Source organism: Meriones unguiculatus, chromosome 5, assembly GCF_030254825.1.
Source record: "Meriones unguiculatus strain TT.TT164.6M chromosome 5, Bangor_MerUng_6.1, whole genome shotgun sequence".
Classification (NCBI taxonomy): Eukaryota; Metazoa; Chordata; class Mammalia; order Rodentia; family Muridae; genus Meriones; species Meriones unguiculatus.
The window spans coordinates 122,839,337-123,362,410 of record NC_083353.1 but is presented as its reverse complement, the minus strand read 5'-3'; the positions used below and the strand labels follow the sequence as shown (position 1 = coordinate 123,362,410).

General features: G+C 43.0%; 2 protein-coding genes and 1 non-coding gene across 13 annotated transcripts; 2 read left to right on the top strand and 1 right to left on the bottom strand.

The window, feature by feature from the left end:
* The first annotated feature begins 78,712 nt into the window (after positions 1 to 78,712).
* Positions 78,713 to 245,877, top strand: Eps8 (epidermal growth factor receptor pathway substrate 8). 7 transcript variants are annotated; one of them, XM_060384322.1, is made up of 22 exons: positions 78,713 to 78,850; positions 129,941 to 130,015; positions 182,163 to 182,242; positions 183,813 to 183,889; positions 192,291 to 192,358; positions 193,377 to 193,538; positions 193,672 to 193,821; positions 197,902 to 197,984; positions 198,534 to 198,670; positions 202,761 to 202,834; positions 204,849 to 204,975; positions 207,343 to 207,431; positions 207,803 to 207,877; positions 211,318 to 211,466; positions 214,420 to 214,603; positions 218,563 to 218,696; positions 222,903 to 223,011; positions 223,822 to 223,965; positions 233,501 to 233,723; positions 239,286 to 239,466; positions 240,523 to 240,652; positions 243,178 to 245,877. In XM_060384322.1, exons 3-22 carry the CDS (start codon positions 182,184 to 182,186, stop codon positions 243,289 to 243,291), a joined length of 2,469 nt encoding a protein of 822 aa, XP_060240305.1. In that variant the 5' UTR covers positions 78,713 to 78,850; positions 129,941 to 130,015; positions 182,163 to 182,183; the 3' UTR covers positions 243,292 to 245,877. The 7 variants fall into 7 exon arrangements, with proteins under 7 accessions (XP_060240305.1, XP_060240310.1, XP_060240306.1 ...); XM_060384323.1 differs by lacking the exon at positions 78,713 to 78,850 and adding an exon at positions 79,669 to 79,810; XM_060384324.1 differs by lacking the exon at positions 78,713 to 78,850 and adding an exon at positions 103,005 to 103,028.
* Positions 245,878 to 257,257: 11,380 nt separating this feature from the next.
* On the bottom strand, positions 257,258 to 457,272 carry Ptpro (protein tyrosine phosphatase receptor type O). 5 transcript variants are annotated; one of them, XM_060384319.1, is made up of 27 exons: positions 456,722 to 457,272; positions 351,439 to 351,712; positions 338,354 to 338,512; positions 337,345 to 337,497; positions 334,798 to 335,241; positions 332,800 to 332,961; positions 328,998 to 329,194; positions 321,951 to 322,071; positions 321,094 to 321,287; positions 319,899 to 320,010; positions 315,232 to 315,383; positions 314,032 to 314,152; positions 307,642 to 307,781; positions 303,389 to 303,521; positions 300,975 to 301,095; positions 297,327 to 297,395; positions 295,164 to 295,247; positions 288,638 to 288,673; positions 287,133 to 287,214; positions 277,379 to 277,469; positions 274,268 to 274,344; positions 273,358 to 273,492; positions 272,997 to 273,119; positions 268,646 to 268,800; positions 266,099 to 266,234; positions 258,988 to 259,108; positions 257,258 to 258,359 (listed from the first exon to the last, which is right to left on the bottom strand). In XM_060384319.1, the coding sequence occupies exons 1-26, from the start codon at positions 456,794 to 456,796 to the stop codon at positions 259,004 to 259,006; spliced, it is 3,651 nt and encodes a 1,216-aa protein (XP_060240302.1). In that variant the 5' UTR covers positions 456,797 to 457,272; the 3' UTR covers positions 257,258 to 258,359; positions 258,988 to 259,003. The 5 variants fall into 5 exon arrangements, with proteins under 5 accessions (XP_060240302.1, XP_060240303.1, XP_060240304.1 ...); XM_060384320.1 differs by lacking the exon at positions 295,164 to 295,247 and having other exon boundaries at positions 456,722 to 457,270; XM_060384321.1 differs by lacking the exons at positions 295,164 to 295,247; positions 297,327 to 297,395 and having other exon boundaries at positions 456,722 to 457,270.
* LOC132654418 (small nucleolar RNA SNORA48) lies at positions 361,588 to 361,730 on the top strand. The gene has a single exon (XR_009592070.1). It is a non-coding gene; the product is annotated as a small nucleolar RNA SNORA48 (small nucleolar RNA).
* Positions 457,273 to 523,074: the final 65,802 nt, after the last annotated feature.

Sequence of the window (523,074 nt, the reverse complement as noted above, 5' to 3'; positions counted from 1 at the left end):
GTGAGCCATGAGTGACTGGTGTTTCATGTACGGTCAGCAGATGGTTATTTAGTAGTAGGATGGATTGCTGAATTGCTGACTGAGGAAAATTAAAGACATGCCAAGTTAAAAGATCACAACAGATTTGGAAATATGTTCATTTAGTGCTCAGTGGGTGTAGCTGAGTTTGTAACATAACTGGGGCTCTTGTGTTGGCTTTAATGACTATTAGTGCAACTGGAGAGAGACCTCCATGTCCTGAGGTAAAGTTCTTACCATGTATTAAAGAAATGTTTATTTGCCTGATGTTGTCTCTGAGGTTTATTGCCTCCTAACCTACGCCTAGTCCTGGAAGCTTCTAGTCTCCGTAAAATCTTATCTAGGCCTAGAATGTTTTCAGCCTCTGAGACTTACTGCTGAATAAGCTCACACTCTAGCTCTTTCTGAACTCTGGCTGGCAGATTCAGCTCAGCTGCCTCTTCTCCAAGCTGACTGATTCAAACTGGCTTCTCCAGCAATCTGTTCTAATCTTCTAGTTCTTTCTCATTCTCTGGTTCGTTCTGTCTTCACCTGTCTCTAGCTTGTTCTCTCTTCAACCTGTTTCTGTAAAACTCTCCCAGTAAAAACTGCCTCTGAACTCCAGGAACTGAACTGCCATGAACTCACCTCTACTGCACTGCCTCGAAACTCAATGATTCAACTGAACTACCAGAACAGAACTAACTAGAACACAGAGATCTGCATGCCTCTGTCTCCTGAGTGCTGGGATTAAAGGTGTATACCACCAGGCCTGGACCTAAGCTTTTGTTTACCTGAAATTTTGCTCTGTACCAGGCTAGCCTTGAATACAGAGATCTGCTTGCCTATGTCCTCTGGAATTAAAGGTGTGTCTGTATTCTAGCCAGATCACAAAACAACGGAAGGTCTTTGGATGTGATCTGTTGCCAGAACAGCCATGTTCTGAATTAAAATTCCTCTACAGCCATGCAAGAATGAGGGCTTGATCCCCAGCACCCACATTAAAAAAATAAAAAATGTATGGTGTAGTAGATGCTTATATAACCCAGCATTAAAAGGTGAAGGAGATACTGATCCCTTGGGCTTTCTGGCCAGCCAGCATAACAACCAGTGAGTTCCAAGTACCAGTGAGAGACCCTGTCTCAAAAAAAAGAAAAAAGTAGCAACAACAACAAGATAAAAAAAAAAAAATAGCAGGTTGTTCTTCACTGACAGGGAATCAGAAATGAAGAAGACAGGAAAGTTTGGGTCAGGAAGTTTTGCATGAAGTTATGCCTTGTGCCAAGGAAGTTTATTAAGAAGTACAGCATCTTATATAGTGTTTGCGGGGAAGACATGGAACACAGAAAGTTATACAATGGGACAAAGTTAGCAGAAAGTTAATCAGGCAGTGATTAGCTTTGTGTTCCTTTGTTCTAATTTAGTGAGAACCTGAATTCTCCCCCCCTGAGGAGACTGGAGTTAGGAGCCCCTGGTCAGGGTGTGCTTGGTCTGTGGCACATATGAATTAGTCTGTGTGGGTATAGCTGTGAATGTCACTGATAACTGGGAACACAGACTAGTTCACATGTGCCACAGGCTAAACACACACTGACCTGGGGATCATAACTCCAGTCACTTCAAGGGGAAAAGGTCAGGTCCTCACAAACTGAAACCTTAGCTTTTTGGAGGCCCTGGCCCCAGATGGACCTTGCCAAGGCTCACCCTAGGCAAAAACACAGAATTAGTATTCCCTTTCTTCTTTAATGGGGCCTCTGGGAAAGCCTTGACTCAGCCTGGTTCCCAACAGTGTGTGGCTCTGGAGGAACAGTACCTAGATTGACTTCAGCACAGCACACATGCACACACTACTTTTAAAGTAGATATCAAGCATATGTTGGCATTATAATAGACATTTTAGAAGTGACATATGAAGATAAACAAAAGGACAAGGAACCATAATAAATCATCTCTATGTGAAGAAATCTATTGATGACAAAGATGCTCTGTGGATCAATGTGGAAAGAAATAGACTATTCCACAAATAGTCTAGCCATTTGAAAATGAGTGAAATTGGATGCCTCCTTCATCACTAGATGAGATATGAAGTATTCTATCATGGTTATTAATTTGAGATTTTATTATGACTATTGTTAATCTTATGTTTAGGATTTATGAGTCTGTTATTGCTTATTTTTTTCTTGATATACAATCATCGTACACAGTTATGTAATACAATGATACTTTGGTTGGTGATCAAATCAGGGTGATGAGCATGGCAATTATCTCTATGGCTTTAGTGTTTCCTGGGGTGTGTTGTGATTGAAGGCTCAATCTGTGATGGTATGGGGAAGTGGAAGAAATGAAGAAGCAGGCCTAATAAGTCTTTGGATGCTTGCTGGCATGCCTTTGCAATAGATTGGGAGAGTATAAGATCTCTCTCTGTCTCCCTCCCTTCCTTCCTCCCTCTCTCTGTTACCTTATATGGCAGTATAAGCTCCTCTACACATTTTTACTGTGATGGCTACACTTAAGAAAAAAGCAAAAAGCCAGGTGTGGTGGTGGTAGAGCAGGCCCGTAATCCTTAGCACTCAGGGAGGCAGAGGCAGGCGGATTATTATGAGTTTTAGACCAGCCTGGTCTACAAAGGGAGTCCAAGAGAGCCAAGGCTACACAGAGAAACCCTGTCTCCAAAAACCAAAAGCCAAAAAAAAAAAAAAGGTTGTCCTTTTCACAGCATAGCAGGCTACTTCCTCTAGCAGACAGCAGAAAAATCCCTCTGTGGCCTGTGACACGGAGCTTATGTCAAATCACAGTAATAACTTCTTCATCACCTTGTCATATGATGCTATCTCACCCAAATAGTGATTATCCCACCAAGGCATCCCACTCCACTCTCACTCAAAAGGTACCTACAGATCAGACAGGCCATTTATACTCAGGGCAGGACTCTTAAGGGCTATCTTAGAATTCTGCCTTTAAGCAAATATTGAGTGTTATGGATAGTTGAGGATACTCCTGCAGAGGACGTGAATTCATTTTCCTGCACTCACACCAGGCTGCTCTCTCTCTCTCTCTCACACACACACACACACACACACACAGCACACAGTGAAAAATAAATCACAGGGAATGTTGACTCACACCTCTAATCCCCTAATGCTTAGGAGACAAAAGCACGTAGATCTCTATTACTTTGAGGCCAGCCTGGTCTGCCTAGTGAATTTCAGCCCAGCCAGTGATACAGAGTGAGAGACTGTATCAAAAAGGAAAACATTCTTCAAAAAAAATGTTTACATAGTCAGAAAACTATGATACATGTGTGTGATGCAATCAAAATCACTGCAAGTAGACACAGATCCCCGCTGCTGTTGTGTTTTCTTGACTGTGTCCTCTATTTGCCTCAGCTAGCCATGAAGAGATCCACCTCATCAGTAAACAACTATCTACTGACCATTCACTAACCCCTGGTTACTCACCTGACTCCAGACACCAATGATGAAATGCTTCTGAGGAGCTCACTGTCTGTAGTGACATGCATGGCATTTCATACCGTCCCACTGCCTAGGCTGGCAGCTGGTTTGGAACACGCAATGGTGTCCAGGCTGGCCACTCACTCACAGTGACCCTCCTGCCTCAGCCTCTCCAGTTCTGGGATGACAGGCATGAGCCATCATGCCGAATGCTATCGTTTCTTCTGAATCCATGTCCCATATTTTAAACCGCGCACCTTCAGATTGCAGCAGTTCTCTTGATTCCGTTAGTTATTTATGCTGGAGAACATGGCGTGTGCTCACTCTTCTCCTCTGTGTCAGCTTGTTTTGGTTATATCTTTATAGTTCTGCCTAGGAAAATGAATATCCATGATGGTGGCAGGGAAAGCTGTTTGCTTTTCTTGTGGGGAATTTCAAGTTACATGTCAAGTGGAGTAAGAGACCTCATGTAAATGCTTTCCAACTTTCAGTGGTAAATTTTTTTATTTAAAATATTTTGCATTTATTTAGTGTATTCATATGTGCCTGTGCACAAGTGTGGAGGTAAGAGGACAGCTTGAGGGACTCAGTTCTCTCCTTCAACCATGTGGAAAGGAAAAACTTGGGTCACAGACTTGGTTGAAAGTGTCTTTAGTACAACGTACCCTAATTTATGGGACACAATGAAAGCAGTGCTTAGAGGAAAATTCAAAGCACTAAGTACCTTTAAGAAGAAATTTGTAACATCTCATTCAAACAACTTATTGGCACAACTGAAAGCCCTAGGGAAAAAAAAAAAAAGAAGCAGATACACCCAAGAGGAGCAGATGGCTGGAAATAATCAAACTCAGGGTTGAAATCAACCAATTAGAAACAAATAAAAAAAAATTCAAAGACTCAATGAAACCAAGAGTTGGTTCTTTGAAAAAATTAACAAGATAGACAAACCCTTAGCCAAACTAACTAAAAGGCAGAGAGAAACTATCCAAATCAGCAAAATCAGAAAGGAAAAGGGGGACATAACTACAGACACTGAGGAAATCCAAACAATCATTAGGTCATACTACAAAAGCCGATATGCCACAAAGTTCGAAAATCTAAAAGAAATGGACAATTTTCTTGATAGATTCCATCTACCAAAATTAAGTCCAGACCAGGTAGAAAGATTGAACAGCCCTATATCCCCCAAGAAAATTGAAGCAGCCATCAACAGCCTCCCTTCCAAAAAAAGCCCAGGACCAGATGGTTTCAGTGCAGAATTCTACCAGACCTTCAAAGAAATGCTAACTCCAATTCTCTTCAAATTATTCCACAAAATAGAAACAGAAGGAATACTACCAATCTCATTCTATGAAGCCACAATCACCTTGATACCAAAACCACACAAGGACCCAACAAAAAAAGAGAACTTCAGACCCATCTCTCTTATGAACATTGATGCAAAAATACTCAATAAAATACTTGCAAACCAAATACAAGAACACATAAAAGATATCATCCACCATGACCAAGTAGACTTCATCCCAGGCATGCAAGGGTGGTTCAATATACGGAAATCCATCAATGTAATCCACCATATAAACAAACTGAAGGAGAAAAACCACATGGTCATCTCCCTAGATGCCGAAAAAGCATTTGACAAAATCAAACACCTATTCATGTTTAAAGTCTTGGAGAGATCAGGGATACAAGGCACATACCTAAACATAATAAAGGCAATATACAGCAAGCCTATAGTCAACATCAAACTGAACGGAGAGAAACTTAAATCAATCCCATTGAAATCAGGGACAAGGCAAGGCTGTCCACTCTCCCCATACCTCTTCAACATAGTACTGGAAGTCCTAGCTAGAGCAATAAGACAAGTAAGGGAGATTAAGGGGATAGAAATCGGAAAGGAAGAAGTCAATATTCGTAGATTATATGATAGTATACCTGAGTGACCCCAAAAACTCAACCAGAGAACTCCTTCAACTGATAAACACCTTCAGTAAAGTGGCTGGATACAAAATTAACTCAAAAAAATCAGAAGCCCTCCTGTATACCCAAGACAAAAGGGCCGAAAAAGAAATCAGGGAAACAACACCCTTCACAGTCGCCACTAATAACATAAAGTACTTTGGGGTGACTCTAAACAAGCAGGTGAAAAACCTGTTTGAAAATTACTTCAAGTCTCTGAAAAAAGAAATCAAAGAAGACATCAGAAGATGGAAAGATTTCCCGTGCTCATGGATCAGTAAGATTAACATAGTGAAAATGTCATCCTGCCAAAAACAATCTACAGATTCAATGCAATTCCCATCAAAATACCAATACAATTTTTTACAGACCTTGAAAGAAAAATTCTCAACTTCATATGGAGAAACAAAAAACCCAGAATTTCCAAAACAATCCTATCCAACAACAGATCCTCTGGAGGTATCTCCATCCCTGGTCTCAAGTTGTACTACAGAGCAATAGTAATAAAAATTGCTTGGTATTGGCATAGAAACAGAAAGGTGGATCAATGGAACCGAATAGAAGACCCAGAAATAAATCCACACAACTATGAATACCTGATTTTTGACAAAGAAGCCAAAACCATTCAATGGAAAAAAGACAGCATCTTCAACAAATGGTTCTGGTCCAACTGGATGTCTACATGCAGAAAAATGAAAATAGATCTATATTTATCACCCTGCACAAAACTAAAGTCCAAGTGGATCAAAGACCTCAACATAAAACCAGACACACTAAATTGGTTAGAAGAAAAAGTGGGGAAGAGCCTAGAACTCATTGGCACAGGAGACAACTTCCTGAACAGAACACCATCAGCACAGGCCCTAAGAGCAACAATCAATAAATGGAACCTCATGAAACTGAAAAGCTTCTGTAAAGCAAAGGACACAATTGTCAGAACAAAATGACAGCCTACAGATTGGGAAAGGATCTTCACCAACCCAACATCTGACAGAGGGCCAATATCCGGAATATATAAAGAACTAAAGAAGTTAAAAGGCAAAAATTTAAGTAACCCAATTAAAAATGGAATATGGAGCTAAACAGAGGATTCTCTGTAGAAGAGTATAGAATGGCAGAGAAACACAAAAGGAGATGCTCAACATCCTTAGCCATCAGAGAGATGCAAATCAAAACAATCCTGAGATTTCACCTTACACCCATTAGAATGGCTAAGATAAAAAAATCAAGAGACAACACATGCTGGAGAGGTTGTGGAGAAAGGAGATTCATCCTCTATTGCTGGTGGGAATGTAAACTTGTACAACCACTATGGAAATCAATCTGACACCTTCTGGGACAATCGGGTATACTGCTTCCTCAAGATCCAGCTATACCACTCCTAGGCATATATCCAAAAGATGTTCAAGTACACAACAAGGACATTTGCTCAACCATGTTTGTAGCAGCTTTATTCCTAATAGCCGGAACCTGGAAACAACCCAGATGTCCATCAATGGAGGAATGGATACAGAAATTGTGGTACTTTTACACCATGGAATATTACTCAGCAATTAAAAACAAGGAAATCATGAATATTGCAGGCAAATGGTGGAATCTAGAAAAAATCATCCTGAGTGAGATATCCCAGGAGCAGAAAGACACACATGGTATATACTCACTTATAAGTGGGTACTAGACTTATATGATAGGATAAACGTACTAAAATCTGTACACCTAAAGAAGATAAACAAGAGAGAGGACCCGAGGTAAGATGATCAATCCTCACCTAGAAAGACAAAGGGGATCAACATTAGAAGTAGGAGAAAACAAGCAACAGGACAGGAGCCTACCACAGAGGGCACCTGAAAGACTCTACCTAGCAGTGTATCAAACATGCTGAGACTCATAACCAAGCCTTCAGCAGAGTGCAGAAAATCATATGAAGGAAGGAGTTAGTATGACCTAAAGGGGACAGGAGTTCCACAAGGTCCAAATATTTCTGGCACAGGGGTCTTCTATGAGACTGTTTTACCAACCAAGGACCATGCATGGAAATAACCTATAACCCCTGCTCAAACATAGCCCATGGTAGTTCAGTATCCAAGTGGGTTCCCTAGTAAGGGGGACAGAAATTGTTCCTGACATGAACTCAATGACTGGCTCATTGAGTCTCCCCCACCCCCTCCAGGGAGGAGCAGCCTTACTAGGCCACAGATAAGGACACTGCAGCCACCCTGAAGATATCTGATATGCTAGGGTCAGATGGAGGAAGAGGAGGACCTCCCCTATCAGTGGACTTGGAAGAAGGCAGGGAGGAGATGAGGGAGGGAGGGGGGGGTTGGTAGGAAAAGAGGGAGAGGGCTACAGTTGGGATACAAGTGAATGTATAAAATTATTTAAAAATAAAAAAAAATATTTTTTAAAAAAGTGTCCTTAGTCACTGAGCCGTATAGTCAGCCCTTTCCAGATTTTTTAAATTTCTGGATGTGGTCTCATGTATACTAGGATGGACTCAAAGGTGTTATGATGAAGATGACCTTGAACTTCAGATCCTCTCCCTCGTCCTGACAAGTGCAGAAATCACAGGTGCCTTGGGCTCCACCCATGCCAGGCAAATGCTGTACCAACTGTGATACACCCTTTTGACTTTGAGTCAAAAAATATGAGTTTTTGAGTGATTGAGGTTGGCCTTTAACCTCCCCTTGATTCTCCTGCCTTCACTTCCAGCTCTCCTTTTTTTTTTTTTTTTTTTTTTGTGAAAATAACAGAGATAGATAGAAAGAGAGAGTGGGCAGAGGGGGCTGGAAAGATGGCTCAGCAGTTGAGAGCACTGTCTGCTCTTCCAGAGGTCCTCAGTTCAATTCCCAGCAACCACATGATAAGCTCACAACCATCTATACTGCAATCTGATGCCCTCTTCTGGCATGCAGGTGTACATGCAGATCAAGCACTCATATACATAAAATGAATAAATCTTTTAAAAAAGAAAGAAATAGAGACTGGGATAAAACAAGATTTTTTCACCAGCATTCCTCACATACTCCTGAGAGGGAATAATACATTGTCAGGAAGAATCTGTATGAGCCCTGTACTACTTTCCCTGAATAATTCACAGGCATGATGTCTAGCCACAGTGATGGTTTATATAATATAGGTGTGCTCAGGGAAAAAGGAGGACCTTATTCATGCCTTTCAAGGATGGCTTAGGAGAAATAAAGGCATTAATATGAACATTTTGGTCCTTAAACAAATCAGGTGGGAAACAGAAGCAGCCCTCACTAAAGAAGAGACCAGCATCCAGGCACGCGCTCAGCAACTATAGAGCCAGAACCCACAGGGATTCCCTGGGCAAACTCAAGGGCTTCTCTGGCTACCCAGGGGCCAAGAATAAAGGGTAGAGCTCAGTCATTATCTTAGGCTCTGTCATTTAGTCACGTGCAATGATTTAGCTTTCCTCTATGTGTGAAGAAGTTTACCAGAGGAAACTGGCAGGGGCCTGAAGGGTAGACAGCAGCAGGCTCCCCAGAAGTTAGGGTATGAGAAGATGAGTGAAGGAACCAACGAACAAAGGGCTTCACTCAAAAGGGGCTAAGGCCTGTGAACTTTCCCTGCTTCCGCTTTCCCTCTTGTGCTAAAGGAGTAAGGATGGGGGAATGTATTTGCAGCTCAGTGGTAGAACACTTGCCTAGCATACAGCTCCTAGTCTTAACCTCAACATGGCAAGAAGCAGGAGAGGGAGGGCAGGGCAAGTGGAGTCGCAGCTTCCAGGCTGTCGTAGGTAGTTTTTGTTAACTTGACACAGCTGAGGAATCGTCTCCAGCGGATGGGCCTGTGCGTCTGCAGGGTGTTTCCTGTATTGGCGACTGAGATGGGAAGGCACAGCCCGTTGTGAACAGGCAAGCGTTGGGCCTGAGCTACATGGGAAAGGTAGCTGGGAAGGGCAACAAGCAGTAAACAGGATTCTTCCATGGTTCCTGCCTCCAGCTTTCTGCTTTGGCTTCCCTGGAGGGTTGGCTGTAATCCATTCTGCCCTAAATTGATTGGCCAGTGTTCTAGGGCAGGCAGCAAAAAAACCAAACTAGGACACCGACTCTTTACACTAATTGGCAGTGATTTTTCTTTTTTCCTTTTAGCTGTGAATAAAAGTAGCTACTTAACTTGCCATCCCGGCCCTTGTTTATTTCAAGAGATGGAGCAGCACTCCTTAGAGACTAGCTCTGTCTAAATAGTACTGAAGTGACCCTTCCCATCACCTGTGGACCTCTAGGTTCCATCAGGAGGCATTCGAGACAAGAGTAACATGGGTACTAATGCTACTAGACACACACAGAGAGAAGTTGAGTGGAAGAATTGGAACTTTAGGTAGGTCTGTGTGCTCCCCCAAACAAGGAGAAAAACCTTACAAACTGGGAGTCATTCTGGAGCCCAGAGCTTTGGGCGCGCTAACAGACCAGATGGTTGATGTGATGTTTTTGAAGGATGTCAGGAGGGCTGCTTCTGCATGTCTTGTGGGAGAAAAGTAAAACTGGAAACTGGAGTGGACTACTACACAAAGATGGGACTGACTGCCAAGGCGGGATGAGCCTGTGGCCTGGGGGAGTTTGGGTAGAACCCAAGTGAATGGGATGCCACGCAGAAGCAAGTCAGCGGGGCAAAGCTGCTCTTTCACATACCACCTCCCGCAGAACCAACAGGACAGCCTGGTGAGGCAAAGATGAGATTTGCAGGGCTGGGGAGATTGCTCAGGCAGCTGGAAACCCTGAGTTTGATCGCCAGAACTCACCCTAAAAAGCTGGGTGTCCCAGGTGTTCTAAGAAGCCCAAGGCCTGAAGGGGAAGAGAATCTAAGCTCCAAGACCTGTCAGCCTAGACTAATGGATGAATTCCGTAAAAACAAAGTGGGTGGCCCCTGAAGAACAGCCGACAGCTAGCACACACACACACACACACACACACACACACACACACACACACACAAAGCATGCACACAGTTTTCAGAGTCCTGCCTGCTTCAGCTCAGAGAGTGGAAAGAGAAGCGGTTTACCTACAATCACACCCACTGCAGGTATTTACGAAGGGGCAAAGAAAAAGTATACCCAGCCTGTTTGCACCACTGGCATGGACCTAAAGGAAAAACATCTAACACACATTCTCACCTCCCACACACATTCTCACCTCCCGCCCACCAGGGTTCCTAGCTCGCCCAGCTGCCTTTCTGAATGCACTATCATCTATCAGGTTACCATTAGAGAGCAATCTTTGATTCTTTTCTTTCCACACCTTTTGTTCAATTAATTGCCAACCTCTGTCAGTCACAGTCATTAAGCGCTACAACACACAAGCTTCAGCAGCTCGTATCATTCCCTGTGTGATTAATGCTAACCCCTTCTCAATGATATTTCAGCCCCGAGTCTCATCTCTCTGTAGTCTGGGGCCGTTCACACCAAGAGGCACAACTGGAGCTTGTGAGAAACTGTTAAAGACACCCCATTCCCTAAATCTTGCTTTAATTGGTCTGCACTGGTAACTGGTAAATAGCCTTGAGGCAGAATGTCCCTGTGCAGGCCGGTCGGCCTAGAACTCACTGTCTAGAACAGGCCGCCCTGAAACTTGAGAGTCCTGCCCCTGCTCCCCACGCGCTGGAATTAAAAGCGCAAACCAGCACGCCCAGAAGGCGTCTCACAGCCCTCCTGAAGCTGTTCAGATGTACACTGAGACGCAGCAGCTCTTGTTTTGCTCTGCGCTCTAGTGTGGGGTCATTGCATTATAGGCTGGTGGCTTGTCAATCCACCAGTGTCTCCCTAGTAACCCAGTTCCCCGTGGCTGTCTGAGCAACGCAGCTAGCCGGCGCGCCTGTTTTCCTTCTGCCCTCTTGGGTCACGTTTGAGACAGGGGCCCACTCTGTGGCTCCAGCTGGACCGAACTTCGCTGTGTATCCTAGACTGGCGTTGGAACTCACAGCCATCCTCCTAAGCGAGGGTTGCTCTCTCCCCTACTTGCCTGTAGCTGTAAAGTTCTAAAACCACTCCCCAACGTCATGAAGTTACTTGTAATTTTCTGAATAAATTATAATAGAACTTACTCCCACATAGCATATTTTATTATGACCCAGGTTAAATAAACTCATTCAGACTTTAGAGGACTTTAATTGTATTTTCAAAAATATATATATAATATAGCATTCAAACTTTAAAACATTACCTTAAATAGAATTTTTTTCTGGTATCAATTACGTGAAAATGTGAACTCGTATGAAAAGGGCTGACAAACTTTGTCACGATGCTACATGTTAGTCTCTAGGTGAGAGGGCTATAAATTTCATTTTGTTTTTATTCTATAGTTTAGACATTTTCTACACCAACATATATCACAATTTCAAACAGAAAAAATATAAACTATTTAATTGTTTTAAAACACAACTATTACTACATCTGAATTTACTGGAGTGTTTGGTTAGTTAATGGCACAATAAGAAATATCAGTACCTACGAATAGGTACATGAACAGAATTGAGTTTTTCCCTTGGCCACTAGATGGCGGTCGTTCTACATCCATTACACAATAATCTGCCAAGGCCAGCCTTGCAGTGGTTGCTCATAATTCACACAAATAGTTTCATGCTTCAACCAACAAATTGTAGTGTGTTGTTTACATTTAGAAGATTTTGAATGCACAATAAAACATAGCAGGAATTATTAGAATTCAAATGAACCTTTCATAAACACCTCTTGCTTATTAATAGCAACCACTTTTATCCAATTAGGCCCAGATACCACTTAGATAGTGTTTTTGCTTTCATTTATTGTTGACATAGGCCTGGAGGCTTTCAGGTGACAACCACAACGCGGTTACTTATCTGGAGCAATTCAAGGCTCCTCCTATGCACACAGTTCCATATTGGCAGAAACCTAAGGGGTCAAGTGCAGGTCAAGTTGAGCCCAACTTCCCAATGTCAGAAGATGGTAGGGATGAAGGTGTGCATTTGAGCAATGTCCTCATGCACACATCTGTGTCACAGTGACTCCCAGTTTGGGATGAAATAATGTATTTGTGGATATTACCAATGACTATTCCTAAGATGTCACAGGATAATCAGCTGTTTGGAAAATGTTCTTTCAGGCTTAATGTTTTAGTTGTGTGTATGTGCATCTGTGTTAATGTATGCGGGAATGTGTGTGCCCAAAAGGCCAGAGGAGGCCATCGTATCCCCCAGAGCTGGAGTTGCGGGCTGCTGAGAGCCATCTGACATCGGTGCTGGGTACGGAACTCAGGCTCTCTGCAAGAGGAGTGAGTGCTCGTAGGTGCTGTGTCGTCTCTTCAGCTCTTACAGGGAACTTTATAAATCAGTGTTGTCAGGTGTGGTTAGGTGTAGTGGCTCACGCCCTTAATCCCAGCACTCCGGAGGCAAGGGCAAAAGGATCTGTGAATTCAAGGACGGCCTGGTCTACGTCATGAGTTCCAGGACATCCAGGGTTACACAGAGAAACCCTGTCTTGAAAATAAATAGATAAATCAAACCAGTATTGGCATTTCCACAGTTTTTGCATCTAGCATAGGGTAAGCACGGAGGGCGTCTCACATGGGCTCTAGAGTTGTTTTCTCTTCCCAGTCTGACTCCCATCAGCAGTTCTCCTTCTCCTCGTTAGGTTCACTGTGATTGGGTGATGGCCCCTAGCACTGCATTCCTCTTGATGATAAGCCAGACTCAGGGATGAGTCAGAGCTGGGAGACTCAGAGCTGTTTTTCTGTGGCATCAACTGGACCTTTGCTTTAAAAAATGTGAGAGGTGTTTCTAATGTCAGGATTGTAGAGCTGGCTGTGCATTCCAAGGGTGGTTACTGCCAACCAAAGAACATCTAAGCACACAGTGATTTTTTTAAAAAATATTTACTTGTTTGCATTGTCTGTGTATGAGTGAGTGTCTTGCCTGTGCGCGTGTGTATGCACACACAGGGAAACCCTGTCTCAAGAAACAAAGTACAAACTGCTGTTGTAAATCAAAGTTATTTTCTTAGCTTGCTAGTAGTGGCACATGCCTTTACTCTCAGGCAGAGACAGGTGGATTTCTGTGAATGTGAGGCCATCTGGTCTACAGAGCAAGCTCCAGGACAGCCAAGGCTAAACAGAGAAATCCTGTCTCAAAAAAACAAAAACGACAACACAAAACAAACAAGTTTGTTGTCTTATGTTGTGCGTAGCATTCACTTTCGAAATGTTTTGTCAGCATCTGTTAGTTAAATGCATAAGGGTGGGCTCTACTATGACAATTTCATACATGAGCATACAGTATTTCAATCATGTCCTACTCCCTGTATCCTCCTCTCCTGTTTGCTTCCCTACTCCAGCTAATCCTCTTTCCAAATAGTCTCACTTCTACTTTTAAAATTTTTAAATTTTATCTATCATCTATCTATCTATCTATCTATCTATCTATCTATCTATCTATCTATCTATCTATCTAATCTACCTATGTCTGGGTGAAAGTGTCTACACATGCATGTAAGAAGAGCCCAGAAGAGGCAGTTGAGTGTTCTCCTTCATGCTTTCTGCCGACCCTTTTGAGGCTGTCTCTTGAACCTTGTATGAACTAGTTTGGAAGCCATCAAGCTCCAGAGACCCTACTGTCCTCTACCCTCACAACCCCAGAGCTGTGGTAACAGGAGTCTGTGGGGACTTGCCTACTTTTTATGTGGGTTCTGGGACCTGAATTTAAGTCCTCATGATTGTGGAAAGTATTCTGAGCCACTTAGTCATCGTTTCCTGTCTGTTTCCTTCTACATTCATCATGCTGTGTGTGTGTGTGTGTGTGTGTGTGTGTGTGTGTGTCCACATCTCGATGAATATCCTTAGGGTCGTCTCTTAGTTTGCCTTCTCTCATGATAAAACACCATAGCCAAAAGCAACTTGAAGAGGAAAGAGTTTATCTGTCCTACACTTTGCAGTTGATAATCAGGGAGAAGCCAAGGCAGGAACTCACGGCAGGAACCTGCAGCAGGAACTGAAGCAGGGGCTGCAGGGAAACGCTGCTCCTGGCTTGCTCTTTGTGGCTCCTTCCACTTGCTTTCTTGTGCATTTCAGGACCACCTGCCCAGGGAATGCACCAAAATAAGTTGGGCCCTTCCGTATCAGTCATTAATCAAAAAAGTTGGTGACAGGCCAGTCAAAAAGTCATTTTTTCTCAATTGGGGTTCCCTCTTTCCAGATGACCCTAGTCTGTGTCAGGTTCATAAAAACCAACCAGCAACCAACTTGCTTACATGGGCATGGATGAGAGTCGGCTTACAGAGCTTGGGTATCTTACTTGTGGTTGTACCACTAAAGAAAATGTTTCCTGAGGTCTATTTTCTATTAACGGAGCGACCAGTGAACTCAGAGGCACTAATATGTAGATACTCGCTCACTCATCTTTCTTGGGAAAACTGAAACTCCTGGTGCTGTTCTTGTTCACCCCCAATTTTTCTGTCTCAGCACATTTAGTTAGTCATCTTTAGTTATTCAGTCCTTCTATGAGCAGCCTGTGAGTTCAAGGCCAGTCTGGTCTACAAAGTGAGCCCAACACAGTCAAGGTTACACAGAGAAACCCTGTCTTGAAAATAAATAAATAAATAAATAAACAAACAAACATTATTTTGTCTTCATGAATGCATATGTGTGCAAGTGTGCTACACTCACGTGTTAAAGTCAGAGGACAAGTTTATGCAAACTCTGTTTTAATTGGCTTGCAAGACAGTAGGTTTCCACATACCTTCTGCATGCATTGCTAAGAGCCCTATCTCTCTCAGCTCAGTGTGCTTATATTTTGCGTCAGGATCCCTCACTGAACTGGAGCTCACCCATTTGGCTAGCCAGGCTGTCCAGCAAGCCCTGGTTCTGCCTGTGTGTGCCACTCCAGTGGTTACAGACACGGACCAAGCCCCGTGTTGTGCACAGGTGCTGGCGTTTTGAACTCAGATCCTCCTGCTTACGTAGCAAACTGAAAAGAGAGCAAGACACTCATGTATTGAGACAGTCAGGCTGCTGCCTTCACCAAAGGCCTAACTTTGGAAAGCAGTTCAAGGCGCTGGGTCATTCAGCAGACCTTGATGCGTATTTGGCAGCAAGGCAAACGGAAGATCATCTCTGCGACCTAAGTGTAAGATGCTTGTGTTGTTCACTGGTGCACTATCTTGGCTGTTCCCTGGTGATCCACGAAGAACCAGTGTGCCAGGGGTATTTGATACTTTCTCCCAGGTATAGTTCTCACCAGCTCTGTGTCAGTTAGGATTCCAGCAGCTACTTAAGGCTGGAAGTCTGCAGCCAGCCTCGTTAGTGGCCAGGCTTAACTGGGATAGAGAAGGCCAAGGACGTGAGGCAGGAGACACTCAGACACACTGGTCCCCGTATTTCACTGATCTAAGTTCTCAAAAGCCATCACCTTACCAGGTCAACAGGGGACCTTGGGACAGAACCATAGTTGTGTCCTGATGTGTAGTGTGACCCATTTGGGAAATACTTCCTGAGAGTTTAGGAGCAGGAGAGTGCATTAAAGAGGGCTGTGTTGGGTTAAATCGGTACCAAGTGAGGTGAGTGGTTTTGTTTGGGCTGTTTGGGAAGTGGAGGGAAATGAGCTTCATTGAGGCAGTGACAGCTGAGTGTGGCAATAATTACAAGGATCATATCCAGCAAGCCAGTTTGGTGCCAGCCAGCCCCGTACACAGGACATAAAGGAATTTCCTCACTTACTTGTGCCAATTCAGAATATAAACAGGTAAGCTACTATTTGAATGAAGTTCTTCTAAGTGTGAAACTCACTCTTACAGGGACATTGCCTATTGAAAAAATTGCTGGTTTATTGGCCGGCCTTTTCTCCAATTTATGCTGTGTTTCGCATTAACCAAACAACTCTCACCGCGTAATTGTAGCTCATCATCTCATTCCCAAAATGTATGCATACAATAAAAACATTCAAAATGCTGTGAGGATTCAGAGCTACACAGGCCGCTAGTAAAGATCCTGGCTTACTGCTCCAAGGACTCTAGTTTCTTTTATTTGAAATTGATCTCATGGAGTAAATACATAGGGGTAGAGTGTAACTATAGACTATCAGGCTAAGAACAGCAAATCCATCTACATAGTCAGCCAAAGATCTGCAGCCGTGGGAAGAGGAACCTGGTGGCTTTAGACCCGGAGGGTTTCTTTGGGAAAACAAGATAGACAACTTTCTACAATACAAATTGTATCTGGAATAAAATGCCAATTTAACCTTTTCCTTTAGTTTAGTATTTTATAAAGTGATAACATTTTGAAGCCGTGAACTGTGAGGGTAGTGGATGCTGAGTGCTGGTTTCCACCCGGAAGGACTGACTTTAAAGGCCGTAGCTGGGCTGTGCTTTCTGAAGCTGCCCTGGGGTCACAGGGCTTTGGATAGAGGGACTTTCAGGGCCACGGGTTTGGTTTCCCTAGGGACAGGGGTTACTCTTCCCACTTTAAGAAAAAAAAAATACTAGCGTTTTAAGAGAAATAAGTGGAGATGCACAGTTTGTACTCCAGGAAACTGGTGCCAACTTCTAAAAACAGGCCACATCAGCAGAAAGAAGATAAATTAAATAATCTATTTGAGCCATCACACTGTTTGAACGATTTGTCCTTAGAAGACAAGCTGGGAACTTTTTATTTGTGCACTCTATTTTCTTCTTCAAAAGTTGGAGGGAAAATGACAAACTGATCGGGGGCAGAGATTTGGCTGCCAGTGAAGATGCTGCTTCGAGAGTGCACACACACACCCACTAATTCACACACCCACACACATACACACACATGTATATATGTGCACACACTCACATACACTAACAAACACACACAGATATACACATAGACTCACACACACTAACAGACATTCACACACTCATACACTCAAACGTACATGCAAACTCACACACATACACACACACACACATACATTCACCCACATACACACACATACACACACACTTTCACACACATACACTCACACATGTACACATAGTCACACACATACCCACACTCACCTGCATACACACTCATACACACACACACAGTACATTTGCTCTTACAGTGTAGAAAATGAGACCCTATTCTTCTCCCACTGCTGCACATGCGTGGAGAGAGGCAGACAGTTGCTGTCTGGAGCTGAAGAGGCATATGGGCCGTCTTTGGATTATGGGGATAATCCAGAATTAACCCAGAGACAGTGACTTGGTGTGTCAGGACTCCTAGCGGACTGTGAGTTTGAAAAGACATTCCATAAGGAAGCTCTCATCCATGGGGCCTTCCCCAGCCTGAGCTCCATCCAAGTGATGAAGGCTCTGCTCCCTTCCTCTGGTGCCCAGCCCAGCCCAGCCCAGCCCTGTCACTGCTTTCAGGAAGAGAAGGTCATGGAAGCACCTGCTTATGCATTGTTTGGGATGTTCCTCAGAACAGGGGCTGTGATGCGGCCATGGCCAAGAGGTCACAGCTGAGCTCACACTTGACGGCCAGCAGCAATCTGCCAGGCACTGAAAGACGACTCACCGGAGTCCCACCCCAGCCTCCAGAGGAGCTGCCCGGCTGAGCTGGGGTGCAACACAGTGAAGCCAGTTAGCTAAGCCTGCCCAGGGTGCAGACTTCCGAGCACAATCAAATGTGTGTCCCCGTTTTTAAGCTCTGTGTGACAGCGTGGGTTCTATGAGGCTATAGATAACTGGCATATCCAATGACCTGACGCTGCTGCAGAGCATGGCTATAATTCCAGAGAGCAGCAGCCGGCGAACACAAAGAGATGAAGCATTTCTTGTGAAGAAGGCATTTGAATTTCAGTATTTTGACAGTGTTAAAGTGTTAAAAAAATTTTTTTTGCCATGTTCTAAAACTTTCACATTCATGTAGAAGATAATGAAAGCTACAAGAGAAATCTGCCAAAGTGAGATGATTATGTAAGGAAAAAACCTTGAGGAACCCTCGAATTTGGTGGCTGCAAAGAAGAGAAATCAGGAAAGCTGACAGAAAAGAAATTGCTTGAGAAGTAGCAGAACAGGCGGGATTGAGGTCCTCGTGAGTGCCAAGGAAAAGAGTGCTTCAAGTAGGCCGTGTTTGAGTCTAAAGACTATTTTTGTTCTAAATTGAGAATTAAAAATAGAGACAAACTTGGTACAGTGGTGCAAACTTGTAACCCTCACTGCTCAGGACTTGGAAGTAAAAAGGCTGCAAATTCAGCCTGAAAAACATATCAAGACCCCTATAAACCACCCCCAAATAGAGATGTTTAAATAGTACGTGTTAGTAGGGTAAAGATAGAAACTAATTTTATATATGCATAATATAAAATATAGCACACACGCTTTATATATATATAATCTATAATAACATATATTATATATAAGTATATAATATGTATAATATATAATAAATATTTAATATATAATATACACAATGCCTATATAATATATATTGTTAAAATGTATTATTATATTATATAATTTATATTAATTATATTTATATTATAATATTATATATTATGGTATTATATATTATATTATAATATACAATATAGAATTATATATTATATTATAAAATATATTATTATACACATAATGTATATTATATATATATTAGTAGTTTCCAAGTATACTTGAGTGACAAACTTTCCATATAGACAGACATGGTGAGGTGGCATTCTCCTTTAATTCACTCAGGATGTAGAGGCCCTTCTCTGTGTTTGAGTCCAGCCTGGTCTACACAGCAAGTTCCAGATTAGCCAGGGCTACTTAGTGAGACAGTGTATCAAAATATATATACATTTTTTTTTTGAGTGGGTGGTGGCACACACCTTTAATTCCAGCACTCAAGGAGGCAGAGGCAGGCGAATCCAGGCCAGCCTGGTCTACAAAGCGAGTCCAGGACAGCCAAGGCTACACAGAGAAACCCTGTCTCAAAAAACCAAAACCAAACCAAAACAAACAAAAAAAAAGTAAATGTTTTGGTACGGAAGAGATTATATTAATAATTAGATTCAGGCATTTATAGCAGTCTAAAGATGATTAAGCCTGTCAGAGTGATTAGAGGTATGAGTTAGCGTGACAGGAAGATGCATGGCATGATGGTAAATACTGATCGCTAACACGGCAGGACCTAGAACCATCTAGTGGGCAGATCTTTGGGCTCTCCTAGTAGGGGATGTCTGCACTGGGCTCCCTTAACTGGGAAAATACTCTTAACTGGAAGCGTGCTCCACGAGCTGGGGTCCAAGACTACATTAAAAGGAGAAAGGCGGTGATGAAGAGCACTTGCTGCTCTGGCGGGAGGATTTGAATTGAATAGACGGCACCCACTTCATAGCCCATAGGCCCCATTCAGCACCCCACCCCCACTTCCCCACCCCCACCCCCATCCGCGTCCTCCCACCCCACCCTCCCACTCCCAATCTCCCCCACCCCCGTCCTCCCACCCCCACCCCCACTCCCACCCCCCACCCACCCCCGCCACACACACACAGGGGCAGAGAATCTTCGAAGGGAAGAAAGCCAGCTGAGCGCCAGCATGCTCTCTCTGCTTCCTGGCTGCTGATACCACGTGACCCCCATGTTCCTGCTGCCATGCCTTTCCCCACAGTGGCTGACTGTACTCTTAAATGATGAGCCAGAAATAAACCCTTTCTTGCTTTTGTCACGGCAGTGAGAAAACTAACCAGCATTGAGGTGTACATGAGATACACCTGGATAGCAACTCCAGCTGTGAAAAGTTTCATCACCAAGGATCCTCAAGTGTTCAGCATTTAGACATAAAGAGCAGGTGGAAGATGGCCTAATCAAAGGTCTGGTCTGGTGGAGACCTGGCTGAGTAGTTAAAGGAGTAATAATAATAATAATAATAATAATAATAACAGTAATAGTAATAATAGTAATAGTAGTATTTTTTAAAGCCTGAAAGACCTGAACAAAGTGGAAATGTCACACGTGGGAAACTCATCATGTTAAAAGCTGATTTGAGCCAGCAAGAGACGGTACTGAGTCAAAGGGTCATTAATCTGCAAACTCAAATGTGCTTACTGGTGATTCTGCAGGTAGAAACTGTGATGTAAGCACTACAAGAATAAATTTCAGTCTTTTTTGTTTTCACATAGAAAGTTTACACAGAAAAGACCCAACCTTTCCACAGAATAATTCATGTCTTTATCTTAATCAGGCATGTATGCGTTTTTCAACCTTTCTGCCCTGGTCCTATCTTCCCATTTCTTTCAACTGCAGGAAAACAATGAGGACATGTTAGTTTTTCCACGTCTAACTTTTCCCCTGTGTGATCAGTTCTTCTTTTCTAGATGTCAGAAATGATCTCATTGTCCCTCAGTACAGCCCTGGACTGGGCTGCTAGCCCATGATTCCCCTACACACACACACACACACACACACACACACACACACACCCTGAAGGAAACTCCGTGTTATTGGCTGCCATTCAGAAGATCTGCAGATGTTTCTGCTAAAATGTTGGTCTCTTGAGTCAGGAGGCATTCGTTCCATGGAGGCAGGGCTAATAACACCTTTAGATTTCTAAACCACAGCCTAACACAAGAGAGAAAGCAACCAGTTCCTAAGGAGGTTGGGAAACAGGTCCACTCAGTAATGACTTTCTCATGCACTGTTTCCTTTAAAGTTAAATTCTTACCGCTAAAGAGATAGCCTATGGCAGCTTCAGCAAATGAAACAGTAATCTCACTTTACATCGGTTTCCTAGAAAACTAATGTCAATAAGCCATAAGTGTATAACGATTCAGGTGACCACCTCATAATTATGTTGATTAAGTCATTTCATTCTGACAATTCTAACCTCTGTGTGTGTGTGTGTGTGTGTGTGTGTGTGTGCTGGAAATCAGAGTTCGATACTGGTATCTTCCTCTATTGCGTGGCACTTAGTTTCTGAGACGTGGTCTCTTGACGAACGCAGAGCTTAGCGTGTGAGTAGACCGGCTGGCCCGCCAGCCCCTGTGGGGCTCCAGATGTGCACCTCTGCACCCAGAGTGCCCACGGGTGCCAGGAACCCATACCTGGGTCCTCATGCATATGCAGCCAACACTTTACCCACCGAGCCATGTCCCAGCCCCCAATCTTTGTCATTTTAGAGCACATACATTTTTATTTCAAACAGGGTAACAAACCTGAGATTATTTGGCACCAAATAGCCAAAAGGGCTTTCAGTGGTTGCTGAATGTATTAGAATTTCCATGGCAAGTGGTCAGTCCAATAGCGGGTTTTGTTGATGTTATTGGTTTTGTCTATTTGCTTATTAACTAAACCAACACATTATCGGTATTGATTTTGAAACATTGGACTCTAACTCTGTAACGTGCTCAGGAGTAGCTCACAGAGTGGTTGCTGAGCGCTGAGTACGAATGGGCCCATGTGGTTCAGCATACCAAAAACTCTGAAAGACGCCTTTGTAACCTGAGACTCTGCATTGCATCCTGGGTTGCCACCCCAGTCTTTCTTAACTCGGAAATGTTTATTGGAGGTTAACTATACCCTCCCAGCAGAATTTCTTACAACCAGTCCAACTTTTTCATCTGAAAGTATTAATGCATAACGTGCTCACTTTAAGATATACTTTAAGATATAACCTACTAACATAATTTTCTGATTAATGGCCAAGTTCAATAATTGAACAAGGCTTGACAGATTTACAGTTTACACCGAACATTAATTCTGCCTGTATATAGTGGCACAGGCAGCACTGACCCCTCGTTTTCAGATTTCTTTTGTGTTGATCTAGGCACTGTGGAAAGTGGACACCAAGACAGCAATCACCACCGTGTGTGTGGCCTGGAACAATCAAGTCTTAAAAGGCAGGGGAGGGTCTAGAGAAGGCTGGGACACAAGTCTGACTCCGGTGGGTGGAAGAGGTGAAGAAGGAAGGCTGGCTGGAAGCCCTCCACAGGAGGTCCAGCAGAGACCAGGGTGCATCAAGGAGTGGGAGCTGACCAAGAAAGCACTTTGCAGACGCAGCCAGCCTCAGAGTTTCCACTGCAACAAGTCGCTGGCAAGAGCTGTCAGGTGCAGAGCCTGAGGGTGCACGTGATGGGTTTATAGTCAGCGCTCCAGACTTTCAGTTCATGACTTGCTCTGGACTATGAAGTGTGTTGGGCACCTTCTGACGGCTGCCACAGCCACCTCCTAGCGCCTCCCAACCTGCCCCCTTCCTGATCTCCGCTCCTAAGCTTAGAGTTAGGTGCGACCCCGCTCACCCCTCACCTTCACGGATTCACTCCGAAGAGGCCGTTCCCTTCTGTCCGCCCTCTCAAATACAAGCAAATGGTTTACTGCTCCCACCCCCTTGGGCTTCCAGAGCCAAATAACTGAAGAATCCTATTGATCCAGCCTCGATCTTTCCCCTCTGCTGCCTCTGCAGGCTTCTAGCGTTGCTGCTCTGGTTTCCATTCTCATGCCTGTACTGTGCTTTGTCTGCACTGCTCGCCTCTCTGCAGACAGCCCTTCCCGATCTCCCTCCCTAACCCACATACAGCATTGTTGCCAAGCTCATCGGTCTTGAAGGGTGGTTTGGTTATATTATTTCTGTTCTTTAAAAAAAACCTCCAGTAGCAGCATCTTTTTTTTTTTTTAACAAAATAAACTTTCATACCGTTCCGTATTCAAGGACCTCTGACTCTAAGGAAGCTTTTCAATTTTAACTCTCAAAATTCTTTTTGTATACGCTGTAGTGTCCCTGAGTTATAGCAACTACACAATTTTGCTCTGAACTTTCCCACCTTTATGAAATTGCCTCACGAACCTGCTTTTAATTTCTCTAGTCCATGTGGTTTAAACCTTCCACCCCAGCCTAGCTCAAGTGCTGCTGTGGGATTTTCCCCCCAACCCCTTAGCTGGAAATTTTCTATTAGATGGTATTTGCTAGTCTATAAAATACTGTTTTTAATGAAATTTTTGTTATGGAAGCAAACATAGTGAAATTGGCTTTGTGGGGGGGAAAAGTGTTGACTCATGTACATACTGCATACTGTAATCAGATGGAAGGCATACACTTTGCATATGAAAAACTTTTAACCATTATCAATAACAAAGGGAAATTACAAGCACCAAAGAAATGCTCTGCTGTCACCGAATACTTGTGACTTTTTTCTGGGAAGTGTCTATTTGCCTCAGACAGGCGCGGATAACAGATCAAAGAAGCAATTCCATCCAAGCCCAGCTTGACGGACCACCAAGTTTCTCAGGATTGATTTCAATAGGATAGGTGGGGAGTTAATGGGGTCATGGTCCCTAAGCAGCTGCATCAGCAGGCCTTACCTCAGTACATATGACAACCTCGCAGAAGGTGCATGAGCGAAACGCCCCCTTTAGTTAGATTTCCACTGTCCCCTAGTACTGCCCCACCCCACCCCCCAAGGCCATGGGCAGCCTCTTCTGTAGGTGGGTGAGGAGTGAGTGAGTTCCTGTAAGCTCAGATCACTCTCCCCTACTCATTCTACATTGGAATATGAAGTCAGAAATGTAACGTGGTCTTGTGAGAGCTGAGTTTTCTGGCAATAAGGCTGTTGTTCTGCCGTTCTGATTTGGAGATGAGGAAGGCCATGCTATGCCCTGCAAGCAGCAGTCCACAGTTCCGATGTATAGCAGATAGCGGCCCAGCACATTCCCTGGAGACTGGGTGATATGGTAAAGCAAGTGCTACTCTCGTCTGCCACTGACGACTTTAGATGCTAAGCCATGGTAAAGAGTGAGTTATTACAGAAAGCCAAAGTGCATGTGGGAATAATATTTTGTGAGAACAAGGAGCTGGATGTGGTGGGACATACATGTTATCTCAGAATTTGGGAGGTGGAGGCAGGAAGAGCAAAAGTTCAAAGCCAGCTGGATACATGGTGGCTCTGGGTCCAGCTTGGGTTACACAGTGAGACGTTGTCTCAGACAAACAAGTAAGAAGCCAAAGCAAGCACGCATATACACAGAGGACAGGTTATAAGTCACAGTTAAAAAGTTAGACAAGCCAGGCATGGTGGTGCATGCTTTAATCCCAGCACTCAGGGAAGCAGAAACAGGAAGATCACTGTGAGCTCAAGGCCAGCCCTGTCTACAACGCAAGTCCAGGACAGCCAAGGCTACACAGAGAAACCCTATCTCAAAAAAATCAAGAAAAAAAAGGAAGGTGGAAAAAAATAACTTTTATAGGAAACTAGTAGTTACTGAAGAGTATGTCCAGCAAAAATCATTAAGGAAGTAAATATATACAATTTAAAGCTTATACACAATATATGGTGCTGTCACATTTAACTGTTCAAGCTAGTGATGCATTTAAGTGTTCAAAAATAAAATAACCAACTCTGTGATATATGTATATATAAATATACATTTAAGATATTCTTATTTTATTTACTTATTTTCCAAGAAAAACAGGGGCCGGAGATGAAGCTCATTAGGTAGAGTCCTGGCTTAGCATTCTTGGAATCCCAAGTTCCATCTCTAGTGTTCCAGAAACTTGGTGTGAGGGTCAGAAGTTCAAGGGCATCCCCAGCTATATAGTGAACTTGACGTTAGCTTGGGCTACCTGATGTTCTGTTTCCAAAGGGGAAAAAGGCGGAGGCTAGAGATATGGCCGTCAGTAAAAAGCCTACTGCAAAGACGTAGGGCCCGAGCGTGGAACCTCAGTATCCAGGTAAGTATCCATGACTGAGCATCTGTGTGGAACCCTAGCACTCGTGAGACAGAGGCAGCGGACCCCAGAGTCGCGTGGACAGCCAGCCCACCCAGATGCGATGCGCTGGGCTCAGTGAAAAACCCTGCGTCAGAGATTAAGGTGGAAGATCAGTTAGATGACTCAGTGCACATAGGCGAAGGTGCTGGCTGCCTGGTGACTCAAGTTTGATCCCCAAACCTACATGGTAGAAAGAGAAAACCAGTTCCCACCAGTTGTCCTTTGATGCTTACACACTTAAACACACACACACACACACACACACACACACACACACACACACACACACGAACACTGTTAGGATGCACAGGCTCAAGCTGTAATGTGCTTTGCCTTCTCTGCAACCTCATGACAGCACATACACCCCTTGCCTGTAACACACGCAGATTCAACCTCCTCTCTTTCCCTCCAGCGGACTTCACTGGGCTGCGGTCTCGAGGGCACGCACGTGTGCTAGTGCGGCTCTCTGTTTTCCCAGTCACTTGCCAATGGATGGGTGAAAGAAATGGGACGAATGGAGCAGGCATTTGAGGTTGAGCGGCCGGAGAGAGACATGGGCTAAGAGAGGAGCCTATGGGAACGCCATCTCAGGGGGAAAGGCGCATCCTGTAGTCAGGACAGTGGGACAAGAGGCCAGCAGGGCTTGCACGTTTCAGAGCGTGTCACGTGTCGTGCTGAAGAGTTTGGGTTTTAGTTTTAAGCAGGGGAAATCACAAAGGGGAATGAACAGATAGGGCTTGTATTTTAGATCATCCTGCTGAGAGGAATTGGCTGGAGCGTGAAAGGAGATGTTTTGATGATGGGGGAGGCAGTTGGGGTCAGTGTATCAGACAAGATCCCATTGGTGGTTGTCCTAAAGCCAAAGCGACAGGAACGAAGCAGAGAGGGAGGGTGGTGGGGATCTGGTAAGGATCACGAAAGCCGAAGCAGCAGGACTCAGTGACTGACTTAAGCGAGCGGAAAGGGCCTGGCACCTAGGTGCTCTCAGAGGCTTGAAGGCTGTCCCACACCCATAACCTCAGCACTCAGCTGCCACAGCCAGCCAAGAGTTCACGGCCACATTGAGTCACACAGGCAGTCTGTGCTTAGCCTGACTACACAAGACCTTTTCTTATAAAAAGTAAAATAAAATATGAGCCACGATAAGCTTATAACCGACACTACTCGTTCATTGCACCCAACCTCTGTGCCTTAAAGAACTGTGCCTATAAGAACATCTTATAAAACAATGTTTATAAGACTTGAAATTTCCGAACATGCTACCTTACTCTAGCTCTCCTGGGCACAGACTTGGGTGTAGTAAATCTCCTTGTTCATTGTTAGAACCTGTTTCCAATGGGAAAACAAACAAACCTCTTTCCTCAACAAGGCATCTACCCAAATCTCCTTGTCACTGTCTAAATTGGGGTATCCTAGGTCTTTTGTTACTTTCAAAGTTATTTTTTTAAAAGATTCCTTTATTTTTACTTACATGTATGAGGGTGTGTGTGTGTGTGTGTGTGTGTGTGTGCCTCACACGTACAGATTGTATTGGATCCCCATGAGTTGGATTTATAGGTAATTGGGAATCTTGTGGGAGCTGGGGTCTGAAACCTGAAAGAGCAGCCAGCACGGTTAACCTCAGAGCCATCGCTTTCTGTCATTAATCACAGTGTACTCATTTCTGTCATGACACTTGGGATCAAGGACCGAGATACCAAAATAGACCACAAGCACTGGAGTGAGAGGGCTGGGACTTCCGGTCATTGGTTTCACACCTCGAAAGCATCAGGACCTGAGTTCCACCTTTAGAACCCACGTAAAAAAGCGCAGACTTGTGATCCTGGTTGGGGAGGTGGAGACAGGCAGATTCCTGGGGCTCGCTGGCCATCTGGGGCTCGCTGGCCATCTGGCGTCATCTTAGTGCTGGACTTCAGCTCAAGCAAGAGACTCTGACTTAGAAAAGCAAAGTGGAGAGTTCTGAGGAAAACACCAGACCCTGACCTCTGGTCTCCATATCCATCTCCCTTCAGAAACGCTGGCGGTCGTTTCGTTCTTCCTGAAATAATGGCACTCCATCTCTGAGGTCACAGCTATCTCAAATAGTGTTGGTGTCCTTAAAGAAGAGAGTGAGATGCTGTAGAGAACAAGAGAAGTCAAGGGAATGTCTAAGTCACAAGCAGCACACACGTACAATGGAATCACCTCCGAACCCTGGAGCCGGGGCTGGAATTATCTGTGAAAAGGACCAAGATTTAAGCATTTGAACTCTCAAGGCAGAGATCATCTTAACACATCTAATGACAGACAATCCACAGCTGCCAAGGTTTCTGAGTCAGTCATGACACAATCGTTGAAACCTTTCCCAGGGTCTCATTATCCTTGAGCGTTAGCACATGAAAGGCCAGGAGGATGGAGAAATGGCAAGACTGCAGAATAATTTCATGAAATATTACATTCTTGTCACCAAAAATCCAGGACAGTAACTTCAATTTTTTTTCACTCCTAAGACATAGTACTATTGTTTTTTTTTAACTCTTAAATTATTATAAATACCCAGGAGATAGTTAGTGATGTATGTTGATGATTATTACTGAGTGTTGAGCATTTTCTGCTTCTTCTGGATGGTGAGCCCTTTAACTCACAAACGTTCCTTGGCAGCTTTGACAGTGATGGAGGAAATTTTGTATTTCATGGACTGGCAGGAAACAGAGCTCAGAAATGTTTAGCATCCTCTGTATTCTGGGCTTTACAATGGGCACTCTTATGTTTATTTGAATGACTCAAGTTATATCCGCTGTCATTCTGAGATGCATCTTCACCTTCTCTTGCTCTGCAACAAGAAACTTCCCACGAACCTAGCAAGCTGGAACACCTGTCTACAAATCAGCTCGTTAGTCTGTTACTCTGTAGTGTAAACCCCTGAGTGCAGCTGTGGTGCTTTCTCTGCTCAGGGGCTCCTGCAGCTAAAACCAAGGGGCCTTCCACAGGTCTTTTCCTCAGCAGAACATGGTGACTGTGGTTGGAGCTAGCTTGATGGCTTATCACACATAAAGGAACTTGTCCCCAAAACTGACAACCTGCTCTCAGTACCTGTGATCCACACGGTGGAAGATTAATTCCTGAATGTTGTCCTCTGATCTCCATGTATGGACCGTGCCATATGAAGGTGAGTGTCTGCATTCACTCACACAAACACACACATATAAACATCTCATGAAAAGAAATGAGGCATGGGGTAGGCATGGTGGTACATACTTGTTATCCTAGCAATTGAAAGGCTGGGGCAAACGGACCAGGAGCTGGATGGAAGCCAACCTGGGGAGCAGAGTGAGTTCAAAACTAACCTCAAACGTGCATCGGGAAAGAGCCTGGTCTGCAACTCAGCCATTAGTGTGCCTACCTAAGGTGCACAAAAGCCTCCATAAAGCCCAGTGTCTCCAGCACTCTATAAAGCCAAGTGTGGTAGTCCCAGCACTAAAGAGGTGAAGGAGACAGGAGAATCAGAAGTTCAGGGTCATTCTGGGATTCATAGTGAATCTGAGGTCAGGCCAACCTGAGATATGAGAGGGTTGTGGCAGAGCAGGGGAGAGGGGAATTAGGTATGCTTTTCCTTGCTGGATTTTTAGCAGGGCATAGATATCCATCCTGGGCACACAGAACTTCCTGCCAGCTTTGTCACACAGCTTCCTCTCTTCCAGACAGCAACAGGGACTCTTGCTTGTGTCCAATATCTCTCCTACTCCAAATCTCTCAGGCCAGTCCCTTTTACAGGTTCACCTAATTGGACAGCCCAGCTAGAATGCCCTCAGCATCTTAATGTCAACTCATTTGAGATCATATTTGCATCTTCAAAATGACTTTGTAATGGTGCCTGGATTCATGTCTGATTGAACAACTGAGAGAAGGGTGGAGCTGTTGGGGACCATCCTAGAGTGTCTCTGCCAGAACCCCACAGGTTGCCAGGGTGCCAAGGAGGTTGTGTTCTGAGGCAGACTGAGGAAGAATTGCTTCCAAGCACAACACAGCAGATTTTCAGAATCCATTTCTTTCTGGCCGTCAAATTGAAAGCATTGGTCGTTGCTGCTGCTGCTGCTGCTGCTGCTGCTGTCACTGGCTAATGGATGGAAAACTCTCACCTATCCTTGCCTGGTAACTCTTCTCACAAGAAGTTGTTCACAATGGGGTTGCCAGTCTCTGAAGGTCAGAAAGAGAACCCCCTAAATCCAGCATCTGCTAAGGCTGGACCTTATCTGATCTCTAATCACACCAGCAGCATCCTCTCACCATGCATATTCCAGAGGGTCAGGGGAAGTCACCTTTTCAGGTCCTGAACAAGGAGCAGAGTTTCTAAACATAGTCACGGAAGGTCATATTATAGTGTGTCTACCACCAAAACCCTAGGCTCAGTGTTTGGAAGGATTTAAGAATTAAGAGTTTTTAAGTGTTCGGGGAACAGAACATTTGCCTGGGGCAGTATCGGGTATAGTCTAGGCAGCAGAGTCTACCGAAGTGTTACCCAACGATCAACAAATCCCAGCATCCTCCAAATCCCAGGTCTGATAAAACACCCAAGACTGACTCCTACTTCATCCTGGATCTACTGCAGCTTACTTTTCCTTACCTGAATTTCATCCTTCTTGGGTAAAGTATGGTTATATTAATCTCTGGGGTGAAAATGAGGAGTAAGGAGGCAGCATGGGAACCAGAGTCAGGCATAATAGCACTAGGCATCATTTCTACCATTGCTTGGATACTTAAGTCTGCTGTCGAGCTTGTGTGTCTTTCTGTAGTTTTCTTTTCATGGTATACTCTCTTTAACAGCTACACAGTGAAGTAATTGATGCCACCAGCACAGGAAATTGGGTAAATACATTGAGTTGTGGCATCACCATCAGGATCGACAAAAATATCAGAACCAATCAACTCTACAAATTTTAATGTCTTTGTGTATGTGTATGAAACATTTATGTTAAAAATATATACTAGGATATGAATTCATTTAATAAAATGTTAAGTGAAAAATACCATTTTGAGCTGGGCACAGTGGCGCATGCCTGTAATCGAAGACCTTGGGGATGTACAGGCAGGCAGATCTCTGTGAGTTCGAAGCCAGCCTGGTCTACAAAGTGAGTCTAGGACAGCCAGGACTACACAGAGAAACAGACAAACAAACAAGCAAAAAGGGTCATTTTGTTCATTTGTATAGCAGACCTTTAGAACTTACTCATGCCTCAAAACTGGAGTTTTAAATCATTAAGCAACAGCTCTGCCTTTCCCCCTGCCTCTGGCTTTCCCAACTAAATCACAGTGTTTTCTGCTCTGAGTTTGCTTAGAAACCTTTTATGAACAAAGTCATGCAGTGTCCATCCTTCTGTGACTGGCTTATGAGTTTTCCTTCATGTGAGGATTTGGCACATCCTATTCACATGAGGCTCTGCTATCCATTTTGAACAGCTCCATCCTCATGTGTTTGGTGGGGTAGTGCAGTTATTCCTGTGTTCTCTACTCATTATGCCAATTATGCTTTTCAAACACTTTTAATTTCCAGTCTGCTAATAGGACTCTTGAGGGAAGTGAATGTTAATTAGGTCTCCTGTGACACATTTTAATTATATGTCTCATTCTGTAGCTGAGGTTCAATGGTAGACGATGGTAGGGGGTAATCAACCATGTTGAGTAACCGCACACTCTGTATTTATGTCTATGGTGGCAGAAGACCTTGGGCATTTTCCCAGTTCGTATGTTGGAAGGAAGGTGACTCAAATCTATTGAATTGAATTGCACCGATTCTCTGTTTCGTTCTACCCCAGTTATATGGTAGTAAAACAAGGCTATTCTGAGGCTTCAAAGTTGCTAGGGAAACAAGGCTCATACATGTTAGACAGACATAATACAATATGGCATAAGACGGCATCAAAATTAATTATCTAAGAGATATGAGACTCCACAACATTTGTCTTTAGCACAGTAATTTAGACCGTGTGTATGTGGGTGAGTGCATGCTTGAGTGTGTGTGTGTGTGATGTATATATGTCAGTTCTTGTGGCAGTCAATTGTCTACTTCCACCATGTAGGTCCAGGTTGTCAGACTTGGCACAAGTGCCCTTACCCATTGGGCTGTCGTGCCAGATTGAGATGTGAGAATTTGAAGAAGGGAGGAGATCTTGGGAAAGGGCATGCTAGAGTGCACTCAGATAGCGTTGGGTTAGAAATAGCAACTGGAGAAGCTCAGTGAGTGATGTAGAAGCATTCAAGCTTGGATAATATTTTGAACACGGGTTTGCTTTCACGCTGATCATATTCTGTTCGTAAGACAGCAAGGGGCACAGGATGAAGGCCGTTTACTAGAGAGGATGAACGCATTGACCCTCCAATCATTATAAGTTGCCCTTCTCATCACTGGTCCAGAGGCTCTTAAGGTGATGGCGACAGCACTGCCCACTTGAAATATATGAAAAGCAACGACACATGAAGTGTGGTCAATACCACAGACAAGTTGCTCATACGGGTTCTTGTTTTCTAGTTTAAGAAAAACCTTAATAATATTTTTTTTCCAGTTTTTGCAATCCTAAAAAAGCTGTAGCTATCCTAACACGTAGTTGCAAAATCAACACAGAGGTAACAGAGAGAGAATATTAATTTCCTGTTATCGCAAGAATGCCACACAGTATAAAACGCTTCATCTTGTCTTTGAGGTCTGTCTGTTCTGAAGCATTCTGGGATCAACAGTTTCTTATAATTTCTGCAGCAGATCTGTGAGGAGGAATCGTAGTTTACGCACGGCTCCATTCCATTCAGTAGCCTGTTTGCAATGCCGCATTTCACTATGGGTGATGGGAGAAAGCATCTTAAAAGGCTATTTATAACTGGTGTTACACCATATGGGGCAATAGTATTAGTTGAAAAGCCAGTAATTGAATGTTGTAATTCATTCATTTATGGCCTTACCATTTTGTAGCATTCTTAATACCAATTTTTTACAAGCTATTGCAAGTGAGTTGAAAGCTGATTAGACATTCTTAAAAGTGGAAGTTACTTCTCCCAGCTATAAATTCTTTGTCTAGTAAATACAAGTTCATCTTGTGAGCATAAAGTAGAGAACTATGCTTCTCTTCAGCTGTTTGGTTCATCTTGAATGTGTTTCCTTTATAACTGAGGAAAGAACTGTGCTCATAAATATTCCCTGGGCCCCTGGAAGCCGCAGCAAGTTCTGCCTACCGAGAATCCATCCCGTACACAGCCCTGGGATCAGTATTGATTGTGACATTAAATAAATGGCCTCACTTTTCCTTTTTTAAACACTCAAGGCTAAAAGTAATGCAATCTCAAGAAAACAGAGGGGAAAATAGACACTGGGGATGGAGGGAAGCCAAGCTTATAGCCCATTGCATCAGCAAATGGGATTGTCTTTGGAAGCTATATCTGCTCTCGTTTTGGACTGGAAAGAAGGATGAAACCATTTTTCACATTCACCTGTAATATAATTAGAACACTGAACTAGAGGGCTTCTTGAGTTCTTGTTGAAGATGATACACTACCCAGAGGGCCCTATGGGACAAGAGTGTTGAAATCCAGCTCAGAAATCCAGCCTGGACTTGCCAATGTGTGTGTCTTGCCTGTGCCTATGTCTGAATGAAGGAGTTTAGGGTTAGTTGCCTTTGTGCTACTGGGACAAGTGCCTGAGATGGTGAACTTATGAAGAGGTCTAGCTTCGCTCACTTTGGGGGTGGGGGGATGGGGGGATGGGGGGAAAGTGGGCGTTCTGTCCTTGAACAATTGGCTGTGTTGTTTGGAGCATTTGGTGGCATGGCACGTGATGATGGAACAGAATCAGAAGTGAAGGAGCGGAGATGGAAACACGCGTATCCCACTATTCCCAGCATCTAAAGGCTTCACAAGGCACTGCCTCTTAAGGTTCTTACCACCTGCTGGCCTGGAGAGTAAGCCTCCCGAAGGAGAGAACACAGCTCTGTCTAATTCTGGGTAAGGCTGTAGGGCCAGCGACTCTCCTCTGGCTTCCACTAATGGCACTCACAGAATCCTGAATGGCTGTGATAAATATCCTCATGCTGGTTCCTCTAGCTAAACGTGTGTCCCAGGCTGTGTGAAAAGCCACTCAAAGAGTGAAGGGAATGCTCCCATATATGTTGAAGGCAACCCTCACTCAGCTCCTTCCAGAGGGGAGAAAGAGGAAGTGTTCCAGCTTTACAAAAGGCTACTGTACGTGTCAGTGCTCCCCTTCCTGTCATGAAGCATAAAGAAATATTTAGCTGCAAGACAAAACATGTCACTGGTCCTTTGCTGGAGTCCTTATCACCTGCTAAATAGCTCTATTGTGTGCCTGCGCAAACACATTTTGTAATTCCATAGCTGACATTTCTATTCAAACTCACAAAGCTTTACTTTATAAAACTTCTCTGCCTTTTAAAATCTACTTCCCCTACCCTTTTGCAAAGCTCCAGGCAAATTCTACTTTATTGAAAACACATTTCCGTTTTTCTTCCTGAACACTGCAATAGCCCTGCTCCCTGTCTGTTTGCCTGTCAAGCAGCTGTCACACAGTTGGGTTGATGCAATGGGGGCCCAGACTGTGGCCGAAATCCTCCCATGGGGGGACAGGGTGTCAGTGGTAGAGTGCCCCAAACCCACTTATGGGAGAATGTAACACTAGTGACACAGTACCCCAAATCCACTCAGCAGGGAACAGAGCACCTGTGGCACAGTGGGAGGAGGAGCAGTAGCAGCAGGAGGAGAAACAGGGAGAAGAGGTGAAGGTGAAAGTTGTGGCAGCATCAGGGTAATGTCGAGACAAGACACTGAGTGCTTATCGTAAGAAATCCCTCCACTCTCCATTCTTCGGGATACCAGAGAAGAGTACTGAACTTCATAGAACCTGTGGAGCATGTAGAGCAGTACATAGTACATAGTACATAGAGCTCTACATAGAACTGTGGAGCAGTTCTTGAACCCCTCAGAGTCTGCAAAAGAAAGAGAGATAGAAAAGCTAGGAGGTTACCTTTCACCTGATGTATGTCCAGATACACTTTAGATATCTGTTGTCATGCTGTTTGGTTGTGCATCATCTCTTGTTTATCCTGCCTGTAGATGATGAGTGAGCAGTCATGTTATAGCTCACCACCACCACCACCACCACCACCACCACCACCACCATCACCATCACCACTATAACCACCACCACCACCACCATAACCACCACCACAACCATCACATCTGTGCCAAATTGCGTCCGGGCAAAGCTGTTCCCCACTGAGGTTTACTGTATAGATATTTTATTCTCCAAACTTTTCCCGTTTTCTAATGTTTTCCCCCAGTCTTCACCTTTGAGTGTGAAGATCATGGGAATCCAATGTGTTAACGTGTATTGCATAAGAGGCTGGGACCCAAACAGGGCCAAGCGAACAAAACTACTCTATTCATCTCAGGGCCAAGGAACATCTGTCTCCATGAGCTCAGAAGGCAGGAGGATTAAGAGTTCAAGTTCATTCACATCTACAGAACAAGTTTGAGGCCAGCCTGAGTTATGAGTTCCTGACTCAAAACAAAACAAAAACCCAGACAAATAAAAATACAGCTACTTAGTTCTGTCTGTTTGTCTGTCTGGAATACACCCTTGCATTCCCTTTGATGTCTTTGTTCATATTATTTCTTCTACCCTTTAATTTCCACACTCCTGTGATCTAGCAAAATCAAACCCAACTTTTAATATTTAAATAAAATGTTAACACTTACCTACTATTGTAAAAAGTATGATTCCCTCAACTTAAAAGTGACATGGGCTAGAATAAGAGCATAGAAGATAGCCAGGAGACCAGGGTCCTAAGAGAGCAAGAAGTCTGTTGGGTTACTGTAGTTTCATAGGCGAGCTGGCCATGACAACTGTAACCCATAGAGAAAATAGTTAATTTTAATTTTGCCCATAGGGAAAACACTTTAAGATATAGGCAAAGACTTTCTGCAAAGGATTTTGACCGATTGTGAAAAGAATAGCAAGAACTGACAAATGGATTGTATGGACACACCATGACTGCCCATCAGGGTCAGGAGGTCTGGCAGACAGTGGTGGTGGCAGTAAGACACTGAAAAGTCACACCTTTAAAGACAAGCAAGAAGCGTAGATAGTATGCAGGAAGTAGGATGTGAATATGGACATTCAAAACCCACCCCAGTGATGGGCCTGCAGAAAAGCATTGGTACAGCAAATGAAGCAATTAACAGAGTGAAGAGATGGCCTACAGAAGTGTGGGTGTGGGGTGGGGCTGGGGTCAACATTTTCTATCTATCTATCTGATAGGAAATGAATATGTAGGCTATATAAAGAACTCCCAAAATTAAACAACAAAACGATCCCCTCAAATAACTCAGTCAACAAATAGGTGAATGAAATGAAAAATGACCAAAAGATAAAGTACAAATGGCCAATAAACATATAGAAAAAATGTTCAAAAGCCTTAGCCATCAGTGAAATATATATCAAAACTACCTGTAGCACTTAGGAGGGGGTGGCAGGGGGATGAGAGTTCAAGGTTTTTCTCAGTGATGTGGTGAATGTTAGTGTTCATCCCAAAGATGAGAGGAGGAAGCCCACAGATGCACATCATCACAGCCAAGTCAGTTAAGCCAAGTAATTAATTGATGGGAGCTTTTTTATTCATGCACACGGGCTGCCTCCCCCTAATGCTGGGTTTCAGAGGTGAGCAGTGGATGTGAGGAAAACAAGGCTTTTATAGTTTATGGGTAGGGGGTTCACAAAAGAGGGGAAATGGGAGGATTATAGAAGCAGAACATAGCAGGTTGTCAAAACAAAGTAACCACAACAGCCAGCAATAACAAGTCAGTCATAGGTGGTCATATGGCTTTAGAAACAAAGGTAGGGGGGCAGGGTTCTTTATAACGTCTTGAAACAAAGATATGATTGCCATTCCTGAAACAAACAGTACAGAACCCTTTGTAGTTAAGGTTGCAGGTGCAGTACAGCCCAGTCTGTTGGAAACAGAGGTTTAATCATGAAGGGAATGAACCAAGTTTGTCTTCGCTGTAAGATGGCTTTTAAGCCTAAGGTGGAGGCAGGCTGGTTCTTTATCAGGAGGACAAATGAAACTACAGCGAGATTCCACCTCGAACCATTAGAATGGCTCCCAAGAACACAAGTAACCAATGCTGGAAGGATCCAGGTAAAAGAACACCTATCTACTGCTGCAAACAAAAACAAGAGGAGCAGCCACGGAACTCAGTAAGGCGGTTTCTCAACAACAGAAAGATAGGCATACCGTGTGCTCCATCTTTGACCAAAGGAACCTAAAGAATCGCACCACAGAGACACATGCTGATCCCAGTCCACTGAGTCCACTATTCATGAGGATCAAGTTTCAAAATCTGTCTAGGCATTTGCCAATAGTCAAATAATAATGGGGACTATTTGGGAGAGAACAGCAACTAGCCAGAGAGAGGTAGGGGACAAGAGAAAAGAGTGGACGTGACGATGTCCAAAGTACATCTTACCTGAATGGAAACATTATGAAACCCAACATTCTGTGCAGTGAATCTATGCTAATAATTGAGGATCTGGGAGTAGAGATCAGTGGTAAGAGCACTTGCCTAGAACTAGCAAAGCCATGGCCTTGAACCCCAGCATTACAGAGGAAGAGGAGAAAGAGGAAGAGGTACCAGGAAAAAGAATTTCTACCATCAGGAGCTGACCATCAAGGTCCTTCTGTACACCAGTAAAGGGATGACGACACAGGATGAGTATAGAGAGGATTCGAGTGAAAGGTGAATATAAACAAGAGAAACAGCCACGGAACACAGTATTACAGCACGCTTTAAGAAACAAAGATGGCTAGAAAGAGGGCTCAGTGGTTCAGAACAGCTCTTGCAGTGGACCTGGGTTTTATTCCCAGCATATAGGGTACTTCACAACTGTCTGTAACTCCAGTTCTAAGAGATCCAATGACCTCTTCTGGCCACTGTGGTCATTAGGCACTCGCAAGGTTGCAGAAATAATACATGAAGACAAAACAGTCATGCATGTAAGGTAGAAACAGATAAATCTCAACATGAAAATAAAAGGAAATGAGGTAAAGCATTTTACTGCCTGTTGTGAGGCGTCTGATCTGCTTCAGGGCTGCAGCGAGGCAAGGCTGCCATGCGTGTGACAGAGAGCATGCATCTGCGCTTCAGCAAGTCTTGCACTGTTATTAGGTGTCTACACATCTCAGTGTTTCTTTTTCTTCTGAGGAAAAAAAAATTCAGCCAAGTGTGGTGATCTGAGTAACTAAAAGGCTTTTGTTGACATTCAGTTATAAAGAAGAGGTTTTAGTGACCACAGTAGTCTAAATCCCAAGGCCAAGGATGGCTATGTGAGAGAATTGTTGGAGAAAGAATAAGACATGAGCAGGTTGTCCTCAGGACCCCTGTACTCTTAGAACAATGATGTTCTCTCTACCTTAAACACAGTCTGGCATCTCCGGAAGATCATTTCCAAAGATCAGTTTAAGACAACCACGTTGGAAGTTTAGGAGTTAGACAGCCACAATCCATTCTGCCATGTTCCAGGGCTCCCTTTACAGCTTTACAGTTTCACATTGTTTGAAATGAGGAGGAAGTTACCACTTCAGTTAAAACAAATCTACAGCTTCTCACCAGGAAGAAAAAAGTTGCCTTCCCAATAAATTAGTCAGAATTCAAAAAGGTGTGGAACCCACATGCAAAAGGGATGGTGACATATTGAGAAAAGCACAATGAGGCAGTTACAGAGACCCAACCCCAGTCTGTGGCGCTAATAGATGATGCAGGCACCGCCCTCTTTGAAAACATGCGTTTGTGCTGGCTGGGGCACAAAACATATCCCAAAGAAAAACTCCTCCTTCAAGTGTGTGTGTGTGTGTGTGTGTGTGTGTGTGTGTGTGTGTGTGTGTGTGTAAACTGACAGGCCTGGGGAAAGGTATCACAATTGGAGGTCATTGGTCTACTTCTCACTCATAGGTACAACTCTCAGACAAAACACAACTCAGAGACCAGTCAGGACCTGTGTCATGTGACTAGCCTTTGCTGTTACACAGTGAAGGAAAACAAGAAATGTAATGCAATCAAGGTTTGGACAATTTGGATTTATTTTATGTATTTTCATTATTTAGAGACTATGTGTATCTGTGTGTGTGTGTGTCTGTCTGTCTGTCTGTGTGTCTGTGTGCAGGTGTAATGGGCATGTGGAAGCAGGTACTCTCAGAGCCCAGAAGAGGGGGTTGGACCTCAGAGCTGGAGCTGGAGTTACATGTGGCTGTGTTAAGTCCGATGAGTGTGCTCGGAACTGACCTTGGGTCCTCTGCAAAAGCAGTATGTGCTCTTAACTTCGGACCTCTTGCTTTTGCTTTTATATTTTTGAGACAATCTCACATACTCCAGACTGTCCTCGAACTAGCTATGAAATCAAGATTGGCCTTGAATTCCTGATCCTCCTGCCTCTACCTTCTAAGTACTTGGACTAGAGGAGTATGTGTTAAAGTGATGTAAATGTCTCTGGGAAGCTCAGTGCTCACTCTCTCTAGCTCTTTCTGAACTCTGGCTGGCTGGTTCAACTCAGCTGCTCTGGCTCAAAACTCCTCTCCAAGATGACTGATTCAAACTGGCTTCTCTCAGATTCAGTTGCTCTGCTTGGACTCAAACTAACTCTAGAAATCTGTTTTTTGTTTGTTTGTTTGTTTGTTTGTTTTGTTTAGAGACAGGGTTTCTCTGTATAGCCTTGGCTGTCCTAGGCTTGCTTTGTAGACCAGGCTGGCCTTGAACTCACAGAGATCTGCCTGCCTCTGCCTCCCTGAGTGCTGGGATTACATGCATGCCCCACCTCGCCTGGCTTGACTCTAGCAATCTGTTCTAAGTATGTCCAAGGTACATCATACCTGAATGGAAGCATCATTATTCTGTTCTCATTCTCTGGCTCATTCTGTCTAGCTTGTTCTCTCTGCAACCTGTCTCTGTAATGGTAAGAACTGCCCCTGAACTGCCCCCAACTGAACTGTCAGGAACTCAACTCCACTGCACTGCCTCTCAACTGACTCCCTGAACCCAATGGACTGGCTGATCTCAAGTGAACTGCCCCTCCCTGCACTATCTTAAATAGCCTCTTTCCTATCTGTTCTCCCGAGAGTTGGGTATATTCTATCTCTGCTTCATTCTTTCATATCCTTCTCCGGTTTGTCAATTTGTCTGCCCCTCAATTAGACTTCTACAAACAAACTTCATTGTTTGGGATTCATTGTGTGTGTGGTTTGAGTATTCAGGTTGGGTCTTCCTGCTTGCAAGGCAGTGCCTTGCCCACACTGAGCTATCTGTCTCCCCAGCTCAATGTGTTTTGTAACGTACAGGAGTTGTTCAGCACATAGAAAGGCCCTGATTTGATGAGCACAGCTCTGGGGACTGAGGGTAGAGCTGCCAGGGATTCTGAGTGTCTTGGGACTATACTCTAGTATTAGCAAAGAGTAACCCCATTACTGAGTCATAGATTCTGGCAAAGCATATAGGGCTTGAGTCAGAAACACGAGCTTCCCTGCTATGACACAGCAGGCAGCAGGAACTTCCAGTGTGTTCCAGCCAGTTTTCTCCAAACCTCAGATTCTATGGGGATGACACAGGGTGGACAGTTGGACAGACACACTTGCAGGAGGAAGGAACATAGGGCTTGGGGGATTTGTCACTCTCAGAGGCCACGGTGATGCGCTTGTTCCTGGTCCAGGGGAAGACATTACCTCATCTCTCCAAGGTTGCTTGCTGCAAATAAAACTCCTGACGGCCAGCCCATGAGAAACGACAAAGGACAGGAGCCTCAGGTTTTTCTTAACACCAGCGTGACAATGCAGGGTCCTGCAGCCACTCGCCTGGCTCAGTTACGGGGCCTGGTTCACTCCATTGCAGAAACTGTTGGCGTTAGCTCTGTGTGTGTTTTAGCCTCCTCGTCATTTTCTACTGTTGCATTCACCGCTGCTCCACCTTCTGCTCTTGCCAGCAGCATCCTTGTTCTCTCGTGGATCACTTGGACTTTGCCTGCACCCCAGAAAACATACAGCTTTCCTAAAGGCTGAACTGAGTCCCTCAGTAAATTATCAAGCAGGTGCTTCAAAGCATGAATATCCAATTCAGGGATGCTTTTGCCTCATGAAAGGCCAAGGACACAGTTTTTCCCGAGCCAATACATATCAGGGTGTCCCTGAACAGGGGTTCAGGAGTCTGGGTTTCCAGTCGGATGTTACACAGTTCTAGCAGGAGATGACAGCTGTTTGCCTTTTCTTCTCATTGTTTTAAACCTTAGCTCCAGTTTTTTCTCTATGCTTTGTAGCCCCGGGTTTGCCTGATGCTGTCTATGGAGTCCAGAACTTGTGGAATGGATTTAGGTATCTATGTAGAGGTGGGGGAAGATTCTAGAGGAGAGAAAGCTATACACAGAGAATAACAAATAGAAAAAAAAAAACCAAACATTTTTCTATACATAATGATTACTAAGAATTTTCATGCTAGCTTCTCAAGGAGAGATATGTGCTGACACAGGGCCTGAGCCTTCAGACCAGGCACTCGGGTTGTCATGGAATGAAAATCTTGATCTCAGAGTGCAGCCAAGAGCTCAGCTCCATTATGGCAACACAGCTGTTATCCTTGTGGAGTAAAGGAGTGTGAACTGGTCATAAAGAAAGCCTTCAGATTTCTGAACACAGCAGCAGAACTATGAAGTCCTCATGAATGTGCTGCTGTAGCCAAAACTACAAATAAGGGCTGAACAGAGTTTGTTCCGAGTTTGAAGCAAAGAAACCAAGGCTGATCAGGGTGCCATATGCTTTTAACCCCAGCACGCAGGAGGCACAGACAGGCAGATCTCTGTAAGTTCAAGGCCACCCCTGTTCAGGGATACCCTGATATGTATTGGCTCGGGCAAAACTGTGTCCTTGGCCTTTCATGAGGCAAAAGCATCCCTGAATTGGATATTCATGCTTTGAAGCACCTGCTTGGTAATTTACTGAGGGACTCAGTTCAGCCTTTAGGAAAGCTGTATGGTTTCTGGGGTGCAGGATCCAAGTGATCCACAAGAGAACAAGGATGCTGCTGGCAAGAGCAGAAGGTGGAGCAGCGGTGAGCACAAGATGCTTGTTAGCCAAGCTAAACATGTCTCATGAAGCTTCAGGTGGACTTGATTGCTAAACTATCTTTCATAGATGCCTAGTTTTTTGAGAAATTGCCCTTCATCGGGTGGGGAGGGAAGGAGGTGCAGCTGAGTGGTAGAATGCTTGGCTAACAAATGAAGTTGCCTGAGACTGGTGCCTAGGACTAGGGGGAAAATCACTTTTCTTCTTGGAGAAAATGAGTCACCTCTTGAATGAGCTCAAGGTCACCGCCTAGCTGCACTGGCTGAAGGTAACCACCCTGGACAAATGGTTGTGACTGTCCAGCTTGGAATGAAGCAATCGTTAGAACACTGGTAAGAGGAAAGCCCTCCAGAAACCAAAAGAAATCTAAGACGCGCTAGAGAATTATGAGTCATCTTTGGAACATACAAAAGATATTGCTGGAAAAGCTTTGGAGAAGAAATGAGGGAGATCGGATGAGATTCTTCTTGGTCCAACAGTGAGGGATAATTGGTCCAACATTTACTGAGCTTAAGCAGCCCTTTAATGAGTTCACTGGTTAAATCTTTCTTAAGTGTTTAACATCTTCATGAATCAAGGCAACCAAACTTGGATTTGGAATGTTAATGTTATTATCATTTATCACAGTTCTGAGCAAAAGAGTCACACTGCTTGAGAGATCATTTGAGTTTTCTCAAGGGATGGGATAAATAACTGTATGCAGTTATTTAACTGTATGTTGTGCTCAGGGCTCATTCCCTGGAGACACACACACACACACACATGCATTAGAAACAACAATGCAATGCAAGCTGTAAGCACATTTGCTCCCCCACCCACTTCCTCTGGAAACCCGAAAGGAGAAGTTTATGGCTTTGAATCCCTTTTCTTTCTTTTCTTTCTGTCTTATTGTCCTTCCTCACCCTCCATCTTGCATCGAATTGAAAGTTTTAGAGAACGTATAAACTTTGTGATAATTTGTGACACAAACCTTAGCAATGGTTATGGGGGAATAGACCCAGTTGCAATTGTAAGCGAGGCTTCAGGGTCTCATAGAAAAAATAAGACTCTGGTAACCAAAGAAGAATGGAAGAGGAAGGAGGAGGCATCCAACAGTCCTTGCTTAAGGAAGGAATGAACAGAAATGTTCAAGAATGGGAAGAAAAAGTATTGCAGAGATGTGGGGCCATATCAGATTGTAACAGGTCTCAAAGAGGAACTCAGTTAACGTCTGTGAATTGAAATCCCAGTCCACGTTTATAGGTAAGAATGTGGCTGAATCAAGCAGATTAGGAGTTCTGGGTTGCTGTTCAGGGTGGACCAACCACACAAGAAAGTATGGAACCGAAGGACTGCCCAGTAGGCCTCACATGAGCTGGCCTCCTATTCGTAACTGCCCTGTTCATTTTTCTCCATTTCTGAGTGGTGTGTTTGGAGTAGAAGATGAAGAGGCTTGGCAGAGAGGCTTCCTGAGTCACAAGCTAGTCACCAGCACAGACAGACTAGAATTCAGGCCTCCTGAGTCATAATTTATGATCATATCCCCCTGGTCACTGTTAAGAGTCCATTACATCCATGTGTGAAATGAAGGCTTGAGTTAAGTGCTGTCATTTGAAACTGAAATGAAAAGGACACGGGGAAGTGGAGTAAAGTATGAGTCAGTGTGATGGAGTGCTTACCTAGAACATGCAGGCCTGGGCTCAATCCCAGCACAAAACAGACAAGCTCAAGGCTCAGTGAATTCTGTCTTAGTTTCTTAAGGCTTCTCTCACAAGTTTCCATCGGCCTGATTGCTTGTAACAGTGAACATTAGGGGGCTGGGAAGGTGGCTTAGTGGTTAAAATGCTTGACACAGCAACAGGAGGATCTGAGCTCAGAGTGCACACGACACTGAACATGTGTAGTGAGAAACGTTATGGGAATATGTTTTTGTTCTAATCCCAGGTACCGGATATGGGACTGCTTCAGATTATCTAAAGCAGCTGACTGTGACTTGCCTCATGCTTCAGTAGTGGTGTGATTTTTGCCAGCTCCAGGTAGTCTATGCAAGTTTATGATAAATTCCCCTGAGAGGGGCAACAGTGGCTGTTCCCCCGGCTGCTGCTGCCCCTGTTTGCTTCTGCTGCGGTTGCTGGTTGCTATTTGTTGCAGGTTGCTGGATTGCTGGTTGCTGGCTGGAGATATCCTGATGACGAAATCAAATTTACCCCCAAAGAACCAAATGCCCCTAATCAGCAGGAAGTAGTCTAATGACATCGACACCCCCTTTTCCCTGCTAACTTTTGTTCTCTCCTACCTGGTGGGGGGGGGTTGGAAGAGTGGAATAAGGGTGGAGAAGGCTGGAAGAGGAACCCAAAGTCGCAAACACCAGCTATAGCCATATTAGAAGGTGTCTGTAATCCCATTGTTCCCATAGTGAAATGGGAGGTAGTAACTGGAGGATTCCTGGAAGCTCGCAGGACAAATACACCATATCTAGTAGTGAACAGAAAAGAGTGCCTGTCAGACGCATGGTGGAAGGCAGAACCAATACCAGGAGTTATCCTTTGTGCCCAGAGAACCCAAGGGGCTAAAACAGGCATGTGTCAATATGACTACCCTCCAGAGGGAGGGTCCACTTCCTGCCCGCTCCCTATATCCAGGGTTGGTGCTATTTCTCAGTTCAAGAGTCTTTCTTCTTCATAGGCAGAAATGCCTTTCATGTCTTTCTGAGTTGATGTCACTCTCTTGCTGACTCTGTCCACCCATTACACTACCTCTGTCTCTCCATACATTAAGGATCCACATCAATAAATTGGGCCAACAATATGATCCAGAATATTTTATTTTTAATTTTTCATATCTGAGTGTGTGTAATGTGTCTGTGGTGTATGTGTGCATGTGTGTATGTGTGGCATATGTGCGTGTGTGTATGTGGTGTGTGTACATGTGTGACGTGTGTGCATGTGTGTATATGTGTCCGCATGTGGGTAGGCACTTGTGTGTGGGGGTGCGTATGGAGGTCAGAGGCTGTCTTCTGAGAGCTTTCTTTCAATGCTCTTCACCCTATTCGTTGAGGTGGGGTCTCTCCGTGGAGCCCAGAGTTCACTGCAGTTATGGCCTGTTTGGCCATCAAGCTAGACAGCACGTGCTTTCTCTGCCACTGTCTCCCAGTCAGGTGGGCCACCACACCCGCCCAGTGTTCTCGTGGGCTCCGGGTATTTGCACTATGGTCCTTATTTTCTGCTTGTGCAGCAAGCCCTTTATCCCTTGAACCAATTCACCAGCCCCAATTCCGTCACCTGAAGACCAGCTGGTGAACACCTGCATTGCCCCCTCGCCACGTAGCACTGGGCATGTATAGGTTACGGGGATTTGGATGTGGTCGTCTTTGGAGCAGGGGCTATAGACAGATAAGTGAAACAACCAGCCATGACTCCTAGTGTAGTGGCTGCCTGTAATCCAGGCACACAGCAGGAGGACCAGGAGTTCAAGGCCAGCCTCAGGTTCTTACTGAATTCTAGTGCAGAATGGGCTGCATGTGATCCAGACTCAAAAAGAAAGGGGGAGGAGATTGAGAGGGGAACCTTCATGGAACAGCCATCTCATCTTGAAAAATGTTGAGTGCTAATTGACAATGCTGTTTCAGATGGTTTCTCACAGCCAGTTTTCAACTGGGATTTTAATGCTGCTTTTCAGCTGACTCTCTTGGTACAGTGATACTATTTGAAGGACTAGAGGTTTCTACTTGGAATGCAAAAAGCCCTGGGTTTGATCCCCTTACTTCAAATTAAAAGAAAAGAGATTTTTCCATGTTCTTAATTTTTCTATTAGTGTATGTCAGTGTACTAAATATTTTTTTCAATAACAATTCTAAGAGAATGTGTGAATGCTTGTCACATACTATAGATATTCAAGTTATTATTCTAGAAATTTGTGGTGTTAGTATTTTAGAAAACAATTTCTCCTTTAAAAAATTTCCATCAAGAGGTGGAAGTGGTGGTCCACACCTTTAATCCCAGCACTCGGGAGGCAGAGACAGGTGGATCTCTGAGTTTGAGGCCAGCCTGGCCTACAGAGTGAGTTCCAGGACAGCCAGGGCTACACAGAAAAACCTTGTCTCAAAAAGTAAAAAGATAAAAAAAAAATTCCCATGGTGCCACTGTTTTATATTATTATCTAAAAAGCATTTTAAAGGTTTCTATGTGCTTTACAGTACCAGTGTTTGACTGGAGTTCTATGCAAATCCAGAGGAGCCCTTCCTACCTGGTAGACACCATGAAGCCCCAAAACAATTTTCTTTATGAACTAAAATCATAGCATTTGACCAAGATTCAAAATATTTTTAGACATCTAAAAATAACTAATAACCGCTACCAGTGCGAATTATTCCAAATGATGCTCAGGGTGCCGAGGAGATGGTTTTGTTGACAAAATACCTCCTATGCAAGCTCCGGTCCCGCACAGCAGTCAGGTGTGGGGTATGTCTCTGTGACTCTGCTGCTGCGGTGTGGCAGATGGAATCCTGGAGCTCACTGGTCAAACAGCCTAATCAGTGGTGTTCAGGAGGAGAGCCTGTGTGCAAAGGTGACACAGAGAATGGCAGAGGAAGATACCTGCTGTGAATCTCCATCCTCCATCTTTCCCATGCGCCTATGTGTGTGTGTGTGCGTGCACGCACACACACACACAAGCATCTACTATTTCAACAAAGGATACTGTGTTATTTTAACCCTGTGAAATGCAAGGTAAAATTTACATAAATAAGTCCAACTGCATATGTTTACATGGACACATTAATTTGTTTTAAATACACACACACACACACACACACACACACACATATATATGGTCTTGCTATGTAGCACAGATTGGCTTCCAACACACACACACAGTCTCTCTGCTTCAGTGTCCCAAGTGCAAGGATTACAGACATGCAGTAATACACACATTTGAAAAATTTAAACATTGAGCAAAACACAAAAGGAAAGCTGCAGCACTCTGTGTTGTGGGACAGATCTTGCAAACCTCATGTGTCAACAGCCTGGTCTCTGACAGATGTCTCTATTCGGAGGTAGTAGGAACACCAGATGTGCACTCTGGTTGGAGAAAAGAGGTTTGTGAAGAGAGCGCTGGAACGGGGGCTCCTTTCTCTCTGTCTCTGCCTCCTGACATCCGCAAAGGGAGCAGCTTGGCTCCACCACAGGCTCCTTGCTGTAGTTTCCTTTGTCATCACAGGCCCAAAGCGATGCCGCTGAGCAATGATATCTGCAACCGCGAGTCAAAATAGGCCTTTCCTCCGTAAAGAAAGTACTGTAAGCTGTGTGTGTGTGTGTGTGCTTGCTTGCGTATGAGGCATGTGCACAGAGACTAGAAGGTGGCTTCAGGTCTCCTGGAGCTTGACTTGTGGGTCACCCCATGTGGATGCTAGGAACTAAACTCTGGTTTTCTTCAAGAGCAGTGTACACTCTTAGCCACTGAGGCATCCAACTGGCCTCAAGTCTCTTCGCTATAAACTGGTTTTCTCAGGTAGTTTTCATACAATATAGAGGTAAAGTAGATGGTGCCCATCATTTGTGTAAAGTGTAAACCACATCCAACACAGAGTCGTAGTTTGTTAATGGTCTCACACGCATAAACAGTAAAAGTACAAAACAATGGGTGGAAATGACATGTGTGAATTTCCAACGGTGTCTATTTTCAGGTGATCTGAAGACCTGTGGTTCTGATTTATTTTATCTTTTATTTATTTTTTTAATGTGGGGCGAGGGAGATGGTTTGGTTGGTAAAGTGCTTGCTGCCCAAGCAGGAAGAGCTGAGGTCATCCCTCCAGCACCTGTGTAGAAGCCATGCTTGGTGACACGTGTCTCTAACCCCAGCACTGGTGGGGCAGAGTCAGGTGAATCCAGGGGCTCACTGGCCAGGCTGTCCCGATGAAAATGGTAGACTCCAGGCCCAGTGACAGACTTTGTCTCAGAAAAAAAGTGGACTGAGATATCATATGTATTTCCCAGTTTAAATTTTAAAGTTCAGTTCCTGAATTCACAGGATTGTGCAACTATCACTATCAATTACAAATAATCTATTTCAAAGAAAACCACATATGGACTCAGTCACACACCAGTTTCTGCCACAGTGCCACAGCCCTAGGAATGGCAACCAACCTCCTTTTTCTGCTGATTTGACTGCTCTGGGCATCTTATGTAAGTGAAATCACATGCTATGTACTTTTTTTTAATGATTGGCCCCCTTCCTGTAACATACAGCTTTCAAAGTTCAGGTAGGCTCTAATATGTATATAGAAATGTAAAAAGTATTTCATATATTTATGGCCAAGTAGTATTGCATTTCTTTGGATATATCTTTTTTTTTTTTTATTCATTCATCAAGTGGTAGGTGTTTGGGTTGTTTTAATTTTTGCTATAATGAAAACTACTGCCAATAACGTCTGTGTATATGTTTTTACATGATGTTTACTTTGCCTAGGAGAAAAACACTTAGCACACAAAGTCACCCTATGGGTAACATTTGGAGAACCTGTCAAGCCATTCACCAAAGCAGAGGCATCATGTTACATTCCCACAAGTACTGTGAGAGGGTTGAATATTTCTCATACCCTCCCCAACAGGTGTCATTATCTAACTTTTTTACTGCAACCATCCTACTGAGTGAGAAGTGGTACCTCATTGTGGTTTTGATTGACATTTCTCTGATGACAAATGATGTACATCTTTTCATATGCTGATTTTTATAATTAAAAAATCTTCAAACAAGCTCCGCGAGTTAAACATTGATATGGGGGCTTGTAGTGAGGGGAGGGTGCTCTCCTTTGATATTTTCAAATGTAGAGGTCATAAAATCCAAGACAGAACTTAAAGAAAAAAAAAAAAACAATTGTTTTAAAACTGTATTTTCAAAGTGCACGCCTGATCTTTATGAAAGAATGCTGTCATTCGAATTTGCTTAAGGTTTGCAGAAAAGATTTATTAAGTCAATTCAGATCAGTGTATTCTGTTTCTCCTTGAAAAGAACGGTGGTGCCAGAAGATTGCATGAACATGAACCGACTTGCACAAAGAGCTGTGTGGATGCCACAGCTGGCTGGAACTGGAGAAGCAGTCATGTCTGTTTCCTACTCCATGCTCACTCTTCCAAACACTGTTTCTTATTGAAGAGTGAAATCTCTATCAGAGCATGGAAAGGGGTCATGGAAAGTCAGCAAGACTCCAAGATGAGATGGCAAATACAAGCACCCTTCCCACAGTCTGAGAATAAAGAAGAATCAGGGCACCAGAAGAGAAAACAGTTTCACAGGGAGAGAAAGAGACAGGGACTCTGAGAATCAAGGAAGCTAAGATGAACAGGAAAACAGGAAATAAACTGGAGAACTGCATCCAGCTGGCTACAGCTTGGCCCCCAGCTATATGAGACTGGACATTTGGATGAGAAATGCCCCCATAGGTTCAGGTACTGGGACACTCGGCACTCATGTTGACAAAGCTTTAAGAGAGATTATAGAACATTCAGGAGATGAAGCCTTGCTGGAGGCAGCTTCTCACTGGGGCAGGCTTGGAGAGATCAAAGCCCCACCCCACTTCCAGCATGTTTTCTCTGATTTGTGTTTTCCGTTGCAGATGCTTGCCTCTTAGCTTCTTGCTCAGGCTGCTTGCTGTCCTGTCGTGCTCCCCCCGACCATTACGGACTCACTCTCTGGAAACATCAGCCAAAATAAACTTCATCCAATGAATTGCCTTTGGTCATTGTGTTCCATTGCAGCAACATAAAGTAACGAATACAGGGGAAGCACACAAGCATGAAGGAAGCTTGTAGAGCGAAAGCCCTCCCTGGATGACACAGTGACAGACCTAGCCACCTGAGCAACCCTGAGCCTTTGATAGGGGTTAAGTGACTCCAGGGATTAGAAAACAATGAGCAGTCACACCTGGGAACACATGCCACTGTGACTGAGGAGAGCCTCTTTCAGGGGGAGCAAGGATGCAGTGGCAGGTGGTCGGCAGCATGGCCCTATATCTGACGGTCCGGAGCAGTTATGGTTCACTGAGGTGGGGATGCACAGGTCTGAGAGTTGACACTGAGTTCCGTGCGCTGCCTGTCATGCAGCTCCCCCACCTCCAGAGCAGAGTTCAGTGGTCTGGCTGATTACTCTCCCAGGTGTTGGATATGCCCTGGTATAGACAGTGCACAGACTCGGGGCCTCTGTGGCCAGTGGGCACCTACCTGCACAGCCCTCACTGGGAAGATCACCGGGGCTAGCTATGTGCCTACAAAAAAAAATACAGTACACTGTTAACTACCCCAGCTCACGGGACACTGTTGGGAAGGATTCAGAGAGGAATCAGACAACTACAATTCCCAGACATTGGAAGAGTAGTATGGAGACCTGGAAATAGGCTGATCCAACCCAACCTCATTAGCCTTGTAAAGAATTTGTGACCCCATTTTTTTTTCTTTTTACTTTTACCTAATCTTTTGAGTGATTTTTATTATTTAATTAAATTCTTAAAAACATCTTGTTCCTTTTCTTTCTCTTTCTCATTCCCTTTTAAAATCTTTTTCTCTTCTCCTGTTCCCTTTAAAAAATTTTTATTATTCCCTTATATTTTTACAATTTTTCACTTTTCTGTATTATCGTTGTTGTTGTTATTGTTATTATTTGAGACAAGATTTCACTACGTAGCTCTGGCTGCCCTGGATCTCACTATGTAGACCAGGCTGGCTTCAAACTCAGAAAGATGCCTTCACCTTTTGAGTGCTGGGATTAAAGATAAGTGCCACCACATCTGGCTATTTGCTAATCTCTTTGTCCTTGCCTTTTCTATCAACTTTGGTAGGTGGTTTTTATTTAAATTCTTTCTGTATATTTGTATGTGCTGTTGTTATTGAGATTCATCTTTCCTCTTTGAGCTGCAAAGAGCCAAGAACATGGAGAAATGCATGGAGACAGGACAGCACACCGAAATGTGGAAACACATGGAGACGAGACATTTCACTTTCATACAAGTAGTTGGTTCTTGGAATGGAATCAGGGAATCTCGGGAATGAGCTGGCAAGCTAGACTAGCTAAAACAGTGAGGTCTGGATTCAGTGAGAGACCACATCTCAATATATAAGGTAGACAGATATCAAGGAAGACACCCAACATCAGCCCTGTACCTCTATACATGCACACACACACACACACGAGCACACATACATGCACATTCACATAGGTAAACTCACACATATATACATGCATAAATAGACATACATGACACAGACATACAAAGACTGAAACATTTCGCTGTATTATCAAAGGTAACAATTTCCAGATAATACTCTGATAGCTTAAGAAATTTAAAAAAAAAATGACATATGGGATTATACCAAAGGGAAAGCTTTCTGCATGGCAAAAAATAAAAATAAAAAAAGAAATAAGTGAAGAGATAGCCTATAGATTGGGGGAAAAACTCTGTCAGTCGTTCATTTGTCAGAGCATCCATGTCCACAGTATCTAAAGAATTGACAAATGTTAAGCCCAGCACTCAGGGGGCAGAAGCAGGCAGATCTCTGAGTATGAGGCCAGCCTGGTCTACAGAGTTCCAGGACAATCAAGGCTATACAGAGGAACCCTGTCTCTAAAACTAACCCGGACCAACAAAACAATCAAGCTAACAAATAAGAAACTGTTCAACGTGTTTGACCATTGGAGAAAAGTAGGTCAAACTGATTGCACTGAGGGAAAAAGTGAAAACTCCCAAAAGTATACTGCATTTCCATCTCACTTTAGTCAGAATGCTGCTCCACAACAAAAACAGAACAGAACAAAACATAAATGCTGGTGACAACGCAAAGAAAAAGAAGCCTTGTGTGTCCTTGATCAGAACGTACAGTAAGGTCACTACGAGGTGAAGCAGCATGGAGGTTCCGCCGAAATCTAAAACCACATCTATTATATGCTCTTACTGTAGCACTCCTGGGTATGTACTGCCAGGAAACAAAGGGAGTCTGCAGGAGAGATACCGCAACACTGTGTTTCCTGTGACAATATTTTCAAAAGCTATTCATGGATTCAGCACAGCCGCTCACTGGCAGGTGGGTGAAGAAAACACAATTTACATGCAGAATGGAATCCTAGCCATCCATAAGAAAGAGCAAAACACGTCATATGCAAAAACATGGATGGGGTAAGAGGTCACCGTGTTAAGCAAAGTAAGCCAGATGCAGAGAAACATGCATTTCAGAGTCTCTTCATGTGTGGAATCAAGAATAAACAAAAATGTAGACCTGAAAACTGTCTACAGGGGGAAGTGCTAGGAAAATGTGAGGACAAGAGGGACGGTGGCGGAGAGAAGCAGGGGAAGAAAGGGCAGCTGGAGGGCAGATGCAACCAACACACATTGTAGTCCTGCATGAACTATCACGGCGAAGCTCATGACACGCCTAACTAACATGTGTTAATAGCAATTAATACTGAGAATAATGGGGGAAAGGTCACTGTTCATTACCACAAATCCAGTGAACATATGAACAAAAAGTTATACTGCTTTATCGTTGCCATGATTCAAATAACAACATATCTGTATATTTAAAGCATTTGGATATATTGTAAGCAAAGGCTGATTTCATTCATATCATGTGTGGAAGAGTCAACAGTAATACAAATGAATTCAGCTAAGAGAGGAAAATAGAATGGAGTCAATGTTTTTCCGTAAGTCTTTTCCTCCATCCTTAGTGTTTCCAAATCTAGAAAAATCACCTTGCAAATTAATGGGGGAACTAGCTTCTGGCTTATGCTATTTCTCACAAAAGAAAAAAAAACCACATACAAATTTTGTAGGAGTGCACCAGATACTAAGCATGACTAAGGAAGTATGCGCCATCCACTAGGTCAGAAAATATTAACACACGTCTCAGAGCACATGCTGCCAAGAGAAAGCCATCGTATCAATGCAAGGGGACTGATTTCAAGGTCGATGTTTTCACATAAGAGTTCTAAGAGGACAGAGAGAAGGGTGTATATGCTGAATTCTTTCCAGGAAAGACTTTGGAGATGACTCAGTGGTTAAGAGCACTGGTTGCTTTTCCCGGAGATCATGGTTCAACGCCCAGCATGGCCCCTAACAACTGCCTGTAATTCCAGTTCCAGGGGCCTGGACTCTGCAGACACTGCATGCTGCCCAGACATACATGCAGGCAAAACACCCACACACATAAAATACAAATTTGAATTAAAACAGGCAGCTTTGGAGAGGAGAACCAGAGAATGTGTTTCAAAGCCAGAGGCAGTCAGGGGGATTAAAGAGATTAGCAATACATCCTAGAAAACATCCTAGATTCAAAGGCAGAAAGGACAGTAACACATTTGGAGAAAGGCATGCTATTGGGTGTTTTTGAATGTGCGTTCTGCGTGTGGGGCATTGGGCTGGTGAGAGAGAAAACTGCCAATGGAGATGTTCACAAACTGCCTTGTTTATGACGTGCTGAGAACTGAATTTCCATTTGAAGACAGAAGGGGAGCTACAATGATCTCAGGGAAAACCTCGGTCAACTTCTGTCAGTCACAAAGGGAGATGCATATATGCCATTGTCTGTGCAGCAGCTTTGGTTCCCATATTCTCCTGGCTGACTGCAGCCATTTCTGCTTTGTGTCCTCAGAACTGCTGTTGCCTCAAGAGACATCCCCCTTGCTGGCCAGTGTGCCCTTCTTCATTCAGTTTTTATTCCGTAAATCTCCCTCCTCTTCTGTTTGCCCTAACCAAGGCTGGGTTCTGGGTTTCTCTTAGACGCTCACAGGGCATCTGAGATGAGACTGAACTTACTTGGATCTTTTGGAATTTGGGAGGATATAACCATGAGAACTACAACTTGTACACACTCTCATAGTCTCAGGCCATTCTTGGAGCACGCAGGCATTCTCAGTGATCTCTCTGTCAAAGACAGCAGCTCATTAATTCACCCCAAACTGTTCCATGCTTGTCCTTTATTGGGAGTCAGAAGCAGCCACTTCCTGGCCCAGGTGACAGACTTCTTACTTGCTGCGCATTGACTTCTGGACTTGATGTTTTCTGAGCAGAACATGATTGACAGAGAAAGAACACATCACCCCCTTGGGTGGAAGTATCACTCTCACATTTGCCTCTGTGGCCCCAAAAGTGTGCATGGAAAAGTTAGTCTTGTCCAACCACTGAAACGACCTTAGATTCAATTTTGATGTGACTTGTTACCTGACAGAGGAAAGTTTTGTGCTGCTGTGGATTGATTTCAAATTGTTACTTCTAGACACCTGAAGTTAAGCCTAGTCTCTCTTAAAATAGAAGGTGACTCTTACAGTTTAAGAACTTAGTAAGCACGCTCCATTTAATGTATCTTAATTCCACAAATTTCTTTTATTTATTTCACACAGCCTGGTTTTCATGGATGGAGACTTGACCTGAGATGTCATGGTTCCTGCCCTTGAAGAAGGAATGTTTTTCTCCAAAAGCAGACATGGGAAAGGTAATAGAAATACAGTCTTATAAGTGCCATAATGAAGGTTTTCTTTGAGTTAGGTACATCGGTAGCATGATCTAGTTAGCAATAAGGCAGCTGGGAGCAGAGAAGCAGAGGTGAGAGAAAAACTTCCAAGGAAGGGTCATGTTTACCCTAGATATATGCAAACAGAGGCTCTGTGCCAAGGAAAAGAGGAACAGCATTTCACATAGACAGTGTGCACACATACGTGTGTATGAATATGTGTATGCAAACAGGTTTGTCTGTATCTACATACATATTCATCTATGCATGAAGGTATGGGGCAGTTAACATGTTGGGTCTCTCAGGAAGATATAAATTGCGGTGGGGAATTAGTATGGAAGATACGGAGACAGAGGAAGGCAATAGCCACACCGTGGGCCATGTATCATATCTGAGAACAAAGAGTAGATTGTACTGTGCAAGCCATAAAGGGTGGCGTTTGTTAACCTGGTGGAGTCATGTGATCTTATTTGCATTTTTGGTTCAGTCTGGCCGTGGCTTGTTTGAGGGAAGTGCGATGCTGGGGGTGATTTGACAGTTAAAGAGACTTTGAACAACCCACGGGAAGAGCTGAGCTGAGGCCTGGAGCACATCAGCAGTGAATACCTTGAGAAGAAAGGGGGGACATGAGCGTACGTCAAGTCAGGACTGAAGGGGCCCAGTGACTTGGTGGACAGAGACGAAGGAAGCAGCTCCTGATAACTTATGAAGAATGATGGGATGATGTCTCTCACCTGTGGTCGCTGAGCTTACGGCTCCTGCAAAAGGCACAGGCAGAATCATTTTGAAAATTTTTATTTAAAGTGTGTGTGCGTATGTGTGTGTGTGTGTGTGTGTGTACACACATATGCACGTTGATACATGGCCACAGCAGCCAGAGTCTTCTGACACAGAGTTACAGGTGATTGTGAGGCACCTGATGTGGATATAGGAACTGGACTCAGGTCCTCTACGAGAGCAGGATGCACTCTAACAGCTGAGCCATCCCTGTGGCCCCCACAGGGGGAAATACTGGCTTACAGGCATGGACTCAGAGAGAAGTTTATTGTTGGTTTTGTGTTCATTGTCCTGGGGAGTGAGCCCATGCTAAGCAGGCAGGGTTCAAGCCCGGATCCCTGCAGGGTTCAAGCCCTGACCTGTATCCTTAACCATATGTGTACTTTCTGTTTTGACACAAGAATCTTACTCAGATGAGCAGGTCAGTCCTGAACTCATGCTATAATCTAGGCTAGACTTGAACCTGTGACCCTGCTGCCTTCCCAATAGTTAGGATGAGAGACCTATGCACCAAGGCCTGGCTGAGAAGTTGGACTAGGAACACATATATTACGAACTATTGTCATGATATGCAGAATTACAATAGAAGAGAAGCAGAAACAGCATCTTCACAACAGAAGTACAAACGGGGTAGGAACAGAACATAAAAACATGAGACACAGCGGAAGCCACTGGGCATAGATAAAGCCGAGGTTAGAAACTTAGGATCATCAAAACATTTTTCTTTTTCTTTCTCTCTCTCTCTCTCTTTCTTTGAGACAGAATTTCTCTATGTAGCCTTGGCTGTACTGGACTCCCTTTGAAGACTGGGCTGGCCTTGAACTCACAGAGATCCTCCTGCCTCTGCTTCCTGAGTGCTGGGATTAAAGGAGTGTACCACCACACCCGGCTCATCAAAACTTTAGGTAAGACTGGGGATGCAGCCGAGTTTGGAGAGAGTTTGCTGACATGCTGGCAGCCCCGGGTTCCATCCTTGCAGTACATACAGGAGCATGGTGGCATGTGGCTGGGATTTCTAAATCTGGGAGGTGTAAGCAGGAGGATCAGAAGTTCAAAGTCACCCTCGGTTACCTAGCAAGTTCAAGGCCAGATTGGACTAAAGAGAGCTGTACATAAAACAAAGAAGGAGGAATGCTTAGTGATCCTCTAAAGGATGCCATGCGGAGCCTTGACTCCTTGGCAGGAGAGACAGCACCACAGCAGGCACCGACTCGAGATCTCCTTCTCTCCCCTCGCTGCCTTCACCGCTCACGCCGGGCCTTGTGCACCGTTGTTGAACAATAACTGACAGAGAACTTTAACAATGCCTGTAAAGCCAGAGGACATGTAGTTTTCTCACAAATCAGAGAAACGGGCTGTCTCCACCTCCTCCGTACTATAATGATAAACACAAGAAAAAACACGTAAGGACTTTCAGTTGCCGTGTCATGAACTCTCGCAATTTCTATAAAATCCAAGCGCACACTATCCTCATAAAACTGAAAGTCAATTGAAAATGACTTTGCTGCGCCTCTTATTGAGTTAGTGCCAGTCTCTCACTGGGCAATAAAAAAAAAAAGTCATTTATTTATAATCAGAAGTTATCGGCTAGATTCCTTCTACCTGTAAAAAGAAAAATTCTAATAAACTTTTTCAATTTACATTCCCAAAATAACATTTAAGAATCTTTAACAGATGGGAATTAAAATATTGTTGTTGTTTTTTTTTAAAGGAAAATACACCCCCTGTATCTAATTAAGAATTGTTTAATCCTAACATGGGAGGGATGGATGGTTCGCCAGCTAAGAGCACTGGTTGCTCTGGCAATGACTGTGATTCAGCAGAGGACCTGATACCCACAGGGCAACTCACAACCGCCTGTAATTCCAGTTCTAGGAGATCCAGTGCCCTCTTCTGGACCCCCTGGGCACCAGGCATGCTTGTGGTGATACATGTACATACATATACCCCGAGCATTCACATACATGAAATGAAATAAATAAATCTTAGAAAAGAACTATTTAAAGAAACAAATGCCATGGGAATGTTTCTTAGCTGGCTTTGGCTGCCATAATGAATAACCCAGAAATGCTGCTTCCTGGGGAGAATGTCGAATCTATGAAGCCTCTTGAGTAGACAACAGAAGTTGGATACAGAACTTGAGTCCTGATTCTGTTGCTAGTATTTTTAGTAAGCTCAGAAAAAAAAATGTTTCCACTGCACCTAGACTTTGATTCTTGTCTCCAAACGTGTGATAAAAATACCTTTCCCAGTATAAGTCCTAGGGCAAAATGACACCATAAAAAAAGACTCAGAAAAAAAAATATGCCCTATACTTAGAAACTTACTAATCTCCACTCCAAAACAGAAAAAAATGCTCAAATAACTTTAAAAGAAAATGTCAAATTGTGAGTTTCTAAGACATAAACAAAATAGTCAAATATCCATAAATGTAGCATCATTTATAAAACATAATGTATGTAGTTTAATTTTAGATGTATTGATGCTTTCAGCCCAGGCTGTCATCTGGAACATTTATAAGGCTGAAAATTATTTTAATGTCTGTCCTAAAATTCTGGACACTTTCATTGTGTTTTTTATTTTCTAAAATGGATATCTTTGGGTTTTGATTATATTATAAAGAATTATAATTTTTTATAAATATAATTCTTTATATTATAAAGAATTGATTATACTATAAAGAATATAGACTGTCCATGAGGGTGAACCCTGGAAACAGAATCAATTTTTATCTATGGCAATTAAATATGGCTACCTTTCTCTCTCTCTGTGTCTCTCTCCTTTCCTTTCTTCCTTCCTCTTTTTTCTTAAATATTTATTTATGTATGTATGAGTTCATATGTATATGAACTCTGTCTTCATGCGTCTCAGAAGGAATCAGATCCCATTACAGATGGTTGAGAGCTGCCATGTGATTGCTGGGAATTGAACTCAGGACCTCAGGAAGGCACTCCAGTCCTCTTAACTGCTGAGCCATCTCTCCAGCTGCTTTTTCTTTTATTAGTCCTGTATGGAGTAGGAACTTACATCTATTTGGTTTAAGTCTCGGTAGGGCCTGCACCACTGCTTCTCTGATAGAAAGAATAGAGCAGGCTTGATGCTATGAGAGAGTCTGGGGCAATCCTTAACGTACTGATGGTGGTGACTCCTGAGAGAAGCTTTGCTTTTGGAATCCAGCTGCCATGCGGTGAGGAAGCCTGCAAAAGCCTGTAGACAGGACTACACACAGGGGCGGGGCTCAAGTGCTCCTGGCAGGGTTTGCAACAGAGCTACCCGCTAAGGCCAAGAGTTTCCCCATATGAACAGGGAGCCCTCGTGTTATGATTGTGCCTTTATAAGAAAAGCAAACAGCACGCCGCCCTTGACTCTCTTTCTTTGTCTTTCCGCCTGACACATGCAGTCACCAGAGGTAGCTATCTGTAATCCAGGAACTGAGCCTTCTCCTGTCTCCATCATCCTAGTACACTGAACTTCTAACCTTTACAACTCTGAGCAAGAAAGGTTAAGGCCATTCAATCTGAATTTCATTTTTTTTTTAAGAGTAGCCTGAACTGGCTGTGTACGGCACCAATTTGCAACATCAGCAAACTGTGTTGGGAGCAAATTCTTCCCGTCAAGCTTCCTCGACAGATGTTGGGGTGCCCCTACCAAGCCTGCTCACATGGCAGACTCGTGAACTAAACAAATGGGCACAAGTGGGGTAAGTTGCTAAGTTTGGGGCGACTCAGGAGAGGACTTGAATACAGTTGTGAATATGTCTCAGGGTAAGAAGAGGCAGCTTCAAACAGTGCATTGCACTAACATGCTGCTGGTCACTCAGTGTCAAAGCAATGTTTTTGTGTTTGTTTTAATGCTCCAAACAGCATCTCTGCACATAATAATAGAGTTGCTTCTTTCAAACTTGGATCTTGGGTTCAGTTAGTACAGCAAATTCAAATGGAATGGTACATTAACAGTGCAAAGCTGAGGGAGGGGGCTACAGCTGGGAAACAAAGTAATTAATATAAAAAAATTAAAATTAAAAAAAAAACAGTGCAAAGCTTTCTGGCACGCTAGCTGTGTTAATTTAACTCCACCAATGGAGAACTTTGCTGTGAAATTCAATGATTCATATGGGCTGGTTTTCATTCTGTGGTTTGTAGCTAGAAACCACTGACTTGCCAGGCATGGTGAGGCAGACCTTTATTATGGCCTTTATTATTACTACATTGGGAGGCAAGGGCAGGCAGATCTCTGTGAAGTTGAGGCCAGTGTGGTCTACATACTGAGTTCTGGGATAGCCAGGGCTACATAGTGATACCCTGTCTCTATACAAAGGAAAAGAACAAACAAACAGCCCAGCCTACTGACTTAGAAAAACTTCAGGACAATAGACTGTTCTTAATAACAAAGAAATTAAAAAATAACTCTCCTACTGTGGTGGACTGCATGAGAATGGCCCTCATGGGCTCATAGATTTGAGTACTTGATAATCAGGGAGTGACACTGTTTGAAGGATTTAGGATGTGTGGTCTTATTGGAGGAATTATCACTGAGGGTGGCCTTAGAGGTTTGAAAGCACCCATTCTGAGCCCCAAGTCTCTTTCTCTGCTGCCTATGGATCCAGATTTGGAACTCACAGTCACTTCGCCAGCACCATGCCTGCCTGAATACCTCCATGCTTCCTGCCATGATGATAACAGACTAAACCTCTGAAACTATAAGCAAGCCACCAACTCAATGTTTTCTTTTAAAAATGTCATAGTCAAGGTATCTCTTTGCAGCAATATGACATTTGCTAAGACACCTGCTTATTCTTCTTATTAAATGTTTATTTTTATTATTTTAACTCTGTATATGAATATATGTCTGTGTATGTGTAAAGGAGTGCAGGTGCTTACAGAGACTAGAGGCTTCAGATCCTCTGGAGCTGCAGTCAGAGGTTCCGACTATCTGATGTGGGTGTTGGGAAGCAATCTTGGATTCTCTGCAAGAGCAGCAAGTGCTCTTAACCACTGAGCTATCTCTCCAGCCCCTTTGCTTAACATATGTGTATGTGTGTGTGCATATGTCTGTATAAACTATATATAGTTTATTGTTATTGGAATAAAAAATAAAATTTATGTAGTTAGTGAATGAGACTTTAACCATGATTGAATAATAGAAAAAATCCTTGCAATAATTGCATAATAAGCAGCACTTCTGAATTTCTACCATCATCTGTAGCATGTTGCTTGAATACATCAATGTCCTGGGAGCAGTTTGACTCTCCATCATTATTGGCAGCTGCAGTTCGGGGTTATGGGAACCAACTGTGGCCAGAGAGGTGCCTTTCTCAGCACAGCTTGATCTTGGGGACTCTGAGGTAGTGAGGAAACGAAGAAAGGACAGTGACACAGACGCTCTATGGGAAAGCAGGCTCAGTTGGCTTATGAGCAATCTGATGGAGCCATACCTATCACTGCCTGGAACTTCAGTATGTTAAATATGTTCAGCACAGAGAAAGGATTGAACTAGTTTCCGTAGGAGGTTTCTGTTGACCAGAATTTCCAGACTATAGACACCTGGGAGGAGGAGGAAGCTGCAGTTGCTAGTTTTGTACACACTGGTCAGTCATCCTTAAACACTCATGTTTGTAACAGAGGAAGAAGGCTTTACCAGTTTCCACCCTGAGCTTTCTGGAGAAAGGCTTTGCCAGCTCCTTATGGGCCTGGGGCACTGGTCCTTGTCATAGCTGTGCCTATGTCAACAATTCAAGTTCACTTAGGGCTTCCCCTACTTCCCTCAGAGAGATATGGGACATTCAGGAAAGGCTCCCTCCCCTAAAAAATCAAGAGAGACTGCTAGACAGACTAGCTCTTTCCTTACCTGGTCATAGTATCCACAGGTAGTAGGGAAAGTACTGTAGCCAATTTGCCACCATCAAGCTGGCAGAGGATAGTGGGAGGGAAGTCACCTCCCTTCTTGAGGTCGATGTTCATTTCTCCCAGCCTGGTCTGCTTCAGTGGCTGTGACCCGCTTAAGGGCACTGTTGAAGAAAAAGCACGCAGCTGGGGGAGACAGTGCTGTGGAACAGCACATATCTGACAGACACAAGGACCCAGATTTTATGACCAACACCAGAAACTAACAAATAACAGCACAAATGAAACAAAGAAACAGAGGTTTTAAATATAAAGCTTGTTAGAATGATACTCAGAAAAATCTCTGGGTGAAGGGATACAGAAGAACCATATTGTTTGGGAGTTGATCTGAGAATAAATAAAAATACTTTCTACATTACAGAAACAAACAAATAACAACAGGAAAATGAGGGAAATAGAAGGAACACCTACAGTAGAAGCCAAAGAGGTTGACACAAATGAGGAAAGGAATATGAACTGTCCCCCAGATATGTATACACCTTTTAGGGAGAAGCGGAATACATAGGACACATTAATCAAAGGTCATGTCTAAATGTTTAGTTTTCAGGATAAATGGTACTGTTTTTGTTTTTGTATCACTGGCCTACGTGCTTTTGCTTCAAATCAGCTTCTTAGAACAGAGCAGAACAGAAAGGATGCAGTTGTTTAGAGCTTTCAAAACATCTGGAAAATTACTCTGGTGACCAGAATCAAGTCCATTAACAAAACAGATGTTTTCCACTGTGACGGGAAACAGGACATTTTCTTTTTAAATGTGTTTCACATGGTCCAAATCCACTTCAGAATACACTGTATCTCTTCAAGGGTCTGGGGACCTCAGTGCTCTTGGGGGTTCTGCCCACAACAGCACGGCTATGGCCACTTAGCTGTTTGAACATTAGTATTTTCTAATAGCCTTTTTTACTTAGCACAAGAAAAACATGTTTAAAAGTCTAGGATGTCTTTGCAAGCTCTCAGCTGAGAAGTTGGAGTTGGATTAAACTCAGTTGGTGGTTTGGCAAGACTCTTTGGAGTTCTGAGTGAGAAGACAGTGAATCATAACAGAGCAGACTAGCCTACGAGCCACTGCAGCTCATTTTGCACAGAAGAAAGAAAGAAAGAAAGAAAGAAAGAAAGAAAGAAAGAAAGAAAGAAAGAAAGAAAGAAGGAGGAAATTTATTTCCACTGACCATTTGGAGAGAGTTTCAGAGGTCCTAGGAGACTAGTGTTGTCATGGACACGGAGAGAATTGTGTCCCAGCAATAATGAGAATGGATCCATTTAAAGCTCATTGAGGAGAAATTTCCCTTATACGAACAAATGTCCCACAAATTTAACTATCAGGCTGCACAAACCACATATTCTAAGGTTATTTACTTTGTTCTTTTTGCAAAGTAGGTAAACCTGTTAAGAGGCAGTCTCACTATGTTGCCCAGGCTAGCCCTAAACTCCTGGAATCACATGATCCTTGTGCTTCAGCCTTCCAAACCTGAATGCATCACCACAGCTGGCTTAAACAGCAATGACAGAAGCATCTGCATTAACCATCTGTCCAACATTTAAAGCTAAAATAGTCCACAGCCAGCTGTGCTGACATGTGCCTACCATCCCAACACTCAGAAGGCAGAGGCAGGCACATCTAAGAGTTCAAGGTCAGTTCAGGCTAATAACAAATTCTGAGATAAGTGAGGCTATGTGGAGTCCATGTCTCAAAAAAAAAAAAAAAAAAGTCTACATTCAACAGGACAATTTTCCTGGAAATTTAAATCTTTTACAAAAGAACATTTTTATAGTTGAGAAATTAGTGGGCCTAATTATTTTTTCATTCTTTTAACCAAGGAAAACAGAAATGCAGAATGACTTCTCTTTTGCAACAAGTAATGTAAGAATAATTTGCCCAAGAGTGAAATGAAGGGCCACTTAGCTTGATTAAGAGGATTGAGTTGGCTCGGGCTCATAAGGGTTGTCAATATTTTAAAACATTGTCTCACTAGAGAGAAGTCCTTAGACTGCCCCACACTGTTGCAAAGCACACAAAGTTCATACTTTCAAGAGCAGCTCCTGAAGACCTGAAGGAAGCCAGTCATTGTCTGAGTAAGAGATGTTGAGCCTTCTGGTTTCCAGGGAAGTGTTATCTGCTGGCAGAAGAGATCTCTGCTCTCTTCCTGATGAAGCTACTCTGCTGTAGAGCACAGCGTTGTAGCAGTCCCGGGCGTGCAGCTCACCTCAGCCTGGTACAGATCCCTGCCCAGATAGCCACTACTGGGCCGGGATGGGGACCCAGCAAGATGAGGTGGGGGTGTGTGGATACAGATGGCTGTTGGCAGTTGGCAGACACATCTTATTTTCTACTTCTTCATGGCATAATAAGCCAACTTACGATACCATCACCCTTTCTGCTCACGGTCACCCTCGCGTGAAACTAGCTCATCAGGAATTTTAGAAAGGGTGCCTTTGAACTCCAAGAGTTTCAGTTATCACCCGCTGCAGGAAACTGTGAGCTAGAAAGATACCATGGTTTAGAGAACAAAATAAAGATCTTTCCATGAACACTATTTGCATTCGTCTGGGAGATAATTCTATTCATCCCTGCACTGAGCACTGCCCAGAATAGAAATGAATATGCAGCAAAGACTGGCTAAGTCCGGAGCTTTCTAATTCCTGCTGAGACACTTTTCCCAAGCATAACTATAAATTTCCAAAATTGGGAATGTAACAACTTTGATTAAATATGAAAATGTACCCCAAATTCAGAAAAAAAGTTCCATTTTATTTATTATTGTGTATATGGTGTGTGTGTGTGTGTGTGTGTGTGTGTGTGTGTAGGCACACATGCTACAGTGCCTGTAGAGGTCAGAGCAAAACCTTGGGAATTGTTTCTCTCCTTCCACCTTTTCACTTGGGTTCTAGTGCATGGGACTTAGGTCATTAGGCTTCCATGGCAAGCCTTTTTGCTCACTGAACCATCTCACAGGCTTGATGTCTGCATCTTTTCTAGTTGGTCTCATCTTTTTTTATGATTACAGTAAAAGATACATTGAAAACTGATGTTGTGTATGTAGGGGTGGAAATGGACAAAGAAAAGAGGAAAGAGAATGTGTGTAACTGGTGGATAGCTGCCAGGACAAGGCTGCCTAGGGGCATGGGGTAAAGAGGAAGCCCTGCCGTAATGCCCAACACTGACATGCTTCCACTGCTGATGCTCACTGGGAGCAACAGAGACGCTTAGCACGGGAAAGACCAGGTCAGCAGAAGAGCTGAGGTGTTTCACGGGGCTCGTAGAGAAAGCACATCAGGGAAGAACGCCATCTTAACTTAGGTCTAAGCTCAGTGGGTCAGCATGGATTTTTCTACTGTTGTGTGCATTTAATCTCTCCCCCTCTGTAGAACGGGGAGCAGAATAGAAAGGAGGAAAGGTAACAGAGAAGGATGTGATCACAGGTGCCCTCACTCTTCTTTTCCAAACTCTTGAGAAAGCAGAAGGGTGCCATTAGGCCAAATCCCAAAACAACAAACATCTTATGTTCCTGCTATGAATTAAATCTCCCATGGAATGCTGTGGACATAGCTCAGTGATAGAGTACTTACCTAGCATGTAAGAATTCCCACTCCTGTTAAAACAAGCAAGCAAACAAACAATAAATGCCCCAGCCAGGATGGAAACTGCTGAAAGCTTGTGGACCATAGGAAAATTAGAACCAGTAGTCTTTTTAAAAGTCGACTAACCTAGGCCTATGGGGGTTTACAGAGACTGAAGCACCGACCAAAGAGCAGGCATGGACTGAACCATAACTGATAAGCAGTTGGTCTTCTTGTGTAGCAAGGGGAGCAGGGCCTGTCTCTGACATGGACTCTGTTGCCTGCTTTTAGATCACTTGCCCCTAGCTGGATTGCCTTGTTTGACTTCAGTGGAAGAGGATGGCCTTAATCTTAGTGGGACTGGATGTACAAAGGTGTGTGTTGTGTGTGTGTGTTTCCTTTTCTAAGGAAAAGGGGAGGGGGGAGGGGAAAGAAGATGGGAGGTGGGGACCAGGAGGAGAGGAAGGAGTGCATTCAGGATGAAGTATTTCAGAGTTGTGGACTTGATGCTGAAGGAGGCCCCATCCAGCCCCCTCATTTTTCCTCAGTACTTCTAGAGTGTGATGTAAATAGAATCTATTCATCCCTCATGCTTCACACTTCCTCACTGGCAACAGAAAACAGCTTCTGTCAGTGCTGGTGGCTGAGCTACTAGTCTGTTCTTTGTCACAGCTGTCTCCCTTGCCTCTTCCCACCTCTTCCCCACCTGCTTGCCTCCCTTCTATTGATGTGCTCGCACTCTTCTTACCACACAAAGCACCATCTTCCCCGTGTGGGGCTCAAGCTTCTGGGGTTGGAGACTGGGTTTCAGCCTAGACCCTCTAGCTGATGAAGAGCTCCCATGTCTGTGCCTCATTCCCACACATGTGAAAGAAAGGGCTGGAGACAAAGCTGGGTTGGCAGAACCCCTGGGTGGCAAGCACACAGCCCACGAATCAATCTTCAGTGCTGCCTAAAGCAGGGATGGTAGTGTCTGCCTGTTACCACAGCACTTGAGTGGTGGAGGCAGAGGTGTCAGAAGTTCAAAGTCATCCTCAAGAGTACAGTGAATTCATTTGGGGCTTGTTTAAAACACAAACCCAAAGTTGGGATATTAATAATCCTTGTTCATGGAATCTCAGTGAGAACGGAGTACTCACACATACATACATGCATAGATACACACACATACAGAGACATAGGAACAAACACACAGAGACACGAAGAAACATACACAGGCATACACACAATAAATAAGTGTACAAAAGTTTTTTAATGTAAAAATTATTTTGTTTTGTTTGTTTGTTTCTGTCTTTTCAAGACAGGATTTCCTGTGTTGCCTTGACTGTCCTGGACTTGATTTGTAGACCAGGTTGGCTTTGAACTCATAGAGAGCCGCCTGTCTTTGCCTCCCAGAGTGCTGGGATTACAGGCGTGCGTTACCACGCCTGGCTTTACTGTGCATTCTTTCCATTTGTTTTCTTATACCTTTGTCGGATTGCTGTTAGCCTCCACCTTGCTGCTAGCCTTTTTCTCTCCACTTTTTTTTTCTTTTCCTGAGTATCTGAGTCTCTTATTTGTGCAAGGACACTACGGCTCCACACGGAGCAGCACAGCATGGTGTGTTCTCAGGCGCGTGTTCTCGTGAGAGCTCTCACTTTTCGCTTGCTTTCCGGTGCAGGCTCTTCCCCCTTCCTTGGCCTCCGGACCTAAGCACTCTCGTGGATTTGCCTTATTTCAATATCTCGTCCTGAAGGTGAATGCATGTGTCTCAACCTGTCTATGCTGTAAGCTATGAGTTTCCCCCACTTCTTAGAAAGGCTATTTCTACCTGCGAATGTCCAGCGTGGGATCTGTTCCTCCCTGATGGGATGCAGCTTCCTCTTAGGAAGCCTGGTTTGGAGCTGCGATCAGATCAACAGCACTCACGGGATCCTGGTTCGAGGTCAGCATCCTCTTCCCTCACAGGCTCAGGCTCAGCTTTCAGGTGGCGTCTTCATTAGCTTCCTGAGGCAAGTCTTCTTCATTTTCTCTTTATTAAGCAGCAAAGGCACTTGCGTTCACTTCAAAGTCACTCTCTTTCCTGCCTTCCATCCTACTAGGCTGGAGGGATGTAGCACATCCTTCCCCATGCCCTCGTTTTTTCTTAGTAAGGCCAGAGTGCTATGTAAGTGGACTGGGATTGCTCTCTAGTGCCCAACTCCAGTCATTAATTCATTTATCATTCACACATTTACTCCACAGCACTTAACGTAAACCCACAGTGTGCTGGGCACGGATCATTTTAGTCCCCTCTTGTAAGTCATTCAGGGTGCCTCAGCTCCCCCCTCCCCAAGTCTTTGCGCTTCTGTCTGTATATGTGTCCTCTCCCATCCCTGACCCATTCCCTTGACTAACTGCTTCACAGTCTTCATAATTTATCTCAGATTTCTCCTCACTCAGCCAGCCATCCAGCTCTGCCCAGCGCTGGGGACGTAACAAGAAACAACCTCACAAATTCTGGCTGGCATAGAATTTGCACGAGGCAAACAGACTCTGTTACTCAACAACATGTCCAGACTGTGATAAGTGCCGTGAAAATAAAGGCAGTGTAACACAGTGGGAGAGAGATAGAGGTGTGTGTGCGTGTGTAGGGTGGGAATACTATGTAAACAGTGTGGTTAAGCAAATGAGGTAGCGTTTTAGCTGTGTAGGTTTCTGAAGGAAGGGTGTTTTAGGGCAAGGGAGCAGCCGTGCTATGGAGCAGTGGTGGAGAATGCTGCAATCCTCCAAGGGCAGTACAGAGGTTGGAAGGCTCTCACACACACAGTGAGATTCCTGTGGCGTCACCCTTGATTTTGCAGAGCAGAGCTGGGGCCTTGTATTTTCAGTGCTTAGGTAGCGCTCTGCGGCAGTACAACCTTGCATGTGGCTGTTGGCGGTTATTTATTTGTGTCTAGCTGCTAAACTCAAGCCCTCAGCGTGGGTGAGGATCATCCTGTTCTCTTTTTCATGTCCCCAGGGCCTCTCCCTGCACTGGGTAGATGCTTGCACCTCTGCGGAATGAGTGAGTCAAAGGCCTTTAAGATGCACAAAAAAATACTTGAGTCACCTGATGGATTCCTGGGGCTCCTTTGCCTTTCTTGAGTTAGCACTCAGTACTGGTGTTTTCCCAGCTACGACTCCTTCTCTCCGGGGCCTTGAACCATGCACATGCCACGTGTTGACTTCCAGGCACGACCCTCTGCAACTGTCTGTGTCCTTGCGTATAGCGGGGTGAGTGTGACCATGGCCAGCGCCACCGAAGGAGCGTACATGTTGGAGCTGTGGGAAGGCCCATGCTGAGATTGTAATAAGTGAGGAGAAATGCACGGTGTGGGGGCAGTGTACAGGAGGATTGGCCAGTCCAGCAGAGAAGAAAAATTCTGGCAGCTGACTGAGACCGTGTGCCAGTGTCAGCCTCATGTGGTTACTTTCATAGATACTTTTTTTTTTTTTTGGTCAGAGCCTATTATTTTTGCATAAAACCAAATAAACTTTAGACTTTAGCTTGCTTTCTTGTGACAGAAATGTCACCTGCGCATATATTAGAATAGCACAGCTTCATAAAATGTCCTTCCTGGAAAGGACAGGGGGAAGTTGGTCTTATTCTTCGTGAAGATAACAAACTTGAAAATTGGGAATTCAGATGAGAAACCTTAGCAAACAAACAGCCTCCTCAGCCCTTTATTGTTATTGCAAGCATGAGATAAGATGGCTCAGCCTACGTACTGTAACTTTTGTTTCTTGATGTGATACTTTCATATTCACTTAATATAGGATTATTAAGAATTGCATTATCTCAGGGTTAAAGTAGTGAATTTTCAGGAAAAGAAAGTGGTAGATCAGAAATGAAGTCAGGACAAAATAGACGGGAGGATGCCTGACTAGGGAAGGGGGAAGGACTCTGGGGTGCACCCCCCTTTTTTAAATTACAGTTTGTTCGCTGGTGCACACGTTTTAAGGGTACGGAATGGTAGCCATCTAGGGCCTGTGTGACCTAGATGGTGAAGCAGTGAGCACTGCGCACCTGCACAGGTGTGTTTTGCCTGCAAGCGTGCAAGCCTACCAGGAGTGTATACAGAGCAGCGGAGCCGGAAGAGGATACCAGATACACACGACCTGGAGCCCCTGATGGTTGTGAGCTGCCTTGTAGGTAGATGCGAGGAACAGAACCGGAATCCTCTGCAAGAGCAGCAGGTGCTTTTACGTAAACACCCAAATTAACCAAAATTAAGCCCCACAGGCCCAGGAACTTGGTAACTTCCTGGAATGCCGGGAATTGTAGTTTTGGGAAATAACAAAGCCTCGTCAGAAAGTATGGTGGCTTATAAGTTTATACAAAGACAAACTTAAAAGTCCTTGCAACTCGTGGTGGCTCAAGGCCATTCCAGTTGGAAAATTCTATGGGAATGGTCCTGGCCAAAGTCCATCTCTTGGTCAGTATTTAATGTTTAACAAATGCTTGCTTTATATTTGACCCGTTATGGTGGGAGTTGGTTTTTCTGTCGAATTGTAGAATTCTCTTAACCGCTGAGCCACCTCTCCATATGTATTTTTAAAAGTTGTATTTAATTTTTTTTAATTCCATTTATGCGGCAAAGCCTATTGTGACTGGCACTTGTTTGTCAACACATTTGATCTGAACTGAGGTGAGGTTTCTTATGGATTCTCATTTGTGTGACTAGGTTCTGCTGTAGAAACGTGTTAATTACAGACCCTGCCGGGGTGTGAAGAAGACCTGGTATCAACTTTTACAAACTCACAAGCATCTGGTGTTTTGGATGAGTTTGTGTCCCTTAGGGATACACACAATTTATAGTTAATACAATAAAACTCTATGCTTCCTAAGATACGGAAGTGTGGCAATTACTTTGAAAGCTTTGCATTGTGAAAATGCTTACTTCAGAGATGTTTAGTGTGCTTGGAAATTAGAAAAAGCATTCTCAGTATAAAGATTTCCTCCCTCTCCCTCTTTCTCTCCCTCCTCCCCTCCTCTCCACCCCTATCTCCATCTCCATCTTTCCTTTCTCTTTTACTTCTCTCCCCTTTTCTCCCCCTCTCTCTCCCCCTCTCATTCTCCCTCTATTTCTCTGCCTCCTCCTCTGTATCTACTCCCTCCCTCTCTTTCTTTCCAACTGTCCCTCTCCCCCTCCTTCTCTCTCATTCCCTGTCCCTCCCTTTCAAGCAGGCTCTCCCTTTCCCTTTCTCTTTCTCCCTCTCCATCTCAGTTTCCCTCTCCCCTTGTCCCTTTTCCTCTCCTTCCCCCTCCTCTCCCTCTCCCCTACCTGGTGTTTGAGCCTTTTGAGTTACTTGCAATGCAGAGCGGAGGGCAGGTTTGGTTTTGCTTCACCAAAATCACTTCCATCATGCACAGAAAAATTATCTTCAAAATTTTTAAGGGATTTCTGAGTCAGGTTTCAATTTAGATATGTAGATTTTCATTTTACTACCTTCCCAGCTTCTAATAAGGATTTGTTTTGATTTGTTCCCTCTCAGGAGGATTCGGAACTCAAGGAAGAAGAAAGTTTGGGCTTTAACCACAGGAAACAGAGTCTGTGTTTGCAATACCAATGAGTGTACTCAAGGGGAATCATTAAATAGCCCGAAGAGTCTTCTAGCACAGCAAGCCTAAAGCTACAAACAAAGCAAAACAAACAAACAAACAAAAACAACAACAAAAACACCACCACCACCAAAAAACTCACCCCAAGTTAGACATCAGGGATGGACATTAAAAAAGAAAAAAACTGGGTGAATAAAAATTTTAAATATGACAAGAGTAAAAATTCAGAAATTCGATTCACAGAGGTTAATAAAATGTTAACTTTTTTTTTCTGCTACAAAACATTGTAGATTCAGAGTTGAAAATTCAAACACTTAAGGAACAAATTAACTGAAGGACTGGGGATAAGAAGGTTCAGTTGCTAGAGTACTGGCTAAGTAGGAATGCAAGCCTGAGTTCAGTTCTCAGAGCTGTATGGACTGGGAGAGTCACTCGTGCCCCTAATCCCAGCGTTTAGAACACTGGTTCTCAACCTTCCTAATGCTGAGATCCTTTAACACAGTTTATTGTGGTGACCCCAACCATAACATTATTTGCTACTTCATAACTGTAATTCTGATGCTGCGATGAATCTGTAATGGAAATATCTGATATGCAGGATAACTGATATTCAATCCCTGTGAAAGAGTCATTCGGTCACAAATGGGTTGCGACCCAAAGGTTGAAAACCACTGAGTTGGAAGGTTGGGGCAGGAAGGTCAGGAGTTTGATGTCATCTCTGACTGGTTGTGTGGTGAGTGTGAATTCAAGGCCACTCTGGTACGGGGCTGGAGAGGTGGCTGAGAAGAGTATGTACTGCTCTTGCAGAGGACTAGAGTTTGAGGCTTAGCATCCATGCATGTTGGGAAGCTCACAACTCCCTGTAACTTTAGCTTCTGGAATCTGTCGCCTTTGACCACCTCGGGCACCCGCATGCATGTGCAGACCTCCCCCCCATATATACACATAATTTAAAAATTGATTGTGCTATTGGAAGTAATTCCCATTTTAATTGTTACTGTTTCCTTCATAAAAATACTATCAAATGTTCATTTACATTTTTTCAAACTGTTACTCATTTTTTAACACAATGCAATTTATGTCACACTTTATTGAAACTTGCTTATTTTCTTCACTTAGCGAGTATATATTTTGCTGCCTGTCTGGGACAGCAATTAATACCTCCACATAATTCTTTGCAATTGTAAAATAGAATTTTATTTTATGGCTGTACTAAAATTAAAAAAAAAAGAAAAAAGCTCTTTGATACTTTTCCTCTCCACAGTTTTTTTAATTAGTGCTGTTATTTAACTTTGTTTTTCACCCGCTTTCTTACATAGATCCCCATAGGATCTGATTTGATTAGAATAGGTGATGGGTGTGCTGGTGCATTTGTCGTTATTGTTTTTCTCCAGTGGACACAGGCTAGGGACGTCTGGAATCTCAATTCAGAAATTGCCTCAGTCAGATTGAAGACAAGCCTGTGGGGACTTTTTTTTTTTTTTTTTTATTAGTGTTTGATATGGGAAGACCTATCCCACTGTTGGAGGTGCCACCCTTGGGTAGGCGGTCCTGAGGGGCATAAGAAAGATAGTGGTCCTGAGTCCAGAGAGCAGGGCAGTAGGCAGTGTTCTTCCAAGGCTCTGCTTCAGTTCCTGCTTTTGGGTTCCTGCCCTGATTTCCTTAGTGGTGGACTGAGATCTGGGATCTGTCAGCAAATGAACCTTTTCCTGCCCGGGTTTCTTTTGGTCATGGTGTTGATTGCAGCAATCAAGGGCAAACTAGAGTGTCAGGCAAGTGGTGTTTTCACATGGAAGTGTTGCTGTTTAGTGGGAAACATAGGACCGTAAGTTATCTCAGAAGAGAAAACAAATGATGTCTCCTCCATAGTTGAAAGAATATCCAGGTGTTGCTGGATCAATACTCTCAGGTTCAAAATTTAAATTTCTCTCAATGATACAGAAACATGACAACTTCCAGGAGTAAACCTTGTCATTAGAAAAGGAACTCACATTTCAAGTTAGGAACAGCTTCCTTGTGGCACCATAGGGAAGGCAATTTTTTATCTAGAACATTCCTGAACTAGTCTCAGGTCATGGAGAACAGCCATAGAGACCTTTGCATTGCTAGATTCTCTGTAAACAAGAAGGCCTGACTGGATCACTCTCAACACCAATTAGAACTACAGTCTCTTAGCCCCTCTGCCTCTGGCTCCCAGCCTCTCCCTACCTTTTGCTGTCTCCCTGCATGAAGGTGCCCCCAGCTGCATGCCCTTTTACAAGTGTTTCCCGGAGAGCAAGGGTGGCCATCGGGACAGACACACCTGCAGCTCCTTGTAGATGGTCACAATTTCCTTCTGTTGGTCTCCCTAGCCCAGCCACCCCTTAGCTCACGGAAGTAGCCACTGCCCTGGGCTCTGGGTAATCCTGTTTGCCGACTTATTAACAGAGATGAATGCTCATAAACAATATTTGCCTTTGCTCATTTCTAACCCATGAAAAGGGGGTTTTAGTGTCCATAATCTGTCAACTTCCCCGGATTTATATTGTAACCTATGCAGCTGAACAGAGCGGTTGCTTCCTCATGTTCACTGCAAGAAAAGATCATATTATCTAAAAATATTAACACTCATTTTTCTTTCTTGTTCTAAACCTTTCGATGTTTTTTAGTTTATTTGACAGGTCCTCACTATGTTGAGGGTCTCACTGTTTGACCTAGAACTGGCTCCATAGACTGGCCCCAGATTTAAAGAGATTCACCTGCCCCACCTCCCGAGTGCTGGGATTAAACACGTCTATCACATGTTGTTAGTTCTAAATAATTTTAAATGTTCCTTGTGTTCTTTTTCGTGACCTGTGAATTACTTGGAAGTCTGTTTAAACATCTCTTACTTAAGTTAATCTTTAGGATATGTGCTATAATTTAAATTTACTTCTAAACAATAGTGAACAATAGTTGGCTCTTGATTCTTAACTCTGTTTCCTTGGATGAGTCCAGACTAGAGGACAGTGAATTACTGCTGCCTGTGGGCCAAGCCCAGGCTGCCATTTGCCATTTGTTTTTGTTTTTGCAGTTAGCAGGCTAAGCATGGTTGACATATTCTGAATAGATCGGAATCCCAGAAGATGAAATGTATGGGAAACGTAGAGAGTTCTAATTCGTGCATACAAATAAAGTTTTATGGCAACACAGACGTGGTAATTCTAACGTATGTGGGTGGCTGCTTTTGATCTGTGTAGGGGCAGCAAACAGAAACTGCTGACCTACATAGCAGAAGAACTCACTATGTGGCTTTTGACAGAAAAGGTTTGTCAGCCCCTGGTCCAGAGTCTTAGAAGCAGGTTAGAACATGGTGGTGGCGTGATATGTTCCTGTGAGTTTGATGCAACTTTGTGTCTCTAGTTGCAGATACCATATGTACTCACATAGACACGTATACACATATGCATGCATAAACAGAGCATTTGTGTACATATATAACACACACATATGCATGTGTATGCACAGAGGGAGAGCAATAATTCCCAGTAGTGCACGGATGTTAAGACACATCCCCAACATAACGCTGGCTGTGTGCTTCTTCTTGCTGACTTCATGATTTCACTGGAAATCTTTTCTCCATGATGGTCCATCCATCAACTTTGCCCTAGGCAGACTTTCCACTGCTTTCCTGAAACCAAGTCAGGGAGGAAAGGGTTTATTTGCCTCATACTTCCATATCATAGTCCATCACTGGAGGAAGTCAGGACAGGAGCTCAAACAGGGCAGGAACCGGGAGGCAGGAGCTGATGCAGAGGCCATGGAGGAGCGCTGCTCACTGGCTTGCTCCCTATGGCTTGCTCAGCCTGCTTTTTTATAGAACCCAGGACCCTCAGCTCAGGGTCGGCTCCAACCGTGGTTGGGATCCCTTTCAAAGCCATCAATCATTAAGAAAATGTCCTACAGCCAGATCTTATGGAGGCATCTTCTCGGTTGAAGTTCTCGCCTTTGAGATACGTCTAGCTGTGTCAAGCTGACATAGAACAGCCATTGCAGACTGTCTTGTGTGCAGCTTGCCTGCCCTCATTAGTAGCCAAGTGATGTGTCTCTGTCCCTTCACTTTCGAGCAGTGCAGTTATGCATGTGCAAATGCGACTTTGTCTTTTAGCTGGATGGTCTAGGCCTTTTGTATTGAGAATCTTTACACTTTTGAGTGGCTTCCCCTCAATCTCTACTTTTTATTTTCATGTTCATATGTAACTCCCTTTTTACACAGTGTGAAGGACTGAATGTTAGTTTTGATGGGTCTTGTCTTTGTTTTTGTTCTTTGTTTTGATTTGGGATGTTAACACCTAGACTTCAAGCATTCTCCACCACTGAGGAGCACCTGTTAATGTGTCTATTTGTTTCATATTCCTTTTCCCTTCTAGGGCCTGAAGAACACAGAAATCACTATTCTTTAAAGTTAGGCTAATTGAGCTCAAATCCCATCTTCATCATATGAATACCAGATACACAGCTTCTGGAGTGTGTGTGTGTGTGTTTCACAAATGAAGACTCTTAGAAGATTGAGGATTTAAGTGAATACATGAACATAAAGCATTTGCACATTGCAGTGACCTTAAGGAAAGGTTTTGTTGCAACCTTACTCTGAATGTTTTGCTTAAGGACATTTAAACTTAACAGCTAAGAGCCTTCTCAAGACAACGTATCTTCAGATCAGTTTAACTCTGACCCTGCACCTCTTGACTCCATGCTATAGGCTAGGATTACAGTTATGTTCCTTTTAACCCTATATATTCCATGCTACTCACTTTTATTCTTTACATGTTAGATCTCTGTGGATTAACCCAAATGTTGGTTAACTGGTTCGTTCACCTTCTTCAGCACCCTCTCTCTTCCTCTGTGGGCTTACTTCGGATGCTCATCTATGAAACGAGATTTCATAAAGATACCTTTCACACACTCAGAAATGTCTCAGTTTTCTTTGTTCTGAAAATATAATTTTCTGGATATAATATTATGGGTTGTCAGTGATTTTTACGCAGCATTCTGAAGATATTTCACTGTCTTCTTACTCTCATTATTCCTGCTAATAATTCTCTAGTTATTTGTTTCTCCTTTATAGATAAGTTTACTTTCTTCTCTTGATGCTTTTAAGATTCATAATCCTCCCATCTGTTGTAGTAGACATTGGCTTGCTTTCAAGTGTCTTATGTGTATGTATATAAACATACATATGAATGTATATTTTATTTTTTAGGCATTATATATATGTAAAATGTCAGAACTCTCTGCCTCAGAGGTATGTCTTAAATTCATCTTAGAACGTCATCTGCTATTATTTCTTCACCTCTTGCTCCACTGCATTCTTTTTACTGTAAGTCAAAGATTCAGAATAGCTCCATATATGCAATCCACACCTCTTAATTTTATTTTCCCATCTCTTCACACCTTCATACTTAGGTTGGACATTTTCCCCACTTGTTCTTAGGGAGTTTCCAACTTCAGCAGTTATGTCTTTTCCTTACAAATGTTTGGCAGTGTTTTAGTTCATGTTTCTTTAGCTGTTTTAGTTGGTATTTTACTTAGAGCTTTATTTTTTACTTTAACAGATCACAGTTACTTAGCTTTTTTGAAGCACAAATCTAATATTGTTTATTTTGCTGCCACTCATTTCAGTTAATTTTCTTACATGTCTTGTGATCTTTGTATATGAATTCCATTTAATTGACATTAATTTATAGGAAATCAGAAGATAATAAAGTGAATTTTTTTTCCTAGAAAGAGGAAAATACATACAAATACAAATTGAAGCATTTGTTGAATGTCTCTGTGTGGCAAACAAATTGTTGGCTACTAAAACATGAACAAACAGGAGCTGGAGAGATGTCTCAGTGGTTAAGAGCATTGGCTGGTCTTCCAGAGGCCCCTGGGTTCAATTCCTAGCACCCACATGGCAGCTCACAACTCTCTGTAACTCAAAGTTCCAGTAGATTTTACTTCCTCACACAGACATACATGTAGGCCAAACATCAAACATTCATAAAAACAAACAGCCAAAAAGAAAACCATTTCACCCATGTGTAAGACATGTGAATTTGGTTTTGACTATCAGAGTCTGAGAGGTGATGTAGAGGTTACAAAGGAAGATGATCTGCTAGTGACGTTTAGCTTGACATCATCCACCATTTTCACACACTTAGGTGTTAGATTGAAGCAATCTGAAGCTTCAAAGCATCTGAAGGCTAAACACAACAGAGTTGGTAAACACAAATACACACAAAGAGTCTTAACAAGCAGGAAACATAAACAACTGTTACAAAATAAGAGGCAAGAAGGCCAGGCATTACTAAGCGTGAACAGGTCCGGTGAGCCAAGCATTTGACGCACTCTTTGCAGTGACAGACAATAAAAGCAGTGGTAGCCAAAGGGGGATCACCTCTCTACCAGGTTATACTTCACACGACAACGATACTATTCTGAATGACAGCGCCCCTTCTCTACCTTTATCCAGAGTCTTGTATTGAGTTGTGTGTTCACAGCTCAAACTGGGCAAGGCATACAGCTCAACTAAAACACTTGCCAAGCATGCTCAAGGCCTGAGTTCAAAACGACCATACTGCAAACACGTGTGCGCGTACACATCGCACATACATGCACACGTGTGCACACGGGGGAGAGGCTGTAGGTCTACACACAGTGCTTCTTAAATGACATTCCTGCATCGGGTTAGAGGGTGGAGCTAGGCAGCGGTGTTCCCAGATACAATTCTGCAACTAAAAATGTGTACATCAAGAAAAACAAAACAATTTCTGCCCTTTCCTTTTGCGGTTTGAAAAATCTGTTACTAGCATTTGTATATTTTGGTAGCTGTACATGTGTTAACTGAACCCAATTAATGAGCATGTATATATACAACCTCATATATGTATCATGTATTTGTTAGAGACTATTTAAAAGAATAGCTATTTTGAGATATTAACAAAGGATAGCTTTGAACTCTTGGTCTTCTGGCTGTGTTGTCTTCTTCTTCTTCTTCTGATTGGTAGCAGAATAAACAGCTAAATTCAAATTGTAATGCCGGTTCAGTGGGTAACAAGACTTCCTGCTAATCTTGACATCCTGCGTTTAGCCCCTGGGACCTACATGGTGGAAGGGGAGAATTGAGTCCTAAAAGTTTTCTTCTATCTCTACAAGTCATGGCATATCTGCAAACACACACACACACACACACACACACACACACACAGAGAGACAGAAACACACGGAGGAAAAAAATGAAATAATATAAACACATTAAAAATTTTATACCAAAAAAAAATTTATACCAGAAAATTTGACATTGAAGTTTAGCAAAATTATAAACCAGATTATTTAAATGAAACAAAGAAGGCATAAACACCAAATTTATAGATATTTTATGTTTATGGTGGTAGGCTAGTATTTATATGAAATTATATAATAAAACAAAGATCAAATTAAAAGGAAAATTAAGATTTAAGAATTACAGAGAATATTAAGGTGGAAGATACAGTTTACTTTCAGTTCACTTAATATAGACCTGTTCTGACTCTAGGCAGGTTTAGGATGTCTTGCTGGAAGCTTTTCTTGGATCAAAGGACTCAGTGATCATTTTTGTTTCCTGCTGTGGGTATGTGTGTGTGCCTTGCACAATTTAAGCTAATAAAAAGCCTAAAGCTCATTTAAGTCAGGGTAAAGGTGTTTTTTGTTGTCTTGTTTTTGACAGATTTCTCTGCTGCTTGAAGACCAGTGCAAGGAGAAAAATGTTGAGGACAAGTCTCAGAACACCTTCTGTTGGCCATTTATTAACCTGCTTCTACTCTTCAACGCTTGCAATATCTGTGAGGAGCAAGAGTTATTTCATGTAAGTCCTAAGGGCAGATCTGGACCAATCCACAGCTTAAGAAGAGTTGATTTGGGGGTCATAAATCTATTCATGTAAGCTGTGGAGTAGCCAGGCCTGGATTTTAATCCTGATGTCAGTATTGACTTTGGCAAAAAGAAAGAAAATCCTGAATATCATTTTCCTAATTTTCTTAATTGGCGATTCATCCTAAGGGTTAGAGATGAGCCAAGTATGTTTCATAGTTCCTGGCATAGATCGTCAGCAAACAAGCCTAGCTACCTGCACTGTTTATCAAAGCCAGCTATTTCCAACCTCGGACATGCTCACGTGGATGCTAGACTGTTGGGAATGTCACACAAAAGACTCTGGATGAAGGCAGGAGCCTGAACTTAATCATAAAACCTATCACCACCTCCTTTTATTCTCCATCTTGGCCTGGTAAGTCAGATTCCCTTGAATGAGCTCTTGCTTGCCTCACAAAGCAGGTAGGCCCAGCTATTTAAGCCAAGTTTTTTTTAATAGTCTTTCTTGGCTTCTGCGAGTCAATTTGACCTGGAAGTTAGAAGGGCCGGGGTGTCTGGGGGCGTAGCTGTGACAAGGCAGGTATTGTAAAAGGTACGAAAACACGAGGGTCAGGAGAGAAGACTGGCAGATTCTTATTTTGTGGTTCCGGTGAACGAGCCAGGGAGCACTGAGGCGGTGAGCAGTTGTTACTGGACTAAAGAATCTCACACACTCCAAACTACACCAGGATCTTGGCAGGAGCTCTGATGAAAAAATGGGATCCAAGGCGCCCAGTGAGACGGGTCTGGGCTTGCCGGCTGCATCCAGGGACTGGGTTTTGGAGCCTCTAAAGCAGTGAGGCCCTTGGGTACCACTTGCACACTGCCCGGGTTGGGGAGATGGAAGAGACCAACCGACACAGGTCAGAGGCCGAGGGAATACCTCCCGCTGGTATCTGGGTAGGTCATAACTCCCGATTAGCATAGGTCATCAGTGGTGCCTCAGGACCTGGTCTCAGTCACCTGAGCGCTCTCTCTGCTCTCTCCGCCTGGGGCATCACCCCTGTCCAGGCGGTGCTCTGCAGACGTAGGTCAGTTCACTTGGGGGAACTGTGGACACCAGTCTGAGCACGACCTGCTGGGTGCGGTGCTCACCTTGCCCGGGGCCTCGGAGGGACCCAGTCCAGAGCCCCACGGTCCACTACAGACCCAACCGTCTTCAAGAGCCAGCAAACGGAGCCCTCTCCCGGCCGCGCGGGGCAGCGCGCGTTCCCGGCTCTCTGCTGGGCATGCGCGGCGCGCTCTGGCCGTAGCCGAGAGCGAGCAGCGCGCACACACTGCCCGGGCGGCGGGCGAGGCGGGCTCGCGGGGCGCTGGGCGCGGGGCGCGGGTTGAGCCCCGGCGGCGTGTCTGCAGCGGGGCGCGGCGGACGCCCCAGTCCGGGGCTCTGTCTCCCTCGGCCACCGGTCGCCTCGTGTCCGGGGAGGTCGCGGCACTCCCTGAGGAGTGCGGTTGGCTTGGAGGGCGGATCCGAGGTAAGAGCCCCTCGGACCTTGATGCTGGTCTCCGGGTGAGATATCCGCGGCACGGGCTCCCCTCCGGCTTTTCCGTCCCCGCCTTGGGGAGCCGGGACCCGAGACCCGAGCAGCGCCAGGCTCGGCGGCCGCTGCGGCTCACTCGGACCCTTTGCAACTGGTGTCGGCAGCCAGGTGTGCGCGGGCGCTGCCGCTCCAGCGCGTCCCCGCGCCCGCTCCACGCGTCCCGGAGCCGGGAGACCTGAGCCCCCCGCGGCCGGCTCCGCCGGGGTGGGCGCCGAGCCCTCCACCCCGCGACCCCACGCTCACCTGGGCTGCGCGGGCGTACCTGAGTTCGGCACACCTGGGCTCCCACCGCGCCTGAATGGCTTGGTTTGGGGGCTTTCAGGGCGCCTCACACCCCAGCACAAGTGAGGACCCCATTTAGGGGACCTGTTTGGGATGGGGACCCTCCCTGGTATACAGCCTCCAGCCGAGGTGGCTGGCAGTGTTTGAATAGTTGTGGATTCAGGATCACTTTCCAACACCATTTTACTTTTGGGAAGATGGCCTCTCCTCTGGCTGTCAGTAGGGCTTGGGAGGGGCTCCACACCCACCGAGAGAGACGGTGAAGGCGCCCCGTGTCTCACCACCTTCCTTTCTTTTTTTTTTTCAATGACTACTACAATACACATGCAAAATTTTTCCGCGGTTCTCTGAGCCTTGCTGTTCAAATCCTCCTCCTGCTGCCCCCAAGTGCTGCTGGCGTCTCGCCGGGGCAGGACGCCCTGGGGTTTGGACTTAAAATCCGTAGACATTTGGAGCTGGCGAGCGAGGCATTAGAAGAGGAGGCTTCCCGGAGCCAATGTTTCAGCGAATGCATGGCTGCTTTTCTTCTAAAGGTTTCACTTCTTGCCTCACACGGTAAAAGAGACAAAATAGCGAATCAGATAGTTCAGATACAACTTGGTTCAGAGACGTGTGAGTACTCTGAATTTTTATTTGGCTTTGTCACTTTGGGAAGGAGATGGAATTAGGATTCCTGGAAGGCTTTTTTTATGTTAAAAAATCCTCAAAGTAACTGTGTTGTGGGCTGTTTCTAATTTCTCTCCCTTGAAAGGATGCCATTCTAAGGCTCCCTGGGTTTTGGAACGCCTGCGCTCATTGTGTAGAATTGTAGATACTGGGACAGCAGGTCTTTGGAAATTACAGTCAATGACATCTCCCCTCACCTAGGAAAGAGTTCCTTCTTTTTTGTTTTTAAAATTGGAGATGGAGGAGGGGGGCGGGTGGAGGGAAGGAGGGTTGGTTTGCTTTCTGGGCTTGCTGCTGTGGCGGCTTTCAGTTTGCTGCTGTGGAAAATCTGTGGCTGATGAACTCGCACCATTTTGAAAGTTAAACCAGCCTAAAGGCTTGTCACTTAGACGGCTGGGTACAGTGTGTCATAAGCTAGTAAGCATATGTGAGTAGAAAGCCTTTCCTGCACAACAGCAGGGCAAGACTTTGTAAAATCCCGCCAGTCATTCGCTTCTTTCATAGCAGGAAAAAAGAAGGGAAAGAAAGTATCTTTTAAATCCAACTGCTCTGAGCTAAATGTTGCTCCCAGTATTTGAGATGCCTACTTTGTCACTTTTCTTTCACTGTCCAGTGTCATTGGGTATCATTATAATGGCAAGTTATCCTTCTATTAACAGTGGGAAAAACTTTAAGTGAACTCCTCTTTAGGGTGATTTAAAAAAAAATCCATAACAGGAAAGTGGTCTTTAATTTTGAACACTTTGCTTATTTGTGGTCAAAGGTAAAGGGTTCATTTTGTGTGCATATCTAGCTTTATCTTGATTTAATCTACACTCATTCTTTTCAGCCTTCAGTACTTTGTAACTCTGACACACAAGCTGCTGCTATGTGCTGTTAGTGATTTTATTTTAAAATCCTATATTACACCTCTTTTCATGTCCTCCTCTTTAGTCTTCTGAGTCTCCTCTCCATTCACCTGTTTTTATCTTAAAACCTAAATTCATTTGAGCCAGGTTTGAGTAAGAAACTATAAATTCCAGATTCAAAGCTGTTTTGTTCCTTGGTTTTATTGGCTGAGTTTTAGCACTAACTTCATTTATGTAAATTTTAGGTTGGCTTTCCCAAGTTGTATTAAAACACATTTGGTCATTTTTGTCTCAGGGCAAAACAACCAGAGTATAGCTTATAAACTTTGAGCCATCTGCAGGGGTATCAGAGAGGAAGGAACTTTAGCCAAAGTGCTCTGGCTATACAGTGAATACATCCCTGCTGGGAATTGCTGCACCAAATTGTTTGCAGCTGCGAGGGACTGAAACTATTTTTCTTAAGAAACACTGTAGTGGAGTCCTTGCAAACAACCGAACTGAGTATTTACAAGAAATGTGTGTGTGTGTGTGTGTGTGTGTGTGTGTGTGTGTGTGGTCTTCAGGTCAGCACTGTAGCATCTTCAGGCTTTCTCAGCTACATTCCGAAGTGGGACTTTAAAACAGACCAGAGGGCCTGGGGAGATGACTGAGTGGGTAAAACGCTTGCCAATTCAGGATGAGTTCAGACCCTGCGCACCCACATAAAAAGCTGGGCATGCCTCTGCAGTCCCAGGGCTGGGGTGCAGAGGGTGGATACTGGGGACTTGCTAGCCAGCCAGTCTACTTCAGATGGCAAGCACTACAGTCAGGTATATACATGCATGCGCACACAATACGCGTGCTCTCTCACACACACACACACACACACACACTTTCTAAAAATAAAAATACTAAATGAATACTGAAAGTGGTCTTTAAGCTATTTATATGGTAGGAAAAAAAGCACAGCAATGGTACGGGGGCTTTACAACAACTGTTAACATCTTGTGTTAGTATTGGCTGCACTGAATGGATTGTTATTGGTGTCGTATTATTAGCTGTGGATCATACTTTGTTTGTATGTCTTTTTCTCTTGCTTTCTGGTGAGTGAACCCGAGGTCTCCAGAGCTCTACTGCTGAGCCATACCCCAGCCCTCCCTCGTTCTAATTTAATGCCTGTTTCCTATCTCAAGACCCACCCGTCAGAACACTAGTTACATTTAATTGTCACAGTCTCTTCAGTTTCAACTGGCTCTGGTCTTTTCTCAGGTTTTCTTTCTTTCTTTTTTTCCTCCCTTTCTTCCTTCTTTCTTTCTTTCTTTTTTTTTTTTTTGGACAATTTTGACCATTTTGAGGATTCCTGGTCATATAGTTTATAGTGCTGTGCTTTTTCCCCTTTGAATTTGTCTTTTGTTTGTCCCAGGGTTAGGCTGCAACTATGCACACCTTTGATCCCAGCACTAGGAAAGCTCAGGCAGAAAGATAGCAGGTTCGAGGCCAACCTGGCTACACAGTGAGGCCCTATCTTAGTCAGGGTTACTATTGCTGTGATGAAGCATCATGACCAAAAGCAAGTTGAGGAGGAAAGGGTTTATTTGGCATCTGCTTCCTCATCACTGCTCATCACTGAAGGAAGCCCAAAGGTGGCCCCACCCACACTGGAACGAGCCCTCCCAGATCACTCGCTAACAAACAAAATGCTGAACCGGCTTGCCTATATCCCTATCTTATGGAAGCATTTTCTCAATTGAGGCTCCCTCCTCTCTGATGACTCTGGCCACCTCAAGATGAATATAAACTAGCCAGGACAGACCTTGTCACAAAACAAGGAAACTCAGCCATTGTGGGCTTTGGATCGGAAGAGGAGAGGAGCAGGGCAAAGTGCCTTTTCTGTCATAGACCACAGTCCACACCATCTGCAGGGTTATCGGACTCATCTTGATCACTGGCTGAGATAGCATTTGTCAGTTTATTTTCTGCTGCTAAGTTCCTGGTCTTTTCTTTTCCATTCCCTCCTCTTGGGAAGGAGTCTCCTAGCACAGCCTGTGTGGATATAAGGAGCGGAGACTTAGAACCCCTCCTTTTCCCTGAGGGTGGAATATCTCTCTACAGCTATCTGTTATTTATGGATTGAATATAAAACCAGCCACGACAGACCACAAAATGAGGAAACACGGCCATTGTGGGTTTTGGATTGGAAGATGACCTGGGCAAATTGGCCTTTCCATCACAGATCACAGTCCGTACTCTTATCAGGCTCATGGGAGATTTTTCTCTTTTCCTTCACTTAGTTACTTGGTCGTTTACGTATAAATCTGAATTCCTGAATACTTACTCTAGTCTTTGGGCTAGGCTCTAGTACTTTTGAAGCTCAGAGCCTTCAGCTTGCTTCTTAAATTCCTATCAATGTAGTTTGTTTATTTATTTATTTTTTTTTAAAAAAGCATTATCTTTATAAGATGCTCTAGGCTCTTCTTCTGTAGTTCCTGTTGAGAATCAGCCATCTCATCTAGGAATTGGGTCCCTATGGTTTGGCACTTTTGTTGGAAAGCCAGATCTGACCCAGGAGTGATGGCATAGGCCTGTAATGCTAGCACTCTGGAGGCAGATGTGGAAGAATTATGAGTTCAAGGTTGACTTGAGCTATACTTTGAAAGGTGCAAAGGTCTGGGTACTATGTTAATGAAATGACTTAATTTCAGGCTCCCTTGTGAGAAGTAAGAAAATACATTTGTGATAGAGATTTAGATATAAACACGTCTGTGTATGTATATATATTTGTATACATGTGTATACCTATATTAAAGTAAACATGTGTTCGTACTGGTATAATACTGACTGTAATATGTATCATTGCAGTTTATTCCCCACCTATTTGGACACTTCCTGCAGCAATGAAGAGAAACCTGGCTCCATTCCTGTTTTCTTAATTGTTCATTTTCATTATACAAGTGTAACAGTATTGATAACCTTTGATAACATGAGAAACCACTTTGCCAGCTGGAGCCCAGTGCCTTTTGCCTTTCACCCGTTCTCAAAGAGAGCTAGCTAAGTATTTCTGCCTTCTAGCCCCTTTCAGGAGATGGTTATGCACACTCTAGTCACATTCTTATGTCACAGTCTGCTTTCCTTCTTGGGATCCCTTGACCTTATAATTTCTCTTCTTATACATACTAAAATTAATCCTTCATCGTTCTTAAAGTTCTGTGGGATTGACATGCCTATCTTGACAGTATCATATCAAATAATTTGACATATTAAAGTTTTCTATCTTTTAGCCATCATTTCCCTTGTCTCTTCCTTTTGAAAATCAGTGACTTTTATAATCTGTATAGGTTTACTTTTTCCTAGATGTCATGTGACTTTCCTGTACTGGTGCCTTTCCCTTCACAATACGTATTTAAGGGCTGTCCATGTCCTCTATACTTCAACAGCTCATGTGTTATTATTTTGTTTTGGTGTTTGGGTGTTTTAGCTACACCCATATCTGTGTGTCATGTGTGTGCCTTATGCTTGCAGAAATCAGAAGAGGGTGTCAGATCCCCCTGAAAGCGGAGTTATATGTTGTGAAATTGCTGTGTGAGTGCTGAGAATTGAACCTGCATCCACGGGAGGAGCAGCTGGTGCTCTTAACCACCAAGCCATCTCTCCATCCCCTGCTCAAAACCACCATCTTACTGCCCTGAGATGACACGTTTCAGCTGAATCATCTGTGGAAGGAGGGACATCTTGGGTGCGTCCAGTCTCTTGCAATGATGAATAAAACTGCTTTGGCCATTCGTGTGGGGCTTTGGGGTAGACATAAGTACTGAAACAATTGCATGCCTGTAACTGTCATGGCTGATCACAGGATAGGATCATGGTTGTCTCTATCAGACATTTCAGACTGCTGCTCTTGCATTCATACCAGCAACATCTCGATTCTGATCATTTCATTTCCTGAATAGCACTTCTTTTTGAGGTTATTTATTCCAATAACTGAATAGTAATATCTTATTGTTATTTTGTCACCCCCTAATAACATTCATGCGTTAGCATCCGTTCACATATTTCTGTTTATGCATTTTCGATGAGAAGGTTTCTGTTTAATTCTTTTGCCTACTTTTTATTTTTAAAGCTTTATTATTTTTTTTATTATTTAACTCAGGTGCCTATATGTCTTCGTGTGAATATGTGCCTGAGTGCAGGTACCTGTGGAAGCCAGAGGCCTCGATCCCTTGGAGCTGGGGTTATAGTGGTTGTGCAAGCTTGATGTCGTGATGGGAATTGATCTCGGATTCTTTGTAAAAGGAACACCCATTCTTAATTGCCGAGGCAGCCTTTTGCCTAATTCTTAATGAGCTTTTGATATTGTTTAGAGTTTTAAGAGTTTTAAAATTAAAGAAAAACTTTTTTTTTTCAGAGCTGGAGAGTGAACCAGAATCTTACATATGCCTGGCATTTTCTGATTTATGTGCCAGCCCCTAAGAGCTTTGTAAAATCTGTTTGTAATAAGCACCTTTTCAAATGTGTTTTGCAAATATTTTCTTCTAGATCGTCTAATGCTGTTATTTCTCTTGCCAGAGGAAATGTTTGATTGTTGAATTCTGAATCTCTTGATGTCAAGGACCTGGGTCTCAGCTGTGTGTCTAATTAGGCATGTGACATCATGTGGGACACATACCCAGAGATCAGAGCAGGAATGACAGTGGGCACATCACAGAATGTGAGACACACACCAGAACAATAGTAGATCTACTGCATGCAATTGATGTAGAGGGTGGGAAGTGGAAAAGAATGTGTGTGTGTGTGTGTGTGTGTGTGTGTGTGTGTTCTTTCCAGTGCAGTCAGAAAGGAGAGGCTCCTTCTAGCCAAGGATATCAGAAATGGCTCATTGGATGACTTTTGGAGGCCAAGAGTGAGTGTCCTGGGTGGAACCGAGGCATTCCTGGCAGAGGGTTGGATAGTTTGTCCAGTGTCGAGTGGATCAAAGTGATGGGTGTGGTGAAAACTGTGGACATTCTCACACCCAGAACTGACAGAAGACTAGATGGCCAGTTGTGTTCCATTATTATTTTCAGCAGTATGAAACCATTCATTACAGTGCATAGGGAAGAACGGGACTATCAAAGCTGTAGAAGAATGGCCTGTGTCTTCTCTTTTAATCACAGGGCTTTCTGAAACTTGTCCTTTCTAGAGGGCTGTGTGCTTTTTCAGCCCTGTCATTCTTGGTGACGGGGACTAGTACTTGGGAAAGTGAAATTGGGGATTTCATGTCAAACCATTCTTACACTTAATAGCAGATCAACTTAAGTATATAATTGGTGACAAAGGCCATGAACACTTTCTCACAGAATCTGACAACTACACCTAAGAACATCCTACCAAGGTGATTTGTTAAATGAAGTGTGCATTTGGTAAGAGGTCAGGTTTTGATTGTTTAAGGTTAGGTGTTTAATATAAGACAAGAAAAAATAATGATCAATAAAAGTTCATACTTAAAAAGGAAAGAAAAGTATTTGAAAGTCTCTCACAGAAGGGTTTTTGTATTTAGTTTTATTTAGAAGCAGACTAATCTTTATTCTCCAAAAAAACAAAACAAAACAAAACAAAAAAGGGTTCATGTATTGGCTGCTTGAGGGCCTAATAGAACACCAAAGTGTTTCCAGAGCCTGAAATACACTTGCAGTCTTAAACTAATGTGTCCAGATTGCTCTGGCATTCGTGTTTCATGACATTGTAATTGTTTATAGTGTTTTCTTTAGAGAGTAAGATGTTGAAAACAGTTTACATGAAAGAATAAGGCCATAAAGGAAAGTAAGTGTGAATCTGTTTCTGTTTCTTGAAAATGTATTGTTTGTATGTATGTATGTATGTATGTATGTATATATATATATATATATATATATATATATATGTTTGTTTGTTTATTTTCAAGACAGTTTCTTTGTGTAGCCTTGGCTATCCTGAAATTTGTTTCATAGACCAGATGGCCGTGAACTCAAGATCTATCTGCCTCCCTCTGTCTGATGAGTGCTGGCCTTAAAGGTGTGCACCACTACCATGCAACTACTTTTAATGGATTTTATCCTGGTTTTCTGTAAGAGTTCTGTCTTTCAAGGGTGATGCTGAGCTTAGATGAATGTCGTGTCTGATGGTTTTATGTTCTTCACCTTCACATTTTCATTTATATATTCCAGTATGTGTGAGTACACACAGCAGCGTGTGTTTGGAGATCAGAGGACAACTTTCTGGAGTTGGTTCTCTCCTTCTACCAGGTGACTTCCAGGTGTGGCGCTCAGGTCACCAGGCTTGACAGAAAGTGCCTTTATCCACCACGCCATCTCACTGGACTGACCTTGACTTGGTCATTTGTTTGTTGCTTGTTTGTTTTTTCGAGACAGGCTTTTTCTATGTAGCCCTGGTGTCCTGGAATTCTCCCTGTAGATCAGACCAGGCTGTCCTCCAACTTAAAGATCCACCTGCCTCTGCCTCCCCCAGTGCTGGGATTAAAGGCCCGTGTCACTCCTACCTCGCTTCACTTTTAAAATGTAAAGGAAAATACAGTTGTGAGGCTAGAGAAAACACTTGCCTGAACTGTGAGCAAAGGTCTGTCACTTTAAACTGCTCTGCTTTCTTTGGAGGCTGGAGGAGGGGCCTGGACATCTTGAAAGTCAGTAAGTGTCTTCTGAGAAGACATGCAAGGCCCACACTTGACTGTTCGTCTATGTATAGAAGATTCACTTAATTACTGTGTCCATGTGGACCGTTTTGTCTGAAGTAACCATGTGCTCAGTTTTGTGTGTGTTCCCACATGTGAGTAATCTCCAGCCAGCCCTTCTTCCCAGTGCATCTTAAAAACTTTATAATGGCAAACTATTCTCTCTCTCTCTCAGTCCCTCTACACACACACACACACACACACACACACACACACACACATACACATATATACTGTAGAGTCTATATATACATATATATGTATTTAAAACTATTCCTTTGCATTGAGTTTTCTGTATGACTTTATTGTGTTTATCTGCATCATCAAAACTGCTACTATAGAATCTATTTCTAACACTGTTAATTGTAGTCCTTTTCATTCTTTCTCTACACACACTCATATACCCATATAAATCTCTCTTTTACACACATACTCTTTCACATACACACACTATCTCACACACACATACACTCATACACACTCTCACACACATACTCTGTCTCTCTCACACACACACATACACACACACACACTTAAAAACTGACATATTTTACCAAGACCCTTGTAGTCAAGAGGGAACACTGCTATTCATTCTTTCATTTAGCTGTTCTTTGGGGCTTTGCTATCTTCTGAATAATTGAAAAGCAATGGAATTCTTTCTGTGATAAAAATCTGGCCATTGGGCCAATTCTTGTCACGTTCTTCACACGATACTCACTCATGTAAAGCTGCCCAGCTGATGCACATAACTGAAGAACGTCTATTGGATTGCTTTTGTCCATTGAGCAAAATGACTCTTGGCAGATTTTTTATGTGCAGTAACTCATGGATTTGCCTAAATTATTGTCAACTTTCCTTTTAAATGAACAGTGTGTGAAGCCAAGCCTGAACAACAGTGTTTAACGACTAACAGACAAGGGGCTGGCAAGACGCCTCAGCAGGTAAAGGCACCAGTCGCCAGGGCTGATGGGTGACCTGAGTTCAACCCTGGGATTCTCGTGACAGAAGGAGAGAACTGACTCTCCCCAGTTGTCCTGTAACGTCTACCTGTGCGTTGTGTCACATCTGTGTGCACAGGCACAGAAACACACATATGACATAACTACATACAAAAAAAATTCCAGACAAAATAAGCCAGATAACTTCACTGAAGCTTAGGAACCATCGGGCTCATTTTTTGGTACATTAGTGTGTTTACTGTCTTTGTAAAATTAGTGGGTGGGTTGGGATGTCATATTTCTTTTTATATTACTTCAGTTTTTTACATTTCTTTGCCAGACAAAGTTTAAAGTTGTAGCACCGCTTACTCCAAAATTCTTGCACTTAGCCACATTCCGCAGCTCATCTTTATCTTAAGCCTTGCTGTGGCCATCATCTTGCAAAGAAAATGGCCCTATAAAAATCTCGTAATTGATAGATGATTCTGTGCATTCCCGCACCACACTTTTTCCATCCTTCAGCCCCTGTCTCCAGCAGCCTTCCTCAACCCTCAAGAGATTGCAGTCGGAAGTGTAATTTTCCTAATTTTGATATCCTTTCCTATTACCGCCGACCTTTCTCAGACTGGTGAGACCTTGGTCATAGAGCAGCCCTTCTGAATGAAGGAGACATTCATGGTGGTTGTGACAGACAGGGTCATGTTTAGGCAGCTAAGAATCGAAACAAAGAGCTGATTGAAGCCTTCACTTCCTTCCATCTTACTTGGATGGTAAGGAGGTTATTTTGCAAATAGCAGAATCTCATTATAATAAGTTAAATCCTGTCCAGCATAAATGTGTTAGTGGTACTTTCACCAGGATGGATTTTGTATGAACAAGACAGGGACTTACTGCTTAGCCCTGGCTGGACAGGAACTGTCTATAGACCAGGCTGGCCTGGACTCACAGAGATCCACTTAACTCTGCCTTCCCAGGGCTGAGATTCAAGGCTTGCACTACCATGCTGGTCTCCAGAATGAATCTTACTACCACTCGGTTTCTATGCTAATTAGAAAGATTTGCTATATGTACGTGTGTGTGTGTGTTTGTGTGTGTGTACTCACAATTTTTTATAGGAGTCCTTTATCACTATAAGGAATTTTAGAATTTAAATTGAGATAGATCTCAAGTGGGATTATTTACTAAGAGGATACTCCACGTTACTGGAAAAGCTTTTCAAACAGGAGTGGCAATCCATAGTACCTCCTGGACTCATCCCCTACTCCTGTATCTCTTATCTATGGTTTGTTCTATTTTCTCTCACTGCCAGACAGTTAATGGAACAGTTGAAATGCGATTTTGTCAGCTCTTGCTGAACCAAAAGGTAAAAGACCTAAAGATACAGAGTGATTTAATTCACTAGGTATCAGTTATTATTTTGTGTTACTTTATGGTCTTCAGGGTCATCGATATAATCAAGCTATTGCTATCTTGAAATCGGAAAGTTTAAATAAGATTCTGAGCCAGTGGTTCAAGTGGTAGTGAGAGGAGTCTGGTAGAGCTGTACAAGCCCAAAGCCATTTTAGCTTATTACCCTGTCCTTGTGCTGTCTCGGCACCTTGACTGTATGTTGTAAGAAACAATGTTATTTGATGTAAGACTATATTAAATATTTATTCAGTAAATAAAGACAAGATAAAAGGGCTTTGAGTTCAAAGCACGGACATAGTTATCCTTGGAAAAACGTAGCATCTTGCTATTTCTGAATAATGACCTTGACTTTATAAGGCCACTGGGCCATTTGGGCCTTCGGAGGAAAGGGAGCTTGCATCTCCCTAGTAGGCAGTCTTGCGTTATGTGAGCTCCTGAAGAGTGTGGATGTGAATCTGGAGTGAAGTTTTTCAGGTTAGTTAATCCAAGCCTGCAGCCCCCACCTTCCACCCACTCCACCCCTTTAATGGAGGGTCTAGATTTCTACAGAGAGTCAGAACACAGCCTAACTTTAGGACCAGCAGAATAACTTCAGCTGGGAAAAATTTTTTTAAAAGCTTTTAGTTGTGAAAATGTAAAATTTTTTTAAAGGCTTTCAGTATAATCCTACTTTTTAAACGCTCTTGCTCGATTTTTAAATATTACTCTTCTCTAATCTTGAGAGTTTCACACACTGTACAAAGAAACATGGTCTTATCTACCTGTTTCTCCCTTCAACTTCTCTTAAGACTCTCTCTTAACCCCCTTTAAATAACCCACTACACCTAGTTAGTGCTGCTGATCTGTGTATGGGTGTGGGATCATCCACGGGAATATGGGAAACCTGTCAGTGGCCACACATTAAAAAGAGAATGATTCTCTCTCTCCCAGCAGCTTTCAGCTGTCAATATCTTCAGTAAGGCTTGAATTTGGTTGGATGGATCTTGTGGAAGTCTTATGCAGCTGCTTTGAGTTTGTGACTGTGGTATCCAGTGATGCCCCGAAGACAGCATTTTATTGCTGAGTGTTTCATTTTTTTTCTTTCTTTCTTTTATTCTTTCTTTCTTTTCTCCTTCCTTCCTTCCTTCCTTCCTTCCTTCCTTCCTTCCTTCCTTCCTTCCCTCTTTTTTTGCTTTTCTTTTCTTTTTCTTTTTTTTTTTTTTTTAATGCTTTTGCCTGGAACTAGGTATATATATAACAGGCTGTCCTTAAACTCACAGAGGTCCAGACACACACCTGTCTCTGCTGTGGAATGCTGGTAATAAAGGTGTGCTCCACCACACCTGACCTTGTATGGTTTGTTTGTTTGTTTGCTTTTTGACTGGATTCTTTATAGTATAATCCTGTGGTACAGATGACATTTTCACACTATTTATTTATTCATTGATTCATTTATTCATTCATTTGTTGTGTGCATGCATGCCATCGCCCTTGTGTGGAGATCAACAACAACTTGCAGGCATTATTTCTGTCCTTCCCTCCTGTGGGCTCTAGGGATGGAAGTGAGGCGTTTAGGTTTGGGAGCGAGTGCCTTTACTCAATGAGCTGTCTCACTGCCCAAACAGTATTTTAAAAAGAGAATTGTAGAAGAGAACTAGGAATGTGTGTGCGTGCATTCATGCATGTATACGTGTGTGTGTTTGTGTGTGTTCAATAGAAAGAAAGATTTACTTAGTACCCTGCAGAGAGCAGCGGGCTGAATAGTGACGCGAGCGTTCCAGGACGCACATGCACCCTGAATCCCATAAACTGCCTGTGGAACCAGCCTCATTTCTATTAGATTAGAGATTGGCTTGGTGGTAGATCCATCGGTTTAATGCAGCCAGTGTAATTTCTTGATCTTACCGTTCACTAATGTAGCTTTATCTGGTAGGAGATAGTTTTGTTTTGGTTAATGAGATTTATCCACCAACAGGAAAATGCTGAGAAATTGCATAGGTGCAGTAAGTGAGCACAGTGTGTAGCTAACAGCATGGGCACTGTTCTTGACAGGTGTTACTTGGTCGGCTGTGGCAGACCCTTTTGCGCTGTTTTTTTGTGCGTGTGTGTTTGTCTGTTTTTGAGTCAAGGTCTCATGTATCTGGCTTTAAATTTGTGACGTAGCTGAGGATGACTCTGAACTCTTTATCCTCCTGACTCCCCCTTTCACGTGCTCAGATTGTGAGCGTGTGCCACCACGCCTGGCTAAAGCCTTACGTATGTTGAAGGAAGCATGGAAATCATGAAAGAAGATGTGGGCATGGTGGTGGAGACTTATAATCCTGGAATTTGGGAAGTTGAGACAGGGGACTACCTGTGAGTTTGATGTGAGCCTGGTGCATAGAGTAAGCCTCGAGGAACATTTATTATTTTTTTTAAAAAAGAAACATCACTATCCATGTAAATGGTCAAAATTATGGAAAATGTAGCATAAACTTTTCCTGGCTTCTCCCTTTTTCTCCTCGATTATATTCACATTTTTCTTGTTAAATATCCAAATACTGGCCCTTGGTTTTTCTAGGTGAATTGATACCATAGACTCTAAAGTCAGCCCCTTTTCAAATGATATGCAGATTTACCATGAGCTCACAAGGAGTATTTGTTGTTGAAGATTGCATGGGAAAATGTCTGCATACCATTATTCTTCTAGGGGCAAGCTCTTAAGACCTTCAGCTATTAAGGTCAGCTTAATATCAGAGCAGACAAGTATAACGGTGTTGTTTTTATATACGCTGTTCAGATTTCTCCTGGAAAACTTGGGCACAAAGAAGTCTTTATTCCTAAGGTGAAGTCATGCCAGAGATTTCAGGCTGGTTGGAGAGTGTAAAACTTTTGGGGATGGGAAATGTAGATTATCTTAAAATGTGAATGGGAGTAACTTTAACATGGCCACGTGCATTGCAAACCTGTAAAATCTCTTTTGCAAGAAAGGAGAAAGAGGTGCCTGTCTCTTCCTTCCTTGGAGTCAAGCCTTTCTGACACACCTCTCAAATTACAAACTGTGGAAAGGATCCCACAGTGCCCTTGGCTCATGTGTGTTTCTAGTTAGATGCTATGAATGAAAGATTCATAACTATCCATTTCAAAAGCATTTTTATTTGCATTGCAGAGACCTTCATTGTTTGGTAGCAGGATCGGCGATTCTTTTTATCTCTTGTCTGTCTGTGTGGATTGGATCATGTTGACCAAGGAACTTAAAAAACAAAACAAAACAAGAAAACAACACCTCTGTGTCCAGAGAAGATTCTAAATAAGCATTTATTGACTTTTTCGACTGGTGTGTTGGCCGTGGGAGGAGGGAAGCGCCCAAGTTTTTTTCCTGTGTATTTTTGTCTCTGTGCCAGAAAGCTTCGCTAACCTTTCTCTTATCCTGCCTACTGGGCATTGAACACAGTATCACAGGGAGGCGGAAGTCATACAGAGTTGCCAGACAGATGGTGGGACTCCCTGTGGCAACCCCGTGACCTAATTTCCCAAGCTCTGTGCACCTAACTGGAGCGTTCCAAGCCTCACTGCTTGCTTCAGGGGTTAGGCTTGCCAGTTGAGGATGGTAAGGGGGGAAGAGAGAGATGGTGACAGAGAGCATCTCTGTGGGTGATCACCCATATAGTATCTCCTTTGTAAGGGACACTGGGATTCATTATTGCTCATTCTGCTCAGTCCTTATTTGTGCCTCATCGGCACTGCAGGATCTTTTTAAATAAACAATCAATTAACATGATTGTTTTTGAAGTTTTTATTTTTATTTATTATTTTTATTTTCATTGTATTATTTTAAAATTATTTTTATTTTTATTAATTACAGTTTATTCACTTTGCATCCCCCCCTTGTACCTCCCTTCCTTCTCCCCTACCAATCCCACCCTCCCTCTTCCTCACCCCTGTCCCTCTCCCAGTCCACTGATAAGGGAGGTCCGCCTCCCCTTCCCTCTGATCCTAGTCTATCAGGTCTCATCAGGAGTGGCTGTATTGTCTTCTTTTGTGGCCTGGTAAGGCTGCTCCTCCAGCAGGGGGAAGTGATCAAAGAGCAGGCCAATCAGTTCATGTCAGAGACAGTCCCTGTCCCCATTATTATGGAGGTCCTGTTCCCTGTTTTCTCCTTCCTCCAATATCCATCCTCTTTGCCTTTCTGAATGGGGATTGAGCATCTTAGCCAGAGTCCTCCTTCCTGATCAGCTTCCTTAGGTGTAAAGATTTTAGTATTTTTTTTAATTAAAACATTTTTTTTTTACAATATATTCTGATTATGGCTCCCCCTCAACTCCTGCCACATAACAGTCATCTTCCCATTCTCCCAAATCCACATCCTTTCTTGGTCTTTGTCATTAGGAAGCAAACAAGCATCTTGAAGGAAGGAAGGAAGGAAGGAAGGAAAGAAAGAAAGAAAGAAAGAAAGAAAGAAAGAAAGAAAGAAAGGGGGAAGTAACAATAAAATAGATAAAATGAAAACTAACAGACCTGAATAGGACAAACACAGAGAGAAGGTAGTGTGTGACTGTTCTGGGAGAAATGGTGGAGTCATTTCTTTGCTTCTCATCTGTAGTGAATTCATTTGACAATTGCTCAATTACCCAACTAAGATGAAGAAGTGTTTTTTTTTTTTTCGTTTAAAAAGTATTAATAAATATGTGTAATGGATTTCAATGAGATTTTATAGCCATTGTAATAAAGCGGCAGGAAGACAGGCTCTATGGGAGTTATAACTTCTCTTTGGCCTCACTGCGTCTGTGGGCTAATGCACACAAGTCATCTTTCTTCACACATATTTGGTTCGTCTCCCGTGTTCTGTCAGAATAATGCTGTCCTGAGGTTGTTTGCTGGTGGGCGTGATAACATGGGTGTAGACTATGACAGTTAGATGGATTTGCATGTTCTTTCTCATAAGCATTTGTCCTTAGAACACTTATATAGTCCTATGCCATCCTGACTGACTCTCTTCCCACCTCTAAGACTTTATGCTCTCTCTTCAGTATCCCTTGAAGAAGCTGCTGAGCTGTGTGTATTTAACTTGTCTCCCTTCCTTCAGGGACTTGTAACCTGCTTACACATCTTACTACCAAGCATTAGACTATCTATTCATTTCCTTGTCTTCGGAGATGACTGTAGTTCTGTGGCCTAAGAATTGCCTCCTGACTTTCAGCTATCATCAAGAGAGTTTTTGATGATTAAAATGGATTCTATTTAAATGTAATTTTAAAATTTAAACCCCTGTCATTTGTAATCAGAGTTGGCTTAAATGTTACTTCTCTTTCATGGGAATGACTCTAAGAACAGAAAGCTCCTGGTGTCCCCTGGCATGACACTTTGCTCTTCTGGAATGGATTTGCTTTTCTTCATGTTCCCGGCTTCCTAAGGAGCCCAGACCTGTCTCCATATTTTTGCTTCTCCCCAGTTACTTAGCACAGGAGGTCTGCTGTCTCAGCTCATGCCTCTGTGGTACCTGCACCGTTTAACGGTACATCATGTGGTTTCATCTTACTCAGTTTTATTAAAGTGTCTACCTTAAGCTTTTGCTCTTCATTGAATTTCCATCATCTAGAGTTTCCAGTATTTTCTAGATCTGTCTGCTGAAGGAATGTATGATGTAACCATATTTACCACTGTTCAAAGTCAGCATTCTCTTCCTTTGGCTCTTTGGTGCTCTTTGGCTCTTTGCTGGCTCCCATCTACCGCTGTTATCCATCTACACTTAGATGTTATTTCAGAAGCTGCTTGGATAGAATGGGTATCTAAAAGCTGAGGGGAGTGAAACTCTGCTCCAGGAAGTTCTACCACCATCTGTTGGTACTGCTACAGTGGATGGTGGGAGGGAGACTTTTTTTTTTTTGGTCTCAGTTAATGAATTTGTGCATTATCTAAGCACATTGTCACAAGCTGAGAAGTGTCTGGAATTCTTTACTCAGGCCTTATCTTATTTTCATGAAGCATTCTTTGTTTCATGCCCTTTTAAGAAGATTTCAGACCCACATTGTTTCGATCACAACACTGACTCAGTTTCTTATCTAGAGCCCATGGCTTTTTCCTGAGAAATGACCCTTCACTTCTCACAGAGTCCAAATGTAGGGCGTCACATTAGCCCAAATAAAGTCATTTTCCCATCCCAGGTCCCTATTTTGCTCTATTCCTCCGTATGAAGCTGGTGTTCCTAAAATGACAACGCCAGGCGTCTGGATTTTCCCAAACCCGGCTCCTTCATTTACCTATCATTGGGTTCCTCCTGTGAGTAGGCCATTACTAAACCCCGTTGACTCCTCTTCCAATATGGCCCACAGCTCACATGCCACTGCCCCATTTTCCTGCCAGTCAACTCATGCTTCTGCCTTGCAGGACACACTTTGCTGGTTTCATGTGTCTTTCCAAAGTCAGTCTCATCTGTCTCTTTCTTGCTCACAAAGGCCCAGTCTTGCCCAGTGCTTTCCTTTCACCCTTCACCCCAGGTATCCCATAATAATTTCAACTTCCTGAACACACCTGGCCTCTCTTCCGTGACTTTGCACAGGCTGTTCCCTCTGCTTTGAAGTTCTTTGCTAACCTCATCATCTTGTGTATATGAAAACTCTTCATCTTATATCAGGTTGAAGATCACTTTCCCAGAAGATAGTTACCTCTTCCTTGTACTAGGCTGCTATCTCATTCTTACTTAAATTGTTACTGAGTTACAATTCATCATGGTTTTTTGTTTGTTTGCTTGCTTTTTTACACGTGTTTGCTTCCTTTTTTACATGTGTTTGCTTTCTCCCCTGGCCTCTCTGATCTATCTTGAACATGTGTGAGTGGAGAATGTGTCTGAATAACCTGTCTTCTTTGTGCCTTGGCACGATGCTAGGTACACAGTCCCTGCTCAGCTTTGTTTGGTTGTGTGCTCAGTGAATAGATGCTTTGCCTGGCTCCTGGTGCTGGTGATTTGGATCCTCTTCCTGTGAACAAAGCATGGTAGAAAAACCGAGAACAACCTTCTGGCTGCTTTCTGAGTGCACAGGGAGGGGCCCTTACAAGGGTGGCTGGTGATATTTCTCTAGCCTCCGTTCTTTCGCATTTGAACCTCCTGCTCGGGTGTAGCTTACTCTTCTAGTCAGTGGCTTCTTGCCTGGAGGTGAAAAGGAGAGGTACCGTCAGGTGACACTCCGTTTTGTGTTTCCATAGCCTCTTGGATGACTTCCAGAGTCATTTTCACTAATTTGTTTTTTAAGCTTAAAAAAAAAAAGAGTAAAGAAAATATAACTGTTCATTGTGCATTTCATAGAGATGTTTCCATAAGTGTATACAATGTGCTCGGACCCTTTTCTCCCTCCTGCCCCCTTACTTTTCTGCCCCACCCCTCAATCCCTCTAGACTATTTTGCTTCTACTTGCATGTGAGATATACACACCCATGGCTTTATATATAACCAAGGACTCACAAATGAGAGGAAACATCATATTTGCCTTCTTGGGGCTCACTTGATTTGTTTACTAAGATCATTTTCAGCTGTGCCCATTTTCCTGCAGATGGTGGCATTTTTTCCCCCTCTTTTTAAAGTACTACATTTATGTGTGTGTATGAGAGAGAGAGAGCGAAAGAGAGAGACAGAGATAGAGACAGAGAGAAAGAGAGAGAGAAAGAGAGAGAGAGAAAACTTGTAGGAGTTAGTTTTCTTCTCCTTTGTGGATCTATGGGATCAAACTCAGGTCATCAGGCTGGTGACAGGCACCTTCACCTTGTAATCCTTCTCACCAGCCCTAGTTCCTTTTCAGTTCTGTGTGTGTGATTAGATTACATAGAGGAATTTTTACTCTTCCCATATTTTGAAATTGGCTCTCCGTTTTGTCACAAATGATCCCTTATAGTGAGTTAATTTTAGAAACAGTTAAGCTCTAGGGAGAATTTCTTCCTCATCAGAAGGGCATGTCTTTGTTCCTGTCTCTGTTGTCTGATATCCTACTGTTGCCAAATTTTGTTGCTTTCACCTTGAAGTTGACTTTTGTTTTTGCCACTTCCTTTCAGGTCCCCCCCCCCCCCCGATGCCAGCATTTTAGGGCTCTAGGATCATTGTTATAAAACTACCCCCACCCTCATGCTCCTTAATATCTGTCTGTCTCGGTCCTCCACTTTGTTTTAATCACTACTATGAAGCCAGCCTTGAAAAGCCATCTTCAGCCATATCAGTCCCTATTGACCAAAGATGTCACTGGTGTGCTTCACTCATTCAGTTTCTCTGCTTAGAGGTTTTATCAGCACTAATAAACTCAGACAAGCAACTGGAGTCTAGTTTGTCATTGTAGATGGACTTACCTTTGATGCCACCTTCCTGCCAGGATGTTTTCTTGGGCTTCCGCAGCATTTATTTCTGTCACGCACTGTAAATCCAATGCCTTCTTTTAACATTAGTGTTTTGAGAGGGGCAATGGCTAAGTAGTCCTGGCTGGCCCAGAACTCACTGTTATAGCCCAGGCTGCCTCCAGAACCACTGTTCTTCCGTCTCCACTTCCCAAGTACTGCCATTTCCTCCCAGTGAGCCCAAGCGTCTCCCCGATGCTGGCTGCCAAACCTTTTTTGTCTGTTGTTTTTCTTTAACTTTTGAACAAGAAACAAGGGCAGGGCATTGCTTTTGTGTATTATAAAAGGTCCATACATGTTTATTGAATGACCAGTGAGTACATTTCTGTCTTGTACACTCCATCCTGAGATTTGTGACACTTAATTTCTCCAGCTCACAGTCTGAAATATAAGATAACTCTGGCCACAGTTCTGATGCAGCCTAAAGAGGAAGTCCATGAACAAGTGTAACCAAGGTGACAGTGACCACGAACCCCATCAGCCGAGGTGCAGCCTTAGGCAAGCCTGCCTGGTTTTTCCAGTTCCTTTTCGAGTGTGAGCTGTGTGATCACCCTCTTTGACATTTCACAGGTTTTGTAAGTAAATCATTGTTTTAAAGTGTCTTGTGACTTCCTCCTCTCAGAAACCAACGTCTTGATAAGAAGTTAATGAAGCTGGGAGTCTTTCAACTCCCACTTCCCTTCTCTGTGCATCTCAGTGCTCAAGTTCCTAGAGAGAGCAGCCTAGGAGTGAGTTCATTATGATGACCTCCTGGGCCAGCCCAGAGGAAAAAAGCCTCAAGAGCATGCTTTAAGCACCTGTTTTTACCAAGCTCCATTGTATTCATCAGTATTTCCGTATTCTAAGTATCAATTGTGTTATCTATCCCTCCTTCAACTTTTCTTTTCTTTTTTTTTTCTGAGACAGCCCTGGCTGTCCTAGACTAACTGTGTATATCAGGCTGCCCTGAAACTCACTCTGAACACAACAGGCCAGCCTTGGACTCAGTGATCGCCTCCTGCGTGCTAGGATTAAAAGGGTGCACCACACTTCCTGGCTCCTTCCTCAACTTTTAATGAATCATTTCCCACTTTTCCTTTTTTTTTTCGAATGTTAACTAGATTCACTGTCTTCTACTTCTTAGGTGATTCCTAATCTAAGTTTTTATGGTGAATAAAGCCCAGTTAAAATATAAAAATTGCAAATAATGATAGCATTGACATCTTGTATATTATTCAGCTGCTAAGAATAAAACATGTCTAAATGCAAAATAATAATGATAATAACAAAGCGTGGTTTTGGTCAGAAATCTCAGGGTATTTTTGCTCTGAGTTCAGTTCATTTTGCTGTGTAATCAGCTTCTGTGGCATAAGCACCAGACAAAGGACTGAAAATGTGGCTTCTATTTAGAGCTGCCCATTGTTTGGGGAGCTGCTCAGTGGGATCATGACACTCTCAGGACACATGGAGTGATTCCAAAGTGATCATTATAAAGCACAAATGCATCTGATAGTTGTCTTAAACTCAGTTTTGCTTTTTCAGATAATGTATTTTAATGAAGAATTTCTTTTAATAGTTGCCAATTTTAGTGTCATTCCATATTTATGTAAACTTTCAGTTGGTTAATAACTTTTATGCTAGTTTGCTTATTTTACAGTTCAGAATAATTCTAAATATATCACCAAAAAATACACATTCACTAATTATTTATTTGTTCTTTCCCTCCATATATATTTATATGTGTGTGTATACCAGATATGACATTTATTTTAAAGATTGCATCTTTTTAAATTTCTATGTATGTGTATTTGTGTCTCTGTGTATGTGCATGCCACGTGTATTTGTGTACTCACAGGGGCCAGAAGAGGGAGCTGGAGTTATGGGGAGTCGTGAGCCATATGACGTGGGCCCTGGGAAGTGAATTCGGGTCCTTTGAAAGAGAGCAGCATGTGCGTTTGTGTTCATCTCTCCAGAGCCCAGGTTTGGGTCGGTGAGAACCTCTTACTAGCATTCACAGGGCAGAATTGCTGTTTTGGGTCTATAACATGTGGCTGCTTGTGTGCTGTTGTTAGCTGCACATCAGTTTGTACTGCCAAAGACAGACAACAGAAGAACTGTTATTCTTGGGGCTGCCTGTAGTTCTGGCATAGAACATAGAATGGGATTTTATGTACCACAGGGAGAGAGGTTAGGTAGGCTTGACTTGGGAATAGGTGGAAAAGGATAGGGGATTTTTATTTAAATACACTTTCTTTAAAATGTTTTTAAATATAAAAGACTTTAAACACTTTGCAAGAGAACCGTTTGTCACTAGGGTTATGAACCACTTTTTAATGTTGTGTTTTGCATGCCCACATGATTTTAATTTCATTTACAGCATGCTGATAAAGGGGTGGTCTGAATAAAATGGCCGAGAAGTGGTTTGGGTCCTTTGAAGAACCAGGAGGTGTCTAAACATGGGGAGTTTTCAGTGTTACTTTTGTCACTGTGGTGTCAAGCTTTCTTTATGCCCCGGTTAAGGTGACAGGTGCTCTTTGTGTTCCCTGTCAGCCTGCCACCTGTCCTGGTGAGGAGGGAACCTTTGCTCCTGTGCAGACCTGCGGTTGGGCAGCCAGTAAACAATGAAAAAACTCATGCTTTTTTCTTCTTTAACCAAGCAACTGGCAATTCTGTAACCAAGTATAGAGAACCTCCCTTTCGGCATGGCTCTCCTGTGGGCGAGCTCTCCAGTTTTGTGTAGTTTTTCAGGCAGCTGTCACCCAAATGTCTCTACTCTTCCATTCTTCCTTTGGTCTTTGTCTGCGTACAGGACCGTTCAGCAGTCACTGTTGGAACTTTCGAATGGTAATCTCCAAGACCTTCCAGCTCCAGTAGTACAGGAAACCCCGGTTTTTATTTCAATCAGTTCTCAGTAGTGACGGGAGAGTAACATGATTCTAATTTAAATTTCTTTCTTTTGTTGTTGTTGTTTTATTTTTTTATGATTTCTTTTACATTTGTATTTATCAAATGTGAGTACCATACCTGCGTGTACACCTGACTGCCAGAAGGGGGCGTCAGATCCCATTATACATGGTTGTGAGCTACCATGTGGGTGCTGGGAACTGAACTCAGCACCCCTGGAAGAGCAGCCAGTGCTCTTAACCACTGATGATGCTCTTAGGCCATCTCTGCAGCCCTGCCATTTCTTTACATTGTTCAAAACTGAGTGAAAACAACAAGCAGCCAAAAAAAAAAAAAAAAAAAAAGTTCATGAAAAAAATTTTAAAAAAGGTTCTCAGGGGAGAGTCAGTTCTAGAATACATCAAAGTGTATTGGACCCAGCAGCCAACACTACATGTCTGAACTGTGATTGGGATGAAAATGGAAAGAGGTCGGATCTCTCCTAAAGACTGCCTAAAAAAGCCCTCAGTTGTCAGTTTTAAGTTTCCTGGAAATTTTTTTTGGTAGCATTTCCCCAAGTAAAAATAGTTTCAAGTGGTAAAAGTATTATATCACAGACCCCAGGAGCAGTATTGCACAAAGTAGGTGGATCCCGTGAACTTTTGTACCTCCGTTCAGTAACTATGCTCTTGAGAAGTGATTTGATTGATACTGTTCTTTTTATTTATGCCTCTGTTCTGTGTGTAATCCAGTAGAATTTAGAACATAAAGCATAGACATAAGTTTTATAGCAGAAACAAATAAAAAATAGTTTCTTTTGGCATAAGATTCCATTGGTAAGCAGACCTCAGTAATACTCATCTCTCCCTATGGACTTAATGTGTGGAACAGGTCAGATTGAACACTGGGGTTCTATTTCTACCTTATTTTCCTCCTGTTTGGCAGGTTTGTTAGCAGTCACATCACATACAAATACATGTATACATACACACACGTATACCTCACATATATACACAAACACACACACACAATACATACATACACACATACACACACACATATGTGAATGTGTGCATGTGCCTGCATGCATGTGTTTTTTTAAACATATGTAGCTGTAGAGATATCTATATAGATACAATTTATTTTATGTTTGAGGGCTTATTTCTGGTTGGCCTGCTGTTTGCTATGGAGCCCCGGCTAGCCTTAAACTCATAGCCTCATGCTCAGCTTCCTGGGTCCTAGGACAGTAGCTGTGAGCCCCAATACCTAGTCGGTAAGTGTAATATTTTAAGCCAGTTCTGTTTTTTTTTCCCTCTTTGATCATGTATGCAATGATATTTTTTTGAGTGGATATCAGAAGAATTCATGTATCTCTCTTCTCTGCCATTACCTGCCAGGCCTATATAGACTGTTAGCTTCAATCATTGTCTTTCTCCATCAACATCAATGTTGTCATCATCATCATCGTCATCACTTCATCATAGTTATCATTCTGGTTGTCAACATATATATATTTAAACTCCAGAGATTGCTATTTGACTGATGTGTAGTATTTATGGAAAGCTTAAAATGTGAGTCCTTATGTTTGAAGTTAGAACAGTGAGGATAGCTACTGAATTTAACAGTGTTTCCTTTTGATAACGAAGGTAGTTTTGGTCTTTTTAGTGAATCAATCAAAGATACATTTGAATGACCTTTAGAGTTATATTTTATGTGCTTCAGTCTTGGGGCCAAAGGTCTCAAGGTTTGCCTTGTTTCTTCCTTAGCGATATGCCCCCTTTGATATTTTGAGATGGGTCTCTATAGTACAGGCTGGCCTGACCATCCCATTTCTTCCTCTAAGCACTTAGATGACAAGCCTGGTGTTTATTTATGTATGCAGACAAACAACTAAGAGTAAACTACTCTTGCCTTACAGGAAACTTTCCTGTTTCTTTGACTCCCTTGCAGGCTTTCTGAAAGTCTTTTGGAATACTACTCATTACAGTCCGATTTTCTGAAGAATGGTGCCCCAGCGCAGGGAAGCCGTTTCTTACCCACTCCCAGTTATGTCAGTGTCTCCTGCTTTCAAGTGTGCGTGAGTGCTGGCACAGGTATGCCATGACACACCTCTGTGTCAGTCAAAGGACACTCGTGGGTGAAGTCCCCTCCTCCCACTTGGCTTGAGGCAGGGCCCCACCCTCTCATTGCTCAGGGTACCAGGCTAGCTGACCTGGACGTTTCCCGCTGTTCTGTCCCATTCTCTCACCTCTTGGTGGGGTGTGCTGCGATCACACGTGTAACTGGCTCTTAGGTGGATCCTGGGGATCTGAACGGAGGTGGCCATGTTTGCTCACGGAGCCATCTCCTCAACACTCTTCGCTCTGTACCTGCCATCCCTGTTTCTCCTTTCTGACCTCTCAGTCAGAGACTGCTTTTCCAACCCTTCTAACCACGCAGCCGCTGTAAGGCCCTGCACGGGCAGCAGGCCAGAGTTGGAGCTGGCTCGGGCATCAGTGCAGCTATGGGTGTGTGCATCGACGCGCACAGCTTCTCTGTGTGGCCACAGTTGGTGTTCCCATCGCCTGTGAAGCGAAGCTGCACATTATGAGGTGTCACCCACCATTTGGGAGAGGCGTTCTGCACTTCATGGAAGTATTCTTTTGGGGTTTTCCGGTTAGAGAAAGTTTGGCTGATAAGCACCCGGATTTGCAAATTGGGAAGGCTTTAAAGTGCTCAGACCAGCTGTGTCTCTCCCTACCCCAGTCTCCTTGGTTGTCTTACTTTTTCTGTCACTGTGATACGACACTCCAGCAAAGGCAGTTTAAGGGGGCATGGGCTTGTTTGGCTCACAGTTTCTGGTTACTCTCCATCGTTGTGGGGAAGTCAAGGCAGCAGGAACTGGAGCAAAGAATTTACATGCTAGTGCTCATCTGATCTGGCGCTGGCCTTTTTGTCTGGTTCAGGGCTTCGGACAGGAAATGGTGTCACCAGCATTCATGGTGGGTCTTGCTACCGCAATTAACCACTTAAGGAAATCCCTCACAGACACAGCCTCAGGCCAACCTACTACTGTAGACAGTTCGTCGCTAAGACTCCCTTCCCAGGGGATTCTGTACCGTGTCGTGACCACAGTGAAAACTAGCCATCACACCTGTGAGATTTAGGTTGGTGAACAAGACCCCGGAAACTGAGGGCTTCCTCAAGTTCCTTCTAATCTGCAGGCATAAATAAGATTTAACCTTGGTTTGTATAAAGATGTTTCTAAGTTTTTATATGTATTTGTATTATATATAATATATTATATATCACACATATAGTACAAATATATAAATTGTTGTGTTATATATTTATAGTATGTATTACATAGAATATTTTTAATTTCACTTTTATTTTGTGTGTGTGTGTGTGTGTTTGTATGTATGTGTGTGCCTGTGAGGAAGGAGCGAGATCCCCCTAGACATGGAATTACAGAAGTTTGTAAGACAGCCAAGATGGGAATGGATTCTGGTCCTCTGACAGAGCAGCAAGTGCTGATAACCGCAGAGCCATCTCTGCAGCTCCTCAATGCAGTCTAATGGAAAGTGCTCAGTGCCCACCATTGATAGAGATTGACACAATTACTATCCACAAAGTGGAGGTGCAGTGGGTCTAGATGCAGGTTTTAAGAAAATAATTGGTCATCTCATAACAGTACCTCACTCCCTACAGAGCACAGACCTCAGGTATTCACCTCAAGGTGAGAGCCTGAAGGGGGAAGAGGTCAGGGTTTTGGTAAACTTGTTGAAACCGAACCTTGATTCCAGGATCTAGCTTCTTAGTTACTGTCACCAGACATGGACACCAACGGCAAAGAGAAGCGTTAACAGGATATGAAGTTGCTTCTGAGGCTCAGCTGTTGATTCCTATAGAAGTTTTAAAAATCCACTCTATTTATTTATTTTGTGAGCGTGTGTGTGTGTGTGTGTGTGTGTGTGTGTGTGTGTGTGTGTGTGTGCATGTGCATATGTACACACGATGTGTGTATGGAGGTCAGAGGGTAAGGTGTGGTGGTTGACTCTCAGATTACCAGGCTTGGCCATGAGTACATGTGCTCACTGCATCATCTTGCGGGCCTAGAACTTTTAGCAAGTCAAGAAAATGTTTTTAGGATTCACAGTCTTGGACTCATAAAGAGGCAAGGGCTTCACTTCTGTTGGTTTTATAGTTTACAGGAGATCCTTCTAGTCCTGGTAGCTTTCATTTGGTGTGGTTTTTTTTTTTTTTTTTTTTTTTTTTTCTCCTCTGATCCTGGGATATTTCTTAGTTTTCATTTGTGTGGGACTTTGTAAGGACTTGAATAAATTTGTCTCTTGACTGAGGACTTGGACAAATTATATCTTGATCTTTCATCCAGCTACTTCTAACTTTCCTATAGTGTTTTATTTATTTCTACTTCAGGCAGATTCTGTGGTGAACATGTTATGACCAAAAAACATCAGTCATATTTCTCACAGCAATAAAGAGCTATTTCAGAAGACAACTGTTAAGGGTGTTGATAAAGTTATAGGGACAGAAATGAATGGAGGATACATGGAAGAGTATGTACGGATTCTCCTCCTTCCACCTCTGCATCATGTATTGTTTTAGGATATGGAAGAGCTGTCTTGACATATCCTGCTGTTCTGAAATGGGCTAGAGAGAGGATAGCGCCGTGGGCCGTGTAAAACAGCTTCCTGAGAGCATTTTGTTTTTGAGCTTTTCTAGTTGCAAGCGGAGCATCTTACTTTATAGATGCCAGTTAAGTTTAAAGATTTCTGGGCTTCCCTCTGGGAGCAGGTGTCCTCTAAAAACCAGCCTGGAACAGGGGTGGTATGTACTGCCTGACCTGTCACCTCTGGACTTCCCTGCTTCTCCAGGCCACATATCTATATTAGGCAACTATTGCAAAAGTCAATGTCTGCCTTCTCTGCTCAGGCCAGATACTGTGTTTAGCTTGGGAACGACCCAGGTGGACCTTCTTATTGTATTGTATTCTTTGGCCTTAGGAAATCGACTCAGAAGGCTTAGAGTTTGATCCCTGGTAGCTCCCACATACAGCCTCATTTTGTTTTCTATCCAAATATTACTATGACCTATCTTAGAAAAAACAAATCCAAAATCAGAATAAATCCCATCTATTTTAAAACACAGCCTAAGCCAATAACAACAACAGCAAAAATGTCTAGCAATATTTTTTAAGTGCTTTTTTTTTTTTTTTTCTCCCTCGTAGTGTTGTACTTCCAGCCCAGGTCCTGACTCACACAAGGCACTGAGCTAAAAACCTGCAGCCCCGACCATCACTTTATAATGAAAATGCAGTGAGGTTTCAAAGAGCCCTGAGAACCATTTTCTCATATACAAAATTTAATTTGTACATGATGATATTCTTCTTAGTAGGTAAATATTAAATAGGTGGTTATTCTGATGCATCATTTTCTCCCCAAATCAGATGGTGTAGACTCTGGTCAAAATTCTGTAAATGTAGATGATTGCTGCCTCCCAGGCCTGAGAGGACCTTAGTTGGCCAGTAGTAATTAATACCACTTGCCACTTGAACTTGCCTAGGAGATTTTCCTCTAAAAACAAACAAACAAACAAACAAAAAAACACAAATCAATCAGTTAAAATACATTTACGGGGCATTTTTTTAGTGTGAGGTAGTTCTACGTTTGCTCTTAGGAAATCTGAAAGAAAACCTAAGCGACATGCCATACTGAGTCATAAAGCATTAAAGAATAAGCTGACTTTTATAAAACAGTTTATAAAAAAATGCTACAGGCATAGCGTAGAAAAGGGAGTGGTTCTCTACATCTTGACTTCTTTAATGTCTGAAAAAGCTGAACAGTGCAGTCTTGTATAGAGTCCTCATATTTGGGCAGTATGATGGCTTATGCCTATATTTAGGAGGCTGAGTCAGGAGGATTGCTGCGAGTTTGAGGGCAGCCTAGCTCACATGGTGAGTTCTAGGTTTCAAGTCATCTAGGGCTCCATAGCAAGATCCAGTCTCAAACAAAACAATGCAACAGCAGCAACAACTGTGAAAGTAACTTTGATTCGCCTGAAGTAATTCTCATCTTGAAGGCTTACTGCTTCCTTCTGCTAACCTAGGCCTAGTCCTGGAAGCTTCTGGCCTCCATATAATCTAACCTAGGCCTACAATGTTTTCAGCCTTTGAGACTTACTGCTGAATAGGCACACTGTTTCTTGTTCTTATGAGCTCTGGGCTGGCTGGTTCAACTTAGCTGTTCTGGCTCAAACTCCTCTCCCAGCTGACTTATACAATCTGGCTTTTCTCTCGGGCCTCTGAATTGCTCTGCCTGGCCTCCAGCTAACTCCAGCAGTCTTTCTAATCTTCTGTCTCATTCTCATTCTCTGGCTCATTCAATCTTCACTTTATTCTAGCTTGCTCTTTCAACCTTTCTCTGTAAAACTCCCTTGGAAGAACTACCTCTTCTCTCCTTCTGCATTGCCCTTTGAGTAGCTTCCCTTTCCTCTCCTCATGAGAGTCGGCCGTATCCTATTCTGTCAAATCTTCTCTGATTTGTCACTTTTTTTCTGCCCCTCAATTAGACATCACTTTGAAACGTGGGTGCTTCTTTCTACAAACTAACTTTTCCTTCATAATCACCTGTTTACAATAAACATAAAGTTCTTGGGTTAAAAGTGTGTGCTAGGGCTGAATCACACCAAACAAGATACTGTTTGTTTGTTTGTTTGTTTGTTTTTACAGTTCACTGTTTTGGGGTTCACAGTGGGATCAAATACCCTGCAACAGACAACAGACTCAAAGATCACACCACATTTGTATTTGCTGCCCGCCAGCGTAAGCATGTTTTCCCCCACCACCTTTGGCATTTGGTAGTGAACTCTAGATTCTCAGGCATTTCTTCACCGTACATTTCCTAAGCACTGTGTAACTGTTACTGCTCAAAAACTTTTCATATATAGATTCAATACAGACAATAGCTATGTAAGCCATTTTGGAATTTCCTCAGTCAAATGAAGAGTGCCTTTTCTAGTTTGTTTATGCTAGCATCTCGCCAGGGCAGAAGCATTAGCATTTGTCTATGGTCCCTTCAGAGCAGGCTGCCTTTTGTACTTATTATTGTCACACGCACATAAACATATAAACACAACCTACTTAGTCTGTTTAGAACCACTTGTATGAACATGGTTTCAGGACTGTCCACTTGGTACTGGTCAACCCATTTATTTTTATCCTTTCTGTGTGTTTGTGCTTGTGAGTGTATCCCCCATGTGTGCATAGCACCCTTGGAGGCCAGAAGAAGGGGTCAGCTCCCCTAAAGTTGGAGTCACAAGTAGGAGTGAGCTGCCTGACCAAGCTCAGGTCCTCTGCGAGAGCCTGAAATACTCTTAGACTTCAGCCCTCTCTCTAGCCCTTACGCCTTATTTTCTAAGATGAATCCCTCACCTACCCTGGAGTTAGATCCTTAGCCCACAGAGTCATCTCTCCAGCCCAGGTCAAACCGTGCTTTACAGGTCAAACCTGTTATTTGAATGAATAAAATAAACCATTAAGTAGGACTTTTGAATTTTGTCTGCTGATAAGAACCAGAGAGCTCTTTATTTCTTTGATAAAGGGATAAGGCACCACTTTGCCTAATTTAAATTTCATACTGGCAAATTCACTTCGACTTTTTAAATCTCAAATTCTATTTAAGGTTCTTAGTGTAATATATAATTTAAGACAAATAAGGAGGAAAATTCCAGTGGACATTTCTTGTCTGTTTTTCTCGGGTGGAGCCCCTTGGCAGTATTTCTAGGCTCAGGATTTTTAAATCTCTTATGAGGTATATGGCTTTTCTGATAGTTGCTCTTGATTGAATATCTAGGACTATTTCTTCAAAGAGACTTTTATCACAGAAAAAATGTCAGGAGAGAGTGCACGGATCAGTTAACAATTTCGTAGAACAAGTCAGTGAACCACCATTGCTAAGAGTGCCATTTTGTTATCCAGAGAAGTGTAGTCAGAGAGACATCAGAATAGAGGAAGGAGGGAAAGTTGTGCTGTTTAGTTGAGAGCGGGTAACCCCTTTCTCGATGAGGGCTCTCAATGAGCCCTGGCAAGTGGAAAATTAGAAGGGACAGAGAAGGATGATGATTTCCTCAACTCTGGGAGGGTGAGGTAAATGGCAGTGGATGTGGTTGGTCAGGAATTCATCTCCCAGTGCCAACTGAGACTGGTTCAATTTGCTGCCCACCTCCCCCAAGATACTGAAATCCATGAAGGTTAAGTTCATTCTACAAAATGCCAGGGTATTTGCTTGAAATTGACACACAGCCTCCTGTATCCTTTAGATCATGTCCAATTTCATATAATACCCAAAAGCATAAGTACTGTGCAAGTAGCTGATACGTTGCCTTGTTTAAGGACAAGAAAAATTAGTCAGGATGTTGTCTGGAATACTATTCTTTTCAGTGTCATTTGGATCTGAGGGGGTGGAAGAGATTGGTAAAGAGGGCTGTCTGCATTTGAGAAATGGAGTGGCACAGTGGAACGAGGAGAGGGCAGGGACAGATCATGGGAGAAGACTTGACCGATGGCCAACAGGGAAGGATCTGTGGAAGCCAAGGTTGCTGCGTTTGGAATGAACTGCAGCTTTCGGTACATAGGAGGGACCAGTTTAAGCACATTTTGAGCAGAGAATTCAAGAGAAGATAGCACTCGCTGTTCAGGTGGTTTTGAGATAACTGGTTTTAATGTCAAGAGGAAGGCCTGATTTCCTGAACCCCAGGGGCTAAAGGTGTCAGAGGGGGGCAGCATCCCCTGGTGTTTGCAGGGCTTAGCCAGCTTGAAGCTCTGTTCCAGCATTTGACAAAGGAAAAGCCAATACTTACGTGGTTTGTTTGATTTTTGTTTTCCTTCCTTCCTTCCTTCCTTCCTTCCTTCCTTCCTTCCTTCCTTCCTTCCTTCCTTCCTTCTTTCCTTCCTTCCCTTCTTCTTCCCTTCCCCCCTTTCTCCTTCCCTCCTTCCTTCCCTTTTTCCTTCTTTTTTCCCTTTCTTCCCTCCTTTCTTTTTTCCCTCCTTCCCTCCTTCCTTCTTCCCCCTTCTTTTTCCCTTCTTTATTTATTTTAAAACAAGTTTTTATATAGAACAGGCTTGTCTCAAACTTACTGTATAGCTGAGAATGACTTTGAATTCCTAATCCTCCTGTCTCCCCCTCCCAGGTGTTAAAATTATAGGCATATACAGTAGTTATGCCATGCCTGGCCAACTACTTTCACATAAAAAAAATGTATCTTTATTTCATGTCTGTGTAGCACATGCATGCAATGCCTGTGGAGGTCAGAAGAGGGTATAGGATTCTCTGGATCTAGAGTTAGAGATGGCTATGAATTTTCCTGTGGGTGCTGGGAGCTGAGCCTGGTCCTCTGGAAGAGCAGGCCGTGCCTTTAATAGCTGAGTCATCTCTTCAGCTTTCTGTGTATGTATGTATGTACGTATGTATTTATCTATCTAGCATGTATTTGTGTGTGTGTGTGTGTGTGTGTTGTGTATGTTGTGTGTGTATGCATGTAGAGGGCAGAGGACAACTTTATGAAGTTGGTTCTCTTCTTACCCCTTTATATGAATCACGGGGACTGACCTCAGGTCAACAGGCTGTCCAGCAAGCACTCTTCCCTACTGAGCTCTTTTACCAGTCCTTTTCCAGCTACATCTTGCAGTTGGTTTGCTTAGCTACATGGAGTAGATGTTCAGGGAAAGAAGTAATTACCAGTGTGGAAAAAGATAATTGATTGTCCTTACTAGTTTAACAAACGTGTTCACTGTTGTTTTCTGGCGTCTGCAGAGGAGTGCCTGTTGCTAACTCCTCATTGGCTGCCGAGCCCATCCAGACTCTCCTCAGATCAGCTACCCTCCAGAAGAGGAGTGTCATTATGTGACAGGTTGTCCTTGAACCCCTTTCAGGATTAGGATGGTGTGAGATGGGAGGGTTCAGGACTTCCATTCTTGTTCTTGACTCTGATGCCACATTCAGAGTCCTGTCAACTCTAGCCTGCCCTTCATCTGTCTCCTGTTTGGGAATTTACAGAATGTAAGTCATTGAAACTTTTTCCAAATGGGACAAGTGTCTTAATCGAAGTCAGGCCAGCACCTCGTGGACAGAGTCCTCCCCCATCCGCCTTGGCACACAGAGCAAACTCACACCGCCGAAGAATGGTGTGAAACTGTGTCCCCAAAGCACATCCATTGGGATAAGGCAGATGCCCAGTTGGATGCCACAGCTCCCTTGCCAAGTTCTGTTGTTCTGTTTGGTACCAGGCCAGATGGCAACTTAGCGGGTGGACCATCAACCCTGGACTTTCTTCAGTCTTCTCGGGGCTAGGATAAAATGCCCAGCTGTCTCTTCCCTTGTTTCAGTGAGCCCGTGGAAACAGTAATTGCTTTTGCTGGTACTTAATGTTTACATAGCTTTGTTTACATTTGTAACGGTAGTACCACTGATATGGGTTTATTTGGATTATAAAATCTTTGAGTTGCTTGGTAGAATTAAGTGGAAGCCATTTCCCAGCAATTCAGCAAGATGAAAGAGCCTCCTGAGTAGGCATGGGAGGAGCTTGGACTGGTCTCAGTTAGACTGAACCAGTAGTATGCTTTGTATAGTGTGTGGGTCCTGGGATTATTAGACGCACCTATGTTGAGCCTGCGTGAATTAAACAGTCTCAGGACCTGTTATTGTGTAGCTATTTCCTGACAGCCAGGAGACAGGAGCACACATGGTCCTCTCTCGAGTGTAAATACATCCCCCGAATCTTGTACTTCTTGGACTTTTGTGCTTGTATTGCATTGTTATTACAAATAAATTAGCTGTGCTCCATCTGAATTGCACTAACTGTACCTCTAGCTGGTATAATTTGATTTCTAGCCTCACTGTAGTGAGAGGAACATGAAAAGCCATCAAGGAGAAATCTCTCCAAAGACAACCAGGATTGGTCCACAGGGTTCCTTCAGGTGGACCTTGAATCCCAACAGTAGCTTGGATTTCTGTGCTTTGGTATAAGTAACATTTATTGCAGCTGCATTTGATTTATTTATTGATTGATTGCCATTTTTTAAATAAAATTGCCAAGTATTATGGGAAAAAAACTCCAACAGCTTTCTTGGTAACCTTTTCAAGCTTGTGACTATATTAAAACAAAGCTAAATATATAGTCCTATTGGAGATGACATATAGCGTCCAGTGGTGGCCTAGGCTTGAGTCCTGGTCAAGATTTGTGTCTTGTAGTTATATTCTGATTTTCCTCAGGCTCCAGTTCCTGCCTGAGTATCAATTCTCCAAGTCTCAGTGCTGTCAGAAAATGATGGTGTATCCTAGAGCAGCGTAAATGACATAACTACTGTCTCTGGTGTCTTTATAAAGGTCCTGCTTGGCTCCTGCCTTGCCTTCCCCATAGAGTCTTATTATGAGAGTCTTATTATGAAGAAAGGAGATCCAGATTCTAAAGTATTTAAAGCCATAAGCTGCCAAACAAAACAAAACAAAACAAAAAGCAAAAACAGGAGAGGGGGCAAACATTATGGTTTTGATAAATGGTTATAATCAACTGATTAACTTTCCTCCTGTTATTGTTGTCATCATTAAAGTCACCGCTGCTAAGAGAGTGACTGCTGGGGTCCCCACCACTGCTAAGATAATAACCACATGAATCATCACACTCCCTAGACCCACACCCTCAGCTCCTGACCATGACCAGGGAATCACACCCAACTGCTGGCATGCAGGGCTTTCTTTTCCTTTCCTTAGGTCGTGTGAAACCTCAAAAATGCTCTTGGCTGAGGACCCCTAAGTTGCTTTTCTTTCACTATTGGAAGTGTTCAGCTCTGGTCAAAGGCTCAGAACAGGTTATGGGGTCCACTCTGCCTGTGAGGGAACTTCAAGAGCCCAAATAGTAGCTTCTATTTTTAAGTAACATTTTATGTGTATGGCTGTTTTGTCTGTGTGTTTGTCTGTGTACCACGTGCCTGCAGTGTCCGAAGAGGCCAGAGCTATAGGCAGTCGTGAGCCGCTGTGCCGTCCCTCTGTGGACGATGGCTCTGTGGCTGGTGTGTGCAGTTATGTCAATCTGGATAAATATTTGCTGTGAGAGAATGAGGGTGGCACCCTGAGCTAATGGGCCGACCACGTTGCTGCGAGCTTTTAAGGACTGGAAGCATGCTCATTGCTGTAGCTCCACAAGGGTTCGGCAGAGTGAATGAACAGATATTGAGGGTGCTGAAACTGACACGTGGAGTCTTGAACGCTGAGGTCAGGATCGCTCCTTGTCGTTAGAGGACTGACGGTGGTCCCTGGGTCTTTCCTCCTCTTCCTGTCTGGTGTAATCAGAATTCTGTTCTTGGAGCGAGCACTCATGTAAGCTGAAGGATTCAGAAAGAAAATCGTTTTGATATTTAGAAATGTAGTTTTTTTTTTTTTTTTTTTTTTTTTTAATGTAAGGCGCTCCTTTTCAAGTAAAGCCCAGGATCTAAATTGGTGGCTATGACTCTGAAATATGCCTCTAAAAATTGCGTAAGTGGGTAGCTGGCATGTTGACACACCAGTGTCACACCAGTTTGCTCCTACTCAATACCACTTGAATAGAAGTTGTGGTTGTAAGTTCCCTGCTCTCCAAGTACGAGCGATGAAACAGCCACAGGTTTCATTCTTGCTGGTAAGGAGTTAATTGCTGCTGGGGCTTCCTGGGTGCAGAACTCAGGAGGCTTTCTACATGGCAGAGTTGCCTCTATGTGTACTTGGACCTCTGTTCTGTATCCTGGTCCATTTGATCTATCTATACTTATTTATTATTAATTAATTATTTTAAGATCGGGTCTTATTTTGAGATTAGGCTGGCCTCACACTGGCTATATAATCAAGGCTGGCCTTGAACTTCTGATCTAGCTAACCTCCACCTCCCAAATGCTGGCATTACAGGCATACACCATGTCCAGCTAAGTGGACCTGTTCTAGACTATAGGAATGTTTATTTTCCAAATGTCAGTATTACAGGGAAATAAAACGTACTTACAACACAACCCACGATCAAGTCAAGGTGGAGAGTTTATCTCAGTGGACATATGTGAAGTCATTTTATTTTTTAGGCTTATATTTATTGACTATTCGGATTTCTTATGGAGTCACATTCTACCAGACTAAAATGAGAGTTGTTTCATATGAAAAAAGAATTATTTTGGGATGTGTGTGTGCATGTATGCATATGTTTTGCTGTAAGGGCAGAGTGTATAGCCAGGCTTTCTAATCAAGGACAAAGCCTCTGCCAGGTATGAACTAAAAGTGGAGTTGGAATCAGGGCAGTGCCATGGCAAGCACACACTGAACATGAGAGTGGCAGGTGGGTACCCTACAGGGTAGGAGATCACTGTCAGTCAAGGCATCTTCATCTAAGCACCCAGCAGGTTGGAGGCAGGTGTCTCAGCAGGAGGAATCAGAGGGAGATTATGATCTGAAATCTTGGACCTAAAGGGAAAAAGACAGGAGGCTTGAAGTTTCTGAAATACAAATACCCAACGGTAGGAGACTCCCGTTTCCTAGAGGAACAGATTTTGCACAGCTGATCCCTACACAACGTTGGAAAACAAGAAACAAAGGAGACTGTAATGATTTGCAGTCTCCGGGTACAACAATGACCAGTTAAGAATTTTGTGTTCATTTTGATGATGAAGAATGCCGTCTTGGTCAGATTAGTTTGTCTCCTTGCCGTTATCGTTACTGTCATCATCAAATATTTACAGAGTCCCTGCTGTGAGCACAGTTCAGTTCCAGGAAGCAAGGCAGATAAATAAGTGAAAGATGTGGTTTCTTTTAGGGAGGTTGTTTTCTGTTTAGGACTGAACTTCGGCACTAGAAAAGTTACATGATTTATTCATTGAACACATGTAACTGTGAATTAAGCTCCTGTAGGTGTTGGGCCCAGCATTTCAGAGGTAAGGCTAGAGGTGTTCTCTCTGCCCTCCGTTCCCATCAGGAGTGGTGATGGCAAGTTGATCGCCTTTTCTTTCTTTAACTGCTTTGACCAAAATGCATAGGGAGAAACAACTTAAATAAGGAAGAGTTTGTGTTTTTCGTATGGTTCAAGAGGGTGCACTCTATCACTGGAGTGGGGGTGGGGCTGGCAGCTGAGGTGGAGGTATCTGGTCACATTGCGTTTGTAATTGGGAAGCCAAGGGCAGACAGGAAGTGGAGCTGGAACATAAGTCATCAGGACCCACCGCCAGGGACCCACTTCCTCCAGTGAGGCTCTGTCTCCTTAAAGGTTCCACAACTCTCCCAATCGGTGTCACCAGCTGGGGATGAAAGGTTTGGACATATGAAGCCACTGGGGACGCTTCGCTGCCGAAAACCCAACAAAAAGCAGATGAGAATTTTGAAGGTTTATGATGTGTGACCCGTCACTGCAATAATAATACTACAGGCAGAAATGATAATAGTAACACAGTGTCTTAAAATAACGGGACACCACTGTCAGAGCCTAAAAATAAATAAATAAAAATGTAGTTTAAAAAATTCTCATTTGTAAGAGATTTACAAGAATGAATTCATACAGACTGAGTCATGTCGGTATGGGGTTGGTGCTGCGTGGGTACGCCTTCGTTATGCGCATGTGCGGAGGCCTGCAGTCAATGTGGGATTTCTTCTACGGCTTGCTACCTTGTCTTTTGAGATGGAAGCTCTCACTGAACCTGGTGGTTACCGCTTGGTTAGACTAGCTGGCTGTGAGCTCCCGTGACCCTCTCTCCCTCTGACCCTGCCTTTCGACCCTGGGGCTACAGGTGGGTACTGTCATGCTAGACTACTCACATGGATGCTAGAGATGAGGATTTGGATCCTCACGTGGTTACAGCGAGCACCTTGCCTCTTGAGCCATCCACCAGCTCAAGTGATGCTGTTTCAAGCACTTACTTCTTAAGTTGCTTTTCAGTGGCAGCCTTGGGTAGATTCAAAAATCAGGCATGCAATCCATACGTTCCATAAATAATGGGATCATCTGTTTCAAAGGGGCACTGGCGTAGAGCCTAAGAACGGACTTTACATTTTCTTTCTGGTGTGGGTTAGAATCCCTTCAGCACTTGCTTTCATCAGGAGCTTGACAGAACATTAACGCATATATACAGCACTGATGTTCTGTGTTATAGAAGAAAACATTTTGTATTTTTGGTAGCAGGTGTCAGCGTCAGCATTCCATTATGAAAACTAAGAAGTCAGATTTTCTTTCCCCCCATTCCAGAATCTGGATATTTCTACTTTCTCAAGGAGGAAATCTGAAAGAGGAAAAAAACGGAAGTCTGTTATGTTGTGTTTTTACCTGCCATAAAACATGTTTCAAAGTAGGATCATGTATCCAGAGTTTTAAACCAACTGGGGGTAGTTCCTTTTCTTTTTTATCAAAGCAAGATAACATGAAGAACTTGCCTCTTCCTTGACTAGGATGTTCAGTTACATAATCAAAACTATCAAGGGAGCTGTGGATTGTTTTTCCCCCGCTGGAGATCTTTGTGCAACAGTGTTCAGACACTTAGCTGGCTGAAACAATTGTATAGCGTTTTGTATCTTTAACAAAACAGAGCAAGATGTATGGAAACGTAGACTTAGAAAATTGATATGATGGAAGATAATTCTTCCCTTTCTAGTCTGAGCTTCTCCCGTTTTCCCACTGGGGAGATTAGTTTGATAATAGAAAAATTTACTAGAATTGGTAAATATTAGACTTTTGACTACATATAATATCTAAGTTATATAATATCTAAGTTGTTTTCTTTTGTGTGTGTGGTGTTTTACAGTTTTCAAACATTCTGCACTGTTGCTCCATAGTGGGCTTTTTACAGTGACCCACTTGTGTTCATTAAGGCCCCCTCAGGCTGAGAGGCCATGAACCCTTACATTAACTATGGGTTCCTGAGTGGTGGAATTTGAACCCAGCTTAACAGCAGGTTTGGAGTCATACTGAGCGTGCAAGAACTGCTTCCGTCTTTCTTGAATATGACCATTTGTCCTGCCTAATGTGAAAATCAGGCCTCTACTCACCAGGTGACAACTCCGTCCTTATTGATTCCTTTTTACTGTGAATCTGCTGGTTCTTGAGGAAGAGAAGTTATTTGGGGAGCTTCCCCCGGTTATTATTTCATCACTTGAACTTCTTTTTTTAATTAATTTAGTTCCTTGACAATTTCACTCACATGTTCTTCATTTCGATCGTTCTCTCTTCTCATGCCCATTTCTTCCTCCCAATCTAGTTTAACCAGGGCCATCTGTGTGACCGGTGGGTTGAGGGCTATCCCCTGGAGCCTGTTAGGCTCTCCACGGTACACAGCTGAAGGTAGTGACCCCCCTCTCCTTGCATAGCTCAGGACTGAGGTGGGGCCCACTGAGGCCTTCCTCAATACTGGCTGCACCGTTGATGGGACCATTCTTAGGGTTTGTGATTGCAACGGCTTGCCCAGAATGTGGCATTTTGCAACCCTTTGCCGTATCTTTTGACCCTTTCATACTTTCTACGCCCTCTTTTGTAGTGTTCTCTGAGTCTTAGCAGGGATGGTATAAGTGCCTTTGTCTTAGTTGCTTTTCTATTGATGTGATAAAACATTATAACCAAGGCAACTTATAACTGAAAGCATTTAATTTGGGACTTATACTTCCTGGCCATCATGGCTGGGAACACAACAGTGAGCAAGTGAGGCATGGTACTCGAGCAGGAACTGAGAGCTCCTATTTTGGGACACAGGCATGAGGCAGAGAGAGACAGAAACACTGGGAAAGGCGCTGATCTTTTGAAACTTCAAAGCTCCCCTACCTGCTCATCTCCTCCAACAAGGCCATGCCTCCTCCAACTAGGCTATACCTTTTCCAAGAAGGCCCCACCTCTTCCAACAAGGCTATGTCTCCTCAACAAGGCCACACCTCCTAATCCTTCTAAAATAGTTCTACCAACTGGGGACCAATCATTCAACTCTATGAGCCTATGGGAGCCATTTTCATTCACCACAGTCTTGTTTTCGGCTGAGCACTCACCTACCACTCATTCTCAGTATCCTGGGGAGCCACATGTCTCTGCATTTACCATCCATCAGAAGACAGCCCCCTGCCATTTATGTAGGCTGAGGACAGCATTCATTCATTAGTCTGGTGCCAACTGCTGTGGGGCCTGGGTTCACAGAGAGCCACTCTTAACTAACACATTGTTGTTCATGTAGAGGGGTGTTCGTAGCACAGTTCCACAAAGGTAATACAGCCTGCAACATTTTTGGATTGGTAGTATTCAAATTAATCAGCTACTGATGAAATAATGTGCTTTGATGTTTAAAAATGAGCAGATAGTGAGTTTGTCTGTTGTCAATAAAATGGTGTTGGGCTACAAAATGTTTATTATTAGACCTATAATTATCACAGTGGTATTATTAAACTTACTATCATAATCAATAAGACACAGATACCTACCTGTTAGATTTTGTAATTGCCTTATTTATCTTGGGCTGGGCACATTTTCACCTACGCTGTCTCAATAACCTCACCATCCACCTCCCAGCCCCCATCCAATGCCATCCACCTTAACATTCTTTTCTGGGTTACCTTCCGTTCCATTATCTTATAAATACTTGCATGTGTTCTTCATCTGGACCTTTCCACACCATTACTGGAGTTCTTCCTCCCACCCCACATGGTTCCTTCTCCATGCTAATCCATCATGGCGTACTTTTTCCTCCTTTCTTCCTGTCTGTCTGTTTCCTGTGATTCTCCTGGACCCAAAGCCCGGGGACCTTACCCTCACTTACCCCATTCTGCCCTGCCCAGGTTTTAGGCCTTTTAATAAACCAATCAGGAATAATATCTTAGGAGGGTTTACACAACAAGGATAGGGCAGTAACCAGATCTTGAGGGCCAGTAATTAGCATGAAAATATAAGCATCAGACCAACCCCCAACAGTCCCTATACTAAGAGTAAGTACTTTCACATCACCACACCAACTATGTTCCTTACCCATTTCAATTCAGCATTAGTGAATTGGACTGTGTACTTCAGAGAACCAAATAAAATCACTTCATTAGCCAAGGCGTTATGTCAGAACAGAGTTAACAAATGTGAAAATCCCTCGGAAGAAAGAGCTACCGTGTTGTGGAAGGTACCTAGATCATGGTGGAGGTGATCTCTTTGACTTGGGAACTTACATTCTTAATTTCTGAACACTTCCTCCATAGGAGTTGACTGTAGGAAATGCAGGCAGTGGTGAAGAAAACAGTCTCATTAGCCCAGCTCTTTGAGGATTTTTGTGATAGGAGGGGAGTAGGAGGAAGTTGGTTCAGAACAATCAATAACCGAGTCCACTGTTCAAATGACTGCCTTCAAACAGGAGCTCCCGACAGCCATGGATATGGCTCCAGGGCGGTCTCAAGTTAGTCTGAGGAGCCAGATTGTTGTGGACCTAGTTCCATCTCTGTTGCTGTGATAAAAATATCCCAACAAAAGTCAACTTAAGGGAGAAACAGTTGATGGTTGATGTGACTTTTAGGTTCTGTGTCATCACTCCAGGGTGTCCCAGCCACAGGAATGCAAGGAGCCAGTCACATCCCATCCAAAAGGAACTGTAGAGAAAACCAAATGCTTGGTACTAGCCTGAATTTGTTTACTGGTACGCAATTTGCGACTCAAACCCAGGGACTGCTGCCGCCCACAGTAGGCTTGTTCTGACCTCAACTCAATTAAGAAAAGATCTCTCTTCGATGTGCTAACCTGTCTAAGCAATCCCTCCTGAGGATCTCTGTCCAAGTCATCCTAGGTTGGTTTAAGTTGACAATTCAAACTAACCGTCATGCAGGGGGAGATACGTGTGCTGCCTTAGAATAGGGCACTCTAGAAAGCTGGGCGCTAATTTAATTATGCAAATGTTGCCAATCTTGAATTTTTTAATTATTATTGTTTTGAGACAGGGTCTCTCTATGGCCCTATGTAGCCATATGAGGCAGCTTTCCAGATGCTGAGTTAGGCTTTGCAGGTCTCAAGGACTGTCTAGTAGGAGAACAACAACAATGAAACATCTCTACACAGGGCCACCAGGGGCAGTTTAATTCTAGAAAGTCTCTCTGCGACTACTGCTTCAAGGAAAACAAATAAATAAAACCCACCACCACCAAAATGTTATGAGATGTGTCACAGATGAGGTACCTGGTTAAGGAACTAGTATAGACTGGCTCGCCTTCAAAAGACCTTTGCTGGCCCTGTTGTATAATTGTATCATGTCTATTTTTTTCCCCAATAAAACTATCAGTGAGATTTGCAGTTTCATCTGTCATTACCACAGTGCCTTTCCGAGACTGTATAACATGAGCACATTGGTTGTCATAACCGTAATGCAATTCATCAGTGTTAGCCAATTTCATCTGGGCAGTGCATTTGTCATAGCCATTCATCGTTTGTTGTTTTAGAATTGCATTCCTCCCTTGAGCTTTCTCTCCCTCACTTCCCTTCCTTCCTCTCCTCCCTTGCTGATGTGCCTCCCTCCTATGCTTCCTTCTCTCCCCTCCGCCCTTTCCATCTTTTTCTGCCTCCCCCCCCCCAAAAAAAAAAACGTGGTTTACTTTATTTTAATTTTCTTTTTTATCCCCATGGCTGGCCTTGAGCTCCCTATGTAGTGAAGACTGACCTCAATCTCACAGCAATTCAAGCCTCAGCCTCTTGACTGCTGGGTTATAGATAGACAGGACCACACCTGGCAACAGCAGTTGATGTTTCTCTTCAAGGCCGGAAAACCTGAGCCTTCTATATGGTCGGTGAAAAATTTAAAACTGGGATAATGACATTGTTAGCATCTTGGGTGTGTGTGAGGGTTTGAAAGTCAATAACTAGAGCCCTGTGTTTTGTTAGCAGTGATTGCTAAACAGCCTTGTTTTTGTTTTTTCCTTTTTGGTGGGGGGTATTAAAGGATCTTCTTTAGAGAGCACCTAGTCACAGGGTTCCAAGATCAGAGGATCCTAAAGTGTCTTAACACAGAGACTGTGAGCCATTTGGTTCTCTGTTCTCTGTGTAAGTCAGTCTTGGCCATTTGCAGTGAAGATGGGGATTTCCAAGCTTGAGGTTCCGTACCGGAGTGAGATGGTCAATACTGATGTTTTATGGCTGTGTGATGGGGAGAAGTATCTGTGTATTTTCACGTGTGAGCTTCCTTCTTCCAGTCTGTTCTCAGACAAGGGCTGGAGTACATTCAGTGATTAACTCAGCCTGTGCTGAACAGTTAGGTGTTTTCAAGGAATGTATTTAAAGTCAGCTCTTTGAGACAGGTACCATTTTTCTCTGTATGTGCTATTTAAAATAGTGAATGGCTCAGTTTTCAATTTAGTCCACAAAAGATCTGTAGTGTGTGTGTGTGTGTGTGTGTGTGTGTGTGTGTGTGTGTGTGTGTACTGTTTGTCTATGAATGTATGGAAGCCAGGGTCAACATTGTGTGACCTTCTCTATTACTTTCCACCTTAATTTTTTTAGACAGGGCCTCTCACTGAGCCTGGAGCTGGCCATTTTTTCACCTAGACTGGCTGGCTGGAGAGTGCTGGGGACCCTCCTGTCTCAGCTTATCTAGGCCTGGGAATCCAGGCAAGTGCGATGAGGGTGCTGAAGATCAGGGCAAGTTCCATGTGGGTCCTGGGGATCCAAACTCAGATCCTCGTGCTCACGCAGCAGGTATTTTACCACCTGAGACATCTATCTCTCCAACCTTCACAAATACATGAGACAGTATTTTCTGACACTGTCCATTGCCACCCAGTGGGCATGATCTTCCCATACTCTGGCTTCCAGTTTTTCTTGTGTTCATAGTTCTCTGCCAAAGTCTGAAGCCGCCACTGAATAGATGTGTGAAATTGCAAGATACCAAAGTCTCCATTTTTTTTCCTCATCTACAAAATAGAATAGCAGTAGTATTTATCACCATGCATTTGTAAGGAATTAACTTGTTAAATATGTAAACTTTAAAATGAGCCTGGTGTCTAGGAACCTGACACTGAAGAGGAGGAAGGAGGGAATTTCTCTGGATTCTGCTGTGAGCAGTACCTGGGGTCAGCAAGTACTAGGACTAGCCTCTGTTACTCCACTGGTCAGCTTCACCCACTGTCCTGCTAATTACTTTAAGGGCTGGTGGAATGAGGAAGAATTAGAAGGTGTCAAGGTTGTCTCATAGGGAGAAACAGGGAGGAACCAGGTCTTTTTGTTTTACAAGTGATATTTCTGTGTTTGGTCAGCTCCTCGTAGGTGACACCTTCCTTGGTGACTAAGTCTGAATGTAGATTATCCCTAAGCTACAGTGTCCCGGAAGTGTTTTGCTTGATCTCAGCATAGAGCAGCTAATGGCATCTGGTTGCCTTTGTCTTGAAAGTTGATAGATGCTAAGCAAACATCTCTCTTCTGTTGTCACCATGGAGGAAAGGATTCAGCAGGCTGCAGAATTAGCAGGGCTGAAGCAAAATGAAAATGCATAGGGCCCAGGGTAGGGAAGTCATTCTCTTCTGTAGACTGACAACCAGCTTGCTAGTGGTCAGCCTTCGAACGACAGGGTCAGAATTTCCTGGGGACCCGAATTGGGGATAAGCTCCCAAGCCAGCCACCGTGTATTTCATTTCATTCTTAACTTGGCTAGACTTAGAGAGGAGATACAAGTCCTTGAGGGCGTTCCATAGAATTATGTTGTAGTGCAGAAGACTCGTGCTCAGCCTGTGTGTGGTGCTGGGCTATAGATTGGAGTCTTAGATAATAAAAAGGGAAATGTGAATTGAGCACCAGAGCTCATCCTGCTTCCCAATGTCACGTGCAACATGGCCAGCCTTCTGCTACCACGCCTTCCCTGCCATGGTGGTCGGTGTTCTCGAACTGTAGCCAAAACGAACCAGTCATTCCTATGCTGCTCTTGTCAGGGCAATGAGAAAAGTAACCAACACGCCAAACCAAAGGGACGACGACACCACCAACCCAAATCTTCTCCCTGATATGCAGTGGAAGGCAGAGTTGGGGGCTTGCCTGTAAGCTGAGGCTCTAATCATTGTTCTGCGAACTCAAAGGTAGTTATTTAAACTGTCAGATAAATGCTGACAGGGTGAAGCCCCCATCTGCCTGAAAGCAGATCCCATGTCTCTGACTGTAGTCCAGGTTGGTGTCTGCCTGTGCAGGTCCCAATGAGGCTGGACAGTTCCCTTGACTCTTCCTCCCTGGGAGAGGTCAGAGATAGTCCGCCTCTGCAGCTAGGCCTGAGCTGGAGAGCCCCTCTCCACTGTTAGCTTCCTTCTGGAGTTCTTTTGAGCACAGAGGCGTCTGGACATTCTTTTCAAATATTTCTTTTTTTTTTTCTATCATATAGATGTGCTCCAGCTGGCTGTAGACAACATGATGTGTTACCCACCTCTCCTTATCTCCATGTCTATTTTACGTACCTGGGAACTTAATAGGGAAGCGTTACCAAGTGGGTTCCCTAAAGTCAGGCAGTAACTGACAGAGGTGAGGCAGAACCTGAGAAAGACTGGCTCAGTCCCGAGCTCACGCTGCTTCTCCTGGCTCTAGCCAGAGTTCTTGTGAGCATCTAGGTCCCGGGGCAGCTTTGCACCTCAGAACTTTCTTTCTATTTAGTTAATTTAGTGTGTGTGCTTATGTGTGGGCTACAGTGTTTTTTTTTTTTTTTTTTCCAAGATATATTTTTATTTTCAGGTATGTGTTTCTGTGCAGGTATGTGCACAGGAGCGCTGGGCCCTGCGGAGGCCGGAAGAGAGTGTCTGATCCCATGGAGCCACAGGCTGTCATGAAATACCCGGTGTGGGTGTTGTGAACCAAGCTCAGGTCCTCAACAAGAACACAAGTGCTTCTAACTGCCGAGCCATTCCTCCAGCCCCATGATCTACAGTATTAAAGACATACATAGATTTTAGTCGATAATATTGAACATTTCTTCAATGAGGTGGTATTTCTACTGATTTGAGATTTTCTAGTCTTTAGTTCACAGGGTTTCTTCCTTTGAACATTATTTCTAGCATCAGCTCAGCTGCCACCTGAGAATAACTCTTGCTCACTAGTGTCCTCTGTGTGTCAGAGAACAGAGAAGGAACAGTGATAACTCCCACATGGACACTAACAGTGCTTTTTAAAAGCTCATTAAAACACTTACCAACCTCGAGGGACCTTTAGAGGCTTTTGTGACAAGCTTTGTTTACTTGTATACTGCTACATTAGTCAGGAGCCTCCAGAGAGGAGGAGCCAATAGAGCTCTGGAGATACAGCAGATGAGAGGGGTTTGTCTCTCAAGGCTGGAGGCGGTGACAGCTCACCATGGGCTCTCTTCATATTAGAGAACCAAGGACTCTAGCTGTGACGGTCTGATGTCCAGAAGCTTCAGCACTAAGGAAGCCATGGGTGTAATTGTCAGACTAAGGATCAGCTCCCAAGAGCCTGGCAGGGAAGACCTAAGTCTCTGTCTAAAGGCCAGAGAACGTGGGGTTCTGACAGGCAAAGGCAAGAGAAGACAGGCATGCCGAGTGTGGAAGAGGAAGTAGGAATTCACCCTTCTACTACCTCAAAGTTCCATTTGGTTGGGTGGTGACTGGCACAGTCAGGGAAGATGACACTCAGCAGACTGACCTCCAGACACATGCTCGCCGGCACACCCAGAAACATTGCTCCACCAGCTGACGAGGTATCCCTTAATGCAGTGAAATTGATGCCCCAAAACTAACAGTGTCCTGATAGAGATTGCGAACTCCGCTGTCTTGCAAGTCCTGTCCAGTGACCTTGAGACTTTGAACAGGTTTTATAACGTCCTTAGACCTCAGCTCTTCACTATAGCATCGGGTGACTTCGAAGATGACATGGTCCAACATGTATCATGTGCTTGAGGTAGTAACTCAGGAAGAAGCATTAGCTGTTCAGCTATGATTGCCTGCATAGGACTTGCACGTGATAAGTGATAAAGCCAGGCGACATGACAGAGTGGAGTGAGCGGGAGGGGCTCATGAGCCTCCACCCCAGCTGAGGAGCCGAGTGGCCGCTGATGACTTTTCTGGGAAGGAGATTGGCTTTCTTTAAGGGTGTGGCCCCTGGCATCTGGAGCATGAGCCAGTGGTTGGCTCCACACCATTGAGAGGGACAACACTTATTAGACGGGTGGGCTGTTAAAAAACAGTGCGGAGAGATAGCTCAGCCATGAGGAGCACCGGCTACTCTTCCAGGGGAACCGGGGTTCAGTTCCCAGCACTCACATGGCAGCTCACAACTGTCTGTAACTCCAAGATCCGACATCCTCACAGACATACATGCAGACAAAACATCAGTGCAGTACATGAAGAAAAAAAACTTTAAAAAACAATGCATAAAGTTGGGAGGGGCAGGGTAGGTCTAAGGGAAGTCCGGGGAGGAACTGGGAATGAGAATAACCAAAATACATTCATTGTATGCATGTATGAATTAACTGAAAATATATCAAAAGGAAAACCAAGCATTAGTTACTGCATATTGAAGGCTCTAGGTCTAGGAAACCTTGATTTCAGACACACAGTCTGTTTTGGATAGGAATGAGCTGAAGAATATGTGGCCTCTGTGGACTGTGGGGCAGAGGGGAATCCCAGGCGAAGGTGTGAGATTCTAGCCCCAGGTTGGTCGGTTTCCACACGTCATCTTTAGTTATGCACCACCTCATGGCTTTGTATGATGACTCTGTCTTTTGATGCTAACAAGGTACCTGGGGTTGGGTGCTTTATAACCAGGCCTCCTGTCTGTGAGCATTTGGGAGACACAATCAGACCATAGCAGATTTGACCCACAAGTCCTGGGAGTCGGGTGTACTCAAGATCCCCCAAGCCTTTATTAAACGCCTCCTCCTCCCAGGCATTCTGGAGGGACTGCTGTCACGGTCTGTGTCTTTCTCTCTCTCCTTTTGGCACTTATAGCTGACTATGAGACAGATCTGCCAACAAATGTTGCTGCAACATGGTGGAAATGCCACAGGAGTCTCTTCACATGGGCTCAGGGAACGCTCTTTGTTGAGCCTTTATTTCTGAAGGTGGGGAGTTTCTAACCGTAGGAGGCTGATCACTAAGTACAATGATTTATTGGGGTGTGTTTTAGTCTAGGTTTTCTGAAATTGTAACTTTGGGTATCTACTGGAAGAAGCCGGCCTCGTTTGCCTTGCTGTTGCTGTGATATAAGACACTGATGCAAAGCAGCTCAGGAGGAAAGGCTTTATGTGGCTTAGATGTCCAGTTATAGTCCATCATTGAAGGACGTGAGGACAGGGTTGCAAACAGGAGCAGAGGCGGGAGCTGCTTGCGGTCCAGTTAGCTCTCCTGTCTGCTCTTCACTTCTCCTCTCCACCAGGACCACCAGCGTCGGCTGGGTCCACCTACAACGATTAGAATAGAAGGAAATGCCCCCAAAGACACCCCCAGAGGCTGATCTGATGTCTACAGTTCCTCAGTTGAAGTTCCCTGTTCCCAGGTGTGTGAAAATGAAAGCCAAATCAGCCATCACAGAAGTCCGTCTTTAAAGTTTTCTAGTAACATTTATGCCTGGACTGCAATTTAGATCAGTAAAAATTTCAGACAAAATATTGTTGGTTACATAAAGTCTACTCCAGGCTACAATATGCAGAAGGGCTTCAAATATGTTTCTTGATGTTCATTAACAACCATGATGAATTTTTCTGGCTGTTTTAGAAGTGAGTTTAACATTAGCTAGCATAAAAATAACATTAAACATCAGAAAAATAAGTAGGTGCTGACAATTAGAAAATCTGCTATTACATATTTAACATTAGGCACTGAGAATAATGTAGTTTATATAAAATATTAAAGTATGTGAGATATTTCATGCACGTAATGGTCCGTATTAAAGCATGACCGCACGCCAGATAGCAAGGATTTCACTGCTGGTCCCTGGATGCTCACTTAACCGAACAGAATGCTGTCTCTCCACATTGAATGGAAGAAAGTTTTTCCTCACTTGCAGCTGAAGGATCCAGAACTTGCTTGAGATAGTAGAAAGCTCGTGAGAAAGCTTACAAGCCTTAAAGAAACCAACCCCCAACAGAACCAAACACTTACAGCCTGGCAACTGTTGTAGAAACAATCATTACTTTGCAGAGAAGTTGCTGTTTTTGAGGTACTGTTATTCCTAACAAAGACACTAGCATTTACTAGCAAGCAAAATGCAAGTGAGCTATTATGAGGAATAATAGTTGAGGCATTGGATACTGTTATTACTTAGTGAAAACAACTATTTTACCTTCTGGGATCATATGGGTAACTTTTAAATTATTATTTTTTAATGTTTCTTTTGTAATACATGAGGTACCAGTTTTTTACATATATTTCCTTGTTTTTTAATCTATATCATAATATATATTATGATATAGAAAATATATCATATGTATTATTATTTTTATGTATTATGATATATGTTATCATTTCTGTATTATGACATAGATTATATATATCTTAATATATGTGTTTTTAAAATAAATAAATAAATATATATATATATATATATATATATGTTAACATAGTGAACCCGGTGTAATCGTAGCTTCAGTGGTTGGTAATCCTTGGGATATCTTGCTTAGTTCTTGTCCTGCTTCAGATTGTTGTTGTTATTGTTTGTGTTTGCGTCAAGGTCTCAACATAGAGGCCAGGTTGGGTGTGACCTTCCAAGGGGGTGTCACGTGCCACCATGCTCAGCTGTAACTTCGTTTGTATCCTCCCACACGAAGTCAAGCCAATTTCGATTACATATTTTTTGTCGATTAATGCTTCTAAAAGATTTGACTAGAATTCTATCATCATAGCCCAAGCACCACTGGATATTCAGTGTCCAGTGTGTTAGCAGCCTCACAGAGGTCTTCTTGGCATTGGCTTCTAATCGAAGTCAACTTGATGTGCTTTGAGGGATACAACTTCTGAAGATTCAGTGACCCTGTCACCTACTTAGCCAGCCCTGGGACCAAACATGGGAGCATGAGTTTTGAAGACAGACTTTCCCGCCTTCAGAGTTTACTTCTGCAGTGACCATTACACAAGTGACTCAATGTCGATGAGACTCGTTTCCTCTTCTGTCACATCGGGCTAGTGGAAGAGCTCCGGCCAAGGGCTGCTGTAGAGATGACTGAAGGCATGCATTGGAAGAGCGCGGGGCTGACTGCCCAGCGCATGCTCAGTGCCAGTTGCTTTGTGCAATAAAGAGCGGAAACCTCTGAGGCTGGTTTTATATGATCCAGCCTGCTTAATGTTGCTGTTTCGTAACCCTTGAACTGATACAGTGTGCACGCTGAGTATCGGTAGCTGTTAATGTCATCGAGAGGCCAAACCCCCTGCGCCTCTTGCTGATGCTCTGTTATGTTACCAAGAAATAGCAACAGTTGTGTCTGTGTTTGGCAGCATTTCTTGCAGAGCTTTGAGCTGCTTGAGGGAAGAGCCTTATGTTATCAATTGTTTATCAGATATTGCCGATTCTAGTCATTGGGCCCGAGTCTCTTAATATCTCCGTTAACTGTAGTAATGTTTCACTTCTCAGGTTAGTTTAGTAACATGAACTTGAGATTCACAGACAGGTAGATTTTCTGGATATGTAGCCACACAGATGAAAGCGAGGTTTTTTTTTTTTTTTTTTCAATGCAGTTTATTCAGGAACCTTGAACAATCATCTGACCCTGGGGAAAGCCAGCCCGCAGCTTAAATAGCCTCTGGGTAGCCAACCCCAGCGTGCCATGTGGGCAATGCAGATAGGTCCACATACATGGAAGCAAGCCAGATCCTCAGCCTTAGCCAAATGTGGAGTTGTTTGTGACAGAGAGCACTCACCATCGGGAAGGTGGAAGGCAGAAACCAGCTCCATCTTTAAGGCATAGCATTCCACAGCTCTCTACAGTTCCCCCTTTTTGTTTTAGACGCATCAGGCAAGAGTAGAGGTCTGATCTCTGATATTAGAAATAAATTGGGACTTTGTACTGATGTTCATTTAGGTGTCATCCACCCAAAGAGCATCAGACCCGACCGATACCTTTTTCTCAGAGGCGGGACCTGGGGCATCAACCCGCATGCAATCAGACATGCTCTTCTCTGGGTCGAAAGCGGCTGACCCTGAGTGCAGTGCTTAGCCTCGCATCCTGAGCGTAACATTTTAGCTTTTTAAGGTAGCCAACCATGCTTGGGGAGACTGTCCAAAAGCAGGGTTTTTGAAAAGTGAAAATTTCAAGATGGTAAATAGCTTTGAATGCTTTGAGTGTGTATGGATGGGTATACGTGTGTGTAGTGTATCAAGCATCTTCCTTGAACACTCTCTACCTTGTTTTTTGACACAGAGTTCCTGAACTCGGAGCTCACTGAGTCAGGAAGACTAGATGGCCCGCAGATCCTGGGGATCTTTCTCTTCAGCCCCATCACTGCGGCCACTGGCATGTGCCACTGGGTCCAGTTTTACATGGGTGCTGGGGATTGAACTCAGTTCTTCATGAATGTATGGCTACCAACTGAGCCATTTCCCTAGCCCCTTAAAAACATTTTATATTATCATAAATTACATGGAATTTTAAAATAATGGCATTTAATTTAAATATCTTGGTTTCTGTGTTTGTCTAAAGGTCTTGGATTGAACACACCTGTGCAGTTGTATGTAAATATGTAAATAGGCCTCTTTTATTTATAGTTGATAGAATGCTAGGAAATATTGAAATATGCAACATAAAATATCTGTTGTATTTAAGGTTTGTTGCATTCAAATCCCACTTTAAATATTAGCCTGTACAGAACCTCTTAGATCCTACAAGGGTTAAATGAGAGTAAATTCTTGCGTGCTTACCCCGGTCCCTCCCACTTCATGCTTCCTTTCCTCATAACCTTTGCCACGAACTTTAGTATAAACTTAGATAAAAAGAGAAGCAGAAATGCAAGAGAATAAAGCATTTATTATACAAAGGCGATTATTGCTTGCATACTGTCAAAATGAATGTTTTACCATTGTCATTTGTTTTTAAATGCAGGTCACCTATATGTAATACAACTCTTGGTGGATTGAAGCAGCAGCACGAGAATTGGAGATCATTTTCATCTTTGAGGTGAGTCTGCTTCCAGAATAACTGGCATCTTCTCTGGAGATGTAGCTCCATTGGTAGAATGCTTGCGTAGCATGTACCAAGCCCTGGATTCCTTTGCCAGCACTGTATAAACTAGGTGTGGTGGTTCAGACTCCTTATCCCAATGAGTATGAGGTGGAGGTGGAGGCCGGAGGATCAGAAATTCAAGGTTATCTTTGACTATATAGAAAGCTGGGCACACACAAGAGACCCTGGCTCAAAACATGGAAGCTACTTGCTATTTCTTTGTGAATGTGTTTTGGAATCATTGATGCTTCATTCATGTCTATGATGGATGGGTTTTAGTTATGTCCATACCTCGATTACCCTCTCTTGTCCCCTTCTCCCTCTCCCATTCAAACCCCTTTTGACATCACTCCCTCTCCATTCATAGCTTCTTGTGTGACTCAACGAGTTTAACAAGTGTTGCTGACATGAGCATGTGTTGGCGGGTATGTACTTACGGCAGCATGAGCGGCTTCTCAGTGGCTACAGAACTGAGCCACATGACACCTCTTCCCTGGCAGTAGCCATTAACTGTTAACAGTCCCTCCAGGAGCTGTGAGCCCCCCTCCCAGCCTGAGGAAATGGCAATGTTGATGGGCCCAAACTTTTTGTTTTGGTTTGTTTTTTGAGATAGGGTTTCCTCTGTAAAGCTTTGGCTGTCCTGGATTCGCTTTGTAGACCAGGCTAGCCTCAAATTTACAGAGATCCGCCTGCCTCTGCCTCCGAGTGCTGAGATTACAGAAATGCGCCACCATGCCCGTTGAGTCCAGACTTTTTTTTTTTTTCTAATTTCTTTGAAAATATCATTAGTATATACAATGTACCTTGGTCATATGCACTCCTCACTCTTTCCTGGCCCTTCCCAACACATCTCCCTCTCAACTTCATGTCCTTCTATTATTTATTTAAAATATGTAACTATTGAATCCATTAGTGTTGCCTGTACGTACATCATTGTGAGGCCAACCAGTAGGGCATAGATAGCCTATCAGATGCCACAATCCCAAAGAATAGCGAATGGTCTTCCACCAGTAGGCATGAACTACCAATAGCTCTTCAGTTGGTGTGGGGCCCTGCGAGCTGCTGCCAACAGCCCAGCATGGTTACCACAGTTGCTGTGAGTTTGTGAGCACAGCAGTCCTGTCATATCTAGACATCTTCACTTTATGGTATACCGACACATCACCTGATTCTTCTATTCCCGCGCCGCCTTCTTTTCTGTGTCATCTGCTAGTCTTTAGACCACTCTGTTATTTTCCTGAGCTCAGGAGTGCATGCTGGTTATCTACAGGATGCTGTTATGAGGATGCCCGTGAGAGCTGCAGGCTGAGGGTCCAGAGCTCCTCATTAGTAACTTCCTGGCTGCCTTGATGGCTTTGTCTCACTGTGTCACACGGGATATGGTTGTTCACCTCACTTACCTTGTTGGTACTGTGAGAATAAACGTGATTTTATGTGTCTGGAAAAACTGGGAGGTGGAGGTGTCAACATCGGGAGCTGACACAGGGAATCAAATGAGAGTCATCAATGATATGCCGAGAACCTTTCTCAGCATGAAATTTCCAGTGTTGTTTTAGTCTGATAGCCTTGGGGCAGTAGTGAGATGGTGTCTAAGGCCTGCAGCTAAGTGACTGTGCAGAGGGAGAGAAGAGGGAGGCGGGAAACAGTGTGAGAAGAGGAACTGAAATGAGTGCATGGTCTTGAAAGCAGGCATGACGCTCCTAGAATGTGGGAATTCTGAACCTACAGGCTATGAAAATGATCTGTTAAAACCACACTCATGGTATTCTCAGTGGCTTTCATTCTCCTGCTGTGAAAAAGCAGAGTTTCTGCCTTTTCCCTTCTCTGGTTTGAGCCATTCATCTGGATGCCCCAAAGCACATACTACGAAGCTTGGGAAGACCAAGTAGGCGTTCCTTATCGCCGTCAATATTTGTGTTTGGTGTCTTTTTTACTTCCTTTACTTCTGTTGCTACTCTTCAGCCCACTAGGCACATGTGGTCTTCTGTCTGTGTGGGCTCAGGTTTTCACACATTCCCACGCTTCCTCGTTCTCTTAGAAGGTAGGCTGAAGACTCTTTGCATGTGCCAGATTCTATTTAGAGAGCAGGATTCCTGTATTTCTTTCTAGTAGCTAGTTTCACAGATACTGGTCTGATGGTAGTAAGATTTTTTTCTGAGGCTTGTCATTCTTTTGTAGATAGTTTGTTTGGCCATCTTCTGTCTCATGGACTGTGTGAGTATTTATGGATCTAGAACAAAATGTCATATTGTTTTCACACAGTTTACCTGGCTCCTCCCTTAGCAACTGAGGAATAGTGGTCAGGGTTTAAGAAATGATGAACACCGCATCCTTAAGATCACAGCAGGCTCAATGGTTTTAACTCTTTGTCCACTGACCCTCTAAATTATTGCTTGGCTGAATCAGCTGCTCACCTTTGTGTTTCTGTAGTTTACCAGATTCTTTCCATTGCTGCAAGCCAGAGTCTTTCCTGCCTTTAATAAGTGTTGATTCTTGTTTTCTCTTTGTGTTTCATCAACACCAAAAGGAATCGGTGATTTCAAAGCAACAGGTGTAAAGGTCATCCGCCAGTTGCTTTTTTATTTAGAAAATGAGTATAGGAAGGAGAACGTGTCACGTTCATAGTCTCCTTCATCGGATACTCTTAAAGCTTCTGGTATGCACCGTATCTGAGCCTGTGGGGGTCATAGTTTCTCCTCATGGTCACCCCAAAGGAAGTTCTGTTTAGGTGGGCTTGCTGCAAATGAACGTGGTTTGATAAAGACCTGTTAGCACGGAAGGTCATCCCGAGAGGCTGCACTATTCTCACTTGTTAAGACGAGTAAGTCCAGGCCTGACCACGTGTCTCCTTACCTGACTGACATTACTGCTGCTTCAGAGACACAGGCCTAATTGGTCACTTCTGTTTGGGAATCATGTTGGGGTTATATGAAATATGGAGGTTGACTGTACATTTCCATTCTTTCAGATCAGCTTAAAAAAAATAGAATTACCAACTGAAAAGAAAAAAAACCTTTCAGCTCATGTTTCTTTTTTATACACAAGGTGAATGTTTCCACCTCAAAGTCAGGCTTGTCAAGAGGAGACAGTGGGCTGAGGCTGTGGCTGAGCGGGGCAGTGCTTGCTTAGCTCCTAAATCCCTGGTTCTCATCCTGAGCACCAGCCCCCCAAAATACCCAAGCAAAACCAACAACAAAACATCCAGACATATGGTGATTAATCATGCAGCTTGCTTTGTCTGCACACAAACACACATACACAGTTCATCTCTGTCTTGTGTTTCAGACTCTAAAAGTGAAGGCTATAGGGGCAGAATACATCTAACTGCTGAGTTAGGGCCTGGTTGGAAATTCTGACTCTTGCTTAAAGACAAAATGAAATCATTTCAGCAAGAACACTAGAAAAAAATCATCACCCTGTTCTGTTCAGAAAATATTTTAGTATGTTCCATTCTAGCTTGGAGTTCACATAAGTCTATAAAAAGCTGGGTGTCAGCAAAAAACAGTTTTAATGATAGAAGCCTGACTTTAGGGCTTATGTTTGAGTTTTAATTTTTAAAAATACTTTGATATTTTATTTTAAACATTGCAAGTATTCTGTTTGTAGGATTTCGTAAAGCAAGCAAAAAAAAAATTCCATGTCACAATTGCCTAGAATGTTTCCTATTTTCTCCAAAAGGTTAATTTCCTTGTCATGTACAGACAAGCCTTTAAGATCCTGTAATGCATATTGTTGATGGAACTTCCTGCCTGACATTCATTTCTGAAATCAGTGAACAGAATATACTGACTGCTGTGTGGAGGCATCATTTACGATTGAATTTTAGAAGTGATAGCATTTTGTACATGTGATGACTTTCTTATTTATATGTAGATAAAAAAAAAACCTACATAATTTGTCTCCACATTTGTGGCCATGTTGGAGGGGCACCTGTTTTCTGAGGGGGTGAAATAGATGTGGGCTGAATCATAACCTTGGAATGTGATTATTCTGGGGAATTTGTTATAGAACAACAGGAAGTGAGTATTGATGAGTAGCAGAGGCCAGCCCACACTGTATCCATTAGCAGCATGTCTGATTGTCAGGTCTGTGATTTTCCCTAGTAACAGAGGCAGCAAATGCAGAAAACATACCAGAAGAAATGAAGGTTCTGTCTTCAAAGATTTCCTAGTTTCACAGACAAAATCAGGGTTGTTTGTCTCAAAGCTTTGGCTCTGAAGCTACCTCCAGGTTCCAGTGATCTGGAGCCAGCAGAGCTTGAAAAGGTTTTATTTTTCAAATTGTCTTGGAGAATGAGGTGTGATATGTAGTACTATAAACCAGCAACATGGAATCCAATGCAAAAGACGCAAAGTGGTGTTTAATTTATTCTCGTCATAGTGGCTGACAGCAGACATCTTAGAGTTATCAAGGTCTGAATGGGAAAGCCTGCCTCTGTGTGCCCTCAGGCAAGGACTACTTGTGTTCCAAGCAGCTACTTCCCTGGTTGTCAAAAATCAAGACCAACATACCTATATATTTGTGGAATGGATATATGATCAAGAATTTGAACATGTGTAGTCACAGTTATTAAATGATGGTTATAATAATCAATGCGGTTTTCAATAGCCAAAGTTGAACATCCTAGAAAAATCTAGTTATGAACACATCATTTTAACATAGAAAGATCAGCTCTTTCTTTAAGAACCAAACTTACATTGATGCTGTATTTTATGAAGTTTTGAAAAAAGCAGAAAATGGAAAGTTATCCTAAATGAACTGTTACTCAATAGTGAATAGAGTCTGGTACATAGATTTTAGAAATTTAAATCCCTTTCAGACTATAACCTGAAGGTTCAATACAGATACTCAGTATATGTTAAAAGGATGTATGAGCATGGAATGGGAGGGCTCAGATTCCAGGGAAGTGTTCTCTGGGCACTACAAGAGTCCTTGGGATTTTAATGAAAGAATAAAATATGAGCTAGGCCTGTAAAGACAAAAAGAGGATGGGACAGAAGATGTGGATAGGAGAGAGGTGAGAGAGAGGGAGAGATGGAAGGCAGGGAGAAGGAAAGATCATGATCATAGCCAATAGGGAGCCACTTTAGGTTCCAAGTCTTTGGAAATGTACTATGATTTGTACACACATACTTACTATTATTTAGACATGTGTTGCTTATTACACACATACACACACATGCCATATGAATGCCCACACATCTACGGACTCACAGGCTTGAGACAGGCTCTCACTATGTATCTCTGACTGCCCTATAACTCACTATGGAGGTTGTGCTGGTCTTGAACTTAAAATGATCCTTCTACCCTTTGTCTTGAATGTGTTAGGGTTCCAGGCATGCTCCTTTGCTCCTGGCCCTGGAGGATTGGAAACAATTACACAGGAAGTAGGGAGAGTTAGTCACAGGAAGTGGACCTTTTAATGAATACCTCCATACATCGTATGGATTGGGATCACAGGGAATGCGTTCATTGAATACCAAGGAATTTACTATGAAGCAACAGTGCAAAGATGTCAGGTGAGTCTCCAAAGTGCTAGAAATAAGCAACACATGTCTGAATAATGCCTAGGCTAAGGAGAAAGTCTTGAGAAATAAATAAATAACATATAGTCCCAGCACTGGGGAAGTGATGCTAGGGGACTCATTGGAGGGCCCTGGCCATCCAGCATAGTGAGAAGATGAGGGCCAGGTCCAGTGAGAGACCTTGTCTCAAAGAATACAGTGGGAGGTGGTCAAGGAAGACACCTAATGCTGCTGTCTGGTCTTCCCGCACATGGACACACCCATGAACATACACTTCCCTTCTACACACACATACATATAACACTCCCACACACGCACACCATGAGCATACACACACACTAAAAGTACATTAAACCAAATGAAAATGAAAGCAGGATATAACAAAATTATCCAAATCTGTAGGATATAATTAAAGCTGTGTTAGAAATATCAAAAATTGCTGTCTCAGAAATACCCTGTTCCTTTGATTCGATTGCTTCCAGAAATAGTGTGCTGAGGGCTGAAGAAAGAATCCTTGGACTTGAAGAAGGAAATGGAAACTTTCCCAACTGAGAAGCAAAGAGAATAGGGGAAAAAACAAAACAAAACAAAAAAAACTAAAAACAAACCAAAAAGGAATCACTGAGCAGAATATCTAAAACCTTGAGACAACCAGAAAGGGCATACTCAATGCATAATGGAAATGTCATGAGAAAAAGAGTCTAAAGAAGCATTTGAAGAAGAAATAGCTGAGAACTTTCCAAAATTATGACAGATACCCTAACACCCACAGGTAGCAAGCATTCTTCAAGCTATAGGAATCCTCCAAACAGAGACAAGGAACCAGAGGGCATAGGAGACAGCTTCATTTTTAGAAGGATGGGGTAAGAATTTCATTCCTGTTGTTTTAAGAAGCTCTGAAGAACTGGTCCCATAGTATCCTAAAACCCATCCCAAACTGATGGTGTAGAATTTGGCATTCAGCAAAATTATATATCAGAAATGATAGAGAAATACGAACTCTACCAAGGGGCCTGCAAGTTGTCATCTGACCTCCACATGTATTCCTTACCTACATACGTGTCTCTACACATGGGCACAAACACAAAGTAAATTCATCTGAAACTAATATTTAACAAAACCTCTTTGTTTTCTTAACTGCATGTTTTCAGCACATTTTTATTTACTTGAAATTTATTGTCCAAAGCCGACTATCAAACTATCCTGAACACTGAGCATTTCTGCAAACACCATCTCTGGAGCAGCAGTCGTGCTTGCCTCCTGGAATCTCAGATCTAAAACATTATTTTTGCATTCAGGATAAACTTACTGGACTGAAATGCAAACAGCAGAGCCGGTGTCCTTGGGCTTTGTGTTTTGTAAGATGCTATGTGTTCTCCTTGGAACACTCCGGCCTGGTGTTAAGAGCCATGTGGACTCCTCAGACCCTTCAAATTCATTGGAGCAAGGCAGCACCCAGCAGGGCATCCCCAAGGACCACTGTGCTTGTCTGACATCCTCCAAGAATCATACCAGTTAAGAACTATCCATCTTGAGCACAGGAGGACTTGGGGCGGTCACAGGCCCACTGCTATGGTTTCTTCAACTTCACCTTCTGGGAGGCCAGTAGTTTGGCCCAGGACACTGTGAATTTGACATACATGCACACAACCAAGTCATCCCTTGGTTTCAAAATGGTGCCCGTGAGCTGACTTCCTTGTCTGTTCCTGAGCTTGTTACCATGATGATGAATTGTCTGCCTAGTTTAACAGTTGGCCTTATTCTCCTGGCTTAGGTCACTGGTGTTTTCTTATTACCAGTTGATCACACTTTGGGCAACAGTTAAGTTTCCATCACTAAGGAGCAGGAAGACCAGTGATTTAGTAGAATTAGCTACATCAGTGCTTTTAATTTTTTTGATTATTTCCTTTCAGTGGAAGCTAGCAGGAGCTTCACCACATCCCATGGTTCCTCTTAGAACTGGTAGAGAATGGTCATTCCCCACTGCTGGTATAAAATAGCTATCGTTTGTAGAAGCATTATGGGAGGAGCAAATGAAAGCTGACAGCAGCATTTGAGACAGGAAACTGCATTACCCATTCTTTATTTTAATGAGTCAACACCGAAGTTTTTGCTTTCGTATACAAGCTGTAATAGTGAGTTGGTTGTTTTAAAGTTCATACCTACAACATGAAAGCGAATGTGTGAACATAGGGCGTTAAGAATGAGAGATGTGAGAAGTTAGACAAAGGTCTTGGAGAGAATAAAATTAGATGTTGATTTTTGGAGATGTATTCATTCCATAAAGCCAAAGAAAGAGACACCTGACCAGGTTGTTGCCCGTGATACAAGTTGAGCTGTGAGAATCCGAGATCTATCTTCAGACGGATATTAAATGATCCAAGGAGCCACAGGCAGCACAGGGAACCTCAGCAGTACATGTGTGGTTGATGAAGGGTGACTCAGAGGAAAATGAACAAATTAAAAAGATGGTGATTTAAGGGAGCTGGTGAACTTTGAACCCAGAAAACAAGTGTCACTTGCTGAATTACAGCCATTGTTGTCTTACCATACGTCTGTCACTTATGGTGACAGCATTTATGTTAGTCCCATTGAGGATGTGACGCATCTCTTCCTGCTCATGACTCACTCACGACGGGCCAGCCCTCCTATTTCCCATGCTGCAGTAGACAGTACTCACCCTCACCATCACTTCCACCTCATTCGTGGAATGTGACAATTATTTCTGTATCTAGGATGACCACATGACTTCACTGATAGCTGAGACAGCATCAGCACAAAGGGCTCCTTCTCAGGAAGCAGAGGGGACATGGGAGAATAAAAATCGCTGTCCTGTCATGCTTGATCTCAGCCAAAAGAAGCAGTATTGCCACTTGAACATCTGCCTCTTGTTTCCATCTTTCTGTGGCACTGATGTGTCTGCCAAGAAAACATTATGCTCTGTGTATTTGTGTGTTTTCAACCTTTGCTAAGATCCACGGAAATCCAGGTTTTGCCCAAAGCCCCTTCAGACAGGGCCCTATATATCCCATATATCCCACGTTGGTCTTTGAGTCACTATGTAGCCACAGGTGGCCATGAACTCTTGATTTTCCTGCCTCTGCCTCCCATGTACTGGAATTACAGGCACAGGCGTGGGCTTCTTGATCCTCTTTGTAAACCCTCTGGCTGGTGTCATCACTCTGGGGCTTACTCTCAGGATTCTCCCCCGAGACTTAGGCGCACATCTGTTGTATTGAGTCCACGCTGCCTCATCCAGGGGTCTGTCTGTCAGGCTTTCTGTCATGACAGCCACAGGCATGGACTTTACTATCCCCACAGAGGAGGAGGGAACTCCAGATCCTTCCATCTACTCCAGCCTATCATTGGCCCTCCCTGTCCTCACCCCTGCCCTTCTTCTTTACATACTTTTCTGCTTAAGCTCTCTGTTCTTCAACACATCCTCCCTATGAAAACCTTGCTGTGACTTCTCACTTCTCCAGTTCTTTAATTTCTATTGGGAAATAATCAGATACCAACTCCCTATGGAGCCTTTCTGACCCTAGAAGAGAAGATCAGCTTGAGGCCAGCTTGACCGGCCACTTCGGTTTTATGACCAACTTCTAAGTAGCCATTGTGTTAAAGCCACTTCTCTTGCCTCCTTCTTCTCTTCCACTTCCTCCTCCTCTTCCTCTTCCAAGACAGAGGCTCATTAAGTAACCCCTTGGATGACCTCAAATTTTTGGGGAGCTTCTTGCCTCAGCCTCCAAGTGCTGTGACTGTAAGCATTTGTCACAATGCTAAGTGGTACTTTCTTCACCTTTTTTTTTTTAATTTTGGAGATGTTATCTTTATGTTTTATGTATGTGTGTCTCTCTGTGTGCATGTGTGTGTGTGCCCCACATGTGTACACATGCCCTTGAAGGAGTTGGAGTGGTTGCGGGCTGCTGGGTATGGGTGCTGAGCTGAACTGGAGTATCCTGGAAGAGAAGAGAGCTCTCTTAACCACCGGACTGTCTCCCTAGCTTTGCTTTACATCTAAATATGATTTTGTTAGGCTGTTGTTGCAGGTACTCTTTGTGCTGTCCAGTGTGGGCTTGCTGTTTGTATGTTTCTCTGTGTGTCTCTTCATCTGTGGTTTCGGTCGGCCTGAAGGGCGCGTCCTGCATCTTGTGGCTAAAACAGTCATCCCGCTAACAGGACAATCTCAACAAATGCTCAGGGTGCTTATATAATAAATGTGCAGTAATTTCGCCTTAATTAAGGAAGCCACAGATTTCCTCACCCATCTCCTAACATTGGGAAGTGATGAATCAAGGCTGTTGTGACGAAAACTTTATAGGGCTGATGAACAAAGCCAGGGCTGCACACTGTGTGAATCACTCTGTGACTAAAGGCTGTCGCGTAGCAGCCCTACTTTGTAACCTTTGATAAGGCTAAGTGTAAGAGTGCTAAGAATAACTGGAATGTGGGGATTGAGAGGTAGCTCAGTGTTGAAGAACTGCCTAGCAGGGCAATGCGTCAACACACATGCTCTCAAGTGCGCATGCACAGACACAGACACAGACACACACACACACACACACACACACACTTTCACAAACAATAGAGCGGATAGTGCTGTGTATACTACAAGATGTGTGCCCACGCATGCAACAGCTTTTCTCGAACCCTTTGAGACTTTTGTTTGGTCGTTTGTTTATTCTTATTGTTAATACTTCCTGACTGTAACAAGAACTTTTATCCTTCTGAGGTAATTGTTGTCTTGGAGGCTTACTGCCTCCTTCTGCTAACCTAGGCCTAGTCCTGGCAGCTTCTAGCCTCCGAACAGTCTAACATGTTTCTAATGAAACATTCTAAGCCTAGAATTTTTTTAGCCTCTGAGAACTACTGCTTAATAAGCTCGCCCTTACTTGTTCCTACTGATCTCTGGGCTGGCTGCTTCAGCTCAGCTGTTCTAGCTCAAACTTCTCTGCCAGCTGACTTATTCAGGCTGGCCTTTCTCTGGACCTCTGAATTGCTCAGCTTGGGCCCAAACTAACTCTGGCAATCTTTTCTAATCTTCTTGCTCTTTCTCATTCCCTGGCTCATTCAGTCCTCACCTGAGTTCTTTCTTTGCAGCCTGTCTCTCTATTCCTCTTCCAGTGAAACTGCTGCCTCTCTTTCTCATTGCCCCTTAAGTAGCTTCCCTTTCCCCTCTCTTCTGAGAGTTGGGTGTACCTAGTTTGTCAAGCCTTTCTCTGATCTGTCACTGTTTCTTTCACTCAGTTAGACATTTTCAAACATGGGTGTTTCCTTCTACAAACTAACTTTACCTTCATTGTTTGGAATTAAAGGTGTGTACCTCTACACCTGAAACTTGCTCTGTACTAGGCTGGCCTTGAACTCAGATCTGCTTGCCTCTGTCTTTTGGATTAAAAGTATGTTTGTATTTCAGCTGGATCACACATACCTAGAAGGTCCTTTGGATGTGATCTCTTGCCAGAGCAGCCATGTTCTGATTTAACATTCCTCTACGCCTGACTGCAGCCTCCCCTCCCTCCACTCTTCCCCATACCCCCACCACCTTTCCTCTTCCCCAGATCCATTGCTCCTCCATTTCCCTTCAGAAAAGAGCAGGCCTCCCAGGGTTACTAACTGATCTCTACATAACACGTTTCAGTAAGGTACAAACTCTGAAGTCAAGGCTGGATGAGGCAATTTAGTATGAGGAAAAGGGTCCCAAAAGCAAGCAACAGAGTCAAAGACACCCCCCCCCACACACACTTTTACTATTAGGAGTCCCACAAGAACACCCAGGAGTGCAGCCATAAGGTATATGCAGAGTACATATGCAAACCCATGCAGGCTCCATGATTGCCACTTCCGTCTCTGTGAGGCATATGAGCCCTGCTTAGTGGATTCTGTGGGCTGTGTTCTCCTGGTGTCCTTGACCCCTCTGTCTCTGAAAGTCTCCATAGATGGACGGAAACTGGCTTAAATACCCAGCGGAGGAGATCTGCCACCTTATGTCCATTTATTCTGTGAGGACAGCACATCTTACTGGAATGGAGAATCGTATTTGCTTCCAAGTAAATTTAAAAAACCACTTGCTAAGAGAATCCCGAGTTCTGGGTGGTCATCTATGGATGGTGACTTCATTTCACTCTCACGAGTCAGAATGACTGAAAGTGAACTGGAGAGTGATTATTTTCACCCATTTCTGCTATTTTTAAGCCTTTGGAGAAAACAACTTAGAAGATTGATAGGTTTTCAAAAAATGAGGCAATCTGCATTCTTTCAGATACTGCGCTGTCTATAAACACACTGCCTTGCAGAGTGGACTGTTGCCAAGAGAGTTGTGTGGGTGTTGTGCACACATATGTATGAACCAAAGAAAAAGCTTCTTTAAAATCCACCCAGAGTGGCTATTTAATAAGCACTTACACTGTAGCAGCGGGCAACCATGTTTTAAAATAGATTCATCGCTGATTTGGATTAATGCCTATATTATTATTTAAAGACACAGACAACTTTGACAAAACTTATTTATTTTCAAGAAAGCAAACTTGTTCTTTCTTACCTAATCTTTAAGACTCTAAATCTTGCATTTACCTAAAGATAATATCAATGAAATGTTTTGGTGGCATTTAAAAATTACTATAATACAAAATTGCTGATATCAAATTCTGAAAGTTCATAAGCCTGAATATTGGGTGACTAATTTAGTATTTTGATTTGAAATTATAAAATATTCCCATTAAGTCAACAAAGACCAGAATAAGAAATAAATGACAGTATGGCTGAAGAGATGACTCAGCGTTAAGACCACTGACTGCTCTTCTACAGAACGTGGGTTTGATTCCCAGCACCCACATGGCAGCTCACAACCATCTATCACTCCACTACCAGAGGATCTGTCGCCCTCTTCTGGTCTCTGCTGGTACTGTACACCCCCGGTACAAAGACATGCAGGCAGAAAACTCGTACATGTAAAAGAAGAATAATAAAGCTTTGAACAAAAAAATAAAGACCGTAACAGTCATTGATATAGAAATCTTCTACAGATGATCCTATCTGAGACTTCATTCAAAGGACAATATTGGTTTTTCTTTTCCTTTAGATTTATTTATTTTATTTAATGTGTGTGAGCGTATCTGTGTGCACCATGTGTGTTCCTGGTATCTGAAGAGGCCAGAAGTGGCCTTAGAGAATAAGACGTGTCCAAGGACAGAGAAATAGAGTTCTAGGCGGAGATGAGCATACACCCAAGGAGGCTGAGCTGGGACAAAGTGAGTGAAGAGCTGTGAGGAGAAAAACGTTAGAAGCCTGGACAAATCTGAAAAGCCTTTGATTCAGAAGTAGTTGTCTCTCTCACCTCCCTTCCTCCTTTCCTCTTTCTCTCTGTCTGTTCTCCCCTCTCTCTCCCTCTCCCCAACCCTCTGTGTGTGTGTGTGTGTGTGTGTGGTACTAAACCTAGATTCCAGGGACTTGCTCATGCTAGGCAGATGTTTTTACTGTAGAATGCCCTCCTTGTGCATGGTAAGCAGATGCTGTGACCCCTGTGTCCACCGCCACCCTGAAGGGAGGAGGAGTTACGGTATAGATTGCCTCCTTTGACCCTGATTACCACCCAAGCTGAGGAGCAGGGATGCAGAGCTGTGTGGTATTTGTCAGTCTACCATTCATCGCACCAATCAGGCACTTTGGATCGCTTCTCACTGTGTTAGTCCACTCAGTCTCTGGGCAGAAGATAGAGTCGTCACAAGCAAGTAGTCCGGTGAAGTAATGTGGCCGACATAAGTAGCAGACTTGGGATTTGAACCTGTCTTTGGCCACAAACCTGAGTTCTTTACCACTCTATTACAGTGCCTACAGTAATGATTATTGTGATGTTACGTGACGCTAAATTGGAGAGGCAGGTTTAGGTTCCAAGCCCATGGCTCTCTTGAAAGTATGAAACCATCACCTGATAAAGCCTTATTGTGTATGTTTTCTACACACACACACACACACACACACACACACCAGTCAGGCACACAAAGGAATTAGGCAATGGTATTAGAATGCTAATTATAGGGGCTGAGGAGATGGCTCATGTGGTAAAGAACTTGCCACACAAGCCTGAGGAACTGGGTTCGAATCCCTAGTATCCAGATAAAAAGCCAGATAATCTACGCACTGCGTACAAGTGCAGTCAGGAAGGTCCTGGGCTCCCTGGCTGGTTAAACTAGCAGAATGGGTTCGCTCCAGTTTCGGGGAGAGACCCTGTCTTTAAAAACAAGTGGAGAAGGATCGACAAGGACACCTGACACTGACCCATGGCTGCCTCAAACATGAGCTCATACACATACATACATAAACAACACTGAATAAAAAGGATTAACGTAAGGTCTTGGGTCTGCAAGCTAACCAAGATCAACAGTTGGGTGGAAGAATCACCATTTTATCTTCCCCAAAATACACTTGAAGACAACATTTAATATTTTGCCAATTGATGGTGAGCCTTCATTGTAAGAGTTTCCAGCCAGAGGCTGTAACTACATTCTGCTGCCTGGGCAAATGTGGTGGGGTGGAATGCAGAGAAGTCTGGCCACTTTTCAACCCTCGAGTGTCCTGTCTTCTGTCAGATGGCAGTGCTTTTGTGCCACTGGCCTCACTTCTCTGAGGCAGGCCCTCTCTGACCCTTTATGTATTAGCAAACACACACGTGTCAGGGGCGGCTTGATGTGCAAAGCTAATGACAGGCTCGTTTTCAAAGGACAGCTTCAGTTGTATCATCTCTGTTGACACAGCCTTTTCTAGACTGTTACTCTGAAAGCCGGCATTCCGTTCTGTTCATTGCAACACCGGCTGGCTTAATTTTCTAAGACCATGCACACTGTATTAGCTTGTTAAAAAAAATATAGCTACATAATGATATTTTGCAGTACTTCAGTTAGTCTGCGGTTTGAAATTAAGCTTGGGCACTTTGCCTTCTTTTTTTTCCCTAAGATAACTCGACCAGCACTCACAGGCCTTTTTTGTACTCACTATCTGGCCTTCTCTTTCTTCTTCCCCCACTTCCCTCCCAGTCCTATAGAGCACATAATTGTAGACAAAAGCGTATACAGCTAATATAATATCTTTCTGACTAGATAAGAGCTGAGGCAAAATACTCCAGGATTGATTAACCCTGTACGCGATGCCTTCAGTTTATAGAATGTGGTTTAGGACCTCAAAGTACTTAGGATTTTAATGAGCTAAGGTGGAAACATCTATCATCGTTTAAAAGATTTTATCATTGTGCTGAAATGATACACTTAACCCATCATTTTCAACGTGCTCTAACATGGAGTGTTCTGTGGTTCTTTTTGATGTTCATCCCTGAGTCAGCTACAGGGACAGGACTGTCCTCTGTGTCCGGTGAACGGAGGAGTATTTAAAGAAAATGTTAACGGGCAGGCAAACTGGGATACTGTGTCCTCAAAGCTTTCATTTTCCTCCTCTCAGAAGTCCCTTTTATGTGGCCTGTTTCATCAGAGTCTGTTTAAATGTAAATTCTCGGCTGAAATGGGAAAGTCTATGAAGAGGATTGTTTGACCATTTGTGAGGTGAATTTATGCATGTTCTCCTTAAGATTTTTCCTCCTTCAGCATTGGGTTTTCTGACTATTCGGTTTTTCATTTTTCCCTTGGAAATTATAGGTGTTTTTTTTTTTTTTAATTGAAAAGTGTAAACTCACTAATTACTACATTTTTTATCACAAACTCTAACGGAGCTGATCTTCTGCTTTTAAATTTGAATTAGGAAAATTTCTGAGAGGAGTGGGGCCTGGGAGAGGGTACCCCCACTTTACCAAGGTTGCAGATTGCTGATGTGACTGCTGCCCTGTTTGGTGCTAAGCCTTGACTTTCTGACCTGTCATGGGACACAGCCAGGAGCAAGGCATTGCTTTACTCCTCCATTTTCACTCCTTAAAAGAGTTGTTGGGTTTCTGGTTAAAATTTCTAGATGAGATCTTATATCGCTGTAGTTGTCCAGTGGTTCCAAGGTTGAACGTGACTTTTAAAATCCTTATGCAACTTTATACTGTATTTCCCCATATGTATTCTTTAACCGGACCAGTTTTAGGCCAAATTGCCATTGGGTTTACCTACATTCTCTTACATAACTTTGCAGTTCAGCTTCCTCAAGGTTTTCATTGCATTGTCTCATGCTTTCTCTAGACAAAGATTTAATTATGATTCTACTCTTCTAAACAATGTGTGGATTACTGACCTAACAGTTTTCCTAAAGGAGTGTATGTATTAATATGTATAAACATGGCCCTGACCTTAACTACAGGTTCTAGGACCAAACACTAGCACCAGAGCCATTGTGACTTGTCTATTCTTTTTATATTCTTCTTCTCATTTATATACCGTACATGTTTGTCCTTTTTCGTGTCTGTAGTATATCCCTGGTTGGAAATAATTCTCTCCAATTGTAGATTGTGTTGGATATCTATCTTCAGATAAATGGCATTTGATTGGTCATTTCACTCAGGTCAACTTAGGTAGTTTGTATGTCATTGAAAGTTCATAATATAGGATGAGACTTTCTCCCCAAACTTCTTTTATGTTCTCTCATTTTATTAGTGCCTTCATTTCTTACTCACATCAGAAGGGGTTTTGATGTGTGGAGAGAATTAGAAGGTTTTTGTAACTACATTTTACTTTGTGTGTGCATGTACATACATACTTTGTGTGTGCATGAGTGTGTATGTCTGTGTGTCATGGCATGTAAGTGGAGATCAGAGGGCCTCTTGCAGGAGACAGTGTTCTCTCTGTACCCTGTAAGTTCTGGGGAATCAGACTGAGGTGGCCAGACTTGGCAAGTGCTTTATTCTGGGCCGCCTTACAGACTGGGTAGGTTGTCTTTGAGAAGACAAAGCAGGTAGTGTGCGTGAGGGGAGGAGGTGATGAGGGGCAGATGATTAACTAGGACCAAACCCCAAGGAAAGGATACTGTGCTTACAATTCCGAAGGGCAGGGGGTCATATTGTCTGCCCCTTCTGCTTGGCAATCTTCACATCGGTTCTAATTGGCCTCCTGTCGTTTTGGATAACTACATAATACTGCATACGTTGACTTCTGCTGAATGGTTTCTTTCTAGAGAGGTGAGGAAATCGGTAAGTACCCATGAGCCTTCCTTAGATTTGCCTAGGACATAGCCTTCTGAGCACACAGAGGCGAGGCCATCGGAGGTTTTTATTAGTGTTCAGGACAATGACGGCTATATACCACCGTCATCCGCCTTCACTGAAAAATCTCTACCTACTTCCTGCTGACTCAGAGGCGTAAAGTGCACCAGCATTCTGTCACTTCAACAGCAGTGGACTGATCGTGAGTTATAATTAGGAGTCTGCCCATTTGTCATCGGAAACATTTTTAAATATTACTATTTTATTTTTTTAAATGTGTATGTCTCTGTGTGTTTTTGTGTGTACATTTGTGTTTAGGTTCCCATGGAGACCAGAAGGTGTTGGATGCACTGGAGTGGGAGTTGCCTGCTGGGACGTGGGGTTTGGGAACAGAACTCAGGTCCTCTGCAAGAGCAACAAACACTCTTAATCACTGAGCCACTTAACCTCCGGTCCCATTTCTTTTCGGCATTTGACAGACAGAAGGGCCTGTGAGACGGTATCTTGAGAATGTCGGGTTGGAATTCAGTACGTTGGTGCTTCGTGATGTTAGGCTGGGATTTTGCCGTTGTCGACCATACTGAGTGCATTGTTCTCACCGAAGACACAATGCTGGTGCCTTCTGTTACTCTCCACATTGCTTTCAAGACTCTCATGATTGCTCCTGTCTCTCTCTGCATTTACGTTATTTGTCCCCGCAGCCCCTCTGTTGCAGTTTGTGTTCCCCCCGACAGACTTTGAGACAGATGTGAATGTGTGGGAAGTTTATCCGGAAGGGCCCTTGAGATCAATCCTGTGGGATATAGTTACGATCAGATCTGACCCCATGTGGAGCTACAGAGCTGGGATGGCTCCTTAACACTGTCCTCATTCAGGAGAAGGGACCATGTCTTCATGTTCCTTACGACAACCTATCTTGATGGCTGACAAGCTGTGTGCAGGCAGCCTGCAGCTTCTGGGGAATAAATCCTTTCCAAAATGGAAACCTTAGAAGCTTGTCTGTTTCCACTCCATCTTTTTCTTTTTGTAAGAATGGTACAAAAAACTGGCCACGAGGCAACTTCTAGGAGTGAAGCAACAGAGGCAGAGTAGGCAGGAGCTGGGAGGTGATGGAAGCAGTATAGAAGGCAGCAGGCAATTCCAGTCAGCTCAGCTGTAGCCTTGATCGTTGCTTTCAAGGTCAAATCTGCAGAAAAACGGGAGCAAAATGTTCTGTTCTTTATGCAAACAAATCTTCTGTAAATAAACCCTATTTTTTCCTTTTTCTTTATACATTACTGTTTTCTTCTTCCGTATTTTTAGTAATTTTATTCTAATGTTAAATCTTCATATTAATAAATGAGGTGAATGTTAAATAGTTTTCTGAGCTTATCTGTCAATGCTCAAGCATAGTAGATAATTTTATCTCATTTATTTACCTTTATAAATTTTGTGCAAGTCACTGGTGACTGTTGTTTGACTCTGAGTCAGTTTGTTTTTTCTGCCTATGCATGCATGCTTATTTATGCTGGGTTATTTTCTTTGGTTTCCTATTTGCTTTTGGGGAACAGACCGGGACTCATTTTCTCATGGATCATTTTTTTACATGGGGAGTCATAATTTACTAGCTTTGTCATCTCATACCCATAAGTTTTCCACTTTAAAATGCTCACACCACAGGCTGAATGTAGTATTTCTCTGCCTTCTCCCCCATATCCTAAGAGACAAACACCCATGAAACACTACAAAGACAGTGGAGGATGTTTCCCGTCTTCCCACCATAGTTTGACTGTGATCACAGAACCTCAGTATGGCTCTTGCTCTAGGGCCTTAGCCCTAACTTTATGTTGCACGTGCCAGCCATATCTATTTATTTACTTTTCACTTTCTGGGCATATGTGTATATGTCTGTAGGGGGTTGGTCTGGGCACATGTATGTGTGGAAACGACAGGTCAACTGGGGTGATGCTCCTCAGTTGAGACTCACTGCGCTTTCTGAGGTGGAGTCTCTAATGGATCTGGATGTAGCTGGTTTGGCTCCGGTGGCTCCTGGGACCCCCAAGATTGTGCCTGTCCCACTTGCCTTATGCTGGGGTTACAGCTGCATAATGCCATACCTGACTTAAGAAATGTAAAAGGTTTGTTTGTTTATTACTTATTTTAATGTGTATGAGTGTTTTGCCTACACGCATGTATGTGCACCCCATGCATGCCCGGTGTCCTCAGAGGCCGGCAGAGGGAATTGGGTCACCTGGAACTGGAGATACAAATGGTTATGAACCAACGTGTTGGTGCTGGGAACCAAAACTGGGTCCCCTGGAAGTGCAGACAGCGCTCTTAACTGCTGAGCCATCTATCTGGCTGCCTGGCTTTTAAAATGTTGATCCTGGGGACTAAGTAAACTCCCCATGCTTGCCCAGCGAGGGCTTTGCTGGCTGAGTCACCTCCCCGGCCTGCGGGGCACCAGGGCCACTGTGTGTAGCAGAGCAGGCTGTTTCCTGTATGGAGGGAAAGTAAGGGCAGAAATCCGGAATCGTCTTACTCCCTTGAGTAAGTGTTTCCTTCAGAAGCAGTCGGCATGCAGACTTGAATGTTCTTACGTGGCCCCACTGCGTCTCCCCACAGGCACAGCTGACAGCTTTTGCTCTGTGTGCACCACTTTGGCCATCAGATCTAGCTTAGGTTTGGCGCCAGATGATTTTCTTTGACATAAGTAAAGCCGCATGCCTACTCTTAAGGAAATATTTTATTTTTAGTTAGTATGTCTGAGTGTGGGTTTGCATGTGTGAGTGCAGTCCCTGAGGAGGCCTGAAGGGGGTGTCAGAGCCCCCGAAGCTGGAGTTACAGGCAGCTGAGAGCCTCAGGATCTGGGCACCGGGAACTGCATCCAGGTCCTCTGCAGGAGCAGGAGGCGCTCTTAGCCATTTAGCTGGATCTCCAGCTCTGTATTTGCCTGTTACACCTGCATCTGTTTTCCGATGCTCCTGGTGCAGAGCCTCCTCCATTAGCTCCTGTAACACCATGTTGCTGCTCCTGCCCTTGGGTTACTCATTAACACCCGGTTCCTTAGACCCTGCCTCTTCGGCATGGAAGTGTCCACAGTAACGACTAATATAGAACACAGAGCGATTCTTCTCCATCAGTGCTTCCCATTGTTGTCTGCTGTTTTGTCAGCCTCCCCACCTTGGACAAGGGCTTTCTGCCCGTAGCCATAGCCATTTCCTTATTAAAAAGAGGAGGAAGTCTTAGCGAAAGCCTAAGCGTGTCCAGAGGAGAAACTTTGTTGAGTGTAGCGGAATACCGAAACCCAAGCAGAGTCCCACCCTCTCTGTGTATGAACCAAAGGTCGCCAGACACGCCGATGCTCTCCCACTGCTGCCTCGAAGAGCGCCTGGAGGAGTTTTGCCTGGACAGTTAAGGAGGGTGAGTTGGAGGTTGGGAATATTTTCTTTGCTAAGGAGGGCTCTCAAAGGCATAATTATTACAGAAGATGTTTGTAGACCTTGAAAGGTAGTATTGTTTTTAGGCCAAGTAGGTCCTTTAACAGGTTTTCTTTTTAAGTCCCCTTTGACATTCTTAGTGGCTTCTAAATGTGATAAATCTTGGGATACCTTAGTGTCCACACTCCCCTTGCCCTCTCCCTCCCTGGCTTACAGGCTTGGGGATTTAAGGACCTTTCTTCTTGTGAGTCTTGGTGCTTAGGACGGTAATCTCCATGCTCAGCTCATCTCATAGCTAAGCAGGGATCAGAGGACTATAAATAGTTGGGAACCTACTGACATAAAATGACTCTTACATGCAAAACACCTTGATTATCCTGCAAATATTAACTGCATTGAATTATTTGTGCGGCGTTAGCGGTACCGTGAAAATTTGCTTATTACTCCAATTTAACCTCCGTAGGTTGTTGTTGGCTCTGAGCCTACAGACTGAACACGGCCAAATTTCTATGTAAACATTTTACTTGGGACAGACACTGTAGTTGGATATGTGTGCTTAAAGTTTTTGTTTTTTAAATCCCCGTGTATTAATGGAACTTGTAAATGTTTAAGTAGTCAATTAGTGGGTGCTGTAAAGGAGAGACTATCTTTAAAATATTTAAGCTTATAATTTTGATATTTTAGTATTAACTTTGAGTTTAGTGACAGGCAAGACTATCAGTGTATAGAGGCCTCTGTATGCCTTTTATTTATTTATTTTTTTGAGGTTCTTATTGGATTGTCACACTTAATCTGATTAGAAAGGAAACATTTTCTTCTTGCTCTGTTACCAGAAGTTAAATACAACACTAGGATGGATACTATGTAAGAGGAAACAGGAGCCCGTGTATCCTGGACAGAGGGTAAAGTCAGTGTCTGCCTGAGTGACTCCTGTGGAGGGGGACTCCGTATTCCTCAGTTTGAGCCATAGTATGTGTGTGTATGTGTGTTGTATGGATATAGTGAGCCTGTGTGTGCACAGCTATGCGTGTATACACATATGGCTGCAAATGTACACGAGAGATTCCTATCTGGTATCTTGCTTTAGGGGACAGCGGCTCTCACCGAATCTGAAATCTGAATCTCTGTTAGGCTGCCTGGCCAGTCTGCTCCAGAGATCTGTCTGTCTCTGTCTCTTAAGCCCTGTGAGGACAGACATACACGGCCGCCTCTGGCTTTCTACAGGGGTGTTAGGCGTGCAATTCAGCTCTTCATGCTTGCTTGGCAAGTACTTTACCCACTGAACTATACCCTCATCCCCTGAGCGACGCGCTTTTGAGCAGCATTCTCATGTGTGCTTATTCTCCCGTGAAGTGTCTGTCATTTATATACCAAAAAGAGGGTTGACGATCCAGTCTTTCCTCACATGACCCTCCAGCAACACACAGCCTGTTAGGAGCAGAAAGAGGTGAGGTTCATGGAGCTGTTTATGGTCTGGCTTATTTTTATCTCAGCTATAAACTTTTGTCCAAATTCCAAGGCAAGATGTCAGTGTCTCGTGGACTTCAAACTCCATGTGTTCTCTGAGAAAGGAATGTAAAACATTTTGTTCTTTGACCCAGCCTCCTCCTTATTGGTAGGAGGATACGTGTGTGTGTGTGTGTGTGTGTGTGTACATGTTGTACCTGGAATAGTTTGAACAGAAGTCTCTGTTTTTTTAGCAGCTCAATATGGAAGCCATTTTTCAATTTTTCTTAAGTAAATTGGGTGTTAGAAGAGATACCCAGATACATGACTAATCTGTTTCGTCTCCTTTCTAGGTAAGCAATTCTGAAGTAAATTGTATAGAGAAGTCTCCTTTTAGGTTTTCCCCTCAGTTGCTTTGTCACACATTCACCGAGGTCAGCGTAAAGTTTAATAAAGGGCTGAGGCCTGTCTTGGAGTGCAGTGACAAAGAACTGTATATAATTGTTTGCTGGGTTGAATAAGGAGATGGTAGGGTTATAACAAAGGAGATGAGCATAAAGGCTTGTGTGTGTGTGTGTGTGTGTGTGTGTGTGTGTGTGTGTGTGTGCACGCATGAAGGTCAGACAGTGTAGGTCGTCATTTCCTCGAGGTGCCATCCATCTTGTTTTTTTTGAGACAGGTCCTCTCTCTGGCCTGGGACTTATGGATTTGGCTAGGCTGGCTGTCCAGGGAGCTTCAGGGGTTTGCCTGGCTCAGCCTTCCTGGTGCTGGGATCACAGGTATTCAGTGCCACGCTCAGCTCTTGAACATACATGTGGGAGTTGGCGTAATTTCTCACATTTTGACAACACACAGTCGCCTCACTGGGCTGCCGTGAAAAGTCCCCGTGACCATTTACTCTAAAGAAAATGTCCGATTTAGTTCAATGACTATGTAGCATTAAAATCTTTTTAAAACGTTTAATTTTTAATCATGTATATGTGTCTGTGTGTGGTTTGGGCATATGTGTGTATTTGTGCATATGACTGTAGTGTCTGCGGAGGCCAGAAGAGAGTGTTGGGCCCACTGGAACTGGGGGTACAGTTGGCTGTGAGTTGTTGGTTGTGGATTCTGGGAACCAGCCTTGTCCTTATCAGGAGCAGTATGTGATCTCGATTGCTAAGCCGTTCTTTCAGCGCTTCTCCCCCAACCCCCTCTGTCTCGTTTACTGTGTGTGTGTGTGTGTGTTAGCGCACATGTGAATGGTTTCAAGGTGGCATTTCCCCACACATGCACCGTGTTCCTTTGTTCCATGTTTTAAATTGTTTAATTGAACAAGCAAGAACTTAGGGGTTGACCTTTGAGCTGTGTGCGTATAGAATCTCGTGTTAGCTAGATTTAGAAATCTGGTCAGACCGAACTTGTGGTAGTTTTAATTGCAATATTCTAAACTGTCAGAGTGATTTGTAAGCTCACGTCATTCTGTGATTAGTGATATTAGAATGGCACATGAGTGTCTCATCTTCACTCACTATTAAACGTCAGCATTGGTCTATGAAGGCTTTGGTGTAAGAACATGGCTGTCCATTTTCTTAATTATTAAAAGGGCGTAGCGGGGAGCTGGGAAGATGGCTCAGTTGATTAAATGCTTGCATGACAAGTGTGAGGATTTGAGTTTGCCCACGTGCAAAATTGGCCGTGGCAACACAAGTCTAAAATCCTGTCAGTACAAGATGGGAGGCAGAGACAGGAGGATCTCAGAAGCCAGCCTGGCCTACCTGGTGACGTGACAGGCGTCCTGTCTCAAACAACAGGTGGAGGGCACGAGGACCATTGGAGACTGTTTTTTGACAAGCACGTGTGTGCTGTATGTACACACTCATATTCGCGTGTATAGACATGCAGAAACACAGACAACACAAGTACAGGTGTCGCATGTTTAGATGTAATCATAACGATGTTAACTTTGCTAACGTTTGTATGTAAGTAACTTGTAGTACGATTACTACTCTCTGTTATAGCCATTACTTTCTGCCATTGTTTTCTTAAAAGGAAAACAGAAAGCTTCCCACAGGCAACACCCATTTATCTAGTTCACATGGTTCACACTTTCATATAGTTGGCCAGGTCAAGTGTCATATCAGCATCCATCAGCAGTGATCCACATGGAGCCAGAGCTTGGGGTTGGAAAGCTCTCCCACCACTCTAGCCCAGATCCCTGAAATATAGCCCTGCTTTTGTCTGCCCCACCTCAGTTTACCCCGCAGTTCAGAGGGAAAGCTGTCTGAGTTTCCCACTTCCCACCGTGCAAAGATCATGGACTGCGAGGCCATCTGTCCTTTGTGACTGCCTGTTTTTATTTTCTTTATTGTATCTCCCGCCCCCTGCCTCATTCTTCTTACTCAAAGCCCGTCATTCCTAACTAGGATTCAGCGCTTTCTTAAGGTCTGCGGACCACTGTTGTTGGATTTCTCCTGGTCTTACCTCCCACGATTGAGGATAATGTCGTGCGCTTTTCCATTTTCTTACTGTGCCTTATGGTGTGTTCATCTTCATGTATACTCTGACGTTTCACTCCTTCCGTGTTGACTGACTTTAAACAGCTGAGTCCTCTCCCTCTCTGTTACTCTGATGGGCTGTAGGTGGTTTGGTCTGATTTCTCCCCCGCTGCCTCTAGACCTTAGATACTAAACGGAATACTGCAAGGACTCTTGCATGTGCAAAGCACTCATTTTGCTCTTAAGCAATCACAGCGGCCTTCTGAGTTAGAGCTGAGGCAGCTGAAGCAGCACTTGTGGATTGCTTCAGACCTTGGCGTGTGCTGCCTCGGGCCTCTTTCTCGATAAAGACCAGGAATTGAGAAATCACTTGGGCTGTGCGAGCACTGGCCACAGATGCGGCTCACAAAGCATCTCCATTGAATTTACCCTGGAAAGAAATGAAGTTAGTTATGCTGAAATGGGGTTTGGTCCCACGTGATGGGCATCGTGGGTTTGTAGCTATGACAAAATACCAGGAGACACAACCTAAGGAAGGTTTTTTCAGGCCCCAGTTGGAGGGCACCGTCCGTCTCAGCTAGGAAAGCATGCTGATGGTGGGGGGGGGGAGCTCTGTCGGCAGCAGCAGGGATATTTGACTTGACCAAGGTCCGTAGCTCATAAAGGACAGGGCTGGTCCCCAGTCAGGTGACGCCAGTGTGGAGATCTCCGTGGGCCCTTGGAGTGCTTACATATTAATTTCTAGTGTGACCTTAGGGTTACATATTAATTCCTATATTATCATATGCACTGTGCAGGTTATACATTAATAACCTCTCTGTTGTCATATCCTGTGCCCTGGGTGGCATGACTGACCTCATCGGTCAGAGCAAGAACTGGCACTGATCCTAACACCCGATCTTGAGTTCTCCCAGAGGCTTACATGTAAAAAGTTAAAAAAAAAAAAAAGTTACAGTTGGGAAGTGGCAGTGAATGAAAGTGTAAGCAAGAAGAAAGCATTGTGTTGGAATGTGAACCCGGGAGAAGATGGCATCACAAACACCACCTTCAAGGTGAGAGGTGAGAGCCTGGGGCTTCCTTTAAAGCAAGAATCTTGACAGGATGGCAACCCCCAGTGTCAGGGTGTGGAGGGGGGACCAGAGCCCACCCACAGAAACTGGGCTCAAGTTTGGATTGGTATGAGACTCAGAAAATCAGAGGGGAGAGCAAGCAGGTGCGGGGGACACGGGCAGGGCCACCCAGGGCTGTGTGTGTCCAGGCATGTGTCACGCACACAGTTATGGCCCCGGAAGATTACGGCGGGGCTGAAAGTTCCTGTCATCTGGTCCCAGGACAACCTGGAGCTCAGACGCTGTGGTGACAGTGCTGTGAGCAAGCCCGATGCCCTGCCAATCATATACAAGTCCAGTCCAGCCAGGTGTGGTGGTGCTCTCCCAGAACCCCAGCACTGATGAGGCTGTGGTAGGAGGATTGCCAAAGATTTGAGGCCAGCCTGGGCCAAGTGGCAAGACTTTGTCTCAAAAGACAAAACAACAAAAACAAAAGACAACCCCCAAACCAAGAAACAAAATAAATCTCTAAATAAACAGTACAGCGTAGATGATGTCATAGAAACCATGGTACTTGATCAAATGACTGTCACTGCTCTCTGAATCTCCCTATTATACCCCTCGCATCGCTATGGAGGGCTCGCCTTTTCTTTATATGTGCATAAAAAGCGTTAACAGTAAGGCAGCCTCAGGCAGGTCCTCAGGACAGACATAGATGAAGGTGCTGTCCTCATGGGGAAGGCAGTCCCATGCCTGTTCTGTCCATTAAGACATTTAAGGGGAGAAGATATGAAGGACAGAAGAGTGATGCTGATACTTTACCCCCCTCCCACACCAGGGTTTTTAGTAAAAGATATTAAAAAAGTAAAAAAATAAAATAGGGTAAAGCTTATAGAATATGGCTGCAAAGGACCACTTTTATAAAGCTATAGTGTGTTTTAGGGTAAATGTTAGTACAAAGGAGCCAGAAAGCAAATAAATAAATAAATAAATAAATAAATAAATAAATAAATAAATACATACCACCAACAACAAAAACAAAACAAAACCTAAAATGTTTATAAAGTAAAAATGTTACAATGGCCAAGGTTAATTTATCATTAAAGAAAGATTTTATTTTGAATGGTTGGAGAGATGGCTCAGCAACTATGATCTCTCACTGCTCTTACTTAAGAACTGAGTTCATTTCCAATCACAGATGATTGACAGCCCTCTGGAGCTCCAGTTCCAGGGAACCTGACGCCCTCTGTGGGCTTCTATGGGTACTGCACACATGTGGTTGGCATACATACATGTAGGCAAACACCTGAGTAATAAACGAATGAATGAATGAATAAATGAATGAATGAGTGAAGTGCAGCCTACTGTGATGTATGAAGCCTACAGAAGGGAATAAACAATGGGCTCAGTCTTCATACTGGGTCCCCCAGTGACTGCCCCAGAGCAAATCATTCCTACGCACTTCCCTCATGGTCGGTATGTGAGTGCAAACAGCCGTGGAGGTCAGCAGGCACCGAGTCTCCTGGAACTGTACTTACAGGTGGTTGTGAGTCACCTAAGATGGGCGCTGAGAACAGAACCCGGGTCCTCTGCAGGAACAGCAAGTGCTCTTAATCTCTGAGCCATCTCTTCAGCTCCCCTCCCCCCCACTGCTTGTGTGTGCTGAGGTCAGAGGACCACTTGCAGGAGTTGGTTCTCTCCTTCCGTCAGGCAGGTTCTGGTGATTTGACTGGGGTCTCAGCCTTGGAGGCACTTTCACCCCCGAGCTGTCTCTCTGGCCTGTGGCTGGGCTTGACAGCATGGAAGGTGTATTTATTTTTCTAGGTAGTGAGCTGTCTCACAGGGCCTCACACATGGACAGGGCTTAGTTGGCATCTCTCAAAGCTGGGTATCACTGTTTGGGTATTGATTGAAATGGTGTAATGATAAAAGAAAGGGTAGGATTGACTGACATATGTGAACCTAAAGAGTCAATGAAAACCAGCCAGTGCCCGTTTTCTTTCTATAGGCTAAGAATGCTGCTGACTTTCTGGGGATGGCTGGTAGATGAGCAGGCTGGCCTCAGTCTTAGTATGTAGTGAGGATGGCCTAGAACTCCTGATTCTCCTGCCTCCACTTCCCAAGAGCTGAGAGTATAGGCAGATGCTACCACTTCTGGATTTATTTTTCTTTTAATTTATTGTTCATTTTATTTTCCATTTTAAGTAGGTTATGAAATACCAAAAAACTAAAACAAAAAGAAGAATATTGATGGAGACAGCACAGACTGGCAAAACCTGAGACATTTACAACCCAAATTGTAGAGAATGTTTGTCAGCTCCCGATGAAGCGAAACAGTTGCGGGGTATTCGCTTTCGGGAGTGTTTCCGTCACACACACAAAGGGACACATTCTCAGACATCTCCCTCTCCCACACACAGAGAGGAATTCATACTTCCAGCATGAGATTTTCTGTGGAGTTTGTGTCTTTTCCCTTTCTGTTGCCCTCTGCAAGTATTTCAGCCATAGTACAAATGAAGAAACACAGCTCATCAGAGCGCCAAACATGCTTAAAATATTGCATTTAACAGGAAAGTGTACATGCAATAGCAATGGAGGAAGTTTGTTAAAATGAGCTTGGACTTTAAAATTCTGATTTTAAACTGCATGAGCAAGTATGGACACTGGTGTTCATTTTACCTTGGGTCTCTAATATTTTTTTTTTAAAACATCAAGGTATACAGTCAGCATGTTGCTAGAGAATTGTGAAATTTTATTAAAATATGCATACTAAGGAATGTTTTTGGTATGGTGTGAAAAGATGTATAAAGAAACTATGATATAAAATTTACAACTCATTGAAAAGTAAGATATTATTCACCTATAAGAAAGATGAGACTTAAAATCCTCGATGTGAAAAATAGAATAAAATCATGGCAGGAGAGATGGCTCAGTGGTTAAGAGCATCAGACCTGAGTTCCCAGCACCCACATGGCAGCTCCCAAATCCCTGTAAACTCCAGTTCCAGGGGCCTGACACCTGACACCTTCTGGCCTCTGTGTGTTCCAGACACACACATCGTTGACAGATATCCATGCAGGCAAGTACCCATTCACACAAAATAAAAATAATAAAGTTTAAAAAATGTTCCAGTGCAATCAAAAGTGAGGCACATGGTTATTTTTGAAAAGCAGATACTGAGAATGTATAGCCCCATGTGTTTAACTGTGAGGTGTAAGAAGACAACTTTAGGGTGCTAGGAACATGTGACGTAGGAGAGACTGTAGTCAGGGAAAGCTTTACAAGGAGAGCCTGGATTTCAAGCCGAGACACAGGAGTTAGGGCGCCAGAGCCGAAGGGGTGACTGTTGTGGACAGGGTGGATAGTTCTCCAGGAGACCAGGTGTGGCTGAGAAGATGCGACCGGAATCATCCCCACGGCTCTGAGTTCTGAGGACGGTGATCCCATTTCTGCTTTTCATCGCACATCCGCTGTTGACCATACAGGCCCGCCACGAAGGGGCAAACCTTCAGCAAGGCTTATTGAAAGAACAAGAATAAGCAGACATTTTCTGGGGAGTCCCGGCTCAACCCCAAGTCCAGGTATTGCCCAGAGGACACTGCCCCCATTCTCGGATGCCAGACCACCCTTTCTTTTACCCGAGATGATGACAGTTGTGGGAGGCTGCATGAGGTGCTTGCAGTAGCTGCCTAAGCCTTCGTAGCTTTTTAAAAAGGTCTTGAGCAGAGTTTGACCCGGGGACAGGAGGCTTGGAAAAGGCAGGAAACCAAGTGGGGAGCGATCTGGGTGGATCTGGATCTGCTCTGAGACTGAACTGGCATTGGCATCATTATATTGTCGGGAACAGACCGGAGCCAGGATGAGTGTGATACCAGAACCCATTGTCCCAGGTGCCCTGACAACCAGACAGCAACGGTGAGCAGAGATGACTAACATGAAAATGCAGTCATCGGGCTACTTATCTTTTCAGAAGCAAGCATAAGCGCGGTTAGGATGGTTTCATAGTGATTTCCATCTGTAGGCTCAGATGCACTGAGGATTTTGTCAAAAAGGACAAGACGGTTGCGTGTTTCCCAAGTCTGTGCAATAGGACTGTGGCAGACACAGGAGGGACTGTTTTAAAAGATATTTGCCACAAAATGGAGGGTAAATGCAGCTTTGCAAAAAAGGAAAAAGAGGAGGGGGGTTAATTTATAAGAAAAGAAAAAAGCATTCTGAGACAAAAGAAAGAACTTATTCATAGTTTTCCTTTTATTCAATTGCTTTAGTTCTTTTTGGGGACAGGATTGAGCTACACACTTCCAGCCTAACGTGAACTCATTATGCGCCCCTCAAACTAGAGCCATCCTCCTGCCTCAGCCTTTTGAGCCCTGGGATTGCAGGAATGTGCCACCATGTATGGGGTCGCTGTTATTCTCATGTGCCTTGATAGGATAGGAACATGTTTGTCTGAGCATTAAGTGTGTGCATGCATATGGAACGCAGAAGGCAGGTACTCTCTGGTTTCTTTTCCTTCCTTCCTTCCTTCCTTCCTTCCTTCCTTCCTTCCTTCCTTCCTTCCTCCCTCCCTCCCTCCCTTCCTTACTTCCTTCCTCCCCCCTCCCTCTCTACTTCTCTCCCTCCTTCTGAGGCCAGTGAACTCAGGGCCTCACCTGTGTTTGCTCACTCAGCACTGGGGTCACAGGCATACACAACCGCATCCAGGTGTTACAAGGGCGCTGGGAATCTGATCAGGACTTCACGCTTGCACTGCCAGTGCTTTAGAGGCTTGAGTCATCTCCCTGGGCCCCGTGACCAGAGTCTGAGGGGGTAGTTAATAATCGATCTGTCACTATGGGAATGGCATAGGTGAGCTTTTGAAAAATAACACAGAAGAGTAGAGTGTAGTTGAGATGCTCCTGCCGAAATGAAAGAATCAGATAAAATTATCTCAAAATAAGTGACTTCTGAGCACCCGAAACAGCTACCACTCCCAAATACTCCCACAGTTATTTTCTTAAATACTAGTAATAAATAAATAGATACTTGCTGTTGGACTTAACATTTCCAGATGCTCCACAAGGGCCCTCGGGATCTGTCATCAGGCTTTTCTCCCCTCTTTCTGCTCTCTGTCGCCATCACAGACACACTGAATAAAGCATCTGCCATGTTTGGAACGTGCCTGGGGTGGCCTGAGTGTGCCCACATCTCTGCCAGTGGGCACACCTCTGGGTCTTCCAACACTGGCTCTACTCTCGCGTCCTCTAGGTGTTCACCTGCCCCGGGTAGACAGTTTCCATAGATGTTGCTGGTATGACAGTGACAGCATTTTCTGACCCATGTTGCACTCACCTGTTTGCCTGTGTGCTGTGCCAACCCTGGTGTTCCTGCAGGCAGTGGTTGAATCATGTTTGTGCCGTGTGCCGTCACGCAGGGCACACCTTGCAGGCCTTACATTTCTCCCAAATAAGATGGCTTCAGGTGCCACGTAGTATGTTTCCCTCCAGTAACTAATCATTCCGTGCATAAGCTGCTATCCTTTTGCATTGGCAGCAGGATTTAGCTGCTAGATGTAGTTGAGAATATTAAACAGTCATTTTTTTTTCTTCAGTAGCTCACTACTGCATCTGTTGGGAGCATATTTCTTCTGTTTCTGGGGACCCTGTCTTCCTAGGCGTTCAACCCCCTAGAGTCCTCCTATTCTGGCGAATTTATCTGATAATTCTTACTTACATGTTTATGGCATAATATATTATTGCTCTCAGGAGCATTTATGGCTTAATAGCAGTTCCTGGGGACGAAAATGTTTAACTTGAAAGAGCAAATTCATTTCCATGAGTAGATTTGCATCTACTCAGCTTGGGTAATTGATATGTTTTAAGGAAACAGGGTGACACTCTGCTGGCCCTAAAATCACACCAGGCACGCTGGCTGCCAAGTATACATTTACATATTGAGTGACTCCGACTGGGAATAAGCCTTTCCTTAGTCTCCACTGGGGATAAATTGGCGCCTGTTTCACTACTTGCTCCCTGTTCATCTGAAGGTCACGGTGCCGCGGCATATTTCAGAGCACTTTCTCTGCCTCTCCTCCTTGGATGCTCTTTTCACTTCTTTCAAACTATAAATACATAATCATGTAAGATTGAAGCCAGCTCCTGTGAACTTGTCACAGATACAGCTGACTTCTGGGATGGTTTTTCTCGCTGAAAGTGAAGTTCTAGAGGACTCAGACGTTTGAACTCCTTCCAGCATGGATTACTCAAGAGGAAACAAACAGCACGATCCTGTATAATTGCTTGTTATTTTGAAGACGGAAATGTTATGTGTATTTCTCTTCCCCAAGGGCTCTGTGGAGGACAGGATCGTGTTCGTGTTTTTAATAGATCTGTGGGCCATTGCCAATATTTGAAACTCACAAACAAGCGAGGCTGATGTCCGCCTGGCTGCACAATGAAGCATTCCACAAGCGCCCGCCTCCAACTGATAGAAAAGTCACTCAGGGCTTTTTAGATGAACGCGTGAGAAAGACCAGTGTATCTAGGCTTGTTTTATGTAAACAAGGGTTGAGGACATCTCTGTGCATGTGTAATTGTATGCGTGTTGGAGGTGGGCATACTCTTAGCAGCTTAGCTGTCCTAAAAGGCAAGGCTCATAGACCAGGACAGAACATGGGGACCAAGAGCTTGAACTTTGATTGATCTATGATGAAGTCTGTGTCTGTGTCCAGCCAGTGCGATGGTGGATCAGGTAGTTTCTTACTGTGTGCCTCAGTTTCCTGTCAATAGAGATAATAGTACATGCCACTTCAGAGGGTTTGTGATTATCAACCGTATTGACACATGCAAAGAATTCATAGCAACGTTTGGCACATCTGTGGATTCAACACAACTTTGTTGTTGTTATTTTTGTAAATGGCTCTTACATGTTAATACCACACAGCTGATTCAGAGAGGAGTAAACAATTGCTTAGTGAATAAAGGCAAATGTTCTGGAGTGTGAAGAGACAGCTCATTTGGCAAAGTGCTTGCAGGGACCTCAGTTTGATGCCAAGAACCAATGTTAAAACTAGCTGGGTGTGGTGAGTGCTTGTAATCCCAGCCTTGGGGAGGTGGGGATCAGTGGATCACTTGAGCTGCCTGGCTGGGCAGCTCTGAGCGCTTGAACTCCAGGCCTGTTGAAAACCTATTTTCCCTTCACACACACACACACACACACACATACACACACACACACACACAGACACAGACACACACATGTAGGCAGAGAGAGAGACAGATAGTCAGGTGTGTATGTCTGAAGAAATCTTTTTGAGCCAAAAGCATTATTTAGTTTTGGTGGTAAAAACTGTATGGGCTTTTCTTTATCGGTGAGAAATACGTCACAAAAAGGGACACAGGCGAGGACTAGGCAATGTGCCCTCTGTCATATCCCTTGGTCATTTGCGTTTGTTTGAAAGTCTTCACTGTTAGGACTAGGCATTACCTATTTATGGGATGCTCTCTGCTCTGGGGAGTTCGTGTCTTTCGGCCACTTTGTGCTAGGTTTTTTATGCTCTGATCAGAACTGGATGGGCATGGCACTGGTGCAGATTCCCTTCCAAGAAAAACACTGGGTGTTTCAGGAAGTGGGCGAGTGAGTCAGAGGACGGCACTTTTCCTCTTAGTCAGCCATGGACTTGCTGGAAATAGCTTGACTTTCACCCAGAGTTCTGCTCTTCAAATCGGATGTTTGGTCAGAATTGACCTAGCACCACGCTGACGGCTAGGCTTTGTTAGTGTCCGCACTCTGGCCACACTGAGTGGCTCAGCCACTGTGGCCCTGTGAGTGCCTTTTAATTAAAGTTAAGTTGATTAAACTTATTAATAATTAATCAATTAATTAAATTTATAAATTAAATAAAAATTAAATTTAATTAAAAATCTCAATTAAGTCCTACACTCTTAAATTAGTGCTTCCACTGTGGCACTTTTGCTTCCAGCAGGAGTGACATGAATCAGCTAGCATTGTAAATTGGGGGGGGGCAGGAATTGGTAGTCACACTGACTTTGGTCACACACACACACACACACACACACACCCTGTGAGTCTTAACACAAACCTTCTTCTCTCAAATTTCCTGACAGCACAGGGATTATCTTTCAGAACACTGTCCTAGGCTGCCACACTCTAGAGTTGCTCAGAAGAAAAGATAGCTCCTCAGAGCGGTCCCTTACAGTAACGTTTAAAAATGCTAAGTTCATGCTGTATGGTCACTGAACGTTAAAAACAAGGACACGGCTGCCCCCATGGTTGAGGAGAAGATTTTATTGTAGATATTAATAGCAGTCTCTGCTCTTCCAGAGGGCGTGAGTTCGATCCTCAGCAGCCACCCTGGGCAGCTCACAACTGCCTGGAACTCCAGCTCTGGAGGATCCAATGCCCTCTGGAACTCGCTGTGTAGAGCAGGCTGATCCTGAGCTCAGAGAGATCCACCCGCCTCTGCCTCCCAAGTGCTGGGATTAAAGGTGAGCACCACCATGCCTGGCTCCCGTCTCCCAGCTCTATTGCAGGAAACAGCAGAAACACACTTATTTTCTGAGAGTAAATTCCTGTGATTTGAGTCCTCCTAAGGTTTGCAAGGCCAGCCAGATAGGCTTGGGGCGTGGTAGCTACTGATGTGCTTGTCTTTTGCACTTACATTAGTAGACTGATAATTTCTCTCTTTTTCACATTATAAATTTCAGGTACTTGGTCTTGGGTTAGCTGGAGGCATTGAATTTTCTCTCTGATGTAGTCACTTGCAGGATTTCTCCTGTTTCCTTCAGGGCGGGGATCATGATGGCTCCTGGCAGCCCTGGGCTTCCCTGAGGTTTAAACAGTTGTTTTTGAGATTAAGCACCATTCCTGTAAACAGTGCCCTTTATATCTTATAAAATTCAAATGCCTGTTGTCTAGAAAAATTTCCACTTTATCATCTTGGAATGTAGTGGATTGGCTCAGCCCTTGGCAGAGTAGGGAGTTCTCAAACTAAGGACTTTGAGCGTGGTACCGTGTGATTCTTGGGCCTGCTTAGGAGAGAAGGTTTCCATAAAAGAAAAGACAGAATCCCTAGTGCCCACATGCTCCGTGTTAGAGGCAAGCTTGGTGGTGACCCTCCGAAGACCATGTCTGTCTGTTGATGCCTCTCCCCTTGCTCCGGAGATAAGATATCCTCTCCTCCACGTTTTTTACCCTGCTCTCTACCGGCAGGGGCTGTACAGCGGTAAACTCACAGATTGCTAGGCTGATGTGTGGCTCTTGCTGGGTTTAATGAAGTGCATTTGGAGGCTGCACGCACCCTTACAGAGGGTCTCGCATTGGGTCAGTACTAACTGGAGGCTGGTAGTGTAAGGGACACATCCAGGAGCCTAGAACAGGGCATCATGGATACCAGGGCTTACCCATTCCACATTCTAACTCAGTGCAAAGCGGCATCACACTGATGTCTGAGATGGCCCTGTGAACCCACCAGCAGTGGCACTTGCTCGTGTGCTGGGTCCCGCTGGGATGACGCTTGTCACCAGGCAGTGAGGAGAACTGGAGAGGAGAGAGGGTGTGATTGCGGGAGTATGTTAGTTACTCGTGAGCCGCTGTGGCCATGATATCCCGCTGAAACCACTTAAGGTTTTCTTTGTCTCAGCATTCAAAGCAGTTCTGTCCACACAGGGAAAGGATGCAGGAGCAGGCCAGTGTGGGCCTCTGTGGCAGAGACTGTTCGCATTGAGGAGAGCTGGGAAGCAGAGAGGAAGACTAGAGCCGGGACAGATAGTGCTTTCAAGTGCACACCCCTCGGTACCTACTCCTGCCTGTAGGCCTCCTACCATGTTCCACAGCATGTGTACATGTGCACGCACAAATACATACACACGTACACACATGAACATACACATACACACATACACGTAAACACACACACACACACACCACCACCACCACCATCATCTTGGGAAGTATTCCAAACATGAGCCTGCAAAGGACATGTCAGTTTCAAGCCGCAATAATGAGTTTATTTTTTTCTGCTCCATGTAGAGAAAAGAAGGAAGGTTGATAATAAAAGAGCAGTCAAAACAGAGAGGCGGGAAGAGGGACATCCCTGTATGCAATGCAGAATAGAGTCAGCAAAGCTGATGTGTTCTTGGTTGGCCTTGTTAGCTAGACTTTTATGTATTCTCTTTATACCTCAATTAAACATTTTCCAATAGGCATATATACATATGAGTACACACAGAAACACATACAGGTACTGTAGTCTTACATTCTGTCTCAGAAAATTTGAAATTAGCATCTTCACTTGGTCAAGTAATTTGGTCATGTAATTCGTGGAAATAATTCTCAAAAAGGCTTTTTTTGTTGTTGTTGTTAACTGTAGATCGACGCTGTTTCTCATTTAACTAGTCCTGTAAAAGTTTTAAATGAGTATATTGTTCAGAATCATTCATGTATCCCCATGCTTTGTCAAGTACACCATTGCAAAGCCAGGGGTAAAAAACGGAGAGTAGGTCAGGGTGGCATTGTGTCCTCGCAGAACTCTTGCCCTTGTGAAACTCCAGGGTGCACATTCCTCCCCCTGTACCCCGTCTGCCTGTACCCCACCCTCTTCGTAGTGGTTCTCAGTGGCCCTTCCCTCTGTGGCAGAAGCTCACGCAATCCAGAGCTCTGCTTTACCGATTATGAGTAGAGCTAGATCGTCAGACCCTTTTCAGCACTCAGTGGGATTATATGTGTAATAAATGCTTCACGAAAGGAAATGGATCCTTATTCTTTTTCATTGTTAAGTGAGCATGTTATTTTTGGGGTAAAAAAAAATAACTCCTGTTATATTCCCCTATGTGGCAGAGTGGTTGAGTTTATTCCATTTATGGTATTTATTGGTAACTCTGGCGTGGGCTTGTCACTAAATACCAAATTTACCTCCTAAGTGTGGATAGTGGTGTTTCTACTTGGAGGGGTTGCCATGGCAGTGACAGGTGATGACGATGTCGCAAGTGAAGGATCCTGACTGATGCTCAGTGTGGCTCTTCCTCTTCCTTCTCTGTGGTCACTCTTGTTAGGAATACTGGTAAAGCTTAGTCCCCATAGTGCACTGATTTTATAAACTCATTTGGCTGAAATGGGGACAGTTTTCATGCTGAACTACTGTACCCTATTTATTTAGCAGAGAATTGGAATTAATTTAGAGGGGCTTTTATTTAGAAAAGTTAAAGCTAACTTATTGTTCTTTTAAAAGTGATTTACTACATTTTAAATTATTTCATTTTTAGTTGTGTGTGTGTGTGTGTGTGTGTGTACTTCTGTGTTGTATGTAACACATGTGTATAGGTACCTACAGAGGTCAGAAGAGGGCATTGGATCCCCTGGAGCTGGAGTTACAGATGGTTATGAGCTGGGAGTCAACCCTAGGTCCCCTGCAAGAGCAGCCAGGGCTCTTAACTGGCAAGCCATCTCTCCAGACCTGACTTCCTCCTTTATTTTTTCTCATTTTAACTAAATGTATTTTCTCCAAGTTTTTTTTTAATCTTTGGGTCTACAGCCTTTTTCTCTTAGTAGCTTAGAGAAGGGAATTATGGGCATGGAAAGAAAGAAGGACGTGCTAGCCTTGTCTCCCTGGCCCTGGAGATGCTTCCCACATTTTCTCTTCCTGCTGACCCAACATAGCCTACTTACCCCAACAAGTCCACCTCTACCTCCTGGACAAAACCCATACAGTATGACTCGGGAGCTTCTCACTCCCACTGATGCAAACACCTTTTATTTTGCACCCTCTAAAGAACTACAGCGTGTTGTGGTTTTGCTCAGTTAATTCCAGGTGCTTGTGTTCAGGAATGTAATTCCTGGCAAATATTTCTTGAGGGCTTATGAATTGACACTGGCTGCAGAGTGAACATGCTGCCATGGAAAACAGGCCCATTTCTGCCCGAAGGGAACAGGACCTTGATTGTCTCTGGTTTCCTGATTCACCAGACCCAGGTGCTGAAAGTTGATGTACTCAAAGTTAGTATTTCACATCTGACACTAGCTTTTTTGTATGATTTTCCATCTCTGTTTGCCTTCATTTTGTTGTTTATCTCCAGGCAAACACCTGAAATCAAACAAATAACAGTGTTTTTGGTCTTAATATTGCATACATTTCCTTGTCAGCAGAGTTTCATTTCTGTATACCAGCTGAGAAACAGCAAAAACATAACAAATACATACACTCTCTATCCCAAAGATTTGCAACTTACCCTGAATTTGAAATGGGAAAATTCTGAAATAACATTATCAAAATCACATTCTCAGATTCATACATTTTTTTTTAAAGATCGTAGCCTGCATTTATATTATTCTTATCAATGATAACTATTACAGTTTTTTTTCTTCTGAGAAAACATGACTGCTTGTACACTCTGTGTTAGTTCATGTGTTTTATGCTGCTCTCCTGCTAGATTTTAAGTGTCATAAAGTTAGGAACTGTATTAGTGAATGTTTCATAACTGTGACATAGTACTTAGGATAATCAACTTAGAAGGAAGAATGGTTGTCCCTGTTGGCACACAGTTTCAGCCATGGTAAGCACTGTCTTGTTCTGGGCCTGCGGTGCTTGCATTGGTTAGGTTTTGCATTGCTATAACAAAAGTGGCTTACGTTACGGTTGGAATGATTTGTTTTGGCTCGAAGTTTGAAGGTGTGGCCCTTCACGGTGAGGAAGGTGCAGAAGTGGGAGGGTGAGGCAGCCCAGAGAAGCAGCAGACACTTAGGCAGGTGCTCAGCTCGCTTTCTCCTTTTCATTCCATTAGGGACCACAGCCCATGTGGGAACAGCGCCACCTGGATTCAGGAGGGGCCATTGAGCCTTCGTTAAGCCTCTCTAGAAGAGCCCTCACAGATGTCGTGAGAGGCTCGTCTCCTAGGTGATTCTAAATCAAGATCGCCCACCAATGTGATGTAGTCTGTGGTGGTTACAAGCATGTGGCAGGACATGACTATCCCTGAGCCAACTGGAAGCAGAAGGAGAGAACAGGTCCCACATGTTAAAAAAAAAAAATTCAAGGTCATGACTCTGATGGCCCAGTGTCCTTCTCTCATATCCCTCCTAATGATGTCTATACACACAGTCTTTAGGGAACACTCACCTAAACCACAGCAGGAACCATGTCTGTTTTGTCTCCCGGGGAATAAATGTGTAGAAATGCCCTAGCTTTCATTGTAGGCATTAGTCATGACAGCAATTTATGTTTAACTTTAAACTAACTTAGTCAAACCTAAAATCCAGCTCCCCAAGGAGCAGTGCTGATGTAGTTAGTACATCAGTTACGAGCCTGTCATTGTAGCTCACAGCTAGAGTCACAGCGCTTGGGAGGGAGGCCGAGGGAGGAGAATGGCTGAGAGTTCAACACTAGCCTAGTGAGTTCCAGACTAGTCTGAGCTACAGAGTGAGACCCTGCCTTCTAAAACAGCGGCCCCGCCCCCACCACTCAGCAACAACACAGGCTGGAGAGACCGCTCAGTGGTTAAGAGCACTTGTTGCTCTCGCAGAGCGGCAGAGTTCATTCAGTTCCCAGCAACGTCCAGTGTCTCATAACCTCCTGTAACACCCGCTCCAGGGAACCCAATGCCTTTTGGGGGTTGCTGAAGGCACCGAACCCCTGCGGTTCATGTACATACATGCAGACAAACATCCACATGTGTAGAATAATAATAAATCTTTAAAAAAGAACAGCAGAACACTCCCCCACCCCAAACTCATCTACCAAGAAAGCTGTATTGGGCAGTGTTTGCCTCAGAAGGGCACATCCGACAAATGAGTGAGTTAGGACTCGGACTGGCTGCTGCCGATCACTGCTGTGTGAGTCTTGCTTGAACACTGATTTACAAGGGTCATTTTGACCTTAACTTTTTTTCTGTGGCATTGCTTGAGCCAGTGACATAGTAGTACTGGGTTTGTCATTCACAAGAAGAAAATACCGGTATTTAACGGTCTTAGAAACATGACTCCGGTAGTGTGTCGCATCTTCTTCCCCTTGTGGGATCGCTGTTCACATCATGGGTAGGCCATTTTTAACTTTTTAAAAATTTTTAATTATTTTTATTTTTATTAATTACAGTTTATTCAGTTTGCATCCCCCCTGCACCTCCCTCTCTCCTCCCCTTTCAATCCCAGCCTCACTCTTCCCCACCCGTGTCCCTCTCCCAGTCCACTGAAAAGGGAGGTCCTCCTCCCCTTCCCTCTGATCCCCCTTCCCACTCATCAGGAGTGGCTGCATTGTCTTCTTCTATGGCCTGGTAAGGCTGCTCCCCCCTCAGGGGAAGGTGATCAAAGAGCAGGCCAATCAGTTCATATCAGAGACAGTCCCTGTCCCCATTACTATGGAGGCCACTTGGATACTGAACTGAAATAGGTTACCTCTGTGCAGGAGTTCCAGGCCATCTCCGTGAGTGGTCCTTGGCTGGAGTATCAGTTTCAGAAAAGACCCCTGTGCTCAGACTTTTAGGATCTGTTGCTGTCCTTGTGGAGCTCCTGTCCTTTCCAGGTCTTACTATCTCCCACTTCTGAGTGAGGTATCCCAGAAGCACAAAGACATACAGGGTATATACTCACTCATAAGTGGACACTAGACATATAATATAGGATAAACATACTAAAATCTGTACACCTAAGGAAGCTAATCAGGAAGGAGGACTCTGGCTAAGATGCTCAATCCCCATTCAGAAAGGCAAAGAGGATGGACATCAGAGAAGGGAGAAAACAGGGAACAGGACAGGAACCTACCACAGAGGGACTCTGAAAGGCTCTATCCTGCTGGGTATTGAGGCAGATGTTGAGACTCATAGCCAAACTTTGGGAGGAGTACAGGGAATCTTATTTTTAACTTTTACAAACCTCAGATTCTTCATTAAAATGGGAATAGGAGACTTTTTATGGCCTCTTTAAGTTGGTAAGAATTAGGTAAAATAACACCATTTAAATGCTTGGCAGTGGCTGGCTGGGGTAACGAAGTGGCGAGCTGGGCCTATGTTAACTTCAGATCATGTGTGTGGACATTTTCTGCGTTCATAGTAACTTAAACGTTTGGGGAGAGGTCTACCTTCCCACAATAAAAGCCATATTTGCTACTGTTTATTAACAAATAGGAGATGTTCACTGCTTAAAAGCCTTTATTCTCTTTTTTTCTTTATTTTATTCATGTGTGTGTTGTGTGTATGTGAATTTTGTGTTTGTGTGTATATTGCATGTATTGTAGCCAGAGTTACAGGTGAGTATGACTCCCATCCCTCCCCGATATGGCTGCTAGGAACAAAACTCTGCTCTTCTGCAAAAGTAGTCAGTACTCTTACCCACAGAACCATCTCTCTAGCTCCGTAGACAGTTTCACACATAAATGTCAACATACGTGTGTGGGCACGTGCATACACAAGATGTAGTATATTATCTGCGCCCTCTGTGACTCCATCATATCCCTCTTCCTTTCCCTCAGAACCTCTTCTTCCCAATTAGTTCTGCAGTGTCAACACCGTTAGAGAAAATGACAGTCTTTCCTTCGGCAACTGTTAACAGCCATTAACTCCTCCGGAAGGGGTTGGGGTCTCATGGGCACCTCCTGTATCCACCATGGACAGTTGGAGGGCCTAACCTCCTGCAGGTGCTACAGCTGTCTGTTCATGGCTATAGCGGCCATGCCACATCTGCATGGCAGCGTTTCATGAGACTCGTCTCTATCCTTTAGCACTTACGTTCCTTTGGTCCTGTCTTTCCTGCCTTGAGAGAGGGTGGGTGGAGGCATGATGTATCCCAGTGAGGCTGAGTGCTCATCAGTGACTCATTCCAGCACTTCGACCACTTATGAGTCTCAGCATCAGCCATCACCTTTTGCAAAAGGCGCCTCTCAGTCCGAGGCTAAGAGTTGCATCAGGATGACCTCACTCAAGATGATCTTTTTTAGTTCCATCCACTGCCTGCAAATTTCATGATTTCCTTGTTTTTAAGCTGAGTAGTATTCCATTTTAACAGGAGTTATGCACAGAGACCAACAAAACTAAAAAACCTGCGCCCAGGTGGTCCTGCAGGGACTGACAAGCAAACCAAGGACCGTGCATGACCCCCTCCCTGGTCAGATATTGCAGATTGGCAGCTCAGTCACCTCGTGGGTTCCCGAGTAAGGGGAGCAGGGGCTGCTTCTGTCATGAATTCTGTTGCCTGCTCTTTGATCACCTGCTCCTGGCAATGTGGCCTTACCAGGCCACAGAGGAAGAAGATCCAGGCAGTCCTGATGAGACTTGATAAGCTATGGGCAGATGGCTCCCCCTTTCAGTGGACTAGGGGGAGGGGATAGAAGAGAAGAGGTGGGGATGGTGGGACTGGGAGGAGTTGAGAGAGGAGGCTTCAATCGGGATACAAAGTGAATAAACTATAAAAAGAAAAAATATTTTAAAAAAGAGTTGCATTGGCCTGTGGCCATGCACATACACATTTAGAAGGCACTTTTGACAACAGGATCAATAAATATTAACTTAATGGCCTTAATTAGTTTTTTTTATCAATTGTTATGACTGTATAAAAGCAAATACCCAAGAGATCTTTATATGACTTTCATTGGCAATGTGAATTTAAGGCGATTGCACAGATATCTCTGTGTTTGTTTTAGGTTAACTCACAAAGAATGTGTTCCAAGTTTTATTCACTCACATGGTCTTTTCCTAACACAAGCAAGCAAGCAAGCCACCAACAGAGCTAATAATCAGATGTGTAAATTAGCAGTTTGCTACCCCAGGGTGAATTTCAGCCTTCATTAAGGTGCCTGCCTCTGGGGCATGTGACTTACTCTCTAGAACAGTAACATGTGCTGAAGCTTCTTCACAAATAATCAGCCCAGTTTAACTGAGCTATTGCCTCAGTGAAGCGATTAGCTATCTCCAGGATCTGAAAGCACTGTCTGTTGACATAATAACAGAAGGCAGTTCAACATACATTAACCAATCAGCCATCTCTGATGAATGTAAGTGCCCTTCTTTTCTGTGTATGTGTTCCTTCCACTCTGGTTGCTATGGTACCTTTATTTTAGTATAAACTTGGACTCCTATTTCATAGTCCACCTGGACTTCTCAGGTTCATGGTAAAGGTGACTTTTCTCCTGAACTTTCTGTGAACTAAATAATTAATGTTTAGACTACGAAAAAGTGCTAGAGAAAATGGCAGACCAGGGCCATAAAAATGCAGAAACCCGGGAGCCAGGGGGATCTGAGAAACCTGTAGGTTGTTATAGTGAATCTGGATAGCCTAGAATATATTTTTATGATAAAGGAAAGAAGCAACCCAGAAGGTTGAATAAAGATACTAGAACATCAAAAGGAAAAGAGAAATGTAAGGATGGTAGATACTTACCCCAAGAGCCTTTTTGATGTGCAATGGGAATGTTTAGAAAAAATGCAGTAAGGAGATAAATAACACAAAGCATCATGTTTCACGTTGAAATTAAAGCGGAGGTTACTAGTGATACATATCAAAACCAAGAGTGGAAAAAGAGATAACGTTAAAAAAGGGCAGAACATCACAGGAGTGTTTTTAGAATATGAATGAAATCCCCATAGGAATGCAGGCAGCTTAATTTTTGGGTGTTTCTAATTGTATCGGGCATAATTTCTTTCTAATTTAGTGGAATGCAGTTTTGATCTGACCGTTATTTGTGGTTCTGTGGTACTCATTCTCACTTCCCCTCCAGCCTCACCAATGGTGACTTTCTAGGGCAGAAGTCAGTCTTCAAGGACTACAGAGGAGGTGAGCCAGGCCGCCCCTCTGCTACTCCCTTCACTCCGCGGCTGGTTCAGCTTCAAGGCCTTCAGACCCATTGCTCAGCCCTTCCCAGATCCGGGGTGTTGTCCTGCACTCCTTCTGCTTCTGGTACCACCAGCTGTTCTCGGATGTCTCTCCCTCACTGCGCATTATAAAGTCTTTATCTTGCCTTCCTTTGGTTCAGTTGTTTTTGGAAGCTGCTTTGCTTTCGAGGCTTGAGACTCGATTCTTAGTTGTCTTTGAATTTCATACTCTGCGCTCTCCTTGTGTTATCTTTAGCTTTAAAATAAAATGTGTGTGTTTATGTCGTGTGTGTGCAGGCTCACAGGAAGCAGAAAAGGCTATCAGATCTCCTGAAGCTGGAATTAGGGACAGTTGATAGAAGCCACAAGCCTGGAGCTGGGTCACCTGGGACAATAGCGAGTGCACTTAAAATATCGTTTTTATTACCTTTAAATATGTATGTGTGTTGGGGAGGGAGGGAGGGTTTGTGTGTGTGATTGCAGCCGCCCATAGAGGCAGAGGTGTTGGAGAACTAGCGCCCTTCCCCAAGCTGGAGCAACAGTTTTGAGCCACCTGACATTTGTGCTGGGTACGAAACGCTGGTGCTCTGGAAGAGCAGGAAACTCAATTACTGAGCCATCTCTCTGGCCTGCAGCAAACACTCCTAACTGCTGAGCCTTTCTCTAGCCCATAAATTCCTTTTTCTTAACCCCTCCCACACACATTCCTTCATAAGATAAGGACGTTTTAGAGGAGCCTCTTTGTAGTTCTTGGCCTCCAATGAATTGAGGAAACTGTCTCAGATTTGACCTGTCTTCTTAGTAGGAAGAGACCTCGCCCTCCCCCCCCCCCAGCCAAAGTTAACTTGACTTCTTTTTTCTTTTTTCTTTGTTTTATCTTTACCATACCGGCATGGCTTGCACTTGCTTCCTCCTTCCTTCCTTTCTTTCTTCTTTTCCCTTTTAACTACCAGTGTCCTAACCAATGAACCCTCACCTGGTTTCTTTTAAGAAATGCATTGAATGTGTATTTGTGTGTGCATGGAGGGAACATGTGTGCTGTGGGGTGTGTGTGTGTGTGTGTGTGTGTGTGTGTGTGTGTGTGTGAGTGCTCGTGCGCATGTGTGTGCTATCCTGACAACTTTTGGTTACCTATCAGTTTTCTCCTTCCACTGTGAGGTCCAGAGAACAAAAGGAGGTTGACAGGCTTGTGGGTCAAGTATATTTACCTGCTGACACATCATTACTGTCCCCACATTGATTTCTAACCTCACATTGTGACACCTTGTTTATTGAAGATAAAGGCAGAATCACATTTTGAAAGCCTGTACTTTTGACTTTGTGAATACAGTATCAAAGCACAGAATCATTTGGAAAAGGAGTCATCAATGTGATTTCAAAAGCTTCACGTGTTCTGGCACCCGACTCCACGGATGTAGAACTCGCTAGACGTGCTGTACCCGGCACACCACGGTGTCTGCAGTTGTGCTCACAGAGCGAGTGCTGTCTGGGAGCCACAGTGTCAGCAGCTACAACTGTGAAGCCATGAGCTTCTGAGAGGGGCAGACTGCAGCCGATGCCACCTGTTTTCTCATCAGAACACTCAGCATTTGAGCAGGAAGGCAGGCAGGGAAGAGGACCCGGAGCCACGGAGAATTCTCTTCTCAAATCCATGCTGTACCTACCACAGAACTACACTTTCTACCTGGACACAGCATCTTCTTGTAGATAGAGGAGAAGTAATTTTGGGCGATGTACATATGTACTTTAGGATAAAAAATGAAATTTCATTGCTTTGGCAAAAGAAGTTTGTGGCCTAGTAATAGAGCTTTAAATTGAAATCATCTTAGAGGAATATGCTTAGGGTTTAGGAAAATAGAAAGTATTCAGAACACCAGCAGCCGGAAGGTGACAGGAGCCTCGTTGGAGGTTGTGGTCTTTTATAAGAATGTGTTGTGTAATCCAGGTAATATGGCTCATGCCTGCCCTCTCAGCAGTTGAAGGATTTCTGCAACAGGCTCATCGTGAGTTCAGGGTTAGCCTGGCTACATACTGAGTTTCAGGCCAGTGTGGGCTGGAGAAGGAGAAAATGTTGCTTTCCTTGTGAAACATTGATTATCACAAGGAGCTGAATAGAAAATACAGATGAATTACCTGAAGTACTGTGTTCACGTGTCCCTCGCTCTAAGGCGTGGCTCTCAACCTGTGGGTCACAACCCACTTGGGGGTCGCATTATCAGATGCCCTGTGTATTTACATTACAATTCACAACAGTAGCAAACTTACAGTTATGAAATAGCTACAAAATGATTTTACGGTTGGGGGTCACCTCAACATGAGGAACTGTATTAAAGGGTCGCCACATCAGGAAGGTTGAGAACCACAGCTGAGGTCACTTTGAAGAGACAGTCATGCAGAAAGAGAACGATAAATAGCAAAGGTCTCATCTCATCTCCAGCTTGTGTGCTTCTAACAGTGCCTGTGAGGGCCTCTGACGAGCTCTCTTAGAACCCACTCACACGTCAGAATGGGGTACAAATTCAGACTTGTCGGTCTCGTTGGAGAACTTCTTAGAGCCTGTTTTCCTGCCGTCCCACATCTCCTGTGTCCGTCAGACCTGGATAGCTCTTAGTTTGCCTCTGTCGAGGGAAAATGTTGTAGTCGATATCACTATGAGGGAGGAAGTGTCACCTAACAATAATAATGTGCCCCGAGAAATCCCTGGTGACATTTGGCATGCATTGCTCCCTATGGAGCAGGTTGATGGAGGAGTCTCTGCAGCAGACATCACAGCTGGCCAGTGAGTGCTCTCCCTCAGGGCTGGTGACCGAGGACAGAGATTGAAAAAATAAAAAATCTCTGGGGGAAGAGTTGTGGTGAGTGGGGTGATTTTGTTCCTCTGCTTCTCAGTCCTAAGGCCACTCCCCAAAACGTGTACGGTTGGAAAATGAAGTGGAGCAGAGTCTCTGCCTCATCTTCTCCCAGTAGAAGACGCCCACTGTGGCCTCCTGCCTTCCTGGGAATCAGAACAGAAGAACCTTTCATTTCTGGGAGAGCTGAACTTCTTGGATGAGGCCTCCTTCTTAAAATTCTGGCCCTCCAGTGGTGGTGCTCCTCAAGGCCTTTTGTTCAGGGTTTGGTCTTGCCCATGCCCTGGTTCTCCTCACCGCTTTTTGGACATTGGTATTCTGTACCTAGTGCAGAACAAAAGTATAGCTCCGTTCCTTTCTGAATCCCTTGAAGTAGGTCTCTCATTGGGTTTCCAGCCAGTGAATTCAAGCCCCTTTTAAAATATATCTTCATTATTTCAGCTTAATTTATAAAGGCACAGACTGAAGAAAGATATATCTCCCACGGAAGAATTCTGAATGACTGGTGAGGTCATCCCCTCTTTGAATTATGGAGTGTCTCCGTGGAACAAGAGCATAACGTTCTGTCGTTTCAATCGACAGAGTGGCTCCTTAACAATGGCAACCCAGATGCCACCCAAGTCAGTGACCATGAGATGGCATGAGTCAGGCTGTCACAGGCACTGCTGGTGTGCTGAGATGAGGCTAACGTGCCATCTCTCTCTTCTTCCTGTGTTTGAGGGAAGCCCTACAGAATGCCAAAATACAGTATTCCTCCTAAAAGAGTGAGGTCATTGCTACAGGTTGGCATGTTCGCCAGCACTCTCCATGTTCGTGTTGCCATTTGGATAGGCGTTTCGCCGGCATAGTCCTGATGAAGTCAAACTGTGTCCGCGTGAACCCCAGTCTCGTGACTGCTATTCCCAAAATAAGGGGAAAACTTGGCAGGGAAAGCCTTCACACCTTTCAGAGGAAGCTTGAGCGAAGGAGTTTATGTTGTCTTAAGGTGGCTTGTAATAAGCTGTTTCTGGCAGACCCAGGAGTCTAATCGAGCCTCCAAAAGCTAGGGGGATGGCGAGATAGCTGTGTATTGGAGCTGAGGGACATGTAAGGACTGAGCAGAACACAGCACTGTGGAGCGGATCCCGGAATGGGCGCAGACATGGGCTCAGTCTCGGAATGAGGTTTTGGCTTCGGTGAACAATTGGTGCTGGTTCACTGATGTTTTCCAAGCAGCATACTAATGTAGCGTTAGCAATAAGGCAATGGTGTGTAACAGAACTCTGGGGACTAGTATCTGTTCTAACTCTCCTGTAGAGCGAAAATCATTTTAACTAGTTAAGGCTCATTTTATGATCACAGCTTATCTGCAGGTTAAGTAGGCCTTAATTAAAAATGAGAAACAAACCTAGGGCCTCATGTGGGCTAAGCAAGCATTCTGCCGCTGAGTTGTAGTCCCAATGCCTTAAAAGTAATTGTGTTTGTTTGAAGACAGAGGATTGCTATGTTGTATAGTCTGTTCTTGAACTTTCTCCATAGCTCAGGCAGACCTGGAGCTCTCAGTCTGCCTGTTACCATTCCACAGTTCAGCTTTTAGGTTTCAAGTAAAACTATTGGTAGTCAATGCCATAAAGTTTTGGTAGAAATTGGTGCCGTGTAGGTAGGGAATGCCGTTAATTCCAGTACTCGGGATGTAGAAACAGGTGGATCTCTGTGATCTACGTAGCGAGATCCAGGCTAGCAGATATAGTGAGACCCTTTCTTGAAACCTATACAACCCTCCCCCACAAAATGCCCAAAGTTTTCATAGACATTGATTCATGTCATCTAGTTAAAACCGTAAACACTGATGATAAACCCAGTTTATCATAAAATAAGTATAAAGCTCAGTTATATCTTCAACTGAGATACGTATATCTAATCACATTGAGATCAAGGTGTAGCTACTTCAAGATCCTCTGTCAAATCCAAAGAACTTCAATAAACAGAGAAGTCTGTGGCATTTAGAGAGAAGGCATCCGTGTGGTTGCTGGCTGAGAGTTACTAGCTTCATGTAACAAGACCAGGTAGGTGAGACTTTTTTCAGAGTCATGAGGGAATTTTCACTTATTGCTTGAAAATTAACATCAGCAAGAGTGAAGGAATTGTAAAATCACAGTTGTTTCTACTTAGGATTCTTAAAACTCTCTGCTATGAATTTAACTTGTTGGTTTAGTCTGACTGTGACCCCACTTATCTCTCCTTTGAGTGGTTTTTCATTGATGGGAAATTGTGGGTCTTTGGCATCATTCTTTTCACTTGTCGCTCTTCTCTTTGCAATCACCAAAGGATGTTGCTTTGCTTAGAAAACAAGAAAAGTTCTGATAACTGTGACTTGAGAAAAGTGTTACATGAGGAGGTTGAAGCGCCTACTTAAATAAGACACGGGGCAGCTCTTGTGATGGGTTTCCAGTATGATCCAGTTGAAGGAAATTGGTGCCATTAATTGCGTTTGTGAGTCCATAAAGTGATAAAAATAAAAACACCTGCTTTATTAGTAAGAGCTGCTTTCTCTTTTGACTTCTATCCCGGTGCTACCTAGGCATGAAACTGAGCATATCTTTAAAAGCCTGTAGGCAGGACGGCACACAGTTTCCTGGGAGGAGTGTTCTGTGGTGGCTGTGTTTAGACATCTGCAGCCCCCGTGTGGAATGGCACATGACCACAGTGACAAGTGAAACTTCAGTGGCCCAGTGGGACGACTTTCTATATTTGAAATTCAATTTAGCAAACTGACATTTTCTATTCCCTTTTGTAATGTTCTCCGAATGTGACAGATCACTCTTTTAAGACAGAGCACAAACCGTGCATTTATCAGGCTCCGAGGAAGAACCAAACACGGGAGAGGGGATGCCCAGCTACCACTGTTCATCAAAACCAGCTGCTGTGGTTTTGAAATGCAAACCAGATCAAAATCAGCACAAGGCCTCAGGCTTTAATTTATATTCAGAATGAACCAGCCTGCTGTGAAAGACCATTTCTTCTTCCTTGCTCTCTCTCTCTCTCTCTCTCTCTCTCTTTTTTTTTAAGAAAACTTTTGAAGAAACTTGTGTCTGCCTCACTTGATATTTCCACCATCCCCATGAGCTAGGAAATGAAGAATCCTCTCTGTTTGTGGCAGAGCTGAGACAGGCTTAATTGACTTGCCTGAGCCAAACAGTTGGGGGGGGGGGGGCTGTGTTAGGATTCCAGTCTTCAGTGGCGAACGCCTGAATCCCAGCCACTTCACTGTAGTTCTGAAGGGCTATTCCCCATCTGGAATGCAACAACCAAGTGTTCTAGTTGGTACCCCAGTGTCTTCTGAGAGCAAATTGACGGATACTGAGGAGTTCTGTAAGCTGCTGAATCACTGATAGCAGGCTGGGGTGGGGGTGGAGGATCTCCCTACCTTGAAAATCAGTAAGCACGTTCCTGATTGGTTCACTACTCTGCCAAGGATTGTATCTGAGTCAAAACCAAAGAACAACTGAAATGGAAACAGCCACTTGGTATTGGTATAATTGTAAAAGAGCCATACTCACCCACTGGAGTTGTATCTGTGTGTATACATGGGTGCTCAAGTATGTTTATGTGTCCGTGTGGGCATTTACATTTGTGCATGTGGAGAGGTCAGCCTCCTGTACCTTGTTTTTCTGAGCTAGTCTTTTCCGTTTTACCTGGTACTAGGAAGCCACAGGGACTTATTTCACTTTCCCAGCACTGGTATTATAGACACGGATTCACTCGGGTCTCCGTGCTTGCTGTTCAGGAACTGCCTGGCTTTAGCTACCTCTGTGTCACGCAGTGTAGAGGCGAGTGTTTCTTTGTAATGTAGGGGAGTGGCATCCACCCTGCTCGTTAGTTCTCGTTAGTAGCTCGTTAGTGAACTCTTTGTTTGGGTCTTGAAACCAAATTAATGTAAGAGCTTAAGAGTAAAAGACCTAAGTTTTTAAAATGAAGATACCCAGCGGTCTCACAAGAGTGGAGTCTGAAGAAATGACCCAAGTGTGATGCTTTTGTAGCTGTTAGACAGAAGAAAACCTGCAGCTTTGTGTAGGAACAGTTGGGAAGGTGTCTGGGTCTGGCCAGTAGGTTACGGTGGTTTTACTGAGAGATGTATGTGAGGGGGTAGCAGCAGCTAGTGGGAGGTAGACGCTCCTTCCAGTCGCTCATTCAGCTCACTGTAATGCCAGTTGTCAGCCTCTGGTGGTCAAGGTGCCCCCCAGCTTCCTATGTTAAGGACACCCGTTCCACAAGTGAGGGCCACCGTGCTTTGCTGCATGTAGGAAATGCAATCACACGGTTCCCTCTGTAGCTCAGGAATTCCTCAGAGGAGTTCAGCTTGTGAATCAGTGTGGCCATTTGGTGTCTTTGAGATGACACCTCTCTAACTCCCTCAGGTGCCTTATCTTGACCCTTTTCTTCAGGCCGTGGGCAAATAGGAAAGCAGTGTTGAGAAGCTGGAATTCACTTTAGTGTTTGGAGACCTATACATTCTAACCATTGCTTAAGAGCGAAGTCAAGCACTGGCCTTTCCTAAAAGTGTGTGGCTTTCTTTTCCTCCCATAAAACTTGACTGAATTTTGGGTGAAGCCCGTCGAACTTAATTACTTATGCCAGTCTGTGGAAATTAATGTTGTCCCTTTAAGGCCATACGATTTTTCGAAAGAGGAACTCAGGCTTCTCTGTCTCCTTCCTCGCTTTGTACAACTGTTTAACAGAAACCTATTGGATGCTGAGTGCCCTCTGAGTGTTTGAACAACAGCGGTCTCAAACAAAAGTCCAGGCCCTTTGAGAACCAATAGTCTGGTGAAGTCAGGAATTAACTAACAAATGAAAAGACACAGCTGTTGTACAGACTTTGAAGGTTTGTTTGTAGTGTGGGGAGTATCTGATAATGTGGTTCTATTTATTCAGGAGGGTCAATAAGAGCTCCCCAAGGACACTGTGATTGATTGAACTCAGATGAAAGAATGAGGAAGAATTAGCTGGAAATTACTGGGTCTTGAATATGATTTCTTTAATGTCCTTTTGATCTGAATCGTTTCCTTCTTATATATTCCCATGCTAACCCTGAACTTTTTTATTCACAATAGCAATTGCATTTTATAATTCTAAATTTATTCAGTAAGGGTTTGTTTTGGCTGTGTGGCTGAGACCACAGCTAATTTGTTCACCACAGAAGTCCTGGTATCTATCTCAGTATCTGTCACCGACTCAGCGTTCAATAGCTACCTCTGTCTCCCACCTGGTAAAGTGAGGAGGGGCGAGGACCCTCCCTGAAGGTTGACTGGAAATAGAAGTATAATTGAAAGGACACTGAAAACAAAAACAGAATTCAGGTTTTGGCTAGTGACAGAGAAGCCAGGGAGGATGATGGATGCAGGAGTGAGTAGATACTGGTTAGCACAGCAACATTTTCACCTTTCCTGAAAAGAGAGAAAAGGCCATTCTACTGATAATGAGAAGTTTTTCCTTGGCTTTACTAATTTGTCTTGTTTAAAGTGAATTTTTAAGAAGGATATTATTATTATTTGCTTGTGGTATGTGCATGTGTTTGCACATGCATGCATGTAACAACATTCTGTGGTGATCAGAGGTCAGCCTTCTGGAGTAGCCGTCTTTTCACCATGGATTCCAGGGATAGACCTTGGGTCCATCAGGTGTTTACATGAGCTTTCTCTCCCACTCATGTCAGGGAAATCTGTCCCGTTTATAAAATACATTTTAAATGTTTTCTGAAGTTTAATACGAGGTTTTTGATTTTGATAGTTATTTCCTCCTGGGAAGTAATGTGTGAGTAAATACAGTCTTTAAAAAAGATGAATCAAAGTGTGTAAGAAAAACAAATAAGGTATTGTTAAATGTGCAGTGAAGGAAGGGAGGGGAAAAAAAGAATGAGAGCTAGATTCATGTTAAAAGGCAGACAGGCAATTGACAAGGCTACTGAATGGTTACATTCAAATGAATTTGATGTCATTTTGGTGTTAGGGACCAAAAACCCGTAAAGGTTAAGCAGGAGCTTTTCATGGTTATGTAAAGATAACTAGGGTATGGTTTTCCTCCAGGTGCTTTTCCGTGTTTTATATGCTTGCCATTAAATTGAGTCTACGTTACTTTTATAATGAGGTAACAGGCTGACGTCTTACGGAACTGACAGGTAGTCCCGGCAGAGTATAGAATTACACTATTCACTTAGATGACTTAGGGTTCTACTGTAGGCTTTTAAACTCACTAAATCAGCTTAGAGTTTTTATATTAGTCATAAAAACCAGCTAGGTCTTCTCTTACTTGTTCATGTAGCCCTCTGAACCTGAACACCTGAAGGTAGAGACCTTGGTGTTTGCCCCTCTCGTGTCACCCCGGCAGTAAAACTGCGATGCCTTGATTTGTTTATTGCCTTTGACCTATGTGCCTCTCTATTTTTAGAACGGAGGCGTGAGAGCCGGGATGAATGGTCACATGTCTAACCACCCCAGTGGCTATGGAATCTACCCTTCTCAAATGAAGTAAGTTGCAATTCAGGGCAGGGGTTTCCTGTGCTGGTGTTTGAGAGGTTCTTACTCCGAAACACAGACTAGCCTGGAACTTTGTGTGCAGTCTGGTCTAACCTTGATCTTACAATCCTTCCTACCCAAGAATACTATTACCATCACGTGGCACCATGCCTAGCTAGTTTAAAACACATTTTCAATGAACACGTTAGTTACGTTTCTTTATTCAGCCATTCCTGATTCATTCAGAAGTAGTCTCCTTTTCATTACAAACTCACATTATTATTAACAGCTATATTTTTAAAAGGCTAAGAAAACACTAGCCCGAGAGGTACTGTCATGTAGTTGGAAGGTGCTATAAGCTGGGATTTTATATCCTTATTGCCTTTTGTCATCAGATATGTATCATACTTTAGAGCTTTGGATGTCTCCGGACCATTCTGTTGTTATTTGTAAAACAGAGCTGTGTTCATCATCATCTAGCCCACACTATATAGATGCTTGTCAGAGTATACAACAACACAGAACAAAAACCAGACAGAGCCATCCCCAAGCCTCCTGGCATCGATTGAAACCAAAGACCTGGATTGAGTGGCTGTTATCTTTTGCGGCATGCGCAGTATGACTTTCTCATTTCTGGCATGTGTTCCACTTGACATTCGTTAGGTCAGGTAATATGTACTGTGTGTAGGGAAACACATTTCATCGGTGAACAGGATATAAGCAGTTTCCGTCTACTTTCCTTCTCCAGTTGTTCCTCTGTCCTGACTATGCCACTTGAGGTTACTGCTCCTTCATTCTGGATTCTTTCTGGAGTTCCACACTTCCTTCTTCCAGGCTTGATTCTCCAACCTGTCTGTCTTTCTGTTGTCTTGGATTCTCCTTGAATGTCAATGGGGTAGTAAAATCTTGGGTGTCCTGATCGAAAAAAAAAAAAAAAAGTCACTTCTTGATCTTGACTATCATGTGTGTTGTTTAACTCAGCTGTCAGTCTGTTGTAATTCTTTGTTCGCTTGTTTTTTTTGAAAGCGCCTGTCCCGTCCTCTTATCCTCTCCATTCTTCTAGGTTGTGAAGCTTAATAAATATTTACTGGTTAAATTGAAATAAATCAGTATTTATTTCATATAGCATATGAAGTATAAAGCATTTTGAACTTAGCAGTAATGTTTTATTTTGGTTAACTGTGCAGTACTTGTGAAAACAGTGTTTATCATAGCTGACATCACTGGGGAACTGTAACAGTGTTCATCAAGTGTCAGCAAAGGTTTGTATTCTCTTAAGGCAGTGTCAAGCATTGCTGAATTCTCTGTTGTAGTCCTGACTTGGCCTTGAGAATTGGCCGAGACTGGCACCACTGTCCTCAGTGGCATCACCTGATTTATATTTCTGTTTATCCATGTCTCGCCTGAGCAGGAACTTACTCCTATTGGCTCCTCAGTTAGTATAAACTCAGAATGTTTTTAAGGAAACAGTTGGTGCTTATGGTACATCAACATTTTAAACTCTTGGTTCTGAATTTTCATTACTCACCGTGGACTTTAACCCAAGACAATGAACATTTTTTTTTGTTTATTATTATTACAGTGGTTACGGATCTTCACCACCCTATTCCCAGATGGACAGAGAACATAGTTCAAAAACAAGCGCAAAGGCCCTTTATGGTATGTATGCCTAATTGGTAGGCTCCTTCTGTGTCTACCTGCTTACAGATTTGTACTTTCAAGGGCATTTGTTCAAGCTCACAACCTGATGAGGCATTTGAAATGACAGAGCTAGCTAGACAACGGCTACTTTAGAATCTTTATAAAACCGAAGCTATGAACTCCTTCTTGTTTCTTACAACCTGGAACCAGGGATGGAGTGTGCTGAATCCTTTAAGAAGTCTAGTGCTTGGTGTGGAGGCCTCAGTGGGGTTTGCCGGGCCCACAGATGTGCACCTGTTTCCTTATAGCTAATGAATTTTGGTGGTACTATTTCAATATGACCGGTTATCCTGATAAAATTCCTTTCTGGATTATGAACTAATCAGGTGTTCTCTCTAATCTTTCTGGAACTTCCTTCTGTAATTTGACTTACATGTGGATAATTCTAGTTTTGAGACAGAGTTTCATATATCTCAGGTGGCTTTGACCTCACCATGTGGCCAAGGATAATCGTGAAGTATTGATCCTCTTGCCTCCACCTCTTGGGTCCTAATATTTGCCGTTTATGCCACCATGTCTGGTTTACGCAGTGCTCAGGACTGAAGCCAGGGCCTTGTGCATGCTAGGCGAACACTCTGTCAACGGAGCTACCTCCCCAGCCCTGTTCACTACTAATTTTTTTTTTACAGCTTAAATATACTACAAGCTACTAAAAAGAAATTGATGACGAGTCTTGAGGCATTCACATACGCTTGCGAAGGTTATTGTTTATAGAGTATTTTATGGCCTTTTATTATTTTGTAACAAGAAATAATCAAGATAGAAACACGATTAACAGTGAACACAGCGGCCAGAATTCTCTTATTCAAGTACAATTCTACCGCTGAATGACCTTGAAAAAATGGCTTTCCCTGGTTGCACCTCATTTTGCTCATATTTATGTGGTTGCTGTCTGGCAACACTGTAATGCGAACTAAAGGATACAGAGTGAACTGTTTCCAAAGTAGCGTAGGAGAAGAAAGCGCTGTAAATATTTCCAGTTATTATGCTTATTATTATTGTTACTGTGTGTTATGGGGCAAATGGCATTTTCTAAGTTTAAAAATCATTAGACATTGTCTGCATTTATGAGCTCGGCGGCAAGACTTACCAATCCTGAAATTTTGTGACTTGTTTTGAATCATATTCTTTGTGAGGTTGACGTTATAACCAAATCATACATTCATGAAATGGATTTAATACCATATATAAACATGCTTCTCAATGGCTATGTCACTAATGCTGTTTTCACTGTTCTTTCTATCATGTTGAGACATTCTTTTTTAAAAATTAAGTTTGTTCATTGATGGTTTCATACATGTATATAACGTATTCTGATTACTCCCCCATCACTCCTTATTTCCCTGCCATCCCTATCAACATCCTCCATAGTCCTACAGTGTTCTTTTTTTCCAGATTCATACCTTTGGTTGTTTAGTGACCCACTGAGTTTAACCAGGGCCATTCATGTGACCCTTGAGTGGAACTATCCACTGGAGCCTGGCGGGGGGAACAGTGCGTATGCAACGAAAGGAAATGACTCCATGTCTCCCAAATTTATCAGTAGCTAACAGTTTGTCAGTGAGAGCTGAGTTCCCCTGATTCCCTCCTATGCCCCCATCTGATTGTTAACAGGCCCATTCTTGTGCAGACTCAGTACAGATGTTAGCAGCTGCTGTGAGTTTGTGATTGCAATGGCTGTGTCTTTCACAGAAGATGGCATTTTACAATCCTTATCCTGATTGTCTAGCTCTTATGTTCTTTCCTTCCCTCCTTCCATGAGATTCCCTGAGCCTTAGAGGGTGTGGTATAAACGTCTTGTTTAAGGCTGATCTCTAACCCATCCTTGTTCTCAGTACATTGAGCAGCACTGAGTCTATTCATTGGGGGAAAAAAAAAGAGGCTTCTCCAATTAATTGAGAGTACTATTTGTCACTGAGATGGCTTAGTCACTGTGGCTTGTATAGAGAGGATGTATTGAGCATCTCTTATATTGTGATTAATATAAGCTCAGAATAGGACCAGTAATGTCTGATCCCTGACTCTAAGGATCTTGTAGTGTGGAGAATGGCTTCAAGAAATGAATAAATGAACTAGTTTTCATAAGGATAAGATAATCTCTTCACCCTGTCATTTCTAGACTGATATTTATTAAGTCCATTTGTATGCTGGATCGTCGTCATCATCATCTCTATTTCAATGCCCCTTGAGTCAGTTCAAAGAAAAATGACAGATTATCATTGCTAGGGTGGATTTTGGTGAGATAGACTAGCAGGAACTATTTCCTAACTATTTCCTAACATATCCAAGTTGGACCAAGATGATATGAATGGCTGAACAACTTAAACACACACACTCAGACATAGAGAGGCATTTATATGAAGAGAGAGAGAGAGAGAGAGAGAGAGAGAGAGAGAGAGAGTGCATAATGAGTTTGAAGCGGTGTTCAGGTCTTTAAGCAGAGCCTGGGAATGTGCAGATTCAGTTCTGAATTCTATTAGAACTTAAAAGAAGAATTATCACCAAGGCTCCCCTACTGCACCCCTGAGCAGAAATAGAAGGAACACCATCAAATTCTCTTTATGAAGCCAGTGTCATTCTGATAATAAAATTGGAGGACATAACAAAAATGGAATTATAAATCAATTTCCTTGATGATCATAGATGCAAAATATCTCAATAAAATACATGCAAAATAAAATTCAGCAACAGGGTGAAATATAAACCACAGCCATTTTGGTTTCAAAGATGATTCACCATATGTACACCAATAAACAAAACAACATAGAATTGGTGGATACCTAATTATCTCAGTAGATGCAGAATAAGTCATTGGCAAAATCCACCATCATCATTCATAGCAAGAAAAGAATGTAAGAGTGAAGGATACATGTGTGAGAAGAAGGCAATGGATCCTTCTGTGTTGAAAAAACCATAAAAACTCTAACAGAAAAGCCATAGAGCATTAGAATACAAAATCAGTAACCATTCTATGAACCAATACTGAGTATGCCATTAACAATAATCCCATTAACAATATCCTCACAAATAAAAATAAACAGCTAAGATCACTGAAGAGGGCAGGTTGAAAAACTTCTTTAATGTACACTTTAATACGCTGAAGAAAAACAATGAAGAAGACATTCCTTATTCATGGATTGGCAGAATTACCATTGTGAACAAAGCTATGCTACCTGAAGCATCTTTGGCTTCTCTGCAGACCTCATCAAGACTCCGCTATCATTCTTCAAAGACACGGAATAGATTCGTATGGAAGCACCAGAGACTCCAAGTATCTAAAGTAGTCCTGAGAGAAAGAACAAGCTAGAGCTAATGGAATTCTTGAATTCAAATTATACTATAAAGCCACAGTAATAAAATCAGATGTGTGACCCTATGGGATAGAATGAAGGAACCAGAAATAAATCCCACAGTGATCTGAGTCTCAACAAAGATGCCTCATTAGGAAAGGTTGCTGGGAAAGCTGTGTATCCATATAGAGAAAACTGTTGTCATAAAAAGATAATAAAATATTAATTAAATATATTGCTAAATATCCGACACAAACATATCCATGTATGAAAGTATGAATATATTAATAAAATATTAATTAAAGGTAAATAAAATATTCATGGGAATATTTTTCAAGTTTGCTTGGATGCTAGAAAGCAGATGAGGTGGGCCAGCAGTTTGGCATAATGGGTGTGGTCAGCAGGGGTTTCACAGAGGACCTGAGCCTTGAACTCTGCTCTGAAAAGTCAGCTGTGTTTTCCAGACATTGTAGTGTGTATGTAGATCTTGTAAGAAGCAAGGTGAACCTAATGTCACCCCACCCAAGAAGGTGGCCTCCCTGTCTCATTCACTGCAGGATTCCCTGTGCTCATTGATTAGCATGGTGGCTAAGGTATAATTTATGCTCAATAACTACTTGTAGAATGAATATAAAAAATTAATGAACTGCCAGAACTTGGTGGTAACTGGAGAGTGCATAGAAATAAGTAACAGCCACCATGTTAGGAAGCATACTAAATAATCTGGGGGACGGAGAGACACAGGTAGAAGCTGCCACTGCCAAGAACGAGGATTTGAGTTTGAACCTGGGAATCCTTGCTGTGACTGGAAAAAATGGACCCTGCAGTTGTCCTCTGACCATCACTCTTGTCCCCACTCCCCCTTTAATGCACACAAGATTTTTTTTTTAATCTTCTAAAAATGATGTGAACATTATTTCAAATTAGCAAGTGGCCTTTGTTGTCTTTCATTCAGGAAAGAAAGGTGAAATGTGTCTTGGGTTATGCTGTGACAGAAGCAGGTAATTCAGAAGTTTAAGTAATATGAATAAAGTAGACAGCCTGGGGCTAGAAAGATGTCTCAGTGGTTCAGAGCACTTGCTGCTCTTGCAGAGCTCCTAGGTTCAATTCCCAGGACCCACATAGTGGCTAACAACATTCGTAATTCCAGTTCCAAGAGATCCTCTTCTAGCCTCTGAAGGCACCAGGCACACATGTGGTACTCTTGTGTGACCAAAAAAAAAAAGTTTCCTGGGAAGCACAACAGACACCTGTCCTCACACCAGATAATGAGCCCTTGACAGACCGAATATAAATACCATCAGAGTCTAACTTGGTGAACTCTGTGTTTCAATTGGGGTTACTTACAGGAATATGGATGAGGGGCTTGTTTACGGGAGCATGAATGACTCACAGACAGCTGGATCGCCAAAGCCCACACCAGCGTGGGTGACAGCGCAAAACCTGAAGCACACTGCACCCTGTGTAGCGTCTCCTCTCCTCAGTCGGTCTAAGCCTCTTCAGGGCAGTCCTGTGGTTTCTGCTTTCTTCCTGAGGCTCATCTGGTCTCAGTCTTCTTCGCAGCTCATCCTTGCTCCCCTGAGAGTGACTCTCAGCTGTTATTGCTTACTTTGGCAAAGAGGGGCCCAGTGAATCTGGTCAGTTCCAGGAACTTCCTGAAGCTGTTTAGTGTTGTTATTTATTGGTTGAACTTTTGGTTGTTTTTGCTGTTGTTGTTAAGAGTATGGAGATATGAACTCCAGACTTTTGACTTAGATAAAGACATTCTCTGAAGTTGTTCTTTGTGATGTTTTCTGTTTAGTGGTTCAGACATTGTGCTGTGAGAAATGAAAAAGAAAACTTTTTAATCTCAGCTGTGTGTCTGGATATTAACTCTTCTAAATGTTGCCATAGAGAGCAAAGGAGGTAAAAACAAGTATAAGGACCAGTGCCATCTTGCCTGAACAGATGCAGTTGTACAAACTAAACAGTTAAATGAAACTGCAGTGCAATATTTCTGGCCTCGAGATTGGCTATTAGTTTGTGTACAAGTATATCAGCTTAGTGCTAAATGATCTGCAAAGAATTCTTCTCGTTGTTTGAACTTAATCTGTCTGAACATGTTTGTATGTTCTGTTCCATGGGATTAAACCTAATAGGAAAAAAAATGATGAAACACAAGTAGTGTTATTCAAAGAAAATGAAGTTGTTTCTAGATATAATTTATTTTGAAATAGGAAAAGAAAGTGGGGAATGGGGAGGGGGAAGAAAGCGGAAAGGGAAAGAGGGGTAGACAGGTAATGGAGAGGCACTGGCTTTTGTATGTGGAGTTGAGAAACTCAAAATTCCACACCCAGATTACTTTCTTTTTTATTTAATGTGCCATTTATCTGTTATTTACAGTCTAACACAAATGGCAACATTGTCTCTCAAGGAGCATACAGTAGATGAGGTGGCATTTTCCTGAGTTCTGGGGTGGAAGGTTATATCCTGGGATCCATATCCAATGTCTGTGGGAGCTTTATAAATCCCAATGGCCTGATGAACCCTGCTCTAGCACATGGGGATCTTTAGGGTGGGGCCCTGAAGGTGGTTTTTAAAGCCCATCACCATAGACAGTCAATGATGAGAACCAGTGTTAGAGAAAGTGATGATTCCCATGGCTTCCTCTCAATGGCTTCATTGAAAGCCTTCATTCACCCTTCTCATGCTGTTCCAAAGCTTTGTAAGGCTTTCATGTAGGGGCCAGAGTGTGTTTACCACTGAACTTAGAATTGCGCAGGATTCTCAAGAGAGACAATGCAGTTGACTTTCAGGTCCATCCCTTCAAAAGTGCCTTCTAAAGTGATAATAGTAAACTTTAGCTCTTGACTTCATATCACCAGAATTATTTTCTTTCCACATCACTTTTATGACATTAATGCATATTTTAGGGTCCTTTTATGGTACTTTTCTGTGACATACATCTTATTTGCTGTGAAGCGTGGTAAAGAAATCAAGATAGGAATACTGGGAATGACAGCCCACCTAAAGGCAGTCAGAGGAACACTTGCTAATCATTTTCTGCTCCTGTGAATTATGTTTTCCTGAGTCTGAGATACCATGTGTTCTGAAATCTGGGGGATGAGCTTTTACTACTTCTTCATAACAAAAAACTCACACAGTCTTTTGGCCCTTCACCTGCGTTTGCCGATCATTTTATCTGGAAGACCCAGTCAAGCATATGACTGTCGTGGAGCCACCATATCACCGAGTCATCGGGTACCATGGCAACCGCTGCCATTTCCTCAGCTATCCACGGGTCAAATCAGAGGAAGACGAGCACTCTTACATTCTGAGGCCGTGTGGGAGAGTTGGGCGGGAGCTGATGAACCTGTGATTATGAAGCAGCGTTTCCTCCTAGGAGCGCTCTTGTCAGATGTCTTCAGGAGTTATGCATTGTGTTTCCTGTGTTACAGAGGGGTTTCCCAAGAACAGCCAGACATGTGTTATATCGCCCAGTGACCCTCAGCTAACAGCAAAGCTATAGTTCCCCTTGTTTCCTGTGTGAAGATTGGTTGCAGGGGCAGGCGTGTGCTTTAAATGCTGGAAAAAATTGTAGGTGAACCCTGATCTTGCTTGTGACCGCATTATTTTGGTAGGAACAGACGGGGCGTACTTCTTCAGAGCGTCATCCAAACAAAAGAAGAAAGGTAGCCAAGACTGAATTGTGTGCTGTGTGTGCTTTTACTGAACCGTTTCAGTGCTGCAAAAGCAAAACCAGAATAGACCGGAACAATATGAGTGGTGATAAGAGGAACATGGAGGGTTCCTGGATAAATATAAATGGAAAAGTCATTGCTTTCAACATACTTGAAAATCAGTCGTTTATCAAGTTTTTAAGATCATTAGATTCTAATGTTTTGGGTCTGCATATATACTTTATATTTTTCTACTCAGTCTTTGTTCAGTTTTTATAGACCTTTTCAGTATAGGGACATTTAAGAATGTGAAGAAACATGTTTATAGTGAGGAAATTCTGGCTGGTAGGAAAGATAATACATATATATTGTCTATCTGTATATACATATATGTATAATGCAGGACAGCATACATGACATACACACATGTACATACACATACGACACACAACAACAAAACCTAGGACAAACACTTAGTTTGCCAAAGCTTTAAGGCTTTCAGGGCTTTTACGATCAACCTGTTTAACACTCTCCTTACAGTACACTCTCTTAGACCCAGACATCTAAGAATTTTACCCAAATCTAGTTCTTACTTACGGACAAACTCAAAGCTAGATTTAGAATTGCAGAGTCTCCTGATCACTCACTAGGTCCTTTCCCTTCCATCCAAGCATTCTGCCTTAGAAGAAATAAAACACTCCTGAATTGCCAAATAAATTACTTGACTGGAAATTACAAATACCGAATATTGATAATCTTTGGATTTTTTTTTTTTTTTGGTTTTGCAGCATCATTAAAAAAAGTTTGGTTTTTTTTTTCTGCCTGCTGAATCATTTGATGCAGCAGCTGCCTACTTAGCTGCCCCTTTCTCCCTCCCAGCATGTCTCTGTAATTCTAAGAATCTCATTTGTGTGTTCTGTTGATGTGTGACGGTCGTTCATGTGTGTGACAACCCTTTGGATTGGGTCAGTTTAGAATCTCCTCTAACACTATTCCTCATTTAGACGGTGGGACAGTGGACCGCTCACAGCTGCCTGTAACTCCCGCTCCAGAGGGTCCGACGCCTCTCTCCTGGTCCTCTCCAGCTCCCACACTTACATGCATATATTCTTACAAACATACCTGTATATAAACGATTTGAAAAACCCTTTAAAACCTAGGAAATCTATAATCTCGGAACTCTGAAGATTTAAATTGAGTTCAGGAGTTCTTGCATATTGTTGGTTTTTCTTGCGACCTTGGGATTGCCTGTGAATAATGAATGTTGTCAGGTACAGCTCACGATGGGGACTCGACAGCTCCTGTATTCATATGTGAGACAGGCTAGCTTCAGGAGTGTCATGTGATTGCAGCATACGAGCGCAAGCCTGCTAGTAGGTAAATAATGGCTTCTCTAAACTTCTCTTTCAGAACAAAGGAAGAACTATGCCCGAGACAGCGTCAGCAGTGTGTCAGATGTATCCCAGTACCGAGTGGAAGTAAGAAGCTTTGGTCTTGCCAACCCTTAGTATGACTCTTAAGGGGCATAAAAATTGGGAGCAAAATAAAAATTATGTTTCATTTCATTCGAATAGGATATGTTTTTAAGTTGTATGGGCCTTTCATTTAGATTTTTTTTTCTTTTGTAAAATTGAGATGTTACATGTGAGGATATTGTGAGAGTTTGTGTTTCATAATAAATAGAGTGAAATAGTAACTGTTATTCTTTGGCCATTGCTAGCCCAGTTAAAGCAAGAGAAAGGTTTCCATTTTACACTGAAATTAACTGTTAATGCACAAAGTAGCTCAGCTTTATATTTATATTATACTTATACTATATATTTAGTGTATCTGACGTCATTATTAGTTTTATTAAACTCCAACTTCTTTTTAGTTTAGAAGACAGTTGTTCTTAATTGGTGTCAAAATGACCCCTGTTTATTGTGGAAAATATGTAATCAGGGATGTCATTTCCAAGTTGCTGTTTTCAGTTCTCTGCTTATCTCAAGCATGCTTAAGTAAAATTAAACCTTTTTTTTTTTTTTTTCCAATGAAGTGGTTGCAGGAGAGGGTAAAAGTGGCAGTTGTTAGAAAGTGGAACCATAGCTGCCACTTCTGAGTAGGTGCCCAGGATTTGGTATTGTGCAGCATTTAAATAGCTATTCGGGTGAGGTCGTTAATTTAAGGACAAGGCTGTTTATGCTTTTACTGCTAAGAATTTGTTTTTATACCATGCTGTTGTATCTCCACGTGACTCAGCATGAAACAGGTTTAGAGATCATACAAATCAGGACATCATTCTCTGTGTTAGACAAAAGCTTATTCAATTCCGCCCTCTCAGCAGAGGAGCTGAGGATATAGTGTGCCGTGTCTATCCTTTGATTCTCTGCTGACTGGCATCCATTACACAAATTCCTCATCCTTTTGGACTGAGAGGGGTTTTTTTTGTGTGTGTGTTAAGAGGTTTTTTTTTTGTTGTTTTTTTTCTTTTTCCTTTCCTCTTTTTCGGACAATAAGCACCTGACCACCTTTGTGCTGGATCGGAAAGATGCTATGATAACTGTTGATGACGGAATAAGAAAGCTGAAGTTGCTTGATGCCAAGGGCAAAGTATGGACTCAGGATATGATCCTCCAAGTGGATGACCGAGCTGTGAGCCTGATTGATTTAGAATCGAAGGCAAGTTTATGAAGCTTACGTTATTTTATTCTTCAAGAATGTACCATAAATATTAATTCATACAATCATGACAGATTCTTGTAACATGAGTGGAGGTTTGACACTATCAAATACTTAATTTTTTTTTTTATAGAATGAACTGGAGAATTTTCCTTTAAATACAATCCAGCATTGCCAAGCTGTGGTGCATGCATGCAGCTATGATTCCATTCTTGCCTTGGTGTGCAAAGAACCAACGCAGAACAAGCCTGACCTCCACCTTTTCCAGTGTGATGAGGTTAAGGTAAAAGAGTGATTTGACCTCCCATTGTTTGTATTTGCAGCTGTGTGTGTGTGTGTTGTGTGAATGTTTATGTACTTGTGTATACAGGTACCCAGAACAGGATATCAGATCCTCAGGATCTGAGGTTATAAATGACTGTGAGCTGCCTGATGTAAGTTCTAGGTGCCACATTCCCATCCTCCACAAGAATAGCTGAGGTATCTGTCCGGTGGTAGTTCCTCCCTCAACCCCGCTTAAGCAATGTTCCGCAGCTTTCAAATGGTCCAACTTAGTCATTCAAGAGATTCTCAGAGTGTGATAAGGAAAACAACTACCTAAGTGTCTTCCTTCAGTTTCCGCTCAAGTAAACAAAAGTGCAAATCTGGTTACTATTTCTAAAAACTCAATTCACGGCACGATGGTTCCTACTTGTAATTCTACCACTCAGTATGGTGAGGCAGGAGGATTGCTACAAGTTGGAAGCAAGCCTGGCTGTTAGAGTGAGACCCTGTTTGAAATTAGCAAACAAACATAGATGTGTGATGTTTATCTTTGTTTACAAAGTATAGATGATGTGTGAAATTCCCATCAGGGGCCCTGCATGTATAATTAAAATTAGATCATTGAAAATCATGCTGCGTAGATAAACAATAATTAATTGTGCTACAATTCTATTTTATTCTTCACTATGCTCACTACAAGCTTCACAGAGCTTGTATTCTTTCAGTGAGATATTTAGAATGTCCCATGGTGTTGATTTAAAGTTTGCCATTTCATTATGTGACTTGAAAAATTGCTCAGGATTTATAATCTGTACAGGAAGTGAGAAACAGCTCAGCACAGTTACCAATAATAATACTCTATCATTCCCCCAAATTTATGTTTTACAATCCACTATAATTTCTAAATGATTATAATTTGTGATGCTTCTTTGAACCTTAGAATTTATCTTCAGCGTTGGCTACCTTTATTTTCTGAGTTGGTTTCTCTAAAAGAGAAATTACCTTCCAGTTGACTGCCACCTGTCTGGGTTTCTCTCCTGTTAGTGTTATAAAACACCGATGAAAATCAACAGGAGAGGGAAGGGTTTATCTGGGTTTGTAGCTACAGGGGAACAGGACTCTGTCATGGTGGGTTGTCATGGCAACATGCAGCAGGAGCAGGGGCCAGAGAGACCCAGCTGGAATTGGTCAGGGATTTTTAATCTCAAAGCTCTTCCCCAGTGACTTATTTCCTGTGTATAGCAAGGCTGTACCACCTAATCCCCCAGACAGCACCGCCTGCTGGGGACCCAGTGTCATATACTGAGACTGGAGGGACAGTTCACAGTCAGAACACCGCAGTGTGTTTCCAGAGCAGTGGTCTCTTTGTAAATTTTATCTTGTAAAGAAATTTTAGACCAGCACAAAACAAACAAAAAAACCCAATTCATCTCTCCAGCATTTCTTTGACATTAAAGCATGGCATATGAAGACTATCTTTAACAGTATATTTTGCAATTTTTTTCTAATTTCAACTTACTCCATAGATGATTATAAAAATCTTATTTGAAAAAGGAACTGTGTTAGTAGCTTGTAATTTGAAGTTTATCAGCTCTTTACGTTCTGTAACTTTTGGAATTTGTGGATTATTGTAATGATTTTTGAGGCTGTAGATATATTAAGGCAAAAATTATTGAAGTGAATATTTTCCTCTGACAAAAAGTAAAATTTTATTAATAGATTTCAGTTATTTTGTTTATTTATTTGCTGAGGAGAGGTGTCACCATGGAGGTCAGAGGACAATTCATAGGAGCTGCTTTTGTCCTTCCACATGTGAGTGCAGGGATCAAATGCAGGCCTCTGCCCACTCTGTGTCCTTACCCACTGAACCATCTTGTTGGCCCAATTCAGAGATTTAAAAAAAAAAAAAGTACTGAGTCGAAGACATTTAAAATCTGTGTTGGTGTTTGTGCCTTTGAGTACGATGTAAGTGTGAATTATTGTCCTGAGTGAAGGTTCTGGACTTCCGTTTCTGGGATGGAAGACTCCCCTTTTCTAGGCGCCTGTGAGAGTGACGGCTCAACATGGATTTCCTCGACAATGCTCTGCACTCACCATAGCTCAGACCCCAAAATATGAGGGCACACACTCACTCCCTGATGCCACCCTCCCTTCGTGAGGCTCGCTTTCCTTGCTAACTTAAAAATACAAGTACCTTGATACAAGATGTAACTATTTTACGTGTGGAACATCTTGTGATAACACTTTTGAATTTAAATGTTTATTATGGGGTATCACATGGTTCCTTTGCCTCCTTTTGGATGGTAACATTTTTCATAGATGGTAACTTTTTTCAAGGTTCTACACATGTGCAGTTTTACTCCTGCAAATGGTAGAGGCCTCTCGCCTTATGCTGGACATCAAGAATGTATTGGACTAGAGTGTTCTAAGGAAGTGACATCGTCCTGGGATCCAGCACAGTGTCATCTTACTGTCAGCATGATGCAGGCTAGACTGTTTCACCTCATGTTCCTCAGTCAGTTAACTATAAAGGAGAATAAACAAGGGCTGGGGAGATTCTTCAGTGGATGAAAGCCTTGATGCACAAATCTAAGAACCAAAGTTTGACTCCTCAGAACCTGTATAAAGCCAGCTATGTTGGTGTGCATCTATAATCCTCGCATACCTCCAGGGAGGTGGGAGGCAGAGACATGAGTGTCTCTCTCTAAGCTCGAGGCCAGCTGGCCCAGATTTTTGTAGGGGTAATCAACCAAGGGCGAAGCCTCAGGCTAGGTATAAGATAAGGTAATTAACATCACTTGAGGTTGTTCTCTGGCCTCTACATATGTTGTGCTGTGCATATGCATGCACACACATGCACACACACACACACACACACACACACAAAATCACACGCATGTATGAATGCACACATATACATACTTTCTCTCTCTCTCAAATAAACTAGATGATCTTGAAGATTCCAATCAGTTCTAAATTTTATACTCATCAGTGCTTACTGTTAAAGAATACATGACTCACGTATCTGAGAAAAATATACATAATTACACAGAGCATACAAGCACAAAAATAGAAGATGAATACATGAGCAACAACCTCATATACAGTGATAATTACAGGCTACAAATAAATTTCATAACCAAGAAAAATTAACACCTTAGCTACAAACCTCACTTGGATTCCCAAGAAAATCTAATCACTGGTCTTGTTGGGATAATGTTGGAAAAGCTCATGGTGGCAGATAGTTAATTTTTACCTGAAATGGAAAAATAAGGTGCTTATCCAGATGGATACAATCTAGAGTTGAGATCCAGCCTGTGAATGTAGAGCTGTCTGAGCTTCCTATCGCTGTGACAAAACACCTGAGCAGAGAAACTTATAAAGAGGAAAGGTCGGCCTTCCTCATGGTTTTGGATGCTTCAGTCCATGGTGATTTGGCATGTGGCCTTTGGGCCTGTGGTAGAACAGTCCAAGGCAGTAGGAAGTGTTAGGTAAAATTGCTGCAAAATTCATGGGAAACAGGAAGTGGAAAGGGACAGGAAGTATCCGGCAATCCCAGTGTCCCCTTAAGAGCACAGCTCAGTGACTTTTCTTCCCTCCCCCATTCCTTCAACACGTGGCCCCTCCAGGGACACTGCAGGCCCAAACCACATGAGGAGGCTTTCCTTAAGCTCAGGTGTCTCTGTGGGGTGTGGTGAATGTTTAGTGAGTTAACAGGTGACCCCTGGAGAAGGAAGAAGGGCAGAGTGTACCTCCATGTGCCCGCTTCTCCCACCTCCTTCATTTCCAGCAGAGCGGAGACACCCACCCACATCTGCCTTTTTGTGTTGGGCTCTTGGGAAGACATCTTTAAGGGGAATCTGGGCTGAGATTAACCTTCAAAGTCAGTATTTGAGTGCTGTCACTATAAAATTCACCATGAAAAAACAGAGTCATATTTTTAAGGCCGATGTTAAAAGAGTCTTTCTATCCGCATTACACCAAGATACTCACTGATGCAAACAATGACTATGAATCTTTTTTTTTTTTAATGTTTCAGTCTTTGTACCAAAACTCAGACAAGCCTATGGCCTGTTAGATAACTCATTTCTCCTTGCAGGCAAACCTAATTAGTGAGGATATCGAAAGTGCAATCAGCGACAGTAAAGGTGGGAAACAGAAGAGGCGGCCTGAGGCCCTGAGGTAAGAGCAGTAAATGAAATCAGTGGATGGGATTGGACAGTGTGTCTACTTCTTTCTCCTGAAGGCTTGGAGAGATCATTTTCAGTAGAGATGAATCGTTCTCTTCTCTAAATCACAACCTACTCTCAGTTCATTTGTTCTTGCTGCCTTCTGAGTCTGTGTCTGTCCTGTCTTACTTTCCCATCTGTCCATTCTGTCTCCTGCACAGCTTCTCACACGTGTGTAGATGTCCCAGAGAGTTATGAAAAACGTGTGGTGTTTTAGGAGATGACCCAAGGTTGCTCTATGTATGAACGGTGTGCTCACAAGCCTTTTAACTATCATGTGACGTAGAAAAAAATTCAGCGTAGTTTCCCCTTGGATTTTAATTTTTCTATATCTCTGCGTCTTGGAACTTCCTGGCAGACAGAGGAGTCGGTTGGGCATTCTTATGTCCTTGACAGTTACTCCTGAGGTTGAGGTTGAGGCGAATCCTACCAATTGGGAGAACTGTTGGGCCAAAATGGAGATGGCAACAGCCCAACTTGATTATTTGTTTTTCGCTTTCAGGATGATTGCCAAAGCAGACCCCGGTATCCCGCCTCCTCCCAGAGCCCCCGCCCCTGTGCCACCGGGGACTGTCACCCAGGTGGACGTCAGAAGCCGAGTGGCAGCCTGGTCTGCCTGGGCAGCTGACCAGGGTGACTGTGAGTATCCAGAGCTCTCCCCACTGAGGATCCGCTTTGGGGTGTGCTGTCATTCAGTCTTTCATATTCTCATATTGATCTGTAGGTTAAAGTTCATCTTAAAGAGTCAAATCTTAGGTGTTGTAAAAGTAAGTCTGGATGGCTGTTAAGGTTATTATCCATGAGAATTCATGCCAGCCATTTAATAAATATTCTATGGTGATTACAGTTGTTTATTTAATACAAAGAGAGGGAGTTTCACTTGACTCCCAATTACAAACATGATAATAGAGTATATGCCTAAGAGAGCCCATTAGGGTGCTTCTTTTCTACAGTATTTTACTACAGAGCCTTTCTATTTATTTCTCAGCTGTTTTGTATTGATAGAAAGGATGTCAGTATGGACGGTGGCAGAGAAGAAGAACCTGCCGTCAGGAAACCTTGTCATAGGGGTCCTATGGCTTTGCCATTCTGTTATCGTGACAGTGCTTGCAAAAACAATTACAGCCTGCCACTAAATAAAACTTGAAAAATATATGTTTATTGCATATATATGGATGTGTGTGGGTGCAGGCATGGGGATGTACACACGTGATGATAAGCAGAGGACAGTGTGTGTGCCTCCTTCCACCGTGTGTGTGTGTCCTGGAGCTTAAACTCGGGTCGTCAGGCTTGATAGCTGAGCCCAAATGGAACTTTTAATATCCCACTGGAGTCTGGAAGCATTAATGACTTTAACATGACTTGAGGTATGGTTGGTCCATTTTCATAATTTTCAGGAGTGATCTAGCAACTTAAAATGGATAATATGCCGTATGCCCAGAGGGGCTTCTGCGTGTGTGTGTGTGTGTGTGCATTTGTGCATGCGTGTTTGCACACATGAGGACACGTGTGCATTTAGAGATCAGAGGTTGACACTGGTTGTCTTCTCCCATTCTTCACCTGATTCGAAGGGTCTCTCACTTAAACACAGTACTCACCACTTTAGCCGGTCCAGGGAAGTAACTTGCTCCAGGATCTTCTGTGTTTGTTTTCTGTGTGCTGAGATTTCTGGTGGGTGCACACAGCAGCCCAGAATTTCTGGGAATGTGGGGGTTTTAACTCTGGTCCTCATACTCATGTGGCTATTTTCCTAGGCCCCTAGGATTTCTTAATTTATTTATCCTTTATCCAACTATGTATTATTCAATAGAATAGTTGATAGTCTGCAACATAAGTGATAATCACTTGCCAAGATGAGTTACATTAGACTGTGACTCTTTTTTCTATATTTCTGTCTGACAGCATCTATGTACATTTATAAGAAATTTCAGTTATTTTACCCCTAGCATCTTTGTAAGTTTATAGGAAATTTTAGTTATTTTACTCCCTAGTCCTCTCCCTCATCTCCCTTCCTCTCTCTTTGAATCCCTTCTTCCCAGCATTCCCTATCTACTTTCATGTCTATTTTTTGTGTGTGGTCATTGAGTTTCTTGGAAGAGCCACAGGCATTTGACCAGCTTTATAGAAGTAGGTATCTGTTCCCATCTGTGGAGCAAGTCCCGTATCCCATTACAGAGTGGTTGGCCACCCCTGTAATGTCCGTGCCACTAATGTAATAGATGTCACATTGATCACTGTAGTGCATGGATTTACAGCTGGCAAGAACGTTTTGAACTTTTCTCCCCCAACAGCCTGAACGGCTCCTTCTGAAACTATATATGCTACACGTGGAGAAGAAGTTTCCAGCTTGATGTGTGTGTGTGTGTGTGTATGTGTGTGTGTGTGTGTGTGTCTGTCTGTCTGTCTTATGACTGAAGTGTGCAGTGTCTTTAATAATTGGTACTTTTAATGTTGTGGGTTAAAAATGGACCTGAAACAAAACCTGGCTCTCTCTATCCACATGATCACAGAGGGTCATCATTTTACACTTCCGCCTTATCTGTAAAGTAGGCATAATGAACCATAGGTTTCTGTGAGTCCAAACGCACGTAATACTGTAATCACTGCCAGGACAGGAGCTTAAGATTCACTGTCAAAGAACAACTTCTGCTTTAAGAATAGGCTTCTACCAATTCTCTTCATATTTATAATGATTTTTAAAAGACTAGGGTTTATAGTGATCTGTGCTTATTGTGAACTTAAGGTGGGTTTTTGCTGGTATTGTTTGGTGAAGAACAGCTGGATAGTTGTTATTTTTGTGTTGGTTTTGTGTGTGTAAGAGAGAGAGAGAAAGTTAGTTGTCAAAATTGTCTTGACATGAAGAAAAGATTAAGATGAAGGTAAAGACATCCTGAATAGAGATGTAGGGATATGCATGCAATCTAATATAATTTTATAATAAAAGAATTTATACTCAGGTGTTTCCAAGCTCTTAGATTTGCATAAAATATTTCTGGCATTTCTGTCTGTTAAAATTACAGTGAGAAAAGGTTCAACTTCTAGCTTATTACTTGTTGAAACAGAACTCAAGACGTAGTATGCAATGTTCTGTGTGAGTGACAAAGAGTCATGGTTGGGAATCTCCTAAAGGAGGCTCCCCCTCTTCCCTCTGAGGGTTTGGCCAGCTCTGACTGCAGCCCCTTAGAACTCTGAGGTGGAGTAGCACCATCCTCCAAAAGTGAGTTCAGCGGAATCATGGCAGTGGTGCCTGCACCCCAAAATGTTTTGGAAATAACATCTTCTGCTCACTTTGCCCCCAGATGCTGTTGTTGGGTCTCTCGTAGACTCCTTCTTTTCCTCCTTTGAGACATAGTCTTCCGTGCAGCCCTGGCTAGCCTTGACATCCCCGCCTCAGCTTCCGGAGGACTGGGAATGCAGGCGAGAGCCTGTGCTTGGCCCCCTTTGCAGTTCCTAGTGGCTAAGCTTCGAGTTTAGCTTCCTGCCTTCCATGGTACACTGTACTAAGCGAGCAGCAGCCATGTGTGGAACAGCAGCTAAGTGGCAGGCTTTGCTGCATGCAGATTGATGAGCCTGAATAATGACAGCTAATAATACAGCTTACTATGGCCCAGTGATTCCTTTCTCTTTTTGCATGTGCTCCATGTCTGGTCAGTGTTAGTGTGAATGGGAAATTGGGATTCCAGGTTTTCGGTGTGCTTTGCCAGTTCTCTGCTACACCTCCTGAGTCACGATGATATATCGTGAGCTCTGTCTCCGCTCCTTGTGATCTAGTGCTCCTGCCCCAACCATATGCCTCTGAATTTAATGTACTCCGAAATGCCTGCACCAGCTGCCAGTGTTGCCATAGCGCTAGCTGACTCACCTCAGGAGGAATCTGGTGGAGGTCTCATGATTTACAGTCACATTTGAGCTTTCTTAACATTTTTAATGCCTCTGAGACATGGATTCAGTATTTATTTCGAGGCACATGATTTAAGATCAAGGAACCAAATGCTGTGGGTTTTATGCTTACTGACAGTGAGAGTGTAGAAATCGCTGTACTGTCAGAACTGCAAAGCTTTGTCGTAGTCACAAGGTCGGGATGTGGAGGGACTAGCAGCCTAGGCTCTGACAATGATGCTGTTGGTATAGTATTTGCCACACTAGCGTGACGAACTGAATTCCATTCCCAGTGTCCAGGTTAAAAAGCTAGGTATGATGGTGAGTATCTGTGTCTCAGGGGCCCCCCAAACATCTGTACACACACACACACAGAGTCTTAGGGAAGCCTCCCAAGCATCTGCATGTGCATACATATATACACACACATACCACACACACATACACACACTATACACAAATATACACACAGCTACACTCCCCCACCACCACCACACACACACACACAAAGCTATCAACTCTGCTGCATTGGAACTTTTCATATTTCACAAGAGATGGTTTGTTTCTTCTGAAGAAGGAAGAGTGCTGAGTCGGGGTTAGCTGTATTGAGAGCTGACATAGGGAAGAGGGGGAGGAGAGGGGACGTAACAGGAGAATGAATCTTACAGAGGTGGGCAGGCCAGTGCAGTAGCTGTGCCCATCACTCATGGTAACTGGCAAGGATGTAGCCCATGGGCCACGATTTCCCCTTGACTTGTTTGTTCCAGATGGCCCCTGCTTAGCAACTGGAATCCATCTCCACATTTTCATTTCTGTATCAGGAAGTCTTACCAGTCTCCCTTCTTTTCAGTTGAGAAGCCCCGGCAGTACCATGAGCAAGAAGAGACGCCTGAGATGATGGCAGCCCGGATCGACAGAGATGTGGTGAGTGCAGTGTCAGGTCCAGGTCATCAGCTCTCTGCGCTGTGAAGAGGGGAAACAAAGACACTGAGAGGAAAGGGATCAGCAAAAATGGTTTGCAGAAACTATGTTTTCTCCTCTAGGGGTTCGTTATGCCTCTTGAGTTTTTCCTTAACCACTCTTAGTATTTAGCTAGACTTTGTCTTCTGTAGAATACTAGCAACTTAGCCAGTTTATAATGGAAGTGGACGTGAATTACCACGGCCGGGACATGGTCTGGTTTCATTTTTATTCTTTTCATGGTTTGTGAATCATCACTGAGGAGTCCTTTTAGTATTTGTTCCTTTGTTTTACTTCGAGTTTGTATGGCTAGGGAGGCGGCTCAGTGCTTGCACCAAGAGCATGAAAACAGTAGTTCAGGTCGCTAGGACTGATGGGTGTGGTGGCCCCTGGCTACCTAGCAAGAGTAGCCACTGTTGGCGCAATTGCTGGGTTACAGTGAGCAACTCTACGTTGTTGCTGAGACTGAAGAGAAACAGGATGATTCAGGACATCAGCACTGGGTCTGCACATGGACACCCAAATGCACACACAGCCGTGGACAAGCATGGGAATGCCCACACACGTGAAAATGTAAGAATTCACATACACACACACACATACACACACACACCACATACTCATGAAAGTGGAAAATGAAAATAAAAACATAAATAAAAAGGAAAAGTTAATTTAAAAAAAGATAATTTAAAGTATAAATATGTAAATATCAATGTTTCATAAAGAGTAATGCTGAACTTATTTTGACTTCTTCATAGCAATTAATTTGCAGAGTGGCTGTGTCCATTATGTTATAGATAAGTCATTTATTTACCTTTTAAACTATACATCTTTCTAGATTCTTTTGAAAACTCACTGAAAGGACTCTGACACTCAGAATTTAATTTTTAAAAGGTTTTCATTTTTAATCATTTGTGTGTGTGTGTGTGTGTGTGTGGGTGTGTGGGTGGGTGAGTGGTTGGGTGTGTGATTGCATGTGGGTGCAGGTACCTGAAGAGGTCAGTAGAGGGCATCACATCACCCAGAGCTGGAGTTACAGACGGTTGTGAGCTGTGCAACATGAACGCTGGGAACTGAACTTTGGATTTCTGCAAAAGCAGAATGCACTCTTTACTGCTGAGCCCTCTCTCTTTTTCCCTCCAGCCCTAGAATTTAATTCTTATATCACACCACATTATACTTAAATGTTTACCAGATCCTACTTTCTAGTCTTTTAATATGAAGAATTCTTCATTTTTAGACTAGAGAAAGCTCAGACTAAAGTATAAAAGGTAATTGAAATGGTCTCTAATGTGGATTTGTTTACTAACTCTGTTCTGTAGTACACTCTTTTTGGTGCCCTTTGTTGTATATGGGCTTTGTGTCTTTAGGTTCTGACAGCATTCTGTAATGGGCTATGTGTATTTTGGGTTCTTAATGCATTCTATAATGCAGTAACTATGTCAGAACCTTTACAGGGCAATTATTTGCAAAACAAAAATTCCTGGTGCTCTCCTAACAAAATGTTTCTCTAAAGCCCACCCTTCCAGCTTTGTGTGGGGGATACTGTGAGAAAATTAGAGCAATTTAAAGTAATTAATAATGATTACACATGTGAATGCCTCCCTGATAATTGAAAATGCACCAAAATTAAGCTTGAGAAAGACATAGAGGTGAAATTTCAGATATATATAATATATATCTATCTATCTGACATATAAATACATACATATATGTATATATTTACATATGAAAACATATATATATAAATGAAAAATGTATGTGTATATATGTATAAGAAAACGTGTGTGTGTGTATGTGTGTGTGTGTGTGTGTGTGTGTGTGTGTGTTTTCTTAGAATCAGTGATTGACTTGATAGGGGCGTCGTTTTTCTCTTCTCATTTAAAGTTTTTCTCCTTTACTAACTAGCCCTGGGCAGCTAGAGAAAAATTAGTTTTTTCTTTGTTTTATATCTTGTTCTGTTTTTTTCTAATTCCAGCAAATCTTAAACCATATTTTGGATGACATTGAGTTTTTTATCACAAAACTCCAAAAAGCAGCTGAAGCATTTTCTGAGCTTTCTAAAAGGAAGAAAAGCAAGAAAAGTAAAAGGAAAGGACCTGGAGGTGAGTGGGCCTTGTGTAACCTAAGGCTATCAGACCCGTGGGTGAGCAGGGATTCGCCGTCCTAGGGCTAGCAGACTGCGGGTGAGCAGGTCTGCTGGGCTGGTTGAGCCTCGTCCTATAAACAACTACGTTATGCTGATCCTGGTCCACGGTCCTGTAGCTTTGGGCACCATCGGAGGTTCAATTGGAGAGGGAAGGGCACAAGTTGGTTTCAGCCTGGCTGTACTCTTAAGTCACATGACTCTGAGATTAGGTGGTGACCGTTCGACTGTAGTTTTTATGGCTGGTTAAAAGTTGGCCTCTACAGATAAGGACATTGCAACCATCCTGAAGATACCTGGTAAGCTAGGGCCAGACGGAAGGAGAGGAGGACACCCCCTGTCAGTGGACTTGGAAGGAGCCAGGGAGAAGATGAGGGAGGGAGGAGAGCGTTGGGAGGGAAAGAGGGAGAGGGCTACAGCTGGGATACAAGTGAATGTATAAAATTCTTTAAAAATTTAAAAAATATATATATTAAAAATAAAGTTGGCCTCTGCTCATAACACTATTCTTCTATGTAGAGTTCTTCTATTGTAAATTTGGAAACTTTTTTTAACATTAAAAATTGGCTTTTCTCAACAAAGTATTTTAAAATACCAGTGGATATGAATCTTTATTGCAAAACCCCAAATTGTTCGTTTGCATTCAGAGTTGCATAGAAGCAATCTTGAAGCATGCTACTGAAGTACTATTATTCAAAAATCTCTTAAAAACTTTGCCTGGAATCCCAGCACTCAGGAAGCTGATGCAGGAGTATTATTCTTAGTTCCAGGACAAACCTGGGATATAAGACTTTGTCTCAAAAAAATAGTAATACTAAATGAAAACAAAATGACTTGGAATGGATAGAAGTATAAATATAAGGGTAGTGTTTATATTTCCTCAGGCAAATGGCATAAATTGAACGTATAAAAGAAGAGTTAGTATATGTCTCACTCATTGCAGTAACTTCAAATTTTCCTGTAGCTCATGTAATCGTGCGTGGCCTTCAGTGTTGTCCTGGGTGTGGATGCTTGGCAGTTCATCTTCTCCACACCTTCTGAAATGAAGTGTTCCATGGTGTTTCAAGCCCCCCTTCTGTTTTCTTAATAAAGTACACTGTCCTCTAGGTCAACCAAGCTCAGAACCAAAAACTCTATCTGTTTTTTCTCTCCCTTGAGCATATGGCTACTTTGAATTATTTTCTCAATTTCACCTATATCCATATTTTTTCATTCTCATAGTCAACATCCAGTTGAAACTGTCATCACCTTTGACCCAGCTTAAAAGCAGTTTTCAAACCTCCAGTCTTCTGTATTATAAGGAGAATCTATCAGTCAGTCAACCAACCAATCAGTCAGTCTTTGAAACAGGCTCTCATAGAGCTGGCCTCAAGGTTGCTATAAGGTTAAGGATGACCTTGAACCCCTGAACATGCTGGTTCCACCTCTCAAGTAAGAGGGTTGCAGGTGCACTACAGCCAATAGGATACCCTTCTTAGGATCCGAGTTGGAGCCCTCATACTCCTGTCCTGAGGGACACGTAGTCCCATGGATGGCTGATTGAAATGTCACTTCTTCCCCCGACATCCAGGGTCTCCCACCATCTGAGCAGAGGCTCCGTCTTCATTCGCATTTTTCTCCGGATTTTTTGGGGTTGCATGCTTCGAGTGTATGCAAGTTCTCTTTTATTCCACACATTGTTTCAATCTTACCATGTTGTTTCCAGGGGTGGGGGTTGGGGGAGGGGGACAGGGCTTTTCAAATCCCTTCTTAAAAGTTCTTTTGTGCAGTCCTTTGAGGCCAGCACTCAGGATGCAGAGGCAGCTGGGTCTACAGAGCTAGCTCCAGGACAGACAGTGCTATTACCCAGAGAAACCCTGTATCAAGAAACCAAAAGAAAAACGTTGCCTGAAAGAACTTTCTAGTGTAGTGTTCACGTTTCCCATTTCCCAACCAACATAGTCTCCCGTTGTCGCACGTAGTTGTTATACCTGTGTTATTCTCCTGATTCATTTCCTGTGTCATTTTTCAGGGCCATTAAAAGCAGGGCTTGTCACCTACTCAATTTTATAGTCTTTAAAATGATGACAAGAATTCCTGGAATATAGGAGAGCTTCAATTCATATTTATAGAACTGACTGAGTCAGTGGGCGTGGCTAAGGGAAGAGGAAGCCCTTCAGACGTAGGATCCTCTTCGTTTATTGGAATAAGAGATGTTGTAGAGTGAATTCCACATCGGGCATAATCTTCCAGCTGTGGACGCAAATGTTTTTTTATTGATTTGTTTAATTAATATTCTTGTGAGTCTGTTCTCATCTGCCCTCTGCTCTGTTTTAAATTTCATTAGAGGGTGTTTTAACACTGAGGGCAAAGCCACCTCCTCCTGATGAATTTGTTGACTGTTTCCAGAAGTTTAAACACGGATTCAACCTTCTGGTAGGTGTACTTTATTTATATATCATTAGAAGAAACAGATGGAAAAGATAAAAGTCTAGACAAATGTTACTGAAATTTAATTTAAGAGATACAATTGTCCCTGTAGATCCATGGATGCGTGTTTTGATTGGCCGTTAATTAAACATCAGATTGCAAGGCATGTGTGTCGAAGACACTTAGATAAAAAGCAGTTCCCATATTTCTTGGCTGGTTGCTGTTCCCCTCATGCTCTCCACACTGATGGGTCCTCTCTAAGTGGAAAAGCCAGGAGGGAAGCCTCCTTCTGGGTCTGCATTGGACTGCTCTTTGAGCGCACATCCTCCTCAGCATGATTGCATGCTGATAATGCATTTGTTTTCTTGCTGTCATAGGCCAAGCTCAAATCTCACATCCAGAACCCGAGTGCTTCAGACCTGGTACATTTCTTGTTTACTCCACTGAACATGGTGAGTGAGCATTTATGGAGTAAACAAAGCGACCTTTCTTAGTCTGTCTTCCATCAAGAGTCTGAATTACTTGGCTGTGTTTCTTTGATTACCTTACCTGGGCCCCGTTGTTCTTACCATGTGTGTAAACTCTGAGAATGTGAAGTTGGGGAGTTTAAAGGGACGCACACTTCACTTATAGCCAAGGACGTGACATACACAACTACATATTATAATAGCAGTTTATCCCAACCTGGCATTATTATAAATACATTGTTTTCCAGAACTGGGAAAATTAGATGGACTCATGTTTAGGAATTCACACACAAAAGTGCTAGGTTTTACAAGGTGAGGCCGGAATATGTAGAGTGGCTGGAAATGGCTCATTCTAACCAAAGAATAAATGACTTTGAATTATTTATTTTTACTCCTGTGTCTGTGTGTGTATGTGTGAGAGTGAGTGTATGTTTATATATGTGTGTGAGTGTCATATGTGTATGTATGTGTGTGCTGTGTGTATGTTTGTGTGTATGTGAGTGTGTACCATGTGTGTGTGCGTGTGTGTGGTGTCCTAAGAAGACAGAAGAGTGCATCAGATCCCTTGAGCATGAGTTGCAAGTTGTGATAATACCAAGCTGCCATCAAAGGTGTTAAAGAATAAGGAATAAAATTTTGTCACTGAGATAGTGTCGATTTCTTCCAATTTGGACGAAGTGGATCCTGTTCTTTCATGGTTTCTTTTATTTTTTTTTTCCTGCACCTGGGTCCTCTGGAAGAGCCATACTTGCCATTAACTACTCAGCCATTTATTTCCCCATATGGAGTGACAAAGCATCATAAATTTTTTTCTCAATATATGACTGCTCTATCACATATGTGATTTTTTTCCCCTAGGGAATAGAGATATTGCCATATAAAATAGACATTTCCCCCAATATTTTTTTTACAGCATATGAAAATTTGTGTCATTGAGCTCTTTAATGTTAATCAAAACCGATAAAATGTAATATTTCTCATACATTTTATTGATGTTTTAAGAAAAGCAGACAATTAAGAAAACAAAGGAATAAAATTCATACTGCCTTCCCAGAGATGACTAGGAAAGCCCTGAAAGAGGATTTGAATCCAGCTTTGCTTTACAAACAGGCAAGACCAAGTACTGCTGTCAGCTTGGATATAGGAGTTGATCCCTAACAGATCAAGGGACAGAAGGCTATTGTTATTGTCCAGATGACCTTAAGGACTGCTGGAAGTGTCCGTATATTATCTTATATTGAATTTCTGACAACCTAGTTATTGTTGAATTAGTCTTATTGAACAACTCTTTAAAAAAATTAGAACAGGTTGATTTTGGTTCCATCAATTGGCAATCCCATACTCCAGAGACTGAGGCATGGGATCAGGAGGTTAAGTTTAGGCTAGGCTAGCCAGTGAGTTGAGAGTCATCCTGGGCTTTGGATGACCCTATCTCAAAAAATAAAATAAAATAAAATAAATGGAAAAAAAAATAAAAGAAACCATGAAAGAACAGGATCCACTTCGTCCAAATTGGAAGAAATCGACACTATCTCAGTGACAAAATTTTATTCCTTATTCTTTAACACCTTTGATGGCAGCTTGGTATTATCAGACACTTACAGAACAGCTTGGTCATGCCTTTTTCCTCTTCACAGGTCTGAAGTAGGTATCTAGTAACTATCTACTCGTTACACCTTTGCCTTCTTCCAAAAGGACAACTTACCTGTGCTCTTGGCGTAATGATCCTGTCGTTGCTCCTCACAGGGCCAGGGTAGACATTTTACTTGGTCAGGGGTCTGGTGAAGGACATCCATTTAGGGCTTCCTGTATGGCAGGCAATGTTGAGTGTTTTGCTTGCCTGACTCCTTCAGTCATCTCTGCACGTTTTCTGCAAGTACTTATAGGGTGAAGGTTAAAAGGTGCCAAGGTTGGGCATGCATGTGCCTGCAGTCTCTTAAAGTGTTTACATTTTCAAGGCTGGGTTAGAACAGTGAGTTCTGGGACAGCCTGAGTTACATGGTAAGATAAACATGGTAAGAACTGATCCCGTGGTGCTGGCTCACACCTGTATTCCCAGCACTTGGGAGCCTGGGGCAAGAGGATTGCTGTGAGGACAGAGTGGGCTACACAGAAAGTGAGAAATCAGCGTGGACTGCAAAGTGAGACCTTGTCTAAAAAAAAACAATCCAAAGACACAAAACAAACTAGAAACTGTAATACATGTTGGGCGGGGGGGGGGGGGGAGGCTGTGTTCTCAGTAGAGTCGGTCCAAAGCTTTCACCCTCCATCTTTTCTTCTCCGTGTTTGCACTGCTTCCCCAAGTGCTGTGTCTTCTGCAATTTAAAGTCAGTTGCATCAAGGGAAAATGACAAATAAGCTTTATGGTGCAATGTAATGTGTCACTACTGTGCACAGATTGTCTGAGGACAGCGGGTCCCAGGCGAGCCCTGTATCAGGATCATGTTGACATTAAGGATTCCTGAAAGATGTGGTGCCCTAGGTGGACTCTGGGTGATGAAGGAAGGGTCTTTGGGGGGACTAGAAAAATACTGTGTTTACAGAGGCACAAATCAGCATGGCCTACTCAGAGCCCCTGACCAGAGAGGCGTTGTCTCAGTCTAGAGTCATTCAAACAACAACAACAAACAAACAAACAAACAAACAAACCCAAAAGCCTCTTTCTTCGTGCAGCACATCTCTGAGGTGGCCAGATTCTAGCAAAGTCTCTCTGCAGCCCGTCTGCTACGAGATAACGAGCCTTCCTGAGCCAGGACGTGGCTCCTGGGAGGCAAATATGGAGCTGCTTTCAGACACAGAGTTGTCATTGTCTTGCTTATCAAAATGTGCACCTGTTTCCCATTGACCATTAAATTGTCCATATCAAATCAGGGAAATATACCAGAATTGTATTCTGGGGCGTGGGGGTACCACTTGTTATTTTTCCTCTCCTCCTCTCCTTCTTCCTCTCCCCTCCTCTCCCTTCTCCCTCCTCTCCCCTCCCGTGTTCTCCCTGCAACACCACCCCCGCCAGGTCCTTTTCAGTTTTATACATTTTGACAGGCAAAGTATGAACTGCTCAGCGAGGTCTCTTCCTCTCAACAGCATTCATTCCGGATCCATAGTTTTCCATGTTGGCATAATAACATATGGTTAAGTCAGCAGAGAAGCGGCCTCTGCACAGCCATTAGTATTTTGCTGGGAAGGTAATAGATGCCTGTGCCAGTATGTTGGTGCTATGATAGATCTCCTTAAACTATTACCTTTTTACATTAATTCACCCTCATTCTGGATAAGTCAGTTTGAGAAACCGTTTTTTCACTCTATGCAATACGTCACATTTTAATCTGAACATACAGAAATAGTGCTTAGTTTGGGAACTGGTTTTTGTGCTTAAATTTCAAGAGTGTGCAAACAATCATTTTCTTGCTTTGTTCTCCGTCTAGGTGGTCCAGGCAACAGGTGGTCCTGAACTGGCCAGTTCGGTACTCAGCCCCCTGTTGACTAAAGATACAGTTGATTTCCTAAATTACACGGTCACCTCGGAAGAGCGGCAGCTGTGGATGTCGCTGGGTGAGACTTGGATAAAAGTCAGGTAAGCTCATGAGAGCTCAACATTTAGAACCCGTGATGCTGTGAGCACTGTCTGTTGCACAAAAAAACAGTGAGACGTTTGTGTAAGATTCTGTGCAAAGAGCTACGTGTTATGGGGTGGAGAAGCTGATGTCACCGAAAAGCTTATTCTTGACTCGGGCCGGCGAGTTGGCTCAGCACATAGAGGTGCTCGCTGCCGAGCCCGACAGCCTGAGTTGCATCCTCGAAGACCTGTGTGGTAGAAGGACTGACTCAACATAGCTGTGCCATGACCCCTAGATGCATGCCAAGGCATGTGTACCCCACCCCCAACACACAGACATGAGTTGACTAAATAAATGTAATTTTAAAAATTAAAATTAAAAGCAAAATAAAATTAAAGTTAAAAATAAAGGAAGTATGATGTGCGCGGGAGCAAAGGGTGGGACATAAGTAGGCCATGACCCATTTACATGGTGAAGTGAAGGAAGAGGATGGAGAGAAGGGGGTACCTGTTTCTCAGGGAAGAGCTGGCATTTCAAGCCAACAGCTAACAATCCAAGTAGGAATAAGTGTGTATGCACACACACACACAGATACACACACACACCTACAGGCACACAGCACATGCTGTGTTCGTCTGTAGAGATACTGTTGGTATTCCTGCTTCCCAGATGAAGAAAGAAGCCTCGGAAAGGTCAACTCACTGGCCTAAAGTCACACAGCATCTTGAGTGACAGCTGCAGGCAGGGTGAGGGCTCATAATCCCCTTGTAAGTGACCTTTCTGCGGGATATGTAGAGTTTCTCTAAGTATGGAGCGGTTGCCGCAGAAGCACAAAAGACGACAAGAGGCAGTGAGGGTTTGCAGGTGAGGGAGGGGAACTTTGGGTAGCAGGTGTGTGGAGAAAGGTTGGAAGAAGAATAGTGTGAGGGGGCCATCCAGAGGTAAGCAGGTTTGGCTAGGAAGGCTCTGCAGCCGTGTTAACGACCAGGTCCTGAAGGCCCTGGCAAGTGACCAACATTGTGAACAAAGAGTATGGCATAGTCGGGTCTATGTTTCCCCTCCCCCCATCCCCCTTCTTTCTCTGTCTGACTTTGAGACAGGTTTTTGCTAAGTTGCTGATTTACCCACCCAGGCTAGTCTTGAACTTGCCTCAGCCTCCCAAGGTGCTAGGATTACAGTAATGCACTACCATGTAACTGTTTTTAGAGACCAGTCTGCCAGCTGGGTCCACTGTGGCTCGGGACAACAGTAGCCACGGGTAGAGGAGCCCCGTGAGTATTAATGTTATAGCACAGGCCCCGTAGTAATCAGCGCTCTCTGGGGTGGGAGACATCACTCGTTGGAAAAGAGATGTGGGCCTGAGCTTTGAATCATCATCTGTCAGTAAAGAGATTAGGAAGGGCAAACTGCGAGCGAAAGGTGACACCTGCCAAGCCACGTTCATCATACACCCATGTCCAGCTTCGTGTGACACACCCCTTTGGCACACTTTATTTGACCAAGGCTTTTTCTTTTCCTGTACAAAGCAAATAACCCAGCGTAGTCACTGCTTAGCAATTAGTCTCTGGAGCTTTGTCCTTATCACCCCTAGAGGGTGGTCTAAAGATGTGGGCCACTTCATCACTTTTTTCTTTTGTTGAAACACACACTAGACAATCCCACTTACTTGCTGGACTTTGGTGCTGTGCATGTTGGAATATAATTTGTACCCTGTTTTACCAAAATGGAATTCCTTAAAGTGCTACACGCTGTTTTTCATGTTGTCAATACTCTCTGTATTTACTTGTGTGCTTATTTAGAATATCTATGCATCAAATCTATATTCCTGGTACTTACAGAGACCAGAAGGAGGTATTAGATTCCCTGGAACTGGAGTTATATATGGGTGCTAGGAATTAAACCTGTGTCATCAGGCAGAATGGCCAGTGTTCTTGGCTTCTGAGCCATCTTTCTGGCCCCTATTTAAAGCAACTTAAACATATTTGTAAAATGTTAGATTTATGCTGGTTCTGATGTTAATGAAAAACCGAGACTTTTCCCAGTAAGGCTTATTATATCTGTCACATCTTATAGAATGTAAAAATAGCCTGGGATTTTCAGTGACTTTGTTTTGAGTCCTACCACAAAATCAGAAAATTTAATGATGGTTTAAATAGCTGCATCGAAAGGAGATCTATAGTTACCATTTAACATAGGGCAGGGGTCACTTCAGATCCTGGTTAAGGGTATTAGGCGATGAGTATGGGATTCAAAAGCACATGAAAGTGGAAAGGATCAAGAAGGCCCCACATAGTTGGTGCCCATTTCATCATAGCAGACCCATCGCATATGAATGCATCACCCCATGGCACCGGGAGCACAGCAGAAAAGCCAAGCTGTCATCTCTGCGGTAGCCACTTCTGTGATCAGAGATGGACGGAGAGCTTGTGTAAAGTGGCCATTGTCGGATGACTGGGCGTCGGCAGTGACCATACCTTGGTTGACTTTTCTCCTTAAAATGAAGCTGCTATTTTTAATTTCTGAAGTTGGCCATCTGCTTCATTTTAGGAAACTTTGCAGTTCAAAACAGTCATGAACCTTCTAAACAGTCCTGGATGGTTCTGTTTTCAAAGATAGCCCCATCTTGTTCACACTTGAAGGGCCCGAAAGGAGGAGGTGAAAACTGGAAAGTATTTCAGATGCCACTGAGGCCCATGCTTTAATCGCTGACTGCATTTCTAGTCTCATGCACAGCTGTTAAAAAACCCCGCACCCATGCTGAGCTTCAGGCTTTAGGAAGACCTAAGACTGAAACACGGAAGCTTCAGCTTTATGCTGCAGAGTCGAATCACTCTTTCATTTAATGTGTTTGAGCCACTGGCATAATTGGGTGTCCTTTCCTCTCCTGAGAAATGAGAGTTGTTTCTGTATAGAAGGGAATTGTGACCGAGAGCACATTATCCATCCTATAAACCTGATTTTGTCCTACAGGGCAGAATGGCCGAAAGAACAGTTCATCCCACCTTACGTTCCGAGGTTCCGCAACGGCTGGGAGCCCCCAATGCTGAACTTCATGGGCGCGCCCACAGAGCCAGACATGTATCAGCTGGCTGAGTCCGTGGCCAACGTGGCAGAGCACCAGCGCAAACAGGATAGCAAGAGACTGTCCACAGAGGTCAGCGTCCATCATATTTGGTTTCCATGGGTGGTGTCACGGTCACTGGGAGCCATCGCTCACCGAAGGCCCTTTAGAACCAGTGACTAAATGTAACCATCTCCTGCAGTCCTGCGTGCTCGCTTGGCAGTTCCGTGTGCTTATGATGGTTGCTCGGACCTTCTCTTCTGTCCCAGCTGACTCCCCCTCCACCCTGTTCTGTTCCTCAGTCCCCTTTGACCCGTTTGTCTGTCAGGGGCTTGCCCAGAAGAACTGTTTATCCTCATTCCTGTTTCCTTTCACATCTTCAGACCCTGAAGGCAGTTCCCTGAACCTAGATCCTGTTGATTGATTCTAAGAAGTTTTTCATGAGTACCATAATCCCACCTCCTTCCTTCCTCCTTCCTTTGCTCCCTCTTTTCTTCCCTTCCTTCCTTCCCTCCCCTCATCCAACTGTTCTCTTCTCTCTACTTCTATTCTACCTTCCTCTGTCTCCCTGACACTGTAGTTAATGCTTCCATTGTCCTCCCTTTCTCTCCTCCTGTTCTAGTCTTCCTAAATGTATAGAGGAACAAGGTTTGTATGGATGTCAGTCTTCTGAGTACAAATTTTTCTCTAAAAGCAATCTGTTGCAATCCAGAATTTTTACAACTAAAACTAACATAATTCTTTGAAGTCCTCTTTCTGTGAACGTGACTATTTTCCCTCTGGCAACATGAAGAGGAAGTTTAGCTACATACTTTCCTGGCCTTTCCTCCAGATGCCTGGTGTCGATGACCTCATATGTCTGGGTAGCCTCTGTCCCTACCTGGGTTTGATAGTTCAGACCTCTTGAGTGTGAATTTTCCTCCCATTTAGAGAGCAACTGTACTGGGGTGGGGGTGGGGGAACAGACATACACACATACACACACACACACACACACATACATACACACACAGGAAATGGTAATTCATTTGATGTTGCCTTGGTTACAGCTGTTGTTTAGTCATGGAAGTGCCCATCATATGGCACTCTTACTGTACACTAGAAAACATGACACTGAGAAACGTGTACCCTAGAAATTCACACCTTTGTGAGTCCTTTCACAAAGATCTGTGTTTAAAGAGGGGACAGTATGTGAGTGTGTGAGTCTGTCTAGTCTGAACACATAATTTTTAAAAGAGGACTTGTTGAGGGCTGTCCTCCCCTGTCATGAGCTGTTGTCTTCCTGCTGTAGAATATTTTCCACTCTGTGATTTAAGTGGCCACTCAGAAACTTAAGAGAATGCAACGAAGGATGCCCACCAGGTGGAGATTTTTCGGGAAAAGAGCACAGTTGATGACGACTTAAAGTGCCCAAGACAGCGTGATCATTGTGAAGAGAGAGGCTTCATTGTATTTTATTGCTACTGTGATAAATGCCCTTAGAGCAAGGCTTGAGCAATTCAGGATCTGGTGACTTTGTTTAGAATTGAAAGGCGTAGGTGGCGAGGAGTGACAAGTGTGGGTGACTCTATCAACTTCCTCTAACCTTCAGCAGCCTCATCCTGACTGTGGACTGAGTCATTTGACCCTTGATCATCTCCCCCTTGGCATGGCTCAGGACCCATGATTTCCCACTGGCCAAAAACTGTGTTGTCTAAGAAATAGGCAAAAGGTGGAAATTACTAGCAATTTGCGGCTCCAGTTGTTTAAGCCTTTGATTTTTTTTTTTTAATTACCTAATTGGATTCTGCATCTCTGCTGGTTCTCAAGGAAAGGATTAGTGGAGTTGATGGGTCCTAGGTGTTTAAATGGCTGGCAAACATTTGTTTTTGTTTGTAAGGATCTGTATGTATGCTCCGGGTTGGTATCTTTTTTTTTTTTTTCAATGCAGTTTATTCAGGAACCTTGAACAATCCTTGGACCCTGGGGAAAGCCAGCCCACAGCTTAAATAGCCTCTTGGTAGCCAACCCAGGCGTGCCATGTGGGCAATGCAGATAGGTCCACATATATGGAAGCAAGCCAGATCCTCAGCCTTAGCCAAATGTGGAATTGTTCGTGACGGAGAGCACTCACCATCGGGAAGGTGGAAGGCGGAAACCAGCTCCATCTTTAAGGCATAGCATTCCGCAGCTCTCTACAGTTCCCCCTTTTTGTTTTAGACGCATCAGGCAAGAGTAGAGGTCTGATCTCTGATATTAGAAATAAATTGGGACTTTGTACTGATGTTCATTTAGGTGTCATCCACCCAAAGAGCATCAGACCCGTCCGATACCTTTTTCTCAGAGGCGAGACCTGGGGCATCAACCCGCATGCAATCAGACATGCTCTTCTCTGGGTTGAAAGCGGCTGACCCTGAGTGCAGTGCTTAGCCTCGCATCCTGAGCGTAACATTTTAGCTTTTTATGGTATCCAACCATGCTTGGGGAGAATGTCCTGCTTCAATGGCTGTAAAGGCCTGAATGATCATGGCTGCATCACACTGTTGTGAGACTCTAATCTTGCATATATACCACAGGCAAACCAAGGAGACCAACACCAGAAGGCCTGCTAACGCTCCCATGCCCGCCCATTCCTTCAGATGATTCATAGCTGCAGCAATCCATGTTGATAATCCTGTGGCTAATCCTGCGTCCTCTCTGGTAGAATTTACTGTGACAATGGCCACTCTCAGTTGCTCTATCGTAGTATCGAATTCTCCAGTCCAATAACCTAAAATATAGCTCGACAAATGTTTAGACAGATTTGCAGCACAGGAAAAATTCTCATGTTATATGCTAGTGACTCAAAGTCCAGCATATTTTCATTGACAGCCAAGTTGAGCGATTTGCCATAGGGTATCAATTTGCTCCTGCACGAGGTCAATCCTCTGATTGAACACCATCAAGCTTCCTTTTAGTTGAGCATTAATTCCTTTATGTACAACTAAGGCATGAGCTACATTGGCTAAATGATTATTCAGGGTCTGAGCAGTCTGCCCAGTATGACTCATGGCTAATGCCCCGGTGGTAGCTCCAACAGCCGCCAATGAGATGGTAGTAACAATGGTGGCTGAGAGAGGAGAACCTCCCCTATTAGTGGACTTGGGGAGTGGTCTAATTGTGAGTTTTGACTTCCACACGGGTCCACTGGAGACACTGCCTTATTCTTACAAGTCTTTTCATCAGAATTGGCTGTTGTGACTGTCCAGCTTAGATGTGGCCCAAACCTTCCCAGGGTCAGAGAGTTTGAGTCCATCACGAGTGGAGGCTCCAGGAAATTCACCCACCTCAGCATCTGGCACACACCCCCACATTTTCTTTCATACAGAAACAGTGTGAAATCTGGAGGTGACCTTTTGGGTGGTTTTCCATCTAGTCTAAGCATGGGGCCACCATGGTGTTAAAGCCACCATGCTCAAGGGTCACTTCAACTCTTCCTCAGTAGCAACCAGTAGATCTAAGTAGTGTCAACCACAGAAAAGAAATGATTACAGAATTATCTTCCCCTAGACTCTTGACCAGCAAGGTCAAAATTTTTTATGTTATCTATTTTCTGTTATAGTGACCCTGATAGCAGTACAAGCCATTTGTAACAATTTTAGAATGGTGTTTGGGGTACTTTTTAAAAATGAAAAAAAAAAAAATAAGTTGAGTGATATGATTCCATTATAATACAGAACAAAGAATTTCATGTGATGCTATTTACTCCACAGGAGTGGTAAATGTGTTCTTTATTTCCTAGGGAGAAAAGGTTAAAGGTCATCCTCTAATTTCATTGTTCACAGTGTTAAACTCTAAGATCAAAATCATTTATTACTGACAAGAAAGAGCTTTCCATTTTTATATTTTCAGAATTAAGATTTACCCTGTACACTAATGACAGAAATGAATCCCCCGAGTCACAGCCTAATCACACAATGGTCATTCCCATGACAGTGGGAGCCGGTCAAAGTTCAGAGGAGGGTTCTGGATGGTGGACAGGGAACTCGTGCCAGCAGCGCTTGGTGACATGCCAATGTACTTCTGTCTTCCAGCATTCCAGTGCTTCCGATTATCCTCCAGCTGATGGGTATGCATTCAACAATAGCATGTACAGCAGAGGGCCACATCTGGACCAAGGGGAGGCCGCCATGGCTTTCAAGTCAACGCCCAACCGCCATGTAGATAGGTAATACCCAGCAGAGCCGTGTGGGGCACTGTGGATAGCCAAGGGTGACTTAGGCTAATGGGAGTGGGTTGGGGTAGGGTGATGGGGGTTGAGGGTGGGAGTAGAGGTGTGGGGGAAAGGGGACATGGCTTGCTTTGTTCTATAAAGGCTTTGTCTGTTAATGAACTGGCTTTGATGGGTTGGAGAGTCAGCACCTCCAGTCTGTAGTGTAAATCCCACTGGACGACTCCTGCTATTTTAAAAGTGGTCGCACAGTAGGAGGAAAGAATTATCTCTGAGCTTTGCGGGAGGTTCCCTTAGTTTCTACCAGAGAGTCTCTAAAGAGCTTCCCCAGGCTGGGGACGTGGCTCAGCAAGTTAAGTGTTTGCTGCACAGGCACAAGGGTTTAGATTCTGATCCCCAGAATTCAGGGAAGCCTGACACATTAGCATGTGTCTGCAAGTACAGAGCTCCTTCAGTGAGAGGGCAGGCGTAGACAGGAGGATCCCCTGACGCTGGAATGCCAGCTAGCCTTGTGTACAGCGAGGGACAAGAGAGCCTGTGTCAAACACAGTGGAAGCTGAGGACTGACCTCTGCACCCATGTCGCAGCCATCACTGACCCGCACTCACTCCCATGACAACGAGTTTTTTACAGAGTTTCCCAGCTCAGTATCCTTTTTATTTTTTCATTTTTTTATTAGTTAGAGTTTGTTCACTTTGTATCCCAGCTGTAATCCCCCACCCCCTCCCAATCCCACCTTCCCTCCCTCTTCTTCTCTTATGCCCCTCCCCCAGTCCAATGATAGGGTAGGTCCTCCTCCCCTTCCATCTGACCATAGTCTATCAGGCCTCATCAGTACTGGCTTCTTTGTCCTCCTCTGTTGACTGGTACGGCTGATCCCTCCTCAGGGGGAGGTGATCAAAGAGCCAGCTACTAAGTTCATGTCAGCCAGCTCAGTATCCTATAAGGGAAACAATTGCTACTTTTTTCTATATCTACCAAAGACTAAAAACAAACGTAAAGGCTAAATGACTGGCTCCATCATTTCAGTCTTTACCTGGCTGCAAGTTCCCTGAGTCTGCAAGGTAGAGCATTACCCATGGTTTAGCTTCTACCCTTGACTGGGGTAGCATGTGTTGGTGTCTTTTAAAAGCTTATCTTATTCTGTATGATCTTTGTAGGCTTTAAAAGGACTTTGTCTTTGATTTATTCATTCAGCCATGTATTTCAAAATTGACTTAGAAAGTTGAAGTAGTACTGTTACTAAAACTTAATGAAATAAAATGTAAATTCAAAAGTCTGTAGCAGGGATGAGAATTTGATGAATGTTAAGGATTAGCATTATGATTAAATTCCAAATTTGCCTTTGATAATGGCACTGAGTTCAGTGCTGGTCTGGGATACATGATCAGTACCAGATTCACCATGGCTACATAATGAGACCTTATCTCAAAGAAAAACCAAAAACAGCAACGCTCCAGAGCAGGTGTGGAAGCAGCAGTAATCTCAGGGTTTCTCTGTCTAGCCCGTCACATGAGCTTAGCAGCCAATCACAGACTCTCAAAGGTAAACAAGCCCACCTCCTGGCATGGAGGGGGCGATTTGAACAAATGATGAGTGAACACTCAACACCTATGGCATTTCTCCCATGTAGAAACAATTGCCTGTAATCATAAAAGTAAATTCAAGATCCGTGTGTGTATCATATCAGATTTGGACCTTCCGATAGCTTTTGCCGTAGTGACACATTTTTCTCTGTAATGAGGGACATCAGCCACTGCCAACCATCCCAGTTTATAGTGATCACAGCTGAGCAATGGCATCTGTCAGGACACCCAAGATCACCCGGTAGCTGACCATCTGTAAATTCTTTACCTGGTCCATCGCGGCTCCTCTGTGGCTACTGTCTTTCCGTATGTACTGCCATGGTTGGTTAGAGCTTTTCAGCAGACTGATTTAGATAGACACAGACACTCATGTTGCAGGAAGTTTTCTGTTCTTTCTTAGACTATAATCTACTCCCCCTTATATGTGGTGGCTCTTTTGCAAATGGGGTTGGTGGGAAGGAACGAACTGAAATTACTATTATCCTTACTTTTGGGGTGTGTAGATCTCTTTATTCCCCAGTTATAATCTGAATATACTATAAATATATGTTAGCTAGCGGCAGAACAATCTAGCCAGTGCAGGTGGAGATGTAGAATCCAAGAACAGCAGGCCATAGGCTATGATGATTCGAAACAAATTAATATCAGAAGCCGGGTGTTATGGTTCACGGCTGTAGTCCCGGCATTGAGGAGTCTGAGACAAGGGGGTCCAGATGAGTTTGGGGCAACCCTGGGCCAGGTAGTGACTTCTACACCACTGTGCACTACTCTGTGAGACCTTAAAACCGAAACAAAAACGTACACTGCACAGTAATTACTGAAATCATTTCACTTTGTGTTTTAATATGGTCAGGTGACTGGTAGTTGTCGAAGCTTACAAGGCTTCCTTTGTCCTGGTCCCCCGTATCCGATGGAATGAGTCTGGGAGATACCGCAGACCCGTGATAAGGGGCTACCTGTGTCCACAGCTGGCCTCTGAGGGCCCAGGTCTGTCAGCATGCCAGAGAACCAGCGTGAATGTCCACCGTTGGCCTCCGTCCATTGATTTCTTCCTAGAGATGTGTGAGGAAACGTAGAAATGTGATCGGAGGAGGTCAGGGAATAAAATCATTCAGATAACTCAGCGTTATCGTTTTATAGTTGAAACGCTGCGCCAGGTGTTAAGGGAATAAGAATGCTAGTTGATGCATGAAGTTTCATTGCACGGGGTAAAAAAAGTAATGCTAAATACATTGTGAAGTCCGTTACTATTTCTTTGTCCACATCCTTTTTCTTGATAAACGGTGTTTTTTCTGTCATAATTTAAGTGATTATCTCTGAACACAGTGTCACCCAGATTTCTATCTCCAGTGTTGACCTTGTTTCTAAGTTCAAGTCCTACAATCCCAAGTTCTTTTTGGAGACATGTCCACTATATTGTCACCTTAAATTTAGTCTCCAAAAGGGTTCATCACCATCTCTGAAGCATTGAACGTCCAAAATTTACTACTTCTTAAATAAAAAAGTAAAATGTAAAATTCGTGTCAAAATATATTTGAGAAAAAGAAAAGGATTTAAAAAAATAATAAAAGTCTTTTGCACTGACCATAAAAAAAAAAAAACCAAAAAACAGAATTTGGTTTTTCAAAGAAAATATCCTTTTAAAAATAGGGCCCATACATCAGTTATTATAGTTTTAAAAGCTTATAGTAAATTGGAAATTGTGTTTTTTTTCTTTGCTTTGCTTGAGAAGGTTGCTGTGTGTGTACTTGGTGGATACCTTCCTTTGTGCTCTTGTTAACTGAACCAGGGTCCTTTTTTTTTTTTTTAATGGTCCCTAGACATAATTTTTAATGTGTCTGTAATGACGTGTTACTTGAATTAGTGAAATCAACATATAACTGAAGTTATACTCGGGCATTGTCTTCAGTCTCCTTTAATTTCACAGTCTTCTCCTTTCATGGTCTGTCCGCTCATCCTTTTCACTGTCTCACCTACACTCCCTTTTCATTCTTTTTGAGGTAGAATCTTACATGGCTGACCTCAAACTTGATGTGTAGTCCAGGATGACATTGAACTCCTGATCCTCTCATCTCAGCCTCTTCACAGGCTGGGATTCTAGGCATACACCATGCCTGACCTTAATATGTGTATTTAACAGACAACTTAAAGGTCTAGAGTCTAGATTTGGCTCAGTACCAACTACCCTTGGAATTTTCTTTTGTATGAGCAATAGTTTGTTCTAAAAATAAAACAAAACAAAAACCGTTTATTTATGTGTCTGTGCCCATCCCGCCCACCCACGTATGTGTGCCAGATGGAGGCCAGAGATATCCGATACCCTGAAGCTGGAGTTACAGGTGGTTGTTAGCCCCGGCGTGGGTAACGACGGATGGAACTCAAGGCCTCTGCAGGAGCCATGCCCTCTCTGCACTGCTGAGCCATCTCTCCAGCCACAGTTGGTTCTTTTTAATAGCAAGAACCCCATGGTTCTTTTCATGCCTCACTTTGTGTAAAATTACAGTATCTAAGTGTGAGGAGGCTTTCTGACTGGGATGGACTGGCCCTCGTGTTTACTTCTGTTCACAGGCTTTAGAAGAACTAGTGGGATGACAGAGTTCTTCCTTTCTTTTTATAGAAATTATGACTCGGTCAAAACACAACCCAAGAAATACGCCAAATCCAAGTATGACTTTGTGGCGAGGAACAGCAGCGAACTCTCAGTTCTGAAGGATGATGTTTTAGAGGTAATTGATTTTCACGCTCTTATTCCTCTAAGAAAGTAAATTTTCTGTTTTCTTCTAAAATAACATTCTGGGTGAGACACTGAGGTCAAGAAATCGACTTTTTTGGTTTCTTTGTACAGAGTACATCCTGGGAATCTGTATCTCTTTAGAAGTGTTAGCTACCTAATTTATCATCCCCCAGAATAGTGGTGCACGTTCAAGAAAGAGATGCCTAAAACATGGCGGAAGAGGGAAGTGGATTTCTTGGCTTACCTGGTTGTCCTTTCTTTCTTCTGTGATTTATTCATTTTAGAACAAAGGCTAGTTATAAATTCAGTGGAGCTGAATCATGATAGTCTAACCAAAGAAAGCATCACCTCTTTCTCTGGAGAATCCTTGCACAAATCTCACTGTACTCCATTTGGTGATATATTGAGAGTAGTGTTTCTCAGGGTGTAGTTTCCTTGAATATATGCAATACATTTTGCTAAAAATAGTTTTCATATATTTTACCTTTCTGTTCCACAAATGGAAACAATATAACCTTTCATGGCCATCTTTTTGCCCTTTGAGTACCTCAAATGAGGCAGGTACATTTGGGGGACATAGTACATATTTGGGGTAGATTCTTTATAGTACCTATTTTATGCAAATATCAATAATTGCAAGTCAGTGTAATTTCTCAGAAATTCAGCCACTCATATGTTTACACTTAGTTTATTATCAGAAGTAAGAAAAGACTTTTCTAGACTGAAATTGAGAAAAGTTGAACATTGTCCCTGAGTGGGTTTTCTCATAGGAATTGCTCTTTTGTTCATTGTAAAATGACAGATACTTGATGACAGAAAACAATGGTGGAAAGTTCGGAATGCCAGTGGAGACTCTGGGTTTGTGCCAAATAACATTCTGGATATCGTGAGACCCCCAGAATCTGGAGTGGGGCGTGCTGACCCCCCATACACACATACCATACAGGTAACTTGGGTTCTGGGCAAAAGTAAATATTTACAGATTCCTATGAGCACGAATTAAGTACCTTTTGTGTGTTAATCCCTTTGAGGTTGAACTGGTTATACTTTTTAGAACAACTGAAAGCAATCTGGAGACAGAAGAAAGTTATTCCTGTTTTTCTGTTTCATTTCCTAAGGAGACTGTTAAACTGTCTAGCAATAAGTTCTGTGAAGGATGCTTTTTTATACCAATTTATAATATTTCTGACAAATATAGTTTTTTTTTTCTCTTTGCCCATCGATGTGGCCATGAGACTGAGAGGAGGGTACAACTCCATCGTTTACAGCCTTTTCCTTCAGAGTCTATTGAATGTTCAGTCTCTGGGTAGCCTTCAGTTCACACTTGGCATGCCTTAACACATGGATGAATATATGTCCAGCTGCTATAGTGTTTTTCCTTTCTTTATGTTAAGGTTACATGTATCTATGATGTAAATAAGACAGGACAGATCCTTTGTCTGATCACTGAAGACTTCCTGAGGCTCATACACACACACACACACACACACACACACACACACACACACCATTGTTTCAGGATTTCAGAGGCCTGGTCAGTTCATCTGTTATGGTAACTGCATTCACTTGAGCTGGCTTTCTGGAGTGAGGGCCTGCAATAGAGCTAGAACAGATGACCTCTCCATGCACAACCTCTGATCCTGGGTGGCTTCTTAGGAAGAAGCCTTAATTTTCAATCTTGAGAAAGGTACCGTTCACGGCTCCATTTTTATTTTGATTTCATGAGCATCATCATGTATTAGCTGTGAGGGACATACCATGAAGCAGTTCATTGTTGGTCTAGGCCTGAATGAGACAAAGTGTCCAGGCCTTAGATGGACTTCATTGTCTTGCCTACCACACTGAGGTATCTGAACACTCAGAAGTCCTTGTGACACTCAAGGCTAGAGCAGACCCTTGCTCCTTCCAAGAGGGATTTCGCTCGATTAGAAGCCGCGAGCCAAGCAAATGTGTGGCATAAAGAATTGTTATCACCGTGTGCGGAAACGAATATGTATCTTCCCAGCGCTTGGCATGTAGAGGCAGGAGCATCAGGAATTCGATGTCATCTTGGGCAAAGTAAGTTCAGGAACAGCTTTGCCTCAAAAGGAAGACCAAACATTGGTGTGTTTTGCACCTCGGTGCTGTAGAGTGATGTCAGACAGTAGAAATCTGTTTGCTGTGCTTGCTTTGTTTTCCTTTTTTTTCTTGTCCTTTTTTCCTGACATGACTTATGTAATTACTTATGCCAATCATTTGTCAATAGCTTTTGATGCCAAAGAAGGAATTTGAATTATTCAAGGTACGGTGTGCAGTGCTACCAATGGAATTTTTTTTTATTTTTATTTTTTTTTTTTTGCAGTGAATTTTTCTACCTTAGTTTTCTGTGCCTCTTTCTTTCCCTAAGTTCCTATATTTCTAAGTGTGAGATGTGGTCACCTGGAATGATGATTTAAGGCTTCTCTCTGGAAGTGCCAATCCTCTGCTTTCTTTTCTGAAAGTTTTTCATATATGCTTGAAATGCGTGCCTCAAGTCCCAAGAAGGAATATTTGCCCTTTGAGAAGTGAGGATTTTTAACTAGCATGTCCTTTATGAAGGCGGTCCTCCGGCCACATGGGCAAACGGATCCGAGAGATTCTAAGGTTGTCTTACTAAAGGCAATTACTCAAACTTAATTTTCTTTGTGTGCATGGTTCCTAGGCACAGATAAAGTAACTTAATTAAACTTGCAAATAGTGTGCATTCTGAGTCTCTGTCCCCAATGAGACTCCCTAAGAAGGAGTCTGAAGTCTTGACCTGCTTGCTTTTCCCTGTTGCCTTTTACTTTTGTAGCTATGACTCCTGCCCCAAGCTGTGTTGGCTTTCCTGTTTCAAGCTTGCCTCTGGCTAACCCAAACCCAAATGATTACTGCACAGCACAGGCAAACTGAGTATGTGGAGAGAACACTCACACACACACCCGCTCTGCCTGATTTTGTTCCTTCACTCAGCCTCATCTTGCATTTGTATCAACTTTGGCGCAACCAAGAGTTTGTTTTTTAAGTATTCCCGAGTTCCAGGCGTCTATGTTGAAACTTTGTGTAAACAGAGACTTGTGGTCGCTGTGGAAGTTTGCATGTTTTGGCTGTTTGCCTTTTGAACTTTTCCACAATCTCTCTGTAGAAATGTGTGTGGAAGAGTGCTTGTGGGTGTGTGCTGTCCCCTTCACTCCCTCGCTCTCCACCTCTCTCTCCTTTTCCTCCACCCTCTGCTTTCCCCTCCTCCTACCTCTTTGTATGTGTCGAGTTTAGGGTGAGGACCTCCCTTTGAAATATACTGAAAACTGTCTGTCCCTTTAACATCTGGACGCTCTGGGCTGCCATGACACCACTGTGTGCTCACCTGCCTGCTGTGACACCACCATTGCTCTCAAGGGATTCCTGTCCTTGATGATCTTGTAATGGTTCTGAATAGAGCAGTAGAGTAGGGTGGGAAAGAAAACCCCCAGCAACATACCCCAGTCAACTCTATCTTACAACAGCGTCACAGAGACCTTTCTCTGAGAAGACCCGCATTCAGAATGACAAGATCCCATCACACATTGGTAGAAGTCAAGGGGGCTCAGCCTCTCACCATGCACAAGTCAAGTGTCTTCCAGTTCACGTCTTACCCTCCTTGCTGTCCATTCATCCTGATGTATTTGTTCGGGTCCTGATCTTGATAAGAAGAGTGGACGGCCAACACCCAGTGACTTACCATGCAGAAAGCTGCAGCACACCTGTCTCCGGGTCACTGTGGCTTTGTCCTTTCCTTGGCACAAAGAGCAATGACTTCCTGTCCCTCTATAGAAACCCAGTGATGTAAAGCAAGATGTGGGGACATGTAAGCCATCAATGCTACACGTGGGAGGCTGAAGCAGGGGGATTTCTGGAATTTGAGGCCAGTCTATACTACAAAGTGAGCACTGGGCCGGCTTGAGCTGCAGCGTATAGATTTCTGTGCTATACCACAGCAGAAGACATACCAAGTGACCACTTAGGCTGGCCTCATAGGGGCAGAGAAACAGGCAAAGCCAATGGGCAGTGCCACTTGTGGGTCTAACATTTGTCCTCAACACAGAGTGTCATTGAAGTCCCTGGATGAAGTAGGTACATGTCACATACCGAACTTGGGCACAGGAGAAATGAGTAGTCCAGACTTACTCAGCATGAAGCCAGGATGACGATCGCCTTGTGGACCCAGGAGCTGGTGTGCTGATACACTGTTACTCCAGGGGAAGCTTTAGGAAAGGATGTCATCTCTTTTGTGAGAATATTTACAGGGACATAGCTCAGAATACCTCTCCAAACACTGGGGCAAGAACAGCCCATCTGCCCAGTCATCATTCTTAGAATGACAGTTTTTGGGCCTATTCTTTCTTTTCTTTTCTTCTTCTTCTTCTTTTTTTTAATACTTCAGGGAAACAGTATATATTATGCAAGGACTCGAATATGGGCATTCTGTGAGCAGCAGGAACTGGACATGAACTGCTTCTCTGTGGCTTCTTTCACTCACTGGGTGTTTTTTAAATGGACACAGTCTTAGTTCTCATTTTCATCCCCTTCCTTTTCTTGTCCTGAAGGATTCTGGGAGCAGGTCCTAGCGAAGGCTCCAGGGCAGCACTGCCTGCTGTTACACACCTTTTGTCTGGGATTCTGTTCTGGTGGCAGGGCACCTCACACCTGGAGCAGCATGGCATAGTTGTTGAGCTGCCACCTGCAGTCCCTGGGGGACGAGGCTATTTATCCCTCCTCACGTTTGGAGTGATTTTTAACAGTTCTCCAAAGGCAGATTCCCACCAATGTGCCCTCCCGCCCCCTGCCCCGCTATGGCTTTGTCAGCATTTAAAAATAAAAGAGAAGAGGTGTGATTGAGAATTTACACAAGTGTGTGTGTGTGTGTGTGTGTGTGTGTGCACGCATGTGGTGTTGGGCCTGTGAGTATGTGTGTGCACGTGAGTGTGTGTTGTGCTCATGTGTGTATGTGTGTGTGTGTGAATATGTGAGTGTGTACATATATGTGTGTGTTTCAGTGAGATCACAGCAGAGGAGAAAATGCTTTTGATAGACACAGAAAAGAGGCCTGGCCTTCTGTGTTGAACACTCCAGGGCTCTGCTGTCTTATCTGCTCGTCCCCAGATGACCCTGTCCTTTCCATCCAGAACCTACTGCCTCATAAAGTCTAAAAAAACATTTTTTTTTTTACTTGATTCCCAGGCTAGCACTGGTCATCTCCTGGAATGACTGTTTCCCATGAATCCCCTACTGTGTCAGGAACAGAAATGACTTCCTCCCCGATCTTATTTCTAATACACCCACAGCTGGGCTAAAGAATGTGTGTGTGTGTGTATTGTTTGTTTGTTTTTTCTTGACAAGATTTTTTTAATCCTTGAGAAGTTTGTTCGTATGAACACTTGAGAATTTCTTTTCTCTAGTTTTAAGAACTATTGGTTCAACCTATATGTGTTATGAAATGTTTAAGTGCACCATCTGGTCATTCCATTTTTATCTTTATTTAAAATTATATTTTATTTTTTAATATTTTAAATAAGTATCAACTTTATGTATCATTTGTGTTTAGTGTGATATTTCTACACATCTATGCAACACATACTTGTGAGCACTTTGTTCTTAGTCCCTTACTTTCATCTCATCCCAATTTCTCTTTTTTTTTCAATTTTAATTTTTATTTATTTGTTTTACATCCCAGTTGTAGCCCCTCCCCCCTCTCCTCCTGGTTCCACCTTCCCTCTCTGTTTTCCTTGTCCCCCCAGCCCTACTCCTCAGAGAAGGGGAAACCCCACCCACCCTCCATTTCAAGTGGCATCGGGACTGAGCCCATCCTCTTCCCCTGTGGCCTACCACCCTGCCAGGGGAAAGTGATTGAAAAGGAGGCAACAGAGTCCATATCAGAGTCAGCCCCTGTTCCCCTTAGGGAACCCGTATGCCATCTGAGCTGCCCATCAGCTACATCTGTGTAGGGGGCTTAGGTCCAGTCCATGCTGAATTTAGATGCTTATTATTTCTGTAGTTTTTCTTATACCACCAAGAGGGGAAAAATATCAAATAATGGCCAGTGTCCAACCATTGTCAAGTCTTTTGAATCCACTCCCTCCCCTTCCTCTCTGTTTCTTGGCTATTGTGGAGTTGTTGGAAAATGCTGATGTTGCTTGAAGGGGATTCTTGCCTTGGTTCTGTCGCATAGCCAGCTGTGTTCCTTTTAGAGAATTTTTTTTCTCCATTCCCATGTGCTTGGCTGTGTACAAGAAGAAGTCATAAAATTCTCTTATCCCGCATATTCATATTAAATAGCCTTAAACTGCAGGTGTCAGTATTTTCTAGAGGTGACTGTTAAACTACCCAAAGTATTGATTTTAGCCCTTCTTATTCATGCCTGGTAAAACTCGATCCAAATGTTGAAATACTGCTAGACAGAGAATGGCCACCTTGCTAACATCACCTTCATATTCTTCAGCTTCCTTTTCCTCCTCTGTTTAAAGGTTGCTATCACTTATTTATAGAGGACCTTGTTCCATTAGTTAGAAACGGGGGTTTTAAACAAGGATGGCTATCATTTTTGTTGAATATGCATGTAAGCACACGCACGTGCGCACACACACACACAATGTTAAAAGTACACAGACAGTAAAGTAAAATCACAAAAGTAAAAGAATGAACATATCACTTCACACAGCTACCCATCCCCCCATAAGAGAAACCATAATCTGCTCATTCATCAAACCCGACTCTCATTCGCCAGTACCAAGTGTGACCCTCCTACCTCACATTCGGTTTTTCTATTTGTTCACACTCCACATCTGCTGCTTCGTGTCATGGGACCTGCACCGCCCTCTTTTCCGTGCTTACCACACAGTCCTCGTAACCACAATTTTTCTACGTCTATATGTTTGGCCCTGAGTGGATTCCTAATAAGCTGTCAGTAAGATGAACCTGAATCTTAATATCTTCCCATAATGCTTTGGTGCATAGAGGCGGGATATTCTAACTGCTCTTCACTCTGTCTGTTCAGCTAGAAGATGGGTAGAGAGCGGTGGGAATTAGCTATGTGCTTGCAAACTCCTTTGCTGGCTGACTTGTGGGCAGGTAATTTTGCTGTCAAAAAAAAAAAAAAACAAAACAGTTTGCTCATGTTTTCTGTTATTTGATGTAAATTATAATTGATATTTTTTTTTTCAATTCCATCTCCTGTGTTAATTTTCTCATCTGATGTGGTTTTCTCCATCTCCTAATAGCAGTTACTTGGCGAGCTGTCAGAGGTAACTCACATCCGTTCCCTCCTGGCAATTCTTTCTCCTATAATTTTTTTGGATTCAGTTTCTGGACTTAACACCCTCCAAATCTTCCAGCTGTGCTGTTTTCATTGCACAATTTCAGAGGCCAAATTTCAAGGGAAAAAGAAAGTGCAATTCAGTGTAGTGCAAAATTTCAAGAACAGTTCTCTGGCAGTGGCTTTGTTCGGTTTTACTTGCATAATTTCCTCCCTGAAGCAGGAATTTGTATGACTCAGGGTGTTTACCTCTTAATCTCTTTAATGCTTGAGACTTTTTACTCAGTTTTGATTCCTAAAGAAAAGTGACTCACCCCCAGCTTAATTGTCAGAAGGAAAGTACATTTCTTTTGAGGCAGAGTCATTCTGACTTCTTTCAGAGAAAGACATAAAGGTGTTTTGTGTACAGCGGAGCTTGCCATTTGTGACAGGTGATGGATAGGACTCAGGAAGCAACAGTGTTTTACAAAAGTGGGTCCATACCAGGTGATGCACCTGCTCACTGTGCCCTAAGCTGAGAGGCTTGTGGAGATGTGGGAATTTAGCAGTAATTCCTGGGAAAGGCCCATGCCAAGGTTTCTCGTGAGATTGGACCCTCAGCCTCCTTGGGGCACAATAAAATGAGCTATGCTCAAGAAAGTCCTCTATCACTTGAGGTGTCTTGGGAATCATTGGGCCTCCAAGAGGAAGAGCCAAGCGTAGGAACGTGAGAGAAGAGCAGGCACTGGGCAGCAGGGAGAGAGGAGCAGAGATGTTGGGAGCAATGTAGGACAGGTTCAAAGGACCAATCCGGTGACTCTCAGAAGGAGTCACACTGGCTTGAGGATCTGGTCGTCTTTCCCTTTTCTGGTCAGGGGTTGAAGGCGTGGAGCAGGTAGAGAAGACTGGATGGAGAGGGAGAGATGCAAGTAAATATAATTTATATATTCATAAATCATAAAAATAAATCATGAAAAATGTCTTTCAGCGGCTTGGAAGCTTCCATTTGGGCTGAAGTTTTTGGCCTGTTGTTGACTGAGGCCTGTTGGTTCTGGCTCTGTTGCCTCGTGCAGCAGTGAGTGAACTGATACCAGAACACGTGCTGAGCCCGTCTCTGGACGTGACGGTGACAATGTTATGGTGTTCTAAGCTTCTCCTGGTAGTCTTCCACAGACAGAAAAAACACTAGCTGTTCTTGTTTTTATGGAAGCAGAAAAAAAATTAGTCATCTTGTGGCAGCCAGAGCTTATAGCATTTTGTTGTTGTTGTTGTCATTGGCCTAGGATTTAAAAACACTCATTTAAATCCTGGCACGTTTGAAACATTGACATGATTTCATTAAACCATCGTGAAGTTAAATGCAATGGACACACTTGCCTGGGGATCAAACATATATATTATTACGTGTTTTTGGTGTGTGCTAAGTAGTACTTTTGTGATGTTTGCTATGTTTTGATTGCTTTAGATTTTTTTTTTTTTTGGCCCAAATATAAGTGAACTCTCTCATGGGGTTTGTAACGATATGGCTACGCTTTGTGACCCATCATCACTGAATATAATACAAGCGTCTCCAGGACCCGACACTGGGAGGATCGGAAATCTGTTCCTCTCACGCGTATCTTTGTGGCCATCACTCATCCATGTCCCATCTCTTCCTCACGGTCTCTCTTCATTGCTTTCCTCCCCTCACTATCTAGCAACACTATCTAGCTCTCTTTCAGTTTTGTGGGCACACAAAACCGCGTTACCCTTCCTACCACTTTCCGTCCGCTGGTGGATGAGTCACAGCCTTTGAGAAACAGCACCAGAGGCCAAGGGTTCTTTCACACCCTGCTTTCCAGGTGCCGAGTTCTCCTCCTAAGAAAGCACCTCGGTGGCCGGCGTGTTGCTTGGGAGTGATAATTTAATTTTAGTGTGTGGTGTGTGTTTGTATGGTTTTGACCTCTGTGGAAATCCAGGAGGACGCTCTTAAAAATCCGGATTGCCTTATATTTGGGCCAACTTAGAAGTGAAAAGTAAATACTGCCCTAATGCAAGACCCAGATTTCCAAAAGGCTGTCTTTTGAATTTCATCAGCTAACCTTAAATTGTCATCGAAATTGGTGCAGTATTTAAAAGTCACTTCAATCGTAACTTTGCATCTTTCATTCTGCAAAGATGCGCCTGCTGAGGACTTGGTGTCTTTGACACATAGTTATCTGTTAGATAGATTGTTTCATGTATATTTAAAGTTTTTGATATTGTGTTAAATATGAAATACACACAAATAATGTTTTATCATGGCCCAATTGTGTAGTTTACCACATCTTCCTTTTAAAATAGAAATGCCTACTCAGATGCCTCTCCTTCCTTCTTCCCTTTCCCCTCCTATGCCTTTCCCTTCTTTTTTCTTTTTCATGGGCCTGGGGGTGGAATCAGAGCCATATGCATGTTAGGCAAATGCTCTACCACCGAGCTGCATCCCTAGCCAGATTGTGCCTTTTTCCTTAAAATCATCCACCCAATATATCCCCATTTTTAACAAAGAAATTTTCTAATGTGAATAAATTAGCAGTAAGATGGTTTTAAAAAGGCTGTACCTTGACAAGGTTAATAACAACAATCTAAACTTACTTCCTTATTCTAAAAGCACAGCCCCCCCCCTTTTTTTTTTACTAGATTAACACATTGCTCTGTAACAAACTCCTTGTAAACAGAACGAAAGACCTTTGACTGTAGCCTGTACGTAATACAAGGAGCAAGTACTTAATGTGACTGATTTCCAACACCACTGAAATTATTATTCACTTCAATTGTAAAATAATCAGCGTTTTTAAGGTACCATAGTCGTGTGTAAGTTCAAACCCACACTTACTTTTCTTGGCATATGTTATGATAGTGTTTGTCCTCTGTTTGAGCTTTTCACTCTTTAAATTCAGACATTGACTTTAAGCAACTATGTAGAGTACTTATGGGATGGTTTCAATAACTATTATATCATACTGGATTAAAAGTGTACATACACAAACCTACAGTCATTTAGGAGTGAGCAGCGCAGATAACTTTACAGATAAATATCCAATGATGTTCCGTCAATTTGTACCTTATTTTTCCAGCCTAAGTTCACACATGCGCGCGTGCACACACACGCACACGCGCACACACACTCATTCATTTATACATATTTATTCGTATGGCTGTGTTTCAAGTTAATTATTGTGGGTTTTTTTTTTTGTAGAAACAAAGGATGGAGTATGGTTCCAGACCGGCTGATGCCCCTTCTGCCCCATCCCCCCCTCCAGCACCAGCACCTGTACCCGTCCCCCTTCCGCCTTCTGTACCAGCACCCGTTCCGCTGCCCAAGGTTCCCGCAAACGTCACCCGTCAGAACAGCAGCTCCAGCGACAGCGGGGGCAGCATCGTGCGAGACAGCCAGAGATACAAACAACTCCCCGTGGACCGTAAGTTTCCCGGGGGCCAACCCTGGTTCCACTGAGTCTGCGCTCATTAAATACTGTGAGGTGTAAATAGTAATAGCCACTTCTTGGATAGTTTCCCCTGATTTCTCCGTCTCTGAGTTTCTCCGAGAAGCAGGTCATTTTCTGAGACCCCTCAGGTGTGTATTTCCACACGTCTGTGTCCTGTGTTGTGGTTGCTGAGTGAAGACTGGCTGGAGCCAGACATTCTGGGATTGACTCATCACATCCCTTCCCACCTCTCCTACTTCAGGGCTTTAATGAGCCTCCGTGTATGCAGTGTCTGGGAAGTGGGGGAAAACGAAGTTAATGTGTTTCCTGGGACGAGTGTGATTTTTCAGTGAGATAATACAGTATGTGCAAAAGTATATAGCGGGGGTGGGAAGGGCTCAACAAATTTCCTCTCCCTGAGGATTTTTTTTTGGTTGTCACAAGTGGGGTATACTACTGACATCTAACCCGGTGGATTTGGCAGAATCTTGCATTTTTCTAGCATCCAGAAATGTGAGTCGTGCCGAGCTTGAAAAGTCTGATTGATTTTGACCAGTATAAGCACTCAGGAAGGGTCTGCTACTATCATTGTCATCTCCTCCTCTTCCCTCTGTCCTCTCCCTAGTGTTGGCCATTCTCAGATACATACACAATCACATAAATTTCACATAGTCACCAGCCAGCATCAACCTTGATTGCTTCTAACACAGATTTCATCTAACTTGGCCTTCATGTTTTCACACATTAAAATGGATTTTCCACGCTAATGGTTGCTATGAGAACCACTGTAAAATAAACAAAATTGAAAATGTTATGATAACTTTGGGTTATCCATTCTGTTGCTGGGGCAGAGCTAGTTAGAGACTTTGCAAGCTAAAGGTAAATCTGAGGGTTTTCGTTGTACCTTGTACATTAAGGCATGTCTGCTTCTTGTCTAATTATTTTGTAAAGTATTGCAAGTCAATAGGCTTGGCTATAACTTGTTATAGAAAACTTGGAAAACCAAAACCAAGAAAACGTTTTCTATAGTGAAGTTTGATGAAAGTCTGTAAAAGATAAGCGGTATGGTGTATGGAAAACATATCTACCATTCTGTCCCATGGCTACTCCCAAGGTTCTGGGCGTTTCTTTCTAGATCACTCTTACTATAAATGATCAATCTGTTTCCATTTTCTTCAGTACTATTTATGTTGTGATTCCCAGCTTAGCTTTGCTATAGAATCTCGTCTTCGACATCCAGGGACTTATATTGAACCATTAACCTCATAGCTGAGGTTCTTCAGAGACCTGAGGCTCAGGTACAAACTCCATTCCTAAAGTTTTCAGTGCCATTTTCCTCAGTGGCACTGAGAAAATACCTGTAAGTGCCCATTCATTATCATCCTCAATAAATGAAAAACAGTAAAGAGGAGACCTAAATGTATTACTCCCTGACGGTTATGGAAATAGTGGCTAGAGTAATTAAACACAAGCCTTTCCTAGGCAGGATTTTCTCTCCTGAAGTATGAGTGATTCAAACCACCTTTCTAGTCATGTTTGACCTCATTAGAAAATTGAAGAGGGGCTGGCAAGCTGACTCAATAGGAAATGGCACTTAGCACGAAGCCTGACCTGGATTCAGTCTCTGGGACCTACACGGCAAAAGGAAAGACCTGGCTCCTCTTGTGTCATCCTCTGACCTCACACATCCACACATCAATAAATAAACAAATGTAAAGTACAATAAAAAGAAAATGACAATTTAGAAAGTCAAGCAATTCTGTATCAGAAATAACTGTGTATGAGCGTGAAAATATGTCCAACTCTGAGGTTTTTAAAGGATTTTTTCCTTTTCAAAGATAACAGAGAAATAGTTTTCAGATGGGAAAATTCTATGAATATATTTCCTTTCCCTGGGGAACATCCCCTCTGAGAAATGACTGTTCCTTTCTCCTTTCTTCCCACAAGTTTACACGCGTCTCTGTCCGAACGTCAGCACAGTGACCTCTGACACGGTGGCAGGCTGTTCCAGGCATGGGGTTAGAGTTCAGAGGCATCCAGTCCACTTTCGGAGTAGCACACGGCCTGGAACAGCCTGCTCTTTGTCACACTTGAAGAAACTCAAGACCCTCCTAGGAAAGAGGCATAGTTTGAATTCTTGTACGAGAGCGAACTCTCCTGATAATTGAGACTCATCATTTTCGAGTTGGCTTTTCATAAGTGAAAGGGTCACTGGGTCCGTAAAATAGAAAACACTCCCATCGAATTAGCACATGGGCTTGTTTCCTTAACAGAAGATATCCTCATGTTACTCATGTAACATTCCTTTTTAAAATATCTCAGAAGAGTAGTTTGGCACTCAGTAAATTAATTTCTTTGTATAAGATGAATAATTCCTGATAGCACATTTTTGGAGCACTGTTTTGTTTTTTGTTTTTTGTTTTTGTTTTTTCCTGAACACAGGTCGAGGCTGTCTCACGGTCATTTAGCAGATGGCATAACTAAGTGTGTGTCCGTGTTTTTTTCTTTCAAGATAAGCATCTTTTCCCTTCTTCCTGAGGTTTTTTTTTTGTCTTTCTACTTTTCTTTTTTTTTCATACATATATATGAAATTGTCAAAAAAGATCAACTAATTAAAAATATTATTTCTTGTATATTGAGGCTTTAGTACAAATTAGACTCTGATAACACTAATTGTTTCACAGTTGAATTGCTTTCTGAAGACACAAAACAAAACAAAACATAAAAAGCTCCCTTGGCTACCAAGTCACTGCAATTTGCCAAGATAATTAGTTAATTGGATGATGATATCAACTCTGGGTTCTTGAAAACAATGACAGATAGCAATATACCCAACATAGTTATATATCAATATACCTAAGTGCACACATGCAATTTTCCATGTGTATTTATCTCCCTTTATTTTCATTTCTTTGCCACCTTTTTCGTAATGCTATGCTCACTCATAAGCACATGGCTAGGAGTAAAGGATGGTGGGAATATTCATCAGTGTTTCAGTAGTTTCAGTGATCTGCGTATAGAACAGGCCTGGGCTGAACGTCAGGCCTTCTGGTTCTACCTAATTTCTACTTCTAATTGACAGCGTCACATAGATCATTTCTCTTTGTTCTCCATTTCCTGACCTGGTAATAGCCTGATGATTAGAACAGGACAGTTCCAACCTTTCAGAGAAAAGGTCAGAACACCCCCCCCATTCATTTCTGCTGGATCACTGCTCCAGATGGGGTACAGGAGCGAACAAAGCAGCCAGCCTTGCATTCCCGTGAACGGCGTAGAGGAATAAATAAATAAATAAATAAATAAATAAATAAATAAATAATTGTCTTGATGGAGACTAGTCAGGTGGTCAAGAGTTTGGAAGCTAGCATGGCCGTGTGGATTGGAAACACTCTGGGGAAAGAAATTACAATTTTAAATGGGGCTGAGGAATCGAAGTCGCTGAAAGGGGAGTCGTGTGGGTGGGTATATTGGTGAGGAAGGATGGTTCCAGGCAAAAGAGGCAGTAGTTGCCAATAACTTTAGAGAGGCCATGGAAGCCATACCACTTCAGCTAGAGTAGAGATGTGGAGGAAAGAAAGAGAGTTTTCTTTGAGAGGTAGAGGTCAGGCAGGCAGTACTACCATCACTAGCAGTGATTTGGAGCCCGGGAGCTGCAGTATTTAGGACTATTGCAATTGGTCTGTTAGCAGAGGATGAGGCGAGCTAGGTGGTGGTGGAGGGCGGAAGCAGAGACCTGTCAATAGTTTGCCTCTGACCAAACTGTTGACAAATGATAGAGTAAAGTGGCAGGATTTGGGATATATTTTGAAGTCGTGGGCTGAAGGGATTTACTGGTAGACTCTGTGCAATATAGATCAAAGGGAAACACTTGTGGTTCTGAAATAAATGGAAAAATGAAATCGCCATTAAAGAGGGAAGAAGTATAAAAAGAATGCTAGTCAGCTTGGCGAACCTAGAACAATGAAGAGATCAAGAATCCTGGTTTGTTACCTTTGAGGCACATTTTGTACGTATATGAGTATGGACACCAAATGAATGCTTAAAAACAAACAAACAACAACAACAATAAAATGCCAGTGCATTTAGACTTCTGAGTCAGCAGGGACTGGAGAGCAAACTCAGCATGACCAGCTTTCACGTGGCCTAAGCTGAGGTGCAGTGATGCTTGATGAGGCCAGAGCAGGCCAAGCAAAGTTCCCACATCTAGACTCTGAAATATTTCCACAATACTGGGTTTGACAAACGAGAAGATTCAGAGTTGGAGACTGAGAAAGAGAGGGCAGGGAGACAGGAGGCAACCAGGGAGCAGAGAGACCCGAAGGTCCCTGGAAGGCAATGCTTCGAGGAAGGACCCCTTGCCATAGGCCTTGGGCTGAACTGGGAAGGAACTGGCTCCTGGAGTGGAGGGCAGTGGAGCAAGGGAAACAGAAACAATGAACCTGAATGGGGCCGTGGCAGGGTTGGCTTCAGCTCGTGCAGACCTGTCCTCACGGACCTCTGCGAACAAGGGGGCGGACAAGTGGGTAGCAACTGGGAGTGAAACTGGCCACTTAAAAGTGAGAGAAATGACCAGAGTAAGAGCGTATCTGTATGTGGATGAAATGAATCAGAAAAGAGGGAAATCAATAAAGCATGGGATCAGTAAGGGAGGAATTACATCAAAAGGTTAGACGAGGCTGAGAACTCAGGGTCTAGTACACAAAGGGCTTTGAGAGTACAGGCTAAGGGGGTGGGGCTGGGAAGGAAGTCAGCATATTGGAGCAAGTATTAGCAGGAAGAACCAGTGGAGAAGCCTATGGAGATTGTTACTTACCTGTGAGCCAGGGTCCTACCTGTGAGTCAGGGTCCCTTGGTGCAGCCTACGCTGCTGATTTGCTCACTGTGCAATTTTGGGAGCTCTCCTATGGATCCTCTATTTTACTCCTAAGTTGGGAAGTGAGGTCATCAGGGTGAGGGTCAACAATAGGCGGGAGGGAGGCCTGTAGAACAAGCGTGGATATTAAACAATTGTCTAAGGAGAGATGGTTGTGTACGGTCGCGGCCTGGGCGCTCTGAGACTCAAGGCGGGACTGCTATGGCGAGCTGGCATGGGCACTGTGGAATGTTTCCTGTGTTCCAGCTGTCTGCCTGCTGCATGGCAGCAGCAGCTCGACCATCCCCATCTGGGCTACCAGAAGGGCTTCTGGACAAGTCCCCGGGTACGTTCTCACTGGGTTATAGCAGTGTAGAATGGTCCCTGGGAGCATGGGAAGCCTAGCGGGGATCCTGACCGTAAATCAAGTGTGAGGTGCTTAGCTGCTGTCTTGAGCGCAGCTGAGCAAGTTCAGGCACAGCCTACGAAGACTGCTGAGCACAGAGAAGGGCCGGGGTGTCGCTTTAAGCTTTAATAATTTATCGTGCTATTTCTACTGGGCCGAAGTACAAGTGAGGGGAGAGGGCAGGGAACCCTCACCCTGGGTTACAGACTTTACAGGGCCCCAAGGATGATTAGGGATGTTCTAGAGGAGGACGTCACGTGGAGATATTTGAACATGTCTCCTCCCCTTTGTTGTTCAGGAAGGAAGTCTCAGATGGAGGAGGTGCAGGACGAGCTATTCCAGAGGCTGACCATCGGGCGCAGTGCCGCCCAGAGGAAGTTCCATGTGCCACGGCAGAATGTCCCAGTGATCAACATCACTTACGACTCCACGCCGGAAGAAGTAAAGACCTGGCTGCAGTCGAAAGGATTCAATCCCGTGTGAGTGGTCCTTAGTGGTCCGTGCTCCTCCTCCTCAGCTGTGTCACTCACATGCCACCCACGACTCTTAAAAGTTGTCAGAGCCCAGGGTGGTCATTTTTTTTTTTGGTCCCCTGTTGCGGAAATGGTAGCTAACTGTCCAAAAGCAAGGAGAGTAAGGTAGAATTGGGGAAGACAGCAGTGAGTGATGCTAGTCTGTCTCCTAACTGGTAGTTTGTGCTCCTCATCAGTCTCTTGAAGAGCTGTTGCCAGCTGCGAGGACTGCTGGCATTCTGTTCTCTCTCACCAGTTACATGGGGAAGGAGTATGGTCTAAGCAGGACCATGACATGTAGGCTGTGTCGCATAAGACTGATTCTTGCTGCAGAGGAATATAGCGTGTCTCAAGGCTGTAAATCAGAGAGAGCCATTCTGCTTTACTACCTACGATCTGAGCCTGCAGACGGCTCATGTATATTTGGGACTGTGAAGTGTTTGAAGAATACGTGTTTGAGGAATCCTAATTTAGAAACTCACTCACTTGACATAACTGACAGCGAACTGCAGCTGTTAGTCAGTTGCCACGTTACTAGAAAGCTATCTGTTGCTGTTAGGGCTGAGAGACGGACACCTGAGGGAGTTGACAGTGAGAATCCCAACTGCATCCTTTCAGATGCTTGCTCACGAGTCTTTAGATGTGAAAGGAGCCTCTGGTCATGGCCATGGACGTCCCTTGCATTCCTTCGTCTCAGCACTATATTGCTAGTTAAGGATATGGGACACAAAATAACGGCCTGTGCCTGTGATCCCAGTACTTGGAAGTCGGGGGTGAAGTACTCAAGGTTCAAGGTCAATCTGAGCCACATGGAGGGTTGCAGAACAGCCTGGGCTACATGAACGCCTGTCTCAGAAATGAAATCAAATGAGCACTCAAGAAAACAGAGGTAGGTAGGTAGGTAGGTAGAGCTGGAGAGATGGTTTAGCCAATAAAGTGAGGCTCACAACCAAAAAACTCCAAGAAGGAGAAATAGAGCACAGCTTACCACAGTCTGCTCATTTCCCTGTGCTCTAATTTCAGGACTGTCAACAGCCTGGGGGTGTTGAACGGAGCACAACTCTTTTCTCTCAATAAAGATGAACTGAGGTCTGTCTGCCCCGAAGGCGCCAGAGTCTTTAGCCAAATCACTGTTCAGAAAGCTGCTTTGGAGGTAAGCCTATGGAGTGGAGCTGGTGTGTGTTTGCATTAGCAGAGAGGGAGGCCTGGCCACTGGCAGCTCTGGAACCAATGTCTGTCCGTGTCCCACATTGCTCAGTTTCCCCTTGCCAAGGAGATGAATTGAAAATTTGGCTCAGTTTTTCCTACTCTGTCACTGAATACCATCAGTAACTATTTTCAAAAATATCATCTTTCAGTGCACCTAGAGATTTATTTCTGGGCATTTAACAAAGGCACAATCTTCTCATTTCACTGCATGAGCTACTATAAGAACTTCAATTTTGCTAATAGAGAGTAAATTCATACCTGAGTGAGTAAAAGGCTGAGAGCCTAGGACTAATTTTCTTATTTTTTATTTTGGAAATGTCAGTTTAATAAATAAATAAATAAATAAACAAAACCCTAGTTGTGGGGTGATGGAGAGATAGAACCTGAATTATATTCTAGCACCCACAAAAGGCCACACATCTGTAACTCCAGCTTCAGGAGTTGGGCTGGCCTCCAAGGGCAACTATGTTTATGTGTCCACTTACATATGAACATAAGTAGAAATAAAGACACAGAAAGCCCAAGCTGTGTCTAGGTAAGATGTTGGCATATCTGTAACCCACCTCTCAGGAGGTGAAGGCCAGCCTCAGCAACACAGTGAGTTCAAGGACTGTCTGGGCTCCTGAGATCCTTTCTCCAACAAACCAAAGTCCTAGATGCACTTCCCAAGCCAAATTATCCATCCACAAAATCATCGTCAGTATGAAGGCAGGTCATGAAAAGTGTGTAGCTGTGCGCTGGGGAGACGGTTAGCTGTGAAGAGGACCCAAAGACCAGAGCTCCGGTCCCTTGCCGGTTAGACCAGCCAGACAGCCCACAAATGCTTCTAAGTGCAGCCTCGAGGGATCTGACACCCAGGTCTGGCTTCGGAGTGTGAACAGACCTGTGAGTGAACAGCCCCCCACGCCTGCACTCACACACTCTCACACAGATGCACTCTCACACATGCAATCACACATAAATGAAGTAAATCTCAAAGAAAAGAAAATACACAACTGCTAGAATAATTATTTAGTCATAGCTGTCTGCACAGCAGCTGGAGAGGAAGTGAGTGTCTGTTCCGCTGGAGGTATTCCAGCTATTTTGTTAAAGCTGGGTCTGTAAGAGTTAATAGTTTTGTGAAAATTATAGTTGGCCTCAAATGAAAGGACATGGAGATTCAATATGAAGTTGCTAGCTAATTATCCCTAGCAGGTTTATTATGTAAATTGAACAGTTAAACAACTCAGGATTTTAAAATAGCTTTGTGTGAATAATCCTATAACCATTTTCCATGAAGAGAAATTCCATTACCTGAGAACTCCTTCCTGCATTGATATGGAAGCTATTATATTTGAGTTTGATGATTGCTTTTCATATGTAGAATCTGAATAAGAATTATGTCTTCCCTAAAGCAGTTTTATTACCGTTATACTTTCTAATCTTGTTAAGAATGTATAAATTACTTCTCAGAGGTATGTTAAAAAATTCTATATATCCCTAAAGTTTCTGGATCCCTTCCTTCTGGGGCATCCTGTTATTAGCTTTGCCCGCTTCCTGCTTCTGATTCCTCTGGGACCCGACTGAGGCAAACACAGGTTTCCTTGTGCTTCTTGGCCGCCTTTCTACCTCGCCCCTTTCTTGGATCTAGTTCTTCACCTAGTTTCTCACCACCCCTCCTGTGTTGCCAGAACTGCCAATCCACAGAGGAAATAAGGAGAGGGCATCCAGGGATTTCAGGGAATGCCCGGAGGTGAGCAGAGCTGTCACAGTCAGAGGATCAGATTGTCTGAAGGGAACTGGTGTGCTCTGAAGACCCCCTTTAAAATCTAAGAGGAGGACAGTGCCTTGCTTGACTGAGGTCTTTGGAAGATGTGAAAAGATGGCTTAGATGATCAAGTGCTTGTTGCATAATCCCAAAGACCTGAGTTCACATCCTGAGCACCCATAAGAAGTAGACATGGCTGCAGAGACTTGGCTGTGAATTTTGGGACAGCTTGATCCATATAAAGAGTCCCAGGCACGCCAGGGTCACATAGTAAAACCCTGTCTCAAAGGAAAAAGAAATGAGACAATAATGTGAAGGGTGATTGGGAAGACAATCACATTGACCTGTGACCTCCACATGCATGTGAAGACTAGACATGTGTGCCTGGACATACATGTGCACACATGTGTAAACACATAAATGCATGCAAGTGTCCTTTGAGAACTGACTCCATGCCATATACCCTCTTTCTGCTGGCAAGTCTAGCACATTCTGCATACATGATCGAGCTGAGTTTCTGTTAAGTTAGAAAGTGTGGTTGGTCAGCGATGGTGAGTAGCTTGTCTTAAAATAGTTACCTGCTGAACTGACAGGTAGGAAAAGCTCCTGCTTCCTTGAAGAAACAGTCAGGTGTTGGGGGTCCTGCGGGCTTCACATCCATTGGGCACAGCCAGTCCACACAAGCCAGTGACTGTGTTGTCTGCTCCGTGTTTATTCTTCAGGACAGTAATGGAAGCTCCGAGTTACAAGAGATCATGAGGAGACGGCAGGAGAAGATCAGCGCTGCTGCCAGTGACTCTGGAGTGGAGTCTTTTGATGAAGGAAGCAGCCACTGATTGGTTCCTTGAACTCCGCCGTTATTCTTGGCATGGTTGGACATGCTTTGTTTAAGAAGCCTTGAAGGGAATGTCAAATCTGTTGTCTTGATACATGTAGCTTATCGCCATAAAAGAAAAGAGTGTATACCTGAGTGAGCAGAGGACGTGCTGCTTCTGTGCATATTCCTTTGATTAAGAACTAAGATGCGGGGCAGGTCAGGTGGCTCAGCAAGCAGAGGCACCTGCTGCCAAGCCCATGAGCCTGAGTTTGAGTCTCTGGACCTGCGTGGCAGAAGGAGAGAGCTGGCTTCTGCAAGTTGTCCTCTGACCACCAGCCATAAATAACAGGTGTAATTCAGAAAAATGTAAAGGAAACTTAAGTAAGGAAAACCAGAAGTTTTAGACCGTTTTCACCTTGGGAAATCTTTTTTTGCACTCTCCTAAGGCACGCTTCCCTTTGCTCCATTAATTATCTCAGCCCTGCTGGATGATCTAGACAGGGATGTTTTACAATGGCAGACCTCCCCGTTGCAACAAGGAAAAGCTACAGCCGTTGATGAACACGTCCGCCTGCTCAGCTTTTAGTGACTGACACGCCAGTGTTCAGGGAGGAGGCTCAGGTAGACTACCATCGGCTTAGTCTAGGTCTCTCCGTCGACACACCCAATGACAGCATACTTAGGTTATGTTTTCGTTTTTTAAGTTCGTAATGCCAACAGTTTTGAAAATCACCTTTGAATGAACTGTACAATGTGGCCAGACCCTGACCGTGCAAACAGAAGACTATATAGTACGTTCCCAAGATGTTTTGTTCCTCAGAGCTCTGCCGATTGCAAAATCTTGCATAGATTCTACTTTGATTTAGTTTATATTCTGCTTATTCTGTAAACTGTAATTAAACATGAGAAAGCACAAGTTGGGGAGTAAGTCACGTGCACTCACAATCAATCAAAGTAGCCCACCTCGGTGTTTATTACAGTATTTTGCTGAGTGAAGGCCTCAGTTATAAATATTGATGTAAGTAGAGAAAGGATATTGGGCCATTTTATGTGTTTTATCTGTGTAACAAGGGAAACCTAATTTACATGTACTTTAACCCCATGAAAGAATCTAAATAGAGAGAAGGATAGCTAACCTTCAACAAATGTTATTTTTGGAAACACAGTCTTTGTCATTAAATGTAATATTATTTCACATATATAAAGAAGATGTTATGTAAGAATGTTGTATATTTTAACATAAATCCATTTAGAGAGATTATCTAGATTCATTAATTTTTCATAGTGCCTTTTTCACATGAGTCAGCTGCAAAGAGTCTGCAATAAACAGTATTTGCTGTATATTAATAAATAGCTTCTATCTCATCGGCACAAAGGATGTTTGCTTTGTAGACCCGGCACTTGGATTGAACAGAATGAGAGAGGAGGTCCGTGTAAACAGAAAGAAGGCTCCAGTGTCTGTGCAGACAGCAGCCTGGGGTGCTCTCACGTGCTCCACCGCGCTCTGCCTCCCTTGTTTTAACATCTCTGCCTTCCACCATCAAGTCATAGTTGCCAACAAGAGTGAAAACTCACACACACTGCATTTGTAACTGATAACTGCTCCAAGGGAATCTGTGTCTAGACAGCTGCAGTAACTGTGAGCAGCTTCTAAGGGAGCAAGCTTCCAAAGACGATGAAGGGCATGGCGGCCTTCATCTTCATCTCTGTCTGCCCATCATTCCCTCATCACTCCGAGGAGATGTGAGGTGATGAAGGAGAGTCAGTTTAGATCTCTTACACCCCTGCTTTTAGTGAAAAAAAAAAAGTCTCTGAAATACAAACTAAAACGTATTTAGATGCCATGGTTGGAAAGTAGCATGTCCAACAGAGAAAGAATTGACAGGATTTGTATCTCTGTGTTATGATACAAAGGGAATGTATAAGAGATGCAGTAATTGCGGACCCAATGAACTTCAGAACATAGGACACTAAAGAGTGGTGATATTTAGAAGGCTGAGACAATCCTGTCAGTGCTTATGTCCAGACACCTGAGGAGTCTGGTCTGTGAAAAGTTTGAGGAGACAGCCCGCAGAGCTGGCAGGTGAAGTTTTGAGAAAGCAGCGTAGTCTTGGTGATGATCTGGTTTCAAAAGGATGAATTCACGAGTCAGAAGAGAGGTTCAGACTATCCATGGGGTAGCAGAGCACACCTCGGGAGAGCAAGCCATGCTTGCTCATGAACTGCTTGACCCCTCAGAGGCTGCTTCCAGGAGTTCAGGGAAAGGATAGTAGGCACTTGCACCTACCACCACCACCGTCGCCGCTGCTGCTGCTGCTGACGCTGACACTGAGGTGCCACTCGCAGACTGGAGACCCAATGTCAGGGTGACGGTGATGACAATGGGAAGTAGCAAGCTGAGATCATTGCTGTCTCCCCATCTGTGAATCTGCTGTGTCGTTGGAGAGAAGCTGTCCAACTAGCACGTGGTAAAGCTCCAGATCACAACACGGAGAACAAAGCAGTAGACTGAAGAGCTGTCCAGTGCCTGCTTCTGCCCACTTACACTCTTGGCTTTCTTTTCTGTATGTGTTTTAAAACTATAAAATTTGTAAAATTATAAAAATGTCATTGTTTATCCTTCCTTGTTATCTGAAAATATATAGAACAGTGGCTTAATAAAAGGGTTTGGAAAAGAGCCCCGAAACTCCTGAAACAGAGGAGATAGTAGGTAGATCCTACCTCTAAGGCGAGGGAGAAAAGGGTGGAGTTGTATCCATGACTGTACCATGGTGTTTGGGTTTGGACTGATGAAGAACAGCTTTGTAAGGTGTAGGGACATCTTACAATGGAGAGAGAGCTTTGAAGAGGAGCTCCTGGTCCACTGATGCTAGAGGCAGGGAAGAATGAAAAAGTAGAAGTAGAAACTCAAGTCATCTACTAGTACTGGCATGAAACATCGGGGCCTCATTGACGGTCTGTCCACTGTTTCTTTAGCCACCTGATTTTGGTAGACCTCCCCCAAATGGTAGTCTTGCTGTTCACTGATACACTTGGAATTGTGTAAACGCAGTCATTCTATGTGGGGAAATTTGAATACTTATTGCCTCCACCCCCACCTCATCCCTCCTTTTTCCCCTCCTTGGGTGTTTGCAGCTTCATGTGGGGGAGGGGGGCATTTGAAGTTTCCCCAGGCTCATTGCTGTTCTGTTAAATTCTCATTTACCATCTCCCCTGTGAGTTTCACGCCAGGTAGTTTCTGTTGCTCTCTCTTGGAATGCCACCCTTCTCTGCTTCACCTTCTCTTCTGTGGCTTCGCTTCTGCCCTTGTCCACTGTAACTTCTCATGTGTGAGTTATGCTCTTCAACTCTGAACGTCCAGCTTAACATTTTATCTTCCCTGGCTCCACTGAACTTGCTCAATAAGTCTTCACCCCAACACGTCCAACCTTACAAAATACACTTAAGACATGACTTTAAAGATGATTTGAAGAAGGTGGTAGCATAAAAGAACAAAAAACAACAACAAAAAACCCCAATAAATTGCATCCCTACCCAAAGAACAATAACACTGTTAGAATGTTAGTGTTCACAATTCGTTGAGAACACTGGAGGCTTGCAATGTCACATGCTGGCTTGGATGGAGAATATCAAATAAGGAAGACCAACACAACCCAGAGGATCTCTGAAAAAGATTAACAAAATGGACAGATTCCTGAGAACTTCCTAAGACAAACTTACAAAGACAGAGAAATGTATGCAGATTTGTGAAGATGAATAGTCAGGAGTTTAGATCAATAATTAAAAGTGTTCCCCAAAGAAATTCCTTAGAAGTGATGGCTGTGCTGGCATTTTTTTTTCAAATGTTTGAAAAATAGACACAAATCCTAAAATTCCTCAAAAACCTGGAGAGGGAATATTGCTTAGTTCATGCCACCATTGCCCTCATGCCAGAGCTAGACATGGACACACTACAAGGGAAAAGATCAATGCTTCTTATGAAGGTTATTGTATAACTTTAAAAAAAAAAACATTTCATTCATTTTATTTCCATTTTGAGACAGATTCTCAGCCAGGCTTCCCAGCTGGCCATGAACTCCCTATGCTGTTCAAATATACCTTGACCTTGTGAGCTGCTAGCCTCAGCCCCACAGTTAGCTGTCCCAGACCTGACTCAGGTAATTTTTTTTTCCTTTTTATGTTAAAGCAAGCAGACCATAAAGAGCTCCTCAGCTGTGCTCTCTAGAGGTGATGTCTGAGAAGGGCTGTGTTCCACAGGCCGCTGAGCGCAGTCATACTGTGTCTTCCCTTTCCCCACCATTCTGCTCTTATCTTGACTCCCACACCTCTTCTCTGTTTTCAGAGTCTAGTTGCACATCACTGCCTCCTGAGAGCTGAGGGCAAGAGACTAGCCAGAGCTCCAGGCTCTGTGTCATAGGATATCTTCATCCTTTGGTAGAGAGGTACGCTTCTCATACCGAGAGCCTGAGGTTTATCTCAGCACATTTGTGAATGATTTAGAAAATGAAAAGGTTACTGAAATTCTGATAAGGTAAACAATTACCCAAAACTATGTAATTAGAGAATTACTAAGAACTACACATTGCCTAATTGGAAGATGGTGTGGCCACCAGTTGCCCCAAGAGAATTTGGGTCTTATGCCTAGACTTCTGGATGTGTTGAGATGCTGTAGGAATCTAATGTGCTACCTGTCCACAGGGCAGCAGAGTTGGCGACTTATACTGAGATTTTTTTAAGAATAGCGATGTGTTCGGACAAAACTGAGGCATCAGGCCTTCACATTGCTGTTAGAAGAAGCTGCACCAGTGGTCCAGCACTCCCATCTGGCCAAGAGGACCCTGGTCTAGGCTAATGTGAAGGGTCCCTCTTTACTTTGTATGTAGTTCTAAGCTCTGGGACCAATTGTGCTGCTTTCTGGGCTGGTTGTGTAGCAAAGCTCTGAAACCATATTCTCTCTTATATGTGATACTAGAATGCAGTTACCCTAGTCTATTATTATCATCCTAAAAATGAATTGGAGGGCCTGTAATGAATAATAAAAAAAACCCAAGACTCGTTCTCTTTCTCTCTTCCCTCCTCCTGTGTGTGTGTCTCTGTCTGTCTGTCTCTCTCTCACACACACAAACACAAGAAAAGTGTTCTCTGCTCTAAGCTGGTATTACAGACTAAGTGCTTCTGTCCTGCCATCTATTCTTACTAAACAAGGTATGAACTGAGTTTTGCTGGGTATTTTTAACATGTACTCCCACTTTATAAATGAGCAAATTAGAGCTCTAGGAAGCTAAATAGCTTGTTCCAAAAAGCCGCCTGGTAAGAAGAACAACTAAATTTTGACTTGGCCTCCTGGATGCCCAGTTAACATGCAGGCTCTTTGTCACAAGTCAAAGGTTGTTGTGTAAAACATGTTAGCAGAAAATGTCCTTTATCATGGGAAAGAATATTGCTATGTAGCATTGGGACTCATTATGTGCCCTGGCTGACCTTGAACTCATGTCAGTCCTGGCTGACCTTGAACTCATGTCAGTCCTCCTGCCTCAGCCTCTCAAGTCCCAGGATAGGAAGCTCGCACCACCGTACTGGCTGAAAATGTACTGTTGAATGACATTTCATGTCTTAATGAGAAATCCATGTCTTGGTTAGAAGCAGAGAGGGAAGGCTTGGAGGCTCATCTGAAAATCTGTAGCCACTTCCTCTCTCCTCATGAAGTCCTCACAGATGCATTTCAAGAAGATTGTACTCATTGCTTCATGAAATGTTAGCTACTTTTTGTCATTGATGTAGCAATATATCTGCCAAAAGCAACTTGTCTGGAATAAGAATATCAGCAAAGACTCACATATTTGAATGTTCCCCAGCTGGTGGCATATTTGGAGAGGTTTTGGGGAGGTTAGAGGAAGCGCATCACTGGGGGCTGGGCTTTGAGAGTTTATAGCCTCACTCCACTCCCTATTCCCTCTCTCCATTTAGTGTTTGTGGTTGAAGAGGCCATCTCTAGGCTTCCTGTTCTGGCCACTGGCTGCCTTGCCTCCTCTGCCATTTTGGACTTCCCAAAATAAATTCTTCTTGTTAATGGTGTTTTATCAAAGTAACAGAAAATTAACTAATGCACAATGTAAGGAAGAACAGGTTTTGTTTCGGCTCTTCCTCTGAAGAGACACCATCCGTCCAGGTGTAGAAGGCATGGCAGCAGGCGCTTCAGGCAGCTAGTAACATTGGGTCTGCATGTGAGAAAACAGAGAGGTGAACACTGGCCTTGAGTTCCTTTCCTCCCCTGCCTCCCTCACCCCTATTTTCCCTTTATCTTTTTATTCCATCCAGGGTTCTGGCTCATGAGATGAGGTCACCAACTTTTCATGATGACTCTTGTCTCTTTACCATAAACACCCTAAAGACACACCCAAGAGTCACTTCTACGTGACTCTAAGTCTGATCTGGTTGACAATGATGGTTAATGATTACATTAGGCAAGGGTGAGACCAGGAAACCCAGTTCAAGGTCTTAACCATCCCTTTATTTAGGGAATGGCAGCTGGATTATAACCCCGATTTTGTTTAAAGAGAAAAACTGTCATTTGGACTTTATCCATATTCTTTTTCTGAAAGTATATATGCCAGTAATATCCCAGTCTTCCCTATGACAGGACAGAAATGGAACAGATATCCATTTGCTGTGAGAGATGGTGAGGCTGTTTATCCAGTAAACTCAATATGAGGGTCCTGCTCAGCTCCTAGGAGGCAGGTGGTGAAAGGGCTTATTAAGGTTGCATGAGTGGAGTGAGCAGAGCTATCCGACCTCGGGTTCAGGTTATTTCCTGGCTCACGAAGCTCAGCCTGTGCTAAGTGAGAAGTTGAGGCTTATGAATAATCCAGTGCCCTGCTGTCAAGGCATGAAAGTACAGTGCGAGGACCTTTACTGCCTCATCTTCAAAACCAGTCCACCACGGGGCAGGATTCAGAGGGTTAGCTAACTCATTAATCTTGGAGCCACAAAGAAATAGAATAAAATAAGGCGTGGTGACATGACTGTGGCTGTTTTATGCTTGAGTGGTGGAACAGTGGCTTTGCAGAAAGAACACACAATAAGACAGCTCTTTCAAATTGCTGCATTGCTTCCAACTTCTTGTAGCATTTGTTCTAATGAGCTTGAGGTTAGGAGACATTGTGCAGACAAGACCTTTGCCTTCCGGGTTGTTGTCCAGAACAAGTGTGGCAGAGTTCAGCATTGGAGAGGGGGCTGTTAGCACTGTTCTGGGCAGCAGACCTCGTGGGTGGACATGCGCACAGTGGATGTGCCTGTGAGGACTGGACACCTTCACCCTGTACACGTCACAGCAGCAGAAGGATGGCTCCACGGTCTCATCGCGCTGACGGATTTGGAGAATCACGTAGAACATACTTAGTTCTGTCAGCCTCCTGCCTGCTGCTCTCGCCAATTGATTCTGTGTTTCACCTCGGCGCCGGAAAGGAGATATACGGCCTTTGTGTGTGTGAGAACACTTAGGCTCTGAGCTAGCCGGTGACTTGTATGACTTCCAAAGGGCTCTGGGACTCTGCAGACCAAGCTGTTCAGTTATGCAGCTCTGCACCCCAAACTACCAGGCACCACGCCAAGGGCTTTCCATTTAATCCCCGACACAAGGCTGTGGAGGAAGCTTTTAGTATTCCTGTTACCAAACAAGGAAACTGGTTCATAGAAGGATTAAGTGACATTCACAAATGGAGCCTGATTACCCCAAGCCTCTACTCTTAACCCGACCCAGGCATGTTTGCACAGTACAAATTGGCTTCCTCTTCTTAGAAGCAGCTCGCTTTGTTAGCTAGTTAGTTTTCATTTATTTATTTATTTTTGAGGCAAGGAGTCATGGAGCTCAGACTGGCCTTGAACTTGCCGTGCAAAGGGGATGCACTTGAACTTCTAACCCTCCTGTTTTTACTTCCTGAGTGCTACGATTACAGGTATATGTCACCACATCCAGATTATATGGTGCTGGGGATCAAAATCAGGCCTTCATACACGCTACGTAAATAAGTACTTAGCAATTGGGCTAAATCCTCATCCACTGGTGAGCTTATAGAAGAATTTTGGCATTGGCACGGTGAATCCATATAAGTTCTTTGCACAACTACAGTATCAATCAGGCCCCAATATTGCTCTGTGGGAAACTTCTCCCATATGTCTTGCTTGGACTGGACATAGTGGACGCATGTTGCACAGCGTGTGCTGGCAGAGAACTGAAGCCCAGAGCCAAGCCTGAGCAGTGCTTGTCCCCACAGGGCTATATTCCAAGGCCAATGACCGAGGATGTTGCCCTGGACAAACAGAGCAGTTCAGGTATCGGGTGGGTTTTATTCGTTTGTTTTTTAATCAATCCACTAAAGAAGTTCTGGGTGGCTCCCGGAGACTGTGGAAGGTTGGCTTGAGCAGAAATCATGTGACTAACAGATCCTAAACTAATCCAGGAATTGATTTTAGATGCGTATGATTTTTTTTAAAGCTCTAAATGTCTCATCCTAAGTTCATACACTGAACATCACACCGGATGTTACAATAAGGAGTTGGGGCCTTGGGAAGTAATTATGTCATGAGAGGCCTTATTAGTGGGACAGCTCTCACTTTCCCTGTCAGGTGAAGATAAAGCAAGAAGCCAGTGAATAGTGCTCACAAGAACTGACTATGGCTGCACTCTTACTCCAAATGTTCAGTCCAAATGTTCAGTCCGTGAGAAATGGAGTCCTGCTGTTCACTAGCTGGTCGGTCCACATTACCCAGTTACAGAATTCTGAGATGACTATGATAGGATGAGGGAAATTCTACTGCCACATCACCTCATGCACCACATATCAGTCACTGGAGCCCCCTCCCAAAGTAACTACTCTATGATGCCATACTATGCTACCCTGCTCTCCCCTCACATGCTGCTGCCTAGAATTTTTGGTCAAAGGTAATAGGATAACATGTGACTGGGGACATCAAGGAATCAAGGATCCCTTCTAAGACCGCTGGGTTTCATTATTATTATTATTATTATTATTATTTGTTTCTTAAGATGATATGCTTTTTATTTTTTTTTTATTTAGAATATCTTCAGGAATTTCGTACATTGCATTTTAATCATCTTCAAACCCTCCCCAACTCCTCCCCAATCCCCCCTCCAATTCCATAACCACCAACTTTTTGTCCTTTTTTGTAAATTTATTTTTAATTCTGTGCCTATATATGTGGGTATGTGCACACAAGTGCATTGCTGGCAGAGGCCAGAAGAGGGCATCAGATGTCCTGGAACTGGAGTTACAGGCACTTGTGAGCCGCCTGATATGGATGCTAAGATCTGAACTGAAGTCTTTAGGAAGAGCATCTGATGTTCTTACCCGCTCAGCCATCTCTCCACTCCATGCTTTGTCATTGTGACAGGGGCATCAGGTACAACTTCCACCTTCAGCAGCATTTAGAACTTTCTGAGTGTTCTTCAAAATGCAGAAACATTTTGTGTCCTTTGGCTTTGAGTTCCTGTCCCAGGCTGGGACTCCCTTACCAGGGAAAATGTAATACAAAGGATGGAGTTGCTATACACTGCCTGACATATTAAAAGCTCACAACTTCCTCTGTATTGGGACTTCCACTGATATGAAACCACTGTGAAATATAGTAACCCAGGAATCTTAACCCTGGCCAGTGACAGCCTTATGTATATTCTACGGCATCTCTGAGAAAAGTTGGAAAGCAATAGGAGAGGCACAAAACTTAAGATAGATTTAATCTGGAGGAGGGTGGCTTCTAAAGAGAAGCACATATTTCTAGAATACAGCTTATCTGCTGATGACCTTTTTATCTGTGGCCTTTCCCTCCATCCTTGTCTGCATCAAGGGTTAACTTTGCATGGCTCTTTCATCCTTACCCTGTCTTTTGAGGATTTTTATCAGACAGGTAAATATCATTGTTCTGAAAAATATTCCCTTAGCTGATATCATGCAAATGAGCTGAGGATGATAGCACTAGACTCTCATTGGCCATACACACACACACACACACACACACACACACACACACACACACACAATTAGAAGCACCTCATTGTTGACCCCTAGGCAAACAGGTATCCTGAGTTGATGGTGTGACTCAGAGATCCAGGCTTCTTCCCATTGGTCAGATGCCAGGAATGTGGCATGCCTCCACACTCTTTAAGACCTGAGTGTGTGAGTGTAGTTTTTAATTTTTCTGACTTTTCCAGGAACAAAACTCACCCACTTCTTCTTCCCTGGGACATACACTATGTTTCTCTCCTGTCACCAATAACACACGAGACCCATATTTTCTCTGTTGTTTCCCCTGGTAGAATGTAAACACCATAAAGCAGGGGCTTTTTCACTTGGTACCCAGGATGAGACAGGCCGTGAATAAATGCTGTGGTGGTCTGAGTGAGGAACGTCTCCCATGGGCTCAGTGTTTGAATCCTTGGTCCCCAGTTGCTGGTGCTAATCGGGGAGGTTATGGAACCTTCGGGAGGTGGAGCCTGCTGGAGGAAGGGGCAGGGTTAGGCTTTAAGGCTTTATAGCCTGTCTCACTTCCTCTTCTCTCTGATGTAGAGATGAAGTTCGGTCGCTCCGCTTCTTGACTGCCAGGCCACACCTTCCCCATCGTGATGGACTCTATCCCTCCGAAAAACTAAACTGCACTAAGCTAAAATGCGCTTTTTTTTTTCTTCCAGTTACTACCAGACAGCCTGAGCTATACTAAAGACTGTCTTAAAATGTAACAGTGACTCCAAGGGACAGGCAGGGGCTGCTAGGAAGGCAAATGTCCTGGAGAAACACAGAGATGTGTGCAGAGTATGGAAAGAGGTCAGGTCACCGCCTCACACACTGACTGAGGCCGTAGGAGCACCCATAATGCCGTGCACTGGAGGACACCTCACAGTTGGACAAACAGGTCCTCGCTCTCAGAAATCTCACCGTCTAGCAGGAGCTTCTGGTGTTATGTCACAGCTATAATTGAACGGTTGTCTTCTGTATTATTACCTGGAGATGACACTGGTAATTCTGTCCTGTTAGCGTTTATCAGTGACAAGCGTGAGCGGGAAGCAGAATCTAGTAGTGAAGAAACGGCATTGAGGCTGGACAGAGTCGGGTCAAAAATCTTAAGTTTGGCTCTTCTTAATCCAGTATGTACTACTTGCTTGGTCCTTCTAACTCAAATTCCAAATTTTAACCTGTTTTTAAGACCTGGTAATCGTTTCATTGCACTTATGGTAGAATTTAACATAAGTAGTCACAAAATCTTTTATTGATTGAGTCTTTTTTTTTCCTCGTGAACAAGGGTCACTGGATTAACAGAGTGTGATCCTTACATAGCTCTGAGAATTGCCTTCTAAGAGAGGCATTGTCAGACTGTCGTATGATAAGCCCCTCACTGACTCTAAAACAGAGGTCCTCCTCTATCCTCACGGCCAGCAACTTTATGGCTGGAATTTCCTTTTCAGGCATCTGAAATGAGGCTACTGAAAGGCAGGGGTGGGTGTCCACAACTCTCCATGTTATGTTTTGATGCTCCATAACCCATTTTGCCAAGGTGCAGATCATATTTGATCCTGGGCACGGTTCCTGATTCTGTGCCCTGTGCCAGCCACTAGGCTGGAGGTCTGTGAGCTGGGAGATGGGCCAGCTATTTGAAGCACATTGCATCAGACATTCCCTGGGGTGAAAAGGAAGGCCTCCTTGCTAGAAAGCAGGGGGAATTCTGCCCTTAGAGATTGGACTCAGTAATTTTAACTCTTTGGCAACAGGCCAATCCTCCAGCCAACAACTATCATGTGGCCTGTAGAAAATTTAGACACAAAGCCTCCAGCTTTTCATGAAAACACTACAGCTTATTCTGAAAGATATTTTGTCCTTGGTATGTTTGGCGGGGACAGCTTTAAGAATGGAGCAGCATTAAAAAAAATGACATGAAAAACAACTGAGTAGATTTCCTCACTCACAAGACATGTAAATGTTTAGGGGTAATGTTTTTTCATTGCAATGAGAACATGAAGATTCCACATTAGAGAGATGTCAAAAAAAAAAAAAAAAAAAAAAAACCCAACCTCTCTCCAGTGATGAATAGATAGATTAGTGTTAATTACTACGTTTGTAAGTCAGACCTGAACGGTAGTCTGTGAACTAACTTTGAAACTTGTCTTTTCCATCTCACCGGCATTCACAGACAAATGCTTTGTGATTCTCCACTCCTTTACTCTATGTCTGTGTTGTGCCTGTTATTGTGAACTATATTGGCTAGTCTGTGGGCTCATTCAAGTCAATGCCCAACTCAACTGATTTTTTTTCTTAAAAAAAAAAAGGACTTAAAATACAGAAAAGTCCCTGGAGACCTCACTTCTCAATGATAAAGGTGGGATCTCCAAGAGCTGCTTGGAGTAGCTTAGGGTTCATCAGTGAACCAAGATGGCCTCGGTAGTTTATCCCTTTCGATAACCTTTATAGCTACAAGAATATGACTCAGCTTTCAGCATCTAGCATGTGTTGACGGAAACTCAACCAATTCACAATGGGAAGGAAAAGCCAAATCTTTTGCTGGCTGGACATCTTTCACACCTTAAGTCTGTAACCTGAGGGGCTCCAGGGAACAGAGTGATGAGAGCAGAAACTAAAAGAATGAACTAGAAATCTGCATCCCTATAGTCTCAACTCTGGGTCTGCAATGTAGCTTCGCTCTCCTCTTCTCTTTGTTTTAGAAAGCCGGCCTGGGGCCACCAGATCCGTCCTGTGAAAGGGTGCTCAAGGAGGGCATGAAAGATGTATGAAGTGCTTGCTCTCATGGGATGCCATGGCCCAGGCTACAGAACTTATGTAAGCATCTTTGTGGCCGTGAGAGAGCCATAACTTTCCATCAGCTCTTCCGTGGTCACACAAATCACCCCTGACCTGCAGATGTGTGAGGTTCTAAGAATGTCACACAGAGACTTGCCACTTTAATGCTGTTTAGAGCCTGGCGTGCTCCATTATTAAAATATCCAGGAGGGGTTCTAACAGAGTGAGAGGAGGTGGCGGCAGGAAAGAGTTGGGAAGGAGAGCCAAGTAGCTGAAAAAACCCTGACATTCCTCATGAAATCCCAGCTGTCAACCTGCAGGGTACGGACATACCCTGCCATTCCCCCTGCCAGGAAATGAGGCTTACTGGCCTGATCTTTCATGACTTCGCCAAGGTCTGCTGTGTCCAGGACTCTACAGCCTAAGAGTCAGTGGGGAATGAGCTGTTCATTTGGTACCCTGTACCGTTATGAAGGTCACTGACAAAATATTAAACTGATCCTCATGCAGTTTCAAGAAGATAACTGGGAGAAACGTCTCAGCTGTTAAGAGCATGTACTGCTCTTACTGCATTTGGTTCCCAATACCCCTGGTACAAGACTCACAACTGCCTATGACTCCAGAGCCAGGGGGTCTGACATCCTGTTCTGAACTCCACGGGCACAGCACCCACACATGCGCGTATCCACACAGAGGCACGCATAATTAAAAGTAAAACAAATCCTGGAAAAAAGAAGATAGTTGGGAATGGAGGGGAACCTAGGGTAGGGAGCAAATGTGAGATACAGTGGGCTCACCCCAATCCCATCCCTGCAGGGAAGCCGCCAAACATACCGCTTCCAACTCAGACGTCGACCTTAGCGTGTCTAGACCAGTGCTTCTCAACCTTCCCAAGGCAGCGACCTTTTAATACAGTTCTTCATGTTGTGGTGACCCCCAACCATAAAGTTACTTTGTTGCTACTTCATGACTGTAATTTTGCTGCTGTTATATTGTAATGTGAATGGCTGATAGACAGGCTATATGACATGGGACCCCTGTGAAAGCGTCTTTTGACCCCCAGAGGGGCCACAACACACAGGTTGAGAACCATTGGCATAGGCCATCGCCTCCTCTAATCTTAGGAAGTGGCAGAAAGAAACAGAACCTCACGATGCCACTGATGTTCATTCTGACAGCATCCATGGTCACAACACACGATCATGTACTTTAATCATACAAAATCCAAAGAATAAAATGCCACTAGCTACATGGGTTAAAATGAATCTGACAACAGAAATGAAAAGAGAACCAAGAGAATCTTCTGTCGGAATCCATAGAGACACTCAATATTCTCAGGAGATGGTGTCCAATAACTGTCCTCGCATGCTGAGTTTGTTGTCGTGACTTCTGACTTCCCAGATCCTCTGCGTGGGAAAGAAAGTGCATTTTTTTACAGCTCTTGGAGAAACTGCTCTTGGTACACAGATGGACACAGGTGGAGGGAAAAATAAATGCAAAGGCTAGGCACCAAGATTTCAGAGACCGAGTTCAGACTCAGACTTGACACCATTGGATCAGCTCTGGCTGTTTGAAAAGCATCGTGACGTAAGATCAAAAGGGCCAAGGATGAGACTCCCAACTGCCAACAAGAGAGAAACCCACCGGTAACTACAACAAGTCAGACAAATATTTTTTTTCCTACTCTACTCTGAAACACAGGTTTTCATATTTGAAAAGATAAGTGGCTGATGTGTGGGTAGAACCACTCTCTTCCCCATCTGCCCAGCCATTCCCGATCCTGTAGCTGCAAGGTGGAGTGTGGGCCACACTCGCTCATTTTCCTTGAAGCAGATTTGTCACTTTTTCCTGTGTGGCCGTGCCTCTTCAATGATGAGGTGTGACTCTGTAATAATATTGGTTCTTTCCAGGGCTGTGACACTGATAAATGAGCTGGGAAGATGACAATTCAACGTTCTGATAAAAACCACAATTATACAAAAATTATTGCACTTAAAAAAAAATAATCAACCCGGCCCAAGCAGTGGACGGCTGCACTTTCTGCCCTTTGTAGAGCATTTTGACCTTGCTGGAATCCCGGTGAATTTGGTCCATCAAATGTCCAGAAGTGAAAAGACTCCAAAAAGATACCATAGCCTCCTTAAGGCTAAGTCTTTTCGGTTCTAGGAGACAAGTCACCTCCTTGGCCACATACTGCAGCAGGGACTCAATTTAGCAAAGTGACTAACGGGCTCCTGCAAAAACTCCGGAAGAGAGGGAGGCTGGCTAGGTATCATGTCCTCACCTGTGAACGAGAGAAAGACAGTTAGCATCCTGGGGTATTGACAGTCTCCTCCCAGTGCCACCTCTGGTTCTCATGATTTGTGGGGCCTGAATGTATTCATCTTTTGGGGACTGGTCCTTTCCATGGCTCTGAATACTTTTTCTCTGCTTATCTCTTGTCTTTCCTCATGCTTCATCCTTCTCACTGGTCCTCTGCTGCTTGGGCAGAACCCACAATCCTGAGGTTCTTTGGTCAATATTGTTGTTTTGTGTTGTTTTCAGAGTCTCCACTCCAATGCAAACTCTTTTGGGGGTCCTGACTTCACCTCATACCTCCTGCAAATCAACACAATGTTTTCATTGTTGTCTAGGTAGAGGTGGAAGGCAGTGTCCCTACTTGGCAGACAGAAATCCAGTATCAGAATGATTAAAGGTTGTGGGAAGAGGGGAAAATATCCATGAGCTTCAGCAGCTTCCTCAGTTGCAGTGACCCAGGGGCATGGAAGTTTCAACTATGTATGCCACAGGCTACATGATGCATATTTGTGACTCTCTTTGGTCACCTCTGTGTGCCTCCAGACTCGACAGGAAGGCTGACAAGAAATCAGAGTCTACACAATTCCCTTTTTGCTATGAGCTTCTCTACTTACCGGTCTGGATTCGGGACTAGGATTTGCTGACATTCTCGTAGATGACGTCACTGATGCAGAACTGTTGCTTCTTCCTCAGCCACATCAGTTGTACACACTGATGGATAAAGATGTACTGCTCCTAGGACAGACAACAGAGGCGGGCCTCAGAGTGGGGCATGTGCGAAGAGGAAGGCTCTACACCAGGTGGCATGATGAGCAGGATCTCATGCAAAAGAAAACCATTTTTATGCCTTTGCAGCCACCATTTCATAAAATCCAGGAGACTGAGAGTAATAACTCTTAGAACATCATCTTCTTCTCTCTCTGTGTGTACATGTCTGTGTGTGTGTCCATATGTGTGCGTGTATGTGAATTTTTGTATGGAGACCAGAGGCCAACATAAAATAGCTCCTTTTATCACTCTCCACTTATTCTTGTGGCACAGGCTCCCTCACTAAAGCTGGTTTTGGGGATTCACACACTCAGCCAGCGAGCTCCAAGCTTCCCCCGTGCCTCCTGGCACTAGGAATATAGGCCAGTGCCCAGATGCCTTGCTTTTAAGGTACGTGTGGGGGACCCTAACTCAGGCAGGTTCTTAAGCCTGTGCAGCAAATCCTTTACCCACTAGGCCATCGCCTCGGATGCTCCAAAAAGCAGAATATCTTTTATGTACCCTTTTCTATCTTCACTGGTGTGCAATGAATAATGTGTGGATACAAGGTACAAAATGCAGAGATTTGATACATGTAGTGAGCTGCGATATATCAGCCCCTTCGGTGAACAAGCACCACGTCACATGGTGGTCGTCTTCCTTTCTGGTGATAATACCATTCCAGATGTTCTCCTTCAGCAAATTTCGGGCACTCAGTCCCCGGCTTTCTAAGACGAGGTTGCTGTGTGCTGTAGATCACCGCAGTATGGAAGGGAACACACACGCAACTTGATGACACTCAAAAATGGCGGCACATGCCTATAATCCTAGCACTCAGGCAGGTAGAGACAGACAGATCTCTGTGAGTTCGAGCCTGATCTACAAAGCAAGTCCAGGACAGCCAAGGCCACACAGAGAAAACCTTTCTCGAATTAAAACAACAAACAAACAAACAAACAAACAAACAAAAAACCACTCTCTACCTCATTGTATATTGACACGAACTCCTGAAGTATAAATTTTAAATGATGAAAATGGAAAGATGGGCTGATTTCTTTTCCTGATTATATTAGAAAAGGAGGTCCTAAAATTATAAGCAATAGAACAGTACAAATAAAAATTTCAAGCTTCTCTATGTGAAAAATGGTAAAAGGAAGAAGCAAAGTGGAAGGGAGAGGTCAGAGGTAGTCCCCTGTGTCAGTGGGTTAATTTTTGTCAAAAGGTCTCAGAAATCAGAACACCTACAAATAGACAAACAACCACTGTACAGTTCATTCCTAGGAGGCAGAGAATGTCTTCTATTCCTAATTTGTCGCAGGTTAGGGTTATTAAGTGAGTTTTGAAGCAAATAGAGGAAATATTAAAACATATGCAAACGGTGGCTAAGTAGTTGGGGGCTGTGGCACAATCCAGTCACTTCAGTAGTAGGGAGGGGGGCTGAGGCAGGGGGAAGAAGAGTTGAATGTCAGCCTGGGCTGCACAATGAGACCGTGTCTCAAAGACTGAATAAAGGCCAAGTGGTGAAAAGAGTAAGTTAAAATGGTTGTCTTCAAATAAGAACTGAACACAGCTAAAGAAGGGGAAAGAAGATTCAGTGGTAATTTTGAGCTTATTAAGGTACTCATTGTTTCTTATTGTTGAAGATGGAATTTAAGAGCTTTGAGTAGTTAGTGATATATGCGTATCATATGATATAATACACATTAATGTGCTCTGTGAAAATTCAGTGTGAAATGCAATGCATATGTATGTAATGCATGAACACAATGAATAGCTAAAAATGCCTGGAACCTGAGGTAAGATTCCCCAGATCAAGGTTAGTTGTCTTTGTGCTATGAAACAGGTGAATTTCATGGTTTTTCTCCTTCTTTTCACCAACTGTTTCATTGAAGGTAGTTCAATTAAACATCACCCCTAAATAAAGTGCAGCCAAGATGCCACAGCCTCACATAAACAGCTTAACACAAAGGATAATGCCTGCGAATGCCTCAAGCCGCAGCAGGTTGGAGCCTCATCTCTGTGTTCTCAACAAGTTCCCTTAATCTTGGGATAACGTCTCACAACTCTGAGCCACCCGCAGAGGTCCTCACACACCACTGCATTATTTCTGGCGTAATGGGATTGCTGGAAATAGGCAGGGCTCTGCTGTGGACTCTCGCTGCGTGGCTGCCCAGAGGCCAAACTTCCTGTCAAAAATCAAAAGCAAGCAGAACACATTTTCTTCAGTGGTGTCCCTGCAGTAACTAGCCTGCACTCCGGTAAATAATCATCATTCATGCTCTTTAAAGCACTGTAATTAAGCTCCCTGGGTCACGTGCACACACAAAGCCACCAAAGTAAAAGGAGACGAGTGGGGAAGAGGAGGGGCTCTATGGGAGTGGGGGAGGGGAAGGTGATGAGAATATATTATATACATGTTTACAAATGCCATGATGGAACTCATTATTATGTATAATTCACCTAATTGTTATGAATAACTGGTATATGCTAATACCAAAAAAGCAAAAACTCTAAACCAAGAAAAAAAAAAAAAAACCAAAAATACAATGAGAACAATGACAAAACTATACAGCATAGGAAAAAGTGAGTAAAAGACTATTTATGGGCAAATCTATACGACCTGGAGAAAGCCAAGCTGCCCACAGTGAGGACAATCTGCTCAAAGCAAAACCCTACCTGACCCCAGAGAGGCCACTGAAGGAAAAACAAAAGACTTGCTAAGAATAGAGCAGAGGTAGGGAAGGAAGGAGGGGGTTCCCAGCCCCCTGCTGGTAGCATATAATAGATTCAAAGCACTATGATGGATTCTGTCATCTGATCTACTCTATTCTTTATGACAATGCATGAGGATTGGCAGTCACACTTTAGAGAAGAGAAGTGACCGTCTGAAGAGGTGACATACATACGATGTCCTAAAGCCAAAGCCCTTGCCTTCTCCCAGGCTCTGGCACTGTTTCATCTCTCCCAGAGAATGGAGAAGCCCTGGGGTGTGGCTGATCAGGTGAGAAAGGGCATGACCACATGGACTGACCGTGCAGGTTGCCATGATGCCAAGAGAGACCCTGAGGACAAGGCTCCTTGAATTAGTCACCTTGACATTTTGGGGGACAGCATGGTGTGATGGAATCACGGAGGTAAAGGCGGTATGGAGAAGGTTGGGAAATTAAAAACCCAAGATGAGAAGAAATATGCTGTTCAACTCCTGGGCCATGGGTACATGGAGACCAGCTCTCAGCTGGAGACTGATTTTTTCCCTCTTGATTGTCATGCCTGGTTGACAAGTGTAAGAAAAATCATTTTGTTCTTTGTACCTTGCTTATTAACTAAGCAAATTAGCAGGCAGCAGGATTGAATGTGAGTGGGCTGAAGGACGAACTTGAGGTAAATCAGCTTGTATTGGAAAATACAGGTTGCACCAGGGAGACTAGAGAAACGAGGAAAAATGAGGTAAAACAAGATGTTCTAGATGTAGCCGATAAAACGGAATACCTAGGGAACTGGGGAGTGAAGGTGTGGGGGGTGGGTCCATTGGAAAAGCAGGAATCAGAGAAACCAGTACCCCTTTCATTACTTTGAATCTCCCAGCAAGTTCCTGGAAGGAATAGCAGACTTTGAAAAGACTGTTTTCCTAGAGAAGTCAACCAGAAATGGTGCTGTAAAGAAGGAAGCCAGACAACTAAAACTGGGGCCAAAAACAAGGGAGAAAGAAAGCCCTGTGCTGGCTGTGTAGGAAACCCCGCAGAGGCTGGTCTGGCTTCTGAGGTTATCACACGGAAGACAAACAGAGGAGCCAGGAAGGAGTGTACAAAGGTAGTTTTCAAAAACGGGTTAAGATCCTGTAGTTGTGAAATATCCAAAGTGAACAGCCAGTACTCAGTATCTACAGAGTTATGAGCTGTAAGTTAAGGGAGCAAGTGAGACAATTCATTGAACAAGATGCTTAAAGCAAGAAGTCCTTTGAAGTGTGGGGATTCCCACCTATCATACAGCAGTGGTTCTCAACCTTCCTAATGCTGAGACAGTTCCTCGTGTTGTGGTGACCTCGCCAAACATAAAGTTACTTTCATTGCTACTTCATAACTGTAATTTTGCTACTGCTGTGAATTGTAATGTAAATATCTGTGTTCTCTGACGCTCTTAGGCAACCCCTGTGAAAGGGTGTGTGAGTCACAGGTTGAGAACTGCTCTCATATAAGACCATGTTTTGTGAAATGTATATTACATATAAGGTTTTATTGCGTAGCCGAGTATGTGTTTATGGAAGTTAAAAACCAAAACTTAGGGCTCAAACCCAGCTCTCAAGCCCTCCCTCACCATCTCCCCCTTATCCTCCCACCACTGACCCCCTTCCAACTTCATATGCTCTGTTTTTTGTTTTTTGTTTTTTTTCCCCAGACCCACTGTGTCTCCTTAGTACTGTTTGTAGGTGCATGGGTGTGGGGCATCCACTAAATCTTGGGTAGCTTCCCACGCCCTGCATCCCTGCAGAACGCTGACTGCCTCTCCCCAGAAGCCGTCAGTTTCCAGTAGCACCCCAGTGCCCACCTCCCCCTCGCACGTCCGGCTTGATCTTGCACAGGTTTTGAGCATGCTGTCACTACTGTCCATATCTGCAGCTGCCCATTTGTGCTCAGAGAACAATGCTTCCTTATCACTAGCTACTGCCTCTGGCTCTTGTAATCTTTCTGCCTCCCTCCTTCATGATGATCCCTGAGCCTCTGCAGGAAGGGATGTGACAACACAGACTTCCCCTTTAGGGCTGGTCACTCTGCAGTCTCTTATTTTCTGCAACCCAACCAGTTGTGAGTCTCCATGTGGGACTCCGTGTCTACTGTAAAAAGAAGTTTCTCTGAATGGGACAATTGTCATTAAGACAAGTGGGTCCCTAACTCCCAAATGCTGTGACCTGGGTGCAGCTTGGCAGTGAATATATTTGAATGTCTCTGCCAAGCCTTGCTTAGGTGGGGCTGAGAAGACAAACAGGGAGGGATATGGGAATGGGGGAGAGGAAGGGAGGAAGCAAACATAGATAAGAAAGTCAATGCTGGGGAGACTCTTCCAGTCCCCTCCAGGCTACAAAAAATGTTATAGTGACATCTAGTGGTTCTTGTATAGAAGCTCTGGAGGAAGAGCATGGTATTAAAAGAAATCTCTGAGACCCTGCAGGGTAGAGTCTTTCAGAGGCCCTCTGTGGTAGGCTCCTGTGCTGTTCCAGTGTTTTCTCCCTCTTCCAATGTCCATCCCGTTTGCCTTTCTGTATGAGGATTAAGCATCTTACCCAGGGCCCTCCTTCTTGATTTGCTTCCTTAGGTGTACAGATTAGTATGATTATCCTATATTATATGTCTAATATCCACTTATAATACTTGCAGGGTACCAAAGCGGAGGCTGAGGCTCATAGCCAAACTTTGGGCAGAGTGCAGAGAATCTTATGAAAGAAGAAGGAAATAGAAATACCTGGAGGGGATAGGAGCTCCACAAGGAGAGGGGAAAAAAATCAAAAAACAAACAAACAAAAACAAAACAAAACCCAAACAAACAAACAAACAAACAAAAAAACTGGTCCCTGGCATCTTTTCTGAGACTGATACCCCAACCAAGGACCATGCATGGAGATAACCTAGAACCCCTGCACAGATGTAGCCCATTGCAGCTCAGTGTCCAAGTGGATTGCCTAGTAATGGGAACAGGGACTCTCTGTGACATGAACTCAGTGGCTAGCTCTTTGATCACCAACCCCTGAAGGGGGTGCAGAGCCTTACCAGGCCACAGAGGAAGACAATGCAGCCAGTCCTGATGAGATCTGATAGGCTAGGGTCAGAGGGAAGAGGAGGAAGTTCTCCCCTATCAGTAACTGGGGGAGGGGCATGGGAGGAGAAGAGGGAATGAAGGTAGGAGTGTGAGGGGATGAGGGAGGGGGCTACAGTTGGGTTACAAAGTGAATAAACTGTAATTAATAAGAAATAAATAAAATTTTTTTTAAAAAAGAAATTTCTGGTGAGAGAGGTCATGCCTGACCTTGTTCTAGGCCCAATCATTATCCTCCCACACACTTCTCCAGGAGAAGCTCTACAGTGCCTTTGAAGCCAGGGGCAACCTAATAGCCTAGTGATTTGGATTATAAAGAAGCCACTGTACTGGGGTTTTTACACTCACACAGGTACCCTGTTGTTGCCTGGAGCTGACCTTCCAGGCTGAGTCCATTGTAAAGCCTCAAGGGAAGGAAGGGCATGGGAGAAGAGGAGGCAAGGGGAACATTGGCTAAAAACAATGGGGGGATGCTGGGGCGTGTGGGGCGCACCACACTTTCATTTAAGTCACTGGTTCGCAATCTTCCTCGTGCTGTGACACTTTAATATAGTTCCTCATGTTGTGGTGACCCCCATCATAAAATTATCTCATTGCTACCTCATAACCGTAATTTCACTGCAGTTATGAATCGCGACCCACAGGTGAGAACAGGTGAGAACAGTCTCTGGGACCAGAATTTAGATATGACTCTGCCAATACTTAAAGCTAAGAGAGACAGAAGTCACAAATCCAACCAAGGGTTGTTATCAAAAGTGAACGGAGACAGTCATGTGAAGGAAAAAGCCCAGCAGCAAACTCATTGACCAGTCTGTCAATCAAACTGCATCTGTCCTACAGTGTCCCTTTGGTAGCATCTATCCAGATCAAGTGCTATCAATGAGCTCCACATTGCTTGAAGAGGTTTTCACTCTACCGCAGACACATCCTCAGGCTCCACACACCTAAAAGGCAGGTGACGGCAGGCAAATACAGTCACTATGCACATACTGACATTGTAAGAGGTAGATACCTGCTTATTTTCTAGGGGTAGTTTGAAATACACACAGCAAGAAAATGGGAAAGACAGACATAAAACCATTGAGACAGCTCTGTTAGAACATTAAGATGGGTCGTGGGGCGCTCTCTGTCAAGGGAAAACGTAAGCATACATGTTGATTCAGCTCCTACCTCTGTCTGTACCATTGACATTCGGTATGACCGCATTTCTGACACCAGCCCTAAGATGTCCACAAATTCATGATCTCGAATGTGTTGCAAGAGCCTGTCCAGGGCGATGAAGGTTCCTGTCCGTCCTACACCCGCACTGCAAAAGAAGGTTCAGATGGCGCGTGAGTCACAGCGGACTTCTGCCCTGTTGGAAATCACCTGGAAGTTTCTAAATTGGATAGGGAGCAGTGACCAGGGGAAGCTATCCTCCCACACTGCCTTCCACCTAACTGAGAATGCAGTGGTGGCTGGCATCGCTTAGAAGCCACTCTTTTGACCACCACTGTTCCTTCTTTAAAGAGATAAGGGTTTGCACGTTCTCTCCCTGGGCTCTCTGCAAAGCAAAGACCCTACAGGGGGGCACTCTGAGGAGATGGTTCGCCCTCTGCTTCTGGCAGGGGTGCACTTTAACAGCCTTCTTCAGGGGCAGCCTCTCATGTCATCCCTAGAAGCCAGCTCAAAGGTTTAGTTGACAAGCCCACTGCCTAACCCCAGCTCTGGGGCCATGGAGCTCTGTAATGTTCAGCTCACTAGCCCAGGCCGCCAAACGGAACACCTGCCTCTCTGTTGACCCACCCACGAACCTGCATGAATCTCCCAGTGATCTTTTAAACAACTGCCTTGGACCTAAGTCTTGAAGCCTCTCCCACCCGGCGTCTGAACCCCAGTGCTCAGCGAGTAGAGAGATGTGGACTGATATTGCCAACTACGACACAGTCTCTAGTTCTGCATGTTAACGTTAGCTCCTCTCTTCTGCCAATCACCCACAGAGCCAAAGGCTCCAGACTCTAAATTACACTGACATTGTGGGTAAAGAGACTGCTGAAGCCAATTTAGATGTGGAATTTGCTAGAAGAAGAAGAAGAAGAAGAAAAAAAAAAAAAACCCAAAACTAAAAGCTGTCAGTTGAGAGCCCATTTGGCTTTTTCTATTAGATAAGCCTTCTCTCCCGGGCTCCTCAGATAAAATGATTGGGCATTAAGTGTGCACTTGTAAAGTCACATTCCGAATGGCACCTGCTGGCAGCTGTGAAAGAAGTGTATGAGTTTGACCTCACAGTTGCAAGCAGCTTTATTTTCAGAGAACTATTTTGAGAATCATCTCATTTTCAGCAACACCCTTTGAAGTGTCAAAAGTCGAAGGTGGGTGACAATGGCCAATAACCTCAACAGCAACAGCTCACAAGCCCTGCTGGTCCTGACCATGCATACACACACACACACACACCAACATTATAGCTCACAAAGACAAGGCGCTGGATCCCATATCAGAGATGTATTTGCTCATGATGGAATACTTGCTGCTGCAACTCCTAGCATCCATTGCTCCTCTTCTACTTCTGATATGCACCCACCCAAAAGTTTTGCGTCTGCACAACAAATTTGCAACATTTTGTCACTGGGCTGAATTTTGTGCTCACTTGTAGGAAGGCAGGGCTTACTCCGGAAGTCACACTTCCCCTTAGGAATTGCTATGAACTGTGATTTGAAATAATGTTATGAGCCATTTGTTCCACTTTCCTTTAGGTTCTGTAGTTCCAGAAGCAATTTGGAAGTGCAACCGCATTTATCTAATATACTAGGTACTTCTGTGTTTTCTTTCCTTCTGCTTTCTCTTAAGTTTACTTAGACTGTTTGAAGCTGTGAGAAGCTTTGCAGAATTTGACCTTGTATTTATCATGCTATATCCAGTCTGGGTTTTGATGATGATCTCACATGGTACTTGGTCTTTGGGGACCCATATATCTAGATTTAAATCTTAATTTCTCACATTCTAGTTGAATAAACTTTTGCATATCATTGCATATCTCTGTCCTCATTTTCTCTTGCTTTCAAAATTGTGGTAATAACGTCTATTTTAAGGTGAACATGGTGGCACATGCCCATAATCCCAGTACTCAGGAAGTTGAGGCAGGAGAATCACTGCAAGTTTAAGGCTAGCCTGGGCTAAACAGTGAGTTCAAGCCCAGACTGGGCTGCAAAGTAAGATTCTGTCTCTAAAAAAGAGCAAATTAGAAAATGTATTCTACAGAGTATAGTTATGAGATAATTGTGATAAGCAGAGTATACAGCAAACCATCAATTAAGTTCAGACTTTAAAAATCATAATTTATAATTAAATCTGATCAAGGTTTTTATGAAAAAGAAAAATTCTGTTTGTGATGGTTAATATTGTCAACAGATCTGGATTTGCCTAGGAGCCAAACTCCTGGCATGGCCATGAGGGAGTTTCTAGTGAGGCTGACTGAGGTGGGAAGGCCCCACCTGAAGGCAGGCAGCACCACTCTGTGGGCTGTGGCCTTTGCTTGAATAAAGAGCATGTTGGCCATCACCAGCATTCCTCTCTCTCTGCTTCACGATATGGCTGCCTTAAGCCCAAGCACCGTGGCGTTCCACCAAGGCAGACTACACCCTTTGCACGGAGCCAGCTTTCTTAAGTGGCGATTGTCAGGTATTTTTGTCACAGCGGCGAGACAGGTAACGAACAGAAAATGGCAGATGAGATTACCTGCAGTGGATGACCATGGGCCCTTTGCTCTTGGTGGCTTGCTGTCGGACCATGTGCACAAACTGCAGGATGCTCTCAGCAGCGTTTGCTGGAGGCACCCCGTGATCGGGCCAGGCTGTGTAGTTAAAGTGCATCACGTCCTGTGCCTCATCGGCCTGTAGGGGAGAAGTGCCAAAGATTGCGTGTTAGTCACCTCATCTGCACTTAGCCTGACCCGAGGTACCACTGAAGAGCTCGGTGGCAATGCATTCTGCTCCTTATCATCACCTTTTCCTTTCCATCTCTGAGCACCTGCCAGGCACTAATCAGGCCCAGAAAAGAAAGGTTAATTGTGATTGTATAAGGCCTCAAAAGGTGGACCCATAGGTTAACCCGTATCTATTAGCTAGTAGTGGAGAATCGGAGCTTATTCAGATTCCTTGCTTGACATCCGGGTTCTGCCATATGAAGCTGCCTCTGCCCTGGCCAGTGTATTTTTGGATGCTACCATTGGTGTCCTACTTAGAGCTCTCTGCCAGCCCAGGGTATCTATCACTTTCCCTGCTAGTAGAACTACTGGTTCCTCATCCAGAGACATCCTCTAAACTATGAACCTTCCTGGAAAATACTCAAGAGGTCACTTTCATGTGCCAAAAGAGCCCGATAACTGTTGTTATCATGTGAAAGTCATCTCTGCTCAGAATGGGCCAGCACCACACTGCTATTCAGGCCCCAGCATTCTCAGGGGTTCTGACTGAAGTCCGGCTCTAGCTGGGCTCACAGTTGTATATGGCACCTTCTTTGACCCCTTGCATATTTACCAAGACTATGCTCTTCAAAAACAAAAGGTGTTTCTTCTGAGAAATTCTACTCTGAGTTCTGATACTAGGAAACCTGATCCAAGATAGACTCACTGGGGTTCAGTCGTCTTGTATTTAAGAAGGGTCCCTGGTATCAGTCCTGTGTTCACTAAGCACATGACGTGAGTGCTGGATGGTGCAATGTTCAGATCACAGTCATCAGGACTACTGTGTAACCATTACCACAGCTCCCATCTGCTCACTCATTTATCTGCTTCGTTCTAGGGACCTCTGGCAAGCCAGTCTGTATGTTAATCTTATTCCTATTGGCCCATGCACCAAGTTTATCTTTAAGCCATATAAACAGCCATCAGAACAGGGATCCTTCATGATCAACTTCATTTAGTCTCCAATAAGTTAGAAGAAGGATTTGTTCTCTTGTTAATAACTATGAGGCTGGCTCCCAAATCAGGCTTGCCTCAAGTACCTGGTTCAACCATCATCCTTCAAACTCACAAAGACCCTACAATCCACTTGGTGAATAGAATATTCTAGCAAAACATTTGAAAGTTTGGAGCTCAAGTTTATATTCAGGTAGCAAAAAGTAATGAGTTACAAAGAGCAAATCCGGGCAGTCTTAAACAGAATTTGCATCTATATAAGTAGACTTTATTATAAATAATACGTGCAGGTATATAGTAAGATTTCTAGAGACGACAATGCCATCACTTCACTTATACCCACTGCCCCTTTGGCACCTAAGATTGTATGCCATCACAGGCAGAATGAGATATCCAGAGGCTCTTGTTTCGGGCACACAGCACACAGGCTGTGAAGACTCTGGTTCTCCTTACTGCTATCCTCAAGGAAGATGTCAGTGAAGTAACCCATCCCTAATAAACCGTGCAGAAGGACAAGTGTTCAACACCATGGGTGTTCAAAGTTAGTCACCAGATAGCTTGGCTTCTCTAGAAAGGCTCACAAAACATGCCAGCTCTGTTCACATGCTGGGCATGATATTGTCCCCTCATTCATGTTCCACTGCAGCCAATGTGAAATGTAGTCAGCTAAAAAGTCCGAGCGGCTGTAAGATGAGGAAAACGACTAGCCTGTCTGTCACTGGTGTCTCACAGCTCCGAGCCAGCGCCACGGAACTGGCAACAGGCTTTCCAGTGGATAGCCAGGCTCAGAGTCCACAGGAATAAATATCTTGTTGATATTCATTCATCTATCCAGCAGGTGCTGGGCAGTAGCAAGGTGGAGTTGCCGTCCTTTTCCGTGTTTAAATGAGAAAGCCCTCCCGCTGGACCTGACTCAGTGGCCCTACATTCTTTCACTCTGATTTTCTCATTTATGTGTTTACATCTTGTTGGGAAGACACTTGAGAACCTCACACATGTCCATATGGAACAAAGAAAGAAGGATGGGTATAGACAAAAACTTGAGGGGAAAATATTGCTTAGTACAGATCAATGCTGTTTGATCTGTTCACACTCTGCGGGCTCACAGCCAAGTGAGGGCACCGGATGCTTGTAAGCTCTGAACTGCCTGATAGGCAAACTCTGTTGTTTACTGCTTTATTTCTGCTGTTGAAACTCTTCACATGTTTGTCTTTGAAAGCTGGGCCATCATTTAAGACCAAGGACAAGAAGCATATTATCGACCACATGATGGTCTATGTAAATCTTTCCTCTAGAGAGAGTAGGCTTGAGAACAGTTTGTACAGTTTTTTTTTTCTTGCTCCCAAATTCAAACCTTGGGAAGATTTGTTCTCTATTCTTTAGCAATTTGCATTGGCTTTCTTGCTCAAACAGCACAGAAAGCAAACTCAGTTTAAACGGAATGAAGACTGTGAAATATCACCTCTGATAGAAAGTCTTGGATAGTGCTTTATTAGTTTTGAAATAGCTCATCCTCAGATCTGTTCATTCCAGGGGTCAGAGCACTTGCTGGTGAAACTGGCAGTATCCGACGGGGAGAAGAGATGAAGAAAGAAAGCTATACTGTCAGTGTGCTTAGACGGAGCACCATGTGGGGCAGGCAGGAAGGAGCTCAAAGTCTCCAAGGTGGGTAGCCTGATAAAGGAGTGATGCTGCATTGGAGTAGCCTGCGTGGGGAACCAGGAAGAGCTGGGCAGTCAACAGGGTGGAAGAGCTGTAACAGCCTCTCACACACTCTCTGGGAGTGTACACCTCAGGGGAAGCTGCTGTTCACAGTTAGTAGTTAAGAACAGATTTATTTCTTGTAAGTACCAGTAAGTAGGTAGTTAACCGAGGGCTTATGTTGTTATCGTGATGGGTAATCTCCGTTTACAAGATGATTCAGCACACATTTTCTAGAAAGGGCCAGGTAGGTGTTTTAGAGTTTCTTGGTATTGTAGCCATGCACATTGCATGGGGTCATAGACATTACATTGTGAGTAAACATGATCCAACAAAAAAACTAGGAACACTAAAATTTGAATTTCACATAATCGATATATAATACTTCATGTGAAAGAAGTTTTACTTTTTTTTTCTTGGAGAGATCTGGATGTCATTGTATAATTAAGGCTAACCTCATACTGCCAATTCTCCTGCCTCAGCCTCCGAAGTGCTGGACGATTGGTATGTGCCACCATGTCTATGATGGCCAATGTGTTATGAAATATTATCTAACTTTTCGCAGTCCTTACAGTTCATTTTCGTGAAGAAGGAACTCGGGGATTTGCATGTGCCTTCCAGCTGCTAGGCTGCTTGGCTACATCTCCATTTCTTCCAATATTTGAAAGCAGAGAAAGCACTCTTGGCTGATGGGGCTTTCTAAAACAGGCAGTGGGTGAAGCTGGCTGTTCCACAGAAGCCAGGATTCCCTCTTTGGCTCAGAATCAGGGGCTGTTTCTATGCAAGAAAAAGCAAGGCAAGAGGGCCTTCTGGTTTTGTCCTTAATAGACAGCCATTCTAAGGTGACTAGGCTGGTAGAAACTGTATCATATGGGATGTTTAGCTATAAATAGCAAATGGGAGGACCAGCTGACTGAAGTGAGCACTGGAGCTTAGCATGGACATGATCAGCCATGCTCAAAGACTTGCCCACAGAAATGGAAGCAAGGCAAGGAAAACAGATCTTTCAGGAACTCTACATAACTTGAAGAACCATGAGTAAGGAGATCTAGACACTGACACTCAGAACAATATTCTAACTAGGACATTTCAGTTCCAACATTTGATTTGAATTGTACCCAGGTCTCCCACCTCTTGCTGTCACTCTTATCTGATTAATTCTAGTGATGAGAATACCTCCCTCTCTGGTTGTGACTGGCAGCCCTGAGCAGGCTTGAGATACATCAACGTAGCCTTCTCTTTCATCGCCTCTGGCCTTTGAAGACAAAGTGCCTCCAAACTACCCTTGACATAAATAGGCGGTAACTATACTAAAGTCAGATCTTTTCGTCTCTTGCATAAAGGAGCATGGCAGAGCCTGAAGAGCTCATGATCTCCTGGTGTGTGTGTGTGTGTGTGTGTGTGTGTGTGTGTGACTGGTAAGACGTAGGGCTGGAAATTCTACCCTTCCTCAATCTGTTTGAAACTTACGTAAGTGATCCGGAAGCGTCTGCTGGCCCAGTCGTCCCGTTCTTCCTCAGAGATCATCTCCACAGTGATGTCCCCATAAGCAATCGGTTCTTCTGTGAATGGCCAGTAATGGTCACATTTTACCTGAGGCAAAAACAACAGGGTTTAAAAACAAACAGAGAAACAAACAAACAAAAGACTCCAGGGAAGAAACAGAGTCTGTGCTCACTGAGGGGCAGCAACGATCCTCATTTCAGAAGAAACAAGCAGCCCTGACGAGAGGGTTGAAACTAAGCAAGTCTGGTCGCTCCTCTGACAGTGGACACACATCCAGGGCTGTGAAAGGGGCAGGCGCGGCCTCCACGGCCACATAGATACACACCCTCCTTTTCTCGTTGCATTGCGTGAGCATGACGATGATAGGAGACTTCTGCTGCAGGACCATCTTCCAGAAATCGTTCCTGGTTTCCGGCAGTGGCCCCTGGGTGGCGATGTACTCCTGGGGTGAGTTGTATCCCTGAAAGATGCGTGACACAGTTAACACTTCACTAGTCGCCTGCTCTCGGTTGGTGTGAGGACAACTGACACGCTGCCAATGACAAAGCTGGCAAAGGATCACACACCTATATAATACTTCCTTTCCCCTTATCACGAAAGGGGCAATCAGAGCGATTAAGCTGTCTGCTGTGATTCTAAGCTCCGAGTTTCAGAAGCCTATCAAATCACGCCCACACCTTTTTATGACGACCACAATCTTTACCGCTGCTTTAAACTCGCAGGTGCTCAGCTGTAGCCCTTTGGATCTGGCCGCTAACCACAAAGGAGAGGTGCTTCTGTGTCGTGACCTTCCTGGGAGCCTTTCCCCGCTGTTGTACGACGCTTCTCAACCTATGGGTCGTGACCCCCTGACCCTCACAGGGGTTGCATATCACAGATCCCATGTATCACACACATTATGATTTCTAACAGTGGCAAAGTTAGCGTTATGAGGTAGCAATGAAGTAATTTCATAGTTGAGGGTCACCACAACATGAGGAACCGTATTAAAGGGTGGCAGCGTTAGGAAGGTGGAGAACCGCTGGGTCCCATATTCTGAATAGGAACAACAAAAGTGCTCAATGCTCCTGGGGCTCAGTTGTTGGGTAGCGGCAGCTGCCACTTCTTCATCTCACACACCTGCATGGCCCTTGTGGTCTTCCATGGCCTGGCCTGAGTGGTTTTGAGCTTTGGGTGCCTGCTTTATTATTGTTATTATTATTATTATTATTGTTATTATTATTATTTCTACTTACAGGAATATAGTTGGCGTTAATGTAGTCTGCCCCTTCTTCTTCATTCATGGAGACCAGCCTCACTCGGCTGAAGTCATCTGTGAAGAACAAGGGAAAAAGACAGGTTGAAAAATCAGAGTGAGAGGGAAAATTATCCCAACAGTCTCCATCAAATACCGTATTAAATCAAATGCTGAGGAAGGTGGAGGTCTACAGTAGCCTACGTTTCTCCTTTAGAGAAAACATGACTGTTTTGCAGCCTCTCTTCCTCGGCTCTTCCATCTCTGAAGAATCATCTGCAGGTACTTCAGGCAGGAACTGAACTATCTTTGTGACCATATGGAAAGCTATAGTATGTAGCATAAATTTATGATTCCCGTCTTCCAGGGACATTCAGAGTCTGTTACCTTACCCAGAGAATGGAAGAAGCATGGGCCCTTTGAAATTATTATTTTACCTATTAGTTTAATTTCTGTTGCTGGATGTGGAATTTAATGTTGTGTGTGTGTGCTCAGCTGTGTGTGTATTAAGAAATGATTGCTAGAGTTAGGCAAACACGCATATCTGCCATCTCACACTGTTATTTGATAAAAGTGTGTAGAGCCCACTCTGTTCTAAAACTCCCAGTGTATCACAATGTCATTAGCTGTAGTCCTCACAGTGTGTTTGGACTCCCTAATCGTCTTCACCTCTACAAAACTAAAGTGTTGTCCTCTCAACCTGTGCAGCCCCACCCCCCATTCCTGTTTTCCTCTTTTGTGACTTATAGTATTATTGCTGATCTCTTTGATTTCAGCTTTCTAACCATGGTAATTTTTTCCTATTCTTTTCCTTTAGTTTATTCTGAATTATATTGCTAACTTCTTTTCATTCACCATATATTCACCCTATGTGTTGTTGAGTTTCATAAAGAAAGTCTCTTCTTGACAGTACCGAGGGGTCAATTGGAGTCCCTCTCAAATCCATGGCCTCTTTTTCTTTGACTACTATAAACATTGTGACATATATAAACATATAAACACAACCTGCTCGGCTTCTTTAGTGCTGCTTGTATGTACATGGCTTCAGGCCTGAGCACTTGGAATTTGATTAACAGTTAGGGAGCTCATCCCTGGGGAAGACCAATCCTCCCTTTCTCAACAGCCATGAGCTGCCATTGTTCTTTGTCTGTTGGGAGAATCTATGAGGCTCTCCCTTCTGGGAGAAGATGTCCATCTGTGTTGTCCTCTTTCATGTCTTATTTAGGTATCCATATTCACTCATATCCAGGTCCACTCAACAGGACCTGGTACCACCCAATGATAGTGCGGCTATGAACCTCAGCAAACCATTACTAGAGCAGACTAATCCCTAACTGTACTCTAAATACCTGCACTTGCATTGCAGATGAGTGTAGTTCCTACAATCCATCAAAGAAGCTTCCCCTTGCAGTAGCCAGAAATCTACAACTGGAGCCCCAGTGGACACATCTACAATATAACTCCTGCGCCTACCACAAGAAACATTGTGGAAGAAGGGACAGGAAGATTGTAAGAGCCAGAGGAACAGGAAGTCCGCTGGTGTCTCCTAGAAACGAGAGGGAAGCTTTATTCAAGCTACCATAAGAATACAAGTGTCTAAAGAAGACATGAAACAGGACAACACAGATGGACATGCTCTCATAGAAGGGAGAGCCTCATAGATTCTCCCAGCAGACAAAGAACGATGGGCTGCTCATGGCTGCTGAGAAATGGAGGATTGGTTTTCCCCAGAGATGAGCTCCCTACCTGTTAATCAAATTCCGAGTGCTCAGGCCTGAAGTCATACATACAAGCAACACTAAAGAAGCCGAGCAGGTTGTGTTTCTCTATTTAAACATGTATCAATAATAATAATAATAAAAGAGGCCATGAATTTGAGAGGGAGTGAGGGGTCACTCGGGAAAAGTAGGAGGGAGGAGAGGGGGAAAGGGGAAAGGTAATTATGTTTGTTATGAGTAGTAGCAGTACTTAGTGTTTTGAGACAGAGTTTCTCTGTGTAGCCTTGGCTGTCTTTGACTCCCTTTGTAGATCAGGCTGGCCTCGCACTCACAGCGATCTGCTTGCTTCTACCTCCCTGAGTGCTGGGATTAAAGGCGTCTGGATGTAATTGTATTTTAATTTAAAAAAAATTAAAGAAAATTGCTTGCAACTATATGATATATTGTGATCAAATTTTCTCTGTTGCTCTCCACTTTTCCCCGTTGCCTTCTTTGTTGATTTTTGTTTATTTTGATTTTATTTATTACTTTTTATTTGCTTTTGAGAAAGAGGGGATGTGCAGTTTGGTTGGTGGGGAGGTAAGAAGGCTGTAGGCAAAGAATATGATAAAAATATATTGTAAGAAAAAAATTAAAATAAAAACATGTCTAAACTACTGAAATGTATTGTCTTTAAAGTAGACATATTTTGTTGACTCCTAACTTAACTAAATTTTAGTGAATGTGTCTATTAGAGAAAGGCTGTTTCGGGGGGATTTTTCATCAGAAAATAAGTAAATTTCGACCCCTTATAGATGTGAACTGTTATTATTATAATTCTACCTAATTTATCAAGAAACCACATGGAAAGTAGTGATGTCTTTGTGGAATCTTTGCTTTCCCTCCTTCTGTTTTTCCAAGCCTTCCCTGAGGGTAACAGAGGTGGAAAAATCAGTCTATATTGAAGTCACTATGACAGTCCCATGCACACTTTTTATTACCTCTCTCTTGAATGCTGCTTTTTATTGCAGAGTGCTAAGCATGAGCTTAACTCTCCAGGCGTGAGGGGAAGGCGTTAGTTCACATGCTGCACTCTGCCTTAGCCCTCTTCACTCTCAGTGAATTCACAGAAAACATTTCACAAGAGCACAGATTATTTGATTCCAGGTCAGGTAAGCTCCTCTTGTCCCCCAAGGGTCAATGCTTAGTCCCGTCTGCCCAGATGCAATTTAAGTGAAATCCCCCTCCACAGGGTAAGATCAATGCACTAGCCAGGTCCAGGAAGCCTCAGCCATGGCCCTGCAATTCATGCCACACCTGAGTCCTCCTGGGAAAGAATGAAACTGATTAAGCTGCAGTAGCAAAGCTTTGACCTTGAAAAGACAGGGTTGGGGTCAGCAGTGTTGACCACTCACATGGCAGGATGTTTGTGTAACGGTTTTTACACCGGTTCAGGGGGAGATCTGCAGCAAAGTGCGGAATATCCAGCCCAATCAACTTCAGCTCCTGCAAACAAGAGAGAGGAGGCTTGAGGTTTCTGTACACAGTGTGGATTGGACGGCTTACAGCTCACCTTGAGCTCTGTTCATGGATAAACTTCACCGTGCCCTTGGTTAGCTGATGATGCAGCAGTTCCCTTTAAGGGCAAAATGTACTTATCTGCTCCATTCTTGTCAGCTCGCTCTAGTCAGTGGCTTGGGGTGGAACTCAGGTGAAATCGGAAGTTCACTATGATTTGGTTAGTTTGCTCTCTTCTCCTGTCCTCTATCACTAGCCAGAAAGAGTTCATGGCCAGGAAAGCTGCCAAAGCCAGAGTGAGGAGACAACCGTCTTCGGACCCTCGGGTGAAACCACATAACTGTGCGCGTGAAAAACAAGGCCTTGCAGGCCCTCAGATTTTAAGGTTGTTTGCTAGCATGGCTGCAGTGGAGCGCTGTCCAATATGTGATCTGAACAGCTTGAGCGTCTCACAGATCATTCAGAGAAGCAAGACTTTCGTGGAAGATGTGGTGTGGGGGCTTGGGAATGGAAACACTTTCCAGGCATAAGCTAAGGACAACAGCTCACAATAAGCCATTCACATAAACCTTTCCTCTTCTATGGGGAAATGCGGGCATCTTTTTTCTCTTAGACACCAAGCCTCAAAGAAGCAGTAAAAGGGAGAAGGTGGGAAAAATAGCAGGGAGCAGTGTCCACGCTGTAAAAGAGAGGATTAACAGTTTCTGAATATCTGGTGATGGACCCTGAAGAATAAAGATGAATCGGGAGTGTTGAGGCAAGCCCTAGAATGGAAGCAGGCACACTGGACACCTGCTGACCTGTTAGTTGTCCTGTCCATCCTTCACCGCAAGATGCACTGGTATTTTTCATATAAGCAGGCAGCTAGGGCCTTTCAAAGAGTAGGTGATTTGAAGAGGCGTTTCAGTTTATCCCCGTGTCTTATAAGAAATAAGGAGTTTGCATAGTTGCAGGTCACCTAGCTTCCCTCTGCTACTGGTACGGCAGTTTCTGGGTTTGTACTGTGTAGGACTAATCAGCTCATCTAGCCACATCCTGAAACAATTTGAGATGCATTTTCCTTTTGAAGTTTTAAGACTTGTTTAACAGACTCTAAGAAGATGTAAACAAACAAACAAACAAAAATTCCATTTGGTCAAGTTTTGAAAATTCAGTTTAGAGTCACAAATGTAATTTATTCCAATTGTTTAAGTGGTCTCGGCTAATTCTATTGTATCTGCTATTTTATACCTAAAAACAAACACTAAAAGTATCATTTCATAGAGGAAATATACAAATTTGAACATCTTGGAATTATTTTATGATAGTTCTTTCTTCGAATGACCAATCAATTTCAAAATAAGAATCTGTATTGATGTTTTCATATCCAAAGCAACTTGAGGAGAAAAGGGTTTACTTGGCCTACCTGTTCAGATCACACAGTCCATGGAAGAATGCTGGTTCCTATTGTTGTTTTAATTGTGTATGTGTGTGTCCGTATAACTGAATGCCCTGTGAGTGTGTGTGCCCTGGAGACTCTCAGTATTTGGCTTTACTCACATAGTGTGCATCACTTATAAACTTCTTGAGGCAGCTGAGAAACCTGTTGCCATACATTTTGCTCACACTTAAGAGTGCTCAGTATTTTTGCATGTGTATTTGTGAGGTGTGCGTGCCTGTGTATTTGTGTGTTGGCATGTATGTGGGTGTGCCTGGGCTGGGAGGCTGAGGACATTGGTGGCCTCCCTAAATGGCTCCTCACTTCATTTGCTAAGTCCGGGTCTCCGACAGAGCCAATTAGCTAGGGTAGCTTGCCAGCTTCCCCCTGAAGCCTCTTGTGTCTGCCTCCTGAGTGCTGTAATCACAGGTCACCATTCTTGCAAGGCCACTGTCCCTGCTCTTGATCTGAACCCTGGAGTGCTGGTACTTTAACCAAGTAATCTCTTCCTAGCCCCAAAGGGTGCAGCAAAGCACAGGAGTCTCAGGCGTCAACTCTCTTCTCAGTTGTTCCTTTAAGGAAGCCAAAGCCGGTAGATTACTCGTAGAGAGGAATTTTGGGATCTCAGATAGATTTTTAAGGGAAGAAACCTTTGACATAATTCCAGGCAATTAAGCAGAGAGGTCCTCACATTTTTTTTTTTTTTTTTGCGTCTTGATTCAAGCATTCTTCACAAAGCACGTGCTTCGGGAATCAAGCTTCTGGTTGTGGACCTCCTTCATGCTGGAGGTCTTCGCCATCAACTGGTCCTGGCATGCACAATTGCCATCAACATGGATGAAACAACCTCAGTGGTCCAGGTTTTTCTCTCTTGTTGATGCTTCGTCATGTTTGGCTTCTCAAGATGAAGAATCTTTCACGATTAGGAGTACGTGGTAGACACTCATAAAGATAAACTGGCAAGTTGGTGCCTCAGCACAAATTTTCCCTCATTTCAGATAAAACCTTTGTACCAGTGCGCTTAAAGCAGAAAGTTGCCGTTGTAATTGTGTAAATTTCTCATCAACGTTCTCCAGTGACTTGCTATATTACTCTGGCGAGACATGAAAAAAACCCTCTAGTTTTGGAAAACAACTCAAATTAGCATTATTTTTAAGGTTAATTAGAGTAAACACGAACTTATTGAAATGATGTTTTTATTTCTTCCATTGATGTAAATGTTTTATAAGTGGGCTTTCTTTAGAAAGAACCATAAAGGTTAATTTGTCAAAAAAAAGCTAATTTGTCAAAATACCTCTTTTAGTTCTGCATGTACTTATAAACTGTAGGTCTTTTGAAATCGGCTCAAATCTCCTCAACATAAGTTTAATTATCCCCAAACAAATCTATTAATTTCTCCATTCTTTTCTGGCTTGTCGTACTATCAACTAGAATGGTTAAACTCAATAAACACAAATGTTGCCTTATGAACAGCAATTGTGAAGCATTTGAAGCTGGTGTGGTTGTTTGTTTTGGCTTGGCTTGGCTCTGTAATGACTCCTTTCTTTGCCATTGTGTGAAGAGTCACAACTCTCTTCAGCTTCCCACCCTCTGTTTGGGCATAGACTAAAAAGCTGCTGGAAAAGGCCTCAGATTCAAAAAACAACAACAACAACAAAAAAAAAAAAAACAAAAACAAAAACAAAAAAAAAAACCTTAGAAGCAGGCTGGAGCTGGAGCGCTGAATGTGGAAACTCACTCTCTGAGAGACCTGTAATCCACTGTTGCCTTCCATGTTGAAAGTGCCCGAAGTTGGTAAGGGCTGCTTAATTGGCGGAACTCCATAAATGTAAATTAGCCAAGTTGAATGGCAGCGGAGGAGCCGGAGCTGCGTGTGCACTCGAGCGGCTTTGTGGGCTTTGTAATTTAGCTTGTCACCGAGTGGAAAATCAAACAAGTTTTCAGTTCAGTAACTCTGCGGTTATTTTCTCTGAAACCATATGGAAACACCAGAGGCTTGAATCTTCATTAAGATAAAGTGTAAGGGTGATGGGCTGAAGCCACATAAATTATTTTTGAATTTCTGTTTGCCTGTTCTGCTTCTAATATAATCAATCATAGTTTTTACTCACTGGAGACATCCCCATGGGTAGAACAGTTTCACCAAGGCATTGTGTCCACATCGGAACTTGTGAATATGACCCTTTCCTAAAAGCTTGCAGGGACAAGTCACTGTCTTGATTACCAGATGAGAAGCCATGTAAAGGCTGAGACAGAGTCCGGCTTGCTGCAGCTGCCAGTCAAAGAACACTTGGGGCCCCTGGAAACTGAGGCAGGTACAGAAGTATTCGCCCTCTACAGCCTCCAGAGCGGGAGTGGTTCTCATGACTCCTTATTTCACCCCCTGAATCTGACAGTTTAGAGACTAAAAATCAGTTGCTTTAAGTCAGGAACACTGTGATGACTTGCTAGGGCCCTGATGTCACCAATCGCAGTGACAATCCATATTGGGCCAGCGACTGTTGAAGCATCTAAATCCAGAGAAAGAAAACACAAACATATGTACAGTGTTTGTGTGTGTGTGTGTGTGTGTGTGTGTGCTGCCATAACTCAACACCTCAGAGTTGTGGTCTTAACCAAAGGATGCTATTATTTTTCATAGTCATGGGGGCTGAAAAGCCCCAAACCAAGGTGCCAACATTGTAGATTTTTCTTGTTTATCTTTGGCTTGTCAGCAGCTGCCAGCTCTGTGTGCTCCCACGTCTTAATCACTGTGAAGCTCCGGGGAGGAGGGAGGGCTAACTCACCAGTTTCTCATGTCGTAAAGACACTAATCTCACCACTAGACCCCCAGCTCTGCGACTCTGTCTATCCTAATTATCTCCAAAGGGCCCCTTCAAACAGTATCGATGAGGCTAGGCCTCCAGGACGGATTGGAAGAACACAGTCAGCCTCATCTCAAGCAAGCACCCGCTGTGTTCTGCTCTTGGAGCTAGCAGCATTGTCACCAAATGACAGTGTTTAGTGTTTGCCTTGGACCACACTGGGCCTTAGAGGCAAGTGATCTGGGTCAATAGACCATGTGTCCACAGGGTGAAAAAAAAAGGGGGAGAGAAAAATAGAGGTCCTATCTACAGCAAGTTACTGGCATAATATAATAGCATTGGTTATCTTTAGGTGACCATCTTGGAAGACGAAAAGAGAGGAGGTTCTAGTCTAGTGTGGCTGGCTCCTGGGGCTGCCGGGACAAGGTGCCACAAACATGGTAACAACACCAAATACATTGTTTCATAGCTCTGGAATCTACAAGTCTGAAATCAGCAGGACCACATCCCCTGTGTGATGGCTGTGGTGGGAATTTTTCATTGCCTTTCTTTAGCTTCTAATGGGACATTCACCTACAGCTGCGCATAGTATGACCTCTTGACTTTTGACCTTTTTAACTATCTCCATCTGTCATGGTCCCGTTTGTAATTGACATATCACCCTGTGGTAGGGAGAGGTTAGCACCTCAGTAGATGTGGGAGGATGCAATTCAATCCAGCACACACACACCTCAAGGAAAGAGTGTGATGATGGTTAGACTTTGATGGGTGGGTAATGGAATGGTAGAAAGAAAAGAAATCAACCCCAGTAGCTCTCAAGGATCTGGAGGCCAAGATGAAATTCATCAGGGACAGCACATGGACCAAGACCACACTGCTTGGATGACCTCTTGGAGACAGAGTAAATATCTGGGGGAGAAGGAATAAGAGGAGAGAAAATTCAAAGCGAGATCTTTGCACCCAAAACCTGGTGGGCATATCTGAAGTGACAGGTTCCAATGACAACTGCAGGCACTCTTCCAGGGAACGGGCTGAGATGGCACAACTATTGAACAGAAATGGTCGCCTCTTGTTCAACATGCAGCATGTTACATGGTTCTCTGTTCATCTTAGGAGCCAGGGTTCTGAACAGAGAGTGTGGGGGCTTTTACCCGTGTTGTAGTTAATCACAAACGTCAGAAATTCATGGGAAAGCAAGGAATACACGGAATGGCTCATAACTGGCCCCACCTCAAGCTCTGAAGTGCTCAGAAATGAAGCATTTGAAATGAAGCCGTCCCCTTTCCTTAAGAAAGGATGTGTGTTTCTCTCAGAAGAGTAATCAGCCTTTTCCACAGTTCCCAAATCAGATACTGAGTAAAAAGGGAATTTATTCAGTGAATAGGAAGTAGAAACTCATAAAGCTTCATGTATGACTTATAGCTGTATTGGTAATATATGTAAATGGAGACATTATCTTCAATTTGCATAATGATTACAAATGATGCAATTTCTCCATGCATGTTTGATCTTTCAATGTCAGTATCGAAATGAATTCCAGTTGTCCAAGCATTTGTATGAGCAGAGAAAATAAACACCTAGCTGCTAGTTTAGCTAGATTCAGCTTATTCAGGTCTTAATGCCTTCTCAAGGTACTGTTAGAACTGGAAGCAGTTTTTCCTTTTATGTTTCAGTGATTACGAGTACAAAACATTAGCAAATCTGCTATGTGAAGTTCAGGCATAGCCACAGAAAGCAGCCACTGGGGACAATGATCCCCTGAAAACAGCAAAGAAATCATACTAAGCCGGAGGACAATGTGGGCTGTGAAGATCTGCGAGTTGACCAGACGCTGTTAGGGAGAAAGGAAGCGCAATCATTGTGGGATCTGGGCCCAGCACGTGCTAGTCCAACACACATAGCCTAAGCGTGTGACATGCTGGTCGCAGCGCTTCCCACTGGCTCATGTTCATGCATCCAGGGTGGTGGCAAGCACATTACACAGCCAACTAATAATGTCCTAGGAATAAGGATGTGTGGAAATGCTTATTAACAGTAACAGCCCTATTCCTTCAAAGCCCCCCACTCCGGCTGCAATTGTGTGGCCGCTTGGCTAGGCTGCAGTGCCCCGTTGTTTGGCCCCATAGCAAACTAGAGCTTGCTACGAAGTTGTCAAAACGTGATGAAGTCAGTGGACTTGGAGTGGATGACTGTTTGTTAATGAATTGAAGTAAGAGGGAAGGCAGCTCCCTCGTGGAGGATGGAATTCTGCTACCTCCTGCCTTCAGATTCAGGGCTGCAACCTCAGCTGTTCTGTGGTTCAGCCTGCCCCGAGGACTAGACTTTCTAGTCTTCATAAACTAGCTTGTTAGGGCAAACCCCTCTCTCTACAATCCTGCTGGCTCTGTGCACACATCCCATTGGGGTTTCTGGACAACTGTAATACGTAAGCATCACAAAGCCTGATGCACGGGCTCCACAGGAAGCTCAGTGTTTCCATGGGAGTACAGCTAGCTGAGGAAAACTCCTAACTGCACGCCTTGAAGAAGATTCAACTCCTAACCACTATTGTAGCGTCCACCTGGTGCACTAACGAAAGCCACTCCCACACACCGCCACACTCCTTGGGGACTGGCAAGCTCTTGCTCAGTGGGGGAATCACTAATCTCGTTCAACCGACCTATCTTTTAAGTAAGAGAAAGTCAGGTTCGGAAAAGTGTGACCCCAAATATTGACTTATTAGTAGCCAAGTAAATAGAAATTTAAATACAAACACCAGTGTTATGAACTAAATTAAAATGTTCATTTATACGTTGAACGTGTCAAGCCAACCACATGATAAACTGACCATTTAGCATGTAAGACGTACAATTCTGCTTTACATCTCTATGGAATTTGAAGCTAGCACAGAAATTGCTTATTTTTTGGCTTTCTCAGTCCCCCATCTTTGTTCAGAAACGTGGCTGTCCTTCACTCAGGGTAGTTTAGTCATGGTAGCGTGTTTGGCAGCCCTCCTGCAACTCCTCCTTCTTTAGTTGTGCTCGGAATGGGCACCACGACTCAGGCTGTCTAGACAAAATTCCCTTGTGAATTGTCAAAGCACGTATGATCAATAGGATGCTATGTGGAAGGAGATAGGAGGAGAGGATAGGAGGATAGGAGGAGGGAAAAGGAGGGGAAGGGAGAGGAGGGCATGTTGGACACTGAGTCTTCTACCAAGACAAAGAAGTTGCCTTGCAGTGAAAAAATAGCGAAGTCAAGACCAGAGGAGAACAGAAGTAGGAAATGAAGGGCCCTTATCAGGGGGTCTGGCTCCAGCTTCCAGCCATTCCTGAGACCCACCCAAGGTTTAGCTACTCAACCTTTCCTTTGATCATGGAAATACATTCAATAAAGCCCTCTTGACTTAGGTGAAAGATGGTAAGAATTGTGTTTCCTTTGCAATAAAATAATTTTCTTGTTTTCTTTTCAAACAAGAAAACGACACTGAACTTCTAAGCAACTATATAATTGTGAAACACAGTAATATTTACACTCTGGTGTAACTATCGATCACATAAACTGAGTGTCCTCAGCAAGGGTCATGACCTTAGCTGTGCCACCAACAGAATCTGTGGCGGTGTGATGAAGAATGCCCCCCCACCCCCACCGAGGGGTGTGAGTTTGAGCATGTGGTTCCCAGTTGGTGGTGATGTTTAAGAGGGAATGTCAGGAAGGCGAGCTTTGCTGGAAGATGGATATCCCCAGGGACGGGCTTGGAGACTGCACGGCCTGGTCCCTCATCCTTTCTCTCACTGCTTCCTGGCTGCCAAGCCAATCTCATGTTCCTGCTACCATGCCTCCGCCGCCACCAGGATGGACTCTTTCATCTCACAACTGTGTGTGAAAAACCCTTTCCTTCCCAACTTGCTTTTTGTCAGAGTATATATATATATATATATATATATATATATATATATATATTTTAATCATAGTAACAGAAAAGGAATATATGCAGCATCTAATCTCGGTGAAATTTAGAAACTGCTTTTACTCAGGTTGGAGGTGTTGGCCGCACCATCATTTTACTTTCCACCACTATGGTCATCCAGCTACTTGTTTTTAAAAATAATTTCAGCTTATAATTAAAATTCTAAAAATCTCCTTCCAGGGACATGCTTTCTGAAGTGCCATTCTTACTGTTGACCCCCAAATATCATTGAAACTCTGTTACCTGGGATGTGACAGTGGGGGCGATATTGATAATTTCATATGCACCCGAAGGGAATAGTTTACTGGCCAGGCTTTATGCGAGATTTACCAAGACAGGTGGTAGTTAGGGGCCTTTGCATTTGGCAACGAATAAGATTCCCATGTCAGTGAGGCGGCTCAGCTTGATGACCTGAGTTGGGTCCTTGGACCCTACGTTGTAAAGGGGAGACCTGACTCATGGAAGCTGGCCTCTTATTCACACTGTGGCACATGTACACACATAAACACACACACACACAATTTACTACCTGAAAAAAAATTAAACATTTTTTAAAGATTCTTTTCACCCTCAAACTCTCTGAAAGAATGTCCACACCCAGCCTTTGGATGATGAAGAGAAAGAAGAAATGTAATAATAATAATAATAATAATAATAATAATAATAATAAATGAGATAAAACCATGGGAAGGAGAATTTAGGTAAAGCGAAAACTACGAAATTGAAAAGGATCACATCTTCTGGCTTATTCCTCATCACCGACCAGCACGGCTGCTGTGGCGCCTGAAGCCCGTGAGCTTCGGCAAGCCGTGAGCCACAGCGAGGACCCAGTCTGTTCTGCCCGCGAGCTCATTCCTGCTTGTGCAGGCACATGGTGCCACAGCCAGGGTGTGCTTCGAGGGAAGCAACCGTGGATGGTGTCCTTTGCCTACACAAACCGTGAGCAACTCTCTCTCCCCAGGTTTCCAAACGAAAGAGAACCAAATGGGAAGAAGTGCTCAGCCGCGTTGCTTAGAATTCCAGCTTAGTGAGAGCCCTGCCCTCGGCGCCACGCACCCAGGAGACACAGGTTGGGTGTCCGACCCCGCCCTGACTCTGCAGTCTACCATCCACGTCATCTGAAAACTCCAAAGTCCCTGGAAGGTAAGTAAGTTCAATGCCAGGCGTCGTTTTGCTTTTAAGCCTACCTGCTCTTGACAATGCTTGAATTTTCAAAGATGGCGCCTCCTGGTCCCATCTACCTACCTTTGAACTCTGTTCTGGTCTTTCCCTCCTGGATTTGAGCCCTCTGGGTTCCCACCTTGTAGCCAACGGCAGAGGTCCCTCGATCTGGCCACCCTGAGGTCACCAGCCTTCCTCGCTTAGCGGTGTATCAATCACATGCTTCATTTACCCAGTGAGCCAGGAAATTGGCCCAGTGCAAACCTGGCCATTCCCACACCCTGTCAATCAAAGAAGGGAGAAAACGCCTCCCCACTCACCTCAAACTGAAGAGAGAATTTATAGTCAGAGTCCTTGGCCATGTCCTTGATGTAAGAATCAAAGTCGTCCAGCTGAACTGGGCTTTGTCAAACACAAAGAAAGGGTGCTTTAAAATCAACGTAACAGGCAGTATATTGATTAACACCACACTTGTGTACTTTCCTTGGCAAGAAAATTGCCTTACTTTTCTAGGGTGAACACTCACTGTTACTACATTCTTCAAGGTTGTCAGGTGGCAATCTAATTTTAGAAAAAGTTTATACACACACACACTAAACTTTCTAGACTCTTAAGAATCAAAAGGTGAACTGTAGATACAGAAGTCTCTAGGCCCTAGAGAATTTAATTTAGCAAAAAACCAAATTGCATTACCTACACATGTGTGTGTGTATGTGTGTGTATATATATATATATATATATATAAAATCTCACATAATGTATATATACACATTTATATGTGTGTATATTTGTGTGTGGGAGGTATGTCTGTTGAAATACACATACAAGTGGTTAACAGTCATACTCATGACTTAACAGTTCACAAGGTAAGGAGCACAGGCTAGCTAATTACCTTTCCTATTTATCATGAAGGATTTCAGAGATGGCTTATTCAAGTACTGATTTTGGCATCAGTTAGAGCGAGAACCTTTCTCTGGAATGAATGTAGAATTTTAAAACATAAAATGACCAGAACCGTTTCTTTCGATCTTTTTGTACATATCAGAAGGGCATATGTTTGGCATATCACATGGCCACTCGCAAGCTTTCTGTAAGTCCAACAGTCCATCCTTCCTAAGGTTTCATACGGTGAGGACTGATGTTTTTTTCCTGACGTGGGTTCTGTGATAAGCATCTCTAGTGGTCTGTCCATCTCTGAGTGTAAACAACACACGCTGGACTTTTCAACACAAACCCGCCTCTCCTTTTCGTTCTAGGTGGCTGAACTTGGCGCAGCCTTGAGTTAACAGAGAGTGGAATCTCAGGTCAGGGGATACCCAGATCAGTCTGGCCCGAGGGTTTGCGTGTGGGAGTTGTCTCGAAGGCTGGTGACCTAGACCCCTGTGGGTAGCCCAGCGACTCTCTAGGTTCTGTGAGTTCTCTGGGCAGGTGAATCTGGTCCACACAAGAAAGCTAGCTAAACACGAGGCACAGCAAGCCAGCAAGCAGTGTTCCTCCAGGTTGTCTGCTTCAAGTTCATTTCATGTTTTGTTCTGTTTTTCAAATGGGGCCTCTCTATGTATTTCTGACTGCCCTTGACAGGTTGACCTAGAACTCAGGGAGCCTCCTGCCTCTGCCTTTGTCTCCTGAGTGCTGGGATTAAAACTGCATCTGGCTCTTGCTAGAGTTCTTGCTCTGACTTCCCTCAGGATGTGCTGTGACCCGTAAGGTGAAATAAACCCTTCCCCTTCTTGGGTTATTTTGGTCACTCTGTTATGATCACAGGTCTCAGTCTGGAGAGGCACTACGACGAAGCTCTCTAAGTGAAGCGGTCCTACAAACTTACTTAGTCAGTTTCCTCTTCTTTAAGCCATTTTTACTCCTGAAAATTGAAAAAAAAAAAAAAAAACTTATCATGATAAAAAGTTATTCATATGATTATGCTTTAAAGAGCTTTAATTTTCTCATTAAGCAACTCTTTATTTTTTTATTAAATATTGGTGATTTGTTAAATTAGCCTTTCATCAGTAAAAAGATAACAATTTCTGACTCATCCTAAGAAAGTCTATTAGGTCACAAGAACACATCTGCATTTTCTATTTCCCAGTAGCTGAAAACTTAGTTCTGGAAATACAATTGCTGAATCCTGGCTATTACTTTACAAGGCTGTTTTATTAGTAATGGAAATGTCTACTTCCTGATTTCTATAGACAAGAAACTAGAGTCTTGGAATAAAGAACAAATGCCAGGGGGGTGGACGGCTGCATTCTTAATCATGGCCGACCTGGCCTGTCATTTTCGAGGGTGGTGTGAACTGTGTGGCCGCTGTGGGTATGTGGCTTTCACAATTCTCCTATTTACTTATGATTTTAATAAATACGAAGAAACAAATCTGCCACATGTTTCCTCTTAGCTAATTGATAACCCATACTCAAACACAGAAGTATGAATGTGTGGTTTGGTTAATTACATTTACTTAGGGCTCTTTAGAGTGATTGCTGTCATGCAGCCAGTGGAAGAATCAAGTTGCGTCACCTCGCACTGTGATGGAGGTTATTTGAGGTACTTTGCTGCTGTGTTTTATCATCTGTACATGTGGCATGTGTGTTAACCGAGCAGAAATTGTGAGTGAAATGATAGTAAACATTGCTCTGACCATATCACAGGTCTTTACACATTTTAATGGAGGCAAGCTTTAAAAACTAAATGTCAATAGAAAACAACCAGTTATAGATATAAGTAGCTGCTTGTGCCCAGTTACCTATTTGCACACTGCCATGTCCGGAAAGCCACCCTTTCCCCGCACCTGGCGAATGGCCATTTCTCATATGGTGTGCTGGGTCCTTGTTACTCCCCCACCCCCCTGCGCTAGACACCTTGTTACTCCCTCTCTCCCCCTCCCCCCACTGTGCCCTCCAGGCTGAGCACAGCCGGTGGATGCCCTAGTGGGTGGTCAGTGAATGCTTATCATGTTGAATTGAGGGGGAATAAATTCGTGTTATCCTCACACTTTCACTTAGTGAGTCATTATGCAAATTACACGGCCTGTCTTCCTTTCTACTACATAACGTTTTTTCTCTACGGCCTGAGAGCAGAAGCAGGGCTGTCTGGGAATGGAGGACTACAGAAGGGAAGGAGGACAGCTGGTGGGTTGGATGTGCTAGGCAAGGCAAGTGTGCTCAGAGCACGTGGTATGCTTGAGGGAAATATTTTTACGAGGGCCGGGAGCTGGCACAGCTAGCAGAGGGGCTTTCGGACAAGCCTGCGAGGTCAAGTCCTGCCCTCGGAACTCAGGGTGGAAGGGGAGAACTGAAAGCTGTCCTCTGACCTCCACGTGTTCACTGTGGTGGGAAGCTGCAATCGTAACACACTCACGCACACACATGTACTCCATACCAAACATAGACGCACACACATGCGTGTGTGCACACACCTCACTGTATTCAATGAATGCACACCAGTAAAATGCAAGATTATGTACTATTCTCAAACTGACTAAAGCATAACAATCACTTGATCCTTGACATGGGCTTGTGAGGTCTGGTTGAGGAAGCTTGTGAATAGAGAGGAGGCAGTAAGGTCGGGAGTTACAGGGAAGCATCCAGAGTGGCCTCGGAGTTTCTGGGTTTGGACAGTTTTTATTTCTTTCTACTTCCACAGGAAGATGCACCATGCTCCTTTCCTGCTTCCTCCTTGCTCCCCTGGCCTCATCTTCTTTGTCTTTTATTCATAGACTTTAGAAGAAATACAACTCTACCCTATCACTGATGTCAGACATAGCTGAGTCACTCAGGATTCTGGAACCTAGAGAAAGCTCCCGGGTTTTCCCCTGGTTCAGTTCTCATGGAAGGACATTCATTTTAGGAAGGCTGCACAGCCAATGACGTCAGCGCCGTAAGGAAGCAGAAGGCCAGGGCAGGTGGCTGCAGCTCTGCTAGGATCTGGAGACTGAGAGTGAGCAAGGAATGCTTTCCCATCCAGACTGTAAAGAGAATCTGGAACAGGGGTGTGTGTGAAAGAGAGAGGCTGGATACATCTATGCTGAAATAGTGAGCTGCTCCTACTCCATGGCTGGGGGGGGGGGCAGATTCATGGAGGACAGATGTACGTGTCCCCCTTCTAATCCCAGTTGATACTGAGTGAACTCTCAGCGCGATGTAAAATTCCACTGTGTATTTTGCATCGTGCGCTGTGGCCTTGAGGGCACGCCTGCATGATTTGCGGCCACTCTCGATGTTCTGTTTAGATTCGGCTGACTCTGGAGTGTCCCTGTATGTGAAGGCTGTGGAATATGCCAAGACTGACTGATGACAGACGACAGCCGCGTGGACACATCCTTCCACGTTTCCGAGTGTTGTGCCAAATGCACTGCTACAATGAGTGGGGGTGTTTGGGGGGTGGAGAATTCATTTATAAATGTTTAGGGTGAGGCTTGACCAGTGATTTATTCTATGCATGATGAAACAAGCTAGTGTGCACACATAGCAGTAAAAGAATTGAGCAAAGTTTAAGGCCTCACTTTATAAGTGATAAAGATTACACCAACAACCAAATGAACATCACCCATCAGATATGCAGACAGGCCAGCAGGCAGGCAGGCAGGCAGGCAGGCACACACACACACTCACAAACACACACACACACACATATGAGACATAAACAGAGAAAGAGAGACAGACAGAGAGACACACAGAGAGAAGCATGCGCATTTTATTTTTTTCCATTTTCATTTATGTAGGACAAGGTTAAGCTACTCAGGGACTTAGAGAAGTTAAGGTGATTTTTTTAGTTCTTTAGGGCCACAGCAGTCTGAGAAAAACAACCACACTGCAGTCTGTTCCTCAAAAGGGTCCAAGGCAATGATGACAGAGGTCTGGATAGATGGAGGAAAATAGAATACAGACCCCCTAGAGTCCCCAGCTTCGTAAGTGCGGCTGTCTCACATGCCCAACAAAAGCCATCGTAACATCCGAGAAAGGGCCTTTTGGGCGGTACCCTCCTCCAAACAGCACGCAACAACCATGTGTACGCTTGAACGCTGTAGCTAACTGTCACCCCTGTGCTGAAAATGCCAACTGTTTAGGAGCTAGAGCAGAAGCGCCAATGTTTGAGGATGGCACGTAGGTGGCTATGGGAGAGAAAAGAAACAGCAGTGAATCTAGGTCAGAGCAGGAGACAGACGCCTTTAGAAAAAGTCAGGCTCCAAAGACCACTAAAGTCAGGAATCCTCCCAGAAGCCAGCCTGACAGGCCACTAGCGCCATTGGCAGATGCTGTCATCTGGGAAGGACTAAGTGATACTGTCTGATGGGATTTCTCCATTTCCTCTCAAACTCCTAGAGGCATCTGAGGGTGGTAGCAAATCAATAGAAACTTATCTCTTCAAGAAATTGCTCTGCTGTCCACCCCTTTGTCTTTCTGAATAAAGATTGAGCATCTTACCCTGGATCCTCCTTGATTAGCTTCCTAAGGTGTACAGATTTTAGTATGATTATCCTATATTGTATGTCTGATAGCTACCTATAAGTGAGTGTATATATATATATATATATATATATATATATATATATATATAGCCAAACTTTGGGCAGAGTGCAGAGAACCTTATGAAAGAAGGGGGAGATAGAAAGGCCTGGAGGGGACAGGAGCTCCACAAGGAGAGCAACAGAACCAAAAAATCTGGGCACAGGGGTCTTTTGTGAGACTGATACTCCAAACAAGGACCATGCATGGAGATAACCTAGAACCCCTGCACAGATGTAGCCCATGGCAGCTCAGTGTCCAAGAGGGTTCCCCAATAATAGGAACAGGACATCTCTGACATGAATTCATGGGCTGGCTCTTTGATCACACCCCCGTGAGCGGGGAGCAGCCTTACCAGCCTACAAAGGTAGACAATGAAGCCATTCCTGATGAGACCTGATAGACTAGGGTCAGATGGAAGGGGGGGAGGACCTCCCTACAAGTGAACTGGGGGAGGGGCACAGGAGAAGAAGAGGGAGGGAGGATTGGATTGGGGGAGGATGGGAAGGAGGCTACAGCTGGGATACAAAGTGAATAAACTGTAATTAATAAAAATAAAATAAAAATTAAAAAAAAAGAAATTGCTCCCTTCTGGAGGAAGTTGCCTGTGGGAGTGTAACTCTGCTGTTTGGGGCAGTTGTTTAAAGATGAAATATGAAGACAAATGCAAGCAGAGGGAGGGATTCGTAGTCAAACAGTGGAGAAGGTGAGCTGTTTTCTTCTGGTTGGGATGTGTGAGGGTTTTAGAGTGTGACAAGAAACTGGCCTCTTATCTTGAACAGTCTCTTCTCACCTTGAGGTAGCTATTTACAGCCTCAGGATGGTCTTCCATAAACAGCGGGCACCTCACCCCTCTTAACTAGGGTTTCACACCATTTGATCAATACTGCCCACAACGGACCTTGAAGGGGGCTGGCCAACTATCTGTCCATTAGAGGGTCATTAAGGAATACACACCAGTCCGGAACTGTAGAAAATGAGAAGAGCTGAGGGACTGAGCTGGGAAAGGGATAGAGCACTGTGCACGGCTTTCTTTTGTTTGAACCGAATCCTGAGGTGGACACTGGTCACTCCCTGCGTGCTAAGGGCGGGTGGGATTCCTGAGGATGATGAGCAGGTGCTCAGCTGAAAGGCAGTGCAGGCTTTGAAGGTCAGGGTGGAATTAGCATGCACTATTCATGCTCAGGGACTACTTGATGCTACATACAGTTCACACTGCAATGGCGAAGTTGTAAGCTGAAAAGTCATGTCAGCCACGATAATGCCAGTGAACGCAGTGAACGCTGCTAGAGTGAGGTATGTTTGACCTTGTTTATAAGAATTCACTTCTACTATCTTAAAAAAAAGAAAGTACAGATTCTGTAGTCATGATGCATACTGAAGAAGTCCTTTTCAATGTTTCTTCCTTTGCATCTTGATATCATGAATTATATCACCTGTATTCCTTCTGTTCTCAAAGAACTAGAAGAATATTTGGCCAATGGCTCCTATGCATAAAGAGCTGCTCAGGCTCCCCCATCTCTCCCCCTCCCTCCCTCACCTCTCTCCGTCTCTCTGTCTTTCCGTCTCTTTGTCTGTGTCTGTCTGTCTGTCTCTGTCTCTCTCACATACACACACAAACACACACGCACACACGCACACACACACACTATTCCATTTCATGAAATATTTTTATTGCTTTCTCCCAAGCTGCACATTGTTAGCATTTCAGGTAGTGGGTGATTATTATTTACTACCCAAACAACCATATGGCAATGCTTACGGACAATGTCCATTTGAGTGTGTGTGTGTGTGTGTGTGTGTGTGTGTGTGTGTGATTTTTGTCAGTTTCTTGCAGGAATGACTATTTCTCTGATGGCTTTGGAGAAAAATTATTTTGGATTTTTTGGTCTAAGAATTCAATTTCATTATCACAATTATTGTCATTGCCATTATAGCCAAGAAAGCCAAAAAAGAAAAAGCCAAGAAAGATATATTTCAATATTTGATAATCCATGAGATTAAGAAAATAATAGACTAAAGGAAGGTACTTGTTTTATGCTCAGAGGGGAGAGGTGTTTTTTTCTGGGCTCAGAACCTGTATTTATTATTTGATGGCTCGTGATATCAAGAGATTCACTCTCCTTGGGGCCATATTTTATTTTCTGTTGGTTAAAGGTTTTTATTTTTAAATTGTGTGTATGTGTGTGCATGTGTGAGAATGTGCACATAAGCACCGGTGCCTGGAGGGCACTGGATCTCCTGGAGCTGGAGTTACAGGCGGTTGTGAGCACCCCCACTGTGGGCTCCAGGGATTGAACTTGGGTCCTTGGCAAGTGCGGCTTAGCTTCTTAGCTGGGAGCAGGAAGTCCTGTGTTCCTGTCTCTGAAAGGATTATCACACACTGCAGACTGTGGGAGTTTTAGATAAGATACTTGCATAGAGAAGCTGATAAGCAGATGAATATTCAGTAGTTAGGAGTTGAGGTTGTTATAGAAACAGAGGTCTCCAGATTCAGGGTCTTTCTACCTTCCTGCATTTACCTTCTCGGAGATAAAGAGTTTCCCATGTGTTGGGATGGAAAGAAAAACGTAATTCAAAGATGAGAGGCCAATGAGCCAACTCCAAGAAGACACAAATGACAAGCACACAGGACAGGAAAGCTTGCAAGAGAACCACAGGAGGGTTAACTGAGAAGGCACTGTAGGCATCTGAGTACTGTCCCCTGGCACCGTCACCCTAAGTGCTGAGAACCACATGACATAACCAGCAAGGAGAAAAACAAATCTCTTAATCCCATTCTGTTTACTATCTGTAAGCTAACTTTTAAAGACTTTGTGTTGGGTAAATAGTAAAAATGAAATCACTTACCAAGGGTTAATATAAAATGCCAAAAGATAATCAGTCCAAAGACATGAAGGCAGCAGGGTTAAGAAAGCAAACACACTCCTACGCCTGTGAGCATTAATAAACAACAGATGCAAAGATGAAAACATGGTAAGGGTTAGTAGTTCCGCTGTGAACAGATAGCAGTAAGTTACCTGCCATGGTCAACTCGTACCACAGTTAAATGATTCCCCTCTGAAGGCTTAGAGTGGAAGGCTCAAAGGCAACAGGGAGGGCCAACTCGGCTTCCATCCACACCCATCCTCACTGTCCTCTGAGACAACTGTCAACTCATTTGGCAGCAATTCATCTGCCCTTCAGAGATTTCCTCTTTTTCATTCATTTCACTGAGGGTCATTAGCTGGCTGGGGTGTTATTTTCGGCCATCACCCCTTCCAGCATAACCGAATTTAAGAAGCCTGGTAGCAGCACAGAGACTTGTAGGCGTTGGATATAGATGGTCAGGTCTCTCACATGGCTTCCTGGGAGGACCACGTTTTCCTACCACATCCTTACCAAACTGAACCACTTGATGTAACTTTAAACTGTATCTTGTTTCTTAAAGCACCAATTCAGTATGCTACTTGGGTATCATTTGTTTAAAATCAACAGATCATCCATGGCCTTGGGTTCTTCATTGGTTCTCATCAGTGTGGAAGTAAGACACTAAGGCATTTCATTTTAATTCTATTTGATATAAAAGGTCTGATTGGAATGTGTGATTCCAGGTATTCACACTCAAGACAGTGGATTGACTACCATCCTTAAATGCAGGTGTAGTTAGTGTTAAAATTAGAAGAAAACTGTCACTTTAGTCAGAACAAATCCCCACTGAGATAGCCAAGCTCACTCCCTCAGACTATACTGCTGCGGGTCAAACTGAGTTTGATACAAGCTGCAGGAGAATTTTCTTTGATTTTATAGCAATGTCCTGAAGGGAAATCTTTTCTTTGCTTTTAGTTTTCCCAAACTGGTCTAAGATTTTACAAATTGAGACTAGCCATGAAGTTCATCAATGCATTGGTTTCTAGGGTAACAGGTGCAACTAAGGCAGGTTCTGGAGGAGCCTAATGCCACCACCTTGGGGTCCCAGCCTTTTAACAGGAAGAAATGGGAGTTGGTGAGTCTCTTAACCTTGAGAAGACTCCTAACATACTTGAACAAATCTTCTCATGTTTTTGAGATTGTCAGCATTGAGGGCTTATAAATTCTCTTTCTTCATATCTTGATTGATCATATTTTAATAAAAACACTCTATTCGTGTTAAAACCTTAAAATGGCCGAAAGTGCAGTCATATCAAACAGAATCTAATTTCAACTCTGTTTTCAACCAGAGTGGCCATCACCCACACTAAGAGAGGGAGAACACATTTTAAATAAAGTTTTTTTTGTTGTTTTGTTTTTTTACTTTGTTGATTCTGTGTGGGGGAAGAGTTCGTGGTCTCTCACATCTGTTTCGTCAACAGTAACCACTTTGGGGGAGGTGGGGTCATTTAAGCTCTTTGATGGTTGCCTGCAAACTCCATGATGCAGGGAGCCCTGGTTCCTTGAATAGAATATGTTTACTTAGTTGGTGATTCTCTTAGATATTCTGAACCGAATGCTAAGCTGGACAGGTATAACGGCAATGAAATTCATCTCTCAATATTTCCCTAATTCCTTAAACATCTCTTCCCTCTAGGACCTTCCTTCCTGATTGCAAACGACAAGGGGATCATAAAATTTTCAAGTTGTTTCTGTCTTTGATGTAAGAGGTGAGAGCTTCAGGCTCTACACTTATACTTAATTTTTGAATGGAGGTGTTGGCTCCCATTGTCAGGCATGTGACCGTGTTGCTTTAGTCAAGTCCCCCTCTAGCCACTGACTGCCACTTGTTCATTGTGGCTGGTGTAGTGGGGCCCTCCATCATCACAGCTTTGGGCCTTTTGCGTGACTTTACTGGTCCTTTTTCCCTCTTAAGGATTGTATCCTATTCATAGAATCCATTCTGGCCCATGATGATCTAGGCATTAATTGCCCAGTGAAATAAAGGAAGGACGGCCAGAAAGAAAAAAAAAATTACCAATGCCTTAAAGACAATTCAATCAAATTGGAAGCATGCAATGGCCAGCTTAGCCAGCTGGAGACATGTCCCAAAATAAAACTCACCAACTGTAGGGAAGTTTCCCTTCCCTCTCCAAAGATGCGAAGTTGACAAACGTGCCAGCTCCACACTCCCTGTTTCAAAGAGACAAAAGCAAAGTGACTGATTGTCAGAGCGCTTTACCTGGTAGCCAGGGCAGGTGAGCCCTTATCCAGTTTATCGTGACAGTATTTGAAAACAACGGGGTAGGGAAAAAAATGGAAGTTTTCTAAGATTCTCTTTTGTCTACAAGGCCAAAGACAGAGAGAGATAAAACACAGAGGAAGAGCCCATTGCAATGTAACAAATCTCCCATCTGCCCTTGCAGTGCTGACCTCCTGACATTGCTCCCGTGGACTGCGGGTTATTATGAGCTTCCTCAGAGTACCGTGCTGGTGCTTCGTTGTTCTGAGCCACCAAACTAGTTTTCTTTTTCCTCCACTGACAAGCTCTCATGGGTCTCTTTATGTTACCTTTTCTGGAACTATGTAAATAACTCTCTCTCCCTCTCCCTCTCCCTCTCCATTTTTGACTCCCTCTCCTCCCTCCCTATCTCCGTCTCCTCTCTCCCTCTGTGAAATGCATGTATGTTGGAAGGGAATAGGTGCCTGTATACATGTATATTTAGGCCAGAAGAGAACTTAGGCTCATTCTATATCACTCTTCACTTTGTTCCCTTGAGAAAGACTCTCTCACTAAACCGGGAGCTAGGATAGCTACGGAAAGCCCCCAGGAACCCTCTTCTCTCTGAACCTTACCCAAACCTGGCTTTTCATGTAGGTCCTGTGGATTTGAACTCAGGCTTGCATATCTAGCATTCTTACCCACAAGTCACCCCTCCAGTCCCTCTTCCTGGAAAGGTCCCCGTCACGCTGTCCTGCAGGTTCAGCCAAGGCCCTCTTCTCTTTCGTTACCCTCTGATTTCTCCAACTCTTTTGCTTTAATATCATTTATATGCAGTTACTCTTACATGTCTCTCTTCCTGCAAGATTGTGTGCTAAAGAGTGGATTGCAGAGCCAGCTGAATCTTCCAAACCTGCGTTAGCTTTAGCAGTGTTTCAAACTCCTCTCTCCCAGAAGTAGGATCTTGATGTTCCCTGACTGGCATGCAGCCCTCTCTTGCTGATAGCAGCGCCGTCCTTCCTGGTGTCAGGGCCAAACCCCTGTGGTTATCCTTTATGCATTCAGTTTCTTAGCCAGTCCATGATCTCTGTTTTCAGGGAAGCTCTCCTTTGGTTCTAACACTCAGGACTGGATACTATAGTATGTTTTTCTTAGACCAGTGGTTCTCAGCCTTTGCAGCCCTTTAATACAGTTCCAGTTCCTCAAGTTGTGGTGACCCCAACATTGAAAGTATTTTCTTTGTGTTGGAGGTTTGTCTGGTGCATGCCACTGGTCCTCAAGATGTGGGTCCACCAATCTTTGTTGCCTAAACCTACCTGATTGGCTTATTAAGTGGCCTATACCTGGGCAGGGCAGAATGGGGTAGGCATGGCTAAGGTTCCTGAGATTTTGAGGACAGGAGAATCACAGGAAACAAAACAGATGGACAGGAAGAGAGGAGGGAAGAAGACTCCATGATGGGTTAGGTGGGGAAGGAACCATGTGGGCTGGGAAGAAGGATTCCTATAATGCGTGAAAAGGCCCAGATGAAGAATATAAGCAAGTATCTTGGGATTATGGATGGAAGGTAGGCCAGATGAAGACAGTTAAGGTGGATGGCATTGGATGGGGCTGGGAGGCAAATGGTGATTGAGACAGCGTAGGTGAAATATCTGCTCGGCCCAGAGTAAATAAGGAAATTATAACATCTAACAGTGTCTGTGTCTCATTACTTGTGATAGTGGGTTAGATAATACCACAGTGATAATCTTAGGGCTGATGAAAAACATTATATAGCCCAACACTCATTCTTTATTTACTACAACATCTTCGTTACTTTGTAATTACTTTGTAATTGTGCTACTGTTATGAATCATGATGTAAATATCTGATATGTAGGATATATAATTCGCAACCTCCATTAAAGAGTTGTTCCACCCCAAAGGGATCGTGAGCCAAAGTTTGAGAACCACTGTCTTAGACTGTGATAATACCCCCTCCAGCTCATGTGCCTCCTCTTTTCATCACCCCAGTATAGCCCGTTTTCTATGTCAAATCAAAATGAAAGTATCCAAGCTCATTAGCTATCACTAATCTGCTCCGAACTCTGCCAGGGCTCTTCGTTTCAGTCGGAGCCCTCTGTGACCTGGCATCACCTTCCACCCTTGCCTTTATCTCTTTGCTTTAGCTGTACCGGCCTTTCCTGTGGTCTTTGACTACATTAGCCACGACTTTGTCCCTAGGGCCTTTGCACTAGGTGTTGTTTTACACTGGATGCATTGTTCCCACAGATAACACACGGCTGTTCTCGCCGGGCCTTCCAAGCCTTTGCTGTAAGTGGTTACCCTCCTAGTGACGTCATCCCACCTTCCAGGGCTTCTTTCCATATTCCGACACTGTTGATCTCCATCATTTTCTGCTATGGCCCTCTAATACACTATGGAGTTATAGTTTGTCCTCAGTGTTTATCTGAGTCCCCACTGGCAAGGCAGACTCCATCAGGTGTTGCCAGTGACAGAACCACCTGCTTAGCACTCAGGGCAGCTGCTACACAGCAAGTATCCACAAGAATTTGCTAAGCAGATGAATAAATCTTGGTGACCTGCACAAGCTCAGACAGTTTGAAAGTCCAGACCTTCCTTAAGGAGGACAATGTTATTGTTCTTCCCTGTAGCCCTACTATGTCCAAGGCCCCTCAACACCCTGAGTTACTGTAATGACAACCTTAATAAGCTAGTGGATGTACTCACAAGTGACCATTGTCTTATATCATCATGTTCCATTCTTATTCTTTTAATAACCTGGGTCAGTTTGCCTTTAAAAAGATCTTATTCTTGTTGCTAGCTCTTACTGAACTTGGCTTCTTTCTTTCTTTCTTTCTTTCTTTCTCTCTCTCTCTCTCTTTTCTTTCTTTCCTTTCTCTCTCTTTTCTTTCTTTCTCTTTTTTCTTTCTTTCTCTCTCCTTCCTTCCTTCCTTCCTTCCTTCCTTCCTTCCTTCCTTTCTTTCTTTCTTTCTTTCTTTCTTTCTTTCTTTCTTTCTTTCTTTCCCTTCTTTCGACAGGGTCTCACTATGTATTTCTGCCTGGCCTGGAACTTGCTATATAGACAAAACTGACCTCACAGAGATCAGCCTGTCTCTGCCTCCAGAGTGCTGGGATTAAAGGCATGGGCTACCACCCCAGATTTATTTTTAATATACCCTATAAGACATTGCTTAAATCATGATGCGAGAACAACTTTTAAAAGGTCTTGATTTGTAATTCAGCTGGCCAGCTATACAACTAGATATTTGAAGCAAATGTCTCAAATGAGTGGGTATCAAGTGAGCAGCAATGTCTTCAGAGAACTGACAGATTATCCTGGTAATATGAAGAAATTACTTGAGAATGTGTCTAAAGAAAAGAACTTGAGGTTTTCCTAGTGGCAGCATGCTTGCCTAGAAGGCTCAGGCCCTGGCTTCTGTCTGCACATCATCATCATGACCACGCCACCCACCCCCACACACAGACAGACAGACGGGGGTGGGGTTACACACATACACTTACACAAATGAACAACAGCACTTTTCTTACCTAGCCATCTGCAGGTGTTTCTTTCTGAGGATGACTAGGGTCACTAGTAGCAGTCCGATTAACAGCGTGCTGAGGATGGCCAGCACCGAGATCACCACCACGTTAGGGTTCATCTCTGTAACTAAAGGGGGAAGCCACATGTCGCTATAGGTTACAGGACATGGAAACTGACAGCGATGCCTAGCCTTTCATCTATCCTTAGGGATGTTGAGTTTATAATGAAGATGATAATGGCAAGAACCATATCTGTCTAAGGGAACCATTGTCTTCCAGCAGAGCTGTGGAGGCTGACGGATGGTCCTTAGGTATATGGAGAAACCGAGTCTGTTTCCTAAGCCTCTCACATGCAGGATACTCTACAGAGAAAGGTGCTAGTGTGAGAAGGATCAATGCCATGCCCTGCAACTATCTGAAAATTTAAAATATTCTAGAAGGCATTACCATTGTGTTTAACATTTTCAAAAGCCTCGAAGGTGGCAGGCTCTTATTTTGCGTCCGTGCCGTTAAAGTCAGGAAGAACAGCTGTATAGTGTGCTCTCAGCTAATAACGTATAGGAACAGGGCATTAGCAAGCCGCCATCTGTGGCGGCACTTTCCGCATTACCAGAAGCAGGCATTCTGACAATCTGTAGCCATATGCTCAGAGGTTGCCCATCTGCACCGACACAGAGATTAAATCTATTAATAAGTTGGAGCATCCTTAAGAGTGGGGCCGCTCTCATGTACTTTCCCTGATGAAAGGTCTGCTCATCGTGTATGGACAGGGTACCAGGAGCAATGTTAATAGGTGCCACGTCTTTGTAGAAGTCTTCATGGTGATCCAGGGGAGATGCGGGCCTTCTTTTGCAGGTCAGAAAACAACAAAACTGATGGGCCCGGCAGCACATGCCTGCACCCCAGCACTTGGGAGGCTGAGGAAGGACTAGGGGCTTGGGGGCACTTTGGACTATATGAGTTTGAGGCCAGCCTGAGCTACATAATAACTTGTCTCCTTGAGAACTTGCTACTTGCCACCTCTGCTCAGGTTAGTGCCCGAGTGCTGAGAGAGGGCCAGGCTCAGGCAACCCCACTGGGACCCCACACTTACTTCCCAAGCTTATTTGTTTTTACGTGTAAGAAAACTGGGAAAAAAAATCACCTGTTGCTCAAGTTTCCTGGGAAAAGGGCCAGAATTAACAGACATTAAAGTGCATTTGAAAGAGTGCACAAAGAGTACAGAAGCCAGGCATGGTGGCATATGACTATAATTCCAGCTTTTGAAGGAAGGGATGAGGCAGGGGCATTCCTATGACTTCAGGAAGGAATGATATGGGAGGATTCCTATGCGTTCCAGGCCAGCCGGTACCATGCAGTGAGAGCACGTTTCAGCTTCACTCTTCATCAAAAACCAAGTCAAACCAAACCAAACCAAACAGGCAAACAAACACCCAGGGGGACAGTGCCGTGAGGTGTGCGATGGAACATCATTAAAACATTGCCCGTGTCCTTTTCTCTCTTCTAACAAATAAAAAGTGAACAGCAAAGACCAAAAACAAAACAAAATCCCATCACTGTTTTTAGCTGCTGAACATGTCACTGGTGTGAGAGATCCAGGAGCAAAGCTGTTAAAGGGACAGTCAGATGGCCTGTCACTCCCACCGAGAACGGTGCACATCCTACACTGCAGGAAACGAATGAGGAGGCCGACATTGTTCCCGGCTTTGCGTTAATCGCTAATTTCCCCATTAGCATGGCCGAAGTAGCAGCTTTCTTGCTTGGATTTTAAGAATTGTAACTACTGTTTGACCAAGGTCAGCCAAGAACTAGTAAAGATGAGAGTGAGTCGGTCAGGACTGTGTCTACCCCTCTTGGGGACTCTTAAGGATGGTGACCTTGGGGATTCCCCTAGCCTTTTTGCAGCAAACACTAAGGCTTTCTGTATTTTTACTTCTGATTTCCAAAACAACCTAAAATGAAGCTGGAAAGGTGCTTCAGCTGTTTAAAGCACTAGCTGCTCTTTCAGGGAATGTGGATTTGGTTCTCAACGCCCACATGTTTGCTCACAACCATCTCTTTCTCTAGTTCTGAGGGATCTGATATTCCCTTCTGATCCTTGAGGACATGAGGCATGTACATGTACATAGACACAAATGCAAGCTTAACTATTATCCTCAGTAACAAAAATAGATGAAGAATTCAAGTGCACTTTGGGCTTGGAGTCAAGGGCTCCCTGAACCTGAGGCTTGAGATATTTTCAGAGGAAGACTGGTTCTATCAAAGAAGAAGGTTATACATATCTAGAAATATATTTTTATGTATATATTACAGCCTATCTATCTATCTATCTATCTATCTATCTATCTATCTATCTATCTATCTAATATAATGTAAAAACTTCCAAAGACCATATTATCATAATCTGTGTAATTAATTACCCATTGTAGAGACGGCTATGAATGTAGGGACACTGGGGCTGTTGTGGCTGAAGCTGGTGACGCTGCAGTTGTAGGCGGTGGCCGGGAGGAGGCTGGAGATGGTCACAACATGGGAGGAAACAGCTATTGGTTCCTGGAGATGAAAAGAAGAAAACACATTTTATGCCACCCTCACCCCTTTTGTTTTTAAAACTATTTTTCATATCAAGGAGGTTGTATGCAGAGTAAAAACAATTAAAAGATGGAAAAGGTTAGTAGTGAAAAAAAATCATTCCTTCTTTCTCTATTCCTTTCCACACTACTCTGTTCCATGGAGGCGGCCGTCATTGCTGGGTGTTTTTCTCCTTGTACACGTTTGATGGCGGTATAAATGTAGACAGTCGTGAATGACAACACAGTTTACTGCTTATTTTTTACTTGAATCATCAGTATCTTTTGCCATTCTTACTATAAGTCTGTATTAAGTTAAAAACAATTAAAACTGTGTGTATTGAATGTTTGTCTGCCTGTCTGTATGGGTACCACATACATTCAGTGCCTGGAGAGACCGGAAGAGAATACCATATCCGCTGCAAACGGGGGTTGCTGACAGTGGTGAGCAATCGTGTCAGTTCTGGGAGCCAGACCTCAGCTCTCTGCAGGAGCTGGAGGTGTTCTTAGCCCCAGGCCATCACCCCAGCTCCTGTTTCACCCTTTTTGAGGAGTGCACGCAAGCCCATTGAGGGTCCATTTTTTACCTCACCACCCTCCTACTGATGAAGGTTTAAGTGGTCATTGATTTCTTCATGTGCTATTGCAAACAACCAACGCTAAGTAAACACCATCTTGCAAACATAGGAATAATTCTGTGTGTGTAGTCTCCTAGTGTATTTATGTACATGTGATGGTTAATATTGGCCATCTGCTCGGCAGGACCTGGAGTCACCTACAAGGTGGGAGACTATGTGGCACAGGTTAGCCTCTGGGCAAGTATGTGAGAGATTTTATTGTGATCGGGTTAATCCCAGTAGGAAGACCCCCCTCCCCAAAGGAGGGTGGCGCTGTTCTCTGAGCTCAGAGCCCAGACTGCAATAAAAGGAGGAAGCTTTCTGAGCAAAGACTTTGTCATTCTCCGCTTCTCTGGGTTGCTAACACAATGTGACCAGCTGCCTCCAGCTCCTGTGCCAGGGCTTCCCCACAGTGAAGGACTGCACCCCGAAAATGTGAGCTGGAAGAGGCTCTCCCGGAAGTCGCTTTTGTTGGAGTGTTTTATCACAGCAGTAGGAAAAACTTAACACACCAATGGTGGACACAGACACAGACACACACACACACACACACACACACACACACACATACACCCCGCATGTGAAAATGTATATACTCATACGTTCCCAACGGTTGAGTTACTCCATCACAAAGTATTCCTTTTTAAAACTCAGAACTATTAAAAGCTAATCCTTCATAGGCCAGCTTACCTGCTCACCACGGCTGTGTGGTGATGACTGTTTTCCTTCATTCTTTCTGACATGTCACATTCGTCTGTAGGGTTTGCCAATAAAAATTGTGTCTAGTAGTTTTGATTTGCATTTGCATTTCATAACGAAGGAAGCTATAAATAATTCACATTGAAGGATCTTTTCTTCTTGTTTTACTATGTGTTTGCTTTGTCGTTTTTACTTGAAGTGATTCTTTACATATTAAGAGCCCTACCTCTTTGTCTGCATTCTCTATTTTTATCACACCCACCCAAAGCTGGCAATAGTAGATGCTCAGAAGGAAAATTAGTTCATTTTAAAGAACAAATTGCTAATTTGTTGGCTCCATGGGCAGACAGTCACACACACACACACACACACACACACACACACACACACTGCACAAATAAAACTAAATGAACCAGCATGATCCACTTTTTCAAAATAAGATCCCTCACACCCATCAGAATGGCTATGATAAAAAACTCAAGGGATGATACATGCTGGAGAGGTTGGGAGAAAGGGGATCCCTCCTCCATTGCTGGTGGGAATATAAACTTGTACAACCACTTTGGAAATGAATCCAGCACTTTCTCAGAAAATTAGGAACAGTGCTATCTCAAGATCCAGCTATACCACTCCTGGGCATATATCTGAAAGATGCTAAACCATAAAACAAGGACTATGCTCAACTATGTTTATAGTAGCATTATTTGTAATAGCCAGAATCTGGAAACAATCTAGATGCCCCTCAACGGAGGAATGGATACAGTAATTGTGATACATTTACACAATGGAATACTAGTCAGCAATTAAACACACGGAAATCATGAAATTTGTAAGCAAATGGGAACTAGAAAAGATCATCCTGAGTGAGTTAACCCAGAAGCAGAAAGACACATATGGCATATACTCACTTATAAGTGGATATTAGCCATATAATATAGGATAAACATACTAAAATCTATAGTCCTAAAGAAGCTAAATAACAAGGTGGACCCTAGGGAAGAAGCTGAAACTTCACTCAAAAGGACAAACAGGATAGACATTGGAAGTAGGAGAAGACAAGAAACAGGACAAGAGCCTTCCACAGGGGAACTCTGAAAGACTCTACCCATCAGGGTATCAAAGGGGATACTGAGACTCACAGCCAAACTTTGGACAGAGTTCAGGGAATCTTACAAAAGAAAGGGGGAGATAGAATGACCTGGAGGGGATAGGAGCTCCACAATGAGACTAACAGAGCCAAAAACAAAACAAAACAAAACAAAACAAAACAAAAAAACCCTGGGCCCAGGGGGTCCTGCTGAGACTGATACTCCAATCAAGGACCATCCATGGAGAGGACCTCAACCCCCTGCTCAGAAGAAACCCATAGGCTGCTCAGTTTCCAAGTGGGTTCCCTAGTAAGGGGGCTGTCACTAACATGAACTCAGTGGCTGGCTCTTTGATTGCCTCCCCCTGGTGGGTGCAGCTTTGCCAGGCCACAGAGGAAGATGATGCAGCCAGCCTAAATGAGACCTTATATGCCAGGGTCAGAGGGAAGAAGGAGGCCCTCCCCTATCAGAGGACCAGGGAAAAGGCATAGGGGGAGAAGGGGGAGGGTGGGTGGGACTGTGAGGAGACAAGGATGGGGGCTACAGTGGGGATACAAAATGAATACATAGTGATATATGTATATATTATATATTAAATATATATGATATATGAAACAGTACAGCCTAACAAGATGGCAGCCAACGGGCACTTCTTAATTCTTATCCCACCCATAACTTTGTCTAGAAAAGAATTACAGCCAGGAAAGAAGACTTGCTAGCAGGACCAAATTGTAGCAGGTAGCTGACTAACTGTTGTCTCCTAATGGAAGACATCACTATAGTTACAGAAGAGAAAATCCATTCCTGGCAGAAGAGTTATTTTCCAAAAAGGTTCTTAGAACAGAGACAGGACTTAGCTACTGAACACAGATCAAAAGAGATAAATTTGTAGATGGGACTATCAAAGAGGCAGAGGAATCAAAGCAGATTATCTCAGCAATCAGTCTGAAAAGATTTGTTCTCCCAGCAATCCTGTTCTTCCTTCTCAGACACAAGGCCTTCATTTTTTGAAAGAGCATCAATTATTTATGCAGGAGGAATTACTCTGTCCCCTGCAGCGTATGAACTCCTCGGCTAACTGCTGCTTTTATTTCCCCCTCTGGCTTTAAAGCTTTCTTTCTTTCTGTCACCTTGCTACTCCCAGAGGTGGGCACTTCTGCCCCTTCATCATGACCTGGAGAAAAATCAAGTACTTTATCAGTTCTGTTACTCGTGACCCCAAAACTTAGGCAATAGTCATGTCTCAGATTTTTTTGTCTTTTAAATTATTTCCACAATGTATAAGTTCCCAATCTTTGCTGGAGAACTTATATTTTACTTTCTTCTACACTTGCATAATTATTTCTAATGTCTTTTCAAGTTTAAAATATTATTAAATGATATAACAATTTATAAATAATTTTTAAAAAGCTGAAGGCAGGAGTCAATTCTATTTTTTTTTTTTTTTTTTTTTTTTGTTCCCTAGCACACCTTTCAAACACTGGGCAACTAGTTTCTAACTGTTAAATCATACTTGAGGTGGTAAAGTCTTTATGGGTATATTCCACAAATACTGCGAATTTCTACCTTTGCAACCCAGAAGAACAAGCAGGCAGTTTTCACACCTAGTAGTCCCATGAAACAGAAGCTTCTAGTTTCCCTCGCTAGCCTTAATCAGAAGTAACTCAGAAGGAAAGTTGAGGCAGCTTCCTTTCAGTACCTGTAGTTTGGCATTGCTGTTCGAGCCAAGCTGTTGGCAGAGGACTTCAAAGAAGTCAGCGACGCCCTCCTCAACCCACAGCAGGGTCACCGACGTCTGTGTTTTGTTCACTGCGAAGAGTGATTTCGGAGGGGCTGGCTCTGAGGGAAGAGCAAACTTTTAAAAAAATGACGTTAATATGCGCATGTATGTTCTTTTAGTCATAATCAGGTGGCCGTCCCGAGAACTCACAGATAGGCAGGTAGAGCCTGCACTTTATACTGCTGGTGAATGTGCCCACCCCCAGAGCCCGTTATCTACATCTGAAGGCGAATGCTCCGTGTATTTCCCCACTTTTATTTTCAACTTCTCCTTTCGGACACTTCTGTTTTCTGCTTCAGCTTTATAGCCAGAGTCTATTAATAGTTTCTGTGTCATCGTCCTGGAGCTAGTATTGTCCTGACAACACATAACTTTCTGGATGAGACACAGATAAAGGAAGAACAGAAGGAGAAGGAGGTGGAGGAGGGGAAGAGGGGCTCTTCTTCTTTAAGATGATGAAGTTTGGGCCTTAGACTCAACCTGTCTTACTTTTTTTGTTTGTTTGTTTTGTTTTTGTTTTTGTTTAAATTCTCCTCTTGGGCCAGAAAATTGGATTCTTGAAACTGTAAAGAAAATTAAGAGAGATAAAACTAAACAGATAATATTATTTTTCTTTTTGGAAAAGGATGATGGAAGGGAACCAGATGCTTAGTAACACATTAGAGATAAAAGTTTTCTCACAGATCTTTTATCTTGATCAATAAATTAATCTGTTAGTTTTGGGCCCTGCACCATGCTATGTGGCCCAGGTTCTGTTTGTTTCCAGTAATTGAGTCACTAGCTCAGCTGGCTTGGTCCTCTCTTCTGGTGAGTTTTCTACAGTCCTAGATCCCATTTCTGATTTTTTTTTTCTTCTCTTCTCATGTCCTGTATTGTGGATGCTGTGTGGTGATGCTGTGTAGTGATGCTGTGTGGTGATGCTGTGTGGTGATGCTGTGTGGTACATGCTGTGTGGTGATGCCATGTGGTGATGCCATGTGGTGATGCCGTGTGGTGATGCCGTGTGGTGATGCCATGTGGTGATGCTATGTGGTGATGCCGTGTGGTGATGCTGTGTGGTGATGCCGTGTGGTACATGCCGTGTGGTGTTGCTGTGGTCCTTCTTTCCAGATCCTCAGGTATGTAAACTGCTAAGCTGGCTGTCCTGGTCTGATGCTGGGTCCTCGTCTTCTGGCAGATACCCTTGACACCGCTTGCCTGGACATACTGTATCTTTTTCCTGGTTGAACTGGCAGTGTGCTCTCCCAGCCACACCTCCCTTCCAGATAGCCAGATCTCTGCTGTAGATCCTCCATTGTTATTAGTTGATTTTTTTTTTTAAATACTTTCTGCCACACTCTCCTGAATCTGGTCCTTAATTCTGGATTTTCACAGTGCTTGGATGTCCTGTGAAACTGTTGCCCCCTTTCAAGTCTTTTCTGGTCAGGTACTTCTTTTTAGAATATCATAATTATGGCCTGGTAAGCAAACAAGTATTTTAAAAGAAGAATCAATGCAGGTGGCCTGAACTTGCTTCCAACTAGAAAGAGTTATTTTTTCCTGAGAAAGTGACATGTTTAGGTGAGAGTGTTAAGCGGGAGAAGAGTCAGCCTGGATGGGTGAAAACCCCACAGTGTGCTAGGATCTCCTTGCCACTGGCAAATGTAATCTGCTCCTCCAGGCAGCCTTCTGTCTCACTTCTTTTCTGAGGAAAAGAGACAGACGAACTCTCAAGTGTCAAAGGTAACTGTCTCCTCCCATTCTTCACTGCTGACAAGACTGAGTTGGATGTAAATCTGCAGTGATTTGCGCCGGCTTAAAATCAGGTCTTGGAGAGCAAGCGTGTATGGTCAGAACAGAACTGGATAATTTTAGGCTTAATATTTCTCTTCTAAGAACACATACTAGAAGGCCACTCAGAGCAACATGCACCCCTGACCCTAGCACCTGTGGCATAGGAGCAGAAAGTTCAGGAGTTCAAGGGCAGCCTCCGTTCCACAGCAAGTTTGAGGCTAGAATAGGTTGTATGAAAACATGTCTTAAAAACCAATCTAACAAAAAACAAACAGATTAAAAAGTGATTTAAGGGTGGCAAATTGCCTGCCACTCAAGCATGAGGTCCCCAATTCAGACCCCCAGCACCCACATACAAAGTCAGGCAAGGTGTCCTGTGATTCCAGCATTGAGCAGAGAGGTACAGGCAGATCCCAGGAGCTCTCTGGAACCAGCAAGCTCTGAATTGAATGAGATACCTTCTCAAAGAGGAAGGTAGAGAGTGACTGGGAACGAATCCAGACAATGTGCATGTCACACAGCACCGCACAGACAAGCGTGTGAAGCACCACGTGGTCAGGATGGAAGGTGCCGAGGCTAATTACCATTATTTGATATGGACCATGAGAGGATCAAAGAGGATGAAGCTGCTGGGAGGGGAACTGACCTCTGAAGGCAGGGCAGGTGCCTAACCCTTGGTGCTTCTCCAGGAAACCCCTTCTTTCTCCCGAGGTCATAAAGGCAATAGTCAAGAGTAATGCTTAATCTTGGAGCAGAGCCTAATGTCTTTGTTGTGAGATTCATCTTTTTCTCCTAATCCATATCCTTTCTTCCTTTCTTCCTTTCTTCCTTTCTTCCTTCCTTCCTTCCTTCCTTCCTTCCTTCCTTCCTTCCTTCCTTCCTTTCTTTCTTTTTTTCAGTGGGGGCAGGGCAGAGAGAGAGATACAGAGACACACATACAGAGAGATACAGAGACAGAGACACACATACAGAGACAGAGGATACAGCGAGATTCAGAGAAAGACACAGAGAGAGACTGAGATTACCCCGTCTTGGAAATCACCTTGTGCCTAGGCTGCCCTTCTACCCATGGCAGTCCTCCTGCTTCTGAAATGTAGGGAGTGAAGGCATGTGACGCTGTGTCCCTGTTACTCTTTATTCTGACGACACTCATCGAAGTAACTGTCCGCTGAACAATATTTACGAGCTCCTACTGTATCCGAAAGGGCAGTGGTGGGCTCCTCACTATTTGTGTTTCATTCGTTCAAACCTGACGGGTTTTACAGACCTCCTGCAACGTGACATTGGCAGGAAGGATTAAGTCGTCATGCTGTAAAAATCATCTCTATTACTGATGTGGGGGCAAAAAAAAACCTCCTTGTAATCGTCAGTCTCTGTGTGGAGTTTTCCAGAATTTCCTTCATGTGTAAAAATACAAGTCTGCGGCCTTTTCTCATGTATATTATAATAAAGTTTTCACAGCAGAATAAAGTATTTTCATATCAATTATTTTCAGCTGCGAGAAGCAAAGTATCTCCCACGGAAGCAGTGGAGGCTTTCAGGAGAGGCAGCATGATGCTCGGGTTGATGGTAGGCAAAATCTGCAAGAGAAAGCACTGTTGGAAGGAGGGGGGGGACTACTCAGGATGAGTCATGATAGGTGTGTTATGATATGTGTGTTTGTTGCAATACGTGTATCACAATAAGTGTGTCACGATAAGTGTGTTGTGCCAGGATAAGTGTGGCAGGATACGTGCACCATAAAGTCTGGAGGAGGGAAGTTTAAGCAAGAGGAGTCTGTCAGATCTGGGACTTTTTAGACCTCTCTCCATCGACCTAGGAAGACTCACTTCCTAAATTTAACCAGGAATTTGAATATTTAAGAAAGAATACTGAAGAATCTAAGAAACACTCAGGCAAACTTTAGCAAATGTATTTAAATCATGAATTAGAGGCTGGAGAGGTGAATCAGAGCACTATTTGCTCTTCCAGAGGACCCAAGTTCAGTTCCCAGCACCCTCATGGAAACTTACAACTGCCTGCAATTCCAGTCCCAAGGGACCTAATGTTCTTTCTGGATTCTGCAGGCACCAGGCATGCAAGTGGAGCAGAGATGCATGCAGGCAGAACACTCATTAAAAAACCTATTGACAATGGTGTGCGGGGTATTCATTAAATTCCTGCCGTACCAAATACATTTAAAAAATTCTTCTCCGTGGTCAAACTGTGTCTTTGAGAATTTTTCGTTCTCACCAAAGTTTTCATGGCTGAGATTAAGAACGCCTAGCTGATGTCCTAAAATCTAGTTTCCAAAAAAGGGAAGAGAAAGCCACATTGTGCTGGGTGTGGTTGGTTCCTTCCCCAAAAAATTGAGCAGCCGTAAACCATAAGGAGCAGCAGCGGCACAGGAGGTCCAGCCTGTCTGCAGCTCCAGGCTGGGCGTGTGTGGAGCTGATCCCCCGCTCCAGCTAGCTCGCAGGGGAACTGCTTGCTGCTGTGTGATCCGGGTGAAGCGGAACTTCACAAGGGTGGTTTACAAGGGTGGAGATGGGTTTTCTCTTCCTCCGCTGGCTGCATCCCACCCTCTCTGCCTGGAATCTTCTCTCTGCTAAGCCTCTGGGTGCTGGAATGGGGGCCACGCCCAAGCTCCTCAGCCTCTAATTCATCATCCCAGATTGGAAGTTCCCTGTGATCTCCAGACACAGATCAGTCATCTCTTCGCTTGACACCCTCACTGTAGTTTTCATCTCATTTTTTGTTTTGTTTTGTTTTGTTTTTAAGTTTGAAGAACCATGGGCTCTGAGCACACCCTTCCCCATCTCCCTTTCACTGATCCTGCCTGTCTCAGTGTTTCACTGAATTGCACAACCATAAAACAAGGTTGCTCAAGAGCCAAGCTGAGGAGTTTCTCTATCTCTCACTTCCTACATTTGTCCCAAAAGAAAGTCCTGGAGCCTCACTCTCCAAAATAAGTCCTGAATCCTGTCCACGTCTTTCCATTTTCATTACAGCCACCTTAACTAAAGTCACCCTGATTTCTCATGGAATTTGACTAAATAACAATGATCTTTTCCATATTAGGACAACTAACCTCTTTACGTAAGTCCTCTGCTTTCACTGTTGACTCAACTCTTTTCAATTCTGACATGTGCATGTGTGTGTGTGTGTGTGTGTGTGTGTGTGTGTGGTATGTGTTTATATGTGTGTGTGGTGTGGCGTTGAGCATATGTGTGTGTGTGTGTGTGTGTGTGTGTGTGTGTGTGGTATGTGTTTATATGTGTGTGTGGTGTGGCGTTGAGCATGTGTGTGTGTGTGTGTGTGTGTGTGTGGTATGTGTTTATATGTGTGTGTGGTGTGGCGTTGAGCGTGTGTGTGTGTGTGTGTGTGTGTGTGTGTGTGTGTGGTATGTATCCTATGTGCCACGGCACTTGTGTGGTGGTCAACCTTGGGGAGCTGGTTCTTTCCTTCTATCATGTGTGTCCCAAGGTACAACTTAGGCCATCAGGCCTGGCAGCAAGTGCTGAACCATCTGGTCAGCCCCGCCATGATGTTCTAAAATGACTCCAGAATAAACCCATCATGAATAGAAATTGTGTGTGCTTTTCTATTTCATAATATTAAGCAGTTTTTAAGGAATTAAATAAATTAATCTTGCAGAAGTCGCCCTAAAGAATGATTTGTGCTCGCAGTTAAGGCACAACTTTAAAATTATTCAACACTTTATATCAGCCGCTCAGCGAGAATTTAGCGTTTGCCACGGAGTTTAGAATCAGAGACCATCTTAAGGCTCAATATACACGGAGGTGCAGCGGAACGCACTTTCTGGGTAAACTGGAGAAAACGACTCCCGCGTCTGCTTCTAGTGAGCTGTGTCTGTGTGACTTCTTCACTCGTAGAGATACGAGCATAAGGAGTAACAGAAATGGTGTGAAGCTCTCGTGAACACGATCAAGTGCATATGTGCAAGTTAGCAGTGATGAAACAGTGACGGCAGCAAGAGGCAGTAACTATATACTATAGGTATAATAGTTATCATACTGCATACACATTTTAACTTTGAAACACAAAGAAATGCTGAGGTCTCTGCTGCCAACCTTGGCTATTGATGCCAGTGTTCCCTTTGTGTTTCGTTTAGTTTGTTTGTGACATCATGTCTCTCTGTCACTTGGGCTAGGCTGCAACTAAGCACCCTCCTGCCTTCAGCATGCATTTGCTTATGCGTGCCTACGCTTACGCCAATGATGCCCCAGATGCCTACCACAAAGCTTTCTGCCAGCCCATCCTCCATCACCTATGGCCAACGGCAGAGTGTCAATTCCCAGACTCCCTTTAAGCATCAAAAATGAAACGTGCCCGTAATACTTGGCAGATTTTTCCATGAGTTACCCTTGTGATTGCACACACTTACTCAGTGTTAGGCAAACTGTAAAGTGCATTCAGTAAGTAATGGTCAAGTTGGGCTTATTATCAGACCCATGTCATTATTTATTTGTATTTAGAGCCTTAGAACTCCGATCCTCCTACTTGTAATCTAAACCACCTGCGCACTCTTCTTACCTAGCTTGACGAGGCGGAGCATGGAGGTGTTACTCCCCCTCTCAGTGCAGGCTGTGACAGAAAGGTTGTAGATGTCTCCCGCAGGGAGGCTGAGGATGGCCGTCATGACGCTGCGTGTTACCTGCAAGACCGTCAGGATCTGTGACTTTAGTGTGGAGCGAGTGAGCCGGCACCTCACCCTACAAGTGACTCTAGCAGACAGCCACAACCCACGAGTTTACGCCGCAACATCCAATTGACTTCGTTATTTTACTGCTTGGTTGGACTGTTTGAATGTAAGCCGTCTTAAAGGGCATAACACAGAACACCTTGAATGATTTTTCAGGGGGTTTCTTTGTTTCTAATGGCCAATATTCTGGTGCCATTGCACATATTCATGACAGCTTTTAGAAAAGACGTTTACTGTACATGGTTCTGGAGAAACCTAGACATGTCTGTACACTCACGACTTTTTACCTGAAGGCTCTAGTTCCGGTCTTCTAACTAGTGAGAGTGGATCATGTGGCCCAATTCTGACCAGTGGATTGCAAATGGAAGCCACACGGGCAACTTGCAGTTTAGTTCCCATCCTGCATTGCCTCCCTTTGCCTCCGCCTGAAGACTAGTGTTTGGACGTTAGGGATGAAGTCTAGAGAGCGTGCCACCGAGCGGCGGGTGTGGCAACAGAACAAAGAGACAAGGGAGTCTCTCATCTTCTCTTTCCTTCAGCCCACTCTCTTTTTGTTTGTTTTGGATGAAACAGTTTATCTGTACCCTAACTAACCACACTCAAAAGCTTAGTAAAGCAGAAGAGAAGAAATCAATATTCCGAATACACTCAGGTGTTTAGGAATTGGGGGTAAGTGGTGAGAATATTGATATCTGCTAATGGCAGTTTGTTTGAAAACGTCTAGCATCCTAAGAAAAGGCTCTAATTCTATATAACATGGTTGGTTTTTGAGGCAGGGCCTCATGTGGCCTAGGATGGCCTTGAACTTGCCGTGCAGTTGAAGGTGACCTTGAACTCCTTCTCATGCCCCACCTCCTCACCACCACTACAGCCAGCTTTCAAATCACAACTTTACATGTAGGTGCAATTGGTACCAGCCATGACTTCAGCTCCCTGTCAGAGATGTAAAAGTAACTTAAGGGTTGTCAACAGCCTACGCAACCAACTGTTCAGATGCCTGATGTCAGGGCTCAAAGAAACATACAACATACGCTCTTTTTAATTTTCTTCTTCCCTTCAGCAACGACCGTCCAGTGCAGCATTCTAGAATGAGACAGGTCAGTGGTGGTATCGCCATAGGTCCAACTGATATATAGCAGGCTGTTGAAGTACTCCACAGAGGTGATTTCCGGGGCCACGGGGGCTGCAAGGAAGGAAAGAGCCACAACTCAGAACCAAAGCTAATGGCTTTGTTCTTCCCAGCCAAGCAGAAGATCCCAAATGAAACCGACTAAGAACACTCACTTCAAGCCCGAGGTGGTGGCACACACCTTTAATCCCAGCACTCAGGTGGCAGAGGCAGGTGGGTCTCAAGGCCAGTGAGCCTGGTCTACAGAGTGAGTTCCAAGATAGCCAAGACTACACAGACAAACCCTTTCTCGGGAAGAGAGAGAGGAAGAGAGAGGGAGAGAGAGAGAGAGAGAGAGAGAGAGAGAGAGAGAGAGAGAGAGAGAGAGAACAAAAATTAAAAAAGAAAAGACGATAGCATAGAAACAGAAGAGGAGGTAGTGGTTCAGGTTGGGCAGTTGCTGTATGGGACCACCTTAGACACAAAGCAGCCAAACCCATCGTAGCCTGAGGATATCAAGGCCCTTTGTAAAAACTACAGTTTCAAGATGCCTAAAGCGACTGATTGCTCAAGCATATTGGGTACATCACTTAGTAATAAAAGGCATTGGTGAAGGCAGTCACGCCAACACTGTTGGGAAATTTGCGGCCCTGTAATGTCAAATCTCTCCTTGTGGTGCATTGAAGGTGCTTAGGAGATCAAGAAACAGCAGGGGAGATGGGAAGAGAGAGAAGAGAACAATGATGGACAGAGGACCGACTGTTACTTCTAATAACATGGTGAGGCAAGCTGGTGATGCTACTGACAGAATCTAGCTCTGTACTCTGCCGAAGGTAGGCTCTTAATAAAGGCTGTTGGAGTAAGCAGTGCAGAGAGAATAGATTTCTAAAACCATGCCCCAAAGCTTCAGCCTAGCACTGAGGTTATTTCTTTATTTCATATTCTAACACTTTAAAATAAAAAATTCAATTCAAAATATAATTTTTTGCCTAGGAGGATATTTCATTTAAACTTCATATCATATAAGCCCTGAGAGCCGTTTAAATTATCGTTTAAAGTGTCCTAAAATTCTAGGTCTTAAAGAATAAATATGCAATCAAATTTAAATTGCATGTGCAAAGTGGCTGGAAAGCAAACATTTCACCCCAAGACATGGCGTATTATCAACCAAAATCTTTGACATAAAATTCCTAGGAATCATAAGAACCACTTTCTTTAATAGGACACTAATAGATGACATAGATTCTTAGTAGCCAAAGGTCTTAAAGCATGCGTGTAACTTGCAATACCTGCATAATATCTACATAGAGCACATGTTTCCATACACGCCTGTACTTATGACCCATCTGTTTCCTGTGAAGGAAGAGCAGCTCTGTCCTGTGAGTCTAATAATCCCTAAATATGAGCAATGCTCTCCCTGTCTGGGTAGGGGCAGGGCCTAGTGAAAGGAAGTAGGAGGGGACGGGGGATTTGATCTGGGAGCATATACTTTGTGCCAGGTCTCTATCTCCTGTTCTGCCCACTTTCCTTTCCAGATGCCAGGGGCGAGTGGCTTTGCCGCTCCGGATGCTTCATGCCATGGTGTTCTGCCCCATTATATAGGAAGACCTCAAAAACCAAGAGTTGAAAGAAACCTTTCCTTAATGTATAATGTGGCTGTCTTCAGATAGCTACAGCAATGTTAAGACAAAAATGCCCACATTATATTCCTTAGTGATCTAATTCAGACGTACAGCTATGATTCTTGACAGCCTCTTAATATATTCCACTATAGTTCATCGTATGTAAGTGCCTGCACATTGCTTTGTTCAAAAGGAGTTTTTCCTTATATTTCTATGTTTGGTGAGGGCAAAAAATATCCTTGAAATTACAAAATGAGAAGTATGCACGTGCTCCTCCTCACAGGGCTGAGCCTTCAGAATTGGTACTTGCTGCTTCAAAATCTCACACATTGCCAAAGACCACAAGATGTCACTAGCTGTTTATTGATCATTATTTGGTGTATTTAACATAATCACTGTGAATTTGGCTTTCAGACAAGTTGCCTAACCCTGGTTTTTGATTGAAGTCTGAGTAAGTCCTACTTGGTTTAAATACTCGGCTTTTGTGTGTGTGTGTGTGTGTGTGTGTGTGTGTGTGTGTATTGTACTAAGAATGGAATTACTGAACTTAGAATCTTAGAGCCTCCATCTCAGTAAGTTGCTAAGGCTGGCTTTGAATTCACCTTACAACCCAGGCTGGCTTTGAATTCACTATGTAGCTTGGGCTAGCCTTACTCGTGTGATGGTCCCACTCAGTCTCCCAAGTAGCTGGGATTACTAGCCTGAACCTCTAGGCCCAGTTTACTAGTATGTTTGTTTTTTCACACCATATAATTTGATAATTTATATTGAAATTCAAAACATAGAAAAGCAATGTAGGAGAATCTCATTTTGAAAACATAACATTTTTGTCTGAAATGATAAAAGTTGGGCAAAGAGCTAAAGGGCTAGAATTCCAGCTGGTTTAATATATAAATATGCACGATGTGTCTTTTCTCTGTATGTGTATATATATATATGTGTGTGTGTGTGTGTGTGTGTGTGTGTGTGTAATTTCTTTGTAGATATGTGGTGTTTGTGTGGAGTACATGTGTGCGTATGTCGGGGAATAAGTGTGCTTGCTCACACATATACATGCATAAACCAGAGGTAGAAAGGAACATCTTGCTCTATTGCTATCTATCTGGCTGACTGTCATGTATGTATGTATGTATGTATGTATGTATGTATGTATGTATTGATCTATGTATCTACCTTAACTGTCTATCTATGTATCTACCTACTTACCTATCTATCTATCTATCTATCTATCTATCTATCTATCTATCTATCTATTTATCTATCTAACTATCTATCTAAGATAACATCATTTCTGAGCTTGGAGTTCACCGTGTTCAGCCAGTGAGATCTCCCAGACCTCTGAATGCTGGAATTAGACAGATGCAGCCATATCAAGCTTTTACTTGACTCCTAGAGAACACAGATCCTTGTCTGTGCTCAGCAAACACTTCAACCCCTGAGCTGTCTCCTCACCCCGCTACTATATTTTAATGATCTATATGGCAATAGTTTAATTCTTACACTGTGCTATTACTAAATCCATTTTTCAGACAGGAGAAGTGAAAACAGTTGTGATAAAACTATAAACAACTAATGTCAGCTTCACTAATCTGTTCATCCAGAAAAAAGTGAGATATTCTCAAGGATCACTTTATTGGAGGTAATAAATTAGTCACTAAGGCAGCTAGATCATTTATGGACATAGATTATTTATCTGGACTTGGTGTATCCCACCTAAAACTGTTTAAGCTTTGATACATTCCCAGTAGGCCTTAATTTATCTCTTTAAAAGATTCTGTTCTTATTTTTAATTATGTGTCTGTATGTGTACATGGGGATGGTTGTGAACATGAGTGCAGTGCCCAAGGAGGCCAGAGGAGGACGATGGGTGCCTTAGAGCTTAGTTATAGATGGTTATGAGCAACCTGACATGGGTGATGGGGACTAAACCCAGGTACTCTGCAAGAGCAGCCGCCGCTGTTAACTGCTGAGCCATCTTTTCAGACCCAGGTCATCGTTTTTAAAAGGCACAGTACTGCAGACAGAACCCTGACTCTTGTTAAGTCACTGTTGCTTCTGCTGAAGACTGTGAAGGCAGTAGTCTAATTCACGAACTTTTGCTCTACCAGTCAGTTGACAGGATCTTGGAGAGTTCTGCTGCTGGGAAACGGAAGTTCAAAGCCATCGAGACGGTTGGCCCAAAAGTCTGCAACCAGAAACGAGCTGAGCCAGTGTAGAAGCCAAGTCTTTTGGAAGGTCGTTGTCCTGTGTGGGGAGGGAAGGGCACCGATTCTCCGAAAGCAGCTCTTCAAGGAGCTCCCATGTAAGAGTTAGTGCTGTAGTGAGGTTTAATTACAGTTTAACATGTGCCTTTTAGTGTAGTTGGAGAGCTGACCACAGCACTGACCTAGCGATGGCTCTGCCTCCTCTTCCAGGATTTGCTCATTTGCCCCTTGGAGTGTGACTATTGACATAGGAAACAGAAAGTATGCTGCATTCTAGAGACCAAAGAAAACAGCACACTACCATTCATTATCTGCACTCTTTTCCCAATACAGCTCTCAGTCCAAAGAAATTTCTTGAATAATGTTAGTCCAAACAACGAGGGTTAGTACTTCTTTCATTTTTAAGATTTACTTTAGTTTTAATTCATGTGCATGAAGGCATCTATGTGAGGTTATAAGCTCATGAGTGCAGTGTCCATGGAGGTCAGAAGAGGGCAGCCGGTGATGGTATAGAATGATGAGAGCACATGCCAAGGGCGGTGACTCCAAATAAATGAATGCCAAAGGCAGGAACTGTGGATTTTAAGATCATACTTTCATTTCTAGTGCTTATCAATGAAATCATGAAAGACCAGAATTAAAGCTGTATCTTCCATGAAGATGCCAGTGCAACGATGGCTAAACTGGTACTTCCTGGGCATGTGAACCCCCTGGTACCTGCTCAAGATGGCTTCTCTCATGGGACCCTTTCCTCCAGCACTCACCTGTGATGAAGCTGATGGTGGAACTGTCACAGCAGCTCAGTTCTGGATCTCCCCATGTCACCATGGTTACCCGAAAGTTGTAGTACCATGCTGGCAATAGATTTGCTATTCTCTGAATAAGGATGGAGAAAAAAATCAGGAGACAAAAGACTAAGAGGAAAACAATATTTATGAAGTTGATTTACTTCCCTTGGGTCATGATAAACATTAACAAAGACCTTTTTGTTTTCTTTTTTATGTCTTTAGAATTATTTTTGAAGTGAAATGAGCCATAAATAAGATGAAATGAGTTATATAATTTTTAAACGACATTAAATATGAGTATTACTTCACCATTTCCGTATACTGCAGAATGAAATAAATGAAATATCACTTATTTATAAGTGTCTGCACATATGTTTCCCTGATTCTAGGAAAAGGAATAATATTCTTTATCATGATGATGAGCAGCAATCTTGTTGGGTGGCAGTGACCAGACTGCCATTTGGGAGCAACTATGTGCTTCATACACTATTCATAGGTAGCTTATACTTTGCAAAATGAATCCAGTCTCAGAAAGAAATGGGTTAGCGAGCGATACAGGTATTTAATGCATTGTACATGCCAACAGGAGTCATAACTAGAGACAGTGTCTCAGTCAACTGTTGAAGACCAGAGGGAAACTCTTGGGTTGAGAGAAAAGTTAAGTTTGGAGTAGCTCTTCTCTTCTCTCTTAATGAAAAAACTCATTAAGAGAGAATTATCATCAGGCGTGAAAGTTAGTTGCACAATTATCTCTTTCTGTCTCTGTCTTCTCTTTTCATCTCTCTCTCTCCAAAGACCAAGACAGAATATTAACCCAAAAGAAATGTAAAGCCATGGACTAGCAATCAAACAAAACACAAGAGTAGCCTGGACTGCCTGCCTGCCTGCAATCCCAGCACTGTCAAAGCAGAATCAGGAATCACAGAAGTTCATGGCCATCCTTGGCTACATGCATGAGATTGTCTCAAAACCATATCATACAAAACCAAACTAATGATATTAAATAAGACCCAACAACAACAATGTAAAAAACCCAAAGTCCTTCAAAATAGCTATCAGCCTATGCTTACTTCCAAAATGACCTAATTTACAGATGACTTTCATCCTCTGACATACTTGTGACCCAGGCATGACCATTCACATGGGAGTGCACCAGCTAAGGGAGGATTACCACGGATGCTGTCAAGGAGATGGTTGCTGCTATTTCATAGTAGGTTGTCCACTCTGAGGTCATGGTGGTGGGGTTGAAATAAAACATTTCAACCACGTATTTCCTGAACACTCCCAAGTAAGGTCGGGTCCAGCTCAGTACTACTGCCGTGGGACCCAAAGGGTAGAGCATTAAATCCTTTATCCCGGTGGGAACTAAGAAAGGGTAAAAGGCGAGGAAAGAGAGAATCAGGAAGGGGCGTTAGTATCTTCACAGTGGCTTCAACCTGAACAATCAAGGTTGTCATTTTCTTAACTTCATCACGAAAAAACAAAGTAAATATAAGTTTACTTCTGCCTTTCTCCCCAATTATAATGATGCCTTCCAAATATGCTTATTTGGGGTAGTCAGCCCTCCACAGTAGCAGGCACTAGAATCTGTTGATTTACTTCAGTGAACAATGGATGGAGGCTTGTCCTCCATCCCCCACGAAACTGCGCCTGTCCCGAGAAGGCACAGCCTTCTAAAAATCATCCCCAAACAGCGCAGTAACCCCTTTGTGTAATATTTGCACTGTATTGGATATTACGAAGGGTCGATCCAGCTATGGCTAAGGTTTACGGGAAGGTTATATGTATACACTACATCATGTATGTTAAGTAACTAGAACATCTACAGCCTTTGGTTTCATCTCTGTATAGGGGAGGTATCGCTTGGAAATTATAGCCCATACATATTGAAAAACTTATAGTCTGATGCAGTAATATTGAGCACACCCTCATGACTTCCATATATAATAAATTCAGATTGAAGGCTGCACCCTTCTAAGCAGTAGTCTGGCAATGACAGGTCATTATTTTTTGTGGCTAATGACTTACCAATGGCAAACGTCACAGGATCAGAAGGTGGTCCAACCAAAGGGCCTTTTCTTAGGTACATCACAACCTGGTACTGGGCACCAGGAACCAGGTTCTCAATAACAGGTTTGCTGGAGTTCACCTTAAAGTAAACAACCGATAAGGTTTATGTAGATCTAGGCTTTCAGAGTGGGCCACAAAAGCTGCAGAAGGTCGTTAGAACAACGTAACAGTTGACTTTGAAACCTGGCATCATGATGAGGAAGGTTAGATCTGAAAATTAGGATGATTTATAGCTTATGTGATTTCAGACGGAGACCCAGGACCTTGAAATTCCATGACTGGATTTAATATGCCCCATGGGCTGGCCCCTATGCATCACTGTCGAGTGTAACCGCACACCAGAGCTCCTAGAACTATAATCAAATCAGGAATAACCATGAGGGTAGCTAGACATCGTAAACTGTGGTGTCAGCCGATGACACGCCAAGATCAATGCAGAATTCTCTGCAGTCTCTCGTCACTTAGAAGCACATAATATTTAATTATAGAGATGGAAATGACCTCAGAGATTATCTATTCAGATCTCTGATTTAATAGATGGAGAAGCAAAGCCAGAGAATGGTCAAGGTCAGATGCTCATATTTATTGTTGGGAGGAGAAGCGCAGAGTAGTCAAGGCACAGCTGAAAGCACTGTTGCAAGTCTATTGTAACCTTATAAGATGATGTCATAGAGACCCTGTTTATGGTCTCCATTTTTACTGGTTGTGTTACCAGTGTGATAAAGAGAGAAATAGCAGAGCACACCTATGAACAAGGTAGACTGATTAAAGATGAACACCAGCATGTACAGGATTGATGCTTCAGTTAAAGGTCCAAGAAGTGAGTGGGTTTCAAGTGTATGTGTGTATGCTGTGTGCATGTCTGTATATTAGTTAGTGCTTCTCATATCAATACGCTGTCAGTGGGACAAACTAATTCTCCTCAAATTGACTGAAATAAAATCTAAAGTTCGTTATGTATAAACACAAGGATGTGTTTATACTTTACTTAATTTGTTGTTTTTTCATTATTGTAAATGTAGGCGATGATGTTCCTTAAAGCTGTGAGGTGCTTAGACCAGAGGATAAGGTGCATTAACTCTTAGGATCAATGGTTTGGGCCTCTGGGTCACATAAAATGCAAAACTCCTACAGGAATGAACAAAATTAATGGATAATAATTTTTTGGCACTTTGTAGTGTGCTTTTTAAAGTCTCACTAAAATTATGAAGATAAACAGTACTGGTGATGTGAATTTCAATGTGTTTCAGAAGCTGGCGATGTCTATTAGTCATGTCTTGATTTGATTAGAATGCAGCCTACCCCGTTCCCCAAGCTGGTGTGGCACGAGAGACAAGATTACACAGGAACAGTTAATTAATCCTCTCACCTTCTTTGCCTATTTATACCCCTTTAAGAAATTATCTTACCGATATTCAGATTTCTTTACCGAAGTTACTTGGCAAGGCTGTTATCTACAGATACAAGAATGTGTACTAGGAATGGAGGCACACTGCAGAATCCTAAGAGTTTGGGAGCTGGAGGCAAGGAAGGGTACAAGTTCAAAGCCAATCTGAACTATATAGTAGGTTAGAGATAGCCCAGCATGGGCTATCTGAGACTATGGTATTAGAAAGTAAAATTAAAGTAAAAAAAAAAAAAATGAATCAAGAGAGACAGTGCCTGCTGTGTGCACGACAGAACAATACTGTTTTGTTAAATTATATTCTGTGTGACAGAACTAATGGCCACTCACTGGATTAATTGTCCACTCAACAGAAGAGCACATGCAACAGACTCAAATCTTTCTGTTCTCTTCCCACAAGTCTCAGGGTATCAGCAGGTGGTTTTCTAGACTGTTCTCTAATGTACGTATTCATAAGGTACGGTTGGACCACACATGTGGGGAATGTTAGCAAAATTGCTAGAGAATTTTATTTTTGCCATTACAGCACGTTTCAGACATTCTGACACACTTGCAAACACTCACTTGGCTCCTTAATCACTCGTGTCGCTATTTAGACCAACATAAGACGCAATCACGTAGACTGTTCCAGGGAGGACCCTTTTAATTTGATGACATTTTAGGTTGGACTTGTATCTAACTGTTCGCTGGACACCCAGTGTCGCAGCCACTTAGATACGTGGCAGTCACAAACTCACCCTAGGAATATGATGCCCTTTAGGAAAGGTAGAGACGTGAAAAAACACGTATTACTTTATAAGGAAGATGAGAGGGCAACGCCATTGCAACTACCTGTCTCTGTAAGCAAACAAACAAGCAAGCAAAACATAAAACAACCACCAAAAACTAGAAACATAAATCTAACCTCCCCCTGGATGCCTAAATATCTGTTGAAGTTTAAACCATTATTTACACTTTGATTTTTGTGCTATTTTTTCTAATTAAGTAATCACTAGCCTACCAAGGAATCAGTATCAAAATGGTGAATACAGTAAAATTACTATATTAATGAATATAATATATGATATATACTTAATATAATAAACATAATACATTATCAACAAATCTTTCCACTTAATTCATATCCATTTTATAATTTTTTTCTGTTGCTGGCTTAATCTTCCATCTCAATGACTACACTAAATTCAGTATGACCTCCCAAATGGCCCTGGCTCTGTCTGTCCCTACTAAGCTAAAGACACAATACGTAAATGCAAAGGAGATTGGTTGGAGGGAACACAGCGGTCGTGACCCCGAAGGTTCCCCTGAGTCTAAGATGTCCTACTTCCACTCTTGGGATGCCTTCTTCATTAGCTCTAGCTCTTTGATGTTCATCGATTCTGGTTAGTAGGGCTTTTCTATTCAGGACCCAGAGAGCCACTGGGCCACTCTCCCTGGAACCAAAATATATCAGCTAAGCCTAGATAACAACAAACCTTGACCCTTTTATCTTTTTTTTTTCCTTCAGACACTATGTTAAACATCAATGCTATTTACCTTCATTATAGTTCTGTGAGATGGGATTGATTTCAGCCAATATCACAAATGAAGACATCAAGAACCACATGGGGGGTCTGGACGGATGGCTCAACAGTTAAAGATATAATTCTCTCCCTCTCAGAGGACTCAGTTCAAGTCCCAGCACCCACAAAGGCAAGCTCACAACCATCTGTAACTCCAGCCCCAGGGAACCTGATGACCTATTTGGGCCTCTGTAGGCACCACACACACACATAGGCAAAACGCCCAGACATGTAAAGAGAGAACGGAGGCAGGGGAGAGTCCGAGCTGATAACTGTAGATAAAGTCTGAAACCCACGTTTATGAGATGCTGCAGCCTGTCCTCTAGACTGTCAAGCTGGCTGTCTCTCCATCCCATCCCTACCTGACAAGGCAGCACAAAGCAACCACAGAGCCACCAACATCTGTGAGGACAAATCCTGTCCGGTGGGGTCCTGCTTTGACACCAGCCAGCAGAGTGGCTCCCGGGAGGCCCCTTACACATCCTGCCTCTTAGGCTCACCATGTCTTCATGCAGTGAAAGGCTGATGTGTCCCTCTGTCTGCTCCTGTCCTTTTGTTATTATGCTTTCCTGCAAGCAGTCAAACAGCATTCACGGACGAAGGCAGATGCCTTGAAGAATGAAAACTCATGCGTATCTCATGTGGCACTCATCTCCCAGTTCTGACATTAGTGATGGTGTGCTAAGTCTTTTGAGAGGATGCTCTGGGCACATTTATTTCAGGTAGTTAACAAGGTTTCTTATAGAACACAGACTATGCAGTGATGTCATGTTCAACATCTTTCTGAAGGAATAGCTCTAGAATGGTTGTAAGGAGGATTCATTTCCATGCAAAGTCATACAAAGAAAATGAACTTATGATCAGGGCAGGTTTAAGTCATGGTAAGCACTCTATTGAGATGGGGGGCCTTGCTCTGTGAGTCATGAAATAAGGACTCCAGCCGAATTGACTTCATCTTCAGCCTTCTGCCCAGGAGCCACTTTACATACAGGGTCACACAAGCATCCGTGTTGTTGATGGGTAAAGCAGAAACCTTAGCAGAGTATCTCAGAGAATATCAAGGTAGCGTAAGCAGCTCAATCCTTGAGAGCGAGGATTGTGACTGTGACGATTAGCTACAGCTTCAGCATCCCTGGCCTGAAAATGATCCAAAATCTGAAAGACTCTGAGCAATGATATACTACCAACATAGTGACTTTCACATCATAAACGTTTACCTCATGAACAGACGTTAAAATACTGCTCCAAACTGCACTCAGATTATATGTGGCCTCTGCAGGCACCAGGCATGCACACCCTTGCACAGACACACATGCAAGCAAAACACACATACACATAAAAGGAGAGAGAGGGGGAGAGGAGAGGGAGGATAGCTGGGAAGATAACAAAGGACTCTTTCATGTATACTATGGTCGAACCACTGCATAGCTCATTGTGTATACACAAATATGCCACCCTCCTGTCACAGCTCCATGTCTGGAATCCTTCTGAGCCCAATAATTTCGGATAAGTGATTTTCCCATGTATTTGACTTGGGACCACTTTTATTTTAGGGCTACAGATAAATTTTTTTTTTTTTTTTATGTGACACAGAGGATCCGATCTTTATGTTAGGACAGCAAGTGCTTTACCAACTGTATCATCTACCTAGCTTCCCTTGAGACGAAAAGAAAACACATTATTAATTGATTCCTGCATTCATTAATTAATGTATTTCTTCATTTTGCTCGTGTGTCTGTGAGTGCAGTGGGTGTGCTCGGCCAGCATGCGTACCTGCGCACATGGCAGCTGGAAGAGGTCGTGGGATCTCTCAGAGTAGTCATTACCAGTGTTTTCTGGATGCCTGTCTTAGTATATGGATCCGGAGATCTGAGCTCCGGGCCTCATGATTGCACAGGTGGTACTTGTAACTGGTGAACCACCTCTCCAGCCTTCTTGAGCATTACCTGTTTTGTTTTAATTTTAATTTTTTTCTTCACAACTTATTCATTATATATCCAGATTGTAGCCCCCTCCCTCCACTGCCCCCAGTCCCACCCTCTTTTCATCTCCTTCCCCTAGTCCATTGAAAGGGGAAGCTCTCCACTATTGCCATCTGTCCATAGCTTGTTAAGTCCCTGGACTTAACAAGGACTGCCTGCATCCGCTTCCTCCGTGGCCTGGCAAGGCTGCATCATCAGGGGCGAGTGATCAGAGAGCAGTCAACTGAGTTCATGATTGAGGCAGCCCCTCAATCATGGAGATCCACATGGAGATTTGAATTTAGTTTTCCCATCTGAATATTATGTGTAAGTGGGTGCGGGGGGTTGGGGACATGGATGCTGGATGTGTAACACTATGAGAAAGTCTTGTAATAATTGAGAGGACACCAGGAATGCTGGCCCTCTCCGTACACTCTTTTAAACATCAGCCCTCTTGCCCATCCATAATCCTTAAGGGCTTAATGATGTGTTTCGAGAGAATGGTGTGAGAATCCAGTTGGAGAGGCCTTTCTTGGATCATTTATAATTTACAGCAGCCATACACACCTTTTGCTTTGGGCCCACGGGGCAAAAGATATATAATCTGTTACATTAGAAGATACAAAAAGGAAATGTAGCTTAGACAGTTGAGCTCCAGGTCACTGCCCATGAAGGAAATACGTTTTCCCACAGGGTAAAGCCAGCTAATGTTGGGTATGCTCACGGAAGGGAACCAACGAACTGAATAAGGAGCCGTGATTGCTAGTTGATCGGTTTAGCATATTTACTCCTTAATTTGGCTGAGTCAAGGGTTGGATTCAGCCTCCAAGAAGGGCTTATCTCAGCATTCTAAAGAGCTTAGTTCGCCAAAGCTCCTGGTTCCCCAATCAATCTTTTTTTTTTTTTAAAGTTTATTATTATTTATTACAATTTATTCACTTTGTATCCTGGCTGTAGTGGTTCCCCTCATCTTCTCCCAGTCCCACCCTCCCTCCCTCTTCTCCCCTTATGCCCCTCCCCTAGCCCACTGATAGGGAGGTCCTTCTCCCCTTCCATTCTACCCTAGCCTATCAGGTCTCATCAGGACTGGCTGCACTATCTTCCTCTGTGGCTCTTTCCACGCACCGAATCAATCTTACCAACTTAAAATTTTTCACTTGAATCACACAGATGCCTAATATTTCCAAGAGGGAAGCCTCAGATGTGCATGAATACTTTCCCTTACTCATGCTCCACTTCTGAGGAAGAAAAAAGAAAAGCTGCAGTTCAGGAAAATAGCACAGGGCCCCTGCCCTAATGACTGTTTGTGGGTGTCCTTGCCTAGCCAATCACAGGACCCATAATTTGCACATCCTCTCCTCCTGCCCTACTCTTCCCCAAGGCTGTCTAGTCTCATTTATCCTTAATAACTCTTTGTATTTGGGTCGGTGGGGAGAAAATTGTTAATTGTTTATGTATTTTAGCTTTTAAGCTCGTCTTACTGAGTCTGCATTACTTTTAAAGTTAAATCAGAAGTGGGAAAGTGCAGTGGACACCAAACCCCTCTAAGAGACTGAACCTTCTCCTGCTTGGCCGTCCTCTCTCTCGGGAAGTGTTTCTTTGACCATTTTTGATACTCCTTTCTCACGATCCGTATCAGGATACAATCAGACCCTTCTTCTGTGAACTCAGAAGCATCATCAGTTGCTGGCTTGGGCTTCTGAGATGCAGTGCAGTCATCCTACACTCATTTTTGGTCCTTCTCACTGGATAGTAGCACTGCTCTGCAAGATTGAGATGCTGCAAACTGACCCTCGGACTCCCATGTCCCTCCAAGCTCTTGACACAGAGTAGGCATTCAGCAACTTCCCTTGAGTAAGAGTGGAAGTGGTGAGAGTATGATCACTAACAAAGGGAAAGAAGAGAAGTGAAACTGACCAGCCATACTCATCATTTTCTGGCTCCTGGAAAGGGGGGAGAGTGTCTCACATGCCCTGGGGGAACTCAGAGTGGCTGGTGAAGTTTCCTTTTGTATCACCACAGGCTGAGCTTCGCGTGGTGTTCAGGGGCTTGGTGGGTTTGTCCTCGTGCTTCCTACCTGGGTACAATACTGCTTCTCCAGCCGCTGGCTCTCCTTCTGCTTCTGGCAGGTCAGGGACACTACAGACACAATGGTGCTGTTGTAGTTCTCCTGAGAAGAAGTCCAGGACATCAAGGCTGTCGTTGAGCTTAAGACGTGGACACTCACATGCTGAGGCTTCTCAGTTAGTTCTTCAATCCACTCGCCTGTGGGACCTGGACATTGCAAATCACAACAAAAGGGAGCGATGCTATGAGCTGATTGAGATAGAACATTCTAGGTTTAATTGTTATGTGTGTGTGTGTGTGTGTGTGTGTGTCCTTACAAAGAGACTCACAGGAAGACTAGGGTGAACCTGCTTGCTTTGTCTGCCCTCTCCCAACTGCAGCCCTTAAATCTACCCCTCCCCTCTGGCCTAAGCAATAGCAGTGTCAACGGCAGCAATAATAAAAACAGGCTGAATTTCAGTTGTCAGATACATCGGAGAATATCCCATTGAAATCTTCATCAAACAGAGGGTGGGACGCTGCGGCATTTCTTCAGTGTGTATAATTCTTTTTCTAGGAGGATCTTTCTAGAAATAATTGCTTTGAGATTCAAATCAGCCGCTACCATAATCTTGTGGAAACAAATTAAATTTTGCCACAGCAGGCTGTGGCTTCGTTAAAGAAATCGGCAGCAAGCTGTCTGGGCCTAAGTCCTGGATGATGCTTGTGGCACTTGGAGGTTTGTATTTTGAGGTTCTCTGTGGAAGTGCCCACTGTACCCTTCTGGATGCTTCTGGCTATACTCTCCCTCATGTCTACACTAAACCTCCTCTTCTGCTTTACCTAGGAGTAATTATGTCTGCCCTTTCATTTCATTTCTTTCTCTCTTTCCCTTTCTTTCTTTCTTTCTTTCTTTCTTTCTTTCTTTCTTTCTTTCTTTCTTTCTTTCTTTCTTTCCTTCTTTCTTCCAACTTGCAAACTAGTTTGAAAGGAGCAGGTGGCTCCACGAAAGAGGACGGGTGCAGACTCAGTGTAAATGGTGTGAGTGCAGTAGTACTGTGAAAGACATGTGAAGACGAGATACGCCATTTACAATCAAGCACTATATATCTTAGTGTGTTGTTTCTTATCACAAGTCTGTGAGAAAAGTCTTAAATCTCAAGTTTAGATTAAGAAATTAAGACAGATAGGATGAGGAAATAAATTCATGATTTATAAATGTGAAGTCTGATTTTTTAAAATCCGTGCTTTTAGGGAGTAGGAGTTGGACTTGATCAAAACGTTTTATCCGCAGGCATGAAATTCTCAAATAATCAATTTTAAAGTGCCATGTTCCTAGCCGTGCACATGGCTCCCTGGCTCAAGCATTGTGGACCCATGGAGAGTGTTGGCTTGAAATTTGGCCCGAGGTTCTTGTTTTCAAATTATCAGTGGAGCAGCTTCCTGCAGGTGACTCAATGCTTCTGAAGCTTTGCTGCGTGTGGATGGACTGTGTGAGCTTTAGAAGAGCAAAGAGCCTGGGTGAGGGGTGTGATTCAGTTGGTTGAACGTTTATCTAGAATGCACAACACCCTGAGTTTGATGCCCGGTGTTCCATAAACTGGGGGGGGTACACCTGTAATCCCCGCACTTGGAAATTGAAGGCAACACAGTCAGAAATTCAAGATCCTCTTCAGCTACATAGTGGCTTTGAGGTTAGCCTGAATTGGCTACATGAGGCCCTGTTTCAATACTAAATGCATGCACTGATAAAATACATACAAAGTAAGAGATTCAACGCCTTAACCTATTAGTAAGGAAACCGAAGCCCAGAGATGCGGATGCCCTGTCCAACACCATGGAGACAGCGAGTGTTTGGATTTAGCAGCACAGCTGCACCTAAGGTGAATGACCATGAAAATGGCACAAGACATGTCTTAAAATAAAAATATTAGAAGGAAGTGAGGCTGCGGCACAGTGGTGAGGTGTGTGTCTGTCACACACAGGCTTTAAATGTTCTCTTGATAAGACCCTTGGGGGCTGATGTAAGGATGTACCAACATTCTCATCTTTGGAAAGGGCCTCAACCTGCACAAATGTAAGTCATAGCGCAGTGACATGTATATAAATCTTGATGTTATTAATCTAAATAAAATGTCTTAAGTAGCTTGGTCAGTAATATGGACTGCAAACACTAGCTTGTGTTTGGCTCACCCACCCAATACATATAAGTATTTGTATCCACAGTCTAATATATTTTTTAAAGCAAAAGATCATATACATCATGCTTAGCAATCTATACAGCTGAATAGAATATTCTAAGCACTTAAAATATCCTTTCATTAACAAAAGGAAAATTTTCATACATATTAAAGTAATTCTCACTGAAATAATCATGTGTATGAACACCTCTGATGTGTTCTGAGTGGCACTTTGGGTCTTTTAAGAGAAACAAGAGACAGAGAGATGGCTTGGAGGGACACTTTTTGGATGTCTAATGTCCTGAGTTTGAATCTTGGACCCTACATGGTGGAAGGAGAGAGTTGACACCCATGAGTTCCCTTGTGATCTCACAAGTGCCTTATGGTATGTATGTATGCCCTACCCCATACAGACAGAATGCATAAAGATTCTGATATAAGAATATGTGACAAAATAAATCTAGATAAATGTCACTTCCTAATTTTGTAGTTTGTGACCTATTTTATGATACTCACTGGAAGGTAAAAGAAAAACAAATGCCAACATGGCTGCCACCCCTGATTGGATTTCCATGGCAGCCATCAGCACTTGCTGCGTTATTTGGGGCCAGGTGACCTCTTGGCTAGCAAAACAATTTTAGACTCATGAGAAGGCAGAAGAATCATCTTGAATTTTTTTTAATAATCTCATATAAAAACATTCCCACATATGATACATCTGATACACACACCAGGTAATTCCCAATGTTCTTTGGTCCCTTTGAGAGCTCTAGAGGCTTCTCTGTGGCCACATGCTTCATTCCTTAACTGCAAATGCTATGTGGGAAGATTTGTAATGTGTTTAAGTTGCTAGGTGAGCTGATATCCTATCTCTGCTTACCTACCCTCTGAGGGTTATTTGAGACAAGGTAGAATTTGGCCCTTGGGGAAGAGGACAGATATTATAGAGACTTGTTTTTGGACAGCTATCTTTAACCTGTGTTTTCTAACTTTTCTTTTTTATGTAAAGATACACTTAATATCCGATAAGCTAATTTACTGATTTTTAACCTGTTTACTGCCAGTAACCATGGTTTATCTAAAGAGAAAACAGATACACTTTTTTTTTTTCTTTAATGCAGCTGAAAACTACACTTTTGCTGTACTGTTAAAGCTCACAGAATAGCTAGAGGCCTCTCCAAAACTCAGTTTTGGGCCTCAAGTATACTGTCTTCTCCTGCCAACTACGTGGACACCCCAAAGGTTTGAATCGACTTGCAATTTTGAGCTCTCCACAAGTTCAATACTCTAATGAGATTTTCCCCACATAATCCTATAATGCTAAATTTCATTACAGCCTCAAACAAAAGTCATATTTCCCAAACTGTATGTGCATGTCCTTGGAGATATGGTTATGGCTGCTGTGGAAGGTTAGTTTAATAAACACTCAATTATCACAGCAGTGAGAAAGAAAAATCCTCCCGTCAACTTTCAGGGCAGATTCGCTGCCATTAACATACATGTACGTCCTTCCACACATGATGGCCTCTCCTGACCTTGAGGAATGCCCGGGCTCCCTGGGGCTGGTGACTAATTGACATCCAAGCATTATTAATCTCATGGCTTCATTGTTCTAGCTGCCCGGAAGTGCAGGATCATCTCTTGGCTACTTACTGATATAGAAACTGAGAGACTTTGCTGACTGGCTTTTCCGAGTCTCACAGGCTCCCGAGGAACTAAAGGTTGTCACAGAAAGTTTATATTTCCCAGGTTCCTTCAGTTCTGCAACAAATTCATGGGCTTCTTCATCCACTGTCAAATAGTCAGTAAAGTTCTCTGGATCAAAGGCAAAAGGCCAAAAAAAAAAAATTAGAATATATGTGAATTGACACCTAGGAGGCTCCAGGGTATTTACAAACTGATCAGGCTTGTAAAATATGTATTTATTATTGTACTTCTTTCTTTTTTTCCCAAGTTCAAATGGCACAGTGGTTATTCTCCCTTCATGTATTTGCTCCAGCATCTTTAAAGGTATATTTATTTTAAGCCACCTCTGTGTCTGTTTTCTATTCCTTATTTGAAGTTGTTATTATTTGACTACAACAGTCTTGAAAAGAGCACAGTATAGTCAGATAAATACATGACTTGATTAAACTTTCTTGAAAATAGGCAATAAAAAAGTGTTTTGAGTTACAAGATGCTCTGTTCCAGAAAGTAAACAGAGAAATAGATAAAGATTAAAAGTGACTTTAAAGACAAAAAGGCAACTCAGTCAAATGATGACTTTTGACTAAAATGACAATTTCAATTTTATGCAATATTATAGTGTTGCTGATTACTATTATCTAGAATAAAGAATGAAGAGATATTTTGTCTCATTTCATTAAATGCAAGTCATCTATCTTCCACAATATGGTGACGTGATTCTAATGGCCCACCATGAAATAAAAGCTGACATTTTAATTCCAAATTTTGATAACCTGACAACCTGTGCCATCCAAATACTAGACAGAAAAATAAGAATGACATAGGACTTGTCAAGTCCTAACAAGCAACAAACAACAAGAAAAGTCTGGTGGTCAACAACAGAGTTATGCTATAGCTCTGTTTTCATACACTTATGGACCATAATATAATTAATATGATATAATGTATAATAATACAGAGCTTGACAGGCATATTGGCAAACACCTGTAATCACAGCACTTAGCATGAAAGCATGAAGGCCAGAAGTTTAAGGACATCCTCAGCTATATGTCAAACTTGGGACAAGCCTGGGCTACATGAGACATACCTGCCCAAAGTCTCAAAAAACATCACAAACACACATACACAGACACACACATACAAACAAACTCAAACAGACATAGACTGACAGACACACATACTCTCTCTCTCTCTCTCTCTCTCTCTCTCTGTGTGTGTGTGTGTGTGTGTGTGTGTGTGTGTATACTTGGTCAGCATACTGACCAAGTCTTCCTCAAATAGAGGCTTCTCTGTCCTGCGGAGTGTGGTGTCACTGTCATAGGCCACCGGCAGGGCACTGAGAAAGTCCTCCTCGTTTTCAGGGGCCGCAGAGGCACTGTTCCACCAGTAGGGCCCAGATGTGCTTTCATATATACGTAATTTCAAATGATGAGTCAGTGAATCAAAGCATAGTGTATTGACTGCGATGGGGATACTATCTCCTGCATCTTTTCCATTCTCCATCAACTTCTCAGGTGATCAGGTTTGCCACATCCTTCTTACTCAAGCTGTCTAAGCAGCATGCTCGTCCAGAGGTATTCACTTTGTAGAAAGACTCTTCGTTGCATTCCTCTCAAATTTGCATAGAAGCAAACAACATTTCTTAAGGATATTCTGTAATATGTTTGGATGGTCCTATGTTTAGTTCAAACTATTTCTAAATACAAGGACTTCTTCAGTGGCCTGGGGCATGTAAAATGCTGGGTAGAGAAATGTGTGAAACTTGCAATGGCTGCAGCTTGAAAATCACCCAAATGTCAAGAATCTGATCTAATCTGTGTAGGTTGGTTTTAAGCTATCAGAATAGTCAAGTAAAGTCTCCCTTTACTTGTGTCTGTCAATCTTCCTCCCTGAGCTCAGGTTCAAAACCCTTGAGTTCCCTTCCCTTGGTACTGCTGACTCCCCCCCGACTCCCCACCGCCTCACCTTCCCTCTCTATGAGGATGTTGAACCCGTCGAAGGCTGTAGGCGGTTTTGGTGGTAACCAGCTCAGAGTCATCTGCACAGGGAAGGCGGGGAAAGGGTCCGGTGTGGGCTTCTCGGTCCTGCTGAGTGTGCCATCGCTGTCATAGTCCAGGGGCAGCGCGCTGACCAGGTCCTCCTCATTCTCAGGGGCCGCAGACGCACTGTCCCACCAGGAGGGCTGAGAGGTGCTTTCGTAGTCAGTGCTATTCAGGTCAGGCCAACTGGAAGACGCATTGCTGCGGGGAGTCCCCGGGGTTTCTTCAGGGAAACGGAAGAGTCTGTCTCTTCCTATCGGATCTTGCGGTTTGATGAACGAGTCCTCGGGGAAGCTCCCGCTCGGCTCTTCCCAGTTGTTCTTGTCCAAGTTGACAAAGCGAACAGAGATGTTTCGAGGAGGATACGGTGCTGTGGAAGAGAGAGCTTTTATTTTCCAGTAACTTTTAACTCTGGACTGAATATTCATTTACTCATGAGTTCAACACATAGAGTTAGCAAATGCAGCTTAACTTTATTTCTAATACGCAGGGGAAAAAACCCTCTTGTTTTGCATGTGTGTGTGTGCACATGTGTGTACCCACACGCCACAGCATGCTACATATGGAGATCAGAGGATAACTTGAAAATTTTGGATTTGCCCTTCTACCGTGGGGTTCTGGGAAACTGAACTCAGGTGACTGGGCTTAGGGGCAAGTACCTCTACCAGCTGAGGCATCTGGCTAGCCGTAGAGAAAATGTCATGAAGAACAACTGTGCTCTCTGAGTAGACCACATATAAGCCTCTAACACTGTCTACATAGCACACAGTGTGTGCACAGGCATATATTTGTTTGTATAACTTAGCATGTGGCCAGCCACACTTGAAGGATGCGAACTCGTTATACTATCACGTGTTGATGTGGTCATTTAACGTCTTCTCAAGCAACATGATGTACATATTCCTTGGCTTACCAAAATAACTAAGAAATCATTAAAAACAAACAAACAAACAAAAAAACTTCTTTTTGTATTTACTCGTAGCTACCAGAATATACATTCTCTACGTGACAAGACTTACTCCCAGGTTGCTGTTACAGATGCTAATTCACATGTTCATCTCTTAAATGAACCATATGAGCACACGGGAACTGTGGATTATGGAAACGTGTTTTCTCTAGAGACAGCGAATCATGAAGACAGCCTGTACATTGTCTGCCTGCCACAGTTTCTGACTGCCCATCAAATGGCTCCTCAAGCACCCTCTCCCCAAACTTTTAGGGTAGAATTCATTCTGCCTCCTCTGTGCTGTTAAATAGCTTCATAGCTCTCTTGTGACATGGATCTCTTTCTGCTTTGCCTCATTGCCCTCTGTGTAAGATGACACCATTTCCGAGGGCAGATTACCTGTCTCATTGGTCTTTACTTTCTCATCTTTCTTAGAATCAGGACAACATCAAGACTGAAAAGGGTAAATATCAATGTGTCTTTACCAGAACAGAATATGGAAAGTACAGAGTGGTCAATGTCGGCGTGAGGTGAATTAGTTCTTTAGTTAATACTGTCCTTGTCTTACTGAAATTAAATGGGAATTCTGACACAGAATTCCAGACAGAAAGGGTGTCAGGGTGGTCTGTTCTGCCTCATTCCGTAATATGAGAAGGGACTCTGCAGCGTTACTGAACACATTAGGCACATTTGATGCTGGTTAAGCGATGGGTCCTTGGTACTATGGGTCCAGTTTATCCATTCTTTGCTCAAGCCATCAAACCATACCAGCATAATTTTTCTGTGTTTCTTTTTCAGTGGCTTGAGAATTTCTGCACACAGACTTCTTCTCCTCCAACTCTTTCCATGCTCCATAATAGCTTTTCATATTACGTGTGCTACTAAAACTAGTACTGAAGGTTTTATACATGCCTGAATCCTGATATTTTCTTTCAATAGTCGATTAACTATATTAGAAAGTCTTCCATCTGTTTTTCTTCTACATGGACATTGGTCAAGGTATAGAATAAGTGAAATCTACAGATCCAGGTAAGCAGCTTGATTCCAGCTTTTAAGACTATCACCTACATTTTTATTCTAGAATATAAAAACTAAACTTACATTTATTTATTTTAGATTTTTCTTCTTGAATATTTTGCTTAGAAATCTTTAATATGTGTATGTTTTGTTTTGTTATAAAATTTATTCTTCCTTAGCTCTGTGACCAAATGCTTCTTTATTTTATTTTTATCTTTTAAATTATGTGGGTTTTTGTTTTGTTTTGGCCTTTTTGAGACAGTGTTTCCCTGTATAGCCTTGGATGTCCTAAACCCACTCTTTAGACCAGGATGACCTCGAACTCACAAAGATCTGCCTGCCCCTCCCTCTGGGTGATGGGATTAAAGGCATGCACCACCACTGCCCACAACCAAATGTTTCTTGGAAATATTAAGAAATATTTTCTTAGAAACATTTAAGAATGAATGCACAGCAACATCTAATTTAGTATTTTTTTTTTAATGACGTTTGATTCCTCTGAAGACTCACCTGTTCTGTGTTGCTTGGGTTCATGGTTCACGCCACTGTACTCCACGAGGGTACTTTTATTAAAAGTTGCCTCCGACACCAGCTGGAAGGTGATGTTACTGTAACATATTCCTGGTAGCCAATGATTAAACACTGTTTTCCCCTTAAAGAAATCTGGGAAGGAAAAGATCAGTTACATTAAAATTAGGAGCTTCTTAATGTCACATACTTGGAGAGAGTCCCAGTTAAATTTAAACATCCATAGAATAGCATTTCCTTCAATGTCTGGCATACTCAATAAAAAAGAGAAGGCTGGAGATGAAAATTTGAACCTGTGCCCTTAATCATGAAAAGTCTTTTTTTCTGTCAGCATTTCTAATAAGATTTGACAAAATTAAAATTAATTTTTATTTTATGAATGTTCTGTGTATGTAGCAATTATGGAGATTAGGCTTATTTAGCTCTTTATTAAGAGGAGAAGCTGAAGCATTTTTCCACTTGATGATAAAGAAACGGCAATTTTACAAGGAAGTTTTTTCTCTTGTAGAAAGTGACTTATGTAATTTTTTTTTATGAGTGGTCACATAGGAACCAAAAACAGCACCTTTTGTTTTTGAGGGTACTCTTGGAGCCTCTCCAAGGGAAATGTGGTGAGAGCAGCCCATTTGCTATGGAAGCCTGGAGCTTTCGGGCCCAGAGGGACGTGCTGCAATGAAGTTGCTGCTAAATTGTCTTAACTTTATTTCCAGAAGCAGACACACTGCTTTTGGCAAGAATAACTTATAATTCAAACTAATTTGAGAATTTCTTATGTTGTACGCATGACTGGAAGTTCTCAGCTAATGAGCCAGACGGTTGTAAGACTCCTCATAAGAAGATTTTCTTGAATCAATAACTTTTTCTTAATGGTTCATTGGTAGGTTAAGTAGTGAATTATAAAATGAATTCTTGCTTAGAGTAAGAAAGATTATCCAGAAAAGAATCTGGAAAAAAAACCCCACCATTTCTTCATCCCCCTTTTATTTCTTACCTTTGTACAACATTGTCCTGAAGTCCCTCCCTTCCCAGTAGCTGATGTTTACTCTGCTGAACACGTTGTATTTTTCTGGATAATGAATTTCAAACAGTACTCCTGTCTCAGGAGAAGGCTTATAGTCATATATGGAGACACTGGTTACAGGCAAGGGTTCTACAGAAGCAAAGAGACAGGGAGCCGTCATTAATGCATGAGCACATAGCTGAACTGGTGCTTCCTTACTCCAACACTTACGTTTTTTTAATTCTACGAACACTGAGCTTCTTGGGTTTCATCCTGGAGGAGTTCCTCTTGGCCTTGGCAGTAATTAACAAAGCACGCCCTAGGGGATAGGGTCTGCTTTTCAAAAAGCGTCCACACTCACCTATTTCTCACGTGCAACAGCTTTCAAAGTCAGGAAGCACACATATTAATGTCTCAATTCAATGGGTAGCGTAATGCAGGTCTAGATTGCTTGTCATGCGCAATTTACTAGGCTGTGTAGGCTGTGTAGGTTGTGTGGGTTGTGTGGGTTGTGTGGGTTGTGTGGGTTGTGGTGTGGCAACATCTGTCTGTATCAGCCAATTCTTCAGTTTCCTTTTCCTTGTTCCAACAAAATTAGATATCAACAACAGACAGGTTCCAAAAAGTATATTTGGCTGTGGGCAATGATAAATATTTATGTGATTATTTATTTCTTTGTGTCAATTTTGCAGTTTTTCTGTTATGGATAAGAGTGCAAACCACTCAGTGTCATGTATATGATCGTTTATGTCATGTTTATCAAGCCCCTCTTTCTACCAAAGCTTAAGAATATTCTTATTTTGTTTGGTGTTAATTTATCATAAAATATTAGAAGTATATATTTTGAAAAGTCCCTGGCTTTTGTGTGTGCCCCTTATTCTTATGTAAATAGACAGTTTCCTCATACTTCCAAAGGAGCTAGGAGATATATTTTATTGGAATGATTTTATTAAAAAATATTATAAGGGCTGGAGAGATGTCTCCTAGATTAAGAGTGAATATTGCTCTTTCGGTGATCTGACTTCAAACCCTATTACCCACTTTGGGGGACTCATAACTGTCTGTAACTCTAACTGTGGACATCCAATGGCCTGCTTGGGCACCTGGAATCATGTACAGAGAGAGAGAGAGAGAGAGAGAGAGACAGAGAGACAGAGAGACAGAGAGACAGAGAGACAGAGAGAGACAGAAAAAGAGAGGCAAATAAAAAATAAATCTTAAAAAGGGAAAATAAAAATGATTTGATTTGGAGTCAACTAATGCTGTACAGTTGAAAAATAACTTTGATTCAGTTTTCAAACTAAAGGGTTCTTGTGTATAACATCAATAGCTTAAACTAAAGCAACTGCATTTGTTTAAACTTTATCCTCGTCAAAATTTCACTTTCGATGATAAAGGATGTAAAAGTTGACTTAGCTCCCTCAACATAGGATTGCTGCAAAGTTAGTTTGTTTCAGCCTGTGGCTGAGTGTCTGCTCCTGTTCCCTGAGCTCTTAATCTACTTTTGCTTTGGAATGAATAAATAGAAAAGAATGATTCTACATGCTAAGATTTTTTTTCCCTCGGACTTTTCTGGAAAATGCAGTCAACAGCTGTGGAAGTGTTCCAAAGGACTTCCAACAGCAGCCTGTTTTGTGATGATGCCATTTCTGTAGACTGTATGCTACACCCTCTTCCTAAAATGTTTCTATTTTATTCTCATCCCCAAACTTGCCTTCCTACATAAAGGTCACATTTCAATATACCCTCTAAGCCAACCAACCAGGCCAAAGATTCTTGAGATTTGAGTTCAGAGCTCCCCAGGAAGGTTTGAACAATTTGTAGGTTTTTCAACTCCACCCAGTCATGGGCCTGGTGAGTCTGCCAAACCCACTGACTAATTTGAGGTTTAAGAATGGACCATGGTGGGTTGGTCCCCATGGGAGAGCCCCATAGGTACCATGGATGGAGGATAGGGGAGGGGGTTTGAGGGTAGGACTGAGAGAGAAGATGGGAAGGGACTGCCATCTGGATATAAAGTGACTAAAATTAACTAATTAATTAATTAACTATTGGCAGTTAATGGCTCCTGGTAGAGGCATCGTTCTCTTTGGTGATGTAGAAACTGGTTAAATTCCTTATGCTCCATTAGATAACCTCCCACCTATGCTTTACAAATAATGATAATTAAGCTCACTGGGTCTCCAGCACCCGCACACACACACACACAAACACCAAACACACATACAGACACACACAAAGACACATACACCCAAATACACAGACAGACACACACACACAGAGACAGACACACACATAAACAAATATACAGAGAAACGCACACAGAGACTGATACACACAAGCAGACACACATGCACACACACATACATCCATACATACATATATATATATATACAAGTTGGAAGAAGAGTTGTTAGGCAGAAGTGTCCACAGCAGAAGAAGAGGGGATAAGAGGGTAATAGGGTGAAAACAACTAAAACTTATTATATATGCACTTAAAATTGTCAGAGAATCAAAACAAAAATATCAAAAATAAAAGCAAAAAAGGAAACAGAATTAGAACAGAAGCTAAAAGCACACAGCACACTCTGTGAGCTCCAACATTGCTGGAGTTCTGATTCCACCCTTCGCTAGGGTTCCACTAGTCCCCAAAAGAGGAGATTCAAGAGCCAGCCAGTCTTTGCTGCCCTGACTGTCGCCGATGCACTAAAGCCAAACTTTGAAACGCAGGGTGCACAGGAACATCATTTGTCTGTTTGTTTTGCCATTATTTATTTATTTATTTATTTATGCTTCCTCCTCTTCCTCTACTGTTAAAAACCATTTAAACTTGAAACTAAAAGCATTCTGAAACACTGTTTACATGTGTGGGGGGTTAAATTCCTCCTAGCTTTATGACATATGACTGACCTAAGCCGTAAATCCTCTAAGAATATTTGATAGAATGCAAGTGCCTCGTCTAAAAATATTTCACTCCCCATCCTTACTACTTTTAGTTTTGGAAATTATGTCATGTGGCATACACTGAATCATAATGGCCCGCTGTAGAGGAATTTTAATCCAGCAACATGGCTACTCTGGCTGAAATACACACCTTTAATCCCTCTGGCTGGAATATAGACCTACCCTGAGCACACACCTTGAATTCCAAATAATGAATGTCTAAATGAAGGGCAAAGTGTCAAATCAGAGAAAGAGTCAACAGAATGAGTCTGAGATAGGATAAGTCCAACTTTCATGAGGACAAGAAAGAGACGTTACTTAAGAACAGCACAGAAACAGCAAGAGAGTTCACGGAGACAGTACAGTAGAGTTTGAGGCTACAGTACAGTCTGGTGCAATGCAGTTCGGCTTGCGCAGTGCAGTTCATGGAGTCCAGAGGCAGTTTTTCCAAGGAGAGCAATTTAGTGAGGAGCATGTTTGAATCAGTCAGCTAGAAGAGACATTTTGAGTCAGAACAGCTGAGTTGAACCAGCCAGCCAGCGTTCAGAAAGAACTAGAAAGAATAAGCTTATGCAGCAGTAAGTCTTTGAGGCTGAAAACATTCTAGGCCTAGGTTAGCAGGCGGGAGCTGGAAGCTGAAGCCTTTAAGTTCTGGGCTTACAGAAGATCAGACTACAAGCTAGAAGGTTCCAGGTCTGGGCCTAGGGACAGTTAGAAACACTCTGGTCTCAGCCCAAGCCTTGTATTTGTAGTGCGGCTCTCATCTCATCCCCCCATCTGAGGGAATAAAAACATTTACAACCCACCTGTTTTTCCGGGATGACCCAGTAAAATCCTAATAATTCATCCTTCTTTTTCTCTGATAGGTCTTCTATTGATTTTTTTTTTTTAAGGTGTCAGACTAGACTAAACAGAGAATGGGGGCTGCTAGGCAATGTAAACTGCTTACCATCCTTTCTCACCAAGTACTTCCTCATTCTTGGAAATTTAAATTTTTTTCAAAGTAGTAAGGCACATAGATCCAGGCATGGTGTCACATACCTGTAATTTCAGGAGGTGGTATGTGGAGGCAGGAGGATCAGGAGTCACAGATAAGGTCGTCACAGATCAAGTTTGAGGAAAGCCTGAAAGCCTGGGCTTCATGGGATCTTGTTTCAAAAAACAAAAACAAACAAAAATTCTAATATGTAATTGAAAGTGCCCCAAACATTTAACAAATCAAGGGCCAGTCTCTCTCCACTGCCACAGAGATAAAGTATTTCTTTAAATTTGATGTCTTTCTTTTTAGTCATTCTTTAAAATTCTTCTACATTTGCATGTATTATATCATGTTTATATTAATAGTCTTATAGTGTAATATAATTTTATAGCTTGGTTTTATCATTTACTATCATTCTGAGTTTTGACTACCTTGATACAAGTACTTTTTAGAAATTTTGAATGTCTGCTTATAACTATACAAATTATCCACTTTATTCTTTTAGTAGAGTGACTGCTTTCAGTTCCTAGAACCCTTCTCCTTTAGCTAAGTGAGGGATGTACTCATTTTCAGCTATATGAAGTGTTGCCAAAGAGTTTCTAACTGGATTCTGCTAGTTTATGTAGCTAGCAAAATAACTATAAGCTCTTGTTTGGCCGTATTCTTAAGTCAGCCTTTCTAATGAATGTAAAATTTTGTCTCATTGCCCTAAATTTTTGCTCATGAAGAAGCCTAATTTTTTGTTTTGTTTCTTTGAGACAACATCTCACTAAGTATCTTTGGCTGTCCTGTAACTCACTGTGTAGACCAGGCAGTCCTCAAACTCACAGAGATCCACCTACCTCTGCTTCCTCAGTGCTAGGATTAAAGATGTGTGTGATCATGCCAGGTAGGCATATAATTATTGTGCAATTCAAATGCTGATTTCTGTAACCCCATATCTGGTTGCAATCCTTGTTCTGAGAATCTCCTGTCTCAATGTTGTATAAACACTGCTCCCCAATAGTTCTCTTATTGGACAATAAAACAGCTTACAGCCAATCACTAGCAGGGGAGAGAATAGGGCCAGACTTTGTGCCAGCCAGGGAGGAGTCATTAAAAGAGAAAGTAGGGAATTGAGCCATGGACAAGAGGTCCAGGAGATGTTAGAAGAGTGGAGCTGGATCAGAAAAGTCATAAAGCACAAGTATCTCTGGGTTGTACACTGGGAGGAAGCCAGATTATTTAAGTGTAATAACTGCTTGGGTCTCGTGCTCTGAAGCTTTTAAAAATGATATAATAGTGTCTCAATTATTTGGATGAGGAACTGAGAACAAAACCATATTTAATAAAAATAACTTATCAATGCCATACTGAAGAAGGCTGATTTTTTCAAAATGATAATATAAAATATCCAGTTAATATCCTCCATTGTCAACATATTACTATTAGTAGTTTATCTTAAAGTATATTGCTAACAAAGTATATCGTTGTTGTCATTGTGCGTATAGTGTGCATAGAGAGGCAGACACTCCTGCCATGGTCCCTGTGAAGGTTAGAGGACCACTTTGTTGAAAATGCTCCCTCCTTCTACCTTTATGTGGCCTCCTGGGATGTGACCCAGTCCATCACACATGCACCACAGGTGCTGCTCTATCTCATGGGGACTCATATTTGGTTCTTGAAATATACCTGTAAAGAATTCCTTAGGTTAGAGTTATGGCTGCTAAGATCTCATAAACTTTGCATATTAGAAATTTTTCTTGCCCCCTTTTTCTTCTGGATGAAGCTGGCTGTAGAATTTTTGGAAGGCACATTTCCCCGTAGTGTGTTGAAGCAATGGTTTCCCTCTGTTCTTACACCAATGACTAAGGGACAGAGGACTTCTCTTTGGCTAAGGGTGAGTCCTCTGAAGATACTGTGGTTTTCCCCCTCTGCTACCTTCCAAGGCATCTACTTAGCCTTGCTAATCTGCAATTTTATCATCATGTATTATTTAGACATGGACTTATTTTTAATTAGCCTACTAGGTACTTAGAATGAATGCTCTGCCTCTGTGGACTCGTCTCTCATCATCTCTTAAATGTGGGCCCATCTTCCCTCAGATCTGCCCAAATTATGGAGTGTATGTGCAGTGTTATCATCCAACTGCTCTTTCAGCTGTTATCAGTGAGTAATTTATTCTACCTACTCAGAAGTAAATTTTAACTTAGTCAACTAAGTTTGCTTTAATTGGCTTCACCAGTGGTCAAGGGTTCCCAAAGACTGATCCACACACCACAGTATTTTGGCAAGCTATTGACTATTCTTCACAACCTGATAGTAAGGATCTATGGCTGAAGACAACGTTTCCTTATGCCACTGAACACAAGCTGGTGCCCATCTAGAAGCTTGACGCCAACTGAGAAATGTTTACAGTGCTGGGAGGTTTCCTGGGCGCTACCGGAGGATAAAGATTATCATCATTATCTCCCTTCTGCAAACCCCGTGACACATAGCAGTGACCAGCCTGCAAAAGTGACCAAACATTATGAGGGAACCCAACCACTTTTTAACCACTTTTTTAAAAAAAAACCACCAGAATCCATGAAATAGAAGCCATACCTCACACTTCTAAAGTGACCAAAAATCTTAGACTAGATAGGCAGAGGCCTTAAGGAAAACCTATCATTATTATTCTTCTAAGGGAGCAGACCAACAAAATTACTCTGAATAACACATTGCTTATGCATAGATCAATGCATCACTCTGCCCTCCTCAGAGAAGCTTCTTCTTGCAGCAAATGGGACATAACACAAAAATCCACAACTGGACAATGCCTAGAGAGTGAGAGACTTCAGATAATTCAGTCCTAAATGGTAAGTCTTTATCAAGCCTTCTCCTCAAGTACCAAGGACCTTGCAGAATTAAAGAGAGAAAGACTATAAGAGCCAGAAGTGCCACGGGCAGCTCAGTCTCCATGGGGGTTCCCTAGTAAGGGGAACAGGGGCTGTGTCTGACATGAACTCAGTGGCTGGCTCTTTGATCACCTCCCCCTGGTGAGGTGGCCTAAGGAGGCCACAGAGAAAGAAGATCCAGACAGTCCTGATGAGACCTGATAGGCAAGGGTCAGATAGTAGGGGAGGAGGTCCTCCCCTATCAGCGGACTAGGGAAGGGACATTTTGTGGAGTGGGAGAGGGAGGAAGGGTGGGACCAGGAGGAGATGAGGGAGGAGGCTACAGCCAGACTACAAAGTTAATAAATTGTAATAAATAATAATAATAATAAAGAAAAAATTTTTAAATTAATAAATTTTAAAAAAGAAAAGAAACTAAAATGAAACATAATAACGAAGAATAAATAATTTTTTTCAAAAGAAAAAAAAAAGCCAGAAGTAGAGGATGGCTCCACAAAACAGCATCTTCCATATACAACAGAGCTGATCATGTATAAAATACGACTACGACACACCATAAGGTGGTCTTGATTTTTTTTTCTAATTAGATGTTTGACATGGTCTTAACTCATGTGTGGATTCAGAATATGTCATGTTCCTTAGCTGTCTTTGAGCCATTCGTAGAGATCAGGGAAGACATCGGCGCGTTGAGGCGAGGGCCAGTGAGCTTACTTTCCCACAGACAGCGCCAGCATAACACAGGTGGCGTGCGGCTCTGCAGGTTTCACACTCGTAGCTGTCGTTACTCTCAGTGAGAAAGCTACGGGCCTAGTGTGCGTTTTCTGTAACGACACACGCTTCCCAGAGCAACAGGTGCCACCACCGTGTTCACTGGATGGGAATCTGAACGTTCTGAATGTGATGGTCAGAGCGAGGGCAAGAACACGCGGTGAGAATCCCAGGCGCCCTGCGCGTGGTGGGAGCTGCTGACACTAGAGACACAGACACAGCTGCCTGAGCTAGCTCTGCTTTGCCTGACTGAAATCTGCCGAAGCAGCTGCATCAGGGGTCGGAGCCTCGAAGGGACAGACCTAAGCGAGTCTGGTGCAGTTCTCTCGAGCAAGAAAGGAGACGTGATTATACTATCCCTTCTGACGGCAGACGTGGGGGAAAGACTGATCCTGAATCCCAGGCTCAACCTACTGTCTTGTGTTTAGAAGATGGTTAGGGATCTGATCTGTGAATCTAAATGGAACCCTGAGATGTGTCGGCCACAGTCACCCAGGGTACAACCATTACAGCCACTGCCGTGGTTCATGTCCAAATCATTTTTTCTTAGAACATTTTAACAGCTTTCTGAGTAAATTCTTCCCTCTTACATCACCTTCGTTTTTATTTCTCCTCAACACATGTCCTTCCAGAAGGCACGGATCCTCTCACTTCAGTATCTCTGTCACAAGCCAGCCACCCCTCACTGATGTTTCCCTCCCTAATCAATTTCAAGTTTCTTTTGTTTGTTCCTGATGCCTCAAGTAATTTTCTGTCTAATGTCCTTGGTAACTCTGTCATTTGTTGCTCATATGTTGTGTCCCATGTACTCTGTTGATTTTGTATTATTAGTCAGAGTGAGAGACACAAAATTTTATATATTATAAAACATTTAAATTATTTTTTAACTGTATCTAGTAGGTGCTATTAAATATATCGAGTAACAAACAGTAGGGCAATTTAGTCTGGCCAACCACAGCTTATAGGCCAACTCTGAACAGCAAGTTGTTTTTGTAAGTCTCAGGAGATAATGTTAAAATTTTCATTTTCAGCGGGGTTGATGAGAATCAGAGAAATAGTAACTCGTAACACATGGAAACAATTTGAAGTTCAAATTCTGGGGTCTCTAAAGTAGTATCAGAGCAGCACCCCACTGGCTTGTGTACATGCTATTTGTGGCGTTAGCCAAGGTGAATAATTACAGTGCAGAGCGTCAGAGTTTCATGTCTGTGTTATCCCGGGCTGAACAGCCAAAGGGTTGCTAGTTCCCGGAATGGCCGACAGACCTGAGAACTGAGACTTGGTGGGAATTCACGTCTGCTCAAGGCTACGGTATGACTTCCCCATGTTTTTAACACCATGCTCAGCCTTTGAACCATCCCGCTGCATTGCTACTTGGTAATTTGTCCACTGTTTAGGCAAGACTCAGCATCTTTCAGCCTGGGGCTCGGCTACAAGAGGGCTCCCCAGCGTCAGGTCACTCCTGTCATTGCTTTGATCCGTCTTCCTTCTTTCTATCATATAAAGTCTCAACACACTCAAAATCTCTCCCTATATTCCTGGCCACCTTTCCTGAATTATTTTGGAGCACTTGGTAGCAAGTGCTGCTGACCAGTGGCCATGCCTGGTTAAACGTGTTCTTATGTGTCATCGTTTTTCTGGTTCCTCGGCCACGGCAGAGAATGTGACCAATAAATAGAATTAAATAAACCAACTATTTATATTCATAATAGAGGTAGATGACTAATATAGCCAAGGGCTGTTTCCATATGTCTTCTGCAACCTTGACAGCCACCATTTCTGGGTCCTGCCTGACACAGGAATTATGTTTTTTTCTTGCAAGAAACTGCCTTTTCCTCCTGAAACACTCACATTACACTGAAGCGCTTTCATCAATTAAATATTAGCCAGGTGTCAAAGCATAAGGCTTTTGAACTAGCCACATGAATCAGTTAAGCTGTTGTGCTCAATTCATTCTTTGCCTTTTTCCCCCAACTTCCTCTCGGTACCAGACTCAGAGCAACTGTATCAAAAATTCAAAGCTCTGCCTCTGGGGCTCGTGCTCTGTCATTGCTTATTCCATGGAGACAGGCTCTAGCACAGGTCTGATGGCTGCAACAAATGTCCTTTTTATCCACAAGAGCAGTGTGCCAGTCCTGCCAGCAGGTACTACAAGTGCTTTGGAAAGTTAAAACTGGAAGAGGAAGATGGTGGGTATGAATCAGAAGGTCATTAATTATGGGAGTTTTAGGGCTCGAAATTAGCCTTACTCATCATGTTATTAAATTCCCTCTCTCATGATACGTACTCAAATACCACCTGATGCTGCTTCAAGTCTAATGTCAAAACATTCACGTTTTATGTACAATTCTCACATTCCCAACTTACCACCTCTTCTAAAATCTGTACTTTTAGGGATCATTTCTCCAGCTCGTTACTAAAATCTGAGTGCACTTTAGACTTTAAAACAGGGCACAGCCCTGCAGGGAAGATGGTTTAGTCACCTGTGTTTGAGCCCTAGAACCTGTATTCAAAGCCCCGAGTGGGGACTGAGGCCAAGGCTCAGAGGGTAAAGGCGCTTGCTGACCAGCCTGAAGGCTTGGCTTTAATCCCCATAACTCACAGAAAGGAGGAAGGAGAGACTATGTTCCTGCTAGTTGTCCTCTGACCTCCAGGTGTGTGTCCTCACCTGTGCACATGCATACAAACCCAGACAACAGAGGGGGACCACATACACACACAGATACACACACACACACACACATACACACGGAGACATACACAGACACAGACACACACACACACACACACACGGAGACATACACAGACACAGACACACACACACACACACATACACAGACACACACACACACACACGGAGACAGACACAGACACAGACACACACACACACACACATACACACGGAGACATACACAGACACAGACACAGACACACACACACACACACACACGGAGACATACACAGACACAGACACAGACACACACACACACACGGAGACATACACAGACACAGACACACACACACACACACATACACAGACACAGACACAGATACAGACACACACACACACGGAGACAGACACAGACACAGACACACACACACATACACACGGAGACATACACAGACACAGACACACACACACACACACACGGAGACAGACACAGACACAGACACACACACACACACACATACACACGGAGACATACACAGACACAGACACAGACACACACACACACGGAGACATACACAGACACAGACACACACACACACACACGGAGACATACACAGACACACACACACACACACACGGAGACATACACAGACACAGACACACACACACACACACATGAAGACATACACAGACACACACACACACACACACACAGTGAATTGTATTAATAGGAAACAGAGTCAGGAGATAGCCCATGCTTGCAATCCCAAAGCTAGTGAGGTGGAGAAAGGTTGATCCTTGGGGCGACTCTCTAACCCTTCTAGCGGAATAGATAAAGCTCCAAGGCAAGCATGAGACAAAATATGGATGAAAGCGTTTCTGAGGACGACACCCAAGAAAGGTCTCTGTCTTCACAGGTACACGTGCACACGTAACCATATGCGGTGGTTGCTTGTACCCCATTCTGACCTCATTTGCAAGTCTACTTTTCTTCTTGCTTCCCTTTTCTTTCTTTTTAAGAGATACGATCTCATGTAGGCCAGGTTAGCTTTGAATTTGATGGACAGTAGAGAATAATGCTGAAGCCTCCTGGCTTCCTGCTCCTAGTTCTGGGATGCTGAGGTAACAGGTATGAGGCCTTCAACTTTTTAAATAACCATCAGCTAAGGGGCTATAGTCTCCAACTTCGCTTCTTGGAAACGGGTCCACACTTGATAGGGGCTGGAAAGATGGCTCAGCATTCAAGAGCCCTGGCCGCCCTTCCGGAGGATCTGAGTTCAACTCCCAGTACCCACGTGGCAGCTCACAACTGTGTATAACTCCTGTTTCAGAGGACCTGACACCTTAAAACAGACATACATGCAGGCAAAACACCAATGCACCTAAAATAAAATTAAGTTTAAAAATGCTATGATAGAACATGTTTTGTGTTTCCATATTCTCTTTTGCATCATGCTTTAGTCTCTGCTCCTCTGACTTTCTCCTATTCTTGCTCAACTACTTTGAGCTAAATTATATGGATCAGCTACAAAAAGCCCAGGCCAGGTGTTTATGAAATGACGAAGCTGTGCAAAGCAGAGTGTTGACTTGGGAGAGGTGTAGTTACTGTGCACCTGTAGCTACTGTGCGAGTCTCAGCCCAGATTCACCTTTTTCTGGAATTGAAGACAGAATTTTACAAGGCGAGATTTTCCTTTAACTGAATTAATTTCCAGATCTTTCCTTTAGAGCCATTAATCTTGCAGGTCTTGGGTCCGTGCCATTGCTAATTCTCAGAATTTAATAATGACCCTGGGATTCTGCCAATGAGACTTTAATTAATTTTTCACAGTCAGGTTAAAACTATGTCTCCTAGCTTTCTTTTCAGTTCTTTCTTCTGATTGTTTCTTTTTTCTTTTTATCCTACCAGACACTGACACGCTGTCCTTTTCCCTAATCACGTCCATACTGGTCACATATAACTGACAGTTTAAAAATGGCAGCCACTGAAAAGCTCACACTGAAGAACGTGAGCAAAGGGAACTTTGATGAAGCGTTCAGTTGTTCCGATGACAAACGTCTGTGTCGTGGAGCTCACTCTTCTCCCTCTCCCTCATGCTCTGCAGCGTGTTACCTTACAGCCGGAGAGCACAGAGAAAATCACCCGCAGCTAAGACCATTGCTAAAAACTTCCCAACATTGGCATCAACTCTCCACTTCATTTCACCTCTCTGCATGTTTCGGACAATGGAAGCCAAGGCTGTATGTATTTAAGGTCAGGTGAGAAATAGTGGCTGGTGTCTGTGTGTGCCTGTCATTCCAGAACTTGGGAGGCCGAGTCAGAGGGGATGGAGGTTAAAGCCAGCCCAGGCTGCATAACAAGACACTGCTTAACAACAAAGAACAAACAAGCAGCCATATTTTGATGTCCTCAGCTAAGAATGTACAATTAAAATCAAGCGGGCTGACTATGAATACAAACTCACTCTCCTGAGGACCAATTGCTTCATTCAGGAATATATGTTCTGGAACAAGACACAGAAATCCAGGCTCATGCATTTAAGTTGTTTGGGAAGAATTTATATGGCTCAGTCATTAACCTGAAGTTATCATTCAGCCCCAAAATGTATTGTCAATAAAGTTTACTTCTTTGGTTTAGAAAATGTTTTTAATGCGGTTATAGTGAATGCCGTTAAGCCTTGGTAAGGAGCTGTTTTCTTAATATAATGGAGAATGTAGAGATGAGTCATCAGAGCCCAAGCCAAACAGTCTTGCCATTCTGGTGAACTCTGCCTCAGCCAGAGCCTCATGAAGACACACTCAGGGAAGGAGCACAGAGACTCACATCACAAGATGCTTACTTGTCAACACGGTGATGGATCTGGATGGTTTGGTGACCACGTTCCCATTGACCACCACCAGAGTGATTATGTAATAAAGACCATGGTAAGTGGCCTGGAAGACCACGGGAGGAGGCAATGTGCTGTTGAACTCCTCAAATTCGAAGAAATAGTTTTTGGATTCACCAGCTACCCTCACAACGTACACAGACGCTGGGCTGACGATGTCGGAAGCTTCTAAAGACACAACAATGCTGTTGTCATCTTGGACGGTCACGTGGAACGCTGTGCCAATCTGTTCAAGAGAAAGACAGGAGATGGGGTCAAGTGATGTATGATGAAATTATGCCAAGATAATTTTTCTAAAACCAACACTCACGATGAGCATGATTTCCTATGGCAGTCATGGGTGTTTTATTCACACAACAAAAGTCAGCTTGCCCATCTCACAGAAAAATGATCTCAGAGTTTTAAAAGGAACATCTGATACTCCAGTGGAAATCTACTTCCAGCACATGGATTATTTAATGTGAAAAGCACACAATACACATCAAATGGATGAACAAATGACAAGCGAAATTCCTGTCAAAGTTAATATCCAGGGAAGCCCCGTGTTCTCGTAAGTAGAAGTGTTTGAGCAAACACTCTTTTAGAGGAAGTTATTTCAAGGTAATTATTTCCTTTCTCTTGCTCACCTGTCAGTTCTGAAAGTGGGGAAAATGTCAGGACAGAATCCTGTGATGATAATTCACTCCATTATACATTAGCCAGCTCTTAAGCAGAGAAGCCACAGTAAAATGAAACATCGCCCATACTGAAGAGCCATGGGTACTGAAAATCCTTCCTTCAAATCTTCAGGTAAGTTTAGGGACTGGGGATATAGCTCAGTTGCTAGGGTGCTTAGCTTGGATGTATGAAACTAGAGTCAGTCCCAAATAACACACACACACACACACACACACACACAAATGCACTAAACATAAAAGAAAGCTTAAAAAAATGTATAAATTATATTTGAAAAATCATTTGTATAGTTGTCTTTACTGTCTATTCTTGATTCTTTGCAGATTCCAAGGGCAGAAATAATCCATTTTGGGTTGCAACCAAGATTAATGTGCTTTGTACCACCTATTGCTTTGATTCTTCACACATTTATTGACCTGTGCAAGTTATCTCACGACCCTGAGCCCCAGATTCTCTTGTATAGCAGGTGCACAGAACTGCAGCCAGCAGTTAACCATCTACCTAGCGTAGGAGCCACAGTCAGCACTGCATAGACCATCTGCAAATGACCCCACAGCATGCAAGATATTTGTCATGATAGAAATATGGTCACGTTCAATCTCAGTTTGCATTTGAGGGTCAGAAAGGTTAGAGTACTCTCCCAAGGTCATAAGTTCAAAAACCCAAGCTCACTTTTTGTATATTGTCTCCTTCACTTGTTTCTTAACACTGACTTTGTAAATACACGAAAGGATCAAAGTTCTGACGTTTGCCTGAATCACATGTGGACATCGATCTCTTAAAATTAATCTGTTTATTGATTTTTGTGTGACACGTGTTTTGAGCAACTAAGTTAAGCCAGGAGTATACACCAAGTGCTAAATAAGAGTACAGAGACCTAAAAATGTACCAGTTTTCCTTCTTTTTTTGAACTCATGTTAACGGGAGTTAGGACTTATATGAGATAGCCGGCATTGGTATTTCGTTCTCCCCTCACAGTAAACAGATTGCGCTCACGGCATTTTTAACCGCACTGGTTGTGAGGGGGTCAACGTTATCTTGGGTAAGGAGATGTCCCCAGAGCTCCAGGATTAGAGCCGGGAGGTGCAGGTACCCCCTGGCGGGTGTAGTCATGTTTGTAAAAGAAGATGCTCTCTGTGCACGGGTTCTAAATTTCTTGCTATCCAATTGTCTCTCGCCCTCAGACATGAGACAAAGAACCACTTGCTTGGTGGGTATCTACCTTTCCTCTGCACACACGGGGCATTGAATCTCTTACTTTATCAACCTTCGTACCTTCTGCACAGAGAACAGAACTGTTGGGTGGCGATGGTCATCTGAAGGACAGGGCTGTGCGTAGCTGACCTCCCACCCTTGGCGTGAGGCTAGCCCAGAAGCACTCAATTTTTGTCTCCCGCATCTACTTCCTGATGCTAAATACTGCTGTTCCTAAGCAGACAACTGTACAAACAGCTGCCCTTGGTGCCTAATCTCAGCCTGTGTTTTCCGTGCTGAGAAGAAGAACCTGGTATTTGTCTCCTGGCAACCTGGAGCAGCAGGAAGGAGTGCTTGTGACAGGGAAGGCTGAGCTGTGGGGAAAGGAGACACAGATTCAAGCACAGACCCGACTCAAAACAAGATGGCATTTGGTGATTTCCATGACAGTTCATGAAATTTTTGGTGAACAGGATACTCTGGTTACAGATGCATCTTCAGATTAGCTGATGACTGATAAGAAAACATTTGATTTTGGCTTACTGAAAAGTTTGACAAACTGTGCTACATTTTCCATAATCGTTTTTTATTTTAAGTGTAATTCAAACTTTGTTTGTAATCTCAGAGTTTTTGTATCTTGGTGACTTAAACGAATTAGTCTTATTAGTAAGCATTATTTTTCACAAATCATATATGTACACACACATGCATATATATACATATATATATATATAAATTTACAGTGAGTGTTTTGCTCAACAGCTTAAAGTTTCATTCAGAACAAAGAAACATAATTTGTTGTTGTAATTATTTTATATTCATCTCTTTCATACAAATAGCAGTTTTTAGCACATAACAACAATGAAAAAGTTGTTACCCAAAATGTAGACAAGCGATGATGCACTAATATAATGACACTCAAATCTGGCTTTGGTTATAGAAGTTGGTTCACTAACTGAGAAAACATTATATTTCCAAACATCAAAGTCATAATTATAAAGAATTTTTTGCACGAAGTCTTAGCCAGCCAGTAACCATGGCTGCAGCGGTGAAGAAGGGAAGCCACAGCACATTCTGTGTTTGAGTACATGTCTAAAGTGTCATGATGCCACACAGACAGTGGAATCTTCCAGAAAAGGGAGTAACCTTCCAAATGCCAGTGGCAGCTTTGGCTCTGGTTGTATCAGCTATGAAGATAAGTCTTGGCCCATGCACTCCCAGGTTGCCAAAAATAAGTCAGAGTGGCTAATCAGATTCATTTGCTGGGAGTATTGAGGAGAGGCAGTGGGCCAAGAGAGATTGAGGCGGTGAACCTAAAAGGAACCTTGTCTCAGCTGGTGCCTCCTTCCGGGTCCTTTCTGCCTTAGCTTGTCCTGGGATCTGTCTATGCTCAAGAGGAGGATCTGACTGTCTTCTCTAGCCATGAACTCTCTGCTAAGAGCAAGAAGGAACAGAAGTAACTATTGCTCATTTATGTGGGGACTACAACAATATTTTAAGAAAGAATTTTTTTTTTTGAGGCTGGGTACCACTAGAATTGCTTAATTCTGCAGAAAGATTTTTCACCTAAATTGCATTTACATGACACATTTTAAAAGACTTTAAAAAATGTTTGGCAGCTTCATACATTTATAAGACGATTTCAGTAGTTCTCAGCCCCTTTTCCCTCCTTCAGTCCCTTCCTCTTTCTCAGCAGCTCTCCCTTCTGCTTCCATATCTCAGTTCTGTGTGGTGAACTGAGGTTCAGAACAGCTTCTAGCCAGAGCAGAGGTAGGAGGCTATTTACTGGATCAAGAAGAACTCTGTAGAAGTTACACCACTCAGGAAAGTGACATTCCTCCCCCTAATAACTGTTAAGTGCCAAGAGTCACTCTCAAGAGGTGGGACCTCATGGGATGAAATGACAGAGCTAAGTCTAGACTCCTTTCTCTGCATGCCTCTTGGGATTAATGGTTCAGGAACTAAAGATCAGCTCTCAGAAGCAGCAGCTGGGGCCTGAGGTTCGGCTGTAGCTAGAAGTGGGAATGCAGGAGCCTGTGATTGGTCCATAACTAATCATGGGAGAAAAAGAGCTACCAGAGATAGGGAGGAAAACAGTACTAAAAAGGCCCTGAGGTACAGGATGAGGAATGAGACTGGCTAGACACTGGTCCAAGCATGGGTAAATAGTTCACTGTCCTAAAGAAAGGTAATAATGATGACTACTATTTGATAAGCCTTTGAAATGAGCAGTTTACATATGATTTTTCTTTTACCCCTTTAAGCACTTATCAGACATTAAGTATTATGATCTATAGTTAATACAGTGAGCTAAAACAATTTGTTTACATCCATAGCACTAGGCTTGGAATCAGAGTGTCTATGTTTATATTCCTGCTCTGCAATTTACTACCTGTGAGTGCTCATGGGAGTTTAGCCATCTCTGAACTTCATTTTTGTGTTGTCTAGAATAAGGAAATTGTATGACTCATGGATTGTGTGTGTGTGTGTGTGTGTGTGTGTTCACAGAGTTTTACAGCATCAAAGCGCAATACAGAATGATAACTAAATCCCATTACTCACTATGCACTTGTAAGAAATACAAATGATATTTTCTTATCAAGTGGCTATGTGTATTGGAATGAAATGGCAGCTTATTATACTGAACAACATAATGAATATTTCCTGTCACTGTGGCGAGATAACACATCTGAGGAAGGAATTCAACCTAGAATTTTTAAAAAACAACAGCAACAAAACTGACACGCTGAAAGATGGGCCAGGATTTTACATGACATGGAGGAGAATTATGATATTCATGCATCCCTTTTGTATTTTGTAGGTAACTTTGGATTCATTTTCTCAGTGAGTCCTCAAAACACCAGTTAAGTTCAATTATCTCAATTCACAGGTGAAGGTGTCGAGGATCTAAGATACTATGAGGATTTCTCCAGGTAACTTGTATTGTGAGAAAGAATGTGCACCGTTCCAGGAAACTTTAACAGTCAACTTGGCTCAGCTTAGAGTCACCACAGAAGGGAGTCTCAGCTGAGTGATTCCAGATTAGATTAGATCGTCTTGATGGATGTCAGAGGGCACGGTCGACTGTGTGCAGCACCCGTCTCCAGACAGAGGGTCTAGGCTGCAGAAGAAGCTGGTTTTTTTTTTTTCTATGGTTTCTGCTTGGGTTCTTGCCTTGACTTCACCCCCATGATGGACTGAGACGTGGAAGTGTAAGCAGAAATAAACTCTTCCCTCCACGAAGCTGCCTTTGGTTGGAGTGTTATTTTGCCACAACAGAATCAAACTAGAATATATATTTAAGGAAATGCTTTCAGTTACAATTTCTATGACTTTTTACTATGCCTTTGTCCCCAGGCTGTAAGGACTTGAAGAAGAATGATTTCCCAAGTGCCAACTTCCATATCCATACGTAGTTGAGGAGGACTCCCTCAGCATAGACCATGGTTGACTTCTCGAGATTGTGCTTGACAGGTGACTGGAATGTAGGGTATGAAAAAGGAAAAAAAAAAACCTCCGAGAATTAACAGAGTTGAATTAAAATTCCTCGGCATAGCTATTTTCTCATTTTACATCTTCCCAGGTGTGTTCAGCCGAGAGATGGCTCTGAATGAATTCAGCTCAACACATTTGCAGGTGACAATGTCATGTTACAGTGTCAAAGGGTTAGACATCCTCATGGTCTTTGTTGTCTCGGGTGAGTATCAGAGATGCCAGGCCCTAATGTGAGAGTGTGAGTGTGTGTGTGTGTGTGTGTGTGTGTGTGTGTGTGTGTGTAGGTATGCCACAGCTCTTGAGTGGAGGTCACAAGATGACATTCAGGAGTGAGAACTCTCTCTTTCCACCTTGTGGGGCAGAGGGATTGAACTCAGGTTGTCAGCCTTGGTGGCAGGTACATTTACCCTAATGCTACTCATACATTTTTGATCGACTTCCTGCTCGGTTTTCTTTAGAGGGTGTGAATTTTAGAAGCTGTATCTTCTTTATAGGACATGAATCCTAAGGATAGTGTATAAACCAGCAAGCCTAACTTTCAGTCCATTCACCCGCTCCTTAGTGCTTTGCTTCCGTGACATCGTGAACAAAAGCTCTCCTTTTTCTCTTAGCACAGTGATAGCCTGAGCTCACCTAGATGAGTGAGGTAACCATGGAAACGGCATTACTACTAGCAGTGCTGAGACATTTAGAAGCCTGGAAACTGTGCTAAGCTGATGATTGACAGGGGTTGGGGGGTGGAGTAGGCGTGGATCTTCTCCCCAGGGGGCCACAAATCCGTATGATCTCAGCAGGTGAACAGCTAGGCAAAATCTAGACACCTGCGACTTTCTTCCAGCTTAAGGTGCTATGGGAAGTAGATGAGGCTGAGAGGCTGAGTTTGTCTTTTTTGAAGAAAGTTTGAAAATGGCTTCCCTTCCAGTGATGATTTGCATTCCTTACTCCAGGAATAGCAGCATGCCCTCCTTAAGCGAGGCACTGCTCTGGGTGCTGGTGCCCTAGATGGGATTAAGATGTGAACCAAAAACTACCCTGTCTACAAGAAGTGTGGGGACAGTGAGGGAACAAAGACAGAGGGAAAGTCCAAATAATAATTGGCCCAACCTGAGACCCACCCCAAGGTAGAGAGCTAGCCCTAACACTAATAATGATACTCTGCTATGCTTGCAGACAGGAGCCTAGCTTGACTGTTGTCTGGGAGGCTCCAGCCAGCAGCAGATCCAGACAAATGTGGGGACCTGCAGTCAAGTATGGAGCAGAGCTCTGGAGGACCTGTGAAAGTATTGGGGGGAAAGTGGAAGGACCTGGAGGGGACTGGAACCTCACAAGAAGACCAACAGAGACAACTAACCCAGTCCTGTGGGGGCTTTCAGAGACTGAGACATTGGATGGGACGCCTGGTGGCGGGGGCTGTTTCTAACTTGGACTCTATTGCCTGCTTTTGGATTACTTCCCTCTGGCAGGGATGCCTTGTCTGGCCTCAGCAGATGAGGACGTGCTCAATCCTGATGTGATGTGTGCTGCGGAGGTTAATACAGGGTGGGGGTAAGCTCCCCTTTTCTGAGGGAAAAGGAAGAGGGGAAAGGAAAGGAGGAGAAGTTGGGGGGACTGGGATGAGGGGAGGGAGGGGGCACCCTTGGCATGTAAAGTAAATAAATATAAAATTAAAAATAAAAATAAAAAAAAAAAAAAAAGAAAATGGCTTCCCTTTATGAAAACGCTCGGGGGGGAACGCTGTTGTTTCACCCACTGGAAGATACTGGGGAAGACAGTGCTGCAGAGCTCTTATTTTAGCATGCCCGAGTCTAGTTAAATTTCCCTACAGTCATGAAGTATCTCTCCAATGGTGATTCCAACGGTAATACCGTTAATTAAATCCTGAAGACAGTTAATAAATAGGGTAGCCTCCTTCCGAAGATCACCACATGCTTGCTTAGGTAAGACCCTTGTAACATTTTGTAGTTCTGTCTTCCAATAGCCCTTCATTTTAAGCTGCTGAGATCCACAGCGGCATGTGAGACCTTTAAAGAAAATAGGCTCATGTGTCCGTTATCACTAGGACTCTTTAAAAAGTTCCCAATATTCAGAGGGAAAAACCCTTTAAAGTTAAAGAAAATGGAGAGCAGTAATTCAGTCTTTTCTCCATGTTTGTAGTGTTCTTCATCTGCTGCAGAAAGAAGCCTCTTCAATGGTGATAAGAGCCACATTTATCTTTGAGTATAAGGATCAGCATTTAAAATCCAGTTAGGAATTATGCTGGTTTAGTAAAGTGTTATTATCTATTATTATTATTTAGTAAAGGTTATTATCTATTCCTGACCTAACCACCCATGGGTAACTCGCACTGTTTCCAGTATGAAGCATGGTTTCCCTCCTACTGAGTGGGCCTTTAGTCCTGTTAGACTGTTGCTGGTCACTGCCAATGTATGAGTGCCACTATTGTGCCTTAGGGGACACCTTGTGATGCAGGTCATAGTTGTGCTTCATAGGAGTCACATCATAGTGCTCAGCAAACATAGAGGGACCGGAAAGATCAGAAGCCAGAGGACCAAGAAGTCTGCTGTGACATCATGTGTTCTACATACGACAGAGGTGAAATGAAATGAAATGTCAACAGTATGACTGCTGAACAAGGACTGAACAATGTTGATACCCATTGACACCCCAAAGTGGATGGGAAAATCCCACTAGCGCCCCATCCCTAGATGAAGAGCTATAGGCAACTCATGAGTGCTGAGCAAAGGAGAATTTTCCCCAGGGATGCCGCCCCTACTTAGTTATTTAATGCCAAGTAGTCAGCCCTGAAATCATATACTTACAAGCAATGCTAACAGAATTCAGCATGTTATATTTATATATTTATTTGTATATATAATTAATATTTTATATAAATATATATAATTATTTAAAGTGACCATGAAATTGAGAAGGGTTAGAAGAGGGAGGAAATGTTGTAATTATATTTTAGTCAAAAATAAAAATTTTAAGAAGTTAAGAACTAATGCTAAGGGAAAAAAATCTACCTTTGGGTTATAAAATAGGAACTAGCCACATTCCCATTTTAAACAAAAGCAAATGTTCGCTTATGTTGTCTGATAGCTCTGGAGCTCCTATTGGGGAAAATGACCACTTGGCAAAGAAGGAAACATTCTGAGGGTCTGAAGAGAAGGATCTGGGCAAATGAACAAAACCATAAACAGTCAGACTGATATCCTACTTGTAAAAACAAATGGCTTAATTCCAGAAAGTGAAGGAAGAAATGAAAGACAAAGAGATAAGGAAATGGTGGAGAAAAGAGCCAGCGAGACAGTGCGATGCTGGAAGTGAAGGGGCAGGCAGCCAATGGAAACACACAGATGGAGAGGGAGCGAGGGGGCACTGGAAAGCTGGAAATGCCTAATGCTGTGTTTGAAGATAGCCTTTTAATCAGCAAATGCTTCCCTCTCCTGGGTTCCCAGACTTTTAGGAACGTCTGCGGCCCTCCCAGGTCCTTGGTGTGGATGGAAAGCTTCCGGAACTCACTAAAAAGGTTAAGTTTCACACTAGCATGGTAGGGCGTAGGGGTGGTCTCTGAGGAAGCGGCAGCTGAAGGGAAAGGCGTTGGGGAGAATGAGCATGTCTATTAAGGTAGTGAAAATAATCTCATGGGGGATTTGAAATTTTATCAGAGCAGAGTGGGTTTGCAGCCTGATTCGTTTAAGTGTCCGTGAGAAGGCATTTCTGATGACAGTGAAGTGTCGGGTGGCCATAGGCAGAGGTGAGAGGGGTCGAACTGATGAGGTGATTTAGGAAAGAAATAACGGTAAATCAGGTCTAAGTAGCCTGAGGAGAGAATCAGAATGCATAGTCCTCTAAACCCAGTGACTTCAGCACACACACACACACACACACACACACACACACACACACACACACAGCTGTGCAGGCAGATACAGTGAGGGGGAAGAGGATGATGTCATTACTTCAGTAAGGCTTAAGACTTAAGGCGAGTGAATTGTTCTTGGACATCCAAACGCAGGTGCCAAGTGAGGAATTGGCTGTGTGCACCTCAGTTCAGAAGAGAGATCTGCCCCTAATATTTCGAAGTAGCAGATTCCCCCTTCATGGCCTGTGACCTCCGCGTCTCTCCGCTTTTGATTAGGTTGACAGGGCACAAGCCTTCGACTAGTCTTACTCTGTGTTTCCTCCCTTCTCTAAAACACTTGACTGGCGGCTGGAGAGACCCCGGCTGTGCAGAAACAACATTGCTCGGGCAAAGGCGTTTACCCCAGCACTCACAGCAGGAGGCTCACCTCTGCCTGTGGCCCCAGCTCCAGCAGCTCTGGTGCTTTCTTCTGGCCCCTCCAGACATCTGTATTCATGTTCATATATTCCCTCCCCCCAAAAAAGTCTCCCACACAAATGAACATAATTTAAAAACCAAGTGAGTAGTAAACACAACCCTGTTTACTGATTCTGAAGAGCAACGGATGTAAAATAACAGTCTCTTGGTAAGCAGTATAAAACAGCAGGATCATGAAGAAAAACACCACCATTTTAAGTAAGACAGTATTTGCTCTCCAGAACACAGATAAGTGAACTACACTTCAGATCCGACTTCCTAGTTTGGAAAACGAGGCCAGTGCTTCTTTTCACAGTGACTCATGCCATGGTTTGAGTCGGGTCTTGTCCTGAAACTCATGTTTTATTGACACTGTGCCTGCCTTGGGACGTGGGTGGCTTAAAATGCTTAGTAATCGCCCTGGCAATGGGCAAAGAGACACCTTGTTGGTGGTGGTGTTCTTTTATCAGTCAGGGGCAGAGCGGATGGCCGTCCTTTGTTCATCCTAGCTTGAGGCCTGGCTTGGTGGCCAAAGCTGTCTTACGCCTAGGACCCAGGAAAATCCAAACAAATCCAGGCAGCGCAGCATGGGAGGGGGAAGACAGACAGCGACCTACAGACTGTCATGACACCCACAGGCCTGCCCTCTGGTACACGGCACACGTGGGCCACGGACACCCACGTGTTGCCACGCCACGCAGCATGACTGTCACCCAGGGCCCTGCCAGCTGTATGGCTAACCTGCCTCAGGGGCTACCACAGTGGGCGAGCATGTGGTGTCAGATGGCAGTGAAAGGGAAGTGGAATAGCTTGAGCATAGTGAGGAGAGATGGAGCAGGCGTCTCAAGGATCACATGGACGTCCAGGGGTTGTGCATGACTGGTCCCGCCTCTCACTGGTTGTGGCTCCTAGGAGAGCTGGCCCCATCTCTCACTGGCTGCGCCATTTCGGGGAGCTGGCCCTGCACCTGGCCCAGGCAGCAAGATGGCGCTGGTCCTGATGGCTGGGATGTGGGAGAGCCAGCCCCAGGGAAATGGGTGTGTGTGATGTAGCTGATCCAGCCACTCATTTGTAAGGTGGCAGCATGCAGCAATGATACCCCCCCACGCACACACCCTGTCCCCTCCAGCAATGGAGAAAGCTGCCCACAAGGTCAAGAGCGTTAGCTGGATCCGTTCTACTTGTCCAAGAAATAACAGCTCCAGCCATGAGAGTCAGATAAAAAGAAAAAACTTAGGGAGAAAAAGAAGATTGTACTTCTTACCAGGTACTACACTAAAACTAGCCGCTTTAGGGTGTCACTCAGAACCCTTCACAGTCTGCAGTCCTGGTTTCTCTACCACAACTGCTCCATCACAATTTTCAAGACCTCATCTAACGGTTAAAACTCAGCCCCATCCCCCTGCCTCAAGCTCTCCCTGCTTCTGCGGTTCTACGTATGTTCTCCTTCGGGATAAAGTTTTCCTTCCTCACTTAGGCTGCCTCCCACCACTTCTCTGATTAAACAGTCACATTTTATGAGAGGCCTTTGAGAATTGGTTTATTTTTGTAATCTTACAGTCTGCATCCAGACCTCTTGGGACATACCTCTCTATATGCCAAACCCCAGAACTTTGTAACAGACTAATTGCTCTTACTGACGAAGCAAAACTCGTTTTCCACGTCTCTTCTTTACCCCACATCCTCCCACCTTCAGTTGCATATTTAAAGCATCTCGAACTCATACACAATGAGGAAACATGTTCAGGTTCTCCGTAGGAGGGAAAGTAAAACTGGGGCATTTTTCTCGTTCATCTTTATTTCCTGATGATAACTTTAGTCACCAGTGTGTGAGCGGGGCGCTCAGTCATCACTGATGCTATTTAGAACCAGAAGAAGATGGGAACAACAATATGATATTTATGTTTTATAAATGAAGCTCAAAAATACCCTTGTCTTTGAGAACAGCTGTAGAGAGATAGTCCGCAGTCTACTGCGCTCGGTGAAAGGCTCCATTCTTCAGAAAGTTGCACATGTACATAAAGGACCCTCTCATACTGGGTGTTGGGACATGTCATGACTTTTATGTGACATATTGAACTTGTTAGCTGCTGTTTCAGTGTTAGATATTTTTCTATTTCCATGATTGTATATTTTTAAAAGTATTAAAAAATAGGAATTTTACATCACCACAGTGATAATTTTTAAAGGTAGTCTAACAATTTTATGGTATGGAACCTCATGGCAATGAGGAACTAGTCTATAGGATTATTCAGAAATGTTCCAGTCTCTTCCACACATATCCTTGTTTATAAAGACAGTTGTTCTCAGTGACCTGACACAAGTACTCTAGGCCAGTGTTTAGGGCAAAACATTTCCATTTATGATGTTTTATTAATTCATAATAAAGTCACATCATGAACAACTTTTACAGACAGCTGAGGGCGAAAGTGTCACGATTTGAAACCAGTGCTAACACGCTGGAACTTCTAAGACAGGCCTTTCCTATCTTGAATGCCCTAAAAACATAGCCTATAAACCAATGCTGTTTCCTTTCCTTAACCCCTTGATCTGCATGCCCTCCTCCTGTCTCTCCCATGTCTCCTTCATTTTATACCTTTTCTCCCATCAGCTTTGTGTCTGTTTGGTTAGTTCTCTAAGTTTCTTGGTAGATTTTAGCCTCATCAGAATAAAAACTGGCTTGTTGTCTAACATATTACTTTGCTACATGGAGCTTAATAAATGTTTGCCAAATTAAATCAATCTCCATATGCTCATTGAACCCTTAACCACAGACGATTGTGTGGACACAGCTTGACCTCATGCGTCAGGGTATTAATTAGTACATCTCAGTTTCTATTTTGATAAGGCGAAACCTAGTCATTAGATAGAAATGAAAAAAATACTTGTCCAAGCAAGGGAGACAGTAAAATAAGGAGAAATGGAAGTGCATGGAGAAGAGGAGGGGATCCCACAGAGAAGAAAAATGAAGTGAAAAAGAAAGATAAGTGGGACATGAGAAAAAGTTAAAAATAAGAGTAAGTGATCAGTGGAGACTAAAGCCTGATATTCTGCGCCTTAGATGCTATTATTTACTTGTGTCATTAATTACTGAATTACTCCTACTCATTATTGGGCAGATAAAACTCAAGCTGAGCACTGGTTACATATCACTTGTCTCCTTTTCTGCTGTCAACTCCCCTCCTTTTCTCCTATGACTAGGCTACCACTTGTTATGACTTTAAGAGAACTGTGTGTTCTTAACAAAGCAAAAATAAATCATCAAAAAGTACTTGCTGCTATGGAAAGTAAGAAGCATATAGTCCTCCACCTGCCCATGAAGTGGCCGTTCATTCACTTGGCTGGACTTGGGTATAGAGAGTGAGAAGGAAGACTGGAAGAGTGAAATGGAAAACTGGGCTCAAGGCCTGCCTTCATTTAGGAAGAGTGCTGGGTTATGAGTTAAGAAAGTTGGGTACCTAAGTCATTTCTAAGCTTTAAGGGATACACACCAGATTTCCTTTTAGACACTAACTTTAGTCATTTCTCCCAAGCTTTTTCTATTAACTTAAGCTCTTAGGAAACAAATCATAGACTATGTGCTCACACAATTTACTAATGTTTTATAATAATACCACATAATATTTTCCAAACATAGTAGTGCATAATTTGTAATAGGTAATAGGAATAATTACATATACTTAGTGCGTAGCAGGGCGATTCTCTCTTTCATCTGGAATATGAAATACCATTAACATGATGTATTAGCTTGGTTGATTAATGGGAATACTTTGGTGTAATCCATTTAGCACTCAAAGTGTGAGAGGTTTTTTTTTTTTTTTTTTTTTTTTTTATGTATCAGACAACTATTATTTAAGCCCAGACTGACCGCTGTAATGAAAAAGAGAAATGAATGATAACAACAATAGTTAGCATATGTTCTGTGCATATATTCCAGGGATTGTTTTAAGTGTTTCAGGTGAGTTGTGCCTCTTTCTTGAAATAATGCTTAGAAATTACTACTACTACTATTATTCTTATTATTATCCTTATCTAATCAATGGCTAGGAAGTAGACAACAGGAATTCAAATAGAAATTCAAGCAGCAATTTTACATTCTTACTTTCTGATCAATACAAGAACAAGAACAAAGAGCATGTTCATGAGAAAAGGAGACAAAAACATCTCACCCTCAGAGAATTTCATTCTAAATAGATAGTAACTGTCATAATTAGAGATCCAAGATGGAGGCACCTATCCCACACTGTGTCTGATCAGCAGGACAACAGTCACTGCACAGAGACCAACAGACTAAACTGTGAACCCCAAAACATTAAGGACTGTGTTTCCCAGGTGAAAGGAACCCCCCACCCCCAGTGAGGGAAACAATCAGGCCCAACCTCAGGTCATCCAGCTAATCCCCAGAAAGGTTCCTGGGTTCACTCCAGGGCTCTGTCTCCAGCATCTAGCAACAAGCCTGCATACTGTACTCACCGGCCAGTGAACACCTTCGGGTACCTGGCATGCAGCTCCAAACTCAGGCCTCCTGAATCCTGGGAGCCACAGGAACAGCCCCAGGGCCCCTCCAAAGTGCAGCCCATCTCCCTAGTGAGACTGACCAAACCTCTAGGGTTACTGGGTCTCTAAGATAGCTGCACCTAGCAAACACGGTATGCAAACATGCTGTGTGAGCACAGTGTTTGGGCAGCTGCAGCTCAATAACCACAGAGCAAGGAACCCAGTGGCAGGGCTGCTGTCTCTGGGATTTTCTCTGGTGAGAAGAGAGACCCTGGGCTCCTGAGGAGCCCAGTTAGTCCACAGGATCATACACCTGAGGAGAACTGTGACAATTACCTGAGACTCACCCACCACTCAGGGACCATACCCACCAATCTGAGGAGGGCTTCTTCAGGAACATCCAGCTTCCTGCCAGGGATCTCCCCCCCAGCCACCCCAAGTTAGCACCAGAAACTACCAGATAATGCCAAGGACAACCAGATGGCTAAATCCAGTGTAGAAACACAATCAACAAAAACCAAAGCAATATGGCATCTCCAGAACTCAGTTACCCAAAGGCAAGCAGCCCTGGTTAACCTAACATAACTGAAACACAAGAAAATGACCTTAAATCTATGCTCATGAAGATGATAATCGAGGAAACAAATAAAATCCATAAAGAAACACAGGAAAATGCAGTCAAACAGATTAAGACTGTTAGAGAAGCCTGTAAAGAGGAAATGAATAAATCACTCAGAGAAATACAGGAAAATGAAAACAATCAGGTGAAGGAAACCAATAACACATTTCAAGATCTTTAGATGGAAATGGAAACAATAAAGAAAACACAAACTGAGGCAATCCTGGAAAGAGAAAACTTAGAGAGAAAACAGGAACTACAGATGTAAACATCTCCAGCAGAATACAAGAGATGGAGGAAAGAATCTCACATATAGAAGATACAGTAGAAGAAATTGATGCATCCATCAAAAAAAATCTTAAATATAAAAAAATTTTGATACAAAACATCTAAAAAACAATCAAGGATACCATGAAAAGATGAAACCTAAGAATAATAGGAATAAAGGAAAAAGAAGATTCCTGTCTCCAAGACCCAGAGAATATTTTCAACAAAATCATAGAAGAAACTTTCGCAGCCTTGGAAAAGATCTTCACCAACTCTACATCTGACAAAGGGCTAATACCCAAAATATATAAAGAACTCAAGAAAATAAACTCCAACAAACCAAATAATCCTGTTAAAGAATGGGGTACAGAACTAAACAGAGAATTTTCAACAGAGAATATCTAATGGCAGACAAACATTTACAGAAATCCTCAATGTCCTTAGTCATCAAGGAATTGTAAATCAAAATGACTCTGAGTTAAAGGTCATATTGTAAGAAAAAAGAAGACTTTTTCTTTAAGGCTGAACTATATCCTTGTCCCCATTCTCTGTGTATGTATGTAGCATACAGCTTAGGCGTTTGTTCATCAGCAGACACCCAGGTTGTAGCTCATGCCATGTGAGTGATGTTACAATTGAGTTCAGCTGCCTCTCAAACTTACTGATTTCATTTTCTCTGGGTATAAATTCAGGAGAGAATGTTATAAATCACACAGTGCTTTCATTTTAAATTTTTTTCCAATGTGCATAACATTTCTTTTTAAAATTTCTTTATTTTTTTATTAATTACAGTTTATTCACTTTGTATCCCAGCTGTAGCCTCCCTCTCTCACCCCCTCCCAATCCCACCTACTCTCCCTCCCACTCCCCTCCCCCAGTCCACTGATAGGGGAGGTCCTCCTCCCCTTCCATCTGACCCTACCCTATCAGGTCTCATCAGGATTGGCTGCATTGTCCTCTTCTGTGGCCTGGTAAGGCTGTTCCCCCATTAGGGGGAGGTGATCAAAAAGCCAGCCACTGAGTTCATATCAGAGACAGTCCCTGTTCCCATTACTAGGCAATCCACTTGGACACTGAGCTGCCATGGGCTACATCTCTGCAGGGGTTCTAGGTTATCTCCATGCATGGTCCTTGTTTGAAGTATCTCAGAAAAGACCCCATGTGGCCAGATTTTTCAGTTCTGTTGCTCTCCTTGTGGAGCTCCTATCTCCTCCAGGTATTTCTATCTCCCTGTTCCTTCATAAGATTCCCTGCACTCTGTTTGGCTATGAGTCTCAGCCTCTGCTTCGATACACTATGGGTGGAGTCTTTCAGAGGCCCTCTGTGGTAGGCTCCTGTTCCCTGTTAAAATCCTGTTCCCTGTTTTCTCCCTCTTCCAATGTCCATCCCATTTTCCTTTCTGAATGAGGATTGGTCATCTTACTCAGGGTCCTCCTTCTTGCTTAGCTTCTTTAGGTGTACAGATTTTAGTATATTTATCCTATATTGTATGTCTACTATCCAGTTGTAAGTGAGTATATACCATGTGTGTCTTTCTATTCTGGGATGCCTCACTCAGGATGATCTTTTCTAGTTCCCACCATTTGACTGAAAATTTCATGATTTCCTTGTTTTTAATTGCTGAGTAGTATTCCTTTGTGTAAACGTACCACAGTTTCTGTATCCATTCCTCAGTTGAGGGGCATCTGGGTTGTTTCCAGATTCTGGCTATTACGAATAAAGCTGCTATGAACATGGTTGAGCAAATGTCCTTGTTGTATGCTTGAGCATAACTGGGATATATGTCTAGGAATGGTATAGCTTGATCTTGAGCTAGCACCATTCCTAATTGTCTGAGAAAGCACCAGACTGTTTTCCGAAGTGGTTGTACAAGTTTACATTCACACCAGCAGTGGAGGAGGGTTCCGCTTTCTCCACAGCCTCTCCAGCATGTGTTGTCACTTGAGTTTTTGATCTTAGCAATTCTGATGGGTGTAAGGTGAAATCTCAGGGACATTTTGATTTGCATTTCCTGATGACTAAAGACGTCGAGCATTTCTTTAGTCCACCCTATGTCTTCCATGTCTGTACTCATTTGCATCCCTTCCCCAGGAGTGTACATGGGTTCTGCTTTCCCCACACCATTAAACAAGTATTTGATGAGTACCTGTTGTGTACATCCTTTTTATAAGGGAGTCAACACAATTTTCTATTCCTATTACCCTCTCCTTATAATCAGTTTATTTTACTTCCTGTAAGACAGGAAGATGTGCTGGAAAAGAAGGCAAAACTAAACTAGTGGGTCCATCTGAATGACATTTCATAGGGCTTAGTAATATAAAAATTTGCTTTAAAAAGTGTACTGTAATTGGATCTGTTGGAATGGCTCAGTGGCAGAGTACTTGCCTGTGTGAGACCCTGGATTTTATCACTAGTACCACAAAGAAACAAAATTAAAATTTGAAATCAGAAAATTGACTGTAATCAAATTGCAATGGGGTCTGCTAACCAGGGAATATGCATATGTACATAATCTTTGATGTTTCAGCATTTATGGTGTATGTATGTGTGTGTGTGTGTGTGTGTGTGGGAGAGAGAGAGAGAGAGAGAGAGAGAGGGAGAGAGAGAGTGTGAATATGGAGGCCAGAGGTTGAAGTTGGATGTCTTCCGGTCATCCATCTCATCTTTTACAGTTGTTATTATGACTTTTGTAACTGTGCTTTCATGTGTATGTGCACATGAGTACAGTGCCAGGGGTGGGGACCAGGAAAGGATGCTGCGTCTCCTGGAGATGGCTCAACAGGGGGTTGGTACTGCTCTGTGTGGATTCTGGGAAACACTCAGGTCTTCGCCTCCGGGGCATCTCTCCAGCACCCAGTCTTATTTTCTGAGGCGAGATCGCTGACTAAACTTGGGGTTTACCAGGTAGCTAGATGATGTTGCCACTGGGCTGCCAGGGCCCTCGTGTCTCCGCTCCCGCAGTTTCTTTTGCGGGTGCTGAAAGCTGATTCTCCTACTTGTGTGGCAGACACTCCGCTGAACTCTCTCCCAGCCCACATTTCAATATTTTACAAGCTAAGGAAACAAAGCTCACAGCACATGTTTCTAAGCAGTTCTCTTTTGTTTGTCATAACATGGCTGCCAACTTGTTCCTCTGTTGTCAAAGTCACATCAAGTGAAAACAATTTGAAAAATTTGAAAACGGAAATCACCATGTCTCCGTGACAAGGGGGCAATTTTCCCTTGTTTCCGATAGGCAGCTCGATCAGAATTATATTTCAAATAAAAGTACACATTTTCCTGTAAGACAGACCTGAAATTCATGATTATTCTCAGAAAGGGCAATCCTTTCGCAATGAACCGAAGATTAGGAACCGTCCGTTCTGTGGAGAATAATAAATGAACCAGCAATTCTAAAATCTTACCATTGACCCTCAGATGTGAAGTCGTGTCTGTGAGGGCTGTTGTGATTGTTGATTGACAGCTCACTGTGGGTGGTGCTGTTCCGGGAGGGGGGGTCCTAAACTGTGTAAGAGTGTGGGAGTCAGACTGAAAGCACGTAGGCAGCATGACGCATTCCTTTCTCTCTTCTCTTGAGATGATGTGACTAGCTACTTGGGTTCCTACTATGACTTCCCCAAAATGCTGTGCTGTAACCTAGAATTGTAAAAAACCTTCTTTTTTTAAACTGCTTTTGGTCAGGGTAATTTATGCGAGTATAGAAATGAAAGTAGAACACAGGCAGAGATCCGGGATGCAGCTGAAAGTCTACCTGGGTGCCCCTTTCAGACTCACACCAGAGTTCTTAGCTGTGTTTTAGTTCAGTCATTCTGTGTTTTCTTCTTCCCAGTCTGAGCTTCTGTCACTTTTGGGGGGGTGGGGGTTGGGGGTTGGGGGAGGCGTCTCACCTTGACTCAGTGAGATCAGCAAAGGGTTAAGCTATTCCTTGTACAGAGCAGCACTGAAACCCAAGGTAGCAGATTCCTGCTGAGCTGGTGTCTCCCTTTTTTACCCACTTTTTTTTCTCTCTCTGCAGATGGGCTGGAATTGAGCAATAAGAACCTGCCGTGATCTTTTCTCCCAGATTTACTTAAGTGCAATTTGGGAGCGGGTCTCTTATGCCATTTATACTGCCATGCCTTTCTCCTTTGAAACTCTTCCACAAAGACAAAAATCAAGGCCTTTTGTCTGTTTCTCAGTTTCACTTGTCATAACAGGTTCACGGTAAAGACTTAGGATCAACCCGCAGGCTGATGCTCTAACTAGATTCCTGTTCGCTCTGGCAGCCTCTGGTGGAGGCTTGACGATTCGTGCGCTGGAAGGAGACACCAGTGGGCAAAATACAAAAGGAGTCACAGCAAGGTGGGTGCACTGACAGTGTGCCAACAGGCAGGACAGAGGGGTCAGATGATGTCTGCTAATTATCGCAAGCAGGAGTGACATGGGCTTTCAGCAGTTGCCACTTGCTTGATTTTTTGTTTTTTTCGGTTGTCTCCAACCTGAGAATAGCATGTTCCTCACATACTCCCCGTGAACAATGGGATGGAACTCAGTGTCCACTGGTGTACCTTCTCATGCTTTCCTCCCAGGGCCCGAGTTAATCAGGAAAGACTGCAGTGACCCTCCTATTTCTGCCTCTGACCTGGGACATGCTGCCCCAGGTATACTGGGAGGACCTGTTTGTCCTCTGTCACGTTGATGGGCAGGAGGAACCTCAAAGGTTTTGAGAGACATCTCCTGTTGCTGCTTCTTCCCATAACACCCCACACTGTGGCCATGAGACTTGTTGCAGAGATGTCAGGATAGTGGCAAAGTTTAACCCTCAAGTGGTATTTAGAATACAGAAGGGCTGTATGTGCAAGGACCTGAGTTCAAATCTCCAGCACCCACACCAGGAATTGCAACATGCAGATGTAATTCCAGCACTCGGAGGTAGAGATAGCAGGACCCCAGAGGTTGGCTGGGCAGAGAGCCTGGTCTAGCTAAATGTGGGATAACATGATTCAGTGGAAGACCCTGTCTCAAAGCTAAGATAGAGAGCGATAGCGGAAGATAAAGGTTTTAGCCTGTGGGCTTCACAAATGCACACACAAGGGTATACATCCATATATGTGCGCACACACACACACACACCACAGTAATAAAAACCAAACAAAACACAAGCCCCAATAAATGAGGAAATATTCAGGGCTATTCATTTCTTTTTGTACTGAAGCACCCTTTTCTAAGCCCCTTCTAAATGAGGCATTAGAATGAGGTGTTAGAACACCCGGTAAGTCACTGCTTATAAAGCCCATATTTTCATACTCTTTATATATCTATGTCTATGTCTGTCTGTCTATCTATCTATCTATCTATCTATCTATCTATCTGCCTATCTATCTATCTAGAGATGAATCCCATCTGTGATGAGTCAAGCGTCCTCACCTAATTCCCTCTTTAGGTCCCACTTCCAAAACTGTAGTGCCGGCCATTAGGATTCAACACAGGAATGCACAGGAGACAGACACACTGTCTGAGGCTACCTAAGTGGCAAGAGAGCCAGTCCAAGGTTAATATTTGGGAACAGATTTTCTGAGTAAGTAGCATCTGTTTTCATGTGATAAGAATTAATTTAGGCCTTGTGGGGTTTCATTTTGGGCAGAGTCTCTCCATCAAACCCTCAGTCTTATAAGTGCTCAGTCTTATAAGTGTCTCAGTCTTATAAGTGCTAAACAGTGAGCACCCACCACTGTGCCCAGTGAGGCTTCTGTTCTGTAGGTCTTCCTTAGTGTAACTTTACCTTTATTTATTTGTGATGAAAGAATTGGTCCACAATAGATACAGGATTAGGGGCAGGGTTTGGTAAATCTCCAGGTGTAGTCCAAAGATCACAGCCAGTCTGGGATGTGTCTAAAAATTCTGGTCAAGATCTCACAGCCAGAGCCAATAGCTGGGTGGTCTAATGTTTTTAAGGCCACAGCAACTAAAAATTGGAGCTCTACAGAAAAGGATTTGGAGAAACAGCTGATCTGCTATCCGTGGTACTGAACTGTCTCTCTCATTGTTCTTTTGTTTTTATTTTTGTTTTTTGTTCATCTCTGAACACCCTCTAAATCAATTTCAGAAATTCTGAGCCTAGAAGTGAAACAAATGAGAAAAGAGAAGGAAATTTATATAAAAGAGCTTGTATGGAGAGACAGGGAAGAAGAGAGATGGGCTGCTAATTCATTTCCTAAGCAACTGCAGACAACCTTGCTGAAAACGCCAAAAGAACAACAGATTTACATTCCCCGCCATGCACAAAGCACACGTGTTGACATTAATAAATACAGGCTTGCTGGAAGGTTGGCAAAACGTTATCCATGCAGATTTCAGGAGTGATGTGTCATGTCAGCCCAATTACACAAATGTTTTACAGTGCTCCTTTGCCTTCATTTTTAAAATAGATGAAAATTGAATTTAAACTCTCCCCAAAATATTAAATCATGCCTCTTTTATTAATTAAAATTTTCTTCGCCAATTTCACACAGGCATTTAATACATTCTGATAACACTCAGATCCACACTATCTTGTCTGCCTCCCAGACACCCCATCAGCCTTCATCCCTACAGGTCTCTTTACTGAATTCCTACTCTTTTGTTTTGTCTCCCATTCAGTTCAACCAGAGATATCTGAGTGACCACAGGTCTCAAACTATCGATCGGAGCCTGGCAGGGTTCTTAGTGAGCTCATAATTGAAGAAAATTACTCCCCCATTCACCAGGAGCCATCAGTAGCTAGCTAATGGATCACCAGGTAAGTGTAAGGCTCCATGAACCCATCCCCTGTCCATGGTTCTTAACACGCCCAGTCTTGTGAAAACTCAGTATATGCAGCCATGATCACAATGGTTGTTTCATACCCAGAAGTTGGTATTTTGCAGCCATTTTAACCTTGAACTCACAGAGAGCCTCCTGTTTCTGTCTTACTCATTGCTAGGATTAAAAGCATTCATCGACACACCTCCCCCTTGACATGGGTTTTTGACTGGCTTTACAGGACCAGTCATAAATTCCCTCACGTGGAGCAATTGTTTTCACCCATAAAACAGCAGTGCCATTATTGCAGGAGGAGGCGCATCTTGAGCAGCAGCTTACACTGTAGACTTTAGGACTCACAACTGGGTAAAGCTGTTGAAGTTTTCTCCCCAGCGTTCTGCACAGCATCTGCTGGTACTATGAAATCTCTCCAGCAGGGAGAAAACTTCAGCACTTCAGCTTAGATCTATATTGGTATTTCTGTAATTTACGACCAACATGTATGGTATCTTCGGCAATAGATGCTATATCTTGTTTTAGTGTGCAACGAGAAGGGATGGCAAGAGCGTGTGTATGTGATGTGTGATTCTTGGAAGGTACCTAGGATCTTCCTGAGAAACAACCTGTAAGATAAACACCAGATATTCAACACCAGATACTGAGGTTTCTGTTTAAAAAACCCATGAATGATTTTTTAAAGTTTTGAAAGTGATTTGGAAAAAAATTAAAATACTCTTGTCCTACGTACCAAGTTTATAACTTTGTCTCTCTCCTACCAAGTTTTTGTGAAGGATTCCACATTGGATGGTGAGAAAATAAGCTGAGTGGCTTCCCTTTAACCTCAAAAAGTGAGTCATAGGAAAGTGAGCATGGCCGGTTCAGAGGCACCCTGAGAGGACTCGGGTAAGACACATCAACTTAACTTACCTAACTCTGTGTGTGATTCTTGGGACCTAAGGTGACCAATTTTTATGGCTGCATTGTAATCAAACTCTTTTTATAATTTACTTATTCTTTTATTCACTTTACATCTGGGTTGTAGCCCCCTCCCTCTTAATCAAACTCTCGTGTTTATTCTTCTGATTTTGTGTTTTCAGTGCTACAACCAGGATCAGATAAACCACTCTACAGTCAAACTCTGCCCACCACTGCACATCTCACCTAATTTCACCTAAATTTAAACATTCCTTGGACACTTCCTCGACTGAAGTTTTAGGTATTGTTTGGAAAGATTACGAACATTTGGTCAGTTTAGAAAAGCTCTAAAAATTAATGGACGTTTAAGTTGATCTGTTTTTTAAAAGCTTAACAGCAAGAAAAAAAATCCCAATGTATACGTGAAACACTTTTTATGTCATCTGTGAATGGGGCTTAATGCTCAGGAGGATTTCCAGATGGTCATGAAGATAGTGCAGCCTGCCCTTTTCCAAGAAGCACCGCCATTACTGCCTTCCTGCTCGCTCTAGGGTTGTGTAAAGCGTGAGGTTGGCCTCAGTCTACTGATATGTTCTGATGAGGGAGAAGCGCATCAAGATGAATCTAGTTTGTAGCTACTGGAGAGTGAAGAGAAAGTGCAAGTGTTTGAAAATTGCTGTGAAAGTGAACAGCATACTCGAAATAAGGATATTTCATGTCGGTCTATGGTCTCTTTTGAATAATAAATAGTTAAATAAAACTTCTAGAAGGGACATAAAGATGTGGGGATATTTGGTAGAACTTGTTAGAAACAGAGGAGATAGTTCCTGGGAAGGACAATTTAATCCTTTTCACGTGAGTGGTTTCAAAGCATACTAAAGTAAAGTGGCCTGAGGTACAGGTGTTCACACTGACAAGGGGCCTGAGGTTCAGGTGTTATTACAGAAACAGATTTTCACTACAGTTATCACCACAGAATTCAGAAGCTGAGCTGTTACCTCAAAAGTAAATATGTGTCTACCAACAGGATAGCTTGTTGAAGAATTCTGAAAGCCACCTCAATGTAAAGACAGATTTTATATATAAGGGTAGTAGATAGCTCTGGGCAACAATCCATATCTTTTCGGTTAAAACTGCAAAACATTTCATAACATTTTTCATGTCTCTGTGTTTCAAATTCACCTATGTAACCAATATGCCCTGAGAATCTGCCAGGCCCTACACCACAGTACTGGGATTAGAAAAACATACTGTTATGCTTGGGAGTTTTTATATGGATTCTGGGTATTGAAGTCAGATTCCTAAAAATTAAGGGTCTAATGAGCTTCAAACTGAGATCAGTTTTTTTAAAACTTACAAATGAAAACCATGAGAACTAAATTTTAAAATTTTGTGAAAATTGTTAATAATAAAATTAATATGGCAGAGGATAACCCTAACATGGAAGTCCTAAAAGAAAAGGATGTATGTTTTGAGTAGAAACATTGTGAGAACAGAGAATGACTTCGTTATAAACAATACTTCCTTTTCCCACAAAACAAGAATAAAAAGAGCTAGGAGGAAAAACACCCTTTCCCCCTCATTCTATCCTATGAACATCTAAGATGCAGACATAGCAGCAACATGAGAACAGTTTGATTGGAGGATAATGGAACTGTGTTTGAGAAGTAACTAGAGAACATTTCCCTGAGCAGAGAGGAGCTTGGTTAAGAAGAGTCCACTAGTTACACAGCAACCACAACAGTAACTACACTACCCGGTGTATCAGATGGAGGAAAGAAGAACGTAAGTATCATGGATGCCATTTTTATCTGTCATATGTCTGAAATTGCATTGAACTAGGTATCTGATATTTTCATCTGGCAATCTTAAATCAAATCTAGCCACGGTTTTATGAAATGAATAAGAAGCCTTTGAGCTCGAAGGATGAAATCAACATTAAACCCATTGAGGAAGGGAGTGAAGGATGCTAATGAGGGGCCAGGACTGGGATGACTCAGATGAGAGCCCCGCTTCCCTCTGAAACACAGAGCATTGTGTTTCCACGGAGGCTGGGAGGTTCTGGGACCATGACGATATGTATAGAGCAGCCCGAGGGTCACTAAACATGAGGGTGAAATATTTACTTCAGGCACAAAACCCAAACTCCTAAAAATAGTCTCCGTGATGAAATATAGGAGAGATTTCAGTTAAAACCCGACCAGAAAATTAAGAATATTTTCATTCTAGGAACATATATGTGGAAACAAGACAATACAATTAAACAGCGTACACATTGCAATGGAAGATATAGAGCCAGCAATTTTCATGGCTATTAAAAAATAAGAAAAAAATCCAGGGTAATTAATGAAAAACCACTACTTAATGCAGCAGTTACATATGAGAACATGAAAACATTAACAGTTTTAACATATATCAACAGGATCCAATTATAAATTTTAATGGGATTTGAGATCTCATTAAATGTGAAAAAACAATGATAAAATACCTGGGAAAATGCTTAGCAAAAGCACAGTAAGTTGCTTACACATTTAGAAAGAAATGGAGCAGAGAACAAGAAATGCCTTAACAAATGGAACACACAACAGTGTGAAAAAGACAATCGTTAAATAGTTTCAGCTTTACTCAAATTAGTTCATAACCAGACTGCAGTCTGAGTTAAAATTCACACCCCAGAAAGTCATCTCAGACCTGAAGTGCTGACTCCACTTTTCTTGGGAGAAGTAGGTGCAGACGTAGTATAAAGACATGTTTTGTCAAGTGAACACACTGTAACTCTTTATCCTAGTCACTATGAGAAGCCCAAGGAACTTAAGGATGGAGCAGCAATGAAAGGATGAGCAAACTAGACAGAGACTAGAATCAAGACCCCCAGAAACCCATGTGCATATTAAAATCTGCCTTAGAATATGTGTAGAATTTCACATCAGCGAGGTGAATGGTGGCCAGTGCAATCAGAGGTGGTATAACACAAGGGGGGGGGTCATTGGGTCACAGGTAAATGGCCCATTAGGAGACCACCAAACCCCAGGATCCAGTCTTTCTCTCAGCGTTTAGAGTAATGTTTTCAGAAGAGTGTCATTGCTGCAGGGCAAGGAAGATAGCATGCAGTGGAGGGCCAGAAAGATCCACCCACGTCCATCTTCATGTCACACTGAATGACCTGCAAAGGTGGCCCCAACCTGCCTTTCACATTGACCCTTAAGCTATCATGGCTGGCAACTAGTCCCTGACCTTTCCACACAGCTTTTTAAAGTCTGTTGGTCTCTCTCTGGCTGCTTCTCCTTCTCCTGGAATACCTGCTCCCTTCAAGTCTCTGCCCAGGCATTGTCTTCTGAAATATAGTTCTCCCCTTCCCCAGAAAAGATAAGGTCCCACATTCAGCTTATATATTACCAACTATGGAAGACACCATCTCCTGGTTTGTTTAACCATTCTATCTGTGTTTTCCCAAAAGATCAGAAACTCCCGAGGACCAAGGTCATGGCTAGTTTATTTCTCCCCTAGAATGGGAACGTGATAGAGACTTAGCCTTCGTACATTTGCTGTCAGCTTGACTGGATCTCATAACCCCTAGAACACAACTGTGGAAGTACTTGTGAGAGAGATTCTGTGTTGGCTTTAGGGCCCTGGGAAGACCTGCTTACCTATAACAAATGTGGGCTGGGATCAGGCGTGACTACGAGGAGAAAGGAAGCCGAACCGAGTGTTCACCTCTCTCTCTGCTTCTCATCTGTGGACACATTGGGGAGAGCCGCCTCGAGTTCCTGCCCCCATGGCCTCCCCACCATGAGGTGAGCTTTGAGACAAAGTACAGCCTTCCATTCTTAAGCTGCTTCTGTGAAATGTCCGCACATTAACCAGAAGAGTTTAATACATAAAACAACGAGTAATATGTGTTTTTAAATGCTTCCTCTTGGATTTCAGAGTTAATTACAAATTGATTCTGTTACCTTTAATGACTTATTCTACTAAAAAAGTATTAATAGCTTTCTTGTCGTATGTGGTGTGTGTGTGTGTGTGTGTGTGTGTGTGTGTGTGTGGTCCACCACACCCACCCAGCATTTACATGGGTTCTGGGGATCCGAACTCCCTTTCATGCTTGCATGGTAAGTGTTCCTCTTGCTGAGCCCGTGCCCTAGGCCCCAGTCATGTAACTTTTAACTATTAAAGAAAAATGAAAGCATTGTCATTTAAACAAAACAAACAAACAATGCAAATCCCTTTACAATGCAAAGCAGAAAAAGTAATGATGTTGTCAAGTGTATAAGATGCAGCATTCTACAAATATGGGACTTAAATTAGCCTGGGCACCTTCTGCATAAGCAATGATGATGATTACCGGAAAGGTTTTCCATATGACGGGGGTATCTCTTTGCAATATTTATGCTCAGTTATAACGTCCAGTGCCGGAAAGAGGTTGATCATTAGGAATGTCACCCTGCACTGCAGAGATGCTTGTCCAGCAGACAGCCTGCCTTCATCACCTGTCAAGTTTTAAGAGGCTAATGAATTCTCTTTTGATGATCAAGCTCTTTCTGTGCCCTTCAATGTTGGAGACAGCAAAAGACAGGATGGAGTCACAGGAAATTACCTCCCTTACTTCATCTATCGTCACCGGTGGCATTGAATCTGAGTCATAGAGCTTGGTTAGGGAAGCAATTAGGGTACTGACAGGGGACACAATGAATGGAAATGTGCATGTGATAATCCCATTACACGCCTTTCTCATGGAGACCAAGATGATTAATGTGGGAAGCAGAGCAATAGCTCCGACCTCAAGTGATCCTAAACCCCTACTCCCTGGATACGACAAGACCCCAAACACCGGAAACATTTCCCAAACTATGTTGTGCATCTTGTGGAATAAAGGTGTAAGAAACGGGTAAAATCAGAGTTAAATACAGAATAGTAAGTGATATATCCGACAACCCCAAAGATGCTATTCCGCTGACTCTCATAGCACATTTCACTAAAATGCAATCATGAAATTTAAAATATTGAAGGAAAATGGGATTGTAATCAAAAGTGAAGTCATTTTAAAACTGCTATTTTTATAATGGCAGGTTGCAGTTAGTAATTCTTTATTCCCATTCTGGCACAAGAGTGGTTTGACTTTGCTGAGATTATCCTTCTGTGAGGATAAACTATAATTCAATACGGAGAATATTTCCTATGACAAACTGTTTCAAGCTTTTACCACTGTATTTCTTCCATCTCAACACTTGGCAACACACCTTTAAAAGAAAGGTAATGCATCTGGGTTCCGTGGCACGTGCCTGTAACCTCAGCACTCAAGGAGGCAGAGGCAGGAGGACCTCTGTGAGTTTGAGGCCAACCTGGTCTGCAAAGCGAGTCAAGGACAGCCAGGGATACACAGAGAAACCCTGTCTCAAAAACACCAAAATAAAGAAATAAAATTTTTTAAAAGAAAACTCTGTAAAACACAGAGAAGTACTTGTCCAGGCGTCTTGTGTTATATAGGAGGAATAGGAGCTAACGAGGTAACGAGTGGTTACCTAACCACTCAGGGTTCACAGCAATTTGTGAGAAACAGCTCAAGTGTTCAGCTCCCTTCTCTCATCTGCCATGCAACCCTTTCTTCTTCCCAGTCTTTCCTGCAACCTCTGGGAGAACTTCTTCAATATATAAAAAGTTCTATTTTTCACCTTCCTCTTAACAAGTTAAACAAACGGTTTCCATTTATATATCAATATGGTCATAGTTTTTTTTTTTTTTTTACACTTTTGGAAAAAATATGTAGAATGGGATTTAAAGGGATCGACTCATGAGGACTTTTTTAATACCATACTTTACCTTTGAAAACGATCCCATTTTCCTTTAACAACAATGCCATCTAGTACAGGAACAGGAGCGGGGCTTTCTTTTCTGCTTTCTTTCTTCGTGGGGCTCATGGTTTTAATCCCTGTCTTTCCTTACAGCATTCAGTGCTTGGAGCACCTGTGACTAACTGCTCATTGTTTACCCTCCTTTAAATACTTAATATCACCCTCCCCAGGCTCTTATTTATTAAGGCAAGCCACTTCTTCACTGTCTTGTTATTTATGTGATCAGGAAATACTAAAAACAATGCTGGAATTCACAACTAATGAAATGAGCTTTTAAACTTGCGCCCTCATTTCAAACTGTCCCTCTGTAACCCTGGGCTTACCCAACTCACTTATTATTCTAAGCCCCAATTTCCTGTCTGAAAGATGAGGAGACTATTATTATCAGGATAGGTGGAAAACGGTCTTCTGCCTGGACTAACTCACCACACAGCCATGCTCCCTTCTAAACTACTAAATAATTCAGTGTTATTTGGTTATATCAAACATTAGTCACATAGTAGGCATTAATTATACATAGTTATTTAACTTTTTTGTTATCTTACTCAATTTAAAGTCACCTTTATTCTGTTTATTATTTTACTGATGTACTATGGAGCATTTTATCTGCTTTTGTTGCTTCGTTTATTGTAAAGCCATCTTAATACTAAGTCACAGCGTTCATTATATTTATGTGACAGGTGTCATATGACTTTCAAGATTGCCTCAAATAGCCTAAAAGCACCTTAAAAAGTAAATCCTTTCATACTACCGTGGCATCTCTTTTCCTTTTAAAATATCATCTAATAAGGATGAAAGGCAGTTATTATTTTTAAGACTGTTGCTCCTGAAAAGTTTGATCATGCTCCAGTGGAAGGACACTCGTGCAATATGTGGGCATCGTAAATTGGAGTTGATGGGTGAAAAAAAAAAAAGATGACATGAAGTTGGATGGGTAGGGAAGGAGGTCAAAATATATTGAAGGAAATTTTCAAGGAATTAATCTTAAAATCAATTAAAAACAGAAAATGAAATACAGCCAAAAAATATCTTGAATCGATGATATTCTGGAAACATTTAAATCCTCTTCCCTGGGAAAAGGGAAGTGTTTTGGCATCACTTTAAAGCTTAGATTTATGGTTCTGTGACAGAGGCAGTACCTTAAACCACACACTCACACACTGTCAGAATGCTTCCAATTTGTTTTATCTCACTGTTCCTGTTGAGATCGATAATAATAACAAGCAGATTTTAAGTTTTTCTTACTCCCTGGGTATTATTCTAACATTTCACATTGTTGGGGTGTGGATAGGCAACTTCCCCCTACAGGACCTTAAGCTGATGGAGGCCTGGTGTCATTGGGTGTCCCTGTTGAGCTGCAATGTCATCATGAAGGCTATGAGCTAATGAACCGATTAATCCCCCGTTGGATGTAAGAGCTGATGAATCCAGGGCTGTGAGAAGTGCATCTTGGGAGGGAACACCCTGTCCTACCCCTTCCTGCTTCCTCCAGCTCTCCACTTCCTCTTTCAATGGCTGCGGCTGTCATGATGGTGTCTCACCACAGGCCCCAAACCTCAGACCAGCCCAACCTCACACTGAACCTCTGAAACCATGAGCCACCATCCAGCCAAGGTCCAGTTGTTCTAAGAGTCCCGTCACAGACACGGAAAACAATACCCACGGTCCTTCACGAAATCTCCGGTGAAGTTCCGGTGAAGGATGAAGGATGTTGCTGTCTCTACTTTTATGCATCCTTTGAGTTTCCCATGAAATGTTTGGAAGGTAAAGTGCCCCTCATAGGACATTAGCAGGCTAGCAGGCCTGACTGGAGAGCGCTGAGGAGCATGAGTCAGAGGGAGCCTTGCCGTCTGTGTAACTGAATCACTTGGCTTTGATGAGTCTGTCTAAAGTACACACCCATTCGCCTTGGTCAATCTCATCCCCTGGTGGTTCACTTCTCTCTGAAAATACCGCTCTATTTTTTTTCTGTTCTCTCTCATGGGTACAGTGTCTACGTACATGTCATGGCTTTAGAAGGGCACTAAATAAATGTGAGGCAAGTGATTTTCTTACTGTTCTCAACTTATTAATCTGAAGAAAAAATCCTCATGTGTTATACCTTTAGGTCACTGGGACTTCTGTGACTTAAGTAGCTTGAAGTTCACGTGAACTGTTACAAAACTGATGTGTTATATATAGGCACATGCATGTACAGGCGTGCTCACACATGTGTGTGCATGTGAAGTCGCAAGACTGATATTGAGACAGTGTTTATCTCTCCAACTAATTTTTGAGATGTGGATTCACTGAGCCTGGAGATTTCCATTTCTGCAAGGCTGGCCGGTCAGTGAGCCCCTGAGAGCCACCTGTCTGCCCTTCCCTGTGCTGTGGTTGCCGGTGTTTGTCACCACGCCTGGCTTCTCATGTGAGGGACGGGTTCTAAATTCGGGTCCTCCGGTGCGCACTGGAATCACTTTGCCCTCTGAGCCATAGCCCCCAGCCACCCAAATGAGTTTAACTACAGTCCTCATATGTAAGAACAATATTTGTTTCTAGGAATGCTGAAAAGGCACTAAAGCAATCCGATCCTTCCTGGCAGTTTGTGGACGGTGTTTTTAATGGACTGTTTCCCCGGTGTAGTGACCTTTCTCTGAAACTCCTGAGTCTGGAAAATCAGATCCATCAATTAGGGCCTTTCCTTATCATTACAAGAGTCTTTGACAAGGATAAATGAGCGTGCTGGCATCGTAAGAATCTTCTCAGAAGCACGGGAGTACCTGGGAAACCCAGGGGCTGCTGAGCTATTCCTCCAGTACTTCAAACTCACCTTTGTTCTTTCCAAATTGCGCCTATAGTGTTTTGATCTTTTGTATACTTGAACTTCAAAGACTGATTCAGTATCGGGTGCCTTGGCAACGCTCTGAATTTTATAATGCACAGATTGTGTTAACTGCCATGCAGCAGCTCACTCTTGAAAGGCTTTTAGGATCATGGCAGTTTTTCTTTTATTAAAATATCAATTTCCTGCTACATATAGGAAACTGACAGCTTTAGAATTACTTTCATTGTGAGGACAGTTTAGTGGAAAAGAAAAGTTCACAAGAGTGCTAGGTTGTGAATGAGGAAATGTTAAAGTGGGAGTTGCATACAGCCATGATCCTGTCCACTTCCCCCCCAGGACTCCATTGCCTGAATGGTTGGAAAGTGATGTTTGGATCATCCTTTGAACCATTCTGTGCGTCCTGATCTCCTTGCCTGTAACCACTTTTCACCAAAAATTACGGATTATTCTCACCCCCTTCAAGAAAGCTTCCTCCTCTTTCCCAGTTCTTCTCTGATTGCTTGCTAGCTTGAACCCTGCGGAAGACCCTTTAGTTAAACCCAGGCCCCTGAGAAATCTACCCAGGAAGCTCAGTAATCTTAGTAAATTTCCATTTCAAGGTCAGGTGCTGGAAATGTATCAGGGAACTCAGCTAACAGACTAATCTATAGCAGACATTGATACTTGAACATGAAGATACAACATGTAGATGGTGACTGAGCACGCAAGAGACCGTGTACATCCTGTCTCTTCGCTTGTGTGGCTCTGCTTTCTAGTCCATAATCTAACAGGCAACAAATCTGTGTCTGTTTACCATAAATGCATTGCTCCCTTCACTGAAAGGAATTTACCTGGGTTTAGAGAAATGGATCAGTGGTTAAGAGCACTGGATGCTCTTCCAGAGGACCCAGGTTCAGCACCCACATGGCAGCTTGCAACCATCCATGACTCCAGCTCCATGGAATCTGACACACTCTTTCTAGGTAGGCACAAGTATGATGCACAAACATACATGCAGGAAAAATAGTTATATTTTTAAAATAAAAATATAACTAAAAGGCAGAGGTTTACCTAGAAGCAGACTTTAATGTGCCCAGTGATGCAGATAGCATTCAGTACAACCTCTGATTCCCATCCTGTGTGTCGGAGCAGTTTCTTAGCTCTCTGCAGGTTAGCAGCAAGCAGTACATGAACAGGCACCCAGTCCTCTGATGTCACCGTGGGCTGCAAAGGTTTAGAGACCATGCATCTACGCTCCTTAAGTGTAGACTCAGTTCACAAAGTCCGAGAGTGCTCACAGTTGAAGGCTCTGAAGACTCTGGCTTCAGAGTGGATGTTGGGAGCGGCACAAACACCGGAGAACATGGGACAGATCATACTAAGATCTTTCAGTTAGTCACACTAGGCAAATTCCGTCATCTGTTCCTTTGGCAGAAAATGGCTAGAATGGGATTGAGTTCTATCATCTAAATGCATTCGAACAGTCTCCCAGATGCTGTGCAGGTAGATTTCTCAGGGGCCTTGTTTAAAACGTAAACTCTGCTTTAGGAAATCTGGGGCAAGTCTTGGTTCTGTCCTGTTTTGTTTTTGAGCGCCAGGCATAGCACCTAGCTAGTACCTCTTGCCTGCCAGGCCAAGACTCAAGTTTATGTGTACCCTCCCAGCCCAAGTTTCTACTTTCCTAACAAGCTTCCAGGGGGCTGAAGGGCTGAGGGTCAGAGGGCCATGCTGAGGAGAAATTTGGTACTCACATACTGTGACAAACATCACCTGGCCCAGTGTACTTCAGTCACTTTCAGAACATTCTTCTTCTATTCTTAGAAGCACATAGATGAGAGGTGCTCAGGTGATGAAGAATATTGTATTCAGTAGCATTAACGGAGTCAAAGGAGTATTTATAGCACTCTTGTTCTATCTTGATATTTTCAATTGGCACAGCTGTTAACTATGACTTTTAACTATGTACCTGTAACTTTTCATACAGTTACAGTGTATGGTAATAAAAGACCAGACATCTCTAGAAAATGGATTGATAGTTCCACAAAATACAGAAGTCTAGAATCCTGCAGTTCTAAACATAAGAAAATCTTTTGGGGTCAATGAGATGGCTTGGTGGGTGAAAAAGGAGCTTGCTACCAAGGCTGATGACCTGAGTTTGGCCCCTGGGACTCACAAAGTACAAGGAATGAAGTAATTCCCTCAAGCTGTCCTCTGGCCTCCACCAAACATATTCCTACATATAAAGACATGCACAGAATAAGTAAAGATATCAGAAAGAGGGAACTCTTTCAATTAGTTCCAAGCTGTGCATGGTTGTAGAGATTAGAACCCTAATGCAAAATGCCTATCCCAGTCATTCTCTGCTCATTACAGTGTATATTGCTGTACATTTACTAGTTTTCTTTGCCCAACTGCCAACAAAGTTCATAAGCAATTTTGCAGAAGTGATGGAGGAAGGACTGGGGATATAGCCCAGTGTGTAAAGAACTTTCTACACAAGCTTGAGGACCCGAGTTCAGATCCGCAGAAATCCATCTGTAATGCTGGGGAGCCTGAGGCAGGGACAGGAAAACTTCTGAAAGAATTCCAGCTAGCCTGGCATAGGTAGCAGCAAACAGCAATGAACCCTGTCTCAGACAGAAGGAAGGCAAGCATTGCACACAGTAGGCTTCCCTCTGACCTTGTGGACACACACTGGGGGTGGGAGTGTTAAGGAAACTTCACAACTTTCTATGAACTTGGCACTTCCTGGAGTTCTTTACAACTTGGAGAGAAATCTGCCTAGTGAGCAGTCACAGCAAAGGGGGGCGGGAAAGCAGGAAGCAGCGAACTACTGCCAGAGTACAAAGAAACCACCCAGTCCTAGAAGAGATGTCAATAAACATCCCAGGAAATTGGATTAACGGAGAGGAGCCAAGATTAGCTTCACCATTAATTGTGGCATGTGGGGACATTAAGTAAGGTGGAAACTCATGATTCATTCATTCATTCAGGGTAACAAGGACACGGCAGTGGGACCAATTCCAAAGAGCGAGTCCGTGCCTCTTGGAACCACTCAATAATGTGTGCTCCGAGGGCCTTGAGCCAGCCCTGTTACTGGGTGAGGAAGGGCAGAAAGGTCAGTAGAGAACAGAACCAGGCCTCACACAGCTCAGATGGATCTAGGCTGGGTAACAAAATATATAACTTGGATTTGTTGTGTGACTGATCTGTATACTCCCTGAGCTCACGAGGATTCTACTTGTAAGTCCTTTACCATGTTGGGCAGAGATGTCTGTCTTTGTAATTGGTACCCAATAATATAATATTGAATCTTTTAGCAAAAAGGAAGTGTTTGCTCTTTTTGTCACAGCATTTCTTTAGTGTGTGAGGTTGGTTGTCATGTAATTAAACATGCAAGGTGAGTGTGTGTGTGTGTGTGTGTGTGTGTGTGTAATAGCACATAATTGTAATTTTGTACTCAAGATACTATACAATAAATGCATTCACCACATGAAATCCCCAATTTCTTCAAGAAAAGGCAGAGTGAGGAAAGACGTAGGAGCTAGGAGCAATTTGGAAGTACGAATTTTATCTGCCTTTTCTTGAGCAATCTGCTGATTAACCCAAATATAGAAAAGGGGTTATTTGTGGCATTTTGTGTTTCATCAGCTAGGCATGTGAGGAAAGAACAAAATTCCATTATTTGTAAATTTTCAAGATCCTTTGAGTCTTCTCACGTGAACGTGCATGGAGAGCTAATTTAGCTTCTCTGTGTGTCTCTCTCTCTTTCCCTCAGCCTTATGCATGCAAGCAAGCACTCTGTCACTGAGGTACATCTCAGAAACATCCCCCTCGTGTCCCTTCTCTCTCTCTGTATCATTTCCCTGAGCTCCCCACCTGTACAATGCTTTCTGTCTCCCAGCCCATCTGAGTGACGTGATGGATGTGGCCTCACCTTTTCCATGGGAACCTTCAAACAGAAATTGGGTGGATATAGGCCAATTTAAAATCCAAAGCAATTAAAGTTTTGAGAATGTTATTTTTCAAAGAGGTGTCAGGTAATTACATTCTTTTTTTCCCCAAGAAACAAAAGTAATTTCTTCTCTCTTTGTGTTTAGTAAAATAATACGTTAGGCAACATTTTCCTGCTGCCTGAGAAGTGTCCACATAATTAGTTTCTGGCCAAGATAAGTATGAGGAAGAGATATTTTCCTTCAAAGATAACTTAGTTGTAGTTGAGAAAGCAAAGCGAATTGGAAGTTGAACTAAATGCTTTTGGATGATGAGTTAGGCAGGAGCATCGTCAGCAGAAAGGGCCATTCTCCACAGAAAAAAACAAGCACTATGGCAAAACCAGGCAGTTTCTAGACTCAAGTCAGAAGTGTGTTGAGGGCAGAAGGAGGGAAGGAGGGAAGGAGGGAAGGAGGGAAGGAGGGAGGAAAAGAAGAGAATACTTTCTGCTAGTGCCACATGTCTCTAGACTGAGGATCTGCCATAAGAGGTGCTCCGTGTTGGGAGCCTGCGTTCTTCTGGGATATTCTGCCACTAAAGAGTAGCCGTGACGTCATCATCCCAGGGCCATGGGGAGAGGCTGTAAACCTGCACTTTAACATCTAAAAATGTTATCAACGCTATCCATAGTAATCTGTGCTTGGAGGGGTCTCCTCTAACCTAACAGTGTTTCCTACACATTAGGTCCCCATTCTGATAGGACACCCAGGAGAGTAACGGATAATCAAGTGTGGGGGTGCAAAACTAATATCAGGACGAAGCTAGGCTAGGCATGCCAAACAGCGGTAGCTTCTGTTCTAACAACTCTACAACTTACATTTTGCATTTATTTGGTAAGTGGACATGTTTATTTTCAGTATTTTATCTTGTCCCAAGTCCCAAGTGCTAAAATCGTTTTTATAGACTTGTTTAAGCCAAAGAGCCCATTTATGCTCAGCTGAAATTTTATTTGACCGCTTTAGAAAACATTTTGATTGCTTAAAATGTTTCGGTATCCGAATATTAATAACATGCTTCTAAATATGTAAATCAATTCTCAGTTCTCATTGAATCCCTCACCATAAAAATCACACACAAGCACCAGTTTTGTCACGAACCCCAGTCCATTAGCATGTGTTTCTTCAAGTACCAAAGGTGTTCATTATAAAGTGCTGTGTTTGTTACTAATTGCTATGAGCGCTTGAAAGTGGAAATCTCGCAAGAGACTATAAAGATGTGAAACATTCATTTGCAAAGGATATGAAGTAAAATGTTGCCCCAAACAACTACTACACTTATTTTTTAAGTTATTTTTTCTTGTAATGACTCAACTAGTTATAAGCAAAATGAAAGTTTTAAACAGATCAGAGTTTGAAAATAGTAATTATTTTCTTTATTCTAATAGCAGCCACAGTTAATATTAAGATGTTCCAACAGACTGAAAGGCAATGGTTTTCATTTCCGTGACTCCACAGGACAGACTTTTCATAGCAGAACATTTTGTTTTACAGTGTTTTAAGAATCAGACATATAATATTTAATGAAAAAAATGTATTTGTCTCCAAACATATAGAAAATATCATGGCTGACATTATACTTTGGTTTAAGGACCTAGAAAATATTTGAAAAGTCTAATTTCTAAAAAAAAATTGGTTTTCAAAAGCAAAATGTCCTTTAAGGTACAAAATAATAATCACGTTTTACATCCTAAGTATTATGAGGCATTTTCAAATGCTTTTCTCCCAAGAAAATTGGGCATCGAAGATTCATAGTTTCAATCGTGTGTGGATGACCCCAGCTTACCTTGCTGGCACGTTGGTCTGTGGCAGGGAGCATTTTTAGCAAAATGGTGAACGTGGCAGATTTGCCCAGCACATCTTTCTTAATGAGGTGTAATGACTTTCTTTCTTAGTGGTAACTATTTAGATTGTTAATTTTAGACTGATCTGAAGCATACTGCTTAGACAATATGAATATTTTCTAACACACTGTGATGGAGGTAGAGTAAATTAAATAATCTTTAATGTTTATGATAGACCACAAATAATACAGCTATTATATTCTATCAAAACAAGAGAATATCAAGAGTCCACTTCCTAAGTGGATTATATTAATATGTTGACTCGGTTTTCATATCATGGCAATATTTAATTATTATCTTTTAAATGTTCTTTCTTTTTTTTTTCTTTTTTGATTTTTTTGAGACAGGGTTTCCCTATGTAACAGCCCTGGCTATCCTGGACTCACTTTGTAGACCAGGCTGGCTTCAAACTCAGGAAGATCTACCTGTGTCTGTGTCCTCGGTGCTGGAATTAAAGGCATGCACCACCATGCCTGGCTCAGACTTTCTTGTATGTCAGATGGATCCATAAAGTTCTCAGATGACGTCTGCTGTGTGAGAAGGTGTCGTGGCCATAGTTTAGAACACCGTTTCTTACCCTGTGGCTTGTGAGTCTTTCGGGCTTGACCAACACTCTCACAAGGGTCCTTTATAAGATTTCCTGCACTGCAGATACTTGCATTGCTGTTCACAAGAGGAGCAAAATTAGAGTTATGAAGTAGCATTAGGGTGGTTGTGAACCAGTGGACTAGGAGGTAATGAATGTACCACACTTTCTGCATCTATATAAAGTGACCGGGGGCTTAGAAGCACGTCTTTTACTTTTGGCCTCTCTGTAGTTACACCCACTTGTTCTGTGCTCTTTCTCGGGACAGGACATACGGCCAGAACAAAAAAGGAAGATAGACCATTTAAGCTAAATCAAAAGTAAGTCTACTCTCTAAAACAAGCTTGCTTGGGCCAACAGGAAAAATAACAGGAGTGGGCCTATTCGTCACATAGAGTAAGAGTCTTATTTTATATGCAGAAAACAGAAGCAAGTAATTAACTTGAACCACATGCAATTATTTGAATATAGTAACTTAGGGAATAGTGGGATAATAATCTGAATAAGCGATTAATTGGCTAACTACAGCTGCGTCTTAAATTACCAAGCACGCCTCTTAAAATGGCCTGAAAGCCACGCACTGCCTGTAAGGCACAACTCACATAGCTTCTTAAAATAATAATTGATTTCATGTTTCTCCTTACTTTCTCAGACTTTAATTTAGTGAGCTCACATTTTGTCATTGCCAAGGATGTTGCATAACTGCCTGTGTGATGCCTTTCAGGGTTAATTCCATGACGTCCTGATCTCAGCTGGGAGAATTAGCTGCCAAGGGCATATAATTTCTATGCCAAAAATTAAACTACTATTTTCTCGATTTTACTGCCAAACATAAAGAGTTGTGATAGATATAGAAGTCCAACAGTGTCAGTGCTCCAGTCGGGAACTGGTGGTTTCCTCCTCATGAGCAATCCAAACCTGCAACCTCCTGACTCTAGTGTTCTCTGTCAGTGTGCTCACAGTTCTGAGCTGGGAATGGGTGTATTTACATACACACAGAAAAACTGCTGGGATTACCTTTATGTGCTCACAAAGACATCTACTATAAGATATCAGTTTACATGGTTACATGGTTATGCAATGAAATTACCCCAATTTACTGTTTTCAAGCAGGAGACACAGGAGGCCATTAGTGGAATATGAAGAGCTGAGAGCCACAGAGCTCAGGGAGTATATCTGTCCTGGGACGGCCCTGAGAACTGAAAACACCAAGGGCAGAATGACATGGATGTCGTAGGCACAGAGGCAGGGGCACAGCAGGAAAGTCCAACTCTATAAAGAAATTCTCCTCCTTAAAAATGTTATTTATTAAAAGTGTGCTTAAGCATGTCACACCACATTGCATGTGTGGAGATCAAAGGTCACGCTTATAAAGTCAATTCTCTTCTTCTACCTTTCATTCAGAACTTGAAAGTTTGGATGATGTCATTATCCTGGGGAGGACCATCTGCTTTCTTCATGATTCTGCATCCTTAGAGGAACACCCAGAAATGATTTAGCATCAGACAGCCGGACACCTCATAAGTCAGGCAAACAGGTGTATAGAATTAGCCATGATGTACCTGTCAGAAAGTTATGTTTATTCAGTTGGTATTTCTTGTGTTGACCACATGAAATCCCATTTCTCTCATACTTTCCTCCTGCCTCTGCTTGTCTCTCTTTTCTTTGTCTTTTAACAATAACACTTTGGTGTGCTTATATCAGGCAGCATTACCATGAGGCTTTACTAATTCTCTTCGTAAAGACTTTGAATCTAGGCTCCCTCCCCAGAGGGACACACTTGCTCTCATGTGGGGAGGGAAGCTTAATACTTCAGCCTTCCAGAGAATGGCAAAGGAAAACCGGTCACATGCTTTCCATTTCATTTTTACATAAGATTTATTTCATTTTTAATCAGTTGTACATGTATATGTCTGTGTAAGTCTGTGCACATGAGTGCAGATGAGCACAGCTGTGAGAAGCGGGCCTTAGATCCCATGGGGCTGGAGTTAGTGGTGATTGTGAACCCATTCATGTGGGTGATGGGAACAGAACTGGGAGCCTTTGCAGAAGCAGTGCGTGCTGCTCTTCATCACTGAGCCATGTCTCCTGCCCATTGTTCGTAACTTCTGCATAGTGATTGCAAAAACAGGTAAATATAACGAACAACACTGAGAATCAGTCCCCACAGCCACAGAGAGGACTCCAGGACTGAAGGGAAGAAGTGGGAAGAGGCTGAACACCAACAATGTGTTCTTTCCTGGAACAATAACATGCCAACTCTAGAGATTATAATGAATGACAGTCATCGAGAGTGCTTAAGACAATAATCTTGAACTAGAGTGTGGAATCTAAGGGAGATCAAATCAACTTAACTCGAGTGCTCTATCCATCCTGTCATTGCCTTTTCTCTCTACTGCTTTCCCGTTTCATTTCCTTATGTTATAGAAGCACTCAGTTTTAAGATTGCAATGAGGACACCGAATGAGCCTGGTAAACAGACTACTTTCGGTCTTTTGAACAAAGATCATCTAAAAATTTGAAGAAATTTTTCATCTGTCTGCTTTTCCAACTTTCACTGTTTTTTTTTCCTTCCCAACATCCTGAGTTGTTCAACTTTTCAAATATTAAAGATGAAAAATCAGCAAAAATGACATGTGTAATTTCAAAAGAAAAGTTAGAAATCTAAGCTATAGTTTCAGGATTGGGTGTTGATCATGACTATAGACATATATTATATGTGTATTCATATGTGTGTATATGTTTGAACTGCAAACACAAAGTATGTGCACGTGTATACATAGCTTTCATATATAATTCATAGCATGTATGTACTTCTCTATGTATGTGTGGCTATATAGCTCATATCCTAAAAAAAACACATATACCAGAGCTGTGGCTGACACATAGCAAACACATGCCTAGTGCCTGTGAGGCCCTGTGTTCATCTCTCAGTTATGAAACAAACAAAAGAACAGTTTTCAGGTCAGGGTGTGGAGTTTCACACCTGCAAGGCCAGCATTCTCTTGGGAGGCTGAGGCATAAGGAGTGCTATGGGTTTGAGACCACCTGGGCTACAAAGTGAGGTCAAGGCCAGCTTGACCTGAAGAATAAGACTTTCTATCTTATTCTTATTTCTATCCAAACAAAGAAGCCAACAGACAGAACCCAGAATGTGTGAGCTCAGATCTGTAGCCTCCATTCTTCACACTTGAAGCTGATACTCAGTCTCCCTAGGGGAGTAAAATGCCTTCTGATGGGTTCTGGTTCCCTACTAGCTCAGAACCACCCCCAGGCTGTCGTTTTGAAGTGTTTTCTGGATTATTCATGGTGCGAGGTTGGGTTTCACGCAATCTTTTTACACCTCATGATCAATTGAATTAGGGAATCTTATAATTACTTCTCTTGATGACCTGACAAAATGCTTGACAGACGTGATGGAAGAAAGGAAAAAAGGAAAGAAGAAAGGAAGAAATGGTTTATTTTGTCAAAATGCAGGAAGTAGAGGGAATTAAGTGCTTTCTCCTTTTCAATCTAAGAGTCACCTCACATTCAGGGTTTACACTACTCAGTTAATCACTCTCGGAAACACCCTCACAGACATGTGGATAGCGCCTCTTAGGTGGATTCTAAAATCCTGTCCGGTTGACAGCATGAACAACCACAGGGATTAAGTGGTTTTGTCATGTGCAAACTGTGCTGTGGTGAATTTCCCAGATGTGGTCAAGTGTGCACAAAAGCTTCATTTGTCTTAATACTATTGTCTCTAACTTTAAACAAACTGATGCATTAGGATGTTATTGCTTAAAATAATAATAAGCTATTGACTTCTAATAAATTAAAAATGAGAACAAGGCGTTTTAGAATCCTTCATATGCTGGCCTTGTCATTTGCAGTCACATGGATGGAACTGTAAGATACATTTCCAGAAAGAATAATGCTTGCTTGAGATTGGGCAAGAAATGGGAGTGGTGGGAAGGGTGTGGGTGGGTGGTATATGTCATTACTGTTGGGTACATGCATATGGAATAGTACCGTCCACACATACAATTAATGCCCCCCTTTTTAACATGTGCACGTATGTTTTCTGTATGTGTTTGTACATGCCTGGGTGCATGTGTGTTGGCTGGGGGTGGAATATGCAGGAACATGTGGTGCAAATCGAGCTGCAACATCTGCCCAGCTTTTACGTGGGCCCCTGGAGTCCAAAGTCCAGCTTCATGGCTGCACAACGGGTGCTTCATTCATTAAGCCGTCTCTCAGCCCAGTAATCAGTGTCTTAATAGACAAAAGTCTCTTTAGCTCTCTTCCTATCCAATGCCCTCCATGGTCCAAGGACAACAACCATAATCTTGGATAATTGCTTACTTTGTTTGCATCAACAGAATTGTGAATTTTATTCTTCCCTCGTGTATCCATATAGAAAAAGACTTGTCTAACAGGTGTTATTATATACCTCTTCCCAGCTGCATTCATACCAAAGGCATATAGAACCACCAGGCAGAGTTCTTGATTAATATGAGGTACCATTTTACCCCACTATAGTTACAAAACATTGACCCTGACCTCAAAAAACAAGTTCCACTCTGTTCCCACAGTTTTGATACTGGCAAATGAATAGTTTTTATTCAAAACATCAGGATAGGCTAATAAAATTAAGACACTTGGAACCCTAGAATATTTTATGCAAGGAGCTCATATCCTTTTTTGAACAAATACACAAAATATAAATTTATTTAACAGCCTCGTGTGGACTGAATGTTTATGCCCTTCAAAAGTCATGTGATGATACCTAATTCCCAGTGCCAGGCATTTAAAGATGATGAGTCCTCAGGTAGTAATTAAGTCATGGGAGTAAAGCCATCTTGAATAGGATTAGTTGCCTCTTTGGAAGACACAAGAGAGTTGGGTGCACATATCTGTAATCTTAACACCCAGCAGGAGGAGGCAGGAGCTTCCCAAGTTCACAGCTAGTTTGGATGCATAGCTAGAGCCTTAGAAAATAAGGAAGAAGAAGTGGAGGAAGAAGGAGAGGAGGAAAAGACAAAAGAGAAAAGAGAAGGAAGAAGAAGAAAAAGGAAGAGGATGAGGAAGACATGATCATTCTTCAATGAACCATGAGAAGGTATCCCTCTGCAAACCTGGAGACCGCTCACCAGGAACCATAAGGCCAGCATCCTGTTCTTAGATGGGAAGACCCTCACCAGGAAACCTAATGTTGGTATCCTGGTGTTAGGAGCGTCAGTCTCTGGATCTTTGAGTAATCAACAACTATTGTTTGAGCCATTCAACCTAAGGTCTCTCTGCTACATCAGACAAAACTAAGGAAACTGTCTGTAGCCACACTTGGAGAGAGTTTGACTAAAAGTACTGAAGTCAGCTGGAGTGCAGAACAAACATGATCATGGCTTTCGGAGTTAGGTGTTCTAGCTCTAATCAAGCATGGGTCACTTAGAAATGTTTCTCTTAAGTGCAGATCATTCATCTGTGAAATATGCTTAATAATAGCTAGAGCAAGTAGGAACACCGACAGCTTTCAGGTTGTGAAAAGAAAGCATTAGATAGAAAGAAATGATGAAATATTAAAAGGCAAATAGCACATTGGTGGGCCATTTCATAATATGTAATGTTACCAAACTTTGGTAATGAATTAAAGGAATAACATCTTGATTAAATTAACAGTATTTACAAACTAAGAGATTCTTAAGTATAAAAATAGACAACTTACAGTGTGTGCAATTCACAAACAACAACAACAACAAAACATGTGCTTGAGGGCCAGCACAACTGCTGTGAGATTATCTTTCCTAGAAATGGAAAGCTTCATTCTTGACCCTTAACAATATGGCTGTCTGAGCAAGACTTGAACAAGTATAACTCCAATTGACTTGCTAACATGGAAAGGGGAAACCTCACAGGCCCCAGACAAAGAGCAGGAGGCAAGTAAGGAATGCTGAGAGCAGGAGAAATAGTCTTCCCCCAGGGCTGAATCCCTTAATTGCTGATCTCATACCAAGTAGTCAGCCATGAATTCATATACATACAAATGACAGTACACGGACTGAGCAGAAGCATTTACATATGTAACTGTAGAGAAACAGGGGCCACGGATGTGACAGGAAGTTATGGGAATATATGGGAGGGGTTGGAAGGAGGAAAGTGAAGGGAGAAAAGGATGTAGTAATTTTTCTAATTAAAACAAACAAAAAAATAAATATACTTGGCCCCAAACCTGTGAGAATATCGAATACCACGCAGTTTCAAAATAAAGCGCGGCCTGAAATTCTCCACTGTTGCAATTAGCACAGCCGTGAAGAGGGACACACTGTCCTGTATGGTCAAACACTGCTCAGTGTGCCCACCATGCCTGCTTTTAAGACATGGCAATCAAATGAAGAAGAAGAGAATGGGATTGCTGCAATGATGGGGCCTTATTTTCTGTGTGTTTGGGGGTGTGTGTGCACCTGGGTGTGAACCTATGGTTTAGGTGAGTCAAACAAGGGATAAGCGATAGCTACAGGGTGAACTAAGCGCTGTGGAGGGAAAGGATGGAGGGCAGCGCCAGGAAAGGAATGTGGCAGTCACTTCAAATAGGGTGGCCAGGCAAGACCACTCCAAGGAAAGGACACTTGAGTGATATTTGGAGGGATGAGAAGTGGTTAGATGTATTAAGGACCAACAACCATGTTCAGAAGCAGAAAATGACAACAGAAAAGCAACAACTGGAATTGCCAGTAGGTTGAGGCTTAGGAATCACAGGGAGGCTGTGAAAATAGACAAGGTGGGAGGGGCCCTGGCCATTCAAAGCCCCATTGACCATGTGAGGGAGATTCAATTTTACTCTTAATAATGTCCAAACAGATATGAATCCTCAAATGAATAAGAAATCAAATGTTTGCCATGGATTCAGAATATTGAATACATTTTTACCATTTAAATGATGCTACAAAATTTAAGCTCTAAGTTGGCAACATTGATTTGACATGTGAGACTGTTCTGTTGAGACTCCGTTGCATTTGACGGGAGTATTTGAAATGGGATGTGACAATGTAGGCTATCTTTAGTTACACATACTTAATAGCAGAAACAATATTCTTAGTTACTTTGAAGCTATCCTTTACTTGTCATTTATAAAGTGTAACTTGGCTTGAATCCACCATTCTCTTACTGTGCCTCATATATTCAGCAGTCAGAATAACAAGCAGTATCACTTGGCATCAGTGAAACATACATAAAAACAAATACCAGCATTTGTCATCCAGATATTGTAGACTGACTGCATGTCTGTGTTTGGATTACTACTATCAAATAGAAGCATGTAGTGACTTACACGGAGGATTTTGAGGGTACCTGACACTGTGTCTCTGGTCCCCAGAGGAGAACAGCTAATTTAAGACTTTAGCATTGCTGATTTCCTTCAGAAGAACTGACAAGGATCAAAATTTTGTAGTTAAAAATCCCACTGACTTAAGGCTAAGAATTTCACAAAAATTTCTACTTTAAGGAGGAAGTCTCATGGCTTTTCTTATTTGTCTGGCTGAACATTCCCATTTAAATCCCAAAGGCTTCTTTTGTCCAAATTAAAGACAGATTTCAGTCACATGAATGCCAAGTCTCCGTTTGGTTCCCCAAATCACCCTACTAATTCTTTCACTTCAAACTGAAATAAAATGCCAAGCCATTTCTGTGTTTAAGAGGCATGACCTGTATTTAGAATCCAGTCAAACGATGAGATGCTGTTTATACTCTAATGGATTTTAATTAATTTTTAATTAAATACAGAAAATGGAATGGTTGGGCAAAATTATAGCCAGCTTGGAAAAGAGGAAGGTGTGACAGACATTAGTGTTTGTCACTCCTACAGAGTATGCTGATGTCTGGACACACATGTGAACCAGTCTAAAGAAGTCCAACCTGCAAAATAGCACATAGTCTGTATGAAGTGTTGACCTTTCATTTGGAGTGAACTGCAGATGTTTTCTGGTTAGTTATCTGCCACTGTGCATAGAAAACTTATTATTCTCATCAATCCGTGTGTAGATTTTCTAAGCAGAAACAACACAAACTCATTTCATTAGTAGCCCCAGCTATCCATCCTATGAATATCAGATGAACAGCTTGTCACAGAGAAGCCCGGGTTTTTGTCAGTCACAACTGTTCTTCCCTGGGTCTCGGCCATCTTCCCCCTCAGGGTTTGTGCAGGTCGCTCTGTTGCAGTCAGCCACACAGATACCAAGAAACTCTCACTCTCCCCTACAGCCCCTTGTAATTGGGAAAAGGGATGCATTGCAAAACCACAGGAAATCATTTAAATCCTCGCTGAAATGTGGGGAGAGGTTCTTTTATTTCTTTTTTTCCCCTCTGTCAGAATAACTGTCAGGTTTTGAGATAACAGGGAGATGGAGAAGGATCTCAGATCATCCCAGGAGCACAACCATAAGCACATAAATCTGTGTTGCATCCAGCCTCTGAGACTGAGGCTTGTTTGTCTCTGACATCGCCCCAGCTCTTCTCGCTAATGCTACAAACCGCATCTCTGCTAGGTGCTGGCTGCATCTGTGAACCGGATTGCAAATCATCACTGACTGCTCACAGCTTCTATAGGTTAGATCATACACCGAATTAAAAGCTACACGAGGCTGAGAGTTTTATGGTTTACTTCTAGAAACGTGCCCAGTGGGTAATACTCATCTGTCTTACTGAGTTCTGCTGAAAAAGTGCAAGAAACCTTGAGCTAATGAAAATCTGAAAGTGTCACGCCACGGAGATGAGCTGGGTGTTATGGGTATGTGGGATACCCAGTTCATCTAAGACGAATAGAAATGGTACCTTTGTCAGGAAGGCTTTGAGGGTAGAACTTAGCTGTAAGAGGGTGGCATCAAGGAGGGCAGAGCACCCTGCAGGCGATTGGATCAGCACCACCACTGCCCCCCGACCTGTAAGTACAGGGCCGTGAGGGAGAGTGTCAGCCATACAGACTCTGGGGGGGAAGAAACAGGCCCGTGGTGCCAGTCAGAGGTCAGTGCAGGAAGGGCCCTGCATCGAGAGATTTAGCCTCACCCTGGGAAGACAGAAATGTTATTTGAACGGCTTCGAAGTTAGGCTCCTGTTGCTCGAGGAAGATCTATCTGCTAAGGAATCTATGAAAGAGGAAGTCCAAAAAGATTGTTGCTTCAGCTCCCTGCTGCTTCTAAGTTAGTATTGAGCACAATGACCTGGGGCTTAGCAATTTGTCTCAGCTTTTCTACTAAAAATAACCCCTGGATTATTCCAGCGGAGAATGTGCCATTTGAACTGCTCCCTCCTTACTGGGGAGACCGGTGCTGCCTTTTGTCTCTTAAGAAGAGCTAGTTTAAAGACCCCGCACACCAAGTGTTCTAGAAGTCATTGTTCGCCGCCTTACGAGGGACCTCTCTAGAGGTCTCTCTGGAAGCTCCCTGAAAAAAAAAAGTTTCTTTCTATCATAATGCTAAAAATAGACTGGCTTCTGGCGAGAAGCATTCTTTTCTTACTTTATAAACGAGTAAAAACAGGATTGTTTTACTTCCCTTTTCTCATGGCTGCTGGAAATTTCAGGATAGCTCTAAATCCCACGTGAGGGGCCTCCACAGGACAGCAAGCACACATGACATGTCTCCAGAGTTGTTTCCGTTGTGGTTTTAGCCTCTTGTTCTTCTCATCTGAACATTGCTTCCAAGTTGGTGGGCTCCCGTTTTGTTCCTCGCGGGTCTGTTGTTCCTCAGTGCTGAGTCAGCCAGTGCCTCCAAAACACTTCTTCCCTGTAAGCAGCTCCTAACCACTTTGATGTTGGAGCAGTTTTTCAAAATGCACCTTTTAAGACATATTAAATATAGAAACAAAGTGATCTTCGTGTATTTAAAAAATCCACTCACTGGTTCCTTAGTATGTGTCAGGTACTAGAAAGACCATGGTGAGAAAAAGCGAAGGTGGCTCCAGCCTTTGAGGGATTCAGCAGCTGAACGATAAATGGAACTCCGGGAACCCCCTGAGCTACCACGCTCTCGGACCAGCTCCCTCCCTTCTTCCCTTCTGAGTGCTTCACTGTCCCCATGTGTGAATCGTCAAGAGGGTGGTTGTATTCAATGAATTAATAGGGACAAAACCTCATAACTGGGCCTGGTAGAGCGATTTATTTTTTACAAATTGTTATTACTATAAAGTAAGTTTGGCCTGGAGCAGTACCCAAAATATTTGTGCTCAAAAGTATTATTTTTTTTTCTTATTTGGTGCTAAAATGAAGCTCTGTATACAGCTTAGAATTGTGACATTGTTGAGGGAGAAGACATCCTGGAATTCATCTCAGGCAAATTCCAAATGGATTTTTAGGGTTAAGCAATTGTTTTTCCTTTTCTCCCTTCCTTCCTTCCCTCCTTCCTTCCTTCGTTTCTTTTATCCTTCCTCCCTTTTCCTCCCTCTTCCTCCCCCTCCTCTTCCTCATCACCATCATCATCATCACCATCATAAGTATGTGCCAAGGCCTCCATTAGGAGGTCAGAAGACAATGCTGTGAATCTGATTTTCTTCCTCTGCCTTTTAAATGGGTTCCAGGGGTCAAACTCAGGTTATAAGGCTTGCATCATTGGTTGGCAAGCACCTTTACCACCTGAGCCATCTTTCCAGCTCCTCTTCCTTCTTTTCTTTCTCTTAAAAACATTTGCTTTTGTTTCTTTGTTTGTGACAAGGTCTCATGTAGAACAAATGGGTTTTGAACTCTTGACTTCCTGTCTTAATCTGTCAAGTGTTAGGATTGCAGGCATAGCCACTATGCCTGGATCAGGGTTAAGGAAATCTGTATAAGAGAAACCTGAACAAAACTAAAAATGCTAGATTTCCATCCTGAAAGAATGCACTGTGTGGCAATGTTCAACCGACCTTTCATATGTCTTTAAGCTCTCGACCTGACATAAGCCTAGAGTCACTGAGAAGAGAGAACCTCAACTGAAGAATTGTCCGGGTCACATTTGGCTGTGGCCATGTCTGTGAGGCGTTTTCTTGATTGGTAATTGGTGTATGATGGCCCAACACACTGTGGGTGGTCCTGGGTCATACAAAAACAGGCTGAGCAAGCCAGAGGGAGCAAGCCAGTGACAGAAACCCCATGGTTTCTGCTTCAGTTCTTGTCTCCAAGTTCCTGCCTTGAGTTCCTGCCCTGCCTTCCCTAGATGATAGCACATTAACTGCTAGCTTAGACAGTTATTTTCATTATGTTTATGATATTAGAAATATTTATAATATGAAATACAGACTACCAGTGCGTGAGTATTTGTGGAAGTCATATTTTGAATGAGTCAAATAAGTTACAAAGGTTTATGTAAACTGACATGCCCACCTAATGTTGGAACAAACCAGATGTCTATGAATTTTCGAAAATGTGCTAAGTACTTTGTTCAGCATTCATGCAATGATTTAAATGTTATTTCAGCCTCAGAGCAGTGTATGCTAGGTGCTGTCGTTCCTATAGTAAGGTCGAATTACAAAGAACCAAGCTTCAGAGGCATTTAAAAAAAAACTTAGTGATAGCTTATATGTAAATAGTAAAACTTGACATTGAAAAAAAAATCTCTCATTTTCTCCATATACTTAACAAATCAAAGATCTAAGTAATAAGAGAATATAAAAATGGGAACCACAGAGTAGCAAACTCTTCACTATTTTAAAATATCGGGTCTCCACATTGCATTATGTGCTTCTATGAACAACCAATTTCCTCAACACAACAAACAGCCTATTCAGATGCTTCTGATGATGCTCTTAATATTTAAAGTGGCTCATCATTCACTTGAATCAGTCATCATGGCCACTTTAGATTTTTCCTTTTTCCTCTACATGTTTCTGTTTGGATATTAAATATCCCCAGGGGATCATTTGTTTTAATGCTTGATTCCCAGCTAGAGGGAACTGAAAAGTGTGAGGTGGATCCTGATTGGAGCAAGAAGGTCTCCGGGGGTGAATCTTTGGAGGACTGTATCTTGCCTTGACCCTTTCCTGCTACACGCTATTTCATGTCCACCATCATATGACACCTGTCACCTCATCTGGTCTGGGTTCAGTAGTTCCTCCCCGTGAGATTTCTGCTGTCATGGTGTTCTGCCCAAGCACATAAGGACTGTATTAGTTGTTTTCCTGTTGCTGCATCGAACTATCACAACCCAAAACAAAACTTATGAAACAGAGAGTTTGGGGCATATGGCTCCAGGGGGATAAGATGCTACAATAGTGGGAGGCATGGCGACGTGCATCAGAAATGGTGGCGGGAGCTGGAGGCTGAGAGGCCGCAAGCTTAACTGCAAACATAAAGCAGAGAAAGTGATCTCGGCGTGGGGTGTGGCCGTCAACTCTAAAAGCCAGCAAGCATTTCCCCTCCCAAAGCTGTCACTCTCCCCAAGGAGCACTACCCAAGTCTATGGAGGTCATTATCAAGCAAACTACCACAGAGTCCAAACAACCATGAACTAAACCAGCTCAAACTATGAGCCAAGATAAATCATGTCTCCTTTGAGTTATTTCTCAGAGGCATTTTGTCATGGCCACACAAAAGCAACTAAGGTAACATATTTACCTCCATATTAAAGACGGGAGCAATGCAAGCTGGGAGGACCAGTTACCCACTGTTGGTCAGCTGCCTTGTATCCTGTGGGTATCGGCTTTGACTTTCGCTTTGGGATAAGTAATAATGATATTTTAGTTTTATAGAAGAGAAAATCGATTACTGTAATGATCTGTATATCCAATTTCTGTAAGGCCTGCTCTAGAGGTTTAATGGTATTCTTTTTTTTAAGATTTATTTTTCGTGTGTGTGCGTGTGTGCACCACATGAGGTCAGAAGAGGGTGTTGGGTCCCCTGTAAGTGCTGGGGTGAGTAAACAGTGGTGAGGTACCCAGTGTGTGGGTGCTTGCACTGGACCCCTCTCCTCTGAAAGAGCATGAAGTACTTTTAACCACAGAGCCATCGTCTCTCCTGCCCCCAGGCTCAAGGTCTTAAACAAGGTCTTAAGCTGGTGCCGTATTGGTTAATTGGTATTCAGAACTTCATTGTACACCCATCCGCATCTTCTCCACACCCACACAAATCTCGATAGTATGTAAGATCCCGAAAGACTAGACCTTTTACAATTGTGTGTTCTTGGTCCCTACTGTACTAGACGGCATGGTGGTGCTCAGTAAAGGCAGTTTTGTTGGTGGGTGGGTGGAGGGATGGATGGACTGGCGAGAGAGCTACAACCCCTATCCCCAGTGGGCTGGTTTTTGAAGGCCAATGCTGAGGGCTGAGTTTTGGTATCTATGTCCTCAGTAACCAAGAGGGGAAGCAAACTCGTAAGATTTAAGTTCCAAGTTCTCACCATTACAGACCCTTTGAAGAATGGTGGCTACCGGTGGCAATTCAAAATGAGCTTAGCTGAAGTAAGGTACTTCCTCCTTCCCTATTTTATTTCAAGGTAGGGCTTTTTCATCAACTACACGGCTCAGGTTCTAAGTCCTATTTCCTCACCAAAAAATGTGAATAATGTGTTAATTTTCAAGGTGGGTGCAAGGAGTCAGCATGAAGATTTCTTTCATATTTCTTGGCATTTAACTTCCAAACCTCTTGTACAACTATAAAATGTTAGAAATACAAATACTATTCATTGCTTAGATCCCAGTGGCTAAGGAAAATAAATCTAAGCAGGAAAAAGCTTTTTTATTTAAAACCTTTTATGATAGACCAGTAGCTAAAACACCATATTAATTCAGGATACCATAGTACCTTTCTGTAAGGACAAATTTTGAATGGCCATGGAATCCAGCCATTATGAGCAAGGAAAAATAACACTCAATAATTCTTGCTCTTGGGTACCACATATTGATGGAGCTCCCCGTGCTTAACTGTATCACATTAGTTACAGAACCAGTGTACTTCCTCGGAGAGCAGTTTCTAAAAGCATTTTGTCTGTATTTTGTATGGTCTTTCTGTAAGAGCATTTTCTGTTGCCGGGGTTCCTCCGGGAATGCAAAGGATTGAGTCGGTTTCTAGTAAATATTTGTGTGGGAAAATGATGTTGGATGGAGTAATGGTATCATAAAAATGTGTCCTTGACTCTAATTTACCTGCTGCACTGCAGCACAGGGCTCCATGTGGAGCTGGTGGGCTGCTCTGTGTCACACGGAAATGTATGGACTCCAGACACCTGGACTCACTCTACGAGCATTTGTTTCTAAATTTTTGGACAAACAAGTCTCTCCTTGCTCCTTTTAAAAAAAAAATAACACAGAGCTAATCATATTTTTGCATCTAAACAATTTGTGCTCAGCTCTTTGTTATTAAATGAGTGGTGATTCCAATCTCTAAGTTCCCAATAACCTCAATTTAAAAATTTATTTCTTTTTGCTACTAGAATATTACATAAGTTTAGTATAGCAGCAACATCAAAATTGACAAGTTTAATTCTTAACTGCACCAAGTAAACATAGCCAGTTAAGGATCTTTAAAGTTATTCCCTCCAAAAGCTGAGGGAGTTTTTCTTTTCCACCACCACACACCATGTTTCCCTGTAGTTCTCTTTCTGGAGGACTTTCAGTTCACGAGTGACCTGCTTTGGAGACACTTTAGAACTCCTTTCCCCAGATGAAAATTAACCTTGACAAATTGTATATTGCATAGATTTGTCTACAGATTCTTTACTTTGGAACCTAAATTCAGATAGCATACAGAATAATTTTAGCCTATTTACTCCACATTAAAAAGGATCTGTTCCAAAAACTGATGGAGATAGCCCATTATCTTCCAGTTAATAGAATTACTATTTTTACCTCAAAGATTATTTTTATCATATATTTAAAAAAGGGGGGAAGCCTAAACAAACAAAACCAAGACCCACAAACTCAAAATGAGACATTATTTCAGCATTTCCTAAAGGGGTATGGTGTGTGGGTGGGTGGGTGGATGGTTAGATGGATGACATAGTGAAATTGTAGAAACAGCATGCTTGTGTCTTGGGTATCAGTTTCCTAGATAGTCCAAATCTAAGCTCAGAAGAAGTTTAGTGTTAAGCACCTTCACTTTAATGGATAAGCTTAAGCTTGCTCTTGCCAAGAAAATTGAGTATAAATGATACATAGCATAATTAGTTTGAAGAAGTCAGCAATTTTGTAAACCTCCAGATAACAAAATAGATTTTGATATATAAAAGAGTTTTCTGAGATGACACTGCCTAAATTTCTATAACCATTTCACTTGGACTATGAAGTGAAGGGAAGTCCTATGAATGTATCCCTAAATGTCAGTATTGAAAATCGAATAGCTGCCTCACAACAATTACGTACATGTTATTTGAAGAGGAGAAACAAAAAACAAGGTTTGAATGGAGTGTGTAGGCTCCCTATTATTATAGTTTCTTTTTCTACACTAGCCAGTGACTTTACCTAAAACTTAAATGTATAGTAAGGGTCAAATGTCCTGTATCAAAGTTGCATTAAATAATTCCATCCACTTATATAAGGGGAAGATGTGGAAGAGGTAGAAACTGGGACTAGTCAATTAAAATTTTTAAATTTATTTATTTATTAGTTTATTCACTTTATATCCCAGCTGTACCCCCCCCTTCCTCTTCACTCACAATCCCACCCTCCCTCCCTCCCTCCTGTCCTCTCCAGGTCTTTCTATCTCTCCTTTCTTTCCTAAGATTCCCTGCACTCTGCTCAAAGTTTGGCTATGAATCTCAGCATCTGCTTTGATACCCTGCTGGGTAGAGTCTTTCAGGGGTCTTTTGTGGTAGGCTCCTGTCCTGTTCCCTGTTTTCTCCCTCTTCCAATATCCATCCCATTTGCCTTTCTGAGTGAGGATTGATCATCTTACTCAGGGTCCTCCTTCTTGCTTAGCTTTTTTAGGTGTGCAGATTTTCGTATGTTTATCCTATACTATATGTCTAATATCCACCTTTGAGTTAGTATATATCATGTGTGAATTTCTGCTTCTGAGATACCTCACTCAGGATGATCTTTTCTAGTTCCCACCATTTGCCTGACAATTTCATGATTTTCTAGTTTTTAATTGCTGAGTGGTATTCCATTGTGTAAATGTACCACAATTTCTGTATACAATCATCCATTGAGGGACATCTGGGTTGTTTTCAGATTCTGGCTATTACAAATAAAGCTGCTACAAACATGGTTGAGCAAATGTCCTTGTTGTATACTTGAGCATCTTTTGGATATATGTCTAGGAGTGGTATAGCTGGATCTTGAGGTAGCACTATTCCTCATTGTCTGAGAAAGCGCCAGATTGATTTCTAAAGTGGTTGTACATGTTTACATTCGCACCAGCAATGGAGGAGGGTTCCTCTTTCTCCACACCCTCTCCAGCATGTATTGTCACTTGAGTTTTTGGTCTTAGCCATTCTGATGGGTTGTAAGGTAAAATCTCAGGGTTATTTTGATTTGCATTTCCTTGATGACTAAGGATGTTGAACATTTCTTTAAGTGTTTCTCTGCCATTCGATATTCCTCTGTTGAGAAATCTCTGTTTAGCTCTTTACACCATTTTTTAATTGGGTTACTTAATCTGTTGCTGTTTAACTTCATGGGTTCTGCATATATTCTGGATATCAGCCCTCTGTAGATGCAGGGTTGTGAAGCTACTGTCATAACAGCTGATGTTTATTATGCCACCTGTCTTTCTGACTATTTAGTCTGTTCAGAGCCTCCACCAACGCCCACACTTCAGCTGGCCTGGGTTTTCTGTCTGCTAGCCTGACCCGGATTTTCATACCTGAGAACTGAACTCTTAGACATAGTACAAATAGTTTAGCCTCCACCCCAGAGATGCTTGTAGTTCCACCCCTCCTCTAATTACATTCTACCAGCTCTAATACAATGTAGAGATGAAGCCTTCTTACATTTATCAGTATAGTGGCTGCCTACTGTGGCTTGACAGTGGTGTGTACTCCCCAGACTGACTCAATGCTCATTGTGGCTTCGGGTTAAAATATACAGCTCGGGCTCACGACTGCTCTGTCTCAGCCTCTTGAGTGCCACAATTAAAAGAGGGCACCACATCTAGTCTGTAAAGGTGACTTTCACTGACGGCTTTCTAGAAGCAGGAAGCGAAGCAGAAGATAAATCCAGGCTTTAGATCAGGCTTGTGGACCTGGGTAAGTCACCGCTGTGATGTGAAAACAATCAATGTTAACATGGATACTAGCCAAAGCAGGGCAAGAATGAAGCATCATGGCCAACTGTGAAGGCGAACACAAAGTCCACCCAGAATCTGCATGACAGCGAAAGGCTGGATTTAAGGTGAAAGAATGAAATTGATAAGTTGAGGAAATAGACAGTCTGATCATATTAGACAGATAATAGCAACTGACCATAAGTGATAACAAATTTGAGGACCATGTTTGGATAAGATCTACTAATAAGCTGAGCTCCTGACTGACAAAGAAGTGAAAAGTCATCTTAATGTCATCTTCTGTGTTTACATTCAATGGGCCATTCACTCTGAGCATCCCTGTTACCTGGCTATTTATAGATTCCCTGCAGGGGAAAATGCTCTCAGAATAAGTCATTCTTTAAGAAAAATGAAAAAAAATAAGGTTTTTCTTTAATCAATCAACGGGTGGGGGGGGGCTGCTAACAGTAAGAGCTTTCCTTGAATGGAAAAAATTTAAGCACCGTTTACTGAAAGAAAAATTTTCTGATGAGGAGGGCTAAAAGCTGTGTAATCTGTGAGAATAAGGAAATGTAGCTAACATGCAGTGCAAGGCAATGTCTTTTTCAGCAAAACAATAATGGTATTAGAGTCTGCCTTAGAGCCTGTGCCCTAACTAGCCATGGGTTCTTGGTCCAATTAACAGGCATGAAGTGGGTCTTAAATCCAACTGTAAAGCAGTTGGTTTTTCCCAAGACATTTGTGCCACTATTACAGCAATGTGCAAATCTTGGCAGGTTCATTATTGTGACTCACAGAGCTCACAGCTGGGTAGGATGTGGGAGTGGTGGTATAGCACCTTCTGGTACTTCCAGGTCAGTATCGGCTTGATTCTTTCCTGTCTTATGGCTCAAGCATTTGTTGTACTTAGCGATAGGAACAAGAACTTTATTATGGACTGTATTAAACAATGAAACCAAACCAAACAGAAATAATGCTGTATTGAATGTGAAAATCTCCCAGGCGGCTATGGCAACAGTTTCATACGATAAAGTAGTTTTAAGGAGCTTTTCTGCCAACACTTACAGATGTACTTACTGGAGAAAAAAATGGTTCTTTGCTCCTTGGAAGTTAATCGCAGAAAGCACTTTAGAATAACACACTAACACTGCCACTAAATTTACATCAAAATTGGATATGCTGTTATCTATCCCATTGAGAAAACACATGGTGTGTCCACTAATCACTGCTGTGCATTGAATATTAATCCGTGAACTTTTTCCAATTAAAGGTCTATTCATTCCAGACACACGCATCTTATCATTTTAGGTGCATCATTGTTCCATTGACATTTGGTAATGTCAAATGAGGCTCTGAGCCCAGTAACAAAGACCTTCCCAATCTTATAACTTCTGAACAATTTAAAACATGGAAAAAGGAAAAGACACCTTCATATGCTTTTAGTTAAGAAAACAGTTTTACAATAAAACCGGGAGTGGGTGGCTGTGTTTTCTATACTATTTAGAAGGAGTATGTAAAATTTATGTGCAGTATTTATTCCTAAATTTACATAATGTTTCTTTGAGTGTGTTTTAACATGTAAAACATTCTGGGTTAATCCATATATTTTGTTCTAACAGGGTAGACATTAATCATGCTTTCACTGGGAAAACAAGCCCACATATTGCTTTTGACAGTAAAATAATTTCTGCTTTCAAAGAAAAATAATCCACTGTCTCTTTTAGTATTCCCAAGGGCCTTCTTCTCTGGCTTGGCTGTGGGCTGCTCTGTAGCACATACCGTTTACAGCTAAGTGGGTCCCTGTTTGCCTTCCTATAGAACATCACAGTTCGCTGAAATCACCCTGTGAGATCAGGATAATTAGCCTCGAGATGCTTGGCTGCAGTCTCAGTGGACACTAAGAAGAATCCTCTGAATTTTGCATCACAGTGAGAACTATTCTAAGGCTGGAATCATCAGAAAGAGACACTTTGCAGCTTAAAACCTGGTATTTGTTGGCAGTTGTGCAATACAATACTCTTTTTTAATTTTTTTATTTTTATTAATTACACTTTATTCACTTTGTATCTCCCCATAAGCCCCTCCCTCCTCCCTTCCCGATCCCACCTTTCCTCCCCCTTCTTCACGCATGCCCCTCCTCAAGTCCACTGATAGGGGAGGTCCTCCTCTCCTTCCTTCTGATCTTAGTCTATCAGATCTCATCAGGAGTGGCTGCATTGTCATTTTCTGTGGCCTGGTAAGGCTGCTCCCCTCTCAGGGGGGGCGATCAAAGATCAGGCCAGTCAGAGGCAGTCCCTCTTCCCATTAGTATGTAACCCACTTGGACACTAAACTGTCATGGAGATAACCTAGAACCCCTGCACAGATGTAATACAATACTCTTGAGCCTGCTTTATGACTCCCATTATTTCTGCATTATTTCTCTTTTATGACTGGTCTTCCATTCATCTGTTAGTTCATTCATTCATTCATTTAGCTGTCACACACACAACCGAACCATGTTCTGACTTGGATTCACAGAAGTGGCATGGAGCTCACCGGGAGAATCCACGGTCCCAGCGATGAACATAAAGCATAAGCAGGATACTAGAATGTACAAAGAGGAAAATATGACACATCCAAAGTACATGGAAAGCTGCCTCTATCCCCTCTGCCTTAGTGCCACAGAAAGCCCTTGTGCTTGCCTTGCTCACAAGCCTGTGGTCCATTAAGAAGTGGGGTGGGTTCCTACCTTTTGGGATGGGGATTAAGCATTTTAGTCAGAGTCATCCCTCTTGATTAATTTCTTTAGATGTACAGATTTTAATAGGCTCATTTTATATTATATGTCTATATGATTGAGTATATACCGTGTGTGTCTTTCTGCTTCAGGGATGGCTCACTCAGGATCATCCTTTCCAGTTCCCACCATTTACCTGCAAATTTCATGATTTCCTTGTTTTTCTTTGCTGAGTAATATTCCATTGTGTAGATGTACCACAATTTCTGTATCCATTCTTCAGTTGAGGGGCATCTGGGTTGTTTCTAGCTTCTGGCTATTACAAATAAAGCTGCTGCAAACACAGAGGGCCTCTGAAAGCCTCTGCCCTGCAGACTATCAAAGCAGATGCTGTGACTTATGGCCAACTGCTAGGCAGAGTGCATGGAATCTTATGAAAGAAGTGGGAAATAGTAAGATCTGGAGAAGACAGGAACTCCACAAGGAGAGCAACAGAACCAGAAAATTTGAACACAGGGGTCTTCCCAGAGACTCATACTCCAACCAAGTACCATGCACAGAGATAATCTAGAACTCCTGCACAGATGTAGCCCATGGCAGTTCAGTGTCCAAGTGGGTTCCATAGTAATGGGGAGACCGACTGCCTCTGACATAATCTGATTGGCCTAGTGTTTGATCACCTTCCCCTGAGAGGGGAGCAGCCTAACCAGGCCACAGAGGATGACAATGCAGCCACTTTTGATGAGATTTGATAGACTAAGATCAGAAGGAAGGAGAGGGGGACCTCCCCTATCAGTGGACTTGGGGAGGAGCATGCATGGAGAATGGGGAGGGGAAGGTGGGATTCGGAGGGGAGTAGGAAGGGGTTTATGGGGGGATACAAAGTGAATAAAGTGTAACTAATAAAAGTTAGGAAAAAAAGAAGTGGGATGGGAATAGTAAGAGGAACATAGGTCACTGGGGTGATCCCTTAAGACCCAGCCTATAGCCTCCTCCTTTGTGATCCAGCCAACATGCCTCTGCCATGATTCTCTGCATCACCAAAGCAGCAAGGCCAAATGCACACAGACTAAAGCTTCTGAAACCGCAAGCCAATATGAACCTTCATTCTTTATAAGCTGATTGCCTGTGGTGTGTGGTTACAGCAACACAAAATATAAACTCAGAAACTTCTTTGCAGAGTTAAGATATGAAGAGAACTAGGTCTTCAGAACTTCCCCACAGACTGATAGACCGCTAGAGGAAAGACTCAGGGTTCTTAGCTGACTGAGCATGCCCAGGAAATGAATTCTATGGCACAGGACAATGGTCTGTCTCCACCTCCTCTCCTATCTCTGTCACCCCTCTTTTTTGAAACACTATATTGGGTTTAGAATTTTGCTTTAGGTCTATTTTTTTTTAACTGGAGGGGGACTTAATTTGTTTAGGAGGTAAAGTTACAGGCTGCAAAACAGTTATTGCTAATCATGGATTTGGGAGGATTCTGAACCACCAGGAAGAGACTTTGAACTGTGCCACAAAAGCAATGAGGGTCTAGGGAGGTGAGTAAGTGGTGACTGCGTGGGAATCTCAGGCTTGCCTTGGGAGGCATTTATGCCTGAGATGAGTGTCCTTCAGTCCCTCAAGGGAAGCAAGGGGCTGTACTTTCCTTTACGTCTTTAGCAGGATTCCTTTCAGCCATCTGATCACATTTAAAATAGCTTAAAGTTCTTACAGAGTGGGTCTATCCACATTCTTTTCAGTGTATGAACCGTAGCTGTAGCTTTCCTGTTGAAAACTCAACCTTTGGCTGTAAATCCTTCTTCCTGTAAGGTACCGTTATTGATTTTTGTCATTGCTAGCACAGCCCTGAAACTCTAAAAAGTCAATAATTCCTGTAATAGGCAGGCATGGAAGTTGATGTTTGATGAACTCAGTAGCCAGCTAAAACCTGGCCAGTGGCTTTGTTTGGTGCTTAGTTTAGTTAGTTTTGTTGTGTTCTTTGGTTTGTTTATTTAGGCAGAGTCTCATGAAGTCCAGCACGTTCTAGTCTTCGCTCAGTTTTCTGTGATAAAACACCTCGATGAAAGCAACTTTAAGGCACAAGGACTTAATCATCTTGAAGTTTCAGATTCCACCCCATCACTTCAGAGACATCAGAGCAGGAGCTCGAAGCAGCTAGTCACATCCATAGTCAAGAGCAAAGAAGGAGCCAGCATCCACGTGCTTGGTGCTCAGTTTGCCCTTGTAACTCTAATGAAGTACAGGACGCAGACTCAGGGAATGGCGCAGCCCACAGTGGGCTGAGTCTTATCACATCAGCAAACAGTCAAAACAACCCCCCCCCAGACTCACCCACTGGCCAACCCTATCTCGATAATTCTTCTCTCCTTCAGACTTTCTTCCCAAGTGATTCTAGACTGTATCAAACCTGAGGTTAAAAATAATGTAGGCCTTAATCTCATTCTAGAGCTCAGCGATATTCTGACCCTTCTTGCCTTCATCTCCCTATCTCTGGAATTATAGGAATTTGCTGCCTGTACATACAAATACGTTTGTATTTGGAGACCTAACTGAAGACTTTGTGCATGTCAGCATATAGTATACTAACAGAGTTGTGTCTCAGCCCATAAGTTGTCTTAAGCATCTTGAAAAAGCCATCTTGAACTACCTTTGTCTGTTTTGGCATATAGTTTTGAGAGCTGATAATTTTGCTTTTCCCTTCATTTTCTGCTATATCAGAGCCTCAAGATCAGTGAGAAATGAGCAGTTGGGACATTATTTGCTCTTTTCCAGGCACACTTATAGCCTTGTTTATATAAGTGGCCTTTTAATCCCTAGCAATCTTCCAAAGTCTTTCAAAGACCCACTTTGATTGACATATCAAAAACAGCATCTTTGTTTCATTCTGATTCAGGTTCTTCTTAATCAAACAATACTCAAATGGCATTTAATCATCTTTGGAACTAAACACTTACTGCTGATTGTTTTCAATAAATGCCTAGAGACAGGGCCTTTGAGCTGTCAGTCAGGTCAGGAGATAACGCCCTGATCTCTCAACTTTGGAGTGTTACACATTTCTCTCTCAAATCCAGAAAAGTCTGATTAGAATGGGTTGGGATGGTGATTTTAACAATACTCCTGAAGTCAGAGAAAGATGGGTCTTTCTGTTCCCTCCAGTTCTCCCGTCCACCTCTCCTAAAGCTCCTTTGGAGAGAAACTACATAAAAGCACCAATGAAACTCTTAGGGCCCTAAACTGAGATACCCATCTTAGGTCCCAAATTGTTCCTTTTCCTGTCCTTTTGTGTGCTTCTCATAGGATGCTCTATCATAAGCATGCTCACATTAACAGTCAACATCATGACTGCATAATTATGTTGGTTTCCATGTAACTCCAGTGCTCACTTTAAATTAGCATTTTAGATATGTATCTGACTATGATAACAGCTTCACATAGTTAGGTGCAGTAATTACTCCTGCCTTAATTTTTCCATGTATTTTAACTAGATTCCATGTAAAACATCTGGAGACACTAATTACTGCCTGTCCTATAAACTTACACTCCAATTTGCCCTTGTGACAGTCATGTCATTAACTGAGTCAGAACCAACTTCTAATTAATCAGCTAACAAATATAGATGGTCCACCTGCCGGCCCCAGCACCAGCTTTAGTCTGACTCTAGCATACAATAATAGCCTGTGAGCCATGACCCTTTGAACATCCTGGGTACTGAGGAAGATGGTCTAGTGCTTGAGCTAAATTACAGAGGAAAGCAAAATAGGACCATCATATTCAATTCTTGTATCTTCTAGAATATTTCCAGTGAAAGGTTAAATTCAGGAGCAAATAGGGAGTGTCCTGTATGTCTTTTTCATCTGCCCCACTTGGCCCCAAATGGCTGATTAATGGAGGGAGTTATGGATGCTATTTCACAATCAGGCACTTAGAGTCTCTTGGCTGCTTTGGCTGCATTCCAATCTGTGTAATTACCTTGTCCTCCCTTGTAAAGAAAAACACAGTCCCACCAAATCTTAGTGTTTTTAATTAAAGTTGGTCTTTAATTCCCTTCTTGAGAGAAAAATATGAAATGACCAGATAGCATTTCCACAGCCACACTGTAGCTGCCATCAAGCTAGAGGGCCTGGGCTTTAGAAATGGGTAAGGTTTCTCAGCTGGTTCTGCAGTAGTGTCCTCTTGATAAACGATATCACAGAACTAGAGCGTGGCAGGCATTACACAAGTATTTTCTGTTGGTGACAGCATGGAGAGAAGTGCTTTCTAATTTATTTTTCTTAGCCACCAAGATTCGTGCAAAATGCGAATACAAGTATCACAGTTTTTAAGTTGAAGGCTTGCCTGCTAAAAGGCAGGAGTAAATGTGTATACATATACATGTACGTGTGCTCATACACACATATGTACGTGTGTGCCATGGACCATGGCCACTTATATAGATTCTGGATTGATATTTAGTGAACAAAATTATATTTTCAAAGAGCTCAAATTTTAGGGAAATTTGAAATTGCCTTAAAAGAACCAGATGTGATGGTTTATGCCTATGATCCCAGCCTTGGGAGGCAGAGGCAGGGGGATATTTGTGCTCTCAGCCTTGGGAGGTGGAGATAGGAGAACAAAATCATCCTCTACACTAAGAGTTGGGCATCAGCATAAGCTGTCTGAGACCTTGTCTCTCAAACGAACAACAGTTTTGAAAGACAATTACAATTTGTAAAACAATATACAAATGTTATACCTATACAATATACAATATACAAATATACAAACAATATACAATGTTATACAATATACAAATGTATGACCTATATCACCTAGTCTTACATACAATGTCATTTGGCTGGGACTACTTAAAGGTAGGAACTGTGCATGGCTTTTTTGAGGGGGAGAGGGAAGGTTGTTTTGTTTTGTTTTGTTTTGTTTGAGACAGGGTTTTTCTGTGCAACCCTGACTGTCCTGTCTTGCGTCACAGTCCAGGCTGGCCTCGAATGCACAGAGATCCCCCTGCCCCTGCCTCCCAAGTGCTGGGATTAAAGGGGTGCGCCCCCGCACGAGGTGGAACTGTGCTTGTTAGTAGCTGGTCCAGACTTTGACGAGTTGGCCTGTAGAGTTAGCCGACCTTTCTAGCCACTGACCTTCAGATCATGTGGCGGCAGGGACAGAGCCACACTGATTCAATTCCAGATAGATTGGATTTGCTTTTCTGTTGCCACAGGCAGTCAGTTGCAAAATAGTTGAAAAGGATGTGTCCCATTCTACTGATTTTCCTACGTTATTAGAAAAGTAAAGTGTTGTTTTTATGTTTAGAACAATACTCCACAGTAAAGTTCCTATAGCTAAGAAAACATCCAGGAAGTAGGTGCCGGAACTACACAACACGGGTTTTTCCAATCCTGTCTTGTGAGTTTCGATGACTCAGCACTACTGGCCTGCAGTGAAAAGGAGTCAGAGCAAACCCCACACACATCTTACGGGCTTCACCCCCAGCCATTGTGGGCTGTGGTTTAGAGACTCCTTGGGGTGTCTTTGGAGATGTAGTTGCCCAGTAGCTGGGCAGTCTGCTCTCCCATTTAGGACTCTGATTTTATTTCTCTGGCTCTCAGTTTCTATACACATTGAGAAAAGCTGCCATTAAAAGGTGTCTGTAAATAAAACATAAGAGCTAGAGAATGTGAGCCGGGAAAGGAAGCGGAATTTCCACAAACAGTACATGGGTCAGAGACAGAAAGAGCAGCAGCCTCGGTCCTCTCGTCTGCTCTGGGAGTATTCTCTGCTCTCACCAGCTCTTGGCTCTGTTTCTTCTGAGACTCAACTTCCTTGCTAAAATTATCCCATTTTCCTATCCTCCGGTAATAAAAATGAGCAGCCACAGAAGGACACGCCCCATGGCCAGAGGAGCACACTGTTGAAAGGTGGGCTCCTGCTGTTCATTGTAGAGAGGGCACTCACTCCTCATGGCTGTGACAAAAACACGAGAATCTCTCTCTCATTCACACACATACTCATACACACCACACTACCTCTCTCTTCCACACACATACCCCACACACACATACATAATACACATACCTATTTCACATGCACACACCACATGCTTATACATACCATGTCCACCTCTTTTTCGCACACACCTTTCTCTCTCTTACACACAAACACTCATATATACCATATGCACCTCTCTGTCACACACACACACACACACACACACACACACTCATATATACCACATATAACTCTATTTCACACACACACACTACATACTCATGCATAACACATATAACTAACTCTATTTCTCTCTCTCTCTTTCTCTCTCTCTCTCTCTCACACACACACACACACACACTCCACATAATGCCTAATCTCAGCACCTATGGATCTGCTCTGCTACCTGAGGGTCTGGTTTGAATTCCGTCTATCTTAAAGAACTGTCCTCAGCCCTCCTTTCTTTGTAATGTGAAATGCAAATGTACTATCCAAATAGAACACAACTTCCCGCTGCTCCCATTTGCCTACACATTTGCAAAACCTAGCTTTTCATCTTTTTTAAAAGCACCCCCCACCGCCCCTTAGGCAGAGAACACATTGTTTGATTCTGAAGAATCTGACATGTTCAAAAGGTAGATTAAAAAAAAAAACTTTTTACCTACACCTTTGCTTTAATTTGCATGAATCAGATGATCTTGTGTACCAGTCGGATTTGGTTGACAGAGTGGTGAGGCTATGGAAGGAGAGACCAGGACACCTGGAATGTAGGATTCCTAAGCCTTCACTGCACACGGGGCATACATGCAGCGAAGTACAATCAGGGATGTCAAAATCAGATTACAGCTGTTTTGTTATTATTATTATTATTATTTTATGTACATCTGTGTTTTGTGTGTATGTACATTTGTGAGCCAAATACATTCAGTACCAGGAGAGACCAGAAAAAGGACGTTGAATCCCCGGCAACTGGAGTTACAGGTGGCTGTGAGTGGCTTCGTGGGTCAAACCTGGGTCCTCGGGAAGAGCACAAGTGCTCTTAACTGCTGAGCCATCTCTCCCACTTCAGATGCAGGATTCTTGATGATAATGTCAGGAAATGGTGAAAGATGTTGAAATGATACCAAATTTGGCTAAAGCTTAATTGAGAAAAGAAAAACTAGTCAAGTTCAGAAAGAGAATGAACCTAGGAATGAGTCAAACTGTAGAGAACATGACAGCAATCAACTTTGTGAAAATGGCGGTTTCTGTGTTACTGCCCTGAGGTTTCTGACCCCACAGAACTAGTATTGGACTGAAAGTTTTGGTATATAGAGTTCTCAAGAAACATGATCATAGTGTTCAGTTAAGAGGACCAGTGAGTTCAAGGTCTAGCTGATCCATGTGGGTCAGCTTTACAGCATGTGCCAATCTCCAGGTCTACATATTTATTTTTTTTAGCCACACATGTACAAACAATAAAACCCTTCAGGGAAAGTAGCCAGGGATAGGGACTCAGGTCTGTAACCTCAGCCACTTAGGAGGCCGAAGCAGAAGGATCACAAATTCAAGGCAAGTTCAAAGGCAGCCTGGAAAAGTTAGTGTCAAAGACAAACCCTTTCTAGCTGACACAGGAAGTCTAAGGGTCCTCAGTGGCAGAGGACTGCCTGGCATGCATGAAACTATAGCTTGAATGCCCAGTACTGAAGAAAACCTTAGAGAACATTTTGGGACAAGTGTCCAGTGTTATTCCTAAGAGTTAATGAGCCTGTAAATCATGGTGTCTCCTTCCTCATCTAACAAAAGATAACTCCTCGGTTATTAAGGATGGTGGGTTGCTGGGCAGAAAGTACAGAGTTCATGTTTCCCAACACAGAAGCTGCCTCTTTGGCCTGACATGATACATAATAGGAAACCCTGCGGTTACAATGCAAGAGGCAGATGGTTGATAATGAGGTTTGTGACTAAAGCAGAAACCCACAGAAATCAATTATGGTAAATATTTCCGAAAGCTCACCTGACATTCTGTTGGGAATGCTTTTTCACTACAATGATTTATTTGGAGACCTGGAAGTCAAGGAAATACTTTTTTCCCCTGCCTGGGAAATGTACCAATTCTAAAATAATGAATATGCACAAAGATAATCATGAGCTCTCTCTCTCTCTCTCTCTCTCTCTCTCTCTCTCTCTCTCTCTCTCTTGCAATACTTTGTTTCACGGTAAATGTGTCAGGTTGTACTCTTCATGCACAAAGCTTCTTATCTGGGGAGCTCCTAAGTCCTCCACGGTCATTACAAGGAGCCTCTTTTCTCCTTCTGCACTACAAGACAGCCACTTGACATTATTAAGCAGAATCATGGAAATAATCTAGGCTCAATGAGAAGGATCTCAGCTGTTGGCCGCTTGCTGCACTGGCTTCTGCTTATCCTGAGAGCATCAACATTTGCAATATTGTGATGCCCTCCAGCATTTACAAACTGGGTCATAACAGGCACTCCTGAGGTTTTGGGGAAACTACTGAAATGGGTGCTGTTCAGCATAGAGCCTTTGAGCTCCACCTGAACACATGCTAAGCTCACAGAGAGGGCATGTTTTTGCCACACCCACCGCAATCACTTCACAGTTAACCACGGTCCTGAAGCACGGATGCACGGGGTACCTAGCGTCAGCCCCATTCACTTCGTTGTTTATTGGGATAGACCACCAGAACACATTTAGCCTTTTGTCCAATGAGGCTTCTTGATGTAGCCATGCCGACCTCCCTGTGTCTCTCAGCTTCAAGTCCACACCCTGCGTTTGCAGGTTTGGTTTTCACAGAATCAGCATCAGGAGACCTTACGGTTGTCTCTGGCTGTCTTCACTGCTTTCTGCCTGTAGCTCCAGCCTATTAAACTTCTTTTGAATTCAGATTCTGTCCTGCAACATATTCATTATCTTTTAAATCTAGGCAAGTCGAAGGAGGTGTGTTTAATTTGTAGCCCAGCCAGTGTCACACAGCTGTTCTTCGAAAAATAGCTGGTGATTAAATACCATGTGGAGGAGAGGTAATTACTTTCCTTTGTCCCCAGAGGAGAGAGTTCCAAAGTCTTGCAAAACCAAGATACTGAGGAAGCTCATGGAATTAATCTCCAAATATTTACCTTCCTTCCATATTCGTTTTCAACTTTGTTCCACTCAAAAGTGAAGCTCTGGTTGCTTTGTCCTCACTAGATAGTCAAGGACAACATAGAAATTAAATTTCCGCCATCTTGAATGTATGGCTTATTTCTTCTAAATTTAATTTCAATTGCATTTTGTAAGTGTTCCAAGATTGGTGTGATCATTAACTTTCAAAAGCTCAACTTATAATCAAAAAAATATATACAATGCCTTAAAGTGTCACAGCTCAAAGTATTTTAGCATACGGGGTTAGCTTTTCTACGGTGGAAAGGCAGAATTTTGTGTGATTTATCTTATAATGTTGAGAGCATGTAACTCAGATTCCCATCTTTTGAAGACGAGTAGTATCATATTGCAATTTAAGCCTCTTCTAGGTTAGGTTGTTCTCTGCTGTGTTGGCTTAGGGTACCTGTTTATAGTCCTTGAGTCTTTTGAAAAGAACTCATAAACTTTATACACTGTACTACAGAATAAAAGGAAAATAATAAAACATATAACCTGAGTATGTGCTGTGTAAACATTGTTTGTTTACTATTTACTGGTGTATATATATAGACAGCAAATCTAACATAAAACAATACTCATAGAAACAATATTTAAAAATGTCTAGGAGTAAATGAGCTTGTTAAACTAGTATTACCTTGCACTTTGAAAAAAAAATAGAAGTAATGGCAGATAGGTGCTTAAAAACATAATGGATGGTGAAATCATAAAATTCAATGTGAAGTTCCACAGCTTCAGAATGTCCTTGGTAACTGTAGAGACATTCATTGAAATGTATAGACTTTACTGGGCTCTACTCACTATGTGACATCTTTTATTTGTAGGTTTTTTACAGTAAAGTTTTAATTAATAAAACATATAATCAAAGGTAAAACTAAACTAAAACTACTGTGCCAGTCTTGGCATCCATCTCTGACATATTTGGCCAGAAGGATACATATGAGATCAATGTCCAATTTCCTAAAGGTTTTCTAGCTAGGCATCATTCCACCTCCTTTCGAAGAGGTGTAGATAAATGTCATAGTTGACCCTAGAGCCCTAGTAGAGCCCTAGATGACCATGGTAGAGCCCTGGATGGCTGCCAAGGAACACTTCAAAGGCTCCCACAGTGGATGCATGTCAGTGGGTTTCCACAACAGTCATTCTCCCGGAAATGGTCCTTGTGCAGCATTTGGGGTAGTTGGTACCAACAGGCTTCTGTTTCACAGGAGCTTGGTATGGGAGTGGGGATAGGGAAGGGGATGCTGCTTTCTTCTGTGACTTAGCACATGGCTGCTTTTGTGATTCTACCCTATGATTCATGATGGTGACCTGTTCTCCACCTAGAGGGTGTTGTCCAAACTGCCTGAATTGCTGGACAGTCTGTGGTCAGTCTAAACCTGCACCATCTCTCTCCTTCTATTTCCAATAGTTTATAAAATGATTCTGAAAAATCACATTAGATTAAATTTAAAGTACTTGTTCCATTAAAAAGAGAGATAGAGACAGTGAGTGAGTGAGTGGGGGAGAGAGGGTGAGAGGGAGGGAGAGAGGGAGAGAACACAGGGCACATATATGTGCCTATGCATGTACATGCATGTGTGTACATGGGTAGCTCTGAGTTCCAGGACCATCCCTCAGGTCCCACCTTTTATTCTACATTATGCCGTTCATTGGCCTGAGAATGGACAAATTGGCTGGGCTAGCTGTCCAGTAAGAGCCAAAAATCTCCCTGCCTTTATTTTCTCTATAATTTTCTCTATAATTTGCTGCAATTATAACTGAGTTTCCAAACCTAGCTCTTTTTTTTTAATGAGTATTCTGGGGATTAAATTCAAGCCCTTGCTTGTCATAAAGAACAGAGCCATGGCTCCAGACTCACCAATAAAGAACAAGGACCATCTGGCTAACAACGACATAATACAGTATCCATCTAATGATAGAACAGGAAGGAGTCTTTTAAAAAAAATCATTCATTCATCCATGTCATTTTTTTCTTTGCCCTCTTCAACAAAACCCAATGTTGTTCTGCTAGATATGCTAAGTACTTGGTAATACTTTGCTGGCAGATCAGGAGAAGTTTTTCAGTGGCAAACTCAAGATTCATGAACAGATTATGTGTTAATGACCTTTGACCAAGTAAACTCCACTATTTGGGACAGAAATGCTTGGAGCTTTCTTTGTCATGATCTTCAGTACAATTCTACCTTACTTGTGTTATTTTACCATCAACACACAGTATGTGACGTAACATAATGAGAATGTATCTTCTATGCTACAATGGGAGGTCTTCAACTTTTTCAACTCAGATCATGAATCACTCTTATCATTCTTATATTTCTGTAGTGTCAGTGGTCATAGGGGACAGAGACACAGCTCTGTGCTGTCACCCTCAGCAGTCAGCAGTTTGAGAGGTTCCTCTTTCATCTTCTAGAGCCCTTGACTAAGGCTAAACTGTGATTCATGGATTCAACAAAGAATCTAAGAACTAGCCAGGAAGAAGAAGAAGAGTTGGAGATTTTATTGAGCACAAAAAGAGCTACAGGGAAAAGAGGTGAGCAGGAAGGAAGGTATACCTTGAAAAGCCCATGCTCTTCAGGGGGAAGTCTTCACATTAGCCATATACAGCATTTGGGTGGCTCTCAGACCATGACAAATATTTCTTTAAAAACTCTCTATCCCTCTTTCTCTCTCTATCTCTCTCTCTCTGATAGGTAATATTGTAGTGTGGCTCCAGACGTGTCTCAGGTGGGATTAGACTCTGATGTGAGGGCTGGAGAGATGGTTCTGTGGTTAAGACCACACTGTCTGCTCTTCCAGAGGTCCTGAGTTCAATTCCCAGCAACCACATGGTGGCTCACAACCATCTATACTGGGATCTGATGCTCTCTCCTGGCACGCAGGTGTGCATGCAGATGGATTACTTCTATACATAAAATAAATAAATAAATATTTGTGTAAAAAAAGCTATCCTGATGAGTGTTCTGGCACGCTAGGCGCCACTAGCATCACACAAGGAGCTTCCTTCAAGTCTTTTATCTCTGAATGGGGTTTCTGATGGGATTCTTAGAAATGTTTCATATTTACTGCCAAGAGGGTTGAAAAGCTTCAAGCAGTTGTTATTGTGCCGAAACTCATCTTGCAAGAGGACTCAACCAAACTCCCTACAAGGGACTCCATTCCTCTTTCTGTCCAAAATTTCCCTCTTCTTTGCACACTGCCCCATTAGTCCTGCTATTTGTGCTGAGGATTTGGGGGAAAAAAAGCAAGAAAGAAAATTTATATTTCATGGTATACTGGGGAACAATTTCTTTACATATGTTGACATTTTTTGAAAATAGATTCCTTTCTAATACAATACATCTTGAGCACAGTTTCTCCCCTCTGCATTCTTCCCACCTGCTCTTTCCCCCCTCTCTTCCTTAGGTCCGCTTCCATTTCCTCTTCAGGAAATAGCAAGCCTCCAAGAGATGACAGCTAAACAGGAAAAAAACAAACAAACAAACAAACAAACAAAAACAAACAAGATACAATAAGACAAGGCTAAACCCCTCATATCAAGGCTGGGCAAGGCAACGCAATAAGAGGAAAAGAGTCCCAAGCACAGGCAAAAGAGTCAAGGACACATCTGCTCCCCATGTTAAGAAAATCCACAAACCGTCCAAGCTAACAGCCATAACATACACAGATAACCTGGGGAAGATCCTCATATATGTTGGCTTTTTAAAGAGCATCTGAAGTGGTAAAGAGGAAAAGAGATGAACACTTAACTGAAAACATTCAAGACACAGACGAAAGGAAAATCAGGGTTTTATATAACAAAAAATATGTAAAGAATTCTTGAAACTTGGAGTGATTAGGACAATGGTGGGGACGCTGTAGGAGGTAATATTTAAAAGGCAGCTATGTGAACTCTGAGATAAAGAAGGAGGTTCTTCAGGTATGCTGGGGGCTGTGCATGTTCAACGCTATACAAAAACAAAACAAAAGTCAATTCTGTTCTAGAAAGTCAACAAATCAAATGAGAAAAGAGATTCATTTTCAAGGCAGTCAAAATATTCTGAGAATAGATACAGTAAGGATATTAAAAATTAAAAAGATAATAAGGATTTGAAATATACCTGAATAAATGGAAATGTATTCCCATATTAAGGCATAGATGAAGATCAATATTAATGTAAACATTAATTATTCTTCCTCCTTCAACTTTATGCAATAAAGTGCAACTGGCCTTCTATGGTGTCTGAGGTAATATTCATACTATCTGAGAAACAACAGGTCTAAATGGTTGGATGGTCTGGAAAATACAGATTTATACCCTCTTATGCCAAACTTTCCCTTGGGGAGACAGCCCAGTTCCAACTGTTGGTTCTTATTGCAGAATTAGATCAAATTTTGCATGCACCAAAAATTCAACTTTTTGTATGGAAATCTGTAAGGTCTCTGTGGATCTCGCTCCATTAAACATACTGGGCAGGAGGAAACAATAACATTGTGAAAATGCCATGGGTTTCGGGGGAGATTTCTATACACTGAGTTTTGTGTCCCTGGCAGATGTAACTAAAAAGCCAACAGAAGCTCTGGCAGTGACTGACTTTCCACACGGGCTTCAGATTGTACCTGGCACTTGCAACTTCTGCTCACATTTGATCAGGAACATCTGTTATACTAGCATAGGTAATAGAAAGTGTACAGAATCCAGATGGCCACGATGGGTTTAAGTCTGTCCTTGTTGTAATGTTGTGAGATCTCGGGTAACTCATTTAGCACTGAGCTTCTTAATTTTTGTGGTTCGAAGCTAGACTGGCGAGTCTCTAGGAGGCAGGGGCTGACTAAGCAGAGCTTCAGCAGGAAGGGACCCTGGGGTGCCTGTGAGGTCTTCCTGAAATGCACAGACGCTTGAGGGCCAGCCATAGCAACGGGGTTGCCTAGTCATGTCACCTAGATCAGGGACCATGGATGCAGAAATGGACAGGCCATCTTAAGAGTCCCTGTGCCAGCCCACCTTCTTTGTACAAAGCTCACCCATACTGAACATCTGCTGTTTTTAAAATATTATGTTAATGTTCATGTCTGTTGAGATTAAACCATCCAGCAGACCGAAAGGGATCAGTCGAGTTCCTGAACACACCGTAGAGGGAATGAAGGCAGGAAGAGTGGAAATAATTCCCAGAGCACAGTCTAAAACAATCACCCACAGCCATCAGGTGCTGGAGAGTGACAGCGGCAGTCAGGAGACTTTGGCACACAGCAATTAGAGATGGAGGGACACAGATTGAACCAGCGCATTCTATTATTAGTGACCTTCCTTAGCTGAGCTGCTCAGTGGATGAATGCGATAGCCCGTGTGGGCACTGTGAGCGACTCGAGGCAGCAGGACCTTGTTAGAGTCTGTAGACGGCAGTGTTCACATCACAGGCACTGCACAAACTATCACCAAGGGGACAGCTACTACAGCAGTCACTGGTGCGGGGGAATAAATGGCAGGATCAAGGCAATGGGGCCGGGAGGCGGAGAACCGAGCTCATTTGCAACATTGACCCTGACCTCTAGACATTCATAACTGAAGTCCCCTCATTACCTGCCTAACACCCTGTAAAAAAGGATACATGGGAATTAACGAGGTGATTGTAACGTAATCACCAAGCTAATACACAAAAACATAAATAAACAGTTCCTAGTAACCACCCTATTTAAGGCCCAGCGGCTGATTATCCTGTTTCTGCCTCACAGAGAAGTGAGCTAATGTTCAGCGGGGCTGAAGGACTCTTCCCGCGGTCACCAATCAACATGAACTTGTTTGACTGGAGAACAACCTCTGAACTGGTTAAAGGTCAAAAAGCAAAGGGTACTGTGCGGTGGTGGTGCAAGCCTTTAATTTTAGTCCCTGTGAGTTTGAGGCCAGCCTGATCCACAGAGTAAGTTCCAGGACAGCCAGGAACACACAGAGAAACCCTGTCTCAAAAATTAAAAAAGAAAAGGAAGAAGAAAAAGCAAAGGGGAAGAGGAAGAGAGTTCCAAATACCCATCCATAGCTGCTGCTCCCTCTGCATCTCCCCTCCCCCTCCTCCTCCTCGCACTCCTGCTACCTCAAGGAATAAAGTCTCTGAGGAGTAGCCGGGAAGGGCCAGGGCTACCATCCATACTGCAGAGTGTCAAACTCCGAAACTACCAAGTGTTTTCCCTCAACTCGTGCCATTGCATTGTTGTTTTTGAGACAGGGTCTCACCAAGGAGCTCTCTGTGGAGATCAGGCTGGCTTCACACAGAGGTCTCCTGTCTTGACCTCCTGAGCAATGGGATTAAAGCCATGTACCACCATGCCCAGCCTTTTCTTTTCGTAATTAATAGTACTTGGAATAAAAATTAAACTTGGAAGGGGTTTGAATAGAATGGAGGGGGAAATTGTGAGAAGGGACTCAGTCCTTGGCGTGTGGCCTGGGAGGGAGGGCTGAGTATGTGTGTGGTACCTCTCCATGACTGTGTAAGCACGTGGGTGTCAGAATGGAACTTCCCAGCTGGAGACAGGCTTTCTCATGGAACTGGAGGCTCGCACTGTATTGCTGGCCAGCAGGCTCTTGAGATCCAATGGTCTCTACCCTCCTCCCGTGCAATGCTGTAGTCACAGGCAGGCTTGGACTGATCTGCCCTTTTAAAGGAGTGCCAGGGGCTTCGGCAAGGCAAATGCTTTTACCTCCTGAGCCATTTCCCCTCACCCCAAAAGAACCTGACTGCTAAAAGTATCTCTAAAAATGTCACTTCTAGTGGAATATATCTTGCCCTAAGATAAAGCCAAACAGAGAAGATATGATAATGGCCAATAAACGGTTGCCATGTGCCATTGAGTTCACCAGATATGCACCAAGACTGTACACAAGTTTCTCTCGGCTGCCTGAAATTCTGAATTTTAATTTTATTTTGGTCGCTATTAACATCCATAAAATTTTGACAGTTAAAAAAAATAAAAGGCTACTTATTAATGCAGTGAGCCTCTGAGCCACATTTGCTTTTTCCCGTAACAATCTTAGGCAAGGCTCCAGTCACAACTTACGCCTGTCATTTTCTGTAATTAAAAGTACACAGTCATATTTATGCGTTCTGCCTCCTAGCAGCTGCAGTGAGATTAACTGTGAACAAAGAAAACATTTTGACACAGTTAATTATACGGCAGTTCTCCTGCGCGAGCACATACCAGCTACCTCCTTTCATGGGTAGCACTTTTTTCTGTTGCTTCACTTCCACACAATCTTCTAAGTAGCCAAGAAGAGCTTTTGATACCTCCAAGGAGTTTGCACCGTCAAGCTCTAGCTCAATAAAAGCTAAACATGTAGAGTAACTTCATAAGGTATGTGTATCATGTTATCAAGGTACAAGGGGAAATGCTTTGTTTCAGGGAGCAACATCTCCGTCGTTCTTTTAAAAATGTCACTCAAGAAGGAAAATGGAAACAGAATTCAGGTTCGTCTTTGCACAAGATTAGAAACTACAAGCGGATTCCTCCATCTCTTGTTTTGTAAGTAAAAGCAACACTGTTCGTTCAGGGGCACAGTTTCACTGAGCATCAAATCTACATGCTAGACAATGGGGATTTTCAGCTGAGGCTTTAACTAGGCACACAAAATGACCATGACCATGGAAATGAGAGGGGCGGGAGGCCAGAGCACAGTTTTGACCTGAAGTCTGAGCCAGCCTGTGACTAAGGAGGACGGTCATTTCTGCTCCCCATCCTCAGTGCTTTGTCGAAGAGAACTGGGGTGGAGCAGGAACTGTGGACCGCATCCTCAACTCGTCATACAAACAGCCCGTCTCAAAGGACAGACTGAGAGAAACCGAGAGGAGGAATGTCCCCCACGGGAACCCAGCTCCCTCAACTACCAAATCCATGTTCATTCCTGTCATTCTCCTCCCATTTCTCGTTCTCTCCCCCGTTCCCCTCTCCTACATTATGTCACTGCTCAGAATCTCAAAAAATAAGAATATGGCCATCAGCATAGCCTGAGGGAAAGGTGGACCTGGGCATGCAGAACAGTGGCACTGATGAGCCTGACAATAACGCAGAGGCACTGTGGTTTGGGGGGCCCCTTTGTGACATTCCTTTAAAACCACCATCAACGCACTGGGATTTACTCAGTGGCTTGCTCGGTCCTGGCAGTGCGCAGCGTCCCTGTTTGTGTCACGTGTAAAACAAGGGCCAGCTCCCCAGCTCCTCTCACAGAGACATTGTGAGTGTTCAGCAGGACAATGCACACAGGTGTCTATTATACTTTGAGCACTGCTTAAATGGCTCCCCTCACAAAGCCCAGTGTGCGATGAGCACGCCTCTTCAGAAGGAAGAAAAGGAACCTCTCTTACCATCCCTACCGTCAAACAGATGTTTAACGTTTCTTTTGGATGAGTGCCGTGACTTATTCTTCAACTTTGTGGTGTGTGTGTGTAGGGGGCGGGGGGCAACAGACTTCCACCTACTGATATATTGTTGCACAGGAATGGAAGTCCTAATGTCTAAAAGATAAGTTGTTGCATGTGCGAAAACACATGTTGCTAATATTATCAAAACTTACACCATGCTGAAAGCCAATAATTTCTTCACTGAAAAACCCCTAGGAAGTAAATAACAGCTATTTATTCCTCACACATATATATTTTCCGGATGACTAATGGAAATGTGCCCTACAGAGAAACCATTGAGGCACAGTGCAGACTCATCCACGGGCTTAATAAAAGCAACTGTGCCTGATTGTATAAAGTCGTTTTTCTAGTTCATCAAACCTGAGCTTGATCTTTAGGGCGGGCTGAGAAGTGCGTTGTCACAATTTAACCCGAGCCTTCGCACCTCTGAAATATCCCACCCCCTCCGTCGCCATTCTCGCGCTCACTTCTGTGAGGATAGTCTCTATAGCCTCCCACTGTGTACATTTCATGACTTCCTCTCACAGGGTACTCCAAGATTTGGGGGGAAGTGCTGTGCTGACAGCAGCTGGCTGAGGGAATGGGAGCTGTAACCTCCTCAAGCTGTCAACAGATCCATTACCTCGGCAGCCCACTGGGTCAGACTCTGTCAGGATGCCTCATTGGACAAGAGCCAAGGGCCAGGATAATTGGATTCCCTCTCGGAGCGCATCAAAGCACATGCACAAAGAGGGTCCCCACTGGCTGCTTCGTTTTCCATGTGCGGAAGAGGGAGATGTATGCTCTGCGCTCTCTAATCCTGCCCATCTCTCTCGAGGACAGGGCACCCAAGGTCATATGAAAGCAATGTGTGTCCTTGAAGGTTAGTTATTTTGTAAAACTTCAATATCCTTGAACATCTGTATGTGTTATAAAAATGGAGGGGATGATTTAATGTTGTTGTGAAATCTCTGTAACAAGTTATACATCATTAAAGATCTAATCCAGACCAATTTAAGAATGAAAATAATTAATATAATAATATAAAAACTATTTAGTGTAGCTGGATCTAGGTACATACCTTTCTCTCTCTCTTTCTCTTTCTCTCTCTCTCTCTCTCTCTCTCTCTCTCTCACACACACACACACACACACACATACACACACACACACTGGTTTTTCAAATACAGTTTTTTATTATATTTTACATTTTCCACGTGATAGAAGAATGGCATGAACAGCTAACATTTCCAGTATCTCCTATTTTTAAATGGTTAGTCTCTGACCCCATTAATCTCAGAAATAGCATGCAGCAATTTTCTGTCCCTGGTTGTGTCTGCCTGCTACTGAACCAGTTTCTGTGTCCTGGATTTAACATGCCGATTAGCCAGCCTTCCACAAAACACTATGAAAAGGGCAAAAAGGGGCATATTTCCTCAAAGAAAGAATATAAGGTATGGGTATAAAATATCTCCAGGATGTATGTGCCTTTTTGGAAATTAAATCCTGGGCTTGAGAATTTTGTGGTTTCTAACATTGTTTGAAAGGCACCATTTGTTTTCATTCCTGAGATGGTTGTGAAGTCAAGCTGTTAGACCCCAGAGACTTTGGGACCCTTGCAGAAAAGTATTTTGTCACATTTTTAAATCCAGAAACTGGCAGGTTCTCAGCTTCTCCGAGCCTTTTGCACAGTTGATTTTCTGTGAGGAGCTCAGTACTCCCGGTACTTCCTCTAGTTGCTGTTTTGCATTTTGAGGCCAAGATGAAGAGGGGTGGAGAAAGAAGGTGTGAAACCAAGAAGTCCCCTGGAGAGGAGGGTGCAGTTTGGAAACTGCCATAGTGAGAAAGGAATGCCAAACCTCGGCTCGGCAGGCCAGCTCTGCTCTCAGCCACATGTCTGCGGCTTCCATTGCTATCAATGGGACTTGTGTGTGCATGTGAACTGAAGACAGACGTTGGCTGTGTATAAATAGCTCTGCCGTCGTGCAAGTCTCTTCTTGTGTGTGTGGTACAACAGAGGTAGTCTTATGCAGTTAGAGGCTGTATCTCCCTCTCGTAGAATGTAGACAGGCAGTTGCAAGAAATCCCGTATCAGAATATTCGATGGCAATTAGTTCCATCTCAAAGATTTTAGTCGAGGGGACCAGGGGCAGTATTTGGCTAAACTTTTCTCATTTGCCAAAAGCAAATCCAAGCCAGATTTAAAGACGCCTCGCTGCAGCAGCCTCCCTTCCTTCCATTCCCTTGGCTGAACTGCCCATCTGCTGGCTGACTTGAGTGATAAGCAGCTAGCTGGTAGGGTGGAAAGACAATACGCTAGTTTTGGGGTTAACAAACTCTTAAGCAAAGAGTTTACATTCCAGCTGACTGCTCACCCAACAGAGCTGCCTGACATTGTGGGCCCTCCACAAGCTCTGACCCCATTCATCAGGGTGCAGGCACTATGCTTGGTAGCTGTGGTTATCTGGCATCCTGCCAGCCTCCCTGGTCTTGTGTTTAACATCAGGTTAAACATTATCATCAGGTTGTGTCATTATCTTACATAGCTTCGGATGGGGCATTTCTTCAAATCACAGTTAAGGGTGAGCTCTTGGTATCCACTAGAACAAGAGACTTCAAGCCAGGTGTGCTAGGGCACACCAATAAGCCCAGCATGAAGAGGGTAAGGCATGGAAATTTGGGAGCAGCTTCGGATGTACAGTGCGACTCTGTCAGGAAGGAGGGAAGGACCAAAGAAAAGGCCAACCTAAGATGCACAGTGAGACTCTGTTAGGAAGGAAGGAAGGACAGAAGGAAGAACAGAAGGAAAAAAGAGACTTTCTTAAGTTATGTGTGAGATAATCCAGGCTATGAGAGCTGCCTGCATGTTGCTAATATTATTCTCTTTCATGCATTTAGTCTAGAGCTGTGTTAGTTTTCTGTCGTTTCCCTAACAAATTTCTACAGATGTAGTGACTTCAACAGCACAAATTTTCTAGCAGTTGTGGAAGTCTAAAGTTGGATGCGGGTCTTACTGAGGTAGAAGCAAGATGTCAGCAAGGCTGTGATCCATTTCACAGCTCTAGGGGAGCATCCTTTTGCTCATTCAAGGTGTTAGTAGAATCCAGTGCCTAGTAATTGTAAGACAGAGGACCCTATTTCTCATATGAAATGCCCAGACTCTAGAGGCAGTCCACCTCTGTGTGGCCATGACCGCTTCCTGTCATTTTCAAAGCTGGTCCAGACTCTGTATATAGCTCCCAGGTTACTCTCCTATTTTTCCACACCAGGTCTAAGGATATATATGATTACACTGATCCCAACTGAAAACTTTGGAGTCGTTTCACCACTCTGAAGTTCCTTAACCACTTCAAACACATTTATGGATTCCTTACCTGTATTGGGGCATTTATTATTCTTCCCATTAAAAAAGCCTTGCAGAAGTCAGGTGATTAACAGGAAGTTCTCACTGGAGGACTAACAAAGGCACACTGAGGATGTTGAGCATGTTGTTGGGTTGTGTGAACTAGGTCTGTTTTAAGGTCATACGTACGTAAGTCAGATAATCTGACATTCTTGCTTTGTAAGTGTACTTGCATGTTAGCATGTTTGTGTGTGTGTGTGTGTGTGTGTGTGTGTGTGTGTGTGTATTTAGTTTTTGAGATAGGGTGTTACTCTACAGTTCAAGCTTCCCTTGAACTCAAGATTTTTGCCATGTCAGTTTCTCAAGTGTTCAGATTCCAGGCCTGTATCCCCATGCTCACCTTACTTGTCATAAAGATTGGTTATTTTTCTGGATCTTTCTTCTTTATATAGCCATACCAATGAACTATAAGCAAATAATGGACAAAATGTCATTTTCTATGACTTCTAACTGAAAATGAAGTCTAAAGCAGACTAAAGCTACCTCAAGCACCTTGCTCTATTTTTTGTGTGAACACTTACAGAAAAGCTTATTTTTAAGATGTTACTGTGAACTCATTTATTAATTTTAAAAATGTTGGATAATTTGTTCAGTTAGAATTTAAGAAATGTGCCAGGTAAGATGAATTAACACATTACCTCATGCTTACAGAGCAATAGGGAACTGGAATGCAAAAAAGTAAATACGCCTGAAGAACGAACAGGTGAGGAAAGAGCATTTGGGGAGTCAAAGATCATAAAGATGTTTAATATTTTAAGCTAATAAATATCTTTTAATACTTAATAGGAAGCCAATATTAGAGCCTGGTCAGGAGAGCAAATATATGGATAAATATTGCTCAGCATTATGGAACCAACAGCAGCCGTGTCTGAGTCAGAGTGCTGCACTAGGAAACAACTGCCCACTTGACTTGGACTGAAGCTGGGCAGTTGCAAAGAAGAGAAGGTATGTCCTATGTGTCTTGTGGAATAAAGAGAACCTGTCCAGATGGAATCAGGGTAAGTTCAGGGGGAAAAGAGGAAAACTTAGATGAGACTCTCAGTCTTAGAAGAGAGGGGTCTGGGATAAGTTTGTGGGCAGCATCTTCAGCTGAGGGCTGGAGAATTGACAGGACTAATGGGAGTGAAGAGTGGAAGGGAATTTGTCAGGCAGAGAGAGTTGTACCTGCAGAGGACTAGAAGGAGGTGAGAATTAGCTGGACACTAGAGTAATGGAGGAATCTCAGAACAACTACAGTACAAAGTGAAGACTGGAAACAGACAATGCTAGAGAGGCAGTAGACTAAGAAATCACTTCAAGGCCCCGGAAGAACGTAACCTTTCTCAGAAAACTCATGGAAAAAGATTTATATGCTTTAATAAAGGCCAGGAGCTCTATCAACCCTTTACTAAAGGACTTAACTACCTCCTCCCTAACACCAGAACTCACTATAGATCCCCAATGTCCTCCTTCACTGGCCACACCAAATAGATAGAGATTTCTGGGGAAGACTGGCTGGTTTTTACTCCACAAAATCTCACCTGAAGAGAACATCCAACATCCCTGGGGTTCAGTGTTAGACTACACTGAACATTCTGCTCCTTCAGTCTTTTCCTGTTCCTGGCAAGCTGGACTTCCCCTGACTCTTTACTAGGGAGGGAAGGATGGGTAAGCGGGCCTTAGAAGACCCAGGTTTCTGTTGTCATACACAAGAAGGCATGTGCCAGGAGTGGAAGAACAGACCCAAGGAAGCACTCTGAAAATGTGGTGGAGAAATCCGTGAGAAGGAAATGTGAAATAATGCCCTTGGAGACGTTTCTCTGTGCTCTACAATGATGGGACTTTTCTGAGGAACCTTGAGGAGAAAAATAGCAGTAACTCAAGGTTGGTATTCAAACCTGAAGTTGATCACATGTGGAGTCAATCTGTTTGTCAGAGAATAAAGACACTTTAAAGTTTAAGAATCAAAGGAAAAGGGGTAAAGAAAACTTAGAGTATAAAACTCAAGATCTTAAAGGAAGGATGCTTTGGTCAAGAGAGAAATAAGACCAATCAGAATTGTCAGCTTCCTCAAGTCACACTTTCTCCTTGAACCTTAAATATCTAGTCTGGAATTCATAAAACTCAAAAGCAGTAATGGGGGGGGGAGTAACTGAGGATGGGCTTCTGAGCTGTGGAAAGGCTTTTTCCTTTCCTGTCCTTCGGCAGCTCTCACACTATTTCTCAAGACCTGAAGAAGGGAGTGCTTCAGGAACATCTTCGCAGACAATAACCCCAAAGGATGTAGTCACACTGTAAAGTACTCACTGCAGACCACTGGAGTGTGTGTAATGGTGTCAGTGGCCCGAAGTCTGGGTTCAGGAATGTGTGAGCATCAGGCCAGAGCTTGCTGTGGTGTTCTGCTGCTTTCAAGAATCATCCCAAAGGTTTGCATGTAAGGAGGAAAGGAGAAGAAAAATGGACAGAGCCCGAATAAGAAAAGTAGAAACAGGGGAAGAGAGAGGGAAAGATGGAATAAGAGAAGCTGGAGGAAGATAGGATGGTTCCGGGTTTATTCTGCTGAATTGTTTAGCGCCTTGGATCCCTAAAACAGTTTTGTACATGATGAAAAATCCTATTGGATTTGGACCTCAGGAAATGAAATGGCCAGCGATGGGGTGGTTCTCAGCACTGTAAGCAGAGGAATTCCTGAGCAACAGCTCTGTGCTAAAGCATTTGGGGTTTATCACGAGGTATGGCGCCACGGAAGTGAGAGATTGGTATGTTATGCCATCTGGTGAGAGGCAACGTGTCAATCTCGCAGACGGTTTGTGAAAAGAGAAAGACTTGATGCTGAATTGAGATCAGCATATGAAAAGAGCCATGAAATCACAAGTGGAAAGGCTGGCCCTTCTGCAGAGCAGTTTGAAAACTTCACGAGGCACACTCCACCCAGATCTTATATGGTCTGAAAGATAACAAATGAAAGGCTGAATTTTCAGTGTGGAACCGCTTCAGTAATGTGCGCCTCACTCGCTCTCACTTCTCTTAAGCAGAAATTATGGTGTTAGGAAGTAGAAAATGTTACTCCATTCGCTGATGTATTTAAATTCATTCAAGTTTTTTTTTTTTTTTTTTTTTTTTTTTGAGAGCGTTATACAGGAAGAGCTAGTGGGATGTGAAGGTCCCGATTTGGTGTTCGCGGTGCTCAGTACCGTGTCTGTGAAATACACCCTAAGGCTTGGAGATGGTCTGCTTGTGGGGTTAAGTTTCTAAGTAAGCACATTGTCACAACCCTGTGGATGATGCTCACTGTTGATTCTGGAGATGATGGGACAGATTTTCTGTGTCCACATAATGCTGGGAGAGCAATGCTAAGAATGTTCAAAGACAAGAAATTGAGAGTGGTGCATATTTCCTATTACTTCATTTTTTAAAAGACAAGAGTGTATTTTCATTTTATGCAAATTCCTTTAATGAGATTTCCAAAAGTAATACATAAATATAGTCTCAGATCTAAGTTATATTTTGAGTGCTGGTAAGACTAACTACTATTAAAATATCTTTCCTTACGTTTTTCGTTCCTTTTAATTATTATATTTTTTAATTTTTTCCTTTTATTTATTTTTCTCTCATATAGTACAAGCCAACTGCAGTTCCCTCTCCCTCTTCTCCTTCCAATCTCTCCCTCTCATCTCTCTTTTCCCCCCGATCCACCCTCCCTACTCCTCGTTCAGAAAAGAGCCGGCCTTCCAGGGAAGTCAACCAAGCACAGCATAACAAGGTTGGACGAGGCAACCCAGTAGGATGAAAGGGATCCCAAAGGCAATAGAGTCAGGGACAGCCCTGCTCCATTGTTAGGACTGCCACAAGAACATCCAGCTACACAACCATAACATTCTGCAGAGGACCTAGGTCAGACCCACATGGGTTCCTGATCTCTGGGAGCCCCCTTGAGCCTGATCGGTTAATTCTGTGAGCCATGTTCTTGTGATGGCCTTGATCCCTTTGGCTCCTCTCATCCTCCCTCCCCCTCCTCCCCAGGACTCCCTGAACTCTGCCTAATGTTTGGCTGTGGGACTCTGCACCTGCTCCCATCAGTTGTTGGATGAAGCCTTTCTGGTCTCTCCGATGACGATTACGCTAGGCTGCAGTCCCAGCATGTACTGCAGGCATGGCGAACTGTAAGGCATAGATGTTTGTGGCTGGGTTGGTGTCCCAGGCCCTCCACTTGAGGCCTTGCCTGGTTACAAAGGCTGGCCGGTTCAGGCTCCATGTTCTCCGTTGCTAGGAGACTTTGTTAGTGTCACCCTCATATTTGCATGGAGTTTCCATTTTTCTAGGTTCTACCTCACCTTCAAATTGCCCCCATTCCAGATGTGAAGACAGTATGTTTACCTTCCATTTCCATACAGTCTCATATGCAAACCCACGTTCAACCAGAGATGTGTTCATATGAACAAGGAAGTTTATTTTTAATTTCTAGTTTAATTCATGTTCAATGGCTGCCTCTTGTAGCAAATACTTTTTCTTTAAGTTTCCATTTTCTTTTTTCATATATATATATAGAAAAAAATATTTTCCTTAATACTTTCCTCAGCTTTTTGAGAATTTCATATACATATGCAATATATTTTAATCATATCCTATCACCATCTTCTCCCTAATTTCTTAAAGATCCACTCTTGCCCCTCTCAACTTTGTGTCTTGTGTTAACTAATCTTTGGGAATTTGTTTTGATCATTGTCACCCCTCCCCTTCCTCCCAGAACCACCATTTTTTTTTCTATCTATCTATCCAACTTTTTCGTCCCCATTTTTTTTTCTCCATCAATTTTAGTTCTGCTGCCCATGCATATCTGGGTTTACGGTTTTCAAAAATGTGTTCTGGCTGAATGATATGGCAGAGCATAAATACAATTTTGACCTTGCACTCAGTTCTGTGTTGAATTAAGGTAGCAAACTTTCACAAAAGCCAGGGAACAATGTATTTTGCGTGGTAATCGTGTTGTCCTTGTTGCATTTGTGTTGTTGGCTGGTTCAATACCTTCCCGCACGTCTGTGTTCATGCTGCCAGGCCGGTGGTCTGCTAGTTTATTCAGATCTACTGGGAAATGACCAAGGTGAATGAGAGGAACATAAAGTCAGACAAGAAATTTCTCAGCTGTTAATGTGATCGGTGGGGGTAGGGAAGGAGAGTCTAGCTTGTGTCTACAGGGAATTCAGACATGCCTGCATAATTAGTATGACAGGAATGACATTGATTGACTTAAAGCTGACAAGCTCCAAGGAGAGAATCAAAACATAAAGCACAAGCTTGGCCCGGAAAAAGAGTCTCGATTTCCCAAGAGGAGGGTAAATTGGGAGCATTAGCAAAGATGCTGGTGTGGGTAAAGTTACTACCTGGTAGAGCAGGAGCGATGTCTAGTTAAGATGTAGAGCCTGGAAGAGCAGAGGTAGAACCCAAAGGAACTGGGATTTCCGAACAAATGCCCCATGGGATATTGAGAATCCTGTAACAGGGCACTTCCTGGGAACTAGAGCAATGCATAGGGTACGCTGAGGGAGCAGCTGCTCTGTAGTTAGGGTTAGTGTTGTCAACACACATTCCCTTACAAACTCCAGAGAACAGTGAGAAGAACTATGGTGTTCGTCTAATTGGTTCTTAATACATATTTGTAGAAAGAACGAGTGAGTGGTGGCTGCCCACAGCACATGACAGATAACTACTGACCTGGCCATAAACTAATCCAAAGGGAATATCGGCAATACCATATGTGTTAGGATGAACACATATATGAGGGCTGTCATCAGCAGATGAATGGCGGAGCTGACGTGAAAGTAGGCGCCATTTTATAGAAACATTTCAGGACATTTTTGCAACAAGGAATTCCAGTCAAATAATTAAGCTGTGAGGACAAGTGGCCTACAGTTAACTCAGGTGTGACCAACTTTACTGTATTAAAGGAATGAACTTGAGCTTTAATGACAGACTCCAAGGACACACAGATTCAGGGAAAGAAGGCGGCGCTCTGATAAGGTGAATGAAGTGGATCATGTCATCATCTCTAATAGGGTAACATCCATAAATGGTGCTTTACAGCTTACAAAGTGCGTTCACAGATTACCTCATTTAGACTTCACAGTACTCCCGTGAGGTGGAAGTGACGAAGAGTCTTTCTTCCCCAAGAGAGATGATGCGACTGAGTGACGGGAGGTGAGTGAGCTGTCCTTGGCGGCCTTGCCACTTTGACAACTCTACCAGCTTTATTCTTCAGGAAGTGGGGTTTCTTTTGCCCTGACCCTGAGGCAATTACTAATTTTATCAAATATCTATCACTGGGAAGGCTCATTCAAAAATTCTTCCTAGACAAGGCTTCCCTCTGGAGTGATCAAGCCAGAACTAAGGCAGGGTACCTCCCAAGGCAGCACAGTGCTGCCTCACAGTCCGCTCCTTCAAAATTACCATAGAACAGATTGAGAGCTAAATATGAACTGCAGAACGTTCCAGTTAAAGCAGAGACCTCATTTCATTCAGCTCAGTTCTAGACAGATAAGATGGAAGACAAAGTGAAGAAAGTGACCCCCTCCCCCTCGCCTTTGTTTCCAGTCAAAGTAGGAGACTCTCCAGTCTGAGGCTGGGATGGTTTATGGAGGAAGCGGTGTGTCGTAGCATGACTGGCGGATGATATCAGTGTCTGGACATATTATGAAGAGAGAGCAGTTCATAAAAAAAAAATCATCACTTAAAAAAACTCTCACATACAGAGTTTATCATCCCCCTGATAAACTGAAAAATACATTTTTTTAAGAAAAAAAAGGGGGGAAATAACTATCTCTGAGCAAATGCAATAAGCTCCTTAAAACTGTGTTGGTGGGTCATGTTTTTCTTCCACATTTTTTCAAAGACACTCTAATAAATTAAATAAAATAGATAGGAAAACAAACAAAACCCTTATCTCCAGGTATGCTTTTTCTTCCTGAAACCAATTTCCCAGAACAGTCAAGATATGTAATAACGGGCCTCCTGGGTATGTGATTTTTTATTCAACTTGACATGCAAGTCGTGAGTAATTAATTATGTCTTCTATTTACACGTTGTCAGATAAGAGTATTAAACAGAAGAACTGAGAGCTGCACTGAATGCCACCATTAATCGGTTTAATTTGCAAACCTAATGCAATCAAAAGGAAGACATTAGTGTTAAAATGGTTGTTGTCCTTTCTTAAAGGGATAGGCCTGTTTGGTAGGTAAAAGTCACACAAAGCCAGGAAGCCACAGAATCTCGAAGTGTACCTGCATGCTTATGCCTTGGACTGTAGAAGGTCTGAATGCTCAAGCACTGCGTGCAAGCATCTTCACCCCAGCACGCCACTCAGTTCCTCGCTGTGCAATGAGCCAATAAACTGGAGAAGCAGCACCTGAACCAAACTGCAGGAAGTGATAGAGAAACGCACACACCTGATATTTGTGAACTTACAGAACCTGACAGCAGGCTTTGGTCTGAAAACACATGGTGAAGAGACTGGTGGGCAAAAAGGAAGATACACACACACACACACACACACACACACACACACGACTTTGGGTGACCAAGAACAGTCATCAGGAAGAGCCCTTGTCCCATTTCTGTCCAAATGTCAGTCCTCAAAAAAGGACTTAATAGTAGATTCAGTCACAAGAGTCTCCAGGTGCTTCTGTAGGAGGGAGGGAGAGAAGTGTCAGCTAGTGGATGAGAAAGTGAAAACCAAGCCAGACAAATCTTGTAGTGTGTAGTGTAATGGGCATTTATATTGCAAAGACCGGGGGCTCATTCCTGCTCCTTCTGCCTGTCTCTGAAAGTCAGTTCCTCTATTACCGAAAATACTGATGATGATATAGAAAGCGGTGCAAGGACGGCATGAAGTAATTTGTGGAAAGTACCTGTCATTGTAAATAAGGCAGTGAAACTTGGAGGGATTTGTCCTCTGATTTCTGCTGATTACCCACATGTCTTGGTTCCTTTGAGACCAACTGATGTGACCCTATTTGTAGAACCTTGATTTCTGAGTTAGTATTTGTGTTTACAACTGGCTCCTGATTTCCCAGTGGGACAGATCCAAGGACCCCTGGTGCTATCAGACTCCATAAAGGGTGGAATCACTTAATGTAGTAACATCTGAATGTAATCTAGATACATCCTTCTATGGATCTTAAGCACTCCCTCATTTATTTATAACAGCCAATGGGATGCAGATGCTAGATAATTGTTACAATGAATTTCTTCTGGAGTAGCAAGAGAAAAGGTCTGTACATGGTCAGTGGAGACAGTTTTCTTCTGGATGCTTCCAGCCTGAAGCTGGACAGGCTTACAGATGTGGAAACCCACAGACAGAGAGGCTTGACTGTACAATAGTACTGCTTGTATTCTCTATTTGTTTGGGGTACCAGCATGCAATTTTAACGCATGGCTTTAAATAAAGAAAAAAACTGCAGAGGAAATTCCAAAATTATAAGAGCATATTAACACAAATTATAATTATTATGGTCACAGGAGCAATTTTTAGTCACATTCAAAGGAAGTAAATTTGAAAGCATGCCAACACTTACAACATGAGTCTGAAAAAAATCCATTTATTTCCCATTTGTCTGTAAGAGTGGCTACAGATTAATGCATAAACACCAGGATCCAGGAGAGTTTAAGTCTAGGGACTAATTTACTGAACTAGCCAAGCAACAGAGGATTATTTTATCTAATTAAGACAGAGAGCGCGTATTTAGAATTAAGCATTTGCATTTAACAGCAAATTCAGAATTATAAAAGCAATTAAAGCTAAAATGAGGTATGATAATTTTTCGTGCATGGCGCTGAGGAGCCAAAGTGCATCTTAATGTGTGCCTGTGCAACTGTGGAGCAGAAGCAGTGAGGACACAGAACTCTTCCCTCCCTCCCTTCCAAATTCTTGCCCTCTTTGGGGTCTGAATCCATCCACCAGGCCCCTCTCAAGCCCCCCAAACCCAGCTGAATCTTCTCACCCCTGAATTAATCCAGCGAGAGCACAGTTCATTCTGCAGCTGCCCTCATGGTGAACTGGAATTTGTCACTGACAGTGTTTTATTGGGCCCCTCGGGCAGTTTGTGTAGTGCCTCCATTCTTCCACATTAACGTAAACACCCGAACTTCCCTACAAATGCGCTTACTGATTCTCTCCGTTCCTCCAATCTGAGAGATTTTCCTTACCTAATCTCTGTCAAGTCTATTGAACAGGATGCACCCAGTTTAAGCCCCTGCACCCTGCTCTTTGTCTCACCCATCTGCGTGCTAATCATCCACTGTGTCTAAGTTCCTTACAGCATTCTCATACGCTGGCCCATAACCCTTTACGTGCCCTCATCACCGCCACTTACATTTCGGGTTTTCTGATGACACAACTTCATTTCATGCCCTTAAAAACGAGCACAGTGTGATCCTTACTGGGGCAGTCGAATACATGTGAGGACAAGTGGGTGAACTAAGCATATATTCTTCAAAAGTCCTCCAAGCACCCCACATTTTACTCAGACTTTAGAAACTTATCTTATACTTTCTGTTTAATTCATATTTATCTTATATAATTCATGGTATGCAATAAAACAATCCCTAGAAGAACAGACTATTCTTTGTCAATCGATCGTCTATTCCGTCTACATCCTGCCATGGTGACTTCTGTGACATCACTTTCATCTGATTCTCTGACGTCATTGAAAGTGTCGTTAGTGTTGATGTATTATGAGAGGGGCTGTCTTTTCTTTTTGTTTTTATTTTATTTTTTTACAATTTATTCATTATATATCCTGATTAAGCCCCCCTCCCTGAATCCTACCCTACTCCTCTATCCTACTCCTCTGAATCCTACCCTCCTACCCTCCCACCCTTTTATCCTCCCTCTCTCTTCTCCCATCCCCTTCCCCTAGTCTACTGAGAGGGAGAGTTTTTCTCCTCTGCTATCTGCTCAAAGCTTATCAAGTGTCATCAGGACTGCCTGGATCTTCTTCCTCTGTGGCCTGGTAAGGCCACATTGCCAGGAGCAGATGATCAAAGAGCAGGCAAGAGTTCATGACAGAGGCAGCCCCTGCTCCCCTTACTTGGGAACCCACATGGAGACTGAGCTACCAATCTGCTACATCTGAGCAGGAGGTCTAGGTCCTCTCCATGCATAGACTTTGGTTGGTGCATCAGTGTCTGCAGGACCCCTGGGCTCAGATACTTTAGCTTTGTTGGTCTCCTTGTGGAGCTCCTGTCTACTTAGTGTCCTTCTATCTCCTACACTTCTTCCATCAGACTCCCTGTGCTCTGCCCAAAGTTTGGCTGTGAGTCTCAGCATCTGCTTAGATTCCCTGTTGGATAGAGCCTTTCAGAGCACTGAGAGGGACTGTCTTAACTGCTGGCTATTTTAAGGTTTTGCAAGCCAAGACTTGTTAAATGCAGTTAAATGTGCAACCTGCTTCAAAATAAATTTGAGTTGATGGACTAATAGTATTTCTGTTATGGTCCTTTCCTATTTTGCATATATTTTCCTAAAATATTATACATTTATTCAGATAATCCTCACTTTCCCTGTAAATGTAATTATTTTATTTCTGAGCTACTAGAGACAAGAGCCTGTCTGTCAGCTAGCAACTTAAAATATTTAGCAAACTGATGGGTACAATAAAGACTCAACATGCTAAAATAAACAACAAAATCACTAAAGTTTATCTTTGAAATATTATGGACTCATATGAAGTTGAGAGCACTGTCTGGAGCAACGGCCCAGTGAGTAAAAACTGAGTGCACGCCTGTAGCTCGAGCATGTCAGGGGAAGGCGTGTGGGCCCGTGGATAGTGTGGGTTTGCCTGGCTGGCTAGCCTAACCTAAATGTTCTGTTCCAGGTTCAGAGAGAGCCTGTCTCAAAAATAAAGTAGAGGGTGATAGAGGAAAACACTGGAGTTAAACTTTGTCCTGCCCCTAACAGGTGACCACACTTGGAAAACCCACTTGCGCACACAAACACATCCGCCTCTACACACACATGAGCTGCCAGTAAATGTACAAAAGGGGGCCACACACCCTTCATTTCACCTCTTCCCATGGTAACAATGTCGCTTATCAAAATAAGAAGATAGCCCAACTATGAAGCTGCCATTGGTACAATGGCTGCTGCAATGAACTACATCCATATCAGAAGGCTTCCTCAGGCTGGCCCTTTATAGATGCGTACACCTTCTCCCTGTATCCTCAAACCCCAATCCTTGCTAACAGAGGCGATTCCTCAGCTCAATGACTTTGCCCTTTCAAAACTACTACATGAATATAACCATAGAGAATGCATGTATTTAAGTTGTTTCTTTACTCAGAGAACTTTTATCTAGGTGATGATGCTGTGTACATCGATCTGGCCTCATTGCCAAACCCCAAATGGTTGTGCCTGGGGTTCCTATGCTGGCAGACACTGTGGTTTGGCTGGCTAGTGCAAACCCCCAGTGCAGGCCTTAGTTTATTTTGGTAACCATGTTGACTCGGATAAAGGTTTCAGAATTGGGTGACGAGGGTAGGGCGGCGCTGATAACATAGTGTGTAAAATAATGTCTGTCCGTATGTTCAGGGAGGGAACCATCTGTCCCAGTTTTCCCAGAACAGGTCGATTCGTGTCTGCTGTCCCAGCATAATGATCTCTTTACTCACAGGAGTGCCTCAGTTAGTATGACAAATTATATAATCACTGCAATTCTGATTCCTCGGTGACCCCGAGAGCAACACTGCTGTGCCTGGCCAGCTAGGATTTTCGTAGGTTGCTGTTTGGCAGCTGCCCCTATACCTGTGGAGGACCTGCGAGATGAGATCCATCTTCTTGTAATGAAGGATAGTCTTACTGAAGTCTCTTCTGCCCCTGCCTGCTTCCTTTCTCATATAAAATGATTGTCTCTGTCAGTTTTATGGTTGAGGGCAGGATCTGAGCTCATGCCATAGAGCCATGCCTTGGGCTAGTTTCCAGTCCGTAATAACGCTCGGTCCTGAGCATTCTAGCTTCTGTCACAAGCCCATTCTAAAAGCTGCAGGCCTACGGTGAGCTTAGCTGGGACCAGCTGCTCAGCTCTAGGCTACTCACTTTGTCCAGAGCACAGAGGTCAGGAGGAGAGTGTCACCATTCTTACCCTCGGAGGGTAGGAAGCTGGGGATCAGGAGATGCAGGCTAGGGAATCCCCTCAGCTTGTCTTCCGTAAAGAGAAGAATCCACTGCTAAATGGCACAGAGCCGGCACAGAACACAGCCAGAGTTCAAGCCAAAATCTTTACCTATTTCCTACCGGACAATCTATGCGCTTCAGTTTCCTAGGATGGGATTTGGTATAGAAAGTGGGAAATAACATCCTGTCAATATGGCATTGAAAAGCTTTGCTAGTTATTTGGTTTTTGACTGCACACTCACAGACAGCACACAGGTAAGTAATGATCCCCTTAATCTCCAAATCCTGATCACCATTTTATGGTTATGATCAATATCTATGATAATATATTCTCTTAATTAATTCAAATATGGGAATCTTATATAATTGACCCATGGGCATATGGCTTAATTTAACAAAATTCAGAAGGCTAAAAAAAGCACAGATCTTAAAAAATATATTACATTTAAGTGAGAAGAATATGCATTGTATGGCAGTTTAATGATTTTGACTATACACACACACACACACACACACACATATATATATCTGCATAGAAAGAGGGAACAAGTTTGGAATACGTATCTGCAGAGGGTAGTGAGTTTCAAATGGACCATTTAGGAAGAAGTTTTCTTTTTTTCCTGCCTGTTGCTGTTATGTTTTTGTTATGGTGAGAGTCTATTTGAATTCTTACTATATTAATGTAATATTATTATGGTTATTGATACAGATATTGATTCAGGCTTCCTTAAATATTGTAAATGAGGAGTTTCCCAAATCTATGAAAAGCCATAAGGTGGAAGGCTAATTGGAGACGTCAGCAAAGCAACAAAAGCTTCATTAGAAATAGTCTTCCTATGTTCTCCTTTAACCTTCAAAATATGCTCTGTCGATCAAGAAGCTGAAACTATCAGGCTACCAGTGCACAGGCGAACATGGCTCAAAAGCATTGTAGGCTGTTATGAGTTTCAAATACACACACAAATAGAAATCCAAGAAGTCAACCCCAGATACTGTGAATGGCAGCTGAGTTTGAGCAGATTTTTATAATTAAAAACAACATCAAAAGCAGCAACAACCCCACAAGTGCCTAAGCTCAGTTTTTAAAACCCAAAGTATTTTGTTCTAAGCTCTTACAGTCACCTTATGGAGAAGCTTTTACAGTGCCGGCATTTCCATATTGCAAATCCCTGGAGTTAACCACTTTGAAAGAAGCCTGTAGCTGGTTGTGACAGACTCATTAAAAAGTATAATTTGGCTCAGGAGGACTGCAGAGCGAAACTCCCCCGCACAAGGCGCGGGAAGTTTGGTTACATCTTACCTTACCGTTTTATCTTAGTGTAAATAATGGTTTGTATCAGTGTGTTTTGATGCAAAATGCCTGGTTTTCTTTTATATTTTTAAGGTGAGAATCACATACCTCAATATTTAATGACACATCCCAGACAGCATACAATTAACTTTTGTTGCTATTTTTGGTTTTGTTGTTGTTCTAAAAAGCATTTCGTTCTGTGTTCTGGAAATGGTGATCCTCCCGCCTTGCTCCCAGCCTCCCACCGCAGTGCTGGGTCACAGACACACCACACCACACCCAGTTTTCCTTGACAGTAAACTTAAGATCTAGAAACGTTAAGCTGTTTGTGATGATACGTTTTCCCGGAGAGGCAGGAGAGGCAGGAGAGGCAGGAGAGGCAGGAGCTCAACGTCATCCTCAGCTACAGATCAAATTTGACTAAAAGGCTCTGTCTTACATAAATATTCAGAATTTTGAGTATACCTAATAATAGGTATTTTCTAATAACAATCTATTATTGTAAATATCATGCTTATCCTTAGTGGTTTAGGGCAAGAATTAGTTATTTTTGGTGAGATAGAAAGAAACTTACAAAATAAGAGTTTCTTTTCCTTCCTTCCTTCCTTCTTCCCTCCCTCCCTTCTTTCCTTCTTTCTTTTGGAAAAAAAAATTGTTTTTACATGTATAAATGTTTTGCCTGTGTATATGTATGCGTCAAGTGCATGCATTTCCCTTAAAGGCCAGAAGAGGGCACTGGACCCCCCCAACACTCCCCCCCTCTGCCCCAAGAACTGGAGTTACAGATGGTTGTGAGCCACCATGTGGGTGCTGGGAACCAAACCTGGGTCCTATGCAAGAACAACCACTGCCCTTAACCACCGAGCCAGCCAGAAGAGAGACTTTCTTTTGGCTCAAAGTTTGAGATTATAGTCTATATACAGTTGCAGGGGAGACACCATGGCAGAAGGGTGAGGCAGCCAGTCACACTGAGTCCAAAATTGGGAAACAGAAAATGATAAATGCTGGGACTCAGCTCACTCTCTCATTTACTCTCTCTCTCGGACTTCAATCCATAGGATGCAGACACCATCATAAGGTGTGCGGATGTGTGTCTCCTATCAAATCTGCTATCACCTTCTTGCTTTTCATTCCTTCACTTCAGTTTCCAATGTATTGACAAATTGAGTAGATATCCCCAAGCAACATACTTGAATATATATATACATAATTTTTATGAACCAACAAGTTGACTTAAGTTGAAAATTCCTGGCTAGTCTTAGAGGAAGATGACACACAGCAAGGAGCCTCATCCTGCTGTTGCTGCTGCTTCAGGGACACCAGGGCCTTATATAAATACCTTCTCAGAAGTTTCTAAAAGTATTGATTTTACTAAATATTATTAAATTTCATAAAAACAATTTACTCACTAAGGAATTTCTAGTACTGCTTTTTAACCCTGCAGATGCAATCTAAAATTATTTTACAGTCATTTATTTTTGTGTGTATGTGAGGGTGCGTGTATACCATGAGGCATGGATGTTTCTTGGAGGGCAACTTCCCATAATCATCTCCTTCTCCCATGTGGGTTCTTGGATTAGACTTGGGCCTCTGTGGTGGAGAGCAAGTACCTTTACCTACTAAACCCCTGGCTGAGCCTCCAGATGGAATTTCTTATCATAAACTCATAGCATGAGGAGAAACATTGCTTTCAGCCACAACTGTAAAAGGATAAATAATTTAATGACAATTTCTCCCTAATTCTGGTTCTCAATGGCCAACAACAACAACAACAACAACAAAATAAAATTAATGGTATAGAAAACCACTACAGCTAGCCAGGCTTTAGCACATTAACAATACAATAATAATAAGCCATTCATATAAACCAGCTACAAGATTATCTAAAGACTTTCAGCTCACAAGTGAATATATGCTTTAAATACACACACACACACACACACACATATATATGCATGTATATTTGTATTTCAGTTGGTTAAAATTTTAATCAGCTGTTTGTTAAGCAGTATGCTAAAATTTTAATGATCACAACATTAATTCAATTAGTATGCTGTGCCTGCTGTTTACATTGCAAAAGAAAATGTCTATGCTTCAGGATATGGCTCATGTTTAATCTTAAACCACTAGATGCTTAAGTGTCTTTCCTCCACTATCTTACATTTCCTCTATTTGAATACACATCAAACTACACTTGAGTGACATTTTTTTTCTTGTTTCTATAGCCCCATTATGCGTCTAGGTCCCCATTAAATGTCTGTGTCTCCATTATGCCACTACAAAGACACATCTGATAGTTAGTCACTCTCTTCCTGCAGCTTTGGTCCATTCTTGGTACTTACCTGATGATCAGTGTGTGTTTGATTGACTGAATTTAACTGGACAATAAATCAGTGTCCCATCATCCAAATGACAGACTTCATACTGAAGAGGGGAAGTAATTTCCCAATGCTTCCGTTTTGTTTGGGGGGAAAGATTGATCATCAACAACAATGAAATATACAGGCTCCTCTGTCAGCTAAAAGGCAACTAAAAGGCAAAGAAAATGAACTAAGTCCACAGGGGCCCTGCTAGTGAAGGGTCAGAAATAAGAGCATGTTGGTTTACCATACTCTCATCCATAAACAAACCAACTGATGTTTATTTAGAAAAAAAAAAATTAAAAAAGTCTCCATTGTCTGAGAAGACTTAAAAGGAATAGCACACACACACAAAGGGACTTATTTATCATTTGAATCATATATATGACTGAGGCATATATATTGATATATGTGATTGAGTCATATATACTGAAATGTACATGACTATTCTTGCTTTTTTGATTTAATAGCAAAGGCTCATGAATCACTAGGATAAAATGGGTTTCTCTGGTTTATCATTTACTTTAAGACAGGTTTCTCAGGAGAGTGAATTGTCCTTCATCATTCTGTGGGAAAAGCATTCTAAAAGTAGCACACGGGTAGGTGAAATGGCTCCATGAGTGAAGTAACTTGCTACCAATCCTGACTATCTGAATTCAATCCCTGGGACCCACATCAGGAAGGAACAAACTTTCTCCATCAAGTTGTCCTCTGAGTCCACAAAATTAAATGAATAAACACAATTTTTACATATGGATATGCCTACAAATAGATGTTGGTAGTCTGTCTGTTTTCATCAAATTTAATTTCATTCTTCCAGGGCTCATTTTCTTTTAGAGATTACGTGCGTGTATATAATTTGTGATACAGTATTTGGACTTAAAGACCAATTTCCAATTTGGGTTCTCTCTTTGTGAAATATTTTCCCAAACGTGTCATTTTTCTGCTCTATTGTCTCAACTGCTGACAGAGAAGAAAAGGGAAAGCCTTTTGTCAAGAATGCCTTGCTTCAGCCTCAACAGATACAAGAAGATTGAAATAATCCCTTGTATTCTATCTGATCACCATGGACTAACACTGGACATCAATAATAGAAATAGCAAAAAGCCTACACACACAGAGAAACTAAACAACTTGCTATTAAATGACAGCTGGATCACAGAAGAAATAAAGAAATTAAAGTCTTCCTAGAATTCAATAAAAATCAAGGCACAACATACCCAAACTATGGGACACAAAGAAAGCAAGGCCAACAGGAAAGTTCATAGCTCAAAGTGCCTTCAAGAAGAAATTTGAAACATCTCATTCAAGCAACTTAATGGCTCACCTAAAAGCCCTAAGGGGGAGAAAAAGAAGAAGTAGACACAGCGAAGAGGAGTAGATGGCTGGAAATAATCAAACTCAGGGCTGAAATCAATACATTACAAACAAATAAAACAATTCAAAGAATCAATGAAACCAAGAGCTGGTTCTTTGAAAAAAATCAACAAGATAGACAAACCCTTAGCCAAACTAAATAAAAAGCAGAGAGACACTATCCAAATCAACAAAATCAGAAACGAAAAGGGGGACATAATGACAGATACTGAATCCAAACAATCATTAGGTCTTACTTCAAATGCCTATATGTCACAAAATTTGAAAATCTAAACAAAACAGACAATTTTCTTGATTGATTCCACTTGCCAAAGCTTAATCAAGACCAGGTAAGTGAATTAAATAGTCCTATATCCCCTAAGGAAATAGAAGCAGTCATCAAAAGTCTCCCATGCAAAAAAAAGCTCAGGGCCAGATGGTTTCAGAGCAGAATTCTACCAGACGGTCAAAAAAGAATACTCTTCAAACTATTCCACAAAATAGAAACAGAAGGAACACTACCAAACTCATTCTATGAAGCCATAGTCACCTTGGTACTTAACCCTCACAAAGACCCAACAAAGAAAGAGAATTTCAGGCCAATCTCCCTTATGAACATGGATACAAAAATTCTTAACAAAATACTTGCAAACCAAATACAAGAACACATCAAAGATATCATCCACTACGACCAAGTAGGCTTCATCCCAGGCATACAGGGTTGGTTCAATATATGGAAATCCATCAATGTGATCCACCATATAAACAAACTGAAGGAGAAAAAAAAATCACATGATCATCTCCTTAGATGCTGAAAAAGCATTTGACAAAATCCAACATCCATTCATTTTAAAGTCTTGGAGAGATCAGAGATACAAATCACTTACCTAAACATAGTAAATGCAATATACAGCAAGCCTATAGCCAATATCAAACTCAATGGAGAGAAACTTAAATCGACCCCACTGAAATCGGGGACAAGGCAAGGCTGCCCACTCTCTCCATTATCTCTTCAACATAGTTCTTGAAGTCCTTGCTAGATCAATAAGACAATTAAAGGAGATCAAAGGGATACAAATTGGAAAAGAAGAAGTCAAAGTATCGATATTTGCAGATGATATGATAGTATACATGAGAGACCTCAAAAGTTCTACCAGGGAACTCTTGCAGCTGATAAACACCTTCAGCAAAGTGGCTGGATACAAAATTAACTCAAAAAAATCAGTAGCCCTCCTGTATACAAAAGACAAAAGGGCTGAGAAAGAAATTAGGGAAACAACACCCTTCACAATAGCCACAAATACATAAAGTACCTTGGTGTGAACCTAACCAAGTAAGTCAAAGACTTGCGTGAAAACAATTTCCAGTCTCTGAAGAAAGAATTAGAAGAAGATATCAGAAAATGGAATTATCTCCCATGCTCATGGGTTGGCAGGATTAATATAGTAAAAATGGCCATCTTACCAAAAGCAATCTACAGATTCAATGCAATTCCCATCAAATTAGCAACACAATTCTTTACAGACCTTTCTTAAAAGAAAAATTCTCAACTTCATATGGAATAACAAGAAATCCAGAATCGCTAAAATAATCCTCTACAATAAAAGATCTTCTGGAGGTATCTTCATCCCTGATCTCAAGCTGTACTACAGAGAAACAGTAATAAAAACTGCATGGTACAGGCTGGTGAATCAATGGAATCAATAGAAGACCCAGAAATAAACCCACACACTTATGGACACCTGATCTTTGACAAAGATGCCAACCATACAATGGAAAAAAAAGATAGCATCTTCAACAAATGGTGCTGGTCTAACTGGATGTCTAATGTAGAAAAATACAAATAGATCCATACTTATCATGCTGCACAAAACTAAAGTCCAAGTGGATCAAAGACATCAACATAAAACCAGACACACTAAACCTATGAGAAGAAAAAGTGGGGAAGAGCCTTGAACTCATTGGCACAGGAGACAACAGAACACCAACAGCACAGGCTCTAAGAGCAACAATCAATAAATGGGACCTCATGAAACTGAAAAGCTTCTGTAGTGCAAAGGACACTGTTGTCAGAACAAAACAACAGCCTACAGATTGGGAAAGGATCTTCACCAACCTTATATCTGACAGAGGACTAATATCCAGGATATATAAAGAACTCAAGAAGTTAAAAAACCAGCAAATCAAGTAATCCAATTAAAAAATGGGGTACAGAACTAAACAGAGAATTCTCAATAGAGGAATATTGAATGGCAGAGAAACACTTAAAGAAATGCTCAACATCCTTAGCCATCAAGGAAATGCAAATCAAAATAACCCTGAGATTTCACCTTACACCCATCAGAATGGCTAAGATTAAGAATTCATGTGACAACACATGTTGGAGAGGGTGTGGAGAAAGGGACTACTCCTCCATTGCTGGTGAGAATGTAAACTTGTACAACCACTCTGGAAAGCAATATGGCGCTTTCTCAGACAACTAGGAATAGCGCTTCCTCAAGATCCATTTATACCACTTCTAGGCATATACCCAAAAGAGGTCCAAGTACACAATAAGGACATTTGCTCAACCATGTTTGTAGCAGTCTTATTTGTAATAGCCAGAGGCTGGAAACAGCCCAGATGCCCCTCAGTGGAGAAATGTACCAAAATTGTGGTACATCTACACAATGAAATATTACTCAGTTAATAAAAAAAAAAACAAAAAACAAGAAGATCATGAAATGTACAGGTAAATGGTGTCATCCTGAGTGAGCTATCCCAGAAGCAGAAAGACACACAGGGTATATATTCACTCATAAGTGGCTATTAGACATATAATATAGGATAAATCTACTAAAATACACTAGTAAAGTACACCTAAAGAAACTAATCAAGAAGGAGGACTCTGGCTAAAATGCCCAATCCCCATTCAGAAAGGAAAAGAGGATGGACATCAGAAGAAGGAGAAAACAGGAAACAGGACAGGAGCCTGCCACAAAGGACCTCTGATAGGCTCTATCCTGCAAGGTATCAAACCAGATGCTGAGACTTACGGCCAACCTTTGGGCAGAGTGCAGGGAATCTTATGAAAGAAGTGGGAAATAGTAAGACCTGGAGAGGACAGGAGCTCCACAAGGAGAGCAACAGAACCAAAAAATATGGGCACAGAGGTTTTTTCTGAGACTGATATTCCAACCAAGGACCTTTCATGGAGATAACCTAGAACCCATGCACAGATGTAGCCCATGGCAGTTCAGTGTCCAAGTGGATTCCATAGTAATGGGAAGAGGGACTGTCTCTGACATGAACTGATTGGCCTGCTCTTTGATCACTTCCCCCTGAGGAGGGAGCAGCTTTACCAGGCCACAGAGGAAGACAATGCAGCCACTCCTGATGAGACCTAACAGACTAGGATCAGAAGGAAGGAGAGGAGGACCTCCCCTCTCAGTGGACTTGGGGAGGGGCATGCAATGGAGAAGGGGGAGGGAGGGTGGGATTGAGAGGGGAGGGGGAGGAGCCTATGGGGGGATACAAAGTGAATAAAGTGTAATTAATAAAAATTAAAATTAAAAAAAAACATTTAAAAAAAAGGAATGCCTTGCTTCAAGATCTGATTGTTTTGTTCTGAAATACAGAACACAGGAACCAAGTTCTCTCTTCTAGATAACCTCAGGAAAGGAAAGATACTTCACTGTCAAATTAGATGCTGAAACAGCTGAGAACTGGGAATACAACACAGTCTTGCCTCTAGTGATAGAGTTGAGGATTCTGTTTACAAGGAGGGAGAAATTATCTAAGGCCTGATTTTGTGGCGCCCAGGAGCACACTTAGAAAAGAAAACAAAAACAAAGTGGCTAAATATTACCTGAGAGGTTTTTTTGTTTTGTTTTGTTTTCTATTTTAAGTTGGTCTTTATTGTTGCTGTATTTATAGTTTCTGTTTTCTCCTCAATGGCTTTGAAACCATATGGAACCCTTTGGAATCAGTAGCGCCAGTGAGCCCCGGAGAGTCTTTGTTGTACCATCTATTTCACTGAACCTCTTCACATCCTTATTTCCTCAATTCATTCCAGTGTGCAGCTAAAAAGCAGCTTAAATCAGGGAGAGTGTATTTTGGAAGACAATTTAAGAAGAGCATAGTCCCATCAGGGCGGAGAAGGCGGGGTCACAAGGCATCCACTCCCCCTACAGCCAGGAAGCAGCCTATAAAACTCCAGGAACCCACTCCCTCCAGTGAGGTTCCACCTCCTAAATGCTCCTCCTTTCAAAACAGCTCCACCAGCTGGGAGCCGAGCGTTCACAGATCCAATCCATTTTACAATTAAGCCACAGCACACCATCATCCTCCCTGCTTCGGCTTCTCCCTTCAGTTGACGCTAGTGCACAATCGAGCGCTTCTTTAAGCAGAAAGGGCTGAGACCAATGGGCACCGCAAAAGGGTTGTGTGAGTCACTGGGTTATGACCCCGGATCACATACCTCCGTAGGCGTTTACCGAGAGAGGCTGTTGAAAGGGGCCCCGCAGAGGCAGTATTCTCACGAAGTGTTGGAGGGTCCCCAGCTGCTAGGAATACAGAAATACTGACACAGTAGGGATGGAAGCGACATGGGGGAGCACTGATACAGAATGGGAGCCAAAGGTATTTTTGGTATACCTGTACTGGCTATAGGTCTTATGGTCAATAAGATAAGACATATATCTTAAAATTCTCCTGCTTCAGCCTTCTGTGTGCTGGGTTTGACAGACATGCAGCATGATTCCCAGCTTCAATGGTTACCTTTTTGTTTTGTTCTGTCTTTTTTTTTTTAATGCAGTCCTAGCTAGCCTTGAACTTGGTCTATAATGAACTGTGACCTTGAACTCCTGATTGTACCTTCCAAATGATGGGATTATAGTCATGCCTGCTTGTCGCTGCTGCTTTCATTTTCTTAAATTATTTTTATTCACTTTTATTTTCTGTAAATGAGTGTTTTTCCTGTATGTGTGTATGTTCACCATTGTTTGTTCAGTACCTGTGAGACCAGAACTTCAGATCCTTTAAAACTAGAGTTATAGATGGTTGGGAGCTACCACGTTGGTGTTGGTAACTGAACCTGGGTCTTTTACAAGAGCAGTAAGCACTGTTATCTTTTTAACTTTAATGGCTTTTTAACTAATAAAATCAAGTAACCATTTAAGCAACATTGATAGATATATACATTACTGAGGATGTCATATTTTTGAGAAAAATAACACCCTTGTATTTTGATTTATGATTTTAATAATATATTAGAAAGTGATTATAATGGTTTACTATTTTTGGTGTGGTGGTTGTATTATAATTATAATTATTTAACTGTTATAATGATAGTTTTCAGGTTTTCCTTATATAGCAATGTTCACAAGTCAATTATTATAATATCTCAAAATGCTTGGAAGCTATTTATATAGTGAAGAAAATTGTTGTTCTTTTTATTAAGTTGTTATCACACTTCTAATGCCAGATGCTAGCTAGCACACAAAGAAAGACAAAAATTATGAGATAAAGCGTTATCTCAAAAGTATTTATAACATACTTGGATTCGGCATAAGGGCCACTAACTACTGTGTGGTAAAGCTCATCTTTGCACTGGGATACCCATATGAGAAGGAGACATCAATGAACCCATGGATCTGGACCCATTAAATCCGAGGAAAAGAGAGGAGACATCTGCTGTCATTGCTATTAGGCTTCCTATTTTTTCATTCTGTGACAGACCAAAGTAATAATACCAAACTCAAAGGTCCTTTCATATCCTCAAGGCGCAAGCTGGTCGAAGGCAGGGTAGGTGGCTAAAGTGCTTGCTGTGCAAACATGGAGACCTGAGTTCATATCCACTCCACCTGTTCAATAAGCCAGGAGTGAAGAATGTGCCGGGGTCCCCACAAGGAGGTCCCCAGAGCTCTCTGGCCAGCTGGTCTAGTTGAACAGAGAGTTCACGTTTCAGTGAGAAACATTGCCTCAAAAAATGAAGAAGAGAGTGACAGTAGAGTACACGGGACATCAACCTCCGCTCCCTAAACCTGTCACACATGCGTGTACCACACACAAACGTGCAAAATACATTCACAGACTAGGCTGTTAGTCTACCGCTAAGGCAGAGGAACAGTGTGGATTTTCTCTGCCACGCAACACTAGTCTTTGACATCGTGAGGATCTACGGCAGGAGTGTGCTCACAGTGGGAAGGTCCACCATCCGTCACCTAAAACAGCGGGGGCAGTGAACAGTCCCCAGAAAGCTCAAGATGAAATTTCCATGGGAAAATGAGACACGTGGAGTGTGTGCATGTGAGGCGGGGGAGGGGGGAGAGGGTAGGGAGAGAGAAGAGATCTCAGAGAAGGATAGAAAGACCATGAACCACAGGTACTTATCCTGAGTAACAGTACAATGGCTCATATCAAAACACTTATAGTATCAAACACAGATGTTTAAAAAAATAAAGTATTAAGAACACTTTAAAAGTTAGTGATCTTTGATGACATCTCATGTGAGAACAGAAATATAGAAGTGTAAAGGGGGTAAGAAAGGGATAAAGGACTCATGCCAAGTCTACTGGTAAGGCAGGGGGCTTCCAGTTCAGCATCAAAAAGCAACACTTCAGGGAAGAGAGACTTCAAATTCTGATGAGCTCATAGTCTGCAGCTTGCGTCTTAGTTGACAAAGCACTGATATCGACTGGGTTGTTCATCTAGGAAGCCATTTTCAGGAAAGGCAGTAAATATGTGATGTTGTGTTGTTCTCAGCAGGAATTATGGGAAGACACACAAGAGAATGATACTAGAAAAGCATTCCATTTGATCTATAGCAGAAGACTTGAAACCAGAAGGCTCTTGATTGATAACAGAGCTTTGATTTTTGACTCTAGTTGCACATACATGCTTACCATCAATATCAATATATGATTCTGAGTGTTCTGTGATGAGCGTTGGCTGTAGGCCACATCAGTTATGCAGGTACCATCTCATGAAGTGCAGTGGCTGACTCAGACAACCTGAGTGCCTTGTTAAATGGATCCATAACTTAAAGCATGGACACGTCATGAGGTGCAGAGCCTTGAACATGCCACCCCTCCCAGGTTGCTTCAATGAACCTGTTTATGAACCTGCACATCATATCTGTCCCCATCTTCCCACAGCTTATAGCTCCCCGAATTGTAGATAATATGAAATTGTACAGCAAGCTTCAGAGCTGACTATGTTTGACCCATGTTCTTCAGATATTTTTGCTCACACATAGGATATAAATTTGAACATTAATAACTGCTGGTAATAATTAAAGTTATGAATATCTTTATAGGAGACGGAAGAATGGTTTGTTTCATGCCCATAAACCAGTATAGACTGTATCATTGAGATCTGGTAGACTAGTTGACATTTTAATAATGGATTATCTTGATGTTCTTGCTACCATACACACGAAGGTATCTATTTTATTGATTCCTTGTTCAGTACTTTGAATTAAAAAAAATCTCAAAATTATAAAGAGATTATACTGCATGTCTGATGCACCATTTAATATCCTAACCACAAAGTGTGTGATATTATACTAGATGCCTAATTTAGCCCCTCGGATGTCTCTTGTTAACTGTTAGGAAGTGTGATTCAAAGAACATGTGTGAAAATGCTTAGAAAATTGAGGATTGGTGGTTTTTTAATTTATAGATTGTCTTTATTCTGTTCTACTTTGTACTAAAGTGAAACAATGTTACCCTTAAAATAAGTATTAGTTACTCCCCTTGCAAAATTATATCTCTCATTAGAGTAACATTTCTTTAATTAAGATTTGCCAATGTGTGGGCTATGTTGTACAGCTTATCATAATATACATTTACTGGCAAATATTGAGAAATACACATGTTATATAAAAGAGAGTGAAAGTCTATTACAGTGACTAAGACACCACCATGCTACCCCTGATGAATTTTCTTAGGCCATTATCATGTTTTGAATTAAAACTTTCGCTACGTTTTTCTTTGTTTTTTAACCTTAACATTCTATCTTTTCTCTAGAGCTAAATATTCTCATTTCTATAGTTACCATCCACTTTGAAGCAAAGACCTGAAATTATTCCAAAGGCTAAATGTAACTCAGATCTCTCTCTCTCTCTCTCGCACACACACACACACACACACACACACACTTCTCTGCTGTTCTCAGGAAAGCAGTGCCTTAAGTTCACAAAGAGTGTTGCCTAATCATCTTAGTTGTAACAGAGTCTGACAAATAGTTGGACAAAACAGAACTCGGTAAGCATATTACATCTGTGCTGTGTACTAAAGAGAAGCCTCCTATAGTGAAAACGTGCAATTGAATTTATTATTTACCAGACTTTTAAATAAAATAATGACTGACAACTCAAAAATTGAACATATATCAAATACAACTCAGAACTTCACTCATGGACTCTCTGGCTGTTTTCCCAGACACTACATTCTCCTGCGATCCAGGAAGGCAAGCAGAAGATACAGAGTATTTCTCACTCGTGCTGCCGGGGACTCGTGAATCCTGTTCACTCTAACCTTGGGGAGCATTCATAATTAATGGGCGTATGAGCAAGAAATGACTCCTTAATGTGGAAACATTTTGCAGTCATTCATGTGTTGACCTTTCCTCACTAGGTATCCGCGTGGTGCTGAAAGGATAGCTCCGGATCACCTGTGGCCATCCTTGAGCCGCTAGGAAGGGATTAATACCACAGAGCGAAAGCAGACCCTTGAAAACAGGCGTCCGGAGGTACCAATTCCTAACTTCCCTTCACGTGCCAAGAAAACAGCTGTTTGTTTGTTTGTTTGTTTGTTTGTTTTTTAATTACATGCTTTAGGTGTCAAGCTTTTGGTTTTTTAAACAGTATTTTCCCTTTTCACTTTTTTTCTCAAAGTACGGTTTGAAGCCACGCGGTTCCAAAGAGGACAGGGGGAAAAAAGTGAATTTTATAAATTATGTATTCCACCATTAAAATCAGAGGCAGCACCCTCTGAGATGAGGGGATGGGGAGGGGAGGAAGTGTGGAGAGTTTTTACCGGGCATCCCCAGGTGGCTGGAGGTTAAGTCAGGGAGAGATCTCCCCTCTGGGTCAGCTGATTCCTGATTCAACGGAGCCCTCTCTCCCTCGCCCCTCTTGGCCGGTGCGTCTGGTCCAGAGCTCAGCTCCCTGAGAGTGAGTGATTCCCGCAGAAGGTGAATTGACTGAGACAAAGCAGCTGCACAGAGGCTCCACCGAGGGAGGGCGCGGAGGTGAAGCGGAACTGGGGTGCAGTGAGGACCAGCAAAGAAAGTGACCTCCTTTTGCCTATGAAAACCCTATCCGGCAAGCCCGTCGCCGAGGTGGCAGAGTACAAAGGGCGACAACGGGAAGGCGCAAACTTCCAGATCTTTCCACCCGCAGCCCGGCAGCCCACCCGGCATCGCGCCGAGGACAAAGCGTGCGCGGCGGCTGGCTCTCCTCGCCTGGCCACCGCACCCTGCGCGCGTAGCTCCCCGCGGCGGGATGGATCCCCCTCCACGACGACTGGGGGCTCCCTACCTTGAGCAGCACAAAGAGCCCGAGCAGAGGTAGCAGGCGGCGGCCCCCGCGCCTTCCCCTGGGCAGGTGCCCCATCGCGGCGCGGCCAGGGACCCGGGAGGGACGGCAGAGCCGGCGGGTCCCCGCGGCGCTCACAATGACCAGCCTCGGCTGGCTGTCTCAGACCCAGGGCGCCCGGGCGGCTCCAGGCGGCCGCATGTCGCCTGGCAGGTCCCCCGGATAGATGGCTCTCCTCTTCTGAGTCCTGCTCGAACGTGTCAGGAGCCGGCTTCGCTTAATGGCTAAGGATGGAGAGGGTGGGGATGGCGGTGGGCGAGGCTCTGCGCCACAGCCACAGCGGTTGCCACGGAAGGCAGGGGTCGGCGTGCACACGGAGCTGCCTCCGGCTCCGCAGGCAGGCAGCCCTCCGCGGCCCCCTAGCAACAGGGATGTTCTCTCTCCGAGCTAGGAACTCCTAAAGTGCAGCTCTCGGTCCTCCCACCGGGGCCTGGCCGCTTCTCATTGCTAGGCAGCCCCCAGACCAGGCTCCGCCTTAGCCTTCCCACACTCCCGTGGAAGGAGGTGTCTGTGGGGTTTCCTCTCTGCTGCCTCTTATCCCAGGTCCTCTCCAACCTCCCTTCCTTTGCCCTTGTACTTATAGTCACTAGTGACAAATGACACTTAACTGGTTTTCTTTTTTGGGGGGTCTCAAGTCATACACCCCTCAACCTCAGTTCCTTTCCCCATATCCCACTCACCTAGGAAGATGGAGTAATTCTGTGAGTTTCCCCCGCTTGTCCTATTACCCACATTTGGTTCACGGCATTTTACACATATTGAGAATTATGTGTGCAATACATTCTCTCTGTGTGAAGACACTACATACTCTGAATTGTCCGTGGATAACTAACCTCAGACTTTAGAATCACAAGCAATGGCTTCCATGCAGTGCGCCTCGTTTCTACTTACCTGTCCCTCGAGTTCTGGTGTAGTTTGTGAAAGATAACTTTATCAAAATAAATGGTGGGGTGCACTGCTCAGACACGAAAGAAGTCATTTCTTCTCCTCGTGTAAACATCTTGGGTGTGTTCTGAAGTAACAGAACTTTGCTTCTATTTGTTTGTTTGGTTCGGGGTTTTGGGTTTCGGGACTTATTTGTTTGTTCTATTTCTCTGTGTCGCTTTGGCTGTCCTGGACCCGCTTTGTAGACCAGGCTGGCCTCGACCTCACAGAGATCCTCCGGTCTCTGCCTCTGCGAGTGCTGGGATTAAAAAAAGCTCCAGAGAACTTTGTTTTTATCCTTCCAAGAGAGGTGCCCGGTGACAGGAAAGGCCACCTTGGTGACGCATTTAGGAGTTCAGGCACCAGGCACGGCTGAGGAATGGTGGACTATAACAGTGGGACCAGGGTTGTGTGTCTCATCTTTTTCTCAGGAGGACTGGAAACTGAAGATTTGGGTTGAGAATTTTTGCATGAGTAGATGGAGGCAGTAACGATCTTCTGCAGAAAACAGAATGGCGGTCCGGGCTTGTGTGCGAGTGTTTCTCTTACTGGCATGGAAGCTACCTTGGTGCACAGCCCACTCTCCCTGGCACGCATCTGTGCAGTGCCCTCGTGCCTGACTTTTGTTGACCTGACTCTCTTACCCTCTCTTTTGGGAAAGGTTTTCGCAGCTTCCCACTTCTGGGCTAGACTCAAGGGCTTTCGAAGAAATGGTCCCTTCCGGCTCCACTTTTGGGGACCTTGGTTTGATATGTTTTTCTTTTACTTTGGAGCACTTGAAAGTGGCTTTCCATTTCCACCTACATCAAAGTGGCTCCAGAGCGATCTAATCTCCAGACAGAGATGCTTAGGTGTAAGTGGAGCTTACAAGATTCCAACAATTACTCTTCTAAATACTTTTATTTTAGTGTCAGTATGTGAATCAAGCACATATGTGAGATTAATTGTGCATATACATGTTTGTGTATACATGTAAATAAATTGAATAAACATGGGTTTGCTTAGTCTATTTTAGGCATTAGAAAGAAATGTTGCTCAAATATTAATCTTATAAATGCAAAAAGAACTTTCAAGATAATGCATATTCTAAGTAATTCTATCTAGCTGTGTCATTTTACTTTCTCTCTGGTCAATTAAATCACAAATTGTTTAGCTTTTTTTGCTCTCATACAGATGTGTGCGTGGACCGCTTTCAGGGAGCAGAAATATTAAGTGGTTAGTACATCATTGCCCGGGAAAGCATTAGTAATTAGCATTATTAATATTCCATTAGCAGCACTGTGACTAGATGGCCTGAAGACTGGAGGTTTTATCTGGTAATCAGAGAGGAGTTCTTTCCAGAGAGAAGCATTTTACATAGTGATCACAGGGAAAAAATAGTTTTGTTTATTTAAGCCAATAACAGAATTGCAATTTTTTTTTTACCAGAAACTCCCACAAGGAATATGTATGTGGCATTGTCGGTGGTCTGTTTCCTCAGACCACTGGCTGGTTTCCCATCCTAAACTATGTTAAATCTTACTAAACTATTTTCAAGACTCCAACAAGAATTGCCACAGGTAGGGTTAGTGTATCCGGTCATTTTGGTCACCAATTGCCTGAAAGTAGCTGCTATGTTTCCTTATCACAACCATGCTGCTTCCTAAAGAAGGCTCAGATCAGTTCATTCTCTTGAAGTTACTCTGTCCAAAGAAAGATGAACATGGAACAAAATGGACCCCCTTATATATTGAGTTTAAAATGAAAAGGCAGAATAAGACAAGGCTATTTACTTTGAAAATGATAATAACAATTAGCAGTTACTGGTCTGAAAGCTCGATGTCAGATGAGAAGGATGGATATTTATTTATCCGATCGGAAAAAACAGTCTCTTCTAATCCATAAAACTCTTCTTGCTGCTGAGCATCACCTCTTTCTTTCACATACAAGCAGGAGTAATAGCATCCAAAGAAAGTAGCTAGAATCCCTTGGAGAGCCCTAATGAGGAGTCAAATGGGACTCCTGTGCTGCCCTGGCCAATGAAGCTCAACTGTGTCCCCTGGAGATAGCTCTAATGTAGTTCCTCATTCGTAGTCCTGGCTTCCAGTACAGAAAGAGCTGGCAAGGCTGTCAGCAGTTTCTGTAGTAGATAGCTGTTTTTGTGGGGCCTTCTCATTGACAAATAATTTTCTTTATGTAGATTGCAGGGAGAAAGAAAGCTTAAGTCATGAATTGCCAGAGTCCTCCACTGAAAAGCACATAATAGATGTTTAGATTGCCAGCCATGTTCCAGGGATTACAACATTTACAGTGTGTGAACTGAAGATTACATGGAATGGGCTTGCAAGATAAGGACACCAGGTAGTGCTCTAGTTTTCAGTTTGTTTGGACATCTGTTTATCTCTTTTCCCCTGATGAGCACTGATTTCTCACCTAAGACTTGTGTTGACAACTCACAAACTCCATGTCTTGCAAAATGCACGTGATTGACAGCTCTCAGGTGAACAGCATGATGCAACTGCCAAGGGTCCTTGTTCCAGCCATGCTGAAAAGCAGTGGGACAAGCTTCAAAAGGCCGTTTTCCCTTTCGCATGCAGATGAACTAATTACTTGTTACCTCCCAAGACCTTGTTCTTCTTTCTTCTTTTTTACTTTACTCCTTCTAAAAAAGGATGGAGGGCAAAAAAAATAATACATCGTAATATTCAGTCATTATAACTCAGAAATATCTACTTTAAAAACAAGAGCGCATATGTGTAGAAAATATAAAAAGATCTAAATCACTGGACACAAATTGCAGAGTGAGTCTTCCTTAGTCGGATTGCTATTGTTTAGATAAGGCCCCTCATTTTGGCCCAGCGCTAGGATTACTGTTTGTTTCTAACATTCAGAATACCATCAAACAGCTTTAAGTAATTTATCTTACATTTTTATATGTGATTTCCTTTAAAAATTTTGGGAGCAATAAATCTCTAAAAATATTTTCCTGGTTATTCTAGACATCGATTTCAACTACTTACTTAGCTCTTCCTCATCACTAGGGTTTGTGGGTAATTTCACTTTAACGTTTTAACATCTTGTGTGGGAAGGTTGACCTTAGGAAGTAAGATTAGAACTTGAATATGATTTGTTTTTTTTTTTTTTTTCTTTTTTTTTTTTTTTTTTATTTATCTATTTTTTTTTTTTTTTAGTTTTTTTTTTTTTTTTTTTTATTTTTATCAGTTACATTTTATTAACTCTGTATCCCAGCCGTGTCCCGATCCCTCATTCCCTCCCAGTCCCTCCCTCCCTCCCTCCCTCATCTCCACCGTGCCCCTTTCCAAGTCCACTGATGGGGGGGACCTCCTCCCCATTCATCTGATCCTGTTTTATCAGGTATCTTCAGGACTGGCTGCAAAGCCCTCCTCTGTGGCCTAACAGGACTGCTCTTCCCTTCGGGGGTGGGGAGACCAAAGAGCCAGTCATCGAGTTCCTGTTAGAAATAGTCCCTGTTCCCCTCACTTTGGGAAACCAATTGGTTACTGAGCTACCACAGGCTACATCTGAGTGGAGGTTCTAGGTTATGTCCATACATGGTCCTTGGTTGAATGTCAGTCTCAGAAAAGACCCTGTGCCCAGATATATTTGGTCCTTGTGGAGCTCCTATCCTTTCCCCATCAGACTAACTCCCCTTCTTTCTTATGATTCCCTGTACTCTGCCAAAGGTTTGGTCATGAGTCTTTGCTTTGAAAACACTGCTAGTTAGAGTCTTTCAGATGCGCTCAGTAGACTCCTGTCATACGTTCAATGCACATCCCATCTGTCTTTCTAAATGAGGATTGATCATCTTACCCCATGTCCGCTCAATTGATTATCTTTTTTAGGTGTATAGATTTCATTATGTTTATCATATCTTATAGGTCTATATAAGTGAGTATATCCCATGTTTGTCTTTCTCCTTCTGGGATATTTCACTCAGAATGATCTTTTCTAGATCCCACCATTTGCCTGCAAATTTCATGATTTCCTCCTTTTTGATTGCTGAGTAGTATTCCATTGTATAAAAATACCACAATTTCTGTACCCATTCCACCGTTGATGGACATCTGGGTTGTTTCCAGGTTCTGGCTATTACAAATAGAGCTGCTATAAACATGGTTGAGCAAGTGTCCTTTTTGTGTACTTGAACAAACTTTGGGTATATACCTAGCAGTGGTATAGCTGGGTCTGTAGGAAGCACTATTCCTATTTGTCTTAGAAAACGCCAGATAGCTTTCCAGAGTGGTTGTACCAGTTTACATTCCCACCAGCAGTGGAGCAGGGTTCCCCTTTCTCCACAACCTCTCCAGCATGTGTTATCGCTTGAGTTTTTCATCTTGGCCATTCTGATGGGTGTAAGGTGAAATCTCAGGGTCGTTTTGATTTGCATTTCCCTGATGGCTAATGAGGATGAGCACTTCTTTAAGTGTTTTTCTGCCATTCGATATTCCTCTGTCGAGAATTCTCTGTTTAGCTCTGTTCCCCATTTTTTAATTGGGTTACTTGGTTTGCTGCTTTTCAGCTTCTTTAGTTCTTTGTATATACTGGATATTAGTCCTCTGTCAGATAAAGGGTTAGTGAAGATTCTTTCCCAATCTGTAGGCAGTCGTTTTGTTTTGATGACGGTATCCTTTGCTTTACAGAAACTTTTCAGTTTCATGAGGTCCCATTTATTGATTGTTGCTCTTAGAGCCTGTGCTGTTGGTGTTCTGTTCAGGAAGTTGTCTCCTGTGCCAATGAGTTCTAGGCTGTTCCCCACCGTGCTCATGGATTGGTAGGATTAACATTGTGAAAATGGCCATACTGCCAAAAGCAATCTACAGATTCAATGCAATTCCCATCAAAATACCATCTCAATTCTTTACAGACCTTGAAAAAAAGATTCTCAGCTTCATATGGAGAAACAAAAAACCCAGAATCTCCAAAACGATCCTGTACAACAACAGATCATCTGGAGGTATCTCCATTCCTGATCTCAAGCTGTACTACAGGGCAACAGTAATAAAAACTGCATGGTACTGGCATAGAAACAGAAAGGAGGATCAATGGAACCGCATAGAAGACCCAGAAATAAATCCACACACCTATGAATACTCGATATTCGACAAAGAAGCCAATTCCATTCAATGGAAAAAAGACAGCATCTTCAACAAATGGTGCTGGACCAACTGGATGTCTACATGCAGAAAAATGAAAATAGATCCATATTTATCACCCTGCACAAAACTAAAGTCAAAGTGGATCAAGGACCTCAACATAAAACCAGATACCCTAAATCAATTGAATATGATTTGTATTTGAAGCAAGACATACCCCAGGCTAAGCAGAAACAATATCTCCTCCTCCCCTGCCTTCCTTCTTTACTTCAAAAGTACACAACTTAACACTAATAGTCTCCTGTGTCCCTAACATACAATAGCATCGAAATATATGTCACCTTAAAAATGGCTGTAAATATGCCAGGACAGAGAATTTGATGGTGGTGATTCCAGAAACCGTATACAAGTTATGAAACCATTTATCATACATTTGAAAAATGCACTGCTCTAATGGCTAAGGATTCTACCAAGAGGCATGATGGCATTTCATTGACATTTGTGCTCGAAATCAAATCCACATTCATGTTCAAATTATTCAGCTGGTAACAGTCCCAGATCTAACTGTGAGAGAAGAGATGACATTGACTAGAAATGGATAGAACATGCTACTGATTGACTGAAGAAAATTCTAGAAGAAAACTTTTGAGAAGGACATTACACTGATGGGAAATCAGACCTTAAAAAGCCACAAACTATATTACTCTATTTATGTGACTTTCTGGAAACTGCAAAACCACACAGGTCAGTGGCTTCTATGACCTGGAAGTATTAGGTGAGGTCGACAAAAAAGGGAACAACTGGGAACTGTTGGGTGGAGAAGATGTTCTGAATTTTCGTTTTGTTGTTTGGCACTTACCAAAACTCACCAAACTTCAGTCTGATAGCTCTCAAAGTATCTGCATTAATCAAGAGTTATTAAACATTAGTTAAATCAGTGGTTCTCAACCTGTGGGTTAAAACGCCTTTGGGGCTCAAACAACTCTTTCGTAGGGGTTGTGTATCAGATATCCTGAATATCAGATATTTACATTATGATTCATAACAGTAGCAATATTATATTTATAAAATAGCAATGAAAATAATCTTATGCTTGTGGGTCACCACAACATGAGGAACTGTATTACAGAGTTGCAGCATTAGGAAGGTTGAGGACTGCTTACTTAGATGGATGTAAACTTATCTTCAAACTTATTAGGTTGTGAATGGTATATATATAAAACTTTATTTCTCTCTGTGTGTTTTCCTAGATTCTGAATCATGTACATGTGGAGATCAGAATTTAACCTCAGTTAGTTCTCAAGAACTTCCATTGTACAGAATCTCCCAGTGGAACCTGGGGCTTTTCAAATAGGCCAAGTTGGATGACCAGAAAGCCATAGAGATCTGCCTGTCTCTTCCTCTAAAGCAGGGGGGCTCCATCATGTTTGGTTTTCTTCTTCCTCTTTTTTCTACATAGGTGCTAGGGGTTGAACTCGGGTCCTTATGCTTTTGTGGCAAACACTTTACTGACTCAGTTAGCTCCACTGCCTCTATAAACCCACATGTAAGTCAATTATACCTCAGCAGGCTAATTTTAAAAGGCTTAATGCTTATCTATGTATCAGCACTTTAAACATCATTTCAAAATAATTAACAATCAGAATTTTAGCTCAAAATCAGTTTGCTGATTATGTCACTGATCCTCTCAGAATCTCTTTTTATGCTACTTCAGAATCCAGTTTATGGAATGAATTCATTCTCTTCCCTTTTGTATTACAGTTCAATGAATTATTAAGCAATTTAGTAAGCATATATTTTCCAACTCCTGCCATCAAGGGCATAAAAGGAAGATTAAGAGAGTAGATTTCTGGAGCTAACGGCCTACCTAGCAGAAAAGATGTCACAAGTTAGGTGCAAAGGCAGAGACAGATACTAACACCATTTTGACAGAGATAGTTGACAGATCCTGAAACTGAACATCCAAAATTCTCTTAAAAAAAAAAAAAAGAGTGCAATCAAGGGCTTTAGGACTGAGGTGCAAAAATCCCTTTGTTGCCACCATTGTGGTGCAGGCCTGCATGCTATTGTCCCAGGGATTGGAAAGTAGAACCATGAGAACCAGGAGTTGCAAGACAACCAGGGCAACACAAGCCCTTCACAGCCTCTTTGCTCAATAATTACCTACATCTGGGTCTTCTTCCCAGACTGTGCATGCAGCTGTGGTATGTTTTCACAAGTTTTTCTTGTAGTTAAATGTTGGAATAACTTTGAGCACATGGAATTGGGCAAAAGTGTTCTGCATTTGCTAGGTCTTGTTGTAAACCTCCACGCACAGTCCTAGAGTCATAAGGAACCAGAGAGAAAGGAGCCTCTAGCCTAGAGCTTCCAGCAGCAGAAGAAGCCCTCCCTCCCCTCTGCATTCTCCGTGGACCTGAGTTGAAAGTTGCAAAGGGCAGTTTCACACTGGAGCTTACCAAGTGCCAGCCAGGCTGATGGAGTGAGACTGATGGAAACTTCAGTACAGGAGTGGTCTGAGCAAAACCAGATCCCTTGGGAAAGCTGAACTGAATCATGTTTTCATAAGGAGGCTCAGAAGAAAAAATAAGAGAGGTCTCCCAAGTTATAAGAAATGCATGATTAAATGTCTGTCTCCAAATTTCAGGTGGGGACAGGGAACCAGTAAAGACAGAAGGAAATATCTGTGAAGACAAACCTTCAAACCTTCACCGAGCCCCTTCTATAGTGCTGTGACCACACTTGGCACCAACCATATATCTGGAATCTGCCTGCTCTGCTGACATTTTGAGACCCACCTGGTTTCTATTTTCGGCTCATGCTTACTTGTTTGCTGCTCTGCGTGGTCTTGCCCAACACTGACTTCTCAAGTCTATGCACACAGCTGGTGTCCCTCAACTCCAGGCCCTGGGGCCAAATCCAATTCCCCCTGCCAACAGCCCAGAGCTCAGCACCAATACCGTGAAGATAAAGACTGCCTTCGGGAGCTGGCGATGTGGCTGAGTGAGAACAGAGAGCCCCTCTGGCATGCTCTGTGTTCAGTTCCCAGCACTGCACACACTGGGAAGGGTGACGCCCACCTGTCATCCTAACATTCTAGAGACCAAAGTGGGATGATTGCCAAGAGTTCAAAGCCAGCTTGAGCTATATGATGAGACTTTCTGTCTCTTTGTCTCTGTCTTTCTCTGTCTCTGTCTTTCTTTGTCTCTGTCTCTCTCTTACAAACACACACAGAGAGAGGGGGAGAGAGAGAGAGAGAGAAAGCAGTATGGCAATAAGAGTCACAGACAAACACATTCAATGTAAAGTAAAACATTTCAAAATTCAGTCATTTGAAGCTCCTCTTTGGCTTTGAAGGCATTCTTAAGCTTTAGTAAATTCAAGAGTGATACAACAAATGATTGCTGCTCTAACGAAGGAGAGGAACGCAGCTGTTTAGGGGTGAGCTGCCCTCATGTCTATACTCTTGATCTGCATTAAAAGATAAGACAACTTTAGGGAAACACTGTGAATTATAGAATTTAGCGTACAGGCACATGCTCTTTGTGTGATTTTTTTTTCATGTCTTCTGTTTTGGGCATTGTTTGGGGAGAAAATGATCAACCATGCACCTTCAGTCATTTCACCTAGTGCCTGCATAATTTGGTCTACTTATAGGCTAGTGCGTATATGTGTTTAGAACCTGTATCTATTCTCTTTGTGTGCTTTTCTTAAGCATGGGAGCTAAGTGGCCTGTGTGCAATGACATTCTTGACTCCTAAATATTTCATGACCCTCAATATCACTGTAGCACCAAAGAAGATGAAAAGGAACTCCACAGTATGATCTAACAGCCAGTGTTCAAGTTGTCCCAAGTAATCACAAAATGGCTTTTTAGCTGCTTAATTACCATTCCGAAATCTGATCACATGTTACAAATGTGTGTTTAGTCTCAAAACATAACAATAGCATGCTTTTTACTTTTTAAATCTACTTTAAAATTATTTTATGTGTATATGAATTTTTCCTGTGTGTAGGTTTGTGTGTCCCTGTGTGCAGTGCCCCATAGAGGCCAGAAGAGGACATCAGATTTCTTGGAGCTGGGAAGCGATGGCTGTGAGCTGTCAGTCATGTGGGTGCTGGCAGTCAAAGCCACATCTTCATCGTCACCACTGTCTTGCCGCTGGACTCCGGGGCTGCTGGAAGGGGCATTGAGTATTGAGTTTGATTGGGACATTCGCATTCCGGAGCTCAGGCTGGCTGCAGACTATTGGCTATCATTCCATGTTAGTCTCTGCAACACTAGAACAACAGCTGTGTGTCACCCTGCCCAGTGTCTGCAGTGCTGGGGATTGAACTCAGAGCTGCGTGCGGGCTAGCAAGCAGCAAGTGCTCTTAACCACCAAGCCACCTTCCCAACCCCTTTAAAAATAGTTTACATTTTTTATTATTTGTGCATGTGTGCCTGTGTGCCTGCATGCATATGCATGGCTGTGTGTGTGTGTGTGTGTGTGTGTGTGTGTGTGTGTAAGTAAGTTGTCACCTTGCTTGATTTGGGTCCCAGGGCTTGAACTCAAGTCCTTAGGCTTGCTAATGAGCATCCTTACGAATGGACCACCTCTTTGACCCTCTTTACTTTTCTTTTTTTTCTTAATCTATAGCATTGGCTTTTTCAAAGTGTCTAGACCAGATGCTACCAAACATTTCACCCCCATACATCCATTTATTGTTTTCACATGGTCAACCCACTTAATTCAAGAGAAGCCACATTTACTGTAGCCTGGAAGTGAGAGCTGGACATTTCGTGCACTTGTGTTAAACATTTTTGTCAAAGATACTTTGTCACTGTGGAAACTTTGTCGCTCATGCTATGAAACACATGCTTCCAAGCCTCGTGATGGATGACGGGGCTCCAATCTGTTATATGCAAGAGGCAGTGGCAGGAAAGCTGCCCAGGGTAAAGGCAGGCTTTCTCCTTTTTGATTGCAGGAAGTGAGTTGCCGGCCCATACTCTGGAGCTGTGCATCCATCCCAGTGACTATGTCTTTAGCTGATGACTTCAGCATTCACTTAGACCTAGCTTGAGTCATCGTTGTGGGGGGTTTAAGGTGATAGTGTTTTCTTTTCTTTCTCTGGAGATGCTGCTTGAGCTTTGTTTGGTTGGGGGTTGGGGGCAGTTGACAGGCATGTTTCGTGTATGACTGAACAGCCATAGTCCCTTATTCTCAACATTTTTAACAGTTAGGAGTCTCTGCATTGCTTACTTCATTGTAGCAATAAGAAGCTTCTCGGAGCAAGGTTGAGAGCAGTGCAAATCTGTGTATACAAAAGTAAATATTTTAAAGGGAGACTGTCAATGTGGCCATTTAATAAAATGACAGATTCTCCCCTGTAGCCCATGCCTTTTCTAGTCATGGACTTTGACCATGTATATAGTACCAGGCATGAAAAGATTCCAAGGGAGCCGGCTTCAAATCCAGTCAGGATAATGGTTGGCTACCCCCCATGAACAGAACAGTCTTGCCACTACTGTGCCAGTGGGCACATGTTGGCTGGTGTCTTTTCTTCTCCAGAAGCCAGCATAGCATCTCCTATCCCTACGAAAGCTAGCTGGCAGGGAGACTTTTCTTCTCAGTTCAAGTCAGATTCCTCTATGGTCTCCAACCAAAGCAAGTGGTATCTGCAAGAGTAGGGTCTTTCTTACCACCCAGTTTTGATGGACAGCTGAACCCAGTGGCAATAGCCTGAAAATGTAAGCACTGGAGGGTAAGGAGGAGTGCAGAGAGGCTGGCCTCTAAAAGAGACTTGGCCATGAAACACATGAGTTCACAGCAGTCATGGCTGTGTGAGTACTGAATGTGTATAGGATATGTTAATATGGTAGCATAGACTGTGTTACCCACACAAAACCTCCGAAAGACCAAAAGAGTTAAAAGTACAAGATGAGACCTCTAGACCCTGCCTCTAGCTGATGGCCAGTGAGGAAGGGAGAATTGCTTCTTTGGGGGGAATGAGGGTAGCCATTGGCAGTTTGCTCTTGATCCAATGGAAAACCTCCCACACATGAGCATACCACTAACTGAACGTAGTCTACTATTGAAAAAGAAACAAAAATACACAGAGTTGGGAGGGAGATGGGACATATGTAGGGAGGGTGAGCAGAGATAGAGGGAGAGAGTGGGAGATGGTATGATCAAGATACATTGTAGACATGAGCGAAAGTTTCAAAGTGTCTGAATGTTGTACAACCACTCTGGAAATCCATCTGGCACTTTCTCAGACAACTAGGAACTTCCTCAAGATCCAGCTATACCACTCCTAGGTATATATCCAAAAGATGCTCAAGTATACAGCAAGGACATTTGCTCAACCATGTTTGTAGCATCTTTATTTGTAATAGCCAGAATCTGAAAACAACCCAGATGTCTCTCAACGGATAAATGTATACAGAAATTGTGGTACATTTACACAATGGAATATTACTCAGCAATGAAAAACAAGGAAATCATGAAATTTGCAAGTAAATGGTGGAAACTGGAAAGGATCATCCTGAGTGAGCTATCCCAGAAGCAGAAAGACACACACGGTATATACTCACTCATATAGACATATAATATAGGATAAACCTACTACAATCTGTACACCTGAAGAAACTAATCCAGAGGGAGGACTCTGGCTAAAATGTTCAATCCCCATACCGAAAAGGTGAAGAGGATGGACATCAGAAGAAGAAGAAAACAGGAAACAAGTTAGGAGCCTCAAACAGAGGGCCTCTGAAAGGCTCTGCCCTGCAGACTATCAAAGCAGATGTTGAGACTTATGGCCAAACTTTGGACAAAGTATCTGAAAATCCCTCACATACCTCATATTAGCTAGAATCCTTCCTAAAGAAGATTTTCTTCACCTCTTTCTACCTTTTAGTTTCTCTAGTTCCAACGTTGGTTCTAAAGTGGGTAGAGCTTCCAACAGCTGCTATCAGTTTATTTTGAAAATGGACATTTTCCAGGCTGATCATCACAGTAAGGCCTCTCCATCCCCAGCATCATCGTGGTGGCTTTGCAGCCTTGGTCTTTTCATTCAGTGGCTGAGAGATGATGCCTGGTGAATCTCTAGAGTCTCATACTTTGACTGTGGCAATGGTGAGGTACCTCTGAAAGGAAGACTGAAAGCCAGATGATGCTTCTTTTCTAGGGGAAGAAAAGCCTTTCTAGAATCACCCTAGCAGAATGTCTTATACTTCACTACCCTAAAATTCCCTTGTGCTCACTCCCCACACTCATCTGAAACCTTGGTAGCCACTGATTTTTCTTAAAGTCTCTATAGCTCTGTCTTTTCCCAGTATGTATTATGTGAATCAGAAAGTATTTCCCTCTCATACTAGCTTGTTCCCCTTAGCATTTAATATTGATCTTTATCCATTCCTGTGTGTGTGTGTGTGTGTGTGTGTTGATAAACGACTTTAAAATCACTGGATGATGTTGTATTGTATGGATACACTATAGCACATTTACCAACCAGCTTGTAACACTGAGGTTGCTCCCCAATTCTGGGCAATTGTGAGTGAAGGGTAAACACCTGTGTGCAACCCGCTAACCCTGTTAACTCTAACCCTGTTGACTGCTACTGGTAAGATTCCGTTGACCTTTGTTAGCAACTGCCAAAGGGTCTTACAAAGTGGCCAGAGCATTGCCGCTCTCACCAGCAATAGCTGGGGATTCCTGCTGCTCCAGATCCTTCGTGGCCCCGTGGCCTAAAGGATTCAGGCCAGTCTAATGGGTAAGGAGTAAATGGTGTCTGTTGTTTTGATTGCCATTTTTTTTCATAATATAAGAAGTAAGAATCCTTTAATATGCATATCCGACCCATCAGTTTCTTCTTTCCTTACCGCCTATTCTGATCTTTCCCCCAATTTTAAATTAGGTTATTTGCTTTCATAGTGTTGAGTTTTAAAAATTCTTTGTGTATTTCAGAAGCAAGGTTTTAATGAGATAGATGTCCTACAATTACTTTCTCTCCATCTTTGGCTCATCACTTCATCCTCTCAACAGCGTGTTTCATGGAGCAAATGTTTCTAATTTTCTGATCCAACTTACCAGATTTTTGTTTTCTTTCATAGATTATGCTTTGGGAGTTTTGTCTAAAAACTCACCACACACACACACACACACACACACACACACACAGGGGTGCCTTTTAGATTTTTTTTTTACCCAATATTTTATTACTTATTATTCTATAGAATAACCCAGTAGTTGCAGCTTAGATAATATTGACCCATTAACTCGGGGTCTAGGTCATCGTTACACCTGCCATCGATCACTGAGCATCACCTCAGCTTCTGTTCTAAATGAAAAATGTAGACATCTATTCTTGCAGCCAGGCACAGTGGCACTCACCTGTAATCCCTGTACTCAGGGAGGCAGAGGAAGCAGATCTCTGTGAATTCCAGGCCAGGCTGGTCTACAAAGTGAGTCCATGGCTACCAAGGCTAAACAGACAAACCCTGTCTCAAAAAAACAAAAACAAAGAACAACCACCACAACAAAAATCTATTCTTGTAACAAAATAGATTAAGTTGGGAGATGTTTCAAAGTTATCTGCCAATTTATGTGACAGGTACTGTGCTTTCACTGTGTCCCATTTGCATTCCACCCTCAGAATACAGAAGCTATGAAAGCAGAAAGATCCATAGAAATGCCTGCAAGCAGTTTTCAGCTGATGTACATGGAGGACAGTGAAGAAGCAAGGATGCGTCTGATCCAGTGGTCCTCAACCTTCCTAATGCTGCGACCCCTTAATGCAGATCCCCATGTAGTGGTGACCCCAGCTTCACTGCTACATCATAACTGTCATTTTGCTACCGCTATGAATCATAATGTAAATATTTGGAGGGATGGAGGGTCACTACCCATGGGTTGAGAACTGCTGTTCTAATGGACAGTTCAGCAGGAAGGAAAATCAGCAGGGGGCTGTGAGGAGGAGAGTAGGACACTGAACATGATGTGAGGACGTTGGCTTCTAATAAGTGAGCATATGTGTGAGCAGAGCAACTGTGTTAAATGGGATGCCCACTTGGCTTTTTGTGGAAGGCATGCTTTTGGAGGAGTGAGTTTAGGGAAAACAGAACCACATTGCCTGTCTTTGAGGTTGTGAATTCCCGTAGGTCTCCTCTGATCTGCAGCAATTGCTGCTGGACTTTTTGTGTGGAGCTGAACACACTGACCTGCCCAGGATTCTGTGCAGCTCTAAGCAAGGATTCTGGTGGCTCTCATTTGCCTTTAACGTTACTTACAGTCATTTCCAGGTGATAACAGCAAGGGGAGGGACATATTGTGTTTTAAAGCAGAATATTCATTCTAGAGTCCATGATTCTACAGTAGATCATTTCCACCAAGATCTGAGTAATGAGAAACCCTAGGGAATGGGAAAATATGTTTCCTAGCCATGTGTTTATTAGTGACTTTATGCTCAAAATTTATAAGGAGCTCAAACAACTCAGGAGCAAGAAAACAACCCAATTCAAATATGGACAAAGGGCCTAAACATATATTCAGTGGTTCATTTTCATGATGACAAACATCAGTTATTTTTTCTTCTAACTTTTTAATGAGTCTTTGTGAGTTTCACATCATGTACCCCAGTCCCACTCATCTCCCCACCCCCTCATATCTGTCCTTCACCCTTGCAACTTCACCCCCAAAAGAAAATTTTAAAAATACACAAACAAAAAAACATAAACAAAGCACAGAAAACATCTTGTCGTGGAAGCTGTAGTGTGTCACACCCAGCGTGTCCCACAGTATACCCCTCTGTCCACACAACTTCACTTGCAAATGTTCATTGCGACGACTCATTGGTCTGGGTCAAGGTCTCTGGCTTCTGTGGCACCATCAATACTGGATCCTCGTCGCGATTCCTCCAGGTTATACGGTTGTTGCCCTGTGTGGTGGAGATCCCGCAGCTTTGTTTCAGCAGGACCGATCTTGCTTCAACAGTTCACAGATGACATAGATTACGGGGTGGGCCAACTCAAAGCCCTGCCAGCTCTCCTCCATCTGCACCACCAGGGTGAGCTCTCTAGGAGAGCTGTGGCTGGCCACTCAAAGCCACCATTGGCAGCAAGACGGGCAAGTTCTCCTACTCCCACACTCTTAGGGCTGGCTCACCTGTGCCTTGACTATCAGGATCAGCTTTACTCTATTGCCCAGGGAGGAGCAGTGCAGGACAGGGCTAGATCTCCTACAGTGGTGACCTTGAAACCAGACCTCCTAACTACACAGGTGGTGAGGGTCAAGAGGCGGGTGGCATCACACACACACATGCACATGCACACACACACACACACACACACACACAGTGCCCACTCCACCTCATAGTAGACTGTGGCAGGGCCAGCTCTCCTGAACTCATGCTTTTAAAACTGCCTCACCCATGTTCCACCAGCAGGGAACCAAGTGATGTACAGGGCCTGCTCTCCTGAGTGCTGCAAACAGTGAGGGGCAGGGCCAGATCTCCAGCTCTAATGATCTCAGGGTCAGCTCTCCTGACCACCTCAAGTAGCAAGGGGTGAGGGGGTTGCGAATAATAAACATAACTTCTTTTCTGTTTCCACTTTTTAAATTTTTTTATACTTAATTCATTTTATGTCTCAATTGTAGCTCCCTCCTTCATCTCCTCCTGGACAACCCCCCCCCCCAAAAAAAAAAAAAACCAACTAAACATCACTTCTTAATCTTATAACCTTTGGATTTTAAAATGGTTAAAAAATAAGTTGAATAAACATTATTACTAATAAATTACTTTATCAAGTCTCCAAAAGGACAATGTTAATGTCTTTAATTTATACTACATGCAAATATGTATCCTCACACACAGGTTCAAAAAAGAGTTTAAATTCTCTGAATCCTTAGGTTGTCTCATTTCATTTTGCATGTACTTTCCTCTTTGTATAACTCTATGTCTACATGGCTGGAAAACATTACAGATGATACTGAATCAGTAATCATTGCAAGTGACTTCACTAAGAATGTTCTCAAAAACTGTAATATTTATTCCAAAATGTTATAATAAAGAAGAGTAAGATAAAAAACTAAAAATTTGAATTTGAATTATCATGTTCTATAATCAGAAAAAGTTAAAGCTCGCCATCTGCATTTCCAGTTTTTAGAAACAAATATTTTGGCTCAGTGGTTAAGAGCATGTACTGCTTTTCCAGAGGACCCAACTTTGTTTCCCAGCCCCACATCAGGTAGCTCACCACTGGGTATAACTCCAGCTTTAGGGGATCAGAATCCTCGGGCCCTCTCAGGCACCGTACTCACATGCACAAACCCGCACTCAGACACGCCTGCATTACACATAACTACAGATTAAAACATCAAAGTTCTTCTAACCATTTCAAAGGTACCCAGGAAGTATAAAACTACATCCCGTTACTGAGTAATGAAAAGGAACTAGAGAAGAAAGTTCAAAGAAAGGTCTGTACCAATATGATGCAGAGTACTGGCTACATACAGAGATAAAGAGCAAAGTTTTCTGCTGGGAAAGTGAGGCCTGATACTTATCTAGGCAATAACAACAAAAGACTAATGCAGAAAGTTTCTGCCACTTGGAATACAAGTCAACCTCAAACTCAAAACCTTCGAATGTCATTGCTTGCGATCAAATCCGTGAATTGTTTGTGAAATTTCCAACTACTCACTGAACTATGAGAAATTAGCATGATCACAGCTTCTGTTATACAGAGATAAAAAGCACACAAGTACCATGTGTAACTTTAAATGTTAACAAGTAAATAGAAGCAAGAAAAGTCAAAAGAAGAAAGTAACACTGAAATGAGAAAACATAAATTCAAGTTGAATTTTTGAAAGAATTTTTTTTTCAAAAACAAAATTTTGTAAGGAACATGCTTTGAGAAAATTCATAAAGACAAAAATACTAAAAAGAAGAAACAACACATAGTTCTTGATGCCTGTTTTTTTTTTTTTTTTAATGCATAGAAAGGACACCCTGAAGGACTAACATTTTTGAAAACTTCGATTCAACATTTAATTTTCTGCCTTTTAGTTTTCCAGCACATCTGACAATATTGTAAGTTTTCCTCTAATTTAGATGTATCAAACAAATTGTGACATTGTCCTTAGGTTAGAATCATCCCTAATTTCATTAATACCTTTAGACTTGTTTATATATAACTAGACTATTTTTTTCTGAATTTATTTAGAAATTTATCTTTAATTAAAAATGTAATGTATTTATAGCATTAAAGAGGATAGTGAAATAGAGCTAAAGGACATATGTACTCTCCCACATACACAGCATTTATTTATTTATTCATTTATTTGTTTATTTGCTTGAGTATAGTGGTTTGAATGAGTTTGGCTCCCCCTATATTCATGTGTTTGAATGCCTAGCTCATAGGGAGAGGTACTCTTAGGGGGTGTGGCCTTATTGGAGTCGATGTGGCCTTGTTAGAAGAAGTGTGTCACTGCAGAGGCAGGGTTTTGAGGTCTTTTTTTTTCCTTTTTTGTTATATTATTATTATTATTATTATCATTTATTACAATTTATTTAATTTGTTTCCCAGATGAGGCCCTCTCCCTCATCTCCTCCCAATCCTGCCCTTCCTCCCTCCCTTTTCTCCCCCTATGCCCCTTCCCCAGTCCACTGATAAAGGAGGTCCTGCTCCCCTTCTATTTGACCCTAGCCTATCAGGTCTCATCAGGATTGGCTGCATTCTCTTCCTCTGTGGCCTGACAAGACTGCACCCCAAAGGGGGAGGTGATCAGAAAGCCAGCCAGTGAGTTCATGCCAGAGAAAGTCCTGCTCCCCTTACAAGAAACCCCACTTGGAGACTGAGACTATGAGCTATAACTGAGCAGGGGTTTTAGGTCCTCTCCATGCATGGTCCTTAGTTGGGGTATCATTCTTCAGGGCTTCCAGGGCTTAGGTTTTTATGGCTCTGTTCATCTCCTTTTGGAGCTCCTTTCAGAAGAAGACAGGGAACAGGACAGCAGCCTACCACAGACGGCCTCTGAAAGACTCTGCTGATTGAGGTATTGAAGTAGAGGCTGAGACTCATAGCCAAACTTTAGGCAGAATGCAGGTTTTGAGGTCTTAAATGCTCAAGCGACACGAAGAGTAAGACAGAGTTTCCTTCTTGCTGCCTTTGGATCAAGATGTAGAACTTTCAACTCCTCCAGCACCATGCCTGCCTGCACGCTGCCGTGTTTCCCACCATGATCATACTGGATTATACTTCTGAAACTATAAATGCTTTTCTATATAAGAGTTGCCTTGGCCAGAGTGTCTCTTCACAGCAAGAAAACCCTAAATAAGATAGAAGTTGGTACCAGGAGTTGGGTATTTCTGTGATAGGCCTGACGGACCATGCTTTTGGTTGGAGGAATGTGGATTTGGGGACTATGGGTTAGGAAAGCAGTAGAATGCTTTAAGTGCTGCTTAATGGACCACACTAGTAGAAGCATGGAAGACGGTGGTGCTGAGCATGATTCTAACTGTGGGGGCCTCGATCAAGAAGTCTCAGTGGAGAAGAATTTTAGTATGTTGCCTAGAGATCATTCTCGTGATATTTTGGTGAAAAATATCTCTGATTTTTGCACTTGTCCAAAGAGTCTGCCTGAAGCTATGGTGAAGACATTTAGATTAATTGCTTTGTCAAAAGAAATCTCAAAATAGCCTAGTACAGACTCTGTCCTGTGGTTCATTCTTATGAAGAGAGTTTTGGCCAAGTGCTATTAATTTTGCTGTGTAACCCAAAAACTTTGTTCTTGACTTTTCTTCCCAGCTGTATAACTGAGAACAGTCAAAATACTCAGGAACAAGAGAAAGGGAAGGAGAGAAAAATGAGGAAAACACATGAAGATAGAATAAAAGAGAAAACAGAAGGAAAAGAGACAGAATTTTTTTTACTAGACATTTATAAATATTAAAAGTTAAAGTATAACTCTGAGCTTTGTGTGATCACAAACCTAAATTACGTGTGAAACAAGTAAATAATAGAAAGAACTTTGACGTTTCCAAAGGAAATAGTAGAAATGTTGCAACTCTGCCTGAGACTGGAGAAAATTCAAAAGCTAAAAGTTCTCTTCTGAAATCAGTGATGGAATTGTTAAATGTTGATCTTATTTAATATTCTAGAAAGGTATGTTCAGTATGTGGAAGAACCATGTGACATGGTGAGCCATTAAGCTCTTAGTGACCAGTGAACAATACGACAAAGTCCCATCTGATTCAAATCCTAACAAGAATGTAAAACTGAACAATGTATTTTAATGAAAAACTTGAAAGTGTGAAATACATTTATACAGTGTCAGGTTCTGTACTGCATCAAACTTTTTTTCTTTTTCTGTTTTTTGTTAATGGTGCATGCGTGTTGTGTGCATGCATTTGTATAGACACGTGTACGGACACACATGGGAACACACATGCCCATTTGTTCATGTATGCAGAGGCCAGATGGCTGACATAGGGAGTCATCCTCAGTTGCTCTTTTCCATTATTTATTGGGGCAGGATCTCTCAAGCAAACCAGGAGCTCTTGGATTTGGCTAGTTCCATAGTCGAAACCTTCTGAGACTAGAATTGCAGGGAGGATTGACACCGCCAACATGCCTCTATGTGGCTTCTGGTTCTTATGAGCCACCACTCCAGTCTGCAGATAATCTTTCTAAAATATTACCTGGTCACAATTTGGTGTGGTATAAAATGACCTGATACCCAAAGGTATGACAATCACTTTATAAGAAAAAAAAAAAGACTTGGACATAAATATCATTAGATATGTTTTTTTTAAATCTTTACTGCAACATTATTGGTGAGAGTGAAAACCTGGCAATGGACCAGTTGCATAGACCAGCTATGTATTGATCCACAGTTACATCATAGATCAATAAAATACAGTGTAATTGTGTCTATTTGTGTCCTAAATTAATTGCTACAGTGCAGCAAGAATGAGTCAATAATAGCAACTTTGCTGAACCTAAGAGACAAAATGCTGAAGAAAAAAAAAAAAAAGCTTGCTCCAGATAAGTAAACCAGCATCACCTCATATACATTGAAAGATAAATAAAACCAAACAAAACACAAATTAGGAATGCACGTGTCAAAACCATGGCCACAGTCAAGGAACAAAAAAACATAGATCAGCGGGTGTGTCCCTACAAACTGGGCAGTGATTGTACCTGATGGGGTGCACAGCACTTGGAAGGTAGCAATGTTGCTCTCTAAGACTGCTTATCTATGATTGTGGGTGTGCAACTTTATGCATCTTTCAACCACGCTAAAAGAAAGTACCCTGCAAAATCGTTCTATGGCATATTCAATTCATAGAGCGAATTTTCACTTATGAGAACATATAAAGCTCCTAAAATCACATAAGGCAATCATACAGGAAAAATTACAGTAAAGATAAAGGAAAATTTAAAATAAGATGTTAAGCCTCTTCTGTAAGCATGAAAATATGACCATGTGTGAACTGTCCACAGGTGATGGATTTTAAGTCTCCCCTGTGTCTCACACTATAGCAAAATCCTGTGAACGAAAAGTCTTGAATAGTGTGTCCCTCTTCAGAAAGTGATACCTTTGAGATTTATGTCCACTACACACACACACATGTATACACACATATACATATATATGTGTGTGTGTGGGGGGGGTGCTCTTTTAGGTGTACTGAAATGTAACGATGCTCAACCTGTTATTTAAGAAGTAATTTGTGGAAAATTGTAACTGGCGAGAGGCTACCAACCCGGACAAGCCTGCACGCGTCTGAGCGAGCGAGCTAAACTGCTTGGCGTTATTCTTTCTGAAGAGGGCAGTAAAAGCCACCGAATAAGAGGCTTTAGGGTGAAGCCACATAGAGAAGACAGAGCTTCAGTCTCAAAACCCACACGGCAGAGAGAGTAAGTTCTTTGACAGCCACACATGTACCCACAAACAGTAAGTGGTAAAAGTCTAAAGGAAAACGGCGTGGGGGCTGGAGAGAAGGCCCTGCTGTTAAGAGCACTGGCTGTGCTTGAAAACAACCTCAGTCCCCAGCAGCCACAAGGCAGCTCACAACCATCCGGAACTCCATTCAAGAAGCTGATTCTTCTTCTGGCCTCCACAGGCACTGCACATAGGTGTTGAACAGTCATACATGCAGGTAAAGTGTTCGTACACGTCAGAATAAACATCAGTTCAAGCAATTAAAAATGCCTTTTACATCACGTGTCACACGGTTTTATGTTTTAAAAAAAACAAACTTACCTTAAACATGCTTTTCCCTGTTTTATTTTCACAGCACTGGAGATGGAACCCTGGTCTTCATACATCCCCAGCAAACGCTGGCCCCCCTGCTAGGCAATATCCCCAGCCACCCTTTTTCTTCTTGTTTTGAGACAGAATCCCACAAAATGGCTCCAGCTAGCTTGGAACTCATTCTGTAGCCCAAACGCAGCTACATGTAGCCTGCATCAGCTTCCTCAGTAGCTGCGATTGGAGAGGCCTGCCTTCCCAGGCCTGGATGAGCCCATTCGCTTTGGTGAATACTAAGAATTAGTAGCAAATAAAACAAATATTTGGGCTATAGATTAACTTTAAAAAGAATGAACAAAATGGTTTTTGTGGAAATACTGATGGTATAATTGGGAGCTTGATATTTGGGACAGAATAATAGGATACGCCTATCAGAATAAGTATGTCACCTTTAGAAAGAACAACAGCTGCTTAATTGGCAACCATGCATGACCAGAGACAACTGTAAGGGCAGCTATGAATTTTCAAGGCTCACACAAACTCTTTCCATTCTGCACCCCTTACCCTCCAATCACTATGACTGTGGCACACTACATTGGTGACAGGCTATAAATGATATTCAGTGTAATTCCTAGTGCACTGAAATTTGCTAGGCTTTTGGCATAATTTTTTTCTCATGAAATCTTATTAATTGTATTGGTATCAGATGTTTTTTGTTACTTAGTATTCTTCAGTGAGCGGGGGAAAATTCTTCTGTGAGTATAACTTTCCCTCAGGATCGTGAATTTCATTAGAAACTAACACCAATTATAATATCTCTGAGAGAACTTAGTGACATTTATATTGAAATAATGAAGCAGGAAGATGTCTCCATTGGCTTAGCATGATTAAACAGAGAATAAAGAGGACAGAAAAACAGGAAGTATATTTTGGTCTTTTCACATATGCACGCCTAAACCTATATGTGATTTAATCCTGAGACATACAGAAATAAAATGTCTTTTGTATCTGATCCAAACAACTGCACATTTTTACTCTAGGGCATTTTTTGTCACTAGATCCTTCTTAGAATATGATAATTTATTCACTTCAAAGAGAAAGACTTGTTAATTTTACATTTATTCTCATGTTGTATCAGACATCGTTTAGAATACATTGGCACCACCATGTTTTATGTGGAATGTTTCTAAACGCTAAAAAGGATTCCAAGGAATTGATCGTTAAACTGAAAGCCATTGTATTAGCTACTTTTTCTGTCACTGTGATAAAACACCATGACCAAATCAACCTGTAGAAGAAAGCGTGTATTTCGGCTTACAGTTCCCGAGGGGTGAGTGTCCGTCGTGGTGAGGGAGGAATGTTGGCAAACAGCAGGCACGGAGACAGGAGCAGAAAGCTGAGATACTTCGTCTTCAGCAGAAAACCAAAGCAGAGACAATGAACTGGAAGTGAGGAAAGTCCAGACTCTCAAATCCTACTCCCAGCGATGTGCCTTCCTCAGCAAGGATGCACAGCCCCCCAAAAAAAAAACCCCTCCAGCCATGGACCGAGTGTTCAAAAATGTGAGCCTGTGGGGGACATTTCTCAATCAAACTGCCACAAGCACATAATTTTTTCAAATATGTAAAACGGACACAGTGTCACCTTTAAGCGTAAATGAGTATATTGAACAACCACTTAATTTCTGCAGCATTCTAGACACGATAGGAAAGTGGGTTGTTCAGCTGTGTTTGCTGATGATAGGCCATACCTCCTTAGAGTGTACTTACATGGATAAAATGTCACCTGCTTTTCGAGGTTGCTGACAAGCTGGCTCAAAAGGTCTCCTTCCTACTTTAGACTGAAGCATGTTTATGTCACACACCCTCCAAAATCTCCTGTCCTGGGTCAGGTTGGCCCCAAGGCTCTCTAATGGGTTGAGGAGAAAACAGCAAGCAGTGAAGGAGATTGAAAAAAAGAAAATGGGCCCTTGAGAACTGCTGGAAAGTTAACCGTTTCAAACAGACATTGCTACTGTTTATCTTGTGGTATAGTGACTCTGCCCTCAGTGTGACAGAGAGGCCTGAAGCTCAGCCTCACAGAGAACAGAGGGCCTCCTTCCTAAGACTCAGAATGGGGACTCCAGCTCACCGCTCCTGCTTGCCTGGACCTTCCCGCTGGATGACTATCAGTGGCTGATTAGATAATGTCACCTTTCCTGTTGTTACTTTTTATTTTATTTGGATTATTCAACCAAGGGACACTCTGTTCTCTGCTTACTCTCTGTAGGGAATTCCAGCTGCCAGCCTCAGTGGCTCTTTTCCAGCCACTGTCTCCTGGATGTTTGTAAGCCCCCGGTGTCACCTTGATGGTGACACCTTGTGTTTTCTCTCAGCTGAACTACACTCGTCTTTGTTGAATGCTTCTGACTGACCTGTATCTCCTTTTTTTTTTTTTTTTTTTTTTTTTATTCCTTAAAACGTCTCTGCCTGCTACTCTTCCGAGTCATTTTTGGAATATTACATCATGAACACGGGTTAAAGTCATTCTCAAACTAGATGCTAGGAATCTCTTCCTTGTAACAAGTCATGGTCCACAATGTCACAGAGGAAGGGGGTTGGCTTTCTGACCAACCAGCCCTCCAATCAGGAAATGACCCTTCCCACCAAGGGGCATCGAAAGTGAAACACATTCCTTCCCACTGCTCTGCAGTTTTCTATTGCCCTGCAGAGAACAGAACTTCTGCTAAAGCACACAGACTAGAAAAGGGCAGAAACAGAAAAGGCAACACCTGCATCAGAAGAAAGCCTATCCATAGTAGAGGGTAAGGACTAGCCCTTCCTCCACTGGCCAGTCAGGGGTTATGTGGACAGAAGTGACCACCGAGCCCCACCCCCCGGAAACTTCAGGTGTGAGCAGGGGTCTGTGTACCCAAAAAAAAAAAAAAAAAAAAAAAAAAAAAAAACCAATGCAGCCATGTTTGCTGCTTCCTGTTAGGCAAGGGGTGTTAGAGGAGAGACAGCTTGACAGTCTTTGATTTGGTTCTGCAGTTCTGCATGCCACACAAACTCCTTCCCACTCTACACCTGGCAATGTGCCTGCAGCTCTGTCCCCAGCGGCCATATTCTCACCTAACATTTCTGGATCTACGTAGCTCTGCAGTCTCACTCGGTCAGCTGTAAGATGCGTCTATTGTCATCTATTTCGTTTGTTCCTGTGCTTCATAAAGCCTTGCTCGAACAGACACAGGTGCCATTATAAATTTCCAACGAGCTAACTCCAATCCATTGAGAGTTAGGGTCTGGTAAGTCACGCAAGCCACAGACATTTCCCCATAGTTAATGGCCATAGGTCTCTTAAGAGATCCTTGGGGTGTAATTAATGGAATGCATCTACGGATTTCACTGCAGTGTTTTCTTACAAAGTTTTGTCTCTGCTTCAATTAAATGTTTAAACTATGGGTTATCTGAAAAGTAGAAATGTGGTGATAATCTATGAATCTTCATATAGGAATTTATATTAGGTCTCTGTTTGCAGTTCTAAAAATGTTTTCCCATCACTTTTTGTAGCCTAAACCTCCACCGCATTTCTAGGGAATCAGTGATGAATTACCTACTGTTATAACTTGCTCAGTGTCAAAATCTTCTGCTCACCCTTGGTCCCTGTAGGTTTTCAGAGTAATTGCATTCACCCTGAATGGAAATGTTCATCCATTTCTACATCTCCAAGATCCCATATTTTTTTTCATTGAGATAATAGAACTCATTTCTCTTGCTGTGGCATGCCTACATGCCACGGTAGCCTCTGGCTTTCCACAGACTCCTTTTGCCATGCTGGTTGAAGAAACTGAAGCTGCTGCATTAAATGAGTGTGTGGAGGAAGTGTCCTCATTGACTGGTGGCTTCATGTAGCCATACAACCATTCCACTTCCTTCCTTCCTTCTTTCCTTCCTTCTTTCCTTCCTTCCTTCCTTCCTTCCTTCCTTCCTTCCTTCCTTCCTTCCTTCCTTCCTTCCTTCCTATCTCTTACAGCTTTTTGTTACATTGCATTGGCTTTCTTTTCCTCACGAAGGAGCAGGAAACTCTATGGCTTTTGGACTTCGTTAACTAGGACCCACCAGCCAACACATGCATCAGCTAAACAACCAAGCAAAATGTTAGTATCGTTCTCCTAGAGCCATCAGTCACAAGTTCTGGGGGAGTGAACCCCTCCCAGAGAGTCAGTTTGAGTCAGGGCTATTCCCACCCAGCTTCACACCTGGAGACCCCGCTCCAGTAGACTCTCACTGGAACACTTCATCGTTTTATCTTTCACTTTTTTTGTGCACAAGCTACATTCTGGATGAGCGTTTCTGGTTGCATGTGAGTGTGTGTGAGCTTGTGTGTGTGCAAGTGTGTGGGTGTGCATGTTCATGTCTGTGTGTGGAAGCTGGAGTTCAGCCTCCCATGTTGTCTCTCAAGGTACCTTCCACTTAATTTGTTTTTGTTTTTTGTTTTTTGTTTTTTTGGTTTTTTTTTTTGTTGTTGTTGTTTTTACAGGTTCTCTGGCTGGCCGGTGAGATCTTCCTGCCTCTGCCTCCTCACTGCTGGGTTTACAAGCATGCCCTAGCACACCCTGCTTTCTGACATGGGTTCTGGGGATTAAAGTTGGGTCCTTATCTAGCACAGCCAGCACTTTACTGACTTTGCTATCGCCCAGGTCCAGCACACTCCTCTGAACTCTCTTTAGGGAGTGGATGCTATAAGGGGTGACAGAGGAGTATAAGGGAATCTCATCAATGCGTGACATAACTATGCAGTCTTATCATCTTAACCACACGGAGGGGGTTCCTTACAAGATAGAGACATGACAGGTATGAGCTTCCACAGGCATGCATGGGGTGTGGAAGTTCAGCATTCTCAGCCTCACCTACATATGTGACCAAATGCCTCAAGCCCAAGTCACTTTACACCATATTCAAGCAAGCAGACAAAAAACTAACTAGCACAGATGAACATTTCTTCAGAGTAGACACTGTATAAACATGAGGTTTGCCTTCAGCCATGTTGGGGTCTCTGCGATGAAAAGGATTCCTTCCATGCTTTCATGGCATTCTGTTCCTTCGTGTGTTCTGTTCTATAAATTAATGACTGTTCATCTCTTTCCACGGTCCCCCAGTGGCAGACCAAAACAAATGAAAAGAAGCCTATGTGCACCGCCTGGCTTAGCCTCTTGGACAGGATGAACTAGAGCATATCTAACTGAAATGAAACTTTATTAGCAGGAAGCAGAAGGATGCATTGTTGACATAGATGTCTAGGCAAAAAGGTGCAAGAGGAACTGGGGAGATGACTCAAGTGCAGAGGGTGAAGGACCTACCGTGCCAGTGTGAGGGCTTGGGTTAGAATCCTCAGAGCCCACGCAGAGGTGGGCACAGTCCACACATCTGTCAGCTCAGTGCTTCTACAGTGAGGTGGGAGGGAGGAACGGCAGCATCCTTGTAGCATCACTGCCTGCCACACGCAGCTACGAACAACAAAGAGACCCTGTCTCAACCAGGCTAGAAGGTGAGGACCCGTGACTGAAGGCCTCTGACCTCTGCACGAGCCCCATACCAGGCATGCACTCATCCTACATTCACCAGTGTGGTCACCCACCGTTATTCGTGAAAGACAGAGAAAGGGCATCAAGGAAGGCAATAAAAAAAAAAGATACCAGTGTGGGCAAACAAAATTTCGGGGCACCTTCTGATAAACACTTCGATAATATGAATCTTTGGTAGTGCCCAGTGAGGAGGGTCTGCAGCCTATATGAAGAGGTGTCTCCTTTCAGGTTTATTGCCTCCAGCTATATAAGCTGTCTCCCTTTTCATCTATAGACCCTACGTATCTACCTATGTGTTCTGGTAAGCTTCATATATCATTACAGGTTCTAATAGAGTAACTTTACATTGTCATTCTAGTAGCACGCTGTAAGGGTTTTTTTTTTTCTTAACTTATCTTTTTCACAAGTTAAAAAAACCTACAACATTAATGTATAAGCAATTTTCAGTTTGCTCATTGGAGAAATTCATAGTTCTACTAATAAAATATGCACATTTTGAATCATACATGGCTATACACTTTAAGGCTGAGCTAGCACTAAGAAAGCCATCACATGTTAAACTTTTTGTTTCTAATAAAACAAACAAAAAAAACATTTGATACTCAGTGAAAATAAGATGTTTTACAGACAATTTTTGGTTAGAACAAAGTTACTAATTAGGCTTTATTACTACGAAAAGCCCCAGCTTTGACATTTGGAAGTATGGTAGCTCTTCTTACCTAATGCCTAAATGTCCACAGCGTTAGCTAATCATGGTCAACAATGGTCCAAAATAATAAATGGAAAATTATAAAATTAATTCATATGTCTTAACCTGTATGTCATTCTTAGTGGCATGGTACAATCTCCCACACGCTCCTCCTACGCACTGTGTGAATCACTGTTGGTCCAGCATCAGCTACCCTCAGGTTGGCCTCCAAGCAGCTGTCTACATTGGCAGGCCTCTGCATGCAATCATTGCATTTGAGTCTTCTGTCTGCCAATAGTTCATTACATTCATGGCTCTTAACCTCTTCCTTTGCTTAAGAAGATTCAAACTGTGAATAAAAGTATTTGGAAACTTTTATTTGCTGAGAATGACTAGAATTACTAAAACCACATTTAGCCTGACTTATTTTGTTTTCTGTTTACTAAAGTCACGAGACAGATGTCACCAAACTGATATTGTCACCTTCTCCAGGATCTAGGCTTCTACCTTCTCCCCAAATTTCACAGTGACCAAGTGACTTACGCTTTATGTAACAGTGCATTTGAACACCATTGACAAAGGTTAATTTTATATTCCTACAATTCAAAATATGTAATGACAATTTTGGGACAATTTAGTTAATAATGCACAGCTGAGAGGAGACTGGAGTGGCTTTAGGGCCACTTTTTGGCAATACCCCATTAAATTAGGGGGCGATGATAAGACAGCGCAGAATTTGACTCACAAAGCCGGTAACTACCGTGTGATGGGAACAAAACAAAACACTGAAGCAACTCCTGGAAAAAAAAAAATAGGTCCTCTCAGGACTAAAGCCTTGCCTCAATCCCGGGAGCACATGAGAGAATAAGGGAGACACAGAGATGGTACTCAAAATGCCGGCTCATGTTTCTACTAGGAAATAAACATAGTTGCACATGGGAAAAATGCCTTGCTTCTCAAAAAGGAGACCAAAGTCTTATATTCTGCAGCACAAGGAGCTCTTAGGTAAAGATAGAGACTTTTTTATTTTTTTATATTTATTTTCATATGTAGTGTGTTGTGTATGTGTGCACACTGGTTCCTATACGCTGTTCTTTGAGCCCCACAACAGGACACATGCACACACATACATACATACATACACACACATATACATAACACACACCACATACACCCACAAAGTAAATTTAATTAGATTTTAAATTGTATATGCTTGTGAGGTACAGCCTAATGTTTTGATATACATAAAGTAACAATCAAATCAGGATAGTTAGCATATGGTTTTATGCTTTTTATAATCCCTTTATGCAAATGAATTAAAAATCTTTTCTTCCAGCTAATTTGAGGAAAACTATGTTTTATTGTGAAGAATGGCATAAGATACTCAAACTTCTTCATTCTCTCTAACTCTACTCTCTAACTCTACCATTGTCCCCATTGACCAGCCTCTCTCCATCCCGTTCCTCATCCTCCCCAGACTGTGCTGACTACCAGATCTATTTGGATGACATCACTTAAGAATAAGATTTCAAAGTGTTTACCCTCCTGTGCTCTATTTATTCAACTAATTCTCCTTAGGTCCTTCTATGTTGTCACAGATGATGGAATTTCATACTCTCATGGCTGCACACTTTTCCATAAAGAGTGATACAGACCTCCAAACATCAACTCACATTTTTAAAAATTTCATTCTGTTGAAGTCAATTCCACACCCATCTCTTGTCAATAAACACTGAAAAGAATAAGGAAAAAGTGTTGGTGAAAATATGTACAAGACACTGTTCTGGGGACAAAAATAGTGAAGCCATCTGGAAAACTGTATAAACTTTCCTTAAAAAATCTAAAAGTGGAGCTGGCTTTTCCAATAAAGATATTAATGACTTCATTAATGGATGATTCTATCATAAGAACTTGTCACTCAGTACAGTAGGCACAGATGGATAAATGCATCAACAATTACAAGTTAAAATGCAAGTTTTAATTTGGGAATCAGAGCTGAGACTTGAGTGCATGGCTTCCATACCAAGGCTGCACTCATTCCCTGACACATAGGTGCCATTTTTCCTGAACCTCTAATTTTAAAAGTGTCCCATGAATTTTACAGTGTGGCCAGGTAATCTTCATGCAGGTTGAAAGGTGGCTTTTCCAGATGCATTTGTCCTCAGACTTCTATCTACCCAAAGGTATATTATTTTAGAAAGAATGTAGCATGAGAGAATAAGTCCAGAAGACCATTCTGCTAGAGATGAGATGCAAAAACTGGACAGTAAATGTTTTACTGATCATTACTCACTTCCACACTGAAACAACATGAAATTCATAGATCGGGACAGCACACATCAAAGGAGATGAAGAGCCTAGCTAGCTCGGCTCCTGTGCTTTTTGTTTCTGTTAGCTTCAGAACTGTAACAAATTGGCCTATCCTAAAAGTCTTTCCACTGCTTGTTTTTTTTAAAGACAGTGTTGGGTGTAGTCTAGGCTGACCTCAAAATCACTATGTCACTGAGAAAGGCCTTCACCTCTTGATCCTCCCATGTCTACTTTGTATATACTTTGGGTTGTAGCCAGACACTGGCGACCATGCCCAGTTTGTGTGCTGCTGTGGATCTAACCCAGGACGCCATACTCTCTGGCAGTCCTAATACGTGAGCTACAGTTCCCAGTTTGTCAAGGCTGTGCCCTTGACAGCCTGCATCTGTGTAGAGCCTCGCCTGAAGTATGCATCCTGACTCCATGGCTGCATCTTAGAGAGGAACACGTGCAACATGGAGTCACCTTTCCGTCTTCTGTCACCTCCACAGATGACAGGGAATCTCAACCTTCCTTGAGAAGAGCGTCTAAGCTTCATCACCTCAGAGTCACCCCAGCAGGAAGACCCTGAGCTTCCAGGGGCTCCACCTTCCTGGTGGTGACAGGTTGAACACTGAAGACAGAATGCACAATCCAAGGTAATCTGCTTATTCAAGTTTCAGAGAGTAATCCACTCTGCCTGGTCCCTTTCTCTTTGTACTTCTCATCACAAGCATTTCCTTAGCACTGAAGCAAAATCCGGAGCTAAGAGAAAACACTGCTGACTTCGAACAAGTCAACAAGTTACTTTGAACAAAGTCAATCCACAAGAGTTGAATTTGCAACCAACGTGAGCATGGCTCTCCAAATAGAGCGCAGTGTAGTAAACAAAGATTTTGAAAATCAGACTTTTCATTCAGTTTTTTTTCCACTTTTTATTTACTATAGTTTATTCACTTTGTATCCCAGCTGTAGCCCCCTCCCTAGTCCCCTCCTAATCTTGCCCTTCCTCCTTCATCTCCTCCTATGTCCCTTCCCAGTCCACTGATGGGAGATGTCCTCCTCCCCTTCCATCTGATCCTAGCCTATCAGGTTTCATCAGAACTGACTGCATTGTCCTCCTCTGTGGCCTGGTAAGGCTGGTTCCCCCTCAGGGGGAAGTGATCAAAGAGCCAGCTACTGAGTTCATGTCAGAGACAGCCCCAGTTCCCCTTACTAGAAAGCCTACTTGGACACTGGACTGCCATGGAGTACATCTGTACAGGGGTTCTAGGTTATCTCCATGAACGGTCCTTGGTTGGAGTATCAGTCTCAGAAAAGAACCCTGGGCTCAGACTTTTTGGTTCTGTTGCTCTCCTTGTGGAGCTCCAGTCCCCTCCAGGTTTTTCATCTCCCCTTCTTCCATAAGATTCCCTGCACTCTGCCCAAAGTTTGCCTATGAGTCTCAGCATCTGCTTTAATACCCTGCTGGGTAGAGTTTTTCAGAGGCCCTCTGTGGTAGGCTCCTGTCCCCTTCCCTGTTTTCTCCCTCTTCCAATGTCTATCCTGTTTACCTTTCTTAAAGAGGTTTGAAAATCTTACCCAGGGTCCTCCTTCTTGCTTAGATTCTTTAGGTGTACAGATTTTAGTATGTTATTATACATCTAATATCCACTTATGAGTGAGTATATATCATGTGTGTCTTTCTGCTTCTGGGATAGCTCACTCAGGATGATCTTTTCTAGCTCCCACCATTTGCCTGTAAATTTCATGATTTCCTAGTTTTTAATTGCTGAGTGGTATTCCATTGTGTAAATGTACCACAATTTCTGTATACAATCATCCGTTGAGGGACATCTGGATTGTTTTCAGATTCTGGCTATTACAAATAAAGCTGCTACAAACATGGTTGAGCAAATGTCCTTGCTGTGTACTTGAGCATCTTTTGGATATATGCCTAGAAGTGGTATAGCTGGATCTTGAGGAAGAACTATTCCTAATTGTCTGAGAAAGCGCCAGATTGATTTCCAGAGTGGTTGTACCAGTTTACATTCCCACCAGCAGTGGAGGAGGGTTCCCCTTTCTCCACACCCTCTCCAACATGTGTTGTCACTTGATTTCTTGATATTAGCCATTCTGATGGGTGTAAGGTGAAATCTCAGGGTTGTTTTGATTTGCATTTCCCTGATGACTAAGGATATTGAAGATTTCTTTTTTTTTTTTTCAATGCAGTTTATTCAGGAACATTGAACAATCCTCGGACCCCGGGGAAAGCCAGCCCACAGCTTAAATAGCCTCTGGGTAGCCAACCCAGGCGTGCCACGGGGGCAATGCAGATAGGTCCACATACATGGAAGCAAGTCAGATCCTCGGCCTTAGCCAAATGTGGAGTTGTTCGTGACAGAGAGCACTCACCATCGGGAAGGTGGAAGGTGGAAACCAGCTCCATCTTTAAGGCATAGCATTCCGCAGCTCTCTACAGTTCCCCCTTTTTGTTTTAGACGCATCAGGCAAGAGTAGAGGTCTGATCTCTGATATTAGAAATAAATTGGGACTTTGTACAGATGTTCATTTAGGTGTCATCCACCCAAAGAGCATCAGACCCGTCCGATACCTTTTTCTCAGAGGCGGGACCTGGGGCATCAACCCGCATGCAATCAGACATGCTCTTCTCTGGGTCCAAAGCGGCTGACCCTGAGTGCAGTGCTTAGCCTCGCATCCTGAGCGTATCATTTTAGCTTTTTATGGTATCCAACCATGCTTGGGGAGAATGTCCTGCTTCAATGGCTGTAGAGGCCTGAATGATCATGGCTGCATCACACTGTTGTGAGACTCTAATCTTGCATATATACCACAGGCAAACCAAGGAGACCAACACCAGAAGGCCTGCTAACACTCCCATGCCCGCTGCCATTCAATATTCCTCTATTGAGAATTCTCTGTTTACCTCTGTACCCCATTTTTTAATTGGATTACTTGATTTGTTGCTGTTTAACTTCTTGAGTCCTTTATATATTCTGGATGTTAGCCCTCTGTCAGATATAGGGTTGGTGAAGATCCTTTCCCAATCTGTAGGATGTCGTTTTGTTCTGACAACAGTGTCCTTTGCACTACAGAAGCTTTTCAGTTTCATGAGGTCCCATTTATTGATTGTTGCTCTTAGAGCCTGTGCTGTTGGTGTTCTGTTCAGGAAGTTGTCTCCTGTGCCAATGAGTTCAAGGCTCTTCCCCACTTTTTCTTCTCATAGGTTTAGTGTGTCTGGTTTTATATTGATGTCTTTGATCCACTTGGACTTTAGTTTTGTGCAGGGTGATAAGTATGGATTTATTTGCATTTTTTTCTACATGTAGATATCCAGTTAGACCAGCACCATTTGTTGAAGATGGTGTCTTTTTTTCCATTGTATGGATTTGGCATCTTTGTCAAAAATCAGGTGTCCATAAGTGTGAGGGTTTATTTCTGGGTCATCTATTCAATTCTGTTGATCCACCATTCTGTTTCTATGCCAGTACCATGCAGTTTTTATTACTGTTTCTCTGTAGTACAGCTTGAGATCAGGGATGAAGATACCTCCAGAAGATCTTTTATTGTAGAGGATTATTTTAGCAATTCTGGATTTCTTGTTATTCCATATGAAGTTGAGAATTTTTCTTTCAAGGTCTGTAAAGAATTGTGTTGGTAATTTGATGGGAATTGCATTGAATCTGTAGATTGCTTTTGGTAAGATGGCCATTTTTACTATGTAAATCCTGCCAAGCCATGAGCATGAAATATCTTTCCATCTTCTGATATCTTCTTCTATTTCTTTCTTCAGAGACTTGAAGTTTTTTCACACAAGTCTTTGACTTGCTTGGTTAGGTTTACACCAAGGTACTTTTATGTCCTTTGTGGCTATTGTGCTAATTTCTTTCTCAGCCCATTTGTCTTTTGTATACAGGAGGGCTACTGACTTTTTTGAGTTTATTTTGTATCTGGCCACTTTGTATACGGGAGGGCTACTGATTTTTTTTTTTTTTTTTTTTTAGTTTATTTTGTATCTAGCCACTTTGCTGAAAGAAAATCAGACTTTTTATGATATACTGTTTTGCAAGGTATATCCGCCAGGCTTGATGGCACACGCCTCGAATCCCCAGCACTCAGGAAAGCAGAGGCAGGTGGATCTCTGTGAGTTCAAGGCCAGACTGGTCTACAAAGGACAGGACAGCCAAGGCTACACAGAGAAACCTTGTTTCAAACAAACAAATAAACAAACAAATATAAAGAGGCATATCTATGTGCACATGACATAGTATGCTCAGTGAATGATTTTAAGTCATGCATGGATAAATGTATACACACATATGTATATATGTATATATACGTGTAATATGTATTTACCCATATAAACATGCAATTATTTTATCACGTTCTAAAAGACTGAATTAGGCCATCAGACTCATAATTTCAGAACACTTGTAGGGCAACAACAAATTGTATTCTACGTTTACTCACTCATTGGGTGGGGTGCTGTAATAGAGCCTAGGACATCACAGGACCATGGCTGCAGTCTATCCTCACCTTCTGCCATGTGGAATTTAGCTCAGGTTATCAGACATAGCTCAAGTACCTTGCCCAGAGCCATCTCACCAGCCCAGAATCATTTGTAATTATTGTTTGTGTTTTTTTTTTCAAAAATGTATATTGCAAGCTATTTTGAAGCAGCCATTAGGCGTAATTCTGTGAGCTAGGCATGAATGTAGAAAGATAGAGTGATAGAGTGATCCGCAGGATAATAGCACAAGTCCGAGAAACACCCTATTGTGTTTTGTGGAGACTTTCTGTGCTGTTAGGCCAAATTCCAAGAAGCTGAGCTTCAGCCAAGGACTTCCGTTCAGGTGATGTATATCGACGTTTTGGTTGTGAGCCTAGCCTTTAACAGCTGAGCTATCTCTCCAGCTCCCGGTGATTTATTGAATAAAGTGCCTTCAGGAAAAACCTTGAGAGGAGGAAGGGAAGTGAAAAAAGGCAGGAGCAGAAACTAGACAAGTCGTTATTTTAGGAAAGTCTTAGCTTTGGTTGTTATATGTATATGCTCTGTTCATGTGCGTGTTTGCATTCCTGAGGTCATGTATGTGCACGTGCATGCGGAGCCTAGCATTGACCTCAGGTACTTCCTTCATCACTCTCCATAGTGTACACTGAGGCAGATTCTCTGAGTTGAACCCAGAGCTCATTGATTCAGCTAGTCTCCTTGCTCAAGGAATCTCTGCTCTCAGACTCACCAGCACCGGATTCCAAGAAGGCCACATACCTATCCCGCATTAACTCGGGTGCTAGCAATTTAAACTCTGGTCCTGGGAGTTAGGGGAGCAGGCCCTTCAGCTGATAAGCCATCTCTCCAGCTCCAGAGAATTTTAGCTTTAGGGGAAAGTTTTTCCCTGAGGAAATTTTGTTCAATAAATGTAACAAGAATGTGAGAAGATGCCCTGGCAAGAGGCAGAAAGACTGACTCACTGAATTCCAACTCAACCTGTTGTCAGTCACAAGCATATCGTCCTTTTCCCAGAGGAAAAGAGCCACCACCACAGTGGTTGAGGTAGAAACATTGGCATACTCCAACTGGCTGGGGTGCCACCAACACCTGTCACAGAAGCTTGAAAGATGACATTGAAAACAATGGTAAACACACATTGAAATGGTCATCCTGCCCTCCAGGAAGGTCTGGAAGCCAGCTGGCAACCACGTTCCTTCACTCCTGGGAATTCTCAGAAAGGAAGCGCACCAACACTCAGGGTCATGTTGACTCTGACCTGACCCCGTGGCTGCCTTCCTGGGCCTGATGCATCGGGTGGCACGGGCAGTAGAGGAACACTAGGCAAAGGGTTTATCTTACCTAATGAGCGCCTGCCCTGAGTTTCCTAGGATGGAATCTCACTAGACGTAAACTCTCACTTCCATCTAGTCATCTCAAGGGGGGAAAATGTCTTTCCTTCCTTGGAAGGGCATGTACTGCATAGGCGTACAAGATAGAAATTTTCAAAGGAGAGAAAGAGTAGATCCTAGTTGGCAAGATCGTGGGCTTTCTGGCGATGACTGGCCCACATTAGGTCATGGTGATTCATTGTAGTTGACCACATATCTTAGCCTAATAGTGTGTGAATTCAAACCGGATGCATTTGATTAAGTGCTCCCCGGACTGGCTGTAATAATTGACTCACTGGCAGCGTGCCTCCTTCCAGCTATTCTGGGATCTGGGCTTGGAGCATTTGGAGTTTGGCATGCTCACCTCAGAGGCCTTCTCATCCGGGCCGGGTGCCCGGCAGCCATCCTCTTCTCTGTTCCATTCTCCCTCTTCTCACTCCTTCTTCTCCAGGTTTCCTCAGAAGCTTTGCCTTACTCTTTGGATCTTGCCTTATTTTGTTTTGCACAGATGTTTCAGCTCTTGTGCAAAGCCTGACTGGCTGATTTAGAGCTGGTCAGAGGGCTATGTGCCAGAATCAGATGGTGTTTGCACTAGCAAGGATATTTGTTAAATTTGGTCAATGACAGCCAGTTTGGGCCCCTGACAACCAAGCAGGTATAAACTATGTCCTGTTGGAGATGTTGCTGTGTGGCTGAGTGATTAGTAGCATAATGTCCAGAGGCAGGCACATTCCATTTTGGTACTTTCCATTACTGCCTGAGCTACTTGGAGTGACTGACTCAGTTTCTCATGCTTCTGAGTTATCATTTTTAAAATAAAAATAATTGAAGGACCTACTTTGTAGGGTTGGTGCATATAAATGAGTATGCAAATTCCTTTCTCCTTGGAAAGATATTAATGAGTCAGTGAGATATTAATGATCTGTTATCCACAGATAAACAGATAAAGGCGATTGTCACCAAGCCTAATGGGGTGACCTAAATCCCTGGAGACCCACTTGATGGAAGGAGACAACTGACTCTTGCAAGTTGTCCTTTGCTCCCTTCACAAACCTCCATGCACACAAGCACACACACAAGTAAATAATATATTTTTCAACGAAGGATGTTAATGAGGTATTAGGGAACTTCCTTGGCATTATTTGTATAGATGATAGGATTATTTACATAGCACTCTGGTGCTAAGCAACTGAAAGGCTCCAGTATTTTAGCTGATGAATTCTTATCATAACCCTGAATTATGTTCTGTCTTGTAATAATAAAATTACAGAGCAAAAGACTGTACCTTGTCTGACAATAAAGCATTAATTGAATGTGGCAATTAAAAGAGTGAGTTTGATTTATTTCTAATGACTTGGAAAGATAAACAAGTCATGCTATTGAGAAGCAACTGGAAATCATAGAGACGCAACTGAAAGACACAATATGAATGTGCAATCACAGTTTGTGCTTAAAATTTTTGTATAATCATGTCTATATGCTTTTGGTAGCTGTATGAAAGAGACATTACAATTCAGAGAAAGTACTCATTTCTATGCTAGCCAGACAGAAGTTATTCTGTGGAAAGGGGCCATCTTTATCGAAAAGACCATTGTGCGCTGGGAAAGTATATCTCGGTGACAGTCAAAGTCGTAGGTGAAGAATCGGAAGCTCTTTATGAAACAGGAGGGAGTGGGTGTGGCCAGGGCTAGTGTGGTGGTGGGGAGGGTCAATGAGGAGTGAGGACTCAGTTCTCACGAGTGGTGGAGGGACATCTCGGAAACACTTCAGTCATTTCTGTGATGGTTGATTTGATGCTCAGCTTGACAGGACGAGGGTCACCTAGGAGGCAAACCAGTGAGGGGTTTCAACATGAGACTGACTGCCGTGTGACAGCCAGCCTTAGTGTGGACAGCACTTTCTATGGTCGAGTGCAGCAGACTAAATAAAAAGCAGAGACAAACGTGTGCAGAGCACTTGTCTCTAGGCTTCTGACTAGAGAACTGCCTCAGGTTCTGTCTGCCTTGACCTTGTCACCGTAAGGAAGTGTGTCCCCAGCTGTGAGCTAGGATGCACTCTTTCTGGTTAAGTTGTTTTGGTCGGGCGTTTGGTCCTATCAGTGAGAACATAACTAACACTCCCTAACACGGTGTACAGTGGTTCCCCTTGTGTGGACTATAGAAAGGGTTCTGGTCAACTTCCAGACCAGAAAGAGAAAGAAACGAGATCCTCACGTGGGGAGATATCCAGGGATGTGGGAAGTAGGTGTGTAGGGGGTAGACGACCATGCTTGCACACTCACACCTGGAAGAACCCTGCTGTGTCACACCCCTGTCTGGTTACCACTGAAAGGAGGTGTGTGATGAGGCCATGAAATGTGTTAGTCAGCTGTCCATCACTGTGACAAGATACCCAACACAAACAATTTAAAAGGAAAAAAATATACATTCAGCTCACAGTTTCAGAGAGCTCAGTCCATTGCTTTGTCATTCTTTTTCTGTCCCTGGCAAAGAGAAACATCAGGGTAGAGACAACTCAATGAGGATCAATCACTTCATGGTAGCTAGGAGGCAAAGGCAGAGAAGCGGCCTGGGTTACATATCAGCTTTGTTTTCTTTTCCTTTTGGTTTTTTTGAGACAGGGTTTCTCAAACCCTGTAGCTTTGGATGTCACTCCATAGAGCAGGCTCGCCTCCAGTTCAGAGATCCACCTGCCTCTCCTCCTGAGTGCTGGGATTAAAGGAATGGACCACCACAGCCTGGCTTACACATCCTCTTTAAGGACACACCCACCATAGCCTAACTTCCTTGCCTCCTGAAGTTCCATTTCTAGATAGTATCATATACCAGGGGCCAAGACTTTCGCACTTGGGCTTTGGGGAAACATTGTTAATCCAACCCATAAATTTTCTGTGTTTATTCTATCAGGTTTCCCTTGCTTTCTCCCCACGAACACCTGGGGAAGTCCCAAAAGTTGTGTGTTCTTAACAGTAGCATCTTCATTCCTTCTGGGAAGGCTTACTGGCTGGCACTCTGACAACATCCAATAACACAAGTAAGCATCTTGTCAGAGGGTGAAAGGAGAGCCTGCTCCGTGGCTTTGCATTGGTGGATGCCAGCTACACTTCAGGAATGGCTGATTTGTGGTATTTTAAAGCATCTTAAGTCATTAAGGTATATTTGTATTTCACTTTTTTTTTTACCTTGCTTTTTATTTTGTTTCTGTTTTCCAAGTGAGCTAGTGAAAGTTGCAGAATTTTTTTTTAATTTTTATTTTTTATAAATCTTTATTAATTATACTTTATTCACTTTGTATCCCCCCCCTTGTTCCTGCCCTCCTCCCATCCCAATCCCTCCCTTCCTCCACCCTCTGCATGCATGCCCCTCCCCAAGCCCACTGATAGGGGAGGTCTTCTTTTCCTTTTGAGCTTAAATCACGAACCACCCTTTATCCTCAATAGAGAAAGGACACTGTTCAGGACGCTGAGGGACGATGTTAAAATCCTGCCATCTGGTGGCTGACTGAGACAATGACACGACACGTGTTCATTTTCTGAATTCTGATTTCCACTTCCCTCCACATCCTCTTCCTATTACATTCTTTTTCGCTTACTTCAAAAACAGCTTTATTTTCTCTCATGCAGGGCTAAATCCATAATCTGTGTACCCGAATAACGGCTGTTCGCAAGTTTATTGCAGCTTCTCCTCGGAAATAATTGTGTGTGTGTGTGTTCCTCTGAATGTTAGAAAACACACAAGTTGAAAGCTCACACATTTCCCTTGTGTTTCACTCACGATCTGACAGAACTCATGTGATATAACTGCCTGGGGCTGGGGAGATGGGTCATTTGGCAAAGTATGTGCTGTGCAAGCGTGAAAACCTGAGTTCAGATCTCCAGCGCTCACATAAAAAGAGGAGCATAGTAGCAAATGCTTGTAGCCTCAGCCCTGGGGAAACAGACAGAGCTGGATTCCTGGAGTTAGCTGACCAGCCTGTCTAGTGGAACTGATGAACTCTGGGTTTAGTAAAAGAGTCTGTCTCTAAATAATAATAATAATAATAATAATAATAATAATAAATGAGGTGAAGAGCAATAAAGGAAGATGCCTGTATTGGTTTAAATAAGTGTAGCCCCATAGACTCATGTGTTTGAATGCTTAGCCATAGGGAATGGCTAGGAGGTGTGGCATTGTGGGAGTAGGTGTGCCCTTGTTGGAGGAAGTGTGTCACTGTGGAGGTGAGCTTTGAGGTTATATGTGCTCAGACTACACTGTTGTGGAAAATGGGTTACTACTATCAGTAATCTATGTAATTATTACAGCAGCTATTATTTAACCTACTATCGATCAATAAAAGACACAGATACCTGTTATATTGTTAATATGCCTGTATGTTGGATTGGGCAGAAACTAACCCCTTAAGCTATCTTATTATCTCCCAGCCCCTCGTCCTTTGCCATTTGTTCTAATCACTCCTAGCTCAGCTGCTTCCCGTCCCAAATAGTATAAATTCTTGCATATGCTTTCCATCTAGGCTGCTTCTCACCAGCCTCGCAGACCTTCAGATCAGGCTCCTCTCTGCCGTGAGCATCTCTCCATGTTAACTCACAGCGACCCTCCTTCTCCTTCCTCCTCTCCTGTCACTCTTCCTCTCCTTCCTCCCTTCCCATGATCCTCTGGCTTCCAAGCCTGAGAACCTTCACTCCATCTACCTCACTTCTGCCCTGCTCAGGTGTATAGGTGATTTTATTTAGCCAGTCAGGGATAATTTTGGAGCAAGGTTACACAAATGTCTTTCTTGTGTACAGGAGGGTTTGTTCTTAGAACGGGAAGCAGACCTCAGGAAGCAAAAGAATTAAAAAAATACAACACACCAGACTGTGCCGGGTCACACAGTCCCTTCTGCTGCCTGTGGACCAACATGTAGAACTCTCAGCTCCATCTCCAGTACCATGTCTGCCTGCACGCCTCCATGTTTCCCACCGTGAGGATAATGGACTCAACCTCTAAAACTGTAACCTCGCTCCTAACAATTAAATAATTTTCTTTGTAAAAGTTGCTTTGAAACATTACTCAGCAATGAAAACTAAGGAAATCATGAAATTTTCAGGTAAATGGTAGGAACTGGAAAGGATCATCCTGAGTGAGCTGTCCCAGAAGCAGAAAGACACACAGTATATACTCACTCATATAGACATATAATATAGGATAAACTACTAAAATCTGTACATCTAAAGAAACTAATCAAGAGGGAGGACTCTGGCTAAAATGCTCAATCCCCATCCCGAAAAGGCAAAGAGGATGAACATTAGAAGAAGAAGAAAACAGGAAACAAGTTAGGAACCTGCCACAGAGGGCCTCTGAAATGCTCTGCCCTGCAGACTATCAAAGCAGATGCAGAGACTTATGGCCAACTGTTGGGCAGAGTGCATGGAATCTTATGAAAGAAGAGGGAAATAGTAAGATCTGGAGAGGACAGGAACTACACAAGGAGAGCAACAGAACCAGAAAATTTGAACACAGGGGTCTTTCCAGAGACTCATACTCCAACCAAAGACCATGCATGGAGATAACCTAGAACCCCTGCGCAGATGTAGTCCATGGCAGTTTAGTGTCCAAGTGGGTTACGTAGTAATGGGAAGAGGGACTGTCTCTGACATGAACTGATTGGCCTGCTCTTTGATCATCTCCCCCTGAGGAGGGAGCAGCCTTACCAGGCCACAGAGGAAGAAAATGCAGCCACTCCTGATGAGATCTGATAGACTAAGATCAGAAGGAAGGAGAGGGGGACCTCCCCTACCAGTGGGCTTGGGGAGGGGCATGTGTGAAGAAGGGGGAGGGAAGGTGAGATTGAGAGGGTAGGAGGGAGGGTTTATGGGGGGATATAAAGTGAATAAAGTATAATTAATAAAAGTTTAAAAAATTAAATTAAATTAAAATTTTAAAAAAACCTTAAAAAAAAGTTGCTTTGGTCATGGTGTCTCTTCACAGCAATAAAACCCTAACTAAGGCAGTGCTCGAAATTGACCTCTGGCCTCTGCATACGTGCACACACATGTGCACAAGAACCTGCACACACAATCATGTATGTACAACACACACACACGAACTTTAGAAGACCTATAAAAAATTACAGTCTTGGGGCTCAGTAGATGTGAAAAGCAAAAATTAATGAAACCCTTTTCTATTATTTTAATCTAATTTGTTCTAGTAATACCCAAAGAGCACAGAGGACTCATTCACTGAAAGCCATGCTCACAGAGGCTTTGCAAATGTAAGAAGTGATTATGGGAACTATCGATTTGAGGTTCCCTGTAAAATAATATGATGGCTTTTTCTATTATCTGCTCTAGCTCCCAAATAATTGACACAGAGACCTATCGGATTTATTCAACAAGCTTTAAGCGCTGTAACTGGGCAGATCTTCATCTGCTCTGACCCAGTGATGCTGACCTGGCTGTTTCCTAGCCATGTGCCCTTTTCCTCACCATCTTAGTCTTACCTTGTCTTCTGCTGTATCTCTCTGTCCTCGTGAAGAACTCCTCACGGCACCTCTCTCTTTCTCCCTTTCTCTCCATCCTCCTCCTCCTCTCCTTCCTACCTGAGACCACTGACTCTAAATAGAAGTCCTGCCTCCTGTCCTCTCTGCCAACCTATTGGACAATCAGCTTCTTTATTAGCCAATCAGAGATAACTGCAGAACATCCTTTACACACACTGATACAGGGGATTCTTCATAGACATGACAATGCCCACTTCCGGACTGCAACCAGATCTCAGGGTGCTGAAATCAGCATCTGGCACAAGACCATTCCCTCTACTATCCGGTGGGCAGATAGTAGAATGACAAATCCCCTTATAAAACATTGTGTTTGGTATACATGTTACCAAGCTAGTCAGAAATCTTGTGCCCTCATGCTGATGCCCCAGAAATCTGAATATGATTAATTCTTAGTACTGCCTTTAGATGAAAATGAGCCATGTACCCCACTGATCTTTCCAACAACCCAAAGCACAGAGAACCTGAAATCCCTGCAGGCATTTCAAATTACCAAGTACAGCAGCTACTCATGCCTCCCTTTCCCATTCATCAAAGCCACTTTTAAGCACAATCCTAGAGACTCTGAATGGCTCTGGGGAAGCTTGTGGTTCTTTCTATAATTTATGACCAGAGTGACACTCCAATGGGAGGGAAAGAGAGGACGTGAGCTAACCATTTTCTGAGTGTGGTATCGGCCTTATTGATAAGGACGCTGCTGGCTGTACTTTGCAAAATTGTGATTCTTTCTTGGGGATCCAGACTGTAAGCACATGGGTTGATGCAGAATGTTCCAGAAAGTTTCTGTGAGTTAGAACAAATATGATTTGTTTCTATTGAAATAAGAAGCTGGGGCTTCAGTGTTGGGAGATTAGGGAGTAGGTAGAGATTGCCAGGGTCTCTACCAGGCATACATAACCATACTGGAAATGCAGCCCTGGACTCTAGCAGCAGCCCATCTGAGAAGCCAGTGATCTACAGTGATGATTTTCCCATCACCCTGCCTAGTTTTGTGTCAAGCTTACATGATCAAGAGAGATCCTCCGTTGTGAAATTCTCTCCACCAGATTAGTCCGTGGGCAAGTCCGTGGTGCATTTTCTTGATTGCCAGTTGATGCTGAATGGCTTATCCCTGAACTGGTGGTCCAGGCTGCTACAAGAAAGCAGGCTGAGCAAGCCATGGGGAGCAAAACAGTAGGCAGCATTCCCTGTGACCTCTTCATAAGCCCCTGCTTCCAGGTTCCCTCCCTGCTTGAGTTCCTGCCCTGACTTCACTGGATAATAAATCCAGGCTGTGAGATAAAATAAAAGCCGCCTTTCCTGCGTTGTTTTGGTCACAGTGTTTTGTTATAAGAAATAAACCTTAACTAAGACATCTATTTTGCAGAAATCTGTTTTGTTTGGGTTGTCTCAGCAGAGTGCTAATGGTACACGTTTGTCATCCCAACACCTGAGAAGCAGACAGAAGAGTCACTGTCAGTTAGAGATAACCCTGGTCCACACAGTGAGTTCCAGGATAGCCTGGGATACCAAGTAAGACCCTGTCACTAACACAAACAAACCTAACAGGCTGTCCCCTCCCGACGTTCTGAATTGTTGGTCTAGAACAGAAAATTCACCTTTTACATTTAGTTCTATCCAGACAATTTTAGTGTGCAGCCAATTTAAACAACCTATGTTCAAAGACAGAGATTGACAGTGGTTTTTCCCCCCTCTGACTTACATAGTTGGTAGTTTAAGCTTGTGGAAAACATAATTTCTGCAGCAGGAACCACACCACAATAGCTTGGAAATGTCATAGACCATAACGAGTAAATAAACGGTTGTGGACAGTGATCCACAAAAACATGGTTTGCAACAGCAGCTGTTAGAGTGGAGTTTGCAGTCCACTAGACAGATTCCACCTTCCTGCAAGTGTGAGTGCATCAGACTGACCGCTCAGAAAGCCCCCCTTTGCCACCCACAGCACACATACACACTAGTTCTCCTGAAAGTGGTCACATCCTATTTGCTGACCTCAGCCTAGGAAAACACTTCAAGTTGTGAAACCACAAGTAGGTGCTAGATTAGAAGAGATAGTTTTAGACTCCTCCCACTCAACAGGAACTACACAAAGGATCAGAAAATTCCATTTTCAATAACTAGCCACAGATAATCGGGAAATTTCTTTTCAGAGTCTTCATGACAAACACTCCTGAAAGGTTTCTGGAGACCCCACTGCTGATTAACACATGAGTATCAACCAAAGTGATGGAGGAGGGTAGCTAACATAATCCTAGAGCTCAGGAGGTAGACGAAGCAGGGTGGTGAGGTCCAGGCCAGCTTGCACATCAAAGCATTGCCCTGTGTCAAACTCAAGGTGAAAACAAACACCAAGAAAGTGACAAAGGGGACAAATGAGGGAGGAGAGGAGAGTGTGAGACGGAACCGGATCCATCTTGCTCATAGAGAAGCGGAAGCCTCTGGAGATGTTCTCGTCAGACTGTCGGTGCCGCTGCCTGCCACTACAGGCACGGAATGCCCGTGAGAGAATTCAGCCACCTTTGCTGGGCGGTAGTCGTTCATCCCAGTTGCCGATGGTGACAGAGCAGGTTCCAGCAGCTCTAGGGCATGGGGACAGGGCTAAGGAAGGCACCATCTGCCAGTCTTGCTTGGCTCTCTGTGGTTTGCCTTGGCAGTCAGCCGGATAATCACCTGTCTTAGCTTCAGTAGAGAAAGAGCCGTTCAGGGTATAGCGTTATAACGTGTGATACTCATAGAACTTGCTATGCTTTCGCCTTGATTTAGTTCTATTGCTTATAAAATCGCCATCCAAGAGGGTGTTCATAATAAGCTGTTTAATACAATCTGTTCTAGACTCCTATCACAGATAAGAGATATGTCTATAGAAAACAACAGGTATTTCTATAGAAAATATGTTTCATATATAAAATAAAATTAATTGTAGTTACAAAACACTGAAGAGTAAGACTCCATGTGCTTCATGTTTGCGGCCAGCAAGGTAAAGACTGAATGTGATGCTTAATCAACTGGAATTGGAGATGCCCAGTCTGAAACCCATTCCATTTCTCTTCCTTTCCGTTCCCTTACTTTATTCCATAGACTTAAAAGCTAAATATACTTTAAAATTAATATATTAACTGATCTTTCGTGCCTATAGATAGTTTATTTAGAATTGAACAGAAGATGAATAGCAAATAAATGATTACTTGACCCTTTCCTTTTTGTGGGGGAGTTTACATGGGGGTGGACATGGGAGAACTGGGAAGTGAGTGTGATCAGGGTGCATGACGTGAAATTCCAAAAGAATCAATAAAATAGTATGGTGAAAAAAAAATAAGCCTCCTGAGATAATAAGTATCACCTGAGTGTAAACTAGAACAAGGTTTTGTAATTTTTGAAGGTGGAGAAGAATGTGAGGTGCAGGCTTCCGGTGAAGCCTCTCACTGATGCTTCCATTCTTGATTGACCACGATGACTTCCCGACACTGAAAGCAACTAAGGCAAGAGCCAAGACTCAGGAGAGATGGCCCAACAGTTAACAGAGTGTGCTGTATGCACGAGGACTGGGGGATAATTCCCAGCAACCACACAGGGCAGCTCATGACCACCTGCAACTCCAGCTCCTGGGGATCCCGCCCTTTCTTCTGACCCTTGTGGGTACCTGTTCACATGTGCTGTACACACAGAGAAAGACATACAGATAAATGACACAAGTAGACTTAGGCTACAGTACAGCAGACATGACACAGTGGCATAAGAGGCGATGTCCATACTGAGAAAGAGGTGGCTGGCGACACGGGGCTGTGCTGAGCAGGAAGCGGGGCTGTTGGGATCAGGTGTGCACCCCTGTTCTACCCCAGCCTCTGGGTGCACAGTCTGTGTCTGCCTCTGGGGTGTGATGCTGAAGAGAAACAGAACTACAAAACAGCCTCTTAGCACTACCCCCGCACCAGCTGATAGCAAGGAGAGAATCAAAGGAAGGGATGCAGAACTCAACAACCAGTGGCTGGAGATGACTCAGCATGATATTGAAAGGTGCATAGGCCACACATGCCCCTTTCCATTATATATAATAAGTGGCCCAAGATCCCCCAAAGTAGTTGCTGTCTGAGCTGGGGCTAAGTTCCTGGTTTCTGAGTCAAGTGTTCTCTCTTCTTTATAAATACTTGATAAGTAGGCAGTGAGAAACTTTCCAAAAATTAAAAGCAATTATAACTCAGCTATCTGGTATTTCAAAGCAAAATTTAAAAACTCCCCACAATAACATATTTTACATAAAAAAGGAGAAACCACTGTAACCATTCGATTTTTAACCCCCCACTAATATTCCTTTCACTGGTAAGGTGCAAGCATGAGCAATTCAATGCAAACCACAGCGATCATAAATAATTTAAAGTAATTTGCTCCTTGATAGTGGCTAACAAATGTGCAAATTATCTAGGAAAAGGAACAAATGTGCCCTGGTGATGTGGGGGCAGTTTCTGTGATTTCAGAGAAGAATCAGTTCTCTGACTGGCTGAACTGAATAGATCTTGCCAATCTTCCACGTTTCTGGTTTATCTGTTTCTATTTTAGCTGCCTGGGTGGTCTCTGGGAATGGTTGATGATGGATAAGTGATATAAGCTCTTTATAGATGTATTTAAATGCATACCTTGAGCTTATCAGAGCAAAATCGGGAACAGCTCATGAGCCCTGACACCGTTGCTGATGGCTAATCCCTCATCATCTGTGTTATCAGAAGGGTTCCAGATGAGATCAGACACGTTGCAAGCAGCAGCGGGCTCTCTGAGTCAGAGAACTCAAAGGTATCATTACCACCAGGACCTTGATCAGGCTTCCTCTCTGCTCCCTGGTTTTTGGGATGTCCATCAAAAGAATTGAGATGAGTCACACACACACACACACACACACTTGTATTGCAGGAGACAAAGTTTAACCCATAATAGTGTAGAGCAAGAGAAGCAAACTGGGACAAGAGATTGATTCAAAGACGTCCCTGAAGAAGACAGAACTGACTCTTCATCTCAGAGCTAGAGGAGAAGAGAAGGGGCAGGATGTTGGGTGGGGCAGTTCCTGGCCCAAGCAGCACTTGTGAGAGATGAAAGAGGGCTACTACAAGGTGATGGTGAACAGGAAGTCCCTGGGGAGAGGGGGGGAAGGAGTCTTCATCTTCCTGAGGACTGTTTGTCTTCCTCTTCACTACTGGGACTTCACAATGTGTTCTGCTGTCCTCCCTCCCGCTGGTTAACTATAACCTAAGGAACTGAAAAAGATGAGAGGGGAGCGGGAGGGAGCCAGGGACAGCCAGCGTGGGCTCCTTCCAACAGCATTGCTTGGAGGCTCAAACTGTTTCCCAGGGAGGTCATGTGGGTTGCAGAGCTAAGCCTGGAGTCTGAAGCAGGGGCTTCGGAACTGATTGCCTATCACACCTGTTAGTTTCACCCAGTGACTGACGTTCAGAACTCACTGGGACCCAAGAAGCAAGAGACACAGGCAGGGCTCGGTGCAGACCTCTACCTTCCAGGGCTGAGGCAAGCAGTTCTGGAAGAGCAGGTGAAGCAACAGCGGGCATTTCTGAGAATGTGCTAGAGAGAGCCAGCCTTGTGACAGTACTGCTAACGAAACCTTGAATCAGGTGAAGTTCTACACACTCAAGCACTTTTACACACTGTGACAAGGTCCCAGAAGAAGGAAAATGAGAACAGCAAGGTAACCTTGGAGGGAATTCAGAAGCGTTCATAAGCAAGCAAGCATAGCATACACACAACTAGCCAGTAACTGAGAGCGTCTCAGCTACATTTTTACTCAGTTATGATTCATATATATATATAGATATATATATATATATAGATATGTATGTATAAGAGCTTACTGCTCTTGCAGATCAGCATATATGCGTATATATAGAGACAGACAGAGACAGGCAGACAGAGAAGTAGGGACAGACTAAGAGACAGAAAGATAATAGGTGAAAGATGATAGATAGATAGATAGATAGATAGATAGATAGATAGATAGATAGATAGATATAAATAGACAGATATTGGCATTTTAAAATATATATGTATATACACAGGGTATTTGAACAATTTCTGTATTTCATCACCAAAGAAATGCCTACCTGTATTTCCGTGGTGGAAGATTAAAGAAAAAGAGGAAACTAAGGTTCCTAATCAGCATGTATGAGAATGGTGGACACAGAGCTTGATTGCTCTGTTTTTACACGGCCGTAGTACTTGATACATTAAAGAATAGGATACAGTAGAATATATGACTTCATAAGTTGTTGTTTTTAATCAGCATCAAAGATCTGCTGGAGTCTGCGAAAATGTCTCAGCTGATAAGAGAGCTGCCTTGCAGAGAAGCCAAGTTCAGTTCCCAGCACCCACATCAGGCTGCTCCCAACCTCCTGTGACTCTTCAACCTCAATTTTAAATAAAGCCGCTGATCCACAAGGAGAGCAACAGAACCAAAAAGTCTGGGCCCAGGGGTCTTTCCTGAGACTGATGCTCCAAACAAGGACCATGCATGGAGATAACTTAGAACCCCTGCACAGAAGTAGCCCATGGCAGCTCAATGTCCAAGAGGGTTCCCCAGTAATAGGAACAGGACCTCTGACATGAACTCATGGGCTAGCTCTTTGACCATTTCCACCTGAGGGAGGAGCAGCATTACCAGTTCACAGAGGAAGACAAAGAAGCCAATCCTGATGAGACCTGATAGACTAGGGTAGAATGGAAGAGGAGGAGGACTTCCCCTATCATTGGACTGGGGGGGGGGGGAGCATAGGAGATGAAGAGGGAGGGCCGGGCGGGATTAGAAAGGGAGGGGCGGAGGGGGCTACAGCTGGGATACAAAGTGAATAAACTGTAATTAATAAAATTAAAATTAAAAAAATAAAGTCGCTGAAACAGGTTTCACAAGCAACCCAGCGCTCAACTTCTGAAAATGATTTTACCCCTGACTGCCACTAGATGGCACCACAGACGTAGCCTTGGCCATAAACCTTTATTTCAGAAGTACATCTTTTTAAGTTCTCTGTACTCTCTCCCTGGCCTAGCCAGAGCTGAGGGGTCGTGCAGAGCGACACAGGCATGAGCTTTGTGAAGGATCCAGAGTTTTATCCCCTACTTCAGTCCTAATAAAAATATTTTAAACAAAGTCAAAGCTTTAACATTAAAATTCGGACAACTCGTTTTTGATCCCCACCCCCAACGACCTGGAGCTTGTTTCTTCCAGAGTTTAAGTTATACTTACTATTTTTTTTCCACATAATAATTTCGAAGAAGCTCTGTTTAGATTTGATATTTCGGGCCAAATTCTTTTGAATGTTACGGTACAACGACAATTTTTAAACGCCTGCCTAATCCCGGATGTTCAACAGGGAGGACGGAGTTGAGCAGCAGCGTTCGTGTTCTCTCGGCTTCCCGACAGCAAAGGAGCGTGAACACCCGCCTCCAGCCCCTGCCACCACGCTTTCCCCACAGCGACAGACCCTGAGCTTGAATCAGGGACCCGGGAAGGTGAAGTGTGCTGGATACGATTATGCAAGGAACGGAAGGCAGAGCCGAGAACAGAAAACAGTGCGGTCATCTGGTCCAAACTGTTCTACGGACCAAGGTCCAAACAAGACCCGCCCACCGATGGCTGCTGTTCACTTTTCACCCCTGTCTTCCAACTGTTGTTTCTCGCGGGGGATGAAATAATCTGTTTGTTCGGCTCCAGGAAGCCTGTGGGTGTTCGGTATGCGCTAGTAAGGACTGACGCACGAGAAAGTTTCAAAGCCAGCATGTTCTCTTACTTGAGAATCTACTCTCACAGCGTGGCGCATTGGCACACACCCAGCACTCCGGGAGGCAAAGGCAGAGGCAGGCGGATCTCGGTGAGTTCCAGGCCAGCCTGGTCTACAACCAGTCCAGGACAGCCACGGCTACACGGGGAAACCCTGTCTTGAAAAACAAAGAGACTGAAACAGAGCGGAACCTCTCAGACCCGCCAGCAGTTCATATTAGACACGGGGCTTTTATTAATGTCTGCAGCGTAGACGTTTTAGCTGGGCAGGCTCTCCGCTAGCTCGTCTAACTTATCCTGACTATTCTAGCCGATGACCCGCCACGTGGCTAGTTCTTTACCTCTTTGCTCCTGTTGAGGCCTGTCCACCTCCATGTCCCCCTGGCAAATCTCCCGCATCTGCCTCTTCTTACCCAGAGCCCTTCTCTCTCCCGGAAGTTCTGCCTTTCCCTTTCCTGCCCGGATATTGTCTGCCAGCTCTTCATTAAAGCCAATCAAATACAGTTTTCGATTGCCTTAGTGAGGTGAGGAGTGAACAGATATTTAGAAAATATGAGCCTGGTGATGGAGCTTAGCTCTCTGCTGGTACAGAATTAACTGGATGCACAGATGTTTGTAGACTGGCATTTTCTATGTGCTTCTTCTTACGGGGATGGGCTTGCACAGGATACTGCACGTGTGGAGGTCCGGGGACAACATGAAGTGGACAGTCCTCTCCTTCCACCATGTAGGTTCTGAAGCACAAAGCTTCGGGCTGAGTAACAAGCACATTTGCCCACTGAGCCACGTGGTGGTCCGCCCGTGATGGTTTTAATTAATGTATCCTCAGCAGGAGAGTTTCCAAAAGATTATGTTCAGGAAAAGATGTGTGACAACACCATTACAAGGTCATTTTTCTGTGCCTCTTAGTGGTTGCTTCACCGATACCAGAGCATGCATTCGTCTTCATGAACATTTTCTTTGAAGCAAGATTTCTCATCTAAGCTGGGAAATGCAGAGCATAAAAGCACAGGCATGCTATCTTCATTATGCTAGAAAGAAAACTAGCAACAAATCAATAGAACACAAATAATTTGTGGAGACTGATGGCCCATCAGGAGCACAAGAGCCATCATGGAGCGCTACGGCTATAGGCATCCATTTTAGTTCAAACAGCGCTTCAAGGAGCATCATGGAAGAGAACTGAGGCGGCTGGCAGAGTGGTGATGAGGAGGTTGGCCTAGGTGGGTTGGGGAGAGGAGAGGTGTGTAGTTGGATATGGTGGAAAGATCATCAGTAGGAGGGAGGGTAAATTATCTTTAAGTATCTGTAAGAAAATTAAAATGTGAAGTTCAGTCTTCATGTGCTATTTATCCATCGTCTTATACAAGTAGCTTCAGGCAGTTGATATGACAGATGATTTGCCACATATGCATGTCAGTTTTTGGTAAGAGCTGGCTAGTCCCTGTCTTCCCCTCCATTCTTTATTTACCTCTTTTCTCATTTGCTCTCTCCTTTTCTTACCTCCTTACTCTGTCACAGGCTGCTAATTGTTTCTTCTTATTATTATTTTATCATTTATGTGTATATGTGAGAACGAGTCCCTCTGTCCCTCTGTGTGTCAGTCTGTCTGTCTGTCTCTGTGTGTGTGAGTGTTAGGTGTATGTTGGAGTGGGAGTGCTCATGGAAACCGGAGGGAGGCATTGGATCTCCAGGCGTTAGAGTCACAGGCAGTCCGGTATATCGAGAAAAGCATGCTGAAGCCTCTTAGTCATGAACCTGAAAACCTGGACCACACATCACTTGCAAAGGCGGCAGAGATTTTGAAGGATGATCTCTAAGCTTTTCAGGGTTGTGGTTATGGAAGAAGAGTTGCCTGTGCCATGAAAACAGTGGGGCAGCCTCAGTGAGGATGCAACTTGAGGATGTGGATGAATGTTACAAGTGCTGGCCAGTGTCCATTCAGAAGAGCCAGTACTCCCACACACCCACGGAAGGCCGTGTGTGAAAACCCAGAAGGCAGTTACCAAGGAAACTGGGAGATGCTTGAATCCTCGCAAAGAGGTTACAAATGATGCAACTGGCTATACTGTCCTCTTCCTAGCCCAGGAGGGTGAGAGCTGAGGACAGTGAGGTCCCAACGCTCTAGCCCAGTGGCTATTAACTTTCCTAATGCTGAGACCCTCTAATACTGTTCCTCATGTTGGGGTGACCCCTCCAAGCATAAAATTACTTCATTGCTGCTTCATAACTGTGATTTTGCTACCTGTATGAACTGTAATGTGAATATTTATGTTTTCTAATGGTCTTAGGCAACCACTGTGAAAGGGTCATTGGATTCCTCCAAAGGAGTCACAACCCCCAGGTTGAGGACCACTGCTCTAGTCTCCCCTTCTTATCCTACTCAAAAAGGTGGGAGCCAAAGACAGCAAGGTCCCAACACTTGGAGCTTCGGGAATGGGGGAAGGAACCAGATTGAAGGAGGCGATAAAGTATTAGATAAGCTAGACTGGGTCTAAGCTAAATGAGCTCAACTGAGCAGGGATGATTGACGCCTTGGGAATAGCACTGGGCTGTTGCTCAGAAAGTAGTGGGCTAGCAGCTTCTGGAAACAGGAGAGCTTGGTGTGTTCTCATTGAACTGTGTGAATTGGAACGCCTTAATAAAATGGCTGCCCAAACAGTACCATAGCCGATAGGCTGAAACACTGGAGTAGGGCGACCAAAGATGGCACACACAGTGCTGGATGTGGAGTTGGAGATGCCCCCAAAACTGTAAAATGTAGATGTCAAACGTCAACCACTTAACTCATTTTTGAGCTCATAAGTGAACCCCAAGCATAACGTAAATTACAACGGCATGGGGAGGACCTGACTTTAATAGGCTGCAAGCACAAGGCAGGTTGGTACCTTCTCCTTTCTGCTGTCTTGTCTTTTCCTTACTCTCAAATGGGAAGCCCTGTGGTTTTTTTCAGATCAATAGTGGGCAAACAGAATGCACTCTAGTTTTCAGATGATTAAAATACCAGGTGCTCGTCTTTTTTGAAGCCCCTTCCCTCCCAATTTCATGTCCTCCTCAGTTTCTGTCATTGTTAATAATCTTATATGCACATGGGTTTGGGGACCATCCACTGGGTTGCGGACAATAGACAAGAGCCCATGTTCCCAAAGGAAGGTGTTCTTTCACCCTCAGGAGCCGTCAGATGAGTCTAGAATGAGCGCGTGGAACACATTGCCCATAATCATTAAAATCCTTCAGGATTCCAAGGGATTCAAGGAACCTGGGGAAATAACAGAATACAGTTGAAATGTGGGGCTGGTGCCCTTTGGTTAGCACAGAAGTGTGAGCAGAGCAGCTGGTGTACGCCTCACCAATTTCAGCAGAGGTCATCTGACTGGAAGGCTTCTGGAGAAGGACTGCTTTTAGCATAACTGCTGCATGGCCGAACACAGAGTGGCTGGTGGGGAGCCGCTGAAACATCATGAAGCCCCGGGCAGTTAGAGGAAGCACCCTGAAACATCATGAAGCCCCAGCACTGAGGAAACTGGGTACGGCACATGCCAGCAAAACCAGCACCAGGAGGTGGAGGTAGGAGTTCAAGGTCAGTCCTGGCTACAGAAGGTGTTTGAAGCCAGCCTGGGAGACATGTCCCAAAGAGATGGGGGGATTATTCAGATCTACGTTAGAGCCCAGAAAGTGTGCATGTTACTCTCAGTGCCTGAACTCGCAACTTGCCTCAGCAAAGCCTCCTTTGCTCTGTCCCTCGTGCTCTGGCGATCTTACTCTTCAGTGGCTGCAGAGCCAGTTGGGTGTTATACCTGACTCCCTCCCACTAACCCCCACCTTCTAAAGGTTTCACCACCACCCAGAAGTGTGCTGAAGTGGAAATGAAGGCTTTGGCACATGAGTCTTGAAGGCACACGTAAGATTGACACCAACATGAAGCTGTGTTCTCAGCCTGTGACATCTACCCCAGTCGAAGGCCCGCTTAGAGGTGGCATGGTGTAATATAAATGCAGAAGGAATTTTCACAGAGATAGCATGGGCCATGGCTGTCTAAAACCATGGTAGGGGGAGGAGCTAAAAAACAAGAGTCCGTTAAAGGGCTCCTAGGAGCACCACTTAACTGTAGATAAAGCACTGAGGGACAGTTTCAGAGTTTAGAAAGATAACCACAGAGACAAGCCAAAATAGATTACCATGACATTTCAAAGAGTGAAAATGCAAAGTGGGGGCTGGAGAGGTGGGTTTGTGATTTAAAGCATTGGCCTCTCTTGCAGAGGACCCAGGTTCAATTCCCAGCACCCACATGATGGCTCACAACCGTCCTTAACTCCAGCTCCAGGGGATGCTCTTGTACTGGACAACATGGCGCACAGAAATGCATGCTGTCAAAATACCATAACACGTAAAATGATAAAAACAAGTCTTCAAAAACTATTAAGTGCAAAACAACACCATCATATTTTTTTTCCTTCCAAAAAGAAAATCTGTTCATATTACCATCACTACCACACAGACTAAAATCCACTAGTTTGTGTTGAAACGTGGCATCATTTTATAATGAGGTTGAAAGCACTGGCCTATCAAAATACCAACTGACCTTTTCCCTACAAATAACTTTTTTAAACAAAATATAAAGATCATCAAAGTCTTATGATGGGAAAGGACCATGGTCCAGATTTTTTAAGTTTTCAGGGCGAAGAGGAACACGGTCATGAAAAGATGAAAATGAAAAACAAACAAAAAGAAACAAACAAAACAAGAAAAGTACCAAGAGGGCAGCCTGAACTCATCTTCTTTGTCCTTCCTAAAGGATTGTCCATGATGTCATTTGCTCTAAAAGTCCAAACAGAGCTAAATCATCCGCGTCTAGGTGGAAGGGAAGCGAGTATATCAGATGCTGACATTCTCACTGGACAAACAAGCTTGAAGTGAATAATAACATATTAATGACGTATACATGAACTAGGGAATCTGGATGATATGCCCATATTCTAAGAACCATTAAAAAAAGTAAAACTGGGGCTGGTGAGATGGCTCAGCAGGTGAAGGTGCCCCATGGCAAGCCTGAGGACCTGACTTTGACTCCCAGGACCCAGATGGTGGAAGGAGGGGATGGACTCTCAATAAATTGTCCTCTGACCCCCCCCCCATGGACCCTCTATGGTACATGTATATACACATACAAACTTATTTCATTTGCATAGACACAGACTAAAAAAGTAAATAAATGTAAACGTTACTTTTTTCAGGTAAAAACATATACAAAGTCAAATTTATATTTTTACACTTGTATCCCAAATGGGGCTTCATATTCTAGGTAAGGAATGTGATCTGAAAATATGTTTTAAAGTTTATTTATTTTTATGTGTTTATGTCTATGTGAGTGTGTGTCACCCTTTCACGGGTGGCCAGAGAGGCCAGAACAGGGCATCGGATCTCCTTCAGCCACAGTTATCAGCAGCTGTCAGTCACCCGATGTGGGTGCTGGGCAGAGAACTCACATCCTCTGCAAGGAGATGATGCCTACCTAACCACTGAGCCATCCCTCCAGCCCTGAAGATTATGCTTGTTTCTAAACTCTGTAGCTTTTTGGATTATTTTAAATTTAGTGGTTATAACGATCACATACATATTTTTAAAGGGGGAGCAGGCTGTTACAGGTAAGGATTAATCTCTCTAATGTTTAGTTCCACTTTGTCCCTTAGAGGCTCAAAAGCAAGACAAACACTGTAAAACACAACTCTGTGCACCGCTGGAGCAGCCATTCATTAATATCCGTGAAGCCACTTAGACTTCCCAACTGTAGTAAGCAAGTTTAAATGTCGGAATACAGAAATGCCGGCTGATACACCAACTGTGTATTTGAGCATAGTGATAATTAGGACTTTACCAAGTAGAAGGGGGTCTTCCTGGCACAAAGATACACTTTGTTGATCAGATAACGTGGCAATTATTTCCATTCAAAGCTGTTTTTAAGTTGTTTGTGCCTGTGGAATCCATCCTGGCTGTGGTAGAGCTCTGTCGGAGAGCTGATATGAAAATTACTGACGATTTGCTTAAATAAGTGTGAGTGTGTAAAACAGTATCCCTGTTTTCTTTCGGTCCCTTGATCATAGAGACTCCCATCGGAAGCTTCAATACTCTTTGTTCTCCAGCCACCTACTGGCCAGATATATGCTTCTTGCAGACACTCCCCACTGGGCAGCTTTGGACCAGTCACTCGGAAAAATTGCTTGGAATCTCAGTCCCGGCCCAAGGGGTAGATCTGCACGGGGGTTGTCCCGCACTGGGTCAGTCGGAGTGACTCAACTGCCAGGCAGCAGGAAGACAGAACCAGGTCGATTGGTTGTGTGCTGGCGATGGCACCAGAGTCAAGTGTCCGATTCCAAACCCAAGGGAGCGAGAAACAGGATCCTGGACTACAAGGTCCACATGAGTAAGAAAAAACGGGGAAGCAAAGAGGAGCCAAGCAGAGCAACCTGGAAAAGCAGTTTTTGACGAGCTGTGACACCTTTCAATCACTTTAGTTTTATTTAAAAATTGAAGTCTGCATAAGTAATTGCATGCACATAATAGAGCATTCGAAGGGTATACATTGAAGGTGTGATGAGAAAAAATTTCCCTCGGCTGCTGCTAGGATCCTAGAGGCTGGCTTGATCGAGTCCCCCACCTTCTCTGGTAAGCAGGCTGGCTGGGAGCCAGACCCTGAGGTCTCCAGGCTTCATTCTTTGCCAGCGGCCCAAGCCAGACCCAAGTACTGGGGAGCAGGCTTCTAGAGTCTTCCTTGTCTTCCTCTTGGCCAGAGTTATACGTGTTCTGAGTTTCAAAAACCCGTGGTATCCAAAAGTATAACGCTGGCTAGGTCCTGATTGGCTGTGGGTATGCAAATAAGGTGAAAAAGGAGACCAATCAGAGCTGTCAAAGCTGGTCGGCACAGATGGACGAGGCAAGACTGGGTGAGCAGGATACCCAGAGCGTGCCAACGTTCACAGTCAGTCTTCAGGTAGTTGGCCTCTGTCTCTGGAGTGGTAGGGAAACAGAATCTTGTTACCTATGATCTATTCAAGCTGCCTTTTTTTTTGGGGGGGGGGTTGTTTCCAAAAAGATGAAAACCACAGAGATTAAGACATCACAAAGCCCTATCACCATGTTGGAGACAGTTTTTATTGCATTGGTTGTGGGATGTTGGTAGTCTAATTGGCATTCTCTGAGGCCATCAGTCACCTGCAGCTGTGTCTTTGCATTATATGGGAAGCGTTATATAGCTGGCTGATGATTTGATCAGTTCATCCCTCCTTTGTGGACCCTGAATTGCTGAGCAGGGAAGAAAATCCTACATTACCACTCTCACCTTGTAAGATGAGAATCGTGTAGATCTGCCAGTGAGATTGTGTGGCTCGGTTCAAGTCCTTTTCACAATTGTGTATAACACCAACTGTCTATTGTAAGATACTCCTACGCTATGTACTATGAGACTTTTAAGGAGACTGCTACTAACTTAAATGTGATTGTTATCTCTGCTTCAGATTCTAAAGCTATTGTTCTATATCAAAATGTAGGCATAATTTTATGGGGCTTATCTAATGGCAGAGATAATGACTCAAAACTGAAGAATTCTATGTCCTGTCCTTACTTAATGCTCTATAGAAAGTATTCTCTGCACTAAAGCAATGGTTCTCAACCTGTGGGTCACGACTCCTCTAGGGTCAAATGACCTTTTCCCAGCAGTCACTTAAGACTGTAGGAAAACACAGAGATTTACGTTACGAGTCATAACAGTAGCAAAGTTAGAGCTATGAAGTAGCAACAAAAAAATAATTTTATGGGTCACCACAGCATGAGGAACTGTGTTAAGAAGTCACAGCCTTGGGAAGGTTGAGAATCACTGCCTTAAAGCAATGTGTGTTGCTCATGACGTAGATGTGAGGATACAATGAAAGCCTAATAAGTGCCAATAAACTGAAGGTCCAATCGCTATAACATGGCCACTTTTATAGGAATGGACAATGTGTTCCAGACACGCCACCCTCCAAAGGATACAGTCCGTTCCTTGTGGGATGCCTCCAGAAAGACGAAAACTCAACTCTCATGAGTGGTACTTGGCAGCTGGTGACCTAGCGACACACTTGTGGGGCAAATGGGGCAGCAGACACTGGCCACAGACGCTCAGGCCCCGTATAGCTTGCCTGCTTGTCCTGGGCTTCTTGTTCGGTAACCTTTCCTAAAGGAACTTGGTTTGGGGAAATTCCCAAATTCCTTATGGTCCATAAAAATCTGGATGACAGAGTGAATTTTAGTCTATTGTTAAAGTCTTCCCAGGGGGGGGCTGCAGAGAGGGCTCAGGGATTCGTACCACTGGTTGCCCTTCTAGAACCACATGGTGACTCTGGTGCTCTCTTCTGGCGCGCACACATACACGCAGACAACCCGGTATACATAATAAATAATATTTGAAAAGTCTTCCCAAGGCATCTGAGAAACTGCAGTGGCAGTCGTGTCCATCTGTTGTGTGACTTTCCCTGGGAAGACTTGAATGCTGATTCCCTCCAGATGGGCGCCAGCAGCATAACAAGAGAAGAGTTCTGCCCAAGTCTAGCTGATTGGGCTACTGAGTTCACCGCAGTTGGTTGCAGGAACACGTAACTGTCACCGAAAGACAGCTACGACACTGGGTCTGTGCCAGTGTGGATGATGACTTGTGAGAGCTGCATCTGTGCCTGCAGCTCCCTGCACAGCCTGCAAACAGTCCTGCTGAAGAATGTCCCCTCTCCTGGCAACTCTTCTCTGCTCATGTAACCGTGGGGAAAGGGCCTTATGGCTCTCACAGAAAGTCTTAGAAGGCTCCCTCCCTCCTCCAGGGGAGGCAGATGTTTCAATCAGGAGGAGATACACTTCCATCCCTACCATCCCTTCCTACTGCCTGCCTCCCTCCACCAGGACCCCAGGCCTCGGCCTTCCAAATTTTAGCTCTTCTGGTATTTCTACCAATATTTCTTCTGGTGTTTCCCATTTGACTAATAGGGCATTGGTTTTGCACTCAGACAGTTAGGCTCAGTTTTCTCAAAGCTTATGGTTTCTTATTTTCTTTCTCCCAATAGCTGCATGGTTTCCATGTCCCTTTGCATCTGGGAGTCTCTCTGATGGTGACTCAGTCCATCAGTTAGACCCTATAAACTTGAACTTCAGAAGTACCAAGGCTACCTCATAAGACCTTTCCCTCTAACCTCATACAATGAGATTTCATATGCATTCACAAATTCATTAATTCCCAAGGGACAGAAATATTCAGACTCTTAAATGGTGGGGCAGGGTGGCTTGACAGAGCCTCGGTCTGCTGCCCTGGCTGGCTTCTAACACTCCTGCCTCTGTTTCCCAAATGTTAAGATTACAGACAGGAACAATAACATGTAGCAACCCTCAGGCTTTTGACAAGAAAACCGAGCAAAAAAAAAAAAATATAACCAAGAAGTAAGCTCTTTCCATCGCTTCCTTAGAGTGGTGCGCTGGTTTTGGTCTCTTTAACTGGAAAAGCCTCTGAACTCGTTCTCCCTGGGACGAAAAAGATCTGGCTGTTGAAGTGATTAACAACTTCAAATGTCACCTCCAGCCTTGTCCTCTGTTACCTAATAGTTCAACTCAACTCTGAGCACCGCCCGTAGCCCCATTTAAACCTCTACCTAATTTAATACTGACACACTCTTATAACATCTCTGAAGCAGAAACCCTGCTCCTCCCGCTCTTCTCCCCTTTTCTCTCTGCTTCCTGGATCTTCCCTGAGCCTTGGGTGTACGGTCCTGTAGTGGATGTCTCAAGACTTTGTTATTGTCATTCTTATGTTTCTGCCACAATTGGAGATAGAGGGCTAGTTAAGCAGCAAAGCCTGGATCCCGACCTTAGCAGTGACATTGTCACCTTAATTAACTTCTGGCAGGAATTAACCTCTAATTACCTCTGTCACTCACTCAGGAGAGAAAAGAAAGAGACATGGACCATGCATTTGAAGGATGCACGGAGTTACATCCGTCAATGGTGCAGACCTGTGACTCAGGGGTGTGACCCAGGGGCTGTGAGGTGGACTCCAGATTTTACAGCTAAGAGCATGTAGATTTGAGAATCTGAAGAGAAGGGGAAATAAGGTTGAAAATCTGCAATGAGTCAGTTCTGGAGTAACTGATTCTTTATTTAGCTTCCTGGTTCTGTATTCCGGCTTTGACAGATCCACCACCCCGACTTTCTCCTATCTGACAGCCCTCTAGAATTTAATATTTACATGCTTTCAGTGCGGCGTCTCCTGTCTTTCCCAGTGCTCTCTGATTGGGATGCAAAGTCTCTTAATATTTGATAAACACTCCTCGCTCCCACCAGCCAGCATCAGCCAGAATGCCTCAAATGTGTCCTGTTTTGCTGTGCATATGTCAGATCATAGGAACATCACATCTTTAACTGGTATTTTAAAAACATAAGATATTTTGTTAAGCTGTCCACTTACTCCATTTGCAAAGCTCTATGTAACGTTTGCCTGGGCTTTACCTCACCTGCACCTTTAGAGGAAGCTCTTCAAACTTGATGCTTTGTGATAAAAGTAATGCAGTTTGGGAAGGATTGCCCTGTGTTGTGAACTAGGGATAGGTCAATGTGTTTGTTTATGTACACAGTAGGCTTTTCACTTTGCTGACAATTCAGTTTTATGAGAGAACCTGTCGGAGGCTCAGTGGCAGTTTTGCAAGCAGAGAGCACTCCTTCTGGTTCAGTCCAGATTCACTTCCTCATGCAGTCCACCTTCCACGGACATGCTGCTACCCTGAAATTGCTCTTGTTCCCTTCTGTGTATTAGAATAGATGACTTTTCAGATTTTTTTATTATCCTCATGCTTTGGATTCACAAATAAGTTAACTGCAACTATTTTTGTTTGTTTTAAAACAACCGCTCTCTGTACCATCCTCTGATGTCATCCTTCAGATCAAGGTAAAGAGGAAAACAGATCTCAGCCATTCAGAAATGCAGAAACAAGCACCGATGGCCAGACACGCAGTGATGGCTGGCGGAGAATCAGGCTTGGATGAAATGAGTCCCTGGTGCTTCCAGCGCCGCCATCCCGTAACTAATGCACAGAACTGCATGACTGACGGCAGCATGCCTGCCACTCTCACTTCCAGAGTGAGACAGGACTGACGGCATCGTTTAACTTACTGTCATGCTGCCCATCACTGCCCCTCGTGAGCAAGCTGTTAACACACAGCCACCAAAGAGTCCACCAGGCCTCTTGGCAGCAATTATGCAGGATACCTAATTGCAGAATGCAGCTACTTTCTCTGCTTATGCTGAGGAAGTTTGCTACAGGGAGACCAACTTTCCTTGGTCAGCTTCCCCAACTATCTCCAATATACATGTATTCACTTCCTTGCTTGTTTTTTAAAGGGGTGATATAATTTTTTTTAATTTCCAACTAATATGATACACACACTCTTTTCACAAGACAGAACAGAAACAGATGAAGGCATCCGAGGTGAGCCTGACCCCTGTTTGCTTTCTATCTTCATACATGTTCTGTAGCACAGTGCATACTTGCACATAGAAACGACATGCATTCTTTTAAGACAGAGTGCATACAATCTTAGATACTACACTGCAGTGAGAATTTTGGTTTCTTGAAAAACCCAGTCATGTTACGTGAACATGTTCTTGTTTTAATGCAGGTGTGGCTCCCACTGCTGCTGCTGCTAATGGTTCCTGCTGCTGCATTTGTTATTTCTGGATTGCTGGTTTGCTGGATTGCTGTTTGGAGACATTATGATGACAAAGACTAGACTTGCTCCAGGAAACTCAATGCCCCTAATCAGCAGGATGTAGTCTAAAAAGATCTATACTCCCTCTCCCCTCTAACCATTTTTTCTCTCCTACCTAGTGTTAAGGAGGTTTGGAAGGGGTTGGGGTGAAATAAGGGTTGGAAGAGTGGTAGATATAGGAACCCAATGAAGTAGACCAAAAAGTATGTCTACATACCAAGGTTTTGTGTTGGAGATTCTTTTCTGACAACATTATGCATTTATTTTATATTTTTGATATAAAAGTTTACGTCGGCCTTCAGGTATGTTGAAGTTTTAAAAATTATCTTAATATAGTATTTTATTAAGTCCTTGAGAACCCTATACAGTGTATTTTGATCGTATTCACTCCACCACTCTCCATAATTCATCTAGATCTAACCCCTGCTTCCCTACACACTCCCAACTTCCTATGTACTTTTTTTTGTCTTTTTGTTTTGTTTTGTTTCTTAAGTGCTGTCCATAGAGTCTGAGATGTGGGCCATCCACTGCAGTGTGGTCAGCCTACCAAAGACCACACCCTTAAAGAAAGCTGATACTTCTAGCCACAGTCACGACTTCTTAGCCCAGGGTGGGCTTCATGGACTCCTCCCACTTTGTGCTAGAGTGCTGACTGGCTTAATCTTGTGCAAGTGACAACATATGCCTCAAGTTCATGAATGCAGTGGTCACTTCATGTCTAAAGACACTATTTCCTTCTGGTTTTTCCCAGCATCTGGCTCTTCTAACAAGATCATCCCTGGACCCCAGGGCTGAGGTTAGTATAGATTTGTGGCTGAGCACTGCGCTCTGATCACTTGTTTGTTTCTGCACTAACCACCAACCACTACACAAAGAAACTTCTCTGGATGACATCTGAGGGCTGCACTAATTTATGGGTATAAAAATATAAATTTAGAGGGCGGTTTGATACCATGACCATTTACTAAAATAATAATAGTAGGTTCACCTCTTAGGTCTGTATGCTTCCCCAACTATGGGTTCTTGGCCTCCATGTATTTTCAATAGGTTGTTTTTAGTCCCACAAACTGTCAAAATATTGGTACATTTCAAACTTCCTGCCAGCTTATCATACAAGATCACTCACGTCATCTGAGCATATTAGCTTCCAATCAAACCCACAGTTCCATTTGAGTTGATTTCCTCAAAATTCCAGGTAACATGGATAAACTTTTCAAAAATATGATAATTACTAAGTTAACTTTGGTTGTTTTTTCCCTTTTTCTCTCTCTTCCTTAGACACACACACATACTCACACAATCTTAAAACTGTTCTAATCTTAAACTGTTCATAAAAGTCAATACAACCCATAACAATAAGAAGTCAAAAAGAAATCTAATTCCATCAGGAAAATCTAATCTCTGGTGGTCTGGAAAAAACGAGATGGAGTCCTCAGTACTAAATTTAATTTAAAAGTTATGGCTCAAAGGTTTTCTCATCAGCAACTCACTTGTGTGGCCACATACAGCATTAGCTAAAGGTTTTAACTTTAAAGTTTTATTTATTATTAGAGAAAGAAAGAAAATGCCATTTTTAGGAAATCTGTTTTCCCATTCCACTATGGGAATATAAGAAAGCTCACTAAGTTCGTCAGAACCCTACCTACCATATATGAGGGCAGAGAAGGATTCAGAGTGAGAGTCTATGCCAGAGAGCCACAGAATACTGGCCACAGGCTGTGTCTCTCTAAACATGTTTATTCCTGTGTTCTTGTGCTCTGAACAGAGAAAGGACAAAAAAGATAATCCACCGGTGAAGGTTAAAAGGGACTGAAGAGAGAGGAGCTCATCTAAAACATAAAAACTAGGACAATAGGGGTCATGTGAGCATGAGGTTGTGTGTCCAGTGACAGCTGAGATGTGATACCCCCTTCCTGCCAATGCTCAGGGACCATCTTGTAAGAGAGTGAGAGAGACTATGAAAAGCCAAAGGGTGAGGAAGACCAGAGTTAAACAGTGTCATCTGGACATGAGAGGACAGATGCACTCATGGACTCACAATAGCTACAGTTGCCTGCACAAGACCCCCACAAGACCAAGCCAGTAAGCACTCTAGCACGGGAATGGGGTGGGCTAGGAGTGAAGCCCCATCATTACTAGATGAGCTATTGACAGTTGATGGCTTCCAGGAGGGGAGAGATGGCGTTTTTGGTTTTGTTTTTGTTTTTTTAAGGGTGTGGTATCTTGAGTTCAACCATGTTGATAGTTCCACCCATAGAAGTTCATGGCTCACAAAACTGGGACTCAGTGAGCTATTTGGAAATAGAAGGAGAGAGGAAGTGGAAAGGAGATGGGGAAGCATGAGCTAGATCTGGGAGGAATTGAGGGGAGGAGCGGGAGTGAATATGATGAAAACACTTTGTGTAAAATTCTTCAGTAATTCATAAAATATTCTATCTTAAAAAGAACACAAGTTTGGAGAAGCAACGTACACAACTGTACAGAGTGTAATTGTTCCTATGTGAACTAGGTCAAAGAATGGCTCCTCTGTGAGCTTAGTTTTTCTGTGGCCTTTTATTTTCCACCTTCAGTGTGCCTATCTTTATATCTAAAGTGTTTCTTGTACGGTATATGGCTATATTATTTTAACCTAATCTAAAAAGTGTGGTTTGTTGATTAGAGTTTTTGGTACATTTACATTTAATATAATTTGAGATCATTGGACATAAGTCTATCTTGCTATATTTGTCAAGTTGCTCCCATTGTTTCTTCACTCCCCCTTTATTTATTTGTTTGTTTGTTTGTTTGTTTGTTTACTGTGTATGAAGGCTTTGCTTACATAGAAGTCTGCGTACATTTGTGCCCGGTTCCTACATAGGCCAGAAGAGGATGTTGGATTCCCTAGAACTAGAGTTCTAGGCTTTGTGAACTGTCGTGTGGGTGCTGAGAATGAGTGCTCTTAACCTCCGAGACATCTCTTCAGCCCCGTTCCTCATGCCTCCTTTCTTGCTTGGCTTCATATTAGTGAAATATTTCATTTTATCTGCCCCAATTGCTCTTGTTCTTCAGGGCCACATCTTTAGGCATGCCATGCAGTGTGCTAACACTGAGAGACACCCCCCCAGCCTACTGTTTTATTTTGTGTTTGGATTTTCTAGTATTTTGCTAAAAATAACAAGAATATATTCTTAAATTATTTGTCTATTATACATTAAAAATCTTTCCACATCTCAAAAACTTACATCAGTATTACTTTGTGCAGCTCATGTAACTTGCTAGTGTCATAGTTTTTTTTTGCTTGTAGGTATTATTTCATACTCATAAAACATTTTAATGCTTTGGCTTTACTTGGCTAATATTCACTTATTTTGACCTACGAATTAACATTAACTGAAGTTGATAGTGACTATTTAAATCTTTTTCTTCTATCCTGAGTCATAAACTTAAAGAAAAAAACATATTTTCTGGTGAACTCTCCCAAACTGTTTTTGAGTGAGTGCCTTATTTCAGGCAATGCAGACTTTTGGTATGGAACTTTGATGCTGTCACTCTGTCCTCTTACATC

What these genes read in the sequence shown, in the direction of transcription:
- Eps8 (XM_060384322.1), top strand. Translation starts at nt 182,184, where the DNA reads ATGAATGGTCACATGTCTAACCACCCCAGTGGCTATGGAATCTACCCT. An exon ending in ATCTACCCTTCTCAAATGAA is followed by an intron (nt 182,243 to 183,812) that starts GTAAGTTGCAAT and finishes TTATTATTACAG; the next exon opens with TGGTTACGGATCTTCACCAC. An exon ending in AGGCGGCCTGAGGCCCTGAG is followed by an intron (nt 197,985 to 198,533) that starts GTAAGAGCAGTA and finishes TTTCGCTTTCAG; the next exon opens with GATGATTGCCAAAGCAGACC.
- Ptpro (XM_060384319.1), bottom strand. Translation starts at nt 456,796, where the DNA reads ATGGGGCACCTGCCCAGGGGAAGGCGCGGGGGCCGCCGCCTGCTACCT. An exon ending in ACCCAAGCAACACAGAACAG is followed by an intron (nt 335,242 to 337,344) that starts GTGAGTCTTCAG and finishes TCTCTTCCACAG; the next exon opens with CACCGTATCCTCCTCGAAAC. An exon ending in GCTCCGCCTCGTCAAGCTAG is followed by an intron (nt 307,782 to 314,031) that starts GTAAGAAGAGTG and finishes CTCTTCCCTCAG; the next exon opens with AGCCAGCCCCTCCGAAATCA.